We start from the raw sequence: 556369 nt of genomic DNA, 5'->3' as shown, positions 1-556369 counted from the left end.
AACCTCTAAATTGCAAGGTAACATCTTCTTTATTTCAGTATGGTTATGGTTCTCGGATGAAAATTACCGACATAATTATCACCATAATGGCATATAATGTAGTATATCTGAGAATGAGCCCGATGGTATATCGACGAAATGATAACCGTATGTTTGAAGGGGACATGGCTAAGACGTCAGTGTTACCTCCTTTTTTTTTTCTTGTAAAATACCACAGTACCTCGTGGATTGCAAGAAAGTTAGCAAGTTGCCGAAGCTCGTATTCACCATTGGCGGCAGACAGCATACACTCAAAGGTGCGGACTACATAGTCAAGGTAAGCTGAAAGCTTTTTCTATAGACTGGGCCACCATTATTTGAGCAGCATGGGCAAAAGAGGAAGGACGTGGAAATCAAAAAACTAAAACCAATGTGTCATGATGCTTGTACCACTATCTCAAAAGCAATTACAAAAATTATGTTATTTTCCCATTGTTTCGTATCTTTCGTCGCTAGTTTCCATGGCAAATAACCCAGCGGCGTGGCGAACTTCTTCATTGCGTCTGCAAGTGTCATTTCCTGTAATTCTGTCTCTGTTTGATGCTTTCTTTTCTGTGGTACTATTGCTCCTATTTTTGTTCACTGAAGCACAAAACCGCTCTCCGCTGAGCTGGTGACTGCGGTGCGCACCACGTCGACATCAAGAGGTGCCAAATGGTATAAAGTAAAAATGATAGACAGATAGAGCCGGTTTCAGAAAAGTTTTTTTTCGTACGTGTTTTTTGCCATTGACCAGATGACTTCGCTAATAGCCCGTTTTTGCGCAAGTGCTTTTTGTGAATACGTGCCCTGATTTCTTCGCTGCGTGCATGCACCATCGCTCCGCAAATTGCATCGTTACGACTCCCTTCTTTTCGCAACGCAGTTGCTAGCATTCGACAACCAAGTGCGATGCTACGCCGGCCTTGGAACTACTGACGACTATGGCACGAAGAAGCCCTTGTGGATCCTGGGTCAAGTTTTCATGCGGAAATTCTACACAGTCTTTGACCGAGATGCCGACAGAATCGGATTTGCCGAAGCGCGCTAGATCCTTCTGCACGCATCCATGTGCGTTCCTCTTCAAAGTCACGTTGCCGTGAGATGGTGAACGCAAAACTACGCAATAAATTGAAATGTATGGATGCGTGCTCTGGGGCATTACTGACTCTCAAATACCGGACATTTTAGGGAACACTACCCGTGAAGTTAAGCTACAGAGCAATCCTAATCATTTTTTGCTGATAGAGTGTTATGTGAAATCTTTTTGTCGGCCTCGCGTTACAGGAGGTTGATTACTAGAAAAGAACGTGAAGGCCATACTTTTTTATTTATTATTATTATTATTATTATTATTATTTCTTTTTTTTTGCTCACGCGGCAACTCCATTTGACTACATACGTCAGCTAGACGTCGGCGAGGGTTGACGTCACACTGGCGTGAACGGGAAGCCTTCGAATGCGAGAAATGCTTAAAATCTTCACTTCAGAGCGACGTCAGCGTTTTCAAAGTATTTTCTCCTATAGTCTGGCCTCAGTGGAGCAACAGAAGCTCCGGAACCTTGCTGTCTTTCGATCCATTAGGATACAAAGTAGTCCCATCTTTACCAGTAAAAGAATTACCTAGGTCCAAGTCGAAGCATTGCGATATGATGCGATAATTGTTCGTGAATTTTATTAGTAATCTTTTCCTAGTTAACCATTCAAGCTTTACTTCAAGGAACGTGTTGTACTTGATAAATTGGAGAGAATGGCTGATCGATGAATGTCCCCTTACAGCAAGTATAAGCCGTAACAATATTAACCTGTTTCGAGATATAGATATTCTGATGAGGATTGAATGCCTCGAAACCAGTGCTAGTATCTGGATTGTTACCATGCAAGTCAACGTGTTTTGAGTGAGTGAGTGAGTGAGTGAGTGAGTGAGTGAGTGAGTGAGTGAGTGAGTGAGTGAGTGAGTGAGTGAGTGAGTGAGTGAGTGAGTGAGTGAGTGAGTGAGTGAGTGAGTGAGTGAGTGAGTAGGAGAACTTTATTGCAGGTCCGGAGAGGACGCGAACTCGTCGCGCACCCGGCTAGCCTGACGTCGGGACCGACCCACTGGCCCGGTCGCGGGCGCGACGGAAAGTCATGATTTGCTTGTCTAGAGCGGGGCTACGCAGAAGCGAGTCTCACTCCTTTTTGCTGAAGTTGGGCTATCTCGACCCGCACTCCCGGAGCATGTGTGCTGGAGTGGAGGCCTGCCTGCAGGACGGGCAGACGTCGTCGCGATATACGTTCTACACTTCGTGTAGAATGGCCAGACATGGATATGTGCGGGTATGTAACAGTTTAAGGGAAACGGCTTGCGCCCTATTCAACTTGGGGTGAGGGGGTGAAAGACCCTTCAAGACATGAACAATTCCAAACTTAGTTGTGAGTAGCGGGAGCTTCCCTGTGGCCGTAGGAGGGAGGGCAGTCGGCGCTCCTTACAGAGGAAGCACGGTCGGTGAAGTCGCGCGCAGCCTCGTGAGCTGGCTCATTGAGGTTCAGGGGAGCACCCTCGACCGACCCTATGTGAACGGGAAACCAGTGAATCGAATTGTGTGTGAGAGCATGCGGACTCGAGAAGCTAAGAATATGAGCAGCTTGCTCGGCGATGCAACAGTTCTGAAAAGCCCTAACAGCGGTTTTGGAATCACTATAGATCTCGGACCCACCACCGTCTAGCCGGGGGATGGCTCGGCGACTTCGGGATCGAGGTGCTATTGGAAATCTTGCCGCTGGAGTCGATCACGACGACGGCAAAGGTCTTTCCATCGCTGTACTCAGCGGAGTCGACGAAGCTTGCTCTGATGTCTTGTTGCTTGATCTGTTTGAAGATCACTGCTGCTCTAGCCTTGCGTCTGGCCTCCTTGTGAACGGGATGGACGTTTCGAGGCACGGAGGCCACTTCAAACTTGTCTCGAACGCACCTAGGGATCGGGGTACTGATCATCGGGAATCCCACAGGTTGGTAACCCAGCTCTTCTAGGATGCCTTTACCTGCCGTTGTGGTGGTCAGGCGAGTGAGTAGCGCGCGTTCTTATAGGCTTCGGCAATCTCCTCGGCGGTGTTAAATACCTCCAGCTTGAGGAGGTCATCCGAATGGGTCCTGATGGCTAGCCCGAGAGCCCTCTTGACTACTTTGCGGATGAGAGCGCTGAGCTTGTCTCGCTCCGCTCTGAGCCAGTTGTTCGTAGAAATCGTGTACGTGAAGTGGCATAGTACGAAGGCGTTCATCAGCCTGAGGAGATCGTTTTCCTTCATGCCTCGGTGTCGGTTTGCGATTCTGCGAAGGAGGTGGAAAGCGTTGTCCGTCTTTGCAATGATCTTGCGGAGAGCAGTTTCGTTCCCGCCGTTGAATTCGACATACATGGCCACGACCCGAATGACGTCGACCCTAGGTATCATGCCCCCCCCCCCCCTCCGCCGTCACAAGTGCGAAGACTGATGCTGCTTTCGGAGACTGGCTTCCAATCTTTGAGTCTGTCTCCCTTATCTTTTCTGTAAAGCAGAAGCTCCGACTTGGCGGGAGAGCATCGAAGTTCGGTGGGGCGGAGATACTCCTCGATCACGTCGATCGCCTCCTGCATGCATTCTTCGACTCTGCCCTCGCAGCCGCCGGAGCACCATAAGGTGATGTCGTCGGCGTAGATGGTGTGCTTGACGTCCTAGACGCGTGCCAACCTCTGGGAAAGACCAATCATACAGTTGTTATACAGTGTGGGGGAGATGACGGTGCCCTGAGGAGTGCCCCGTCCTCCGATGGGCAGATCTTTGGAGTGGAATGACACTGCCGGTGTGGAGCCCGTTGTCGAAAGCCTTCTCGAGCTCCATACCAAGCAGAGCCTTGACGTCTCTGGAACGGCCGTCCACGATCTTATGCTTGATTAGTTTCATGGCATCCTGCGTAGAGCGTCCGGCGCCGAAGCCGACCATGTTGTACGTATAACCTGGTTGTCTTCGAGGTACTCATTGAGCCTGTTGAGGATGACGCGCTCCGTGACCTTGCCGACGCCAGGCGTTAGAGAAATCGGCCTGAGGTTCTGGATGTTCGGGGTCTTGCCGGGCTTTGGGAATGAGCACCGTGCAGGCCGTCTTCCATTCTGCAGGAACAACACTGCTCTTTCAGGACTCGTTGATCGTGTCGGTCAGAAAGGCGATCGACGGGTCGTCGAGATTTCTCAACATTCTGTTGGTGACTCCGTCCGGACACGGCGCAGACTTGCGGTTGAGCGCGAAGATGGCCTGTGTGACCTCAGCAATGGAGAAGTCTTCGTCCAGCTCGGGGCGAGGAGGATCTCGGTAGTCCGGGAGTTGGGTCACCGGATCCCCGTCGCGCTGGACGGGCAGGTACTTCTGTAAGAGTTCTGTACGAGTTCATCGACCGTGTGAGATTTGGTGGCTTGGCGAAGGGCCCCGGCCAACATATGCGTCTCATTTGACTTGGAGCCGCTTTCGTCAAAGAGGTGCTTCAGCATACTCCAGGACTTGCCGTTACGCATCTGTCCGTCGATGGATTCGTAGAGCTAGTCCCACTGCTTCTGGCATAGCACTTTGCAGTGGTATGTCTTTTGGCAACACCAGTGGCGTGGCGAACACATCGTATAACTTGTACTTCGCAAATCTTGCAGGTTGGTGCGTGCATTCTTAGTTGGCTATCCCGAGCCATTATTTTTCTATTTTACCACGTTGCTGCTGTTGCCACTGTTTTCATTAACGTCTCACGTTACCTGCCTTAACGGATTGTACATCTGCAGATCTGTACGAAGTAGTTTTGAAATGGCTCTTTCAACAGTCAATTGTACGATATGTTCAACTGAACTACAAGCAGGTGGTAGCTCTATGCAGTGTTCTCGGTGCTCCCGTCGATACCATCTTGTTTTTTGTTCTGAAATCGCAGAATCCACGTTTAAATCTAAAGGTGCAGATTACAAAAGGAATTGGAAATGTGTGGAGTGTCACAGGACAAAAAGTGTTACTTAGATTGGACGAGAAAGGGAAGTGCCTAATATGGCGGTTTTGCTACTCGATATTAATCGTAAACTCGATGAACTGCTTCCCCTAAAGAAAACAGTCAGCGATATCGAATCTTCGCTTAACCTCATGTCGGCAAAATATGATGAGATCCTTAAGGAGGTAACAAATCACAACACTCAATTAAAGATCATCAACTCTAGGGTGGCAAAGCTTGAAGAGACCAAAGTAAACACTGAGGTACAAAGGCCATTAATGACCTTGAGTTTCACACTCGTAAGCTCAACATAGAAATTCACGGCTGGAAGCGGCAAAAGGATAAATGTCTCATGACGGACATAAACAAGATTGCTTCCAAACAGCTTCAGCCACTGTCCGAAAGTTTTGTCTCGGTGATGCACAGACCGCCGTCTAAAACTAATAAGATACCTGGAATCATTGTCCGCTTTGCGCGTCTGTATATCAAGGACCGATGGCTTGCAAAAAGAAAGATCTTGCCCACTGTTCAATCTGATCTGTATATGAGAGAAAACCTGACAGCACAAAACAGAGTACTTTTTCGTGCAACCAAAGTATGGGTTGAAGAAAATCACTGTCGCTTTGCATGGCATCGCAACGTGAAGGTTTTAGTACGCAAATGCGAAGGTGAGCGTGCACAAGTGATAGCATCTGACACTGACCTTGAGCGGTCGGTGAAATAATTCAGCACGAGTAATGAATAGCCTTCCCAATCATGGCAAGCACGGATTGGGTCGATCCCAAGCAATTTTTAAAACTTGTTGGTTCTGCGCGGAAAAAAAAATGTGTGGGATGCTTCCACCCTAATTGCCAATCAGCAAAAATATAAATAAATTTGATGACCTTGACATACTTTTAGGGAGTCTGTCCTTCCACTTCGACATGATTATGCTCTCAGAAACCTGGTATGAATCGACTTCGCTTCATTGGAACCTCCCTAATTACCAGTGCTTTATCCAAATCAGGAAAAATTCCCGAGGTGGAGGCGTTAGCTTGCTTATGCACTCTAATCTTCAAGCGAATCACATCGATTAATTTTGTGTAACAACTAAAGGTTATGGAGTGCTCTCTGTTCTTTATGGGTTGACTGTATTCTCTACTTTCTACCGCCTGCCAACTCGTAGTGCTGAATGCTTGTGCTCGTTCTTAATAATGTTTTTGTACACCTCTGAATACGACTATAAGATTGTATGAGGAGGTGATTTCAACATAAACTTTCTGACACAATGTAAACCTAAGCGCGACCTTGTTATTCTGTTGCAATCTCATGGGTGCTTCAATGCTATCACCGTGCCCACAAGGGTTACATGCTCTACGAAAACCTGCCTTGATTTTTTCATAACCAGTTTCGCCCCATGCAGCATAAAGGCAGGTGTTTTGTCATGCAGCCTTAGTGACCACATGCCAATTTTTCTAACTTTTAACCGCGCCAATAAAAAGACAGACTCGTGCACAGATACCACTCAGCCGCTTACATCTATTCGGCTTGAGCATTTTCAGGCAGAACTCGGTCTTATTAACTGGGATGATGTCTACCAAACAAGGAATCCTGACGAGGCGTATAAATATCTTTCTTGACAAGTTTTGTGCCTCCTACCATAGAAATTTTCCTTGCCGCATACGAAAGAAACGGTCAGCCAAAATTCGAAAACCATGGATAACAAATGAACTTTACAATCATATTCAACGGAAAAATCCAATCGTATAAGACATTTAATAAATCGCGCGACATAGCTGACCTCAAAAATTTTAAGGAATTCCGCAACAAGCTAAACTGTCATTTACGCAAAGCGAAAACATGTTACAATGAAAATTATTTTCAATCTTGTGAAAATGACATCAAAAAGATATGGAACAAATTGAGTTCGCTACTCAACCCTTCACCGAAAGATCATACGATAGAATGCATCGTACATGACGGAAAAGAAATACGAGGTGAATGCCTGGCAGATGCTTTCAATAAACATTTTACTCAAGTCGACCACCTACCTGTGAACATGAACGTCAGTAAAGGTGTTCGGACTCCATTTTCTTGAGCCCTGCTACTGTGTCTGAAGTAGCCACCATTTTCCGTGAATTGAGAAATAGCACATGCGATATTAATAATTTACAAGTCAGACCAGTGAAGTATACTCTTGATATTACAGCTCCAGTATTAATGTATATTTACAATCTCTGTCTTTCTGCTGGTGTGTTCCCGTGTAAAATGCAGATTGCCAAGGTTCTTGCAATATTTAAAAAAAGGAGATAAAACACAAATAGGCAATTATAGGCCAATTTCTATATCACCTATTTTTTCGAAAGGATTAGAAAAATAATTGCCTGTCGTATAACAGCATTCAGTGAAAAAAATAGACTAATTTCTAGTTGCCAGTATGCTTTCCACAAACATTTATCCGCGGAAATTGCCCTTCTTGAATAGAAAGAATTCATTCTTAATAACCTGGAAGAATGTTTTCTAACCCTGGGAATATTTATAGATTACAGTAACGCATTTGACAGCATCTGTCATGCTATGCTGTTGCAAAATTTAACTTATTATGGTATACGGGGCATAGCTTTCGACTTATTCACATCGTACTTTAAATACAGAAAACAGCAAGTGCAAATCGATGCTGTATCACATGTCAGGCCAATCAAGACTGGCGGTCCACAGGGTAACATTTTGGGATCCCTTCTGTTTAATTTCTACGTAAATGACTTACTTAACGTCGATTCTAACACACAATAAGTTATATATGCTGAAGACACAACTTTACTCTTTAAATCGAAGGATGCACATAATCTCATAACAACAGCAAACCTCGTTTTAAGGAAAGTATACAGTCTGTTGAAAACGGCCTTCAACTTAATGATAGCAAAGCTAAAGCAGTGTTATTTCAAGATAAAGATAATGAAGTTACACTAGGAACAGATTTGCCTATAGGGAGCTCCCAAATTGAATTTCTAAAAATAATAAAAACGCTTGGCGTCTTCTTCGATGCCCATATGACATGGACCCCCCATTATGATTTCCTGGCTGGAAAACTGTCCCAAGTTGTTGGGACAGTTTGGACAGTGTGTAATACCTTAAATACCTTCCACGCAATATAAAAATACTACTTTACAATGCTCAATTTTTAAATCACTTAAATTACTGCTGTCTAGTATGGGGCATGGCCTCCAAAACTAATATACACTGTCTCTCTATCTTGCAGAAAAACAATAATGCGCTTGATATGTAATAAGCCTTACGATGCCCCTACTCAACCACTATTCAAAACACTTATTCTACTTAGAATTCAGAATCTCAGCGCCATTTGGTACTGACGTATCGCAAGGAACAAGTACGCACTTAATGGTATCTGAACTATAGCTCGTCTACATAAACATGTTGCAGCCTATGACACAAGGGCACCATGAACAATGGAACATTCCGCATTCAAGAACGAATTACGGTCAGCAAATGCTCCGACAGACACGTCTGACTCTACTAAACAAGCTCGCCTTACAAAAAATAGATGTCTTGTCCCTACGGAGCTTGCAAAATTACTTCTACTTCCAGTAAGAGTAATTTCGTTCTTGTTGTTTGCGTTTGTGCATACGCTATGCTGTGTATGACATTATTTTCCTGAGTATGTAGTGTATTGTACGTAGTGCTATGTTTAGTTTTTTTGTTAGTTTTCTTGTTCTTCTAAAAATTGTTTTAGACTAATCAATCATGCTCATATTTTAAATTTATTATTTTCCTTCGGCACACAAACTACTCCTTTTTGTAATTATTAAAATGTATTCCCTCTTGTATACCTACATTTTTGTAAGTCGATGGCTACCCTCTTGCATGTGTAATCACATGTGAGCGCCCGGTGTCTCCTGTTGCCTTTCATGGGTTTTTGGGCTGGTGAAGTTGCCTGCGCGCAACTTTTTACCCTGAACCCCACCATAGAACTCGTTTTATGGGAAATAAAGACATTCATTCATTCATCGATGACCTTGTTGAGCTCCGCGATCTTCTTTCGGAGTCTGCGATTGAGCCTTTGACCCTACCATCGGCGGAGCAGGCCAAGCATGCCATAGTGTTTGTCCTATAGCCACGCGACCTGAGCTCGCGCTTGCCAGGAATTCGTTCCTTGTTTCTATCTAAATTTGTATCTATCTACATTTATATATTTCTAAAATTATATATATCTAAATTTTTTTTCGTTCCTTGACATCTACACGTCAATAAATCAGGTGACATTTGGTGGAGCTTGGTGGGTCCCCTGCACCACCCTGGAACTTCGTTCCCGGACGCTCTCTTTTGTTCCTGCTCCCATTATGGCCAACGACACCTTGACTCAAACTGACCCTTCGGCCGTCCACGCCACCTGCGGCGCCGTGTACCGTCAATAGGATCCGACCATCTACAACAGCTCAAGTGATTCGGATGTTGAAGATTGGTTGTCGACGTACGAACGCGTCAGCGCCAATAACAAATGAGACGATTAAGTGAATTTGGCTCAGGTCATGTTTCATTTTGCGGACATCGCGCAACTGTGGTATCACAACCACGAGATGGACATTCTCACTTGGTGCGTTTTTAAGACTTCCATTGTGGACGTCTTTCGTCGGCCTACGGCCCGCCAGCTTCGCGCTGAGCAACGCTTGCGTCAGCATGCGCAGCATCCCGGCGAAAATTCCACCGGTTTCATCGAGGATGTGTTCAATCTCTGCAACCGCGTCAACCCCACCATGATTGAGGAGGAAAAAATCAAGCATATTATCCTGAAATACATCGAGGACGACGTTTTTCAGATACTGCTCGCCGGAAATCCCACTACGGTCGCTGCACTCGTCTCATTGTGTCAGAGCATTGACGAGTTGCATAGGCAGCACACGATCGCCCACCACGCCCTCACGGCACCCGACACACTGTCTAGCTTGAAGCTAGCTGCCCGCGCTCTGCCGATTAACAGCCGCTGCTCTACACAATCAAGGACTTTATCCGTAACATGATCTTGGCTTCTAGCGCGTCCGAATTTATCCGTGATGATGTAGCGCGTCAGCTTTCATTAGTACCTCTCACGCACGAGCCGGCGCACACGTCATTCGGACCCAGGTTGCTTAGGCCCTCCAACCGATGCCTCCACAACCACCTTCACTGCGCCTCTTACCTACGCTTCCGTCGCGGCTCGGCCCCCTCAACAGCTCGCGCCGTATACTCGACCTGTGATGCCTCCCCATACCTTGCCGACGACCGCCCATGCTGCGCCGCTCTCCTTCGCGAGACCTCCGGCTTCGTTTTTCCGCCGCCCAGACGCGTGGCGAACGCAGGACAATAGGCCCATCTGCTTTGCCTGTGGTGTCACTGGGCACGTGGCCCGCTTCTGTCGCCGATGTCCACCTTCTCCATTTGACGTCGTGGGCAGGTCTGTTCCTTCGTCGTCACGAACGCCACCAAGGTACAATCCTGATTATCAACCACACTATGCCAACCACCAGTCGCCACCTCCACGACGACGCTCACTGTCACCCATGCATCGCCGACCTACTACAGGTAGAGGTAGACGACCAGGACGAATTTTTCTTCAACTGCGAAGCTTTTCTTTCGAGGAACCCGTATGAGTTTCCTTTGTAGCACTTAGCTACGTTTGTCTGGATGTCTCATTTTCGCTTTATTTACTTCTCTCCACCTTGCGGGTTTCCACAGAACTATCACGTCAAATCTACTACAGAAGAGGGAAACTGATTCCTTCATTTCCGGAGGCAAGAGCTGCATGCGAGTCGAGCTGCCCAAGGCCTCCGTCTGTTGCGCCACAAAACGTTATCGAGCTCGCTGTTGAAGGAACCGCAGCAGTAGCGCTTGTTGACACTGGGGCCGCCGTTTCCGTCACCTGCGAGAATGTATGCCGCAACATGAAAAATTGACCTCGTCACTCACGGGACTAATGCTCCGCACTGCTAGCTCACAGTACATTGCGCCTTCATATGGGTGCACTGCGCGTGTCGCTATTCAAGGTGAACTTTGCGTGATTTGTGAGTTTTTAGTGCTGCAGTCATGCTCCCACGCTGTTATTCTCGAATGGGACTTCCTTTCGCGTCATCGCGCAATCATAGACTGCGCCAATGCAGAATTAAGTGCCCTTACGCCACTACAAACCTCTCTTTCGGTGGCGCCTCTTCTCGACGGAGTCGGCCGAAGTGAACGGACGTGTCATCGGCGCGCTCCGCAACCACCGAGACGACGCGACCTTCACCGACCGCCCTGGCAATGGCCGCTTTCTCCGGGAGCCATATGGGAAGCGGCTTTCTCGCCGTTTCCCACCGACCACCTTTTTCCCGGGACTTTTTTGCCCCTCCCCGCACCTCTAAAGCACTGAAGCAGTTCCAACGTGGCTGCCCCTGCCGGGGCCATAGCTGCTTTGGAGTGTTTTCTACACCATGAACCAAGAGCGCCAAGCGACCAGCTCTTCCAAGCAGGCACGTACCCAGGATTTTTTTTCGGGGGGGGGGCCACCACCTCCATCATCATCATCATCATCATCATCATCATCAGCCTGTTTTATGTCCACTGCAGGACGAAGGCCTCTCCCTGCAATGTGATCTCCAATTACCCCTGTCCTGCGCCAACCGATTCCAACTAGCGCCCGCGAATTTCCTAATTTCATCGCTCCGTCTAGTCTTTTGTCGTCCTCGATTGCCTTTTCCTTCTCTTGGTAGCCATTCTGTAACCATAATGGTCCAACGGTTATCTAACCGGCGCATTAGATGACCTGCCCAGCTACATTTTTTCCTCTTGATGTCAATTCGAATATCGTCTACACCCGTTCGCTCTCTGATTCAAACCGCTCTTTCTCTCTCTTAACGTTATGCCTAGCAATCTTCGTTCGATCGCTCTTTGCGCGGTCCTTAACTTGCTCTCAAGTCTCTGCCCCATATGTCAGCACTGGCAAAATGCACTGATTGCACACCTTACTTTTCAATAATAATGGTAAGCTTCCAGTCAGGAGCTGGCAATAGCTGCCGTATGCGATCCAACCTATTTTTATTCTTCTGTGAATTTCCTTCTCATGATCAGGGTTGCCTGTGATTAATTGGTCTAGGTAAACGTGCTCCTTCACAGACTCTAGTGGCCGACTGCCGATCCTGATCTCTTGTTCCTTTGTTGTTGTTGTTGTTGTAGCCTGTGGCACGTGTGGCTCCTACCCACGATTGGGGATTGGCCAAGAAATGGGTGAAATAGCATTGAATAGGGTTGAATTTCCGGCTAAAATAAAATCAGGAAAGTGCTGTTGAATGAGGAATAATTAATTTAAAAGTAATAAAAAAATAGAATTTAGCAGGGCATTCGTTTAGATTCTGTAAGGAATGTTTGGGCAGCGAAGCATGCATCCCTGTGGCTGAATCCCAAAGTAGACGCCCCGAACAAAATAATTGCAGGTTCTGTCAAGTCTAGGCCAATTCTTCGAAAAGGTATCTCCAACAATCTTTTTCTTAACGCAGCAAAGGGGCGGCAAGATATAGGAAAGTGCTGTATCGTGTCCTATTTCTCACAAAAAGAACAAAGGGGAGAGGGAACCAAACCCGACCTGTATAAATTGAAATTTAGGGAGGGAATGCGGCAGCGTAATTTGGTGAGGCAGACCTCAAGCATCTTTGTGTAACAAGATTCGCTATGCCAGAAAAATGCCAGGTGTTTATACTCTGGAGAAGCTGTCAAATGTGGGTTTCTGGGTTTCTGTGGGTTTCAAATGTGGTTTCTGTCAAATAGAGGTTTCTGTATCCTGTTCATTACTCTTTCTAAGTGAGGTATCGTGACTCCTTTTGGTACTGTATACAGGTCAGCTTAGAATTTTTCCGCTGCTTTTACTATATCTTCGAGATTGCTGATGATATTCCCCTTTTTATCTTTTAGTACATACATCATGGTTTGTCCTATGCCAGGTTTCTTTTTTACTGATTTCAGGCTGCGTTCATTTTTTACGGCTTCTTCAGTGTTTCTCATGTTATAGTTTCGAATATCATTTATTTTCGCCTTGTTGATCAGTTTTGACAGTTTCGCGAATTGCGTAACGCTGTGCGGCCGCCAGTCCCATACCACCGCGTAGAGCGCAGGACTCTGCGATTCTAGACGTACTCCGCTCACCGCGAAAGGTTAGAAAAACACTCACATAAGCAGAGCAGAGAAGTGGCTACGTGAGGCGGTTCGACCGATAACTGTAGAAGCGTCATTCAAAACAAGTAATTGTTCTCCACTTCCGGCGGCGTTTTCTCTACTTCCTTTTTCAATAAAAAGATGTTGATCCATAAATATTCTCATAAACAACGCTTAACTTTTTTATTATTCGCTTTTGCTTGCAATTTGGTTGTTGCCTTGGCTCTCTCCCTTAGTATATCGCTTAATTTCTCAACTCCTTGCGATTTTTGTTTCCAGTTGCCAATTTTGCACAAAAAGTGCTATACAGTTAGGGAAAAATAGACGAGGTAACGGGCGACAGTCATCTTGCTTATGGGTTTAAGGGTTATTGCAGGGTTTCATGATGGACGCTCTTTCACATTATTTTATTTCCTACCTTATCTAATCCGTATCACGTGTATATGGTTCCGGGCATCTGTCAGCGTCGCGGCGAGCCGTAACTCAAGAAAATAATGAAGCAAAGGGAAAAGTTAAACGCAATTGGCGTTTTCTCCGGCCGCAACTCGTTCCATGAAAGTATACAGACCAGCTAAGTAACAGCCGCATCCCTCTCCTGGTCCCAGGATCAGCCTAAACAAAGAAGGTTGAACTAACAAAAGCAACAGCTATGCGCGTGACGGTTGAATAGATGGTGACAACTGAACGCATCGCGAGTTAATCGCGCGGGTGCCGAATCTATGAGAAACCTATCCTTCACATTACAAGAGGTGCCGATAACTACCGCCGTCTAAAAGGAGTGAAAAAGGCAGCATAATGCTGACCGATGAAAAGCTGTCAAGTCTCAATATTGACCTGGTGGCGCTTTAGGAATGTGTGAGGAGTGGTGGCGTGGGTGGGGTATGCCACTTGATTTCGGGGGGGGGGGGGGCGGGCCCCCCCGGGCCCCCCCCCTGGGTACGTGCCTGCTTCCAAGGCCCCTGTTCTAAACGGGCGTGCAAAGGGCCTTCGGCCAATTCACCGCTCTGTTTCGATGGAGCATTTATCTACCTCAACGTCATTTTCCAACGAGCAGGAGACGCATTCGGCGACGGAGCACGCCGCCGCGTGTTCCTCGGCAACAACGAAGACGCCCGAGCGGGTTACCGCGGGACTGGCCGCCAATCCCATCGTCGCCAATTTTCCCTCCCAACAACGAGAGGTGGACACTCCGACCGGGGAAAGGATGGAGGAAGATGCTGCCCCGAACATTTACGACGACAAAACTGACGAAGACGCAGGTGGCTGTTAGAAGACAGTCATACATAAGCGACGCATCCGGCAAACGCACGCTAAGACGCAGCCCTCCGAGAACATCTTGGGCATTACGGGCGCCTCTAAGCTTACCGCACGCAAGCGCAGTTGGAATCAGAACATGCCTCAACTTCCTTTGTACGATGAAAAGATAATTCTGCGGCCTTACGGAGGACTTTGTCTCGATAAGTGGACGCACCCAGAACTCGCCAGTGCTCTATGGAGTGCAGCCGGCCTGACCACCGAGGATCGTCAGGACATCATATTCCGACTGCGACCTCAGCAGAACTTGGCAATCATCAGCACACCCTTGTCACACGTAGCCGACGCATTGTACAATGTGAGGGAGCTGAACCTTGGTCAGCGGGTATATGCCATCACAACATATTTTGCGGCCCCAGACAACTCATGCAAGGGTATTGTTCCTGGTCTTTTGCCCGGTACACCGTCTTCCTAGCTAGTGTATGAACTTTTGGCTCTTGGAGCTCAAATACTTCAAGCACGAATGATGGGTCAAACGAACGTTGCCTTGGTAACGTTTGAAGGACTTAAAGTGCCTGGCTACGTGCGTTTCTATGGTGCAGAACTCCGCTGCTACCCTCATCGACCCCGCCAACTGGTTTGCAAGATATGTCACAAGCTCGGCCATTGGGCTGATTACTGTCCTACGTCGCACAGGGTCATTAGCGCGACGTGCGGGACTGACAACCCCACCCCGTCACATCCGCGCACCCCACACTGCAGATCCTGTGACGGGACCCACTCTACAACGGATCCAAACTGCCCGCGGCGTGCTAGGCAGACACTGAACAAAGCTTGGGTGCGGAAAGCTCTCGAGAAAGGGCAGCGTGAACTCCAACCCTCCAGCGACCCGACCACTACCACAGATACGGCGGAGACCCGAACGTCGCGCGCCCCAACGAAGGAGACCAGAAAAGTTCGGTCGGAGACCCGTTCGAGATCCCGTCGCAAGTTCCGGACCCGCTCTAAGTCTCAGTCCCGATCCCGCGAGGCATCGGTACGCCTCTCGGAGAAGCGCCCTCCTTCCCCATCTTCCCAACAACTCTACAAGAAGGCCCTGCAGACCAACGCCCCAGCCAAGGTGACCCTGGTCCCTTCAGTGTGTGGCGGACCCCGGAGAAGAAAAGAGCAATGGAGGCGTCTCGGGAGGTAGGCCGGGCGGAGGGTCCCCCACAGCTCGCTCCACCCCGTAAATCTCTCCCTACCCCTTCCCCTATTACCAATGCGTTATCAACTCCCGATCCTCTAATAGAAATAGCCCGCCTACGTCGTGACATAGAAGCGCGCTGTGAACGCCTGCAAAAACAAATGGACGCGCTGTTGGCAGACATGAGCACTAGTATGCAGGCGGCTCTGAACAGGATAGAACGCCAAATGGAGGACCTTCGTATAGGGATTACGTAGCAAGTGAAATCAAGTATAGAGTGTACTTTCGCACGCATGCAAATTCTTGAGCTTAGCGGTAACAACAAAAGCAGGCTTTCCGACCAAGGCTCTCGACCGCAACCTTCAAATGTGGGCACCTGGCGCCCACATCCCTATGCACGACCGCCTGCTTCCTCTCACGATCATGATTGCCGCGTAACGCGGAGCAACTAGTGGTGTGGCACTGGAATTGTAGGGGATTCCGCCCAAAAAACGAGGTTCCCTACAGCAGTGTATCGCCACATCCACGAACCCTCCCGATGTCATCCTCTTACAGGAAGTCAAATGCACCCCTTCTTTATCCGGCTACAGCACGCTCTCAAGTGTATCTCCTCTTGTGGGAGCCTAAGTTTCGAAACATGTTACACGTCGCATGCATACGACTAGCATTGACATTCCTCACCAAATATTGGAAATATTTACGCAAGGTAAATGCAGCGAGAGTCTGTCTGTACTCAATGTATACAGTTCCCCCCGTTCACGTACGCACTGTTTTCAGCACCTACTAACAGAATTTGGTAGGTTTGAACGGGTTTCTGTGGTGGCGGGCAACTTTAACGCTCCACATACTGCATGAGGTTACGTTAAATCGCAGGCTAAAGGGACCCGCTTATGGAATGCCATCTGTAACATGAGATACACACTGCTTACCGACCCAGAGCACCCCACTCGGATGGGCAACAGCGTATCTCGTGACACCTGCCCTGACCTTACCTTCGTGCGCAATACTGGCCCAGTCGTTGCGCACGAGCCTTTAGAGAAGCACCTTGGTAGTGACCACTACATTGTGGTGACCACCTTGTCATTACGGGGTGCGCGCAGGCCCGAGCGAAATGTGCGTATAACGGATTGGGGAAATTCAGGGAACATCGCCAGGACCCAGTTGAGGGCCAAGGGTACGGACGCTGGATTGACTCTCTCGCACAAGGTCTAGAGGCCACCACGTGCACACTGCGCACCACAACCGAGACACCAGACATAGACCCGCATTTACTTCATCCTTGGAACGACCGCAGAGGGTTGACACGACAATGGAAACGACAACGCCTCAACAGCAAACTTAGGAAACGTATAGATCAAATTACACAAAAATCCCAGGAGTATGCAGAGACCCTTATGAGGAATAACTCGCGAGTATTTTGCGATCGGCTCTCAGGCACATTAAGCACAGAAAAAACGGGGTCGATTCTTCGCTCACTCACAGACCCCACCACAACAAAGGGAAACACATTTCAACAGCTGCCCATCCTAATGCCCGAGTACAAGGACGATGTCTCGACACTCCTCAAGGAGCTAGAGAAGCATTTAATACACACAGGCCCGCCGCCGCAGTACCCTGTCTATTCTTATGTAGGCGAAGGGAATGAATTGCTCGATGCAGACATCACGTCTGATGAGGTGCGGCTGGTCCTACAAGACCTACGCCGCAACACGGCACCGGGAGCCGACCACATCCGTTTCGCCACCCTTCGTAACCACAGTGACGCGGATATGAACCACCTCACCCATATCTTCAATGAAAGCTGGCGCAAGGGCATGCTTCCCCAAGCATGGCGACACGCCGACATCATACTGATCCCCAAACCACGCAAGCCTGTTAAGGTTGAAAATTTACGACCCATCTCCCTAACATCCTGCATTGGTAAGCTTATGGAGCATGTACTCTTGCGGCGTCTGCAGCCCTTTCTCGGAGAAAAATCATTCTTTTCTAACTCTCAATTCGGATATCGAGCTCATCTGTCTGCCAAAGATGTGCTTTTACAATTGCCGGAGGAGGTCATAGGACCTCCGTCGTGCGCCCAAACGAGAGCACTCATCGCCTTAGACCTAGAAGAGGCATTCGATAATGCTGATCAGGACCTCATCCTTCGCAATGTTGCACATTCGCACTGTGGAATTCGTATGCACAACTATATCCGCGCATTTCTTCGAGATCGCACAGCCACCGTAGGAATGGGACCTCATCGATCCGGTACGATTCACCTTGTAGAACATGGGACACCGCAGGGCTCAGTTCTTTCCCCTACTCTATTCAATATCACTCTCGCAGGGCTCGCCCGGCTACTCGACCAAGATCCCTGATGTCACCCACGCTATTTATGCGGACGACATTACTATCTGGCCGACACGGGGTTCCGACGGAACCATCCAGGACCGACTGCAGCAAGCAGTCGACACAGTTTCCGAGTACGCGAGAAAATGCGGCTTAAGATGTGCTCCGGAGAAGTCGGAGCTCATAATCATTCGCCCCCGCAGCCGTTCCTCTACTCCCCCTATCACTGTGCACGCGGATAGCATACCCATACCACAGGTTAATCATGCTCGCATCCTCGGCCTACACGTCCAAGCGGATGGCAGGTCTAACTATACTGTTGCCCTTCTATCCAGACAGATTGAGCAAATTCTGGCCATGATCCGGAGGGTCTCCTACAGGCGCTCCGGCCTTCGAGAAGAGGACCAGCTGCGCTTGGTGGAGGCATGCATGATCAGCCGGCTTAAATACCATCCCCCATTTCAGCGGTTGACCCAAGCGCAACAACTTCGCATAGACGCAATGATTCGCAAAGCGACGAAGCTGGCCCATGGCCTCCCGAACTATACTTCCAAACGCCGTCTCCTTAACTTAGGGACACATTACACACTAAGCGAGCTGCTAGAGGCACATTGGGTCAGCCATCGCGAGTGCCTCCTATAGGAGGCGCTCGCGATGGCTGACCCAATGTGCCTCTAGCAGCTCGCTTAGTGTGTATATACTCACACCTACTGGCCGCCATCTTCTCACACGGCTAGGATACTCTGTCCCACCCCTTGAGTCTAGAACCCCTCCAACGATCTTGTCGTCAGCGATACGCCAAGCACTAAGTATTCATCCATTGCCACGTAATATGCACCCCGAGCATGACAAAGGGCGGCGCAAAGCCCGTGTACGATACATTGGCCGCATGCTTGCAAACATCCCGGAAACACATACTTTATACACGGACACATCACGCACTCAATAAGGCTATACCTCGGTAGCTTTGGATGGCACCGAATCCCTGAGAGCCTCTGCTGCAATGCGCGGAACAAATGCCGCTTACGGAGAAATTCTCGGTGGTGTTCTTGCAATTCGATACGCCATCCGTGTTCCTGAGGAAGTGTATATATTGACGGACTCGTAACAGGAATATCGGGCGTTCCTATCAGGGCGTATGGCATCCTGAGAGGGGCGCACCAAATTCTGAAGCAGATCCTGCAAAATGCACCAACCTCAACTCCCCGCATCCACTTACTCTGGACCTCTGGTCATACCTCGCTGCCGGGTAACGAACGCGCACATGCGGTTGCCCGAGAAATTTCCCTCCGGGCTACTCGGCGTGGTGAGGTGAATAGTTCAGAGTGGAGGGATCCCTTGCTCCGTTACAAAGACATAATCCATCATTATACACGCATTCGTCGTACCCACGCCGCACCACCGCCGTCCTCGCGAGAAGAAGCAGTGGCATTACGCCAGTTACAAACCGCAACTTTTCCGAATCTTTTCTCTCTCAGTAAATTCTACCCACACTGTTATGCAGATCGTTGCCCTGGCTGTGACAGCTCGCCCACAATCTTCCATGTCACCATTGAGTGCACTGCAGACCTCCTTCCTCCCTTGATAACTATCCTTTACCCCTTACTCAACATAGGGCTGTGGCACGATGTCCTCCGCGACGGACCTCCCGAGGTCCTCCGAGCTGTGATACAACGGGCTCGAAACATCACCGGAATCATCTTAGGGACCCTGTACTGAGGGTTCCTCCCACACTGCTTTCGCTATTCAAGTATTAATAATAAAGATGTTTTACTCTCTCTCTCATCCCGACGCTTACAAAGTTGGCATTGCTGCGGACACAGATATCGCCCCGAAAACTTCGACCCTTGGGCCCCTGTACTGTACGGCCACCCCAGACGGAACTCCTCTGTTTACCCCACATAGAAGTACTTCTCCGCCGCCGAGGCCTACGACTGCCGTTTGCCGTACTTACCGTTGAAGCGGGTGCTGCAACCATGTTCGTTTCCAACTGACTCACATCCTCCGTTACTTTACTTCGTGGGGAATATTTAGTCTACATACAAGATGTTGACCTCCTGCGAGTTTGCTGAGGACCAACCCAATCTTCAACTGAATCACATGACTACACCTGTTCCCAGACCTTCAGTTCCAGACAGTTTTCACCCTTCCACTGCCGCCAATATATCGTCCACACATCGCAGCGAACTCCTGGCTCTTCTTCGACCCTTCCGCTCCTCCTTCGATTGCGCTCAACCATCTTTGGGTCGTACAACGAGCGTCGCACACCACATTGACACCGGTTGTCAAACGTCCTCATGCCAACGACCATATCGAGTTTCACCGGCAGAACGGCGTATTATCAACGAATAAATCGATTATATGTTTAAGCGTGGTGTCATTCAGCCGTGCCAGAGCCCCTTGTCTTCTCCTGTTGCACTTTTGCGCAAAAATGATGGATCTATCACATTCTGTGCAGACTATCGCCCACTCAGTAAGGTAACTCGGAAGGATATATACTTGTTGCCACGTATAGATGATGTTCTCGATTGTTTGCAAGGGGCAGAATATCTCCCGTCTTTAGGTTTACGCTAGGGTTATTGGCAAGTTCCAAAGGCCGACCCTGACCGACCGACGATGGCTTTCGTCAGTCCTGAAGGACTGTATGAGTTTAACGTTATGCAGTTCGGATTGTGAAACGCCCCAGCTACTTTCGAAAGGATGATGGATAGCATCTTTCGTGGCTATAAGTGGAATACCTGTCTCTGCTACCTTGAAGACATCGTCATTTTTTCTCGAGATTTTCCAACGCACCTTGGTCGTCTTAGTGCGATTCTCACATGCCTCACCTCTGCTGGCCTTCAACTGAACATAAAGAAGTCCTATTTTGCTGCGCGCCACCTCACGATACTAGGTCGCGTCGTCTGCAAGGAGGGCATTGTTCTTCCGGACCCCACGAAGCTTCATGCCGTAGCCGAATATCCCAAGCCCTATTACATGAGAACGCTACGCAGTTTCATTGGGCTTTGCTCGTATGTTCGTCGATTTCTGCGCGACTTTGCTTCTATCATCGCGCCTCTTACCAACTTTCTGAGAGCCTCTAGTGCCCTGTCCGCTTGGTCATGAGCGTGAGACGAATCTTTTCTGATGCTACGGCGCTTACTAACGTCGCCACTAATCCTTCGTTCCTTTGACCCTGTTGCGCTTACGGAGGTCCATACTGACACCAGCGGTGTCGGCCTTGGTGCAGTATTGGCTCAAAGAAAACCAGGATACCAAGATAATGTCGTTGCTTACGCCAGTCTAACCCTATAGAAAGCCGAGTGTAATTATTCCGTCACTGAGAACGAGTGCGAGCCATCGTTTGGGCTTTGACTAAGTTGCGTCCGTTATAATGTGTTAATTACAGATTGGGATCAACTTTATTAAAAAGAACTAAACGAGACAGCTTCCTGCGTGAGCAAAGAGGTGGAAGGCCTAAAGCTGTTTTCATAGACTGCACACTAGATGTGCGTGCGGCACGTATGGCGCTGCTCATGGAAAAGTTCTGACGGCAGTGTTTAACAACATGTCGAAAAGCACTCAGTACAATTGGTATATTTCTTGCGGACTTGTAAAGAAAGAATAAAAAGCGCTCGTAAAGATGCTCAGTTGCTGTAGCTAAAGGCATGACTTCAGAAATCACGGGTGCCATGCTAAGAGCGGCCAATCTATTGCTACCGTAGGTGGGAGCGAAATAAGAGCAAACACTGTTCAGTAGTCGAGGATTAAAAAGTTAGTTAAATCTGGTTTAGTGGTGCAAAAGCGGCAAAGGCTATGCAGCATCAAACACAAGGTGTTTTAAAATCCAATTTAAAAAGAAAAGGCTGTGTTGACCTATATTTTATGTAAAAAGCCAGTGCCATGCTAGAAATGTACGCGTCAGGTAATGGAACTATCGGATCACCTCCTAAAAGTAGGGTTTAAAAAATTAGATTATTGGGTCTTACGAGCCAAAACCACGATCTGATTATGAGGCACACCGTAGTGGGGGGCTCCAGAATTATCGACCACCTGAGGTTCTTTAACGTGCACCTAAATATAAGCACACGGGTGTCTTGGCATTTCGCCCCCATCGAAATGCGGTCGCCGTGGCCGGGATTCAATCCCGCGACCTCGTGCTCAGCAGCCCAACACCATAGCCACTGAGCAACCACGGCGGGTAAAAATTAAAGTAGGGTGTAAAGGTATGTGTAATCTATATAAATTGTGCAAAAGGTTTCGTCTGTTTACTTCAATATTGGGGGCTAGCACTTACGGAGTCATCTGTCGGAAGTGCCTCCCTTGCGTTGCATGAGGGACCACGCAGCGCGATTCCCACAGGTTTTGCTTATGGCACTCAATAAAAACACCACGCGGCAGCCCGGACATTCCTGTAAGTACTGTCAAAACGAGGGAAATTTCTTACTGTCGAAATAATAATCTCGCGCACAGAATCGTTTACAGACGCTACCTCCTTACCGAATATGTACAGTGAACGCCACTGCGCGTGGTCGCCGCGATGTAGTCTCCCGAACCGACTTCTTGCGTGAAAGGCAGGCAAGCGCTGAGAGCAAACTATGTTAAATATCTTCTTATATTGAGCTGTCAGTATAACCAAATGGAGCATAACAGAACGAAGCCTCAATGCAGCGATCACACGGGTTCGCAGTGACCGAGTGCGCGTTTGCATGCATATGCGCGCACAATGTTTCGCTTTCTCTGCGAGCGCGTTTTCGCACCGTGCCGTGAGCTTTAGGCTACACAAGCAACCATCGTTGCGTGGACGCTATCAGAACGGTTCAAAAATAGTTTTGTTTTAGAGACTTCGACGCCTGCAGTGACTGTGATGTGCCATCGCGATGATTCAATCTTCTTTCTTTCTTCTAAATTCTTGGACGTTTCAATATTTATTTCTCAAGTTCCATCGCACAATAGGTGTATTAGTCTTGTCAGCGTGCGATTTCCCGCTGCTTCTTTTTCGTAATCCAGTGCATTAATTCATGACACAAACATGACCATATGCAATGCCCTTTTTAATGGGCTTCTTACCGCTTCCTTTCCATTCCAGTGAACTTGCCAGTGTCTAGCATCAACAAGCTCACAGTCGAAACCGTCATGATACTAGTCGGGCAGCGGTTGCCAGCGAGTGTCTCAGTGCGCGTTTTCTGCTACTCACCAAGCATCACTGTCGCGGCGCCATAGCAGAAATCTTCCTCGCTGCGTATTTCCAACTGCTTGTAGGTACAGCGGGGCGCGGCACTTGCGGATACGACGGACGTTTTCGTGCATGCGCGAGTAAGAGCGGGTGCGAGAGAGGAAATGTGGGGAGTTTTGCTCCTTGAAAATACGATTCTGCCTACTATGGAGGAGTTTCTTGGCGCGGGTTGTATGCGGTTGTCCCTAGGCGTGCCGGCAGAAGTCGTGGGGCGCGGTAGTGCTGAACTTAGCATCGCAAGTAGGCGGCTCGACGCAACTATATTTATTCGATCATGTTTTACTAATGAAAACAACGTGTCATTATTTCGCATAATTGGCGGCGCCTCCAGGACACCAAAGCGGCAACGGGGACATCAAGCTAGAAGCTAGAAGCCTGCGCGGGCCAGGAGAGTATAAGATCGGCTGTCCGCTATAGCGGACAGCCAATTTTTTATGCGAACACCCCCTGGCACACTTCGGCCTCTGCGGCCCCAACCCACGGGCCGCCCTGCTTCCAGCTTTGATCGCCCCGCTACCGCTTGGGTGCGCCGGAGAGCCTGCGCCGCCTGCTTTAATATAACATCAGGTGTGCTCCTGAGGCCTCCGTTTGCCGGTTACAGGTGCCCTCCTGGAGCAGTGCTTGTAAAAAATTCGATCTATCGTCACGACGAAAAAAGCGACCCGTGACTTATACAACACCAGTCAGAACATTGCCCCTTCAGACACAGCGATCACCAATCGGCGTCCGCGCCCACTGCCTCACCGCGCGGGCAGCCAGCGGCGGAGTGTATAAACCAACTCGACCGCACTCCGCCATGCCGGCATGTCTAGGGGACAAACGAATACAACGCGCTCTAAGAAACCTCCTCCGTAGTGCCTAGGCTGAGTCATATATTCAAGGAGCAAAAGCCCCCAGATTTTCTCTCGCGCCCGCTCTTACTCGCGCCTGCGCAGAAACATCGAGCTCCGTCACAGTGACCTCACAGTTGAGGTACATACCTTTGGCAGGCCAATTGATTGTGCTGCTGTTGGTGTAAGTTTGTTTGCCACGTCGCCATCTGATATCGAAGTCATGCTCAAAACCATTGATAGCCTTAGTGTGCCGGGGAGGGCCGAGATTAAAGGACTTCCCGAGTGTGCATCCGGAGTGTGCTTCGTTAGACTCCCAGAAGAGCTGGAGACACAACAAGTGCCTACTACTATTGCCTGGAGGAGCCATATGTCATCACTGCAGCGGTCTCGCTGACACCTTGAGGTTGCACGCCGACCGCCAAGCTGCGAGAGCGAAAAAGGAGCTACCATGGAAATGCATCAGGCTTTCCGTGCAGCCTTCCCAGCAGGAAAAGCTCAAAGCTTTGCGCCGGGCAAAATCAGCGCTCCAGCAGTCACGAGCGCGACTTATTAAGCGCAACAAACTGTTGATCAAGCAGATACAGGACACCAGGACAGAGCTAACAAAATTGCAGGGATGAAGACATCCAAGATAAACTCCAGGCACTGGATATGCCACCAGCGCAGCTGCTTTTGTTAGAGGAATGCATTTCAGCTGCCAAGAGCACAACAAAAAGAAACCGGCAATACACAAATGACTGGATTCTCTTGTGTCTCCTTCTACATATACGCAGCCCTGCTACATACTCTTTTTTGTGAAGCAACGACATTTTGCCTTTGCCATGTGTTAGTAGTGTAAGGAAGTACATCAGCATGGTGGGCTTGAAATGTGGCTTCGATGAAAACTTCTTCCAAGCTTTGAAGCTGAAAGTCTCTAAGAAAACTCCCTTTCATCGCTGAGAAATACTGATAATGGATGAAATTCAAGTGAGGAAAGAAATGGCTGTAAACTCAAAAACGATGACCTACGCTGGTCTCGTCGATCATGGGGCGAGAGAAAATCAAAGCAGTGAGCTGGCGGATCATGGTCTTGTTTTTGCTTTTTCTCCTTTCGGAGAAAATTATTTACAGCTGGTGGATTTGTTTGCATCGAAAGGGTCAACAAAGGGAACGCTCCTTGCTCAGCTCTTCATTCAGTGTATTGTACATTTAGAGAAAGCCGGCTTGTTTGTCGACGGAGTTGTGTGCGACGGCGCTTCCACGAACCGCGCGATGTGGAAACAGCTCGGCATCACTGGAATACTCGGACAAGTGGTTAGCTGCTTTGAGCACCCAACGGACACTTCAAGAAAGGTATACGTTTTTTTCCGACGCACCCCATCTCTTTAAGTGCATTAGGAACCGTCTGCACGACAAGAAAGTTCTAAAGAAAGATGGCCACTTATTAGATGGTCGTGCTACGAGGCTGTGTTTGTTGCCCACAGCAAGAACACTGGTGCGCTTCGAGTCTGCCCCAAGCTTACTTACAACCATGAAAACCCGTCGAACATGCTGAAGATGAAGGTTAAACTGGCCACACAGCTTTTCAGCAATTCTGTTGCCAAAGGAATCATGTTTTATGCACGCAGAGGTGCGCCAAGGTTGGCTGATGAGGAACCGACAGCTAAATTTACTTTTTTTTGAACGACCTGTCCGACGCTCTAAACCGCCGGTACCCTGCAGAGGGAATTCGACCAGGAAGCAGAGATTTCACTACTCTCCAAACTGCATCTGAATGGCTTGACACATGGGAACAACAGGTTGTAAACGGTGACATTCCAAAAGACCTCTTTTTGACCCAGTCGACTGCCGAAGGTTTGCGCGTTACGCTGAAATCTCTCCAACAACCTTCTACCTATCTTCTAAAAGACTGCGTTTTCAAGTACGTGTTGTCGGCCAAAATGAACCAGGACCCCTTAGAACGCTTTTTCGGAATAATCAGACACGCGGGAGGTCAAAATGAATATCCGACCTTTTCCACATTCTTGCAGTTATACCGCATGCTAAGCATATATTCTTTGTTAAAACCTCCGCAGTTTGGAAACTGTGCAGCGCCTAACAGTCAGGCTGCCGTTGTTACTCTAGCGGATTTAAGGGAGCTATATCAGAGTTCAGGTATGGAGCAGCCAAATAAACTGCAAGAATTGAAGCAGAAGTTTGATGGGCTGATCGAAGAAGGCAGCTGAGAATGTGATGACATATTTGAGCTAAACCACTGCGACGCAGACGTTGTAGAATGCATTGTATACTACGTCACTGGCTTTGTCTCCCGAAAACTCGCAAATGAGGCCTCGGGTACGATTTGCACGGAGGCGCTTGAGGGAAAAAAAGGGATCGCAAACGTGCCTGAAGCCGACCTGGTGAATTTAAAAACGAGAGGCAGGCTGACGCACCCGAATATGCATCTTTTTGATCTCTGCAAATACTGTGAGCAGAAGTTTGAAAAATATGCGAGTGACAGGCATGCGTTCGATAAGACAATTGATGCCGTTCTGGAAAAGTTCCAGTTTACAGTTCCATGCAGTCTTCACAAAGAAAACATGCTTGCGAAACTGATCGACTACTACGTGTGCTTGCGTATGCGTCAATACTGCAGGCAGTTGAAAAGCCAGAAAGACAAAAAGAGCCAGGACTTGTGAAAATTGTCAAAAGTTGTGTGAGCCCGTGGTTCGAAGCGACTGCATGAGCGCTGACATTTACTTTGCCGGGCCATATTTCCCCTCACTTTATTCTCCCACATTAACCAGTGGTTTCCGGACTTGTGCTTCTGTCAGAATTGTTCAATAAATTTCTAAGAGCTTTGACTTTCATGCAGTGAAGCGTCTTCATGATCTTTGCGGGGCGAGTATGGATATAATTCATGTTATCGTAATATCATGCTAACATCCGAGGCGGTGTGCCCATGTATCTTGTCGGCATTGGTATGGGTCTTTTCCATGCACAGGGTAATGTTCGGCAATATCTAATAACTGGCAGAGTTAGTACGAAGCCTGCAATGCGAAATAAAAGACAGTGTTTTATTAAACGCATATGCATGCCATCAACGCCACGTCGCGCTAGGCCCTCGTATACTGATTTCGACGCATTGTTTAAAAGAGGTGAAATGTTTTTGTGTAAATAAAGGACACTTTACATCCCCAAAGTAGAATACCAGAAGAGGAAATCTTAAGGCCAGTTAACCACGCAGTTGAAGGAAATACAGGCCCAACGCAACGTATTGGTGGCGAGGAGTTACGGAGTCACCCTCTATCGGAAGCGCCTCGCTGGCGTAGTATGAGGGATCACGTGGCGCGCTCCTCATAGGTCTTGCTGTCAGCGCTCACTGAAAACACCCCGCGCGAGCTCTCCCGGACATTTCTGTAAGTACTTTCGAAACGAGAGAGGTTTCTTACTGTCTAAATAATAATCTTGGGCCAACTGAAAGCACACAATCGTTTACAGCCGCTATCTCTTTACCGAATACGTACAGTGAACGCCACTGCGCGCGGTCGCCGCGATGGAGTCTGCCGAACCGGCTACTTGCGTGAAAGGTAGGTAAACGCTGAGAGCGAACTATGTGAAATATGTTCTTATAGTGTTTGTATAACTAAATGGAGCGTAATAGAATAAAGCCTCAATGCAGCGATCGCGTAGATTCGCAGCGACCGACTGCGCGTCTGCATGCTTGTCCGCGCACTGTTTCGCTTTCTCCGCGCGCACGTTTTCGCCCCGTGCCATGAGCTTTAGGCCGCAGAATATGAGCATTTGACAGTATACAAGCAACCATTGTTGCGTGGGTGTTATCAGAGCTGTTCAAAAATAACTTCATTGTAGAGACTTCGACGCCTACGGGGAGGGGACTGTGATGTGCCGTCGCGATGATTCAATCTTTTTTTTTCTTCTGAATTCTTTGACCTTTCAATACTATTTCTCGAGTTGCGTCGCACTGCATGTTTATCGGTGCACTCAACGTGCAATTTCCCTCTGCTTCTTTTTTGTAATCCAGTGCATTAATTCATAGCACAAACATGACCATATGCCATGCTTTCTTTTTTAAATGTGCTTCTTACAGCTGCCTTTCCAGTCCACTGAACTTGCCAGTATCTATAGCATCGACAAGTTCATACACCAAACCGTCATTACATTAGTCGGGCAGCGGACTCGGGCGAGCGTCTCAGTGCGCGTTTTCAGAACATCGCAGACTGGGCGCCGTAGCAGAAATCTTCCTCGCGTCTGTGCTTGCTGCATACCCGAGTTGCAGCCAATGACTGTTTGCCGGTTTTATGTTTCGCGAGCCAAGCTTCACGCAGCTTCTTGTCCTGCGGCTACGTGTGAATAAGGCTGACACCGGCCTCCGTTACGTGCGTCCGGCCCTGCGGCACCGAGCAGTAGCCTACCATGTTGCGCGCCTTCAAAGGCACCCACTACCTATTGTAGTGCTTACTAGCGTTGTAAAGGAGACACTCGAAGCGGGAAAATTTCGCCACTAAATGGGGACCGCAGCGTCCGAGGGAATTTAAACTCGTTTTCAGCTCCCTTCGGCGCGCCCGAAGCAGCCGACGCGGCCGCTATGTCCACGTGATCCCTCCTAGCACGTCACGCCGACGGTGGCGCCAGCTTTTCCAGTGGTGGAGCTCGAGGCCAATAGCGCTCGCGCCGGTGTGGCCCGGTCGCTCGCGGAGCGGGGAGAAGTTGGTCGCGCCATCTGTCGGCTGCCTCCAAAAGTATAATGTTATGACAGAGCGCTGAGCGCGGGCGTTCTCTCACCTAAACGACGACTCTTTACACCGTGCACCGGGCTCCGTTGAGCACGTCCGTCACTGCGGCATCGAGCAGTAGCCTACCATGCTGCACGCCTCCAAAGGCAGCCAGTACCTATTATAGTGATTTCAAATGTTGTGAAACAGATACCCAGGACGCGAACGCGTCACTACTTAATCAGAACCGCAGCGCAGGTGGGACTTTAAACTTTCGTTTTCAGCTCGCTTCGGCACTTCCGAAGCAGCCGACGCTGCCGCTGTGTCCACGTAATCCCTCATGCCGCATCACGCCGACGGTGGCGCCAGCTTTTCCAGTGGTGGAGCTCGTCCCCAATATGTGCATGTCAGTAATGTATGCATAACTGTTGTTCTTTGCATTTCTCGCATGTTGGTGCATCTTCTTTCGTAAGTAAATAATTGTGTGTGGGGTGTGTCCAATGCGTAGCCAGCATAAAACTACTTCGAAGTACCGCTCCTGGTGGTAGCATGACTTCCATTCACAAAGTTATTAGCTCTTGGCGTTGAGTGCGGCCGTTGGCCGACGTAAAGCAGAATTTTGAGAACTGAAGGTTTATTTACATTATTTACAGTAATACCACAAAGTAACGAACAGTCATAAAGTCATCGACGGCCGGCAGCAAATCGGACGCTGCGGCCCATGGCAAGAAGAGCGAAGAAAACTGTTCTTCCCGTCTCTCGCTTTTAACCCCTCCGGTCTCTCGGGGTCACGTCATTTTCGGCCAATCGTCGAGCCAGCTCAGGTGTCGTCATTTTCCTCCAATGGTAGGCGCCCGTGAAAGTGCCGGCACATTCTGACAATGGGGACGCTCCAAGGGCTCCATTGTTCGAGGGTTGAATTGCCTCCGGCTTTGCCTCCTCGCCTGGAAGCGTTCAGCTGGAGGAGACGAGTTGTTCTTGAACGACCTTCCAGAGCCGCAAAACAGCTTTGCTCGGGACCAAGATCAACTACCTGGAGCCGTGCCAGCCTCCCGTTGAACTTTCGGGAACAGTCAAGCAGGGGGGGGGGGGGGAGAGACAATAGCTCGACGTGTGGCGCATGAGGTGGGGGTCGCCAACCTGTGTGATGGGTCCCGTAACGTTGTAGACGTGCCCTGGCACACCATTATTGGAATGCGACGGCGATTGGATGTGGTCGGGAAACTTGAGTGATGTCAGGATAACGGTCCGTATCCAACAGGGTTTAGTAAGATGTATCTTGTTGTCTGCACAATGGTCCCATTCGTGTTGCCATTTTGACGTTAAGGCTTTCCTAATTGCGTGGATACTATATATATTAAAAAAATTCTGGGGTTTTATGTGCCAAAACCATTTTCTGATTATGAGGCACGCCGTAGTGGGGAACTCCGGAAATTTTGACCACCTCGGGTTCTTGAATGTGCACCTAAATCCAAGTACATGGGTGTTTTCGAATTTCACCTCCATCAAAATGAGGCCGCCGTGGTCGGGATTCGATCCCGCGACCTCGTTCTCAGCAGCCCAACACCATAGGCACTGAGCAATCATGGCGGGTTACTATCTTTATATGGAAGTGTTGTGCTTGTTATGCCATTGTACGCTGCCATCAATGCGCATCTCTCAGCTACTTCATTACCCGGTATCCCAAAGTCAGCCAAAGTCATACCCATCTTCAAAGACGCTGACAAAAACTTGGCTGAGATCTACAGACCAATATCACTAACGTGCATATGGCATAAAATTATGGAACATATTATTGCATCTCATGTTTACCATCATCTAAAATCGAACAACTTCTTTTTGCATAATCAACATGGTTTCAGGAGAGGTTTGTCGTGCGAAACGAAACTGCTTGAATTTACGACAGATTTACATTTTACCATGGACTCATACCTTCAAGCTGACAGCATCTTTCTGGATTTTTTCTAAAGATTTTGACCACGTAGCCCATTGTCGCCTGTTTTTGAAGTTATCATGATTAAAACTTGATTAACTCTATCCTGGCTTCGACCAGACTATTGACTGGTTAACCTCCCTGCCTTCCTGAATTCTACTCTCTCTCTCTCTCTTAATGAAGTTTTTGAAGTTATCATGATTAAAACTTGATTCATTAACTCTATCCTGGCTTCGACCAGACTATTGACTGGTTAACCTTTCTGCCTTCCTGAATTCTACTCTCTCTCTCTCTCTCTTAATCACATACCCAATAACTTATCATCATGCATGCTCATTTTCGCTGACGAGAGCATTATCTATCGTTCCATTAGCAGCTCTGATGACCACCTGATCCTCCAAAATGTTCTTAACCAAATTATTAATTGGTGTGACAGCTGGCTAATGACTCTAAATTCATCAAAATGTTAAGTGATGTCCTTCACCCGCAAACGCACTAACTTGGACTACTCCTACTGTATTAAAAATGTCCCATTATCGCGGACCTCATCATTTAAATATGCGTAAATCTTTCAACGAACCTTTCCTGGACTTCTCACATTACCACCATCCATGCCAGTGCTTCTCGATCACTGGCTTACCTGCGACGTAACCTTCGGAACTCACCTACTCACCGGCATTTCAAACATTTGTTCGCCCTCTACTTGAGTTCGCCGGTCTAGTCTGGTCTCCCCACCAAGATTACTTAATCAACATGCTGGAATCAATGCAAAATAGAGCCGCACGTTTAATTTCCCGGAATTATGACTACCTTTCCAGTGTAACTCAAATAAAGATTCCTTTCACTTCAGTTGCTAAGTAATCGTCGCGACATAGCCCTTTTGTCCGCTCCCTACACCTAGAAACGTCATCGCACACGTCTCACGGATTACACAATCATCATAGCTTCACGCGCATTTATGGTAAAACAGAAGCAATTAACTCGTCTGCAATTCCACGTGCCATTCGGCTCTGGGACAGCCTACCCGACAACATACTTGCGGAAACTGGCTGCGAAAAATTCAGGCACTCATTCAACTCGTTTAACCCTTGCTAACAATTGATATCACACTCATTTGTTCTGTGTTATTTTTCCTACCTTTTTCTTGCACTATAATACGTTTGTGACAAACTTGTAGAGTTCCTTTTTATTGTATTCATATACAGCTGTATGTATCTAATATGTTTCTCTAACTTTTAGGCTGTGCACTTGGCTGGTGTTTTTTTAAAATATTGTTACTAGATTGTACGTACTCGATTCTACGCCCCCCTTACTCAATCCCCATGTAGGGGCTTTGTGAGGTATTTCACAAATAAATAAATAGATAAATAAATAAATCCCAACATGACTTGGGACCCAGCAGAAACGAATTGTTCTCCCGTATTTGTTAAGCGCCACCATGTTTAAGATGTCCCCTGTCAGAGGTTCACACTCAGATTTCGCATGTACAGCCTTTAATGTACTCAAAGAATCAGTAGCCGAGGATTAAAAAGATTGTGGAGTTCGACGTCCCGAAGCTGGCAGGGTGCGTGACGACGTATTCATTAATGGAGAGAATGATTCTTCATTTTCTTTGGAGGTGAAGGAGGGTGCCTTTCGTCACTTGAAACTCCGTGGTGATAAAAGGAAGGCGATTCGGGAGGAGGTCGGCTGCCGCCCCCTTCGCCCTTTCTTAGAGCCACCCTCAAGCAATAGAGGGTGGGGGGGGGGGGGTAGCTATTTCCAGCTTTTGTCAAGGTAGACAACTTGAAGCTTAGGCCAAAAACAAGACATCAAGCATATCTGACGAAATGCAAAACTCCCTCCACGAAGTGTGAGTGCAGTTGGCCTGACTAAGCTCGTCGATAAGAGATTGCTACGAGGCAACAGTGACGACACGTGGAGGCTTCGCTCGCCGGAAAACTCCACGACAGCGGCAGTCTCCATCCAAACGGCGCAGAGAACTGCACTGCCAAGATGATGGGCGCGGGGTTTGCGTTCATCGCTGCACTGTCCGTGATCGGTACTGCGTCGGGCCAGTTCAGGTAACATCGAATCAAACTTCCACTCACAGCGGCGGAGCAAACAATGTAACTGCAGTATGGGTGGCATGAAATCGGTTGTCTTCAACGTTCGTGATTCGCAACATGTTTCTACATTTTCTTAATTGAAAAAAAAAATATGCAGTCAGCGCAAAGACTTCCGAAATGGGCATCATCATGAAATTTATTACAGAATCAGTTAACATTCACAGCCTTGCTCTCTTTCGCAAGAATTTCAACTCCAGCAGAAAGAAATGCCTGCAAGAAATGGTCCTGTGTACCATTCTCGCACTAAAAAGAAACTAAATTGAAATTGACCGCTACATAATAACTAGAATGAGATCGGCATAATATATAACGTTTTATTTTTTTCAGCCCCCTTTTTTTTTCTCGCCTATTTGCTCAAATGAAGTTCCATCGTCTTCATTACGAGGATAGGCCAGTCGGTGCAGCGAGAAGTAAAATATGAAATGCGTGGAATCGAGGAAAAACGATGTATAATGATCCACGACTCAAATCTGCTCTCTGAGAAAAACAGGTAGAGGCAGGGCATAAGTCTCCATAAGAGCTGTGTATGTATCTTTGCATCGAAAGCTGGAAAAGAAACAAGAAAAAAACAGCAGGAATGTCCTAAGCAATTAAAAAAAATGGAGAACGTTTTCATAACATGCAATGATATTACCCGGTTTATAGACCAGAAAAAGGGGGGGGGGGGTGCAGGCAAAAGTACACGAAAAGTTTCGCGAAACTAAGCACTTATACAGACCGACAAGAAAAAGAAAGAACTGAAATCTAAACCAATGTACGTGGACAGTTTCCTTGGAACAGATTTATTTGGTTTTGTGAGTGCATCTGTTCACATGTCCAGCTGTGTTGACACATGATCGGACATGCACGATATAGCTGTCTTTACAGGTTCAAGCGCTTTGATCAAGCACCGAATGACCGACTGTGTGTGCGCGTGCGTGTGCACGTGTGGGCATCGTTCTGCTTGCTGCGCTATACTGCTTATACGAAGGACAAAAATGAGATAGACACATATGTGCACAGACACACTTGAGCACACACGCAAGTGTGCGTGTGTGCGTGTATGTGTGGGTATGTGTGCGTGGGCGCACGCGAGTGTGTGTGTGTGTTCGAGTGCCTGTGTGTGCTTTTGCAATCATGTGTGCGTGCGTGTGTGTGTACGTGCGTGTGAGTGTGTGCGTGTGCGTGTATGTGCTTGTGTGATGTGTGCGTGGGTGTGTATGCGTGTGGTGTATGTGCATGTGTGTGGGTGTGTATGCGTGTGGTGTATGTGCATGTGTGTGTGCGCGTGTGTGTGTGTAAGTGTGTGTATGTGTACGATTGTGCGTTTGTGGGCGCGTATGTGTGTACACGTGTGCGCGTGCGTGTGTGTGTACTGTGCAGTGGCGTAGCTAGGTTTTCTGTCACCCCCCCCCGGGTGTAGTCGAGGAAGGCGAGCATATCGACAAGTTGCGGGTGTCTTCAGACGTATGTGACACCCCCCCCCCTGGCCCCTTGAACCCGGGGCCCACGCCACGTCCCCCCCTCCCCGTTGCTACACCACTGGTACTGTGAACTGCAGTCCGCAACGCCGTCAGAACAGCAAAGGGAGCCGTGCTGGTTCACTCTTACTGCCAACCCTGTGCTGCGCGAATGGGAAGGAATCGAAGCTTTCTTTTTCAGAATGCGAAATCATAATTATCGAATCACTATTAAATTATTTTGTTTTGCATTTCTTAGTTACTACACTGATATATTTTTTATGTTACGGAGATAGCTGGCCATTCGTTTCCCAGTTTCCTGCCCTCGCATCATACTTAACTATGCATTATGGGGTATTCTTAATTACCTGTGGAAGGGCTCAGTTCTAGACGCGCCTTAATTTGCAGCATATAATAATGACACCATAAAGGTTACTGAAAAGAGCCACAGAAATGCAATAATGCGCTAATGACTGTGTTCGGTACTCTGCATGGTTCACTAAATTCTATTAAACAACCAGCTTTGTTTTAGTTTGGCGCTTCGTGCAATGCATTACAACTAGCAATAAGTACCATTTCTATATTTCCCTCATATAAATGAATTATGAGACTATGGCGTAACATTTTCCCCGAACCTGAACTGGGGGAGAGATATACGCTTTGCGTAATAGAAGGGATTCACAAACTCGCATATTTAGAGCATAGGTTAAAGAATTCTGCGAAGGAATGCAAACGGTACATAATCAGGCCAATAGTGGAATATATGTAAGTGCGTTGTCTGGCCTCCGAAGACTTCTTGTGACGCCAGTAAACTTCAATCATTACAAAATAAAGCAACTAACTTTATATTTCATAGGTATGGCCGACAATTTGCCTTTTCAGTACACGGCCACGACTTTCGCCTATATACATGTGCTGGCAGGCGTGTGCAAGGGTGTTGCGCAGATTGGTACATGGTTCGTCAATGATCGTGGTACCGATTTCCTTTGTCGAACGAAAATAAAGTCGACGATCTGAAGCGACACATGCTTCAGTCATCCGAGGACGAGGAGTATGGGTATAGTGTATGCGCTAAGCGAAATAGCACAGTGCTCGAAATGAACGTCTTTTCCGCCACCGCGGTGTTGTCGATGCGATAAGAGTAAAGAAGGAACTCTGTCTGCTGCACGAAGTTCGGAGCAGGACGTCGTCGCCCCTTAGACATATGACAAGTAGGAAAGGAACCCATCGTAGGCATCCGGCGCACGCAGGATGCACGGAAGAGGAAGATCCTCGAATCTGAACGGGCTAATTATGTAAATACTTAGGCAAGCAGAAATCACGTACTCATCATAACCAGAGTAAGCGCCTGGTCTGTCCGCAACACACTCGGTCAATGTGGGCTGAACGAGGCGCTGGGTGAAGGTATAGGGATGTTAGGTCACAACTTCGCTGTCGCGGCGCCCGGCAAAGCGGAGAGATGACGAAGGCAGGCGAACGAAGACGAAATAAAAAGAAATGTGGCGGCCTACTTTTGCGACAGCACGGCCGACCGGCGAAGCAAAATTATGACAATGTGAGTTCTTCAGTGTGGCTGGATGAAGCTGGAGAAAAAATGTCGGGTGCTGTTTGCTTCCATGAAACCCCATTTCGATAACGAGCACTCTTGCGCCCGAGCTATAGCTTGACACAAAAGTCGCCGTCGGAACGCTACAGCATTCAGAACGGGTCAATGCCCCTGATGCAATCGGCAGAGGACTGCGGTTGGCTAGCATCCCTGGTGTTTTCTATGCCTAAAGCTATATACGCGCGCCGCGCCTCTCGATCCTCCCCTGTCCTCTTCGCTTCCATCACGGAGAATACCTGTACAAGGATCGTCGGGCTAACGTATGCAGAGGTAACCTCACATAATTTGGCAAAGCAGCGAGAAATAAATCCAGGGAGTGCCAGCATACTCGACACTCAATATACACAGAATAACTCAATAGATAACCGTGAACACGCGCCACCGTCGCAAGCTGGGGCTTACCTTGTACGTTACTGTCTGCAGCGCGCTGGCGAAGGTGGTAGCGAACACAGTTTCTTTTTGGTGTCCAGTTAATTTCCGTGGTCACCGTCCTCGTCCATGTTTCACCGACCCGGGGAGCACGCAAAGAAACAAGTCAACAGGACGCACGACTTGTAATGTGTACACCGCAATGGCTGAATTGGAGAGGTCGAGCTGTGGCCACTGTGGCCGGTGGCTGCAGCAGTTGGGCAACGGTGCCTTCAATGTCCGTAAGCAGCCGACGCAATGTCTCGAAACAGCCCTTATATATGTCAACACGCCGGTGGGAGCCAATTAGTCAATCCGTGAAGTGGGATACGTGTTGTGTAAAGTCGACAAGCGCTGCCACTGGGTACACGCGTACGGACGCACAGAGCACAGTACGACCAAAGTTAATCCAACTTAGTGCGGAAAACGGCAAATGTGATAATATGGCTGACAGCTGGAACCCGGATGCTCGCTTCTTTAACCACGATGCTGGAATATTTGTGGATGTATTGGTGCCTCTATGCCTCCAAGTTTATTTTTTCCCCTTTCTTTTCCTCGCCGTATTCACTAATATGCTTTTCGTCACTGACTCGCACGCCACCGCACCATCGTTATCACTGATATCAGTGTGACACATAAAGAAGAAGAAAAAAAAATGCCAGACGAAAGGAACCCTGCGCGGAAAGTCGCCGTGCTCGGGGAATATTCGAATCTAAGCACTGCATGTACGTGGTTATACGAAGTTATACTGTGTTGACAGCACATCAGTATAAAATTGGCCGAGGAAGGCAGTGATGAAACATCGTGTTTCCGATCATTTTCAGATTGACGATGCGCTCTCACGAGAGTATGACTTGCATTTCGCGAGCCGGCTCCTATTCCTGCCGTATCTGTCTCGCTTCAGACTGTTAATAGTGGCTGGACTTTGCCGTCCATAGCACTTCACCGCATTCTGGACAGCATTACGCAGCGATTACTTTCGTCCGATTCTATAAATTTCTTGTCACCCGTACCGCTGAGTAGCCGATGTGGGCGATAGCGGAGGCGCGGCTTCGTGCGAACCAATGACGAAGGGCGGAAAGAATAGAGAATGAAAAGAATCGTTAGGTGGTGCTGTCATATGAGTTTTCAATTTAGTTTTATTGAATTGAAATTGGGTTCACTAAGTTATGGGGTCTTACGTGCCAAAACCACTTTCTGTTTTTGAGGCACGCCGTAGTGGGGAACTCAAAAAATTTCGACCACCTGGGGTGCTTTAAGATGCACCTAAATCTAAGTACACGGGTGTTTTCGCATTTGACGCCCAGCGAAACGCGGCCGCCGTGGCCGGGATTCGATCCCGCGACCACGTGCTTAGCAGCCTAACACCATAGCCAATAAGCAACCACGGCGTGTTGAAATTGTGTTGAATGCTGTATCTATATGCGCAGAGAACATGCCCTTCATCGTTACCTGGCCCGAAGCAGGTCTTCGTTATAGCTAACATCGGACACTTGCTGCGATGGCAAATAAGAAATAAGTACTTGAATGCATAAAACGACGTTTTGTTAATTTTGTTAAGAGAGTAACGGGAACGCCAATGAATTTCTCTGCAGACTTCAAGGATTAATATCTAGAAACTGGTGTCATCCTGCAAATTCGTTCCAATGGATCCGCCTTGCGAACTCCACGGCTAGAATTTGTAAATTGCAATATGGGCGACGAGGTAATCAGTTAAAAACTGAATGAGTGAATTTTTTTAATTAGTCGATCATGCCTATCAGTTCTTCGTGCAAGTAATGTCCGCCTCTTCGCTTACACCAGCTCATGAACTAGAATTATGCTACCTGCTCAGGCAACCTTTAAAAAAATTAGTGTTCGCTGAAACACTGGGTATATTGGTGTTGTGTGCGCGCCGCTCCTTGGCGATCCGAATGAGAGGTTGGTGTTAAGAAAATTCACGAAACCACCCAGCACGAACGCCATTTCTGATGAAGGCATCAATCTTTTGGTCACAAATACCATCGCACTCACATCACGCCAGAAATTTAAATCATGGAATCGGCCAAGCAACTCGGCACTACTGTTTCACATTGGTAACATGATTGTGCGTGCCTCCTTCACTATACCAAATATTCTACAATGATAATGTTGTAGCCGAGTCATCGTAACATTAGTGCATCTATGATGGCATATTTCTAAGCCAGATAAGGATAAAGCTATGCTTCGATGGAACACATGGAACCAAAGGCATGAACAATGCCCGTGTACCGTGCTTTGGTTGCACTTAAGAACAAAATCAGAGGGTCAAAATTAATCCGGAGCCTTTCGATAAGTGGAATCCCTTATAGCCCATTGTTCAGCCTGCATTGGGTCGTTAAGCTCTACATTTGATCGTATTTAAGAAGAAAGATCCGATATTGCTTTATACTTGTACCGAATTTACGAAGTGCTTCGGACAGAATAATAGAAGCTCAAGGACGGCAGGCAATCGTGATATCGGACATGTCATCGGATGTCCCTGCCATTGCAACGACAAACAGTGAGCAGCGAAGACAAATAGTAGAGAAAAATAGGTGATTTCTGTAACTTATTGCGGGGAAATCGTAACCGTAGCTTTATGAAAGAGCAAGGCTTCTAAGCATATTGGACGGACCGACGGACGGACGGACGGACGGACGGACGGACGGACGGACGGACGGAATGGAATGGAATGGAATGGAATGGAATGGATGGATGGATGGATGGATGGATGGATGGATGGATGGATGGATGGATGGATGGATGGATGGATGGATGGATGGATGGATGGATGGGTGGGTGGGTGGGTGGGTGGGTGGGTGGATGGATGGATGGATGGATGGATGGATGGATGGATGGATGGATGGATGGATGGATGGATGGATGGATGGATGGATGGATGGATGCAACATTATTGTACGTCCGGCAAGGTTTAATGGGACCTGGGATCAGGTCTCCCACGGGGGAACGTCAAGGCCCTGCCTCAACGCCGCCTCACGGGCTTGCTGGACTGCCTACGTCTGGAGTCCGAGGTCTGAGCTGCACAGAGTGGCGGCCCACCTCAACGACAGGGTCTCCGGAGCAACTGCCATCCTTCCTATATAGCCAAATGAAAAGAAAGCTATCTAACCTTTAAATTAATAACCAACATATTGCGAGTAAACATTTCACGTTCCTTTGCAGGGTGCCCCTAATGCTGGTCGAGTCTAACTGGACTTCTTCGCTTGGCAGAGCGAATACACCGATTCACGAACATCTCGAAAATCACATGAACGTGAGTAAAGTGTGAAATATTCTTTCTGCAACTAACCGGGGACAACGCGGTGAAGAAAAACGATCAGAGTAAAAGTAAAAATGGTGAAGTGAAAGAACGCTATTGGTGGCGTTCTTTCACTCGCGACCTGCTCTTTCTTCACATCCTTCACGTCTTTCACTTCACGTCCTGCTCTCCAATGATACCCACAAGCAGCTCGTGATCAGTTTTCGTTATCTGACGCCACTATGTGACCGACCGCAATCAAATGTTCGATGCACTGACCATCCCGGCACAAATGTCGTTGCTTAAGCGGACCAACTTGAGGCGAAACGATTGTGTCATGCAGTGCCCCACCAAAATCGCTATAATGGTAAATATGGCACTGCGATAGCTCAGATACCATAAGAATCATGGGTATTACATGAATTTGCCCACTCTTCGGGCTTGTGGCTTCATGCATTCTTGTGTCGTATATGAGGCGTTGTCTTTCTAAATTTTGGAGAAATCTTATTTTGCTAAGCACACGAAGGCAACAAGTTTCCGCGCACATGCGTAGTCATTCCGAACTGTGGCATCTACAACGAAATATTTTGTTGAAAATAATCAATGTGCAAAGGAGCGGCAGTTTGAAGCCAAAAGGACGAAGCTTAGGCAAATCTATGTATACTGCCCACCATTCTTATGAAGGCTGAAACACAATACTTTCCTCTCCCCTATAGACACTGATGTCAGAGTTCCCTGTAATAATTTTTGAATGAAGTTCTATGGATTGCATCGCACTTCGACACACGATGACCCTGACATGCAGGGATCCCTATTGCCAATAAAAAAAATTAAACTATGGTGTTTTACGTGCCAAAACCACTTTCTGATTATGAGGCACGCCGTAGTGGAGGACTTCGGAAATTTCGACCACCTGGGGTTCTTTAACGTGGACGTAAATCTAAGTACAACGGTGTTTTCGCATTTCGCCCCCATCGAAATACGGCCGCCGTGGCCTGGATTCGATCCCGCGACCTCATGCTCAGCAACTATTGCCACTAAGGCAGCGCGCATCTGCACTGTGATTTTCATAAACGCACAAATACATTGATGCCATTCGCACAAATACCCCCGAAGGTTCGTTATTTACGTTTATCATTCCTGTCAAAAGGGTGCGACGGCCACCACTGTCGTCACCAGAACGCATAGGTCACTGGTGATGATGTTTCCTTAGCATTCCCTTTAATATGGTGCAGTGAAAAATAGTCACTTAGCCTGCTTGAACTAATCAAGTAATCTATACATGCTTATCATTCTAGCATTTCCCCCATGTTTCCTTAATAGTAAAGGTCTTGCTTAAGACCCCTATATCCACCTTGTATAGTTAGCTATACCTGTAACGAATCCCGTATCCGGTCCTATTAATCTTTTTCCTGCTGCTTTTCCTCCAAGCTCTAATCGTACCTTGCTTATTTCGACTGCTGACACTTGCCTGCAGCGACACGGGACTTTGAGCTCGCTGACGGCCGAAGTCTGTGTAGTGCGTGTATATAGACCTCAGACTCTGCCCAGGTAGCGCTGCGGGAAAACACGTCAACAGCGCCCCCATCGCAGCCTTGGTACGAACTGAGTAGGGCAAAAAGAGCTGTCCGCAAGCGATGGTGCATAGGCCACAATGGACGCTCCTTTTTCGGTTGTGTTGAGACACGCTTTCCTGAAAATCAAGAACCTGCAAAGCTTCTTCCGCCCATCCACGCTTCGGAAAGGGAGGAAGCTCAGCAGGGCGAAGTACGTGTACAGTATAAAAGAAGTCTCGTGTTTTTTCTGCGTGCTGCAACTCGCAAGTACAGAGAGTATCAGGTTTGTTTATATGCATATCAGCATAAAGATCTAAGCATTTCAATTTGTTTCATATTCAAATGTCCTGAACACAAGAGTTGAGTATCTCCTATATTTTTATGCATTTTATCCTAATGTTCTTTTCTCGCAGTTATTTACAGAGAGTAAATCCTTCCATAGCCTTTTTCAGGGCAGCAAACAGAAAGCGTTTTCCAAGGCAGCAAACAGCGTGCGAATATAACGAAAGTAAGCTTTCTACAGTGCCTGCGCGCCGCGTCTTTCCGTCTCGCAGGAGCTACATCATAGCGCAGTACCTTTGAACTTTTCGCAGACGCTTCAAGCAACACACGCGCACATATAAATGTAAATAAACGCGACATCTTTTTCTACACATGTGCGTTACATCGCAATTACTCATCCAGTGCTCCTACAGCAACATTATTGCTCACTTATGAAAGACGCAGTCGAGCAGGCTCACCACATTGCGAAACGTGCTTGTTGTATCGGCGCAGGACATACAAAATACCGAAACTAGAAATGAGCTCGCGATACAACGATGCTCTAGAACAAGATTTTGAATTCATAAACGAACCAAAATGTTTGGTTAAACTGACCAGCCAAATCTATCCGTTCCACTCGTTGAGTCAAGCGGAGGCGGACGTTTGTTAACAGGTGGAAATATCGATGGCACATACACAGGATGGTTCGCAACGTTGTTTTTATTGCGAAAGCAATACTGCTCGCACTTTCGGCTTATCGGTGGTCGTGGCGCCTCCTTACGCAGCTGCGCGTCACGTGACCATGTGAGGTCACGCCAGGCCGAGAGACGGGGCCCCAGCTCGCAGCATCGATGGTGGAGACGAAGCCTTGCGCGCCGCTGTTGCGGCGCTACCGAGAGAGGGCGCTCGCTGGTGTGACGTCACGCTAGGAGGATAAATGGGGCTACAGCTCGGCTCCTCGCAGTGGTCGGCGCGCTGCCTTGCGCTATGTCGGATGATGTATAGCCATAAGTTTAACAAAGGGCAACCATGTCCACACCATCAGCCGAACCAAGGCGCAGCCAAGGGTATTGCTTTCGCAATCTTCCAGGCTTAACCAAGCTAAGCCTTCAGCCAATTTTTTATGTTGCCAATGAAGTGGCGGCTGCATATTCTTGAGTTTTCGCTTGGTTACCGCGGTCCTCCGTCAGGGCTACGCTGCACAATTACAGCAGAACAACATTATCGCACTTTCTCATGCGAGCCGCTGTGTTGTGGCGAATGCAAGTAAATCGATTACCCAACACGTTGAACGGCCCTTATCAAGCGCTCTCGCCTTTCCCCTTCATACGATCGCGATGGAAATAGGTAAAACTGAACGTTGTTATTCAGTCCTTCATGTTCATGCAATTTACAACACAACGGTAGCGTCGATTGCGGCGTTTCTTCGCTGCGCGCTGAGCTATCGAGGTTGCTGCCGTTTCCTCCATCAGCCAGCGCTTGGCAGTTTCGCCACAGAACACCTATTCGACGGCGCGACCGACTAGCGGAGAAATTCATATCTCTCTGTCTGGGCGTCAAATGCGCAAAACATTCGCAATGTGGACCAAAATCTAGTTAAATCGTTGTTTAGCAGTCGCTAGCTGCATAGGCAACTTAGCAAGAAAGTCGGGCTTCGCACTACTCAATTACTGCCTCTTCGCACCGGCAGGTGGCGCTACGCGTCTTGCAAAACTCCAGAGTCTGACGTCTATAGCGTTCGCATTCTCCGGTGTTTCTCGTTCTGGGGTTGGTGGTTCCGAGTTGGGCGTCACGCGGAGGGTCGCTTGCCTACGTTGCCGGAGCGCGTAAAGCATTGTAGCGGGCCTGGGCTACACCGGGGTGTCGCACTAAGCTGACTAAGTGGACCCACGCCGTCGTCTGTCTCTATCGCTGGCAGTTGCTTGTGTGAGAGGAGGTGACGTCGGGAGGTTGGAAGAAACTAATGGGCTTAGTTTGTATATTTACAACTGGATCTATTGTTATGGAAGCACACTACACGTCAGAGCACACACTGCACAACACCCAAGATGTCCGCTTTTTACGCAGTCGTTTTCACTGGGTCACTAGACGCGGGAGTTTAATCACCTTATTTCCGGCCAATCGGAATGGCCGAACTGTTCGCTGCACTCCAGCCATTTTATCGCAACACCTTGTTTTGTCAGGTGGAAGAGAGGACAGCTCATAAAGCGCTGTCCACTGATGAGAATTCAGATCTTAGCCGACCATCATGATCCGTACAACCGCCCCAAGCAAGGCTTCCACCACCACGGGTGTGCAGTGTCTTTTTCGTTTGAGGCGGTGGTCATTTTTCGGACGAGTTCACGCCGCCATACCACGGCGGGGGTGACTCGCGGTGCCAGAGCTCCGCATGTGGGCCGCCAACGAGAACGCCTTCATGAGGGGTGATCAGGTACTCCAGAATTCAAGAGCAATCTTGCCCTGTCGTTTGGAGGAAATAATAATCGTTCGGCATCATCTCTGGTAGTATACCCAAATGACGTCTTTGCTTTTCCAGGTGGAACCAAAGTTCCTTCCTTATTTTTGCAGTGCCACGTGGATGCCTAACTTCTTTTCTGTGTATGTTGCTTGCATCTTGCTAACCCATACTTGGTAGCAACACTAAGTCATGAAAAGAGCAAACCGGTTCACCCCTTCCTTTAGAAGTAGGTTGAAAAATCGAACAGTTGGGATATGGTACCCCTGGAAGCTTGAAGAGATTTTGCTTTCTCTTAAGTAACGCGGCCGGGATCAGGCAGCATTAGATATATGCTCTGGCGTTTTTCTTTTTCTTTTTTTTATCATTTCAGAATAGGCAGTTTTTCGCCTTTCCCACGGAAGTCGTCGACATCGGCTTCTTGTAGCAATTCGTAGGCTCTCTGTGACGGTCAGCTTGTTGCGGTTTGAGGAGCCTGGCCTTGGCAGTCGTTACCGCTTCTTCAGAATGTGGCGGTTCCTGTCACCTCAAAGGGACCTTTTTTCTTTGGCCGTCAGCAGTCAGTGCCAGGCCAGGACACCCGTAAAGTTGGGAACTTTCTGTTTTGAGACTCAACACCGGTGACATGAGTGGGGGGCCTTTACATTGTACCACCGACCGCAAAAGTTATTGTAGGACTGCAGGCTCCAAATAGTTAAATTTTGTTACGAATTCTACCGTCAAATAGAAATTTTGATGAGAAATGCGTGGATCTATATAACATACCGGTGCCTTTCGAATCGACGACTGTTTCAATAGCAGCGATTAAATATCGTTTTTTTTTTTCTCGAATACCGTGCTCCGAAAGCTTTTGTGCTTATGGGCAGATGCCGAATGACGTCTTCCACTTCATGAGTGCCATTCAGTAATTCGTGAATTTTGACATACAGATGGACTACATCGGTGAAGTGAAGCTGGGTACGCCAGGTCAAACATTCCGTATTATCTTTGACACGGGCTCCGCTGACTTCTGGGTCCCGTCTGTTCGGTGTACGGAAGGATGCCGTGAGTAACTAACACAAGATGTTCTGATGTAAACTTAAATAACTTATTCTTAGTAACGAACACCAACTTCTTATAAATGTTTTGTTTCTCTTGCTGGGGTGCTCAAATAGCTAACCTTCTTATTTGAATATAAGACGAATAGTCGAGACGAACGACCACGGAATATCCAATTGAATAATGAATGTTGTCTTATTTATGGAGAAAATAAATTTAAAGATTGGCTGTATTCCGTTTGCTGAAGAGAAAGGCTTATTTACAGTTTGACACATGTAATGCCGTTCACAACTGGAAGGCTTGGTCAACTAAGAATATTTTAAATGAGAAACAACTGAAAGGTGATCACATCTGCAGGGAGCACCCCAACAACGACAATAATCGAACAAAGTAATGGCGCGCCACTCAGGATGTTATGTTCGTTGAAGGGGCAAGTGTATTACCACCTTATAGCGCGTACCGGTTTACATGTACGGAAACTTGCTGAGATATTGCCCAAGAATGGTACACATTTCACCTCAATCATGACAACAAATTTGTAGGTTTTCTAAAGGGGGTACAAATCTTTACTAAATCATTGGAGATTATGAGCAGCAGTTATATCTGCTCCGCGCGTTCACTTCCTCGAACGTTGCGCAACAGCCGCGTATCTGCTGCAGAAAAATCATTCAGAATAGTCACCACTTTCATCGGATTTTGTCTGTGTACACTATGATAAGTGTTCTCCTCTCTTATATTACAATAGAAACGAATATCCGATTATGTAGAATTATGTAGAGTTATGTCATTATGTCCCCTCTTACAGCTCTTGAATGGGCGAGTAACGCATTAAGCAAGAATTTGTGGTATACATGCCTCCTCTTGCCTTGGAAGTGATGGGTTTCTGGGCATTATTAAGTTTTCTGCATTGAGCTTCACTTAGCGTTGACCGCCTGCGCGTTCGCAGATGACCGCCGGAAATACGATCATTCGCACTCCAGCTCGCACGTCTCAGACGGTACGGCGGTGTCCATCAAGTACGGCAGCGGCGAGGTAAAGGGTGTGCTCTCCTCCGACACGCTGCACCTAGGCAACGGTGCGGTGCCCGCACAGCCATTCGCCGAAATCACGCACGCGTCGCAAGGCATCTTCCGGCCCGAACCGTTCGACGGAGAGATTGGGCGGGACGTTCCCTTCGACGGTATTATCGGGCTGGCCTACCCTAAGGTGTCGTCACTAAAGGTGAAACCGGTGTTCGACGCCATAATGGAGCACAATCTGGTGCCCCAATCCGTCTTCTCCTTCTACCTGGGAAGCAGCTCAAGCGGCAGACCCGCCGGAGAACTGGTACTCGGTGGCATCAACCACGAACACTTCAAGGGCAGCATGCACTACGTGTCGGTCACCAAGAAGCGCCACTGGGAATTCAAGATGGACCGGTAAGCGGAAGTATACGCTTCTTAACTAATTTGCACTTTCCATTTTCGTCACCCCCCACGGCATTGCTGCAGGACTAAACGAGAAAACAATAGTTAAGAAAGGCGTAACAGGCGTCAACAAATGCTATATCACCGTGAAATTCACAGGTCCTTTGGCACAGAAGATTGGGCGAAAGATTGTGAACGCGATGTGAACAAACCATCAACAGCTCGAGTCTACGATGAAAAGATGACGTCGGTTGGGGTGCTTCAGGTTACGAGACGTTCATGAAGGTACAGGGGAAGCTTCATTAGGGGGCCGAGGGCCATAAGCAGGGGAAATGTAATTAGGCAACCGCTCAACCAATATGAACAAAATTCGTTTCATTCGAAAGAAAATGTACATACACGCCTAGAGCGTTTAGCGAGAAATTAGCCGCATGCGAAGACGTTTTCCTTCTCTACTTCCTCTCCAGAGGCACCGGAACAAAAATTAAAGTATCTGTCCCCCCCCCCCCCCCCCTAACTGCAATATGCTGTAGTAAATTCATCCCCTCCCTCCTCCCACACACACACGTTTCAAGATATACTTCAGAAGCCCCTGCTCTTTTTTCTTTCTCTATTATTCCTTTTGTGAGCGAACAAGTACCACGGTCGTGTTAACCAAATACATCTTTCTTCGCCCCAAGGGTTCAAGCTGGAGGCGACAAACGTTTCTGTGTCGGCGGCTGCTGGACTGTAGTTGACTCAGGATCGTCGTTCATCGAAGGACCCGGCGAAGAAATCGACAGGATCAGCACAGTGATTGGCGCCCAGAAGACAGAGCACGGGAAGGCGCGTATATACAATCGTTTTCTGAGCAGATATCCGCACCTTCGCTAAGATGCTCCCACGTCCTCAGATCAGGCCTTTGCTGGTCGTGCTTGCTACGCAGTATCGTGCTCTTTAACTGTACTTTATGCCAGCAACCGTGACATGTACAAAGGAAGCTCACGCAGAACCCATGGCGTTGAGTATGTAATCTATGTTAATACGATAGTATTTCAATGTCATCACGCATGATGACATGACGTTATAAACTTGTTTAGGACGTCTACTGTGGGGAACGCTGCGGTTAGTAGGGAAGTACCACGCACATGGGAAGTGATACTCGAACCAGAAACAATTACGAACACCGAACATTATACACCGACCTAACCGTCTACGAATGGGGCCCTCCGTATTAACTCCCACCAGCTGTCGTTTTACAGCGTTTGTTTTTCTTTTTGGCCGATAAACAAATTCTGTCCTGTAACGTCATCTGCTTGCTCTCGAAATATGGCTGCAAAGCCCAACGCTACAGTTCGGGCAGTAAAAGCTAGCGCACATGAACTGATGTGCAAATCGGGTACAGAAAGGGCCCAATCAAGTTAACTTCCAAGACCTGTCGTCCTCTTGTTACTGCTGTTGTTCTGAATAGAAGGAAATTTCAGCATGCTAGGCAATTTTGGCTAAGCATGCATCGTCTACGTACAGAGTGTCCCTGGTGATCTTCGAATCAAGTAACGATTCCACTGCGCTTATTCTTTCACTCAATTCGATCATCTTTGCGCCATTATAGCAATAGGAATGAGCAACTGAGATTTCATTGAAGCTTCATGTACTTATAATCTTACTCATCTTTTTCCAAGGTGCCGACGTAATACACGCCGATAAATCTGTTGTTATTCTTATATTGTGCTACTCGCTGGTATATTTTTCATTTTAATGAGATATAACGGGCTTGTAAATATTAATTAAACACCTCAAATGTTGGTCTTTAAGGCTATGTTGACTCGATAAAGTGGAAGACCGTCGTGGCTCACATCAGGTTGTGTGCACCATGGTAGCTTTCCTGAACAGTGGATATATATATATATATATATATATATATATATATATATATATATATATATATATATATATATATATATATATATATATATATATATATATATATATCAGTGAAGCATAGCATCACAGGATCTGGCGCAGAAATAGTTCAAGGACTAGAAGCACGTAGGAAAAATAACGTCACTTTACTGACGTTTCAGCCGGGGTCCAGCCTTCATCAAGAGTGTGACTGCAAGCTCAGAGAGCTCAATTTATACTTTTTCTCAGTAAGAAGAGAAAGAAGCGAGCAAGGGGAACCACAAACGTCAATACAAACTTTACGATCTAGTGCGTGTAAACAAAAGAAAAGGACAAATATAGTAGTCTCAAAAATACCAGCACGCGCACTGGCTTGTACACGGACTGGTACACCACTACATTTATTATGTTTGCTTTTTTTGAACAGGTGTAACCGATGATTTGTACGTCCTTCTATTCTTTGTTTCCTACTTCAGCGTTGGGCCATTATCTATCATATCTAGGCTGACCCTGTGTTCGATTGCTTATGCTTTTATTTATACTACCGGTATGTTAACATATGAACAACATTGCAACGTATTCTCATGTAACCCCACCTGTTCTAGAAAACAAAACACGCACACACACACAACGATCAAACGCAATGTTGGAACCTAAATAACGCGAAGCTTGCTTGACTTGGCAGTAACGGATGACGTGAGCACAGTCTTGGCGCCTGTGTAGCTGTTAGTCAGCCCTAGCTGTTAGCTGTCGATATGCGTCACGAGGACGAACGCGATGCATGATGCTTGCCGAGGGAATAACGTTGATGATAGTTGTATGGGGCACAATGAAGTACAGCACGTATGAAAATAAATTTAAGGCTCCTTGACTCATAGTGGGGCATCCATTCTGGGGAATTGGCCAAGTTTCGGCACATATCCAGTAGTGCGTACCCAGTTACGCATATATATCCAGTGCCGAATTTGCCTCTTCGGGCACATACCCGGTGAGCTAAGTTTTCTGCACTATCGGCCAGACAGCGGCCACCAGCAAGTTGTCTATCTGGGCACATGTACAGTGAGTGAGTGAGTACAACTTTATTACGGTCCAGTGGCCCTGTACACTCGGCAAGACAGCAGTCAGCATATACTCAGTCGCCCAAGTTGTCGATTTACATCCTCGAATGTAAACGGCAAGGAAACAACGAAGAAGGACAAACGGCGTTGAATAGGCAAACAATGCTTCGCCTTTAAAAAAAATGAAATGTCGACGCCACTGGGCCCATTTCAACATGTATTAAGGGGGTTATTTGTAGCGCTGGTTGTACATGTATGGGGGCTCTAAGTGCACCTGTCATAAATACAATATCAGCCCTATTAATTAATTCATTAATTCATGCGTTTGCTCGTTCGTTCGTACTGCTGGGCCTATGCTCGTCCTGGTAAGGAGGGCAATACAAAAAGAACAAACGAACCGAAATAACAAGTCTCTGTTCAAAATAAAACGCTGTCAAGCACTAGATTGCAAGGTAACATATTCGATATTTCAATGTAGTTATGGTTCTCGGATGAAAATTACCGACATAGTTATCACCATAATGGCATATAATGTAGTATATCTGAGAATGAGCCCGATGGTATATCGACGAAATGATGACCGTATGTTTGAAGGGGACATGGCTAAGACGTCAGTGTTACCTCTTTTTCTTTTCTTGTAAAATACTACAGTACCTCCTGGATTGCAAGAAAGTTAGCAAGTTGCCGAAGCTCGTATTCACCATTGGCGGCAGACAGCATACACTCAAAGGTGCGGACTACATAGTGAAGGTAAGCTGAAAGCTTTTTTTATAGACTGGAATCATTATTTGAGCAGCATGGGCAAAAGAGGAAGGACGTGGAAATCAAAAAGAACTAAAACCAATGTGTCATGATGCTTGTACCAGTATCTCAAAAGCAATTACAAAAATTATGTTATTTTCCCATTGTTTCGTATCTTTCGTCGCTAGTTTTCATGGCAAATAACCCAGCGGCGTGGCGAACTTCTTCATTGCGTCTGCAAGTGTCATTTCCTGTAATTCTGTCTCTGTTTGGTGCTTTCTTTTCTGTGGTACTATTGCTCTTATTTTTGTTCACTCAAGCACAAAACCGCTCTCCGCTGAGCTGGTGACTGCGGTGCGCACAGCGTCGACATTAAGAGGTGCCAAATAGTATAAGGTAAAAATAATAGACAGATGGAGCCGGTTTCAGAAGACTTTTTTTTCGTACGTGTGTTTGCCATTGACCAGATGACTTCGCTAATAGTACGTCCGGTACCAGGATTTGCTTGAATTTTATCTTACGAACAATTTTTGCGTAAGTGCTTTTTTGTGAATACGTTCCCCGATTTCTTCGCTGCGTGCGTGCACCATCGCTTCGGAAATTGCATTGTTACGACTCCCTTCTTTTCGCAACGCAGTTGCTAGCATTCGACAACCAAGTGCGATGCTACGCCGGCCTTGGAACTACTGACGACTATGGCACGAAGAAGCCCTTGTGGATCCTGGGTCAAGTTTTCATGCGGAAATTCTACACAGTCTTTGACCGAGATGCCGACAGAATCGGATTTGCCGAAGCGCGCTAGATCCTCCTGCACGCATCCATGTGCGTTCCTCTTCAAAGTTACGTTGCCGTGAGATGGTGAACACAAAACTACGCAATAAACTGACATACTCTGATGCCTGCTCTGCATTGCTGACTTGCAAATAGCGGACATTTCAGGGAACACTACCTATAAAGGTAAGCTAAAGAGCAGTAGTAATCATTTTGGTCTGATAGGGTGTTATTTGAAAACTTTTTTTTAGCCTCGCGTTATAGGAGGTTGATTACTAGAAAACAACATGAAGGCCAAACTTCTATCTTTATTTTATTTATTTGTAGTTTTTTTTTCGCGGTAACTTCCAGCGACTGCATACGTCAGCCTGGCGTCAACGAGGCTTGACGTCACACAGACTTCAACGTGAAACCAGGCCCCGCAGACCCTCAAGTTCAAGAAATGGCCACAGAGGGTGAAAAAATCGACTCCGCGGCGCTGCTAATAAAACCAGCCCAGTAGAAACACATCGGGATGCTTACGTTAGTTCCAATATTTCCCGCTAGAGGCGCCGCAATAAGCACAATTTTATCTTACAAACTTTCCCCTACAATTACAAAAGCATTTTTATTACATAAACAAGAGGGCAGAATTATCATTGCTAATTATATATTGTATTCTTTATTAGTAAGTTTATCCGTCTTTGTCCCTATAAACGCAAATAGCGTTCAGCATCGTCGATCTTTCACGTGAGGTCTGCCCAGGATTTAAAAATTTTACCGGTATTTTCGAGTGCACGGCGGCACGGATTCATTCGTTCGCAGACTGGTCGCTTCTTTGTTGCTAAAACTAGTTTATTGCGCTTCGATGTCTCGCGTTATTTAACTTCGGGTGAAGTGACATGTTTGCAAACGGACATGAAAGCCCGAAAGCTAGGTTTCGGTCGTGAGCCATTTGGAACATGTCTGCATCGAAACGGGAGCCGGATTCTGTTGCGGCTGACAACGGCAATAACGGTGAGTCGTTGAATCGTTATATAATATTCGTCTCATTAACTTACAGGCGGATACAAGTTAACGAACTGCATTACATATGGGCAGTCAGGATCCTCCGTTGCTGTTTCCTAAATAAACCTTTAGTTGCGAGGCCGTCGTTATACACAATCAGGAAAAAAAGAGAGCGATATCGGAACGCGCGTCACATTTTTCATGTTATTGTAGCCGTAGCCATTGGTGACTGAGTAGCCGTATCAATATACATATAAAACTTTTTTTGAGTCCACCGGCAACTTCTTTCGTCCACAAAACCGAATAATCCTTTGGTAATATGAAGTGAAAGTACAGAATTTTATGTATTACGCAGTTGGCAAGCATGACAATTCACCCATATTTCGTCCTTGCTGGTTCCAAATGTTCTTGCTGTTCAGTTAGGTTTACTGCAAGGGAAATAATTTTTGCAGTAGTGAAGCGGTGCATCACGTGCGTGCAGAAAAATAATGCATCAGTTGCAATAGCTTCATGACTTTCGTGCATTTGCTTGTGGAACCAGCAGTGTGATCTCATCAAGTGTATAAATGAGCGCACGAATGTTCGCATTTGTGATCTTAATAATACTTACGCTGTTGACATGCACTGTAGTTAGGCAGACATCAATTTTATGGACAATAGTAATATTTATTTAACATGCTGCTTAAGCGCCCTAGAACAGATAGTGTACATTTGCACATGTTCTGCAGTCGCAAACCACTACAATATACATGTCACACCTTTTTGCATTTCATATTGCAAAATGCTTTTTGAATTTTTGATGCAGTCAAATTTTCTGTTCCAGACATGCAGTAATGAGGACGGCACCAGTATACAGCAACACACTCCACGCACTAAACACAAGCTGCTGCCTGCTACAACAAGGCCTTTGTGGGGACGTTGGCTGCTACTAGAAGGTAAACAACACGTGGTTCAGAAATAAATATGCTTGATATATGGTGTATTGGCTTGCTAGTCTTGACATACATGTCATTTGTTTGCAGCACATTTGAATGTTTGTTCATATTTATGGTTCAGTATAACTGGTTTGAACATAAAAGAAAACACTACATGAGTTTGGCTAATCTTTGCTGTATCTCATGTGTCACTGTTCTGCCCCAACAGAGTATATGCCAGGCACATCTTAGTCATCACAGCAGCTCCCATCTACATCAACAGGAAGGGGCTGGAGCCGAATATGCAAGGCTTTTACACCACGAACAAAGAAGCGCATGCAGAAGAACCGGTGCTAATCTCTGGATTGTTGCCATGTAAACGCGTTTTCAGCACTTACCAGCTTCAGTTCCGCGCGTGCAACATGTCCGCCGAAAAAAGTAACGCAATGTTTATTTAGTAAATTTTAAACCATTATAGAATAGTGTTCTTTTCGTTCCTGTTGGTGTTAATGAGCTGCATGTGTTTCTAGCGAGCGACAGGTAAAATTGACGATATACTACAGCACGGCGTTATTCGGCCTTCCCAAAGTCATTGGGTGTCTCCTGTGGTTTTAGTGCGCAGAAAGGACGTGTCGATCCGATTCTGTGTGGATTATCACCGGCTCAACCAGATCAAGCGGAAAGACGTGTATCCGTTGCCTCGTATCAACGATGGCCTCGACTGATTGCAGAGCGCGGAGTAGTTATCATCATTCTATTTTCGCTCCGGCTTTTGGGCAACAAACAAGTGGCCCAATCTAAACCCGTAACGCCAAATCCCGTATATAGCTTGTGCTCATATAAGGTGATTTAAGCGTACGCCCAATCTGCAACCGGCGTTAGTGACTTTCACTATAGCAATATAGCGGGTGTTTGTTTTTAGTTTGCCTATAAAAAGTAAGGCAAGCAAAATCAACTTTATTGTTTAATTTTATTTTACTTTTACGCTAAGATCGTGTACATGTACGCTCTCGTGAAGGCCCGCGCCTTTCCTGCAGCTATCACTGCAGAAGCAGTCTGGCACCCGAGCCAATGATAAATCGCGACCGCGAAATTCAGCCATCGTTGCTGCGAAAGGACGTCGCCTACTTCTGCTTCCGAGCGTGCTTTCGAAAACGCGCGCTAGGTGGCCATCAGAGGTCACACGGAATATCGTTTTATACGAAATGTGTTAGCTCCGGCTAGTATATTATCAAACAAAGACAGAAAGCTATCATAAGGGAAACGAGAGAAAGAGACACCGTCGGGCAGTAAGCAATGTCAATTGATTTCGGATGAGAGATTGCGAGCAGCAAAGAGCTTTATCGCGCCCGAACGAAACTCGTAATAAATGCGGACCTTAAGTAGAAAGGAAACACAAGTCAGGAAATCGCACTTTATTTCAGCGCACTCGTATTAGAGGTCTGCTATAGCACGAAACTTCTTTACTGATATTGAAATCAAGTTACATTTAAAAATATAAATAGAAGCATTTCTGTGGCCCAAGCTAAACCGCCAAAGAAAAATACGGCAAGATATGCGCAAGCGCAGCAGATGCGATTTCATGCACTCGGAAACAATTATTTTAGGAATAAAACCCAGAGCATTAAAAAATATATAACCTATAAAAAAAGGGCTCTTCATTGTACTGGGCTTGATGAATGTGTAAATCGAGAAAATGGATATACACGATAAACACGTACACTCTTTGTCAGAACAAACGTGTTCTTCCCACGGCCTGACTGCGCCATGTCACGCTCGGAGATCTCCCGGCTTTGGAATATTCCGGCGGGAGAGGACGAATCTAAGGTATTCAGAGGTTTCGAGTTCTGCAAGTACTGCAAGACGGCGACTGGTCATTCCGGAGTCCGCTGGGATCACTCGGACAAAGGCCTCATTTCTATGTACAAAGGCTGTACATCAAAATGACATAATCATGAGGTGATTGTGGGATTGCTTCACTATAAACATTGCAATAGATGAGAGCGTTTCAAAGGCAATAAAACTATCCACCTCTGACGTGTAGCGGTTTAACCTGAGGTATCTCTCAGTTTCGCGGCGGTTAGCCTGCGCGCGGTTAAGGGGCTTTAATTGCAAACGAATGCAGGCGTGCAGTCTGGTAAGAAGCAATCGTTTTCGCAGCGAGTGCGCGCGAATGGAGGAGCCGACCGCGACTTCGCGCTTTTTCCTGATGAGCGTAATCATGTCGATCACACTTTCACGTTGAAGCTCCCGAGTGCTGAAACAGCATGTGAAACTGACTGTGCGTCTGACCCGTGCGTCACACCACGTAGCAACGTGCGCGCGTAATAATAATAATAATAATAATAATAATAATAATAATAATAATAATAATAATAATAATAATAATGATGATGATGATGATGATAAATAACAGTAGCTATATATATATATATATATATATATATATATATATATATATATATATATATATATATATATATCATCCATGGGCGGATGAGATTAAGAAGTTTGCAGGGACAACATGGCCACAATTAGTACATGACCGGGGTAGTCGGAGAAGTATGGGAGAGGCGTTGGCCCTGCAGTGGGCGTAACCAGGCTGCTGCTGATGATGATAATATATATATATATATATATATATATATATATATATATATATATATATATATATATATATATATATATATATTCTAAAGGTGTTTATTTGGCAGAGCTCGGGAGCAGCGCAACGTCGACGGGCAGGGCAGTCAGAGCTTCCAAGCACGAGAGCCGTTGCTGAGCAGGAGCGCTCGACCCACTAGCGTTTAGAGCCAGTAGCGCTGAACCCACTAGCGTCTCTTCTAAAAACTCTTCGCTACAACCACCCCCCGGGAGCGAGAAGGGAGCCGTCCGGCGACCTAACAGTTCGTCACGATGAGCGGGTCGTAGTAAGGCTTTAAACGGTCGACATGGACAAGGTCGCGTCCCCGGCGGCGCATGTCTTCAGATGGCTCAACTGGTTCGATGACATAGTTTACAGGAGATGCGCGTTCGAGAACACGATAAGGGCCTTCATACTTAGGGACCAGTTTTGATGAGAGGCCAGGGGCAGTTAAAGGGACTGAGAGCCACACGAGCGCTCCCGGATCGAAGGTGACCGTGGCAGTGGCGTCACCGCGAGTGCTCCTCTGGCGCTCTTGAACATCGGAAGTAAAGGCCCGTGCGAGGTCACGGCAGTCTTCTGCATATCGGACCGTGTCAGAAATAGGGACGTACTCGGATGCATCCGGCCGGTACGGAAGAATGGTGTCGATGGTGTGCGAAGGGTGTCGACCATACAGCAAGAAATAGGGTGAAAATCCAGTGGTGCTCTGCGTAGCGGTATTATACGCGTAGGTGACGAATGGCAGAATGGCGTCCCAGTTCGTGTGGTCGGAGGCAACGTACATTGAAAGCATGTCGCCGAGCGTACGGTTGAAGCGTTCTGTGAGGCCATTCGTTTGAGGGTGGTACGCCGTAGTTGTGCGATGAACAACGTGGCACTCTTTGAGAATCGCTTCAACTACTTCCGACAGGAAGACGCGTCCGCGATCGCTGAGCAATTCTTGAGGTGGACCATGCCGCAGAATGAATCGGCGAAGCAGGAATGATGCAACATCGCGCGCTGTAGCTGCGGGGAGAGCGGCGGTTTCGGCGTATCGTGTCAGGTGATCTACGGCCACAATGGCCCAGCGGTTACCAGCCGACGTCAGGGGAAGTGGTCCATACAAATCGATGCCAACGCGCCCGAACGGTTGGGTAGGGCAGGGTAGAGGCTGCAGGCCAGCTGGCGAGAGGTGGGGTGAAGATTTTCGGCGCTGGCAGTCGGGGCATGAACGAACAAACTTTTGAATGTAGTTGTACATTCCTCGCCAGTAATAGCGTCGTCGGAGGCGCTGGTAGGTTTTGAAAAGTCCCGAATGCGCACACTGTGGATCAGAGTGGAACGATGCGCAGATTTCAGAACGCAGGCTTCGAGGTACAACTAATAACCACTGGCGGCCGTCAGAGGTGTAATTGCGTCGATGAAGCAGGTCGTCGCGAATGGCGAAATGGCGAGCTTGACGGCGCAATGCACGAGTGGTTGGCTGCGATGACGGATCAGCAAGGCAGTCTATGATGGAGGCAATCCAGGGGTCCTTGCGCTGCTCAGAAGCGATGGTCCCAATGTCGACGGAAGAAATGTCAAGCTGGGATATTGCGCAACAGGCATTGTCGTCTGGCAAGGGAGAACGTGAGAGGGCGTCAGCATCAGCATGCTGGCGTCCGTTGCGGTACAGTACGCGGATATCGTAATCCTGTAAGCGAAGCGCCCAGCGGGCGAGACGGCCTGAGGGATCCTTCAATGACGACAGCCAGCATAGTGCATGGTGGTCCGTGACGACATCAAATTGGCGACCATACATATAGGGCCGGAACTTGGTAAGCGCCCAGATGATCGCCAGGCATTCTTTTTCCGTGACGGTGTAATTGGTCTCGGCTTTAGTAAGCATACGGCTTGCGTATGCCACAACATATTCAGGAAACCCTTCTTTGCGCTGTGCTAAGACAGCGCCGAGGCCAACACCGCTGGCATCTGTGTGTACCTCAATAGGTGCCGTTGGATCGTAGTGGCGCAAAATGGGAGGAGACGTCAGCAAACGACGGAGCTTAGTGAACGCCTCGTCGCACTCGGACGACCACGAATGGAGAGGTCCGTTGCTGCCAAGGAGCTTCGTCAGGGGTGATATGACGGCGGCGAAATTGCGAATGAAGCGCCGGAAGTAGGAACACAAACCTACAAAACTGCGCAATTCTTTGACGGACGTCGGTTTAGGAAATTCAGCTACGGCACGAAGTTTGGCTGGATCGGGGAGGATTCCATCCTTCGAGACGACATAGCCTAGTATCATAAGCTGCCGCGCTGCAAATCGGCACTTCTTTAGGTTCAGTTGAAGGCCAGCGTTCGCTAAGCAAGTCAAAACATGCCGTAGACGTTGAAGGTGCGTGGTGAAGTCAGAGGCAAAAACAACAACGTCGTCGAGATAACACAAGCACGTGTGCCACTTCAAACCGCGGAGGACTGTGTCCATCATGCGTTCAAAAGTTGCTGGCGCATTACAAAGTCCAAACGGCATGACGTTAAATTCGTATAGGCCGTCGGGTGTGACAAAGGCTGTCTTCGGCCTATCGACGTCAGCCATGGGTACTTGCCAATAGCCGGAGCGTAAATCTAGAGATGAAAAGAATTCTGCTCCTTGTAGGCTATCGATGGCGTCATCAATTCGCGGCAGCGGGTATACATCTTTGCGAGTGATCTTGTTGAGGCGGCGATAGTCTACACAGAACCGTATCGAGCCGTCTTTTTTCGTAACAAGGACGACAGGGGATGCCCATGGACTGTTCGAGGGTCGGATCACTTCGCGGCGAAGCATATCGTCCACTTGCTCATTAATCACACGACGTTCCGTCGCAGAGACGTGATATGGTCGTTGCCGCAATGGTGGTTGGGAGCCAGTGTCAATATGGTGCGTGACAGCAGACGCCCGGCCCAAGGAAGGTTGCTCGACATCAAAAGAAGAACGAAATTCTTCTAAGATGCGCAGAAGCTGCGAACGCTGAGGTGGGGTGAGGCCATCGGCAATAGATGAATCGAACACACCTGTGGGCAAAGGGTCGGACGTCGACAGAGAACCGAGCGTGTTGTAACTGGCGCAGGACGTGTCTTCGGGAACATCCGTAATTTGTACGGCGTCGAGCACTTCTACGTGGCCAAGACATTCGCCTTGAAGCAGCATCACAGGGTATGAGAAGGGGTTACATACAAAAATAGCTGTGGAGCCCTGTTTGACGTTCACAGTCGCAAAAGGCAGCAGCAGACGTTTTCGAGTGTAAAAGCGGCCCGACGGAGAAAGTAGTGCGATGGCGTCAGAGAGGCTGTTGCACTGCATTGACACAATCACTGACGAGTTGGCAGGAACGTTTGTGTCGTGCCTGACGAGTAGTTTGTTCGCAAAAGGAGCATTATCGGCAAGCGTCATATCTGCTATCGGCGACAGTTCTAGTTCGGCCCGTGCGCAATGAATGACGGCATCGTGGCGGGCGAGAAAGTCCCACCCCAGGATAACTTCGTGGGAGCACGAGGAAATCACAATAAATTCGACGGCGTATACAACGTCCTCGATGAGAACACGAGCGGTGCACGCCGCAATCGGGTGAATACGCTGTGCGCCTGCTGTGCGGAGGGCGAATCCACCAATGGGCGTCGTAACCTTTCGAAGGAAGCGACAAAGCTTTGCGTCCATAACTGATACAGCGGCTCCGGTATCCACGAGGGCAGATGTGCGCACACCGTCAACTAACACGTCTATCACATTGGTCGGGCTACGTTGAGGACTTGCGCGTTTCGACGGCGTCGCAGCCCTTGCCTCATGGACTGCGACGATTAGTTTTCCTCATCCCGAGCTTCGGGACGAGGCCGCATCGGTGATGGGGAGCGTCGGCGTGGAGAAGTTGAGCGGCGGATGTTAGCGGACCGGCGGAATGGTGGTGACGCAGCCCGAGGTTCGTCATCGTAATAAGGGCGCGGAGAACTCGCCATAGAACTTGGCCCATAAGGTGTAGCGCTAGGCGACTGCACGCGACTACAGTAGCGTGCGACGTGGCCTGCATAGCCGCACGCAAAACATATTGGTCGATTGTCCGCTGTACGCCACCGAGTCGTTGCGGGAGGTCCCATCCATGTGGAAGGACGCGTTGGACGTGGCGCCTGGTGAAGTGATTGCATAGCCGGCTGTTGTCGGGGCATAGCGAGGACTTCGGCGTACGTGAGAGGTCCCCGTTGATGGAGTGGTTGAGGCTGGGTGACGACTTCCGCGTAGCTGAGTGGCGCAGCCGTCGGCATCTGTTGGGGCCTGGCCATGACTTCGGCGTAGCTGTGAGGCGCAGCCGCAGGAACACGCTGGTGGTGCTCAGGCAAAACCTCGTGCAGTTCTTGCGCTATGACGCGGCGAAGCGGAGGCGCAAAACTCGGCGTAGGCGTGTGTACCGAATGCGGCTGTGCAAAATCCATCAACGAGAGTTGCCGGGCAACTTCCTCGCGGACGAACGCCTTCATTTCTGCGAGCAACGCTGCCTGGTTGGACATGGCAGACAAACCAGCGAGGTGTTCGTCACGTGGTAGAGATCGACGGGTCAGTGACCGCTGCCTGCGGAGTTCTTCATAGCTCTGGCACAGTGTGACAATTTCAGCCACAGAGCGTGGACTTTTGGCCAGCAGCATGTTAAAGGCGTCGTCTTCTATGCCCTTGAGTATGTTTCGGATGCGATCAGACTCCGCCATGGTCGAATCGACTTTCCTGCATAGATCCAGGACATCTTCGATATAGCTGGTGAACGTTTCGCCTGGCTGTTGAGCTCGTTCTCGCAAACGTTGCTCGGCACGCAGCTTGCGAACAGCAGGGCGCCCAAACACATCGGCGAGGGAAGTCTTAAATTCCGACCATGTCTGGAACTCTGCTTGGTGGTTGTTATACCACAGGCTGGCCACTCCAGCGAGGTAGAACAGAACATGGCTCAATTTGGCTGCTTCATCCCACTTGTTATGGTCGCCTACTCTGTCGTACGCCGTGAGCCATTCGTCCACGTCAGTGTCGTCCGCTCCAGTGTAGATAGGAGGGTCGCGATGACGAGGCACCCCGGGACACGCAGTGGGCGCAGGAGGAGGCGTTTGCTGGGAGGCGTCTTGGGGCATGGTAGATGGTATGGTACGGGACCGGAGTTCCAGGATGATCGTCTGAGGTCACCCCGCACACTCCACCAATTCTAAAGGTGTTTATTTGGCAGAGCTCGGGAGCAGCGCAACGTCGACGGGCAGGGCAGTCAGAGCTTCCAAGCACGAGAGCCGTTGCTGAGCAGGAGCGCTCGACCCACTAGCGTTTAGAGCCAGTAGCGCTGAACCCACTAGCGTCTCTTCTAAACACTCTTCGCTACACTATATATATATATATATATATATATATATATATATATATATATATATATATATATATATATATATATATATATATACATATATATATATATATATATATATATATACACGCACTGGTAGGTTGAGGACGCCCGTACGAAAAAAAAAAATGCTTTATTCTAACCGTTTCGGTCTGGTCCGGCTTTCGTCACCGAATCCATATTTATTATTTCACACACTATGCAACGTGTGTTCATAGAGCGTGCGCTAGCGTATTGTGAATACTTTCGACACATGACTAAACAATTCATCATATTTATGTAGTGCGGCTTGCAGCTCCTACAACATAACATCAATTATAGGCCTACGAGGAAACAAAGCACATTTCGTGTTTTCTGCTCTTGAGGTGTACACTCTTTAGGCGTACAGCCTTAAGCTATTTCGTTTATTCACGAAGCCTCCGAGCCGACCTTTTCAATGATAATGTTTTCATAATTACCATCATTCACGCAGCGTCAAACATTGTGCGCGCTCAAATATAACTATAAATAAAATTGTCTCTAAAGAAAATAATTTATTAAAATACAGCAAGCACATAAACCAAGATCAATCACAAGCTAACATGTCAGTGTTCATCAATGCTCCACTTGGTCGTAGAATTTCTGGAGGTACTCAAGCATGTCTACTAGCGTCAGTTGTTCCTTCAACTGATGATGCGACAGCAGCCGTGGGTCACAATCCTTCAGGCCAGCGTAGAAAGTGTTCACGCGATGCACCTCCTCGCTGGCGTTGCGTAACTTTTGTATATTCAAGGTACACGCGTACATGGTCCTTTGCTCATGCGCTGTCAAGTCGTCGCGGAAGAACTGCTTTTGGATCTGCCAATAACGAAACTCCTGTGGCGCCTTCTCGTAACGCTGGTGCATCCTCTCTCCTTCCTCTTCTGGCGCCTTCTGGCACCACTCGGTGCACCCTTTCTCGTTTCTCCCATGGCTCCGTCTGGTACCGTCGGTGCCTCCGCTCTCCTTCCTCCTCTGGCACCGTCTGGTACCGCCGGTGTCTCCTCGCTCCTGCCCCCTCTCGTGCGCTCCTCCAGCTCGACCCTTTGCTCCTCCTCGTTTTATGCAGCTTGCGTAGGCCGCGGTTTAGCTTATCGCGGGCTAATGAAAGCTCTCTCTCTTCTTGTCTTTTTGGGCTTTTTTAATATTTTCATCGAATATTTCGGTGGCCATGCGGAGACGCTTTCAATGTTTGGAAGAGCCGGGATTTGACCTCTCACGCTCTCGGCGGCGTCGTGCCTGTCTGAGGTCGATAGGTTTTCGGCCAAGTGAGCGTTGACGACGATAACCATATGTCGACAAGTCTTCATGGGAATCCGGAATGGGTTTGTTACTATAAACTCTACGCGCGGCTTCGTATCGCTCGTCCTCGGTGCTGAGCCTTCGCAGAGATTCCCAAGCTGGGTTTTCGTTGCCATTGATTTCTGTCGGGTCATTACTGACGTACGGAGAACGCACTTTCTTTGGAAACTTAACGCTTGCTTCGACGGACGGTCTTTTAGATGAGCTTGCGCGAGTGGGTGTGGAGCTTGCCGAAGCAGATGGTCTTTCGACTGCAACGGCGTTTGTGGTGCAAGCTCTTGTCGATCTTTCAGTTGTGGCACTGCTGGCCGTCGTCATATGAAGACGTTCCTCTGGATGCTTTGGTGCACAAGTGGAGGCACTACTGCCCGTCAGTACGTCATCTGTCTTGGTGCACTTTGATTCGACCGCGCCAGAGGCATTGCTCCACGTCGTTACATCTTTCTGCGGGTGCTCCGCTCCCACCCCATCAAAGGGGGTCCTATGGCTGGTCTGTAGATTAGGGTCTTGCTGGAGGTCCGTGGCGGTACTGCTGCTCGAGCGAACTGTAGGAAGATATGTTTTAAAACGCTCTGATCGGCGTTTTTGGCAGCACCTACTCACATTGATATCCTCATTCAGGATTAAATCATTATCGTCAGAGTCTTCTATGCCAAACAATGAGGTGGACGACGAAAGCAATTTTACGAAGTCATTATCAAATTCAATTTCCTCAGTATCACTGAGTCCTGCTAATGATAAAGGCGAGGCATGAAGCAAACTGTCGTTTTCAGAGTGAAATGAACTAGTGCAAACTTCACCACCGTCAGTTACTGTTGAAGAGTGTATACTCTGATTCCGTCCTACCAAGCCAGCAACGACTTGCTTTAGTGGCCCCTTTGATGACGTCAGCAACAGCTCTGGCTCCTGGCGCTTGCAGCTGTTTACGAACGGAACGGTGGGAGACGGCTTTCGAAAATGGATAGTCTCGTGTGCTTGAGCAATGTAAAGGCGACCTGATTCCGTAAAGTTTGTCAAACTTGGGTCATTATTAAGGTGAGTAGCCGGTGCGATAACGCTGCAAGATACTGCGACCGGTGCTGCGTCATGTGGACCAGCATCTTCAAAGCCGTGAGGCTCTGCAGCTTTGCTAAACATAATCTCTGAAGCCGAGTCGCGAATATTTGTTGAAGCGGCCACAAAAGAGTTATCACTCTTAGCAGCAGTGCCGCGTGTTTCATAACACTCAAACATATTGTCTAATGGTGGCAGAGGTAGAGTTCGTGTTCCGTGTTCGAGTTCATAACTAAGATTGTTTATTGAGGCCACTGATTGCGTTTCGGCAGAAAGGTTATGATTATTGTTATGTAGATCAAGACAGCAGGAGACAACTTTACTATCTGTCTTTTCTGCCAGCTCTATCAACTCCCACATGCTTGCAGAGTATTCCCTGTAATTGCCATCGATATCAGGGATAACGTTTACATTGTCCGTAAAATAAGTATTATCTTGCTGAAATACTGGGACGTGCTGAACGTCATGGACTTGCACTTCTGCATCCTTGCCGTTGGTCATTGTGGTGTAATCATCTCTGCTCAGGTGGTGACCATGGTCCTGTTCATTGTATGTAGCTGAAGCTGAACGAAGAGACAGAGCGACCTCTTTGGAAGCCGAGTTGATCGTCGAAATAGACCGTGTGCCTGTGCATTCTTTGTTACTAACACCGTAGGCGCTACCAGGAATTTCACTCACTGTTCCAACCTCATGGTCAATGGAGACTCCATCTGTGTTTCTTGTTTGAAGATAGCTAGTGGGAACTCCCGGCAGATTTACCTGTGGGTCATCCTCAGATGGTAGTCCAGGTAAGCAAGTGCTACTCACTCTTCCAAAATAGTGGTCAATACAGCACCCCTCTATGCTTCCTGAAGGGTAGCTAGTAAAACATTCCGGCGCGTTTACCAGCGGGCCAACGTCGAAGTAAAGTCCATGCAGGGAAGGGCTACCCACTGTTCCAAGATAATCATGAATACAGCCCCTCTTTGTGTGTTCTGTTGGAACGTTACCATTCAGAACTAATCGTAGATCTACCTGTGGACCATCCTCGAAGTAAGGCGCATGTAGGGAAGGGCTACTTCCAGGGCTACTTGCAGGGGTCACATCCTCTTTTCTTGTGCCTACTATGGAAACGTCTCCAATCTGAATGTCGCCTATGGCTTCTTGAAGATTCAGTCTTGGGTTCTGTTGGATAGAGTGCGCTTGCGGTAAATAGCTACTTCCAGGGCTGTTTGTGCGGCTGCATCCAGGACACCCATCCTGCTCTGCGATTGGAACGTCGTCCTGAGGCACTGCTGGCTGGTTTGTAGTATCAGCGCTGCTGGTTCTCTCCAACAATTCGTCCAAGGCGGCAGTAAATAAGGACACATCGCTATCAGTGGACTCCTCAGTTTCCACAATTTCTTTACTTCTTGTTATAGCGTACTTAATCAGGAATTCTTGAACATCTACCTGTGGGCCATCCTCGAAGTAGAGTCCATGTAGCGAAGACCTACTTCCAGGGTCATTTGCAGGAGTTGCATTTTGTTCCCGTGTGTCTTCTACAGAAACATATTCGCCCTTTATATCACACTGTATGGCTTCATGCAGATTCAGTCTTGCGTCATGTTTGACGTCAACTTCTTTCAGTAATGGCCTAATTTCAGGTCTGCCTGTGCCGCTGCTTCCAAGGCGGTTATCCTGGCCGGAGCTGACTGGGCTATTGCCCTGAGACGAAGCTGGCTCGTTTGTAGTTCTAGATCTGTCATTTCGGTCCAACACTTCGTCTAGAATGGCAATAAATGATGGCATACCGCTATCCGCGGACTTCTCATTCTCTTTTGCATTGCTCCGAGCAGCCGATGATACCTTCAGCGAATGACTATTCTCACTTCCGGTGTCGCAATATGCGCCCGAATGAGGTTTACTGTGTTCACCTTGTGCTTTCCGTTTGTCTTCCAGAGAGCGTTTCATTTCCTTAAAAAAAGGAAGAAAAAAAGCAGACACGTGTGTAAGGGATTCTATAAGGCACAGCGTGCATCAAACAGGACACATTTCAGAGTCTCACAATCCACTGCATCTTGTTCTGCATATCGCTACCTATGCCACAGAGTAATACAGTACATATTTTGCTTCATGTGCCACATCACTTGAACTCGATAGCATAAATTCAAGAAACTGCACCGCCTAAATATATCTGCTCGATGGTGTGGCAGGATATAGATTACTAGAAGTGATGTTAAAAACACTACTGAAGCATGTAATCGTCGAAATCACCTTAGCTTAGTCTCCGAGCCCGTGCTAACCCTGTAAGGCTGTCAACAAAAACTTATGCACATTCTACGCACTGTGGAAATGAATGTTATGCGAAGCACTTTGTAGGTAGCCAGCCTTTTTGGGGTTTCTGCAAGCTGTTACCAGATAGCGCAATGTGTCAGTGTAACTCAATTATAGGCTTCAATTACAGGCTAGCACGAGAAGTGGGCTGGCGACTTGGTGGTCGCGCTGTTGCTTTTTTAGGGGGCCCGCGGGCGCTCAGGAAGTCAGAGTAGATAGTGATGAAGAAGGTCCCCTAGGGGAACATCAGAAGAGCATCACCGTCGATAACAGAAAAAGGAGGAAAACAAGAAAAAGAGCTCGCCATGCAATAGGCTACATAAACATGCAGGGCGGCAGAAGAAAGGAAAAGTGGGCAGAGATTGAGGAGCAGTTACACAGAGAACACATAGGGGTGTATGCGGTTACAGAAACGCACCTTAGAGACACAGAAGAGCCGCCAGTTATTGAGAATTATGTTTGGGAAGGGTGCAACAGAACTAAGTCGGAAAGAAAGGGAGGGGGAGTCGGAACGCTCATCCATCAGGGAGCCAAATGGAAAAGAGTAAATTCACAATGTCAAGAGCATCTTTGGTTATCAGGTACAATGAGTGGGAAAGAAACTTGGCTGGGCGTTACGTATCTGTGGACCGAAAAAAATTGCACAGCGAAGAATAAAGAGTTAGTGGAATACATAAGCGCTGATATTAATGGTTTCGGGAGTGGTGCTGAAATTGTCCTATTAGGTGACATGAATGCCCACATACAGGATTTAGATGGCTATACCGACAATAACGGGAAGTCAATGCTGGACCTTTGTGAGCACCAAAACCTCGTGATCGAGAATAGAGGGCCTAAGTGTGAAGGACAGATCACGTGGGAAGTGGGAAACCGGCAATCGACCATTGACTGTCTGATGACAGAAGGAGTTCATGATAAGTTGAGAGAAATGGTCATCGATGAGGAAGGGTTTAACAGCATAGGGAGTGACCATAAACGCATCATTTTGAATATGGGATATGTAGTTGGGAAAGAGAGCAAGGAGAGCAAAATGGCCAGTCCAAATTTGAACCCTAAACAAATAGCAAATACAGTCACTAGAGTTGAGGAAGAACTTGGCAAATGGCCTAGTAAAGAGTGGGAATGTGGTGAGCTTCCAAGTGTAATAACGACATAAATACGGAAAGAGAAACAACATGTTCGTTGGAAAGGAAAAAAGAAACCGAAAGCTGGTGGAGCAAGGAGATACGAGAAGTTATCGCCGAACGACAGAAAGCATCTCAAGAGCACAGGCAGGCAAAGAAGGCGCAGTTGCCACAGGATGAAGTAACCAGTACATGGTAAATATACCAGGAGAAAAAGTCTATGGTTCAAATACTGGTGCACGCAAAATTAAAAGGTGAAAGTGAACGTTGGTTGTCAGAAATACGTGAGAAAAAGAAGGCTGCACCTAGAATATTTTGGAACTACATAAAATTATTATGCAGGAAGTCAACAACAATACAACAACATATCCTAGACGAAGATGAAAACAGACTGGAAGCAGAAGTGGCAATAAATTACATCCGAAAAGCAACAGCCGAATCTTTCCAAGCCAATGACGAGGTTGTACTTGATTAAAAGAGTATGAAACAGACCCAAGTGGAAAAGGAGCTGGTGCTGACAAATTTAAACTGGAAGAAAGCGGAAGAGAAAATTCCTGAGCGCACAGCCACAGGGCTAGACGAGGTTCCCGTTAGGCTGATAAATGACTAGGACCAAAGAGTAAGGAAGCTCTGGTGAAAGCAGTGGAAAAAACTTTAAAAGATAGACGAATACCAGACAGTTGGCGAAAAGGTAGAATGAATTTAATTTATAAGGGGGAGAAAGACAGAATTCACTCGTATAGACCGTTGACCATTACATCGGTAATATACAGGCTAGCAATGCAGGCAATCAAATTAAAGCTTCAAGCATGGGCAGAGAATAATGGCATTTTGGGAGAGCTTCAGAATGGCTTCAGAATAGGTAGGCGTTGGGATGATAACTTGTTTGTTCTTACTCAGTGTATTGAAATATCAAAAACAGAAAGCAGACCGTTGTATGTGGCCTTTTTAGATATTACAGGTGCCTACGACAACGTAGACCGCAACATCTTGTGGGATATTCTGGAAGGGGAAGGCTTAGGTAACGATTATCTACAGCTTTTGAGAGAGATTTACCTAGAAAATACCGTTTGCGTTGAATGGGAAGGGATGAGGAGCGAGGAGAAAGTTCATATCAACAAAGGACTGAGGCAGGAGTGCCCTTTATCCCCGCTGCTGTTTATGATGTACATGGTGAGGATGGATAGGGCGCTAGAAGGAAGTAATATCGGGTTTAATCTCTCATACAAACAGGCGGGTACAGTAATAGAGCAGCAACTCCCAGGTTTATTTTGTGCGGACGACATTGTGTTGCTAGCTAACAAGCAAAGTGATTTGCAACGTCTGGCTAATATCTGTGCACAGGAAGGCAACAATTTAGGTTTGAAATTTAGTGTTAGAAAATCAGGTGTTATGGTATTCAATGAAAACAGTGAACAGACAGTGGAGATACAGGGCCAAGAAATACCTCGGGTAACAGAATATAAATACCTTGGTATATGGATAAACGAAGGCAATGGATATATGGAAACACAGGAAAAAACCATAACACTAAAGGGGAAGAGAAATGCAGCCATAATGAAGCACAGAGCGCTATGGGGATACAATAGGTACGAGGTCCTCCGAGGTATGTGGAAAGGTGTAATGGTTCCAGGACTTACGTTTGGAAATGCGATTGTTTGCTATAAATTAGGGGTACAATCAGGACTCGACGGGAACCAAAGGTCAGTGGGTCGCCTCGCATTGGGCACTCACGGGAGGACTACAAATGAAGCTGTGCAGGGTGGGCTGGACTAGATTTGAAGTGAGGGAAGCTCGCAGTAAAATTGAGTATGAAGAACGGCTGAGGAATATGGAAGAAAGTAAATGGGCTGGGAGAGTGCTCAGGTATCTGTACAGGAAAAACATTGATTCACAGTGGAGGAAAAGAACTAGGAAGCTTACCAGCAAGTATGCAGCCTGTAGGGTGGACAACACAGCAACAAAGAAGGTCAAGCGGAAAGTCAGAGAGGCTGAATTAATCTCATGGGTGGTGGCAATAAAAAAGAAACCTGCCATGAGTAACTACTTAAGAGGAAGAAACGAAATCAGGAAAGGAACCATTTATGATAACTCGAAGGGAAGCTCATTACTTTTCGAAGCGAGATCGGGATGCCTTAGAACACGCACCTATAAAGCGAGATATAAGAAGGAAGAAGAAGCATGTGCTTGCTGCGGTAAAGCTAAGGAAACTACGGAGCATGTTTTATTAGAATGTGAAGACGTCTACCCAGCGGTCGATTTAGGCACCACTGGCTTCCTTGCAGCCCTTGGGTTCAGAGGGTTCAGAGGTTCAGATGTCCGCATTAGACATTAGTAAGAGGCGGCTGGAGGATTGGTGGAAGAAAAGTAGGGAAACGACAAAAGACGGAGACGTACAAAAGCACAGTTCGCAATAGGGGGTCAGAAAATTTGGTTGCGGGAGTTCATAGATGTTTTTTTCTCTTTTTTAACCTAGGTAGGACATTGGGCAGTATAATAGCAAGAGCTTGGTGGCGTAGCCCACTGTCCCGTTCCAAAGGGGACGCTCATAACATTCCTTTCCTACTCCTTGCACCTTGCTCCTCGCATTTCGCTCTATAGTGTCCTTAGTTATGCCAACTAAGGTGGAGCTCATCTCCGGGGACACTATCGACGGAATGCCTGACCTCCCTACTCAGCCCCTGTTTTGTTTTCCGTCGTTCTCCTGTCTGTCTCCTTCGATGACTGTTCATTTTCCTCTTAACGAAACTGTTTTGGTACCGATTTCAAGGCTCTCGCAGTTATGCAGTCGTGCAGCAGTCAAGCGGACCGAGCGCTCTGCTCCTGTTGCCCGACGCACTGTTGGACCAACCTGATACCTCTGATGGGAACTGATGTACATGAACCAAGGTGCGAGATGCACCACAAGACTTCAGTGCATTTACCGTTGCGTTAGTCGATGGGGAGCCAAACTACCCATTGCCAGTCCGTTCCATGTCTCTTGCAGTCATGCTGACCCAGAGATCTGCTCCTGCTGCCCGGCATCCCTATGGATCTGCCTAAGACTCCTCTGTTCCTGACCTCTACTGTCGTCCTGTTTTTTTCTTCTTTCCTTCTTGCTTCTCTCTTATTCTCTTTCTTTTCTCCCTATAGTTCCTTCTTCCTACCTTTCTTTTGCACTGTGTCATAATAAAGCGCTGGCCGGAATATCGAGACGACACATGCCGTGCCAATGCCGACTTTTACTTAGGCACTAATACCTGATCCCTACTTTTGTCCGATATTCCTTTCCCGTTGGCTTACCTCGGTTTTTTTTTCGATTTTTTTTTGGCAATTGGCTTTTTCTCACATTGCACTTTGGGTTTTTACCCCACTTCATTTATTTTCGATTGGCTTTAACCTGATATACCATGGTGGTGCGGGTTTCCCTAATTTTTATTTAGGTTGTTTTTCATTAATTTGAGGGGTTCACAAATACGCCTCTACAACGAAATGACCAGTATAAAATAACGAACACATAAAGCCAACAGACAGCGAAGCCAAGGAAAGCATGGGGAAGTTAGCAGTGGTTGAAATCGAAATGTATAAAATAATGAGGAAAAGTGAAAGTGGATGAAAAGACAGATAGCCGCCGGTGGGTGTATAACAAAGTGTTTCGTACGTTCCGGCCGAATTCTGATCTTATACTGTTACGGCTGGACTCTGTGATGGAAGGATTTGTGTCACGCCACCAAACCCACGGCGAAAGCCCCGAAGTTTCAAGTACAACGAGTCGCCCGCGACTGTTGCAAAAATCCTAGGAGGTCGAAATGGCTAAAAGACGCAAGCGCGAATTCTCGCCTCCTTCCCCTCGGCGCGCGCGACGCCACGTCTACGCGCGCCAGCGCATTTCTCTCTGCTTCGCCAGTGACGCTCGAAAAGTTTATTGAACTGACTTCCATGTGCTAAGCGGCGGCCGCAAGCGCGGAGATAGTCCGCTCCATCCTTCTCATGGGCGAGGGCGTTCCGGAGATCATGGCCTCCGAGATTTGCGCGCGCTGGAGGGTTCCGGCCGTCCCATATCGCACGGCGAGAGCGCGAGTTTGGTGGTGGCGTGGCCGGCTTCTACGCACCGCGGCGCTCGCACCCGAGGGCTTTTCATGCGTCGAGGAGGTTTTCGCGCACGGCAGTGCTGTTACTGCGGCTTGGACGAGGTGAGAAAAACAGGATTTTGCACTGCTGTATGATGCCTTACTGATTAGGAAATGATGGCTGAAGGTGTATGAGGGGCGAAGCACGTGCTGGCGGCTAATTATTCTGAAATGCGTTACGTTTTTTTTTTGTGTGTGTGTGTGAACACATTCTCCCACTACATTCACGTCAGTTTTTAGAGGCGTTGTATATCTGCAAAAGTTCGTCGTGAGACGGGTAGAAAGTATGAAAAGTCACCAATCAGCCCCTTTCATTGACCTTTTGAACTACGTATCGAGTGTCGGTTTCGTTAGCGAACGAACAAACCTAACTTGCAGGACTAAGTGTGCTAGTTCAAAGGGAAATATTTGAAGTGTCACTGAGAGTACAAACACACAAGGAATGTTTCAGCTCAGGACCAGCAAGCTTTAATACATGTTTCATGGCGGTATAAAGAAAATCTGTGCGTTCTGCTGCGTGCGTTTGCTTGTCATTGCCTGATGTGTGCCTCAGTTTCACGGCAGGATGGAGCGAGAAATAGTGCGCGAAGCGTGACATGATAAATTATGCAATCATTTACTCCTTTATTAGCATACTATAGTTGCCACCCAAGCAGGCATTATAATAATTATGAACAGTATGATTAAAGGGTTAATTACACCGAACACAAAAATCCGCGCCTCTCATCAGCGGGTCTCATCTCATTCGTGTCTGCTTACGGCATGCTTTATTTTATTTGATCTAAGAAGATGTTTACTAAATGAATAACTTACACACCTTCAGAAGGCATTAGATAAGAGAAAACTACGGTCATATCAACGTAGAACGAGCGGTATTCAACAAGGCAAAAAAAAGCATCAGTGTAACAAGAGTTTTATTCACACAACGTAATAACGGCCGAGATAAATGCATTCAATATAAAGAAAACGCAGATCCCTCGCATTGTGGGAATCGATGCAAGCGAAGCTTTATATGCTGATATTTATATTGATAATAATTAAAATTGATGTTGACGGCGAATGTTTAATTTCTTCAACGTTTGGTCAACATGAGAGTGATGAGTTGATGTTAAACGTTATCTTGCGTGCACCACTGCTGTTTGTCTGCGTGGAACACAAAACACAATTGAGAGGTGTTGCTTAAGGCGTCGTTGTGCGCCATATTTTATAACCTCTGAGAGGGTTGAGCATTGTCATTGCCTCACATGGCACATAGCATCTTGGCAGTAGCATTAAACTAGAATTGAATTATGAGGCTGTACGTGTCAAAACCACAATCGGATCATGAGGCAGGCCAATAGTGGCACACTCAGGATTAATTTTGGCACCGTGGTGTTCGTTAACGCGTCTCTAAATCAAAGTGCGTGAGCGTTTTTTATTTCGCCCCCTTCAAAATTCGGCTGCCTCGGTCAAATTCGCAACCTCGAGCAATGCCATAGACGCAAAACTATCGCGGCGGGCACAGGAGTGTTCATTTCACGTGCGACCGCTTCCGTTATGTCACCTAGACTCTGCGGTGCGCTTTAATTAATGCGGCTCTGCTTCTGCACGCCCTGCGTAAGTTGTCCGCTAGACATATTTGCATTGTTTTATTTTTCAAAAATAGCAGAAACGCACCGTACCGTACATTGACCTCAAGTTTACCCAGCGGTTCCTTGGCTTCTGACGTCACCTTTTCACTATCTCCCCTCTCTATTTGTATGGGAACTGCGAGCGAAGAGTGGCAAGGCTGTTTCGCGACTGCGTCGGTTCTACCCGTTCTCTGCCCTCCTCTCTTCCATTCTGTCTAGCTTCCCTCTGGACTTGCACGTTCGTAGAAAGGTAAGCGCTTGCGGGGGGGGGGGGGGGGGGGGGGTCATGGATAATTACAGCTGTCAAGAGGCTAACATGGCGACGACCCGGGAGCTCCAGTGGGTATTGTGCACATTTGACGGGGTGTGGTCCAAACGAGTTCCTCGCGTCGCTTTTCTTCTCTGCCACGCTCCTTCTATGTATATACACACACTCTGGATCGCCCTCCGGCGCGGTGTGCCGCCAGCAGGAGCCACGGCAGCAGCAACAGCAGAAGTGACCAAGTCGAAGGAAAAGGCAAAACAAGCTTCGCTTTAAAAGTACAATTAATATGAAAAACAGGGGCCGTATTCTGCGACGATCAGCTTGGCCGAAATTATCGCCTTGGCTATCAGGCGCGCACTAATTGACCGGTTCCGCACTGCGTCATACGATTTTGCTCAACCAGGCAATCAGCGCGCTCCTGATGGCGATACTATCGCCCGGGCGATACTGTCACCGAAAGTGATCGTCGCAGAAGGCGTCCCCAGGTAAAAGTACTCATTGTAAGATTTACTAGCAAATATTACGCGAAGATCATCGCACTGCAGAGTGGGCGTACAACGCACCACTTGTCAAATCACTTGCTAAGTCACCGCCATGGAGAAGTGCAAAAAGACAGAAGGAAAGAGGGTAAAACAAGACAACAACAATTAACCTGTGCCATCTACAATAAGGAACAAGTTCAGAGGCAACGACTGGTATTGAACCCACATATGATATGTTTAAAAAATCTATTAATAAGCATAAGTACTATAATATCAATGGATAATAATATAGAGGAGTACTGAAAAAATAAATGCTCTGGAGAACTAGATGGTTGAGACTTCAAAATGTTCAAAGCAGAGCTGAAAAACTGTCTGGGATATATCCTGCGAAAATCTTCCGCAGCACGTGAATAGAGAGGCAATCATGACGTCGAAATCTCGCGCGGTCTGTCTCTTACGGCCGCCTCCACCCGCGTGGGACGGACGGACGGACGGACGGACGGACGGACGGACGGACGGATGGATGGATGGATGGATGGATGGATGGATGGATGGATGGATGGATGGATGGATGGATGGATGGATGGATGGATGGATGGATGGACGGATGGATTCCAATGATATGAGCGTTCCCATGGAAAGGGGGTGCTTGCGCCACCAAGCTCTTGTTCTTATTTTGCCTAATTTTCTACCTATCTTTTTGAACACAAACACACGCACACACAAAAAAAATTCCGAGAATAAAACTTTCTGAACCACAACTAGAAACTTTGTTTTTGTACGCCTCCGTGGTTTGTGGTCTCCCTATTTTTCCGGGGTGTTCTGGGCATGATACGGCTTGAGACGGACGTGTCTGTGCGGGGTTGAACAGATGATGACGAAGCCAGCAGTGGAGCGATTTCGTAAGTGACATCAGTCACGTGGCGGCACACGCGATATGGACTGGTGTACTGGAAGAACAGTTTTTCGGAGGGTCCGACACGTCGTACTGGGGAGCAGAAGGGCGAGCGATCTAGGGACAAAATGGGTGGTCCTGTGGTGGGTGTTGTAGTGAGAATGCTGGTTGATCCGGGATTTAGAAAATCGAGTTCGAGCAACTTGACTGCACGTTCGGAACGGGCAATAGCATCTCGAGTGTATTCAGTCGGCGGGCATTCAGAAGAAGGCATCAGTGTGTTCGTGGGTAATGTAGGGCTGCGACCGTAAAGAGAAAAAACAGCGAATAACCAGTGGTCTCATGTGTGAAAAAGTTGCATACGAATGTCACAAAGGACAATGCAGCGTCCCAATCCTGGTAGTTGTCAGAAATATACATGGCCAATATGTCGGTAAGTGTTCGCTTCAGGCGTTCTGTCAGGCCATTAATCTGTGGATGGTAAGCCGCAGTCAATTTACGTTGTGTCACGCAGTATTTTAGAATACCATCGATCACCTTGACAGGAACTGTCTGCTCCGGTCACTTAGCAGTTGCCGAGGAGCCCCGTGCTATAGTATGACGTTGTGCAGCAAGAAGTCTGCAACCTCGGTGGCACAGCTAGTGGAACGTACATGCGTAATGGCAAACCACGTCGCATAATCTGTGGGAACGGCGACCCACTTATTTGCAGAGACGGATAGGGGAAACGGGCCGAGTAAATCGAGGCAGACCCAGTTAAATGGCTTGTACGGAATGTCCAGACGTTGAAGATGGCCTGCAGGTGGCACTGTCGACTTTTTCCGGTGCTGACAAAGGTCGCACGAGTCCACGTTGCAGCGCACTGAGCGGGACATCCCAGGCCAATAGAAACGGTGTCGTGCGCAGTCGTATGTATGTGACACGCCGAGATGTCCCACCATTGGTGCGTCGTGAAGCTGCGCAAGAACAGTGGAACGGAGGTGGGCCGGGATGACAAGCAACAGGTCAGAACCGTCAGGGAGTAAACTGCGATGATATAATGGAACATTTTGGAGAACAAAAAGCCCGAGGGAAAGATCAGGAGCGTTAGCGAACAAATTTTCGATGATCTTGGTTAGGGACGCGTCAAGGCGTTGCTCGGTACCAAGGTCGAAGAGTTGAGAAATGGGAAAAACGCAAGGGCTGGAGTCGCTCGAGTCAGTCTCCGATGGATCTACGAGGTGTCGGCAGAGCCACTCGGCATTCTGGTGCAAGAGACAAGACTTGTAAACGACCGTATAAGAGTATTCTTGATGTCGCAGTGCCCAATTACCAAGGCGACCAGTGGGATCTTTGAGGGAAAACAGCCAGCAGAGAGCATGGTGGTCGGTAATGACGGTGAAGGGTCGGCCTAGGGTTAAGGGCGAAATTTGGCGATGGCCTTAACAAGAGCGAGATGCTACCTCTATCTGCGATAGAATAGTTTAGCTTAGCTGAAGAAAGAAGGCGGCTGGCATAAGCAATAAAGCAGTTCTGACCATCCTGGCGTTGGGCTAGAACTGCGCCGATCGCATGGCCGCTGGCATTGGTACGGATTCCCGCGACCGCACATTCCTCAAAGCGAGCCAACACTGGAGGTGACGTCAGTAGTCCAAGCAGGTGTGAGAAGGCGAACGCTTGTTCAGAACCCCAGGAAAACGCTTAAGGCAAGTTAGGGGCCGTGCTTTTCTTGCAAAATATTTCACAAACCGCCGAAAATAAGAACAAAGGCAAAAAAAAATGAACGGACTTTCTAAGTAGAACGGTGTGTCAGAAAGTTGGTAATGGCGCTAATTTTGGCAGGGTCAGGTCGTATACCTGTAGCATCGACAGGATGGCCAAGAACAGTACTCCCTCACCAGAGCAGGATTGGCCACGCTGGTGCAGTACTTGGCCACAACCTCCTATATGAACACAACAATCGAACCCCGGCCTACAGTCCCCAGCAGCTGCGAAGCAACCGACCACGGCGGCGGTCAGACCTGCGACGCAGCAGAGGGTGCTAAGAATCACTGGCTCCGGATAGGCCGCCATTGGAATATGAACCTGGCAACGTTTAACGCTAGAACGTTATCTAGTGAGGCGAGTCTAGCAGTGCTATTGGAGGAATTAGAGGGCAGTAAATGGGATATAATAGGGCTCAGTGAAGTTAGGAGGCCAAAAGAAGCATATACAATGCTAAAAAGCGGGCACGTTTTGTGCTACCGGGTCTTAGCGGAGAGAACTAGGAGTCGGATTCCTGATTAATAAGAACATAGCTGGTAACATACAGGAATTCTATAGCATTAACGAGAGGGTGGCAGGTGTTGTTGTGAAACTTAATAAGAGGTACAAAATGAAGATTGTACAGGTATACGCCCCTACATCCAGTCATGATGACCAGGAAGTCGAAAGCTTCTATGAAGACGTGGAATCGACGATGGGTAGAGTGAAAACTAAATACACCATACTAATGGGCGACTTTAATGCCAAGGTAGGCAAAAAGCAGGCTGGAGACAAGGCAGTGGGGGAATATGGCATAGGCACTAGGAATAGCAGGGGAGAGTTATTAGTAGAGCTTGCGGAACAGAATAATATGAGGATAATGAATACCTTCTTCCGCAAGCGGGATAGCCGAAAGTGGACGTGGAGGAGCCCGAACGGCGAGACTAGAAATGAAATAGACTTCATACTCTGCGCTAACCCTGGCATCATACAAGATGTGGACGTGCTCAGCAAGGTGCGCTGGAGTGACCACAGGATGGTAAGAACTCGAATTAGCCTAGACCTGAGGAGGGAACGGAAGAAACTGGTACATAAGAAGCCGATTAATGAGTTAGCGGTAAGAAGGAAAATAGAGGAATTCCAGATCAAGCTACAGAACAGGTATTCGGCTTTAACTCAGGAAGAGGACCTTAGTGTTGAAGCAATGAACGACAATCTTGTGGGCATCATTAAGGAGTGTGCAATGGAAGTTGGTGGTAACTCAATCAGGCGGGATACCAGCAAACTATGGCAGGAGACGGAAGATCTGATCAAGAAACGCCAATGTATGAAAGCCTCTAACCCTACAGCTAGAATAGAACTGGCAGAACTTTCGAAGTTAATCAACAGGCGTAAGACAGCTGACATAAGGAAGTATAATATGGATAGGATTGAACATGCTCTCAGGAACGGAGGAAGCCTAAAAGCAGTGAAGAAACTAGGAATTGGCAAGAACCAGATGTATGCGTTAAGAGACAAAGCCGGCAATATCATTACTAATATGGATGAGATAGTTCAAGTGGCTGAGAAGTTCTATAGAGATTTATACAGCACCAGTGGCACCCATGACGATAATAGAAGAGAAAATACTCTAGAGGAATTCGAAATCCCAAAGGTAACGCCGGAAGAAGTAAAGAAAGCCTTGGGAGATATGCAAAGGGGAAGGCAACTGGGTAGGATCAGGTAACAGCAGATTTGTTGAAGAATGGTGGACAGATTGTTCTAGAGAAACTGGCCACCCTGTATACGCAATGCCTCATGACCTCAAGCCTACCGGAATCTTGGAAGAACGCTAACATAATCCTAATTCATAAGAAAGGAGACGCGAAAGACTTGAAAAATTATAGACCGATCAGCTTACTGTCCGTTGCCTACAAACTATTTACTAAAGTAATAGCAAATAGAATCAGGAACACCTTAGACTTCTGTCAAGCAAAGGACCAGGCAGGGTTCCGTAAAGGCTACTCAACAATAGATCATATTCACACTATCAATCAGGTGATAGAGAAATGTGCGGAATATAACCACCCCTTATATATGGCTTTCATTGATTACGAGAAAGCGTTTGATTCTGTCGAAACCTCAGCAGTCATGGAGGCATTACGGAATCAGGGTGTAGACGAGCCGTATGTAAAAATACTGAAAGATATATATAGCCGCTCCACAGCCACCGTAGTCCTCCATAAAGAAAGCAACAAAATCCCAATAAAGAAAGGCGTCAGGCAGGGAGATACGATCTCTCCAATGCTATTCACAGCGTGTTTACAGGAGGTATTCAGAGACCTGGATTGGGAAGAATTGGGGATAAAAGTTAATGGAGAATTTCTTAGTAACTTGCGATTCGCTGATGATATTGCCTTGCTTAGTAACTCTGGGGACCAATTGCAATGCATGCTCACTGACCTGGAGAGGCAAAGCAGAAGAGTGGGTCCAAAAATTAATCTGCAGAAAACTAAAGTAATGTTTAACAGTCTCGGAAGAGAACAGCAGTTTACAATAGGCAGCGAGGCACTGGAATTCATAAGGGAATACACCTACTTAGGGCTGGTAGTGACGGCGGATCCGGATCATGAGACGGAAATAATCAGAAGAATAAGAATGGGCTGGGGTGCGTTTGGCAAGCATTCTCAGATCATGAACAGCAGGTTGTCATTATCCCTCAAGAGAAAAGTATATAATAGCTGTGTCTTACCAGTACTCACGTACGGGGCAGAAACATGGAGGCTTACGAAAAGAGTTCTACTCAAATTGAGGACGACGCAACGAGCTATGGAAAGAAGAATGATAGGTGTAACGTTAAGGGATAAGAAAAGAGCAGATTGGGTGAGGGAACAAACGCGAGTTAATGACATCTTAGTTGAAATCAAGAAAAAGAAATGGGCATGGGCAGGACATGTAATGAGGAGGGAAGATGACCGATGGCCATTAAGGGTTACGGACTGGATCCCAAGGGAAGGAAAGCGTAGCAGGGGGCGGCAGAAAGTTAGGTGGGCGGATGAGATTAAGAAGTTTGCATGGACGGCATGGCCACAATTAGGACGTGACCGGGGTTGTTGTAGAAGTATGGGAGAGGCCTTTGCCCTGCAGTGGGCGTAACCACGCTGATGATGATGATGATGATGATGATGACTATTCTCGCTTTCCAGAAGTGCTGACGCTGCAAGGGAGTTCAAGTAACTCAATCATTGTTGCGCCAAAAAGTGTCTTCGCTCGCTTTGGGATCCCGGTGGGGTTGTGTAGTGATAATGGACCTAAGTTCTCAACTCGGGAATTTGTCGGTTTTTTGTCAGAATATGGTTTCATTCACCGCACTAGCAGCCCGGTGTTTCCTCAGCCAAATGGTGAAATAGAACGCTCTGTACGTGCTGTGAAAGAACTGTGGCGTAAGAACGATGACCACTACATGGCCTTGTTCGTTTACCGAGATACACTGGGAACATCCGGCTTCAGCCCGGCCTCTTGATGTGGAGATGCCTCCCGACCACATTGCCAAAGCCTCAGACAACGTTGAAACCACAGTGGCCCGACAAAGTGGCGGTCCGTCAACGTGACACAGCCGCACGGTAGCGACAGACAGCAGAATATGATCGACATCATGGAGTAAGGAGCATTCCGTGTATGTGACTGGGTCAGGACGTATGGGTGACAGGCGTGCAATGCGCAGCGAAGGTACCGAGCCCTGGCCAACGGCATCGCAGTTATGTTGTCGAGATGACAGGAGGAGACCTGGTCCGAAACAGGCGTCATTCGGTGCCCTATGGATTGTCTGCATCGTCGACCCACAGTGATGGGCATGGAGCTCTGGAAACAAGAAACATCAAAGCACACTCCAGATGCACTATAACTAGTGTCGCCTTGCACAACTGTCCAGACTCCATGCTGTACTAATTCTCTACGCACGCGGTACGGGCATGGAATAGTTCCTCCTAGGAGACTGGGCTTGTGAATTGATTCCTTCGACAAGGGTGGATGTAGTGTCCGAGTAGACTACAGTGACCCTACGGATCATGTGGACTACCTGATTAATTTGTTTCTTCAGTAGCGTCAAGGTATATGTCGCCTTCGTGTTGGCTTGGACGTGGAGTCAAAGTAATCATAATATGTTTACCGTACTTAGAAGTTCACCCTCACGCCGACTATCGCTCGGCCAAGCAAAGGGAGGTATACCACCTGGGAACACTGAGCGCTGATTGTTTCCGCTCTACCATTCTGGTGTGCGCCCTGGGTGAGGTAGTTGCGGTATCCGCAGCGTTACCATGATAAGAGCCTATGTCGACCCAGTAGACCAAGTTTTCTACTAACTTGAGCCGATGGCTATACGTTCGCCTTCGTGATACCATTATGGCCGTTGCATCGTCACGCCAGCTTTGTAATCTGACTCTCGCCTCTGATTTTTGCGTGACACTTTCGCTCGAGCCGGGTGGCACGCGAAGAAGATCCCGGCATCTCGGCAGCAGAACAGCGTGTGGTGGTTGCGTAGGTTCAAAGAGCCATAGAAAAGCAAGTTTAACCACGAACGTTGATCTCCGAGCGTCAACATGCTGCCTTCTCGTTCCTGCTGTAGCTCGTACCGTACTTTCACGTCACTTCTCGTCATTACCAGGTCGCTTAATCAAATGAGGCCTGCCGTTTCCTGCGGTGCACATAGAGTGCGAGTGCGGCAACGCTGCATCGACTTCCACTATGGCAGCGTCATCACAGATCGGCCAAGACGAGCAGCTGCACCACGCCACTCGTCCGAATGGCTATAAAAAATGGTACAGTATCACCGTCAAGCTAACCGTTTGTGTCTTCCGAGTGATACCACGTGCTACCATCATTGAGAATTTGGCTTCTGCATTTATTAACCCTCTCGCACCTCCATGTATCTCGTTCACATACACTTGATCCTTCATAGAAATCACGCAATCGTCGTTACCATCGTCGTCGTCTTGCTGCTGTCATGAAACACACGGGCTCTCGCGTTAATTGTATGCTCCGTTCCATACGTAGCAGTCGACGCTGTGGAGGCTAGAGAGACCTGTTGCAATGGCTTAGTTCGCACTTGAATATAGTTCGATGTTTTTTGACCGCAATTGTGCACAACTGTTTCTATAGGTTCCGTTTTGAATGAAGCATGTTTTAATCCTTAGAAACAAACAGACTGTGGTATACGGCTGCTAATGCCGTGTTTTAGATAATTCTTATTTTTGTTGTTCTTTTCTACTTTCTTATTTGCAACCCGTCGCGAAGAGCCTCACGTGAATGGTTGCGCGAGCGAACGCTGTTGGCCCGCACCGAAGCATAGACGGAACGCGCGAAGTGATAACTTTTCTTGAACGAATTTCTAGCGCAAAAAATGGGTAAGGCGTACAGACACGGACACAAGAGAAGTGGACAACTCGAGAACCATTTCTCTTCCCTTGTGTTCGTGTCTGCGCACCTTACCCCTTTTTTGCATTATGAATCCTTACCAACTAGTTCAGCTTTCTGTAGTTCTGAACGTCTAGCGTAGCTTCCTATGCATGGAACGGAGTATTGTTCACTGCACTCGCGCCACACAAACAAATCTGGGGTAAATATAGGTGTTAAGATGTGGTTCGGGGAGCAAGTTAAAAATTCTTAGAGACGCTTCCGAGGGCAGCAAGGGACGAACGGCAACACTCACCGCACACCAACATATATTATTTACACGAACACATCGGTGAACCTAGTGACGCTTTGCGGAACCCCAAACAATGCTGCACAGCCATGCAGCTGCCTGCAAAATGCTTCGCATACCGTCGATTCCCACAGTGCATGGGATCTGCAATTATTTTAGTCGACTATATTAAATAAAAGATGAAGATGCGCTTCAATACGCACGAATAAACTGGTGCTGGGGTAAATATAGGTGTTAAGATGTGGTTCGGGGAGCAAGTTTAAAATTCTTAGTTAGAGACGCTTCCGAGGGCAGCACAGGACATGGGGAAAAGCAAGCTCAAGCGTTCCTACACTAGGATTGAGGATTGCACGAGTTGGTATTGCATTCTAAAGCTGGTACAGCGCTACACAGCGTTCAGAGCGACTATCTCCGCGCACTCACAGTTAGGTTGATGCTGCGTCGCTCGACGGAGTCCCTCCGACAGCGGTTGGCTTCCCGAACGTGGACACCCGACTCAAGCCAACGCGTCTTCCTGGATCCTCAGCTCCGCCTCGCTGCCGACGGGGTCTCTTCGCCTCATCTAGGCTGCCTGAGTGACGCGTTTCTTGCCGATTCGCTGAGTGCTCTTTTGCGGCGCTTGCTCATTCGTAGTTTTATTCTTGATTTATTATTTCCCTATGCCGCATGTGCACGTGCAGGGAGGTCTCGTCCTTTTCGACGATGTAGGCGCCGCGGAGCACGTGCTTCCATGTTTTGCACGCCACTTCGTCGTCGTCGTCCAGGCGTCTCTTGGTACTTCCCCACAATAGGCATAGCCATCGGCTACTACTGGTTTTAAATGCTTTTCCTTACTTTTATTTTACAACAGGATCCAAAATTAAACGCCTTTCACTTCTTAATTGTAAAAAATCATCCCTAATTCCCTCTGATGATTTTCGACACTTGATTTTCCCTATGAACACGGGCAAATGCCTTCTACGGTAATGCGAGGTGCTGTTGAGGCGCCCTCACAGCGAGCGACAGTTATGGCACTGTACTTTTCAATTTCCTTCCTTTAAGTGTCGCTTACTACTGACGTTATGAAGCTTCCGTTGTAGACTTCCCCGTCTAAACTTTTACCTTCGTAGTTCTGATTCATCCATAATTAACATTCGCCTTTTAATTACGAACTAAAACAACTGACCATTTCTTTTCATCCTGCCGCCACTTCTCCTTCCTCTGCAGTATGTTTCTAGTATTTCCGACTGGCAGGGCCGTTGCGTACTCTAGGCGAAACAGGCGGCCGCCTACAGCGACATTTCGGTAGCGGCGCCATGAAGCGCAATGCGCCTCGTCACCTCTCGCCACGCTTCACCAGCAGCTTTCACGAGCTAGATAGGTAGGTAGGTGTTGAGGGGCCCTTTAAATGTGGCGGAGTTTGTAAACGATGCCCCGACCAAAAATTGGAAAGGGAAATAAAGAATGAAGTTTAAGTAGTACAATAATCTGAGCCACTGGCACTTGAGTCATATAGTATATATGGTCAGGGCGGTACAAACGTCTAGTCCGTTTAGTCACCGTCTTTCGAAGTCGGCGCGTCATCGCAGACTAGAACCAACTTAACGCTTGAGGAAGCGTTACGCCCTCCTCCATAGATGCCTACACCCGGAGATGTGTACAAGTATCCAAGGAAATCACAGTGACAACGTGTGCCCTCTGCGAGACGTATGTTGATGCTGCAATGCATGTGTTGCTCGAATCATCGCCGCCATTGACTTTCACATGCTTCTTAACCAATGCTTCCGCAGTGCAACAGGGTGGGTTCCCGTTCCGGAACTTAGGCGATACATATATCGAAGCCTGCGTCCGTCATGGGTCTTCTCAGATTAAACCCATCCCAGCAACACGAATATACGCAATTTTATGAAGAAATATTAAATACTTTCGAGAGTTGAGCAAAGGGCAATAGCTGATGTTTGCATGACTATCTTAACGATGTACATAATTAATCGACGGGTTAACGAGACGACACTTGTGTATTATACTGAAAAAGTGAGAGGTTAAGCCAGCTCTAGACAAAAAAAATCACACTTAGACAACTCCAATGGAGTTGCAGTGTGCATGAGAATTGTGCCGCTTGCTGATCTCCACGCAGCCCTGTGTCATTATCACTATTATCAAACCTGATCTGAACAGTATACACAATTATGAACCCTTATAGGTAGTTATCAACCTTATCGGGCTCAATCCTACTCTTGTCAAGCCTTATCGGTCGTTATCAACCTCATCGAAATCGATCCAATCCTTATCAACCTTATCAGACATAATCTGACCCTTATTGGTCCCAATCAACCTTATCGGGCTTGATCCTACGCTTATCAGTTCTTATCAACCTTATCAGACTTGATTCGGCAATTATAAGCCCTCACCGCTTTTTAGCACATTATCCATACGCGTCGAACCATTATCAACCATGATGAGTCTCATATATCCCCTCATCCCTCCTTATCATACGAGGTGTCTTCAAAAAGAAAGCGAACTTTTGCTATAACATGTTTATTGCTTATTGCACAAAATTTTAAGCAGTGTCTCCCTCAAAGTAGTCCCCTCTGCTGGCAATACGCTGTTCCCACCATTTCTTCCATTTTTGGAAAGCCTCCTGGAACGCGCTTTCTGGGATCGCGCGCAGGTCACTTGTCGCAATGTCAAGGAATCTCTTCTATGCTTTGGAAACGACGTTATTTCAACGTGGTTTTAAGTAATGGAAACAGGAAAAAGTCTGGTGAAGCTAGGTCCGGGGAATATAGTGGATGGGCAGAACGGGAGGATGATGTTTTGCTAGATAGCTGCGGACAAGGAGCTACACGTGATCCGGCGCATTGTCATGATCCTACATCCAAGTTTGACATTCCCGAAATTCCGGCTTCTTACTGCACACAGCATCTTTCAAGCGCGCTAGAATTCCTTAGTAGACTTCCATGTTTACCATCTGACCATGTGGTACAAATTCCTGATGAACAATGCCTTTGCAGTCAAAAAACGCAGCCAACGCAACCTTGATCTTTGATCTACTCAAGCGTGCTTTTTTGAATAAGGAGACGCCCATCCACTGCGACGGCTGCACGTTCGTTTCAATATCATAGCCATAAACCCACGTCTCGCATGAGCCCTCGGAGATCGGTGGCATTTCGGTCGGTAAAGGAACGCCCCAACGGAAGGCACATCCCGCGACCACCGAAACCCATCGGGGATGTGGCGTGCTTGGTGTTAAATTTTCTTGATGTCAACAATGTTCCAAGCCAGCTATACAAGTGGTCCTAGAGATGGCTCATACTACACCATAACCAGCTCTTTCAACAAAGTCTTCAGAAACTGTTCTCCTTTGACATTTGTTTTCTACCACCGGTACGACACATTCATATAGTTCAGACCACGGTGGTATTCTACCACCGTGGTTCAGACAAATTCACTTTCTGCAAGCATGGGTGTTTGCTCAAGAATTACCGTTATGGGGCTTCCTAAAAAAACTTGTAATTATTATTTCCTTTTTAAAAGCCAGATTAGCCAGAAAAAAAAAGCCAGAAAAAGCCAGAAAAAGCCAGAAAAAGCCAGAACTAAAGTTCAGCAACACAAGTATCTAGGACTGACTCTAACATCAGACTTGAAGGGGAATGAGCACATTGCCAACATCACTTCAGCAGCCACCCGTAAGCTTTTCTTCCTTAAAAGGTCCCTGAAATCTTCTCCCAGTCATATCAAACTGCTATGCTATTAAACCTTTGTGCGGCCAGTACTAGAATACGCGAACACGGTTTGGTTTCCTCACACAAAGACAAACATAGCCGAAGTGGAAAAAGTTCAAAAGAAAGCAATACGGTTTATTCACAACAAGTACAAAACCACTGACTCGCCCACAGAACTCCTGGCTTCATCCGGAATGGATACACTGGTAAACAGAGCACAGCAAGCTCGGCTAAAATTCATACACAACCTGTTGCACAACCGCTTTAACATAAATTCTTCAAAATACATCACTTTCTCTACGTCCCGTATTTCACGCCATAAGCATAATAAAATGTTAGTTGCGTACCCTTGTAATACGGACACATTTAGATACTCTTTTTTCCCTACTGCTGTTAGGGAGTGGAACCACCTCGACTCAGCAATAGCTGATATAGACTCGCCTTCAATGTTTAGTAACATGGTAGAAAAGAATAAGGAATGACTGCTAGAAATATTTTAGTCTTATGCAAATTTGTTTTTTACATTGTTTAGATCTATCTCTTATGTTATGTTATGTTAGATTGTATTAAGTTATGCACTGTTAGGTTGTAAATGGTTGTGTTGCATTTATATTTCACGAGATTGTATTGAATGACAATTTATTGTATTTATAACATCTGTTTTGTTGTTATAGCTGACTTCACTAATTATATGCATGAAAAGATGTCTTTCTTTTTTTTGCATTTTGTATTTTTCCAGACTGTACTGTGTAGCTACATGTAGCGTATCTAGTTTATTGTGCTTTGTATTCACATGTTCTATGAATAATGTTGTATCAACGCTTACATTGTAACAATATGCCCACCTGCTATGGTCTCGAAAAAGAGACTGGCAGTATTGAAAATAAATAAATAATAAATTTACTCTACAATATTTGTTTAGCGTTGATTGAACATCGCTAAATATAGCACTTGTACATAACCTTTTCCTTGACCGTATATATACATATATATATATATATATATATATATATATATATATATATATATATATATATATATATATATATATATATATATATATATATATATATATATATATATATCGAAAGCCGTACATGTCTCTATTTGGTAAAGATGTTCTTTGCCGTGTCCGTAGAATATGTATAACGCCAGTAGCGAAAGCATTTTCCGGTAAGCTGCACACTTCCACCCTGTCAGTTAAAACATGGCTTCATGAATTTTTTTTTTTCAATTATAGGTTTTTACGTGCCAAAACCACTTTCTGATTATGAGGCACGCCGCAATGGAGGACTCCGGAAATTTCGACCACCTGGGGTTCTTTAACGTGCACCTAAATCCAAGTACATGGGTGCTTTCGCATTTCGCCCCCATCAAAGTGGGGGCGCCGTGGCCGGGATCCCATCCCGCGACCTCGTGCTCAGCAGCCCAACACCATAGCCACTGAGCAACCACGGCTGGTGACTTCGTGAAAAAATGATTATATGTACGCTGGAGTGAAAATTGTGGACTTTGCAACCAACCTGAGACAATAGAAAACTGCTTTATTCTTTGTCGTGACGCATATTATTTTCGGACCTTTTACAAAGAACTATCAAAGAGGAACTTTCTCTCACATCTTACGGTATCCGGTTCCTTCCTCTCAAAAAGGCCATCAGTAATACACAATATCATTTGTTTATGTAATTAGGACTCTATTCATTACGGAGGAACCGCATGATCGACAGACATACCGAGTCACCTCACTCGACAAGGTCTGCCCTTCGAGAAGTAACGTACCCTTAAGAGGCACGCCGCAAGGTTCGGTCCTACCCCCAGTTCTCTTCAACATTGCAATGCTCAAGCTCCAAGATCACCTCAGTGCCATAGCCGAGATTCGGCATGCGATATATATACGCATATGACATCACGGTGTGGGTCAGCAGAGGGTCCCTGGGGGAGCAACAAAACGCTCTTCAAGTAGCCGCAGACGTCATCAACGGCTACGTTAAAGAGTCTGGACTCCGGTGCGCCCCTAAAAAATCGGCGGCAATCACTCTTCATCTTTAGCGGAAATCAAGAGAAAAGAAACAGGAGCACCGAAGGAAGTAGAAGTACTGCTTGTGGGAAAACCCGTACCAAACGTGAAGCAAATCCGCATATCGGGCCTTCAGCTGCAGAGCGACGGGAGAGGGCGGCCGCTCTACGACATCTCGAAAAACCCGCAACAAAAATTATGCATATCATCCATCGTATCTCAAATAGACAACACCGACAGGAAGAAGCCGACGTAGTGAAAATGATACAAGCGTTGATCACCAGCAGACTCACCTTCAGCACCCCTTACCTTACTTTTATAAGCAGTGATATGCGAAAGTTACACTCTTGCCTATAAAAAGGAGTTCGGGCTTCGACCAGGGACTTAAACCAAACGCATGGAGGAGCTCGGCAAGCACAACACAGTAAGCGAACTCATAGAGGCGAACCTGGTGAGCCGGAGGGAACGGTTAGCCCTCGCGGAGCCGGGAAGAGTTATACTAAGACACCTAGGCCACCCCCGAGCCACTCAAAGAGAGGGCGTTGAAGGAACGCATACCCGCGAGCATTCATGAGCACCTCTACGTCGCGCCGTTACCCAGAAATATGCATCCTGAACACAACAGAGTCCACCGACACTCTCGGGCGTAAGCATTACAAAAGTACGCCAACTCTCACGACACGCGGTACACGAACGCCCAGGTACAAGGGCAGAGACCCACGCCGTCAGCGTCGTGGACTACGCCCTGTGTGAGGTCGCTGCGGCAACCGTACATCATATTTACGCCACAAGAGGTGAAGAGATGACCATAATGATAACCATGGTCACGGATCCCCGAAAAACACACGTCACAATAATCATGGACTCACACGAAGCATATCGTAACTATACGGTGCTGGTAGAATGTCGCGAATGGCGATCTCCGTATTAAAGACCTCTACCCTTCTTGAAACGGCCATAACGGTATAGACTTCCGGCCACGACTCTCTCGCTGGGAACCTGAGGGATCACGCCTCGGCTAGAGCGCACCCTCACCCAGCCTCACAGGGAGACAACCGGGGCGAGGAAAGTGCGCAACCGATCTCCAAATGATTTCACGCCATACTAGAACAATACAGACTGCAGCGCAGGAAATATCCCCCAATAAACGAATTTCTCAACGCGCCGAAGCAGTTTCGTAGAGGCAGCGACGAACACCTTTCCGCACCGCACGCTATATCACGGCCATGTATCCCACACAATACCCGCTACAGTGCACAGGTTAGAATGCTTCGGCCATGCTCTACCACGCAACTTGGGCGTGCCAGCTCACGAGCGCCAACCCTGGAATCCCACACCCCACCACGCCACAGTAGGAAGCCTCGCTGTCTAGCATCAACTACCGCGACCAACTCGATGGGGTCGTGGGAGCGCGCCGGGCGGCCGTGGCTCATGGGGTCCTGAACTGGGGACTCCACCTACGCCCAGAACTCGTCGAAGGATCCTGCGGTTTCCCTTTATTTGACAAAAAAAATGTTCTCTCTCACTCTATCTCTCTCCTGAGTAGGTTTCGCTTCTGGACGCTTGTGTTTGTTTGCCCAATGCTTGAACTTTCGTTGGATTGCATAGGATACGTGCATTTGGTTTTCATCTGTGACCAAATGTAATGTAACAATGACCCTAGTCATAATTACATGCAATAAAGAAAACAAAGTGGGTGTTTAGCCCAATGGGTAAGACACTCGGCTTCTGGACGTGGAGTCGTAGGGTTCTACACTCATCACGGCCAACGTTTTTCCTTTCAAATTTATATTGTTTTATGCATTAATTTTTTATAGCGATTCGTCTTACTTACTTACTTACTTTACTTACCTACTTACTTTTACTTCCTTTTACTTACTTACTTTTACTTACTTTTACTTACTTTTACTTACTTAGGCCCGTATTCACAAACGGAACTTACCCTTAACTTATGACTTAAGTAGCCGGTCGATTCTTCTCGCCTTTCATAGACAAATCTTGTACTTAAAGCAAACTTTAATCGACACTTGAGTGCCGGAAAGTAAAGTACGGTCACTGGCAACCTTAAGTGCGACTTTCACTACTCTCGCCTAGCAAGCAACAAGGCCGCCTGCTACGGCAGCCTCGATGAATTTGCCGATTTCGCCGGACGTGTGCGCAATATTACGGAGGATGAGGCATACCCACGACCGGCTTAATTACGAAGTAATAAAGCCGGTCGTGGGCATACCGATACGTGTCGCCATTACGGCCATGGCTTAAGGATCGACAGAATCCCATGGAAGTAAACAACGACGCGGAATTCTCGTGGCGGTACCACTTTTCCAAGCAAGCGGTGCTACGGCTGTTGGAAATGCCGCCACCGGTCCCCAAAGACAACGAACGCGGTCACCCCGTGCCACCGCTGCTCCAGCTTCTAATCTTGCTGCGATTCTACGGCGCCGGAACATTTCAGGTTGTCTCCGGGAACCTCGTTAATGTTTCGCAAGCAACTGTGTCTCGAATCATTGCACGAATGTCAAGAATGATTGCCGAGGCTTTGTTCCCGCCGCTCGTGAAGTTGCCAAATGCTGATGATTTGGTATACGTAATGGAGGAGTTCTACACTATCGCACGGTTTCCTGGTTTGAGCGGGTGCATCGACTGCACTCATGTACCCATCAGAAGTCCCGGAGGAGATGACGCGGAGGTTTTTCGCTGTCGAAAGGCTGCGATGGCGCGAAACGAACTCAAGGAGCACGGCGCGTTCTTCTTCGGAAAAGCTTGTTTTCCTTATTTCCATCGTTCGCGCGGGTTGAAAACACGCAACGCGCACACCCTCTCGGCGCAAGAACACCGCAAGTTATCAGCAGCAAAACCAAAAAAAGTCGGAACGGCGACATACAGAACACAGTGGCTGCGAGCATAGAGATTCCTACAAATTTTGTAGGAAACTCTATGGCTGCGGGAACCAACGTGAACTTGTGGCGAGACGAGTTTGAGTAAAACGCTAAAACCAAAGCGTTCTTTGCATTTTACTCAGAAGAATTCGCGAGCAAGCACTGCAACAGTTATATCCACAATACTCTGCTGCAAAAATTATTTTTTTTGCGATTGAACCTATCGTACACGTAAATTATATACGTATCCTCGATACCAGACGACATACCTGACTCCAAAAGTGTTGCTTTCGAAAGTGATACTTAAGTGTCGTTTTTGAAGTACTCGCCTAAAACTTTCCTAACACTTGTACTTTTCCCGCACTTATTGACGCCCTACTTAAGTTCTGTTTCTGAATACGGGCCTTACTTTTACTTACTTTTACTTACTTACTTTTACTTACTTACTTTTACTTACTTTTACTTACTTACTTTTACTTACTTTTACTTACTTACTTTTACTTACTTTTACTTACTTACTTTTACTTACTTTTACTTAGGCCCGTATTCACAAACGGAACTTACCCTTAACTTATGACTTAAGTAGCCGGTCGATGCTTAACGCCTTTGATAGACAAATCTTGTACTTAAAGTAAACTTAAATCGACACTTGAGTGCCGGAAAGTAAAGTACGGTCATTGGCAACCTTAAGTGTGACTTTCGCTACTCTCGCCAGCGGGCAAGAAGGCCGCCTACTACGGCAGCCTCGACGATTTTGCTGATTTCGACGAACGTGTGCGCAATATTACGAAGGATGAGGCATACCGATACGTGTCGCCATTACGGCAACGGCTTAAGGATCGGCAGAATCCCATGGAAGCATACAACGACGCGGGATTCTCGTGGCGGTATCACTTTTCCAAGCAAGCGGTGCTACGGCTTTTGGAAATGCTGCCACTGGTCCCCAAAGACAATGAGCGCGGTCACCTCGTACCGCCGCTGCTCCAGCTTCTAATCGTGCTGCGATTCTACGGCGCCGGAACATTTGAGGTTGTCACCGGGAACCTCGTTAATGTTTCGCAAGCAACTGTGTCTCGAATCATTGCACGAATGTCAAGAATGATTGCCGAGGCTTTGTTCCCGCAGCTCGTGAAGTTGTGGAATGGTAATGATTTGACATCAGTAATGGAGGAGTTCTACGCCATCGCATGGTTTCCTGATGTGAGCGGGTGCATTGACCGCACTCATGTACCTATCAGTAGTCCCGGAGGAGATGACGCGGAGGTTTTTCACTGTCGAAAGGCTGCGATGGCGCGAAACGAACTCAAAGAGCTAGGCGCGTTCTTCCTCGGAAAAACCTATTTTCCTTTTTTCCATCGTCCGCGCGGGTTGAAAACACGCAACGCGCACACACTCTCTGCGCAAGAACACCGCAAGTTTTCAGCAGCAAAAAAAAAAAAAAAAAAGTCGGGACGGCGACACGCAGAACAGCAGTGACTGCAAGAGCCAACGTGAACTTGTGGCCAGACGAGTTTGAGTAAAGCGCTAAAACCAAACCGTTCTTTGCATTTTACTCAGAAGAATGCGCGAGCAAGCACTGCAACAGTTATATCCACAATACTCTGCTGCAAAAATTATTTTTTTGTGATTGAACCTGTCGCACACGTCAAATATTTACGTATCCTCGACACCAGACGACATACTTGACTCGAAAAGTGTTACTTTCTAAAGTGATACTAAAGTGTCGTTCCTGAAGAACTCGCCTAAAACTTTCCTAACACTTGTACTTTTCCCGCACTTATTGACGCCCTACTTAAGTTCTGTTTCTGAATACGGGCCTTACTTACTTTTACTTACGTTTACTTACTTACTTACTTACTTACTTACTTACTTTTACTTACTTTTACTTACTTTTACTTACTTTTACTTACTTACCTTTACTTACTTTTACTTACTTACTTACTTTTACTTACTTACTTTTACTTACTTTTACTTACTTACTTACTTTTACTTACTTTTACTTACTTACTTACTTTTACTTACCTTTACTTACTTACTTACTTTTACTTAAGTTTACTTACTTACTTACTTTTACTTACGTTTACTTACTTACTTACTTACTTTTACTTACGTTTATTTACTTACTTACTTTTACTTACTTTTACTTACTTACTTCCTTTTACTTACTTTTACTTACTTACTTACTTTTACTTACTTTTACTTACTTACTTACTTTTACTTACTTTTACTTACTTACTTTTACTTACTTACTTACTTTTACTTACTTTTACTTACTTACTTACTTTTACTTACTTTTACTTATTTACTTACTTTTACTTACTCTTACTTACTTTTACTTACTTACTTACTTTTACTTACTTTTACTTACTTACTTACTTTCACTTACCTTTACTTACTTACTTACTTTTACTTACTTACTTACTTTTACTTACCTTTACTTACTCTTACTTACTTACCTTTACTTACTTTTACTTACTTACTTACTTTTACTTACTTTTACTTACTTACTTTTACTTACTTTACTTACTTACTTAGTTTTTCTTACTTTTACTTACTTACTTACTTTTACTTACTTTTACTTACATAGGCCCGTATTCAGAAACAGAACTTAAGTAGGGCGTCAATAAGTGAGGGAAAAGTACAAGTGTTAGGAAAGTTTTAGGCGAGTACTTCAAAAACGACACTTAAGTATCACTTTCGAAAGTAACACTTTTCGAGTCAAGTATGTCGTCTGGTGTCGAGGATACGTAAATATTTGACGTGTGCGACAGGTTCAATCACAAAAAAATAATTTTTGCAGCAGAGTATTGTGGATATAACTGTTGCAGTGCTTGCTCGCGCATTCTTCTGAGTAAAATGCAAAGAACGGTTTGGTTTTAGCGCTTTACTCAAACTCGTCTGGCCACAAGTTCACGTTGGCTCTCGCAGCCACTGCGGTTCTGCGTGTCACCGTCCAGACTTTTTTTTTTGCTGCTGAAATCTTGCGGTGTTCTTGCGCAGAGTGTGTATGTGCGTTCCGTGTTTTCAACCCGCGCGGACGATGCAAGAAAGGAAAACAAACTTTTCCGAGGAAGAACGCGCCGTGCTCCTTGAGTTCGTTTCGCGCCATCGCAGCCTTTCGACAGCGAAAAATCCCCACGTCATCTCCTCCGGGACTTCTGATGGGTACATGAGTGCAGTCAATGCACCCGCTCACACCAGGAAACCGTGCGATGGCGTAGAACTCCTCCATTACTGATGCCAAATCATTAGCATTTGGCAACTTGACGAGCTGAGGGAACAAAGTCTCGGCAATCATTCTTGACATTCGTGCAATGATTCGAGACACAGTTGCCTGCGAAACATTGACGAGGTTCCCGGTGACAACCTGAAATGTTCCGGCGCCGTAGAAACTCAGCACGATTAGAAGCTGGACCAGCGGCGGCACGGGGTGACCGCGTTCGTTGTCTTTGGGGTCCAGTGGTAGCATTTATAACAGCCGTAACACCGCTTGCTTGGAAAAGCGGTACCGCCACGAGAATTCCGCGTCGTTGTATACTTCCATGGGATTGTGTCCATCTTTAAGCTGTGGCCGTAATGGCGACACGTATCGGTATGCCTCATTTTCCGTAATATTGCGCACACGTCCCGCGAAATCGGCAAAGTCGTCGAGGCTGCCGTAGCAGGCGGCCATCTTGCTTGCTAGGCGACAGTAGCGAAAATCGCACTTAAGGTTGCCAATGACCGTACTTTACTTTCCGGCACTCAAGTGTCGATTAAAGTTTACATTAAGTACAAGCTTTGTCTCTGAAGGGCGTTTAGCATTGATCGGCTACTTAAGTCATAAGTTAAGGGTAAGTTCCGTTTGTGAATACGGGCCTTACTTACTTTTACTTACTTTTACTTACTTACTTACTTTTACTTACTTAATTACTTACTTAATTACTTACTTACTTACTTAATTACTTACTTACTTACTTATTTCCTGCATTACTTAACTACTTACTTAATTACGCACTTATTTAATTACTTAACTACTTACTGCTTAATTGCTTAATTACATACTTACTTAATTACCTAATTACCTAATTGCTTACTTAATTACTTACTTACCCAATTACTTAATTACTTACTCATCTAATTACTTAATTACTTAGTTACATACTTAATTGCTTAATTACTTACGTGCTTACTTACTTAATTGCTTACTTAATTACGTACTTACTTAATTACTTACTTAATTACTTACGTAGTTAATTACTTACTTACTTAATTACTTAATTGCTTACTTGCTTAACTACTTGTTTAATTACCTAATTACCTAATTACTTACCTACATAATTCATCAATTGCTTACTTACTTAATTACGCAATTACTCAGTTACTTACTCACCTAATTACTTATTTACTTAATTACTTACTTAATTATTCATCTACTTACTTAATTACTTACTTAATTACTTACTTAATTATCTCATTACTTACTTACTTACTTAATCACATACTTATGCACTTAATTACTTACTTACTTGATTACTTAGTTGCTTACTTACTTACTTAATTACAGACTTAGCTAATTATCTAATTACTTGCTTACTTACTTACTTAACCACTTAATTACTTAATTACTTCATTACTAATTACTTACTTACTTACTTAATTATTTACGTATGTACTTAATTACTTAATTACTTACTTACTTAATTACATAGTTGCTTACTTACTTACTTAATTACTTAGCTAATTGTTTAATTAATTGATTACTAACTTACTTAATCACTTAATTACTTACGTGCTTAGTTACTCATTTCCTTATTTACTTACTTAATTACGCACTCACCTAATTAGCTAATTACGTAATTACTTAATTACTTACTTACTTAATTACTTATTTACTTACTTACCTAATTACTTACTTACTTACTTACTTACCTAATTACTTACTTACTTACTTACGTACTTAATTACTTACTTACTTAATTACTTACAGACAGACAGACAGACAGACAGACAGACAGACAGACAGACAGACAGACAGACAGACAGACAGACAGACAGACAGGTTTCTTCGTTGGACACGCATAGAAGTGCTTACGCATTTAAAGAAAGGGAGGTAAGCAAACCTTGTTTCTAGGAGTCCAGTTTCTGGATCCAAACGATTGGGGCTCCCTGTGGCTTTCTTGGCCCCTCCACTTGTTTCTTAATCCAATCCTGGAGCTAAACAACCCAACACAAAAACTTTTAAGCACCCAAGTTTCGCCGCTCAGCCTAGAATTAAGGGGTGCTGTGTGGCGGTATTGCACATTTCAAAAATTAAATTAAATTATGGGGTTTTACGCGCCAAAAGCACGATCTGATTATGAAGCACGCTGTCGTGGGAGACTCTGGAAATTTGGACCACCCGGGGTTCTTTAACGTACACCTAAATCAAAGTACACGGGTGCTTTCGCATTTAGCCCCCATCGAAATGCGGCCGCAGTGGCCGGGATTCGAACCCGCGGCCTCGGGCTTAGCAGCCCAACACCATGGCCACTAAAAAACCACTAAGAAACAATGTTGCACATTTCACTTCTGCTGCCGCTGCTGCGGCGAAGTTTCGTTTGCCAATTCCGTGCGCCGAAAACTTTTGCAGTCGCTGGCGCTTCGTTTTGTTCTTCTTTTAGATATGGCAATAGTTAGAGTGACTCAAGAACAATGTGATTATGCAGTTTGTAAACAATGCAATGTTAAACAGTGATACCAGTAACACCAACACTAGCTAACGAACATCCCCAGTCATAAATATTCGAAACAAAAGGTGACTTAGCTGTCTGTGCTTCCACATATCCAAATTAATCATGCGGCTACATGCTGTGCGCATTGAAGCAAGGCTGCATTGTAACGAACGTTGTGTGTCTATGTTTCATCATTCTTCGTTACTCATACAATAAATACAATCAATACAGTCTTCGGATGGATCAAGTGGCGTCTACTCGCGTTTCGGGCGCTACGAAGACACTGGCGCGAAGAATGAGGTCCATACATTTGTAGTACATACCCTTACCGCAGTAGCGCAGTCTCATTTGGAGTGCTACTAGAAGTTATCGATATTCCCAGCGGACGGCATGGTCCCCGATAAGCCAAAAAAACGTGGTGGTGAGGCCGGCCTTGCTCTATCGTGCTTGAGTGTATACAGGGTGTTCAAAATGAAACTTTATGGTTTTCTTTAAATTAGGCACTGGGAGGTACGCGAAGACCACCTGTGCAAATAAGTTACATGGCCAAGGGGATACAAAGTGAGATGGTAATTATCGCTGTCAGCAGCGCACTTAACTAAAATTGAATAATTAACTTTTTGTTGACTGCAGTAAATGGGTATGTTTGTATTGAAAGGTTAGAGGCAGTCATGTTTCTACACAGCATCAGCTGGAATAATTCTTCTAGCGTGTCTGTGCTCCGAGATATCTGACTCCAAATTTTAATTGTCGTTCGCATGATTACGAATTCAAGAGAGTGAGCATCGGCGAAAAGCTCATCCCTTATGTGGCGTGGCTGTTGCGTGCGGCTTTTAGTCTGGCAACGGGGCGGAGGCATAGGCAAAGATGATAACTGTATACCCTTCCCCTCTCGGCTGGCGAAATCAAGATATGACAGCGCGGTGTGCCATGCAGTTGTTGCTCTTGATTTCAATGAAACACACAATACTTGGAAATCAGCAGTCTCTTTATTTGCGTAGCCCAGGCAAGAACCATGCCCGCTCGTCTAGTCATTCATTACGCGTGCGCACAGCTCTCCGGCTTCTCCGCTCGCGCCATTATCTCGACATCGCAGCTGCCGCCATCGTTACAGGCTGCGCGGTCGCGTGTTACGACAGCGGTTCCGGGTTCTTCAATTTTTTTTTTTATTTCGCCAGCCGAGAGGAAAAGGGGGACAGTTATCATCTTTGCCTACGCCTCTGCCCCGTTCCCAGACTAAACGCTGCACGCAACAGCCGCGCCACACAAGGGAGGAGCTTTGCGCCGATCCTCACTCTCTTGCATGCGTAATCATGCGAACGACAATTAAAATTTGGAGTCAGTTATCTCGGAGAACAGACACGTTAGACGAATTCTTGCAACTGATGCTGTGTAGAAACACGGCTGCCTCTAACTTTTCAATACAAACATACCCACTTACTGCTGTCAACAAAAAGTTAATTATTCAGTTTTAGTTAATTAGGCTGCTGACAGCGATAATTATCACATCACATTGTGTCTCCCTGGCCACATAACTTATTCGCGTACCTCCCAGTGCCTAATTTTAAGCAAACCATAAAGTTTAATTTTAAACACCCTGTACAGAAAGAGGCATCATGTGACTAGAGGCACTGGCACGCTGTTATGTCTGCGAGACAGCCTTCGCGCACACCACCAACTAAAATGCTCGCAGGAATACGCAACTCCTCTCACGTAACTGTTTGAGTGCGCATTGGAGAGAAAGACGTGATGGAGGTCGTAGCTTCTGTTGGAATCTTTCTTAATTTATGGAAGGCCCCAGCTTGCTCGGCTGCGTTAGATAAAGTATGACAGATGTTATGCACCTGGCCTTTCCTCGCAACGCAGCGCTGGGACAGGTTGCCGACCATCGCGCGGCCGTTGGCGTGTCTGTGCACCGATGCGGGTGGGCTCGAGTCTGTGCTCGCACAGAACGCGAATCCATGGATCTTCGTATGCAACTCTGGGAGCGCACGCAAAAAAGTTTCGCTTTGTCGCTGTGTCTTATATACCAGTCGTTCTGCCGCATGGTGAGAGAGCGATTGCTTTGAGGAAGAAAGTGGAGATGCGCAGCGCCGTAACTGTGTCTCATGCGAATCCACTTCAAAAGCGCTGCACAGAGTATGGATGAGGGACTAAAATGATCTTGTATAAAGATGAGTACAACAGGGAAGAAATAAAGAAGCTGATGCGGGGCGTAAATCTACGCTCGAAGAGAGACGCGGCAATGGTGCGTCGAATGTAGGTGCGCTAAACGAGCGCGGCAGTCTCGGCAATGGAGGGAGAGCACGGTGGGGACGAGGTTAGCCGGTGGGCCTGCAGTAAAGGCTGTTTTCTTGCATTCTGCCCCCCTACCTGCAATTCAGAAAATACGGTAGTATATTTTAGAAACGAGCTATTTTTGCAAAAAGAAAGAAAGAAAGAAAGAAAACGAGAGCAGAGGACGTAGAATATTCTTCGAATTACTTGCACTTCCGATTTCTTAAGCAATGTCTACACAAATCTTCTTGCTCTCTTTCACCCGCCGCGGTTGCTTGGTGGCTATGGTGTTGGGCTGTTAAGCACGCAGTAGCGGGATCGAATCCCGGCCACGGAGGATGCATTTCGATGGGAGCGAAATTCAAAACGTTTGTGCACTTAGATTTGTATGTACGCTAAACAACACAAGGTGGACTAAATTAATCCGGACTCCCCCCCTACGGCGTGCCTTATAATGAGATCGTGGTTTTGGCGCGTAAAACCCCATAATTTAATTTATTAGTTTTTTTGCAAAAAAATTTAGACTTCCTTGGGCTCTTATAGATTGCACTTCGCCTTGCGTTTCGAATGAAATGTCGACCACAAAGAGATATAACCGCTTCAGGCGTGACGTGGATCTAGGAACATATATCTCACGTACAATATTTTCACTTAACATTCTGCGAGAATAAATATTCGCTATAGATGGTGTTTCTGAGGTTTCCGTATTTGTTTTCAACTCGTGGCCTCTAGAGATGCTGGTTGTTCATGGTCGCAATTTTTCCCCTCGTACAATAAGTGTTGTTTCGCGTGTTAAGCATATGTGTCGCAATGTTCCAAGGAACGACGTCACTAACAAATAAACTATAGGCAGCATTTATTAGTCGCTCATCTTTCACCGTACAATTTCGCCATACGCTTGAGCGTTTTCTCCAACCTCCTGTGTTCCTTCACCTGGGCGCGTGACAGCAACCGCGGGTCAGAGTCGAGCAGGCCAGCGTAGAAACTGTTGACGCGACCCACTTCCTCCTTGGCGGCGCGTAGCTTTACTAACTTGGTACTGAACGCGTTCATGATCTCCTCCTCTTTCGCGCGGAAGTCGTGGTGGATAATCTGCTCTTGCATCTGCCAGTACTGCCAATCGCGCGGCACCGTCTGGGTCCTCCGGCATTTCTTCTCCTGAAAGTTCTGTAATCTCAGAGGCTGATACTTCGCTGCCTCCCTCTTCGCATCGTAGAGCTGGAGCATGCCACGGCTTAGGTTTTCATGGGCTTCTGAAAGAGCTTTATTTTTATTTTTCACCTCTTTTCTTATTTTTTTGTCATAGATCTCGATGGCCATCCGAAGACGTTTGGAGTCTTTCGATGAGGAACTAGATGAACCTGCGCGTTCGTGGCTCTGTCGATCCGACCCGAGGTTTGAAGGCTTCAGGCCCGGCTGTTTCCGACCATAAATAAATGCGGACAGATCTACTTGCGGATTCGGAACTCCGCTGTTGCGCCAAACTTTCCGCACGCCTTTGTATCGTTCTTCGTCAGTAGTAAGTCGACGAACGGTTTCCCACTCCGGGCTTTCATTGTCCTTGATTTCTTCTGGGTCATCAATAGCGTACTGAGGGAGCAGCTTCTTTGGACGCTTCGGCGGTGTGAACGGCCTCTTAAATAGGAAGTCGTTGTCCCCAGTCGTGGTGCTGCTGCTCGCCGCTGAATCCCGGTCTTTCCATGAATCCGTTGCCGTTCGGTAGCACCTTGGTGCATTCACGCCCTTGTGCCAACGTAAACGTTTATCATTAGAATCAGATGTGGCACGTTCGTCTAATGTCGGCCCTTGAATGGATGTCCGCTGCCTGTGGTCGGTGCCAACCTTCTCACATCCGTGGAGTTTTGACGCTGAAAATGGAGTTGTTTGGAGGAGCTCTTCTTGGCCATCTTCAAAGCCCACTACGTTGCCGTCACCGAGTGTAGCTTCGGAATTGCATGGCGACTTAGAAACAACCGCAATGCCATCGCTGGAGAGAGCGCATCTGCTCAATGTTCCTGCATTGTCTCTCCTTTTTTCCGCTTTCCTTGCTTTCTTGCTAAACGTCTCATTGTGGGACGATCGTGAGTGGGATGATCGCTTGCGCTTATGCTGGTGGCAGTGTCGACATGACCCAAGTTTTGAAGGCCTCAGGCAATCGACATCAACACTTTGGGCTTCCTCATGGTGAAGGTTGTCGTTTTCAGTAGGAAGACACTCGACTTCAGTGTCGGTTTTACGCTCGTGTACAAGGCAATTCACAGAGGCCTGCGATAGTGGTTCACCAACACAGTGATTATAATTTGCACAGCTACCTGTCAGCTCAGGAATATTTGATGAATCGGTCGCGACATGGCCAATATAGGGGCTTAGGCTCCCATGGGGTTTAAAAGTGGCTCCATCTTGATTTTTTTGCGCCTTCTCCACTTTTTTATCAGCTATCTCGGTGTCTGTCTGAGGACATTTGGAGTGTTTCGATGAGGAGCGGCATAGCCCCTTGCACTTACGCTTATGAAGGTGTCGACGCGACGCTAGTTTTGAAGGCTTCGGGTTCTTGACACCAGCACTCCAGGCTTCCTCGTGGTGAAGGATGTCGTTTAGAGTAGGAAGAGATTCAACTCCAGTGTCGGTATCGCGCTCGTGTCCAAGATGAATCACCGAGGCCTGTGGTAGTTTTTCACCAAAACATTCGTTATGATTCGCACGGCTATCCCTGGACTCGGGACTATTTGATGAATCGGTCGTAACACAGCCAATATTGGAGCTTAAGCTGTCGTGAGGTTTTAAAATGGCTCCATCTTTCGTTTTTTGCGCTTTTCTTACTTTTTTATCAAATATTTTGGTGTCCGTCCGATGACGTTTGGAGTCGTTTGACGACGAGCAGGATGACCGTTTGTGCTTATGTTTATGGCAGCGTCGATGCGACCTGTGTTTTGAAGGCCTCAGGTCCTCGACAGCAACGCTTTGGGCTTTGTGGCGAAGCTCTTTGTTAGTACAAAGAAGAGACTCAGATACAGGTTGCAGAGTGCACAAATAATGTTCTTGAGGTTCACAACGATGGACCACGTTTTCTGCTTCATTGCTGCTAGTCGCGTTCTCACTATGCTCTTTGTCAGTATGATGCTGTGGCTCGTCTTGACATCCATGAGGCCCAAGAATTTCCTTTACCGATAGACTCTTATCGTACGCTTTCGAGCGCACTGCGGCCACATGGCAAGCTGCAGAAGGTGGACACAAATAAATTACTGGTTCACAGTTCTCTGAATACCGAGTACTGGTTTCCTCTGGCTTTTTGTAAGTAGCTTCTGGCTCCGGGCTCGCATTTCGACAGATTCTTTTCGATCCTTGCTCGAGCTCCACATCTAAGACGCAGTCCCTGGCGTTGTAGTGAGTATCAATGAACGCAGTGTTGTGTGAAGCATCAGCTGAAGAATAAGCTAGCCCATCAGATGCAGAGCGGATCATGGTACGTGCTCCTATGCGCGTATCGTCTCTGTCGCTGCAGAAGCCGCCCACAGCTGTGCCATGCTTTGAGACGCGTCCAGCTTGAACGCCACCCGAGATTTCTTGCAGGTTCTCGGGTGGGCCACCTTCGAAGGAAACTCCGTGCAGCGAAGTGCCACTTTCGGGGCTATCTTCGAAGGTCATATTCGTTTTTGGCCAGACTGCATGTTCATCCTGAGGTGAAGCAGGTGTGAGTAGAGGAAGGAAACCATCGTCTCTTTGGATTAACTTGCCCGATGTGGCAATAAATGTGGAAACATTCTGAGCAGGGTCTTCGTTATTTTTGGTGCTGTTCGTAGATGAACTGTTGCTAATCCTCTTCTCTTGAATCCCCATACTAGTCTCGTTCATGTTATCAACCTGCGTAGGGAGGATGAGGGTTGGGAAGCAGCTATACATACATTGTTCTGTAATCACAGCGCGCGAATAACTGCTTGTGGAACATATTAATAGTTACGGATTCTGCAGCGGACGAATCCTGTCTATTCAGATTTCAAATAAGCGACATAAAGTGCCCAGACTCACGACTTCCGGCATCATTTTTATCTCTACATTGCTGTTCATGTTCATGGTTGTTCAAAAGTCTTGTAACTTTTATTGTGGATCTGCAACGGCTTCGCCTTCCGCGTTTATATTAGGAGAACAACCATCTAGAGCATGGGGGATTCATGGTGCGGCCGTCGCATATTGTTTAACTGGATAATTCAGCAAGCGCACATGCGTAAAGGTTACAAGCAGCCTAGACAAATCAATTTCACTGCATGTCTACTAAGCCTAGCAAAAAATGATTCACTCTTATTTAGACCGATGCTTGAGCTCAATGAAACACGCATATTATGAGCCGTTGGAACACAGCTGACGCATGGACTTCACTGCATCATAGCGTTTGAACGTACTATATTCATTTAAAGCTGTGATAGAAGTAACAGTAAATAATACAGCATGAGAGACCCGCAGCTCTGGCTTGAACTATCTAGCTGCTTTTCTTTTGGTGACCGCCTTGAGGCCATGTCGATTGGGCAATATGTTTAATTAACTGTCCCGCTCACCTGAATAGCTTCGCGCACGTACGCGATGACACCTGTAATCGTGGTGCTTCCCTTTCACGCACTGTCAGTTCAGAGCTCGATACTGATGACGATGATTCCCTGACACGCGAAAAGAACGCCAATCGCCGTGTTCTTTTTCAGGAAAGTATTCATCTGGCCACTTTCCACCTCTCTATTTACCTGTCGCAAATAAACGCTATTATAGCTGGCTGCATTTTACAATGAAGGTGCATATGGCTCAGATCTCGGTTTCGTGGCGTCTGCGAACAGAATTATCACCATCAGCAATGACTCGAGTGTGGTCGTCTTCTTCGTTGGCGTGCCTCGGCGCAACCGCGCGAATGCCACTGCTCGCGCTTTAGTCGTCGTTTTCTTCTGCACTGGCTCCGTTGTGCAAAACACTATCATCATCACCAATGGCTCTTTCGAGTACGGATGGCGTCACGGCTCTATAGGTGAACCACGTAACTGATCTCATTTTGTTTCCGCCTGTGCAACGGGTAGGCCGCGCGTTGTCAGGACTGCAGAAATACGGCGAGCGTATTGTTGCGGCTTGGGTGGCGTTCAGGGCACGTAATCCACCAAGCCTATCGACTACGACGTCAAATTGTAGAAAATGAAGGAAAAAGGGTTTATTTAGCTTAGTTACACGGCTCCAGTGCGCAAGCAGACTCCATGCAGGAGCAAGTTAAACGTCTCAGTTTACATCAGGACCCTCTGTCCTCACTCTCGAAAAGTATCTGCTTTTAATCCCGTCGTCTTCCCTAGGCGAGTCGACTAGGGAATCTGAAGACTGTCCAGCAGCAAATCATCATCATCGACTCCGTTGCGATACCACACCCATGCTATCCATAACCCCCATTAACTCCACCTCGAAGAAACTGGTATGGAATTTGTGGAAGAAAGACATCATCCGGCGACACTTGGTTCGTTCATTGCGGCCCAATCAGTTCTTCCCTCAGTCGCAAGGTGAAGGGCGGGCTGAGGTCTTTTCGTGGAACCCTGCAAGAGCCGGTTTACACGCTGTCTTGACGGCTAGATAAATGCCGAGACATGGGTGATGAGTTGGCTCTTCTAATTAACTGCGCCTATCCATTCGTTGTGGTGGTTCTCTCCCATTCATTCTTTTATCCGGTTTCCAGGTAATAGTGGGGTGAGCGCCTTTAGTCGTTGTCCACGCCGCGCTGACGTCTGGTTAGGGGGTGCGGTGGTTTGACACGTGGCAAACGTTCCATTAACAGCGCTGATGGTGCTGAGACGTAACAGTATGAAGAGCGACGGAGGGAGGAGCGACGCGAGTGTGATCGTCGACGGCGTGCGGACGCTAATGCTGCGGCGGACGAGTGTGCCCGCGAGACGGCGCGTAAGCGACTAGCGATAACCGACGAACATACCGTGAGTCAGAGAATGGCGCGAAGCTCCTTCGGCGTCAAAGGGTCAACGTGGATGAGTTCAAAAGTGCGAACGCGAGGTTCCAGAAAGACTTCCTTGATTGTCATTTCAGCGCTAGCTGCAACGCCTGTGACAGTCTATGGCTCGATAACAACCATCGTCGTAATGGGGAGGCCGCGTTTGCGGGACGTATGAGCCATTCGGTGTCTTACGTGACGGACACATTTAATAACAGACGTGATAGGCAAATGTGTGTGCGTACCGATATCGTCACGATGACCACAGATCAGGACAATAAATGTTCGTACCTTTGTTCAAAATTCTGGGCCACCTCTGTGTCATGCGCCAAAAAGCTTCGCTGGTCATCCACCTTCACAAAGTGAAATGGCTTATCAAATTTTTTTGTTTGAGCTCCAGCTTATGCGTGTTGGAGCAGTGCAGTAGTGAGATAGAATTAGGTTAATGACGACTGTTACAAACATTTACAGACGTGAATGCTCTACTACATAGACTACATATGCGTACTGCTGCATATGTGGTCTATGAATATTAATCACAACGAAGGAGTGGCTACCGCTAAAGAATCATGTGATTGCAAATTTTTAATTTTATTAAATACTTCTACTTATTTTTAGTGTGAGTGTCAGACATTCTGTGGGATTTAGTTCAAGGAACAGAAGTATAAGGCCATAGAATTCTTTATACTTACCTAGAGGGAAAACTGGCACTGCCGCGCTGTTGTATTAATGATAATGCCGGGATGTAGTGGCTTCGAACTGGAATCTTTCTCAAAGAGCCAAGACGTCTGGCTAGCAGCCTTCCGTCTGTCTCATTGGTTTCCTCTTTACTATTAAACAGTGTGTAAAATGACCTTTTTTATTTATTATTGCTATCGCAATAATAAATAAGGAGAATAAGGAGAATAAATAAGGAGAAACAGGAGAATTTTCGCCCTGCCCCTGACGTTTCGTGCAAGTCGAAATGCTATAAAATCCTGTCATGCCCCTCACGCCATATGCTGTGGGCGCGAGGGAAAGCGTGCGACGATGAGCCGAGAAGGCTTGATGCGCGCCGTCTTCCCGCGTGCCGAATGTTGGAGGTCACGTCTACCAGCGCGTGCTATAGGGATGAGCAGATGAGCGCATGCGCCTCCGCGTCCAGCCCATGCGCGGATGGCAGTCCGCGTGGCTAAGCACATACGCGGACCACGCGCCCTACCTTGACAGTAATATTCGGCGGGTGTAAAGTTACAGGGCGAGTCAAGATGTCTAGTGGCTTCACACGTGCTCTGTTCCCGCGCACCTAGTAAACCCCTTATGTAATGCCCCGGCGGGGTAATAGACTGAACTGAACTGAACGAGGTCACGTAATCTCAAGTTTCAGAGACGGGTTGAAGCAAGATGCTGCCATAGCGTTTGCTTGATGTGGAACAACATTTGCGCATTACAAGGTTAAGCCAAGACGTTCGGGACTAGCAATGTAGACTCCCTACTCGAGACAAGCCTTGCAGGCCCACATACTACTGCAGCGGCGGTGGAATTCAGAACCTGAATGTCCAGCGAGACTGATCGCCGTATTCTAGAACGTTGTTCCACTCAATACTCCACCTCGACTGACGAAATTAGGTGGCAGCGCCGCCCCTCGACAGAAGTGGTTACGGCACTTCAGTGACACTTCACTGCAATTCTCAGGAAGCGCAGCTTGGCGTAGCGGCTTCCACAGTCGAGAGGCGGCTCTGTGCTTGCAGCAGGGTGAAGAAAGAGCTTCGAGTCGAGAATACTTGAGAACACGGGGTTGAATGCCCGTCCGAGAGACAATGTCCAATGAGACGGAATATGCAACTATAAGAGCGAATGCTTCCGTGTTCAATAGCATATCCACCATGGTTGCTTAGTAGCTATGGTGTTGGGTTGCTAATCACGAGGCCGCGGAACCAAATCCCGGCAGCGGCGGCCCCATTTCAATGGGGGCGAAATGCGAAAACACCCGTGTACTTAGGTGCACGTTAAAGAAACCCAGGTGGTCCAAATTATTCCGGAGTCCCCCACTACAGCGTGCCTCATAATCGGATCGTGGTTTCGGTACGTAAACTACATAATTTTATTTTTTTTAATTTGCAACACCACCTATTGTAGTATTGCAGAATGGGAACTGCATAATTTTCAAACGGAAAAGAATTCATTGCAGTGAAGTTGTGAGAAAATGCGCAGATACATGATAACGAAAAGAAACTGGGAAATTCAAATAATGGAGAACACTCGGAAATGATAGACGTGATAGGAATAAACATTTGCACAAGCATAACAAAACATACAAGATGTGTTACAAGTATCCAGATAAGGGAAAAAAATACACAAACAAGCCAGCAATTAATTTATTCAGTATGGAATTTTTTAGAAGGAATAAATATGACGCTGTTTTTTGTACTTCTACGAAGCAGCTAGGTGAATTACAGCAACAAACTTATGTAAATGATTGCGTGCCAAACTAAAATGGCAAGTATATAACCATTTTGATGCTGGGCATGAGATGGGTGGTTGAAGGCTACTGCACATTAGAGGGGGTATGCTTTAGTACGGTTAAAAAAGAAAAGAAAGTCGCGACCTCTGGAGCCTGTCCTGGTACAGCTGCACAAACAATTGGGCACGCACCCACATCATCGTCTCTCCAATGAATCCGTCATTAGACAGCTACAAGATATTGGCACCACAGCCAATTAAGCACTTCAACAGCGCTGCGGTCTTCCCCTACTGTTTTCGAAGCTTTGCAATCGTCTTCCGATACTTGCAAAGTTGCCCTTGAATATCCATGATGTCCTTTGGCTGTGGAGGAAAAAGTAGTGGATGTATGTTTTTTGGGGTTTTACTTGCCAATACGACGATTTTATTATGAGGCACGTCGTAGTAGGGCCCTCCGGATTGATTTCGACCACAAGGAGACCTTTAACAGGCACCCAATGCTCGAGACACGAGCGTTTTTGCTATTCGCCCCCGTCGAAATGCGGCCGCCACGGCCGGGATTTGATCCGGCGACCTCGTGCTTGGCAGTACACCATAGCCGCTAAACCACAGCGGCGGGAGAGTAGTGGAGACTCGTGCAATACCTATAATGACAGAGTCAGAAGGTAAACAATACCATCTAGGCCCGAGCCTGGGGTCGCCTAGATGGCCACTGGGCGCTGTTGCTCCAGTACGGCCTCCTTGACTCGCAGCTTTCTAGCGATTCTAAATAGGTCACCTTATCTAATATTGACGCAACAAACTGCAGTTCACGTTTTCTACCGAAACAGCGAGCAAGCTTTTCAACAACAAAGGCTATCTTGAAGCTGACCCATTCCGGCCAAGTTTGGCCGGTGCACTGAAAAGGGTGTCCTTTGGTTTGTCAAAGCGATGGCTTGCTAAAAGGCATAATCCATCGATGTTGAATTTCTCAACAATATCCCAAAAATGTCCTTTACCTTTAGTGTAAAATTGGGGCCGAAAATTCCACGAAGAAAAGAAATTACCCTGGATGGAACATCACTGGTTTGACTGGACTCCACACGTGTTGGGTCGTGCCGCGTGTCAAACAGTGTTCCCACGACACATACAAAAGACCACGCAGAAACTCCTCTGGGAGTTGTCTAAGTATTAGTAAGCATTGTGCCACTTGCTCATCTCCACACAGTCCGGTGTCGTTAGCAGTGTTACTAAACTTGATCCGACCAGTATAAACGACAGCACTGTGACCACACGAACTGCTTGAGGAAGGCGGCGCAAGGTGAATTGATGACGTAAGTAAACACGGAGAAAGGAAAAAGTTAGGAGGGAGCATCACGCAACGCGATTGAAGCCGAGTATGGTGGCCCATCACGTGGTCGCATGTCAAAGTGCATGGTTAGTTTCAGTGTTCCCGCTCTGCAGGCTGAGCCACGGCAGGGCAGCCGAACAAGCACGCACCGAATAAACACTACTTCAATAGCTACTGGGAACCAAGCGCCTCAGCAAATCTCGACGGAAGAAGTCACGTGTTGGGCCGCCACTGTGCAAATGGCTGGCTTCACGGAGCGTTCGCTTGCCAAGGCGGGCTGCGTCACGTAACGCTCTCTCCTGTTTCTTTCTTTCCTGCAAGTAAACTATACTGCAGGCAGTGGCGCCGGGTTCGCTGATAACATTTCGATAATTTTAAGCCACTGTATCACTCTATAGCACCTTATCCATCTGCGTCGAACCATTATCAACCGTGACCAGCCGTACTCTGGCGGCGGCTGCGTATGGCGCAGCCGCGCAGGCTCTATCTAGGGAAGTGATCTGCGATGGGGACAGAGAGCGCCGAGCTCTGATAGCTTCGTGTGCGCTGTGTTCTTGACGTCTTGTTTGCGCTGAATCAAGAGACACCATGAAGGTCAATTCGCTCGGGCCCTATTGACAGCCATCGTTTTACGTGACGGACTAACGGGCGGGTTTCCTCGTTGGGTAGGCATGAAAATGCTTACCCATGTAAAAATAGCAGTAAGTTTCAGTATAAATTGGTATATTTTATTTCAATTTTCGCGCTCACTTTTGGAATTCATCCCTTATATTAGTACTCTACTGTAGCATTGTAGATTTTAAGAAATATTGCAAAAAATGACTCCGATATTCTCGGCGATGCTTTTGAGAAACCCGGGGACCCCGAAAGTCATATTCCAGCCCGAATTTAAAAAACCTTTAAGACCTCGAATGGCCTATTCAAAGGCATCAGAAGGTAGTTAGTAGCTAAAGGCTTTAGTGTTTCAAGCATGACCTATGCCCAAGAAATAAGAAAGAGTAAGCCCCTCATAACTTACACAAATAAGCTTTATTGCGCGTGAACAGGTATCTTCAAAATGACTAGGTGTAACGTTAAACGACTAGGTGTGCCGCTATATTACATAACTGGCTGCGCCAGCAACCCCACATAAGATTCACTCATGTTTATCCTTGTGCCAATCGTCCATTCTTCTTGTCAATTGCTTTTCAATGTTGAAGCTGTGTCATGTTGAAGTCTTCATCAGGCGTTTCGTGTGCAGAAGGCCACAAATAGTCTCCTTGCTAAGCTTGTTCCGCAGCTTTGTCTTCAGGTTATTTACAGCAGAAAATACTTGATCAGCTGCTACATTAGAATGTGGCTAGCGCAGTATGGCCGACAGAAAAATGCAGCAAAAGCGGCGCTTTAATCACAATGTTTCGAAGTAAACACCGCTGCCAAGAACTCGTGCAACGAGACATCTTTGCGCTTGTAGGGATATCCACATTTCTTAAATACCGGCATTCGGTTTCCAAAGTTTGCAAGGCTTTGCCGGAGACTACATTCGGAAAGGCTTGCGCCAGCGGTGCAGTAGACGCTGCCGATCCACTCATGGACACAGTAGGATCTAGAAGTTCCAGATGTTTTAAAACTGATTCTTAAAAGGGGATCCGCTTCATAATTTGGTCGACGTCGCTCTCGATATAGATGTCAAGGCTTGTACGCTGTCTTGACGTCAAGGCTGAGACTGTCAAGCAAAAGCTTGGCAGTGTCAAGCTGCTAGCTACATGGCCGCAGTCGTAGCCATGGTGGCAGCCGCAGTCACCTCATCGGGAAACACGTAGGGCCACCTACCGAAATCTAGGAGCCTCAAGCTCGGCCGCGAAACGGCTCGAGTTGCAACTCTTATCGTTTACTATGTTAATCTATGGGCTGTCTGCTATCGCGGACAGCCAATTTTGTATGCAAACACCTTCTGCCACGCTCCGGCCACGCGGCCGCAATCCACGGACTACCCTGGTGATTTCAGCTTTGATCCCCCCGCTGCCCGTTGCGTGCCCTGGAGATGCATCAGGATGGTAAGTTGGGCCACTTGGTTGGAATTCATCGTAAGCTTCGTAACAGTGCAACACAAGACACGCACAAAAGGAAGGGAAAAAATCACAGCCATTCCACTCTGTGAAGACGGAATGTCAGCGAAAGCTGACGACAGTCAAAGCTCTCAAACGAAAAGCAAAGTGCATTCAGTGCCATTCCACTTTCACAGAGAGGAATGGTTGTCATTTTTTGCGTTGCGAGTCTGGCGTCATTGCTCGTTCGGAGGTGCCCCGGCTTGCGATTGTCGTTTTCGTTCAGCATCGCGGGAACGTTCTTCGCCGGTGGTCCTTTCGCGCCGGCGCCTTTTACATTCTGGTTGCTGTTCCCTCCGGCGCTCCTCGTACATATGTTGTTCTTCAGGTGTACGAAGCATACGTGTCCGCCCAATATATAATGCAGCTGTGTTTAGCGCCGATACCTCTCCTGCTTATATACTGCGATAACCTTGACGACAGGTTGTTGTTCACGGCGAGCGTTCTAATCTGTTCCGCATTTGGACATCTGCGCCACCGCGCTGCAACCATACGGGTTCGTTAGAATTTCTAAGTTTGTTTCTGTTGCCGGACGCCGAAAAAAACTACAGAAGGTTAGTCATATACAGTTTTCGCTGTAAAAACGACACCACGACGCCGTGTTGTCGTTTTTACCTTCCTTTTGTCCTTGCCTTGTGTTGCGTTGTTGCGAACCTTACGATGTGCCCTGGAGATAATGCGCCGCCCGCTTTATTATAACCTTAGGTGCACTCCAGAGGCCGCCGTTTGCATGTTACATGCGCCCTGCTGGAGCACTCGTCTGGTGACAGCGGTGACCGAGATTGCCGCAGTATAGCGAGGCGAGATTTCCAACGAGACGGAATATCCAATCGAAACTCAGCGTTCATTATTAGAGATCCCGTCTCGTTGGACATTCAGGCCGCAAGCGGGTGGCGGCGGCCTCTCCCTCCCCCTGCGACAGTTGCCGGCGGCTGTTGTGTTGTGCTTGCGGTGAGTGGAGCATGAGACCTTCCTCCATATTGCGGGATTTCGCAGAACTTATTTACCACATTAATTGTCCCATTTCTTCACCTGCTTGTTTTCTTTTTTCTGGTAAAAGGGCACCTGCATGTTATGTGAAAAGCTGTGGCCAGATGGACCTTTGTAGAACAACAATCCAGGTAAAATTGCAGTCAGTGTATATGAAACGTAGATTCAGACAAAAAAAGTAACTGGAACACTGCTCGATATTACATTATTCATTTCGCTGAATCGCTGTTCCACATATCACACGTATTAGGCAGTTTTAGAATAGCGTTTGCATCCAAATGAAAACGCATTGCGTACGTAAAGAAATAGCGTCGCCCTCATTGCACATGCTGCGAACGTTAAGTGTCTCTGGTTTACGTGCGCTCTGGTAACGTACGTTATATGGCGAGTTTAACGTTCGTGATGTTTACGGACGCCAAGAAATAGCGTTGTCGAACATGGCGGCTCCTATGGCTCCCACTTCAGCGAGAATTATCGTCGTGCCTACGCTCTCACTCGCGTTGGTCGCCAATAACTATTGAAATGAACTTTCGCTTTCTCTAAACTCACCTGAAATATTAGTTATCAGCGCAAAGCGCGTCCACTTTCTGAGATCGTCGGCGATTCCGGCGCCTGTAGGCCTAACGAGACGCGTCCCCGTAGCAACCATAGAGTTTCATACAATAATTACTAGAGGGAACTCTGCGCTAGTGTCTACGGGAGCTGCGATGGGAGCGGTTGTACCAGCATGGTAATTATGGGAAGCGCATGTATTTACCTAAATTTCGTCCTTCTGGCTTCAAACGGCTTTGTGACTTCGTAAGCTCGTCATTTTCAACAATGTACTGTGCAATAAGTAATTAAATAAACCTTATTAAAAATCTATGGGCACTTTGCTGAGCTAAACCGCGATAGGCGAAAGCCTATCTATGACTGCCTCCGTTGCTGTTGTCTGAACTGTGCTGCGAACGGACGCCGCCGTGGCCGCGAGCATGGGGTGCAATCACAGCCATATGGCTGAAAGGTTTGTTGCCGATGTGCGCGCAGCCCCACGCGCATCTCCGCGCTCTCCCACGCGCCCACTCGCACAGCGCTACTGGCATGGCGCCTCCTCTCCTTGCTCCCCTCGCCGGTGATCACCGCTTTCCTGCGTCCACCACGGACTGCGCCCGGACACTGGGCCTCTTCGATTTTCGGAGTTCTGGCAGCCCGCTGGCAGCCAGCTAGTTCCCGCCCTGATAGGGAGTCACGTGGGCTGGGATCCTAAGACAACCAAAACCTGCCCGAAGTTTGCAAAATTTAACGCCGGGACAGCTGGCCAAATGTAAACAGCGCTCAGCGTAGTCGGCCCATTGATGCGTTGCCAGCTTGAAAATACATAGCTGCATTCAGGGATACAGTCACTTTCGCGCGATTTCGCGCGACAGGGCGCAGGACGCGCACTGGGCCAACCTCACCTTGCGCAGCGCAACAGATGGCCTCCGACGCGTCCGATGACAAGACGCGAAATCGCGCGTAAATGATTGTATAATCGAAAGCGATAGATCGAGGATCCCTCCTTGCAGCGATCACGTCGCCCACCGGCGACATAGATGAGTTGACGCTGTGTCATCACTTCACAAGACATGAAAAAGCTGGATATCGGGTACGCCTCAAACGCATAAAATTTCGTGCCGACCTGCTTGGGTTTCGATTTCAGAAAGTTTGTTGTGGCTGATGGTGCTTCTCATTTTGATCCTAAGAAGCTGGGGACGCGGCTGAAGCATGAAAATGCACGCCGCCTGTGACCATCGAAACGTTTCACACGAAAAACAACATAATTGGTCACGATCATGAGAGCAATAAGCCAATGTACATGTGTCTAACGTACGTGTGCCTATTACTCAAACAGTACATTCTTAGATCAACGACCTGCAGTTCGAACACATATCGGTTTCGAGCTGCCACCCAAGCATATGACAGAGAGACGGAGCGAACACGCGCTAGCTGCAAAGCCTTCGCTAACTGCAGAAAAAGGAGATATCTCCGCATACATACGCGAGATATGTGAAAAGGAACGCCACCAGAGAAAGACGAACCCAAAATGCACCGCAATGTGTGAATGAGAGTCTGCAACTTGCGTGGAACACGATGCAGGTAACATGCACGCATGAGAGCGCGGCGCGCTGATCACCGCCGCGAAGAAGCCTCCAGGAGACACACACACACATACACACACAAAAGCTTCAAATGGTTCACCACTGTTCGTACCACACCGCTTCGCAATGCGGAACGGAGCGTTAGCACCTAAAAAGATAACGCTAGAAGTAAGGAAATCCGTAGATGACCGTAGACAGTTGGCCGAGCGAGGTAAATTTATGTCCTCAAGCGCCCGCGATGCAATCCGTGAAGTCCCCGCGAAGATGGCGGCAAGCGCCCATCGCCTCATTTAGTCGTCTGCTAGCCAGAGAACTTCCAGAGTGCATCCAGATCAAAATCGTCCTGGCAGGTTCTGGCAGCCCGCGGGTAGCCAGAACCGTCCAGCCCAAGCAAAACGAACGCCCGCGACGGAAGTGCGTGGCGCTGTGGGCGGAGCAACCCGAGAAAAACGAAGACGCTCTGGCTGGCTCTGGCAGCCCGCGGGTAGCCAGAAGTGGAAAATCGAAAAATCCCATTCATGAGTCACCAAAGGCTTACGCCTTAAAATTGTCCGATGGCAGGATTTGAACACAGGACCTCTATCACAAGGGCGGATATTGAAACCATTAAGCCACGGACGCTTTTTTTTTTTATCGCCTCGCTTGACACGGAGTTTACGAGCTTAGAAGAACAGATTAACAAGATCGTAGTACCGATAATTGTCAGCTGTTTGCTGACTACAAGTCATCAGTATTTCGGCATGTGCAACAACATTTCCAATCTCGAAACCCACTCCGATTCATAGGCCTGCACCTTCTTCACTTCGACAAAATGGGACACAGATTCGCAAAAATATTCGCGAACTGGTCTAATGTCGATATCCGCATTGTGTACAGCAGTCCGAGTTCGTCATATACTGTGCAGGCCCAGGAGCATAACCAGATCAAAAGGCACGCCATCGTCGTTTTCGACCGTGAGATAACGGATTTCATGCGGACTTAAAGGGAAGCTGAAACACTTTTCGAAAAAAATGAGTTCCCTGCAACATTTTACTGTTTTGAGTCCACTGAACAAGAATAAATCTCGTTTAAAAAGGGCGGCAACAAACGTAAGCGGCTGTTTTTAGGAAGAAAACGCGCACCAGCGCCTCAGGGCATCGCGTGAACGCCGCTGTTGCCCTTGATTGGTCGGTACCGCTGTGACGTCATTCACGGGCATCGCCAGTTGGCACCGCCGCTTCAGAGCGTAGCACGCTGTTCTGTTCTGGCTTCACAGATGAGTTGTCAGCATTATGGAACGTTTGCGCTGTCTTGGACTGCTTGTATCTGACATGAAATGTGTGCAAGTGTATGTTACCTTGAAACAAAGTTGGCGTCCCCTTATACTTAGCTTATTGCTTCTTGTATGCATGAAAACTGTTTGGAAGCAATCGTAAAGTAATGCCATTACTTTTCTGAAAGCCGTAATTGCTAATGTAACTCAAATCAATGAGCGTAATAAGAAAGTAATGAGTAATGTAATATAATTACTTTCAAATAATAATTTTGCCATGCGTGATGCATAGCTAGTTCTATGGGTACAAGGGCAAAAAAACTTTTTTTTTTGTTCAGCAGCGATGCCTGTATTGGGCTACACCACGTCGAACGCTGACAAGTTCAATATCTCACAACGTTACTTCAATATTTGAGCCCGTTTGCCTTGCCATGGGCGCAGCTGTGCCGACGCTCGTTTTTGTGGCACTTCGCTGTTGGTAGCAAGCTCTGAGTGCGAAATCTACGGAACGAAGTTTTTACACGCCGAGTTCAGCTACTCTAACGCGAGCATGAAAATATTACAGTGACGCCTCATGTCGTGAGATTTGAACACGAATACTGAACAGCTAAACTTGCGGACACCGCTTGGTAGGACGAATAACAAATATCACTGAATGCGTAAGCGTACCCCCGGCCAGTTATTTCAGTATATAAAAACAGCGCCGAACAAACACCTTTAGTAAAGCGCAGGACGGAAAGAAACATGCCAGCACATGCCAGCACGCCGGCCTGGCAGCACGGTCCCCGGGAATGACGTCACTCTCGCCGGTTCTCTCATCCGGCTGCCTCCTCACCCGGCGCTCCGGGAAGCGACGGGGGCGTGTCCGCGGGGGGATTTAGAAAGCGATTTCAGCCCCTTATATTAACAAAACGAAGAAAAAAATTCAAAACTGTAAATTAATAGGTCTGTTCTTCCCAACCCCAGCAGTTCATGGCAATTGAAAACCGTTCCAGCTTCCCTTTAATGGCAACTCTTTTTTCAAGGCTCTCTGTGAGATGTCTCAGAAGAACAACCCACCCCAGCAATCTAAAACCACATGCTCGATTGTCTCTGGTTTTTTGCATAATAAACAATGAGTACCCCACGGAACAAATGAACTCTTTTCTTCTAACCATGTTTTAACGGGTAAGGTTCCCGTGTGCAGCTTAAACAAAAAAGGTTTTAACCCCTGGCGCAACGAGCATTTTTAATGCGTTTCAAAACATCTTTTCATTTGCCTGCACAGTATAATTCACGGTACAATGGCCCAGGAAATAGCAGATCAGCAAGGTCTTTGTACAGTTTACGTGACACCTCAGTCAAATATTGCAAAGAAAAACGCATCGATAAGAAGCGAAAAGATGACACCACTTCTTTTAGATATCTCCGTACTGGTCCTTGCTGACACACCGAAGACACAACAAACTACGGTAGCACTTTACCCAGCCTTAGCTGAATCATAGTTCTGAGAAAGGTATCATCTACATCTCTGAGAAAAACAAATCGACTGACGAGTTATCTCACATATAGATGCACTAAACCAAGCCCACCATCATTCCCCTCTGTTAAACCGATTTGTTCGGCTCGTTTTCACCCATACAGAGCCCCAAATAAAGACCGCGAACACTCTGTGCATTTTTGTACATTTAACCTGCTGCAATGCAAAACTTTTTATCTTAAACTTAAATATAAAAACTTAAATATAAAATATTTATTGACCTCTCTAAGGACCCCATATTGTCGAGTGACGCCAGACCGAGCCCACGGCGCTCCCCTTATAGAGCTTCCCTTGTAGCACCACACAGTCCAGTCAACGCCCAGGGCGTTGACTTCCCGCCGCCGCGTATAAGCGACGCCGACCGCTGATGGCTGGCGACACGAGGCTTTTTGGTTCCAGGCTCGTTCCCACGCCTCTCCGTTGCTCGTAGCCGCGTGTCTTGAGAGGCCGTGCGTGCTTTCTTGAGTCGGCGCTTCGCAGGTGTTGTGTCGGCGTCCATTGTAGCCTTGTCCTTCGAATCACTGTCTTCGAGCGTCGCGACGGCCTCGCTTAGTGCGGTCTTGAGTTCAACTCTTTTCTCACCAGTCCCGGACACACTTACTGGCAGCTGCTTCCCTAAAAAGTGGGCTTCAGATGGGCGCTCTGCCGAATCTTCCTCCTCTTCGTACTTTCCTGTCGAAGCGTCTACCACAGTGGCGTCTCCTGCCCGAGTGTCTGCAGCCCTGTTCTCTTGCGAGCCTGCATAGCTGGTGGACGCCGCCACTGCGACCGCGTCGCTGATGGACGCCACCATCCCAGCCACGCTCTCCTCTTCGTCGATGAGCATCTCGCCCCGGTACACTTCACCGCCTGCGCTTGCAACTCTGGCGTACGAGCGAGTACAATTAGCCTGCATGTGCCCGAATGCTCGGCAAGCTGCGCACCTGGGCACTCGGCATTCACGACGGATGTGTCGAGTATTGGGACAAAGAAGACATAACGGGGCATGTCCAGGCACAACCATTAGCGCAGTACCGCTACCAAGACGCATCTGATGCGGGATGCGATCTGGTGTGACACCCTCGCGCAGCAAAAGACACACTAGACGAGTCGTTGACTCGGCGCCCTCAAAGTCCTCAGCCGTCCACCGATCACTGATGACTTCCTTTACCTCGTCATACTCTCGGAAGGCTCGTCGAATGGTCTCAGAGGTGACGTGGAACGCGACCCAGTGTAGCTTAATCCTGAGCTCTTGCCGCACCGGATCAATGATGAGGCATGGCTGGAAAGCCATGCCTCATCAAGGCCACCACTGGAAAGACTGGCACTGCAGTCTGCGTGGCGTGGCATGAGGGATCACGTGGGCACCGCTGCGGTAGGTACGAGTCTGCAATGTGGTACGAAATATATTCGCCTTCCTGAAAGCGCTTCACGAAAGCTTCCATCTTAGAGTTCAGAACGATAATAAGAGCAACGCCCCTGCATATTTAGCACTTTTTATGGGACATTAAACTGAGTCAAGAATGCGGTGTTATAACTTTCTTCCCAGTCACAGTGAATATGAAACACGAAGAGTAACGTATCGTAGAATACTCAGTGTCGCTCAGGAAGCGGGATTTTTCTGGCAACACTGAGGGATTATTCGCACTCAAATTTCGCTCACACATGGAATTATGTCGTCGGCTTTGTTTGCTACGATCTATGGGTGCTGAACGAGTGAGTTATCTGTGGAATAAATCGTAAGTGCGCATCGTTGCAACATTAACTAATATAATAGTGGCGTCATCTGTCGCTGTCATTCCAACTAAGGAAAGAAATATGTTTTCGACGTTTCTCCGTCGTCGCAGACGCCGCACCTGTCCCATTTCGTCACGAGGGGGCACATAGGTACCAAACGACCCACAAGTCAACCTTGTTAAACTTGATCCTGACAATACGTGACCATGTATGCTCTGAAGGGTGCCTGAAACTCCCTGAAAGGGAGTTTCAGGCGATGGAACTGCTTGTGTGTTCCTAGCGCTACCATTTGTGCTTTTAATTAACCACGCTTAATTTGGTGCAATGCAATGGCAAAAGCTTCCCACATTATGAATGCTTGTATATGAGTGTAGCCTACACGAATTATTATAGTTACGCTCATTACTCTAAACTATTCGAAAAGGATTCAGTATTCCATTCTGGAGTCCATTTATATTCGTTTCTAACACTATTCAATCTGTGCTGCTAATTTACTATTTAACGCAGATGACTACGAAAGACAGGTACTTCAGTACAGTATCATGCATGTATCAGTAATGTTAGGGGCGCCGAATAATGAGCGCAAGTTTCCGATTGATTTATTTCTGACGAAATTTACCTAATTAGCTCCCATTTTAACGACTCAGCAACATTAGAAAGGTATGACTAGGTAAAAGTATTGTGGAAGCTGAAAAAAAATATATTGAAACAAAAAACAATGAAAGAAGGCTTCCAAATCTAAGCAAATCATTCGTGGGGAAAACATATGAGTACGCGTGAAGGACCGTCTTCTTTATCCGTTGGCGGTTTGACTCTGCACTCGTTGATCTCTGCCCAACGGGCGCTTCGTCAGGGCACTCATCGGGTCCACGAAGGTAACGCTGCTAGCCAAACAGGGCAGACGAAGCAAAGAGCTTCGCTCGAGCCCTTGGAGTGTACGCGTAAGCCGTTCCCACAGATAAAGGCAGATCGCTGCAGCAGAGCGTGCCCTTCAGAGCCCGTGCAACGTGCGTACGTACTGGCTAAGCGCACAGGTCAGTCAACTTGTACATTCAGAAGCCATGAAGCTGCTGGTGCTTCTCGCCATCGTGCTGGTCACCGTTATCGCGGTGAAGTTTGCCAACGCGACTAAGCAACTCAAGTGAGTACCATTACATAACAATCCTGTATTTCCTCAAATTTTTCGACGTTAGTTGCCACATTCAATTCATTGAATTTGTACCTTATGTTGCTTAGAGTTGGCCATCAGTTTTGTACTTTATCCAGGACGTATGATAACTGCTTCGTCTCGGTATAGTGCACACACCAACCCTGAGATTTAGAGTCCTTTTCTAAAGCTTTAAAGCCACTAATGCTTTGAAGCCATGGGAACCTGCATTATTGTAGGATGCTGCAGAGATCGAGAGCGGAGTGGCTTTGGAACTTTTGAGAAAGACTGCATTTAGCTAAGCGGTGGTCCGTACCATCAGGTATAAACACTGGTTGTGGTAATTATGTATATGTAAGAAATGGAATTCGAGACGAGCTAGTAAGCAGCACCGCTTTTGTGAGTTCGTGCTCCGCGCAGCAGGATCTTTGTGCGCGGTTGCTTAAAAATTTAAATTGTGGGGTATCTAAGCTGCACAGTGGGCTACGAGGGACGCCGTAGTGCAAGGCTCCGGATTAATTCTGTCTACTTGGAAGCCTTTAATGCACACACAAAGCGTGGTACATACGCGTCCTTGCCTCCATCAATGTGCAGCAGTCGCGGCCTGAAATCGAGCCCGCAACCTCGTTCTCGGCAACACAACGTCATAGCCATTGAGCCACTGCGGCGGATGCGAGGTTACTTGAAATACAGTTTACGATGCGCGGTATTTGCCGTAGTTTAGATCTCTCTCGCTCAAACGTTCGCTCTAAAATTTGAAAGGGAATGCTGACAGTTCCTTCAGAGGGAGTAACTGCTCGTCCCGTATTGGACTCCATTTTCTACAGTTTTGTCACCCATGAAGTAAGAGAACTCTCTATATAGTTCTCGTACACCATGAAGGTTCTCGTACTAGGGAACTGGAGAACGCTCGGGAACCTAGTTCTCGAACAAGAGTAATCTTATCGGAACTCTGTGTTCCTCGCATATATTGTCCAATTAAGTACAGCCGGGTGTCCAAGCTAATTTTAACCAGAGTTTAAAAATATGCAAATGCTACGTAGCTGCACAGAACAAAAGTAATGTTGTTTGCCGTCGCTTGGAGATACTCAAACTATTTTTTTCATTCCGCCTAATTAGATTATTCGTCTTAATTATTCAATCAACTTCTCGACTATTATAATTAGATGAAAAATATTGTAAGGCGACATGAAGAACTCCCGACACGGCTTTCTGTTGCTCAATATGTGCTACATAAGTGTTTTTTTCAAGCATGAAAGAAGCTCGCGAATACGGGCATTGCGCCTCAACCCGCCAGCCACGCGGCAATATTGTGCCTATTTGCGGGCCTCTTTCACGCTCGGGAAAACACTTTTATGTAGCACGTATTGAGCGACAGAAAGCTGTGTCGGGAGCTCTTCATGTCGCCCTACAATATTCTCAATGACACTTTTCATATAACTATAATATTTGAGAAGTTGAATAATTAATTAAAACTAATTATCTAATTAGGCAGAATGAAAAATAATTTGAGTATCTCCAAGCGACACCAAACTACATTACCTTGGTTCTGTCCAGCTACGTGGCATTCGCATATTTTTAAGCTGGTTAAAGTTAGGTGGGACACCCTGTATATAGTCTTAGCATACTCGCAGCCAGAGTGACGAGAGAGAGAGAGAGAAAGAAATAACATTTATTTATTTAGCCGGCAGGTTGGGCGAGGGACCAACCCCGCCTAGATGGCGGCCAGAAGCCATTGAGCTCTAGTGGCATCCTCGGCCTACTGGACGGCCAAAGAGTCTCTAACCGAAATATTTTGAGTTTCGGCTCTGGTTCGGGTTTACGTTTTTCGTTTCAGTTCAGGTTCAGCTCCGGATCGAAAATAGAATGTGGTTCAAACCGGTTTGCAGCATCCTGAACCGAATCATTCGGGTTCGACCCTGTTCGAAAAAAAAAGGCATTCGTTTGATTCCGGTTGGAAAGCGTTCATTGCTTTTAGGGAAACATACAAGTTCCCTTGACTACTAGTTGTGTAAGACTACTGTAGACAGTTTTCCTTTACACGCGAATTACTCTGGAAAAAAATATCGCGAAAATGTTGCGTCATGTAGAGTTGCATCTAGGGGTCGGAATTTGTGCATGCAGTGGCCTTAATTGGCGCCCGGTGCGTATATGCAATGATATAGCGCCACCAGTGTTAATCTTCGTTGGATCTTAAAGTGCGCAGGCTTGTGATCTATAATGTGCAAGATGAAGTAAGATATCGCCTAGTCTACTGCTAACTACTCACATTTTACGTGTTAATTTTATTTTAATGGTTGAAGGCACCTAGTTCCAAGAGAGTATTTAATATGCAATATAATTTTGGAAAACCGGCTGCTGGGGTAATTAGTACACGCACATAGCTCAAAACCGTGCACGAGAACAAGGCAGGACGACAGAGGTGACTGGATAGTTGCTCAACTCACAACTAAGTGTACTCTGTACAAGTTATACGAAATGCACCTGTGGTGGTGAGTAGGAGTGTGCGTTGTATGGAGGTGAGTTTTGAAGTGAACTGAGAGGCCGCAAGTGCTCGCCACCGAACGGGCCATAGATAACGGGTGGTTCAAAAGGCGGATGTCAAAAGGGGGCACAGAGTAATGCATTTTGAAAAAAGCCGCAGTTTCGCCCGAAAGGCGAAGCATCGATTGCCATAGCAAATTAGTAGACAGCTATACGAAGTAAGGACAGTAGTTTTATCGACCGTATAAACTTGTAAGCATTCGCTCACTAACTGAATTAACAAGCATGGTGTAAGCGCGCACAAGAAAACATGAACACATCCCACTCGATGAGCGCGAACACTCGCTGTCAAAATGCTACGAGCGGGCAAGCGCGGCAGCAGCAGCGAGCGAAGTGACCTTCGTGCGGTCTATCGCTTCAACGCAAGGGTGGCGAGAACACAGCGCGCAAAAAGGTATGAGCCGTCTACAGATCCCTTTTCAGATACGGCGAGCGCGACCGTGCAAAGTACGCACTTTTTGGCGGAGTTGAAGCCGCCCCCTCCCTCCCACACTGCCTCCCCGCTGCCGCCACCGAAGTCCCCTCCCCCTCCCTCCCATCCACAACAGCGTTTCGCATGACGGAAGACAGCGCGTTTGCGCCCGGCTTTCCTGCTTTGCACGCGCCAGATTGAGCCGCGATCGTCGACTTCGCTCGCACGCTTTCACTCGCACATACAGCATACGACGCGCGGCGACGGTGTTATCGCAATTGGGCTTTTTACGGGACATCACGGCGACGCCAACGGAAAAAGAAGCGCCTGGAGTGTCCATATAATTGCCCCCGCAAGAAAAAGTGCTACCCGTCGTGGTGGCGTAGAGGCCAGCGATTTCCCTACACACGCTATTGTTTTTGCGAAGGCACCCTCATAAGTAGTAGCGTTTTTTGTTTTGTTTTGTTTTTTTTATGCGACGGGTACTTTTATTGAATAGCTCGGGAAGAGGGGCATGTACGCGGAGGGACACATTGTCTATAGCTGGCTTGTGGAGGAAGAAACCACGACGACCGCCAGGGCTAAATAATGTCACCCAGGCAACTACAACGACAGCGGTGGATCTGTGTCCTGTGATTGAGGAAACCCCGGGGGCAATCGTGGAGCTTTCTGTGGAAGCACTGCTCTGAGAAGGATGAACGTCAGCAGAGAAACTTCCTGAAGATGGCACTTTCATTGATGCATAACCAGACGAGAACAAGAGCAACCTGACGCATCAGTTAAGCAAATACAAGGACAACCTTCGAAAGCGACTTGTCGACCTCACCAGAAAACCGATTTTTGTGCGTGTGCCTGTCGCAAAAGCAATCAACAGTAAACTGGAGGGAACTCCTTTCAGCAGTTAGCTTGCCGTTCGACGAGGAACATGGGAGTAATTCAGACGCGGAGTGGAACATCTTCGACTACTGAAGGAGGATTTCACATCCACAACATATCCACCTTCGCTTTTCTTTGTTCCCCTCTTCGTCGCTATGTTTCCCAAATTGCAAAATGTTATGAGTCATCTTTTGTTGCTACCCATCATCACAGCCACCACCGAGCGCTCCCTTTCTGCCCTCAACCGGTATTTGTCGGCAGAAGGAAACCGCCTTCCCCCTTACCACATGAATGAGCTGCTGAGCATCACCATTGAAGGCCTGGAACTGCCAGACGCCCGAGGTGCCACTGACAATGACTGATGTGCTTTCTTTTTTTGCCGATTTTTATCGAGAAAGTGGCGAGATGTTATAGCAGGAAACGCAGGAGGATGCAACTGTTCGGAATGTGGTTGCGAATGCGCACATGTATTTGTGGGAGTTCAGCACTTGGAGCACAGGGTGCGCCAAGTGCTGGTAGCTTCGTGTGCGCTGCGTTCTCGCCGCTAGTTCGCGTTGAAGCGAGAGGCAGCACGAAGGTCAATCTGCTCGCTGCTGCTGCAGCGCCTGCTGTAGCGCGAGTTCATTGAGTGAGATGTGTTCATGTTTTCGTGTGTGCGCGTGACACCGCGCTTGTTAATTTAATTAGTAAGCGAATGTTTACAAGTTTATACAGCTGATAAAGCTACTATCCTTACTTCCTATAGCTATCTACTAATTTGATATCGCGATCGATGATTCGCCTTTCGAGCGAAACCAACTTTTTCGTCCTTTCATTTCCCTTTATAATTTCTTAATTTCAAATAGTAGAACAAACAAGCAATTCACCCTATGCTTTCCTTGGTGTCATTGTCTGTTGGCTTATGATTTAGACTTTATGCGAGACATCGCGGCGACGGCGGAAATTCGCCTGGAGTGTCCCAATAATCTCAATAAAATAAAAATGCATAGGCACTTTGTTTTAGTGTTTTTAATCATGCCTGATCTTTGCAGGATTCCCCTGATGTACGTTGGCCACAACCACACAACTTACCAGGGGAGGTCGCCGCAGACGGAACCTCTCAGCTGCGACGCAGACGTAAGGATCATGGTCAGAGGACACAATGTGTTCCTCTGTCGCAATAAAGGCATCCGTCGCGGTGCACGCCTTTAACGCAAGAGGTGTTGTCGGATCTTGGGGTATAGTTACTGATGCTTCTGCTTTGCGCGCGACAAAATCACTTCGGACTTTTCTGTGTGACACAGCGAGTTTATTGCATTCATGGATCTCTTTTAAAGCGAAGCTTGTATTGGCTCGAAAATTTCGGTGGCGATATGGTCACGCCAAAACCCACTTGCTCCTAGAGCAGAGCAGCTGCGGGAAAGTGCGGTTTGATGAGTTGACAGCTGTGCCGTCGCCAGAGCGTGAGTCATTAGACAGTTTTAGTTTAGGGTACGCAACTACAGCGTACGCTATACGCGGTAGTATAGCGTACGCTAAGCAGCGCACGTTTGTTAGTTTTAGTTGCCCTGCGAGATATTCGGATCTCAGAGGCCCTATGCCATCGTTGCGGCTATCTCCCCGACTGGAGCGATAGGTGGCGCTGACATTTCGAATGTTGCTGATTGGTGAATTGGTTGGTGAATGAATAATTGGTGGAAGAAAAGTAGGGAAACGACAAAAAACGGAGACGTACAAAAGCAAAGTTCGCAATAGGAGGGTAAGAAAATGGGGCGGTGGGAGTTCAGTGTTTTTTTTTTCTTTAACTTGGGTAGGACATTAGGCAGTATAATAGCAAGAGCTCGGTGGCGCAACCCACCACCCCGTTCCAAAGGGCACGCTCATAACATCTATCCATCCATTTCTTTCGTTAGGTTTCGACACGTTCGGAACTAGAAGCGATCTCGAAAACTATAGGTTATCCACAATACTCTGTGGTCGAAGCAGTCTGAGGCTAAGTGAAAGCCGTTGACACAGACATTTGCTACGAACGAAGTGAATTTTACAAAAGCAACGCCAAATTCAATTTGAAGCGGGCAGCCGGGACCGCCGCCATGTTTCCCACAAACTACGCAAACCACGCAAAGACGCTAAAGCTAAATCTGAGAAATAGCGTGCGTACGCTATACGCTATGGGTGGTTTAGCGTTCTGCGCAGTAACTACCCGCTACATTATAGCGTACCCGAAACTAAGACTGTCTATTAGCAAGGCGTAGGCGCACGCTCACGCCACGCGCGCAACATATCAGGCCCGTTTCGCTTCAGCCGGGGAGGGAAAGGTCAAGAAAGGGCTTCGCGCGCGCTGCGCCTTCTTAGTTTGTTCAGTTCAGTTCAGACTCGGAAAACGGATGGGACGGCCCCACGTGGTGATTTCCCCCGAAGAACGGGCAGCGTTCGACGAGCGGCCATAGAGAAACAGACCTTCCTCAAGAGTGGACACTCGAGCCGTTTCGCGGCCGAGCAAGTAAGAGTCTGACCACCTGCCAGGTGGCGTATAGTGATGTTCGCTTCCACTTCACCTCAAAGTTGACAGATTATCATAGGTCTACGGGGTTACGTCCACGCATCCCGTTTCCATAGAGACGCTGATGCTGTGCCGCTGGTTACGCACACCTCATTGCACTTTTCCGTGCGTCGCCTCGCTTGCGCGATAAGGTGTTTCCTTTTCTATGCAGTGATAATTTTGCTGATTCTTTGGGTTAAGAAGATTGTTAGAAAGACATTTGTTATGCTGGGTAAGCGTATTTTGCACGTGTAGCGTAGAATCTGAGTTGTGCCAGTCGTTTACCGTGCACCTACCAGCTTGTTTTCGCACGAGTCTCTTCCGGAAGAGCATATGCATTGCTTTCAACGCATAATATAAAAAAGTCACCCGCAGGACCTTCGGTTTAAAGCATAGAATTTGTTATCTGTGGCTCACCGATACCATCACACAAACGTTTCATTTGGCGAGGCTCGAGCAGTGTAATGCGCATTTGGGATCGTTTTGTGAACGAATGTTTGCTTGACTGTATATGCACGCTGCATACGCCTGGCCCGGTTCGCAACTGCCACTTTTACTCGATGCGTTGCTTGTCCTGGCTAAAACATTCTTCTTGTAGTCTGCGTCTTTATCAAGTGTGTGATCCAGCATTTTTTTCTGTCCAATTCCCCTGTGTAAACAAGAAAAATAAACGTTTTTGTATGGAACAACTGCTTCCTATTGTGTACAACAGAGAAAAGCGGCTCAAGGACGGCAAAACAATTACAATAAAGAGAGCTCCAATCGCATTAGCTTTCCAACCTGCATGCGGCAATCCAGCCTTGCTAAGGTTCTTTGAGAAACTCGGCGGCTTTTCCAGTAAAATGGTTGCGATCCGCGAGTTTAATACGTCTATATGTGCGGCATGCTTAAAAATGAAATATGAAAGCTCTTGCGCTGCACTATAGACGACGTAGTTGAACATTTTGGAAGCCAAAGGTAAACCAGAATCGAGAGAATTTCTAGCGAAACCGATACCAGAATACAGCTAAAGCACATGCATAAAATCTCTGAAGACAAAATTAGCGGTCTGACCAGCCACTCGGGGCACTGGCGGCAGTGCAGTAGCTCAGACGCAGGGCTCCACGGGAGTGTCCGCTCTTTACCTAATATTTCTCTATGGAGCGGCGGCGAGAACTGGTCCGTGAAAGGACTTGCCGTCGGCGCGCCGATCCAGCCGTTAGAGCCGCCCGAGCCCAGGCAATCTGCCAGCAACGAGAAGATCTCGAGCTGAGGGAGCGCAAGGCCGAAGCCATCTGGCACCGTTACCTGTGGAATTACTTAACCGTGAGGAAGGTCAGGCGCACGCAGGACAAGCTTCGCTTACCCCCATTTTCCAGTAGGGGACGGGTTGGTAATTTTTTTTATTCAGAATGTTTTGTTTTACGTTTCGTGAATATGTCTACAGTCCTTCCTTTATATTTCGCCTTTTTTAACACGAAAGTATTTTATGCCGCGCTCCACCGAAAATGTCTCATACGTACGTCACGCAAACCCACGAGATGGCAATAATTTGCCGTTTTGTGTCTACTTAATACTTACGAAAGTAGGCATAGATATGTTAGAAATATTCGCTTTATTAAAGGAATTGTGGTCTTGATTCCGTATATCGCAATGAGGATATTCAGGTGTCATTTGTTTTATCCCCGAGTAATTTCGCTGACAAGATGGCGGTCAGCGTGTAAACCCATCAGGGCAGTAAAGGTGCTCGTGCTTGGGAGTGTCTTGTGGACTCAGTCAGCGTCTACGGACAACAGCGTTCCTGGCGAGTTCGAAGGCGATTCCCGACAACCGTCAGGCGTTTGCTTAGACGAACAGATGCAACTCATTAAGTTCTTTCTCTTGATGGTACTTATGCAGTCAATCAGTAAATAAGACATGCAGCGTGAGGTACACCGACATACAAGGATATTTCTACAAAGTAACTTTAAAAACATGCGGTGTGCACAAAAGTACACTCTGAACAATGTCGTACTTTTGTTCCCGCGTAATGCTTCGCATTCTTCATTTACGTGCGCAATGCATGCCTCGCTACAGAGTTAAAGCTTTTACAGATAGGTAGATTCAAGTTCCGCACGCTAAATTTTGTGTTCTCTAGAAGAACGACATGGCGCACGATTAAGAAAAGCTGAAAACCCTTACTTCATATCCGTCCCTCTCTCCCCTAACAGATGCGGTACGTCGGCGTGGTAACCCTAGGCACGCCACCGCAGTCATTCAAGGTGATCTTCGACACGGGCTCGTCAAACCTGTGGGTGCCATCGAGCAAATGTGTCGATTCAAACATCGGATGCCGTAAGCAGTTCACTCTTCAGCTGAAATATGCTGGCACGTTTCAAGCCGATATAGAGGCTTGTAGGAGCGCTACCGATTTCATTTGTCCACTCTGTACACATTTTCTTTCAAGTAGGCGATCAGTGTCCTATTATTTCGATAGCAACTGTATGGACACTTCAGGTGCATTTCTGTCGTCGCCGTGATGTTCCATATAAAGTCCAAGGGCGATAACATCGTCGCCGCGTACCGTATGCTGTATGCGCGAGCGAAAGCAGGCGAGGGTGAGCCGACGACGTCAGCTAAATTTCGCGCGCGCCGGGAAGGACAGCGGGCCGGAAGCGCGCCGTCTTCCGCCGCGCGCCAGGCAACGGAGTCTACCCGGCGGTGGCTGCGTAGGGCATGGCCGCGCGCGCCCGCCCCGGCCCTATCTTGAAACGGGTCTGCGATGAGTACTGAGCCTAGGTGCACAGAGCGCTAATAGCTCCGTGTGCGCTCTGTTGTCGCCGCTTAGTTCGTGTTGAAGGGAGAGGCAGCACGAAAATCGATTCGTTCGCTGCTGCTGCTGCTCTTCCTTAAGCGAGCGTTTTGACAGCGAGTGTCCACGTTCATCGAGTGAGATGTGTTTGTTTTCCACTGCGCGCCTGACACCATGCTTGTTAATTTAGTTAGTAGGCAAATGTTTACGAGTTTATACGGCCGATAAAGCTCCTATACTTCGTTTAGGTGTCTACTAATTTGCTATCGCAATCGATGCTTCGACTTTCGGGCGAAGCTGCGACTTTTCTTTTTTTTTTGTTGCATAGAAGTACGTCCATTCGAGGTTTAGGTCCTAGTTACTTGTACAATCTGCACTGTCCGAGTGCATTTTGCAGTTTCAGTTCTCAACGTTTTGTTCAAGGCTTGTCGAGACACCCGTAAAAATAAAGCCGACTTGCCGGTGTGATTGTGCAAGTGGGAAACATTTTTGCGGCAACTGCCACTACATATCAAACTGCATTCTTGCCGTTCTCGCACGTTCTGACGATGTGAGCCTGGCGTTAGGACATGACATTGCCCATCCATTTGTACAAGTGACTGCTGATACACCCACTCCCTCCATCCGAGTGTACAAGGAGCAGTTTGGCACGCGCTCGCAGATCCTGCAATATTTTACCGCGGCTTGTATTCCTGCGCAGTTCCGTAACTCATTCGGTGCGATTTCTTTTCCACGATCGCCCTCATAGAACACTTCTCCATTCGACGTTGTTAACTGCGGTCGATGACAGGTAAACATAGGCACAGTAAGACAAACCTTGCCACAGTCGAATCGAGGTATGTATGAGGCGTGCACTGCAGCGGGACTCCTCTTTAGTGTTTCGATTGTGATGGCGATTTATTGCCATCCTCTTTGGAACGGGCGATGACAAACAGTCGCCTAGCCAGCTTCAGTTAATCAGGCATGCTATAAATGCCTTTCATTCTAGCATTTTGTATACATCTCTATTTTTCCTCTGGCCGCTACCTATGCGTGTAGCAGATCCGGTCCTATCAATCTAGTGTTCCCCGAGAACGATCAGCTGCCTAGAAGTCCCCGCGTGGCCTCCGAGACAAGAAGCGTTGCTCTCCGGTGCGTGCGAACGCCGACAATTATTCCCTCGCTTGCAGCACACCCAGTGGCGCATACTCAGTGACCAACTTGGGTAAGGTTCATTCAAGAGTGGCGCATACCCAGGGCATTTGTGGCACCGCCCGCTAAAGCGTCCGGTTGCTGTACTTAAGGAACACTTGTGACGTAGCTTCGATTCCGCCCAACATCGGATAAATTAGAGCACATGCCTACTTACCCAAGTTGGCGTCAAACGTTAACTGAAGGCCAGCACTAGCCGAGTTTCACATACACAGTGCTCCAAGTTCGCGTCAAGGAGTTTCGCTTAACAGCGGTACCTACCCAGTCCCGCATCTACAGTGATGCATGACGGAGTGAAACAGGCTCGTTGAAGAACGGAAGATATGTACACAGTGACCCAAGTTAGTCCGACGGTCGGTTCCGGGCCCTGTTCCCTCAGTACAGCAGCCCGATGCGCTACCCATTCGACCCAGTGGCACAGGTAGGCAGGAAAATGGTTAGACACATATATAAACAGCCCCCGAAAAGTGTCAAGTACCCCAAGAGTGTGAACACATGAACATTTCTATTCATGAGAACTGCGGCCACCTTAACGTGCCCGCTTAAAGCGAACGTTCTCTCGTGAGCAGATTGTAGTGCCCCCAACGATTTTTTTCTGAAGTGGTACGTCGATAGACTGCCATCTACATACAACCAACGGGGGCCCGTATTTTCTAACGATCTATTCTATCTTACATTATTTTCGACTTAGTCATGGCCTCGGACGAGGCTATCCGGTATCGGCCATTCGGCGCGACGCCCGAGAAGAGCGGGTAACGAAGTGGGACATGCCAAAACACGAGCTTTGGTTGCCGCGCAAGTTGCTACTGCAGCCCAGCGGCGTTGCATACCGACCACAATGCGTGAAGTGCAGATCGAGACACGTGCATAGCTGAAATTTGACAAAACGACATGTTCGGCAATACTTAAGAGCGATGCTAAGAGCCAAACTTTCACCGTAAGACATATTGCTTACCCGACATTCTGGCACTGAGTGCGTGCAAAGAGTGACCTCCTGATCCTAGATGTTCAGCTCGAGAACAGCTGTATTTTGTAATGAGCTATTCATTAGGCATTTGATTGGTTTTCGTCCCGTCAGGTGGCTGGCACTTGCATACGGATTGAAAAGGACATACGAGTAAGCGTAAAGAATTGTAGATAAGGATAAACAAACGAGAAAGTGTACTTGTGTGCTTTTCGCTACGCTTGCTGTTCTTATGGGGCACCAAACCCAAATGGAAATGTTAGAGGATGGCATCACCGAAAAAAAAATGGAATATTGGTGAATGCTTGCCCCCTCACAAAATAATATGCTCACGTTGTATGACAGTGAAGTACACAGCAGCGAAAACTGAAGCACGAATGCAACTATTGGGTAAACCTGGGCCCACAAAAGCAAGTGACGCTCGAAGCACAACGATAGCAGCGAGCACAGTTGGCAATCGCCGAAATCTGACCAGCGGGACAAGCGCATCGGCTTTTATACAGAACTCGAAGGTTTAGGCGTAAGCGCTGGTGCCTGTGTGGGTTCCAGAAAGTAATTCGCGTCGCGGAAACAATCAGATTACACAAAGTTAGGTAACAACCGACGAAACTACCGGTAACATTCGAGAAGCTTCCGAGACATGCAGGGGCGAGCTGCGCCGACTGATGACGTTCAACATTTCTTGACGTGTCAGTATCAAGCCAGTGACGTGCAGAATCTGGCACCCATTACATGCAGTATGATGCCTTACTGCAAAAGTGGAAACGCTGATGATTCACGATTTCGAAAATAACAAAGACAATGAAGGCTAAAATGAAAGCTTTATTCCTCAAATAGGGGATGCACAAGCATTGGCAAGCATGCATGGGCATAAATATATAAAGCCATGCATCACAACGGTAATGAATGCAGGTGTGCTCTGTAGCGAAGATGCAACATGCAGCAGAAAGACGTCAGCCAAGACGCCGGACCGAAGAGCGGGGACGGAAACTGAAAATAAAGGAAGGGTGCAAGTTCAATGAAGTGTTCCTGACGTGAAAGTTGCGGTTAGAAAAAAAACCGGCAAAGAAGATCACAGCGCAACAAGGACGATGACAAAAGAGGAGACGAGAAAGCGCCTCTTACAGGGGCCGTCCTTGTTGCACTGCTTCGAAAATTATGTCTGCGAACTTGAGCGCTCAGGTCTGCTACCGAAAAGGTACAGCAATTCACAAGTGAATGATGCACTACTAACACCATATCGAGTGCATGCAGCTGCAGTGAGAGCAAGTACAGACTGCATTCCGCGTCGCTTACTACGAGGTTTGCCACTCGATAATTGAAGCTATAAATTTAATCTAGTAGCAGTCCTAAAGGCGTATTTGTGCCACCGAACCTTTAAGCGGGGTGGACCAGCTCACCATTTCGTTCCTCGAAGACAAGTGCAGGCGTGACGAGCTTCTCTCAGCAGCTGCTCTGGCCGAACTCGGACGAAGCGTTCGTCGCCTGGCCTTGGAGCACCGCGCTGTTGCTGGCTTCGACGTCAGATGCAGAGCGCTGCCTAACGGAGACTTCAGAGTCGGCTGCTGACACTTCCTCACTGAAGGTAACGGACCTCGCCCTCGTTGTTGTGGGTCGTTCCGGTGGATCCAGGGCTGGCGACGGCGGTGGCGAGGGCGATAGCGGTGGCGAAGGCGATGAAGGTGATGGCGACGATTGCGGTGGCGAAGGCGTTGGCGACGATGGCGCCTGCGCTTCTGGTGGTGACAATGACGCCTGCGCTTTTGGTGGTGACGATGACGCCTGCGCTTCAGGTGGCGATGATGGCGCCTGCGCTTCTGGTGCCGGCGTGTTAAACTCCTCGATGTTGGACGCGATAGATCGGTACTCTGGCGCGGTAGTCTCGGCGTCTAAACGAGATGTAAGCGCCGACCGCTCATCCGTTTCCGATAGTGGAGGACAGCAGCACGAAAACAGTCCGCCCATCGTGCTTTTCACTTGTCCCCGTCTTTTTGAAGACCGGTCCACAGAAGTGCCAGATTCCTTAGATCGGCGACGCTGTCTCCAACCGTAAGCAGTCTTAGTCTCCCTGGGATGGCCTTTGTGGTTTGGTAATTCAGGCACTCCGCCTACACGCTGCACGAAACTGCGATGGCATGTTGCGAGCGAGGAACTGTCATTCCTTTTTAAAGCTGCTTACAGATTCGGTGATTGGACGAAGAACCAAAATGGGCGTCACTGAACTGCAGAAATTTGTTTATTTTTTTGGACAAGCGTGCTGACGCACGAACAAGCACATGTGTAATGATAACCGTTGCGAAAGTTACCACTTCCTGTTATCGGGAACGTTCTTTTATGTCGTGTAGGACTGCTGAAGAGTTGGATGGAACAGTTGATAAAAAATCCTCAAAACCTATAGGCACGTGTCGACGACGATGCGTGACGCGCCCTATGAAAATTCTGGCATAGACAATTCGTGCTAGAACACGAGTCATCGTGTGAAACACCTGCTGCAATCAAGCCTCATGTAGCACTTATCAAATAGAAAAGGCTGTGCCGCTTGGCAGCAAAAGACAATGGACGGTTAAACTTGAAATCGATGGATGTATTTTTTTATCTTGGGATTTAGGTGCCAAAATCACGATCTAATTATGAGGCACGTGGTATCGGGGGTCTCCGGATTAAGTTCGACCACCTGGGGTTATGTAACGTTCACCCAGTGCACGGGCGTTTTCGCCCCTATCGATATGCAGCCGCCGCGGTCAGAATTTGATCCTGCGACCTCGTGTTTTGCAGCGTAACGCAAAAGCCACCAAGTAACCACGACTGGCGCGAAAAAAAAAATATGGGGTTTTACGTGCCAAAACCACTTCCTGATTATGAGGCACGCCGTAGTGGAGGACTCCGGAAATTTCGACCACCTGGGGTTCTTTAACGTGCACCTAAATCTAAGCACACGGGTGTTTTCGCATTTCGCCCCCATCGAAACGCGGCCGCCATGGCCGGGATTCGATCCCGCAACCTCGTGCTCAGCAGCCCAACACCATAGCCACTGAGCAACCACGGCGGGTGCGACTGGCGCGAATGTATCGTGCTGCTGGCTGGACTCAGAAAAAGCTTGCAAGTGTAATTTTTGGAGCTATATTTCCTGTAACATACAACAACGTGTCAGAAATGGAGGCGCTAAAGCAATAAACCGTGCGGTTTATAGGCTTTGTTCTTGCAGCCTTCCTATAGGCTCCCGCATTGCCTTCTGTCCTTCGTTTTCCCACTTATTTTTGGCCTTTTACACACTACGTAGGAACAAACCACACGAACGTGAAGCCATCTAAACATAGCCAGCGAGCACTGCGTCGTGAATAGAGGAAGCAATCGCTACCAAGTTCTGTAACCGACACGCAATCGTAAACGCATTCCAAAGAAATTGCCGCTAACGAAAGTAATTATCGAAACGAAAGTAATGTAAAGCTGAGGGATTTACGTAACTCCTCTCGTGTGCCAGCCTGTCAGTAACGACGTTTACCAGTACGCCACTGCGACCTGGTACTTAACAGATTAGTGGCCGTAAGCGAGAGCCTTCAATCTGGAGGGATCCTCGATAGATGCCTGCCAGCACTGTTCCGTTAATGGGAGATATGTTGTAGCACGCCCGTACCGCTTCCTGACTCTTGGAAAAGATGTGGCAGGCGCACCCAGCATATATACCTAAACCTGTAGGTGATCAAATGACTGAGTGATTAAATGAATAACGGATCGATAGATCCATCCATCGACTGTGTTCTTGGAGACCTAACTTGCAGGGCTATGCGTCAAAGACCCTCTTTCCCTAATCCGTGCAGGTGGTCGAAGCAAGTACGACAAAGACGCATCGTCGACATACAAGAAAAATGGGCGGCGCTTCAAGATGAGGTACGAGTCCGGCCTAGTGCGGGGAACGTTGAGCAGAGACGACCTGGGAGTTGCGGGCGTCTCCGTCAGGGGACAACTGTTCGGCGAAATCACGCACACTACCGGAGACGTCTTCAATGTGGTTGCCTTCGACGGAATTTTCGGCCTCGGCTACCCGGACATCTCAGAGAAGGACGTGGTTCCACCGTTTGACAACATGCTCAAGCAGGAGCTCGTCACAGAGCCCCTGTTCTCGGTGTTCCTCAGCAGCACGCCCAGCGAGCAGAACGGAGGTGAAATTCTTTTTGGGGGTGTCAACAGTGAGCGCTACACCGGAGACATCACCTACGCGGACGTCACTAAAAAGGGCTACTGGCAGTTCACCATGGACGGGTATGTGGTCACCAACTCGGGCATCAGAATTTCAACCATCCATAGACGCGTATTTCACCCGCCGCGGTATAACTCACTGGCTATGGCGTTGCGTTGCTGAGCTCGAGGGCGCAGGTTCGATCCAGGCCGCATTCCTGGGGGGGAAATGCAATCACGCACATTGTGTACTTCGAGTTAGGTGAACGTTTAAAGAACACCAGGTGCTCCACGTTAATCCGGAGTCCCCCACGCGTGCCTCGTAATCATATCGTGATTTCGGCACGTAAATCGCCAGAATCTATATTTGTTTATTTTCTAGGCGCGTATTTCAAGGTTTTCTTACGTATCTCGCAAACAAGATGATCGAATAAGGCCACACGGAAATAACAATCTTTATTCCAGCGAAGGCGCTGCCAGAACTCTTTGCACCCGCTTGGTGGCTAAATGGTTATGGCATTCTGCTGCGGAGCACGAGGTCGCGCGCCTTCGTTACCCGGTCACGGAGGCCGCATTCCTATAGGGGGGGGGGGGGGGGGGGATGCGAAAAATGCTCGAGCACTTCTATTCAGGGCTACGTTAAAGAACCCCAGGGGTCGAAATTAATCTGAAGCCCTCCACTACGGCGGCTCATAGCCCCAGTGTTGCTTTGCAATGTTAAACTCAACGACCGACCGACCGACTGACTGACTGAACTTGGATAATTCGCTAAAAAGCTAATTATCTAATCAATTAGATAATTAGATAACGTTTCCTTCTATTGACGAGTTGTGCACGCTGTGTGCGAGAGTAACTCCTTTTCCGCTCGAAAAGTAGATGCGCGATCTCCTTTCCCGCAAAGGAACTTTGCCTTAAGAGATATACTCCTTTATCGTGTGTCACTGCGCTTGAACGCCTTCCCGGTAGATGTCCCTTTACCTAAGGACTTTAGATTGCACATGTGTCAGAGGTATCACAAGGTTTCGAGAATTTTTCCTGCGCCACAACTGCTCATATGCCAGAAAATACTTTGAAATCCGTGACGTCACACTGCCGCACCGGCGCTGAGGTTTCAGTGCGAAGTTAAAGAAATAGAAGTTCGGCCTTAATTTTCTTCTGTAGTAAACATCATACCCCAAAATTAATGAATATAGACGTTATAAGTTTTCTCTTTAAATAGATTTAGTGTTTCTCGCTAGTGACGCTTTAATTTAAGCAATGAAATATTTGCCTGTTTACGTTGTGTGTTTGGGGGTAGGGGGTATCAGTTCAGTTCTGCGGAAACTACAGCTGTTGCACATTAAGAAAAACGAAAATTGGCATCAATCCGAAAGTAGCACGATATACCCATGCGTATTTGTCTTTGAAGGAATGTTCGTTTTGGTTTGCGACCCATTGTTCCATTGTCTGTTGAAATCACTTTACATTTCGTTCTGGTGCGTTTCCTCTGACTTTCCAAAATGCTTATTACAAAAACGTATTATTACAGTTCCTATGAATTCATTGCAACAATCGTTTACTGTGCTTAGAGACAGATGTTCACATGACCTTTTTACTTGCGCAGTTATTGTCGTGACCACAAGTAACGGACTCCTGGGGGCACGTGCCGAATTGCATCATCGCGTCATGTACGCCGCCATGACAGTTCGCTCTGTCCTACGCACCGCGCGCTAATGGCGAGTTCTACATGAGCCCATATCGCTGCCTGACAAGTATGGCTCAACGATATCTCGAAGTAGCGGCTGCGTCGGTCACGGCCGGCACGCCTGTATTGCCGATGTGTCTCACTGCGCCACGCAAAATCACTTTGCCCCGAGGAGGGGGCATGACGTGATACATACATCAGCGCGGAGAACTCGTTTTGACAGTCTTGGCTTTGCTCCCCGTCGAAAGAGCCTGGTTGAGCAGGCCGTTCGCATACCTGGCATTTACGACTGAATTGGCGTTGCCTTTACCCCCGCGGCCTTTGCACGGCTCCGCTGCTAGGCTGGCCCACTGTATCATGGCGCGTTCCGAGCTGGAGAGCGAGCACGGCACGCCTGGCTCCAAAGCCATGACATCTGATCAGAAATTGGCGCACTGCACGCACGCTGATAAGCCGGCTGCAGCTATAAGCTGAAGAGCATCGCCTCATTTACTGTCAAAATTGTGTGTTTTCGGAGAAGGATTATTGTTCCGTTTTGGATTTTGTTCGCTTGAAGTAGCTTGGCGTGCTTTCGCCCGTGCAGCAGCGCGCCGACGCTAGCGCATCGCACGCGTGCACCAGCTGGATTCGTCTGGCAACTGACGTCCCTCCTCCCTCAGTGCTCCTGAAAGACCAGTGGAGCGATGCAGGGAGTCACGTGGAGTTCGGAGCGAATTTCATGCGCATACCGTTTCAGCAGATACCGGCGGCTTGCACAGAACTGAGACAGCGATAAGGTGAAGTGATCAGTCATGCCGGTGATCAGTGTACAAGTTGGTCCCAGCTAACTGTAGCCAGCGTTTAAAAATATGGGCATACCACGTAGCTGGACAGAACCAAGGTAATGTTGCTTGCCGTCGCTTGGAGATGGTCAGATTATTTTTTTTTCATTCCGCCTAATCAGAGAATTAGTCCTCGTTAATTAATTAGCTTTTCAAATATTATAATTAGACTGAAAGTGTCAATGGCAATATTGTAGAGCGACATGAAAACTCACAGCTTTCTGTTGCTCAATACGCGCTACATGAAAGTGTTTTTCCGAGCGTGAATGAATTCCTTTAATATACGCCAAGTGCCTCGAGCGGCCAGTCGCGCGGCAATTTCGTGTGCATTTGCGGGCTTCTTTCACGCTCGGGAAAACACTTTTATGTAGCACGTATTGAAGAACAGAAAGCTGTATCAGGAGTTTTTCATGTCGCTCTGCAATATTCTCATTGACACTTTTCATCTAATTATAATATTTGAAAAGTTGATTAATTAATTAGGACTAATTATGTAGTTAGGCAAAATAAAGTAAAATCTGAGTATCTCCAAGCGACGGCAAACAACATTACCTTGGTTCTGTCCATATACGCGGCATTCCCATATTTTTAAACGCTGGCTACAGTTAGCTGGGACACCCCGTATATGCCCAGCTGCGTGGGTCTCGACACCAGGCGAGCCCAATGGACCTTTCCAGAAATGCGCGCACCGCTCGCGGCGGCCGCAACGTCCACTCGTGGGCTGGTGGTTAGGCGCAAGGCATTGTGGGAGAAGGAAGAGTCAGGGCCGCGCTCCGCTCGCACGCTGCAGTATAGTGAACTAGAATTCACTAGTTCACTATACGCTGCAGGCAAGGCGAAGAGGCGAGCCTCCAACGGCCCGCGGCGGCCGGCGCTACGACTTCTCATAGAGCCTGCACCTGCCGCTGGCGGTGCTCAGGCACTTCTGGAAAAGCCCAGCAGGCCAATTAGGCTGTTTCATAGACAACAGGCAACACTGCTAGACAGATTTATCTCAGTGCTATCATTCGCAACCAAAAAACAGCACATCGCATAAATGAAAGATGCAGGTACGCATCATGTAATTTGATCTAAATCCAAATTAGGTCTCATGTTTTTTATGCCGCAAAATATGATCTGCATTACATGAGAGGCGTCGCTGATCTAAACGTATTCGCCAATGAACTAGTGAAGCGACACGTTCTACTCCGGGTGGCCCAGGCGGCCGCGCGCTCCTGGCCGGGCCGCTGTAACTTGAAAACCATCTGCGATCGGTTCAGAGCCCGCGCTGCGCTGTTTTTAAGGCATATATAGTTTGCGTTGATGCGAGCGGCTGTACGAAGGTCAATTCGCCCGCTGCTGCTGCCGTGTTTCCTCAGTGCAGCGTTTTGACAGCAAGTTTCCGCGATCATTGAGTGAGACGTGTTCATGTTGGCTTGTGCGCGCGTGACACCATGCTCGTTAATTTAGGCATGCCCGCGGACAACTTTCCGTGGCTACGAAGGGAAAGCTACGGACGCAAAGCGCGAACAAGTGAGAGTGCTTCTGAAAAGTGTCCCGCGTATTAATCCACGCTAGTTTAGGCTGGGGAAGAGAAAACATAAACACGTTATTAGCAAAAGTTAAATAAGACAGAACACGCCACTGAGTGTGAAGGTTTACTTAGAGCGATAGCTCTATACTACTCCAGGTACAAACCAAGAAAACGCTTGGTCCCGTAAATCTAACCTTCAAGCTCAGCCAAAGTCAAACTGGAACGCCCCGAGAGCGCCGACGGCGCCGAGCAGCGTCTTTGTGCTTTTCGTTATGTAAATCCCATCTCGTGCGCCATCGAAGGCTGACACCTGCAACGCTACCAGCACGCTCATCACGCCAACCTCCCGAGACGCCATCAGCTAGGGCAATGCTAAATCATGCTGTCGCTTTCAATGCTTCGCCTTCGGGTAAAACTCAATTTTTGGGGGGGCTTTTCTCTTCCGCGTCAGGGGAAACGCGAAACCGTCACACATGGAAGCTGCGTAGTTTCAGCGCCTGTTCCGAGGAAGCAAAAGCACTGTCAAAAGCTGCCGGACTACTTGGCGCGGTAACACATGTGCAGCAGCTACGCGCCCCTATAGTTTTCCCTTCATAGCCACAGAAAGTTGTCCGCGAGTATAGTATGCATATGGGTTTACAAGTTTATACGGCCGATAAATCTACTATCCTTACTTCGTATAGCTGTCCACTAATTTGATATCGCAGTCGATGCTTCACATTTCGGGCGAAACTAGGACTTTTTTTGCGCATAGCTTCCACAGCGTCGGCTGCGAAGTACGAAACGGAGTTACATGGCACGATAATGCAGCGCACTGGCAGGGGTCCGTTACTTTCGTTCACGACAATATTTTTTTGCAAGTATACGGTAAGTAAGCAAGAATGACCAACTTTTCGATGATCGCATCGACACCTTTATATGTCAGTCTCCAGGTAGGCAGCAGGTCAATCGTGACCAGCTCATCTGAAGCAGTCGTTGACAGCGGCACTACGGTTATGGCGGGGCCCAAAGAAGAAATCGAACGCATCAACAAATATCTCAAAGCGACTCCTGGTCCTCGAGGGAGCGTAAGTGTGTCTAAAGAAGTGTGTCCGTCTCCTTTTCCGCTGTACTACGTGCTGCATACCCACTGACCCATTGTCGGCAGTAGCCCAGGGAAGTATAATAATGCACAAGACAAAAGAGGTGACCCAAGTTCTGACAGAAGTAGCCATTAAGAGGTAGTTTCAGTCTTGAATGAGTAAAGGCAAGGCGCAAAAGACAAGGACTGAAGAAGGACACAAACGACAGGACCGGCATCACTCACAACTAAGTTTATTTCCGCCACAAGCCTGCACTATGTAGGTCAATCAAGCCGAATCACACACGAAACGTTAGAAGTACAATACAGCAATCCATCGACCACTCAGGAATCATATCTGGCACAAAAGATCAAATGAGCAAACAAGAACCGCACGTGGAGCAGCACGGGAAGCAATTCATCGAGCAGTCTTTACCAAACCAAGGGGAGAAAAAACGAGACATAACAAATACCGTCTACGCTTCACTATCAACTATCCAAAACATAGCACCATTCAAACGCCTAAGGCCCAGTCAGTGATAAAACCCGCACGACTATAGGAATAATGACCAACGAATAACGCAGAAAAACATGAAGAAAGGGCGTCTGAGTACACCATCTGCGTCAAAACTAAAATCTCTAATAGTCACTCACCTAAAAAACTGATAAAACGTGTGACCCCGCGAAAAATGAACCATGTGACAAGCAATGAAATGGACAGAACAATTGAACGATAAAGAGTAAAAAAAAAACTGCGAATTTAAAACAGGCATTGTGGAGTTCTGTTGTTCTGTGAGTTTAATTATTCTTTATTATGCCCTTAATAATGGACTGACAAGTAGACACAAAAAGACAGCTTATTCAACACCTTCTTCTGTACAAGTTTAATCAGGAATGTTCAGCCACAGAGGCTACAGCACAAATTGGTAGCTAGATATATGAAAAGAGTGCCGTTGTTGAAAGGGCAGCCAGCAAATTATTTGACTGGTTTCGATGTGGAAATTTCGACATCAAGGACTGCACGCTCTGGCCGTCCAACACACTTTTGTGAAGACGTACCATTTGAACAGTCTACTTCACTTGAGCCCACGTTAACCCCGATAACCATTCATGACCCATAGATGTCCATAGAACATCATGTTTTACACATTGCACGCATCCTATCGATATCTATATTCCTCCAAACAACATTACAAATACCTAACATGGATAATCTAAGTTCCATACGGGTCACGTTGCTATAACTTTGAAATGATATCGCAGCTGGACATAAGCGACCACTAAGTGGTGTTCATTTTAGGCATGCAAGAGATCCATAGAACATCTAATGGATCCTTCCTGTTCACGCCATAATGAGGTGCATTCGGGGTGCCAGACCAGATGTACTGCCGAATATAACTTAAATGCGAACAGCAGAGCGTGTGGCCGAAACATAACTGAAAGCCCAGTGTGCAGCGTCAGCCAGCCATCATTGTACAAGTGCACGTGCATGCGGGTTCGACGCGGAGTGCGGGGCTACTTGTCCTAATGCGATTACGTCACCTGCATTTTGTATGAAGCTTGTACTCTCCCCACCACTGCAGTGCCATTCCTACCTGCGACTACTCTTAAAGGGCCCCTCACCAGGCCCCATAGCAAATTTTGGTTATACGCTGGAAGTTGTTACGTGTCCTCTAGGGAGCGTTCTCCCACAAAACTTTGCAAATCGGCTCATTAATAGCCGAGATAGAAATATTTCAGTGCCGCGAACCCATGATATCAGCAGGCGGGCTCCAATGCCAAGCAAGACGCTCTCTCCACTCGCCCTGTCTAGCCTACGCAAGCAAATTTCCTTCCCTACGTTATCCCATACCGGACCTCGAGGATCGCGTGACGCATACGTCACAGGCCCCGCCTTCATTTTTTTTCCTCGCCTTTTTTTTTTGGCGCTGCGCGATTCCGCCGACGGCGTCCCGCGAGAGCTGTTGTCTCGTTCGCGCAGCGCACGATTTTCCGCGCTGTGCACAAGTAAACATGACTAGCGGTATAATTCAGTGCTACATGGATACTGAGGCAAAACAAACGGATCGCACAGCATGATCGCGCGCTGGAACACGGTAGAAGATGGCATAGTTTCGGTACCTGCGCACGTGACCGCACGGCCGTGGGAACAAGCAGACGAAGCGGAAGTACATCTCTCTACTTTCTGTGCGAAGTAAAACAAAAAACACGCAGACATTCCGTTTGTCTGTTTTATTATTTCTCTAAACTTCAGTTCGTCAAATCAAGCAACAGATCGCACAGATAACAGATGTCTTGAATAATTCTCGAAGTCACGTGTCACCACGAGCAACGTCACACTGCGTACATGACTACGTGGGCGCAGGGGCACGACTACGTCACCGTCCGGCTTGGAGCGCGGCGGCCGTGAGAAGAAGGAAAACGGCGTTCGGTTTGAAATTTCATATCTTTCTGTGGCGCGTAGCGATGTAATACTTTGCAGACACGATCGTTATCGTGTAATGTATGCTCCGCGCTTGTCCGCTCACATAGGCCAGACCGGGTGAGGGGCCCTTTAAGGTGGCTAGCACTGTTAATACATTTTTGGTGCTATTCAAATTACGATTAGGCATTGGCAGCTTGGACGGTGAAAGCAAAACCAAAACAAAGCACGTTAGGAAACTGGGCGCGTGCCAGCTATATCACGCTACAGATGCGGCGATGGTGCTAGCCACCATACCAGTGTACTACAGGTGGGAACGGCACTGCTGCGGCGTTAGTGAGAAAACTTTCGGACAAAGTAGGGGTGATGTCTATCGCAGTAGGGCGAGCAGCGCCGCACTGTGCACGCTGGCCACATGCCCACGCATGTAGCCAACGACATGCACTGTGCCCTTAATTATGATTCAGCCACACGCTCCGCTGTTTGCATTTCATTGGTCATCGATGGTACATCTGCTGAGGTACATTAATGCCACAGTTACCACCGTTGCCGGCAAGTACCTGGTGAACTTGCTTGAACTGTTTTGTTAACAAGCAAACATGTATATGTCATAATATAAATTGAAACACTCATGAGGCATCTATCTTATTATATATGGTTCTAGTGCTCATCAAAATGTGAAAACTGTGCTCACAGAATCGCATATCTCTATCTTGACCATTATGAATTACTGCGAATCCTGCGAATTACTGCGAATCGAAAAAAGTGAGTTCAGTAAGCACTAGGCAAAGCACGCAAATGAGACTCATAATGCAATATTAACGTTACTTTTGTTATACAAATGATATCCCTTTATAATAAAAATAGGGGTGTGCGAATATTCGAAATTTCGAATACGAATCGAATATTTTCCTTATTCGAAGCGTACTCGATTCGAGAAATGCATATTCGTAAATTCCCGAATATTCGAGGGCGGCCGAATAATGGTCGAAACGGCGAATATTCGGACAGACTGTGAATAATTTAGCAATTAACGAATTATATGCTTGCTCCACATTCTCCTAAAAACATGTTTATTCACTGAGAGCTTCACATGATCCGCTCATTATCTGTATGCTCTACATCAAGATGGCAAGTTGGGCCAGTTTGTTGGGATTCATAGTAAGGTTCGTTACAGCGCAACACAAAACAGGGAGAAAAGAAGGTACAAAACGACGACACAGCGTTACAGCACTGTGATCTTAAGTGCTGTAACGAACCTTACTATGAATGTGTACGCTCTGTTTTAGTCTATCTGCATCAGGCCCGTGAGACATGATCAGTTTCGATTTTTTTTACCAAGCTTTATCCCAGGGCTCTTTCATAACAATATATGATGTACTTTTGGTCTTTGTAAGTATGAGCAATAAAATATGCACCTAGAAAATGTTACCTGGACAAATGTTGTCACAGTGCATAGAGAGCCCTTACTTTCTGAACATGTTGAGCAGTATATTTTCCTTCGCGATAATCTGTAACAAGCGTTTACCTGACAGAGCATTACCTGACATTACCTGAGTGCATTACCTATAATGAGTGCCTCTTTAACCTGAAGCAGCCTCGTAAAATGCAATATTATTTTTAAAAGGGTAATATTCACAGCAAGTTCCAACTGTATGCTAATAGGTTACACCTGGTTGTAAAAAAAGCAAAAAAAGAAAAGAAACAGCTGGAGAACTTCAGCAAAACAAATTCTTGAAAATTTAACTTCACTAAAACAAAAGTATTGAGTAAAGGGTGTTAACACTCAACAAATGACTAGCACTCACAATGCTGCACTCACATTGCCAAAATTATATTTAAGAACATTGAAATTGATTAGTAGGAGCTTATACTAATGTTACGGGGATGTTGGGATATAGAGACTGTGCTTACAATATATATATATATATAAAATGAGTCCAAGAAGTTAAGATAACTGACCACCAACAACACGCAGCAGCCAAGCAGCCAGCGTCCCGCGATCTTCTTCCTCTCTTCTTTCATCCTTCCGTAACAGGACTTCCGGGTGGTGAAGCGCCGTCTCAGCGCATGATAGGCGAAGAATTGTGAGCGAAGTATGGCTTCAGCCGCGAAACGTCGACAACGTCAACAGGCGTCCGACTTGAGGATGCATCAAACTGGAGCGGCGAAATCTCGTAATTGACGTCGTTAACTTGACAGAGGACTTCATCGGGACCTGTGTAGCGAGAGAGAAGCTTCTGGGAAAGGCCAAACCGACGACATGGTGACCAAAGGAGCACCCAAGCACTTGGCGCGAACTTAACATCGCAATGGCACCGGTCGTAACGCTCTTTTTGTATATGCTGCGAGGCTAATAAACGAGATCGGCCGACTTGACGTGCCATGTGAGCGCGATCGATGACTTCACGAGCGTACTCAGTTGCAACACGGGCACAGTAGGGAGGATGGTGTCAAACGGCAATGTGGGGTCCCGACAATACAAAAGATAAAAGGGTGAATATCCTGTGGTTTCATGTCGGGGACGAGTTATACGCGAACGTCACGTAGGCCAGCGTGGCCTCCCAGTCGCGGTGATCGTTGGAGACCTACATCGACAGCATCACTATGATTGTTCGGTTGAGACGTTCCGTAAGACCGTTGGGTGGTAGGCGGTGTACAGCTTGTGCTCAGTGGCACAAGAGCGGAAGAGGTCGTCGACAACTCGAGACAAGAACGAGCGGCCACAGTCTGTAAATTACTGTCGAGGTGCACCGTGGTGGAGAATAACGTCGTGGAAAAGAAAATCGGCGACGTCTGTTGCACAACTAGTCGGCAACGCCTTTGTTATCGCGTAGCGTGTCGCGTAATCAGTAGCGACGGCGATCCACTTATTCCCTCCAGTCGTCATCGGAAAAGGGCCAAGCAGGTCAAGGCCTACGCGAAAGGGCGGTTCAGGGGGAACTTCAATTGGATGGAGTCGTCAGACAGGTGGCTGGGGAGGTTTCTTCCGGCGCTGACACAATTCGCAAGTTGCGACATAACTACGCGCGGAGCGGTAAGACCCGGCCAGAAGATCTGTTACTGCGCTGAGTGCTGACGATAACCGCACGTGTGTTATTTCCAACAATGCATCAACAGCTTCCGGCAGTTATTGCGTACGAACGTTTAGGAAACACGCTGCCCTGAGCGGCGAGCCCTAGATGAACAGCTTGCTCTCCTTCCGAGTCTTTTTGGTGACGCTGCTATTCCGTGTTCGCATGCGCATATAGTCACAAGGCATGTTTCATATTTCGTGGGTTTTCACTAGGGGTGCGCGAATATTCGAGCTCCGAGTTCGAATTAAATAATATCTAATCGAATAATTCGATTCGATTTTCGCATAGCTAGTATTCGAAGTTTCGAATAATTCGACAGGACGAATATCTAAAATGCGACAAAGGCCAATGGTGCAACTTGGTTAGGGTGGTGTGGTTAAAACTAATTCTAACGTCGTTACAGTACGCCTTTCGTTAAAACTTTCACCGGTATTCTGGTTCAAAAGCGAGCGCATGTTTATATTAAAGGTGATTATGCCATTTCCGCGCTTAAAAAAAGCACATATGAGAAAACTGTCAAGCACATCACAACTTCGCTTCCGAAACGAAGGCACGAACTTTTGCGTAGTTCGGTCGCGTATGCCGCAAGCGCCGTAAAACGCTTTTACACAAACATCTTCCTTCACATCCTGTCTTAACTACCGTCGCCGCGCGCTTATATTGGGTTGCACCCGGATCAGGAATCAACATGACTCATCTGCTCACAGTACAGCGAAGGCTTGCGGAAAGGGCGTGTTCCTCCTCGCACATTCGTCTGGCCGCGGCGGACGGGCGGACGCGTCCATGGTAGCCGTGTCGTTTTCTGGATCTGTCTCGGCGGCTACCAGGCCAAGCGAGCCGCTCGAGCCAGTGGGGCACTATAAACACAGCGCTCAGGCAACTCGCCGGCTCAAGGACTGCCAGAAGCGCATGGAGCTGCCAAGTATAGGCCTCATTCGAGATGTGGACACGCGTTGGAACAGTGAACACGCAATGCTGAGCCGCTTGGTGCAGTTAAGAGACGCTGTCTCACTCGGAATAGCAACATCAGAAACAAGTGTGAGCTACCTTTCCCCAAGTGAGTGGAATGTTGCTGCAAGCTTAGTGCAGATCCTGCAGCCTATTGAAGATGTGACTACAGATCTTAGCGGCCAGAAGTATGGAACTATACCATCGATTGTGCCATTTCTTTACGGGACAGAAGAGATCCTTAAGAGGCACACCAACATTGAAAACGAAGCAGCTTTGTTTGCTAAGAACTTGCTGAAGAGCTTGAAGTCACGGTTCCCTTTTTATGCAGAACGAAAGGAACTGATGCTCGCAACACTATGTGATCCAAGGTTTAAATCTATTTTCTGCACAAATTCATTCAATCAATCACAGGCTGCTGAGCTGCTGGCAACCAAAATTACTGGTCGACACGCTCGCATGAACTCATTCTCTATCGCAGCACTTTCAAAATCCGAAGCCATCGACAAGTCATGCCGCAAGCAAAGAAGGCCAGGGAACAGACTGGGAGACTGTCGAACCAGCACAATGAGGCCACACCTTATAGTCAAGAAGTTGAAAAATACTTCAGTGAGCCGCTCATCCAAAGAAAGGATGATCCATTGAAATATTGGAAAGAGCATGGAGCTTCACTGTACCCAGGAATCTCCAAAATTACGTTGCGATACCTTCCCATCCCTGCTACAGAGGTGCCCAGTGAACGCATGTTTTCAACTCCAGGAAACACCGTAACATCGCGGCGAGAGAGCCTGAAGCCAGGTCATGTGGAACAGCTTGTGTTTCTGCATGACAGTTTGTAGCCTTGCGGTAACAGTCACTCACCGCTTTGTGTGCTCGAGGACATGAGCAGACATCATTTCTTTGTTCTTTCTGTAAATTTTCAATAAAATGTTTTGTATTCGATATTCGATTCGATATTCAATATTTCTGCATTCAATATTCTGCAATATTTCCGCCATTCGGCACTATTCGATTCGAATTCGATTCGAGCTGAAATTTCACTTCGCACACCCCTAGTTTTCGCTCTTCACCAGAAAAAATTAATGCACGATGTGTACCTTGATTTTTGAAAATATCTCATTTTGGTGTCTCTTAACATTCTCTATACAACTCCCTATTGACATCTTGACAATTAGAATAATCTGATAGAAGCAGCTCATTATCTGGGACAATAAAAAACAAGAGAAGCAGATAGACAGAACGCTGAACTTGCAACAAGTTAATTTCCGTGGTATAGCCAGGCAAGCAAACAAAGAAAACAGCACAATTAAACACATTTTTCATCCGCGATTGATATGAATACCCAAGAAGAATAGCTCTTAAGGCAACAGAAGGTTAGCTGATACACTGCGGTCATCCTATTGAGCAGTTGAGTGTGTCAGCTTAGGAAAGCTATCATTTCAAAAATACTGGAGATATATTCATTATTCTGGAATACATACATACCTTCTAGGTGGCCGATAGTGCAGGGAGCATGCAGCCATTTAATTTATCTGTGACATTTGTGCATAATGAAGTCACTTGAAAACCAACCTTGTTTATTGTGTTATCATCATATGACAAATATCTGATATTTTAATTGTGTTAGAAAAATTTTAGAGACCATAAGATATCTTATCTTCTTTCTTACAAAATGTAACTCTAGAAACCACTTTAATACCAGCTTCTGCCAAAGCAACTTATAAACGGTAGTTTTCCTAATGGTGTTGCTTAGTCAAAAAGTGCAAACTGAGAAAAATCTTTTCAAAGATGGCAGAACAGATGGCTACTTTATGGTGAAAAGTAATTAATCAAAGGCACGTACTACAATAGTTGGGCCTTCTTCAACACGACACTGCTCAGTGACAACTGCTTCAAGTCATCTGCTTTTCTGCTTTAGAACTGTCAAGCGTCCTGGTCTGTGCTTGTGAAATGCTTTCCTTAGTTGCTTGCTAGAGGTGCCTCCTCATCCGGATTCCATAATCCAGCTCCAGCTCATCAAGCATTCTCTTGAGGTTAAATGTACCCTCATTGAACTCTAGCACAGCCAACGTCTCCGATGTTCCCAGGAATGCAAAACTCCATCTTTGGGTACCTCTTCCACACTAACACATTGAATTTACGTTCTGCAATCTCGAACATCGTTCAAAGAGCTCTGGTTTGTAACTCTACGGCAATGTCTATACTGAAGGCTGGACAGGGCGTTCTTGGTGCCAACGGATTGTTGGCATCATCCAGGTCTTTATGCTGATGGTACTCCGACTATTCACTGATTGTATATAGATTGTAACCCACCAGTCTGGGTTTCTATGTTGGTTTACCAGTTTACCAGTCAATCTACACGGCCGTGAGTTATTCTTTGCCATTTTTGTTCTTTTTCTGTGAAACCAAGTTTTAGTTTCGGCTTGCTAATCAATCCCGCCTTGCCACAGCCGAAAATATGAATTTTTTCCTGGCACTTTTTCTGCATGTTATGCTGCAGCCTCAATAATTCTCCGATAGCTAAAAAACACAAAGAACTATCTTCTGAACGAGGACATTCAATCTACGTCCAGCGGCTATTATGCTATGCAGCTAGGCTTTGACAATTCAGCATTCACAAGCGCTTTTAATAGCTAGCGCGCATCGCTGTCATGTGAAAAAAATAATAATTTTTTTCTTTTCTGCAGCTCAGATAGCAATAAAATTTGGTGAGAAGCTTCTTTATTAGTTTCGATATCAAAAAAACATAAATATTAATATTAATATTTTTGACATGCATGTGTGTGTCAGTTAATCTTCAAAGACATTAGAAAAAAAGAACTTTTCATAACATGCTCCCCCGCTTACACACAATTAATGTCATTTTAAAAACAGAGTTTAATGTATTCAGCATTTCGTAGGGGACATAAACTTTGCATCGACACTGCAAGAATGTATATTTATTTTATTTGACTGTTTAAAAATCCCACTGCGTGGCGACAGCAGGGAAAAATTAATTAAATAATTAATTATATTTGTAATAAAGGTTCCGCCTCTCCCTTCTAGGATGATCCTAATGAGTCCGTCCCTGCCAAGCTGTAGATCGGTAACTGGTATACTGCTAGTTCACAATACAAATTCATATGAGAAGATTTTCATGCTCTTTCCCACCACTTTATCCTACCTTTAATATTTCAAACAAAGATAGAAGCAGTTCTAAGCTTTAAACAAAAGTGAGCTTGCTTCATTCACTAGTGTACTCTCTTCGTTTGATAGCTTGTCATATACTGTGACATAGTTACTATAGCGCTAACAAGACTAACGGGGGAAAAAAGTGAGACAGGACAGAGCCTGTCCCACCTTTTTTGTTAGTCTTGTTAGCGCTAGTAACTATATCACAGCAAATGCATCAACACCAAGTAGCCCAACTTTCTGTGTTAATTACATGCCATCTGCTTCTCACAGCCCATGGGCAAATAAGTGTCAGCAGGTCACTCACCCTGTACAGTCTAAAATAGTGAAACTTCTTACATGTAACATTTTGTGGTTTATGCGTGACATTATATCAACACGTTACCAGCCTAAGAATGTGAGATAAACCAGCACACAACTTTTTTTCCAGTATCGTGTGAGTTGCAAGAGCATTCCTAAAATGCCCAAAGCTGTCTTTACCATCGGTGGCAGGCAATTTGAATTTGAAGCTAAAGACTACATTCTACAGGTAAGTCACCCTGTTATTTTGTCAAGGCAATAAGGAAAGAAAACACATATCTACACAGGATAACGGAACTGACTATGACCAATAATACACAGTATGTCAAAGGACTGCACTCAGAGGTGAACTTAATATCTCTCGTTGGCTGTTCTTGATGCCGGTTGACAATATTTTCTCAATAATTATTCAATAATATAAATAGTGCTCCGGTAATTTAGATTAGCCACACACAAGTTTTGAAGCAATTTGTACTTTTACACATACAATATGCAATAGCTGGTGTTTCTGAAAACTAATAGATATACACATTAGATCCATTGCTTAATGTATTAGAACTACCACAGATAAAATTTTCTGGTCATGTAAGTTGTAGTAGCAGACTAAGGTCCTGCATATTTGTGCTGGAATTCGTATTGGAATTTAAAATACATCACGGGATGAGGAATATCATGAAACGACACAAGTGTTAATAATGATGATGATGATAATGCAAATCTTCAAATAAGAGACATTCGTGGTTTGGACATGGAGAGCAGCGTTTACCTTTTCGTTGAAGGTATAAATCTGTCATACAAATTTACCTATTTGTTTTGAACCGCTAACACTAATTTGGCAACCCAATTTTGCTTGCACGTGACAGTAGCATGTGAAAGATATTGCATGAAATGGTGGCTATGTCGCATAGCGGCGAATTGTTATTCATGTGTGTCACATGGTATGTGCATATGAGGAGGAAACAACTTTATTCAAGAGCACGTACATATGAGTATGCTTCTCAAACTGAGTGTCATACCTTTGAGAACCAATTGGGGCCAGTTCACCCCAATGCTTTAATTGCATTAAGAAAACAGAAATTTCGGCAGTCTTTTCTTTATTCTATTTTTAACTGGGTTATTGGTTTCCAGCAAACAAATAGGCTGCTGTTTCTTTCTATAAGAACTTATTAGACTAATAGGCTAGCAACCTTTGTTGTTGATAACCTTATAGGGCCACTATAGTTTTTCTATTCGAATTTTCGCTAGAGTTTGTTTTTAGTAGGGGAACAAAGTGTACTGTGCATTTTGTTGTTGCCTTCGATTGCCATACTTTGCCCTTTTGTACTAGGCAGAGCGAGTCACCAATTGTCACACATATGTTGCATTTCGACGTCAACACTTTTCATGCTCTTGTGTAGAGGAACGTTCAGACGAAAACAATTTTGCTGGAAAGGTAGCATATAGCCCTCTTTTGGAAGGCCAAGAAGGTGCACAGATTCGCTTGGCTGGAGGGTAAAAATACAAGTCCACGGCATGTGCGTGAGCACGGCACAGCTGACAGAACGGTTACATGCAATACAAGGAAGTTGGTTGTCTTTTCTTGGCTCATGGTTTCTGCAATAAATGTGCTGTCATTTCGCTACCAACAGCATAGTACATGCGAGCTACAACAGGGTGACAGTAATTTTCATGTATGAAGTGTCAGCAACAGCCTCACAGCAAGCTCACGGCAAAATCTAAAAAAAAGGAAGCGGGGTGGTTGACAAACTCTGTGTCAGAATCGGGTTACTAACTTGTACTGTTTGTTTCTGACAAATGTGCGGCTGAGGGGGGCCAAACTGAGTGCTTCAATATCTGTTGCTTGTATAGCTAATGGCATGGTGGAAATATTCAAGTGTAATTTTCCTGCGCAACTCATGACTATGCAACATTGTCTACATTGCCCACTACATTGTTTGGCCTTCTTACAAGAGGTTCCAGACACTTCACAACAGCCGAAAACCTGTTCTGAAAACAGAGGTTGTATTTAGAGATCAATTCGTAGCAAATATGTGCCAAGGAAGGTTAGCTCTTCTAAGTAGTGTGATGCAGTTGCAAATAATAACTTCAGGAGTTACATGGGAAATGTTAAATTTAGAAAATGTTGGATCACAACAATGCAGCATTTAAATCACAATAAAATTTACTGCAAAGGAGCGCTGCATGGGTACTAAATAAGAAGTAAACTGGTGCTCTTTTACGCAGTTAAAGCAGGAAGCATGCAGCTAGCTTGTAGACGTCTACCTTCCAGCTTGACCTAGCTAAGGCCACAGCTAGTAGCATTCTTTTGTAAGCTATACCCTAGACCTAGACCTCTACAAGCCAGCTGGTAGCTCAGCTAATGCTCTCCCCACTTACAGTTTGTAGTCACCTTGGGAAGCGCTGCAGACAATGTAGACACTGTCTACACTGCCTAGACTTCAGTGCCTTGCAGTGTAGACATCCAATGTTCAGGCTTGTTTCAGCTTTGTAGGTGCTATAGTTAGTTCTACTTACCATGTTTATGATCTTAGAAGGTTGAATTCTTATTTTACATGCGACTACAAAAGAACAAGCAAGGCGACAACCATAGTACAATTTTCACTTAGCCTTTGGTCAGTGTATTTTTTGTGTCAAGTTAATTACCAACCAGATGAGATGTTGTCAAGCCCTTGATCACATGCCACTGTAACATTGCATAAGTGCTAAACTGATAATCATTCAAAGAAGTAATGAATACAGTGCAATTAAATATATTTTGTCAATACATAGCACCATAACCGAAACAGTTATCCCAACGTTCACAAATAAATGTACTTGTGCTCTGTAATTGTTCTCCCACACCTTCCTTTTAAACGGCAAGACAACCATTTTTGCCTAAGCATGTGCAAGTATAAGCATTTCTAGTGATGAAATGACATCGGCACTCGCCAACTTTAATGTGTACCGAAATTGATAATGAAACATTATTGGAGGTTTTCATACAAAGTCCGACGTCTGCTACCACACATTTATGACAGAAAAAGCAACTTTTAGCATACTAAACCATGATTACAGACTGCAGCAGTGCACTTAATAAGCATGTCTGTCTGAAATATTGCAACAAATGTACCATTTTATTCCTTTTGTTCCACAGGCCATGAGTAACTTGCACTGCATGTGCACCTTATGTGCCAGTAGACTTTCACTGGTATGAAAATACGTGCATCCATATACAAAAGCCATATATGCCATTTCCACAAACAAATACAGCCAATAAATACCACCATCACCTCAGGTAAACTGCACTCTAAGTAGTCGCATGCAGTACTAATGGCAGCAGAACTAAGTGCAAGTATGTGGAGAGTACATATTAAGCAAGATAAAACAGCATGCAGAAAGGCTGTCTCCTGTCTCTACACAGAGACAACCTTCCATAATGGCTCATAGATGCTTAAGGGAGCAGTAAAAAATGCAGTGTATTTCATAAACACAAATGTGATTCAGTATTGTTGCTGTGAATATGACTGATATAGTGGGTCCTCAGTAAATGCAACTTAGAAATCTCAATTATCAATGCAACAAAAAATAAAATTGTCTTAGTTAAAATGGTAATTGATATGTTTATAAAATGGGTACAGGGACCCATTCGTTTCTCTGAGAGCATCGCTAACTCTAATAGTCTTCATTTTCAAATAAAGCAAACAGTGCAGAGAAAGAACAGGCTAAGACTTAGACAGAATCGTAAGCTTAAAAGGCATCAAAGATGAATTCACAACCTAAATTCGCTTAAATCATGGCTGAAAAAACTACAATTATCAAGATACACACACAAAACTGATTTCGGGTGCTTTCAGAAGTTCTCAATTGGAATCACAACTGAACTGTGGCTGGCCTACCACGAAGAGCTCCTTGTGGGCCCTGGAGCCATGCTTTGATTAGGAGGTCCACCATTTCTGCTAACTGAAAAGGCTTGATTTTCACCCTGTAATACTTTGCTGCAATCTTCCACTGACAACCGAGACTCCCATGCAGAAAGTACGTCGATGACATCACAGCTACGGAACTTCCTTCGTGCCACTTCGGGGAGAGGCGCAGCTGCTTACACAAGGATTGGCGGACTTAGTGGTTTCTAGTACTCTTCACAAGTTGACACAAAACATCAACAGTGTAAATTCGTAAAACAATATGTAGATCAAAATTATTAGTCTTTTAAAATCAATCAATGCTTATAGAGAAATTCATCAAGAGAATACTGACAGAAAAATTTTGTGCTTTTTTAGGTAGTTGCTGACCCCACAATTATGACATGGAGCCTCAATTCCTTGAGCAGCACAAATAATTATTACATCACATCTTATGCACCTAGTTTAACATGTACTCCAAGTGCAGCGCTATTTTAGACGTGAAGCAGGAGACTATTCAGATCACCAAAACCCTAGTTGGAATTCATGTGGCATCACAAACAACTCCAGCACGAGCCAGTTGGCTCAGTGCAGTAGCTGACGATCATATAACGGCCTTGTCACTAAAAGCCATCAAACTGACCCTTCCGATTGCGCGCTTCTTTTTGAAATGCAGGAGGACTCCCCCCTGTTATTCTGTCGAGTGTTGAATGAACTCTGTTTTCGTAGCATGGTCAAAGTGTGTGTGTGTGTGTGCGTCAGCGTTGTCTGATACCATGAGACCACTATATTGAGTACTGAAGAGATGAATGAACTTCTCTTTCATGTCTGAAGCCACACTACACTTCGTGCATGTTTTGAGCAGTAACACTAAAAGGTAATGTATTAACTAGTAATATTTCTGTATTAATAAACACATAATTGAGGCTCCATAGCATAATTTATTGAGTTGACAGCTATTCATTCTTGGTATATAAACGAGACAAAAATTTTGTGGCATACTGCTAAAAAATTAAGTACTCTCTCGTCAGCACAAACAATGACAAACAACCTTATCATCCAAAAGGATAGAAAGTTGGGCGAGTTGGTACGGTAACATGATCTTGAATTGTAGCGCGAAGTGACACAGACAGAGACTAGAACCAGACTGGACGCGCGCTCGTCCTGTCTGCTTCTAGTCTCTGTCTGTGTCACGTTGCGCTACAATTTAAGATCACGTAACCTTATCATCATTGTTTTTATCTCAAATTCACATTGGATATGTTAAATTTCTAAAAGAAAAGGCTATTGTCCTTACTGACAAATAGCATAACATAAAACCCCCTTTCCTGAAGCTGACAGCATTTAAACATCACAATTTGGCAAGCTAGAGTTCAGGCTTTTATTTATAACTAAATTAAAAAGCTAGAGGCTCCCTACCAATAAATCCAAGTATGACTCACTTTAATGTATGCCCAAATACACAGTAAGAATTCTATGCAATAAGTTTATAGAGTGCATCACATTTACCTTGAGTCGCAGATGACGCTCAAGCAGCAGTTTGTCAGCCGATCTGCCACTGTTTTGATAGTGTGTGACAGCATATTAGCTCATGATGGTTCATTCCTAGCACCCTCTGAAATTCAGACAACATTGATCAGCTAATGCAGGTAGTACAAACGACTACTTAAGTTAGAATAGCAAAATAACAACACATTATTAACAGCCCTAAGCTGCACTGGCTTATATGTCAAGGAAACAGTTTAAGTGTGATAGCTCACTATTCAGCAAACAAAATACACCTTGTTTTAGCCTTGTCTCTTGTCTCAAATTTATTGTCATTGCTTTCTCTCTGCAGACAAATTAACCCCGCCTACATTACTTCAAGGTCACATTCAATGGCAGCTATGAATTGCTTCACCCAAGGCATTCTTCTTGTAGTGAGAAAGGTAGAATGTCATATGAACAGTGATAGCTTAGACAGAATTTCAAATGTGACTTCGAAATGAAGACAGATGCTCAAAGAGAGAGAGAGAGAGAGATTTTTGTCCTCAGAACAACAAAAATGAAAAAATGTGCTGACTACATTGACTTCACACTACTCTGTCACAGCACTGCAAGCAACACAGCTGTCCTGACAGTCACATGGGTTAGCGCAGCGCAGAAACCATTCAGTGAAAATAGAATGAAAGCCAACTGATGGTTAAGGTATCCTACTGAAACAAATTTTTAAAAATAAATTATATGTATTCAACCAAAACAATACACGCAAAAGTAATTTAAAGTTCACCATGATTTGTGGATAGGCTTTTTACATTTCACACAGGAACATTCAAAAGAGCCGCACAGTACTAGATTTATCTTCCAAGTTTCATTTAGATAATGCATAACGGTGATAATTTTCTCGCACTCAAGATAGCATGTAGCGCCTGTTTATTGAACCATTTTTCAAGCATTTTTGAACCACTTTAAAAGCTCAATTTTGGTGAAATGTTGCATACGGATGCTTATGAACTGCTGATTTGATTTTATTTCTTTGTGGATTCCCTTGAAATAGCATCATAAATATCTGCTCATCACTGTCAGTGTACAAAAGAGGCCTCAGCTGCAGGCGGCTGTTACCTTCGACGACCGCACTTGTTTGCTGCCTGCTGTTGGTATTATTGCATTACCTTCATGTGTAATAGTGGAGTGGACACACTTCCATGAGTTAAATGTTGGGCCACTACCAGTTTTTTTCCCAATTTGGAAGGTCAAAAAATGGTGTTGAGGTGACTTTCGTACAATATTTTTGTTATTTCACTTACTGTACGTCTGTAGTCGCAGCGTGCGAGTGTTATTTATGTGATCATATTTAATTACAGCGCACAGTGATGAATATAGTATCACAACTGCTTATTGAGTCAGTAACGAAATTACACAGCTCCCGTCGTAGCCTGAAAGCCAGTACCATACTCAAGTTGTAAAGAGGCAAAAGGAAATAAATGCTGCTAACAAACATAAAAAACTTGCAATCTGAAACAGGCTCCGTCAATAACTGCATAAATGCAACAATCCGAAACGTTAACTGACGTTAGTGCCTATCAAATCGTGCAACATGATTTTCATCAAAGTAGGAGCCCTTCAATCATATAATAAAATCTTACCCAACCAAAATAAAGCGGTGTTGTTTCTGCCATTCTTTCGAACACGATCCAAACTTCTCCACTCGAAAACTCGTATCACTTTTAGCAAGCGAATAGCATGAACGAGCCACTACATGCAGTGTTAATGCACTGTTGCATGTCGCGCCACCTGCGATACCGGCACTGTCCTTGGATAAAGCTTCGTAATCTTTTCTCATGCTTACATATTTTCCCTTTAAAGCAACTCTAATGCACAGTTAAGATTTTTGAACAGCATATATTTTAATTTTTACTTGCTCTTTATGCACATTTTAAACTGCGTGCCCCCTTTGCGGGCTGCAAGTCGCAGCATGCTATCAATATGGCGCCAGGTTTGAACCAGTGAACACGCACATTTCAAAATGTGCGGTGGAAATGTATGAAGAATCGGTTTCCACGCGCTTCATTTGTGCTGCTGATTACGATACAAGGGGTTTCATATGCCCTATCAACGCGACTATCCCTTCACCTTTTGTGGAGCAGGCCGGCAACTTCCATGCTTACAAAATTGACCGTGTCACCCCCCCCCCCCTCCGCTCACTCTATGAATTGGCGAGCCGACCCCCCCCCCCCCCTCCGATTCGTTGAGGCTGCCCTTTATTACTTTTTCTAAGTATTGTCTTCACAATGGCTAGAAGTATATGGCTTGGAATCCTCAAGTGCTAGCCATGGCGTTGAATTTTTTACGTGTTTTTTTCTAACTAAATGTCTTCACAATGGCTAGTGAGTATAGTTAGAAACATCAAGTGCAAGCCATCATGAAGATGTTTAAACTATAGCTTGACATAGTTCTAGCTGCTTCTAGCCTGCTCAAGCTTTATCAACCTAGCTAGTAGCCAACTTGTGCTTCCTGGGAACTTATTGAAGGTACTAAACTTTATTGTACAGCAGCCATCACACATAACTTTGAGAATGACGAAACAGCTGTAGTGATTTAATTTCAACAAACACAGGTTATAAGAAGCAAACATTGAATGCTTTGGAAGCACGATGCATTAAGCTAGCAAATGCAGAAATATACAGCACTCTTTATAGGAGGAGCAGAAAGGCACTTAAGGTATGTTTGGGTTAAATATGACGTTGACTGCACAAGAAAAACTAGCATATAAGAAGAAGGTTATAAGAAGCAAACATTGAATGCTTTGGAAGGACGATGCATTAAGCTAGCACATACAGAAATATACAGCACCCTTTATAGGAGGAGCAGAAAGGCACTTAAGGTATGTTTGGGTTGAATATGACGTTGACTGCACAAGAAAAACTAGCACGAACTTGAATGAAGTATTAAAAGCTTGAGCAGCGGGAGGGCAATTAACCTTGTCAAGAAGATTTCAAGTAGTGAGCACATGCACGACGCAGCAATGTAGCTTACAAGTTGACATCACAATGAGATGGAAGACGCCGCTCAAACTTTTTTGGGACTAGTAGCACTCGGTATAGAAGAAGAATGAATGAAGTGGCTGCTGGATAAGAGATAGGAGCAACTACCTGCTGCAGACACCACATAAACAGTCGCGTTCAAGCCCGCTAAAGAGCTGGGTGAATGGGGAGATGGGGATAGGGACGGTGAGCACAGCTGGCATTATTGCTAACGGCATGCTATTACGTGTTCATGTAGTGCCTACAGCGACGAATAGAGCCAATAAACATGAATGTCCATTGCCACGCGGTGCTCTGTGAAAAAAGCAGCACTGGCGGCCGCTTCAGTACAGTGTTGTTCAGACATTCATTTAAATAAAATTAGTTAAAAAGAATAAAGTATCCACTCTCATGAAGCGGTTCCATCAGGGCAGGGGAAAGTAAGGAGGCCAGTTAAAAAATTATTGACCATATTCTAACACTGCATACAAAAAGTAGTAATAACTTGAATATGAGGTAACGTCTCTCAAAGTGACTTGTGGAAAGGCACAAGGTGTTCAAGCCCTGAAGTCTCAGTGTTGGGTGGAGGATTATTATTACGCATCAGTAGTGCTCAGTGAGGGCTGTGCAGCCCTGGAGTATATGTTGTTTGTCTATTAGCTGGGTGCCAAGACAGGACGAAGTGGCTGATTGCCATGACTGAAGGTGCATTGTGGTTCAGCAGGCTGGTGTGTCAGCTGTGTCCACTGGGTCTGTGATAATGCATGTCTGACTTTAACATGAGTAAATTTTCTGACGACATCTCTATGGTTCTCTAGGAAAAAGTTCGAAAGCGTGGCCTGTCGAGCCACCTTCGCTTAGGCCAGAACAGTGTCTGGGTCAGTGGGGTAAAGGTCATTACATGTGATTGACTGACTCTCTGAGGGGCTGGAAAGAAGCTGCCATTCTGGATAGGAAGACATTTCACTGCCAGTAACATTAGCACGGTATGAGACCTATGCAAGGCAGACGCTGACCAGCTTTGTCAATTATTCATATTGTGCAGTGTATGAAGTGTACAGCCGTGTTGCATGAGTCCAGTCACGTGCAGGCTTTAATGGAGGCTTGCGAGTCTGTATAGATAATATGATAAGTGAAAGCAGCAAAAGAAACCTGGAGGAGGCCATCACATCCAGTGGATATTGTAGCCAGTTCCACTGTTAATAACGAAATGTTACATGTTGAACATTATGAGGAGTGGGCCATAGCAGTGCATATGCAGTAGTATCTTTGAAGTTTTGTCACTGAGGGCAGTGGTACAAGATATAGATAGTGTGCTTATGGGGAACAGTATCAGAAACTTATGCTTCGTGCCGACTTGTGTAAGAAAACTAAGTAATTCTCTTTGTGGTCAGTGTTTCAATTCCTGGAGATAGGTGCAAAATCCCTGTGAAGGAGACACCCGCACAGAGTTGGGAAAGACAGCAGAGGCATTGTAGAGACTGGAAGGTAAAGAAACGAGAGAAGGGGGTAACTGGATATTATGGCTCGAAGTCAGAACTGGTGACCATAAATTAGGGAATAGATGCAAAGCATAAAAGCAGCAGCACAATTGCAAAGTATTTTACATTTTTGCTTGCAAATTCATTTCACAGTAGTGCAAAAAATGATTTACAGTTTGTATGATTTGTGAAATCCGCCCACTGCACAGCTTAAGTGGGAGGAAAACCAGGCGGTGAGGGCAATCGGTCTCGGACCCGCGTTTTCACCACAGAGAAAGTGGAAAGTCGTTTCAGTTCCCTGGAAGCTGCACTTGCATGCAAGCATTATTTCGTAGATTGAACCACATTTCATGCATGCCCGCTTATACACCTTGGATCCAACCTTAAGCCTTCGACTTCCACCAAGACTTCCCCCGAAGAGATGCAATCCTTTTATGTAGGCTATGGTTGGGTGTCACATTTATCAATGCTTACGTGCACCGCATAGAGATGGCCAACACCACAGCCTGTGACCACTGTGACAATGAAGAAACAATCTGTCTTGTTCTCTGCCAGTGCCCACAGTACAGTGTGCAAAGACAATCGATTTCCATTGTGCTCAGCCAGTTGTACGACTGGCCTCCGTTGGAAGAAAAATTCTACAACATAGACAGGACCTTACATTGCATCAGAAGGCTGTGCAAGCGCTACTGTGTTTCTTGACACCCATCAGCCTGTGTGATTGTTCTTTGGCCTATTTAGTGTTTATTCATAATGTGAATCTCATTGACAGCCTTTTGTTTTAAAATAGCCAAAATTACCTATGCATCATACCAGCAAAAAAATAAAGGTAATTATTTTGCTATATACAACATCGATTGTGATAAATCCAATTTTGCTTGTGCTTATAGAACCATATAGTACAAGACACATTCACTGCATGCCATAATGTTGTGCATGGAGTGCTACAAGCAAATATTTGAATTGGGGAGTAGCAGAGGAAGCTTTCCCTGTGTTGTTGCAGCAGTGTATGTAGCAAACACATCCTCTGACACAATGTGTAAACAGAAGAAAGGTGCACTGTTCGTGGCATCCACAGTACATAACCACTAGCATATGGTAGGCTATGGTTCAAGTAACAGGTGGTTCTACAGAGCTGTTATTTGCTTATGGTATAATGTTGAGATATGTTCTGTTAAGCCATCAATAATTGTGCAATTTACTATGACAACCACTGTCTTCTTCAAATAAGTATGGATCCCAGTCACGGACGTTTTGGATTGTCACCTATAGTCTATAATTGTCTACAGATGTGCAACCAAATTCTGTCAGAATGAAGGAAAATATATGGGTGCATTATATGTTCGCGTTCCACACAAATTAGAGCGACAAAATGAGGACTTCATTTTCGTTGGGTGAATTGAAACTACGAGCGTACTTTCTAACATAAAAAATTATTTTTTTTGCTTTCTGGTTCTAGGTTCAGTCCTCTGACAAAGTACGCTGTTACAGTGGTTTTGAGGAATACAGCGAAGGAAACCTTTGGATCTTGGGACAAGTGTTCATGCGTCGTATTTACACTATCTTTGACCGGGGCAACAACCGGATTGGATTTGCACAGGTTGCCTAAAAAGAGCCTGCACAGACTGGCACGTTGGCGAAACATAATAAACAGAGTTTTCCAACACCCTTTGTGTCCATGTAGCATAAGTTACACAACAAGTGTCTCAGCTGCATGCATTGCTGGAAGGTTAGAGATGCAGATGTACTCTGTTCAGCTATGCACGCTCCACAATTACACACATTAATCCTAACTAAACTTAATTAAATTAAGATCTGGGGTTTTATGTGCCATAACCACGACATGAACATGATCAGTTTTGATTACCTGCGGTTCTTTAACATGCGTCTAAATCTACACATTAATCCTCAACTCCTCATTAAAGTACTTTAGCAGCATTGCAAATATGGCAACATTATTTGGTGACAAGTGCAATTTGGTGCTGATGAATTTGATCGTGTTATCACATGTCTTTGACATGGATTCTTCCCCAGCGAGTGAAAAATTATATGCGCACCCTTCATAAACAAGAGCCGTATGTATCATGTTGTAAGCTAAGTTTTGCCCATTCGGCAGTGTCGCCAACACCCTATTCTTAAAATCAAAGAACAAAGCGGGAGAAGTGTGAGGCAAAATAGCTCAGCAGATATTAAGGAAAGTTCAAGCAGCTGTACAGGCTTTGCGACTATTAAAGTGAACATCTAAATAATAGTTTAGTAACAACTACTGCAGAAGTGTGATGTCAGGCTTCACTAGATAATACTTGCCAAACAGCTGCCCTGTCGAAGAACCTGCCCCTTTTTATATTCATGACTTAGTGAATAAGAATGACACCTGGTTGTTGTATCAGGCATCAGGCTGACAACAATGAGCCACACAGACTGGCCGGACAACAAAAGCCAGCATAGGCACAAACAATAAAAGTAAACGCTCGGGTCATTTGTTGCACGCAAACTCTGCTTCACCTGTCTCGCTTATATACAGGGTGTTTCATTTAACTTGGGCCAAACTTTAAAAATATGCAAATGCTACGTAGTTGGACTGAACCAAGGTAATGCTGTTTGCCATTGCTTGGAGATACTCAAAATATTTTTGCATCCTGCCTAATTAGAGAATTAGTCTTAATTAATAACTTCTCAAATATATTTAGATAAAAAGTGCCAATGAGAAAATTCTCGAGCAACATGAAAAACTCCCGATACAGCTTTCTGTTGCTCAATACATGCTACATGTATTTGTTTACATGTTTTTACATGTTTAATACATGTTTTAATACATGTTTTCCGACCGTGAAAGATGCCCACGAATACATACAAAATTGCCACGCAACTGGCCGTTCAAGGCACTTTTCCGTGTATTTGCGGGTTTCTTTCATGCTCGCTTTCCCTTTCCTGTAAACTGTGTATATGTGTATATGTGTTCAAAACACCTTTATGTAGCACGTATTGAGCAACAGAAAACTGTATCGGTAGTTTCTCATGTTGCTCTACAATTGTCTCAGTGACACTTTTCACCTAATTATAATAATTGAGAGGTTGATTAAGTAATTAAAGTTAATTATGTAATTACTTGGAATGCAAAAACAATCTGTGTATCTCCTAGTGACGGCAAATAACATTACCTTGGCTCTGTCCAGCGATGTAGCATTTGCGTATTTTTAAATTTTGGCCCAAGTTAAGTGAAACACCCTGTATACGCATGCGATGGTCTTAACCCCTTAAAGCATGGTGTATTATATATTACACGCACAGAACAACTTCTTCTAGCATAGCAGAACCAAAATCAACCTCCTATATATTCACCCAGAATCTATGTTCTCTCTAGCAACGTAGTGACTTGAGCACTAAAAGCGCTTGTCTTCGTCCCACCCTTTCTGCTGTCCTTTATCTTGTTTTGCAATTTTTAAACACGATTACTTAATACAGACATAAGCAGCAGTTTACACAGAATAATGTAAAGTATCATCCAAAGACAATTATGTACAACATCTCAGAAACAGAATGCATTTTCAAAGATATAAAAAACATTTAACTTGACAAACCTGCAAACTTGTTGGGATGGAACTTTTCACACAGAAAACACTGCCATTTCTACTAGTTTGTGAAAGCTACCTATTGTTTAACAATAATTACAATTAAAATTTATTATTACGCATACAAGGAGCATTTTTTTCACTCAGAAGATCAGTAAGAAAAGAAAATTCATGCCAAAAAGTGCAGAAATTGCAGAAAGTGCAGGACACTTAAAACTGCTATCTTTTAGAGTTTGGCTACAAGAATTATATATCGAGACAGCCATTACATATATATATATATATATATATATATATATATATATATATATATATACAGCTAGATTGAAAATTTCCACCACAAATTAATTTTAATAACAGTTTATAGTCAATACTTCCCCTTAGCTGATTTATATGATCTATATTTCTTTAAATAGAAATACATTCGATTTTAATGCTATAGGGATCTTTGACACCTGCTGCGCTAGTTAGTGACTACAGCATTTCGCTGCTGAGCCCGAGGTTGGGGGTCACATCTTGTACCAATCATCGGCATTAACTAACAGTTATGTTGCATCTGTACAGCGGCAAACATCGCAAGGCACACAAATGTTCGCACGGATAGGACAACAGATATTAGCGCATATGAGTGGCTTGATGCAAGCTGAAAGAAAACATTCTTCCTCTTCCTCCAAAAATCATTTGTGGCTGCTATTGTTATTAGCTCTTGCAACATGACAAACACCACGCTATATTCATCCTAATCACCATTATGCAATGATATAATGGTTATGCAAAACACAGATAAAACAAAAAAGTGAAAAAGATTCAAGGGAAGGAATTACAAGCTGCTAGAATATCAGCTTGATGAAATTCTTGCTATAGATGTTCTCGCGCAGTGTCAGCAAAAAGTGAAAAATTAAACATCTGCAGTTAATCCAAAAAAGAGAAGAAAAAAAGAATGCACGCATACAGGCATACAACATACGCACAGTTACATGTCAAATATATTTGGTCAAATTCTAAAGCAACAACAAAATTAAAATAATACCAATACTCGCGAAACAGTAATAAAATGGAAGGAAGCAAATTTGAACTGAAAGAAAAAAGTTTGCAGTAAAGAAAACCGGAATGCACATATTTCATTCTTAAATATCAATGCAGGGGTATCGTAAATATTTTGCGAGAGAAAGGAACAAAAGGAGAACAGTTGGATAACTAAATATGAAATATTATATCTACAAAACTTCATCAGAACGTACAACAGTGGTATTACTTTTAGTGCATTCAACGATGATACCCGGCGTCTCTATAATTAAACAATCTTTCCACTGCTTCCTTGTCAATGTATCAGCGTTGATATTCTTGCTGGTTAGGAAATTTAAAAACTTCGCATGATATGTTATAGTCTCTTTAAACCATAGCCTGTCCGTGAAAAAGGTATGAACCATGTCGCTTTGCCTGATGTTATAAGGTGTTTTAACAGGCTTTCTTAGGATGCACGGTGTAACAAAAAAGTCGTTTTTATTTTTCAGATCTCGCTTACATTTAATGAATAGATTGAAATAGTACAGCTCTTCTATTTTAAGCACATTAAATGGTTTGAATAGATTACATGTATGTATGAACATCAGGGGAATCTGCGATATAAATGATTGCCTTTTTCTATAGTGTGAGCAGTCATGACTTGTTTCTTTGCACAATGTTTCCCCAAACAAGGCTCTGATAATTTATGTACGAATGACAGGGGCATAATGAATTAGTCATTTAATTTGGGTATAACTATATCTCGAATCCTAGAATCTATGCGACATGTCTTCACAACACTCTTGTAACCATCATCCATGTGAGAATCTCAGATTAGGTTTTCACTGAAAGTAACTGCTGCCATTTTCATTTTCTAACTGCTTCCTCACCAGTAATGGTGCTACAAAAACATAACCTGTACAAACATTATATATTTCGCCACCAAATTTATTCTTTCACAAGAAAACAAACATCTGCTCTGCTTTAAAAAGAAACATGTGCGTATTGTATCATATATGATACAGAAATTAATGCTTGCTTCACAAAACCATCCTAATGCCTTTCTGATTCAAAACACTACAGTAGGTTGATAAAGAGCAAAGCGACACCCTGTTATTTTTTGTGCATCGATTTCAAGAGTATAAATTGTGAAAATAACCTGTTTATTTACTAACTTTTATTTGCATGCTGTGTGACAAGCTGCCATGATACTTTTTTAAGAACGAAGTAAAAAATTATTTGTAGTGCCACTGTCGCTACATATTTCATTGCTAGAGAGGACATAGATTCTACGCAAGTGTGTAGAATTTTTTTCTTGTTGACTTTATTATGCTAGAAGTTGTTATATGTGTACTGTATATATGATACACAACACGGTACGGAGTTAAAAAGGCAATTTTAGGTATTAATTATTCAAAACAAAAAATATCGGAGGCTTCTTCAGGATGTTTCTAATAGACAACATAGTTGGTTTCATCTGCACAGAAAGCTTCACTTTTTTTCTACTTGACCCATATTAGCTGGGACACCCTGTATACTTATGTTGCTTCTCTCCTAACCTCCCAAATGTTTCTAAAAAAGTCTGCTGTGCTTACTGTAAAAACAAGTTTCAGGTGCTTTGCATGTATGATACCAGATCTTAAAATCTGTGATGCTGTTCATTGATATAATCAACCTGTAAAGTCCATTCCAATAATGCTGAATGACTTGCACTCATTGGTTCTTCCCTTTGGTTGTAGCACATGACTCAGTAAGTAGCTTTGAAGTGTTCCACATGTTTTGCAATGATTGACTGCTTTTTTAACTGCTTGACATTTTCCACTTAAACAGCACGTTTCTGAAAGCTGTGTCAGACTGCCACAAAAAGCTCGTGTTCCAAGGAAAGCAAAGCTAAATGTTTCTTGCTCATGAAATCTGAGTTCTGTAATCTACCTTCAACTCTAATCATATTTTATTCTTTATAAAAAGCTAGTTTTATCACATCGAGTGTTGTGTGATCAGCACAAAAAGCATTAGGATCCCTTTTCAGACTGTTTATTAGAGTGATCAAAGAAGTTAAAGGGCTTTGTACTCGTTGTATGTGGAATCTATTGTCTCCTTCTCACAAACTTCTGCACTCCACTGAATTCTGCCAAACTCAAAAGATTGTAGCTGACCAACGTTTCTTATTTGACAAAGCCAACAAGGTCCTTCCCAACAGCAAATGCTCTCCTGAAACCATTTTTATGATATGCCTTGGCTAAGCAAGTCAGCTGGGCTTGATTCTTCAGGCAGTAACACTGGTGATCATGATGGCTCGAGCTTGAATATCCCCCAACTCTGTATGCAAAGGAGGCAATTAGTTTTCGTGGCCTTGAATTATTCTATCCAAAATCTCCTGGCGAATCTAACTAGAACCACTAGGAGGAAGTACCTAAAAGTTCTTTGACCACTATCAACATTAGTCTGGCTACTGTCAAAGCTCCATGAAGTCCCACTTGCGGAGGTGTGAGCGTCTTCACGTATTGGCCTGGCTTTGACAATGCGAAGTCTTGTAACGAACCTTTCATCTAAGTCTGGCTTTGTGTATATCTCCACTACATAAAATGTTTTGCCATGCACCAGAAGAATGTGGGGTAGTTTTGTATAGTTCTCCCAAAATTGTACGTGAAACAAGGAGCATATCTGAAACATGCAAATTTTCACACCATCTTACTCACCTTATAGTTCCTAGATCTAAATTTCATCTTTTTAGATCTAAATTTCATCAACGACAGGTTCAGGTTCATTTTGGCTTGCAACACATTAGTTGTGAGATATTTGGCTATTGCACTAGAAGAAGCATTGAAAACAATGTGAAAGTTCACCATTTCTTGCTTATCGTTAATTATTGCTCTGAGAAACAGGTAGGAAATTTGCCCATCTTCCAGGCTGTAAGAGCTCAGCAAAGTTGCTACTTGCACATTCTCTTACTTCAGTATTGTATAGCAACAGAAATTCGCATCTTCAGGGGGTGTTCTGTGAACTTTGCAAAATAGCCCTCCACCTCATGGATGTTTTTGAGGGTGTTCACAGCGCACACATACTATGGAAAAAAAGGACAGGCAGAGTGAAAGAGTGCTGGCTGGAGCAGGTCTTGCAAACAAGATGGGCCCACGTCAGTTGTACGCTGCTACTATAACTGAATGTGGTATACCCAAGCCGGGCTACCCACATAATCAAATCAGCCCTAGTCGTTATGAAAATCGGAAATGAGGAGAAATAGAGGAAAGGACAGGTTTTGAAGGAAAGGCGAAAGTGGGAGTGAGAAAGGGAATAGGAAAAAAATACTACCGATTTCCCCGGTTGGGTCCCTCCAAGAGTGCAGTCTACGTGTAGCAGATGCCTAAGAGGTGTGTTGCCTCCGCTGATGGGCTATAATGGTCTAAGCAGTTAGCGTTGTCTCAATCCCCAGAATCCCCGTTTCCCTGGGCACGGCCAAGTTGCGCACGGCTAAGCGTGGGAAGGTCCAATTAACCACCGTGTGCTCAGGTTCGTGGTGTCACAACACACGAAACACCTGCTGACGCAGATGCACTTGAGGGGTAAAAGACGACGAGATAGAGGAGGAGTCCTTTTTTCTCCAAACACAAAACGTTTACTTTTAAACTCCAACGCTCAAATTGTTAACTCCCTTGTTATTATTATTATTTTTGCATCTAATTGAACCACCCGATTCTTGGCCAATCCCCCACTGTGGGTATGTGCCACCCCCACTCAGGACAACAACAACAACAACAGCTTAAACAAGCAGAGGGAGCATGCATCAGCTCCTTCTGCTTGCAACATCTATAGGTAGATAAGGAAAATGACAGTGTAAGCACAAGAGGTAGACATGAAAGTATATAATCTGAACATACCTGTAGGGTGATTGGAGAAAATTGCAGGAGCTTTCTGATACATTTGAACCTTGATATAACAATTGTAGATAACAAATTATTCCATATAATGAAGTAAATCTAGAATATTTCACACCAATATCAACAAGTAATGAATATTTGCTTATGACGAATATTTATCATCCTTCATGTTGAGTTCTACGTTTTTTTTAAATAAGGGGTTAGAAATAGAGTGTTATTTTTAAAGAGGAAAATTGGGAACGCCGAGTTCTTGTTGTCTAGCTGCCCAAATTTTTAGATTAACTTTCATAAACAATAATCACAAACAATCGCCTCCTTTTGGACAGAAAATCTCTGTTTAAGCAAGCAAGATCACTCACAAGAGCATATAATGACCAAGAGAGCTGCTCACAAGTCGTGTTACAAACTCATCTATACAAATCTTCGTTGACAGCCATTATTTAGAATTTTTTTAAATCCATAAACAAAACAGCAGAGCTTAGTGATCCTTTGTTTACTTCATTCACTACACTTTTTTAACAGAGAAAAAAGAAGCACTGCACACGAGCAAGAGGTGCTATTCTTTATCTCATCTTTCAAGCCCTTGTTGATGTGCACTAACATTTCCATTTTGAGAATTTCTATCTATATCCTGTCGGGCCTTTGAATATACCTTAGTTGCGAAAGCACCTGCTTAATGCCACAGCTCTTCTTCCCTACACAGAGCAATGTCAGCACTGCGTTCACTTACTAGCTCATTATGCACCGTCTACATGCAGGCGACGTATGGGAAATTCGATGTGCCACTGTAGCATTCATGTAAGTATGGCTACTAAAAGTGCAAGGAGCTCTCATTTACTCAAGGCCGGTAGGCGCTGAGTGTATATATGTTGATTTTCACTTGAGTGTTAAGCTAAACGGAAGTACATATTATATTCAATATGAATAGCAATAATAATATAATATACCTTGAATGTTTGTTTACACAAGGTGAACAGCATTCATTGGTTTGGTAACATGTGCATTTATTCTTACCCTTTACAAAAGGCTATAACTTGGGGGAGAAATCAGGTGTAACTCGATTTTTGAAAGTTTATTTGGGGCACAAAATCAGGGATTATCATGTTTTATCATAAAACAAAGGATCCTACGAATATTGGATATAATGAAGGTATTTTTGTGCTGGATGCAACTTCATTAAAAATTAGTTTTTACTGTATCCTGGAAAAAGGCAATGTAGAATTGGCCTACCCAACTGTGGCACACTGCAGTACAGACCACCACTAGCAATAACCACAGATGCAGGTTCTATGTCTGGGAAGGACTTCATGGTCAAGGAGACAAGTGAAAGGAAGGCGAATTCGGGTTTCCTTACCAAGCTAATTCACCATGGGAAGGGTCTCTGGAAGCCTGCATGGATCATGTGTAGATATTTAGAAAGGTTGGAGCAGAAAAGTAGCTTCTGGCCCACTTTAGCTGTGGCCTGGAAGCAACTCTAATGAGAAGAACTTTGACATATTGTGCTGTATGGAAAGAGACGTACTTAAGTTAAGCATACATGTCATCATCATTGGGGACTTCAGTTCTTCTATTGAGAACCTCAATGGTAAAACAGACAGAATGAGCAGTGCTTTCTTCGTCAGGGTGGGCAGAAATGATATTGGTGTTACATAACACTGCTGACAAGTGTGCAGGCAAGACTACCTGAGCATAATGTATCAGAGGAGCTTGGATTGACGATTGCTTAATGACTTTTTAATTTTCAATCATCTCTCGATGTGTGGGCATGATAATCGACGCCACAAGCTTTCCCAATGTGGGCAGTGACTATAATACCTATGACTAACGTTCAGCAATCACTGTCTTCAGACTTGAGCTACCGACAGACCCCACTCCTGACCTGAATGGGCAATTGACCATCTATCTCACCTGATGGACACAATTCAAAATGCGACAGAAGAGGTCACCACCAGTGGAAAGCCGAAACGTCAGTACAAAGCATAGTGGAATAATGAAGTTTCAAATTCACTGCCTGCTACCTAATCAGGTCTGTTACCAAGGCTAATGTGCTATACAAAATTGAGCTACAATTACCCAGATTATCAAACTGTGGGCGGATAACCAGCATGCAAAAGCCTGCGTGGCCAACCTTGTGCAGAATAAAATAAGGGCAGTAAACTTACATGTCCTAAAGGAAATTAAGTAGGCTGGAAGGGACACAGATAAAAAGTGCTGCAACTATGTACGCACCCAGTAACCAACTGCAGCCCCGCGTCATGTTCCGATACACGACACATAATTGGGCTCCATGTCTGAGAATGACTGCCTCCAACACATTGAGCAACGCATGGCTCCCTAATTCAACACCCAAGCCCCTACTCCAACGTGCCTAAATGGCTGTCCACAAATGATCGTCAACAACTGCGACAGCATTTCAGGCAAATTAGAGTGAATAAAATAGTCTTCATGGAGCACAGTGGCATAACCTGAAGGCATACCACTGCTTTTCCTGAAGAGGTTGAAAAATACCCTGCAGCTCCTCCAGGATGCTCCGAATGAGATCATTCACGGTGACGTTGGACCTGCTTCTGTATCATATTTTTTTAATAAAGGTTGAACCAAGACCCTCCTGGAACGTTACAGGCCAATCTTGGTTGCATCTGCCCTGTACAGGCTGTTCTGTGTCATACTACAACAACGCATGCATGGTGGTATGGGTATGGGAAGTCCTTGGGGAGCTCCAGAATGGTTTCAACGCGATCGATACCATAAAGACAACCTCATCACGTTAACCGATCACGTAAAAAAAATTTCTAGCATCGTTGATCTTGATGAAGGCTACGATTCAATGGAACAGCTCTTTCTATTACCTGCCCTCAAGAAACTGTTTACTGAGCAGCCCATTGAAACTCCTGGAAACCCTATGCAGGAATAATGAGGCAGCGGAGAAGAAATCAACAGGCTCGATAAAAATTTACAGGACATTATGCCATGGCTGACCTCTGTCTCACGTTTTTCTTTTTGTGACTTCGAGAAGAAGCTACAAGAGAGGGGCTTGGGTACCTGTGATCGCAGCCTACTGGCACTTTCTATGCTAAGTGCTGACGGCTGACAGTGACCTATCTCTAGCTGCTATACTGAACACCTGTTCAATGGAAGGCACAACCTTCGGCCTGCAGTTTGGTACGGATAAATATGTAGCCATGTGATTTGGCTATAAAGATAGATGGTACAATTTCCTCCTTCTCTCACCGTGCAGGGCAACACTGTAGAATGGGCACATAGTTAAATTAGCATAATGATTGCAACAGGAGAACTAAACCAGGCGTTTTACAGAGAGGCTGCAAGCCAAGGCAACATCTAAATGTGTCTTCCTTGGGTTTAGGACGCTGTGGTCCATTAAGTCCATTAAGACATTAAGTTACAGGAGAGCTGAGTAAAGCACTAGTACCTTCGGGAACTCTATCATGTGCCTGATGTTTCTCAACTAATGAGCCTTTGAAAAACGCCAAAGGAAGCGGCTAGGTCAGCCTTGGTTGTTGTGTACTTCCAAGGTCAATCTACCAGCCTCTCGGCATTCTTCAAGGGCTTGTTGAGGTCGCTGGGCTCTTAGGTGAGTAAACACCAAGTGGGAACTAGTTCAAGCTGTTTTCGTTTATGCAGGTGATACTCCTCAATGGTGAAATGCAGAAGCACAGCCTTTCCTTCCCCTTACCTATCTTGCCTTTTGAAGTCTTTCACCTTGGTGCTGCTTTATGGATAAGGGCAGAGCATGGTGTAAGCCATCATAACACGTCAAACCAATCATAGCAGTTGGTGGCACAGCTGTGCTCTCCAGGCGCAGTATCGACAAGGTGACTGAGCGGTAGAGCATTTGACTGACAATCTGATCTGTGGGCCCATAGTTCGAATCCCAACTAGGCAATGCAGATTTTTTTTCTTTAGTTCTTTCATTATCTCTTTATAAACTTCTTGCAAAGCACTTTGGGATTCCTGTGACAGTCACTGGTGACCGTGCTAGACATCAATACTAGTTGAGTGAGCCTGTAATAGCTATCACTGTAAAAGAAAGCTTATTTGCATTGTTTTATAGCATATAATGTCATTCAACAGCTGGATGTCAAGTTAATTAAGAAGTTTGTAAATAAAAAACTGAAAGGTGATTGTATCTCATGCATCATGCCAGTGACAGTAATGAAAGAAAGGAACCATCACAAGATCAACATAGTAGCTTGTTGGTCTCATTGAAGGAGGTAAGTGTAGTGCACTACAGCACTGAAAATCATTTTAGAGGAATCGAAACATGGTAATATTAGACAAATAAGAAATTGCTTTGCTTATATCTATTTAGCAAGTTCATAGGCCGTGCGAGGCAAGGCTTGTGTATTTAATGACTGGAAACTGTTGCACACAAGTTTTCACCAGTTTTCTTCACCAGGAGCTGGTGTGTCTGCGCAACTACCGCAGTTCTCCTGCAGCAGAATCATTCATAAGAGTCTCTACTTGCACCAGTCTTCCTCCTTGCAGACTTGCAGCAACTGATGTTATTCCTTGTAGTATTTTAGCAGAAACGAATATTCGACAGCTTTGTATACTGAAGTCCTGAATCAAACACAAACCAAATAGAAAGGACCATTTGACTTGTATTCGTAATTTCTTGGATTTATTAAATGTTGTCGCCTAGGTATTATGCGTGCCAAGTCCTTGTGATAGCCTCATGTGCTGTCACAGTTTTGATAGTTTGGGTCAATATTGTGAGGGCGCCCACACTGGCATTACACGTCACTCCATGGTGGACGCTACAAGCGCCACACAATAGCAGACGCAAGAGACGCAGCACCACGTCGAGAGAACGGTTTGCGGATCGAAACAGCCGGTATGATACGCCTGCCCTCTACTAAGCTTGTGAAGCAATATCATAGAGAGAGAGAGTATGTAAAACATTTGGAGGACGCTTAAGCTTCGCCTCTAAGAGTGGAATGCGATAGCATTCAAAGATCCCCGACTGCTTTTCACGCTTCCTGGCAACTGCAGCGTATGTAACCGTAATGTTTACCAGGAAACGCTCGCGGCGAACGCTACGAGCGTTTTTCCCATTTCTGGTCGAAAAGCGGCCTCTTGCATGGGCCGCGATGCGACGGAGGCGAACGCCAACTGGAAGTGTTTCAAGGAAGCGGGCGTGCCGTGCCGCTCCTTGAAACGCGCCGGCGTGTGCCGGCGTGTGCACATGGTGGGTGCCGTCTCCGGTCTATGCACTGGAGAAACGCTGGAAAACGGGTTTGTTTGAGTTTTCGCGAAACAGAATTATGTTTTCTCGTATATTCAAATTACAATCCGTGATAAGCTATCATGGCTGTAGGTTGTGTGTAAGTCGTAGTTTACGATTTTTCCACGTATTTTAGCTTGAGAAATACAATTAGTTCAGTGAATTCCTTGCGTCACATGAACGGCCTGGGTATGTGTGGTTCGAAAATCTTTTTGGCGAAACGACGTTCGACCCCAAACGCTGGATTTTCTGCGACACGGGCTCCTTGTATATCACAGAAAACCTACAATCGTCACCGCGATGGCTTGGCGAGCTGACGTAATCGTCTGCGCACTCCCCCGCTCTATTGCTGCGCTCCTCCTCACCTGTTGGCCAACTTGCTTCCTTTTCCGCCTCCACGCGCCGTCTCCTCCCTTCCTCAGTGCAGTGCATGCAGCTGAGGTGTCCTCGCTGTGAAAAACCCCACTATACATACCCCCCTACAACTCTGCATGCAGAGGGGGCCTGAAAATGTCACATTCCATTGTCGCGCAAAGCATTTGTTCATGCAGGGCAGGTGCTGAATATCGTCGGAGGAAAACAACTGATGGTTCAGTGGACGAACTAAAAGCCGTTTATATCGAGTGCCTCACATAAAGACGAATGAATCAAAAGAAATGCGGCCTTTTTTAACGTTATTTTAGACAACTTGAATGCATGGAGGAAGGAAAGAACCATAGAGTTTCTAAATAAATACCCTAGAGTGAAATGTGGCGCTAGTGTCTACGGGGGTTCTCCAGTGTTGCCTCAACCTACATGGGAATGATGCATGGAATGATGGGAAGTACAGGCTTCGGATTGACTTCGATCTTTAGACTAGCGGCGTTTGCCTGCGGTGCAGTAAACGAAGCTATACTCAAATATTATGGCGTAAAATCTAATTTTATTTCTGCAGTATCTTATATAATGCACAACACATTACATAAGCTTTGTATGGCTTTGAGATTGAAGCACAGTTTGCCACCTGGGCACACCAGGGTATGCATTCTTCTGCAGTCCTGTTGCCGATTTAGCGCCAAAGAATAATTATTTATTTATTTATTTATTTATTTTTACAACAGCAATAATAACAGTGCACGTACTTATATAAAAATACTCATCAAGTATTTATGAAAATAAAAATTTTGTATTGTGAGAAAGTGTTGCGCCTTTGAGAGGAAGGCTACAAGTGTCGTGTATTACGACGCCTGCTCGCTGCGAACGCGGCATTTTTCTCGCATGCGACAAGCACTTGCGAACTCTCGGTCTTTCGAAAGGCTGCGTCGGCTGTCACGATTGCTGTACATCTTCAAGTACTTTTAAGCACGTATGCTGCAGTGCTAGCTAGGACGCTTGTGGCCTCCTACGAGTATGCTACGATATATATTATGTTGAAGTACCGCTTGAGAAGCGTCAGCCAGCAGCTGTTATGGCGTGGCTTTGCACTTGCCCATTTTGCGAAACTAGACTACAGCCAGGAAGCAGCAAACTTTCCTACCACAAGTACGTTTGTGTTCTCAAAATCCTAAATCACACATTTTTATGACCACATATAACGAGCAATGCGTAATGAAGCCCTCAATAAAATTTGATTGTCAAGCCACTGGAAGTACAACTGTCTATGTCTTGTATCAGTACTGACTTCCTTCTGCTCTTCTGAAGTTTCATAAAGTTTCATAAGTTTCATGGCGTCAGTTCAGCGACTCGCTTCGGGGCAGGTTGACTACAAAGAAAACATGGCGCAATCTTCGAAGTATGATTGACCCGGGAAGAACAAAAACAGTCTCGAATCGCACACTCAAGCTGCTTGAAAACGAGTTTGAAGGTCGGAAGGCTGACAAGATAGACAAAATTAAACAGATATACGTAGGAACTGTACCGACCGGGCAATCCACCAAACCCATTTACGAAGGTCAGGACCAACCGGAACTGGACGCCCCCATAACCTTTGAAGAGGTTTATGCAGCGGCACACTCCTTCAGGAAAAACACGATCCCAGGGGTAGATCAGGTCACGAACGCAATGATTCGCAATCTAAGTGACAACACGCTAAAGAGCTTGACCAAATTCTTTAACGACACGGTCTGGACAGAGGTCGGCGTCCTTCCAAAAGAATGGAAGGAAGCAAAAATTATTCTCATTCCTAAACCAGGTAAGCCTCGTAACATCAACAACCTTCGACCCATCTCCCTAACGTCGTGCGCGGGGAAACTCTTTGAAAAGGTTGTGCAGGTCCGGCTCTCGAACCACATAGAGCTAAACAACATGTTTCCGACCCTACGTGTCGGCGCAGGACGTTTTTCCACTACTAAAGCACGAGGTCCTGCACCCCAACAGAGGGTCGGACGATAAATTTGTACTGGCATTGGACATCAAAAAGGCCTTCGACAGCATCTCCCACCACACTATTCTAGAGGGACTGGAAGCGGTGAACTGCGGAACGCGAATTTATAACTACGTGCGCTCGTTCTTCAGCGACCGCACGGCCACAATCGAATTAGGCTCCACGAGGTCCGACACCTTCAACTGTCCCGACAGTGGTACCTCTCAGGGAGCTATACTCTCTCCACTGCTATTTAATGTAGGGATGAGAAAGCTAGCCCTGGAGCTAGATAAGCACCCGAATCTCGGCTGTGCGATTTATGCCGATGACATCACGTTCTGGGCTCACCAGGGATCCTACGGGGACAAGCAAAAAACTCTTCAGAAGGCCATAGACGCAGTCGTGGAATACGCGAGGGCGGCGGATGTGGCATGCGCACCCGAAAAATCGGAATTCATTCGGGTGCGTGCAAAATACGCAAGAAAGAAGGACTGGGTGCCACTCACTCTGACTCTCGACGGGGCGCCAATTCGTGAAGTGGAGACACTCAGAATATTGGGGATGTGGATACAGCAGAACGCTGGAACATCCCACACCCTTCAAAAACTAAAGGCGATCACATGAAATGTGGCCAGAATTATACGGAGAGTGGCAAGAAGCAGAGACGGCCTAACTGAGGGAGAGACCATCAGCCTGGTTCACGCATTCGTAATTAGCCGAATCACATACGTCCTTCCGTATTAGGCCTTGACAAACCAAGAGAATATACAAGCAAACACAATAATAAGAAAAGCCTTCAAAGCCACCTTTGGTCTTCCCGAATGCGCTAGCACAGAGAGATTCGAGGGACTGGGCCTGCACAATACCTTTCACGAGTACGCAGTCGCGACGTTATATGCTCAGAAAGAACGACTTTGTTCTTCAACTCAGGGCAGAGAACTATTGGCGAGGTTAGGCTTTCCCCTGAGACCCCAGTATTGCGGAGAGGAAACGGCACAGAGAGACCGCAACGTTCGATCGCACATCATTGTGGCCCCAATTCCCAAAAACATGCACCCCAAGTACCATGCCGGACGACGCAGAGCAAGGGTAAAGACTCTTCACAAACGTTTTGGCATGGGACCGGGGGTGTATTATACGGATGCCAGTCTAGCCAGCTCAGACACTTTCACCATAGTCTCTACATGCAACAACAACATAACAACGGCATCCTTCAAAACCACCTCGGTATGCGTGGCAGAGGCTGCAGCCATCGCCTTGGCCATTCAGGACGCCGAGCGCCAAACCAATTCGGCTGCCATATTATCCGACTCACAAGCGGCTTGCCGCCTGTTTCTACATGGAACGGCACCCAAATCAATAATCAAAATTTTAGGCACTCAACTAGAGGGGCACCACACTATCGTATGGTGTCCGGCACACGAGCTACTGGCAGGAAACGCGAGGGCAGACCGTATTGCTCGAGGGTTAAACGTCCGAGCGACGGCATGGCCTAGCGACGACCTTACACCGAATTCTCGTGATATCCTCCTACGGCAAAGGCAGGAGCAGAGACGTTTTGGACATCCTCACTCTGATTTAAACAGCCAACAGGAGAGGGACTGGCGTCGTATTCAGACGAATACATACCCCAACATGCACCACCTACACAGAATACACCCCACGAGGTTCACTGACGAGTGCCCGTGGTGTACAGACACACCCACACTAAAACACATCACATGGGAGTGCCCCAGGAGGCCTCCGCACATAGACAGCCCCATATTACACCAACATCCACTAATGAGGAATAGGCAGTGGGAGGCATGACTTGCGGACGAGGGTCAGGAGAGCCAGTCTTCTGGACCAAGCCGAGCGAGCCGCGCGTGCCAGTGGGGCCCTGGAATAGGGGCTCCAACCATCATGCCTTATTTTATTTATATGCAATAAAGTTTTTACCCTCTCTCTCTCCCATGAAGTTAGGTTGACGCTACAGCGCCAACCTAACACACTTAACAAACCAAGGTCAAAACGCTAAAAACACATTATTTCAACGTTTACGATGCCCTCGCTTTCTAGACAGGGCTTCGACATCACACTGCTACACAAACATCGGCTCAACCGCTGGCCCTGCGCGCTATCGCCACTTCGAGCAACAGAACAAAGGCAGAGAGCTTTGCGTCGCGCCGTCCCACTGCGGGTTATAGCAATTGCGCTGAAACCGAAACCAAAACTGCCCAAAAAAATACTTGTAGACTAGTTTGCCAGCCAACAAAATGCCAATCCGTAGTATGTACTTCCCACCCATGATGGTTGAACGATTGCAGCGCTATATTTCCCTTTAGTTAGAGTAATATGAAACTCTATCGAAAAAAACCTTATCCTATCTATGACCATATAGTGAGAAACTCTATGGAAAAAAGCAAAAGATACAAAGCGCTCCCGATGGCGCTGAGGCCGGCTCAACATCCATACACCAGGTGGGACGTTCATTACGTTGAAAACTGGCAGCTTGCAAACTTATTAAAGCGTTACATGTGCTTTCGTAATTAATAATGGATATTTACTACGCTGAAACGGGGTTTCCTTTTGATCGCCCATTGCAACGGACACGGTGCTAACATCATCATCATGAGTCGAGGCGCTGTCCTGTCGCGCTGTGTTGGTTTCGCTATGGAAGACGTGTGGGTAGATTTCAGTCCAGTTTATTTGCTTTCTCTCGTCACTTCAGCATTTGTAGTATTCGTTACGGCTGTTTTTGCGTACAAAACATCGAAGTACGGCTGCTTTATAAGGCAAAACAAAACAGGACGAAGTACTGTTGTAAGTGCATGCGAGGCATATATTGCAAACGGTGTACCTACGGCCCTTGTGTTTACGCTGGCGCGGTTCATTTTGCGTTTGAACTTTTTCTGCGCTGGAACTAGGGCGCGACTGTCACAGCAGATACATTCTGCTGACGAGCGATGTTGTAACTGGTATGATTCGAGCAGCACCTCCCTGATGAGCCTATATGCGTCATGAGAACAGTTAAATTAAAAGTGAAACTAACGATGAATTTTTTTTTTTCTTGCGCGCCCTCGAATGTAATTAAGTTCGAGCGAATTTCTCATCAAAAACATCGGGCGAGCATATTAACAAGACAAAGCCAATACAAGATGATATAGGGTTGCTTTCTCATTGCAATATTCCGACTGCCAGAGCCCCGGTTGCGACGTCATCTAACCGGTTGTTTAAAACAGAACGCACGTTGTTGGTGGAAAGAGAAATGTGTTAAAAAAAAAGGTATTACAACCAAGGATTACTGTGAGCCTCAGTATACCAGAAATATTGCTAAGGAGTCATGCACTTGGTGGTTGTTACATCTCTGTTGTGTAGAAAAGACTGCTTCTTACATGTGAAGTAGGGACATACTCCGCATATTGTGCAAGGGCTACTGTGGAAGGAGGCGGAAAGGGGTACCCTACCCCCTCCTTCATCTACCATGTAATGTAAATAAGTGCCCTCTCCTGATGAAAATGAAAATCATGTTCTGCCCCCCCCCCCCCCAATATAATTTTCTTGGCGCCACCCGTGACATTGTGCAGGAAGTGTTTGTTTTAAACTCCAGTTTCATTATACAACACCTGCAGTTGTGTTGTTTCTCTCTCTCTTAATTTTTGATGCAAAGCTTGCATTGATGGAAAAGGTGCTCGTGCTTCCCCGATATTTGATGTAACCTACATAAGCTTCACAGAAAATCCAAGTTGTTCTAATATGAGTGTCACATGGTGCACATTCAATTGCAATTGGGATAAAATTTTTCGATTTTGATTGGCTCCTCTGCACAAGCTGTGGAAGGGAGCCAATTGTGGTTAAGAAATTCGATCCCGATCGGACTTGATCGCGACTGAAAGTGCCCATGTGACACTGTTATAACCAGCCACTATGCCAAAACCATCCTGCCAAAACCTAAGCACACTCACTCTAAAATGTACTATGAAAAAGTAGAACTTCTGGCAGCTGCTATGTCAATGCAATAGATAAAACTATCACTAGTAGCTTCAAGTAGGCTTTCAGTGGCTACTGCTTGTCTTGACCCATTAAAAAGAATTAGGGATGGAATGTGCATCCAGATAGAGGCAGTGCTATGACAAACAATCCTGCACATGCTGTGAATCTGTTTCCTTCTGCACAGCACGAATTGTAGAGATGCTATAACAATGGTATGGTGGCTCAACATGTTAGAGGAGCACTTTTGAAGAACTTAGTTCTGTAACGTTGGGATGTTAAATTTTCTTTGTTAAAAGTCCTGGCTAACCTTGGAACAACCCTTGTTGCAACATGTTTTAGGAGCCAATTCAAGTGTGGTAATTCAAGCATAAAGAAGGTTGCCTAAGATAGAGAAATGCGTGGGGTTTCTTTGCCAACTAATGTCACACTTTCCATGCTCTTCATGCATATAAATCTGGTTGAATTGGGCCCCGTGGGCTCTTGGTATACCTTTCTGTGTGCAAGTCAATTGCATCTGCACTAGCTAGAAGAGCTTCTTGTGCTGCTTAGATGGCCAGACTGAGTTAGCAAGCATTAATTCTTTCAAGCTTGGAAAAATTTGGCCAGTGCATGCATTACCTGCATGGACTGCCTTCTTACTCAAAATACTTCTGAACCACTTCTATCATAACAAGCTGCTGCCTAGTGTTCATCAACTCATAAGTAGCCATTGATGGTATACCTTACTAAGGCTTATGTAAATTTCAAATCCACTAACAGTTAATGGAGATAACTCTGAGTAACTTCATCTAAATTTGCAACTTGTTGCAACATGTACATGCTATTTACTACTCGGTTCCATTTATCATATGTTGTATTGAAGCCTTTGCTGTGGCTACTATTTAACTAGGTTTTAATCTTCGTTATCTAAGCACTGATAAGGAAGCCCTTTATTTATTGCAGCCTGCTACCCAGTGTTCAGCAGCTTGACTTAATCTGTTCCACGAGTCTGTAGTACAGCCTTGCATTGTTAACACATTGAGTTGAAAAAATAGCTTTTAGGCACATATTTGAAGATGTGCCATTTTTCTTTTTTCATTGCCTGCTTTTCTACATTTTATTCTGTTCTTAAGTGCTCAGTTTACTGTGTATTGCTACTTTTCTTGCTGCTGTATATGTACAACATTCCTAAAAGAAAAAAAAAAACTTTGGCCTTGACCAGCAATTTTCTTGTTTTTCAGGGCCCTGGTCTTGATGAGTTATCTGATGAGGAGCAGATGTCTGCAAAACCCCAGGCAGCCAAGGCAGCCGAGTCATTAATTGAGGCTACAATGACTGAAGAGCAGAAGACATTGGAAAAAGAGTGAGTGTAGGAAACACTAGCTGTTTCACTCCTCCCATTCATTAATTTCGTGGCTAGTTAGTTTTTGCTATATTCATGTGGCTAATTCACATGAAAGTGCAAGTTTTCTTCATTTGTTACATTCATGTGGCACTGTATGTGTGTGTTTCCTCATGTAACTCCATGTTTTAAGTGCACATCATCGAATTGTGTCTTTTCAAATTCATGTTTGTGCGCTCATGCTACTTGAAATAACTTTTTCTTGGTGTGCTAGTTGCAAAGAAGCCAATTAAAGATTGAGCAGGTGATAAAAGCTACATTCAGCCTCACCAATTGTTGCATGCAGTTTGTTTAAACATACTACCTCCTTTTCTTAGAAGGAAAATATTAATGAAAACAAGCAGAGAAAGGGAACATTTTCAGCGGCATATTTTCTCTTATGAACATGCCGTGAAGTACCTATCCTCAGTGAATTGGGCAGTCAATGGAATTGTGCTTTTTTGAACAAAGTGTTGATGATGAAGAGTTAATCTAAAACAAGTGAACATCCGAATTATTCTGAAGCTATAATGAAACGTAATTTTCTCCTAGGTCAGCTTTTGGTGATTAGGAGCTGTGCTAACTCTAACATTTGTTGGTGTAAATTTGCTTCTAAACCCTGCAATGTAAATGTGGGGCACCAGGATTGTACCTGTGTGCAATGCACACCTCGCTGAGGTAGGATGAGAGAACACTGTGCCCAAGTAACAGCAGGGTCAAGGCATCTAGCTGACCACATGTCCTCAGTCAATTTAAATAAAACAGATTAATCATTGAACCATCGTGCATCAACAAAGGGGATAGCTGCGTTATCACTGCTCATGTTGGCAATCACAAAGAAATAAAAGTGGCACATATATGGTATTGTTTCTGCCTCATGTAACCCACTGTCAAGTACATGTCAGTTGTAGTACAAAGTTTGTGATGCATGTGTCAACTCTTTGTGTCCAGTTTGATTTTGTGCTAGTAATATATTTGCAAAATCTAGCCACCAACTAATACACCTGACAACACTAGAAATCTGTGTTACTGCTGCGTAGCCTTAATAGCAGCCCATTGGAGCTGTAGAGAATCACAAAACTTATAGCGTCAGATAGAACAATTGAATAGCACCACATAGTACATGAAGTATAATGAAGAGTTGAACAGCAGGCCGCATTTGAGCTGTGACAGTGCTGGGCAGTATTGAAGATACATGTATCTTAATACCTCTCGCAAGACGTGTATCAGTATCTGTGTTTCCAATACATGAAAAATGTATAGTGTATCTTAATATACAGGATACTGCTGTCGCAACATTTTTTTTCTCTTACCTTAACAGGAAAGTTGACAATCATCATCATCATCCTATTTAACGTCCACTTCAAGACAAAGGCCTCTCCCTGCGATCTCAAATTACCTCTGTCCTGCGCCAACCGATTCCAACTTGCGCCTGCGAGTTTCCTAATTTCATCACCCCAGCTAGTTTTCTGCCGTCCTCAATTGTGCTACCCTTCTGTCGGCACCCATTCTGTAACCATAATTGTCCACCGGTTATCTATCCTACACATTACGTGGCCGGCCCAGGTCCATTTTTTTTTCTCTTAGTGTCAATTAGAATATTGGCTGTCCCTGTTTGCTCTCTTCTGATCCACACAACTCTATTCCTGTCTCTTAACATTATGCCTAACATTCTTTGTTCCATTGCTCACTGCGCAGTCCTTAACTTGTTCTGGAGCTTCTTTGTCAACCTCCCAGTTTCTGCCCCATATGTTAGCATCGGTGAAGTGCATTGATTGTACACCTTTCTTTTCAATCATAGTGGTAAGCTTCTAGTGAGAATCTGGCAATGTCCCATTTTTATTCTTCTGTTAATTTCCTTCTCATGATCAGTGTCCTCTGTGAGTAATTGACCTAGGTAAACGTACTCCTTCACAGACTCTAGAGGCTGACTGGTGATCCTGAACTCTTGTTCCCTTGCCAGGCTATTCTGCATTATCTTTGTCTTCTGCATGTTAATCTTCAACCCCACTCTTATACTTTCTCTGTTAAGGCCCTCACTCATTTGTTGCAATTTGTCCCCAGCATTCGTAAAGAGGGCAATGTCATCTGCAAACCAAAGGTTGCTGAGATATTCTCCATTGATCCTCACTCCTAAGCCTTCCCAGTTTAATAGCTTCAATACTTCTTCCAAGCGTGCAGTGAATAGCATTGGAAAGATTGTGTTGCCTTGTCTGATCCCTTTCTTTATAGGTATCTTTCTACTTGTGGAGAATCAAGGTAGCTGTGGAATCTTTGTAGATATTTTCCAAGATATTCACATATGCCTCCTGTATTCCTTGATTACGTAATGCCTCTATGACTGCTGGTATTTCTACTGAATCAAATGCTTTTTCATAATATATGAAAGCCATGTAGAGAGGTTTATTGTATTCTGCAGATTTTTCAATTACCTGATTGATGACATGGATGTGATCCATTGTAGAGCATCTCTTCCTGAAGCCAGCCTGTTCTCTTGGTTGACTGAAGTCAAGTGTTGCCCTTATTCTATTGGAAATTATCTTGGTGGATATTTTATACAATACTGGTAGTAAGCTTCTAGTAAGCTGGTAGTAAGCTTAAAGAATATTTCAAATCTATAACGTCTTTTTTTTATAGATTAGTATAATGTTGGCATTCTTCCAGTTCTCTGGAACCCTTAAGTCGTGAGACATATTGTATGAAGAGCCGCAAGCTATTCAAGCATATCTCCTCTATCTTTGGTTACATTGACTGTTAAGGTACGTCCTCACTTGCGGAAATAAGCGCGCTTAAAAACACATGCTGCATACAGAAGGCCACACTACTGCGCGTTCGCGATCGCGGAGAGCAGCGGGCAGGCGGAAGTTCTTGCCCTCTCTTCAGTTGCGGCTTCTGAAGCCAGCCTAGTTGCTGTTTTATTCATTACCTCTATGTAGTCTTCATCTTCCTGTCCTGAGGCTGCATATTTGTTTGCGAGTACCAGCATGAATTCGTGTGGTTTTACCTTTACTGCACCTAGGTTGGCCTGTTCCTTCTTGATTAATTTTGTTCTTCCTATTTTCAAATTGCGAATAATCTTAAACCTTACTAGCCTATGATCACTGCACTTTACCCTACCTAACACTTCAAGATCCCTCACTATGCTGGGATCGGCAGAGAGTATGAAACCTATTTAATTTCTTCTTTCTCCATTAGTGCTTTCCCAGCTCTACTTCCTGTTACTGCGCTTCCTGAAGAAAGTACTTATTGTTCAGAGTCTATTCCTTTCCGTGAATTTTTCCAACATCTCTACTATTCCTAGAACCGATGCCATAGTTGCCAATTGCTAGTTCCTCAGCCTGCTTCTTCCCCACTTTTGCAATAAAGTTGCCCATGACTACAGTATACCAAGTTTGCACCTTTCTCACTGCTAATTCAACATTATCATAAAGCTCTTCATGATCATGACTGGAGGTTGGAGCGTAGGCTTGTACTAGCTTTATTCTGTACCTCTTGTTAAGTTTTATTACGACTAATGCTATCGTCTCATTAATGCTGTATTAGCCGTCAATGGGGGTTGCCCGCTATGACCTTGTGGATTAGGAATCCTACACCGTATTGCTTCTTATCTGGAACCCCTCTATAGCTGAGGACGCGGTCGTTAGTCAGCACTGTATAAGCCTCACCAGTTCTAACCTCACTAAGGCCAAAATAATATCCCACACAATGCCTGATAGTTCCTCAAAGGGTCTTGCTAAGCTAGCTTCACCTGAGAGTGTTCATGTATTGAACGTTGCCAGGTTCAGTTTCGAGTGGCGGCCTGTCTGGGTCCAGAGATTCTTAGCACCCTCTGTTGCGTTGCAGGTCTGAAAAAAATTATGAAGTTTTATGTGCCAAAAACACGATCCGACTATGAGGCATGCCATAGTGGGGGACTCCAGAAATTAGGACCACCTAGGGTTCTTTAATGTACACCTAAATCTAAGTAGACGGGTGTTTTCACATTTCACCAGGCGAAATGCGGTCGCCGTGGCCGGGATTCGATCCCGCAACCTTGTCCTTAGCAGCCCAACACCGTAGACGCTAAGCAACCACGGCAGGTGCATTGCAGGTCTGACCGCTGCCTTGGTCAGGTGCTACATAGCTGCTGGGGACTGAGGGTTGATTGAAGGAGTCATGAGGGAGATAGTGGCTGAATGCTGCACCAAGGAGGCCAATTCATGTCCTTGTGAGGGAGTGTCTTTTGTTCAAGCTTAGTGGGCCTTTCTAATTTGGTTGCACCTGGACTAGTATAGCACCACTGGCTTTCAGCATTTTTTGGCGGTGTCAGGTGCTACTCCAAGCCTGTAGATGTAGTGTACTGGAGGAGGATTCGAACTTACAGCTTTCAGATTAGAAGCCTGATGTTGTAAAATAAACACAAGGACTTGAACTTCTGACCATAGCAACCGAGCATCCGAGATAGTTCCATCAGGTGACCCTACAGGCGGTGAGGCCACCTTAAGGCGCAGAGCAGAAGTCCAGTCCAGAGAAGCATACATGCCCAAAAACTAACCCCAATTGTCCAGGATACAGGGATTCTGATCAATCACAGATGCGACCTGTAAACTTCTCGCATGGGGACAACCGTGTCTGAAGTGGTTGCCAGAACAAGTTATGTGCCAAATCTAGGAAAGATCTATCGGTCGGGAGTAAGCACAAAACTGTGATTAAGTTATGCAATAAAGAAGTGGAAAGCTATTAGAGCGCTACTTATTGTGATATGTAGGACGGTATTATTTATATGGCTCGGAAGCAAGCGCTATTCTTCTGTCTCTGGGGGCGTCGAGAGGCGTGGGAGCATAGAGGAAAAAGAAATGCTAAAGAGATTTATAAATCGTTCTAGCAGCATGGTTCTGAACCGCACGTAACCAGGCGACTGTGATGACGGTCAGGGAAACTGAACGTCTTCAGAAAGCTTGGTATTCGAAGCAGAAAACCACCATGAACAGTGCTCAAACGCTTACAGAAAGATTTCTTAAGAATGTTAATGCTGGACAAAGATTATTTTTCAGCGCTCGGTAGCGTCATAGCTAGAAAACTAATTAATCAGTTTAGGACTTACAAAACAGGAAGAAAAAAAGGATATAAAGAAAAAGGGAAGAGAACAAAAGAAGTAATGAAACATAGCAGAGCGGATTTCCGCACTCACCCGAGAACCACTGTCCACTGTTGCGTACTCCAGGGTGGCGTATCGTACTGCTGCCGAGTTGTAGCAACGCCTGTTTATCGAAGCTCGACTGATATATATATATAGCTTGGCGTTGTCGGCGGGCTGCAGGCATCTGGTAGACCATGGCGACCAGGCAAGGACGTGACGATTTCTAGTGCGAAACTTGCACGGTTTATTCTAAGGTTGGTGAAAGATGATAAGAAGAGAATGAAGTGTTCTAAAAGTACATTTCGGAGCCCCTTAAACAGGCTCTCAAAAATCGTGGGAGGAATCTTGCTCCTGTCGACGTCACGTGACAGGCACAGAGTCTGGTTTGTGGATGGGCGTACCACCTCCGTAGATACCAAGCCTGCAGCAAGGAAAGAGCGTCCCGCTTCTGTATATACCAAGCCGCAGGTCCAGAATTGTAGACGCTTATCCTTCTCTTTTGCGTGTTGCTGGTTCGCGGAAATCCTCCTGTAGAGCTTGACAGTTCGAGGAGAGGGTCCCTCTAAAGTCGCACAAACACAAAAGGGGCCTGTAAACACTGCGGGGTGTCTGCCAGACCGGCATACACTCGAGACAACCATGGCGAATTAGGAAGTCACACTTTGTTTCGATGAGGCATGGTGGTAGAGAATCCATTTTGCACGAGGTGCTAGACGCCAACCGTAACAGCATCTCCGGCGGTGGAGGAAGATCCCGACGCATAGGGGCCAGCAGCCACTGTGCGAGGGATCGGCGATTCAGTAGCAGAATTCCCCTCAGGGGTGAAGAACTCTTGGTTCGTGGCTGGTAAATTCCTGGGAGTTGTTCATCAGTCCTCGTGGCGCTCTTGTGACTTTTCTCCCTGGTCCGCTCCAGTGCAACTAGACTCACAAACAAGTCTCGCCACTTTTTGTCTCCTGCTTGGGCAAGCAATCACCCCAGAACAGTGCTGGACCCACAACCACAAAGCAGCGAGCACAAAGCCACCCTCCTCCAAAATACACAAGGCTTAAAAAAAAAAAAAACCACTACTCCTTTCCCATTTCTTTCGTGCGTCCTCCCCCCCTGAACACTAAAAACAGCCATTTCTTGAAAGCGTTAAGATGTGGTTATTAAAATCGGCTAACAATCGACTACAACTTCGCGAAAAAAAAATGCCTGAATGAATGTAAAAATGCCACGGAAACCCGGGGGAGCATGAGGCTTTCGTTACTCTAGGGGCAACGACTCAGACCGTCGGCATTGCCGTTAAGCTTACCCTTCTGGTAGCGAATATCAAAAGTGTACTGTTGAAGAGCCAAGCTCCAGCACAAAAGACGACCGTTTTTTGTAGACATGGACTGCAGCCATGCGAGGGGACAGTGGTCAGTCTCTATGGTGAACCTTGAACCAGTGATATAGCAAGCTAGCTTCTGCACCGCCCATACTACGCAAGCGCATTCCTTTTCTGATGCACTGTATGCTTCCTCATGTACTGAAAGCTTTCTACTGGCGTACAGTACAGGGTGTTCGTTCTCGTCATCTCTCTTTTGACAAAGCACCACCCCCATACTCCTGTCGCTGGCATCACACTGAAGAATGAATGGCTTAGAGTAGTCGGGCACATTCAACACTGGCTGACTCGTTAGTGCTTTTTTCATCATACTAAAAGCCTTTTCTTCTGCGTCATCCCACTTTACCATTTGTGATTCTGTTTTTCTGTGAGCATTCGTTAAAGAACTCGCAATCTTGGAATAACGCGGGATATATCTTTGGTAATAATCCGCCAAGCCAAGGAATGACCTGATGTCCCGCTTGGTGTATGGTTGCGGGAAGTTGTCTATTGCGGTCAGTTTAACCTTGCATGGCTAATGATGGCCTTGCCCTATTATGTAACCAAGATAAGCTACCTCTGCGTGCCGTAATTGGCATTTGGGAGCCTTGACAGTTAAGTTGGCCTCCCGTAGATGACACAATACGGTTCGCAAGTGTTGCATATGGTCCGCCCACGATGAAGAAAAGATTGCTATGTCATCAAGAGTCCTCCATTCCTCGTAGCACCTGGTCCATAAGGCTAGAGAAGCAATAAGGCGCATTCTTTAATCCAAAGCTCAAGACTTTCAGCCGAAAGGTTCCCATCGGGGAAAAAACGCCGCAAGCCTGCTTGCCCTATCATTCAACGGAACCTGCCAGTACCCTCTTACTAAATCGAGCGTAGAGATGAAATTAGCACTGCTCACTTTCTCAAGCCTTTCCTCGATATGCGGTATTGGATAAGTCTGGTCCTTCCATGATTAAATTGAGCCTGCAGTAGTGGATACATGGTCGCAGCTCCTTTCCTAGGACCTCAACCAAGATAAGAGGCGAGGTATAACCACTCTCCCCTGGCTCGATTACACCTAGCTCTAACATTTCAGCGGCCATGACTTGACATCGACGAGGTGAAACGCGATAAGCTTTCGAGCTTTTGGGTCCGATGAGGTTAACTTGATGTCATGAACAGGTAGCATATCATACTGCTGCCGAGTTGTAGCGATGCCTATTTATCGAAGCTCGACCGACGTTACTATTGGGTAGCGTGGCATTGTCGGCGGGCTGCAGGCATCCGGTAGACCATGGTGACCAGGCAAGGACAAGTTGATTTCTAGTGCGAAATTTGCACGGTTTATTCAAAGGTTGGTGAAAGATGATAAGAAGAAAATGAAGTGTTCTAAAAGTACATTTTGGAGCCCCTTAAATAGGCTCTCTAAAATCTTGGGAGGGATCTTGCTCTCATCGACGTCACGTGACAGGCACAGAGTCTGGTTTGTGGATGGGAATCTCGCCTCCGTAGATACCAAGCCTGCAGCCAGGAAAGAATGTCCCGCCTCCGTATATACCAAGCCGCAGGTCCGGGATTGTAGATGCTTATCCTTCTCTTTTGTGCGCTGCTGGTTCGTGGAAGTTCTCCTGTAGAGCTTGACAGTTCGAGGAAAGGGGCCTGTAAACACTGCGGGGCGTCCGCCACACCAGCATACACTCGAGACAACCATGGCGAATTAGGAAGTCACACTTCGTTTCGATGAGGCATGGTGGTCGAGAGTCCATTTTGCACAAAGTGCTAGACGACAACCATAACACCACGCACGCACAGGGACACACCTAGCAGCCTAGTGTCGCATGCTGCTGCAACAGACACCGTAGAAGCATTTTTTCGGCTGGCGAAATATGCACCCGATCAGCAGGCGACACGTGGCCCCAATCTGCAGACATCCCTTTTGTAGCGAATTAGGAATTCTATGCGACTTATTAGCTAGAGAAAAAGCACCTGTCAACTGGTCCATCACAGACCCGACGTGTACACTTCTCGCATGGGGACAACCATGTCGGAAGTGGTTGCCAGAATGAGTTATGCGCCAAATTTGGGAAAGATCTATCGGTCGGGAGTAAGACAAAGCTGTGATTAATTTTGCGATAAAGATGTGGAAGGCTATCAGAGCACTACTTATCGCAATATGTAGGACAGTATTAATTATTTTGTTCGGAAGCGAGTGCCATTCTCCTGTCTCTGGCAGCACCGAAGGGCGTGGGAGAAGAGAGGAAAAAGAAATGCTAGAGATTTGTAAATGGTTCTAACGGGTGTGATTCTGAACCGCACACAACCCGATGACCATGCTGACAGTCAGAGAAACTAGACATTTTCAACAAGCTTGGTATTTGAAGCAGAAAATCATCCTGAACAGCGCTCGAACACTGACAGAAAGATTCCTAATTAAGTCCTAATGCTGGACAAAGCTTATTATTCAGCACTCAGTAGCATTGTAGTTAGAAAACTAATGAGTTTAGAATTTACAAAACAAGAAAAAAAAGAGAAACAAGGAAAGAGAAGAGAAAAAAAAAGTAATGATACATAGCAAAGTGGATTTCCACACTCACCCAAGAACCACTGTCTACGCACGCACAGGGACACACCCAGCAGCCTAGTGTCACGTGCTGCTGCAACAGGCACCATAGAAGCTTTTTTTCAGCTGGCGGGATGTGCACCCGATCAGTGTGCCGCACGTGGCCCCAAGTCGAGAACCGCTACTTCATGCTTAAATGTCATAGCTTTAGGGGTGCCGCCTGTACCATGTTTCTACATATTCACTGTGATTGTGTGATACGGAACCACCTGTCGGTCTTACTTAGATATATTTTTCTAGCTCATCCTTGAATTTCTTACTGTTACAAATCACCAGGTAATCGGAGCTGTAAATGGCAGTATAGTGTGAATAGCAGCAGTATCCTGCGATGCTTTGTGCCACTAGAATGCGTAGGAAAAATTTTTGGGCTGCACAAGTTTTGTCTTAGAAGAAAAATTATGAAAGGATTGCATTAACGTGCAATCCCTTCATGATTTTTCTTCTATGAGAAACAGATACAAGACAGCAGATAAGTAGAATATGAAAGATCATTGCAGGTTTATGTACTTTCTGTGTACACAATGTGTCACAAAAGATGTCGCTACCAGCATTGTTGCTGCTTTACACCTGTCCGGTGATCCGGTATTGTGTAAACGGTAATACTTTTACGGACAAGGTACAACTCCACAAAGGTATTTGCGCCATCATGCGGAGGCTTCTTATTGACACTCTTGTAATTAAGTGCCGACCTGCTAGCTGATTGGCAAGCAGGGCAGTGACTCCCGTAAATTATTAAAGCGACAAGAAAAAATTGCTGACAGTAGTGTAAAAACAGCTTTCATGTCAAGCAGCTAAAGCAACCACACTAAATTGTTTCGGATTGAAAATATTATACTTTGAGCAAAAGAGACAAAACTTTTGAGATACTAACAGACATTTCATTCAAATGAAACCAGGTTGGTCGAAGTTGAGCAATTTACAAGAAATCATTTTTGTGTATACGCATTTGCTGCTACATTATATAGATCTAAAATAAAACATTTCCGAGTGTATGGAAGTATCTTAATATACAAACCGAAAGTATCGTATCGGATACAATAATTGGACTGGTATCTTGTATCTGTATCTCAAATACTTGTTGCCTGGGTATCTTGTATTGTATCATGATACAGTTGCAAAGTATACTTGCCCAGCCTTGGGCTGTGGGAACCTTAAAGATAAAATGAGTGATTGTACTGTTTGTAGTAATCACAGAAATGTCAGTTTAGTACACACAACAAAAATCTCTGCCTACACACTGAAGTAACCGTCAATTAGATCAAATACTGTCACAGTATTGTTTAGAGGCTGCCACTAACACTCATTTAGGTGCCGATTATTGTTCTCCAAAGGTTGTTTAATGCAATTGCAAGTTAAATGCAGGAAGGGTAATGTGTGCAAATGAAAGTTATTCAACTGAGAAAATGAAGCTACAAGTAACCAAAAGCAAATTTATTCTCATCCATGATTCACTTGATCAGTGGCAACGAATATGCACTTAATTTAAACAGTGGCTCATGTTACAGGGAGAAGTTTTTATTTGATAAAGGTCTTGCCATTGTTCACTACACTTTTTGATTGCATTGCATTGTACTATAGTAGGGTGCATTTACATTTCTGCATTTTATATGTATTTGGATAGGCGGCATCAGAGTTGGCCTTGAGCTAAAGCGTCCTCTTACGGGTCTCCTGAAAACCTTGCTGGACATTTCACATTAAATAGCACCTTAACACAACTACATCTTGTGCAGTGCAGTAAAATTAAAGTTTTGTGAATGTGCATGCAAATTTCATTTTATGAAAGCTTGAGAGTGCTGTAGTTGACTTTTTTTTCTTATTTGCTAGGGCTCAGCGGAAGCAGCTAGAAGAAATCTATCGACTTATGGCAGCACACAGTGACAAGTTTGGAGACACTTCAATGGAGGACATTGTGAACCAAATGGCATTGTATCGATGATGGGCAGCTGGGAAAAATTTTCTGACACCATGTGTGTATGTGAATTCACTGTTGAACACCTTATTTTGCTCTGTTAATGCATAACTCATGCCTATATTTTAACTAGTCATGTCTGTAGTTTCTCTGTTGTTCATTAAGTCATAACTTTTGCATAAAAGCAATTGTATTGCTATGTATACAACTACATTCCATCCACTTTGATAGCTTTTCTTTCTGTGCAAAGCCAGGTCACCTAAAACATTACACTACCACAGTCATAATGGCACAAAATAATACAAAAGCATTTTGTGAATATTCTTTCTTCTGCATAAGTGGCACTCCACTGATGGCAATATACTGAAAAATAGCTTTGTGTACATGCTGTGTAACATGCACTGTCTTTGCATCATTTGCCATTCAGCTGGTTGATAGCTAAAGTCATTGCATCTAAGGTCTGCTTGTGAGACACGAGAACTTGTCACAGCTGTAGCACAATTTTAATACTAACTACATGCAGTTTGAACCACTAGCATTGTATGCAGCGGTAAAAGATGTCATAACCACTTTGCCTACTGCATGTAGCACACATACTTGATGTTGCTGAAGTTATAAAAACATGTGCACTTGTGGCATAATTCTATCTAACTTAGTCATAACTAGGAATTTGTTTTAGGAATGAGTGTTTCCAGCATTGTTTGCCCATATGCATATTATGCTGGTATTCTTGTGTTCCTCAGTTTTGTGCCATACTTTTCTTGGTTACAAAGGCTAATCCCATCATTTGCTTATACTCGGTATGTTTTTTTTTTTTTTTTCACTGGCTGAAAATGCTCTTGGCAGTGCCTAGAATACATTTTCTGGTTTCTTAAAAAAGGATTGGTTCCAGTATGGTACGGCAAATGTTATGTGACGTGGCATGGACACTAAGCCAAAATGTGCAAGTCTTATTACACTCATTGCATGCATGTTATATGGCATTGTGTAACAAATTGATGTCCTAAACTTCTCATGAATATTTGGCACCATTTAAACAGCTTCTGAAGTTGCTGTAATTTGCAGTCATTGAATTTTACAAATAAATTGTTGCACCTTTCATCATGGAGTGATGGCGAATGCTCTTGTGCAGCAGAACAGCAAGTATCCTAGATTTGAAATATAACTGTAAGACCCTATAGTGTGACAGCTGAAATATTTCACAAAACAGACACATATGTATTCAAAGCAGTTTTCTAGCATTCCTAGCATTGCTTGTCTGTGTCTTGGGTTCAGCTGATCTGATGTGTGCAGCGATTGTAGTAACTGACTAAAAAAGCATGAGCTCGTGTGCTGCACTAACCAGCCTTTATAAATTTTTTGGATGCTAAATCTCATTGAAACCTGACTGGATTGGAGACATGCCAGTGCATAAGTGATATTCATGAGTCAGTCTAGCTGGTTAAATTGCACAAATAAACCATTCTTGTTTGTCCAAGTAATGGGGCCATAGAATTTTTGTGTGCCCTTATGTGTCACGCAATTTTTAAATTTGAATATAAAAGGGTTCAGCAGCAGTTTAACATAGTTATGGGCATAGCTGCACTAAATGCTATATTTTGGGTAAATTTTACATACTGTACATGATGTTATTTTAAAAACCATTTAATATTAACCTTCAATAGCTCTAATCTATAATTTCTTCTTAACGTGCATTCTTGTTATGCTTACAAGTATGCAAGAATGTTAGCATCATCTTTCTGGTATTGTGACAACCGGGCGATGCCATGGTGGCTTGAGTAGTGGCAGGCATAGCACACACTTTGACATTAAATGCATTGCAGTCTGTGTTTCCTAGTGTGACAACTCTAAACTGTGACCTGTGAAGAGCAACACCTATAACGCTTAGCTGTTCTCGAAGATTAAAAGAGCAGATTTCCTGAGTTTCCTACTGAAGTGCTAAATGAAGTATGATCTAGAAGGATGTGTGTGTGTGCGTAACAGCACTTATGCAAGCAGATTCCTTAACTAGTTTTTACTGTGGAAACTTACTCTGAAGTTTAGTATTAAGAGAGAAATCAACAGTGGTGAAACAAGGCGTGGCTCTGGATCCAATGTTTTGACAGGGGACTTGCCTTTGTCGAGGCAGCAACTGCTTTCCTTACAAGTATTCATATAGCTCTCTCTCCTCACCCCCAATGAAGGAAGAGAATAAGGGGTGCATAGAGTAGTGTGAGGTAAGTCGAAATGTTCAAAAGAAAGGGAGGATGGTGATAGTTACGATATCGAGAAGGCAGGAGAGAGGTGGTGCTGCTGGTTCTTCCAATAAGTAGGGGTGAAAAATGGAAAGAATTTTCATGTGTCAGTGTGGCAGTGTCAGTGTCAACCTGGCTTAATTTTCACAGCAAGCTTACTCTTGCTAAACTTAACTTACTCTTGCTTGTAAATGTAGCAATTTTGGTTCCATTACAGAACAGTTCAAGCAATGCTTGATCACATTTATGTTTGCTACTTCTCTAAGCAGTAAAACCTCATTAATATACGTACCTGCTTAATAAGTAATTCCGGTTTAAATATAGTCGTGATGAATCCCCCACCCTGCCGCCATTGAATTGACGTATTGGCTGATCACTTAAGATGCAGTCGCTTACCGCATGCCAAACGGTTAGTGCGTAGCACGGTGTACACCATGGTGCATAGTATTTACTTCATTTTTTTGGTGCGTGCATGAGCTAAATGGCAAAATTTCGTGCGCGCAGATCATTCACTTATTGCAGTCGCCATTGACAGGGACATCAAAACATGGTGGACATGCCATGTTCCCTGCTTTCATAGCGTGAGAGCCATAAGAAACTGGCTCGCAGTGCAGGCCGAGTTTGAGGATGTCGTCGTTGCTGCAAGGCTGCCACTGCGGCAAGTGGAAATTGTATGCTGCCTGCTCACAATTAAAACTTGTGTGCATGTGTGCAAGCTTCAAGTGAAAATTAAGACATGCTTATTTTCTGACTGGTTAGTCTATAGCTGGCTTTTAGAGAAGCAGTAAACTTTCAGCATAAAATTTTTACAATTTTCAGTGAAACACTTTAGGTAAAATAGTTTCAGATGCAATTAGAGCTTAAAATTTTGAGCGCGTGCTGTAAGGTTTGTGGTCGGGATTGCAGGGAGGACCTAAGTCTTCGTCAGGAACTAGGAGTACGCAATTTAATTACAATATTTACATTAAAACAGGAGATACATTTCAACAGCCTAGCATGACTGCAAAAAGGAGCATGAAGCTCCAAGCACCCCGCTTGTCGAGCACAGAGCTGCTTAACACACTCTGTCCAACCTTCGTCAAGTCGAACTGTCCACAGTCATCTGTGATTTCGGAGAGGGAAAGTACGCTTGATTCTGCAGCCCATATGGGAGCACGGCGCAGCGTATTGGGGATGGGGGCGGGGGATGAAAGATGAGAGGATAGAGGGGGAGAGGGAGAGTAGGTGTGAGGCAGCATACGTCAGCATCATCCAGGGGCCATGGCTGGTGAGCAAGGCAGAGGCCCATGGGAGGCCGAAGTCTAGTGGCAGTCTAGGAGCCCATTTGTGTACACATTCAAGCAGGCTTGCCAGTGCTGGAAGGTGGTAGCGGGCCGGGAAGAGCAGGTGTGTTCTTGAGGTAGCCGGGAGTCCATACCGTCGGTAGGTGGCAGAGACTTGAGCGCACTCCTGGGCTAGTGCAGGACAAGTGCAGAGTAGGTGCTCGACGGTCTCAGCGTCACCGCACCTTCTGCAGGCTGGCGAGGCAATGCATCCCTTGGCATGAAGTCTGGCCGCCGTCCACACGGAGCTCGTGCGCAGACGCAGGAGTGTGGAACAGTCCCGTCGCAAGAGACCGTTCTCAGGGAGAAGTTTTGGGGCTCGGTTGATAGCTACCCTGTTATCCGGATGGCTGGAAGTGAGCGTAGGTGACCCGCTTTTGAGGGGGAGGGCTCACACACTCACATACGCACTTTGGATTCCCAGAACCCACCGAGTTAAGCGGGTCCACGTAGCCAGGTTGTCACGCTTGACCCCAGCTGGCACCTCTTAATTAGAGAGCTGACTTCTCCGGTAGGCGCCACGACTGTCAGCAGACTGTGACGGATTCCGGGGCCCACGAAAACGCACCGCGAAACACTCTTTTTCAAGAAACTCTCTTGCTGCAAATAGACCATGAAGGCGACAGCGAACCAAGTAACAATACACGGTCTGCCAAACGTGGCTTGACTTGCAGGCGCCGTCGACTCGACGAAGGAGGCGCATGGTGGATTAACTTTGCTGTGGTCTCCAGTTCTCCGAAGCAAGTGCATGGTCGGTTAACCTAGCTGGAGTCGCCAGTTTTCTGAAAGACACCACCCCCCCGCAGAACGATCGAAACTACTGCAGCAGGCCGAGAAAGGTTCGCAGGTCAGTATCTCTGCAGGCCAATCGTAACAGTGCGTAAACTGAACAGTGCATAATGTGCGACAGCTGTTGCTTAAAAACTATTTTTTATAGTGGCCGTGTGACACAACCGCAACTCCCTTTTGAAGTCTAACTTCTTTAAGAAGTCTCAATCTCGCTCCATTGGTTGAGAGTTCAAGAGCGCCTATGTGACACGGGTATGCGAATAGTGATTTACGAGACCGAATCAGATATAGAACAGTTTTCGAATAATGAACAGCTTTTATCACAATTATTATATAACGATGCTTACATCCCAGTCAGGCACGTACGCAAGGGGGGTGGGGCCGGGCCTCCCCCGAAATTAAGTGACATGCCCCTCCCCCCCCCCCCCTATCCGCCCGCGCCACCACTCCTCACACACATTGATAAAGCGCCGACAAATCAATCTACTTGGCGGTCAACATGCTGCCTTTTAAAGCGAAAGCAGTGTATGACTAACTTCCGTAGTTTCTTTCGGCGTCCGTTAACAGAAAAAATCAACGTGGGCTGATCCTAGTGATCGTACAAAAGGGGTCCAAGATCAATGGCACATACGCCTGTGGACTCGGGAACCTATAACGCGCGCTTCGGTATCTTTGGTATAGGCCCATGTATGGGTTAGCGCCTGCTTCACCTCCACCGCGGGTCATCCCGTCATTGCACTACTTCGGGATGGAGCCACATATGGAGTGCGCTTAACGTCTGCTTCACCTCCGCCGAGGGTCGGCCCGATGTTGCACTATCTTCGGGAGCGGCCCACGTATAGGGGGGGGGGGGGGGGGGGCTTAACGCCTGCTTCACCTCCACCGCGGGCGGGCCCGGTATTGCAATATCTTCGGGATCGGCCTAGGTATGGGTAGTTCTAAATGCCTGCTTCACCTCCGCCGCGGGTTGGCCCGATATTACACTATCTTCAGGCCGACCCGCAACGAAGGTGAAACACTTTGCTTTTCGTTTGAGAGCTTTGACAGTCGCCAGCTTTTGATGCCATTCTGTCTTCAATGGTTGTCGAGTGTTTCACTCCTTTTGGATGGCGGTAGTTATCGGCATCTATAATATTTTATTTTATTTATAATGCCCAACACAATTTTATGTCACCATCTATTCAACGATCACGCGCATCGCTGTTGCTTCGTTAGTCCAACCTTCTTTGTTTAGACTGATCCAGGGGCCAGGAAAGAAACTCGGTTCGTAGTGAGCTGGTGTGTATGCTGATGGAACGAGTTGCGGCCGCAGAAAACGCCATTTCCGTTTAACTTTTCCTTTTGCTTCATTATTTCCTCGGGTAATGCTCTCCGCGACGCTGGCAGATCCTCGGAGCCATATATCCGCGATATAGTTGAGATAAGGTGGAAAATAGTATTTTGCAAAACAGCGTCCATCATCAGACCCTTGAATAACCGTTCAACCCATAAGCAATATGACTGTCACCCCCTTACCTCATCTTGTTTAAATTGGCAACTGGAAACAAGAGTCGCAAGGAGATGAGAAGTTAAGCGATCTATTAGGGAGCAAGCCAAGGCAACAGCCAAACAGGGAGCAAAAGCGAAAATCGTTTGTGAAAATATTTATGGATCAACGTCTTTTTATTTAAAAAGGAAGTAGAAAACGCTGCCGGAAGTGGAGAATAATTCCGTGTGTTTTGAATGACTCTTCTACAGTTATCATTCGAGCCGCCTGTGCTAATGGGGGTGTTTTTCTAACCTTCCGTGGTGGGTGCAGTACGTCTAGAACCGGAGCGTCCTGCGCTCTACGCGGTTGTACGGGACTGATAACCAGGCATCGTTACGCAACTTCCCAGATAACAACATGAGTCGGTTTTGGCGTTTGGTAGAGCAGTAAAGGAGAGATCCAAAACAACTGTGGTTGTTCCGCAAATATACATTTCGCTATAATTCATCCAGAGATCATTCACAGAACGCCATTAGAAATCATTATTTTGCACTTTTTCTGGTTATAACTTGTTCTTGACGAGGTTCTTCCTGCGCATCTTTCATGCAGGAGTTCATTCGATGTGATTCTTTGTTTGCCAAGTAAACAAGAGGTGTATCTCACAGGCGTACCTGTGAGATACACGTTATTTCTATTCTCTTTTGCGGGTTTACGCGTCTTTATGGCGAATGGGCATTATTCACATTATTTATGGGCATTATTCACATTTGTACTAGTAAAAGTACCCTCTCCCTCATTTGCATAGAAAAGTTACCTTGCGTTGGGCCGCCCCCGAAAAAAAAAAATCCTGCGTACGTGCCTTATCCCAGTATTCTTAAAGGGGCCCTCACCAAGTCCAGCCATATTGAGCTGACAAACAAGCGCAGTTCGTACAATGTGCGCTAACGATCACGAATGGCAAACGCATGAGACGTTCATATGAGGGATCGCCAGTCGTTTGTGCGCAGGCGCGAGTAAGAGCAGGCACGAGAGAGAAAACGTACGTGGGGGCTTTTGCTCCTTGAATATGTGACTCTGCGTAGGCACGTGCTGTATGCGTTTGTACCCTAGACATGCGGTCATTTCGGTGTGTGGTCGAGTTTGTTTACGCTACTGACGCTACGCCGCTGGCTGCTCGCGCGGTCAGGCAGTGGGCACGGACGCCACATTTGGTGATCGCTGTGTCTGGAGGGGCAAGATTCTGACTGGTATTGTAAAAGTCGCGCGTCGCTTTTTTTCATCGCAACGATAGAATGCATTTTTACAAGCACTGCTCCAGGAGGGCACATGTAACCGGCAAACGGAGTCCTCAGGAGAGCACCTGAGGCTAATAAAGCAGGCGGTGCAGGATCTCCAGGGCAGCCAAGGAGTAGCGGGGGGATCAAAGTTGGAAGCAGGGCAGCCCGTGGGTTGGGGCCGCGGAGGCCGAAGCGTGCCAGGGGGTGTTCGCATAAACAATTGGCTGTCCGCGGACAGCCGATCTTAAACACCCCTAGCACACGCAGGCATCGGCGAGCCCCAACCCACAGACCAGTCCGGGTACCAGCTTTGTGGTCCCCGTTGCCGCTTTGGTGTCCCGGGGAGACATTTAGTAAGAGTCCACTTAGTGGAAATGTCCATTTTGTCTACTGTTGAAGTTCTGATTGGCTGCGCTGGGCTGCGCGTCCACAGCAGTGAGGCGCCACAGCCAATCAGCACTACAGCAGCAAACAAAACGGACATGTCCACTAGGTGGATTCTTACAGATTACCTCCCTGAAGGCGCCGCCAATCATGCGAAATAATGATACGTTGTTTTAATTAGTAAAGAACACGATGGAATAAATACAATTGCGTCGAGCCGCCAACTTGCGATGCTAAGTTCAGCACTACCGCGCCGCGCGACTTCTGCCGGCACGCCTAGGGACAAGCGCAAAGAAACTATCCGTAGTGCCTCGACAGAGTCGTACATTCAAGGAGCAAAAGTCCCCATATTTCCTTTCTCGCACCCGCTCTTACTCGCGCATGCGCGCAAACGTCCGTCGTCTCCGCAAGTGCCACGCCCCGTTGTACCTACTAGCAATAGACAAGAACGGCACCGCGAGCGGCGCTGCTGCGCCGGCGTTGAGAGCGCCGCATGCGGAGCAAAATTCAACTAGAGGGTGGTACGCCTCTCCCATCTCTCGTTCGCACCGCCTTGATTGCCTCTTGCACTGCGCGTTTGGGCACGTTTCGTACCGCGCGCGGTGTGTGCCTACGTGTGTGTGCGTGGACCTTTTATTCGAACGACGATGTACAGTCTGTTTCACACTTAGGGGAAAACTCGGAGCGCATTGTATAGCGATGCGGCAAGAGCTTGGGTAAGGCGGCGGCAGCAGCTCGCGCAGGCTCAGGTGCTAGAGGGGCGGGGTCTTGAACGGCGGCGCGCGCTGGCCGCATTGTCGGGAAGCGTTCTACTCTCGGTTACAGTGCGCCGATCTCATCGTTACAGCGTGAAATGAGCCGGTATTCTTTACTAAGCGTTGTGCGACGCCCACTGATACGCCTCGAAGGTATATATAAGTTCATCGCTGAAAGGTGCAGGGCAGTCGACGTACTGATTTCATACATTCTTGACGGCCCGTTCCTGAAAGGCGACTATATATTCTAACACGATGGGCTGCCGATCCACACTGCTCGTGTTGTGCAAGAACTGCTGGAAGAGCGCGCCGTCACTCTCTTGAAGTGGCCGCCTCAATCCCCGGGCGCCAACATCATTTAAAATGTCTGGGGCTCGTTGAAAGCATCGCTAGCGCACCATCCCATCTATCAGTCGCCCGAGGATAGGCTTCGATCCACCATCGTCAGCGACTGAGACGTGCTGGGAATGAACATATCCCTGATCAGGTCACACTACACTTCACTGGCTTCCAGGGTGAGCGCTGTCATCGCTGCCGCTGGGGGCATGACGAGATACTAACTGAAGTTCGGAGCGTGACGTGTCCAATTCCCCGCTGGCGGGCAGGGTCTGTCTGGTGTAGTGAATGATTGTCGAGAAAAATCACTTCCAGCTCATTGTCTTAACCTAAAACATTCCTTTAATCGTATCCGTTTGTTTCATGTTCGACCACCATGGACGTCAGGCTCTGGAGTTGGATGGATGGATGGATGTTATGAGCGTCCCCTTTGGAACCGGGCGGTGGGTTGCGCCATCAAGCTCTTGCTAGCAAGAGCACTATGCAAGCAGCACTATGCAGCACTATTCGCAGCAGCACTATGCAAGCAGCATAGTGCTGCCTAATATCCTACCTAGGTTAACCAATCAAAAACGAAAAGAAAAAAAAAACACTATGAACTACCACGTACAAATTTTCTGATCCCCTATTGCGAACTGTGTTTTTTTACTTCTCCGTCTTTTGTCGTTTCCCTACTTCCACCAATCCTCCAATCGCCTCTTACTAATGTCTATTGCGGACCTGTTTGCTTTACCACTGCTCCCGCTGAACCCAAGGGCTTCAAGAAGGCCAGTGGGGCCTAAATCGACCGCTGGGTAGACGTCTTCACATTCTAATAAAATATGCTCCGTCGTCTCCTTAGCTTTACCGCAGCAAGCACATGCTTCTTCTTCCCTCTTATATCTCGCTTTATAGGTGCGTGTTCTAAGGCATCCCGATCTCGCTTCGAAAAGTAATGACCTTCCCTTTGAGTTATCATAAATGGTTTCTTTCCTGATTTCGTTTTTTCCTCTTAAGTAGTTACTCATGGCAGGTTTCTTTTCCATTGCCGCCACCCATGAGATTAATTCAGTCTCTCTGACTTTCCGCTTGACCTTCTTTGTTGCTGTGTTGCCCGCCCCACAGGCCGCATACTTGCTGGTAAGCTTCCTAGTTCTTTTCCTCCACTGTGAATCAATGTTTTGCCTGTACAGATACCTGAACACTCTCCCAGCCCATTTACTTCCTTCCATATTCCTCAGCCGTTCTTCATACTCAATTTTACTGCGAGCTTCCCTCACTTCAAAACTAGTCCAGCCCATATCCCCCTGCACAGCTTGTCTTCCCGTGAGCGCCCAATGCGAGGCGACCCACTGACCTTCGGTTCCCGTCGAGCCCTGATTGTACCCCTGATTTAAAGCAAACAACCGCATTTCCAAAAGTAAGTCCTGGAACCATTACCCCTTTCCACATACCTCGGAGGACCTCGTACCTATTGTATCCCCATAGCGCTCTGTGCTTCATTATGGCTGCATTTCTCTTCCCCTTGACTGTTATGGTTTTTTTCTGTGTTTCGATATATCCATTGCCTTCGTTTATCCATATACCAAGGTATTTATATTCTGTTACCCGACGTATTTCCTGGCCCTGTATCTCCACTGTCTGTTCACTGTTTTCATTGAATACCATAACACCTGATTTTCGAACACTAAATTTCAAACCTAAATTGTTGCCTTCCTGTCCACAGATATTAGCCAGACGTTGCAAATCACTTTGCTTGTTAGCGAGCAACACAATGTCGTCCGCATAAGATAAACCTGGGAGTTGCTGCTCTATTACTGTACCTGCCTGTTTGTATGGGAGATTAAACCCGATATTACTTCCTTCTAGCGCCCTCTCCATCCTCACCATGTACATCATAAACAGCAGCGGGGATAAAGGGCACCCCTGCCTCAGTCCCTTGTTGATTTGAACTTTCTCCGCGCTTCTCATCCCTTCCCATTCAACGCAAACGGTATTTTCTAGGTAAATCTCTCTCAAAAGCTGTAGATAATCGTTACCTAAGCCTTCCCTTTCCAGCATATCCCACAAAATGTTGCGGTCTACGTTGTCGTATGCTCCTGTAATGTCCAAAAAGGCCACATACAACGGTCTGCTTTCTGCTTTTGATATTTCGATACACTGAGTAAGAACAAACAAGTTATCATCCAAATGCCTACCTATTCTAAAACCATTCTGAAGCTCCTCCAAAATGCCATTATTATCTGCCCATGCTTGAAGCTTTAATTTGATTGCCTGCATTGCTAGCCTGTATATTACCGATGTAATGGTCAACGGTCTATACGAGTGAATTCTGTCTTTCTCCCCCTTACCTTTATAAATTAAATTCATTCTACTTTGTCGCCAACTGTCTGGTATTCGTCTATCTTTTAAAGTTTTTGCCGCTGCTTTCACCAGAGCTTCCTTACTTTTTGGTCCCAGTTCATTTATCAGCCTAACGGGAACCTCGTCTAGCCCTGTGGCTGTGCGCTTAGGAATTTTCTCTTCCGCTTTCTTCCAGTTTAAATTTGTCAGCACCAGCTCCTTTTCCACTTGGGTCTCTTTCATGCTCTTTTTTTCATCAAGTACAACCTCGTCATTGCCTTGGAAGGATTCGGCTGTTACGTTTCCGATGTAATTTATTACCGCTTCTCCTTCCAGTCTGTTTTCATTTTCGTCTATAGGATATGTTGATGTATTGTTGTTGACTTCCTGCCTAATAATTTTATGTGATTCCAAAATATTCTAGGTGCGGCCTTCTTTTTCTCACGTATTTCTGACAACCAACGTTCACTTTCACCTTTTAATTTTGCTTGCACCGGTATTTGAACCATAGACTTTTTCTCCCGGTATATTTCCCGTTTACTGGTTACTTCATCCTGTGGCAACTGTGCCTTCTTTGCCTGCCTGTGCTCTCGAGATGCTTTCTGTCGTTCGGCGATCGCTTCTCGTATCTCCTTGTTCCACCAGCTTTTTGGTTTCTTTTTTCCTTTCCAACGAACATGTTGTTTCTCTTTCCGTATTTCTGTCGTTATTACAATTAGAAGCTCACCATATTCCCACTCCTTACTTGGCCACTTGCCAAGTTCTTCTTCAACTCTAGTGACTATATTTGCCATTTGTTCAGCGTTCAAATTTGGACTGGCCGTTGTGCTTTCCTTGCTCTCTTTCCCAACTACATATCCCATATTCAAAATGATGCGTTTATGGTCACTCCCTATGCTGCTAAACCCTTCCTCATCGATGACCATTTCTCTCAACTTATCATGAATTCCTTCTGTCATCAGACAGTAATCAATGGTCGATTGCCGGTTTCCCACTTCCCACGTGATCTGTCCTTCACACTTAGGCCCTGTATTCACGATCACGAGGTTATGTTGCTCGCAAAGGTCTAGCATTGACTTCCCTTTATTGTCGGTATAGCCATCTAAATCCTGTATGTGGGAATTCATGTCACCTAATAGGACAATCTCAGCACCATTCCCGAAACCCTTAATATCAGCGCTTATGCATTCCACTAACTCTTTATTATTCTCTGTCCAATTTTTTCCGGTCCACAAATACGTAACTCCCAGCCAAGTTTCTTTCCCACTCATTGTACCTGATAACCAAAGATGCTCTTGACATTGTGAATTTACTCTTTTCCATTTGGCTCCCTGATGGATGAGCATTCCGACTCCCCCTCCCTTTCTTTGCGACTTAGTTCTGTTGCACCCTTCCCATACATAATTCTCAATAACTGGCGGCTCTTCTAAGTCTCTAAGGTGCGTTTCTATAACCGCATACACCCCTATTTGTTCTCTATGTAACTGCTCCTCAATCTCTGCCCACTTTTCCTTTCTTCTGCCGCCCTGCATGTTTATGTAGCTTATTGCATGGCGCGCTCTTGTTCTTGCTTTCCTCCTTTTCCTGTTATCGACGGCGATGCTCTTCTGATGTTCCCCTAGGGGACCTTCTTCATTACTACCTACTCTGACCTCCTGAGCGCCCGCGGGCCCCCTAAAATGCAACAGCGCGACCCCCAAGTCGCCAGCCCACTTCTCGTGCTAGCCTGTAATTTAAGTGGATCCCATCTCGTTTAAAACCACCACAACTTCGCACTTCCCTGTTTACTTCGACAACCTCGAAGCCCTTTTCTCGGCTCATTTTCCATATTGCCTCATTGGCAGCCATTACGCCTCTTTGCACGTGACTGTCACGCACAGGCACCTCCGGCACCGTGCACACCACGATCTGCACTTGAGGGGATAGCTCGCGCAAGTCGTCCACCCCCTTCGCCAAGCGCTGGGCTAGTCCTGGCCCTTTCCTGTTTAGGACGTCATTTAGCCCACCTGCTACTACGACAAGGTTGCGCACGTGGGCATTTTCCGTGAGCTTTTCTTTTGCTCGCTCCATGACAGAACTCAGTGTCCGCCCTGGAAATGTGCCTACCGCCACTCTTTTGTCGTCTTTCACCCTCTCCACAATTGCTTTCGAGCACCCAGCCATGTTTGAGTCGCCAGCGATAATCACCCTTTCACTCTCTCCTACCTCTCCCTGCTTCCCTGTGTCCTTTTCCGCGTGATTCTGACTCGACAAAGGGCATTGTCCCCTGGGCTCCTGTTTTTTCCGCGTGGCCTCTAGGTAGGTGCCGCTCTTTCCAGCTTCCTGTGGCTGCAGCGTCGCCTCACTCGGGGCGTGTTGCGCTGCTTCACTATAGCTACGCCGATTCACCGGCGGCGAGCTGGCGACCGCTTGCTTTGGCTCCCTGCCTCCCACTTCGCCTGTAAGGTCTACCCTACTTTCTGAGTCTTTGCCACCGCTTTTGTGTCCTGACCCGACATTCTCCGCTGCCCGCGTCTCAAGTGCGTCGAGCCGCTTTTTCAGTTCGGCGCTCCTTTCTTTCTCTTCCTCAAGCTCGGCCACAGTCCTTACTAACTGCGCGGCCTGGGCCGCCTCCACCTTGACGAAATTTTCCACTTTCGCCTGCAGTGCTACCCGCTTCTCGTGCTCCTCCCTCAGGTTTGCCTTAAGCTCTTCGAACTTAGTCGCCCGATTCCCTTCCAGTTTTGGACGGCTTCCCTGACGCCCTCGCACGACCTGCACGTGAAACTAGACCCCTCCGCGTCTGCTAAATTCTGGAATTCAGTCTCGTCGAGGAAGCACCATCGCAGGCACTCGTCGCACTGCACTTGCTCGCCGTCCCCCGCGGCCTTCACGTTCTTCGATTTCATCGCTAGGCCTACGTCCCTAGGCCCAACGAGCAAGTTCGCCAAATCACTCACGCAAAGCCGACCTCGACCACTATCCCAAACAAAAAATAAAGAATTATCACTCCCTACTCCATGTAAGAATCAGAAGAGCTAGCTGAAAGAATTAAATAAGCCTATCAAATATGTCCCTCCTACCACCTAGGCCTAACGGAGGAGCCGCTAGACCTAGACAAAGCCGGTACGTTTACTCACGCGTTTACTACTCCTACCAAGAATTCAAAATTTGCGCCCCTACTCCATGCTAAAGAAAACACTTCAAAACACTAGCTAATATATAAAGATAAAAGAGTACTTAGCTACGAACGAAGTCGCTGAAGCCTCGTGCACAGGAGCGTCCGCAAGCTGATTCTGTCCTGGCTTCCGGATTGAGTTTTGCAAGACGCGTAGCGCCACCTGCCGGTGCGAAGAGGCAGTAATTGAGTAGTGCGAAGCCCTGCTCCCTTGCTAAGTTGCCTATGCAGCTTGCGACTGCGAAACAACGATTTACCTAGATTTTGGTCTATATTGCGAGTGTTTTGCGCATTTAACACCCAGACACAGAGCTATGAATTTCTACGCTAGTCGGACGCGCCGCCGAATCGCCATAAAGCGCTTACTGGCTCACTCTTCAGACTGATGGCGGGAACGACGCAACCGCGATAGCTCCGCGCGCTACGAAGAAACGCCGCAATCGACGCTATATACTGTTGTGTTGTGAATTGCCATGAACGTGAAGGACGGAATAACAACGTTCAGTTTCACCGATTTCCATCGCGACAGTATGAAGGGGAAAGGCGAGAGCGCTGGATACGGGCCGTTCAACCTGTTGGGTAATCGAATTACTTGCATTCCCCACAACACAGCGGCTCGCATGAGAAAGTGCGACAATTTTGTTCTTCTGTAGTTGTGTTGCGTAGCCCTGACGGAGGACCGTGGTGACCAGGCGAAAACTCAATCTGCAGCTGCCACTTCGTTGGTAACAGAAAAAACAACGTTGCGAACCATCCTGCTTATATGTGCCATCGATATCTCCACCTTTTAACAGACGTCCGCCTCCACTTGACTCAACAAGTGGAATGGAGAGATTTGGCAGGTCAGCTTAACCAAACATTTTGGTTCGTTTATGAATTCAAAATCCTGTTCTAGAGCATCGTTGTATCGCGAGCTCATTTCTACTTTCGGTATTTTGTAAGTTCTGCGCCGATACAACAAGCACGCTTCGCAATGTGCTGAGCGTGCTCGACTGCGTTTTTCAAATGTGAGAAATAAAGTTGCTGTAGGAGCACTGGATGAGTAATTGCGAAGTAACGCACGTCTGTAAAGAAAAAATGTCGCGTTTATTTACATTTATTTGTGCGCCCTTGTTGCTCGAAGCGTCTTCGAAAAGTTCAAATTAAGGTACTGAGCGATGCTGTAGCTCCTGCGAGAAAGAAAGATGCAGCGCGTAGGCACCGTAGGAGGCTTACTTTCGCTATTATCTCGCGCTGTTTGCTGCCCTGGAAAAGGCTATGAAAGGACTTACTCTCTGTAAATAACTGCAAGACAAAACATTACGATAAAATACATAAAAATATAGGAGATACTTAAGTCTTGTGTTCAGGGCATATTCAATATAAACCAACTTGAAATGCTTAGATTTTTATGCCGATATGCCTACAGACAAACCTGATGCTATCTGTACTTGCGAGTTGCAACACGCCGAAAGAACACTGGAGACTTTATTTTATATTGTACACGTACTTCGCCCTGCTGAGCTTCCTCCCTTTCCGAAGCGTGGATGGGCGGAAGAAGCTTTGCAGGTCCTTGATTTTTAGGAAACCGTGCCTTAATACAAACGAAAGAGATGGGTCCATTGTGGCCTATGCACCTTTGCTTGCGGACGGCTCTTCTTGCGCTACTCAGTTCGCGCCAAGGCTGCGATGGGGGCGCTGGTGACGGATTTTTCCGCAGCGCCGCCTGGGCAGATCTGAGGTCTATAGTTATCATTGTTGAGTGCTTTTTTTTCCCTTACGAGTCAAATAAAGACTCGAGCACGTTGTGCGCACATCATGGTGCGTCTTGTCGCTGCTTATTACGGTAGCACACACAGTGAAGAAATATACGTGCACGCGCTCAGTACCCCGGCCTTTCGAAAGAACAAACGAAGCATGCTGTCAAAAGAAGTTTGTGGAACTCCATTGTCGCCAATGAAGGCTCAGAGTTTGGCGTCGCACAACGTTTAGTAAAGAATAAACGTCATTTTTGCAGTTTCTCACAAAATGTTTACTGCAAATCCGTGTTGTCTCTGATGGCGACAACGGACTTCCACCGACACTGTGAGGAAATAAACAAAATATATCGCTGCATAGCACAAGTACGACATGCGTACACAACTTTTTATAGTACGTCCCCTAAAATATAGAATAGAGGCAGCAATGTAAATAGCTTGGCCATCTTTTAACAGTGCTCAAGAGACGGAAGTTGAAAGTATTAGTAATCATTTCTGCTTCAGCAATGCCGGCGCGACCACGACGCGGGCGTGTATCGTCCAGTAACTCGATCGGTGCAGTGGTGATGCAGGAATAAACTCCGGTCATGTTCAATGCTTCGTGCACATATTCAATTTCTCGGCACGCGTGACTTCAGCCACTGCTAGCGCATACAACAGAAGTGGTTTCCATTCTTGGGCAGCGCACACACAAACGAAACAAGAGAAGGAAGACAGGACAAGCGCTGGTCGAACAACTGAAAGTTTTTATATGAATGAAAGGATTATATACCGAGTAATTATTAAATTCATGTAGGTTACATATAAAACCGTCATACACTCAGGAGTGATCAATGAACGAGCTCGCTTCGTTTGCCAGTTGTTTACTTCGTTCGGTGCACCGCAGTAAACCATGTCTGTCGTCTGCTTTTTTCGCACTATTTTTTTGTGAATCGGCAGAATTTCACTGGTGGCATCAACCCTTTCGTGTTTACGTTGCTGTCGTGGCAGTTAACAACACAATAATAATTTCCAGTCATCCGAAGAGGCGCCGTCGCAAACGAGACGTTTCGCGCGCAGCACGAACTGAACGCGGGCGCGATCGTAAAGGGAAGCGGCGGCGGCGGAAACCTACACCCGTTGGAGGTGAAATCGTTCCGCCAGCGCAGAAACGAGCGCTGGCGTCTAGGATGAAATTTGGCGTGCGGACGTCCATTGGAAATACGCTCCCGGGAGCGCATGCACTCGTTCAGCGAGCTGACCCAGGCATATCGCGCCGAACGCCGGCGAGGAGTTACGGAGTCGCCATCTGTCGGAAGCGCTTCCCTTGCGTAGTATGAGGGATCACGCGGCGCGCACCCCGTAGGTTTTGCTTACGGCGCTCAATAAAAACACCACGCGGCAGCCCTCCTGGACATTTATGTAGGTACTCCCCAAACGAGGAAAGTTTTTGACAGTCGATATAATAATCTTAGGCAAACTGAAAGCACAGAATCGTTTACAGACGCTCTCTCTTTGCCGAATAGGTACAGTGAACGCCACTACGTGCGGCCGCCGCAATGGAGTCTCCCGAACCGGCTTCTTGCGTGAAAGGTCGGCAATCGCTGAGCCCAAACTATGTGAAATATGTTCTTATAGTGGGCGGTCTGTATAACCAAATGGCGCATAACAGAACGAAGCCAGAATGCGTGCAGCCATCACACGGGTTAACGGCGACCGACTGCGCATCTGCATGCACTTCCGCGCACAATGTTTTGCCCTCAATTAATTATTGGGGTTTACGTGCCAAAACCATTTTCTGATTATGAGGCACGCCGTAGCGGAGGACTTCGGAAATTTCGACCACCTGGGGTTCTTTAACGTGCACCTAAATCTAAGCACACGGGTGTTTTCGCATTTCGCCCCCATCGAAATGCGGCCGCCGTGACCGGGATTCGATCCCGCGACCTCTTACTCAGCAGCCCAACACCATTGCCAAATGTTTTGCTCTCGCTGTGAGCGCATTTTCGCACCGTGCCGTTAGCCTTAGGCCGCAGCATATGGGCATTTCCCAGAACACTAGCAACCATTGTTGTGTGAACGCTATCAGAACTGTTCAAAAATAATTTCGTTATAGAGACTTCGACGCCTACGGCGACTGTGATGTGCCGTCGCGACGATTCAATCTTCTTTTATCTTCTAAATTCTTGGACATTTCAATATTATTTCTCAAGTTGCGTCGCACCGTATGTTTATCGGTCTTCTCAGCGTGCGATTTCCCTCTGCTTCTTTTTAGTAATCCAGTGCATTAATTCATAACACAAACATGACCATATATGCCATGCCTTTCTTTAATATGCGTCTTACCACTCCCTTTCCGTTCCAGTGAACTTGCCAGTATCTAGCATCAACAAGTTCATAGACCAAACCGTCCCGACATTAGCCGGGTAGCGGGCGCGGGCGAGCGTCTCAGTGCGCGGTTTCTGCTACTCACCGAACATCGCGCAGTCCCGGCGCCATAGCAGAAATCTTCCTCGCGTGTGTTTACTGCATACGCGAGCTGTAGCCGATGGTTGTCTGCTGGTTCTAAATTTCGCCAGCCAAGCTTCACGAAGCTCCTTGCCCTGCGGCTACGTGTGAATAAGGCTGACACCGGGATCTGTTGCGTACGTCCGGCACTGCGGCACCAAGCAGTAGCCTACCATGCTGCACGCCTCCAAAGGCAGCCACTATTTATTATAGTAGTTTCAAATGTTGCCAAGCAGACACCCAAGGTGGTAAAGCCGCACCACTTAATCAGAACCGCGGCGCAGGTGGGACTTTAAACTTTCGTTTTCAGCTCGCTTCGGCGCTTCCGAAGCAGCCGACGCGGCCGCTGTGTCCACGTGATCCCTCATGCCATGTCACGCCGTCGGTGGCGCCAGCTTTTCCAGTGGTGACAGTAACGGTGGAGTAGTGGTGGAGGCCATACCACCGTTCCCTACGATACGTTCTATTGAGGGATCGCCAGCCGTTTCTGCGCAGGCGCGAGTAAGAGCGGGCGCGAGAGAGAAGATCTGGGGGCTTTTGCTTCTTGAATATATGACGCTACCTAGGTACTACGAAGGAAGTTTATTAGCGCGTGTTGTAGGCGTGTGTCCCTCGGCGTGCCGGCATTGCGAAGTGGAGTCGAGTTTGTTTACCCTCGTACGCTGTCTACCGGCGCAGTAGCTCAAGCAGCGGGCGAAGTCGTGGCGGATCGTAGCTTTCTCGTGCGTTGCGGCGATGTACCTTGTAAATAAACATCACAGATGTTTCTGTGGGAGTAGTGACGGCCGTAGTGGAGCCCGGGCCGCATATATTGAAAATCTAGAAGGCACAGCGCCTGAACAACCGCGGTTGAACGCGAGTGGCTGAAAGGCCGCCGGTGACGATGACTGACCCAGTATCAGCGCCGCAGACGCGAGAAATTCTATCCGACGTACCTTCAGAGGCAAAGTTCTGACTGGTGTTGCAGAAGTCGCGGGGCGTGGTAGTGTTGAACTTAGCGTCACAAGTTGGCGGCTGGGCGTAATTATATTTATTCAATCGTGTTTTTCACTAATCGCAACAACGTGTCAATTTTTCGCATCATTAGCGGCGCCTCCAGGAAACCAAAGCTAGAACTGGTCCGTTGGTTGGGGTTCGCCGAGGCCTGCGCGTGCCAGGGGTGTATAAGATCGGCTGTCCGCTATCGCGGACAGCCAATCTTTTATGCGAACACCCCCTGGCATGCTTCGGGCTCCGCGACCCCAACCCACGGGCCGCCCTGCTTCCAGCTATGATTCCCCCGCTAGCACTTGGGGTGCCCTGGAGATCCTGCGCCGCCTGTTTTATTATAACCTCATGTGCTCTTCTGAGGGCTCCCTTTGCCGGTTACATATGCCCTCTGGAGCAGTGCTTCTAAAGAATCCAATCTATCGTCGCGATGAAAAAAGCAACCCGCAATTTATACAACACCAGTCAGAACCCTCCCCGTTCAGACACAGCGATCACCAAACCGTGCCCACTGCCTCACCGCGCGAGCAGCCAGCGGCGGAACAAACTCGACCGCTGTTAGATACGGGACCTTTTCTTGAGCCTCCTTCAAGTTCATCAGACCACATCGAATCGCGCCACAGCTAATTAAGGAGCGCAGAAGCACGTATACCACATTCCCGAGGCGCGGCACGTGCAAGCAAGTTGGCGGCCCCCACCTCGTACGCCGCATCTGGAGCTATTCACTGCTTGACTCTTCCCGAAAGTTAAGCGAGAGCCTGGCATTGTTCCAGGTAATGTGGGTCCAAGAAGCAAGACGGGTGTAATGCACCGTGAAGCCCTGGCAGTAACCCCCCACCCCCATCCGTCTTTGTCACGGTAGTGTAGACCGGGAAGGCAAGACCGCAGAGAGAAGCACTCGGGCAATTGGGGACCAAGGAGCGACCCTCTCCGCCGGGTGTGACACAATCGCACGGGCGCCTACCATTGGCCGAAGATGGCGTCACCTGAGCGGGCTCGCCGATTGGCCGAAAATGGCGTCACCTGAGCGGGCTCGCCGATTGGCCGAACGTGACGTGACTTCGAGACACCGAAGGGCTTAAAAGCCAGAGACCGGGAGCAGCAAGAGAACATTCCTTGATTCATCTCTTTCGAGCTTCTTGCGACGGGCCGCAGCGTCCGAGTTGCTGCCGGCCCGTAATGACTCTATGACTTAATTTCTTGGTCGTCTCACTGTAAATAATGTAAATAAACCTCCAGTTTTTCATCCTAAAGTCCTCTTCAACTCTTACAACTGGTTGCCAGCGGTGGGATCGCCTCCAACTCCAACATCTGGTTGACAGCGGTGGGACCGTCTCCAAATGCAACACCGCATGTCTAGGGGACAAACGCATGCAACACGCGCTAAGAAACCTCCTCCGTAGTGCTCGCGGACAGCTTTTTTTTCTATAAAGCGAAAGCTACGGGGGCGGAGCTTCTGCACATGACTGTATTCGTACGCAATGTAGTCCAGGCACGCTCGGCACCGGTTTCGCCAACCTCGCGCCACCTCTCTAGTCAAGGCAGATACAATAACTCGGCGTGAATCAATGTTTATTCACATACGATAAGTACGAAGTTCTTAACAGCCAGCATCGCAGCCTGTGTCGGAGCTCCACAGCAGCCGTATGACGACGCGCCACCGACGCTGCCGTCGGTAGAGCCGGCGCAGCAGTCAGCTCGCTCACTCGTTTGTACGTCCCGATGGTTGCGAGTTCCAGTGGGACTCGCTTGGTTACTTTTTTTATTTGCTTCAACAGTCTTTAGTTGCTAAAGTTAGTCAACAGCCTCTGAGGGAGCTGATTGGCGGGACAGCAAGCGACGAACGCTCACCATAAGACACCGGCGTCATTTTGCGTTTGATGAACGTGCAAAATGTGCTACGGTCTCGGGTGTGCGAAAACTCGAAAGAGCAAACTAAAAGTACAATACCGATATTTCACTGGTGAATGCTACGTAGTGTTTCAAATTGGGTGCTGTAAAAAACAAAAAAATATTGTTTCCTATTTCCCACGTAAGCAAACGTGACTACTTCCAGCAGCGGTGAAAGAGGCGCGCTTAGTTTCCATAGCCAAAAAAGGCTGTCCGCGAGTATAGGCAGAGTCATATATTCAAGGAGCAAAAGCCCCCAGATTTTAACGCGACAGCGTTGAGGAGCTCGTGTCGCAGGAAAGCCCGTGTCGTCGGCGCCGGCCGTGAGCGAAAAATCCAGGAAGGCAATTTATAAATACGAACTTGCAAGTGGGCTGAGTGGGAATCGAACCAAGGAGACGTCTTGGGAGTGTGAGACGGAGACGCTACCACTCAGCCATGAGTTGGATGGTTCAAGGCGGGAGAAAAACGCCTCTAGTGAATGTGGTGTTGCCTTATAAACGTGCCGTAGAAAGTTATACTGCGGTGTATATCTGTAATTATGAGCATGCAAATTACAGAAGTCGCAGTTAAACGCATAGCGAAGTACGTTTCCGCTACATTTCTTCTGCGCTTGCCGCACACCCAGAGCCATCTTGCGGCAAACACAGAAGACTCCCTCCTCGCAATGTACGGCGCTGCCCCGACAGGTGGCGCGCCATTCGCCCGCTTCTCGCCTTCGTCTCGTTTGAGCGCATTGGGGCCGTGCGGGGACCGGTGCGAGGCGCGTCACGGCCCGGCTGTCCGTGCCGATCACGACGTTTGGCTCGCGTAGATCGTTTCCCCCTCCGAGCCACCGAGTTCTTTGGTTCGTTTCGCTTGCTCAGGAGCACGTTTCGTTGCCGCGCCGAATGCTGCGTTGCTCGGCGTTCACCGCGCGATTGGTGGGTGCCAAGTCCGATGCGGGGCGCCTCGTAAGTGATCGCTGCGCCGTAGCGCATTGTCTTACACCGCTTGGCGGGTCGACGGGAACGCTGTCGCGTTCCACTCTTGAAGGCGAAGCTCCCGCTCTTTTTCGCGCCTGCGCACAAACGATTGGCGATCCCGTATATGAACGTCTCGTGACGCGCGCCATTCAGCAAAAAAAAAGAACAAGAAAAAAAGGCGAGGCCTGTGACGCATTCACGGGATCATCCCGCTCCGTTATGAATGAATGCAGGTAAGGATTTTTGCTTGCAGAAGCTTGATGGGGCAAGTCTATGTTGGAAGTGATGCTCACCTCCTGAAATCATGGGTTTACACATGGAGGAAAGAAACTGAGGAGAGGCCCTACCCCCTCCGCGCGCTAGGAGAAAAGTGTGGAGGAAATGACGTAGTAGGTTCTCTTTTTTTGCTGTAGCGGCCACGCCTTTCAAGCCACAATGGCGGCTTTGTTATGTTGCTGTGCGCTTACACGTGTTGCTCCGTAGGTTTCGTACCGTGGCAAAGGAGCCGTGCGGGCAGGTTTGCATTGGTCTCCGTGTTTTGTTGCTCTGCGTTATCTGGACCGTGCTCTCCCGGATGTTGCTGCGGCCAGGTGGGACAGGAGGAACTAAAGTTCGTGAAATTAATGCGCATGCAACGCTGTACGCAATGTACTGCGCCACGGCAATGGCAACGGACGAAGGAATATCCGCGGGAAATTTAGCCCTCTTTGGGGGAATCATGCTAACGTGCCATCGCAGGCCGAAACCCATGCGTTTCAGAATCTGTACAATGAACGCCTTGCAGGTCAGTGATTCCTGCTTTTCACAGCGCATATGGTGCATTTGCGGCACGCAAAAGGTACGTTATGAATGCATAGTTCGTGTTCAGTGACAACTTGCTCTTGTGCATATTAAAACACATGTTGCTTAACTGTTGCTTGTTCCACGCAGTACTCACGACAGCACGAAGTCTTTCAGGCAGAGCGCGTTCGAGGTTCAGGCGCACCTGCACAGGTGTACTCAATACACGTGCTGAAAGAGCGTTACGCAGAATATGTGCATTTCGCTGCCCTCGTCACCGTGCGCCTGCCAGCCGACACTTCATCCTGGAAGATGGGAAAGAAGCGGCTGCTTTGACTTGAGGAACGAATCCTCCCTACCGCAGGCGTATCCTATCTGTGCGCGTGAAATGCACAAGGAAGTGAAGGTTAGCGGATGCGCTGCAAGAATCGGCAAGGCTCCACAGAACGTACGCCTGCGAACACATCAAACGGATGTTCCATGGTCGCGTGTAGGCCGGTTCTACGCGAGTACTGTTCTGCACCGTGCGCCGGCTATCTCAAAACTTTGGTTCCGTGATGCTTAACTAACCGTGGTAAGATTAAGGCACCTCAGGCCGCAGTCAATGAATCTGAACGCGGAGTCAGAAATTACATTCTGCCTCCTCGCCGGCGCGCTGTCGTAGTGATGCGCGGCCACCCGCAGTTTGTTCAATAAAGCACTACGGTTCCTCAAACGAGAATGTGTTTGTGCTCATCAACTCCACGTGCATCGCAAATGGGTCGGTGTGCCGCACGTGTCTCCAGTACGTTCTTGCAGTGCAGTGAGAATGCGTACATTTTTTTTTCGTATCGCAAGACCGTCTGAGAGCCCCAGGAAGCCCAAGCAGAGAAAAGCAAGTAGAAGGCAGCGATAAAGGTGACCCCCCCCCCCCCCCCCTTATTTTTTAACACGCAAGAACTGGGCAGCGGCCGCTACCTGCGGTTTATGAGAACAGTTGGCTGGCCTTATAAGGCATGTTTATTTTCATAAAAGCCGGTAAAAGCAGCCGATTCGACCTCAGGGCCTAATTTGCGAAGTTCATTATGAACGTCTTTTAACATGAATTCGGCAACGGTAATGCAATGAGACATCGCGATTTTTTAGTGTTGCAGCGGAGCGCGCGCGTCCGAGCAGGCCGAATGCGCGCAGCGCGGCGTGGTTTCGCGATAATTTGAAGTAGTAGCTTAGCGCGAATAAAACCACGGACACAAGAAAGACAGACCAGGACAAACGCTACTCACAACTGTTTAATGGAAGGAAGGATAGTGCATATATATATATATCCTCTTGTCACGCATGCGCCTACCAAGCAGAAGAGAAGCCGGTACATGCACATCAAAGGGTCACACAACCTTAAAAAGGTTGCTAACCGTCATGGTATTCCTCTGGCTTTTCTGCGCCTAACAAGCTTTCGAAGCTGTGTTCTCGAGTTTGCTGTAAGAGCAGGCGGGGCTGCCGCACGAGGCATGACAAACCCTTTGATGAGTGCTCCAGAGGGGTTGTTTATGCATTTCCATTGCACTCTTGTGGGCAGCTCTACATTGGTCAAACCGAGCGTTGTGTGAATGACCGTTTAAGGGAGAGAGAGAGAAACAACTTTATTGAGCCGAGTTCGACATCTTAGACGCCGTCGATGGAAGTGGTTCCCTCTTCACGGGAACCATATGCTTCCCTAGCCGCCTGGCCATGGAGATCAGGACGAGCTGGTCTTCCAGGGCGGTGCTGGTTAGCAAGGTCCCCCATCGCTCGGTAAGGGTGGAGAGGGATGGGGTAGGGTAGGGGGGCAGGTAAGAGGTGGGGGGATTGCCTTGATGAAATCGCATACTCCAATGACGTGTTGGAGCGTGTCTGAGTTTTGCAGAAGTTACAATTCTCTTTGTACCTTTCCGGGTACATCTTGTTTTGAAGGCAAGGGTGCGGGAAGGATCCTGCCTGTATCTGCCTGTAGATCGCTTGCTGTTCTCTGCTAAGCGATTTGTGAGGATCGGGGTAACGGCGCCTCTCCGTCTTATAGAGACATTACCAACCATTATAACTAATTATGGACTGTGGCTCCACCTTCCTCTACCCGGTGTTGCATCTCTCGGGCGAACTGGTGGGCAAGTTCGTTGCCCTCCAGCCCAGAGTGAGCCGGTGTCCATATTAACTCAACTTTTTTTTTTCAGGTACGTCGCGTTTACTTTTGAGAATATCTAGTGCCGCAAGACACCCACCCCTTTCTGTAGTTGTTATACGCCTTTTGCGAGTCGGTGACAATTCTTCCCACCTTGGGCTGCGCGAGTGCTAGCGCTATCGCGGCCTCTTCTGCCACCTCCGGAAAAGACGTCTTGATGGAGGCGCAGGTTACGAGCACATTCCGCGTCGTAACTGCTAGCGTGGCTTTCGATGAAAACTTCGGTAACAGAGCGTCTGTGAAGAGACTGACCCCCCCTTCCTCTTCTACTATTTGACCCAAAGTCTCCGTCAAGGCCGCTATACGAGCTGCTCTGCGGCCGTTGTTACGACCCGACCTCATGTTTCTAGGCAGTGGCTTACTGTGGATTTTATGCGCCCACAACCTGGATAACGGCCCCGTTTACTTCCGCTCTTCCTCTTGCCAGCCCAACTTGGCAAGAACGCGACGTCCCGCCGACGTCTGACTGAGTCGAACTCTTTGATTAGACAGATGAGCTTCTATTAATTCTTCGACGACGTTGTGCTTGGCCATGCCGAGAAGCTTGTCGGCCGAAGAATGCTTCGGAATGCCCAGCGCCATTTTGGTTGTCTTGCGTATAATGACGTTCAACTGGTCCCTGTCTTTCTTCAGTAACTTGAGGTACGGCGCCGCGTAGACGATGCGCGACGTCACGAAGGCCCGGACGAGCGTCAGTACATCGTCCTCCTGCAATCCCCTTTGTCTGGTTGTGGCTCTTCTGATCATGTTCGAAATTTGTTCCGTTGAAACCTTGATTTTGTCGATCGACGCCCCCGCCTTGCCATTGATCTGGAAGATGACACCCAGGATACGTGCTTGCGTGGTTGGTGTTATGGTCGTCCCGTCGATAGTGATGCGTACGTTCTCTTGGTCTCCTATCTTTCTTCTTGGCTTGATGACGAGTAACTCTGACTTCTGTGGCGAGTAACTGAGGCTGCACGATTTAGCGAACTCGTGCACGGTCTTTGCCACTCTCTGAAGGGTCTCCTCCATCCAACTCTCCGACCCTGCCCTCGACGTCCATTCAATAATATCGTCTGCATAGAGAACGTGACCTATGCCCTCTATGTCTTGAAGCAAAGGCGGAAGAGGGAGGAGTGCCAGGTTGAAGAGAAGCGGCCAAAGAACCGATCCTTGCGGGGTGCCCCTGTGTCCCAGGGCTATCGGTTTCGACTTCTCTCCAATTTTGATCGTTGCCGTTTTATCGCTTAAGAAATCCTGCACATATTTGAATGTTTGCTTCCCGGATTCCGTTTGGCGCAGGTTACGGAGAATACTTTCGTGTGTGAAGTTATCGAAGGCCCCTTTGAGATCGAGCGCCAGGATAGCTCTTGGCGTAGGGGTCTTAGCTTGCTTGATAACCAGTTCGTGTAGTTGCAACAAGACGTCTTGCGTGCTCAGGTGCCTCCGGAATCCGTACATGGTCGGTGGTATCTGATCAGTGACATCCAAATGTATCTGTAGTCTCTTGAACACCATACGCTCGACCACCTTCCCTACACACGACGTGAGGGAGATGGAGCGCAGATTGTCGACGTGGGGTGGTTTCCCCGGCTTGGGAATGAAATGCACCTCCGCTGCTTTCCATTCTTTTGGTAACGAATCCTTCTCCAAGGACGCGTTGGCGAGGTTTAGCAGTTCAGCTCGGCTTTCGTCGCTCATATTTTCAGCATCTTGTATGTAACGCCTTCAATTCCTGGTGCGCTGCCTTGATTACTTTCATCGATGGCCGCAACCAGCTCCAGTTCGGTGAAAGCTTCGTCCATCTCGACGTTGCTATCGCCTTCATACTCGTGAGTCGGGTTACCGCTCTTCTCGGTCTTGAGGTATTGCGAGTTCACAAATGAGCTTCTCCCCGTCCCCGTCGTAACTGTTGATCGTTCTTGTGAGGTCTCGAGCGCATGCGTTCTTGCTTTCTTACGGATCTATGAGGTGCCGCAACGGCTTCCAAGTCTTCTTCGTAGACAGTGTGCCTTGCAGGTCGTCACACATAATTCAGTTTTCCCTGCACTTGCTTGTTGAGCGCGTGTATACGTCTGCGAAGCTTCTTGTCGTCTTTGCCTCTTCCACCTTCGAGTAAGACCGTGCCTGGCCGCCCACATGTGACTAAGCCTGCTGTTACGAAGGGAATTTGCGTGGTCGTAGTAATCTTCTGCGTAAATTTCTTTACAAATTCGCGTTGCTTTCTGACCCACGCCTCATACGTCTTGGTCTTCGTCCTCGCCTTCACTGTCTGCGCTTCTACGTAACCGGTCCCAGTCTGTAATGTTGGCTTGACCCAGTTTCGCCTTGATGTCGGTCCCCCCGAGGGTTACACAAATTATATCGTGATCCGAGCCAAGACTTTCCCCCGTGTTACGCCAAGTCACGTCGAGGTTTCCCAGAACTAGCGTCAGATCAGGAGTGGTGTCTCTGACTGTGCCAGTGCCTGTCCTGGTCGGTACGCCCGGTTCGTTAACCACCTCCATGTCTTGATCCTCTATAGCTTTAACCAATTGGTTTCCTCTTTTGGACGAATATTTATAACCCCACATCGTGTGGGCGGCGTTGAAATCTCCAAGCACTAAAATCGGTCTTGTTCTTGCTTCTTTAATGCAGTCCAATATGATGCCTTCAAAGTCAATGACCCTGCTGGACGGTCGGCAATAAGCATTCAGGACGAAAAAGTTCTTGCTGGTGGTGTCTCTCTTGGGTACTATCCTTTTAACTGCACTGACGTCATTATCACTGTTCTTTGTTCTAATGAGCGTCTCGATACGCTCCATCATTGCTTTTACCTGATTATTTTAGCTCTTGATTTGATTGTTCTGCCTCTCTATCATCTCCTTGAGTTCCAGTGTCTGTACTCGCTGTCTTTGGAAGGGCGGGAGGAGGGGAGGGGAGGAAAATTGCTATTGTCAAGAGCGACGGGAGACCCCGCTGCCCAGCCCACCTGTTTCTCGGCGCCGTTGCTCCGCCGGGTCTTCGACTTGGACCTCGAACGAGATTCTCGCCTGCGAGCCCCAGCTGCCGATGGTGACCTGGTATCGCTCGTGCTTCCCCCTCGCCTTGTCTGGGAGCAGCTGCGACGCCCGCTCGGCGCCTGCCACGCTGTCTGCTGCCACGCTGGCCCCCTCGGCTGCTGCCGCTGCACTTGTACTAGTTGCTGACGTTCCCAACGCCGTTTACGAACGACGTATGGCGTCTTGAATCTCGCTGTACACTCCTTCTCTGCGGTGAGGTGGTTGCCCCCGCAGAGGCTGCACTTGGGGTTACTGCGAACGTGGCTTTCTTCAGGATTCTTCATAACGCAACCACAGCATATCGTGTCTTCGGGCTTAGGACAAACGTCCATCCGGTGACCGAGGCGACCACACCGGTAGCACATATCGATCTGCTTGCGATACAGCGAACACTCGACTAGCAGGTTGCCGTATCTGATGTAGTTCGGTACCTTGTCGCCGTCGAATGCGATCACCACCGTCGTCGTCTTGCCGATGCGGTTGGCTTGCATAGCAGTAGGATTAAACTCTTGAACGATGTAGTCGTTGATTTCTTGAATAGTGTCCGTCATCGGGACACCCCTGATGACGCCCTTAACGGTGCCGTGGGGGGCAGTCTCGTATGTGCTGACTTCGTGTGCCGTGCCATTGATAGTGAGGCTTCTGACAGCCGAGTAGCGGTGGAACATGCGCAAAAACTAAAGAAAAAAAGAGGATAAGGGCGCACATTTGGTGGCTCATGTTAGCGCGTGTGGTTGCGACGCTCGATTTTCTGCGACTACTATTGGCAGGAGCGGCAACGCCTCTTTTAGGCTCGCTCTTGGGGCCTTCTTTATCAAGAATAGAGATAGATGTGTGAGCGAGCCTTCTATCACATTACTGGATGCCGAATTTAACTTCTTGCGCAGCCGCCTTTGATGTGCATGTACCGGCTTCTCTTCTGCTTGGTAGACGCATGCGTGACAAGAGGATATAAATTATATATATATATATATGCACTATCCTTCCTTCCATTAAACAGTTGTGAGTAGCGCTTGTCCTTGTCCCGTCTTTCTTGTGTCCGTAGTTTTATTCGCGCTAAGCTACTACTTCAAATATGGACGATCAACTAGCCCAACAGTCAACTCTTCTAGGTTTCGCGAGAAACTTAAACGAGAGGAGCGCTGGCCCGATAGGCGGAGCAACGCCAACTTCCGGCTTCACTTTAGCTTCACAAAGAGTGACGTCAGGGCCTCTCCCGAGTTTCCTTCCTCCATAGGTTCACAGCACTTCAAACATTTCTATCTCTGCTATTAGTGAACTATTTTGAAAAATTCTTGCGGTAGAACACTCCTCAGGGGACACGTAACAACTTCCAGCACATAACTAAAACTTGCTATGTGGCCTGGCAAGAAGCCCTTTAAGGTTAGCAAGTTTGCCATTACATAGAGCGTTATGAAGCATTGTTTAGTCAAAGCACAAATGGAGTATTAGGAGCAAACAAGCAGTTTTTTCGCAGGCACAGGACTTTCCAGATGGTGCGAATGATTGCAGTATAGTCTGTAAATTATGGCTACTTAAGTGACATAACCGGCTCCACTGCGCAAGTTATGTTTCGCGTCTATAATATGCCTGCGAGAATGAAAATTTACGGCATTTTGCTCCAATTTTATGTTTCACTGTGTGCAGTTAACGTTCTGAAATATTCGAAAAGTATTAGAAAGATATTTGCAATTACAATCTCTAGCGCAGCTGTGCTGTGGAAACTGTAAAACTTCATTAAATTACAAACCCGAAATCCGCTCAGTAGATTGTGCAGAGATGCAAAGAACGTCTTGACTCATAAGCAAATTATACACGTCAGCAGCCGAGTACAAGTATAGCTAGATATTTTTAAGGTGGCACCACAAACAACTACGCTGAACAATGTGCGACCAGACGTTACCCGAGGCTTATTTTTCATTCAACATTTTCCTCTAGCGAGCTCCGTGCCATACTGGTACGAGGAGAATACCGACTGCAGCACAAACGGCACGAACAAAAAGACGGTATAGCGGCAGTACACTGGAAAATCCACTGGAGAGAAATGCAGCAAAATCAAAAACAGCGAACGGAGAAACGAATGCATCAGCTGTATCTGTGCCTATGGCAACTCTGTTGCCTTCCAGGATTATAAAGAGGTTTTGCTGTCATTTTCGCTGCCTAGGCAGCATCAACAGAAGGGTTTCATTCTTATGCTTCATTTCATGCTGATTTGGCACAATTTCTGATAAAATGCTGTTTGGAGCAGGATGGCGCAGAGGTTCGCTTGTGGCGCAATTCGGCACAATTCGCGCAGCTATTTGACATTGTCGGGGTTGGAGGACGGACGTCGGGATGAAGAACCAAAACTTGGGAGTATTTATTCTACATTATGTACAAGGAGGCGTGAGCGTCAAGTTAACAGTCGTAGAGTCATTACGGGCCGGCAGCAACTCGGACGCTGCGGCCCGCGGCAAGAAGTTCGAGAGAGGTGAAACAGGGAATCAGGGCATGTCCCAGAATGCTCAGGTCTCTCTGGAAGGCTTCTTATAAACCCTTCGAGTACTGTAAGTCACGTCATGTTTGACCAATGGGAGAGTCCGCTCCGATGACGCCACTTTCAGCCAATGGTAGGCGCCCGTGTCGCGGTGTCACACCTGGCGGCTCTCTGTGGTCTTGCCTCGCAGACTGGCAATGCACTTCTAACGAGGAGACGGGGAGGGCTGCTCATGCTCCATTGTCGGATGCCCACCTGCTAATCCCGGCGGCGCACGAATTTGTTGGCACGTGAACTTGTTGCGTTAAACTTGTTTGCTCGGCCGCTCCTCTGGAATGCGCTTTCCTGCTTCTGCATTCCTCAATTAGCTGTGCTGCAATCCGATGTGGTCTGGGGAACTTGAAGTAATCGCAGGAAACAGCTCCATATCTAACAGCTCGTCCTCGCCCCGGTTGTTCTGAATGGCCGGTGAACTCAATTCGCTGGCCATGAGGAACGCTGAAAGAAGCTGCAGGGTACTGGGGTCGAGCCTCGTTTGACAACCCTCGGGATCCTGGGCCCTGGAGAACATACGTCAAACAAACCAAACAACACAGCGCTGCCCCACGGGTAAGCGCAGGCTCTTCACCCCTGACTCGCCAGGCTATTACTGAGTCAAAATCAACCCTGATCTTTTATTTCCCCAATTTTGACAAAACAGTTCCAACCACCCTTCCAAACAGCTATCCATTTCTCCTCGAATGCCGACAAGACCAGAGTACTATTGTTGTTGCAAAACAAAAGGGTCGTTGACGATGCAAACAACAAATGAAAACAGCCGAACATACTTAAGTGGCCTGACTACACGAACAGCATGTTTCCACTCTATCGCAGTGGCGTACTTATCGCACGTAATGGTGCCACTGAACAATCTGGTCAACCTCACAAGCACGTAATCACAAGCGCACTAGCCTTGTGGTCACTAAACAAAACGCGTACTTGCATTGTAGGCAAACTTTTCACTTACGCTTACTCACGTTTCTTCCCTGAAAGTCCTACAGGACACGTGACTTAAACGAACAATTAAACTCGCGGGACTTACACACTCCCCAGAGCTCTTAAAATAATGCGTCTTCTAATAACTCTTTCCACGCAGGTTCACTAAAGAAGTCAGAATACGGCTGCCCTCAACACACACTAGCAACCCAGTCATAAAGTCTGCTTCCTTCCGTCCACACAGGACACGCGCTAAAGGAACTAAGAACGCCTCTCAGTGCAACTCATGCACTCACTGAAAATCTACGCGCTTAACCTTAGAAAATTCAACACTTAAAAAGAAAGAAGGTTAAATAACACACACGCGCGTTACGATAGGCCTCTTAACAATAACCTTGACCCTCAGGTTACTCACACACGCAAAAAAAAAGTCTATCTACTTATTAATGAGCATCTCGCGAGACTACATGTTTACATAAACCTCATCTTTCAAATCACGGAGCTTCTCGAACGAAAAGACAAACAAAGCTCAAACCTTACACATTGAAAGAAATCCTAGTCTCAAATTGCGAACATTATCCGATGCCCAAAAATAAAACAAAATAACACGTTTCATTTCTACGGAAGCTCTCTTGGCTTCGCGTTCCCGCTTGCTTACGACTGACTCATACTTTCAGCCTGACCCGAGGTGGGCGTGGTCTAAAAGCTACTCTGGCTGCCGAGAGACAACAAAAGGGCTGATTCACTATCAGCTCCCCCAAGACGTTACGGTCTCCTGCCAATTTGCGTCCTCGCGCCCCGCTTTCAACACAAACTCGATTGACCGCGTCGCCACTCCCCACCTGGTCTCGTCCTGCCACCTTGCGTTTCTTCGAACTGCACGCTGAGCTGTGAAAAGAACTACGGAACGACGAGGAGCTTAACTGCCTCGTGCCCTTTGTCTGCGTCCGTGCAGAACATTCTTCGCGGTCCCCCTTTGACCGGTGGCTCGAACGTTTTCGATGCGTCAACATCGTCCGAGCCGACCGCATCTTTTTCCTCGCGCCCTGCCCTTTTGGGTTTCTCGCCATTTTTGGCGGCGCTACATAAGTTACCGACTTTCGGTCTTTACCGCGCTTCTTTTTACGGCGCTTTCTCTTTGCAGTCGCTTTCATGTCGCCCTCTCGTGCCTCGTGCTGGCCGGTACACATTTCGTCGGCCCGGATCGGTCTCTTACCCGCACAGTCTGAGTGATTCTCACTTAAATCAACACTCTCTCTGCCTCGACTGGCGGACAGCTCAACCGACTCTGGCACAATGCAGCAGGCTTTACTCGAGTAAGACAACTCGCACTCTTGCGAACTGCCCTCTACTACATTGCCCAGCTCACGCTGTGCATCGGCACACAGCCCGTCGGTATCGATCGCTGTCTCACGCGCACAGTCCGAATGATTAACTGAATCATCCCTATGTAGGCTATCTAGACTGGCGGAGAGCCGCACCGATCCCTGAACAATGCAGTTGTTCTCTCGTGGACTACGGAGCTCGCCATCCCGAGAACTACTCTCAACTGCATCGTCCAGCTCGCACTGCACTTCTGCACGCAGATCTGGCTCTACATGGGTGCTCGCGTCTGTCGCGTCAACAGTACCCTTTTCCTCGCTAGCAACCTCGCTAACCTTACTAGCGACGCACACACGCGGTAACTGTGCCAATTTGTTCGCAGTTGGCCTAGCTGTCTCCACAGTCATCTGTTGGCACAGCACCTCGTCGCTCTCACTGCGGCCTTTAACGGCCTCTGTTGCCACTAAGGCATCGTTAGCGGCTAGCCTTTTCCCTTCACTTATGAATCGGCAGCCAATCTCACAGGCACTATTCTTTTCGTCGGCTTCTGGCGAAAATCTGCTGGATGCTTCCTCATTCTTTCGCTCTGTACTACCTGCAGAATTCTCAGACAGCCGTTGTCTCTGTGCCAATAACTGATCACAATACTGTATCTCTTTGATCAGTGCTGCCTTCTCTCTCTCATACTTTTCCTCTCGCTCAAGCTTACGTTGCTTCTCACGTTCGCGTGCCTTCTCACGTTCGTGACGCTGACACCTAAGAGTAAGTTCTTGAAGCTCATGCTTCCGTTCCTTCTCGCGTTGTTCACGCTTACTCTCACTCTTAAGTTCACGACGCTCCCGCAAACGTACACGACGCACACGCTCCCGTGGCTCCTGTATCACCTCCCAAGCAAGCTTAATGCTTTCATCATCATTGCCACTATCTTGAATCGCCTTTATGATAGCTGGCGTTTCCATCCGTTCGTCCGCCTCAACTCCCAAATCGTCGCACACCAACAAGTCTAACCTCGTCAACCTTCTTAGATCCATGGCAGCTGCCCCGACAGGTGGTTAGAACTGTTTTCCTTAATTAATTTGTGCAAACACACAATGCAACAAACTCCCGATTCCCAGAACTATCAAAATTGAACACACAACCTTTGAGTCTGGCGAATCATAAGGAAAAAAACCACGCGCTCACTTACGGTTGCAGCACCCTGCCATCCGGTTCGCTCGTCCGCTGTTGCCGGTTCCTCCGGACTCCCTGGGTCGAAGGCTCGCTCCTTCTTCGCTACTCCCAGTTTCTTCGGACCTCTTTCGACGAAGGCTCTCTCTTCTTCGTACTTCCCGGTTCCTTATGATCTTTCTCGACGAAGGTTGATCCGTAGCGCTGCCACCAGCTGATGCATTCGGAGGCGATCCTACCGCTGCCAACCAGATGTAGGGGTTGGAGGACGGACGTCGGGATGAAAAAAACGAACTTGGGAGGGTTTATTTTACATTATGTACAGAGAGGTGAGCGTCAATTAACATTCGTACAGTCATTACGGGCCGGCAGCAACTCGGACGCTGCGGCCCGCGGCAAGAAGTTCGAGAGAGGTGAAACAGGGAATCAGGGCATGTCCCAGAATGCTCAGGTCTCTCTGGAAGGCTTCTTATAAACCCTTCGAGCACTGTAAGTCACGTCATGTTTGACCAATGGGAGAGTCCGCTCCGATGACGCCACTTTCAGCCAATGGTAGGCGCCCGTGTCGCGGTGTCACACCTGGCGGCTCTCTGTGGTCTTGCCTCGCAGACTGGCAATGCACTTCTAACGAGGAGACGGGGAGGGCTGCTCATGCTCCATTGTCGGATGCCCACCTGCTAATCCCGGCGGCGCACGAACTTGTTGGCACGTGAACTTGTTGCCTTAAACTTGTTTGCTCGGCCGCTCCTCTGGAATGCGCTTTCCTGCTTCTGCATTCCTCAATTAGCTGTGCTGCAATCCGATGTGGTCTGGGGAACTTGAAGTAATCGCAGGAAACAGCTCCATATCTAACAACATCTAACAGAGACACCACTGTAAGTGCACATTGCAGAGATTGCCTGTCATTCTGTGGTTGTACAATAACAAAATACAGTGATCGATCAATGCATATTAGACATTGCCAAGCTCAGCAACAAATGTTTTATCGGTCCATTGATTGAGTAGTCCAGAGGTAAACCTTATAAATGATGTCTGCACAGGGCAAGACAGGGATCAACTTATTGGGCAGTCTGGCTGGTTCTATATCAGTGGTTTTAAAGCATATACGGTAGACTCTAACCCTTTCAGGGTCAATGACGTAAATATATGGCACTGCGAACAAGTGCAAAATGGTCGATGCCGTATATTTACGATGCCGTCTGTACGTTTAAAAAGCGCGCCAATTTCCAAATTTTTTTCTTTCCTAGCCTGTGCTGCCACTATGTGGAAATACAGGAAATTTTTTCCCGCACCTCCCTCTCTCGTTGCATGGTTTGTTTTAGAGCTAGTTTGCTCCGGCGCGTCTATATACTACCGCTCGCGCATTGGCGCGCGCGGGGGCAGGCGGCGGTTTTTTGTTCCGCGGGTAGTTTCGGCTTCTTGCATTCGCAAAACTGATCGCTATCTCGTTACTAATCGCCTGTTCCTCGCTGGTTTAGTGCTCACAGTGGTTGCCGTTTCCTTTTTTTTTTGGGGGGGGGGGGAGAGACTCGTGATATCTAATTGCCTCTGGTTGGCGATAAGATGAATACTAGCGGAAGTTTGTCACGTTTTGCTTTTTTGCCGTGCACACAACCAGTTTTCTTAAGTGCGGTCACCCACGCAATCCGTTTACGCGATGGATGTAAATATTGTGTGCACATATCTAAAACGATAACAATGCATCAAATTTTGAATTCCTGTAAGTTTATTTCCTTTTTTTGTTATTCATGAAGAGTACATATATACTAACGCAAAATATTTTCTCACTTTACGGTCACCCTAGAAAAACTACGGCAAATTTTTTTTCGAAATAGGTCCCTCAGAAAAATTGTAATCTGAAAAAAAAAGAAAGAAAAACGACCCTCAAACGGTTAAACAGAACCTCAAGAGACAAGGGAAATTGGTTGTTTATCAACAGTTCCATTTACTGAAAGCTGTATACGATTGCATTAACACAAAACCAACCAACAACCATGAGGATGGTGTTCCGTTTAAGAGGCAGTTCTGTTTGAGCGATTTTAGTTTATAGAGACTCCACTATTTTGACATGATTGGAAGCCATGTTGACTAGGTGCTCATTGCACCTGCACCGTATGCACCAATCTATGTATAACTATCTGCCTGTACTATCTAATGAACCTCCATTGGAAGTAAATGCATCTGTTTCTGTACATCCACATCTCTTAATCATGTGCTAGCTGGCTACGTGAAATTGTTTTGGACATTGCATTGTTTTGCAATGTAATCACTGCAAAGCTGGACTTATCAGGACCCTCAAGTAGTGAAAGAAAAAAATTGTAATCCACCAGACTGTAGCAAGACGTACAAAGGAAACCCACATAGGTTTTTCAGAAAGACAGTTGAAGTATTCGTCGTGGACCAAGAATCAAACCTGGGACCAATGCCTTACTGGAACAGTTGCTTTACTATACGAGTGAAGCAGGAAGCTAGCAGTTTGCAGAGAGAGGCCAAATTAATCGATAACTCAAAGCACATGGGACATTCAATACGGCAAAACAGCTCTGCAGAAGTCCGTAAGGTAGAGGAAGGTGGTTTATGAAAGGATAAATTATTATCCACCAGCCTCAAGGGCTGCTGAGGAACTTATTTGCCATTCAGAGACTCTTTAGTGCGGCGAAACTGCTTGCTGGCATTCTTTCCCACAGACGCCAGATTACCTGTCACTCTTAGCTTCAGCTAACAACCCCAGGAATGCATGAAGCGGACGTGTTGCATTGCAACCAGCAGTTTTAGGGCCATATAGGATAACATTTGTTGTGGAACCAATTGCCAATACGTGCAACAGAGAGCTATGCTCCCTTTAAAAAAGCATGCAGTGAAGTAAGCAGTAAGCAAAGTAAGCAGCAAAAAGTATGCAGTTCTCGTCCGGGCTTCGACGCCACCGTGAAACAAACATCGTCCCAGTCGCTGGCCCAGCGCGCTCTCGCCACTTTGAGCAACATAACAAAGGCAGAGAACTTTGCATTGCACTGTCCCACTGCAGGTTATAGCAATTGCTCTTGGAGCGAAACCATAACTGCCAAAAGAATACTTGTAGACTAGTTTGCAAGTCAATAGAATGCCAATCCGAAGCCTGTACTTCCCATCATTCCCATGATGGTTGAACGATCGCAGCGCCAGATTTCGCTCTAGGTATACTAATATGAAACTCTATGGTGTGTCCGTATTGGTGGAGCAGAGTCAAGTGGCGGTGCTCGCTGCAGTCTCGACAAAAGCAAGTGTGCGAAAGTCTGCGCGCAGCCAACATTTCGTTTTCTTGTTTTTACAGTTGTGTCGATGCGATGACACTTGCTCGGAGCCACTGCACTGTACTGCATGCACCAATGCCTGCGGCGTCTTTCACGAAAATTTTGATGCCGCTATAGTGTAGTTATGAGGTTGCTCTTGCGTGGTGCTTTGTTACGAAGTCTGAAGAATGCAAGAATGGTGTTGCCTTGCGTCTAGTGGCCTTTACGCATCAGCGATTTGAGGGATCTTGTGGGTGTAAGTGACTGTTGTGAAACAAAGTGTGGATGACGCTGCTTCCGGTACACTTATGCATAAAGCGGCTATTTTGTGTACGTGATTGTTGCTCGCAAGCACCAAAAGCAACTTTTTATATGCGTAAACGGTAATACGTTTACCGACAAGGTAAAACTCCACAGCAGTATTTAAGCTATCGTGCAGAGGCTTCTTATTCATGTAATTAGGTGGCGACCCACTACCTGGTCTGCAAGCAGAATAGCGACTACCTTCAATTACTAAAGTGCCAAGCAAATACCTATGACAGCGCAGTGTATAAAAAGGTTTCAGGTTAAGCAGCTAAAGTATCCCCGATGAATTGTTTCGGAATGAAAACATACACTGAGCAAGAAACACACGAGCTTAGAGATACTATCAGACATTTCATTCAAATGAAACAAGGTCGGTTAGAGTGAAGAAATTTGCAAGCAAACATTTTTGTGCCTATGTGTTTGCTGCTACATTACACCAATCTACAAGAAATTTCTGAATGTATCGAAGTATCTTAAGATACAAATGGAAAGTGTCGTATCAGATACAATAAGTGCGATAGTACATTATATATGTACCTCAAACACTCTTTTCCAGAGTATCTTCTATCGTATCATGATACAATTGCTAAGTATCTTGCCCAGCCCCGCACTTAGACAAAAATTATCTCTCTCTAGATTGCTTGGGATGCTGCCGATTAATAAAACTCCTTATAATGAATCAACAATTACACAAAAAAGTCGCATCTAGATTTACTGGGGAAAAATGAAATTAATGGAGCCTGTTGCAGTGAACCATCTATAACGAAATAATTTAGTGAAAGCTGCTTTCATGCTGTAGTGCCTAGGAATTTCAGATTTTAAAAGGTTCATGCTTTCTGAAAATGTGAAGAGGAATGTGAGTGTGCATACAACTAGCTACAGTTGGAGTGTGTCACCTGCGTAGGCAGCATTAAGCGTTCACGAATCCTGAGGCAAACCCAGTTGCATTGCAATGCAGCACCTGAGCCCACATGTATAAGAATACGCTGACATATTAATTATGGGGTTTTACGTGCCAAAACCACTTTCTGGTTAAGAGGCACGCCGTAGTGGAGGACTCTGGAAATTTCGACCACCTGGGGTTCTTTAACGTGCACCTAAATCTAAGCACACGGGTGTTTTCGCATTTCGCCCCCATCGAAATGTGGCCGCCGTGGCCGGGATTCGATCCCGCGACCTCGTGCTCAGCAGCCCAACACCATAGCCACTGAACAACCACGGCGGGTATACGCTGACATATGGTCATTAGTTCACGTAGTGCACTACACTAAATTATGCAGTCATCAAATTGTGCATGCATGCTTGGCACCACCGTTAGTTGCAAACCCCTTCTAATATGCAGCATCCGCTACTTAGTTTCACAAAGGCACCATCCTGATATCAAGTTCGCAATGGATGTGGCCTTCACAGAACAAATGGTGATGGGATGAATGCATACCTGCGTTGAAAGCTGCAGGATGATGATCATACCAATGCTAAACTGAACAACCAAAAGGTGGTAACACACAGGCGTACACCCTCGCCACTTTTTCTGTGTGCTTAGGAATGCGTGTGCCAAGTGCACTTGACGGTTTACAAAGTTCTTAGTAATGTTCATTAGCGTTTCTTATTCTGTGGGCACTCACTTTCTTCTAGTAAGTTGGGTCGAATCATCCATTTTATTAGAATGATCAAAATATGGTCTATAGCCAACAGTGTTGTAAGCACAAGTGCATAATGTCATTGACAAACACACATGCTACTCCAATACAAAAGCATTTATTTCGATCTTTAAAGTAAAACCACAACATTGAACTTAAGTCTCCATGATAAGTGTGCACATACAAACAGCAAATGAAGCATAAAAACAGGCGCACAACTTGCTCTGTAATGTTATGAACTAACCTCTGAGGATGAATCACTGCTTTGTGGCTTATTCACAGGGGAATAAAAACGGGCAGGAAAAACAAACACGCCTTGTCCAAATGTATGTACACTGATTCAAAGCAGCTTAACTTAAATGTTACATGTTGAATGTGCAGCATATTGGCAACATGCACATGCTAGAGGAATAGCAGGCAAAACCTATCTCTCTTCACATGGTGACACATACAAGAGCTATTTTACAGGTCTAAAGAAAGCACAGGCCAGCTGGTCACAGCATGAACATGTTATGTTCAAAACACGTAGAACACACGTGATGTCATGTATAGAAAACATGTATGCTGTGCTATAGCCAGCACTGCATTTCAATCACAGCATTAAAAAGAAAGGTTAAAAATGAGGAACACGCATGTCCTGTGAAGAAACTCGTTCATACTGTGTTCAACACCACCACTGCCTGGAGCATGGCTGCTGACCCCATGACAGTGAACAGGGCTCCACCCTAAAACAGTTAAAACAAGCAACACAACATATAAATATTTCTTGTTAAGATACCCATGCACAAGCACACAAAGCCAGCTATTCAAATTAAGACACACAATTATTCTATACAGTATGTGCAGAAGAACAAAACTTCAATTCCAATCTTACTGTTAATACCCTTGATGACGCCAGACCACTTTTTCTACGACTAAAGAAAATGAGCCTCAACAATCCAATAGACCTTTTTCTGGCACACGAGCACCACCCACGGCCGTGCAAGCACTTATGGGTGAATCATCAGCCACACTGAACGCAAAATGCATGTGGTTATTTAGTTGGCTTGAATTTGGTGTCATTACACTTGCACTACGATTCTTTTGGGGGGGAGATGCTTACAGACAGAGGTATATATTTACGATTGACTAAGTAAAATTAACTCTAGGTACCGATGCGACTGGTCTACACAGAAAAGGTAGCATGTATGTGACTGTCGCAGCATACTCACTTCAATTCAGAGATAAAAATGTATTTTTACCAGGCAGCAAAAGACTATATACATAAAATGTATCAATGTTTTAATAACTAAAAGGATGCTTCCTTCGAAGTTACAGTGACACCACAGGGTGGATGTCAAGAGGATATAGTAACTAAAGCTGCTTAATTAGATCTAGGCACATTGTAAATGGAAAATTCATGCTAGCTATCAATAAAATAATTGTGGAGTGGCAACTCCGGAGTTTGAATGATTTCGGAATCACTCGCAATTTAAACTACTGGAATTGAACAGGAATAATTTGGGCACTAGTCTTGGCGTGCTAAATGCCGAGTTGAAGCCAGACTACAAAACGAGGAAATTTATTACAATTCCATCCTTACTACGCGTCAGCTCTGAGTATACCTATAGGTGAATACCTCTGCTGTGGTAATTATAAACAGTGTACTATCCATTCCACTCTTATGAAAACATTGAAACCTTTATGCGATACAAGTTTGAAGTGTATTTAAAACCAACTCTTTAGTTGCCAAGACCAATTTGATGTAGCAAGAGTGTGCTCGACCTACGAAACAAGGATGGAGACATAAAACAATGACAAATGATTGCACTGGGTGAGCCCACGGTTGTTCTGAGTACAGGCCATTTTCTTCTTCCACACATTGTTTACAGATAAGCACAATTACAAAAATAGAAGCCCACTGGCTGTGCATTGATCACAAAGTCTTTCCAAAATGTCAACACCGTTACTGACACTGTCCCAATACCGCCTACTATCATGCTCAGTATGATCTACAATGCACGAGCGTGTGGCAATGTGCTTTCCCAGGTTGGATAGTAGCACCAATTGGCTCCGTGCCGACCTAAAGGGAGAGAGGGTTTAGCTCTTCTTGTTTCGAACATCGCCCCTTCATGGTTGATTTCATCATCTCCTACAATCTAGCACAAAATAAACTATAAGGACAAACTGCACCCACCTTTGAGCTGGGTGACAATCATTGCTGTACGCTCTTTAACCGGCAAAATATTGCAAAAGACATCGAGTTTGCAGGAACGTCTATGTAGCATATGTTGCGATTGCGTGCAGAAAGAGGGAAAAGTCAAATGTAGGCATTCACTGGTAATACAGAAACCAGTATCATGACGCACCAAGGGGTGATAAACGAAACACAAAATTCTGAGGTGATGGCACTTTTAAATTTAACAAGCATTAATAATACCCAGCTCACACAAAAGGTAGCCACCAGTTTGGTCTGGTTATTTATGCGAGACAAAGATTTCTGCCTCAAGCCTGGGAGAGAGGGCGAAAGCAGGCATGAAGGGGTGATGTTCGAAACAAAAGCGAAACAGTCTCCCTTTAAGTCGGGAACACGGGGCAATTATACAGTCTGGGAGGGCACTTTCATATTGAGTGCGATAGTATGTGCTTCACTGTGCTTCACACCGAGCCTAGATGACTTTTCGTAATGCAATATTTGATGCTAATCATCCGGGTATAATAGTTTCCAGACATTGAAAAAGCTGACAGGATGACACGAACAAATCCTGTGACAAGCAAGCTTGCAAAAAGGCACAAGACAGCAAGACTCTGCCTAAAATCCTGGGCTACTATAGAGATATAGCTGTGACCTGTGTTGAATGCACAATTGTGTGATACGCAAAAAACTATTTGTTAATTTGAATTCTGGTTTTGTATATGCCAGAACCACAATATGATTCTGGATTAGTTTTAACCACCTGGTGTGCACAACACAAGTACATGAGGTTATTGAATTTTGCCTCCATTGAAATGTGACTGCCACCACTGGGATTTGATTCAGATATGTTTCAGCCATAAACTTTCTACAAAGGACATGTTTTGTTGTGGCCATGAAGTCTGTGCAACATTTATTAACAGAGATACCATTTGTATGCCTCCTGTTCAACAAGGATCCAAAAGAGAAATGTGAAATGGGTAATGCTAGCTTTCTTGCATTGCTTTCAATGACTACTCATGATGTTGCAACAAATATTTCAGTGTTATTTTTGCACAGTGGCCACATATATCATGAACTTGTTGCTGAAGGACAAGGCTACATAGTGATGCAATTCATATTTCCACATTGCTAGGCCAATAAAAGTTAGTGAACTGAAAGTTCACATTCGTCTTTTGGAGTTTCATTTTTTTCAGCTTTGCACACTGACTTACAGAGCACTCTATGTTTTTTCCAAACACGAGCAAAATGTTTGGTATCAATGCATTCGTATTGAATGGATCTAGCCGGTGATGCTATTTACTTATCGCTAAAGTTGTCTCCTAAATTCTAATTGCCACTAATATAAATGAAAATTAGCAAAGATATTGCAATCAAGTTTACATGTTTTTTTTTTCCAGGTTATCAGCGCGCTGAGAACAATAAAATTAGCATCACCGGCTAGAGCTACTCTCTGGCATTCTCGCCATATACTTTGTTTTTGCTTTTGACAAAGAAGTTTTTTAAAAGTCCGGAAAGAAATCTAAATTTCTGTATTAAAAACTTCGTATCATTTGTTCTAACGCAGTTATACAAAATCTAATTAGATATTTGCAATCAGCAGAAAAAACTGAACAGTACTGTTAAATATCATCCAATTCACACCAAAATGAACAAAATTGGTTTTGGAACCCACGTCTCCCTTTAAGAGTCGAGATTTCGAGATATCAGAGGTCTGGCACACAAATTTTTCTGAGAGAACCACATGGGTCAACACCACGGCCAATAAAAAAAAAAGTTGACCAAACCGATATTTTCAGTTCACAGGGGTTTATTGGGTATATTTTGTACTCTGCTTTACTCGAGTAAGAACAGTTTCTAAATAATTAAATTAAATTCTGGGGTCTTACATGCCAAAACAACAATTTGAATCTGAGGCACGCTGTAGTGGGGGACTGGATTAAATTGAACCATCTGCACTTCTTTTGACACACACCCAATACTCGTTAGAAGGGTGTTTTTGCATTTTGCCCCCACGAAAGAATTGAAGATTTCTGGAAATGGTGATTTTATTTAGAAGGCACTTGTGTGAAAGTGTGCGAGGTGGCAGTGAACTGCCTACGTGTACTCGTCAGCTAAAGTGAGCCTAATTTCAGCGTTTATGAGCCAGCAGCTGTAGGCTAGTATTTACCGAAGCGCTGCACCTACTTGTCTGAAAATACCATCAAGTTTGTATAAAAATAAATGAAAGAGGGAAAAAAAATATATTTACCCCGTAGACCAGCTTACCTATAGTTATATTAATTTTGATGTTTTTATTGTTTTTGTGATCACCTATCGGTTACACAGTGATATATGCAAAGTTCCACTATTTCACACCACCATTGACCTAAATTTTGTATAGAACGAACCTTTTTCGCCGGATTATCACAGTTCGTTATAATGATCGTCAACTGTATATTTAGCAACCACTTTGCCAAATATACCAAACAAGCCAAGAACTGAATGGCAGATATCTGGCTTGCGAATCGCACATTCTCATATTTAATACCCAAGATCTACAGGTAGTTATGTAGAGACGACTAAAGAGAACAGGATCCCATATGTTTATCCTAAACAGTAATTACACAACACTTGGCACAACTGTGAACTATTGCAGCCAGTCATCTGAAATAACAATAATACAGTCAAATCTCGTTAATTCAAACATGCTTAATTTGAACATTCGGCTTATTTGAACTGATGCTGTGGTCCTGTCATAGTTGTGTATTCCAATGGGCGAAAACACCCAGTAATTCGAATGCACAAGATGCTGTGACAGTCCATAGTTACCGACTTCCAAAATGCTGATGACAATAGCATACTAACATACCTTGACTACGAATTCCAGCCTTTTTCCCCAAATGGGTTCCAATGCCTCTGTTGACATAAATTCCCTTTGGCTTATGTTCAAATCTATCATCCTCTACTGCGTCACGAACTACGTGCCTACTAAAACCAAGCGGTTGCCAAAAAATAATCCCCGGATAACCCGAGAAGTAACTCAGGCAAAGCGCCGTCTGAAAAGATTGCGTAGAACAATAAAAATGAAAGGAGGAGACGAATCCACGATGACGAAACTTCCTAATGCCATTGCGGAATTCAAGCTTGCAGCCAAATGAGCAAAAGAATATTATTTTAATGTAACGAGCTTTCTTACTAATAATCCCGGAAGGTTCTGGAGGCACTTTCGCACCAATGATAGAGAAGCATCCCACTTAAGCCTAGAGGAAGAAACTGTGAAAGCCAACGCATATAACATTTTCTTTCAATCAGTATTTACTACAGACAACAACATTATTCCCCCCATTCTAACGAGACAGGGTGTAAGCACTGGCGAATTAGACATTACGGAAGCTGGCATACTTAATCTTCTGCTTAATCTTGACCCTAAAAAAGGCAGCAGTCCTGACAACATACCTAACGACTTTCTGAAAAGGTATGCGGAATGGTGCAGTAGATACCTCGGCATAATTTTTTGTAAATCACTCACGACTTCACAACTACTGAACGACTGGAAAATTGCAAAGATAATACCTATCCATAAATAAGGCGACACAGCAGAAATTTCAAATTTTAGAGATATTTCATTATCTAGTACATCCTGTAAGCTTCTAGAGCACATAATCTTAAAGCACGTAACGGTTTTTCTAGAGAGCATTGGCTTCTTGTCTCCCTACCAACATGGTTTTCACAGTGTTTTATCAACATTATAACTAACAGGACTAGTCCACGTTCTTGCATATACTATCAATCACCGCGGCCAGACCGACATGACTTTACTTGATCTATCTAAGGCATTTGATTGTGTATGCCATAACAAATTAATTGCTAAAGTTGAAAGTGTTGTTGGGAAAGGGCTCCTTTCAGCCTGGATAAAAGCATTTCTAGCCAATCGTTCACAATTTGTAACCTACGAAAAAATGCTATCTAACACTGTCACCGTTACTTCCGGAGTTCCCCAAGGCTCAGTTCTTGGGCCATTACTCTTCCTAATCTATATTAATGACATCACAGCTAACATTGGTAGTAATATAATACTGTTCGCCGATGACTGCGTTATTTATAGGGAAATCACTACTTATAACGACAACATCGCACTTAATACATCCCTCAACACTCTAGTTATTTGGTGCTCTAATTGGCAGATGTCAATTAACGTAAAAAAAGTCTGTGGTCATGACCGTAACAAGGAAAACAAGACCAGCTAACTTTACATATGAGATTAACGGCATACCACTAACTAAAGTTGAACAACATAAATACCTGGGAGCTACATTAACCTCAGACCTCAGGTGGAATAAACACATTTCGAATATCACAGCAGGAGCATTACGCAAACTATTCTTCCTCAAAAGAAGCCTTGCGCTCTCTACAACATCACCGAAGCTACTGGCCTACACAATGTTTGTTAGGCCGGTTCTCGAATATGCAAACACAGTCTGGTTTCCTCATACAACAACATAACAAAATTAGAGGCAGTACAAAAAAAGGCTATAAGGTTCATTCACAACAATTATAAACGCACTGACTCACCGACTAATCTTCTAACGCAGTCTGGATTGCAAACGCTATCTACCAGGGCAAAACACGCTCGCCTGAAGTTCTTGTTTCAGCTTCTAAAGGATAACTATAAGATAGATGTGTCCAGGTACATTTCATTTTCTGAGGCTCGAAAAACACGTAACAAACATGCACACACTTTAACAGAATACACATGCAACAATGACACATTCTTCCCCCTTACAATTGCTGAATGGAACCGACTTGATCCTGCTGTAACCGCCATTGAATCATTGTCCAAATTTACTTCACAAGTAGAAGTTGCAGTGCGTAGATAAAACAATTTATCATCGCACGTGTCATCGTCACAAATTTTGCATTGTGTTGCTTTCGACTTCCCACTTTCCTTTTTCTATTTTTGTTTGTTGTATGTGGACATATGGTACACTGTGTTCCCAAAATAAATTTTCATTACTGTACTACTTCTAGTCCTAAGATGATTGTTGTAACTGCCATTTCCTGCTGATTGCTTGCCTAGATTGTTTTTTTTTTTCCATTCCTGTCTTCTCGCTCTCAAAGTGTATATGTTTTAAGTGTATCCCTTCACACAACTTTAAAATTTCTTGACGCGTTAAGTGTTATCTTTCAGTTCGCTCCTATTTCATGTATACCTGTTACGTGTTCATAACTGTTAGTAGCATGTTAATTAACTGTCCATGAAAACTTCCATTTTTGCTTCTAAACTCAGCTTCTTTCTTATATTAACATCCTTGGGCAATTGTTTTCTTTTTTCTTCCTTTTTTCAATTAACTGTTCTGCCTAAATGTGTACTCATATACATGTATACTGTATCGCCGAACTGCCGTGCTCTCAAATGAGAGTAGCAGTAATGTAAATAAAAAAATTAAAATAAAATTCAAACATACTGCGCTCTGACAATGCACTCAGCAACGCACTAAATCACGTGGCAGTGCCTCGGACCAGCATTTTTCTGACCCTGTCATGGAGGAAGAGCTCAGGAGAAACTCAACGGCGAGTGCGAAAGGAAGAAAGAAGGAAGGAAAAAGAGAAAGAATCGCAGCAGAAATTTGTGTGCAGGCATATGCAGGTGCGCATCACCGATTACTTCTGTTAGTGTCGCGGCACTGCCATGTACCCATAATGTATACGAATGTCTGAAATTTCGGATGCAAAAAGCCTTTGCCGTCCGACTTTTCTGAAATGTTTTTTTGCTATGACCACAAGTCCAAAATGGCATTAATCGAAGCCCCACCACCGCCATTTTGATTATCACATCGCTCCAAGCCGGCGCTCTCGCACGCAGATCTACCGTCAGCCGTAGCCACACCGTGGCAACGCTAGGCCTAGCTACTTCAGCGTTCGTTACCAAGCTTCTTGCTGTTCGGTGCCGTGTTCTTCATTGTGATAATTTGCCGCTGTTAGCGATGGCGCCAACTATGCCTTTTTAATCCTCGTCAATGGCTTCAGAGCGCGGAAGGGATGGCGCATTGCATAATGCTGGTTCCAGAAAGTCAACTTCGCCCCACTACAGTAATCTTACGTGGCAAAGCATAGCAAAAGTTCGAAGGGGAAATTGTCACCCGACATGGCATGTTTCCTTTAATAATACATGCGTCTCCTGTCACAGTACGAGCACCGATACACCTAATAACCGATTTTAATTTGTAAATACCGTATTTACTCGCATAATGATTGCACCCCTGAATTTCGTCATCAAAATTCGATTTTCTTTATATTTCCTGTGTAATGATCGCACCCCAAACTTGCCATAGCGATATGTCGTGTGCCAAATCTAGCTAATATTGATTGCGCTTACAATCTGTCGAATGCTACGTGAATGATTCTTCCAAGACAAACCAAGCGGTCATGCACCAAACATTCTTAAGTAGATGCCTCATTTCATTACTTTCATCACTCTCCGCACTTCCATGAAAAAGAAAGCTACAACCAAACTTGCCTTGGCTTTATTACTTGTAGGCTTTATAATGGTTGTGGTCAACAACAACAAAAAAGACGCATTTCGATTCTTCTCATCTGCACTCGTGGGCATGCAACAAATAGCGACCGGAAACAATAGTAGCCACATTTACACTGATACATTAAAAGTTTACCCTATTCATATGCCGACGCTTGTAACAGCTAAAATATTCGCCCACCCTTAGCGGAAACGTGCCGCATTAGGATAGTTGTGAAGACAAGTGCCTCAGTTTCCGCAGCATGCCTGCCATGCGTTTCTATGTCACTGACAGCTATGCGCGCCCATCGCTGTTTGTCCCCTCAAAGTGGACATGGCTACGTTATTGTCGCAAACTTGCCGATATTAACGATATTATTCATTACTGATATAAAAGAAACTGTTTCAATGCATGTAATGTACTCACGAGAAGAAAAAGAAATCGTGTTCGGCGCATTCGGCTTGCTCCGCCGGCCGCCATCTTTGTCCCGCAGCAAACACGGGACGAAAAAATTATTTCCTTTTGCCGGAAATTTAACCCGGGTAATGATCGCACACCTGATTTTGCGTCTTTCAGATAAAAAAGCGCGACCATTATGAGACTAAATATGGTACGTGTGAATAAATCTTGTGGAACTTCCCACTCATGTGTTAGCTCAGTGCAAATGTGCCACTGCAGGTAAGTCTTCCATTAAATTAGCTTCCTTTAATTTGAACTTCTTTTCATTAACGAAGTATTGAGGTTCGACTGTAATATATTTCCTTCATTAAAACAAATAATCTTTCTTTGAACCCAAATGAACGAGACTGAATTGAACCTAACTATTGAAGTCTACACATTGGCAACATGCAGCAATTACAGTCTGCGCTTGTTACAACGGACCCATGTACAACAGACTTTCAGTTATAACAGTCATATTTCAACCTTAGTTTACCTATTTTACAAATGCAACAAAGTTTGCTTTGAACAGACCGTGCTACAATGGACTTTTGCCATGTTCAACACGGGCCGACAACTGACTTCCAGGGTCAGCCGACAAGCGTGGCTGAATATCGCGCTTGCGAAAGAAAAGCGGGGTGGAAGTACGCAGTCTTCTTTTGCTGCGTGTGAAGCATGGGTGGGACGCGAGGGACAGAGTGGTTCTACTCCGACAGCAGCTGCTTACAGCGCGGGCGCCATATCTTGAAAGCGATCGCCAATGTGAACAAAGTGTGCTCCAGTACGGGCGCCGTATCTTGAAAGGAATCTGCGATGCAGACGAAGTGTGCCCAGTGCCAGTAGCTTCATACGCGCTGTGCTTTCGATGTTTGGTTCACGTTGAAGCTAGGGACAGCACGAAGGTCAATTCGTTCGCCGCTGCTACCACGCTTCCTCACTCTAATGCTTTGACAACAACTTTCCGCGGTCATGAGCGAGATGTGTTCATGTTCACCTGTGCCCGGATGACACCGTGCTTGTTAATTTAATTAGTAAGAAAATTTTTATAACTTTATACGGCCGATAAAACAACTATCCTTACTTCGCATAGCTGTCTACGAAATTGCTATCACAATCGATGCTTCGCCTCATGGGTGAAACTGCAACTTTTCTTTTTAACTTTGGACATTTGTCAGTCGCTCTTTGCAATAATGTTGTTACACATTGCGACCAAAGTTTTGGAAGTGCGGTGTTTCAGATATTACGGACTTCAGATAAAACGGGCATCTTTTGTTGGATTATCAAGGTCTGTTGTAAGGACAGTCTACTGTACTTGGACTCATGGCTACGGAGTGCGCAAGAGTGAATGCCAATCTACAGTTGTGTGACGCCTGTCCGTGTGTAAGGCAATTTGAAGTGCGAAAATTTTGACAGAAGTTTCACTAGGCATCAAGCATGTACTCACATGGTGGGTAATTGCTGCAGGCTGCCACTAGATGGCTGAAGTTACTAGATGGCACCATCGTTATCACCAGACTCCACCGGATCATGTGGCATGGATATAGCATGCTTCCAAAGAATAGGATGTGCTACAGCGTGTTTAGCTGCATTATGCTTCCAGGCGTATCAAGAGGGAATTGCTGCAAAATGTGTGCATGTGGATACTGAAGGCATGGTGTATGGCTTTGCTCAAGACTTGTTAATAGGTTCAAGTTGACAGGAATCACAAACAGCATAGAGGTCAACGAAGATGACCAGCTTTGGGAGGGCACCAGTGAAGCGAGCTCATCCAACCACAGCTGCAGAAGCCATGAGAATGATTGATTAAAAGTGTTCATAGTCAGTCACCAGTGGTTGCGTTATTCTGCACAGCACTTGGAGTGCAGTTCAGAGGTGCGATCTTGTACGCGTTCCAAAAACGAACGGAGGCGGTCCTTTCTTTACTTCACGAAATAGGCGATCTGTTCCGTTGCGTTAGTCCGATAGCAGACGACACGGAATGATTGACAGCAGCAAGACGCAATGGCTTACGTCACAACTGATGTTATGGCGTTCGTCACGGTTCAAATTGACCAATCGTGTGAGGCTCGGTGGAATGGACCACCTCTGTTTTATTTTGGAACGCGTACAAGATCGCACCCCAAAGCTCCAGCGAGTAGACAGAAGCCTGCTCCTAGCAAGGTCTGCACTTAGTTTAAAAAAATAAAAGAAAAATCCAGACTAAGTATACTGTGGGCCTTAACCCACAAGCAATGGTGTAGTGCTATTACTGCCCTGAAGATATTGATAACTTTGCAAAATCTCACCTTTAATTGTTTCCAGCACTCTCCTTTTCTCTTGAGGAAAATGATGGCACCTGAAGTCTCACTTCTTCGGCTTCTTACGCTGCTCAGAGCCCTTAGAGTCAGAGTCACGCCGCCGTTTAGCACTGCTACCATTCTTCTGGGGGCTTGCAGTGCCCTTCTTAGATGGACCTCGGGAATCCTTAGATGACGGACCACGAGAATCCTTGGATGATGGACCACGAGAATCTTGAGCCGGACGTTTGCGGTCCAAACCCTTTCCACCTTTGCGTTTGGTGTATTCATCCTCAAATTCATTACGGTTTCTGTCAGCTGCATGTAAATTCACAATTTATTAAATTAACATGAGTGTCAACACACACACATTCAAAGAAAGATGAGCAAGATGAGCAATAAATTTAAAAGGACTTGTGTACTGATTTTAAGGACCTCTATTTCTGTTGCAGAACCAACATTTTATTAAAACTATCCATACAGCACATTTACTTTATATAGACGAAATAGATATAGAAAAGAAAAAGGAACCATCTGTATCAAATGTCCTGCAAAAACCCGTCACAATTTGGAGATATATTTTAATGCTTTGAATAATGCTTTAATGCTATGAGCTTGCACATCTATAAAATCTGCTTAAAAATTTAATGCTTTCAACAGCCAAGGGGGGACCAAGGATGTTGAGAGTATGAACACTACTGTTTCAGTGATAAGCCTTGGACTGTGCCAAAAAGACAGGGCTTCCTAAGATCTGTAGTCAGACTCTTTAAAGATAAATTTTAGCAAGTTACAGTAAGCCCTCCTTATAACAAAGTCAGAGCGACAGCAAAAAAATTTGTTATAAGTAGTAATTCGATATAAGTGACCACTCGAGAAACGCTAAAGCAGTCAAGCTTTAATTGCGCCACAACTGCTAGGAAGTCAAAATACAATGTATTCAGTGGAGCAAACCTTTATTCCGGTGTGGAAAAGGCAGCGAGCTTTGGTTGTTTCAAGTTCTTACTGGGTGCATTCAACCCCTGCTCTAATTTGGCCAAGCATTGCACGAGGCCATGGTTGCCACCCATGCATTCAACCTTACTTCGCAGCAGGTGTAGGTATCCCGCATCTGCGCCATATTTGGAACTTCACGTGGCTCTTCATCCTCGTCGGGGCCATAAAAAGCGCCAATTAGCATTTCCACATCTGTCGCTGGGGCAACCATGGGAGCAGCAGCATGAGCCAATGTGAATGGCTCTTGTCCAGAAATTTTATGAACAGACTCGTACAGATCGCTGCAAGTCCGGTCATCGTCAGGCTGGGCATCATCAGAGTTGCTGATGATGGCACGGGAAAGCTGGCGTGCACAAAGCAGTTGGAGACCTTCGAAGGTGTGTTTTTTCCATGAAAAGTTCAGCAAATGGATCGCACCAAGCAAACCTATGTTGTGCCTCTTGCTGGCATCATACGCTGTGAGCATGCGCTGCACAAAAGAGCGTTGCGGTACAGCTTCTAGGTGGTTTCTATGATGCCCTGATCTATTGGTTGCAGTAGCGCAGTTGTGCTTGCAGGCAAAAATTCCACAGCGATCGCCTTGAGGTTGTCAATCCTTCCGTGGCTCAGACAATTGTCAATTATGAAAAGCACCAGGCGATTCTTCGCATTGAACTGTCTATCCAGAAGGCGCACGTAGTCTACAAAAATAGCAGCAGTCATCCATGCTTGCTTGTTACTTCTATAAATGCATTCCTTGGGAATAGTTGCATTTTGGAGGCACCACGGCATCTAGGGCTTCCCCAGCATCAAGAGAAGCTTGCCTTCGCCTGTTGCATTGGCACTAAACAGCACCGTGGCACACTCCTTGCTCTCTTTTCCTCCAGAGGAGGATCTGCCAGCAGTAGTGAATGTGAGATTCGGTAGCATCTTGTAGAAAAATGCATCCCCACCTATGTCATAGATGTCTTTGTCTTCATACTTTTCAAGTAGAGCTTGGAGCCTATGTTGGTGCCATACGTCTACAGTGACACAGTTCAAGACTACACTTTCGCCAACGATCGACTTCGAGGTCACGCAGTATCGTTTCTTAAACCGCTCAAGCCAGCCATTGCTGCACTTGAAATCTTTATGGATAATTTGGAGGTTGAGAGCTTCAGCTTTTGCAGTAAGTGCAGGTGTACATATGGGGAGATTTGCACTCCTGGCGTTCTTCGGGCACAATAGAAGTGCACCTTCCACTTCAGGGTATTTTGAATCGCGAGTGCTCTTTCTCCTCGCGAAGCTCTTTTCAAAGCCATCCAGCACAGCTTCCTTGTTTTTCAATACAGTTGCTGAAGTAGACGATGGTATGCCAAATTCCTTCGCGATGTCAGTTTTCTGCTGGCCTTCCATTTCTTTCATCAGCAGAACTTTCTGCTCTAAAGTGTGCCACTTTAGCCCGGAGACTGACGGAGTAATTTATCCCTATAGACCACAAAAGCACACGCGAGGTATGCATAACGAAGCACTCCAAATAAGACAACACATGGCCTGCAGCACGGATCCAAATGCACACGCCGTCAGCGCCAAAGTGACTAAACACAGCGGGCTACACAGAAGGCAGAAGCTTCAAAATAAATCAGGGCATCGCACTTTCTTCGTCACTGCGCACTGGTGATGGAGATGGTTGCAATGGTGAGCTTGGCATCGGCTTCACTTGTAGCGGAAGAAAAGCGATCGGAGTTGCGGAGACGAAGAAGCAGGAACCGCGGAAGGGCACCCATTGCTGGAAGATTATACTCGAGAGGGCAGGCCGGGAGAGGGCAACGACGTGGAAACTGGCAGTGAGGAGGAGAGGAGTTGGCATGAAGGTGAGTGAGAGGAGCGACTGGCGTCCATACGGCTTGCAGACTGGAGAGCGAATGAGGAGGGGAAGGCAGTGGCTGCTTTTATGGCAGGGGGGGGGGGGGGGGGTCACGGAAGACTATGAGAGTATCATGCTGGAAAGCAGCCGCAAATGCCGTGGCTCAAGTCTGAGGTTGTGTTTGTGGTGCTCAGAAAACTATTAGCCACTCATTGTCGGTATGCAGCACGATCGCGAAAAGTTTTTGCAGTAGGGGCTTTGTATGATCACTTGGCACTTCCCTCCCGAGGTGTGCAGCCGTGAAGTTTGCACAACGAGTTTTTCAGCGCACCATTGTTGACGACTATGCTAATTCCACAGTTCGAGTATTGGTGTTTGTGCACAGTCACGTCCTTGCCATTAAATGCCAAGGAACAAAAGTCAATCACGCTACCACACATTTCGACTGTTTATCTAAAGTCAGGTGGTGCAAATCGAGCATGACTGGCTCGAAAATATCGCTGGAGAAACACCAGCTTGCGTTGACCCGCCATGCTGACAGCCCGACTCATAGCTGGCGACACTTGTATTTTTTGTGTTTTCGGCAAGTTATTGGTTGATTATGGCGAGTGTCGAGCAAATTCTAGACCTGCTTCCCCAACGTCATCTTCCAGATTTATTTACGTAACTCCTCGTATCAAACATGGCACTTATAATCGGAGGGACACTTTTGTGCTTTTTGCCATGTTTCAGCACCTAAAGTGCTCTTTAGAGCAGTAAAACTTCGCTCGTCGAGTGCACGCCATAGAATGCTATGGCACAAGTCTGCCCGCGGTCTTTTGGCCACTTTATGGCATCCAAGAGAGCGCAGTTTTCTGCCATTGCAAAGCGCCAGGACAGCTTTATTTTTGTGTGGGTTCTATCAAGGGGGAAACCAGCAATGCGATTGCGACCAACATTATCAGTTCAGGTGCACTGCACCACAGAATTTCACAGTTTTCGTTCGCTCTGTAGTTAACAGCTGAGAGCACTTGGCACTTGCTTGGTACCCGTTAGTAAGCAGTCATCAGTTGTGGGTTTGATACTTTTGTGGCCTGTTCTGTGCCTGCGCGAGACTGATTCATCAGTGGCATTAATTTGACACTGCATGCACAAAAGGGTTGCTGCCGCTTGGCAGCGGTGATGCCTCCACTCGCCACTTCGCTTTAATTGGGTCAAGCTCTTCGTGCGCTTCGAGTAATGCGGTTTAAAATGCATGCGTTTGGGTCGGGACCGCAAGGAATTCCTAGTACAGTTGCCGACCGTTTATTCGGACCTCACGGGAACTGCGGAAATGTCCAAATAAACAGGTGTCCGAAAAAGCAGATTAAGAAAAACAAATGAAATCCTTTATTTCCACGCGCTTATTCGGGCTCAGCAGTAGGCTTGAAGAAATCGTGAATGTGCGCCATTGCACACCGTTCTGTTTACGCGCAATCAGATAAGCCTGAATCTCGGAGAGGGTCGTACGGTCACTATAGGCGGCTGAAAGCACAGTCACTGTTTGTGCACGCTCCGCATGCGACGGCAGTGTAGCACATGGTGCGTCATCTTCTGACTTGAAGTCATCGTCCACCGGTGCAGCAGAAACCTGACGAATGATCTCGCCGTCGTCGAGTTCTGCACATGTCAGTACAGCAGTGTCAGCACCTGTGAAACTATCAAATGACACGGTGTCCGGAATCGCAATGCAACCACTGCGCAGGTCTCGGCAGAACATTTTCCACGTCAGTAGGGAGCACATCGGAAGGCAACAAATCTTAGGCCTCCCGGCACCCGCTTGCCGGCATTCTCCAGCGAAGTCTGCGTGAGCGCTGTCAGCGCCATTAGACACTTGACGCGATGTTTCCGTACGCCGCGTTGGATCACCAAAACCTCGACATAGCATACAAAGCAAACACCACCGTGCCGACACCAGTCGCACAAACGAAAAACGTAGCCTGCTCGCAGCGTCGTGCGCGAAGAAACAAATCAGCTGCTGGATTGTCTTGACATGGCATACTAAGCTGAAACCGGAACTGCTGCAGAGCCACTCTATCGAACCAGGCACAAACGATGATGATGAGCAGGGATTTCCAGTAGCGCCACTTCGTGGCGCAGCAAGGAGGCTCTGTTCAAAACAAAAATGGCGTTCAGCAAGTCGAACTATGCGCCGGTCATAGTCGGTGCATGATGCTCTCGATCAAGTTGGCTCAAGGAGTGTCCGAAAAATCAGACGAGAGGTTGCAACGTGTCCGAACTTTCGGCAGTTGTTATACATTATGGACTATGGGGAGAATGGCGGTGCCGCGAAGCTGACCGAATAATCTGGCATGTCTGAATTTTTGGAGTCCGGAAAATCGGTCGGCGACTGTAAAGCAATATTCCGAGTAAAGCGATTTCATTATAATGAGGGATTACAGTATAACTTGTATGAGATTTCTCTGCACCTAAGAAAATCGCATTTGCCTATAAATAGCAACACATTAGCCAAACTAAACTGCCGTACTAGCAAAAGCCCCCCCATGAAGCGTTGTAGCATTTGCGCACTATTGATATTTTCCTGTGCGTCTTCAATTTGCTGCCCTGACTGTCCAGGATTGTCCAAGACTGCAAACGCCTAAGGTTATTAGCTGAAAGCTACTGCATCTGTATGAAACACCCACAAGCAGCAAAAGGTAGTGCAGCACAGCTATGGCTACCACTTCCCACAGAAATACAGACAAAAAGTACCACAGTGATTTGCTTTGACATGCTGAAGATTGGTACAGCAGCTCTGTGCCTCTGGGCATGAATAAGCATGAAGCTATTGACTGACCTGAAATAGTGCTTTTGGTCAACGTAATCCTTTGCAATCAAGCCAGTGAACCTCTATGACAGAATTCTTAGCACTGGAAAGCTAGGTTGCAAACTAACCACTACACAATACCTTACTATCTACATTTCATTCTTCAGCATAGAGACTGCACTTTTCTGCACAGATATTAGTATTTAAGTACTCCAACTCAACAAGATGCACACTGTTGACTTATTCACATCTGACATTGGTTAGTCCAACTAATCTTAATTTTGACTATGTTACACAAGACATTTGTGCTTTTAGAAACATTTTTTTTGAATTCGATTGTTGGATAATTTAATACATTTTGCATGATCTACAGAGGTTCAGTCAATAAATGCCACACATACATTTCTATAACAGCTACATAATCAAATGAGACATGGCAGCATATCCCACCTTCTCTAGCTTCTTCTTCAAGCTCAGACCAGTCTTTCCCACTTTCCTCGCTGGTGCCAAGCTCGCCACCTGTCACAAACACAAAAGAGCAATCATACTGTAAAAAAACATGGCCATGTGAATTGTACCGAGAACCAGCCACACCATTTAACTTGCTTAATGCCAAGGTATAGGAACAAGCAAGACCTCTCGTGTACATTTCAGCGAGTTACTTAGCTAGTTAATTTATTAGTTTTATTATTAGCTATTTATTTATTTACTAGGCAATCATGCAACCACTAGGCAATCAGGCATCATGCAACACGGCCTATGAAAGGAGCCGGCTCCGGATTAATTTGCCCACCTGAAGTTTTTTTATGTTCACCTAAAGCTCTGCACTGAGCATTTTGGCATACCACCCCATCAGAAAGCAACAGCTGATGATCAAGCCTACCTCACGCTTAGCGACAGACTTGTGACTTAGCTGACTTAGTCGACTCGTTACAACAGACCCTGATAATCCAACAAAATGTCCATTTTATCCAAAGTCCGTAACATCCAAATGCCTCATTTCTGAAACTTCCGTTGCAATGTCTAACAACTATATTGCAGAGTGAGTGACGAACCCCAAAGTAAAAAACAAAAACAATAAGTTGCAGTTTCATCCAAAAGGCGTAGCATCAATTGTGATAGCAAATTAAGCAAGTGCCACAGCAGCAGCGAGCGAATTTACCTTCATGCCGTCTCTCGCTTCAATGCGAATTAAACGTCGAAAGCGCAGTGCATACAAAGCTACCACCGGCATTGGGCGCACTTGGTCCAAATCGCAGATCGGTTTCAAGATGTGGCCAGTGCGGGCGCGCACTTTGTTCCCATCGCAGGTTGCTTTCAAGATATGGCGGCCGCACCGAAAGCAGCAGCTGCTGGAGCAGAATTCAACCTCTCCTGAACCCCCCCCCCCATGCATGTTTCGCCCCGCCTTCCTCCCTCGCACGCACGCGATACTGAGCCGCGATCGTCGGCTGACCCTCGCAAGCCGGCTGTCAGCCCCTGTCGACACGACAAAAGTATGTTTTGTACAGCTGATTTTGAAATAAATTTCCAATTTCATCCGCTGTAGTTAATAGTCTGTTGTAGCGCGGTCCGTTAAAAGTGAACTTCGTTGCATTGATAAGATGGGTAGAACAAACTATGGCTAAAATATGGTCTGCTATATCTGAAAGTATGTTGTACATGGGTCTGTTGTAATGAGCGTAGACTGAACATCAGAGACACCTGCAATCGGTGAAATCTGAGTAAAATAACGCATCAAGTCATGTATGATTTTAACTTCAGCACAAGAACTTCACTCAAAATTAGTTGGCAACAGTACCCAACAGCAACTCTGGTCATGCACACAGCTGCTGGAGAACTTAAAACAAGACCATACTTTCTGTAGACCAATATGTATACGATGCACCTGAATTAGGCTGAGTTAAACAAAATACAATTTTTACAGCACTTTCAGGGTAACCAATAATAAAATGTTTACCAACGGAATCTTCATCTTCACTGACTTCAGAGGCTGAATAGTCTTCAGAGTCGTCCTCTTCATCAGAGTCGGATTCATCTTCACCAGAGTTTTCTTCTTCACTTGGATTGTACTGGTCATCTTCCTCAGAGTCATCATCCCCATCACCGTCTTCACCATCAGACTCGGGATCCAAGAAAGACCAACCACCAGACTCAAAGAAGCCCTCTGGGTCATCTGTGATTGTCTTCATTATCTTGGTCCAGTTCAAACTCTGAATTCCTTCTGTGTAACGGATGTCACATGAACTGCAGGAGAACATACACAGTTTCATACGAGTCAATAACATGAAGTATGGACAAGACAACAGCCTCAACTTGAGTCTTTCTACACACGTTTATCAGCCCAAAGTGTTGGCTCAAGACACCTTAGAGCAGACGGCACAAATGCTGACAGCTCAATCACACAATATTATGTTTCAATTGTCTTTCCATCCCCCAGACTGCCTTTTTTTTTTGCATTTCATTTCAGTTTATTATGCACAGTGAAAGCCTAAAGTAAACAAGGTTTCTGGAGTAGTTTGCTCTGAGCAATAAAGCCAAATACATGCATAAAAAACAGCTGAGTGCAACTACCTGGTTCAAGTGAAATTTCATTTCATTGTCATACACATATTCTTGCATAAGGGCCAAAACCCTAAATTTTGATGAATAGATTTTAGGAATTTTTTGCTTGTGTGCTGCACCTTTTTCTCAACTGCGCAGCTTGTCAGCTTCAGTCGTGCAGCTCTAAGTACAGTATCAATGCAGTTCATAGATATGTGCCAGCGCATCTTCCAAAGCTCAACGCCGATCGGATCAGCTTCGCTGGTCAGCTACCTTCACAGACTGGAATGGCTCATGAATTTTTTCCCACTAAAGTGCTGCGCAATGTCCATGCTCATGTCCAAATATGGCTTCACTTTTTGACTATGCAGTATAAAAGCAAGGAGGTATATTAGTTTCCTCTTTGGTTGTTTCCAGACTGTTAGAGCAAAGCTTGCCGACTAAACATAGGTGTTATCAGGAATTTAGGGGGTGCGATTAGTCATTTTTGAACTAATCTAATGAGACTTGGGAAAAGCCAGAAGTGAATTAAATCGACTACTTTTCAAATAATGAACAGCCGTTTTCACCATTATTATATTAAACATTACCTGTCGACAAGGTATTTAGTTTGCATTTAATTTGGCCGTGAAATCGGAAAACATTGTGGTAAACAATAGGAGGACACTCACACTGCCACCTTCGAATAGTTCGTATCTGCCGCCAGTTCTACGTATCATTACAAAAAGTGCAGAACTTTCCAGTGCTGCCTAACATACCAAACTATCAGAAAACAAGGGGCTAGTGCAAGCCATGCACTATTTTGGTATCTGCTACTTTCTCCATGCAGGTAACTAGCACCTCTTCCAGCTACCTGCTATTCTTTCATAACAACTTACACTAATAAACCAATATTCTTTTCAGAATCTAAGGTGATAGAAATGGCACTGTTGGATACAGTAAAAGCTTGTTAATTTGAATTCTGTGGGGACGCCACAAAAATTCGAAATATTAAAGTCCGAAAAAAAATAAGAAACACTCAGTTAAGGCACGTATATAGTCTGACATGGCATGAACACGCACACACGCTACGTCACATAGGCATGAACAACGTCTATACTTCAAAGCACTAGCGCAGCCAACGTAACCGGACAGCTTAGCGATCCGGTTACGTAGCCGCGTTCACCGGCTCACCCTTTTTTATCGCACTTGAGCTTTATGCAGAACCTCACGAGAGAGAAGTGACCTGCAACAGAGGCGTTGGCCATGCCATGGCCAGGCACAAACGCATCTCTTCAGTCAGGCCTAAACAAAGGGCCGCAGATGGAAAAAGCACAGCTGCGCAGCCCGCGCAGAGATGCCAGCATCACGAACGCGCTCCTGTGCATTAGCACTCTCCCCATTCAGGATGGCATGGAGTGTGAATTAGCGGTGGCGGTGCGGATTTCAGTGTGAATTAGCAGGACATGTTACATATTGCTTTCAATACATTGCTGACGGAGCACGGTGGCTACTTCAAATAATCCAAAATTTCAAATTAACGAGTTGTGAATTAACAAGCTTTTACTATACCTAGAAAGCTTGGCTAGTGCTCAGAGACTTAACATCACTGCTTCAAGAATTTCTGCAAAAGTCAGCCTGCTTTACAGCAAGTCGCAATATCTAACTATAATTAGAGGATACAAGAAGAAAGACTAACTTGAGCCACTCCTTCACATGGTCAAGCATGTTCATTGGGACGGCATTGACCATAGCACACTTCCTGTGGTAGTCCTTGAATACGAACACCATGTCGAAGTTCTTGAGGTGAAACTGCACTCGTTCAAAATGAACCAGTTCCACTTCTTCCAGGGTAACAATGAATGGTGGCTGTATTTGGAAGAGAAAAATACGAATGAGAAGCAAAGCACATGACTTATGTTTAGATAATACTATCATAGCAGTACTTCAAATTTGATCCAATTCCATCAGCAAGTCTTCAACACTTTCCTAACTGTTAGGCATTCAGGGTAGAAAAATTAGCAGGGATAATACAAAGTTATAAAGAACAGCCTGTAGTATGCACAATATATTTTCTGAGTTTCAAATTTGACCCTGCCAAATTAGCACCTTACAAAATATTTACAGGCTTAGTAAAATTCCTGTCCCCAAAATGGGCACCATTTTTGACACGTGCTAATCTTCCCACGTTCAAAGCTTTTTAACCAATCAAGGCCCAAAAAGATCTACCAGCCAGATTTCATTGATTTTGGATATCCAATGGGCATTTCAAACTGCTACTGCACTGTGAAAGTTTTTGTAAATAGCGCTTTATTGTTTTGAACACTACGATGGTGCACTTCATAAAGCTGCGCCTTTATAGGAAGAAAGCCTGATACAGCCCCTCTAAGGTATGCTGTAGTTTGTAATGTCCTAAAACAAAAAGATTAACTTTTAATGGCAAACTTTATATAGGCCCATTTGGCCTTCTGATGGAAAAATTTGCATTTTAGTAGAAAACACTCTTTGGGAGGTGTTTTTACTATTAAAGTGTGTGACAGATTTATGCAGGTATCTGGGAAGGGCTTTGGTGTTGCTGTTTTAGGTGCGTGTGGTGCTAATATATTATTTAATTGAAATAATGCGACATTGTACGCTGGATGCAGGCATACAAGAGTAAACCATTTACAATTTGGTTCAATGGTGGTTGACACATTGAACATAATGGTGGCCTCTCTTGAGATGAGTTATTTCAATCGCTCAAATGAGCTTCCATTCACGAGACTTCACCTGCATGGACTTGGGTGACCGGCATGGCTGAACATTATTCACTCTATGTCCTTCCGTGGTAAGTTAAACCCCTCGATTTATCGGCATGTTTCATTCCTGACATTCTTATATTCACTAAATGTCGTTTTGTGTTTGCACTGCCTTGTATCCTTTGTTACACTCGTTCGGCGCAGCATTTAAAAACACTCACAGTGAATACATCATCCAGCAGCCCTGGTGTCTCTGACCAATGCACAATCACCATGGTCACCAGTACCAGGTGGGGAGTGGTGTTGCACACTGCACAGGCTGATGCAGCTAGGCATAACTCATTTCTTGTTTAGTTTTTGTGCCACTGCTACTCTGTGCGCTGAATGGCTATGAAGAAACAATTTCACCGTCGTCTGAAACTTGGCAGGAAACAATCTCAAATTCAGTTTGCTACAAGCCATAAATTTGGCTAACAGAAGATGAAATGAGGGGTTTTAAGCTTTCAAAAGTGTGCAATAGTTTTGGAAGGTACCGGCAATTGTTTACTACCCGTGCTGTGTGCCACTGGAGCCTTCCCCCCTCACTGCGGAATAGGCTTAGCAGATGAAAGCAGTTCTGGCAGCAGCCTGTGTTCATACGATATTCCTGCAGAACTATTGCAGCCAGACGATTTGCAGAAAGTGAAGAATGCTTAAGAAAAACTGCAAGTCTTCACATGAACACCAGCTACTAAGCGAAAATCAGATTTTCTTGCTCACACTGATGCAGCTGTGGCTGGCTCTGATGATGTAGATGCGCTTGATTATTGTAAGCTGCGATTCTATAAATGTTCTGCCATCTTGCGTAAAACGCAAGTTACAGTACGGCAGCGGGCAAAGGTGAACGTAACTGCAGTATCGCCATAAAGATAGTAATCTCATGTGCAATCTATGGTGATGCCGTACACGAGCGGCGGCCAAACATACACCCCATTACTCAACAACCTCGCTGTGCATGAAATGCAGATCAACGGTATTTGGCAAACGGCATTTAATGATTTTTTTTTGGCAATGAAAGATTTTCATCTCGTGCGCAATCTGTGGTGATGCTGCGTCAACGGAACATGCAACCCATTCCGTGTGAACAATCTCGCTGCGCACGAATGCTGAACACCAGTAATTGGCAAATGCCATTTCCCCCCCGATAAACGGTTCACACTGGGACATATATACTGGGGCATGTGCTAGGGACATACAAGCCTGTTATAACTGGTAACATGTAAACACTTCATTATATTCCTGAATGAATCGAGTTGTCTGTTTTTCTCAAAAACATTTCACTCAGCTTGCCTGTTTGTGGCAACAATAGGACAGCTGCACCTGTAATTTTTGGGGGGATAGATTGAAGCTAAGTGCATTAACCTTGTAGTGCTGCAAGCAGATTACCACGGGGCTTACTAGTAAATTCTGAATGTAAGTATGTCAATAGCTTTTACTGTATAGCACTGAGCAAAGCTTTTTTTTTTCATTTTTCTCATACATTGTTTTTGGTCACTTTGCTGTATCAATATCTTTGCATCAAGGACAGCTAGAGCTATAAGTTTTTTGCAGCACAAAGCTAAATGTATTGAGAAAGCAGTGTTGAGAGCAGATTTTTTAAAAATTTTCAGCTTCAATTTTTAAAAATTTTATGGCGTTTTTCACTGATCGAACTGGATCAGGATTTTTTTTGCTCCTCAGCGGCGAATCCCAATTTCACTGGTCGACGTGCGGTGACGTGTGTGCACAGACTTCAGGTACGATCCACCGTGGAGCATTTAAGCTCTCTGCTGGCAGATTCGGATAAGGTGAAATGCGAGCACTCGCTTCAGATCAACCAATGAAAAACACTATTACCTTTACATTTGCCCTCATTATTGATACTATGAACACAGAACTTCAATGGGCTGTAAAATGACAAATAATTGTTCAATTTCGAATCTGCTTCCAGTGGTGCTATCCTCATGCACTGTAGTATCCAACTATATGTTGCTTGCAACTTTCCCTTTAGCAGGTAAATTTTAATTGTTTCAATAAACATTACAAGGTAATTATTAATTACCTCGGCAACTATGTATACACAGAAATAAATTGCATATTTAAAATAAACACAACACACTGAATTAGCATATGCAGTTTACCTCAACAACGAAGTTACCTCAACAATCCATGTCCCCCCCTCTAAACCATGCAGTACGCTACCAATGGAACTACACACCACGCTCTGAAACAGGTGAGGATGCTTATTGCAATAGGTCTGGCGGCGATAGCTGTGAATGTGGTGTGCGACGACCCGGGCGGAGATTGGCTGGTACCGGAATAAGAAACTGCGCGCCGTCATTTTCACGCGAGAAAGGCAGCCATATACAGTTTTCGATTGCACGCACCTTGTGCCTTTTATTGTTCACATGGTATCTGAAGGCCGGACAACGTATATGCTCAAAGCCAGCAGCAGGGAACGGCATTTCGTTTATCGCCTATTAAAAGCGTGCACTATGCTTCCGACTGCACCATGTCCTGTGAAACAGATAGGCGAAGATGCATATTGCAATGGAATTGGTGGTGATAGCTGTAAATGCCGCGTGCGACGACTTGGGAGAAGCTTTGCTGGTACCGAAGTGAGAAACTTGGTGCACGGTGGTGTTTTCACGTGAGACGAGGGGGGGAGTATTATGGTGAAGCTGTTGCATCCGGCAGCTATATACTGTTATTGATCGCACGCGCCTCACACATTTTCTTGTTTATGTGGGATCTAGTGGCCGGAAAACGTATACGATCGCAGCTTGGCGACGTACTGAACGTTGGTGAGGAAAAAGCCATGTTTTCCAGGAACATATGAACCAACAAAAAATTAGCGTAACTCTATTGGGTCATTTCTTTTTTTAATTTCAACTGCGTACAGTGGCGCTAGGAAAACATACATAACAGGAACGTATCAGCGAGGTTCTACTGCACAACTCTGACAAAATTAGCCTGTTTTATGAAATGCTCTGGTCGAAGACCAGATTTTAGAGGACAAAAATGTGAAGGGGGAAGCATGGCAAGTGGCACGTAACTGTCCTATTATGTGCAAATATGGATGGCACAAACTGCCACTTCTCGTCAATGGCAGAAGTAAAAAGCCCCGCTGCTTTACACTAAATCACGCACTTCCCTTTCAGTACACAGCGAATGGGAAGTCTTGGATAACCCGGACCATATTTGCCAGCTGGCTTGAGGCCTTTGATGGTGACATGAGGAAGGCAGGCAGACACTTGTACATTTTCCTGGACAATTGCAGCACTCATCATGTTGACGTGCAGCTGACTAATGTCTGCAAGGTCTTTTTTCTGCCAAATTGCACTTCCATGCTGCAACCGCTTGAGGGAGTCATTCGAAGGTAGAAGTGAAGATATAAAGAGTGACTCATTCGGCTCCTGCCGCTGAACTTGCACTTAAAGGGTGCCACCAACGTAGACTTATTTATGGCACTCGAGATGCTGGCCGCAGCAGGGGCTGCCACCTGTGCACACGTGCGGCCGTCATTGAAAACTGTTAACCATGCAGGTTTCTGTGCCACCCAAGAGCCATCACGTGCACGTTGGACGACACCACCAAAAGATTTGCACGAAAATGCAGATGCCACTGCCGTGAGCGTAGTGCCAGAGTAACTGACAGATGCTTGGGGCACGCTTTGTTTTCTCAACAGTGAGGTTCCCGATAGCCATAGTGTCAATGCACTTATTCACACTGATGGAGATGTGGTCGTTCATAAAGCGTTGAGCAACAAGGCCATCGTAAGCAGCATGCGCGATGCTGTTGACCCCAAGGACCAGGGTACAAGCCATGGAGAGAAGACTACCAACGCACAAGATGTGCTGGATGCTTTCGACACGATTCAGATTTTCTTAGGAACACACAATGACCATGTCGCAGTGGACTACTTTTTGCGCTGTGAAGGAAGATACATACGTTTACTCTATGGCAAGTGTCGACAAGGTAAGCTAACCGAATTTTGGCACTAAATGCTCGTTTTGCTGACTATACTCATTTGTACTGGTTACCGTATTTACGCGCCTAATGATGGCACTTTTTCGTCAAAAAAAATTGATGAAAATTTAGGGGTGCCATCATTACACAAATTAAATTTCCCACGAAAAGAATTTTTTTTTAAATCCCGCGTTTGCTGCGGCATGACAACAGGTCAACCAGCAGGCTGCTGCCACCTTAACAGTGCGGCACACCAAAACAAAAATGGCGGCCGGCGGAGCAAGCCGAACGCGATTTATGTTCTTCTCACGAGTACATTACGCGCATTGAAACAGTTTCTTCTATATCAGTAATAAATAATATCGTTAATATCGGCAAGTTTGCGACAATAACGTAGCCATGTCCACTTTGAGGGGAAAAACAGCGATAAGCGCGCATAGCTGTCAGTGACATAGAAACGCATGGCAGGCATGCTGCGGAAACTGAGACGCTTGTCTTCACAACTATCCTAATGCGGCACGTTTCCGCTAAGGATGGGCGAATATCTTAGCTGTGTTACAAGCGTCGGCATATGAATAGGGTACACTTCTAATATATTGGCGTAAACATGGCCAGTATCGTTGCCGCTCGCGATTTGCTGCGTGCCCACTAGTGCAGACGAGAAGAATCGAAAGGCACCTTTTTTGTTGTTGTTGGCCAAAACCATTAAGAAGCCTACAAGTAATAAAGCCAAGGCAAGTTTGGTTGTAGCTTTCTTTTTCATGGAAGTGCGGAGAGTGATGAAAGGATTGGAATGGGGCACCTTAAGAATGTTTAGTGGGTGCAGACTGCTTAGTACGTCTTCAAGAGTTGTTCGCGTAGCATATGACAAGTGAAAAATTGTGTCTGATCATGTGAACTATGTTTCTCTACCAATGCTGCTGTAGTACTCCCAATGACCAGGTCACTGTCTGCCGTCTGATTGCGGATATCTTGATACAGAACTTCAAGCGGAGAAGGAGCACCCTTTATAGCAGTTGGCAAGACAAATTTAGTCAAAAGCTCAGTGAGGAGTTGGAGTAGAACCGGCCGCAGAATATGTATTTGAGGTGCCTGTGATTGTGTCTGGCAATTGGCTTTCACAAAAAGCGGGATCACACCCTTAAAAGAGAAAAAAAAAAAAAAAAAACGGAAGCCAAGTTAATGTCAGAGGTCAAAAAATGAGGTAGCCTTTTTTTCACAAGTCAGAACAGACTTGACTTGCAGACTGGGAGAACCCTGGATTTTTTTGCAGCTGGGGCATCCTTCTCTTGGTGCTTTATGCCTGCGACTGGTTTCGTCGGACTTTAAACCTGATGGCTCAGGCCTACGAAGAACCTTACAAGGCTCCAAAAAGGATGGACACCGCTTCTTTCCTTTGATTTCACTTAAGAAAAAGCTAACCAGAGGTTGCTACTGGTCAAGAATTCTTGTCAGCCACTTGCCTAGTGAGAACTAACGAGTCGGTACATGCTTCAAAATTTTTCGCATTTCCACATTGTGCATTTCTTGAAATTCAGACAGCTTGCCCTTGCATTCAGAGCTTTTCTCCAAGTAATAAAAGATATCCACAAGGGCTTCATCAAACTTACCCAGCAAGCACGCGGCCCCTTTTTCGGCAGCAAGGTTAATTAAATGGCACGGGCAGCCAACCACAACTAAGTTTTCTTGTGCCTCCTGTAAGACTGCAGCGATGCAGTTTTTTTCTTCCTAACATAACGTTTGCACTGACGGTGCAAAACGCAATGTAGTTTTACACGAGCACGTCAAAGGTCTTTATTGGCTTCAACACGAGGTTCCTGATTTTTCTTCCTGTCTCCTGTAACCTACTTTCAATGTGCAACCATTCGTCGACGTAGTACATCATCACAATCGGGTACAGCTGTGCAATAGTGTTGTTGCTGCCATCGACCGCAACAGCAAAAGCGTGGTGCTTGATGGTCTTCAGCATCGTGCTCTGCACATATCATGCCATTTCTCCTACAATTGCACTTGCCTTCGTACGTAGACATCCATAACGTTTCACCTCGTCGCATTTCGGAAACATTTTCCATAGAAGAGGCCCAACATGGTCGCTGACACTAAGGGGTAGGTTGTGTTCAACGAGGAAGCCTGTATACAGGCACTCCCCACGTACAGTGCAGTCCGCTTATAACAATACTACATATAACAATATATCGGTTATAACGATGAGTCAACTTAAAAATATCAACTGGTGCATTAGGGCTATCAGAAAAAAACCCACATATAACGATACGTTATTCACCACATATGGGATATGCCGATCGAAATTTTGCCTTTTGGGTGGTGTTTACCATGCAGAATAATTGTGGAGTTCCCCATAACAGAGACGGGGAGAAAAATTTGCCTACGCGAGTTCGTATCTGCCGCCATTACTGCGAAGCGTGTCCCGCCAGTGCGCCGATTACGAAAGCCACAGAGAACATTGGAAGTTGGCGCAACGGGCCACAAGATGGGGCCACCTGCTTCGGATCCACGTTGCCGGCGAGCGTCCAGAGAGGGGAAAAAACGAAGAAAAAAAATAAGGCGAGAAGCGAATCGTGCCTGCGCTCCCTTTCTGCAATCTCCCTCTCTTCCTCACCGAGTGCAGAAATGCATTGCGGAAGCAATGGTAGGTGCCCCGACAAAGCGCAAAGCTGTGCCGCTTGAGACGAAGCTGCAAATTTTGCAAGACTGAAAGTACGAGCTCACGCAGTCGATGATATAGACGATTCTCAAAACCTCGAGCGCCACAATTATGAAGGCGAGAACCAGTGACCATGCCCAAAAACAGAAAAAGCGAGCTTCTTGCGCTAGGGGGAAACCCCCATGTGTGAAACCAACACAGTGGATGCCGCTGACATCGCAAAACTCTAGGAGCAGGTCGCTAGTGGCGATAAAATAGGCGGTGTTTCGATGGAGGAGTTTCTGAGTACAGATAGCGCTGCCTTGTTCTGTGAAGAATCTCCGACGGGGCGATCGTTGTCATGACAAATGGTGGCATTGCACGACGAGATTGACAGTGGCCCGCCTTTGACAGCGATCGCAGTGTTCACGCAAAGTGTACTGTCGTCGATAGAGTCGCTTATTGATTTCATGTACGCTAAATTATAGCCGCCAGTGTTCGCGCAGCCGCTGGATGCGATGCACGCCGTGATTGTGAACCTGAAACTTCCGCGAAAGCAAGTACAGATTTCCGACTATTTCAGCGCACCTAACGCTTGATGCGCTGTTTAGAGGTATAAACAAACTATTCTATTATTTTCAGCCTTTTTTCTATGTCAATTCTTAATTCTAAGGGGCAAATTTGGTTCTGGAGCTACTAAGGCATGCTTGGCAGCCTTTCTTTTTTGTTTCTTTTCTTCTTCTTTTTAAATGGTAGTCCAGATACAGCGATGATCGGTTATAACGATTGGATTTTTCGTTCTTGATATCGTTATAAGTGGACTGCACTGTATGACACTGTCGTCGCAGTTACAGAGAAATTTCACCATCTTGCCTTGCTGCTCAGCGGTGCGAACATAGCTTTGATGTTTCACTGTCGAAATGTGCAGATTCAAGTCGCATTTGCCACTGTGAATCACGCTGACGTCACATCCACATGTTGTACAAAACGCAAAATGTTCTTCTCTTCTTGATGTCAAAAGGCACGGGAATTCAGAAGTACAAGATTGCAAAAACTTCTGCAAATACCTTTTCTTGGACTTTGATGGCGCCATGGCATCAAGCACATGAGGATTCCAACTTTACACGGTGCGCCGCACACAGAGAGCCTAGCCAACACTAATCATACACACAAGCCGCAGCAACAAGATGCACCATGGCAGAAGGCACACATGAAATGCAAAAGCTACATTGGCTTTGGCTTCGGTCGGCTTACTAGGCACCATAGTTGGCTGCATAGTCAATGATACCAATGGTGCTAGAGCGGCCATTGTTGGCGATGCTGACGATTATGATGTGGCTGTAGATTCCACGGTGCAGGTTTCGCAAAAACCATTATTGTGCGAACAGATATCACTTTTCGGGAGATATAAGACAGTGATCGTACAATCGGACAGTTCAGTAAAATATCTGGAGTCTCCCGGGCAAATTGGGAGGGTTAGCAGGTATGCCTTGGGATCCCAAGCCACACTACTTCCTATCAGGACCGGAACTAACTGGCTGCCGTCTGGCTGCCAGAACTCCGAAAATCGAAGAGGCTCCCTATTGATAGCGTGCCCCTCCCAACCTTGGAGGCTATAGAGTGGGCAGTGAAAAATCCAACAAGGCGGCCTCCAAGATCGGGTGGCGTGGCTCGGAATGAGCAATTTAGTTCGGAAAATCTAGCTTTGGGGCATAGATTTGGTTGCAAAATCAGTCGCAAAAATACATTAGCTCTATGGAAACCCTGACGGTGCAATTATGAAGTCCACTGACTAAAATCCATTGGCTACTGTAATATCCCATATGCTTTCCTTGGCTTCATATGGTTGTGCCGAACAAGTTGTGCCCCCTTGGTTCCTCTCCTCATTCAGGCCAATAGCATGCAGCATTTAGAGCAAAACCAAAGAGTGACATTAGATTCTCTTTTTAACAGGCCACCTGCTTTATCAATTACTCCATCTGCATTTCAATTTATCTCACCAAATAAGTGCCAACACACCCAGCTTTTGTGATTAGCACCCATATTTTAGGTAAACAGTATTTTGTGGCACACAAGAGAGCCTCCTAACTTCTAATGACATAATTCACTACACAGCATGGAAAGGACAGGACAAAGGCAGAGGAGGTGACACACAGCACTGAAATGCACTCTAATGACTGTGCTCATTGACTGACTTTAGCCTATGTTGTGCCAGAATGCCCAAAAGAGCTGCACCCTCACCCAATCCGTCAAGTTGACTAAGCAGCCCGAGGTTGGTTGAAGGAGTACTGTGCTGCGATAAGGTACACCAGGGAAGCCCAAGTCCCGGAAGGGTGTGTCGAATTCAATTTCTCCTTTGGTAACTGCCTCCACTTTCTCACAGAAGGTCTTGAAGGCAGTTTTGAGCTTTTGACGTAATTCTCGCTCAGCCTGTGGGACAACAATAACAGCAAATCAGGAATCACAACTTCAGCTATTCTGTGTGCAGTGGAAAATGCAAAATCCATACACCTCCTTACCTCAGACCTGAAAGGATACCTGGGAACACTCAAACACAAAAATATCATTTCGTATAGAGAAGGTGACAGTGAATAATTATACTTTGGAGTTTTACATGCCGAAACAATGGTCTGATTGAGTCACACCATTTTATTGTGCATGTGCAGCTAATGCTGCACATACACGTTGGCAAGGCTTTGACTCAAGGCTTGTGAAGTTAGAAGCCTATTGCAACAATGAAGTTTCAGTTCATAAACTATGGAAAGCTCAACAGCTCGCATGCCTCCCGGTCTCTTAAGATGATCACTTGAAATTTACTGCAAGTTTAGATTTAACAGAAAACGTAAGCATAACAAAATAAAGCCTTCTACTCACCTGCTCTGCAGCAAGATCATCTCTATCGTGCATGTGTTGATGTTTTCCCAAATCTGTAGTGATCTCTCCAACTTCAGTGTAGAACTGAACATCATTATGCTTCTTCTTGCCAAACATGATGGCATTCTAGAGGGGGGGAGGATGCGTCCACAATAAGCAAATTTGTATAGAGAATCCAAGTAATATCAGTTAAACAAAATAGGTTCTCAAACTTCAATGATAAACCACACACCAGAACTTTATTCCATAAAATAATACATTATGTGACACAATAGTGCAATTTTACTGTTGCAATCCTTTCACTGTTTCCTTCTTCAATCATAGATGTTGCAAATATCTAAGTGCTTGCCTTAGGTGCACTCAGAATAGTGAAACAGATTACAATGGCTAGAGTTTTTATTGGAAAGACATACAAAAGCAATCAAACAATGATCACCCAATTTTCATTTCTCCCATTTATCAATGCATGCTCTTTCATCAATATTTCCAGATATTTGCCATAAATTTATAAAATAACTTTTTTCTTGTTGCCATTAAATACCATGTACTTCTTTTCCAATCAAGTTCATCAATCCCATACATTGGTGTTCACTATAATATGCTGAATCACTACCCACCAATGAATGCGCACAGTAACCCCCCCCATCCCCCCCCCCAAAAGAGGTACTACATATGTGGGTGATGACTCAGTATTTACGGAGAACGAGTACACAAACCATGTATGAAAAATAACTGGCATCTAAAACTCAAAATCAACTAAAAATCAAATACTTGCCAGTGACCCCAAACATTTATTAATTCCTTGTTGTACTAAATACATCATATCAGGCCCAACCTACTGAATTAAAAGTAACACCTGTGGCTTCAGAACTTATTCTTAAGTGCTGTGATAGCAGCACCAACACGTGCAAATGCCAGTCACTGGTTTAGTTTATGCATAGTGTATGTTTTTGAAAGAGCCCATGCATTTAAGAAAAGGAAAACTATACCGAACTTTTGTCAATCCAATCTCAACCAAAGGTCCTGGCCAGCGTCCATACATGCAAAACCATGATCCCGATAAATTGACTGTCCACATGCAGCAGTTTACGGTGGCCATAGTCAAATGGCACAGCATGTGCCACAAGGCTGCGCAGTGCTGAATTGGTAGGCCTTTTGTGCCACTGCTATTGAATGTACAGTGCTCACGGAATGAAACGCGTCAATTTAGGGCTAAGTAATGAGCATACTTTAGCTTCAACCGGCTGCAGTTCGTGTCACATCAACGTAATTCTGGCGCGTACACTTACATCGGAGTCCTCGTCACCTTTGGTGACCAAATTCCTAGCGACATGACATGGCGCTCTCGCGTACTTTGCACATATATAGGGTTGTACTAAATGCTCCGTGTCCTATTTCAATTCGTGAGCACTGTACAGTGATGGCAGACATTGATTAGCTTTGACAACTTTATTAGAAATATTAATTTCACTGAAGATGCAGGAAAAAAGCTGTTCATTTAATGGCAAGACTTTTGAATCAGCTTACCTATCGGTAAATACCCACCCTGACAGGCAATGTTGGCCATGAGGGCATGCAACAGTTATGAAACAATTTCTGCCTTCAGCAATACAGCAAGGTTTTATATGCAACAGCATGTTCCAAATGGAAACAATGTAAAATAAAGAAATAGATAGATAAATAAATAAATACTGTGCCTAACCCTGAGTGTAAAGTGGAGAAGGATTATCATCTCCCCATCACAAGGCTGGAAAAAGGCATGCTTGGTGTTGTTGTACAAGATGTCAACTTTGTCACCTCGCACTGAAGTGAAGCGGAAACCTGCAGGGAAAAAAAAAAAAGAGCCGAAAGCCAGATGTTCACACTAACATTCAGACAGCATAACTGAAACAGCAAACCAAATGCAACATGTAGTCACATAAGGAGAAGTTCTCAACCATCCGACTACAGTAGAATGTTATAAAGAGACCCATATTGCTATTCTCAAAAACGAAGCTTTATAGTTAAAAGAGAGAGAAAAAAAAAAGACAGGCTCTTCTCAAGCAACAGAAGGCCAAATAATAAATTAAAGCATTGAAAGCATGAGTCAAATTCATGCAGCGCAGTTGCGATGATGGAATCTAATCCTTTCGTCTTTGTTGTGCAGCTTTTCTTCGTCCTGCTGTGCTCCGTGGCTGGGGTGTGCACGGATCATCCTGAACACGCCAGCTTCGCGCAGGCTGACCAGACCAGCGCGGAAGATATCATGGTCAAGGATACGCCCATGAAGGATGGTCTTCGCGATTCACCATGGGACAGCAGGATACGTCACTCAACAGCGCCTGCGCAGCTGCACGGCCAACAAGCAGCGCCTCACCACAGCACCTGTATAAAAGGCCTCCCTCGGCACTACGGCTTCATTGGGCACGGCAGCGCAGTTGCGATGGTGGCAACTAATCCTTTCGTCTTCGTCGTGCAGGCGAGACGATATGGTTTGTGCTTTCGGTCAAACAAACCACTTCTGCTATTGCTGCCATGCCCACGGACTCGCCTTTCTGTTGATTGGGGTGGTTGTATTTTGATTTGCATTGACATCACATTGTGTTTGAGAGAACTGCTATTGTGTGGTGATGTAGAATCTAACACGGGACCTGACATAAACCAGATCGCCAAACAACTTAAGGACATAGCCGCTGATATTAAAGGTATTAAAGAGGGACGCCTCGTTCAGATGGATCAGAAGTTAGATGTGTTAACAGCAATCGAGGCAAAGGTGTAATTCTTTGAATGTGAGATAACAGGTATGAAGGTGGGCTTGCAAAGGCTTGTAGAGAGAGCTGAAGACTTAGAGAATTGGAGCAGACGAGCAAACCTATTAGTATATGGCCTCCTGAAACAGAGGGAGGAAGCAGTGAAAACCTAGAAGCAGCTGTGAACGACAACATACCGTAAAAACCGGAATATAGGTCGAACTTTTTTTCAAAACACCATCGCGAAAAGTCGACCCTCGACTTATATACCGGACATTGGCGGAAAAACTACGGAAGTCTTGCAACAATGGGCGAATGAAGTAAACAGCCGCCATCGCCATTAGCAGCAGCGTGGCGTGGCGACATTGTGGCACCGGCACTTTGCGTTTCCACTGTCGCAAAGTTATATTAATTAAAGGCTGCATTTTCATTTTGTTTCAAAATGAGCGGAAGCCGACGTCAATTCACCGTCGCCTTCAAGGAAAAAGCGGTTGAGTACGCGGAAGCCCACGGCAACCTGGCGGCACAGCGCGAACTTGGAGTATCCGAAAAGAGCATTCGGTAGTGGCTGAGGCAAAAGCAACGTATTACAACTTGCAGCAACCAAAAGAAAACGTCATTTCGTGGCCGGATCGCAGTGGACTGCAGAACTGTAAGGCAAGGTTGCGGAGTCCGTCCGAGAGCTGCGTGTAAGATTGCTGCCTGTTGACGAATGCATTCGTTTGAAAGCGGTAGAGATCGCACGCGCCTATGGACTGGGCAGCGAGAAGCACTCATCAACCGACTCTGATCAAAGGTGTTGCTCTGATTCGGAGTAGCGCTTGCGGACTTCGTGCCCTTCTGTGTACTGTACACCCGACGAATTTTTAACAGTATTGTGCGATCGTCGACCCGCGTGTTTGTCAGCACTTTATCACGGCACGGAGCAGCGAAATAGCGAATGCGCGTATCTCGTTTGTTTCGCCGTTAATACGGTGTTGACAAGCACGCGGGTCGATGGTCGCGCGATACCGCTAAAAACTTGGCCAGGTGCACATGCGAGCAGCATTTAAATAAATACTGTCACCATTGTGCAACCCGCTGAGTCGCATTTGTTTCTAGGTAAGGGTGTCATGTCTTTCGGTACTTTTGCCACTGAAAAATATTTTTTTTCATTTCTAGAATTCGTTAGTTGGGGGATCGACCTATATTCCGGTCCGACCTATAGTCCAGTTTTTACGGTAATTAAGAACACTCTTGGTCTGGAACCCGTTGGTATTGAGCGCATCCACCGTTTTGGTAGATATTCAAGAAATAAAACCAGACCAATCATATTCAGGCTTCTCAACACTAGACAGAAGACTCAAATATTACGAAAAGGCTACAAGCTGAACGGCTCCAACTTGTCTATCGGAGTGGATTTCAGCCGCAAAATGCAGGAGACTAGAAAGAAACTCTGGGACAGTGCAAAACCCAATCGGGAAAAACACGAAAAAGTCTATCATATGATAAGCTCTACATTAATGATCGCGTATTTCCTTGGGATCACAAAAAAAATGAAAGGGTGTCACTACAAAGAAACATAGAAATGAATTGTCCATCAACCCTAAGTTAAACAAATGTGAGACCCTAACAAAGAAACTTGAGACCCTAACAGTGCTTAATACAAATGCGAGAAGCATAGTAAACAAAGTAGAACTCCTGGAAGGACTGTTACTAGAACACAATACCGATATAGTGGCTATCACTGAAACCTGGCTATTTCAGCACAATGCTTTGGCAGGCTAGTTGGTGAACAAAGTCGCTAAACAAAGTATTTATGAAACCTGGCTATCCCCAGATATCCTCAATCGCAAGATATCTCCACCAGGTTTTACTCTGTAAAACCTGGTGGAGATAGTTCAGTTGGCGTTGCGCCAACCAGTTCAGTTGACGCAATGCATTCATGTTTTGAAGGATGGTGCGGCTTAGAGCTATGGGCAATGGGAGAGAGGCGCATGGAGATTGCTGGAAAGCATGCTGGAAAACGAGCGCATGGCGGCTGTTGACGCAGCGGCCCATCGTGCAGCGGCTTGAATTTCTTGTTTTCTTTTTTGTCTTCGAGTATTTAGCATTTTTTCGGCTGGGACACCCAGCAGTCAGGCTTCGTCGTTATAACCAATAATGTGGCATCGGGCATTGTAGTAAGCAGGTTATTTCAACCTGAAAAACATACAAAAGTTGACGGTGCAGAAGCTTCTCATTATTATAAGGGATATATTGTTAAAACCGGTACCGTTCTGCACAAGAAAAAATTTCATAAAATGAAACACTCTCGGCAAGCAGAAATTTCATCTCAATGTGATTTTCTATGCAATCTCCCTTGTAGGCCCTAACTTTATTTTTGATACACAGTCAAAGTCCGATTCTTTTGACGCCCTAAAGGCTGTGAATATGGCTGAAAAAATGTATGCGTGCCTTTTACTGCACCAAAGGGCTCAAATCGCCACAGACATGTCTGAAATAGGTCTGAATACGTACACTTATTAGGCGTATCAGTGCTTGTACTGGGACAGGAGACAGTGGGTGCACACGTGTGTACTTAAATACATATTGTGTCGAGTGACAGTTGTCCCTTTCCACTCTTGGAATGTTTCACTGCAATACCTCACATAAGCTTCACTACGGTAATACCACTGTGTCGCAGAGAAGTGGACTGCTCCAGAGTTGGTGCCATTGGCAAACAGCAAGAAGATTCGTAGCAAACGCCAAAGCAGCTAGGCCTAACATTGACAGCCAATACCCTGGCCATGACTGTTGGTGGATCTATGTACAAAAGTGCCAGTTCGAGGCTATGAGATAATCGAAACAGCGGCAATGGTGGCGACTTCCGAGTAATGCCGTTTTGGACCTATGATTACGACAGAAAGTCTTGAAAATCGGATGGCTACGGGTTTTTGCGTCCAAACTTGCAGGCATTTTTACACATTGGCCTTATCAGGCACATGAGTGCCGCAAAGGCGCCTGCAAAATCTGTCGTTGACTGCAGTGGGCAAAAAGGCAAATTTGAAAAATTCTATATAGCTTTTTATAAATGCTTTAGATTTAACTACAGTTGTTAAGCTATTCTTGGCAGTCTTGTATACAAATAATTGGCGAAAATATTTTGGCCACAAGAAACCCCAAAATCTCCAAGAAAGCTTTTTCTGAATTGAAAAACATTGCAGTTTGTAACATTTTCAGCTGTAGATTTTGGATTGGGGTGTTCCACCTTAAACTATGAAAGGCTGCATATTTCATAGGACACGTAGCAAATTGTTTCAGCAAGCTTAGCCAGCCATTTTTCACTTAGGCAAAAAATAAAACAAAAAGAAGGAATAAAATAACACGCTGAAAGCATGAAGAGTTTATCATTTTTATGTTGGCAACTGGAATTAAAAAATGGCATCCTCCTCTGCGCACACGTGTACTGGTGCCGGCTGCCTTGTAAAAAATGAAACGGTTTCTTTTTGGAAGCTTCGTCGGACTCTGACGAAGGCCACCTCTCCTCCAAGTTTTGTAGTGATGATACAGAGCAGCAGTTACCCACCAAATCATTGGACTCTGACAATGACAGTGTGTCGTCGTCAGCGGACAGACATGAACAAGTCCCTACCGGCATCTCCAAGATTTGTTTTCCTGGTTGTGCCTGGCATCAAGGTGTAGTTTCAAACTTCTACAGAGCAATTTTATGCACATAGCCGTGCAGAGACTCGGGGATTCTTTGCTTTGCAGTAAAATGAAGGCCATCTTAGGTCCCAATTTTCAAAAATGTGTTGTTTGTCCTTCTTCCAAATAAAGTGTTTTATGAATTTTTTTGGGGTGGTTTAGAGACAATGATTTAGAAAATAAATAATAAACTTGCAGTTTCTTAAATCGTTTCTCACTGGAAAACTCCGTAGCAAAAGGGCTAATTTCAACAAATGTTCCAGTATTCATACACCTCTTTCTTAGGTCAAATTACTTACCATTGGAGTGCGCTTCCAAGATGCCAGAAATGCGCTTGGAGTAGATGTTTGGCCGAATGTACAGGTCCTTGAGCTTGGGATTTCCTTTGTTTGAGCTTAGCACAAGAGTGTCCTGCTTTACTATACCCTGTACCAAGCGAAGAATACCCCATATTATGATTTAAAAACATGCAATAACAGTAAAATGTTTTTCTATAGACAACTTTATGTTGAACAAAAGCTGGCACCTCTTTCTCTCGTTCCTCAGCTTCCCTCGTCTTAAATTTCTTTTGAACTTCTTTGATGAGTCTGAAGGCTGTGTTCAGGTTGGATGAGGGTGCAGAGATCTCCCCTGGCTCCTTCACATTGGTGCTTCGGTATGTTCTGAAACACATGCAACAGGATACGGGTTTATAACCATTGTCATGAATGCAGCATGTGTTAAATTGTGGGGTTTTACGTGCGAAAACCACAATCTGATTATGAGGCCCGGCACAGTGGGGGACTCCTCAAATTTTGACCACCTAAGGGTCTTTAACATGCATGTATGAAGGCTAGGCATACAAGGATAGTACAAGTGCGTGTGCATTACTTATCTATGACTATCAAATTAAACAGTGCATCACTGATCCTAATTTAATGCAACTGTAGCAAAAACAAAGCTTACATTTCCTTCAGAAATGTGGCTTCTGGATTCGGAAATATATTGCCCTCATTCCGACCCAAGGCTGAACCAGGGTGAAAGAAGTTTATCCGGAGATAGGTGTAGTCCCCTTCAACAGATTGTGATATGTTCTGAAATCAAGCACAAGAACAAGGAACAGAAAAATTGGTAATGGCATTTCTAGCTTACTAAAAAAGTTTGCGTAAAAGAAATATTAAGGTGGATCTGAGGCGACTGCCACAACCAGTCTGAAATTCATTGCTGTTGGCCTGTTCACATCTTTTATCTAGAGTCAAACCTTGCTACAACGAATACCCCAGTAACAAACATTTCAGATTAACAAACGTAAGAAATCCCATGCAGACTGCTTATAGTAGTTTCAACATAAAAACGTTTCGGTAGTATGAACTTCAGAATAATGATCGTTAATTCCTGTGTCACCCTGACAACACCTCAGTACTACGAACTTTAATTCCGAAACATGGGGATTCTTAGGTTGCAGTGTAGAGTAGAACCTTGGTAATTTGGCCCCCATTAGTTGGGAAAATCCGATAATTCAACTCCTCCTTTGCTCCGGCAGGCGTACATATTTAATGCAATGAAACTCTCGTTAATTTGGACACATTTGGCCACACATCGGTTAATTCGGACTACTCTTGAAGCTTGGCGAGCACTGCAAACGTGCGATACAAAGGAGGAATAGTGACATTAGCGTCCATCGAAACGAAGCAGCCGAGTTCGTTCGGCTTGGTATGTGTGTCGGACGGGTGCCTTCATAACTGCATAGTTGCCATCCATGATCGCGTTGATAGCGACTGTGGTTTTGTCCACAGTTGCAGCAAACGGCAGTTTCATTTTGATTCAGTCCGTGCGTCGACCACGCACATTCAGCACAAGGTAGCTGTCCATTATCGCATCGCCAGCGTCCGTGGTTTTGCCTGCAGCTGTTGCTGTAAACAGTAGTTTCATTTTGACTCGGTGCAAAGCTGTTGAATATGAAGAGCACCATCTACATCATGATGGGCGGTGACCTGGTGACAAAATAATCGGGGTGTGCGCACGGCAGCGAAGAGCATTTAAAATTAGGTTAATGATTAAATTTACTATAATGCTATTTATACAGTTAAACCTTGATATAATGAATTTCAAGATAATGAAACTCTCGATATAACGAAGTACTTAACTCAACTTCTTGTCCATAGAACACAGTGCATTTAGAACCGCAATACAGTCGAACCAATTTACATCGAATCATTCTACATATCGAACGATTTCTGAACAAGGTATAGTTACAATGAGTATATACAGTAAAAATTACGCTTACATCGAACAAAAATAGCGACTCCCGATATATTGAACATCAACTGGCAGAAAAGCGCCCCCGGAATTGGCTGTCCTTCGCAGTGGCGGGGAAACCCGGCGGCGTGGCTCCATCCAACCGCTCTCCCTACTGTGACCGCTTGTGTATAGCTTGTTGATCTACGTTTCCTCATTCAACGCCATTGTGATGGAATGCCGCCGCCGCAGTTTTATTCTATTTATGATTACAAACGTTGCTGAAAATCACCTGGGCCCTTAGCGACAGTGCTAGTTCTGGGCCCATGCAAATGAATCTTCAACCAACTCTTGCACTTTCTCTGTTAAGGTCCTCAATCATTTGTTGTAATTTGTCCACAGTGCTGCTAAAGAGGACAATGTCATCTTGTTGCAGAGGTATTGCAACCTGCAACCTCTGCAACAAGGTTGCAGAGGTATTCGATGTTGATCCTCACTCCTAAGCTTTTCCAGTTTAATACAGCTTGAATATGTCATCCAAGCATGCAGTGAATAGTATTGGAGAGATTGTCTCCTTGCCTGACCCCCGTCTTGATAGGCAACTTTACTTTTCTTGCGGTGAACCAAGGTAGCTGTGGAATCTTTGTAGAGATTTCCAAAAATGTTCACGTATGTCTCCTGTATTTTTTTATTACACAATTCCTTTACGACTGCTAGTATCTCTACTGAATCAAATGCCTCTTCATAATCTATGAAAGCCATGTAGAGAGGTTGATCGTACTCTGCAGATTTCTCGATTACCTGATTTATGACATGGATGTGTTCCATTGTAGCATACCTTTCCTGATGCCAGCCTGTTCTCTTGTTTGACTGGTTGCCCTTATTCTATTGGAAATTATCTTGATGAATATGTTATACAATACTGAAAGCAAGCTAATGGGCCTATAATTTTTTCAACTATTTAACATTTCCCTTGTTGTGGATTAGTATAATGTTGGCATTCCTTTCTCTTGAATATTAGGTACGCAAGTTACTGATAGCTAGCAATATTCTTGTTACGCAAAGTGAGCAGCTGCCCATGCATGTGCAGCACTGCATTTTCTTGCTCAAAATTTGTAAGCTTTAAACTTTGTGATAAATTTTCTGATATTCGATTCAAAATATAGTATTTTGTATTTGCACACCCACTGTAATCTTCTATCTCCAAGGCCACTGCTCTTGACTGAGGAACTTGCGATAATACATGAACGCTGACAAATTTGTTTCTGCACCACTCCACATGGTGACCATACAACGCTACTAGGCACTGTGTGCCATAAACTTACCTTGATAGTGGAAATGTGGTAGGGAACTGGAATACCAAATATCGGCAAGATCACAGTTTCATACTTCTTGTCTGCACAAGAAAAGCGATACACAGTATAAGGCAGGGCAAGCAGCAGCCCAAAGAAAGAACTATGCAGTTCTTCAGTTACAACCTCCGCTTTTCAGAGCATTTTACTCAATATTGATTATTACCTATGAAATGTGTAACTATGCACAAAATGTGAACACATTTCAGGAAAACCACAATTAGTGTTCAAGGACTGCATGAAAATACTGTTCAATATTCAAGTAATTTAAATGTGAACTAAATAATTACTAAATTAGTTCTGGAGCATGGTGCCACACAATATGATGCACAAGCTCCAATAATTCGAGCTCAGTTATACTTAGTTCCAGAGAAATAAAAATTTAATTTGGGGATTTATTGTCCCAAAAGTGCACAATGGGTTATGATAGATGATGTGAAGGCTCTAAATTCCCCCTTAGCCCTCCACAGAATGCAAGAGCCCGCCTTCTCTCTCCCTTTACAGGTGGATTTATACCTGTCCTCGTGATGAATGTTGCAATGAATTAAATGAATGTCTACACATATAGAAATAACAAAAACAGCGCACAAATTACAGGATCACTGACAGGGCATCAACATGTGGCTCTGTGTCACTCAAAAACAGTCTCAAGTTGCCGTTGCCGGCTGTGTAGTCAAAGCTTGATTTATTTTGTAGTACAGTGAAACCTCTTTAAACCATAGTTGGCCGGAGCTCGGAAAAAGTACATACTAAATGGTAGTACTGCTAAACCGAAATAGCATGAGATCGCCCACTTACCTGTCAAAAACAGAACTCAGAGAGAGTGCGATGAAAGGGGGAATACATGCAGTATTTTATCACTTCACGCGACAAAAGTGTTACTTCCGTTTGATGCCGTGGCAGCCTAAAAGCGACGACCACGACCTCAAACTTACTGAAGCTGTGAGCCAGCTTTTCAGCCAGCCCCCTCTTCTCGGGAAGCACTCGCATGGGAGATTCCTATATGGCATTGCATATTCTCTGTGCATGGGCGCGGTAGCGCTGCAGATGTCGCGGGGCGCCTTTTTCATTGCAGGGTGCTGTTCTCGTCACGATTGCATTCATGAGGCTGATGTAACGCACAGCTTCTGCCACTGTCGGGCCTGAATTGCCCGTGCTGTCGCTTTCTATGTCATCCTCATCACTGTCGCTAGGCTACACTTCGGCAACAACAGATGCAACAATGGTGAAAAGTTGAACCCTGTAGCAGACACGGTCGCAGCAGCGCTGCCAAGGAACTACTTCGCATTCCAAATGCCACACACCATAGTCAACAGTAGATCCCTGTTGCGTGCCAGCGCCGCCTTGTTGTTGCCTCAAACGTGGCTCATACCCACAGGGGGGATTGGCCACACTGGTTTGATTGAAAAATGCATCCAATAAAATATCAAAAGGGGATAAAGGCATATGTTCAAAACGAAGCACTAGGCTTCTTCATGTCACATTCGATAGCACAAACGACGTCTAATTTTTCTTCTATAGCACCCGGCGTCTTTTTTCTCCAAGCTTTGGCATGACACGGGCGACGCGAGTCCTTGTTCGCACGACGCCACAACGCTCTCTGGCACGGCGCCGAAATGATGATGTTGATGTGGCTTCACGCGCAAACGCACAGGGCGCTTGGAGGCCACTGTTCTGATCCATGGTTCCGATCTCCGAGGTTTGTTCTGCCGTGCGACCCGATGGAGACGACGCACCGCCGTGTTTGCACGACGAAAAGTGGAAACACTATGTGTTAACCGATACGTACGCAATAAGCTGGTATGGTTTATGCGGATACGAAACACATTATATTCAGTGGTGGCCAAGTCGGGGATTTGACTTTACTACTTTTAAAACAAATATACTGTTTACGCGGGTACGGTTTAATGAGGTTTTACTGTAGTACTTGATGCTGGAAACTGATCATGGTGAAGATTTTGTTACATTCGAGCTACTGAGCTTAAGTACTAAAATTTGCTCTACACGATCAGCTTAGTCTTGTTGGCGACCATGTTGTGCACAAACATGCTCAAATAAGATTCCACATAAAATATGCTCTTCAGTTAAAGCAACGAAAATGTTCACTCACTAATTGGGGTAGCCATACAGCCTACACAAGATTAAGTGGCTGAACATCATTATCATTGAAGGAGCTAGAGGCCCCCAATGTTTATGGTTTGGTGTGTTATCCTTAATACTAAAAGCCACTGTATTAAAATTGAAGAAATTTGTGCAATTTTTAATACATGCAGCAGGTATTTTTTCCGCCTCGCTCCGTACAACAGCATGCATCGACCCTGTGGCTACTACATTAGACACCACGCACCAACAACAGCATCTTGGTGCAAACAAACTGCTGCATGCAAAAGTGGTTTACTATTTTGACATGAAATATCTTCAAAATGATAAAGCCACTCATAACGAAAACAAAACAAAGAAGCCATTATTAGATAACACAGTGAACCCTCTCAAAACGAAACCTAAAGGGACCAGAGAAATTAGTTCTGTTTATCAGGAGTTCCACTTACTGAGAGACAAAGCTGAATACAATTGCATGAAAACAAAACCAACCACCCATGAGGATTACGTTCCGTTTAAGCGATTTCTGTTTATTGAGATTGAGCGAGTTATCGAGAGTTATCAACAGTGAGTTATGAAGAGTGCACTGTATGTGTGTTGTATGCACAGATATCACTGTTATCGCGCCATGCCCGATGCAATCAGGCCTAATTTAGCCTCTTGCTCAACCTTCAGAGAGGCATAGCTCAGCAATACGTTTGTCATTCCTACCGGGGGAGTAGTTGCATTTGAGAGCTCACTCAGCCATATTAGGTAGACTCTACACTTGTTATAACAGACCCGCATACAACAGACCATACTTCAGCCTTAGTCTGTTCTACCTTTTATTAACCCTTTCAGGGTCGAAGACTTAAATATACGGTGCCGCAAACAATTCCAAAATGGTCGATGCCGTATATTTACGGCACTGTCTGTACGTTTAAAAAGCATGCCAACTCCCTTTTTCTTTTCTTTCCTAGCATGTGCTGCCACTATGTGGGAATACAGGGAATTTTTTTCCCGCGCCTCCTTCTCTCGGTTTTCTTTGCATGGTTTGTTTTAGAGCTAGTTTGCTCCAGCGTGTCTATATACTACCGCTCGCACATTGGCACGCATGCGTGCGGGCGGGCAGGCAGGGTTTGGGTTTTGTTCCGCGGGCAGGTTCGGCTTCTTGCACTCGCAAAACTGACGGCTATCTCGTTACTAATTGCTCAAAGGGTGACCACCCGTTTCTCGCATATTTGGTCTCACAGGGGTGCCGCATAGGAAAGATGCCGTCATACATGCGTTTCCCTTTTTTTTTTATAGGAGGCTTGAAAAAACTAATTGCCTCGGTTGGCGATAAGATGAAGATTAGCAGAAGTTTGTCACACATTTTCCTTTTTTGACAGACACACAATCACAGTTCTTTTAGTGCGCTCACCTACACAGTTCGATTACGCTATGGACATAAAAATTAGTCTAAGAGCAGGAACATTTGAGACTTGCAAAATATTCTCGTGTGCACATTTTCCAAGCTTTGAACTGTGTATATAACAATGAATCAAATTTTTAATTCCTATGAGTTTATTTCCTTTTTTATCGTTGTTATTCATGAATAAACAGTACATATTTACCAACGCAAAATATTTCTTTCTTAATTTATTGTCACCCTAGAAATATTGCAGCAATTTTTTTCGAAATAGGTCCCTTGGAAGAATTGGAATCTGCAATAAAAAAATCTATCCTGGGTGGTCACATATGGCGAAAGAAATCGACCCTGAAAAGGCTAATGGAACGAAGTTCGCTTTTAATGGACTGCGTTACAATGGACTACTGGCTACAGCTGACGAAATTAGTGGCAATTTTTTTAAAAACTCGGTAGTATAAAATCTAACGCATTTACTCGAATCTAATGCACACTTTTTCCTTGATAAAACAGGCCCAAAAATTGCGTCCACGTTAGAATTTAGTACCACCCTAAATTTGTGTTACCATATTGCCATCGGCACTTCAAAGTGGCTGCCTCGTATGCGCTTTGAGCCTAGCTGCCGTAGCTTCCTCCATGCGCTGTAGTAAGTGCGCTTACGTTGGTTAGTCCACCATTGTCTTCCAATTTCCCGTGTTTGCTCTATCAGCTTGGAAGTGCCGATTGCAAAGACATGCAGAGTGTTCATCACGATGCAACAATTAGGAGGTAAGTGATCACGTGTGCAGAGACTGGCGGAAATTAGGCCGCATCACGGGCGTTCAGAGTTCCCGAAGCGCATGTGGGACTGGCGCAAACAGAAAAGGCGTTCTATTCTGGCAACGGCTGCGTAGGCATGGCCACGAAGCCCTATCTTGAATACGATCTGCGATAGAGACAGTCTACAAATCTAGGCTCGCCGTGCTGTGTTCTCGTCACTTAGTTCTCGTTGAATCGAGAGGCCACACAAAGTTCAATTCGCTCGCTCCTGTTACCTCACATTTCGCGCTCCAGTGTTCTGATGAAAAGTTCCTGTGGTCATTGAGTGGACATGTTCATGTTTGCTTGTGCGTGCGTGACACCAAGCTTGTTAATTTATATTAGGAAGTGAATGTTTAAAAGTTCATATGGACAATAAAACTACTACCCTTACTTTTCATATAGCTGTCTACCAATTTGCTATTGCAATCGATGCTTCGCCTTTCAGGCAAAACCGCGACTTTATTTATCGCAACTTTATTGCATTGGGATCAAATGAAAGAAAGATTTTTTTTTTAAATGAAATATTGAGGTGTGTAGTACTGTAAAGGACATTTTTTCTTTAGGTCACGGCAAACGGGTGTGCGTTACAATCGAGGGCGCATTAGAATCGAGTAAGTACGCTACTTTTGCCGTGTTGTCACGAGCTGAGAACTGACTAGCGAGGGTTAGCTGACGATTGTGGCTCAATATTGCACTTGCGAAAGAAGAAGGCGGGCCTGAAATGCGCGGTCTCGTTTCGTACTCTTTTGCGCGCGAGGTATGGGGGATTCTACTCTAGCAGCTCCAGCTTACGGCGCAGCCACCGTATCCTGAAAGCGATCTGCGATGTGAAGTGCACGCCTGCACGGGCCTCATCTTCAATGCGATCTGCGACGAGGAAAAAGTTCGCCCAGTGCCGGTAACTTCATATGTGCTGTGCTCTCGACATATAGTTCACTTTGAAGCAAGAGACAGCACAAAGGTGAATTTACTCGCTGCTGCTGCTGCTGCTGCTGCCACGCTTATCTTGCTTAATTTGCTATCGCAATCAATGCTTTGCCTTTCCGGTGAAACTGTGACTTGTTTTTTACTTGGGAAGTCCGTCACTCGATCTTTGTTGTTAGACATCGCGACTAAAGTATCAGAAGTGGGGCGTTTCGGATATTACGGCCTTCAGAAAAAACGGAAGTTCTTTTGTCGGATTATCAGGGTCCGCTGTAACGAGAGTAGATTGTATAATCAAACTCAAACCTGTGCTCATTAGGAGTGCTTACAAGCGTGCAATTTTTTTTTGCAGAAATTTCAAGCTTACTCAGCTATGGTGCCCCTGCGTTCGACATGTAGGTTCAGAAATGGCGTGAAGAGACTCAGGCAGCAAGATGGAGGGAGAGGGATATCCAACCACTTTAACCACGGCAGAACATGTCCAACTCCATAGAGAGCACAAGCACAGGAGATTGAGGTAAGTGCAAAAGCCCCAACCACGTACGAGGGCGACGGGCTCGAGCAATGCAGGGCAGTCTCGGATGCAACCAGTAAGGGGGTCATTTCTTTGCCCTAGTGCCCAAACAAGCTCTGCAAGACAAACAAGCTCACTACAAATAGGGTGTGACCATGACTGCAAAATTAAAATAAGACCCCCACTACCTCTAACATAGGTTAGGGAGCAAGTTTTCAAATATATGAATAGATTTAACTTGAGTACTTGGTCACATCATTTTTTCCCTAGTGCCCATCACTCTCAGCAACACACACAAGACATTTCACGTATGCCCTGTGGCTGCGTCCCTGATACAGCCTACCCATTTTTGTTCACAATCACTTGCGCCGAGAAATGGTCTATAACAATGATCACTGTATCAAAATGAAGTGCAACAATACTGTTATTGAATACAGGAAAGTACTTATAAGATAAACCCTGTCATTGTTAGGCAAGCCAGTAAAGGCATGAAAAGCTCGTATGTCACAGATGGCAAGCATTATGGAACAAAAAAACTGCTTACCAACAAATATTTTGAGCTCTTTGACTTCTGGTTCCTTTGGCATCTGATTCACAGACTTGTATGAAACATTTGACTTCCGGATTCTGGTTCAAGTAAGAAAACAAAATGCAAAATGAGAACCTACATCAACATAGTCATGTTTCCAACATAACCATACAAAACCCTAAACATCACACAAGGTTTGGCTCAGTGAAAGATCGCCTCCTACATCATATGCTTGTTCTCCCTTTTTGCTCGATTTTTTGCAAGAGCTGCACTTTTTTTCCCACAAATTTGGGCCCAAATTTCTTGTGTGTGGCCATCCAAATGTATAAAGTAGAATATATGATGCTTTGAAAAAAAGACATGCTTTCTGCCCTGTACAATGACATTGGGAAGCCTTTATTTTAACTTTGTTTGCTACCTTGTTCGTGATCATTGACATGTGATGGTGTAGCCGGAGCAGCTGGAATCTGGTTAATTGCACATGTTATTATAAGATGAAGCTGTCCTTAGTGCTGGGCTCATACATGCCATACATAAGGTTAGGTGGTGAAATACTGGTGCTTTCATAAAAACAGAGAATCGAATGTTTTAGCTGATAGCACCAGTATACATTTTCAGTGGTGTGGGAGCAACATAAGCTCAAAGCACGAACGTGTACAGTAGGAACGAAGCGCAGTGCCCGAGTGCGACACCTTAAGTGGCGTACACGAGTTGCATGAATGCGTATGCACAGCGCAACACATAGCGATGGTAAATAAGTTATGCCGGGGTGCCTAAGTTGACAGGCTTCCCCATAACAATCAAATGCGGTAAGAACGGAAGAGGCAGATATGCTATGCATGGCACTGATTGAAGGTGAAGCCTTCACACTGCATTACTATGCAGTGAAAGAATCCTTAGAAGCTTTCGCACGACATGTAACGGTATGTTGCAGTCGATAACACCCGCATGCACTACTTTGTGGGTAATGAGGGAGTTCTTGGTAACTTGAAGATCATCTCGAGAACCGGTGAAAAGCACGACGGTAGAACCTGTGGGCACCGGGAAATGAATTTCACAACATGAATAATTAAGTTGTCAATGACTTTCCCACAAAAACGCTAGTAACTGCGGGTACAATCAAAGAGGAGACCATACACCACTGTGTGCAGCATCAATACTGCACAGAGATAGTGCAGCATAGCAGTGGCAGACGAGGAGTGCACTTAGGAAAAGGGACTGCAGCCCACACAAAATCTTTTTTTCCTTTAAATATTTAGGTCCAAATTTAGGGGTTCAGCTCTTACAAGAATATACAGTATATGCAAACATTTGAGGCTATATATTTGTTAACCTTATTTGTTAACACAAACCCAAATCCATTTGGACATTTTGCAGAGCCCATGTTTTCCCTTTTATTAGTGAAGCAACTCTATCTGCATTATAGAAAAGGAAAGGCAGGAAAGGAAGGTGCGTTATAATTAAAGCAAAGCTACCAATATCTATACTTATTTAAGGCCCAGTTTTACGTGCTTAGAACATTTCAGCAGCTTACAGCCCACACATTTTATAAACTTAAGAAAGGCCATGCAATGGTGAATGAAACAATCAAAATGACGAACAGAATATAAACATGGCTGTCCTCTAGTTCATGCTGTACGTACTTATCCCAGTCACTGCAAGTGAAAGGAAAGAAAGACAATACAAGTTAGAAAAGCACCATAAGGCCATGCAAAGGCAAGAGCAAAGAGCACCAAAGACCAGCACACACATGCCCCTAAGTCAACTTGCCAACTTACTTCTCATCCTTTTGCACACCTCGCTGTGATGCCAGCCTGTCTTTGGCTGCCTGATTCAAGCGCTCTGCAAGCAACTTTTGGTTCTGCTGACGTTTCTCTTCTGCTGACTGTTCAGTCTGCATTGAAAGAGTAATTGAGGAATTAATGCTTTTTCTGATATATACACTGGAACCTTTTTAATTCAAACTCCAAGGGGATTGCGAATGTTTTCTTCAGGGAAAAAAGAAAGAAAAACGAGAGAGGAGGTAGGCAAGGGGGTTTCAAACTAACGAGAGCCCTTTTGAATAAAGCACTTGATCATCTTGCCATATAGCGCAACACATCACCGAGCACTAGTGCCGGCATTACAATTTATGAAACGCTGTCTCAGAAATTGCACATCAAGAAGAAAGTACAGTTAATTAAAGCTGGGAACGCAAAGACAAAGAAAATGCACAGGTGTGCACCTGTGGACTACAAGCAGTGAACTGTGGATAGCACTAATTGTAAGACTGCTGCAGCAGCAGCAGCGGATATCGTCAACTGCTGCCTATTACCGTGATAGCAACATGGCTGCGCCTGCATTGCCTGCTTCGATCTGAATCTGTTCAAACTTGCTTTCCGCTGTAACAGCGAGAAATAAAAATCACCTGTCACTTAGTGTTATCTTACGCCGATAACAAAGCATTGGTGATGGTTTCGTCATTTATTGAGATCAACTGTTTCTTTTCAAACCGACAGGCGAAGGACACCACTGAACAAACAAGTGTTCATTTTTATCTACTAGATGGGCACCAAAACAAAGCATCGGTCATGCATTGGTGATGCAGAACAACCAATTCGTTACTGCATCATCAATTTACTTCTCTGCTCAAGCAAGGCCCAAAATGATAGTACGCGAGAAGGCATGGCGCTGACCATTCGACAACAGATGCATTTGAATGGATGATAGGTGGACGCAGGTGGAGTGGTGTCCTGTGCAACCTTCCCGTGGTCCCCCTGATTTGAGAACCTTCAACATGTTGCAAACGGTACTGTTGGTTGTCTGCATCTTACAGTACGTTTGTGAAAGTTAAGCTGCTATAGCTGTGTCTCCCCTGTTTGGTCCCCTATTCTCCAAAGGTCATGAAAAAATTATTCATCTCAGATCGTCAAAATTTTTTGACAAACATTCCATCATAACAAAATCGCAATATGGATTTAGATCAGGTTTTTCAACAGAAAGTGCTCCGCTGTTGCAAAAAGAATTGATCCTTAAAAACACTCAAGCACAAAAATTCACATTAGGCATATTTTTAGATATGGCCAAAGCATTTGGCATAATTATCCATGAAAAATTAATAGGAAAGTAGCAGTGTTATGGAGTTCGTGGTGTTGCCCTCAATCTAATTAAAAACTACTTAGCAAGTTCTGTTTATATGTATCAATAAACAGAACTCTTCTATGTGACTTGTTAAATATGGAGTTCCCCAAGGCAGCATATTGGGATCGCTTTTGTTTTATATTTATTAATGATATTGCAACTGCTGAACCTTAAGCCCTATTCGCAACTTTCAGGTACGGTGGCACTGCCACACAGCAACCGCCGAAAGCAGCCATCCGATAGAAAGAATACATGCCTGGTGAAAATGCATCAGCTGCGCTTCGTCGTTGTTGTCTTTCGTGACTTTGCGCGTGTGGAAAGTGAATTACGAAGCATTTTTTAAAAACATCGCCATGGAACTTTGGCGTTTCAAAAATGGGAACCAAATACAAGTGCAACTGCATGTGCTCTGTGCCGCAACGCTCAAGCCGCACTGCAAAAGGCGTCGTAAGCCGTTATAATTTTCCTTCAGACAAGCGACGAAAAAAGCAATGGGCGGTGAAACAGCCCATCGGAAACCCTGTTTTGGAATGCAAAACCCTCGAATTAACCTCACTAGATCACCCGTTAGACAGTCTCACATTCACATACGCGTGTAACCAGGGCATCTAATAAAGAAGAATGCTCATACTCTTCATTTGTTAATTCAGACTCTTTACGGTCGCTGCTGAGGAGAACCACTTACGATCAAGGAATTTCCTACCGATCGGTCTCAATCATAGATGCCCCGTCTGATTGGTGTCGTACGGGCACTTACGATCGCGACCAAGCCCGATTGAGATCAAATTCATCGATTGCGACTGGCTCGTTTGCAAAAGCGGCAGAAGGGAGCCATTGGGGTCATAAATTAGATCCCACTCGGGCTCGATGGACATCAAAACAGAACAAGTGCATGGCTCGATGTGTCAATGATCTTTACTGATATATTGACTATGAGGAAGCGCATTCGTCACCCTCTCGCGGCTTATAAGTGTGACATTATGCACTCAAGCGCGAGCTGCTTCCTGAACGGGAAGTGCAATGCCACGCAAAATGATTCTATAGTTCACAAGCGGTGGCAATCAGCGACCAAAACTACGCAGGCGGCGATGTCTCCATGCAGGTGATCATTGAATCGACAGCCGTTTTGGAGAAGTTGTGGCACCCCCTATAGCCGGTGCAAGTTGTGAATACATAACCTATGCTGATAATACAAGCCTTTCTTTTCCGGAACAAGTATTCATGCTCTTGTGAATACAGGTAACATAAAATTAGAAAAAACATGCACCTGGACACTTAAAAATTCTTTAAAAATTAACTGTTCCCAAACTAAAGCTGTTCTTTTTCACTCTAAATGCCTCACTTTATGAGCCCGCTCATTCTTACAATCTCATGTTAAAGGGACACTAAAGTGAAACAATAAATCAGTTTAGATTAATATAGCATAGTTTGAGAACCCTGCAGGCGGTCATTTCAAAATAATAGTTTGATTATTAGATGAGAAAATGAAGGTCGAAGTATCAGTATTTGAACTTCGTGCCGAAACCCCAATGCCGGTACGTTAGTGTGACGTCAGGGATACCAAAGTATGTTTTCGCATTTGAGCCTAGCTGATTAAAGGTTCCCGAAACTTGCTATGTTCAATATTTAGTTCCTCTAGAACACAATGTAGTTAATATGTACCACTACATAATTAAGTAGGCCTTTTAAGTAAATGCCAGCATGTATTGCCAGTTCCTCAAAAGCTTTCGATATTTAAGGCACTCTTCTCATCTCATCTGCGCTATATTAAGTTGGGGTAACAGAACAAAGCAATCCATAATCTCGTCCTACAGGAAAAGGTTCCATGTTCGGACATACTTCAGAAATATGCGTTGAATATGTCATTAACTTTTTCGTTACCACACCTATTCAAATCGATCACCAGTGGTCAATGCTTTAGATCACCGATTGACATGTTGGAGCTGTTTCTTTTCCACTTAAGGCAATCCAATACTTGGTACAGGAAGTGCGCTTTCAGAATCGGTTTACATTTTCGCGCGCTGGCAACATTGCGATTTTTGACGGACCTTTTGCAAACTAATGTGCGTATCTTGTAGCAAAAAGAAGCGTGGCTGTCACCTTCTGTCGCGCTCGAGAAAAAAGCATGCCACTCAGGATTACGCCGCACTAGCATCCATATTTTATAATCAAATGATTACCATCAAGTCAAAAATTAAATTATGTTGCCAGCTTATAATTCACCGAAAATTATGCCAGCTGTTCACTAGTGAGCTTTCGTTTGGAGTTGCATTCATTTCATCCCGCTGAAGTGTATTTCTGAAGGTCCACCGCATCTCTAACATGTGGACCTGGCATTTTCAACGAGTTTTCTACAGTTTATTTTGCTTCTCTTGTAAAATCCAGGCACGGGGCGCGGCCGGTGTCACTGCTCAGTTGTCGAAAGTTGCTCTCCTGGCGTCGACCCATGAGGCTGCCTCGCAAGAAAAGCGTCGTTCTCACAACTATGCTGCACCCGCACTTCAATTTTGTGATGAGGACTTGAGTTATGGTTTCCAAGATCACAGCAAAGAAGATACAAGCTCTGAGGACGACGGTGTTTCGCGTCAGTATGGGGGCATCCGCAGCTCTCCACCGGCGAGTTTCCTTTACAACCTTGAGCGGTCTGCTTCCTTGTGCATGCTTATCTGGTTATCTTTTTGCACGACCTGAGAGCTCTATTGATTATCTTCAGGGTGCATCCTTCCCTTTGGTTATGATGCGCTGCCATTGGCAGCAAAGTAACTTCTGTTCACACTATGAAGGCTGGTCATAGCACATCTCGGCCCAGCATTACAAATCAGCACAAGACAGTTTACAACAGCATGGGATTTCTTTCTCAGGTTGTCTATCAAGCTGACATTTCCAAATTCGCAGAGTTCTCTTTCCCCGAGTGCCTTTGCAAAATTTCCTGAGTGACACAGAACTTTGTTTTATGTCAAGATGGGCTGACACCATGTCGCCCCATGCTGTCATTCTCTAGCAAGTATGTAAAAAAATTAAAGAAAATGACTGAATCCAGTTTGTATAGGAAGGAGTAGTGTTTACTTTATTCAAAAAGAAAACAGAAGGGACGACTTAGTAAAATGTAGAGCGAATAAAATTTCTTCGAAAAAAGAAATGGTCAAGCCCATTGCAAACCGAGTAAAACATTTTCAAATATGAATAAAAAGAGGTGCATAAAGAAGCAAATATTTTCTACTATGACCTATTTCGATCAAGTGACAGCAAGCTCATTGGTATGAGGCCCGAACTTTGCCACAAGTGAGATTGTCTCTCAGCAGCTGGATAGGCGTACTCAGCCTACACACAACACCTCAGTGTTGTGTTACACCACTTTAAAGAGCTTATTTTGGTTTGGATGTGTGTGGATGTGTTTGGAGTGATTTCGGTCTTGGCATCAGCGCATGCTTTGTTGACCACAAGCTCCTTCGAAGAAGCGGCGGCACACTTTCTTCCTCGTTCATCCCTCATTACGTTGGTCCTTTCTATTATCGTCCTCCTTCCGCCGCATGTTCACCCCAGGGACAATATGAAGCATCCTCTTGGACAGTTGTAAAGTCAATGGCTGATTTTTCGGACTCCCTATGGGCTGTGAAAATGTCCGAAAAATCGGGCAATCAGAAAAAATTCTGCATGCCTTTTACTGCCCTCAAGGGGCTCAAATCATCACAGGCACGCCAGAAAAAAGCTCTGAAAGACTGCCAGTACACTTATTAGGCATATTGGTGCTCGTAATGTGACAGGTCACCACGTGTGCATGTGTATAAAATTAAGAAATACATACTATGTTGTGACAATTGTCCTTTCCCAAGCTTAAGCTTCACCGCAATACTTTGCATATGGTTCACCGCGTAACACTTCTGTATTGAGGTGAAGCTGGCTTTCAGGAACCGGCATTATGCAAAGCGCAGTGCTTTCCGAGCTTCGAAGCCAATCGCGAGGATTACAAAGACAGAGTCGGTGCCATTGCGGACAATTGCGGTGAATTCTTTCAATGAAAACCATACCATGGAACGGCAAGAAGCTTAACAGCGAATGTCGAAGCAGCAAGGCCTAGCATTGCCGTGGTGTTGGCTACAGCTGCCAGCGGTCCCAAAAATTGGGCACCTGGAAAATCTGTCGACTGTACACTGGCAAGTCCTGAAGCCGACGACACGGCATCAAAGACTATTCACTAGGATCCCTCACTACTACTAGAAGCCAGCATTAGCGCGACTTTCGTTCCCTTTCAATAAAATTACAGCTAATTTTTCCTGATAGAAACACAAATTCCGTAGTTTTCCCCAAGTATTTTCAGACTAATAAAAATCCCTGACAATTCATGGTTTTCCCGGTCGGTAGACACCCTGTTTTGACTCTTCTCTGCAGAGGTGATAAAGACAATCTGCAGAAATGCTAACAGATATGCTTGGATGCATAATCTTGTAGTTGCCCAGCAATGCTCAGGCGATCGGCCTTGGAAGAGGTGCACGACTCTATACGAACTAGTGAAGTACGTTCCTTGAACTTTTTATCGAACCATCTTCAGAAATTGCTGAAAAGGCGGAACTGCAAAATGTGTTATGAGGACCGCAAAGTTAAACAGAAACCAGACCTTTCGTGAGAAAAGTGCGGAGCGCACCTATGCTTCACAAGATTCAGGAACTGCTTCCCTGCATAGCATGAGCGATGAACTGGTTTTAGTTTATTTTTTGTATCCAAAGAACTACTGGGTACTGAGCATTTTTTTTTTTCAGACACTATTCCTGGGGTATTTATCTCTGAAATGTATATTCTGAATTTCCTGAACGCAGCCCCCACTTTTCCCATCAAGAAGTGAGTTTTTTTCTTTTTCTCGCGTAATGATCGCGCCCTGAACTTGCTGCCATGATGTAGGCGACATCGTACGATTCGGCATCTAATATGGCATTCTGCGGGTGCGATTGTGTCCAATGCGGTGTCGGACGGCAAATCGTACTGCGTCTCCTACTTTTATTGCGACAGCAATTATACGAACCCTCCAGACCCATTTTTGCCATTGTCATCGTTGCAGCGCACCGCATGGTGTAGGTGTGAATGAAAGTGCATGAGGGGAGCCGATGTTCGCGGCTCAATCTCGTGCAAAGGGCCCCGGTGGAGAGGGGCAGTAGCCTTGTATTCTGGCAGCAACCACGTATTGCACGACCACGTCGAGGGGTGCTGACGATCGCAACTCAATCTCCCGCTTACAAGGGAGGAAAGTGGGAAAGAAGGGAGTGGCATGGCGCTTTACTTCAGCAGCAACTGTGCATTGCGCGGCCGCGTCGTGCCCTATCTTTAAAGCGATTTGCATCGGGGGCCAAGTCGATGGCGGCTCATACCTTTGGGCGTGCTGCATACTCACCGTTAAGTTCGCGTTTAAGCAAATGTTTGCCAGTTTATACGGCCGATAAAGCTACTATCCTTACTTAGTGTAGCAGTCTACATGTTTGCTATCGCAATCGAGGGTTCGCATTTCGGGCGAAACTGGCTTTTTTAGAGGTGGCCACAAAAAAAAAAATGCTCGTAATTTATCTCCACACAACAAATGCACCACCGTCCAACTTTGCACATATTTTTCGGGAATAAAGTGCGTTCATTATGCAACTAGATACGGTAAATAAGCGCATCCCACACACTGTGGGAATTAATTTAAATGATGCTTTTTATGCCGTTTGCTTTGTTTAATGATAGTTAGCAATGATGTCGACGGCAAATCTAATTTCTTTACCGTTTAGTCCAATAGGAGAGTGGCGAGTTGATGTTAAATGTTACCTAGCTTGCACCATTGCTGTTTGTCTGCATAGTACATGGAACACACAGGGAGACGTGTTTGCTTCTGAAGCTGTTGTGCGTGATTGTTCATAATCTCTGCAAGGGTTGAGCCCCACATAGCACATTGCATTGTGGCAGAAGTGCTTAACATTATTTGAATTATTGGGCTGTACATGCCAAAATAATGATCGAATTATGAGGCAGGCCATACTGGTGGACTCTAGATTAATTGTTGCACCCTGCTGTTCTTTAATATGCACCTAAGTCTAAATGCACTAGCGTTTTTGTATTTTGCTCCCTTTGAACTGCGGCTGCCTCGGTTGGGATAGGACCCTTGACCTCGAGCTACAACACAACCGTCAAGCCATTGTGGCGGGTGCAGAAGTGTTGATTTGATGTGTGACCGCTTCTCTAGTGTTGCCTAGACCCTACAATGTTTTAACGTGGCTTTGCGTCTGCACACCCAGCGTCAGCTGTGCGCCTGCCAAATTTGCATGGTTTATTTTTCATTAATAGCAGCAACGTACTGCACCGTACCTTCAGTTTGCCCACAACCACTGTTTCCTTGCCTTCTCATGTCTTTTCCCTCTCCTGCCTTCTCTCCCTGTATGGGAACTGGTAGAGTGGCAAGGCTGTTATTCACTTGTTTTGCAACTGAGTGGGTTCTTTCTACCCATTCTCCACCACCTCTCTACAGTTCTTTCTACATCCCCTCTGCACTTGGACATTAGCAGAAAGGTAGGCGCTTTAAAGTGATGGAAGTGGCACTTGGTCTTTTGGAGCAGCTTTCGGAGCAGGAAAAATGTGCTGTTTGGAGCAAGAAAAGAATGCTTTGGAGCAGTAACTTACTGCTCTAGTGAAAAGAGGAAGCTCTGTATAAGTTAGTACTTTCTGAAACATTGCGTTAAATATGTCTGATACTCAGATGCAAGTATCTTTTCTTCAGCTTGCTATTCCGTCTTATTATATAAGACGAAGAAAAGCGCAAACGCAGTCTTAATTCGCTGTGAATTCTGCATTCTGCAAGAATTTATTAAATAAGACGAAAAGCACAAACTTAATCCTAATTCTAATTTAATTCTGCACCCTGCAAGAATTTATTAAATGATTTATTTTCATGTCAAAGAATTGAGCCACTTGCAGTGTAGATAGCCTATCACACATTCGTGCACGCAGGCATCACGGTCACAGCTACGTAAATTATATCATGTCAATTAGTATGTCATGAATGCACCTACAGGTTTTAATGAATTCCTGCGGATGAAATAAAACCGACAGTTGGTACTGAGATGTAGTGATACGACAGCCATAGCCAACAGCTAAGATTGCGCGGGCCTATACACAGCCGGCACAGCTGTCTAAGGCTCCGGTACCAGGCATATTACCCAGCCCAGATGATCACTGGGCTGAGTAATATGCCTAGAAATGTGCCACAGTTGGTTTTTCACATGAATTAGTACTTAATACAGAACAATATTAGACCAAATGAGCAAGCGTTTCGTAAAGCATTAACACCGATTAGCGAGGCGGCTCAGGTAGCTTTCAAGTACCGTTTCATTTGCTATTCGCACTGACAAAATTGAGAAAACCAGTTCATTTAAGTTCATGTTAATTGTGTTGCCAAAAATAAGTGCACTATGAAGAGCCGCGGGCAGATCACAGGCACCGTCAGTAGTCATTGCGGTGCTCAGCGAGATACACCCACTGTCTCCTTCGGCTGTATTTCAATGGGGGCGAAATGCAAGAACACACATTGGGTGCACATCAAAGAAGCCCAGAGAGTCAAAATTAATATGGAGTTCCAGACTACCACGTGCCTCATAATCAAATCGTGGCTTTGACACCCCTCCCACCCCACCCCCCCCCCCCAAAAGCGCAAGCGGGGGCGGTGAATGTGGGCCGACCCTACGCAATGGCACTATATATAGGACCTGTAATACCAGAGAATACATCGACGGTGCCTACCGTTTGCAAACATGGTTAGGTCTATATGCTGTAGCTGCGATGAAAAGCATGTGAGGGTGAGTCGCGAAGAGTGGCTTGACGTGCAGCACTTTCTCATGCATGCAAAATATGTACAGTCGAACCTATTTATAACAATATTCAAGTGCCACGAAAATTCGATGGTTATAACCGATAATTGTTTTAACCAGGTTGCACGAAAAAAATCAAAATAGGGGGATGGCATAGGTGATATCGGAAAACTATATAGGCAGAGAGGCCAGTGCCCTTCCCCACCACCTTCCTCCGCCCAGCTGCCACTTGTGTCCACTCGTTAAACTGCTTCCTGGGCGCTCGGATCGCATGTAACAAGCTGCGGCTGTCGGCGTTAAAGAGTGGCACTGCTATAACAACTGCAAAGAGGTGTTACGAGTGGCGAGCGATATGCGAGCACCGCCGAAGCATCACTCTGGTGGCCCCAAAAGGGACCTTTTGAAAATTGCGAGAAGGCTGCAGCTTGAGAAATCCAGAAGAAACGCTGAGGAGAGATCGCCACAAGTATCTCAGCACATACTTCTCCCTGGCTTGCACATGAAAAGCCCATGTCCGTCAGTCATGCATGCTTTACGCGAAACTTGCCGACATCTTTTTTCAAAGCATCCATGCGCTCCACCTAGTGCAGCAGAAGGTTCCTCGTGAAAACGAAGCCCCGGAGGAACTGAATCATGCCAGGCCTCCTGTGAGGACAACGTTGAGGCAGCCTGCCCAACCGCATCATTGCTGCCGTCGTCGTCGCTATCCGATGCAAGCACGTTCGTGACGATCGTCTTATCAGTTAGAAGCGCTTAGATTCCAAATCTTTAGCCGTGCACTTTCTTTTCACCGGCACCAGCATGCCGATGATCAGTGGGCAGATCAGCCATCTTCCGTTTCGGCGGCGAGTCAAGCGAAGTTGAGAAACTGCGTGGCCAGGAATGACTTCGACACAACCAACAAAAACAAACGCGAGCGATTAAGCTGTTCGCAGGACTGCACTGAATGATGAGCCAGCGAGCAACATGATGATGATGATGGTTATCTAAAGAAACGAAAGACGCTTGATTCTGCAACCTGTGAGGGAGAACAACATGCGAGAGAAGTGGTTCTTGCAGGGGGGGGGGGGGGAAAGCTGGCACTATCTTCTGCAACCCTTGCGGGAGCACACGAGACGTTCATTTGAGGAATCGCCAACCGTTTCTGCACAGGGGCGAGTAAAGGCGGGCGTGAGAGAGAAAATCTGGGGGCTTTTACTTCTTGAATATACGATTCTGCCTAGGCACTACGGAGGCTTTTGTCCTACAGAGGCTTTTGTCCCTAGGCGTTCCGGCATTGCGGAGTAGGGTCGAGTTTGTTTATGATCGGACGCTGGCTGCCGGCGCGGTAAAATAGTAGAACCAGCGAGCACAGACGCCCGATTCGGTGACCGCTGTGTTGGACAGACTGTCTCGCACCTGCGGTGCTCATTCTAAGTAAGACTGGTGTTGCAGAAGTTGTGGGGCACGGCAGTGCTGAATTTAGCGTCACAAGTTGGCTGCTCGATGTAAATATAAATATATTCGATCGTGTTTTTTACTAACTGTAATGGTACGCCCACACTAGCGACAAAAACGCCCTCGACACGCCGCACGCGGCAAGCGCCCGGGCGGCAGACGCGTGCGGGCAAGCCCACAGTCGCGTTTTGCGGCACGCGGCAGCGGCCCGTGGAGTCCCGTGTTGTCTCGTTCCATTCGATACTTCTCGTGACACCGCGCTCTCCGTTCTGCCCTTTTCGTCTTCCATCGGAAGTGTGTTTTTTTGCGCCACTGCCGGCCACGCTCAGGCATGTCGGATACGGACGAGGAGCTACTGGTGACTGTGAACACTATAATACTTGTTTGTTCTTTACTTGTGTGACGCCGACGTGCCAGAAAGCGGACGAGAAAGTTTTGGGTGCGGTACAGGGACACTGAGAGCCAGGCGCACACTCTGCTTCCCCGCCTTCACCAATTACTCACCTGTCATGCCAAACTGCTGTCCATAGTGTGCCAGCGGTTGGCGCGCAGCTCCTTGTCCGACGCTCGACTTATCATAGAGGCACGCATATCCGCGAACGGTTTCCAAAAACGTCTCCATTTCGAGGCGAATTCTTCGTCGACGCCTCAGTGGCGGTGTGGTAAGGCTTAACAAACAGCCCCCTTGACTGGAAATGGCCTCTGAGATTTTACGGCGTGCGTGTCACTGTTCAGTCTCAGAGCCCATAGATTATGATTCTTTACTTATGCGACAGGTGGTGCCACAACAGCGCGGCTCGTAAAGCGGCTCACTTCTGATTGGTGGTCGTTTTGCGTCTGCCGCAAAAAATGGGTCTCGCACCCATTCGCGTGTTTGCCGCGCGTTGCTGCCGCTTTTCGGAGATCTTGCCCCGCGCGACAGCACCGCTCGCCGCGCGCGGTGTGTCGCACCCGTTTTTGTCGCTAGTGTGGACGTACCATAACAACGTGCATCATTTCGCATTATTGGCGGCACCTCCAGGACACCAAAGCGGCAACGGGGACACCAACGCTACAACCCGGACTGGTCCGCGAGTTAGGGCTTGGCAAGGCCGAAGCGTGCCAGGAGTGTATAAGATCGGCTGTACGCTATGGAGGACAGCCAATTTTTTTTAGACGAAGGGAGCACCACAAAATCAACTCGTGAGATTATTTTAATCAGCCTATTTTTATGTACACTGCAAGACGAAGGCCTCTCCTTGAAATCTCCGATTACCCGAGTAACACCCTTTATATTTAAATTGTAGGTCTTAAATGCTACACCTTGGTTAAAGGCGCCGGATGCGAAGGCCAAAGCGTGCCAGGGGTGTAGAGATCGACCGTCCGCTATCGCGGACAGCAAATTTTTTATGCGGTCACCCCCTGGCACACTTCGGCCTCCGCGGCCCAAACCCATGGGCTGCCCTACTTCCAGCTTTAATGCCCCCGCTACCCCTTGGGTGCCCCGGAGATCCTGCACCGCCTGCTTTATTATAACCTCTGGTGCTCTCCTGAGACATCCGTTTGCTGGTTACATGTGCCCTCGTCGAGCAGTGCTTGTGAAAATTCCAATCTATCGTCGCGACGAAAAAAGCGACCCGCGACTTATACAACACCAGTCACAACCTTGCGCCTTCAGACACAGCGATCACCAAATGGCGCATCTGTGCGCCCTAGCTCACCGTGTGGGCAGCCAGTGGCAGAACGTAAACGAACTTGATCGCACTCTGCAATGCTGGCATGTCTAAGGGACAAACGCATTAAACACGCGCTAAGAAACCTCCTCTATAGCACCTAGGCAGACTCATATTCAAGGAGCAAAAGCTCCAAGATATTCTCTCACACAACAGCTCTTACTTGCGCCTGCGCACAAACGGGTGGCCATCCCTCAAATGAATGTCTCGTGTGGGAGCATGGCTCAGCACAATCTGCTTGCGGCGCAGTTGGCGCGGTCCATTTGTGTTTCGGAGGGTAGGGCGGCGTAGAGCTATGGGCGCAGCCCATTCGTATTCGGAGAGGTGGAAGGGCAACGGGGGAGAGCCGCATGGAGATGGCTGGAAAATGAGTGCGCGGCGGCTGCTAGAGCCGCGGCCCATCATGCAGCGGCTTGAATTTCTCGTTTTCTTTTCTTTTCACGGATTTCACATTTCACTACCTTTCGGCTCGGACACTCGGCAGCCAGACTTCATCATTATAACCGATAATGTGGCGTCAGGGCATTGTAGTAAACTGGTTATTTCACCATGGAAAACATACAAAAGTCGACGGTGCAGCAGCTTCTTATTGTTATAACCAATATGTTGTTAAAACTGGTATCGTTATAAGTGAGTTCGACTATATTCCGAATTCGAAGCAGGTGCAGGTTGGCGCAGGCCTGGCGCAATACCTGCCATAAACAACATTTCGCGCAGCATGTACCAGGATTTCCTTCACGGCGCAGTTTGGCACAACTGGCACAGTACTTCCATCACTGGCACTGCAGTTTCTGCATTATCTTTGAGGAGGGTCACACGTAATTACAGCTGTCAAGAGGCTGATGTGGCAAGACACAGGGAGCTCCAGAAGGCATTGTGCACATGCGACGCAACGGAAAGGTCTAAAAGTGTTTTTCACGTTGACATTCCTCTCTGCCACGCTTCTGACATGCATATACACGCTCTGAACGAACCCCAGGCGCAGATGAAGACAGCAGCAGCAGCAGTGCAAAAATCGAAGGAAGAGGAAAAAAAGCTTCGCCTTAATAGTGACACAGTCCCAATGACTTGTTTAAGCAACACTGACTCCACCCTTGATGCCTGCGCTGACAAGGACAATGACTTTTGCTAAAAAAAAAATCTGCTGCCATTCGGCTATGATAGCACGGTTGACTTCTGGGCTGCAATTTTGTAGTGATGCATTCCGCTTAATTCTATGTGCAACCCTTAACATCCACCCTTCACGGCCTGCTGATACTATTGATAACACAGGTGGAGCGCTGCTCTTACCACCGACAAAGTAATAAATGGCACCACGTCCTGCAATGTTGCCAGGGGTTGAAGATTCAGTGCATGCATTGACTCGGTGCAAGCGTTGACTCTGTGCATGGTGACAGCACGACAATGGTAGAGATACGGACTGACCAGATCGAAGTGTGTATGTGCACAGCAACGCATTGACAAACTTCAGCATTATTGTTCTAGGATCCCATTCGGGGATACTTTTACTTTTGCAACATTCCGTGTGACTAGCACCAGACACTTCGACGGACGATAGCATTCCTGGCACGGTCCTAAGAATGCCATCGTTCGTTGATGCCGATGTGTGATGCTAATGACGCGAAATCTCGTGAAAGTGGTCATGCAAGAATATGGCACACTTTTTTAGCCACTCATGGAATAATTTCACTTGTATTCTGGTGAATTTGGTTATTTCAGGCTCCCAAGTGTTCAGACCTTTAGGTGGTCCTTGCCGAGCCCGAGTTATCAGCCAGCGTCATGCACGATATGCATGTCTGCAGACCACTGTGGCCAGACATGTATTGTGCAGTCACTAATTTTGGCACACTTCACCACAAAATAGTGTTTCTTTATCAGGATGGCACAGGAAATCTAATTTGGTGCAATTTGGCGCAAGAGTAGAAATACTGGTCCGACAACAAATGTACATCAGAATCGCACTATCGTAAAAACCGAAAGAAGGTCGGTGATAATGCTAGCTGCGAAATTACCAAATTCCCGTCCCATACCACGCGACTGATTAATCCATGATCACATTCGTTGTGTGAATCCAGACCCCCCTTTATCAATATCGCCATACTTCTCTTCCCCCACTTCAGCCAGTGGGGGAAGATACGATAAGGACTAGTCGTGCATTTGCGAATAGAGACACTTTGCAAGGCTTTTAACGTTCTATGCAATTATTTCCGCAGGTTATATGCACATCTTTTTTGTTCTCTTTCTAGGCTGTTGTAATTGGTGGTGTGGGTTCTATGCGAAAAAATATGGTACTGATGAAACACGACACAGCCTATAAAGCAGCTCTGGTTTTGTTTTCCTAATCATTGCTGTCGCACCTCCAGCAGGAGTCTCAGGACAAGACATGGAGCAATTATTGCCAAAAGGAGGCTTTTGTAGCAGCCTCTACCAAGATCTGCCCCCTTGTAGCAGCAGCTCTTTCACTTTCAGCTCAAGATACCAATGAACATGACACGCATTCACCAAAAGAGCACATGACATGCATCAAAATGACCTATAAAAATTCTTAAAAGCTCTCACTAACTTTCCCCTTGCAGGGGTAAATATGCCCTCAGGTTCTGCATTTTTCACAGCACAATATGGCCTACCCTGAGCTTAGAGTCCAAGATCGCTGTTCTTCGACCTCCACGACCCAAGATCGGTGCATCTTGCTTCTTCTTGCCATCCTTTTCCTCCTCTTCATCCTCTTCCTCTTCCTCCTCCTCATCCTGCAAAAAATTATGCTTAGCGCAAACATTACAACCACAAAGCTAAGCTTACCTTGATGAAAATGGCAATGTTCTTCAGCTTCTTCTTGCTGTTTGTCAAGATTGTTGCTGGCTGACCCTAAAGCCAAAAATAACAGAATTCACTTATTCACACTCTGGCAAAAATGAAAATAGGATTAGAAAGGCCCCAAAACATTTCTTAAGGGTGATAAAGATCTGTCCATCACAAGACATTTGCTAAAAACAAAAAAGTTCTACTTTATCCGACACTGCGCAGAACCTATAGTTTGCTCATTGTATTTTGAAAGCAACTAACCTGCTACCATTAGTAGTAAGCACACTGGTGCTATCCCAGAAAGCATTCTACCACAAGATATTTTTATAGGTAACATAATAAAAGCACAAGCATCCAGTACTTGTAAGCAAGAACAAACACCTGCTACAAGCTGGCAGTTAAATATAGCAGCAACTGTCCAACACATGGCCAACAAGCAGTTATAGTAATTTCAACTGTAGCAACAGACACACAGGCACCCCGCTTCGTGCACGGTTCACAACCACCACATGCTAGTGTTAGCCCAAGTACACTGAAGTGAAGGTGTATCTCAAACAACTCATCTATCACTGAGAAGTGTTAATGAAGCCCAGTGCTTTTTCCAGTCGAGGTGGTACTATGCTCTACACAGGGGAGTTGAGGCCCGCTCACGAGTACGTGGGTCAGAGCCTGCACTTTCGTGACAAGAGCAGGCGTGCCATAAGTATACTGAACAATGTACTGCAGCTTGGAAATAATAGACTCCTCAATTTTGCAGTGATTTTTGCTATCCAACGGTACATTCAATTGGCTTCTACCACACTCAGACTGTTTGCAACGATATAAATCCCTCGTATCCTACTTAGCTGCTAGTGTAAGTTTTCAGGTGCGGCATAATTGTGTTCAATATTATGCCACTGCTGGAACTTCATTAACTCTTTCCCTACTGCACACACTCATCATTAGCCTGCTATCGATGGTTTCAAATGCCACTTTCAAGACCTTCCACACCACTCACGGAGACACTGCGTCATTGCATGCAAACTAGATATTTGCTTTCTAAGCAGTTCGCTTTTTTCCCACCAGGTGGTAATTTTTGAACGTGCTCTAAACTCTCGCGATCGTCAAAGTAGAAAGAAAAAATAGTCGCCTTCGAAAGCGCTGCGTGCTTCGTAAGATTGCAGATCTAGTGATGCCACAGCTTCTGTGGCTGATTTTATTGGTGGATTGAGCAGCATGGAGTCTGAGGATGTTGCATTTTTGTCAGACTGATTCTGAGAGTGATGGCGACGCAAATCAGCCCGGGACATCGGCGGCCGCAGCCCAGCATGCCCAACTGTAGGGCTTGCGAATTTTTGTAGCGAAATGCCCATTCAATGAAAAATTGATTTGTTTTGGAGTTAGTGCCTATTATATATGGCACAGCATTTTGTATATCTCGTAATTCTTTTTACATTTTTTTTTCTTAGTAGATACAAGCATGTCTTTAAAAGCTTTGTTCAATTTTATCCCACAATATTGATACATGCATATTGCGTGTTTCTAGTGGACGATACACGCGGGCGCACCGACGAAGATGACAAACGCTCTCTGGCGTTCGAGCTGTGGGCTGAACTGGCCAGCGCTGCATTATCCTTTGCAAGTTCAGTTGAACCCGGATATATCGAATTCGACGGGGATCGGAAAATAGTTCGATATACAGATATAGGCCAAAACAGCACTCGCGATCATAAAAAATTGTGGCTTACCGATTGGAACAGCCGCGAATCACATAGCACGTGCACACAATATGAAAGCGTTTTATTTCATGGGAAAAAAAATCACTAATTTTGGGCTGCTTTTTCTTCTGAGAAACGAAGTTGAAAACCCTAGTCTCAATCTTCTCGAGAGTGCCCAGGTGCGAAAGCCCAGTGCCTTCCATTTTGCCGCAACAGCCCCGAATCAGGCTGAACGCTGACGCCAGTTCAGTGGCTGTGCATGGATGCATTTCTTCGAAAACACAGTTGCCCTCGTCATCGCTGGAATCGCCGTCTTGAACGCCAGCTATTCCGGCCACAATGTCCTCATCAGCGAAGTCGGCTACCGCTTGAACTTCACTGTCAGCGTTAATGAAGTCATCAACAGTAACTTCGGACGGGACGGCGCCGGGAAAATTGGAAAAGTTGCAAAACGCATCCTCCAAGCACTCATCGTCATCTAAAGCTTCCGGACATTCATCTCCGGCCACTTCAAGGCCTGCCTTGCCGAAACAGTTGGCTACTGTGGCCTGCTTAACATCGCCCCAAGCGCCGGTAATCATCTGGATCGCGCCGAGCAGGTCAATCTTGAGATCGGTTTCCATGCGGAGGTTTACGAGGAGCTGTTGAATAAGTCACTTCCGATAGCCTACCCTGAATGTCTTTTCGATACCCTGGTCGAGGGGCTGCAGTCTCGCTGTGGTGTTCGGCGGGAGAAACTTCAGTTCGATGTGCTGCAGCTTGCAAGTTGTTTGATGGACCGAACAGTTGTCTACCAGAAGGCAAACTCGGCGGCCCGACTTGCCCAACTCAGCGTCCCAAGCCTGCAGCCATTCAACAAAAAGTTGACGTGTCATCCAGGCCTTCCTATTACAGCCGTAGTGAACGGGAAGCTGTTTACAGTTCTTGAAGCAGCACGGTGACTTGCTCTTCCCGATCACGAATGGCCGTAGCTTGCACGAGCCGTCCATGTTGGCTGCAAGCAGTACCGACACACGCACTTTGCTCATTTTACCGTCGTGACATGAAGTTCCACGAAAAGCGAGCGTCTTATTCGGCAACATTTGCCAAAAGAGACCACTTTCGTCTGCATTGAAGATTTCTGCAGGCGAAAACTTCGCAGTGATCTGCGAAGTTTTGTGATCTGCCAGTAATTGCAGTGATCTGCCAGTTTGACTAGGTTCTTGAATTGAATGGTCACTATTCGTAAATATGGTTATTTTTTTATAGTTCTTGCACATTTTATGTTTTCAACTATAATGACCATACATACAAATGGGGCAAATGTGCAATAGATTTCATCCGAGCAGCCACTGGTAGACAAACCACAGGAAGTTATACAGAGGAAAACACAAAATGTGGCTAGGAGAGCCAGACTGGTGTGGCTAAACTGCTATCATTTGCACTCACTAAAGAGTCCCGAGTACGTAACTGCTCATTTTATTCATAATGCTCAATCTGTACTTAGTGAAATCTCTACACAGTCGCCGAATGATAATTCGGACATACTTGATTATTCAGACAGTTCCACAGCACCACAGAGGAGGCGCCATGTCGCTGGTACCTCCTCGGAATCAGTACTAGCAAAGCCTAGTCTATCTAGTAGTTGCTGGCTATGCCCAAGCCCGTCACTAAGTCGTAAGGGCTGTATTTGCAATTTGCGTGATTTGTTGTGAGAGTTCCCTTCTGCTCTGATCATATACCGTTTATGGCCTGCTGGTCCCATTGATGATCAGCCAGTCAAGCCAAAGTCGAGCCTGTCTGCCAGCAACGCGCGGAAGACGTCCTTTTGGGGCGCCGCGCGGTGCACCCGGATCTCGAAGACAAGGTGGCGGATTTCGTCCGCGAGCATCGTGCCAGATCTTTGCCAGTGACAGCGGAATTCATCCGCATCAAAGCTATTGAGATCACCCGAGAATCCGGACTGCCCAAGGAACAATTCAAGGGCTCCATTTATTGGGTTCGTACCTTCATACGACGCAAGGGATTTGCACTTCGACGGCGCACATCAATTTGCCAGAAGCTGCCAGAGGTATACAAGCTGGCCCATACATAATCAAGAGGAAGACGCTGCCGAAAGAGGCTTACCCACGGGACGTTGTAATTCGCGTGAATGAAAAGGGCTATATGGACGAGGCCCTCATGCTCAATTGGATAAGACCGTCTGGAATTGGCGACCCGGCGCACTCGTGCGGTGTCCGAGCATGCTCGTCTTGGATGCCTTGCGCGGGCACTTGACCGCAGGTGTAAAGCAGGCACTCCGCGACGGGGGGACGGAACTTGCCGTCATTCCAGGAGGCATGACGTCAATACTTCAGCCACTGGATGTCGTGCTCAACAAGCCCTTTAAAGACCGTGTCTATGAACAATAATATAATCAGTGGATGGCCGGCGACAACCCGACGATCCCAACCGGCCGGCTGCGCAGGCCGCCTCTCGCCACATGGGTGTCGCAGGCTTGGCGCTCGCTGCCAGACGATATGGTGGCGCGGGCATTCAAGAAGTGTTGCATTAGCAACTCCTTGGACGGCACCGAGGATGACATGTTGTGGGACCCAGCCAGTGAAAAGCAGTCGTCTTCGGACGAGAGTTCTGACAGCTCAGACGAATGAGCAGGTGACAAGTCTGGCGGCACTACTAAATAAAACAGTTTTGTGCCTTATAATTTTTATGTTGACTTCTTTGCTTCAATGTAACGGGGTCGACCTATATTCCGCATTATACGGTACATCGTGGCCAATGGCTGCGCGAATGGTGGTGGCTACACTGAACTCAACAGGGCATTCTCTAAATTATAGGGTTTTGCGTGCCAAAACCACTTTCTGATTACGAGGCCCACCGTCCACCGTAGCGGGGGACTCCAGAAATATGGACCACCTGGGCTTTTTTAACGATTACCTAAATATAGGTACACGGGTGTGTTTTCGCATTTTGCCCCCATAGAAATAGGGCCACTGCGGCTGGGATTCGATCCCGCAACCTCGTGCTTAGCAGCCTAACACCATAACCACTAAGCAACCTCGGTGGGTACCGTATTTACACGATTGTAAGTCAACCCCCCATATCGCTTGACAGGGGGGGGGAAAGAGCATACCCGAGGGCGCAATCGATAACGAAAATTTATTATTATGGTCACTGGACTACTCGTCTTCCCTTGTGCTGCCATCGTCATCGTTGCTACGGTCCCACAGCGGGTCGTCGTCCAGCGAAATTTCACATTTGGCAAACGACCACACCACGACATCTTGTGGAACAGCAGCCCACACCGAATGCACCCAACCACACGCAGCCGTCAGGGAGGCTCTTTTGACAGGTCCGGTTGGCGTAATTTCGTGGTCTTCTGCTGCCAGCCACTCGTACTCACGGTGGAGCAGCCATTTAAAACGCGAAGGTCCTGGATTGTTTCGTGACATGTCGCACTTCACTGGCAGGGACTGATCACCCATTTCAGCAACGTACGCCGCAAGCTTGGCCTACAGCTCCGGAAAGCGTCCAGACTTCGGCATGTGGTGAATTTTTCACTTGCCGTCACAGGTTAAAATTTTGCTTCGCTGCAGTCGCCACTCTCGCACCACCCGTTCAGAAACATCGAACTTGCGGCTCGCTGCGCAGTGATTTGTTTCTTCGGCGTAAAGGATGGCAGCCCTCTTGAATGCTGTTGTGAATGAGTGCCGAATGATTAGTGGGCCTGCAGCACTCTTGACGACTGAGGAAGCATAGAAGCAGCACATAGCCGGCAGTCAAGTGGAACGCATCAAACCAATGCCTTTGTCAAACTATAGAGAAAGCTAAGCGCAACAGGGAAAGAGAAACCCGCGAGCGGTGCCTACTCTTCCATGAACTACCGATACTTTCCGCAAGCGCTGCCGTTCTGAGGGTGCCGCCGCAAATGGGAACAGCGGGGCTTCCATCAACTATTGACATCCCCCTATAAGTGTTGCGTGCACTGTAAAACTCTCAAAAATGTTAAAAAACGCTTCCAAAAAGCAAACAAACACGCAGGATAGCGAAAAGCTACAGGTAGGGACATAGAGCAAACATAAAATTGTAACTACGTTGTAGCTCCCGTTGGTCTCGTTTCTCGTTTTTTTGGCAGTGCCATGTTTTGGTTTCGATTGTACGTCGAACCCCCCCCCCCACTTCAGATTTTCAAAATTTTAAAAAAGTGGTCGACTTACAATCGTGTAAATACGGTAACAGCGCATTCTCGATGCAAGCTTGCAACATATCTATGCATTAGAATATATTGTTCAATTACTTGCAAGCAATGGTAGCTAACTTACCTCATTTACCAAGACTGTGTCTCCAATAAAAAGTGCGTATGTCTTGATGCCTTCATCGCCGCTTGCTTTCAATTGAAGACCAGAGAAGCCTATGTTGATGTTGAAGACCATACCTATAACAGAAGACGTGATTACAGCAACCTCAACCACAAATATTCAAATCTTGATTGCTTTAACCTGCTAAAGAAAAGCTACTCAATAGAGCCTACTATATCACGGTGCAATGATGAATGACTGATTCAACTTAGAGCATGTCATCAATATTTCTAATCAGCTTTTGTGAATTGATACGCCTGTGCTTTAGGCTTTTTATATTCTTCTATGCACATAAACACAAAGTATTCAATATTTGTGGCATTCTAAAGTCTTGCAGGGGCTGATATTGTACTTCTAGTGCTTTTCCTACAGACAATAAAAAATTATGTAAAATACGGCCCCTGGTTCACATAATCATGTGCAAATGTAAAGGGGTACCGTATGTGTTCCCATCTGCCACAAACACCCCGAGTCTGCCTAAGCCGCCCACCTGGAAACATAATTACACACTGGTTTTTCAGCCCGATGAGACAATGTACTAGCAGACTTAAAGTCACAGTGCTTGAACAAGTTAGCAATTGTGCGTCGCGACACTGCGTTCCACAACTGGCAATAAAATGCATGGCGTCGAGCACAGTGAGCACAAAGCACTAACCGCTTCCGGTACCCTTGCTTGACGCACTTAATGATGCCGGCATCCTGCCGGTGCAGCCGGCTTGTGCAGTTGGGCGGAAAAAGAACAACCTTTATGTTCCTCAGGCTGAACGTATCAGGTGGGTGGCATGGTGCATTGTTCACGAAAAGCAATATTTTTCTCACCTTAGCACCCATTTTGTTATCCAGCTGCCGCAAAAAATTGCTTAAGAGTGAAGATGTCATCCGCGCCTTTTTGTTCAAGCTGTAGCTGCACGGCAGCGTCTTCAAGTTCTTAAAGCATTGTGGCTTTGCTAACTTCCCAACAACGAGCACAGGCAGCCTCTGGGAACCATCCTCGTTAGCACAGAATAGTGCCGTCACACGCTATTTACTACGCTTGCCACCATAACAGCTGTCACCCTTAAACAGAAGGGTTTGCTCGGGCTGCATATGGTAAAAAATACCGCTCTCATCAGCGTTGAAAACGTCGCAGGGCTTGTATGCAGCAATCATCCCCGGCAGCGACTCCATCCACTCGTTCTTCGTCGAAACGTCCATGGAAGTGCTTTCTCTGCAGGAGCGGCTGTTCACAATCCTGTTTTGTTTTTTAAAGTGATTTACCCACCTGTTTGATACCTGAAAGTCATCGATGCCAGACGCAATGCCACAAGGTCCGCCTTTTCTTTTAAAATGGCGCCGTCAGCGTTGATCGCAGAGCTCAGTGCTTGATGCAGCCACTTGACGAAAACTTTTTCTAACTTCTCATACTGCCCTTTTGCTGTTTTCCGCTCGAGCCCGAACTTGTTGGCATTCTGCAATATCACTGCTTTGTTTGCCAGGATCGTCTTAGGCAAAGATTCAGGTATCTTAAAGTCCCGGGCAATGTTGGCTTTTGTGGCTCCATGCCGCTTTTCCGCTTTCTCGATAATATTCAGCTTATCGCTGAGCGACAGCAGTGTCCGCTTTCGGGACATAGTGCGTCGCGTTGCTCCACACAACTCAAAACCTCCGTTGAACGCCGATCGCTACGATTATGACGAACACATGCGATAAACCTAGGCCTCTCCGCGCTACTTTGTCGGCTATCTGCTGCTGGGAAACTGGAAGGAGAGAAACGCTTCCCAAACGCGACAAGAGGCGACGCCACCGAGAAGAGAAGGAGAAAGTGATTGTGGAGAAGAAAAGGCGCCATTTCAGCACAGCGGGCGTCACGGGCAGCTGCTGCTGAAGGGGGGGGGGGGGGGGGAAGAGGAGAGAATCGCTTCCCCAACGGGACGAGAGGCGACAACACCGCGAAGAGAGGGGAGAAAGTGACTGTGGAGAAGAAAAGGCGATATTTCAGCAGTGAGCATTGCGGGCGGCTGCTAGTGGGGGAGAGAGAAATGAACAGTGAGACGAGACAGGGAAGAAAGCTGCGCCGGAGCGAACTGGTTGAACGGTGTGAAGCGCTCCGCATGCAGAGAGACGGAGCGAGGAAAGAGACCCGCGGCACTTTTCTTTCGTCCGCCGTTCCACATCGCGCCTCGCGAGGGTCATCGTATAACGCGGGTCAGGCGTGAAATTACGTCAGATAACCGGGGTTTTTAATGCATTGCTTCTATGGGGGACTTCGCCGGGACTGCGCTAATCCATCGTAAAACCCGGGTCGTCGCAAAACCGGGGGACGTATAAACGGGGTTCCCCTGTACATAGTAGTTGGCAATATAAGAATTACCTCAATTGTCAACGCGGTGCAGATCACGCACGAGATGAATAACCTTAATCGGAAAATGTCCTTTAACGTCGTTCGACAATTACCTGTTCTCCGCATTTCATGCACAGCGAGACTGTTCCAGAGGAAAGGGGAAGCACATTGTTTTTCGATGCACACGTGGCATCCCCGCAGGTTGCACACAAGATGACTATCTCTATGGTGAGACCACAGTCACGTTCGCCTTTGCTCACTGCCGCACCGCAACTTGCACTTTACACAAGAGAGCAGAGCATTTACAGAATTGTGGCTTACGATAACGAAGCGTGTCCTCCATCGCATCCAAGCCAGCCGCAGCTCCATCAGCGTGAGCGAGAAAATCCATTTTCGCTTGGTAGCCGGCTTTGAAGCAAAGTCTTGCAGTTTTTTTAAGTCTTGTTTCATTTCTCCAAATCGTTCGGCTGCAGTAGTTCTGCTGCAATGCCACATCAACACCGGCCGCTGCCAGAACCGCTTTAATTTGTAAGCCTATTCCGCAGTCATGGACGGTGGTTCGGCCGCACTGTTAGGAATGGCCGGCCGGGGTGGCAACATGCCAGCTACCGTAAAAACCAGAATATAGGTCGAACTTTTTTTCAAAAAACCATCGCGAAAAGTCGACCCTCGACTTAATACCGGACATTGGCGGAAAAACTACGGAAGTCTTGCAACAATGGGCGGATGAAGTAAACAGCCGCCATCGCCATCATCAGCAGCGCGGCGTTGGTTCTTTATTCTATGGAGTGGCGACATTATGGCACCGGCATTTTGCGTTTCCACTGTCGCAAAGTTGTATTAATTAAAGGCTGCATTTTCATTTTGTTTCAAAATGAGCGGAAGCCGACGTAAATTCACCGTCGCCTTCAAGAAAGAGGCGATTGAGTACGCGGAAGCCCACGGCAACCTGGCGGCACAGCGCGAACTTGGAGTATCCGAAAATAGCATTCGGTAGTGGCGGAGGCAAAAGCAACGTATTACAACTTGCAGCAACCAAAAGAAAACGTCATTTCGTGGCCGGATCGCAGCAGACTGCAGAACCAGAAGGCAAGGTTGCGGAGTCCGTCCGAGAGCTGCGTGTTGTCGAATGCATTCGTTTGAAAGCGGTAGAGATCGCACGTGCCAATGGACTGGACAGCGAGAAGCACTCATCATCCGACTCTGATCAAAGGTGTTGCTCCGATTCGGAGTAGCGCTTGCGGACTTCAGGCCCTTCTGTGTACTGTACACCCGACGAATTTTTAACAGTATCGCGCAACCATCAACCCGCGTGTTTGTCAGCACCTTATCATCATGGCAAGGAGCGGTGAAATAGCGAAAGTAAGGGCATGCGTACACATGCGCATATCTCGTTTGTTTCACTGCTCAGCGCCGTTAGTCTTTAGCGCGATACCGCTAAAAACTTTGCCAGGTGTACATGCGAGCAGCATTTCAATAAATACTGTCACCATTGTGCAACCCGGTGAGTCGCATTTGTTTCTAGGTAAGGGTGTAATGTTTTTCGGTAGTTTTGCCATTGAAAAATATTTTTTTCATTTTTAGAATTCGTTAGGGGATCGACCAATATTCCGGTCCGACCTATACTCCGGTTTTTACGGTATTTCAGCCCGCTGCACGTGCTTCGACCGACCCGCGGTGGCGGCGCCCTTCAGAGAATGAGCGAGGACAACAACGCTAACCGACCATGCGCCGCGTTTGGAGGATCGGTGACGACAGCAGGGCTGGCGAGAAGAGAGAAAATTAACGAGAAGAGCGGCACTTTCAAACAAGACTAAGACGGCTACAATCGGAAACTTATAATTTGTCGGTGCAGTGTTTGTTGTCCCTTGCAGTCCTTGTTCTACTGCGCGTCATGAAAAACGGCCATTTTTTTCGTGTCTATCAGTAAAAATACAGCTCACCAACATGATATAAAATGCCATTACATCCAAAATATTGGTCCAAGAGGGGTGAAAATATCAGAGATAATGCATCACACTGTAGAATCCAGGGTGTCTATCAAGTTGACATTTCCCAATTCCCTGAGTTTTCCAGGTTTTCCCTGAGTGCCTTTGCAATATTCCCCCAGTGATTTAAAACATTGTTTTGTCAAGATGGGCTCCCTACATCATGTCGTCTAATGGTGCCACTCTCTAGTAAGCCTGTTAAAAAATAAAAAAAACAACTTAATCCAGTTTGAATAGTAAGGGGTAGTGTTTATCTTATTCATCTTATCTATTCATCCACAGGGAATAAAGGATTTTTTAAATAAATAGTTAAACCCATTGCAAATGGAGTCGAACATTCTCAAATATGAGCTATTCCTATCAACTGATAGCAAGCTAATTGGTATGAGGCCCGAACTTTATCACTAAATTATGTGGTTTTACGTGCCAAAACCACTTTCGGATTATGAGGCACGCTGTAGTGGAAGACTCCGAACCACCTGGGGTTCTTTAACGTGCACCTAAATCTAAGTATACGGGTGTTTTCGCATTTCGCCCCCATCAAAATGTGGCCGCCGTGGCTGGGATTCGATCCCGCGAACTCCCGAGCTTTATCACAAGTGAAATTCTCTCTCAAAAGCGGGTAAGTCAACCTCAACTGTCCTGACATACTCTCAGCCCACGCAGAACACCTTAGTGTTGCGTTTCACTGTTTTAAGAGTTTTTTTCTTTTTTGCTTGGATAAGAGACACTTGCACTTCAGCGTCAGCCAACACTTTTAGAGTGCAAGCTCCTTCAAGAAAGCAGCGGCATGCTTCCTTTCCCGTTCATTTCTCAATGCATAGGTCCTTTGTCTTCTTGTTCTCCTTCAGCTGCGCGTTCACCACACATACTATTTGAAGCATGCTCTTGGACAGTTGTACAGTCAGCGTACAATTTTTCGGACTCCCTAGGGGAATGAATGCATGTTTTCTACAGCCCTTAAGGGCTCAAATCCCCACAAGCACGCCCGAAAAAGCTTTGAAGGCCTGCCAGTACACTTATTAGGCATATTGGAGCTCATACTGTGACAGGAGATGGCGGGTGAATGTGTGTATGGTTAAGTTAAGGAATACATATAGTGTCCCATAACAGTTGCCTCTTCCCACACTTGCTATGCTTCACAGCCTAACATTGCTGTAATGAGGTGAAGCTGACCTTCGGGAACCAGCATTATGCAACGCGCTGTGCTTTGCGAACTTCGAAGCCAATCGCGATGACCACAAAGGCAGTGTCAGTGCCATTACTGACAGCGGCGAATTCTTTCAATGAAAAACATGGCACAGAACAGCAAGAAGGTTAATACCGAACCTCAAAGCAGCTAGGCCTAGCATTACCACGGTGGTCACGGCTACCAGTGGATCTGCGTGCGAGTGTGCCAGTTCGAGGCAGTGGGGTTATCAAAATGGCGGCGGCTGTGGCTTTTATTAATGCCGTTTCGGACTTGCGATCACGGCAAAAAGTCCGGAAAATCTAGAGAAGGGTTCTTGCATCCTAAATTTCAGACGTTCTTATACATTGACCCTACGGGTTATGTAGTTGGGCCATGAAGCCGTCCGAATTATCTGCCGTCCGGAAAGTCACTGGTTGACTGTACTCTGGCAACTCCTCCAGCCCACAACACAGTGTCAAAGTCCATTCGTTACGATTCCTCTGTTACTCGAGCCAGCATTACCGCGACTTTCGTTCTCTTTCAATTAAATTACAGCTAATTTTCCCCGATAGAACCACAAATTCCCCGAGTTTTTCCAGACTACTCAATATCCCTGAGAATTCCAGGTTTCCCCGGTTGGCAGACACCGTGGAATCCCCAAAAAATAATTTTTCCGCAATTTTTCTGTCTCCAAGACGGTATTCCAACAGATTTTGAGCACTCGTATACCTAGGTGTACTGGCTGGCCTTCACAGCTATTTTGGACGTGCCTATGGTGATTTGTGCCTTTGCTGGCAGTAAACAGCATGCATTCATTTTTTTCTAAGTGCCCAGCTTTCTTGAATATTTCCACGGCTACTAGAGCGTCAGAAAAATCTGACACTGATCGTATGTTACTTTACTGCAAGTCTTCATATGAGGACACATTATATTAATCCATAATATTGGTATTAAAAACCTGACAATTTTTTTGTCTGTTTCAGGGCGTAGACATTCGTAAGTAATAATAATAAAAAAAATTCTAACACTGCAACATAATGATCTGATTTCGACTATAATCAGCACTGCCGAGAAAAGTGCTGGGGATTCCCTTTAGGTAAATATGTAATATTCTTATGTTTAGTGTCTACATACGTGAGCTTATGAATTATTATAAGGAACTAAACAACAAACCTTTACGAGCAACTGCCGTGGTCTTCGACTGAATCACCAGGGAGCTCTCGCGAAACTCGATTCCAGTTGCAAACCTTTTGTAAGAGAAGACAAATGCAATGAAAGAACAAAGTGAAGAGAGCAGATAATTAACCAAAACAAACAGCAGTTCTACACTCAACAACAGTAGAACTTAATAGAAGGATCATTCATGAACAGAAAAGATAGGCACACACATTCAAAGGAGTGCTGTAATGTCACACACTGCATGCCGTGTGCCTTTCTTACAAGCAGTGCACCCACATGTGCCCAGAAATGTGCCGATTATGCTTGGTAACAAGTTTTCGGGGGTTCCGAAGGCAACTTGAAAATTTTCTTAGACGCGACACCTACATCCAATTCTACCATGAGCATGACCAGGCTCAAAACTATCAAGATGCAAGCAAAGGAGTTCATCTGAACACATCTAAGGATGGATGAATAGTACATGTTAAACCGAATTCAAATAAATCTCAATTACTTTATTCAAATAGTTCAAATACAGTAGCCGACCGATTTTCCGGACTCCAAAAATTCGGACATGCCCGATTATTCGGTCAGCTTCGCGGCACCGCCATTCTCCCCATAGACCATAATGTATAACAACTGCCGAAAGTTCAGACACCTTGCAACCTCTCGTCTGATTTTTCGGACACTCCTTGAGCCAACTCGGTCGAGAGCACCATGCACTGATTCTGACCGGTGCATGGTTCGACTTGCTGAATGCCATTTTTGTTTTGAACGGAGCTTCCTTGCTGCCCCACGAAGTGGCGCTACTGGAAATCCCCGCTCATCATCATCGTTTCTGCCTGGTTCGATAGAGTGGCTCTGCAGTCGTTCCGGTTTCAGCTTAGTAAGTAAGCCATGTCAAGACAATCCAGCAGCTGATTTGTTTCTTCGCGCACGACGCTGCGAGCAGGCCACGTTTTTTTCGTTTGTGTTACTGGTGTCGGCGCGGCGGTGTGTGCTTTGTGTGCTGCGTCGAGGTTTCGGTGATCCAACGCGGCATACGGAAACATCGCGTCAAGTCTCTAATGGCGCCGACAGTGCCCGCGCAGACTGCGCTGGGGAATGCGGCAAGCGGGTGCCGGGAGGCCTAAGATTTATCGCCTTCCGATGTGCTCCCTACTGATGCGGAAAATATTCTGCCGAGACCTGCACAGTGATTGCATTGCGACTGCGGACACTGTCTCATTTGACAGTTTCACAGGTGCTGACACTGCTGTACTGACGTGCGCAGAACTCAACGACGGCAACATCATTCGTCAGGTTTCTGCTGCACCATCGGACGATGACTCTTGAGTCTGAAGATGACGCACCATGTGCTATGCTGCCATCGCATACGGAGCGTGTACAAGCAGTGAGTGTGCTTTCAGCCGCCTATAGTGACCGTAAGACCCTCTCCGAGATTCAGGCTTATCTGACTGCGCGTAAACAGAACCAGGTGCAACGCCGCATTCCCGATTTCTTCAAGCCTACTGCCGAGCCTTCGAATAAATGCATGGAAATAAAGGATTTCTTTTTTTCTTTTTTCTTAATTTGCTTTTTCGGACACCTGTTTATTCAGACATTTCCGCAGTCCCTGTGAGGTCCGAATAAACGGTCGGCGACTGTAGTAGTACTTAGCATATCACTTATTTTTGGTGAAGAAATGCAGCCACATATGCTATAATTAGGTAATAAAGAGAAAATCAGACATCCACCCGTTCGTAACAATTGCTACAAAGGAGCAGGAAGACAAAAAGGTGCAGTTTCGCATGAAAGACAGAGCATTGATAGAAACACTGAGGCCCTGCTAAGCAACAGAGGCAAGAGGACCAATTTCCTGAAAGGACTCCCTAGTGTACTAAGGATTTCTGAAACTATATGTACTCCTCCAGTCCCTCAGGCCATTGTAAGCAGAATAAAAGTGACGAGGGAAAGCACATTTCACAAATTTATGAGAACATTTCACCTTGTTGAAATCCTCAGGTCTGAACAATATTCTGCCCACCTCCCCACCCCCATACTTTTCAGTGTTTTGATTGAGCCAGAGCGACCAGCTTTTCGAAACCAAGTGAGTAGCAGTCGTGGCCTCTTTCTTTAGACATTGCACAACCTGGTAATCACTCATTTCTTTAGCATGTAAAATTTTTCAAAATTGAAACTGGCTTAGCAGGTTTTTAAAAAGAATGTGTCAGCCTAATGGTACACAGTGCAGTTTATTGAATGTGGGTGACTGGAACACATCGAACAATGTGTTTCTCGGAATGCAGGTGCTCAAAACTGCCACCTTTGATGCTGTGCTCAGATTTAACGAAGGCTGCATGACCCGAGTTAATGTCCTGAAGGCATTTTGCATGTCGCCAGGGCACAACATTGTGACGTGGTTGGGTGAGATGACCGTCAGACTTTTTGCCCAAAGAAAGGCAGAACACACAAAACAAGCCAGCAAAACAAGACAAAGAAGCAAAAGCTGAATCTGATGATGACTATATGGCTGGTGGCTATTAGGCAAATTGTTTGTTTCATCCTGTATTTGATTAAAAAAAAATGGTCTACATTTTTTTTTGTGTATGATCTTCAACATCCTGATACTTTTTTTTTTACATTTTCCCATTATTATAAAAACTTGAAATGACAGAAGGCCGATTTTTAGCCAGCATAAATTAGAGAGCAATGAACAGCTGCTGAACTACTATGGTACAAGTATACTAATAGTCAATTTTTCTTGAACTGTTTTCTTCAGAAAACACCCGCTGTGTTCGCAAAAAAATTGCAAAAGCTTTAATATTTGAAAAATTATCTTAGTTCTAGTTCTATTGCAAGAAGACATAACTGTGAATCAAATGAAACAGACCCGAATGTGGTATGCACAGTGGTTACTGAGAAAATGGGTCTTAAGTAAGGCTCAAAATACATGGGAGGTATAGGGGCCTACCCTGTGCCCTTAAACAAATAGATCTCATCTAAAATATTTGTGATATTCCTATCATGGAAAATAACTAAAATTTGTAAGATGATGTAGCACAAGTGCCTTAATAGGAATTTATTCATAGCCAAGTATGCAGCACACCCACGGACATCAGCCACTATGACGGGTGCCATCAGAGAATTCAAACCAACTTGACACGAGTGGGTCACTTACCCAACATTTTTAGTCATTTTGTCGGCAAGCTCTTTGTGGTCCTTGTTGACGCGTGCCATTACAGCTGCAAACACATCGCACAGCTTAACTCCATCTCGAAGCTTCTCAAGGACCACTTCTTCTTCAAGTTGCAACAAGAAGTCATAGAGATCCTGCTGCTCTTGGCTAGGATTTACCAGCAGCGTGCGGACGATGTTGGAGCAGTAAGACTTGTAACGGGCCCCCAATGCACAAGTGATGGCCCCAAAGTGCAACGTATTCTTGTCACTGTGTGGAGAGAGAGAGAGACCAACATGATTAAAAAGACCCTCAAGGAAAATATGTAGAGTTTGAAGGATTAGTAGGGGTGTGCAAGTATTGGAAAATTTCGAATATTATTCGCTAATATTAAGAATGTTGTAGCACATCATTAATATAGACGATCCTATGTATTGTTTTGAGAAGTTAAGCAACCGAACAGCCTCGCCATTGCAGTACTGCCAATTTTTCTATTTCTGCTTTATTACCATTTCGCCATACTAAGAGGCAGTCGCTAAGATGCGAGTGCACAAATGAAAAGTACAGTTGTCCGAGAAGCCCGAGAAGCCCGACAGACACGAAGCATCGGATCCGTTGCAACAACCCAACAGATCGTGCAACCTTAGCGCATGCCTTATTATGTCCTCTGTCCAGCTTAGGTTTTTATGAAATTTGACACCCAGAATCCAGAAAGGCTTGCATTTGATTAGATAAGAATATTTGAAACAAATTAAATATATTGCTGGCTGCGCGGGAGCAAACATGGTTCTTAGTTTTTATTTCTGTCTAATCTAAGAAAGTGTGATTTTGTGCCGATTTTTGCAATATTTCACGCTGCTCGCAAAAATTTGACCTGTAAAACACGCTTAGACACTGGACTTCTAAGCTTTGCAGAAAAGCCTGCCTCTCAGTAGCAAGGAGCGCGGGTTTGCAAACTGCAAGGGTGCACTCTTGCAGGTTCTACCCCCAATCCTGAGTTTACTGCTCGACAGTAAACGTGATGAGTGACGATCAGAACACGGTCAAACGCCTCCGAGTTTATGAGAAATTGATGCGGTATAATAAGGCACAGGTTGGAAAGAACAGACAACTAGCAGAAATTATTCAATTTTCCAAAGCCAAAACCTGTCAATGAACGTGTCGTTTCTAATGGTGCAAGGGCCAGCTACGTACATATACCATACATATAGTAATGGATTGTCTATTATGCATAAAATTATTTGGCAAGCGGGATATGGAGAGATGTACCATGGCTCTAAAAAAGCCTAAAAACAATTCACTGTAAGCTGCATAAGATTAAAATTAATATTAAAATCATGACAACAGCTAACGATGTGTGCTACAAACATAAAGCTTCCGTTAGGAAGAGATTTTATATTGAAACCTTTTCAGTCAACTCTTGTTACTACAAACCCACATTAACAAATTCCTCAAATTTACGAATATTTTAAAAATCCCCACCAGATTGCCTATATTTTCAATATTTCAGAACTACGAATTTCAATAGAGCACATACTTCAGAATAATGCACATTGTTTAATTTCCCCTTTATAACTGAGGGACATCAGTATTATGAATTCAGCTAAAGTAACTAAAGAACTCGACTAAAGTAACAGCGCTGCCACTCTCGTGTGAAACAAACCGCAAGTGCAGTAGCTATCATCATCACCATGTCGAGTGCCAACTGCTTTACCACGAACTTCAAGAACTTCATGACAAAGGTTTGGCGATATTTGCACAAGATCCAACGATGAATGCAACTAGCAACAGCGCCAAGAAGTGAAAGTAGTTTTCGCTGCAGGACAAACTGGATGTATTGCAGGAAATTGATGCAGGGAAAAAGCAAATCGACGTGTGCAGATAGCGTGGCATTGCCCCATCGACCGTCGCGACCATTTTGAAAGACCGAGACAAGATTGTCAAACTTCACCGGGAATCGCAACTCGCTCCTATAAGGAAACGGCTGCGACTGGATAACTTTTGAAATGTGGACCAAGCTGTTCTGATGTGGTTCAAAAATGGCAGACTGCCAAACGTTCCAGTGTCTGGCCCAATGCTCCAAGAAAAAGTCCACGAACTTGCTCATGCACTTGATATAACTGGGCTCGACACCAGTGCAGGTTGGCTTTTTCATTTCCGCCAAAGGAACGGAATAACTTAGTAGGTACTCTCCGGTGAGGAAAAGGCTGCTGATAGAGAAGGCGCAGATTCCTGGCGCAATGATCGTTTTCTAGAGGTGGCTGAATCGTACGTTGAAGACAATATTTTCAACGCGGATGAGACCACATGTTTTTATCAGCTCCTGCCAGACCGGACAATGCCCTTCAAAGGGTTGCAGTGCAAAGGAGGGAAGAAGTACCCGATGAGGTACCGTATTTACACGATTGTAAGTCGACTCGAATGTAAGTTGACCCCATATCGCGTGACAGGAAAAAAAAAAAAGAGCATACCAGAGGGCGCATTCGATAAAGAAAATTTATTAGTAGCTGACATGGTCACTGGACTACTCATCTTCACTAGTGCTGCCATCGTCATCGTTGCAACGGTTGCACAGTGCATCGCAGTCCAGCGAAATTTCACATTTGGCAAATGACCGCATCACGACATCTTGTGGAACAGCAGCCCACGCCGAATGCACCCCACCACACGCAGCCGTCAGGGAGGCTCTTTTGACAGGTGCGGTTGGCGTAATTTCGCGGTATTCTGCCGCCAGCCATTCGTACTCACGACGGAGCAGGGGAGGTATTCTGTAGGAATCCACCTAGTGGACTGTCCATTTCGGCCGCTGCTGATTGGCTGGTGCCGCTCGTCTCCTCCTCACTCATACAGCTGCATCCAATCAGCAGTGGTCGAAATGGACAGTCCACTAGGTGGACTCTTACAGAATACCCCCCTAGGGCCTTAAAAGGCAAAGGTCCGGGCTTGTCATGGTCATGAAAATGACCATGTCGCACTTCACTGGCAGGGACCGATCACGCATTTCAGCGACGTACGCCACAAACTTAGCCTACAGCTCCAGAAAGCGTCCAGACTTCAGCACGTGGGAAATTTCTCACTTGCCGTCACAAGTGAAAATATCGCTTCGCTGCAGTCTCCACTCTCACACCACCCGTTCAGAAAATTAGAAATTGCGGACCGCTGCGCAGTGATTTTTTTCTTTGGGGTAAAGGATGGCAGCCCTCTTGAACGCTGCTGTGAACGAGTGCCAAACGATTAGTGGGCCTAGAGCACTCATGACGACTGGGGAAGCATAGAAGTAGCACGTAGCCGGCAGTCAAGTGGAACGCGTCAAACCAATGCCAATGCCTTTCAACAGAGAAAGAGAAACCCGTGAGCGGTGTCTGTTCTTCCATGAACAACCGATAGTCCCCGCAAGCGCCGTTGTTCTGAGGGTGCCGCCGCAAATAGGAACAGCGGCGCTTCCATCAACTATCGACACCCCCCCGGCCCATGATTTTTGCGTGCACTGTAAAACTCTTTAAAATGTTGAAAAACCCTTCCTAAAAGCGAACAAACATGCGAGATAGCAAAAAGATACGGGTAGGGCCATAGAGCAAACATAAAATTGTAACTGCGTTGTAGCTCACGTTGGTCTCGCTTTTTTGGCGGGGACATGTTTTGGTTTCGATTGTAAGTCGACCTCCCAACTTCAGACTTTCAAATTTTAAAAAAGTCGTCGACTTACAATCGTGTAAATACGGTACTAGTCAAATATTGCACTGGAGCGCAATCGCACATGGCAAAGCTGAGCAGTTGAAGGCATTGGTGTGACCGAAGATGCGTTGGAAACAGACGATTATGCAGACGTCTAGATGTGCGGGAGGGACGAACGAGTGGTAAGGTAGATGGGCGTACATTATGCATGATTTTGTGCAGAAGACAAAGTAATGCTATATTCCTGCGCGATTCCAAAGATGACAGTGACAACGACAACATTATCTTAGTTAGGCTCAAAAATGGGCTATAATCTCTGGCAACGAAACATGCACAGCGCGGTTTTGGATCGACTCGAGAAGATGGATTAGATATGCCTGATGAGGTGATCATATAGAAGCTGCGAATTCGAGCTAGGGTTGGATTAATGTTTGGTAGGCTATCTTTCTGGTGAAGGAAGGAGCGCTGCGAAGGTTACGTTTTAGATATCCGAGAGTGTGTGATGCTTTATTTTCTTAATGTGGGATGACCATGAAAGGCTAGGTGTTAAAATAATGCCAAGCTACTTGTATGAAGATGTGTGAGCAACGATACCATTGCCAAGTGAGTAACTGAAAATAGAGTAGGATTTTTTGCAAGTAAATGTCATTAGACTGCATTTGTTAGTGTTCAGGGTCATTTGCCAATCCAAACCCCAGTTAGTGACACATTGAAGGTCACGTTGAAGGGCGATATGATCAGCGGGGGAGTGGATTTGACGGTAGATAATGCAGTCATCTGCGAATAGTCAAGCACTGAATCTAATGTTAGATGGCAAGTCATTGATAAAAATCAGGAAGAGTAAGGGTGCAAGGACACTTCCCTGAGGTACGCCTGATGTTACGTTACTCAAAGGGGAAGAGTACTGGTCAATAACAGTGGACTGCTGTCGAAAAGTCAAGAAGTTTATCTAAGAAATTGTTAGATCGTCAAGGTTTAAGCATGAGAGTTTAGAAATGAGGCAATAGTGAGCAACGCAATCAAATGCTTTAGAGAAGTCAATGAATATGGAGTCAGTCTGAACATTGTCGTCCATATGACCAAAATCACCGATTTCTTCAAATAAAGCAGCTTTAAAGTGAGTGAAACATTTTTATTTGAGAGTATGCTTGTCTGCAAACGTGTCTACTGCCAAAGTACATCATTTTCATTCCTAGGTTTTTCATTACGACATTTCAAAATAAACAATTTTCGGCGGTCCCACGTGATTCGTAATATCGAGATTTGGCTGTATTACGAATGTGCAAACCTGGGTCACAGTCTTGTAACAGTTCAGAAAGCAAACTCTTACATGATAGCACCCCTTCGCTTTAGGGACCAACGGTTCACCCCAAAAACTGCCGACGTGGTAAGAAAAAAGCAAGGCCGCTCCTTCCCAGTGTCACTGTCCGACGAGGTTTGCGTACATGATGCAACTTTTTAGTTCGCAGAAGCGTTGTCTAGGTCACAGCCGTTTTTTCTTCATTATTTATTTCTTGTTGAAAAAGTCTTCACAAATCCTAGGTTGCTTTGAATGCTGTTAGCGGTCATTTGTCAATGACATCCACAACTTTTTCACTGACATCAAATTGACTAGGTTACCTTATAAATTCAGCCAACTGAACATATTGGTGCACAATCACTGTGAAATATTCACAGCGGCCACCATGAACAACACCCATGGAGGTACAGTGAACGCCGTTCGCGTAGTAAGCTCTGGTTGTTTTTAATTCTCAGCGACATTCAGCCAAGATAGAATACCACATATGTTTGCTAACCTTTCTTTGTTTTCAAGACTTACGTATTCGCTCCTGCGATGTACTGCTTACGTAAGTAGGCAGTATTGGTAAATAAATACATAAATGTAAAGTGAGGTATTGGTCATTACACATTTGCCAGTATTTCACATCGCTCGCTGAGAAAAAGCTCCAAGAAATTTTTGAAAACAACAAAGTGATAAATGTTCACTGGCTTTCTGGTCTGCGTCATGGACCAATATGTTGAATAGGCTCGATTATTCAGGCTTATTTGCAGTCCCGCCACAGGTGTCATAATGCCAGTGTAAAATGGCAACCGATATTCGGTGCGCCGAAAGATAGTTCATTAAAATTGTGGACTCGATCTGCCCAAGTCGCATTGTGAACATTGTTGCCACGAACTCAATTTGGCCACTAAGGTTGACTATTTATAAATATGAAACATTAAATCCTTGGCTTGCGTTCTGCAGCGGCAAGAGCATGACTGTCTGGTGTGGCCGGGCAGAAAATAGTGTGGCCCGAGTGCAAATCTGAGCGACGATTGCGGTTGTCTTTGAATATCTGTGACCAAGAAGTTTAATGAAAGCAACTAGGTCATTTGTCGGCAAGCTGCACTATCATCCCGGTAAGCAGACGTGGTGCATGTGTCAAATATTCAAAACATCACACGCATGGCGTTCAGCCATTATTGCTGCAGATATACCAATAGGGCGCAACATCAACTGCTAAAGGGTATAATGAAACTCATGAGCTACACACTGAGCAGATTTTATTACCTTATTCATTCATCGCGGCTTTCCTTCTTGACCGCCCCATCAAATGACCGCCAGTTCAAATCATATTTAGCTGGTCCGCATATACGCAAACACGTAACGCTTTTATAAAACATTCATAACGCATCGTTTAGCAAAAACGGTTTTCATTTCCTTGTGGCCTAGTTACTTATGCTACCAAACACACCCACACTCTAAAGATACCGACGCTGAAACGGATTGCTTGGGCCTGGATTGCAGGGGTAGGCGCTGGCCCACGCATGTCTATGGTCTGTGTGGTTGTCACTGAACAAGTACATCCTGCTAAATTAGGCAACTTCATTTAAAAATAGTGTTTTGGCCACGACCGCTCGATGCAAAGCAAGGTGCGGCCAGCTACGTCGCGCCGCGGACAATATGCGGGCGCGTCTCGGCCGAGTTTACAGTTGTGACCACTTTTCTTGGTGAGGGCGCCACTGCTCGGGGATACTTTCGCGACTTCGCGCCGAGGCTGAGCGTGCGCTGGTTCTCGCGTCGGAACTAGTTTGCCTTGTGCGATATGCATTCATCTCGTGCTTTTTCGCATGCGTGTGTGTGAGCAAGTTTGCCTGTGCTCGCTGTGCTTTGTTAAGGCTCTTCGGTGTGCATGTGTGCCGTAGCCAGCCTCGTTCATGTGGCGCGATGCCGCGCAACCGTTGTGCGCCACTCTGCGACACAAATGTTAAAAAGGACCCCACTGTGAAATATCGTGAGTTCCCCTGCGACTTGGAGCGTCGAAAAGCGTGGCTGAAAAATATCTCTCGCCAATGAGTGTCTGGCCACTCTGCAGGCTGATAGCAAATATGGACAATGGCGGCTTGAGATACCCTAAAATGGAAGTTGTTAAGGAGAGACGCTCCTCAGAAACCTTTTTTGAAAATATCGCTATGCAAATGAAAATTGTACCACTTATATAGCTTGATATCCTCATTACAAATCTGTTTTTAGTTTTAGAATAGATCGATGCTTTCATGTCCTAAGTGCCATGCATAAGTGAGAAACAGTGCATGTTTGTGCAGCTACTGGACCTAGCAGTTGGCATGATATAGCAGTGCAAGATGGCGTTTCTTGTCCCCAACACTCCAGCGAGTGCTAATAACCAAGATAATGCAATTCCCTTGACAGGCAACATTTTAAGAGAATTTCATACCTGATGCTTTGTTTTCAGTGATTGGTACCCAAGGGTATTGAACATTTCCATTCCTAAAAATAAACTGGTTGCACTAAAACCTAAATCAGTGCATTCTACACACCTTAAAGATGATGCACACCAAATTTGGTCTTGATTGGACCACAATAAGTACATCAAATGTCGTGCACAAAAGCCATGTTTGGCCAAAAATATGAAGCTGAGAAAAACATGATTGAAAGTTATAAAAGTTCTTTATTTGTGTTGTAGCGCTGAAATCTATATAAAAATTGCACATAATGCAGGCCAGGGTATCTAGATCCAGTGCACTACTTTAGAATTCATCTGCGCCATATGTTGTTCTCTCATAGAGTCTTCGTAAGCACCATGCTGACCCACTTCCTGTGCTGTTACTTTCCGAGCCAACTCCAAGTTCAGCCACTGCTTTTGTAGCAGCAAGGTGCACTTTCTTTGTTATGGCAGTGAACGATTTATGGTGCATCGGTTTTGGTAAACCAAGAACTGCACAAAATCGGTCGAGTTGATTGTGTCCAGCTCAAAATGCGCGCGCCGCAACCACTGCCTTGATATTCATGGCGAAACTCTCTCTTGGACTGGCCGAAGGGCGCGCTCCACCGTTAGCGTCGTCTACCGGAGATGCACGCCGCGATGAATACGTTGACGAGATAACGGACGTGGTACACGCTGCATTGTTGCAACACAACCCCAAAAACGACGCGAGTCATTTCCGTTTTTTGGCCAACTCACAGATAAAAAAGGTCGCGCCGTCCGCACAGCGGACATGCCGCAGCGCTCACGTTCCTGACGCCGATCTCGCAGATAAAGGTGCTTGCCATCTCCTCGCCACTCCTATCTTGATCGTCGAAGATTATCTACTTTCACTCTGATGCGCTGACGAATTCGTCTGCGCTGTCAACGGCCGGCCGGCTCTGAACCGTCGCCTAGGTTAGGTTTAGCTGCCTCGGACGTCTCCATTGCACGCCGCTTGACTTTGCGGCGAGTCCCCTTGAACTTGTGCTTCGACTGATACTTTCGAGATCGAAAATCGCATTTCTTCACGGGATCCATCGAAACAAGGAGCAGAAAAATGTCTGAAAGCCCGGGAACACGTCGAGAGAGCGGCGCGTGGCCGAAAGAGCAGACAACTGCGGCCGCGTCACACGCTAGCAGCCAATGGCGTGGCTGGAATCGCACCACGCGAGTTAGAAATCCAGCGAAAGCGCTTGGTTTCAGCGGAGAAATGTTTTTATTATTACTTCCCGGGGAGATTGTGACACGGCAAAGCCGACCTCGGAGAGAAAAAGTGTAGGCCTACTGCCTTGCACAAGCCCAATGGCTTGCGACACCGCGATTTGACGCATCACGCGCTGGAAAATGGGCCAGATTTGCACCTTTTCTTGCCACCTTGAGTGCTTTCACCAAGTTTATTTATAATTTACCGATCATTTACGGCTCTGATTTCTTTATATATGAAAGAGGAGGGATCAATCTTGTTGAAACAGTCGAAAACATAACTGACTTTTTAAATAAAAATCGGCGTTTTACGACCCGCATCTCCCCTTAAGCTTTGCCAGGTGACACATCTTTGTTCAGGGAGTCATGAAGACAGATGAGACTCTAAAAAGCAGCAATCTAGGCCACCTGCTGATATCAGCATTACTTCCGCATTTCACACAGTATCGGCAGTTAATGTGTGCGAGAAAGGACTATGCTCACACTGAGAGAGAAGCTTTGCAAAATATTCTTGAGGAAGTTGCTGCGGCCCCTCTTAGCCAACTGGGCTGGGAATGTTAATTCAACAGTGGAGCGACTTTTGAGGTTGTCACATAAACCTCTCACAAGGAAGGTTTTCCGTTTGTGAATACCAGTGAATATATTCGTCCTTGCTTATGACAATGCAATAAAGATATCAAGCTGCTGGCTCAAGCATATTTTGTACTTTTCTTGGCTGCAGCTGCACTTGTAAACTTCCGACAACTTCACCTACATTGAATTGCTTGTTTCTATAGTTACGACCACGGTCAGTAAGCAGCTGTCGCGGGGCGCCATGCACTAAGATAATGTCACGCAAAAGAAAGTCCGCAACGTCAGTGGCGCAACTGGTAGGGAGAGCCCGCGCAATAGCGTATTGGGTGGCGTAATCAGTTGCGACGGCTACCCATTTGTTCCCAGAAGATGACATGGGAAAGGGACCGAGGAGGCCTAATCCAACACGAAAGAACGGTTCCACAGGGACGGTGATCGGCTGGAGATGACCGGAAGGTAGCACCTGAGGCGTTTTCCGACGCTGGCAGGGATCACAGGAAGCAACATAGCGTCGGACGAAGCAAGCGAGACCAGGCCAATAGAAGCGGCGGCGGATGCGGTCGTACGTGCGGGTTACCCCAAGATGTCCTGCAGTGGGTGCGTCATGCATCTCAAAGAGCACAGTCTGTCGTAGATGTTTTGGCACGACAAGAAGAAGATCAGAGCCATCAGGGAGGAAGTTCCTTCGGTACAGAATGCCACCCTGGAAGACATATCGGCGAACGGATGCGTCGGTAGGTGTAGAGCGCAGACTCTCGATGAGTACACGCAGCGATAGGTCTCAGTACTGCTCATCGGCGATGTTAGCAAAGGCAGACACAGAGAAAATGCCGTCGGCGGTACTACTGTCGGCGTCGTCAGGCTCGTCTACCGGGTAGCGAGACAGGCGGTCAGCGTCCTTGTGTAGTCGGCCAGATTTGTAGGTGACAGAGAACGAATATTCTTGGAGGCGTAAGGCCCAGCGACCAAGTCTTCCTGTAGGGTCTTTCAATGAGCATAACCAGCAAAGCGCGTGATGGTCTGTGATAACGGAAAAGGGTCGGCCATATAAGTATGGGTGGAACTTTGCAACTGCCCAAACTAGGGCCAGACACTCACGCTCAGTGATGGAATAGTTGCACTCCGCGGGCGAGAGGAGCCTGCTGGCGTAAACGATAACACAGTCGTGGCCACGCTGGCGTTGTGCCAGTACTGCGCCAATTCCGTGACCGCTGGCATCAGTACGGACTTCGGTAGGCGCAGAAGGATCGAAATGGGCCAGAATGGGAGGCGTAGTGAGAAGGTCAATTAGAAGCGAGAATGCAGAGGCCTCGTTATCGCCCCACTGGAAAGGGGCGTCTATTTTCAAGAGCTCGGTTAGTGGTCGTGCTATGGCCGCGAAATTTTCCACGAAACGGCGGAAGTACGAGCAAAGGCCGTTGAAGCTGCGCACATCCTTGACACACTTTGGAACAGGGAAGTGCGTAACAGCATAGATCTTGTCTGGGTCCGGTTGCACTCTGTTCGCGTCAACGAGATGTACAAGGACGGTAATGTGGCGACGGACAAATTGGCACTTCGATGCGTTAAGTTGCAGACCGGCTCGCCGAAAAACGTCCAGGACTGCTGAGAGACGCTCGAGGTGCGTAGCGAATGTTGGGGAGAATACTATAACGTCGTCCAAGTAGCACAGGCACGTGGACCATTTGAAACCGTGAAGAAGGGAGTGGAAGAAGGGAGAAGTGGCAGGAGCGTTACATAGACCGAACGGCATCACTTTGAATTGATAAAGACTGTCGGGTGTTAATAAGGCAGTCTTCTCGCGGTCGAGATCGTCCATGGCAATCTGCCGTGGACTTTATGACTTAAATTTAAATGACTTAATGACTTAGATGTAGACATATGGCATGTAGCCATATTTCTTTATTTTTTTTTAACAGGGCCTGAGGTGATTTTGATGCCAAGCAGGATGGGGATGGGGGAGGCGTTAAAAGTGGCGCACTCCTTAGATAGGCTCCAGCATCACTCAATATGCTTCGTCTTGATGAGAAACATCTACTGATGATTATTTGCAATGATAAGCGTTTTTATTTCATCTACGTTAGTTTGCATTACTTGGGAAACTCGGTACAAGTTCTCCCTATGTAAACTTTTTGCTTTGCGTATGCATTCACGAGAAGTGAATAAAAGTACTGATAAACAATACTTCAAGCAGAACCTCTCGATGCAAGTACATTACCCGGTCGTGTATCGTACGGGCAACCATCACAGATAGCTTTCAGGTGTATTACATATAGAATAGATTTCCACTCCTGTGATAATCTGTTGGCGTTTGTGGCATAATCAGCACTTCTAATGACGACTTAAATATTTGATCTGCAATTTCCAAAAATAAAACGCATTATTTACGCCTTGATTGAAGTGGAGATCGCGCATGCCGACGCAGCTGTGAAGGAGCTCTCTCTCAGCAGCCATCCCCGAGCAGTGGCGCCACAGCGGGCGCGCGAAGAACTAGGCCCGAGACGCCCTTCAGGCGCAACGCAGCGGGCCACACTCTCTGCTTTTGCATCGAGCGGCCGCGGTTTTGGCACAGGTTGACGTAGCTTGATGGTTGAGCACAATATGGCGCAGCACTTCCACCACTGTCACACTCAAAGAGGCTTCTCACTTGTTGCTGGAGCTAGCACTTAGACGAAGATCTTTCTCCTCTGCCCTCCGAGATGTACTGCCAGAAATATTTATGTCTAGCTGCTGTAGAATTGCAGCTGACGCATGCAGACACCCAGTGCTGAAGCATAGGACAGATTCTGCAACAGCAACTTGCACAGCAAAGAGAGGTGCATGCTATTCCTTTGACATAACTCCAAATCACAGTGTAGGCTTTCATTTGAATCTTGCCTTGCTGGCATCTTTGGAGCAGAGTCTTTTCAAATAACCGAGTACAGTGAAACCTCGTTAAACCGTAGTCGGCCGGAGCTCGGAAAAAGTACGTACTAAACGGTAGTACTGTTTAAGCGAAATAGCATGAGATCGCCCACTTACCTGTCGATAACGGAACTCAGAGAGAGTGCGATGAAAGGGGAAAAAACATGCAGTATTTATTCACTTCGCGGGACGTAAGTGTTATTTTCGTTTGATGTCGCGGCGGCCTAGCACGACGACAGCGGCCTCAAACTTACTGAAGCTGCGTGCCAGCTTCTCAGCCAGCCCCCCTCTTCTCGGCAAACACTCGCACGGCACGACAGATTCCTCGTTGGCGTTACGTATTCTCCGTGCACGCGCGCAGTAGTGCTGCATAAGTCCCGTGGCGCCTTTTTCATTGCCGGGTGCCGGAATTTGGAAAACTTTTCGTTTGGAATAGTTACGTTATCGCGCCCCTGTTCTTGCGACGATCGCATTCACGAGGCTGACGTAACGCGCAGCTTCTGCCACTGTCGGGCCTGAATAGCCCGTGCTGTCGATTTCCGTGTCGTCCTCATCACTGTCGCTAGTTGACACTTCGGCAACAACAGCGGCAACGATGGTGAATAGTCGAACCTCGTAGCCAACATCTCTTCGCGGTCGCAGCAGCGCTGCCGAGCAACTTCGCATTCCAAATGCCACACACTGTAGTCAACAGCAGATCCATGTCGCAGGCCAGCGCCGACTTCTTCGTGTCACGTTTGGTAGTACGGACGATGTCTAATTTTTCTTCTATGCTGAGCACCCGGCGTCTTTTTTATCCTAGCTTTGACATGACGCGAGTCCTCGCTTGCACGACGCCACAACGCTCTCTGGCATGGCGTCCATGCGGCGTCGAAATGATGTTGATGTTGATGCGGCTTCACATGCAAACGCACAGGGCGCTTGGAGGCCGTTGTACCGATCTCTGAGGCTTGTTGTTCTGCCGGGCCGCCCGATGGAGACGACGCACCGCCATGTTTGCGCGACGAAAAGTGGAAACGCTACATTTTAACCGATGCGTACGCAATAAGCTGGTACGGTTTATGCGGATACAAAATACATTATGTTCAATGGCCGCTGAGTCGGGAAATTGACTTTACTACTTTTAAACCGAAACTACTGTTTAAGCGGGTACGGTTTAACGAGGTTTTACTGTATACACAGGCAGCATTGCCTCTCCCACTTGTCCTGGTACCTGGGTTCAGCATTTCGACGACACCAAATTCACAACCTTCTGCATGGCGACACCGTCATTGGATTTTAGAGTACTGACATAATACATGCTCAGCTGTTGAGTTCTTTTGTCAGCTGGCCTCTCCCACCAAGGTTTCGCTTCCCCTCGCCTTCTTGTTTCTGCACTAAATTACACAGTGCTTCACACATGCACTTTTGGACATGATTGACACAATCCTTCTGGACAATGACAAATCCATAGACTTGTGCTTCTTGGATAGCAGTAAATGTGCAGCGGCCACCATTGCACAAGTTGGTTGTGTACCTCAATGTGTACTTGTGTAACTGGTTGTGTACTCTAAAGACCTTTGAAACAGTGTGAGGCTAGCTTCGACTTTCATGTGACCACCTTTGCTGTCTGTATTCTTTTGTTTTTTTGTAGTGGTGTGTCTTCTTCCATCCTGTGTAGCCGTCAGAATGAAGCTTCGGTCCAAGTTTGCACCCTACATAGAAGTTTAAGAGTAACACGTAGTCCAGCACATACCCTATGAAGAGCTCCATGACAGCACAGATGTCTAGGTGGGAGGAGAGGCCGCGAGTCACATAAGTGCCTTCAATAGCACCCTGCTACATTTCCTCTATGACCAAAACATACGTCCTCATACAGTGTGGCCACTTTGTGTGCACACTGGCTCATAGCGACCTCCGCTGCTTGCGTGGCAGCAAGTTCCAAAGTTCACTTCAAATGGTGCTGAAAAGCGGGGTGATGCATCCCATGGTGGGGCAATCCATTGCCACAACGTCATTCATGGCTGTCTGGCCATTTCCTGTAGACATCATCACCCACATAGCCAAGAGGTTGATGTTGATGTCGAATGGGTTGCATGTCTTTTTACTATCAACTCTGGTCGAGACCCATCAGGATACGATGTCTCCACAATTGTCGCTAACAAGAACCAGCTTCACTGCAAGGCCGTAGTCGCGATCACCCCTCACTAGATGCGCTGGTTCGCTGCACGTATCACATCGCAGAACTTGAAGAATCAAGTTGAGGAAATTCAGATTCACAATCATGTAAGGAGCGGTAAGCTGATCTGACGCCGTCACTGCATTGCTCGCTTCAGCGAACGGCTGAACCTTCCGTGCTATTGCCGGTACCTACAAAAGCCCCTCAAATGCAGCCTTGTCACAGGCGCGTACCTCCCAAACTTCTCCGACACCCAGCATCAACATGCTTCCTACCCCTGCTTTCGCATACAGCCAAAATGATGCATAGATCGGAACTTCTTCGCTCCGCCAAGCATGGTGAACTGCATGATCATGTCAGGGATAACACACCTTCGCCGTCGATTTTGATGAAACTTGCTAAGTTCATGTATTTCAATGTGCTAGCATTAAATATACATCCAGTTTTCGTGAAGCGTAAATAACTTTCCAGAAATTGAATAAATTCAGCTTTATTGCATATTGGCTTGGAGGTGAGCTATCTACCAAACTATACATGGGATAATAAATATTAACCCTTTGAAGGTTTTCGCCGAACATGTACGGCGGCGGTTTTCTGTCCCGCAAGGTCTTCGCCGTACGGGTACGGTTTCGACCCTCCGTTTGAAATTTCGCGCCATTATGACGATTCGTGCTCACTGGGAGGTGCTGCCACCTCTTAGGGCTTACAAGAAGCGTTTGAAATTTGCGCTGTCTTCTTGGGGAGATAAACAGAACTGATTTCTAGCTTCAGCGCGTCGCGCAGACTGCAGCAACACCCTTTTTGCAGTTTCGGTTTCGCCACGCGATCGCAACAGAGCTGCGCGAAACGTCTTCTCTTTGTCGGCACTCTCTTGCAGAGGTGGTGGAAGTTGATTTCTATCTTGATTGACGCTGCTCTTAGCTTGTTTATAACCGCCGCTCGCAACGTATTCCCGCTCTCTGCAGCAACGCGCTTTTATCGGTTTCGGTTCCTCCGCGTGATCTCAACGGAGGCGCACGAAACGCTATTTTTCTCTTTGTCGGCACGCTATCGCAGGGGCGGCGGAAGTTGATTTCTATCTTGATTGGCGCTGCTCTTAGCTTGTGTATCACCGCCGCTCACAAGGTATTCTCGCTCTCTGCGGCAACGCGCTTACGCGAGAGGGTGCCTCAGACCTTTGCCCAAGGCAAGCCGCACGCAGAGAAGATGTCATGTGTGCGCCAACACAACTCGTCGCTCCGAGAGAAGAAAATACACGCATTTTAGGTGTGCAGACTGCGATAAGGCGCTGTGCGGAGACCCGTGTTTCAAGGAGTACCACTCTGAAGTACTATTGAACATTTTGCAGTTCTGAGGGATGCCAACACCAAAATACAGTTCCTAATTTTTTTTTTACTATTTATTTCCTACTTTATACATCTTCTAGATTCAAGATCCGCAATAAAATAATTTGACCACCTGGGAAAGTTTTTTTCAAAATAATTCGACCCTCAAAGGGTTAACATATGAAAATGATGAGGAACTAACAAAGAATGCAAATAAGCAAGTATGGTGTTGTAACCCAATTTTATATCTAATGAGAATAGTGCCAACTTTAGTGAGAGAAATCCATCTAACTGCTAAAAAAACATTTTAAAAAAATTTTCTAATGCAATAGTCATTTTGCATATTTGCACTCTACACAGCTTTAGCTTTCTGAAAAAAAAAAAAAACATTTCCAGTGATAGCGCAAGTAGAAGCAGAGATAATGCACTTCCAATATGGCATCATTATCAAAATTGTGGTTTTGAGAAAACAACAGAAAACATTTCAGAACTGATATTGTAAGAAAGTCTGAAAAAACGGCATCAAAGGCTATCAGTAAGCACTAGGAATAATTCATGGCCGTTTGGCCATTGCCGGTTTACGACATAGCATGCACTACGAGTACGTTCACTTCAAAAGGATTTCACGTTTTCGGGCCCTCTATTCCCGGTAAGCTCCATCCAGATGCAACTTAACTGCGGATCTCACAAACCACACTCAGTTTTAGTAGCAAGACCATACTCCTGATTGCCCCACTCCAGCTACGCAGAACCATCACAAGTATTACACAAGAAAACGCCGAGAAGATTGTTCACTGCTGCAAGTCCAACGACAACGTACAGAGTAGCGGGCTTCGCGACCGAGGCTTTGCACTATCGGAGGTCGTATCTTCAACAAAACGCTGAATCTTTTGCGAACCATTTGCGAACGCGGTGGCCGATGGCTGCCATCTTGCGCTTGTTTTGAAGCTGTTTTCTTTGTGCGCATTTCGCACCAGCTCAAAATGGCGTCGGTGAAGGGAAACCAACGCTATCGCGTCATTTCTGGAGGATGCGTCCGTGCCACCAATTGGCCAAAGCGCGCACACCCCTCGCGCGCCTCGCTCCTATTGGTCCGGTGCTCATTGGCGCGCGCTCGACCACTCTCGTGTTTCGCTACGTTTGTTTATCTCTGGTTTCATTGCGCCACTGTCTACGTTTGTTCAGCCGCTTGCTTCGCGACGTTTGATAAGGTGCTCATTTCGCTGCCAGGATGGCTGGAAAAGATTGCCGTCTCAAGGTTACTACGCGTCAAGCGGCTGTGGAATGCGCGACGGAAGGCGGCTAGGCCTGTCATACTCGCGGAGTTGCTGGTTGCTGGTCTGCCTGGACATTCTACCGGATCGAATTTCGAGCTGCAAACCGGCACGTCTAGCGTCAACACTTAGTCCGCCCACGCCACACGTGGTGGCACAGATCGTACAGGCACCGTTTCCTTCACGACTGAAGAAAGTAGCGAGCGCCGGAAAACGTGCCTGGCGTCACAGTCTGCAATGGAACCAAAGTTCAAGCTGCTGGGTTTCGACACGAGAGAGGACGTCAACGACAGCGGAACTAAATTTGCAATCGTGGATTTATCCGTCGTACAAGAGCTCCTTGGACTCGTGCTGTGTCCAGGTGCGGCTAGAAAGCGGCGATGCTTTCAAGGACCCAGCCAAGGAGTACAGGCTCTCAGCAATGTTCTGACAATGTTCTGTCGTCACAATGCTGCGAGAGCAAAGGGAGAGCCTGAACCTAGGCACCACTACAACTTGCCAGAACATATGGCAGAAGCAATACTGCCTATATAATACTGTATATAATACTGTATATATAATACTGTATATATGCGGCTATCTGAAAAAACCCTGCTCCAGAGATACCAGCGAGGCAAGACACACAATTCGAATGAGAGCCTACACTCAGTGATTTGGAGTGTCTCAAAGGAGCAGCATACATCTCTCTTTGCCGTGCAAGCTGCTGTTGGGGAAGCTGCCCTATGCTTCAACACTGGGAATCTGCTTGCGTCCACTGCAATTCTACAGCAGCTACACATGAATATTCCTGGCACTGCATCTCAGCAAGCAAAGGAGAAAGACGGCCAACAAAGTGCTAACTCCAGCAAGAAGCCTCTTTGAGCGCAAGGAAGCTGGCCAAAAAGCAGGATAAAGATGGGATGTATCCAGATTATGCCCCTGGTGAATTTCCTTGAGATTTTATTGGTACAGTAAAATCTCCATGATACGAATCTCACGGGGTCAAGAAAAATATTCGTATTAGCCGAAATTCGTACCATCCAAACAATTAAATCTAGCTAAATTAAAGAGTGAGAGGTGAATTTACTCAGGCACACGTACGTAAAAAGCATTTATTTCTTGAAGGAAAAGTCTCCGATGTCCTTCTGCTTCTTTTTCTTTGTCAGGTCAATTAGCAGACTTTGTTCAAATCCATAAGAACACGTGCACGTGTCGTTGCTGATTTCATCCGCGGCCATAGCACGCCTCAGAACTTCGAGCGCATGCAGCGTTTCAGCCGCCGGTGGTGGTCCTTCGCCGTCGCCCACATCAAAGACAAGAACGCGACTAGAAGCACAGCAGCCACTCCGTCCGATGGCACGCGGAAAAGGAAGAAAAGCAACAAAAGTTCCACCGCTTCAAACTCATCGCGCCCAGTCACGGCCTCCGCGCTGTCCGGCGCCACGTCCGCGCCTCCGCACCAAAAGAGAGAGGGAGAAATCACGTAACTGCGCGCTGTTCTTTCACTGCCGTCTGTGGGGCTTGCGGTCGCGTCCGTCCGTGCTCTGGAATGGTGCCAACTGTGGCCTCTTCTCCACGCAGCGGCGCAACCTCCTCCCCTCCTTAGCAACCGGCGCGCCGGTCGGGGGCGCAGCTGCGCATAGCAACTGTGACGTCACACAGTAGCGGTAGAACGAGCGCGCGAGCGTCGGCAGCTGCACCGCCACTCCTTCGTCAGACGTCTCGTTGCAGTCGAGTGAAACCCGTAGCTCCGAAGTGGCCCAGTGATTGCGCGCCAAGCGGTTCTGGAAGCGGCAGCGGACACCGGATTCCCCCAACATCAAACGCCAGAAGAACCAGCAGCGAATGCGCGTGCGACGAATGAACACGTCACCAGATGTGAAAGCAAGGGAGGCAGAACGGAAACTCCAACAGCGACTGACTAGATCGCCGGGTACTAAAGGCAGGGAAGCAGAACGCAAGCGGCAGCAGCGACAGGCGATATCGCCGAACACCAAAGCGAATGAATTGGAGCGCAGACGGCAGCAGCGACTGGCCATTTCACCGAACAGTAAAGCCAGGGAAGCGGAGCGCAGACGGCAGCAGCGTCTGGCCTTCGCCAAGCAGACTTTCAAATTTCTAAAATGTCTTCGGTAATATTCGTATCAACCGATGCGGGTCGAAAATTGATTCGTAACAACCATTCTTTAGCACGTTGGAAAGTAATGGGGCTCGACCGGGACCACAGAAAAATTCGTATCATCCAGAAATTCGTATTAGCCGTGATCGTATCATCGAGATTCCACTGTATGTTCTCAATAAAGATGTTGCAGAATGTTTTTCCTTGATTTCTCAAAACAATTCTGACAGACTTCCAATTTTGGAGGTAAAATAGCTCCTGTCCTGTTTCAACTATGATTTTTTTTTTTTTTTGCCAGAAAGAGAAATACATGCAGTAAGCAATATGCACCTTTTCAAAGCAGTACTCTTCTCAAAAAGTTTTTGAAATGGGTCACATGCTCGACATGTCAAGATGGCATTTTTTTCTCACAACTTTGATGAGTTCTAACTCTTGCTCAGATTAGCCTAGAACATTGATTAATACCTTATGGCACTCCCTGAACATTCTAGATAGTCTTTATACTCAAATAACTGTGTTAGGGTTTTCTGTTTAAATGCTAATTTTCCTCCAAACAAAGGACCCAGCTTATACAATGCTTTTAGAGTATATCAGAAACTACTTATCCTATGGCAAAATTAATTATACTTTTAGAATCCGCATATTAAAATACACTAAGTGTGAAAATTTCGTTCAGATCTGTCCACAAATAAAAAAGTATTTCAAGTGTAGCCTTCCCCCTTAAACGGGCCACATGCTCAAACTGGAATACTTCGCGTATGCTTCATCTGCTGTATTGAGGTGAAGCTTGCTTTCTAAAACCGGCAAAATACAATGTGCTGTGCTCGAGCTTCTAAGCCATTGGCAAGATTACAAAGGCTGAGTTGGTGCCACTGCTAGCAGCAGCGAATTGCTAATAGTAGTGAACGTCGGAGTAGCTAGGCCAAGAGTTGCCATAGTGGTGGCTACGGCTGCCAGCGGATCTGTGTGCGAAAGCGCCAGTTCAAGACGGCGAGATAATCAAAATGGCAGCGGTGGTGGCTTTAATTAATGCAGTTTCGGATCTGCAGTCATGGCAAAAAAAGTCCAGAAAATCTGACGGCAAAGGGTTCTTGCATCCGAAATTTCATACGTTGTTACACATTGACTCTACGTGGTGGTGCTGCAAAGCCATCAAAATTATAGGGCATGTCCCAAAAGTCAGGTATGTGGAAAATCTGTCGAATGTATACTGGCAACTCCTCCAGCCGACGACATGGCGTCAAAGACAATTTGTTACGATTCCTCTGTTACTCGAGCCAGTATTAGCATGACTCTCGTTCACTTTCAATCAAATTACAGCTAATTTTCCCTGGTAGAAGCACAAATTCCCTGCGTTTTCCCTGAGTATTTCCAGACTATTCAACATCTCTGCGAATTCCTACTTTTCCTGGTTGGTAGACACCCTGCTCAGTGCAATACGCACGCAATGTAAGAAACTTGGCAGAAGCTGTCAAGGATGAAGCACAATTCCACCGCGGCCCACAAGCTGGCACCAAACCCGCGACTACATTGCAATGGACGAACGATCTGTTGCTGACCAGTTCACTGGTGAAAAAATAATAAGGACGTGCGCGTGGTAGTGAAAAGCATGTCTGCTCGCGTGAAGACGGTCTGGCACCATAGTCAAACGAGCTGCACTGTGAAGGAAGTCACAAGGCCCTCGCTGACGAGAGCACTAATCAGTCACGAGATGAGAAGTGCCACTTCTGCACTGAATTTGTGCAAAATAGAAGCAAGGGTTGCAAATTTATCCAGTAAATAAAGGCGTATGGGCATAGTAAGCATTCATCTATTGTTTTCTTGATACCCTCAATAATTTGGCTGTCTGTTAATTCAGTCATTTTTCCAGTCCCGTAAAATCCCAATTAAGAAGGTTTTATTGTATAAGCAATGTATGTTGCAATTTAGATTGAAGCTCCTCTCAACTCTGTTGCGTGAAACCCTGTATTATAGACCTAAGACCTCATTGTTGTTGATCAAGTCCTATAATCGGGGTTCCACTGTATGCATACTTTGTAACCTTTTGTCATTCCATCTTTCAACACCTTTAAAACATCTTCGCAAACAGATTTTTTCTTAGTATTTGACGCAACCTCTATAAAATTGTAGAATGAGCCTAAATCCATAAACTTTAGAAAAATTTATTGGCAGGCATGAATCAAAGTATAAGACACTGAAGCTTCATGACGCTTGCAACACAACTCTAAACCCACAGTATAGACCAACCTGACTACGCTGAACTTGAGATTGTAGTTGCCACCAGACTGAATGATCGCCGGGTAACAGGAGTCCACTTGAGATGGATCCACACCACCCAGGTATTTCTTCTCCTGGAACGCCTGATCCACACCCTCAGCAAGCTTGAAGTGTTTCACTTTCTGGAATTATATAAGCATTCAGATCAACATTTCAAAAATATACCCCTCACAACAAGGATAGCTATGAGAAGATGCAGCCCCACAAATTTCGATATAAACATTTGTTTGCAGTTAGGAGCAGAAAAATTTGCGCTTTGGAGCAAAAAAAGAATGTCTGGAGCAGTAACTTACTGCTCTTGTGCAAATAGGAAGCTCTGTATAAGTTGGTATTTTCGGAAATGTTGCATTAAGTATTGTATTATACAGTCGCCGACTGATAAAGTGTACACCGATAATTCGGACATGCTCGGTAATTCGGACAACTTTGCAGCACTGCCAATGGCCCCATAGACTTAATGTATAAAGACCATTTTTTCGGACAGCCGCCAGCTCTACATTCCGCTTATCCGGACTCCGCCCGTGGCCGTAGTGTACCCCAATTCTGCCGCCATTATCTCCTCTGGCAACCTTGACAAGACATCGAGTATGGCCTCAGAGATTACACACTATATGGTAATCCCCGAGGCCTTGCTTTGGTCACAGCACTACGCCCCAGAGAGTTAACTGCAAATGCAGATCTTGGAGGCTTTGCCTGAATTGTGAGGTTGCGTCAACATCGCAATCATCACGTCCATAGAGTTTCTCACCATATTACCTAGAGGAAAATCTGGTGCTGCTGCGCTGTGGTATGCATGGGAATGCCGGTATCATGTGACTTCAGATTGACATCGTTCTCGGAGAGCCAGGCAAACACCGTTCCGTCTGTCACAATGATTAATTTTCTACTAAAACAGAACGTAAAAAGCTGTTTTAGCTTTATTATCACACAAAAACATGTTTTGTTTAACTATGAGAACTTGTTATTGCAGGTACAATTATATGAAACATAAAAAGTATTAGCAGGCTGCTAAATTTGGAGGACAGACGACAAGATTCGTGCTCACTTTGGAACAGTTTCTCGTATGTTCTTGCTTTCTTCGCTTGGTTATACATTTTAGGTGAGTAGACTTCACTGGAAGATGTAACATGCATGAATGGAAAAATTTTATGAAGATTTTACTCTAAGAACGCGTTATTTGTGTAGCAGTATACACATTTTAGAAAAAGCCTCTTGCAACACCAGCCAACACAAGCCTTGCAGACATATATACAGTCATTCCCATGCCGGCACAGCGCCCCTTAAGAAACTCCCATAGACGGTGGCGCCAGATTTCCCTCTAGGTGTTATAGTGAGAAACTATGTCACATCCATTCCGGCACCACCGTGCATGGCCTGCTCTTGTTTGTTGAATTTGCCATCCCGACAGCGTCCCGCTATTCTGAGCTTGTTTGTTTAGTATGCCTTCCAGACAGCGCTCTACTGGCTCCTAGAAGTCGTCCTCATGAAGTTATTAACAGTGCGCATGAAATGGCACGAACAGTACCCTCGCAGTCTGACTCCGCAACTGAAGAGCCTCAATTGCCGCTTTCCACAACGAGCTTAAATGCAGACATCGTTGATGACCTGCTATGGTGAGGTGTGCCGATTCGTGCCACCGTTACATTTGAAGACCTTGCAGACGTCTACAGCGCGGTGTCGTTGTGCGCCAAACTGAACAATGATGAAACATATCGGCAAATTCTTCCACTGTCAAACAGCGACTTTAACTCGGGTGACGATGATGTGCTGTGTGCCTCGGAGCCTTCACATGCAGATCTGACTCAAGCCTTTGCACTACTTGCATCAGCGTACAGAGACAACAGAAAACTGGCAGAATGTATGTTGACTTTGTTGCCCGTAAGCGGAAGTGCATGCAGCAATGAATCGATCACTTCTTCCTTGCACAGGGGCCTTAAAATGCATTTGTTTTTTTCGGAAATTCCATAGTTCGGACTTATTTACGCTCCCCGCGGAGCCCGAATGATCAGTAGTCGACTGTATATTGACCTTGTTTATTTGCTCTTGTGAGGCTTGCACTTTCTTTTTTTGCTTGAAGTTTTAGCAGGCGCTGGCCTTACACGAGGCAGGCTTATGCCTATTCACTGAAGCCTCGAATTACGCTGAGAAAATACAACCACTGGCGGCCGACTATGAACGAAATCGGTCAAAAATTATTGGTCGTCGACTGTATAAGAATCAAGCAACTTCATTTTGCCGTTTCCTTTTATTGTTACATAAAAAGATGAAGATAAAGGCAAATTTACCACTAATTCACAGTTAATTTTGCACTTCAATAAAGAGTTCACCCTCCTCCAAAGCTGTCCTTGGCTTCATTTTTCATTTCATCTGCTACAAGTTTTACCTGTCGTAGCATTTCATCCGCTAAACAAATTGAATGCACACAGCCACCCAATCTTTCTTAATATATGGCACAAGCACTGTATCCTCATGCATTAATGACAGTGTGTAAGGATAAGCTCATGTTAGTCGCGGCGTATGGTCTTATAGGTTGTTCCAAGCAAGGCACTAGCACATTATCTGTTCAGCATTCACATGATGATTATTAGTAAAGAATTGGGTGGCTGTACCGCTAACCGCTAATGGGCTAACCGAGTGATTGAACAGGACTCTGACCGATATGTTGTCAATTTACGTAGACTTAGAGAACCGTACATGGGACAAGACCTTACCCTATGCGACATTCGCCTACAATACCGCATTGCAAGAGACCACTCAAGTAACGCCATTCCAACTTGTTTTTGGTCGAACAGTTACCACACCCTTGGATGCAATGCTCCTGTCAGCGACTGTACAGAACTCTGACATCAGTGACTTTACATAGAGGGCCGAAGAAGCACGTTACTTGGTGCGACATTGCATTCAACAAAGGCAGCGCATCGACGCAGACCGTTACAACCTGCGGCGAATGGAAGTAGAGTATGCACCAGGCGACAGAGTATGGGTGTGCACTTCCGTGCAGACGCGCAGCCTGTCTGAAAAGCTTTAGCACCGTTTTTTCGGCCCTTACCGAGTACTTCACTGCATCAGTCCCCTGAACTACGAAGTTATGTCAGAAGGACAAGTGAGCTCATCATGATGCCGGCGTCGCACAGAAACTGTACATGTGGTCAGACTGAAGCCATATTATGACAGGCAGTGAACATTCGACCAAACATCTATTCTGTGCCATATAAAAGTATAGACAACATCTTGTGAACAATTTCGTTGCTTTACGCATCGGGACGATGCGTTTTGGAGGGAGGATAATGCTACAAGGCAGAAACATATTTAAACTATGCGCACAGGTTCGTGCGCCCCCTCAAGAGGACAATGGTGTATTGGAGGAAAATACGATGAAATAATGGCACGTGTTTTCGCCGCACGCACTCTCATCTCAGGTGGCCGTTGTCGGCATCTACAAGTAGAAGACGAGGTGAAGCGACGCTAGTGAGTGAAGAAGGCCTTCCTGATCTCCCGTTTAGAACGCGGCAGTGCTTTTTATTTACCCCCAGGGCACAAGTTAGCCCACAATAAATAATTGTATCTGGTCTCCCTTAACTGTCCATTACAATATCAACACTATTTATCTTTAAAATTGAAATTACTAGCTGAGCAGAAGGACGACTAAGCAGCACAAATCCATATGGAACAGGAACAAGGTCAGTATTTTGTCCCATTTTCAAATTTTCTTTTGCCCATGACTGGGCTGCCTTGTCATAAAAAGAGCCTTACACACTTGTCGATATACCACTAAGCGACCACGAGAAAGGTGCATCAAGCAGCTGTGCCCTCACAATCGTGTGTTACCATAATTACGCAACAATTATTGTGATAGCAACTATACGGACACTCCAGCCAAACCTGCGCAGTCAGCGGAGGCGTCAGTTCTGTATGTCTATAATGTATAAAGTCACTGGCCTTACGCGAGTATGAGCTATTCATTATTGTCTTACGTGAATGACAAGTTTCTTCCGCTACAAAGCAATTGACACACCTTGCGGTCGACACTCGCGCGTTATTGTTAAAAAGTTGCAAAGGTGTACTACATCTTCATCAAAAGTTTGAAGACCGAGATTTTCAAGGGTTCCATATAATGTTAAAGCACGATAAGATCGCAGCTGCGTGCCGCATATGCTGTAGCTGTGAGGGAAAGCGTGCAAGGGTGAATCAAGACGTATGGTTGTTTGATGTGCAGCGCCTTCTCTAGCATACAAAATATTGCAAATTTGGAGCAGGTTCGTGTCAGCACAGGCCTGGTGCAATACCTGCAATAAATGAGAATTTGGCACAGCATGTCACTGGATTTCTTTCATGGCACAGTTTGGCGCAAGTGGCACACCACTTCCATCACTGCATAGAGCTAGTGTTTTAGAAAATCCGCATACGTGAACTGCTCAGTGAGAGCCCTCAATCGGCAGACTTTGAGGAGGTGACTCTGCTAACTAGACAAGAAGTACCGTATTTACACGATTGTAAGTAAATCAAATCGCATGTGACAGGCAAAAAAAAAAAAAGAGCATACCCAAGGGCGCATTCCATAACGAAAATTTATCAGTAGCTGGCATGGTCACTACACTATTCATCTTCACTTGTGCAATCATACTCACTAATGCTGCCATCGTCATTGCTGCTAAGGTCCCACAACGCATCATCGTGCAGCGAAATTTGACATTTGGCAAACGACCGCACCATGAAATTGTGGAATAGCAGCCCACTCCAAATGCACCCAACCACACGTGCCCGTCAAGGAGGCTCTCGACAGGTCCGGTTGGCCTAAGTTCGCGGTTTCCTGCTGCCAGCCCCTTGTATTCACGGCAGAGCAGGTCCTTAAAAGGCGAAGATCTGGGCTTGTTTCATGACGATGTCGCACTTCACTGGCAGGGACCAATCACGCATTTCAGCTACATACGCTGCAAGCTTGGACTACAGCTTTGGAAAGCATCCAGACTTCGGCCCGTGGGATATTTTTCGCTTGCAGTCACAGGTGAAAATTTTGCTTCGCTGCCATTACCACTCTCCCACCACCCGTTCAGAAACATCGAAGTTGTGGCCTGCTGCGCAGTGATTTGCTTCTTCGGCATAAAGGATGGCAGCCCTCTTGAACGCTGCTGTGAACGAGCGCTAAATGTTTAGTGGGCCTGGAGCACTCATGACGACCTAGGAAGCATGGAAGTAGCACGTAGCCAGCAGTCAAGTCGAACACGTCAAACTAAAGAGCTACAGGTAAAGAGAAACACGTGAGCGGTGTCTGCTCTTCCATAAACTATCGCTATCCCCTGTAAGTGCCGCCGTTCTGAGGGTGCCACCGTGAATGGAACAGAAGCACTTCCATGAACTATAGACACCCTCCACAAGTGTTGTATGCACTGTAAAACTAAAAAAGAAAAAAATGTTGAAAAACCCTTCCAAAAAGCGAACAAACGTGCAGGATAATGAAAAGCTACAAGCAGGGCGATAGAGCCAACATAAAATTGTAACTTCATTTTAGCCCCCCTGATATCTCGGTTTTGCTTTTTTGGCGGTGCCATGTTTTGGTTTCGGTTGTAAGTCGACCCCCCCCCCCGCCCCCCCACTTCCGATATTCAAATTTTAAAGAATAGGTCGGCTTACAATAGATACGGTAAATGGCATGGAAACCTGCAGGCCTGACGTAATACAAATAATAACTGAAAAGGTGCTTGAGGTGCCTTTGCACGCTGATAGTACATGGTGAAGACACTGCCAAAGAACCACACCTATACCGCAGAGCCCAGCTTTTCATAAGATCATTATGCCGCTCATTACCTCAATTGTGCACGCAAATCCATGTGTGCAAACAACAGCTGTAACAGATTATCTGTGTTCTTAGGCGGAAGTGGGTCATTGGTTTTAAGAGAAGCCCATATTTACTGTATTTGTTTTTTATGCTTGTGCATACACAAGTCGCTATACATACAGTCTCCTCTCGTTACAACGGACCCTGATAATCCGACAAAAAATGCCTATTTTATCTGAAGTTTGTAATATCCGAAATGCTTACTTCCAAAACTTTTTAACTTAATGCATGAACAGCCACAGTAAAAACAAATATTTTTCAATCTTTTTTTTGACACCACATTGGTGTCAGACATCGTTCTAAATGAACGATCAAATAAACACTCAACTGCCAAATCTCCACTGTTGCACGAGGCCACAATGAAGTGGCAGCGTGCTGGTGAGCAAATGCGCATGAGTGATGATACAAAGAAGGGGGGGAGGAAACAAGTGGGGAGTGCGGCGTATGGCTCGGCTCGTGATCAATGTCAGTACAATGGTTCACTGCTGCTGGATAATCTGTTTACCAAGCTGTCCATTACAACCTAGACAAAGCCAAGATCCCGAAGGTGCATTTGTGCCTAGATTTGCAGTGCCACATGCTTTCCATCCCTTCCAAGCGGTGGCACTGCAGACGCCAGCTGCAGCAGTGTTCGTAAACACATGGCGTCACGTGTGGTGTTTATTGCATAAATGCATGAATAGACACGAAGAGTTCGGCGTTTCCATTGTTGCTTTATGGTTGCTGTTGATGACTATGGCAATGCGGACTTCACAGCATGGTTTCAATTGGCCACTAGCTATTGATTGCATCAGGTCATTTGTTGTTTTCAATCGCAAAAATTGGAGCCGGGAAATCTTACAAAATGGAATCTTATCAGTGAGGTTTCACTGTATACACCGCAATAGAATTAAAACATATCAAACCTTATCTGCATCAATTATCTCCATGATCTGGTCCCGCAAGTATTTGGCATACACATCCACTGTCACTTGGCATGCCTTCTTTGTAAGAGCTATTTCTTGCTCCTCCTTGGGAGCCATCACATAAGCCACAGCCGCACTGATGTCCACCTGCAATCCATAAGACACATAAGAATCAACAGTGACATGCATGCCTTCGAAGTATGACAAGTGTGAGGCACCGATGTGTCCCTTATCCTACAGCTCACAACTTAATTGTGCAACAGAAATAGAGAACAGCCACAGTATAGCAACAGCTCAAACAAGTCCCCATTTCAAGTACTCAAATCCAGGAATAGCACAGACTCGGGTGTAGTGTTAAAAACGTCCCTGTCCAAAGTAGGCCGAACAAGGGCAGCAGTTTGTATGGTGACCGCAGTGTTGGGGAAGTCAATGCAACTGGCGAATTTATCAAAAGGAAGGTAGTGTATTTGAAGGAGGCAAAAGAACATGCAACAACTATTATGCGTGACATCCACATGTCTACTACGCTTGTCGCAAGTGAAATGTGCCCCACTTGCCATGATTAAAAACTCGTCATACACAAGTTGGCAGAAAAGTGCAAGGAATTTGTCATTGTTCTAATTCATTGTGAAATCGAGTGCCCCTAACTTGTTCTTTCGTCTACGAACACGTTGATGCAGTTCTGTGCCGTGAGTGCCGAACATTAGCAACTAGCTAAATTCTGCTCTACTATCAGCATACAGAAACTGACACGTCATCGAGCTTTTCACATAAACACCAAGAAAATCCTAAGTGCTCTCATGAAATGTGCGAGTGAAAACTTGGATAAAGCCAGAGCCATGATAAAATACAATTGGTAGCAGAATTAGAGAAGATAGTTCGGCTAGCTGGTGCTTATTACAGACTTAAATACAGTGAAAGCTCGTTAATTCGAACTTCAATAATTCGAATTTATGGATAATTCGAACTGTACGATTTGGTCCGGCCAAGCTCCACAGAAGTATATGTATAAAAAATTCCGTTAATTCGAACGCGAGAAGGTTCCCTCACGGATAATTCGAACTACGCTCGCCTGACACACGGCCAGAGAAACGCGCCTACTGCCTACACACAAGGCTGTATTGCCTCCGAAACGGAGAGAACGGCGAGAAAAGGCAAAATCGGAAAAAAATCTAACCAACGCGGGGTCAGCCAGAAGGCAGCGGCGGCTGCCGCCTCTCCATTCTACGTAACCTCCGAGACTTCATGCCCGTTGCGAATCTCGGAGGCTTTGCAAATCTTGTACAGCTGCTAACGTTGTGCGGAGATGGCACGGCAAGCGCCAAAACACAGCAAATCAAGTACGTCACAGCTGCGCATGCAATCAAGAACTAACGAATCAGGCCCTTCGCCACCTTCACATGTTCAGCGTCTTTGTCTCGGCAGTCTTCTTCGGTTGTGCACCTCTGTTTTCAGCTTAGGAGGTATCGGCCGTCGCGATTAATTGTGATGGTGTTAAGCCTCGGCTAATGTTCGTTTCGGTGGACATCGGTGGTGTGGTACAGTCGGAACCAGAGCTTCGACTTGGAGATGGCGTGTGCCCGCGGCACACACCATCACTTTCTGACACGGCAAATTTCTGACATGCCCTACTGCTTCCAAATCGCAGTGTACTGTTGCTCTCCTTCACTTTCGTTAGTTCGAACTTTCGTTAATTCGAACTGAAGCGGCTTCCCCTTGCGGTTCGAATTAACGAGCTTTTACTGTACATCATTAACTAGAGCGAAAAAGACATCAGACGACAGCGAGAAGCACTAGCATTCTGTCCTGTGTGCTTCTCGCTGTTGTCCGTTTTTTTTTTTTTTTTGTGCTATTTAATGTCTAAACTCTACAACAGGTGAAAGTGTTGAAGAGTCCTGCCGCAAGAACTGCAAGGTTAGAACTGTGGTGTGGTAGGATGTAGCGACTTCATACATTACAGAGGCATTGCTGAAAATTATGGCCAGTATTTTATTTTTATGAATAATAACTTTCAAAATCTAACTGCATTTTTCTCCTTTTCCAGTTTTGTGCAATATGTAATTTTGTGTACATTTTTAATACACTTTGAACTCATGTCTGCATGAAATTTTACACATTCCTGAAGGTATACAGAGTGCGTACATCTTAGCTTGCAATAAGTCATATATGTTAATGAAATTAGCAAATCACATACAAAGGCATTATCAAGTATAGCCACAGCAAAGTTATACTTTTTTTGCATTTCATGTTGTCAAGGCCAGGTAAGTATTTTGAAGTTAAAACATCATGGAAAGGCAAATCGACCCTTTAAACAAAATTAGAAGCTGCATGGCAATAGATACAAAGGTCAGAATGGTAAGAAATGCTAGTATTGTATGCCCACCTTATACATCTACGTTTAATTTTTTTTGCTCCCAATCTAGGAGGTACCAATGCCACTAAGCTACAGGATCACTCATCTAAAACCATACCCATTACCAGATTAGAAAAACAAGCTTTAAACAAATGCTAGACAGTAACATTAGCAGGCACGCAACATTACCATATTGATCATGTATGACAACTGTGCCAAAGGAGGATGGTACTTTCAGATGGTGCACGGCCTACCAACTGGAAAACCAACAGACTTTTGTGCCTATTAATTGTGCCATGTATTAATGGCATGGGAGGCTTCAAGTGGTTTTCATGAAACTGATGCGTGGAAAGATTAATGGCAAATTCCTATCAAACAATACAAGAAATTTAGAGCGTTCATTAAACTTTTTAAAGCATATGAATGCAGCAGGCTCCCATTTTGGTGGGAAGAACTCGAGTGCCTGTTTCCAACATATTACACAAGTACTAGCTTCTTTTGCAAGCAAATTTTGTGATGTCTATGTAGAAAACATCAACATGCACTCAAATAGAAATAGAAGACCAACACACAAAGCGATTGACACACAACGAAAACAATTAGACTTGCCATGTCAAACTTTTCAGGTGAAATAGCAGACCGCCAGGCATCCATAAATTCACCAGGAAATTTATCCTTGCTAAATTCACCAACCACTTTGCCCTGTTAAAGTTTACAAGAAACAACAAAGTTTTCCAACATAAGTTCACACCATAAAACACAGCTCCTAGACCAGCAAAGACAAGTAATACCGTATTTACTCACATAATGATCGCACTCGCATAATCATCGCACTCCTGAATTTTGAGGTCAAAATTCAATGATCGCACCCTGAACTTGTCGCAGCAATATGTCGTGTGCTAAGTCTAGCTAATGATGATCGCACTTACCATCTGTCACATGCTACACGAATGACTCTTGAAGGCATACAAAGCGGTCTGCACGCACCCAACATTCTTAAGCAGATGCCCGATTTCATTCCTTTTATCACTTTGCGCACTTCCATGAAAAAAAAAAAAAGCTACAACCAAACTTGCTTCGGCTTTTTTATTTGTAGGCTTCGTAATGGTTTTGGTCAATACTAACAACATAAGGGGTGCCTTTTGATTCTTCTGGTCTGCACTCGTGGGCACGCAACAAATCGCGAGCGGCAATGATAGTGGCCACGTTTACAGTGATACGCTATAAGTGTACCCTATCCATACGCCGACGCTTGTAACACAGCTAAGATATTCGCCCATCCTTAGCGGAAACGTGCCGCATTAGGATAGTTGTGAAGACAAGCGTCTCAGTTTCCGCAGCATGCCTGCCATGCGTTTCTATGTCACTGGCAGCTAAGCGCGCCCATCTCTGTTTCTGTCCCCTCAAAGTGGACATGGCTATATTATTGTCGCAAACTTGCCGATATTAACGATATTATTCATTACTGATACGGAAGAAACTGCTTCAATGTGCATAATGTACTCACGAGAACAAGAATTGCGTTCAGCTTGCTCTGCCAGCCGCCATTTTTGTTTTCGTGTCTCGCACTGACAGCGGCAGCCGCCTACTTGTCATACCGCAGCAAATGCGGGGTGAAAAATGAAAATGTTTCTTTTCGTGGGAAATTTAACCCGCGTAATGATCGCACCCCTGAATTTGCGTCAATTTTCTTGACAAAAAAGTGCGATCATTATGCGAGTAAATACGGTAATTTGGAAATAGTGAGCACATCTTTACTTCAACGAGTACAGTTACGATCAGAGTTCTCCCTATGATGGGCAACTTAGGAAATGCTGCTCATTGCTCTGGTGTACCACTAAGTACTCAGCAGTTACGGTATAGACTCGTGTGATAGACATTTGCACTATACTGACGAGGTGCAGCCCTTACATGGAACCGAACCATTTGCGCAAAATAGTGCCAGCGCAGCCAGCGACTTGTGCCCACCCCAGATGTACCACTGCATCAGAGCTCAACGCGCAACTCTCACCAGCTAGTAGCTGCATGCAGAAGTACACAGTGTGCAAAAATCTGCTGATGCGCGTATGCTGGATTGGGGCACTGAACACATTTGCTTTACCGTTGGAATTTATTTTCCAAATTTTGGGCTGCCAAGTTGGAGGTGCAGCCCTTATGCAAGTTTATACAGCAGAATGGTCGATTTAGTCAAAAATTTTTTTTTTTTCAGAGATGCTCATTTATATTTTGATCACGTAGGGAAATATTACAAAGATATGTGAAGTAGAGGCTGAAAGAATCGCACTTTTCTAGTGTATTGTCAAGAAAAATCGAGAGTCAAGCACCAGGAGGTGCCATAACATTGTAGCGCATGCAGCTTTACGTTTACTCCAGCATTTTGGCAGTTGTAAAGAGGAAAGTTTGGAGCTTCAGATATCCACAGCACCATACTTCACCATGTAAAAATAAAAGCAAAAGATGCGAGCAAGAAAATGATGCATAGTCCGATACAACTTAAGTCTGCAGTGAAGCCCTGCCCACGCCCTCAAACTGCCAGTCACTGTTCCTCCGCGAGGCTGCAAATAGTTCATACTTCAAACTTTCCATTACCTAAATAAGGCCGTAACCACAAAATTAAATTATAGGCCCATAATCTTACACATTTTAATTCGCCTATTATAGTGGAACGGTGAAAGCCTAATTGTTTACTGAACTAACATAAAGCGCTTGTGTCGCTGCAACTATTTATTGTCAAGTTTCACTTCAGTTAGTATTGAAGTTTAATGAGTGAAACAGGCTAAGCAGTGAAATTAATTGTACCGCGGACTTTTCATTGGAAGAGTGAAATGTTTAAACTCCACACACTTTGCCCATGTCCCTTGCACACCTCATCGCTACCGCCGATGAAGACAACAGCAGACGCTCCGGAGGTATCAAGTATGACACCATTTTGAAAAGGCAGCATAGCGACAATTTTCTTGTTTCTGTGATTGGTTGGTGGAGTAACACAACCTCACATGGTCCATGTGCCTGGGTTGCAAACTGCTGTTTTTTTTTTAAGTTGTATCGCACCATAACTCACAATTTGTTGTTGCTGCCATGTGCTAACAGGAAGCACTCCTATGGCTAACACAGATGTGAATCACTGGCACGCATTTCTCGCAAAAATTGACAGCAGTGCACTGTACATTCTTTTGTTTAACAATGTTTGCCAAACCGCAGTAGGCTGTGCTGCTGGCTCGTGTTTCTTTTGCCAATGAATTTAAGATGCAAAAGTGTTCACTGAACCATTCAAAATGGTGAAAGGGTTATATCGGGGGAGAAAAAAAAAAAGCTTATTTACTTAGAATGACCGGACACTAAGCTAATTGGTAAGAATTCATGTCGCCCACTGGAAAGCACTAATATTAACTGCTTGAGGACCTTAAAATGCTTTTTGCCCTTATTTAAAATTTTGCCCTTTACCTCAATGATTGCCCATGCAAAGCAATCGGCTGAAGCATACTTACATTACGGCTTTTCTTGATGGCGTCGATCAGCTTTTCAAAGTTAGCCTTGTCTTTGTCAGCCTGAAGAAAGGTCCAAATAAGACTACTGTTTAAGGCAAAATCAAATAGTATATCAGCAAAGAAAAAATTCCCCTCCACACATTTAATGCCTACCAACAAACCACTATGAAGTGCAACTGTCTTCTTCGACAAAAACGAACTTGATACACATGACAAAACAGAGCCACAAGTACACAAACTATTTAAATGAGTAAGAGTGTGCACAGTTTAGTAGACTATGCAAGCAAAGAATTCTATCTTGGCATAGGAACATGGGCTGGAACATGAAACATCCTCATACCTGCAAACCTAGCAACATGACAATTCGGGAGACCGCTGTGTGCAAGAAGTGGGAGTCAAAAAAAAAAAATTTTTTTAGTTTAAAAAAACTAAAAAGCAGGGCATCACCGGAAACTGACATTAGTGCTGAGCACTTCTGTGGCACAAACATAGTTCTCAGGCTTTTGTGAAGCAATGTGTATACTGATGTCAACCTTGCCGCCATGCAAGACCACTCGCATCACAGACTCTCGTAGTACAGAATCCATACTTGTCACCTTTCCGTGAAGTGACAAAGCACGAAAACTCAGTCATGTATGATTTCAGAAATACTTGCAAGTACGTCTTCTTAGCTACTGAAAGTGTGATCAATCATTTCAACTAAACTTGGGGAAACACCAAGTAGTTCAGCGTTCTGCTCTTCATTCGAAGACCTGACAAAGCCAACTGAAGTGTAGCGCACCCACGATCATATAAGGACTGGATTGCTAAAAACATGTGAGCCAATCTGAGTCGAGCCAATCCAGAAAATCCAACATGGCAACGCCCGACATTTGCTCGCATTCGTGGTGGTGCCAGCAGCCGCTACCTTGATTCAAGGTGCATTCTGGTGACTAAGTGCTCCCGTGCTTCTTTGCTGCAGGGTTATATTATAGGGCGAAATAGGATTATAGCAGTAGGCGTAAAAAACAAACGCTGTGCTGTGGTGTCCATTTTTCGGGAGATTTGAGGTTGCATCCGGACAGTATGGAGATGGGAACAAAATTCGGGTGGCTCCAGAACAATTCGAAAGAGCTGGCACGTACATGCATGTACAAGGTGTGTTCAAAAAGAAACCGAACTTTTGAAATAGCGCGCTGCGGTTACTGAACGCATGTAGCGGCAGGTTTGGACAACAAACTGCCATTTGCCGCATTTCACTCTGACCGTTAGTTGGTGAGCTACAGCCGCTGAAGTGAGCACATGAACAAGCTGTTCTGCGAAATGGTGCCAAAGTGACAATGAAATAATTGGAAGAACAGCGTGTGTGTGTGAAGTTCTGCTACAAACTTGGGAAAACTTTCACAGAGACATTTCAGCTGCTTAGCCAAGCATACAGGGAGGACTTTATGAGTCGCACGCAGTCCTATCATTGGTTCAAACATTTTGAACGCTGAAGAATGACGGTCGGTGACGATCCCAAGCCTGGACGACCTTCCACATCCACAGATGATGACCACGTCGAGAGTTCAAACTGTGATTAGTGGAAATCGTTATGACGAAGTGGGTATCAGCATAGGATCATGTCATGAAATTTTGAGTGACAAACTTGGGATGGGTCGTGTCAGTGCAAAATTTGTGCCGCATTTGTTGACTGAAGAACAGAAGTAGACCCATGTTGAAATCAGCCAGGAACTACTCGCTGACGACGAAAATGACGAAAACTTTCTTAAGAACTTAACAGGTGATGAGACATGGGTTTATGGCTATGACGTTGAAACGATAGTGCAGTCATCGCTGTGGGTGGCCAAAGGTTCTGCTCGTCCAAAAAAAGCATGCATGAGTCTGTCAAAAATGAAGGTGATGTTGGTTGTGTTTTTTGACTGCAAAGGCATTGTCCATCAGGAATTTGTGCCACATGGTCACAGGGTAAACAAAGAAATTTACCAGGGAATCCTAGTACATTTGAGAGATTCTGTACGCAGCAAGAGGCCTGAATTGTAGGAAAATCAGGCTTGGATATTGCATCATGACAATGCCCCGTCTCACGCATCACTGCTTGTGCACAGCTACTTAGCGAAACGCCACACTCCTCTTGTGCCCCACCCACCATATTCTCCCAGCAGACTTTCATCTATTCCGTAAGCTGAAACCACACTAAAAGGACGTCGTTTCCAAACCGTAGAGGAGATCCAGGACAATGCAAAAAGAGACCTGCGCACCATTATAGAAAGTGCATTCCAGGAGGCTTTCCAAAAATGGAACAAAAGATGGGAAGAGTGCATTACCAGTAGAGAGGACTACTTTGAAGGGGACTACTTAAAATGCTGTACCATAAGCAGTAAAGGTGTTATCGGTTTCTTTTTGAACACACCTTGTATATTTAACCTTCAAGGCAAGCTATGCCAAAAATTGATTTTCTGACCCCTTGAAGCCAATGTTAGAATGGATGAAAATGTCCCTTAAGCCAAGGGCGTCATTAAACATTAAGGATTTCGTTAATAGATGTCTGAAGTAGTAGTGGTGGCCCCTTTTCGTTCAGAGAACAAAAGGCAAAGTTACATACCGTACTTATTCGAATATAGGCTGATAGTTTTTTTCCAAATGATCACATACAAAACTCTAGGGTCAGCTTAGAGTCGACGATTTTTAAAGAACACATGCCGATCAGCGGAAAAGGGTTAGAGACCCATTGTACGCCGATGTTGAAGAGGCACTTTACCAGTGGTTCATCACAACCCGAGCACATAATGTGCCTATTAGTGGGCCAATACTTGCCACCAAAGCAAAAAACTTCGCTTTTCTTCTGGGACGCCCAAATTTTGAGCCTGGGGGAGGCTGGATTCAGTGCTTTAAAGAGCAGCACGAAATCGTTTACAAAAACGTGGTAGGGGAAGCGGCGTCTTTGGACACACAGGCAAAGCAGCAGTGGCTGCAGACAAAGCTGCCCGGCGTGCTGGAGCGCTACGCGGAGAAGGACATATATAATTGCGACGAAACTGCCGTTTTTTCAAATGCTGCCGTTGAACTCGCACTCTTAAAGGAGATCGATGCCCCGGCGGGAAGCACTCGAAACTTAGGGTGACAGTGTTGCTGTGCATTAGAATGGCCGGGAGCCATTGTCTCAAGCCTTTCATGATCGGGTGATCAAAGAAGCCAACAGGCTTTAAGAATTAGCACATCTCAGTCCGCAATCGCAGCAATAAGAAGGCGTGGATGACCTGCGACCTGTTCGAAGACTGGCTGCTCAAGTTCAACAGTATAATTGAAGGCCATAGAAGAAAAGTGGTGTTGCTACTTGACAACTGTAGCACACACAGCGTTAGCCCGAAGCTAACATCAATTGATATTTCTGCCTCCGAATACTACGGCAGGCCTGCAGCCATTGGGACGCCAGTGTGATCGCCAACTTTAAAGCCCTGTATCGGAGGTACATGCTGGAGTGGCTAATTTTAGCCATTGACTGCGTAGCTCCTGGCACGTCGGGTCATGCAGACGGGCCCCCTGACCTGAAGATCAGCCTTTTGAAAGCCGTGCGCTTCGTTTGTTGTGCATGGTACAAAGTAAAGCAGTCAACCACATACAACTGCTTCAAAAAGGCGGGCTTTGTGCATCGGGACGAACTTCCCCAACCCACTGAGACCAACACGGTGGAAGCCGCTGACATAACCGAGCTCTGGGAGCTCGTTTCTACTGGTGACACAGGTGGTGCGTCGATGGAGGAGTTTTTGACTGCAGACAGTGCTGCCTCGTTCTGCGATGAGGTCACCGACGAGACGATCGCCGAAGATGTGCTGTCTCGACAGACGGCAAAGTTGTGCGACGGTGGTGACGGCAGCAGCGACAGTGACAACGAGATTGACACTGGCTCCTTGACCCCGTCCTCGATGTCCACGCAAAGTGCACTGCCATCGATCGACTCCTTAATTTTAAGCATGCTAAAGGATTTCCGCCAGTGTTCGCGCAGCAGCTGGAATCCATGCACACCGCGGTTGTGAAGCTGAAGCTGCCGCAAAAGCAAGTGCAGATTTCTGACTATTTTGGCGGGCCTAACCCTTGGCAGGGTCATTGGCGCTAGAAATAGTGTTTTTTCACAGCCTACTTTCTACATCATCTAGTCTTTAGAGCTAGTAGCGAATTAGAGTTCAGAGCTGCGAAGGTATGTTCAGTTTTTTTTTTTAATAATTGCAGCCCAGATATAGCAATCATCAGTTATAACGATCACAATTTTCGTCTTTCTCGATATCATTATAAGTGGACTGCACTGTACTTCGTATATTACAAGCTGTGCATGGAAGGTGTCAAATCATCTATTTATGCAATTCTATGCTTAGTGTGTGCGGCATACAGTGCAGTCAACTTATTAGATCAAGAAGAACAGAAAAATCCTATCGTTAAACCCATCACTATACATGGATTGTAAAAAAAAAAGCTGCCGAACATACCTTTGAAGCTTCAAAACCAATTTTGCCACTTGCAACATTATACAGTCGAACCTCGATATATCGAACAGCGCAGTGATCGCAAAATAATTCGATATAGCCAGAATTCGATATATAAAATCACGTAGAAAACGCGTCAAAAACTAGCACAAATCAATCAATGAACCAATCGTGGCGCAATAGATACTCACATGAAGCTTCAAAAGTATTTATTTCGTTCGCTGAAAGTACTGAAGCAGCGTAGCCTGCTTCATATTGGCAACCGCGTACTTGACCACTGTGTCCTCAACATAGTCCAGACGGTCCAGAAGAGACAGAGTCCAGTGCCTTCTATTGCGCCGCAGTAGCGGCATACAACGGCCAAAGCAGCTACAGCCTCAGTTGCAGTCGGGAGCGGGGCAACATCAGCGCTTGCTGGATCAGCCTCGGCAGCGTCTTCGTTTGGCCGCTCAGCAGTCACTTCTGCCGCCATCTCACGTCTGTTAGGGCTGATTTACGCTCGAGCGTGCGGTGCGGCTTGCGGTCGCGCGAAAAATTGCACGTATCCAGCACTTGTGCACAAATTACGATTTACACGGTGTATACCTTACACATTGTAAACCGAAATTTGTGCTCAAGTGTTTGATACGTGCAATATTTCGCGCGACCGCACGCGTGCGGTGCGGCTTGCGGCGATAGACAGCTCAAGCAAATCGGCCCTTAACTTCGCCGCTGTTCCGGTGCTGTCGTCACCGCCAACGAAGTCCTCAATGCACATGCTGTGTGGCTCAGCACCGACAAAGCGCTCCAACTGGCTCCACGGCTGCCTCGATCACGCGCGGCTTGGCGGCTTGCCCCGCCGTGCGCGCGTGATCGAGGCGGCCGTGCTGGCTCCAAGCCGCCGCGTGTGAACGCCGTGTGTGTACGCCGCTACGTTCAAATGGCGCCCTCGGCACAACCGATGTGGGCAGCTGTCGTACGCAGCAGTCCGGAACGCCTATCGCGCCGCCGCTATCTTCGAGAGTGTTGCGGGAAAGCTCGCCTCCTGTCAACAGAGCGCACTTGGTCTGGGGCGGCGGAGTTCGATATATCCATTTTACATCCGGCCCCGTTCGAAATAAAAAATTAAAAATGCATGCGATTTTCCACGTGATATAGAAAGTGTTCGATATACGCAATAATTCGATATATCCGTGTTCGATATATCGAGGTTTGACTGTATCTATGTGTAGAAGGTAGGTTGTGAAAAATAAAACATTTATTTATACCTCTAAACAGCGTGTGAAGCGTTGCGCAATGAAAGTCAGAAATCTGCACTTGCTTTCACGAAAGCTTCAGGTACACAACCACAGTGTGTATAATGTCCAGCTGGCACACCGCTGCCAGCTATAATTAAGCATGCATGATATCACTGAACGACTCGATCGACGACAGTGCACTTTGGGTGAACATCAGAGTCTGTGTCAAAGTTGTTAATCCTCGTTAATCTTGACGTCACTGCCACTGCTGTTGTCGCCTCCGTCGCACACCATCACAGTCTTTCCCGACAACGATCGCCCCGCCCCGTCGGAGATGGAAACATTAGAAAAGGCACACACAATAGCAATTTGCAGCAGAATTCATTTTTGGAAAAGATTAACGAGGAGATATACTTTTTAATACCAGATGCATTCCCCATATTTCATAATGATGTAGCAGGACCCCTTAAATTATGGGGTTTTACATGCCAAAACCACAATCTGATGAGTGGGGACTCCAGAAATTTGGGCCACTTGAGGTTCTTTAAGATGCACCTATATCTAAGTGCGCAGGTGTTTTGCATTTCGATGCAGGACCCCTTGAATAGAAGCACCCAACCAGTTTCAACCTGTCCTAGAGGATGCGTATATAGGTCCAACTGTTCACAACATTAGTCAACCCTGTTTATATCTTTACGGAAAAGCATTGCTTGCAACTTACCTTATCCCGAACAAGCAGGGTGATAGGTGGTGCTTGGGCCTCGTTCTCTTTGCCAGACTCCAACTGCTTGAGAAATTCAACTTTTTTCTTGCTGGCCAGAAAGCAGATAGCAGACTCGCATAGCACCATGATGGTGTCCGTCAGCTCATACCCAAACAGCCACGTCTGGGACATGAGAAAGAGTATTTGAGGTCTTACTACATTTGTTGAACTCTTACTCTGCAAATACCAAGTCACTTGCTGCTTAGAGAGACATTGAAGAGAATTTCAATTTTGGATGTATTTTGTAGACTACATTGCATATGTCTCTAATGCACCATTCTGAAAGGATCCAGATTTTTTATCAAATGCACAAAGAGAGAAAACGACCAGTAAATTGCAGCAAATCACGAGTCAACAATATGCATGAGGTTTCTTATTTTTATTTATTTACAATACTGCTACTCTCATTTGAGAGCGTGGCAGTTGGGCGATACAGTAGACATGTATATGAATACGCATTAAGGCAGAACAGTAATTGAAAAAAAGGAAGAAAAAGGAAAAACAATTGCCCAAGGATGGTAATATAAGAAAGAAGCTGAGTTTGGAAACAAAAATGCAAGTTTTCACAAGACAGTTAATTAACATGATACTGGCAGTTAAGAACACATAAGTAACTAGTTATACATAAAATAGGAGCGAACTGAAAGATAACACTTAACGCATGAAGAAATTTTAAAGTTGTGTGAAGGGATGCGCTTAAAACATACACTTTGAGAGCGAGAAGACACGAAATGGAAAAAAAAAAGAACAATCTAGGCAAGTAATCAGCAGGTAATGGCAGTTACAATTATCTTAGGACTAGCAGTAGTACAGTAATGACAATTTATTTTGGGAACACAGTGTACCATATGTCCATATACCATACCATATATACCATATGTACCATATGTTAGTTGATACATATATAATTGCAATCATGTTTCATTTCATTTTCAAAGAAAATGTACCTAAGCCTTATTTCTATCCACGATGCTTTACTAAAGAACGAAGTCTCAGCAACAGCACACTGATCAATGCCTACATGCAAAAATCAGCCTCAGCTGCTATAAGTGCATTTCTTTTGCAGAATAAGGGCTCATTCACAGGCGACTCGCAAAGGTCACCTGACAAAGTTGGTTGTATATATGGCGGCAAATGGTCGCTTTGATCGAAAAGTGACTATTTCGGTTCAGTCGCTCACTGCTCAATTAATCGTGTGAATAAGCCCAAAGAAGCTGACCCTGTATAACATTCTGACTCCACACAATGTGGCTGCCTTGATGCCAACACTGCCTACAGCTTTTCAGGATGCTGACAGCCTTTGAGCAGGCTTGTACTGCCTTGCCACCATCTTGTGTCAAGGTGGTTAAGGTGGCTGCACACATACATGCATTACTCAGTGTTATCTTTTATCATGTCTGCAATGAACAAAGTGCCAGAGACATGCTTGCTAGCGCAACTTGAACTCGCGGTTTGATGTGTGATTAAGGGTGCACAATAGTTCAGTAGCTAGAAACACCACTATGCCAAGCTGCTACATATCTTTGTGCACCAGCTCAAGGGCACCAGTGCCTTCAGTTTCCTCTCATGCAAGAATGAATGAAGAAGTAAATTCAATAAAACATGATTATTTGTTCAGAAATTCTTGAGGTAGAGTGTCTTGCTCTCCAATTATTTCATTTTCGATTTGTCATTTAAGCAACTGTGGAGCAGTTTTCCTCGGCTGTGCAGTTAGTATCCTCACCTGCTTGCATGCTTACTGAAACCTTCACTCTCATACATTTGTTCAAGGGAACATACATTGCAGATGCTCATTCAGTGAAGTGCATTATAAATTTTATATAATTATAAAAGTGCAGTTATTCGTTTACCTCGCATACCTTTGAGTTCTCATGTTACTGTAAAAATATTGCTACAAAGGCGTTAATGATTATTTTAATAAGTACTTAACAGTTATGCATGAATAACATGCGAGCAAGGTTAGGTCAGCAAATCTGGCTCACATTTTATTCATCTGGTTATGTGCCAATGTAGATGCAACATGCTTTCCTTATACTGACTTGACACCACTGTAAACATGTAGGCAAATAAGCAGTTATTAACTTGAGTTGAACGTCACAATGAAGTCAACCCCTTTAAGGACAAGTAAACCCCCCCCCCCCAAAAGAAAGTTCCCATCTAAATGCATCAGAAACAGGCTCAATGATTGAAAAGAAAGCATATTTTGCAGATTTTTTTTTTTGCAGTAAGGGGGCAACAGGCAGAAAGCTGTAAGTGCACTTCACCCGAAGCCATCTATGGCTTCCTTTAGAACTTGTGCAGACATCTCTGGTCATATGTGGACCATGGGTGCACATTGCATCCACTGTACATAACGTATGCAATACCACTGCAGCCAAAGATTTTGCATCACTGTCTCCTCTGACCGTGCATTAAAAAAAAAAAAAAGTTAAATGCGGAACTTTCTTTTCGTCCTGTGTTCCTGCTCTAACGCAACAAATGACGCTTGCTACCTGTCATTCAGTGTTGGCCAAATACATAACTAGGAACGCTGTACTTAACACCAAAACTCAATACGAAAAAATGTTTTTCTGGTGCAGCCACCAGTAGGCAACACTCGTCCATACAGGGTTAAAGGACAGTATAGGTAAACATTTAAGCATTGCAAAAGTGTCAGACTAGTGCTGCACATTCTCCTAAAGCACCACTTTTTCAAGAACCAAATTTTCGTAAGCAAGAAAATGATGCAACTGTAAGATAGGATAAGCACTATTACTGTGGGAACATGGTAGCAATTCTTTGACATACAACAATGTCCATATTTATGATTGGTAAATAGTATGCAAGCATGCTACAATTTGACATGGCTTGTTTTAATAGATTTTTTCTACAGAACAACTCAGTGACACCTCTACACCACTCAAAGCTATTTGCAAGTGTGTGGCACACTATCTAGACTTCCGACTCAAGCAGGTGGTGCAAGTTGGCGAAGCATTTACCTCAGACTGCAAGTGCACTGCAGGATTCTCGTGCTGCAAGAGCATGAACAAGACACCCTAGCAGTACTTCAAAGACTGCTATTTCACAATATGCATCCACCATTCAGCATTTTCATGTCACTGTACTGTAAACTGCATTTCCTCATGCCAGTCTTTTTCACTAAACAGCAACCTTCACTTATACACCTTTAGCTAACCATCAGCGGCAGGTGGTGGGGTTTAACATGCACCAACATACACCCTCTCATTCATTACAAGCAATTTTAATTGCAAAGTAAGAGTGTGGATCTTTCAGTCACAATTTTCTCCCCAACTCACACCTCTTGACCTAAAACAAATGCTACAGGAATTTAAAAATAATTTGAGTCACGATTGCCTGTTCTTGTCTTTGGTGTCTTAGCAAATAGTATAATACAATGAAGCTCACACAAAATGGGTTATTTGTTTCTCCATACATCTAGAGGTTGTAGCTGATTGGCTAGTGTACACAAAATGAAATCAATTCACGATGATCACAGAAGAAGCAATGATGACCAAACCCACTACTTTGATGCCCTTCAAAGCCACTGCATACTCTCACCTGTATAGCTGTGGACTTGCTGTACACAATCTCTTCATCAACTCCGACAGCAGAAACAAGGGCATCCATTTTACCCAATGAGGCATAATTGTCATCAGGTTTCTGCACGTAATAAAGTCAAGTGAGCTTTGTCTGCTAAGTTACCACTCTGCCACAGCGTACAGCAACGGGTAGCCACAGAAGGAAAAGCAAGTTACGCCTGTCAACATATTATAATGAACCTTATAATTATATGAAAGTGTTATGCGGCAGATTCTAAAGTGAAGCTAGCTTAAAAAGGGAAAAAATTACATAACCTCTTTCAGTTGAGTCAGGATGCCTTAAAAAAGGGAACAAATTAACCAACTCAAAAGGACTTGTCAGTGGGCAAGTTGATGCGGTTACTATTACTATACTTTCTCTTTAGAACCACAAACACACACAGAAGACAACACAACACACAAATGTTTACGTGTGTGTTGTGTCCAGCTTCTCATGGTGTTAAAAACAATTATAAATGTAGCTGTTGCAGAAAACATACTACTGGTTAAAATGTAGTGTACGGTGGCTGCAGGTTCCTCTTTTACAGCAGAGGAAAGCTTTTAGAACTACGGATACAGCCTCAGTCAATGTGCATAATTTGTACTTCTTGATGACCCAATACTTCTATTAGTATAAAATCTTTCAATATCGTGAGACCTTTACGCTTAATATTAGATGCGAAAGGCTTCAGAAGTGCAGGAAAAGAGTTCAGAACAGTATATTGATGAAGCGTATGAAGCAACAATAGCAAATACAGCTGAATTGAAATCATAACTTTACGGATTCGGAATTTTTACAAGTGGCTGAACTACCACCACGTCGCAAGTGAGCATATATCTATACAAACTGACAAGGTGCCTGAAGCGTGACTTGACACTAGAACACAAGTACAAATCTACACGCAAGTACGGAGCGTGCATTTTCAACGAGCGATCTCCGCCGAGCGGTTGACAGCAATTGAATGCATTACGCAGCAAGAGCCCGACAGCGGAGCACTTATTTAGGAACCAAAAACCGCGAGGTTTTTAGTTTTTCTGAATACGTAAAGATATTGGCATAAGAAATCATTACGTTGTTACCAGCAGTGAAGGAAATGTGTTGTGCCGATCACGCTGAAGTCATTCGACATTGTTCTGCGCTAAATGAAGCTACTAGTACCGCAAGTTTTCACACGGTGCGCTTCTGTAACGCTGTGCCGGTTTACGTGCACCTTCATGGCACGCGAAGTTAATGTACTGCTGTCATGACATGTGTGGCATAAACAACAGCGCAGTCCCAAGTCCGCATAAGCTTTCTTTCTGTCGCCTCCTACAACGAAGGTTACAGCACACACTGCTGAAAGGCGACGGCACGTGTCTTTACTCAGGAGTCGAGACCCTACCTAGCCAAATTCATTCACTAAGACAATACTCGCGTTTTCAAGGTGAATGACAGTTGTTGCGTGCTAACAGCTTTTGATGCTAAGTAATGAAATGATCTGCTTGAGTGCTTGCGTTTCTGCAGCTCCCATTACTTGATGCAGACACGAACGCGAACAATGTACCCGGCTCATACACAGCGTATTAGAGCAATTACACGTAAGATAAAACTGCGTGCGAAGAGGAGCAATAAATAAATGTATGCGTACCTTCCATGCGGCGTACAAACGTCGTATCCGCCGGTAAAAGGTATCTTTATTCACAGTCAAACTTGCCATTTCGCGTGAACAACCACCAGCAAATGGCGGTATTCGTCGGTTGCGAATGGCGCGAGCACTGAGCGCGAGCGGGCGCGAGAATGGAAACGGTCATTCTGCCGCTAGTGGCGCTATCTGAGGCAAAAATTTGATAACGTAATAAAATCTTGTACGTATCAAAAATATTCAAATTATCTGAACATTTAATTGGTATTTATTAATAAGGTTGATACATACAAACAATAAGAACGCTGCAGGAACGTTTATGTTCTTAGCCACCATAATCCTACGATCCTACCTAGTCCAAGCATGTCCAAGCCAACACAAGCTCAGCCGATTCTGTGCGGCACACGCAGACGCTTCGGCTGAGTACACTCTACTTGTTCGTCGAGGTTTGCTGAACTAGGAGCGGTAGAAACGGAGCACTGACAGCTGTTGGAGTGGTGGTCGAATTACTCGTTAAAGTTCATATTATACATCACGTTCGCGCTCCGTAACCTGTACGTGCCCCTCAGCTCATCCTACAAAGCTGCCACCGATGTGCTGCTTGTGTCGGTGGTGTCCTAGCTGTTACAGATTTTCAGCTATTCACAAAGTCCAAGGCTCTCCTGAGGTGTTAAATATGGGTTGAATGCGAGCACCACAGTACTTTCAAGGGTGAAAAAAGCCGCAAGAAAAAGACCTTGCATGTTCGTCGTCAGTCATCGAAGAGATGTGTGGCTTCAAATGAGACCCCGTACCATGACTCCACAAAAAATTGTGATGACTGTTCTAGTCTCACTATGGCTTGCATCTGTTTGCGAGTCAGCATTTGAAAAATCTACCCGAACATCGACTCAGGCGTCAGCTGTGCAGATATCCAACGGTTCGTCGAACGCAGCGGTCAACATGTAAGCTGACTTATCGCGAACATGTCGACTCCTTTATGATGTTTGCTTGTTGACTCCAGACATGCAGCAAATTTCGCGTTACTGTAACCATCTGTTAACGTTATGAGACGGCTACGAAACGAAAGGCTGAGTGAAGCGTAAACATGTTTGTAGCTGTTAGCAGCATATTTGCTAAGCACGAGGTCGCAGGTTCGATTCCCAGCAGCACTTCGGTGGGGGCAGAATGCAAAAACACTAGTGTACCGTGCATTGGGTGCGCGTTAAAAAAAGCCCCATGTAGTCAATATTAATCCGGAGTCCCCCACCACGGCGTGAATCAATCGAATAGTACTTGATGTAAAACACCACAATTTAATGATTTCTTAATGTAGCATCACATTTAACCTAATCAAATCTTGTGCCGGTCCAATAATGCGTGCAGATCAGTATGCAGCCTGTATGAGTTGTGTGGTGGACTTCACAAGCGATCGAAATGTGGTTCATTTTGTAGAGAGACATACTTGCTGCAGCTTGCCATGATTCTTATTTGTGTTCATAACACTTAGTACGAGGGACGTTCATAAAGTTTGTAATATCTATACGCCACCAGCTCAGCATAGATCTCTTCGGACTTGTGTCCCATGAAGTGCAGAAAGCGGGTTGCTGCCCGTGCTTTCTCGGTGGACACTGCCTTATTGTTTTGATGTGCAAGCGGTGTTTCATGGCACATAAAGTGCAATTTTTATATTCCGCTAAAGCTAGAGAGACATGCGCTCATTTTGATGCATGTATCAAATTTATGATACTGATAGTGCAAACTTTGTGAATGCTCATGTGTAAACAGTTGATCTTCATGTGATAACTGTACTGCAGAAGGAATGTCTGTTGTGCTAGTTGGTCTAGCGTTGTAAATTCCAAATACAGCAAAAAAAATACACATAAAGAAGACACGAAAAACCTGGACAAGTGCTACGACAAACTGTTTTAGAAGCATTCCATATCCACAAAAATTTAACTATCTGTGTAAGTGAAGCATCTTTTCATTTGCACCATGCCAAACTGGACTTCTTGAATTCTGCTATCTAAAGCAGGCAACAGTTTTGTTCACCTTTTTAGTTTTTTGGTTACGTTTATCACTTTCACACGGAAAATGGGCGTGGCACTTGTACGATGCTCACTTTATAAAATCGGAGCGTGTGTCAATTGGAATAAACAGTTGGCAGCAGCATTTGTCCACGTCTCTCGTGTCTCCTTTATGTGTATGTGTATTTTTTGTGACGCTGTATTTGGAATTTACAATAACTACTGATTAAAGGAGCATGAGTTTGTTTCATTTTTTGTGTCTATTTTATTATGTTTCTTTCGCATGAAGTAAACAACTTTTGCAAATATGCCTCTCACACTCAGGCTCTAGCTTTTGGGTTTGATGCTTGCCAAGGAGTAAGGACTCCTGCTGTGCTGTCATAACTGAACTCTAGATAACTAGCACAATGAGCTAGGCATTTTAGCAACATACATTTGAATTCTTCAGCAGTGCTTCCTAATGTACTTCAAAAAGCTTTTCTTTCTTGAAAGGCATTAAACTTGTCTAAGGACTGTGGGCTCTGTGATTACAGCAGCAGAGAAACAGTACAGACTTAGGATCAACTTATTTTACTGTGACACTCCCCTTACCCCATACGAGGCCTGTAAGAACTCTTTAAGTGAGTAATAATAAATGGGTTGCTGCCCTTATATGTATCTTGCTTTGAGATGTTTATCTTGTTAAAGTGGGCATGTCCTTGCATGAAGTAAAGAGCTTGTCAGTTGCCTTTGTTTTTTATGTCTGCGTAAAGTAATGCTTAGGCAATATGCTTTGGATATTTATATTGTAAATCCTTGACATGTCTAATGTCAGTTTCCATCATAATTGTGTTCCAGTTTGGAGAAGAAAAAGGGCAGGACACATGCAGACTATTGCCAATTTCAGTAGTCATAATTTTTTCTTGTGTATTTTCAAGCAATTGAATAATTCACAGCCTTTGTACCTCGCTAAGTTAAGTAATTAAAATGGGATAATCAGGCAGCATAGCGGCCAGTTCCTTTTGCACCACTGGTGATTGCTGGGGGGCCGTATTCAGTCATAGTGCGTCACAAAATCTCTTGCTTTCATCGTATATAACAATGCATCCACTCAATGTCCTCTGCACCCACTGGTGGCACAAAAAGTGCCAGTCACCATGCAGGTCGATTATCACGTTTGAGTCACTGTGCACTGTTAAAGGGCTGCATTGTTAAAGGGAACACTTGAGTGCGGAGTATGTTTGGATTTTCATCTCTTGCAACAATACAAATCGCTAGATTTTCAGCAGATAATTTGTGGTTGGTGGTTGTGTCTCCTTTCGACACACTTGTGCAGTGCACTGACATTGCTTCAGCGGCCACTTGCAGCTAGGAGGCCAGCAAAGTGAGAGCCGCACATTTGAGTGTTTCCTCTAACAGTTAACCACGCAATAGATGTTTCAGATCTAGTGCATTATTAATAGTTTGTTGTAGGGTAGATAGCTGGGTTAGTTGTTATGGATGCATAAGTGACACCAGTGCGTGAACTGACGGCCACACAAAAAAGGACGCAGGATGAGCACTCGTCTTGTGTCCTTTTCGCGCTGCCATTGTTTCATGTCGTGGTTCAAATATTAGTTTGTTGCACTAGCTTAAAAAGCCCACTGGACAACTTTCGTGTCTGGCATGTCAATGTGGCAGCTAAAAGTCTTGTATTGTCTGTCATGGCTCGTGTTACTAGCCAGATATTTGCATTTTTCTAAATTTCACTGCAGAACAATGTCGATATCCAATGGAACGGACAGCAATGTTTCAACAGTTGCTGTGACAGCATCAGTCCTTCCTGCCCAGCCAGCAGAACCAGTTCTTCCACAGAAGGAATCTGCTGAAGAAGAGCACCACTCCAGCATGACTATATTCTTTGCTCTCAGTGTTATAGGTGTGTTAGTGCAGAATTTCAGCCGTGCACTTTGAGTGTTAATTTGTGTGTTCATAGCATATCTAGGCATATACACTCGGCCACCAAATATTGCAGACCATGAAATTTGAGAAAAAGCTGAATACCTCTGCAACCTCACAATGCAGCCTAGTATTTGCATTTTGGGACTTGACTAGGTAATGCTAACAAAGTTGTCGTATACACTTTTTCTCGCTACTGCTATAGGCTGCTCAGGAATTAAATGTTTTCTGAGATCCCCTATTCCTTCAACTTTTCGGGCGGGGCGTAACTGTGCATGTCAGCGATGCAACAGATTGATGTGTGCATGCGTGTTTTACATAGTAAAATATACTCTTGCTTGCGTGTTTCCTAGTGAAATTCAGGCTGTCAGTAGGATGGCCTTTCTTCTTTTAATTGCTAACATATAAACTTTCTTTTTCAGCGGTGTGCATATTGATGATTCACTTTTTGATCCAGGCCAACTTCGAATTCCTTCCTGAAAGTGTTGTTGTTGTACTCATTGGTAAGCACTCATCACAGTGATTGCTTCACACAAAACTTTACAAATTAAGGACAAAGCATGTACCAGCATTAGTCATTGCTCGTAATAGAAAAGCAGTACAGTCAATTATGCATGTGCATATTTATCACATTCCATTTGTGTTGCTTTACTCTGTGCCATTCTGCAAAAACAGCTGTGCAGGCTACTATTATTGTTCTACTAGGTGCTTAGTTACATGACTGCAAATGTAACTTTAAAGAGACATCACATTTCATGATGGTGTCACATGACATATTTCCTAACTAGCATCTGAATTGCATGTAAAACAAGCCTGAACTAGCGATATATAGTACAGTTTTCATCATCCTTCTTTCTTTCTTCTTCTTCTTCCTTTTTTTTTTTTTTTTTTTTTTTGCTAGGGCAGGAACGAGCATATTCGTTGCTGCTTACCATAATGTCACACATTGTGGTGAATGGAGGCCGTCGGCCATGAATTTTGTGAATGCATGGGCCGCTCATTCCTATCTGTTTAAAGTTATTTAATGCTGATAGCCATTCTACGTAATCGCAAGTGACTCTTTGCAGAGTTTCATTTGTTGGGGCTGTTGTCAAAAGCCCTTTGTTATTAATTTTAACAGTTCGTGAACTGCTCGCATTATCACCTGTGAGAGGTAGGATGCAATAGCATTTGGCGAATTCCATCATTCAATGATCTTCTACCAGGCACTGAAAAATCATTTCATGTCTTGCGTTGGTACTACTCCCTCTCTGCCTTAGTGGGACAAAGCATCTCACATTCTTCTGTCCTCGCCTTTTCCAAACAATGCATCTTCAATGACTGATTGAATCTGAAGTGGGCAGTGCATTGCTTTGGCATTTCAGCAGCCTGACATTTCCACGCTGCTTCCTCCTCACAAGGCCATCTCTTCACTGCAGCAGCAGGCAGCTCCTTCCTGACTGAGTGCCTTCTTGCGAGGCAACTGGTGCGATGCATATCGTGGACAGCTTCTATAGCTACAAGAGGGTGATGCATTTAATGGTGCGTGGAGCATGATGGAATCAGCTCTGTGACCTGCGAGCAAAGATAATGATACAGTTGGCTCATCATGATGGCATAATCCTCTAAGCACGCCTTACTCCTTTCCAGTAAAGGCATCCGGACCGCATGTGATCCGGTCGTTAATGCCTGCACCGTCTCTTTCTGTCTGGTGCTTTGTTCCTTCTCATGGGCTTTGACCCATTTTCTTCATCTTCCATGCACCTCCACCTCTTTCCCAGCTGTTTTATATGACAACTGATGACATTTAAGAGTGCTGAGTGCCCTTGAATAATCCAAATTATGCAATCACATTAAAGAACCCTTGTCCTTGGCTGAGTGTTTAGTTGCGAGAATAGTTCCGGTCTCCTAGAGACTACTACACAATATTTCCATTGAAGTGACGGAATAGCCGGAGCATGGTGTACCACTTGACACGCATTCTTCATGGAGGACTAGATCCTGTCGAAAACATCAGAACACTGTGCATGACAGTGAAAAGGCAGATTTCACTGTTTATGCAGCCAAATTCCTTGTGTGAGTTCTCACTAGGAACTTCAGTGAATGAGCAGTCTCTACACAGCTTAATATGGTGTCAACATGTTGTAATCACATGAATCTTTTGTGAAGTGTTTGTGTAAATGCACTTATCCAAGAAAGCATAGGCTACCACCATCACATCTCATTTGCTCTCAAAAGCGAAGGGTCTTGTTGTTGCCAAGAGGCGTCAGCTGTTCCATTCCGTAACACATAGTTATTGTTATTTTTGTTTGGTGATTTTTTTTCTTTTATTCGGAAGTCAGATGCAATACAGAATTCAGCATTATTTGTATGCGAAGACAAGGAAGGAAACAGGACAGGCGCTAATTCTCCATTGAAGTTAGTGCCCATCCTGTTTCCTTCCTTGTCTTTTCTTGCACTACCATATTCATAATGAATCATTACCAACTAGCCCAGTTGTCATTTCTGTTATCACACATCATACGTAGTGAGCAGGAACAGAAAACACATTCTTTAACATTCGTTTGTGCTATGGACCTGTTCTTACATTGTTACATAGTAGGCTCACTACAGCAACATCATTGAGATGAATTAATGAGTTGAACAGTTTGGTGACTTAAGTATAGTTCCCTGTAGAGTCCAGTGAGTTTCTGTTAAGCCAAGTTCTTATAAGATCAACAGATTTCTCAGTTCCTTTGCATTTCTCTTAAACAGAGCCTGCTGTAGTAGTGTGTCAAAGCAACAATTTTACTCAGCTACTTTCTTTATTTTACACTCAGTGTTCCCTAAGATCGCTGTTGCACTACAATTTTCTCTCTAAATAATCTAATTCGAACCTTACATGTAAGTGGCGCAATCTCTTTTTGCCCACCTATCTTAATGATCCAGACATTCTGACCATGAGGTGCAAGAACATGTTAAACGAAACCATTCATATACATGTATGTGCATGACCAGCTTATATGGCTGCAGTTAGCTCAATTCCCAACTGCAGCAACCACATTCCAATGGAATTTGAATGCAAAAAACACTTGTGTACTAATGTTTTGGTGCACATTAAAGAAACCCAGATGGTAATTAAATTTAGAAGCCATCCACTATGCCGTGCCCCTGTGTTGCTTTAGGATGTTAAACCATGTCAGTTACCTTATGATTTGCTGATAAACAGGTCAATGCGATTTGAGTGTTTTGTTAGTGTCAAAGAATTTACACGTGTTTATTTGTTCCCCTTTAACATTTAGGTGCCCTGATAGGCCTATTTTTGAAGTTAATCTCAAGTCAGCACCTTGGAAACTGGCAGGTAAGATGATCACTTGACCACCATATTTCCGCCCTACATATCGCTGTTTTTTATTTTAGATTCTATTCAGTAGACCCTTATTGATACGTTCCCTTTAGGTACATTTTCCTGGTGCCAACATTCGCAATCGAGAACACAAAGAATGATCCAATAAGTTACGCTCATTTTTTACCAGTTCATACGTTCCCGAGAAACATGATCTTTCAGGACCAATACGTCACCAAACTGCGATCGTGTGATATGTTTTCCGGCCGCTTTTTTTCTACCAACTGACTACTGGTGCACTTGAAAGCATATCATGTTCGCATATCTGCGAACACGAATGGAGTGCTCCCAATGCATTATCATAGTGGTATGAAAGATGGCATCACAGTGTATTCCATTCTCTGCTCGCTCAGCATAGTGTTTTTTGTTGCTCACTAGTAATGTTTGTACACATTCAAATGATGCATTCTTTGTCAACCTATGTTTGTCTTTGTTTTTGCCTTGTAAGATCTCCAGGTGCTGTATACTAGGATCATTCATTTAGGAGATACTTTCACTCTCACAAAACTAGGGTCGGATGCATCATTATCTACAAGCAATAATATTCCTGGCACAATGCTAAGCAGCTGTCTTATCGCAGTGTTAGGAAAGCTGTCGGCCGTGGATGCCAACACCTATGGTGCTAGTCATGCCAAATCTCTAGAAAGGGGAAGTGATCATCTGGGAATACCACCCCTGGTATATGCATATTATTACCTCGTTAAGTTGAAACTGCAGGATAGTGTTACATTGTTAAATCATGAAAAAATTTATGGTTTTCAATGAAACTAAAATTGGTAAATTAATGTTTGTTACATGGAAGATTTTGTTAAATAAAAAAACTCTGCATTTCATGAGAATCCACATGCTCGCATTATTGCTGGCTAGTTATACTCTGTGCATAGTACCTGTGACTTGGAAGGTGAGACTTGTACCATCATCTTTGCTTGCAAGAAGACTGGCTGCTCCCACACGGTGTTTTGTATAAATTTTCAGCTGTTTTAATTGTGCACATTGGTGTAATACTTTGCAGACACGATTGTCACTGCTTCATATGTATACCAGGTGGGAGAATTTAGATTATCGCATATTAGTTGGGAAAACAATTGCATGACAGCAGAAGTTTTCACAAGGAAGTGCCATGGGAAAATTCATCATTCTTGAGAGGGCATGTGCAAGATATATATACAAAAATTAGGTAGGTGACCAATCATCTCTGCAAACTTCATTATTTTATAGAAAACACACATTAGCAAGACTGAAGACACAATGACCAAAATAGTTGTTACAGCACACAAAAAGAAACGCATGCAAAATGCAACAAAAGCAATTGAGGGCTGGTGCAGTATCAGTACAGCAGTACAGAATCAGTCACAAACAACAAGTAAAATACAAATTTCAAAACATGGTCTAGGTAAGCTAGAAATGTGTTATAAGTGAACTTTTAAATAGCCCTGTATAAGGCGATTTTAAGGGTAGGCAGCTAGTTCCAGACGGATACAGAGTGTTTCAGCTCAGTCGTGCCAAAATTTTTAAAATCCATGTGCGTGTTAAGAGAATGCAACCAACTTAGTATTGTTCGCCTTCCTCTTGAAGACCTCAATGATTTTTACTCGGAGATTTGGTAATTCATTAACAATAATTAATCATCTTTAAAGCATTGATTTCAATGCAATGTATTCAATGTAGAACTTGTAGAGCCCCTATTGAGTAATATCCAAATAATTTCTTTCCGTGATGATAGCTGCTATGGTTATAATTTTTATGGGCTGCAAAGAAAGTATGTGAGACCATGTAACTAGATGCTTACATGCTGCAGCATTAGTGTCCTCAAACTTGCCACCAAGAAAGGATCAATGCTGCATGCAGACCAAAGGCAGGCAGCAATAAGAAATGATAGGCGATGGCCGCACACCTGTCATCTCTGATACATCACCATCTGCCACCAAAACCTCCTCACCCTTTATGCTGCCTGTCAACAAGAAAAGCACTGACAGAAGTTCAAGAATTGCCGCGCATCATATATCGCATGTCCCATAGCTTCAACCAACAAGATATCTCGGCAAAAGTGAAAACCTAGACCATTGTATTTGATGAATTTCTGTTCTTCGATCTGTGTGCCTTCGGTTTTTGTACAGCATCAGTCATTTGTTCATGGCATATTTGGGGGCACTAATGTCGCTGTGCATAAGCGGATAGTCATGTGGTACTATTTCCACTCTCGCGCGCTCTTTACAGCCTGGAAAAATTAAAACCACAGCAGTGATCACAAAGGAAAAAAATTTAGAATTTCTCACTAGGCATTGGAACTTTTACATTGATTATTTTGCATTTAAATCAATGCTTTAAAAGTTTGTTAATAAATTTTTGTAAATATTTACCTATGCTCATAGTAAAAAATACTTTGAGTTTCTAAAGAAGACCTCAAACAATACCAAGTAAGTTGCATTATTGAAACTCACATGGCGATTTTTTAAAGGTAAGCGTGACCTAGCTGAAACATCCTGTATAGCGGGGGAAGAAAAAAGGATTGTTTGCTATGGCCTTAAACTTAGTAATAGGCATCAGAAAAAAAAAAGGAAGCTTAGAAGAAGAGAGGTCATTAGTCCAATGTAGTATTTGCAGAACATTGTTTGCAAACTGACTTTTCACAATATTTGTTGTAGCAAACAAATCAGGCTTTCTGCATGGAGCCATTATGCCAGTGAGAAAAAGAGAGGTCATTAGTCCAATGTAGTATTTGCAGAACATTGTTTGCAAACTGACTTTTCACAATATTTGTTGTAGCAAACAAATCAGGCTTTCTGCATGGAGCCATTATGCCAGTGCAGTGTAGGCTTCAGCATGAAGGAATGGCTTTGCACCTACACGATATGCAGGGCCATATAGGTTGGAATAATCACACCTTTTTTTTTCAAGTTTTTGTTTCACACCTCCTATTGAAGGCACTCGAGCAGCTAGAGATGTAGTATGCAAAAGTGAACCTTTGCGAGCCAGCAGAACCACCACAGCAATAACGAACCTGCTGAAATGCAAAAGCCTTTTCCTCAAAATACCTTGTCCTCACAAATACATAAGATAACCTAGGTTATGTAAATCACATTTCGTCTGCATTCACATTCCAAGAAACTTGCCTCTATACCATGTCATGATGTCCAGGTATCGTATCATTTGCCCCAGTGAAAGTAGTAATTTTCAAATTCCATCATGTTGAAGAAGTTCTTTTGAAAACTTTTTTTGACACTAACCCTCCACATTTAAAACATATCTTTTGCAGAAAGAAGAGGCTCTCAGTCCAACTATGTTTTTTCTGGTTCTTCTGCCACCCATAATCTATGAATCTGGCTACAACCTACACAAGGTATACATTTAGCAACCTATAAATATGTTCAATGATGCCACAAACTATGTGCTGTAGTTGTGTGTACATGTAAGGAAAAAGCATCAAAAAACAATTTAGTGTGTGCGTGCGTGCGCGCACTGGTCACAGGTCGTACATCTCTGTGCTTAGAAAGAAATTCTAAAAACATACAGAAGCATGGAGTTTTATAAAATTAATTAATTACCAAATGTATGATATTGTTAAGCATTTAACCAGAGAGGAAGTTCTTAAAGTTTATCTTGGAAATAGTGTATTTAAGGAATTTGTTGTGGGCTTTTAATGAAAGTTTGTCTCAAGCTGCTCATTTTGCAGGGTGCTGTTCAAATCTGCTTACGTCAGAATATATATATATATATATATATATATATATATATATATATATATATATATATTGCATCTTGAGTTGTGTAACATTGGAAAACTAACTCGACTTGCTTTGCTCTCAAGAACATAGGTCAGCACAGGCACTCATGCTGATTTTTTTACATGTGTGTGTTTCTTTGGTAGAATAAAAGTGTATACCAGTGTGAGTGAGAGCCTGTGAGTGTAAATGGCCTAGGTGTGACTATGAGCCACTACTGGTTAATTTAAATGCTGGTGAATCTGTATGAATGAGATTGTGAGTGACTGCGTATAAAAGGAAATGCATGTCTAACCATCTGCGAATCTTTAGAAGCTACTCAGGAATAAGGTATTTTTGCAACAAGGCCTCTTATAATGTACAACTCACTTTATAGATATGTTCTGAAAGAAACAAGAATATGCAACTCATTAAGAGTTTTATTGTAGGCAGCTTGTGTTTGTACTCTGAATTCACTCATTGTGTTGCGCTGTCTAAAAATATCTAGCATTCCATAATGTGGATGCATTATAAATGGTTGCACTTGCCATTGGGAGTGGATATCAATGGAGTTATGTTCCTGTATATGCAGAGCTTCTATGAAAGCATAGGCAATGATCTGTGAGAGAAAAGAGTGCTTCACACAGGGTGGTTGGCACGAAACTTGTGCTGAATTAAAGATAATTTCCTATAACACGTCTTACTTTGCTTGTACTGCCTAGGTATGCTTTTGATGATTTCTCTCATTTATTGCAGGGTAACTTTTTCCAAAACATTGGCTCTATCCTGGTATTTTCTATTGTTGGCACAACCATCTCCGCACTGGTTATTGGGGGTGGTGTTTACTTGCTTGGCTTGGTGAGTTTGTGATTTCTTCAGAATTACCGTTACCTAAAATATGAAGCATATTGTCTCTCATCAACTGCCACTGTGCTATATTATTTGACATTTCAAATCCACCTACCATTTGGCATATATTGCCACCGATATGAGCATTCCCAGCAGGCATCAAGCATTCACCAAGATGCTTTTCCCCTTAGTATTAAGGTTGACTTTTGTTACAACGGACCCTGATAATCCAACAAAAAATGCCCGTTTTATCTGAAGTCCGTAATATCCGAAACTCCCCACTTCCGAAACGATTTTATTGTAAAGTGTGAGCGACGAAGGCCGAAAGTAAAAAAAACGTCACAGTTTTGCCAGAAAGGTGAAGCATCGATTGCGATAGCAAATTAAGCAAGATAAGCATGGCAGCAGCAGCAAGCGAATTGACCTTCGGGCTCTCTCTCGCTTGAACGCGAACACCAAAAGTACAGTGCATACGAAGTTACCGGCACTGGGCGCACTTTGTCCACATCGTAGATCACATTGAAGATGAGGCCCACGCGGGCGCGCACTTTGTTCACATCACAGATTGTTTTCAAGATACGGCAGCCACGCAGCCGCACCGTAAGCAGCAGCCGCCGGAGTGGAACCCCCCTCTCCCTTGCCTCCCCCGGTGCCTCGCGCGCATGAGAGCCGCGATCGTTGGCTGATCCTCGCAAGTCAGTTGTCAGCCCGTGTCGACACAACAAAAGCACGTTTTATACGCCTTATTTCGAAAAAAAAAAAATGATGCTAATTTTGACCACTGTAGTCGATAGCCCGTTGTAACGTGGTCCGTTGAAAGCGAATTTTGTTGCGTTAATAAAATGGGTAGAACAAACTAAGGCTGATATATGGTCCATTATGTCCGAAAGTCTGTTGTACGTGGGTCCGTTGCAGCGGGCGTAGGCTGTAATGAGTTACTCGATGTAACTCAATTAGGAACCGAAGTTTTTTTTTTTTCTATGTCACATTGAAAGGCTTGCTTAAAATTAAGGAATTGAAGGGATGGAATAATCTTGTTCTCAGAGCACCACATGTTTCTTTAAATGTGGCGAAAGTAATTCACTTTTTCAATATGTAGGTTTTTCTCATGATCAGTCATGAATGGTAACTCGTATAGTATCACAAAAAAGTTTACAAGCTTGACTAATCTTAAAAGGGACACTAAAGGCAGGTATGTATTAAGTTAAGCTAAATTGATAGATTTGTTTGTGCTCGGGAACCTCTAAGGCATCTAATTATCATGAACAAAGATTTAGTATTTGAGAAATTGAAATATATGCAGGACACATTGAAAAGTCCTGCTGGACATTCAAGTACTAGCTCAATGACAAAGGCATTCCTCATTGTAATTCTATCACTAGTACTCAACCACTTGTAATAGGAAGAACATTGTATTGCATTGTAAGATGAAATAAAACGCAACTTCTCCAGTTATATTTGATTTTTAGAAAAATAACTTGTTGACGTTACCCTTGGCAATGAAGCGGGCTCTTGAAAGGTTTTGTTTTCTCCATTCTGGAGCCACCCGAACTATTGCGTTTCAGCAGTTTCGTTATCGCTGTGTTGGTTTTGCTGGCTTGCGAAATTTGCACAAGCTCCAAGTAGGATATGATGTCGTGTCAATGTGATGTCGCAGCACTCCCGAACAGTCCACACAACTTAACCAAGAGCAGCTGCAGAGGCAAATCCTACGCTCTGTCTTGGCTTGGCTTCTCCATAGCCGCGCGTTAACGTTTTGTGCAGAAAATCGAAGTGCTGTCTGTCGGCCGCCCTTTTACTTCCCTATGGTAGTAAAGGGCGGTGATGGCGTATGCAACGTCACCACTTCTTCGCTCGGGGGCCATTGATTTAAATGGCACTAAAGGTACGCAGACCCTTCAGGCACAATTTTCTCGTAAACTAAGTCTTTTCTTGGCATGAAACAAGCACTGCAGGGTTTCTGGAATGGGATTTTAACAGTCCACATTCACTTAGTATTTGCTTTTAGTGTCCCTTTAAACAGGACTGTTAATCTGGATCTCAGTGGAGCAACATATTTAGACAATGGGGCTGTCAGTGTAGCCATAATATTATGTGCTGCTAAGTTACATTGTTTTACCTAGGAGAAACCCTTCATTTTCTGCCAATTAGACAGTTTCTGCTTAAATATAGATAAATCACAGCGTGGCATCTCACATTAATTTTGCCTCCTCATGAAAATTTTTGTTACTGGAAGGTCTGCATAGTTTTCAATATATAGTGCACTATTATTAATTTGACATTTGCTAATTAAATTTTTGGTTAATGTGAATTTCTATGAGCCAAAACTTGAATTATTTCAATCCTGAAATTGGCCCTCACTGGATAATGGGCCTCACTCATTTGGCGACTCTAATCATGACCCCAGTGGCTGCAGCCTACGTCTTGGTGGTGCTAGGAGACTGAAGGCATCAATGACACATTATCTCCCTCCAAAAATGTCCACCTTTGTCTTGCCCTTGAAAGATTTTCAAGCAAAAACAGCAATTTACAATGAATGGTTACCCTGTTTACTCGTTTCTAAAGCACATTTTGTCAAAGAAAATTAATCAGGAAATTCCCTGCACGCTGAAATCAAATACAAACTGCAGTCATGACATTGAAAACAGCCTACTGTTGGAACCAGCGTCATCACCATTGTCATTACAAGGTGGCAGCATAACAAGTTCTTGCATAGGATTCCAATGACAATGCGTCGCTTTCAGTGTTTGGTTGCAAAAGCTCATTCAAAAGATAAGGTATTATGTATACATGCTAAGTCGAAAATTGCATGCATTGCAGAATGAATTGGCAAAGTGGTTAGTTTAGTTGTGGGCCATCAAACCATTTGCAATTGTTACAAATTCGTTCAATAAATGTGGAATATAAAGCATGAAATGGATTGTATGAAGTGCAACATGATGTGATCCATAGGCAGAAATAAAGTACTGTATGAAACCGACAAGGATGAACATTAATTGTATGAAAGTAAAATTTGCTGGTTTTTATCTTTTTATGATTGTCAGAATTTAAAGCATGCTACAAAATATTAGTTGCACATTAGATTTTTACATTGTTTGGGAGCTCTTATGTCATTTTTATGATAGTTTTCAACTTTGAACACACAAAAACTGGTTGCACATTAGATTTGGGGGTGTGTTAGAATAGTGCAAATGCTGCCAAATGAAGTAGCAGTGTGTTCAGGCGTTTTTTCTGCCTCTTCCTTAATTTGGCCTGTCACATGAATCGATCAATTTCGTTGGCTGTGTCAAGGTCAAATTAATGAAAGTCGGCGGTACACATGTTAAGAAAGCATATCTCTTTATCTGCTTTTGTCACCACTCAGATTGCCAGTATAGGGTATTTAATTTAGAAAATACTAGCATTAATCATGATTACTGTCAAATGAAGCGCCCACGCATCATCAAATGCCCAATAATGCTTAATTCAGTTTGAAATTTATATATTGAAATGTGCAGCTCTTATAAAAGGCAGCTTGGTATTGAATGTTACACTGGAGTACAGACTAAGATACTGTATACAGCAGAACCTCCTTGATACGTTCCCGTTACGTACGTTTTCCCGGCACCTACGTTCGCAATCAAGAACACAAAAAATGACCTAATAGAGTAACACACTATTTTTCCGGTTCATGCGTTCCTGGAAAACACGATTTTTGGCATCAACGTTCAATATGTCGCCAAACTGCGATCGTATGATACGTTTTCCGGCCGTTAGATCCCATCTAAACAAGAAAATGCGCAAGGCGGGCGCGATCGAGAACAGTATATAGCTGCTTCCTTCACCGCAATACTCGCCCGCCCGTCTCACGTGAAAACGCCAGCACGCACTCATTTACTCATTTTGGCACCAGCTAATCTTCTCCAGGGTGGTCGCACGCGGCATTCACAGCTATCACCGCCAATCATATTGCGATTAGCATCTTCGCCTATCATGTTCTACAGCGCGTGGTGCCGTCAGAAGCGTAGCGCACGCTTTTAACAATCGATAACCGAAACACGCCGCCATTCCCTGCTGCAAACTGCGATCGTATACGTTTTCCGGCCGTTAGATCCCATATGAACAAGAAAAGGCGCGAGGCGCGCTCGATCGAAAATAGTACATAGCAGCCCGCCTCACGTGAAAACGACGGCGCGCACATCGCACGCCGCATTCACAGCTATCGCCGCGAAACGTTTTGCGATAAGCGTCTTCGCTTATCTCTTTTACAGCGCGTGGTGCGTAGTGCCATTGGTAGTGTACTGCACGCATTTAGTAGGTGATAATCCAAACGCGCCGCCATTCTCTGCTGCAGACGGCGCGATGTAGCCATCGCGTTTCGCTTCGGCGGCATCCGACGTTGCCCACAAGCTTGATTTCGTTTCGGTTTCCCGTCGCCCCCTTAAAACATCACGCAATAGGAAAACAAAACGCGTCTCGGGCCGCCGGAGCACCGCCAGTTCGACGCGCGTCGCCGTCTCGTGCCGCAACGATCCGCGCGTCGCTTCGCATTACGTAGATGTCAACAATAGTTGACATCTACAACAATAGTCAAAATTTTGACAATAGTCAGTTGACAACAATAGTGAACGTTTTTTTTTTAGTTACTCCATGTCGTACGTTTACCCGGTTAGTACGTTTTCTCACGCGTTTTTTTTTTTTTTCAAACTGTATGAAGAGGGTTCTACTGTATATCTTTTGTGGTAGGTTATAATACTAATTTATAAAACTAATAGAACTTAGTGCAAGCTGTAAGCAATAAGTTGCGCTGTCCTTGAAATATTAGTCATTGCAGTGAGCATTTGTCCCCCCCCCGGCGGGGATTTAATTTCTGGCTACTTCACAGGTCTTTCACAAGAAATGTTGCTGAGTGAAACTATGTCTCAAACAACATGCATGATCAACATGAATATATAGGAATGGATCTGTGTTATCATGGAAGTTTAATTACATACACCATGTTCTCTGTGCTCCAGGCTGATGTGGCCTACAGGTTGGACTTCACTGAAAGCTTTGCATTTGGCTCTCTTATTTCGGCTGTGGATCCTGTAGCAACCTTGGCTATCTTTCATGCTTTGGACATAGACCCAGTTCTCAACATGTTGGTATTTGGCGAGAGCATCCTTAATGATGCTGTCTCTATTGTACTTGCCACGTGAGTTATTCATGCCTTTATTTTGTACTGGCTTCTTTTAGAAAAATTTTCACCCAGCATTGGGCTGCTATAAACCACTGCCTGCCTTTATATTTGTGGCATTACAGAGTTTTAGAATAGGGGCCCCAAACATTTGGGGGGCCCCAAAGAAATAGCGTCGAGGCCACTGCGCATGCGCGAGACGCAAACTGCGTTTGGGCTTTGCGTCGGGCACGCTATTTCACTGATTTAGCGGGAGCCCCAAAAGTTGCCCCAAAAGACTTGCGTAAACAAACATGGCAGCACCCATTGAAGCAACGGCTCTAACCTAGGAGTAAACTGGGTTCGATTTGTGGTAATGCGTGAAGTTCGCAAGCTAGGAGAAGTGACTACAGTTATCGCTTTCTCTCAGCTAGCGTGTCATGAAGATTGATTCATGAGACGCCGCTGATTCCAAATTCGATTGTGGATTTTATGGCTCCTAGGCCTAACATGGCTTAGCTTGGCTGGTGACGGCACGTAAAGTTGGTTACTCAAAACTAAGGGCAACTAATTGTTTGCTGCTTACAGAATAACCTCTAAATTGTAATTAAATGCAAATACATGAAAGCCAAAATTACTATTCTTATCATAAAATGGTATATTTTGTTTAATTATTTCTAATAGCTTTTCTTTGATGCCTTAGTGGCGCTGTCAGTGCAAGATGCTATCCGCAAACGCAAAACCTTATTCTAAAACTCTTCACTCCTGCGTTCCCCAACGCTAACACCTGCAAAGCTCTTTGGGGCCCCAAACTATTGGGGCCCCTATTCTAAAACTCTCTATTGTTGGGTTCCCATTTTATCTAAGTGCATATAAAAGGAACCACATACACTTGTGTAATAGTATATGGGTGGATAGTATAATATACACACAATTAAAACTGGTTTCTTGGTTTCTACTCCTCTCAGGACCATTTTGGAGTCTGGAAGCCCAAGCATGGTTTCTCTGACAACAGGGCAACTTGTTTTACATGGTGTTCAACGCTTCTTTCTTGTTTTCTTCTGCTCTGCTGCTATTGGGGTGGCCTTTGCCTTAGCAGCAGCTCTGATATCCTTTTGCATATTGTGCAAGATCAATTCAATTTGTTCTTTCTACATTGCTGGCTATGAGCTTACTAAAATGGTATGTCATTGTAAAATGTGCGCTCTTTTGATGCTCATCTGTGTAAGAACCACAAGAAAAAAGGGCAGCCCTGTTTCAGGTGCATAAAAATTATTTGGCCTCAGTTTAAGGCCACTAATTGTTTCAAAATCTTTCTCTTTAATATTTCCACTCAGTTTGTGGGATGTGATATTAAGTGTCAGTATTCAGCAAGTGTATCCAGCAAGTGCCTCACTTTGTTGTAAAGGTTGCACACAGCACAGCTCACAATAGAACTGGGACAGACTTATTTCTTCATTATACAGGTCATTTTGTTGTAGAGGTGTTCGTTGTATAGGCAATCCACCGTAATAATGACAGCACTTTCTTACTTAAGTGATCCTCTAGACAGAAGCTCCAAGTGCTTTATTCCTTTATTTTTTGACGTGCTTGTTTGAAAGTCACTATAGTTTTGAAAAAAAATGGCATGTATACCTCCTTGATTGAATTTTTCCATTGTGCACCTGCTAAAATATATAGACCTACGCAAGAATCCCTCCCTTGAATTTGGAATGATGTTGGTGTTTGTGTATGCTCCTTATGGGCTTGCAGAAGGCATACACCTATCAGGTAAGGCCCATGCCATTTTACGCAGAAGCATAAAACTGTTCACTTTGTGGATACAAAAGCTGTAAATGACTAATCAAGAATTTTTGCCTTGTGCTTAAAGTGATTCACAGGATAACTGTTTGCATGCACTCACAAGAGATTTTTTATTCATGGTTACGAAGTCAGCATTAGGCTGCACAAATACGGCCAGGTGTCATAGCACATTTGAATAAATGTAGACAAACGCTGCAGGTTTTTAAGAGCCTGTCCATGTTATGAATAATAATAATACAGTAAAAGCTTGTTAATTCGAATTCTGCGGGGATGCTACAAAATTCGAACTAATGAAAGTCAGAAAAGAAAAAGATGCTTGGTTAAGGCGTGTACATAGTCCGACGTAGCGTGAGTGCGCGCGCACACACGCTATGTTAGGTTTGCGAGAACAACGTATATAGTTCGAAGCACTGGTGCAGCCAACGTAACCGGACGCGGCCAATGCGGCCCGACCCACCCGCCGTCGAGATGGCTGTTGCTCCATCCATGAGTTCATCACGCCAACCCACGATGCATGGCGCGGGAAAAAAAAGGTGTCCACGCTGCTTCGCCGACAGTTCTATGGGTAGCAGTTCAAAGCGGCGCGCGAGTTGGGGATCATTCTGCGCATGTTCCGAAGAGAACAGCTGACGACTCGCGTGTCGAAATTTCCGGGGGACGGCATTTCGGCTAGCACAGCACAAGCGCCGTAGCGTGAATGGCCGCACGTGACGCGCGCCACAGGAACAAGAGCTGCACTCTAAAATACTCTCTAGAGATGCATCACAACCTGCTGCGATGTTGGTGTCCATTCTACTTTCATAGATGCACCGGCTGCACGCTGCCGAGTTCCACTATATGCATAGGTGGTGTCCAAACATATCCCAGCGATTCTTTCCTTTGAGTAATAGCCGCAAATGTCAAAGGCTATGCTTTTTGGTGCTGCGAGCGCCAATAAACGTCATGGCTGCCGTGTTATAGACATTACTTGGTGCCGCTTCTCGGCAGAACATATCGTTGATAAAGAGCGTAGCCTTCAAGATGTGACATGAAAAAAAAGAAAGAAAAAAAAATGTAGTTTTGCCCAAAAGGTGAAGCATTGATTGCGAGAGCAAATGCGCAGACAGCGATATGAAGTAAGGATAGTACTTTTATCGGCCGTATCAACTTGTAAACATTCACTTGCCAATTAAAAAACTAAGCATAGTGTCAGCACGCACAGCAAACATGAACACATCACACCTGATTACTACTGACACTCGCTGTCAAAACGCTGGTGTGAGGAAACGCGGCAACAGCAGCAAGCGAAGTGACATTCGTGCTGTCTATCGCTTCAATGCAAAGTGAGCGCCGAGAGTACACAGCACGCACAAAGCTACGAGACGCCTACACAACTAGATTCTGCCCCACGGTGGTACATAGCACCATGCTCTGTCCCCAAAGCAGATCGCTCTGTGGCGATGTCGCAGATGGAACAGGACTGCTTGTTGGCCTAATTGGTGCTTGCTAAAAGACATATTTCTTTGGGTTTTTTTTGCCGCAAGTTAAAGCACACACAAAAGGAAGACACATAAAGACAACACGGGTGGCACTTCCAACTGGTTTAATTTGGGCTGTGACCCATGAATATATATATACACGCATGCGCAGGCTGTTTGCAAATCTACGATACCCAGCAGTTAAACAATCTTGTTTCCGATTTTAGAGCATGATAGATATATCGCTAATGCAATTTGAACATTTATTTTTTGTATAGTAAGCTTCCATTAGCTCACATGCTGTTCGATTTCTGCTTCTGCCAAGAATCCTAATCTAAGAAAAACTTGATTTGCTCACAAACCAGTTGGAAGTGCCGCCCGTGTTGTCTTTATGTGTCTTCCTTTTGTGTGTGTTTTAACTGGCGGCAAAAAAAACAAACAAATCTTTTAGTCACAGCTGGAGCCGGAGAGGATGCCCTCCTCCCTGGCACCTCGCAACGTTGAGTGCCTCACGTGCGAGAGAAGATGCCGCGCTTCCTCTTCACATTCGTTCCTTTCGTACAGGGGAGATTGAGCCGCGATTGTCGGCTCCCCTTGCACGCTTTCACTAGCACATACGTCGCAGGGCGCGCGGCGATGCTGATGCCGATGGCAGAAATGCACTTGAAGTGACCATGTACTAATTGCTATCGCAATGAAGAAAGAAATAACAAGTGCAGCGCCACAGTCACATTTTTATCTTGAAGGCCTTGAGAGAGGGAAAGAACCGAACTGCAACAGACGGCCGCAGATGGAAAGAGCAAAGCTGCACAGCTATGATCGTCACCAACGTGCTCCCGCGGATCAGCATTCTCCCGATCTACGATGGCGCAGAGTTCGAATTATCGGTGGCGGTTCGGATTTCAGTGTGAATTAGCGGGATGCGTTACATATTGCTTTCAATATGTTAGAAGGACCGCCGCGGCTACTTCAAATTATCCGAAATTTTGAATTAACGAGTTGTGAATTAACGCTCTAGCTTTTACTGTAACACACCTTATGGCCATTAATAATCTGTTACATGTTCACTGCCACATCTAAGCAAAAAATACTCCTAAGATGTATATTTTTGGATTTCTGGGAAGTCTTGCTGAGGTTGAGAGAATGGTATTATTTGTTTTTTGTAGTGTTAATATGGCGAGCTTGTAAATTGCTATAACTACAAACAAGTTTGACCCAACAACCATGAATTAGAAAATTCCTTTGTGCACTGAGTAATACAAAATAGATGGTCTTCTTTTTTTTACGTTAAAACAGTTGTGTACTTTTATCGAGGTGTGAACACATGAGAGGGGCTAGCTAAAATGTGCTTCCTGTTGGTTACTGAACTGGGCTTCTCATTTTATTGAGTGAAAAAGATCATTTTGTTCTTTTAAAAAATAAAAAAATGTTTTTTGGAATTAACATTATTGCTATTTTAGTTTTCTCACTCATTCAGGACTCATTTTCTTCAGTGCAACCTGCATTTTGCATGCACTGTTGCATTAGACTGACACTTATATAGCAAGGACATGACTGTCAATAGCTTTCATATCTTCTTTCTTTTTACCAGTAGTGTGGTGCTTATTGTGAATGCCAGTATTTGCTGTTAGAATGTGATGGCATACCATACACATTTCATGTTAATACTTGTAGCTACATATTTAATCAAAAAACAACTTTACTTATTGTTGCATTTACGTCGGCCTTATGTGCCACTATTTTGTTGGATATTGCATCATAATCGTGGTTATTTTTTTCTTTATTTTTTTGTCTTCCCTGAAGTCAGCTCTACACTTTTGATGCTTAAGCCTCTGTGTGCTCTAGAGTTGGTCACCACAGTATGTTCTTTTAGTGCATCGATGTTTTCTTTGTGGACAGCCTTCACGAACTTCCTTCTGTTTCTCTCCCATGGTGACAAAGGTATCATGGCGATACTCTTCAATGGTGTCGTCATGTCTCATTACACCCACTTCAATTTGTCTTCAGTGACTCAGATTACAATGCAACAAACACTGCGGACTATTTCACTTATTGCTGGTGAGCCTTTCTTTTGACTCAGTTAAACATTTGTTTGCAGTGCGTGCATGTTAACTTACTGTGTGCTCGTTATTATTATTATATTGTGAGTAGTAGAATAGGCAGAAAGTTTTCATTCTTCCAGGTGGGGGGGAGGGGTTACGGCCAGCTTTCTGAACACCCCCCCCACACACAAACACACACACACACACATGTATATTCTTTGCACTTGAAGAAACTTCGTGGAAAATTGGTCACTGAAGTGACGGCCTTGTATGAGAATTTACAAGACCTCATAGTAGGAGACAGTTCAATTTCTCAGCCTGAGGCCTCTCCCACTACCAAGAATCTGGCGTTCCATGGTGGTGTAACCTTTCTGCGTGTAATAGTCGTATACTTTGCTATCGCTAATACTAATTTGCTTTTCTGGTGGAACTGCAGCCTCTCTCTTTTTTTTTTCTTTTTCTGTGAGTTCGAGTAGAAGCGCCGCTGCGCATGACTGCTGTTAATTGTGATTTCAAGTAAATCCGACCTGGCCTCATTTCGGTTACTGAGTGAACTATACAGGGTGCACCAACTATCACGCACCACGACTTTAAAAAAGAGCAGTTGCATTACTCGAAGAAAACCTATTGCATATTGTTTCCATTACGATGGAGTAGCTACAAGCAATTATTTCGTTACTGAGATTTAATTTGGTAATTGCAATTAATTATCTAGCACACGAAGTACAGTCCTAATTATCAAAGTGTCAATGAGGCATTTGTAGGCACCTCCAAATGACATCTAACTGCGGTGCTTTCAGCTACATACTAACTGCATGCAATTTTTTCCAACTGGCAAAGAAACCTCACGAAATATGAAAAATACCACGTGACTGCCCGCCCATGCGCATCATAAAGCAGCGCCCTCAAATAAGCTGATTAAAAGCGACTGCATTGCCTGTCGCAAACCCGAAGAGACAGCGGCTTCGCAGCTATTCCTTCCTCTCGTTTCTATGTCACACTTATTATCCATTTGTCAAGGTCGACTGACCACATTGATAACAAAAGCCCCTTGATAACGTGGCCAAAGCACCGCTGTGACCACACATGAAATTCAAAAAGCAATGGAATAGACATAGAATGTTGGAAAATCCCGGCTCTGCTTGCACCGCGCGCAGCTATATTTCGTGCCAGAAACTTGCTCCAGACCAAAGCCAAATTAAAGTGATTATTTTTTCATGAGAGCGTATACATGCTGCAAAAATAGGTTTGTGGCAAAAAATAAAGTGAAATAACCAGACCGGGAAGCGACCCACTTGTAGAAAAAAGGCAAAGCTGATGCATTCATGAAAGTAAATATACCACTCCCAAATGAGTCGAATTGGCAATCCTGCACAAAAAAAGAAAAACATCAGATTTCAGTGGGCCCTTATTACCTATGAATTCATAAGCGCCGTTGAACGCCAGCGGCTGCCTAGAGGACGTGTTCGAATAGGTCTCCTTCTGCAGCTACACAGTACTGAGTCCACTTTATTACATCTTCAGTGGCTTTCTTGATGACCGAAGCTGGAATTCTATGGCAAATATCAGTTATACTTGCCTTGAGATAATCTGATGTCCGTCTCGATCATTTAAGCATGGTCTTTCACAAAACCATAAAGAAAGAAATCGAGTGCAGAGAGGTGAGGTGACCTAGCCGGCCAATTTACAGGCTCCTGCCTTCCAACCTATTGCGCATGAAAAGTCGCATCCAGCCAGTTTCGGGCTCGGCTGCTGCTGTGTGCTGTGTCCCATCTTGTTGATACCACAGAAGTGGTAGACATGATAGCGGGACTTTGCTGAGAAACTCATCCACGCAACGCTGTCCAGACAGTGTGTGATCGAAGAAGATGGGACCAATTATAGCACCGGCATAAATTTAGCACCACACATTGAACAACCACTGGTACTGCTGCCAATTGCGCTTTACCCAGCGAGGATTGCAGTCACTCCAATAGTGTGCATTACGCAAATTTATCTGTGTGTTTCTGCGAAAATTGGCTTCATCTGTGCACATAATGTTGCTCAAAAAGTCCAGTCACTCATCGGCTTTTGTGAGGACCCACTTCGAGGAATTTAGATGATTCTACAGGTCACTATCTTCCAAGCATTGGTGCTGGTTAAGGTGGTACGGGTGAAAGGCCATCACTTAGAACCCTTCAAACTGATCGCTTGGAAATTGGTACATAGTTGGCCACGTCTTACACACTAGCATGAGGATTTGAGGCCGTGCGTAGGCTAGGACTCAAAGATGGCATCCTCCGTTGCTGTTTCTTGAAGCTGCTGGTTTCTCTCAGGTTTTCATAATTTCTGATGATAGTCGATGCGTTTGGTCTACCACCACACTTCCATGACCGACATATATTTGCGGGCTTCCTCATGTTGCCATTTGCAGCATCCAAGGCAAGGATAATTTTAACATTCTGCTCATGAGAGAAAGACATGGAGACTGGGACTAAACACAACGCACCTTTAAACATTTGTACTTGACAATTTGTTGTCAATTCACTTTTGTGGTAATAGGTCTCGTGGCAAAACGAAAAAAAAAAAAAAAAAAAAAAATGTCCATGCACTTCGTCTACGCTAAGACAACAGCTATCGCAGCTCGTTTCCAACTAATGCCAAATGTGACATGTTACTTCGGCCGGGGCGCGGAAAATAAGGCACTAGCTCGATTACGATGTTTTTCTTTATTTCCTTTATTTCGTTCTCGCTAACTCAGAGGGAGCCTGTTTGAGGGTGCTGCTTTATGATTCGAGTGGGAGAACAGTCACATGGTATTCTCCATATTTCATGGCAGTTATTTATCAGTCGGAAAAAATTAGTACACAATTAGTACATTGCTGAAAATACTGCAGTGAGGTGTTCCTTGGGTGTGCTTATAAAAGCCTCATTGGCACTTTGATAATTACGATAGTATGTCTTGAGTTAGATGATTAATTAGAATCATGAAATTAAAGCTCAGTAACAAAAACATTACTGGCAGCTACTCCACTGCACTGGAAACAATATGCACTAGGTTTTCCTCGAGTAAGGTATTGCTGTTCTTTTAAATCTTGGTGCATGACAGTTAATTGGTGCACTTTGTATATATTTATGACATCTGCATGCAAGTGACGATGTTTCCATTGCTAATAATTGTTGTAAATTATTAGAAGTGTTTATTTTTTTCCTGAGTCATCAGCATCACTTACTGAAAAGAGAAGCAATACTGAGACGCATATCATTCACATGCATTTCACACGCTGTTGTTGAAAGACTCTGCTAAAGGGGTCACTGAAGTCTACAGGTTTTTTTTTCAGGGTAAAAAAAAAACACGCAAACCAATTTGAAGCGAAGTGAACATACATATTCATTATTCATATTCATATTCATTAACAGCTCCTGGCACACAAACAAATATAGAGGAACAGGCAGCCGTACTAGGGGAACATTTTTCTAATGTTTCAAGTTTCTCACACTACACTCAATCGTTCCTGAAACACAAACATACAACCGAAAAACAAAAACTTCCTACATGTGGCTGTACAAATGAGCCCTATAATACATTAATCACATTTCACGAAATCCAAAAAGTACTGTCCGCTGGTAAACAGACGGCACCCGGCCCTGATGAAATACACTACGAAATGCTGGCTCACCTCTCAGACGCTGCTGTGAACGCACTTTTACAATTCTTCAACAAAATATGGGTATCTGGAAACATACCGGAGGCTTGGAAAAAAGCCATGATTTTGCCGTTTCTGAAGCCTGCTAAGCCGTCAACCAGCCCTGGCAGTTACAAGCCTATAGCTCTCACAAGTTGTCTTGCAAAATCATTCGAAAGTATCCTGAACATTAGGCTGATGTTGACTCTTGAATCACGTGAACTCCTTGACATCCATCAGTGTGGATTTTAAAAAACGTATTCAACAGCTGATCATCTCGTCCGCCTAGAAAATACAGTCTGAGAAGCATTCGTACACAAGCAACACTGTTTAGCAGTCTTTTGCAATATCGATAAGGCTTACGATACCACCTTGAGGTTTGGTATTCTCCGCGACCTAGCAAAACTTGGTATTTGTGGCAGGATGCTGAACTGCCTGAAAGATTTCGTGTACGCCTGGGTGCAACCCTTTCGAAGAAATTCGTCCAGGAGAATGGAGTGTTGCAGGGTTGTATTTTAAGTACGACACTTTTCATAGTAAAAATGAACTCCATAGCAAAAATCGTTCCTAGGTCCATTATGTATTCTGTATATGTCGATGACCTTCAAATAGCATGCACATTCTCCAGTTTACCAACATGCGAGAGACAGATACAACTTGCATTGAATAAACTCGCGATCTGGGCAGACAAAAATGGGTTTAAGTTTTCACCCCAAAAAACAGTTGCTGTCCTCTTCTCACTCAAAAGAGGCCTGCAGGCTGACCCCACCCTACACCTAAATGAAACCGTACTTCCAGTAAAGAATGAACAAAAATATTTAGGTATAACTTTTGATAAAAAGCTCACATTCCTATCGCACATAACCACTCTCAAAAAAAAAAGCTTCCCAGTCACTAAATATACTCAAAGTACTGTCATATAAACATTGGGAGTCTGATAGAACATGCCTTCTACACATTTACCATTATTTGGTATGTTCCTCCTTAGATTATGGCTGCATAGTGTATGGTTCAGCAAGACCGACATACCTAAAAAAATTAGACCCAGTACATAATTGAGGCTTGCGTATTTCATGCGGTGCATACCGAACGTCCCCTATAACCAGCCTTTACGTAGAAACAAACAAACCCCCACTGGAAACTAGAAGAGCCGCTCTAACCTGTGCATATATTCTTAAAGTACAATCTCTACCAAAACACATTTGCTATCCCCTTGTAACAGAATGCCCTTCACGGGTAATTATCAACAACAAACCACAAACTACAAGACCACTGCTCCTGCGATTTAAAGAGATCTGTCGTAATCTTGGCATAGTGGACACATTACCTGGCATTACCCACATATAAAATCCATTACCCCCATGGTTCATCTTTCCGACAGCTTGCGTTCTCACTTTAACACAGTTCCGTAAAGCACAAACTCCACCACAACACGTAATTCAGGAATTCCTGGCATTAGAAGAAAAATACAGCAGTTTCACAGACTTATATACTGATGGTTCGAAAATGAATGAACATTTTGGAAGTGCAGTTGTACAAGGAAACTGGGAAGAAACAGTAAGACTTCCGCAGTACACATCCATTTTCACTGCTGAATGTTACGCCGTTTCCATAGCCATAGAGAAAATAGTAAAGGAGAACCTCGCAAATAGTGTTATATACACAGACTCCCTAAGTGCACTCAGAGCTCTTCATGCCAGAAATGCAGTCACGCCATTATTAGGAGACATTATACACAATTTAATAAAAGCCACCACACAAGGACTGAACATTAAATTATGCTGGGTTCCGAGCCACCTCAGAATTAGTGGCAATGAGAGAGCAGATGCATGCGCGGCACAAGCCCAGCACAAACAAGTCACAAAAATAAAGATACCGCCTAACGACTGCATGAAGTTAATACATTATAAACTAACGAGAAAATGGCAGTCTGCTTGGAAAAATGAAGTAAATAAAAAATTACACTTGTTAAAACCCATGTTAGGCAAATGGAAATCTTGCACACACCAGGAACGTTTCAAAAAAGGGATTCTATGCCGTCTTCACATAGGACATACACACCTAACACACAACTTCATTTTAACAAAGCAAGACGAACCCCAATGTGAATTATGTGAAGATGAACTAACAGTAAACCACCTCTTATTTTCATGCAGAAAACTGAGGAAAAAGTTTTTACCATATTTTACAATGAACACATTCCTTTTCACCCAGCTTTGTTTTTAGGAGCAAATGCGCTTGTTGATGTATCATGTGTTTTTAGCTTTTAAAAGAATCAGGTGTTCTCACAAAACTTTAAAACCTCGCAAAGTGCTTAACTACACATTACAGAACACCTCGTCTGCCTTCTCTTTTCTGAGAAGAAGGCCGAGGTCTTTAGCTAATTTGTTGGGACCTTCCAGGCTCTTGCCCAGACAAGGACTCACTGAGGTGTCCCAACATTTTAAAGAATCTATACCTAGTGTTTGGCGCATGATAGCCTTAGCGGCTTATGTGCCATTAAACTCAACTCAGCTCAACTCATTCTCCGGGCATAGGCTATCCATATGTTTAAAAATAATTGTTAATTGACTACTTGCTTTTCTTTCAAAAATATAACAAACTTTGTCCTGTGTGTATATTTAAATATATTGTGTATGTGCATGGTGTTTACAGTGGAAATTTAAAACAGTGTTGAAGTGAGAGAATATGGATGAGGCAGCCACCGCTGGTGCTTCTAATGCACTTGTCCTCCTATTGTCAGGATTTGCAGAAGTAAAGGGAAAGTATGAATTAAAATCTAGGCACATCCGCACCAACAATGATGCAGTAAGCCATTAGCCAAAACAAAATTTTAAATGAAAAGGTTGAGGCAAGTCATAAGAAACCTCAAATTATGTGGGTGACAAAATTCTGGTAATGACACTTTAGGTGAGAGGGGGTAGGCTTCGATATCGCTGAGGCGGAGGGGGGGGCTCGAGCCTCGGAGCCCCCCCCCCTGTACTCAGTGCCTATGAGTAGTAGTAGAGCTCTTGTAGTAGCAGTAGTATAGTAGTATTCTATTTGTCTTATTGGCTGTGTGGTGTGACAACTTCCCATTTTAATTAGAAACGTTAAACTTCCTTTTTATTGCAGAACGTACAACACAACATAGTAATTCTAAGTTTCGATTTGTGTGTGTGTATATACATATATATATATATATATATATATATATATATATATATATATATATATATATATATATATATATACAGGGTGTTTCAGCGAACACTTTCAAACTTTTTTAAAGGTTGCCTGTTGCAGATAGCTCAATTCTAGTTTATGAGCCAGTCTACTAGATATGCCACATAACTTGTGGCATATTTTAGAGATATGCAAATGCCACTTAGCTGGGCAGCACCAAGGTAATGTTGTTTTCCGTCGCTTGGAGCTAGTCAGACTATTTTGTTTATTTTGTCTAATTACATAATTTGTTATTATTAGTTAATCAACTTCATTAAAAATTAAGCCTTAAGAAAAGCTTGTGAAATGCAAAAAAAGTGGCGCAATTTTTGTTTCGTGGCCTTTCTTTCAGGCGTGGAAAAAATTTTTATGGGGCATGTATTGAGCAACAGAAAGTGGGATCAGGAGTTTCTCAGGATGGTCTACAATTTTCTCATTTACACTTTTGCTCAGAATATAATGTTTAATAAATTTGCTAATTAATAACTAATTATTTGATTAGGCAAAGTACAATTTATAATCTGGCTTGCTCAAAGCGATGGCAAGCAACATTACCTTTTCTACACGGCACTTGCATGTCTTTAAATTGTGGCACAAGTTACATGGAACACATGTTCTATGAGTGAGAAGAATAAGCAGATCCAAGGGGCGTGATTTTTTGGGAGTCAACCATACGAAAAGCATAGGGGAACTGAACTGTTATGTTTGATTGAAATGTAGAAATAATAACATAAAGTTAAGTGAAAGTGGACAAAATGGTACCTTGTTGCAGGTGGGGACCGAATCCTCATCTTTCACACTCTCTCTCTGCTTTAGCAAAAATATATAGTTTCAGTTGCAATATATGTTCCAGGCCTCGTAAACTAAGTTTTCTTCCAACCTGTGCTTTATGCTGTTGCACTACACATTTTCTTCATTATTTCCTTTAAGCTATATGTTCACATTGCTGTTTCTGTATTACTGTGTACTACATACATTTTGTGATAGGAGGTCCCCTTTCAGCTATGTGCTCTGGGACTTCCTTCTGTATATTCGTGTATGCATGTATGTTTGTAATGAATCAAATAAACTTAAACTTTACAGAGACTTCAGTGTTTGCCTACCTGGGTCTTGCCATATTCAGCTACCGACTTATCATCAAGCCTTCTCTTATAATATGGAGCATTGTGAGTGTGTTTTTGACTTACCTTTTTATTCCTGCATCCTCCTTCCCCGAGGGTGAGGTGGCTGGCTAAATATTAGTTAATCCCCCTGCTCCTTATAGTGAATAGCCATCAAGGGTTTATGACATAGCCTTTGGGTTCTCTGTTCGTGTATAAACAATATCATCAAATGCACTGCCTGCCAGATTGTTCCAGTCACTCTCTGTACGAGGGTATGGCATGAAAAAGACATTAGAAGCTGGCAGACTTTCTTGTCATATTTTTCATGTTCAAAGCTGCCTACCGGTATTGAAAAAATATTTTGACAAAGGTATACAACAAGGCAAAGTGACAGTGATGGATTTACTGAAGCGCTGACCCTGTAGCTTTCTGCCATCAGCTTCTTGCATGATTGCACAAGATGGGTTAGCTTTTGCACAATATAATTACACATTACTGCTCAGGATTGCATTGGTTTAAAGGTAAAACAGCTATTCACTATAGTCAAAACTCGATCTAAAGAAACACGATTTTATGAAGTTCCCGATCTAAGGAAAAAAATTCCATTCCGTGGCAAGTACCCATAAGGTTCAATGTTGTCATCAACCCGAATTGATGAAACTAGCTTGCATTAACCCTGATTTAACGAAGCTTTTCCAGAAATAAATGAGTAAAGAAAGCTGCGATTCTAATTTTAAAGCAGATGGGTCTTTCTTCAAGTGTGCACTCTAATGCTATCGCATTAAAACATCTAGGCACCCTAGTCACAGACCTAGCTTTATTTTGACGAGGCTGCACGCTGCGCCCATGCACAGAACAGCGGACTCAGCAGTCACTAGTGTTCTTACATACCAGATGGCACTAGGGGCTGTAGTAGTTGGGCCATCCTCGCGGACTTTTTACATGTGCAGGCATGGATTAACAGCAAATACAATGCCGCAGTAGTTTTGGGTGTCGCTATGTTACAATTTTAGATTTCGTAGGACCGAAAAATCCATTACTCGATTTTCCAAACTTCCCGCTTTAACAAAATAATTTGAGCATGGTCACCACTTCGTTAAATCGAGTTTCAACTGTATGTGCAGTGCTGTGAGCGCTAACATGTGCACAGATCTAGGATGTTCTCTGTACCAGTGTTCTGTTTCCCTCCCTCCTTCTCTCTCTGAGCCTCTTAAACTTCACATTTAAACAAAAATGTTGCAGTGCACTTTGCTACAGCCAAACTGCTAGCAGACTTCGTGAACATTTTTGTTTTCATCGCTTGGTAACAGTAGCAGTCAATACAATGTTCTGATCATTGAACATGTAATAAAACAAAAAAACTTTGCGAACTTGCTTTAAGTATCAAAAGTTCAGTTTAACCAGGTTGTGTTCCAAGAACATGCTCAATGTTTTTGTAAATGTGAAATGAAACAGTCATTAATTGTCAGGATGACTGTTTCCTTTCATTTCATTAATTGTCAGGAACCCGCCGTGGTTGCTCAGTGGCTATGGTGTTAGGCTGCTGAGCACGAGGTCGCAGGATCGAATCCCAGCCATGGCGGCCGCATTTCGGTGGGGGTGAAATGCGAAAACACCCGTGTACTTTGATTTAGGTGCACGTTAAAGAACCCCAGGTGGTCGAAATTTCCGGAGTCCCCCACTACGGCGTGCCTCATAATCAGAAAGTGGTTTTGGCACGTAAAACCCCATAATTTAATTTTTTTTTTAATTGTCAAGAAATTGCTGAGACAGGTTTATTAAGAACTCTGTAAGAGAACTTAGTCTAAGAAATTTTATACAGTGCCTGCAAGAACTTTTGGTCATTCAGTTATGATTTTTGCTGCTTGTGTAACAATTACCTTTGCCATAATGAAGGACCTTGGCTTAATAAAGCATTGTTTTATGCTAGTTTGGTACATTCTGGTTAAAATAAAATGCTGTAAGTGTGACAGACATCAGGAACACATGTTACGAAAATGGGAGCGAACTTGCAACTGCTAATTTAGGACAAAAGGACAGCAATTTTTTAAGGCAGTTGCAAACACATGCCGAATATGAGTACAAGACAGCGACAGCAATCGACAATGCCAGCTATGCAGAAATGGCTGTCCACGAATTTCTTTTCCTTATTGCTAAGTGCTAAAGATCTGCTAATACACTTATCAACTCCTTTCCTAATGTTGACTGCTTTGACTCTGTCTCAAAGAACCAGTTGAAACATTTTACTGTCTCAAACAAACTGCACATAGTTGGCACCCTTCGTCGTGTATCCCTTCTTACGTTACTTGTTGTGCCTTTCTTTTTTCTCAAAGGGCCTTGGTTGTATGTTTGACAAAAGTAGTCTGGACCTGTGACGTTGGTGCAGAGAACTGTCTTCATAAATTTATAGAACGAGTGCTTCATACACAACATATGCAAGGTCTCCTGCAATTTGCCAACACTCCTGCTATACTCTGTTTCAGTAGTTACTTGCAGCAGGGCCAAGGCTACATGACCTGCAAGTGCAGATTCTTGCACAGCGAGATGTAGTGCCATAATTCAGAACACATTGCACAACTAAATTGCCTTGACAAGGGGTCTTGTTGGCAGGTATTTACTTGGAAGTTTCTCTGCAGGACACTGCAGGAAACTGTCACAGGACAGTTTATTGCACAATTTTGCTTGGTATTTTAATAAAATATATATTGAGGCTCTGTGACGCTGAAAATAAAGTTCTCCATTTGTTCGAATGAAAATGTGCTAAGAACAAAAAAGTTAATGCAACACTGCCGCATAGTCATTAATTTGCATTTATAAGCACAAACAATTATTTGCTCTGACAGTGGCTCAATTCATAAGTGTATTTGGCACAGCCACAACACTGCGGAGGACTCCCTCCTGGGCAATGCTTCGTCCTTCAAAAAGATGTCTGTAGACGTGCCAGTAATATCATTGCAAACTGCTCTTTTATGAGAAAGGAACGAATAAGTTGACATTGAACGTGCTTAGAACAGTGCAGAAGGAGTGCGGTAAACATGCACAAATTCTAATTAAGAAAATGGCTGCACTTACGAATGTCAGTCAGTGCACCGTGTACAAGTGGATTCTCCAAGAGGTATCAAGAGATGGTGCCACCATCCCATGCGGCACGCTAGCTGAGCACTCCTTCTGAACCCTCCGCTTCCGCTGTCTCTGCAACCCCCTTTCTCCTCTGTATCTCGAAATATCTTGAAGACGCATGCCTGCCTTTTTGGTGTCATAGTGAACATGAGATGAATTTTCTAGTGCTCCTGTCACAAAAACTGATCTCGCTGCCAAGTTGCAGTCTTTATAGATGCTGCCGCCCCCTGCACTGCAGCGCTTGCTGCTAGCAGACAACAGGGCACAGAAGGGCACCTTTAACATGTGTTCACCCTTCTAATTAGTTAAAAAGAGCCGGTAGCTTCCATAGTGCTGCACGGAACTACTGAAACAGAGTAGTATAGGCTGGAAACAGGTCTGCATGTACAAAACCATAAAATTATACTGTTTTCATTTTGTTTTGCTTCCTTGTTTAAGGCAGTGTACTGTATTAATCACATTACCAACATCATAACCAATATAATTTGTCTTTACGAGATTGTTTTCCTTCTGTTGTGACCAGGAGAAATCAAACAGAGGTTGCTGAACTATTCAGTTAGGTGAAGAAGCTTATTTGGTTTGCTCTAAGGAGAATCTATGTTAGTGATTGCATGCACATTGTAACTGTGAATGTGGATTCATGTGCTCGAATATGGCAGTAGTGTGAGCAGTAGCAGTAACATTAATATTATCATCCACCATGGTGGCGTAGTGGCTTCAGCATTGCGCTGCTAGGCCCGAGGTTGCGGGATTGAATCCTGGCCACATCGACCGCACCTTGATGGGGGCAAAATGAAAAAATGCCCATGTACCATGCATTGAGTGCATGTTTAAGAACTCCAGGAGGTCAAAACCAAAAATTTGTCATTTTTTCTTATTTAACATAATATTGAAGCATTGTGAGTGTGCTATAATTGGAATAGCACTGGTAGGCCCGTGTACATTATGGCTTCTTATTTCCCTCTTTTCTTTGTTGAAGTATGTAGCAAAGGGAGAAGCCATCTTCTGTGCAAAAGGCAGTAAATACTCACTAAATGTTTGTGGTCAGAGAGAGCAAAACCCCATGAAATTCACATAAGGATGATGAATGAGTATGGCAGCACCCATTTCCAAGAGAAAAGGCTGCAAGGAGACCAATGCATTTTAAAACAGTCGGACACCACTTGGTACATTTGGTTATCCCAACATGGCCACCATTGCTGTGGAGACAGATTTCACTGGTGTTATTTTTCATCAGAGTTGTCACATTCGTCTGGGAATTCTTGCCAGGGAACTTGATATTGTTGTATCCACAGATACTGTTCTCACTGAAATCCTCCACAACTATTTCAAATTATGTTTGTGCTGAGTGTCTAGGATGCTGATTGACAGGCATGAGACAATCTATGTGTCCTCCTACATAGCATATGTACTTAGCCCACTGTAATGTAGGAAAAGCAAAGTTCTGTCCAAGGTTCATAATCCTACAGCACTTTTACATTGATGTCACACAGCCAGTTTAGATTGCTATCGAGCCCGATCCGGATGGAAATCCTTGACCACGATCGGCTCCCTCCCTTGGCTCTTGTGCAAAGGAGCCAACATGACCGAAAAATTTAATCTGAATCAGGGTTGATTGTGATCAAAAGTGTGCCATGTGACATCCGTATAAATACAGTCCTGATCTCATCAGTGTTATTACCACGTGATTGGACCACTGAGAATGCTTTGAGGGGATGATAACTTGATGCTGACAAAAATTCCGAAGGAGTGTATATCTGACTAGGACTGCTTAAAAAAAAAAGGAAGCAGTTTTCAGATGAAATGCAGAATGTGCTATCGCAAAAAGTACCATAAAAACCTGAATAATACAGATCTGCGTGTAATAAGAGGCAAGATTTGGGGTTAGCAAAAAAATTTTCATCCATGTATAATATGAGTCAAGTAAATTGAGCAAAAATATTTATTTACATCGAACTTCATGCTTTAATCATTTTCATCCTTGGTTGTGCTGTCTTTGGACAGTTCTTTGTCCGAGAACTCTTCCCAGAGATGGTCATCTGTGCCATCAAGTCCGTTTGAAATGCCGCACTTAAAAGCACGACACACAAGGGGTCCTCCAGGATGCTTGCCCATGCATTCGCAATCCACTTGCATGATGTGGATCAGGAGTGCCATCACTAGATGGCACCTCCTGTATGCTAGAGGATGATGAGGATGGTGGTAGCCATGCAGCAATAACAAAAATTAAACTTCGAGCCCAATTTTTTGGTGAAATTTTGGTCTGGATCTGCATATAGCACAAGGCAGAAACTTGGGATGCTAATAAGTGGAAAAAATTCTTGTATTATGTGCAGGTGTCTTACAGTACTATGAAAAGAATGATGATTTTATTAAGAAATGAAATATTGTTTATATGTCTGATTGAGAATTTGGCCTGTTGCTTGCTCTGCCTGTATAAGGTGCATGGTCATTTGTAAAGGCTGGCTTACATTGCACAGCATGCATTCCATTCTTTTTAATGATCTGTTTTCTATTTCTGTAGTGATCTACTTGCTACATTATCAGGTGAAACATGGATTTTGTGGAATTTGGAGGGAGGGTTATGCTTATTTTTTAGCATAGATCTAGGCTTTTGCATAAGCTCCTTATACTTGCCCGAGTAATAGCCCACTAACAGCTAGTGGGCATTTAGATTGCAGAACTCTGTACCTTGTCTTTTGGTATAACCAGTGCCTATTAGCCTGCTTTAGAAGCTATTTGTCAGCATTTTTTTGTGCATTCGAGATAGCAGTTTCTGGCTTGTCCTGTAAGGAGATTAACCATTTAACCTGAATTTAGGCTGCTAAGTTAAATGCTGACAGTTTCTGTTAAGGCGTCATAATGTGCCTCCTGCAGGAAGAATTAGTGCTTTTCTGGTCACATGGTATGAAATAGTCACAGAAAGTTGGACTTTCGTGCCATCTTGTTCTCAGAAGGCTCAATATGCATTCATCTGTGCATGAATATAAATAAGTAAGCAACTTGTGATATTCTCAATTGCTAAATTCTTTTTTTACCTGGCCTTTTTGTAAAATTAATAAGGATGAGACTCTTCATCATTATTGCTTGTGTACTCTTTCCTCCCGTAATATTTAATACCTATCAAACGTTTATCATAAATGCTATTTTACACTTTAGTGCCCGTGTCTCAACCTCTCTCAGAGTCTTAAATAAGCCACATGTGATGTACTGTATTTACTCATGTATTTCCATTTTCCTTCTTTTGAACGCTTTCAGATACTTTGTCTGCTTGGGCGAGCAGCAAACATATACCCATTGTCATTTCTAATGAACTACTTCAGAGAGCACAAGATTACCAAAAAGATGATGTTTATCATGTGGTACAGTGGTAAGCTACAATGCTGCTGTTGACTCGCTGATATAGACAGTGAAACAGTAAGACAGTCATTGGCTCAAGTCTTTTGCTGGTGAAACATTAATGATTGGTTAAATATACTGAAAAAAGTCAAGACTGTAATTGAAATAATTGCATACTAAAATCTGTTGTTCACGTCTACAGTACAACCTTACCTTGACTTTCAGGTGCCTGAGCTATGGGGAAAATTCCTGTAATATTCCACAGCATTGTATTGGAATACTTCAACTGCACACTTAACTGAAAAACACAATGAAAGAGGGGTGGTACAAAATAGGAAATGTAATGTACACTTGCATAATTTTGCACAATTCAGTTCATGTTTTGTCCCATCTCCTGTGTACTATCTTGTTTAACAGTAACCTGTATAACAGAACTTGCTTAGATATGGAAGACCAACCAGCTCCTCCACAAGTTGCGCACTCTGTTTCATGTTTTGTCCCAACCCCCTTTCAGAGTGTTTACCAGTAATCGGTATATCATAACTTGGCCAGGTATGGACTACAAGCTGTACTTCAGCATGCATCTTATGTGCGAAGTGGGGGAACATGGTGTTTGACCAATGAAGGCTCAGCTTTTTACCAGTTTCTTCCACTCATGGATGTAGGGGATGGTGCAAAAAAAATGAATAGAATGAATAAACAACTTAGGAACACTCACTCATATTTATGAGTAATATATATATGGTCATGTTTTTTTAAGTTTCTTGGCATTTTACTATGGTCAGTGTATGTGGTGTTAAGTCGCGCTGTGATAGTAACTATGTGTACTTTGTTCTTTCTGTGTTATATTTGTTGTGACACCATATTCTTGTGGCTCATAATTCTCCATGTTTGCATGATGGAATAGGTATCTTGCTACTTGTAGAGATAATAGCATTAATTTGAAGCCTCCCGACCCTTGTTAAAAAGTTTGTACTTTGATATGAAGTAAGCATTTGTTACTGCATCTGACTGCTTTTTGTTGCAATATTTGTTCTTGTCTTTTACAAAGAATGTATACTGGATAACACGACTCTGACTAGGGCCCCCCTTCATCCCACTCTTGCCCACTTTGCTTTTATACCACCCTGAATTAATAAAAAAAATTGATATTGTTGATTGATTACAGCTGTTATAGTACTCCCTCACTGCCTCCATGTAATCCAAGAACAGCATGGCTGCATGGCGATAGTACAATAATGAAAGTGGCTGCAACTGTGTTTAATGATAGCAGGTGCCGTTGAATGACTGATTTAACCTATTTCACTTACACAAAAAAGTTTTTAAGCATTTTGCGGAGAAACAGCCAATGACCTTGGCGTAAGCTTGCTTAATCTGCAGTAGTAAAAATTTGGCCAAGTGTAAGTGCAACCATCTACAATATCTCAAGTGGCACTGTTATCAGTTATGATTTTCATTTGTGATCATTTGTGACCATTCCTGCTTCTTGGTTAAAAGCACAGTTGTAATTTTGATTTGGTGTCATGGCAAGTAGCACAGGACATTATTTGAGTAGTGTGCTGAGGATCCACTTAGTGCTGCAGTATGTTTGTCTTTTCCTTTTGTGTTTTGCTAGGGCTCAGAGGTGCCATTGCATATGCTTTGGCTATGCATTTGGACTTTGATGATGAGAAACGCCACGTGGTTGTGACAACAACACTCATAATAGTGCTCTTCACAATACTGGTTATAGGTGGCTCCACAATGCCTCTCTTGAAGGTAAGGTAATCATTTGACTTGTTCAAAGCAGCTCCAAATAAATAGTGCCTACTAAAAGTGGGGTTGATAAGAGAGAACTGTATAAATGGCTTTATCTGCTAAAGTGCTGCTGCTGCTGTTGTTGTTTTTTTGCCCTCGAATTTCACACAGTGATTGCCCTTCATGATGAATTTTGTCACCATTTTAGGATGCAGTAGTTGTTTTACAGGATAAATCAGATGCCTATGTGTCTATGGATATATTGTACAAAAAATTTAATTTTCTCAGTGAAAGGAATGGTAGTGCTGGAAGGTGAAACTGGAAGGTGCTGTATTTTCTGCAACAAGCGTTTTGCCCTTGGCAGACAGTGCAACCACAAACAAGTCAGCAGTTTAGCCAAAAGTTTGTTTCTACTGCTCTTTCTTATCAACATTTGGTGTGTTGAAACTTTCAAGTGTTTCAAGTGCAGGCCATAGTGGAAGAATAGACAAGTGTGTGAGCAATGCTGCCTGGCTACGGTGCAGGTGCAGCACAACCATGGTCATATTTATGTTGTCCACTACCAGGGTGACCACAGGGTGACCACAGGGTGTTGGGGTCATCATTTTATATTGTCTGCAGGGAGGTCTGACACATTGCCCTTGCTCAAAAGTGGTGTGCTATTCTGTTCAAGAATCATCTAATTGAAATTACAAATTACATGTGATGAGCGAAACGAGAACAAGGTGAAAGCAGGAGCCAAGATTTCGACAAGTGGACTTGTCTTCTTCATGGCGACGTATGCTTTTTCCGCCACAGTATATATAGGTGGGGTTCTTCTAAAGGGGAGAGGGTGTAAGGCGGGTAGGTGCGGCAACGAGGGAAGGTGTGTTAGCTTGTCGAATTGAGAATAAAGGAATGCTGCGCAGAAGGCCAAGGCCAGGGCCAACCCCCACCCCCCGTCTGTCAACCACGTGTCAACGCACGCGTGTTAGCCGGCGTGTCAACGGTATCTGACACGCCAGCTGAAAAAAAAAGGGGGGGGGGGGAGGAAAAAAAAGGGATACGCCAAAAAAAAACTAAACTAAGTGTTGTTGCCTATAGCTTGAACTTTAGCATAGCAAATAGATTCTAAAGCTCCCTTTAAAACGTTTATGCCTATTCGTTGCAATGTTTTGAACTTATGGATAAGGTATGATTCTCTGTATTTTCTTTCTCATTCAGAACGGAAATCTGACTGTAAGATGTAGAGTTTAAGTTCATCAAAGTCATGACCTGGTTGGTTGAAATGCTCGGCGACGGCTTTAGGAAGCTTTTTAGTTATGGCCGCGCGATGTCCGTTTAATCTGACGTTCATTGATTGTCCTGTTTCACTGATATATTGTTTCTTACAGAATGAACATTCAACCATATAAATCACATCCGAACTTGTACAAGTGAAGCTAGATTTGACTTCATGTGTATAACTATTTGCGGTGCTTTTAATTTTAATGTCACTTTGAAGGTGCCTGCAGGTTTTGCACCTGGGGTGACAACATGCTTTTATTATGGGGGATGCTGTTGGCTGACTTTTGCTTGCACTAACATATCTTTAAAGTTCCTGTTTTGGCGATAGGTAACCCTAGGTACATCCAGGAATGCCTTTCTCAGACGCTCGTTACTTGATAATATTGGGTGGTATTTTCGTAGGATGTTGTTTATGTTTAAGAGTGCATTAGAATATTTTGTTATAAAGGCCGGCGGTCTGTCATATTCTAGTGTGGGCTGTTACATTTACATGTGGGCTGTTACAGTTACATGTGAAGCATTTTGAACCACATATTCAGTACCACACCCATAGTACCAAATACAAGGAACATATCCTGGTATATGATTCACGACGAGACCCTGCTTGTCAAATGATGCTCTGTCTCTGCAGAAATGAAAATTTCCATGTGAAGTGTTGAATGCAGCCATGAACCTTTATGATCACCAATCACTGTGCCCTCAGGAGTGCCATTTGCGCTCACATTATTGTTATGCACATGGCAGTGACATAGACCACTTAGGAGGAAGCGTCTGTGGAAGCTGCACTGTAAATCTCTGAGTTACCTAGGGCCAATATCTCCATGCCAGTTGCAAAATGTTTTGCAGACCTACCACAATAATTTCTAATGACAATTTTGTAAGGTATCATCACCTTTAAATCAATAGAGTAAAATGTGTTTTTGTTAGATGTGCAAGAAGGCCTGCTGAGTGCAGCACATGGAAATGAAATCCTCTGTGACCTTGTCTTGCAATGCGGGTTTGTTTGTATGCCATCTTGGAATACTAGTGCGTTGCAAACAAGATGACGACATGAAAAGATCACATGAATGCACAGACGTGGCATTGTCTGTGTGTGTGCTTTTCTCATGCCCTCGTCTTGCTTGTGCTACACTACTATGTGATGTTTTGTGATGTTCAGGCAAAGCAAGACCGCTGATAATGTACACAGCTGTAAAATACGTGCCAGTCATTTAACTTTTATTGAAGCAATACACAGCTTGTATGCTGTCATTGGGTGATGCTGCGGCAAAGTTTGTGGAAATTCGTTTATAGAGAACCGTCACACCACTAAGAATGTTCTTTTCAAATGATTCGTACACTCGTTTGCTGGTCAAGCTGATCTCTGATGAGTTCAGAACAAGTAGAAAACTGGTAGCACATGATTTTGTAGTTTCTTGCATATATATGGACTGTATCAGTGATTACATGAACTAGCGAGATCTCAAGTTTCCTTTTATTTTTTTATAATTCATTCAGGCTCTTTGTCTCCAAGACAATAATAAAGTTCTTGGGCTAAAAGTATAGCAACATTCTCTATGTCGGCTGCACTACAAAGCTGCTTTTTAACTAAAAACTCTTGGCCACAGGCATTTCCACTGGAAGTACGGATCACTGATAGCTCAAGGGAAAGGTGCAAATACAAAAGCAGTGGTCAGTGTCACATAGCTAGAATCACGCTTTCTTAAATTCCCCCCCCCCCTTTTTTTTTATGTGCTCATCCAGAAATCGGGTCCTCTCACACACCAAACTCTGCTCCACCTGTCCTTCAGGACAAGCTGGTCTCTCTGTTCTCCGCCAGGTTCTCCTCAAAACAGCCAGTGGCTGTTCAGAGTTTGAACGATTGAAAAGTTGAATAGCAACATTCTATTATCGATTCCAGTTGGTATCCCCATATTGCTTTCAAAAAGGAATGCAGAAGGGGGTCTGTAGATGAGATTTCGTGGTTAGAAGAAGGCTTTTCAGGACTGCTCACTTCCAGATCTTTGCAATATTCTTGCAAACATTATCTAATGTAAGATTTTCGAATACATCTGAAGACTTTGTAAAAAATACAAGCATCTCTTGCTCTGCACTGTTTCTTTATTAGCATTTGTGTTAATTGCAGTTATTGTAGTATTATTTTACTATCCACATGTACTACAAGCTAGATATTTATCCAAAGCAGTACAATCTTCATATGTGTACTCATTTGCAAACAAATAAAGAAAATTGGTAGAATGTTCTTGAAAAGATTGGAGCTCACAACAAAAAATATCATGGTCGAACTCTGGCAATGGCTTCATGTGAAAGCACAATTGAAAAGAATTTTGTTCTAGTACTGTTCAGAAGAAAATTATTTTTGTACAGTAGTTAAGACAGAAAGCCAAGCTGGTTGGTTGCTTGAATTGCGCTACATATTTGTATTCCTAAAGAGAGAATAGTACAGCTTAATGTAGGAATAGCACTGAACTTAACTGGCTTATTACAGCAGAATTGGGCAATACCAACCGATTGTGTTGTAATAAACCTGTTGAGGCCTGCTGCTTATCTTGTCTCTGTGATGTCGTGCTCTATCTTTAATGCTGCAATAATTTATCTCTTGCTCCTTTTAAACTAAAACATGTATTTGGTTGGCTGAAAATTTACAAAAATGATGGTGAATTTTATTGTAGTGTGGTTAAACAAACACAGAAGATAAAAAGCAGCAAAGAAAATGTTTTGTTCTTTGACCAATAAATGAATACTGCCTCAAAAATTTCATCTCACTTTTATTTTTTATATAGCTGTCAACTTTGAAGTCACGTCATGAGGGCTCAATTCATTGAACTGACATTAAATCATCTATTATACCTTCTTTTAATGCGACCAATTTAAAATGTGCACCAAGTGAAACATGTTTTCGGGCATATTGAGCAGGACTTCTCCATACATCACACAAATCAGTGGAGTAGTTGCATATTATTACTGATGCACAGGTCAGTGCAGCAGTCACAAGCCATACCATGATTGCCTTACCAAAAACTTTGATTGATTGGATAATATGGGCGAGAAGGTGATGAAGCTGTTACATGTTACAAGAGAACCAACAGCTGTGGACAAGGCTTATTTTGTTGCAAATGGAGAGAAGTTCTGAGTGAAAAATAAACACAAAAAAATGGCTGAGGGAGCACACACCTAGCTCCTGGCAGCCGGGCAACTATATAATGAAGAAAAAGAAAACTAGAAAGAAATTCGTGTCAGTACTACTTTAAGGTATTAGTATTCATTGCTCTGCTTATTTTACCATAGTACTACATTGTTGAAGAAAACACACCATCAGCTGTAAATTTATCCACTTGTGTCTTTATATGCTATTTTAAATGTGTGTTGCTGCATGTGTGATTTTTATTTCAGTTTTTGAAGGCAGACAAACAGACCACAAGAAAAAAGCGCCGAAGAGCACGACAAGTCACTCTAAGCAAAACCAAAGAAATGGTCAGTAATGTTATTTTTTTACATCAATTAGAATTTCTTTATTGCTTTCATTTGTAGTAGTTTGTCGGATGGTTTTAATTTAAATTTTCGCTTATAGTATACTAGTATTTCTTTTCCCTAGGCCTTTATGTGCACACGTGGCTTGTTGAGTGGTGCACTCCTTCACTCAAATTCATTCAGCTTCATATTCAGTACTGTCTTTGTTACCAAATTTGTTTTGGGTGCGTTGCTCTAACAAGCGCAGAGTTTAGATCGTGTCTGGTCTCATAGCATGATGCCATTCATAATAAACTGAAGTGACACTGAAGTATTAGGGAGCTTTAGGTTTGGCACAATCAGAGTTAGGGTACCCAAACTACAGGGCGCACAAAAGAACACGAAATAAGTTTAAAAAAACATAAGCAGAGCATGGGGCTTTGGGTACGCAAAAACGCTTGGGTGCGCTATTTCTAAAACTCCCTAGTGACTGCCTGCCATGGTGGCATAGTAGCTATGCATTTCAACGGGAGTGAAATGGAAGAACACCCATGTACTTGAATTTAGGTGCAGGTTAGAGAACCCCAGATGGTCAAAATTAATCTGAAGTCCCCCACTACAGCTTGCCTCATAATCATATTGTGGTTTTGGTAGGTAAAACCCCAGAATTAAATTTTTTAACTTTCCCTATAAGCTCTTTGTGAAGCCTCCAAGATAATTGTTGTGCATAATGAAAATTCTTTCACCATAGTGGCATAGTCCATCCTGGCAGCACAACTACCTGCTGAATGGTGTTTACTCATGTGTTGTCACTACCTCCAGACACCTGTACCTCTAGAAAACGTGAGGAATCTCACCAATGCCATTGAGACAGAGATAAGAGATTAAGTACTGCAGTGTCAAAGCTGCTGTGTTGTAGGTGCATGGAATGACGACACATGAATATTCCTCATGCTAGAAGCAGCCAGTGTTTCGCACAGTTTGAGCCGCAATCTTAGTGTACAGAAGTACAACCAAACAGATTGAAGTACAAACCAAAGTACAAGCCAAACAGTACAAACCAAACAGATTGCTGATCCTGCAGCAATCTATTTACAGGTGTAGGTGATGAGATCTTGCATTTGAGCTGACAGCTTAGGTAGGGGTAATGTAAGAACAAAAATTATCCTTGCAGTACCTTGATGCTTTAGTACACTACATTCATTTTGCATGTTCCCTGTCTTGAACAGAACAACCAGTGGTGTCAGGATTAGTAGCAGGCTTTCTTTTTTACTATGACACTGTTTCATGCACCAGCAGTGTTGCGTATTGTAGCATAAAAGGAACACCTTTCGGGCGTAGACATCAGGAATAAATGGAGGCCTAAACAGTTAGATAATGCTTGAAAGACACTTTGCACCCGTACCTAAAGGGAAAAAATGGCTAAAGTTAGGACAAATTGCTTAGTGATCTCTGTGGGGTATAAATTTTCACTGCTTATTTAACAGCAAATAAGCTGCCACTGGGGTTAAATAATGTTTCAGTTAGCTGTCATGCTATGTGTCTTGGCGCCTGCTCACCACCAAGTTATCCTTTCTCTTACAGTATTTTCAAAGCCACATATATTTTAGTAAAATATTCACTGACGTTTATCTAGCAACTGCTGATGATATCTGTTGACCAAGGGTACTCGTGAAGTTGTACCATTATGACTGCTATAAAATTTACCAAAAGCTTGGATGTGCTCTGGCACCTGACTGCCGCTCTCTCATTCCTTTTTCATTATTTTTCCAAGTAGTTTTCTCTTGCTAACATATAAGCCAGTTTGTGGCTTATCAATTATTAACATCCCTGTTTGTGTCACTTAAAAAGATTGTTTGCTGTGTCATTTGTTTACTTTCTAATAATGCACTTTTATGGATGTCATTGGGTGTTTTAAAATCACTTGCCTAGTGTACCCTGCTAGGGATTACAAGTTTTATTTTGTGAAATGCCTAAAGCAATACCTCTGTGGTGCTTCTTTCTGCTAGGGTCAAACAATTGATGCAGAGCATCTGTCTGAACTGACAGAAGAGGAATATGAAGTCAACTTCATGAAAAGCAACATCAAGGGCTTTATTCTGCTGGATTTAAAGTACCTCATTCCATTCTTCACTCGCCGGTTTACCCAGAAGGTGACAATCTTTCTTGAAATAAATGAATGTTTATTTCTCTTTCTTTACATGAGAGAAGGTGGCTGTGTATAAGGACAGTTGATAGCACAGCTTGACAGCAATGACAGGGTTCCAGCTCTGGTTTGAAAGTATAAAATAGAGTAAGATATAGGTAATTAACAGGAGACCAGGACTTGTGTGTGACGTGGGTATGTTCCATGTTTCGGTTCTTTGTATAAATGGTCAACATTGGTGTTTGTGAGTAGATTGGAAATAACAAGAATAGCTGCACTTGTCATTAAAGAAAAGCTTGGTAGAAAAGCAAAATACTAATTATGCATGACAACAGCCGCTACAACATAGAAATGCTTGAACAAGGACTGGCTATGGTAGAAGAAATGTCTGCTATAGCTCTTAATGCCTTCTTCTATAAAATTGAGAGTTTACTTTCTGCAGCAGTTCATCCCATGATCATTTTAACTGACCAAACAGAAATGAATTGTTATCAATGTAGTCCACCAACTGCATTCCTTTCTTTTATTGAGCATGGTCTACAATTCTACATAATCCACTGCTAGCATTCAGTAACTGAAAAACAAAGTTGAATCTGAATGACACCGGGTGGCTTCATGGCTTCCTTCTTTTTTCTGTCTTTTCCTATTAATTTTAAATAAAATGAAAAACTAAAGTTATTGTGTAAAGGTAATTTTCTATCTTGCATTCAAGTAAAACTGTTCTCTCTTATAAGAGCTCAGTTCAAACACGTGAGGGAGTATATGGCTTTCAAACATCTGAGAGAGTATGTGGCTAACTGTTATTAGTTTTGCAAATAAAAAGCAATTGTGTTTATGAACCTTTCTTGTAATGAGACTGCAGAACCAAAGTGCACTCGATGTAGCGTGCTTTAACTTTTATGTAGTGAAAATGTATTTGCCACTCTTTGAGGTATGTATATCTCAGTAAAAAGATGCCACTATCCATACCTTTGCATGGTATTTACCAGAAATTGTGTGTGAATCATTTTTGTTGCTTTACTCACCTCACTGCAAATAAAAATGTGATATAAGACAAAAAGTAGAGGTGGTGCAGTATAATTTATGTTGAACCAACTTGAAATGTGAGAAAGTTGAAGTGCTTCAGAAAGGCAGATCAACATTTGGATCGATGGACTTCTCATTGCCAATTCTGTCTGGTCAACTTTCATCCTCGAGTTTCATATGGTTGTCCAGTGATGATCCAGCATTGCAGTGGTAGTGGCGACCTGCAAAGGAAGAGCCAAAGCAAAAATGACTAGCAAGTGTGGCATGTTTTCAAGAGGTTCATGCACATTAGCCTGAATACATCTGGAAACGCATTACACTGCTACATGTCCTTGTTGTTCCTTTGCATGTTGCTGCTGCCATTACAATGGTCCATAGCATGCCCTTACTTTCTCAAGGGTGCAACAAAGTAATAATTGTATCATCTTTTATGCAACCAGTTTAACATGCATGCCAAGTGCATTTCAGCTTTGAGCTTAATGTAGGCTTTCAGGTTGCATCATGAAAATTTGATGTGGCGGTCACATGGTATCTCAAACTGCTGACACACATATTGTTGGCAAGGTGCAGTTGACACGAGCTACACCATGACTGTATCTCCAAGTGCTGGATGTGTTCTGCCACACAAGTTATTCTTTGCTCCTTTGTCTTGCACTTCTCTGTATTTGACAAAGGGTAAGCCTTTTCTTACGCTGTCACTTTTCTGGGAACAGTGAGCACCCTGTATTGCCTTTCATCCTATGGAAGGCCAATATGCACAGCATGACCATACATGGTCATGGTATGGCATTCTGCCACGGCACCTGGCTGACTCACCCCGAATTTATATCAGTGGTTTGTGATACACTGTAACCACCATTTGCTATTTCTCTGACATAGCCTCCTTCAATCTGCTTCAAGCCCAAAACATAACACTTGGCAGACATTTTGAATTGGTTGAATTAAAATATGATGTAATTATGTGCTGCGTACCCATGGAGTTGTGGACTCGTGCTGTAATGATTGAGTTGACAGCAAGCCATTAAAAAAAAATTAACAAGAATAGTGTGCTTGTACACCTTTAAAGCAAACAAAAACTTATTATTGCATTCCAAAGCTTATTATTGCATTCTATTTGCTGTTTTGTCCACCTTAGTGTGCACTGACCTGTTCTTTGCATCACTGCAACATGTTTTTAATGGCTGCATGCAGGAGGTGCAGGACGGCAAGATCCAAATGACTGACCTGACCAACCAGTGGTACCAAGCCATTCGCGCTCCCATTGATGAAAGTGAAAATGAAGACTCTGAAATCAATAGTGTTTAGGAGTCTGTGGCTTGCTGTGCTGTTACTTTCTTAATGAATGTGAGAAGGTAGTGTTTTTTTTTTAGTCTTGTTAATCTGTATGTGGCAAGAGATCTTGCATTTGCTTTCTTCATTGCAAGTATAATTCAAGAATTTTTTAATTTAAAATGTTGATAGTCAGATGTGTGCTGTGGTATATACTCTTTATGATAATTGACATTAAGCACATGTGATAGCATCTTGACAAAAATGCATGCATGTTTAGCGAGTTGGAACTAGGTAAACACACCACTTATGGATACCTATCTTTTAGGTCGGAGGGTTCCTATGTGGCACATTGTGCTGGAAACATATCACTGAACTGATGTCTTGCACCAAGTACAGTGTGGCCTACATATGCCATCATTGTTTATAATATAGGATCAAGTGCAATGCAGCTCCTTCAGTCCACAAAGCATTAAACTACTCGCCTACTGCTTTAAAACCAACTGCTTGAAGAAAAGTGCATCCTACGATGCACTCTCTAGACTTTCCTGCATTGCACATGGCAGACAAGGCACTGTTCTGAGCACGACAGCAACCTCGTAAATGACATGCATATATTGGCAAGAAGCTGGCAGAGGAAAAGAAAGATGAAAGTAAAATTTTGTGGCACCTTTTGATGAGGCATCATCTGAAACCACATGACATAATTACTGTTCATTGCATCTGTTATGTTCTGTTATCATTCACCGCGGTTGCTGCTGTTACCATGGCTCCACATGTGGTCACATGTGGAGCCATGGTAACAGCAGCAACCATGGTGAATGATGAGTACTTGTGGGGAGCGTCAGATGTGCTGTAGCAGCAGCATGAAATGCACAAACGCATGAATCTGTGCTTATCACTGAGACAGTGTTTCACAGGAGTTATTGTTGCCTCGCCTAGATATGCATCACAGAAAAATTCGTTGATTTTTCGTATCTTTTGCTGCTCTAGTGTATTGTATACTTCTTAGAATGCCTTGCAAATGCCAGCTGCATGTACTGTTAAGAGCAATAGCCTAGTACCACTCGAGCAGCTACCATCACTGCACCATCTCGCAACATAGTTGTGCAGTTTGGCCACTACGTTAGTCAAAGTGCAGTGTTGTTCTTGAGAGTACACTTACTTGAAAAATACAGGTTTATGGTTGTACTGTAATACCATTTATACCATAAACCGTTGAGACTCCTGCCGCACATGTTTAAGTGGTCTACACTGAATGTCAGTCATGCTATGTCATGGGGCTGCACTGCTGAAAGCTACAGAACTCAAGGAAGCATAAAACAAATGCAGTAGACTTCCATTAATCCAACGCTAGCTAATTAAATTTTTTGTTTAATTTGATCTCATGGGAAGGTCCTGACCATCATTATTACATCCATATGAGCCATGCCTTTTTTTTTGTATTGATGATCTACAATGTGGCATGCATAAAATAATTTGACATCAAGTGATGCGGGCATGTGCTCTATGCACCACTGCTGGCAGCCAAAAAGTAAAAATCGTGTCAGAGTGGCTAGCGAGACATGGAATATCACAAGTACAAGAGTGGCAAGGAACACAAATGTCTAGCAAGCAAACACAGAGATAAAGGAGCCATTTGTTCCTGCAACGGCTGCTCAACCGAAGTCTGCCCATTTGATATGTATGTGTGATGTCACACCCCAGCCAGGACTGTGCAGCTCATCATTATCGCCATGATTTTAGTGCCAGCAATCAGAAAGTAAAGAGCCAAAACACGATAGAATGAATGCAAGAAGAGGGGGGCTATCAGCTAAGATGTGCAGTTTGCTAAAAGAGTGTACAGGTAGAGGTGAATTTTTTGTTTATATTTATTCCATACAGGAAGCAGGGCTAGATAATTGTACAGGAGGTTCACTTGGAGAGAGAGCAAGAGTGAACCAAGGAAGCAGGCAGGGCAAAGGACAGTTAGGAACTTACCTTCTAGGTAACAGCTGGGAGATGTAGCAGGTCCATAATGAGATGCGATATCCCACCAAAGGCACTGAATTGCGACCCACAGTTGGCACCACCTCATTAAACTTAGTAAGCACCAACAGCAAGCGAAAGTTTACAGTCCAGTGGCTAGTGACCATGTATACTTGAGCAGCAGTACAAAGGACAAGAGCTGTGGTAATTCCAAGATAACATATTGATGTGTCTGGGTGAGCAGTCAAGCTAGGCCTGATGCAAGAGAGGTGTTGTTGCATGAAACATGTCTGAATACATTAGCAGGCTGTGCGTCCTGCTTCATGAAGCATTTTTCTTTTTCTGATAATGCAGAAACAGCTGCTGATTATCACAGAATAATTAGGCAAACAGAAACATAGAACATTTGGACGTCTTGATGCCTTCTAATACAATCTGTCAGATAATTGGACTGAGTTTCATGCTCCCATTCCCATTAAAGTCGAAGTAACAGATGTCAACTGTAGTGCTTTTAGTATTCTTTTGCTGTCACATTTTGTTTTAGGTTATGTGTGGGGCAACCTCATTGCTGCTATCTTTCTTCTGGTCGTCAGTTGTGTTTTTCTTCTTAGAGCATGCAGCGCTCAAACTTTTTCTTGTATTTGTCAAAAATTGAATTAGCCATGATAAAGGTTAGCAGTCATTGAGACTGCACAGGCTGGTATCATGATTATCTTACCTTGATGCTATGGAGGTCCTTGTCATGTGTCAAGTTGCCTGAACCTTGCATATGGAACTTGTAGCACTCTCTCAGCTGCAGTAGTGGTCAAGTATCAGCTGTAGCAGTTGTGCTGCCTGTTACATTCTTTCTTTCCCCCTTTTTCGTGCTTTATTGTGCTGCCACTTCGGGAATTAAACAGCCGCATCAGCTGCATGAGGAATTGCTGCCCTCTGGTAGCAGCCGAAAATAACAGCGTAATTTTGAAGTGATAAATCTGGTGCAATATATACAACACATTAAAGATGGCAGTTCTCAGGTTCATGTGTAAGAAATAATACCTGGGGAATAATGCACACAGAAATTTCTTTGTAGAAAAAAAAATCACTGTGCATGGTGTAACAGCGTTAAATTTTTTGTTGTTTACATTTTATTTGAATTAAAAGCCACTGCTTACAGCTGATTGAAGTAAGCTGTAGTGTAAGCAGGGAAGTTTGAGACAGTTTTACAGAATAGAACAGATTTTGTGGTTATCATTTTGTTACCAATTTTTTTGTCTCGCCATGCTATTGCAGTAACAGTGATATTGCCAAAGAGGGAGGCAGTAGTCATGTGTATTTTACAGCATATTTAACCCATCTATGCTATCGTTCATTGTTGACCAACCTATTGCATGAAAGTGCCATCATTTCTTGCAGGCCTGTTGTACTTTGTGTGAAACAGAAATGAACTTTTTTTTTATTTTGTATAGTGTAACTTGATGTAAATGGAAATTTTATACATTATGTAATGCCTAAGAAATTATTAGTAGTATAAACTGTCTCAGGTAGTTCTTGAGTACCTTGCAGTGGGAGTACACTTACATAAACACCTCAAAGGGCAGCATTCATAGGTAATGTTTTCATATATCTTACTTTTGAGAAATTGACAAATTTAACTGCTTATAATCGGAAACTTTTACCTGCTCCATAGTGATTCCTCTTGGAGAGTGTTTTAGGCAAATTGGTCTTTGGAAAGAAACAAAATATTCTATACATATGTACAAATGATTCATGAATAATGTGTGTGTTCATTTCTGTCGTTCTCTTTGGTCACCTAGCTAGTAAATCTTAGCTGAGTTGTGCTACTTTTCAAAGCAGCCTCAGTGCCAAGACTCTCGCTGCATGTCTTGCAGTAAACAGTATACATGAACTACTAACATTTTGTTCTATCTTATTAATTAATTACCTGCAGCACAGTGGCATATGGTATTTCCCAATTCACTGAAAAGCCTTCAGTATTAATAAATACAAGTAGCCTTTCTCATGAAATAAAAGGAAAGACATTGTAAATGTTGTTTGGTTACATCTGTGCCATGAAGGGACTGACAACTGGCCAGAATGTGTTGTGAGTTGTTAATAAAAATGAAATGACCTAGATTTATAGCTGTGGAGAAAGCTATATTTTGTTTATCAAGCTGATGTTCCTGCAGTTAATGTTTTATGAACTATTGAAATATATTCACAATAATAGGTGGTGTCCGAATCTACACCCCAGCGACATTATTTTTTTAAAATCCAGCACGCTGTTTGTGAGTTAAGTAGGAATTATAATTTCAGATTGGCAAAAGAAAGTCTCAACAACTAGTGTTCCTGTATGCGGGAGCATATGCAGGGATGCTATCAAAAACCAGTAAGTGGTATGGCCTGGCGGCGAAGTCTTGGTACTTCGGATGTAGTATACGAGATTACACTATGTAAGTCAGCTGTTATCATGCATAGCATACTTGATGCTTAAAATTGCAGTTCGTATATTATTAGGCTCTTGCACTTTATTCTATGCATATTACAAAGTAAAAAAAAGTGTACACCAGCGAGCGATGCTGCCTTCATGGTAATGAATGGAGTGGCAAAACGGGCAGGGCTGTTCGGTGCATTGTGCTGCACAGGCTGTTGTACACATGCAAGTTTTTTCATTGGTACCCCATGTTATGCGGTCTCTGTGGCATATAAAATGCCATTGATGAATTGTGCCGTGAATGGGTGCCAGCAGTGCTTCCATTGCAGTGCTGGCATATCCTGGCTTGGCTAAAAAAGAAGCCTGGCGCAGGCAGCCAGCAAAAGCATGGCTTTCGATATCGGTTTGTGTTACCTGGAGGGAGCCATTGTTGCAGCACAGATTTGGACACAACCTATTATTGTAACAATATTTCACTGCTTCAAAAAAATATGAACCGTAGGAGCATCGGCTTGATAAACAAAGTATAACTTTTTTACAGCTAGAGCCTCACTTTTCGTTCGGTTCCCACCAATACTGGCGCATAATCGCTATGGCGCTCATCTATCACTATTTCCAGCATGTTTCTTGAACATGACTGCATCCTCAGTGCAGATTAAAAAATTCATATTAAATAATTTTCCACGCATTTTTCACATAACCACTATATGATTGGACAGTCAGACCAGTAAGCTTTCGATTGCACTAAACAAACGGCTACCATAAAAATTGCTTGTCAGTCCCTTTAATGGGGTTGGTGCTTAAGACATACCGTGGTTTTAAGATGATGATGTAGCCCACTTAGGTTCAGAATATTTTATTGGAGAAACCTATGTCTACTGTGTAAACCAACTTAAGATACAATACAAAGTGCTAAATTTTTCTTTCCTTGTTTTTCATGTTAAACCACAAGCTGTATTTATTGCCTTAGTTTTGTCAAATACGGTTCTCTGTACATTTACAACCTCAATCTCATGCTAGTGCTTTAGCAACATTGTTCATGTAGTGACAAAGGGGTAGTTTTTCTGTGTAAACCAGATGGTGTGTTAAAGACTAGATTTTTACTAGATTTGAGGCCCACATTTTGAGCCTCTGTAGCATTTTCATGCACTTAGAGTTTTTGTGCAGATAGACAACCACTATAATCTGCATTGCAGTTGTTCCTGAGCTGGCCTAAATATGTGCCTCCTGCATTCCGCCCATTAATGTAGCATGGGTTAGCATCAGACTGCATGGTTGCATAAAGTCACCACAAGTTTCATCATGACAGGTTGTCTAGAGGCTTGCGAGCTCACCACGCAGTATGCAGATGACATATGACACCCCAAATCTTTCTCTCCGTGTCCCTAATATATCATCTGCAGCAGTGTCAGTCGGGTTGAATAAATGTTTCATTGCATAGGAGATAGCTCTTTGGCCTAATGCACGAGAAGAAGGGTAGAAGGTTTTAGTTAATGATTTGGAAAGACAAGGCATGCTGCAAGACGCAGTTTGAATCAATTAAATTTGTGCGTGAATTTGCTATACACACAATGGAATACTTCATTGAACAAGTATGGTGTTTTATTTCACAATTGTTGAGTGAAGAAATGATCGTGTATTGACGTAATATTTCTGTGGAAACCCGCAAGGTGGAGAGAAGCAATTAATAAAGGGAAAGTGAGACATCCACCCAAACGTAGCTAAGTGCTGCAAAGGAAACCCATACAGGTTCCTCGAAAGAAAAGCTCCACAGTTGAAGAAAAATTCGTCCTGGTCCAGGACCAGACCAGACAGACAGACAGACAATGAACTTTATTTGATCCTGAGGAGCTTCAGCGGAGGCCCCTATCGGGGACCCGCGGAAGCCGCTGGCCGCGTCCAAGTCGGGGCAGGAATGCCGTGATGTTCCGCCCTTTCTCGGGCCCTCTGGATTGCCTCTTGTTGTGTCTGGAGCGATGGGCTCCGGAGTGCCTCTTGCCAGTCGGCTTCGCTGGAGAGGACCAGACCAAAAAAATTTTTCTTCAACTGTGAAGCTTTTTTTTTAAGAAACCTGTATGGGTTTCCTTTGTAGCACTTAGCTACATTTGGGTGGATGTCTCACTTTCCCTTAATTGATCCAGTGTATTGTTTCAACTTCATCAGATTAGCCCAAATCATGGCTACATGCTATTCTAGTTTACAGCCTCAGCACACCCGATGTGTATCTGCATACACCCGACATTGTGCAATACAGACCATGCATGCAATTCACTGTAACAGCAGTATGCTGGCAAATGAAGCATTCATGGCAGTGGCGTAGCCAGGGGGGTGCTGACCAAGCTTCATGCCCCCCACTTCCCCTGCTACCCTGCTTCCTTTTATGCCTGGCATGTCGCCTATGAACGAATGCGCATATTCCGCGAACCACCCCAGACAAGTACAGCATGGTACATGCCTTCAGGCTGACCAAAGACCTGCTCAAGGTGAATGTTGTATTATTATGCACCAAGCATGGGATACTTAACAGAGAATAATGAAACTTTAGCCTCCTCCGAAAAAAAAAAAAAATCCTGGCTACATGCCTGATTCATGGCAAGGTAAACTGCATAGCTAAGCGCACCAACAAAGTTTGCATATTATGCAGCACACTTTTCCTTTTTAACAACATTTTAGTGCTGTTTACGGCTGAGGAATGAGTTTTATTTCTCTTAGTGCAATTTTTCCCACTTTAAAACCATTGAGTGCACTTACTATGCCATATTTCACATGTAATGGCAGTATTACTTTTTATAACCCCTTCTTTCTTAATTTGCAGCCTACTGAAGGTATGTGTTATCCGTTATGAAAATTGAGTTCGTGTGTGCAATACTATGAACATTTCATTGATTGTGGCATAGCGCTGCATGCCTCGTAGTGCTGAAGGTTTCAGTGTGCTGCAAGATTTAATCAGTCATCAGAACAAAGCAGAAGGCAAATTTTAAGAGTTAGTAAGACTTGAAATTTTGGCTATCACATTGATTGAATCATGGAACAAAAGTTTATTTCACTAATAAATGCATCTTGCTTTTTGTAAATGCAAGCCTTTGAAGTGACACTGTGTATATAGCAGTTAGGAAATTGGCACATTTGCCAAGAAAGGATAAACTTTTGTATGACAAACTATGCCGTAATGCAGCTGTATTGTATTACGTACATAAACAGGAGACGTACAGCTGCCTCTGTGATTAACTTTGTTTTCCATTTTTTGTTGTAATCTGCAGAACAATTTATGAATGTCTAAAGTGCAACTAGAAAGGAAAGTGTAGCCATACAATATGCGAATATCCTTGTGATGGTTTATGTTGCCTTTTTTACATGCTAATAAAAATGTATTTCATATTGTTTGAAATGTATTTTGTATTTAACTTTTCGTTGAATCATCCCAATGGCTGGCAATATTTGAGACAGCCACTGCTGGTAGTGTGCTGACACTTTTCCGTTTCCATAGCCCAGGGAATAGGTAGGGGCAGGTGAAGGAACAATGTGTGACCATTTCTCTCCTGTGAACCAAAATCGCTGTGCCAGATGCAATAAGTGGCAACTAAGTGGTGGCTGCCAAGAAGACTTATTGGAGAGAAGCAAAAGTTGAGCTTGGACTCTAGGCGAAAGCTCAGAAGAAAAATGGAAAGGATGGACTGCTCAGTCTCGCAACTTAAGATAACTTGAGTTTCACGACAGTGAACAGGGCTGCCATATTGTAGCGAGGCCTGTCCCAATGCTATTCCTTCTCGTGCTACATCAGTGGTCAGAGCGACCGCTTTAATAATGGGATCAGCCAGCCGTGAACGGTGGATGACAAGAGTGTCGTAGGATCAAGTGGAAGGCGTCGCTACAAAATTGCGACCCAGTTTCAGGAGTTATGACTGAATCCTGCCACAGCAATCCAGCTGTTTGCTACGTATGTATGAAGGCTTGTAGAGTGCTTTCGGCGCTAATTATGTGCTGATTTATAGAGAACCGAAAATCTGCAAATATCGTGCCAGTATGGGGGTCGAATCGGCAGCCAGCACCATGAGGGGAAAGCCGACAAAGTGGAAAGCTTGCAAGGCATGCACAGTACAGCTGCAGGGGGCAGCTTTGGATGCACAGCGTGAAATTATGCTCACTCAGGTGACAATCGCCCACAGGTGCATACACCACTCCGGCAGCTGCTACATATGGTGCGACCATGCAAACCCTATCTTGAAAGTGATCTGCAATGCAGACTGTCCGGGAGTAATGCTTGCATGTTGCCCACATTCACGGAATGAAACATCGCTGTAAATTTTTTTTGGCTGTTCACCCCGCCACTGCCTGATGTATTGGTGGTGACCAAAATTAGCACAACCATGCAAGCAGATTGTCGCTTTTAGGTCTCACCTCCTCCATCACACGTTACTGATGGAAAAAAATTTCGCCGATGATTACGATACTCCCTAATGTGAATTTTGAATGCAGCTGTTTAGGTGTTTTGAACTCGCTGTATATTGTGGCAAAGAATTCGATTGTGAAAGATAGGGTGCTCTCGGTGCCGGTGCTGAGCCTCTGCTCAGGCAGCCTGTTCAGCAGCAGTGGCAGATGAGGTGAAGAATTTCCACCGTTGCATCGCTCATTGTTCAGAAAGAAAGCGGGAACACTGGAAGCTTACGGCAGCACTTTGTTTTCACACTGACCGCATGCCTGATCGCCGCCAGCACTTCAGTTCCTCCTCACCCTTTCGCCATACCCTCCTCTGCTTTCGGTCTCATTGTTCGATCCACTACACCCTCCTCTCCACTTTCTCCTTGTGCCTCTTCCCTCTCGCCACAATTTCAATCCCCGCTGCACGCCGCTTTCACTCATTTTTCGCTGAGTTCGTCGGCTTGATTACAAGTGACCCTGACGCTCACCACAGGAATGGGCGCCTAAGAGCTGCGCTCTAAAAAATTGTGGCACAACTCATGTCTCCCGATCAATGATGACGTTAATGTGATTAGCACTGAAGCTACGTAGCGATCGATATACCGTATCGCCACCCCCTAGGTGCGTGTGTACAGGGACATACACATTCCGATTAGTAGTTTAAAAAAAAAGATTTTGCGCTTACCACAGCACTGTTATTTCTCAAATTTAGCAGAAACATTATGGAGTCTGGGTCATTCACTGCAACTCTTGGTACAGTTAATTGCCCGTTTTTTAGAAAAGAAAATGCGAAGTACCTTCGTTTAAGGCGATGCAAACTGCTGCCACAACAGCGCAAGTGTAAGCTTGTTTTGCCGTCTGCTGGCAGCTGCCAAAACCAGCTGGTCAGGGAGGGCTTCTATATGTTCCCGCTCGTCTGGAATACGTGGCGACTCTACCTGAACGACCCTCTTAGGGTGCCTCGATGTCCTCCTCGCCCGCCGCTCCGTTCAGGGTGGAGACAAGTGCGTCGTCTGCTACGGCGTCCGCCATGTTCTTGCCCGCTGCGAGCGGCGCGTTGTTGGCGCGCGTGTGGATGAGCGGTTTGACGGAAGCAATGCGCTTTTTTTATAACTTCGATGACGAATTTCTCTACTATTAAGAAATATTTTTGCACCGGAAAATTTGTGCGCATTCCCTAAGGCCCCTCTTTTATGCCAGCTCAACTTCGTGTTTCTATTTAGTGTCGTTTTAATGCAATCGTTTGGAAGTACCCTCGTAAAACGCGTTGCAACCAGTGATCAGTGGCCTGGCGTGTTTTGTTTGCGAACTGTAAATACAGAAATTAAGTTTCGCGGCAGTCATTTTGTTTCACAGTGAGAAATGATGCGTTTAACACAAGCGTTCATAGAGGAATGCAAAAATTGCTACGCTGCCAGCATTTCTGTTCTTCGCGAAGAGTTACGCCGTGAACCTGTGTTGCTTGTGAGCGTGTTGGTATGCAGCGCTGGAAATTCCTATTGCATAAGAAGATGTTGGTGGTAAAGGAAAGAGGTCAATAAGTGACGAGTAGATACGCGATTTCAGTCACGACGTTTGTGTCGCCATGCAGGTTTTTATTATATCAGCTGTCAGGAGGTGTCAATTGCCACAGGTCTTTCGTAGACCTCAGACCAACGACCAGAAACTAGAAAGAAGCCTTGAGTTAACTTGAACAAAATACATTAGAATGTCAGCTTGCAGCTCAGCTCGATAAGTTGGAAACAAAAGCGGAAAACTTGTACAAACACAAGGTGAAACATCAGCACGCACAGCAAAGTAAGAATAAACACATGAATGAAAACTATATTAAAATACTAACACAAATGAAACGAAAGTTTTTGAATTCTGGCGATATGCATTAAAATATAATTTCAGTGTTCACTGTAGGCTCACTCCTGCACACGTCTTGCTTGCATGCCCGTGAAATCCCGTTGCCGCGGCTTGACGCAGGTGCAAACGCAGCCCCAGTCTCGTGTAGTTTGACACAAAGAGCTTTTCCACTGTTTCTTTGTGTTCCTGACAGGCGCCCGTTACGCCGCACCGCAACATATTTGTCAAGTATGCGGTTACAGCCTTCAAAGATGATTTCATGGTGAAAACGCTTTCCGTCCAGGTGGTGATACCATTTAAAATGTTCCTCGCAATGTTTGAGAACTAGCATGACTGCATCGCTTGGGTAATGAAGGTTGCTGCTTTCAGAGACGTATTCCTTGAGGGACGTCAACTACGCATGCTCACTGCTGCTCACTGCTATCAATGCAGGCTTTCACTGCTCGCAGTGGTCAATAGATTCGAGGATCCCTTTTATAAGAAACCCACCGATATGAAACAAAATCTCGCACTCAGCTTATGTTAGCTATTCAACAAACGGGATCTCCGCGTCGTCGATAGCTTCAATATTGGCTGCCGCTTCTTCTTGCATACCTGCCGACAGCAGGTACTGTGCGTCATCGGCATCGTAGCTAGTCGTTGACGGTTTGTGGATGAATTGGCTGACACAAACACCTTGAGTGATCACTGCACAACGGCACGCAGCAGCCGGGCATTTTGTGCCGACGACACCCAGCGAACTCGTCGCAGCAATGTCCTACCACCTGCACCGTGCAGCGCACGCGGCGGGCATGAACATGGCGGCGGTGGCTAGAACGAACCGGTTCTGGCGGCACCGGCGCCGTCAAAGAATGTCTCCACCCTGAACGGAGCGGCGGGCGAGGAGGACATCGAGGCACCCTAGACCCTCTGGCCAAGCTGCGCCATCTAGCGCCACCGCCATGATCGTGCATGGCGCGTGTCGGAATATATATGACGCTGGTTGAATTCCGTCCAACACCGAATAACTTTTAAAGGATTTTTGTTGTTGAAGAGCGGCACATACCCAGTGGCACATATCCGGCAGCACGACAGAGGAGAAACGGGGCTCCAACTCGCGCCGTCGCTCACGGCGGTATATAAGCAGCTGCGCTTGCCTCTGCTAGACACTCACGAGGTGAGATGCCTCCTGGAGACAGAGCTGTTCGTTGGAATGAGAAGCGAAGGTTGCGGCGTGCTACAGAGACTGTTTCTAGGTGGCTTTGCTACGGCGCAGCGACTATACGCGCCCCGCATCGGACGCGGTGAGCGTCGAGCAACGCAGCGTTCGGCGCGACAACGAAATGTGCGCCTGAGCAAGCGCCGCACGCCTGAGCCGACGCCGACGACACCGGCTTTTCTGCGACACGAGCTCCTTAACGCTGTCGCGTTAAAATAAAGGCTAGTATGCTTCGCATCCTGGGCTTAACCTTAGCTAAGCCACAGCCATTTTTTATGTAACACCAAGACATGCGCATGCTTGTTGTTATCTTGTCCAAGAAATAAAATATGATGACCTAATAAACAACCCATTTTTACGTTTTAGTAAATAAAAATAGAAAATATAATATCAAGATCCTGAAGAAAACAAAACCAAGTCTTGAGTTTTGTGTTTCGGCCATCTGGCGGGATACTGTCGAAACTGCGATAGGCGAAAGCCTATTTGCCTTTGTTGCTGTTGTCTGAACTGTTCTGCGAACGGACGCCGCCGTGGCCGCGAGCATGGGATGCTATCATAGCCGTGCCGTATGGCTGCAAGGTTTGTCGCCGATGTGCGTGTGTGTGAAGTGATTTTAGGAAAGGAAAAGGAAGAGATGAGTGCAGCGCCGATGTGCGCGCACCACCACGCGTATGTCCGCTCGCGCTCTCCCACGCGCTCATTCGCACAGCGCTACTGGCTTGGCGCCTCCTCTCCATCTTGCTGTTAACAGCGCAAAATGTAGACGAGAGACGGGACAAGATGACACCACAAGCGCTGTATATCTCTCCATGCTCCCCCAACTAAGGCTTGCGCCTTAAAATATATCACGCAATCGAACCGCGGCCAATACGACGCGCAACGATAGGTGCGAGTGATTAAACCACTCGGCCACGGCTTCCAATGCTTTCGCCGTGATATGATCGGATTTTTAAAGATACCACGTGCATTTGCACGACTGTGTTTCAAAAATCGCTTGTGGGATAGTGTTACGCCATGTGTAGAGAGTCGGGATGGGTATCCATCGAAAGCCGTGTCTCCGGACTACATACGCTGTCGGCTGCTACAGTAGCAGCCGTAGTTTTATAACACCTACCGTTTTTGTCTCGAAAATCGAGTACAAATTTTTGTCGTTTCCATAGGCTTCCATTGCTGAATCTTTAACCGCTCTGGGAACAAAATTCTAGCTTGCCACAGCGTGATCACTGGATTTGGCTCGTGTACATTCTCTTCTAGAACATGTATGTCACCTGCCTTTTTCAATAATCGGCCTGCAGCTTTAATTATTCGCGAAAAACCCGCTCGTTCCATTGAAAACGTGCTAGCTTTGTGCCGCGGCCGCTTGGGGCGCTAGTTGGTACGTGTCCAGAAAAGCTGGATATGAGCTCTGTTGGCGATACTATTGACATCTTAGACGTTCACAAGCACTAATCTGTTATTTCATCTTGTCTTAATATTTTCCTTTAGTGTCCCTTTAAGTCAAGCTAAAGTGATAGATGATAGATATTTCTTGGCCCGGTTTCTCCATGGCTGCGCGCTTGCGTTTTGCGCAAAAAACCGTAGCGCGGTCTGTCGGTACAGTGCCTAGAATACTGTACTGTCGGGCGCCGTTTTACTCACCGATGGCAGTAAATGGCGGTGATGGCGTATGCAGCGTCACCACTTCACCCCGCTCTGTGGCCGGCGAACTGAATTGCGCAAAAGGTATGCTGACCCTTCAGACGCGGTTTTCGTTTTAACTAAGTATTTTTCTTGGCACAAGACAAGCGCTGCGAGTTTTTTGGAATGGTATTTTAACAGTCCGCGTTGACTTCATATTTTCATTTAGTGTCCCTTTAAATCATTTTTAACCGTTTCTGTTAAAATAGATCGCACGGCATGCTGTGCGGGTCGTGTATGGCGCTATATAAGCGTTGATATGGAAGACGACGACGATGAGGTCAGATAGTGGATACGCGCCACAGTTTTCCGGTCATCATCGTCACTTACGTAAGGGCTCAGTGTTTCTTGCTAAGTGATCCGTATTTTGGCCTCCCGATTCGTTCTCTTGAAGAGTGTCCCGCATTTCAAGCAGTGGGCGAGTGACGTGGACAACTAGGGGCGCCAGCACCATTCCCAGAGACTCCCACGCAAGTAAGAACAGGCACGGGCTTAAAAGTCAGCTAGTGCACACAGTAGGGCACTGCACACGCGCTCCTGCGGGAACCGCCAATGCTTTGTTTGAGAGCCGAGTGTGTGAAGTTATTGGCATGCGGCACATTCGTTTGATTAACGCGCACAGGCCACGCACGCGCACAACACCTTGCTTACCATGCAGATGGTATAAGTTGGTGACGCGCTGGTAGCGCAACACATTCAGGCAGCTTGCGCGTGACGAAACGAACGCGGATACTGCCGTGCCATAATGAATTCTCTATCCCTGCAGGAGACAAGCCGATTTTATAAAGTCGCAGTTTCTTCAACGGTCCTCTGACATGGTGACGTTAGTGCAAGTCACCTGACTTTTGCACCTGTGTAGTTTGGACTTTTAATGGGAACCGTTCTGCTGATGTTGGCATGCACCCCTTCTGTGCAGCACTCCGTGTTGCGGACCTTTCTCACTCGGACATGTGAAAGAGGTCGTCGTTTTATATCGTTTTCGACAAAAATCTGGGCTCGAATACAACGCTTTTCGTTCGCAAGTGCTCTATCTGGTATTGGCTGGCTGCCTTCGCCAAAAATACGTCCGACATCCTGATAGGCTGGCAGCTGCTCTTACGAACAGCTTTTAGCCTAAGAACATTTCTGTGTATACAGGCCCTGATTACTTAAACACGAGTCGAGCCAAGCTTTGTTTTTGCGGGTTGCCTTAAATTTCGCGAAAAATTAAAGCACCTGTTAGGTGCAAGCGAAATGCTCAAAATGCCATTAAACATTTAGAAACCACTTGGAACTGCTAAATATGCTACGGTATAACTTTCCCATGGGAAAGGGAACTGTCAAGGTACAGAAAATCCCAGCCCCGTATTTCACAGGTCTTCGAACTTTCAAAATCACGCACTCTGGAAAGTGGTCTTCGCTTCGTGCGCGGAACTTACCCCAGCATACCTCACGTAACTATAGGCTTTACTAAATATGTTTGTTGCTGAAAAAGAAAATGAACCCATCCATGGCCTTTTATATGCGATCTCTAGTTGGTCTTACTCTTCCGTTCCATAGATAAATACTAAGTTAGCCAATAAAAAGATGAATAAAAATTATGGGGCCACTGAGGAAGGTGCATGCGGAAGCATTGTACCACTTGGCTACACGTGCGGCGCACTCGATTCCACGGCATGAGAATTCCCGGATGTTCAGATGGTTATTACAGAGCGGTATTTGTATGTATACGTTTAATTATACATAAAGTACATTATACATAATGCATTATACATTATACATAATTGTATATAAAACGCGCCCGCTGCATGCTCGGGGGTCTAGGCAGCACATTATGCCCGCGCGCCCAATCGGCCGCGTGGTGAAGTTTGTGCAGCGCTGCTGCAGCGTCTGCCTGCCTAGGACGTGACGCAGCGCTCCAGACAGCGTTGCCGTGGTGTTCGAATCAATAAGCGTCGCTCATAGAGTTTCTCACTATATTACCTAGAGGGAAATCTGGCGCTGCTGCGCTGTGGTATGCATGGGAATGCCGCGGTATATTGTGACTTCGGAATGGCATCGTTCTCGGAGAGCCAGGCAAGCACCGTTCCGTCTGTCACAATGATTCATATTCTACTAAAACTACACGTAAGAAGCTGTTTTAGTTTTATTATTACACAAAAACAGGTTTTGTTTAACTATGAGAACTTGTTATTGCATGTACAATTATATGGTACGTAAAAAGTATCAGCGGGGCACTAAAGTTGGAGGACAGACGACGAGATTCGCGCTCGCTTTGGAACAGTTTGTCGTCTGTTCTTGCTTCTCTTCCCTTCGTCATGCATTGTAGGTGAGTAAAGATGCAATTTGCGTGAATGGAAATATTTTATGAAGATTTTACTTTAAGAACGCGTTATTTGTGTAGCCATATCCACGTTTTAGACGAAGTCTCTTACAACACCAGCTTCGTAGACACATATACCGTCATTCCCATGACGGCACGGCGCCCCTTAAGAAACTCCCGTAGACGGTGGCGCCATATTCCCCTCTAGGCGTTATAGTGAGAAACTCTATGGCGTCACTGCCTGCCCACCATGCTCATTCCTCCTCCAACTGGCAGCGCTCTTCCGCACACAGCGCGTGCTCACCATTCTTTCAGGTGGGGCAAGGTCACAAAAGCCCGCTGCTCCTCCTCAGGGTGGCTAGAATGGTGCCCCTCTTGGAGTCACTTTTACTACGACGTTACTGTTTCGTATACTGAGGGCATGCAGAACCCATCTGCGGTAACGTTTCTGTTAAAAGAAATGCGTTTGCACTTGAATTATCTGTCGCTACTGTTCGTGCTTACACTGTCGCTGATGTTGAAGCAATATTGCGACGACCTTCAAATGACTCTATTCCTACACCACAATCAGAAAAACACATATGTTGAGGGCCGTGGACTAAAAGCCACAAAACGGCTTGAGGAGACCTACGGTCACTTTAACTTGGCGCAGACGGACGGGAACGTAAGCGCAGCGCAAAAATATTGGTTACCTTTACAGAAAAAAAAAAAGCGAGGACAAAATGGGTATAACAACAAAAAGTATCATCCTATACACGTCGAGCGCGTTTACCACAATGTGACACAAAGTAACACACATGTAGCTCAATGTAAAGAAAAGTAGGAATGCAGACAAAAATATAGCAATTTCAGTTTAATCAAAATATATTCGAGATACAGGAGGCCAAATGCGAAAGTGGACGAGCTTCTAGTGCAGACATAAGAATAGAAATTTTTTTTTGCAAGCTGCTTAATTGTGGCTTTAGTAGAATACACAGATTAAGAAACACAGTTTAAATGGTATTAACTACTTATTACACCATATATGGTGTAATAAGTAGCGTAACATCGCGCACGTACCCGAAGCAAATATAGCTGCTTCGACGCCTGCGTGATGATGATCACCGTATATTATCTCTCATGCGTCTTTCACTTCGTGGTCAGATCGGTTTGGAGCGCTCCGAGACAGAGGATGACGTTTTGAGAGAATCATGTGAACCACTTGGCGCAGTCGAGTTCTTTTACCCGAATGCGCCGCCACTTCGAAAGTTCGAAAGTGACCAATCGAATACGCCGTATACGTCCAATTTTACCTGCAAAGAATGCGTGGTAGAGCTTGAACAGCTAAAATATTTGCCAGTACTCGGCTAAAGCGAAGCTTTCGTTGTGGCATCCTACGGGTTTTGATGTGTTAGTAGTTGTTGGTGGTGGTGATACTTAAAGATCAGGGTGTGGACGCCGGACGATGAGGAGCGGAGAGGTGCGGAGAGGAGGAAGGGTGGGAGGAGAAATACTCCGATTGGTTGACGCATTCGATCACGTCACCAAGCACTAGGCTGGGGCAGTGGAGACAACTGGCCACCTAAGTGGTGTTGAGATAGCACGTGCTTCGGAGTTGGCATGGTGCACCGGCGTTCGCTCGGCCGTAGAGGCCATGTGTGTACCCAAAGCGTCGTTTATCCTAAATCCCACAGTGCGTGAGATCTGCACGATTAAAAAAAAAATCAAGGCTATTCGAAGATGCATTTCTTTATGCTCTCTGGCTTGTTCCGCAATTCTCGGGGTTGCATAATTTTACCCTTGGAGAGACGGGCGGAATCACGAACTGTTGTCATCAGCCCCTAGCCGCATTTCGAGTTTGGAGATACAACTGATTTCTTATTTTGCCGATAGGTGTAATAAAGAGTTTTATACCATCGGCATACGTATTGTAGTTTACGGAATACGAAAACACCAGTGACGTAAACAGCAGCAGCAGCAGCGTGGTAGCGTGGTATTGTGGTTGTTTGTATAATCACGTAGTGTCAGAAATGTTTTTACGCTGTTCTCGACGAAGCACAAAAAAAGGACAAAAAAAAACACTATTCATTTATGAATGTGCCTGTCAATACCTTTAAGCCACCAGATAAATTGCATCATGGTCTATCCTTGCAATAATAGTATAATGCGCTGTGGTTGAACATAGGGAATCAAATGGGACTGCCAGTGCTGACGTTGACGTCTACATCTCCGGTATTCTGTAGATGGTAACATGCCACGCCAGGTGAAATTTTCTAATGACGCGTATGTCAGGAACTGCGCTCTCACGTAGATGCACTCGCGGCACTTCGCTTGACTGGCGCTGACTTCAGGTTGCGATTCCGATCGTGTCCTCCTGGTCAATGTTTGGAACATTGCCAATAGTTTATGAGCCGTCCTACAGTGTCTGTAGAGTAGGAATCAAACTTAGAGGGACACCTAATCTTTAGTATACGATAGGGCTAGGTGATTGGTCATTTAACCTTCCGTTTATTCGCTTAACGATATAATCACAATTAATTCTGTTTGTCGCGATTAATCGGTTGAGGTCGCATGAGCACAATCAAGCAAGCATCGACGTCGTCACCTCACTTGCTCAGCAATATGAAATTAAACGACAGATATACCTACAATGTTCCGAATTAGACGGCGCCTGAGTGTCTCTCAGGACAGAATCCACCGAAGTAAGCTACACTTCTAGACGGTGGATGAAAAGTCCAGCCTCTGGCTGCAGCTGCTATTGCATGGGCATAGAACAAAGGGCCAGCGACAAGATAATAGCATTTTTATATTTTTAAACCGGACTTTCATTATGTTCAGTAAATGAAACGAAATAACTGAAAGCGTGCTGTTCCGGACAATAATGGCTTTACCGCAATGTAGATGTGTAACGCGGAGAAGGGACGTGAGAATTATTTGCCGAAGTACTTGCCGATACTGCACCGCCTGCTTTATTACAAATCTTTCTAGTTAGACCCAGGTTAAAGGAGGTTAAAGGTTAAAGGATGGTATTTCCGACTTTTAATTTTTTTACGTTAAATTAATGTCCCAGACCTTGAAACCCTGGGAAAAATAATGAGAAGCCTCAGAGCACCCTAAATAATTTACTGTATAATTCTAAATAATTTACTTATAATTTTGTATAATTGACTGTATACTTTTCCATGAACCAGGGCCCGTATTCACAAGAACGTATTGCGCTAGAACTGTTTGTAAGAGAAAATTTCAGGCAATCCTGATTCCGGAAATATCATCAGTGAAGCCGGCTGGCTAATGGCAAAGATAACTTACGACCGAAAAGCTTTGGCAATTCAGATTTCACAAAGATTTTCTTTCGTAAATGTTTGCCATTGGCTCGCCGCCTTCGCGCCAATGGCATGTCTATCGTCACCACTGGCTGAATTTTTCTCTTACGAACAATTTTAGGGTAAGAGCTTTTTGTGAATATGGGCCCAGTAGCGGTTTCGCTTCCCAGGAGATGTTCGTGTCATAGCGTGATGGCACAGAAGGTGGTCACGTGGTAGCAGAATATGCCGACATTTTGGCCCTCACTCCGGTTCGACCGGTCGTCTAGCCATGCTCGCTGCGCGGCCCGATGTAGGATTGGCCATAACACAAATAATGCTTAAATGCATTTACGTGGTGTCGTAGTTCTCTGGGCATACACATTTAATCAGTATTCTTCCCGCGATAAACATCATGTATAGTGCTCACGGAATGAAGCGCGTCAATTTAGGGCTAAGTAATGCGCATACTTTCGTTTCAACCGGCTGCAGTTCGCGTCACATCGACGTAATTCTGGCGCGTACACTTATATCGGAGTCCTCGTCACCTTTGGTGACCAAATTCCTAGCGACATGACGTGTTGCTCTCACGTACTTTGCACATATGTAGGGCTCTACTAAATGCTCCGCGTCGCATTTCATTCCGTGAGCACTGTACACCGCCTTCGTCCTCATCACATCGCTGCGTCGAAGTTTCACAGTTTACATTTCGGCACAGCTTGTGAGTAGTGTAGTGTATAAACATAAACACTGCATGGGAGTACATGTTGCATGGGATAAAACTAAACGCAACGGTGTGCGTCAAATGGCAGTTGAATAGAATTTTAATACACACCGCTTGAGTAAAGCTTCGCTTCAGATAGATCCCAACATGTGCGTTGGTCTGCATAATTTTTTTCTAGGGTTTACAGGTCCAGGATCTTCATTTAACACGCACACATACAATAGAAGGCGCCAAAAATGTCATGTCAGTTATCCTCTAACCCTAGCTTCGTACGCTATATATGAGAGCCCATGGCTCTGTACGTCTCATGACGGGACTACAGCTGGCAGAGAACGTTAACAAGCTTCTTTGCCTCCGCACCTATAGACTACAACTGCGTCTGAGCAAGTTTGATATTGATTCGCGTATACATCTTCATGCTTTTTTAAATACAGATAAACAAGTACGCTTGTCAATATGCTTGATTGGACGTGCTTGATATATAAATAACCTAGATGTCGACTCACACAAAGTGCCGCTGACGGCATGTTAAAGCCAACTGTAGATTTATAACATGGTTTCTTTTGTCTTCAAAATGTATCAGAATAAACGACCAATTTTGAGTTCTTTTAGCTAAAGTATACATAAATCTGATTATTTGATGTAGAAGTTCGGATAAATCGGGTAATTTTCTGTATAGACATGCAGCGTCTATACGGTCAAGCGCTGATTCAAGCGAAGCTAGCTTCCCTGTTTCATCTGTTTCTTTTTCTCTCTGACAAGAGTCCCCATGACTACAGATCAGGGAACATAATAAAAGATTACAAATCTACTGGCCTTCGCATCTAACGACCTGCAAAAGGTGTTCAAATGCTGGTTAGATGTTTTCTTTAAATTATACGCATAATTATTTATAGACACCGAATATACTTTGACACGATAACAAGCGCGACAAATCAAATGCGAACTCTTTTTCTTCTTCAAGGTAAAGAGGCGACGGACCACAGGAAAGAGGAAAGCAAGTCACTAAATGGTGAACTATTGATTGTGTCAAGCAGCAAAGGCAAGCCTTCGAACAGACGTGAACGGCAACACGATGAACACGAAAGAAAACAAGGGCAAGAAGGCGAACAAGGACAAAAAACAAGCTAGCGCAAAAACCAAGGAAGACGGGAAAAAGCGAACAAAGTCATCCAAACGATCAAAGTCAAAGGATCCGTCCGCCTCGAGAGCGTCCAAGTCAGGGAAGAAGAAAGATCGCACCGCAAAGAAACGCGGCGACAAATCACGCGATGGCACAGGGGCACCCTCCGAGGGTAAGCCAGTCTCGAAGAAATCCAAACCACCCCAGCAAAAGGCAGCTTCGAAAAAGGATGCCCCGAGCAGCCATAAAACATCGAAGTCCTCCAAGTCTCGCCGAAAAGGTGGAAAGGGCTCGAGCGTCAAGCGAAAAAGTGTCTTTAGCAAGCTATATAGGAAGCTCAGGGGTTCCAAGAGCAAGGCTAAGAAATCGAAGAGAAAACCGAGCTCCAAGAGTGGCAAGGCGTCTGAATCGTCTAAACTGACCCCGACAGCCAGCTTGACGCAACCTGTAGGAACCTCAGACGTGAAGCAGCCTCCTCCTGAAGACCTCGCGTCGTCCAGCAAAGTGCCAGATCATAAGGAAAGCGCGCCCGAAGACAAGGATCTCAAACAAAAAGCATCCGAGCCGACGATGCCGGATCAGAAAGCACCAGAGGCAAAAATTCCAGAGGACAAGATGCCGGACGGGAAAACTGTAAAGCCAGTGGAGGTTAGCGAGCCTAGCAACGCTTCTGTTCAGGAGGTGAAAGCGAGTTCGAAGGATGCCGGGGTTGTCGACGCACCTGAGCAGACGGGCAAGCCTCAAGGCCAGAAATCTCCCAATGCTCTCAAAGAGCCTATCGAAAAAGTTGACCAAAAAGACCCGGCTCTTGCACCGGCTCCAAAGCAAGGCGATGAGAAGCTGCCTGAGACTTCAGGAGAACCGGCACCGGTGCAGCAAGACAAGCCAGCGACGTCACCGCCGGTAAAGACGGCAGCGTTGGGTATGTCGAACCAACCTAAATTTTCGTGCAGTGTGTTCCGAGTGGTTAATCCTGAAGTCAGCGGTTTATAATATATATATATATATATATATATATATATATATATATATATATATATATATATATATATATATATATATATATATATATATATATATATATATATATATATATATATATATATTTGCTGCATTGACGACCACAAGAACGGATACTTTACAATTCGTGTTTTTTTCTCCGCGACGGCGAATCCGGATTTCACAGGTCGATCTGGAGCGGGTTCGCGCTTTCCACTGGTCGTTTCGGAACAACTCCCTCCGCGCCGGATCGCTGTCACTACTAGCTCCGCCGCCGAAGCGCGGATTCAGGCGGAAATAGGACGAGAAGCATACGTCGCTTCCGCCCGTTGAGGGATGGCGACTTTGGTTGCACGAGCGGAAGTCGGTTTGTGTGACATGTGCGCAAAAAACTTCCGATATGCTCCGTAATCTCCACGGAGCATTTCTGCTCTCCACTTTCAGATTCAGATGGTTGAACTTCCGAGTGCTTGCTCCAAAATTTCGGCAGCCGCTCCAGATCGACCAGTGAAAAACACCATAACACATAGGGGAGGCAAAAAACCGGTCTGCAGGCAAGCGTGGTGAGCACTGTATCAAGCTGTAGTGAGGGACTATGCGTAACTGCCACGTGTGTAATATGACATGAGAAAAGAAAAAATTGAGACCGTATGCAAGAGAGGTTAAAAGCCCATACTTATGGAACATTTTATTAGCAGTTCGGTCCTCAGCAAGTACATATTACGCACCATCATGAGCCGAATTAACAATTAAGCGGCTCTAGGAGAGTAACGTTAGGGCGTATTCTGTAGTGCAGTCGCGAGTTGACGCTAGTATGTTCTCAAAGCCCGTACATTTCGTTTCCAAAATGTGTCAGGAAATGTATTGGTGTTCCGTGGAGCGTTGTTTCACAGTAAGGCTTTTGGCGAAATAATACGTAGAACTCCAGCGTATCTTGCTTCACATTTTGGGGACAGGGACTTCGGAACTTCACTTGTCTCAAGTCGTTTGTAAAGTGTAGAGGGCTCCACCTCTGACTACATCCTCAAGCCCACGATTGCAACGTACAGGCAAATGTGCGAGTCGCTCTTATGTTTACTGGTGCGGTCGCGAATATTGTCTTTCAGAAAAAGCTAGCTTTATCTCCAATACGCTGTCTACTTTAGTAATTGTATTCACCTCACGTGGTATGGAATATTCTCTGATGAACAAGATTATTACCTACAGTAACAATAATGAGCGTACGCGCAGCCACTTTTGCAATATGCGAACTCCAGCGGCACCACAGCTGAGTTGGAGATATACGAAAAAAATGCAATTTCCTTTTCAAGGACTAAGAACATTCTTTGGATTGCTTTCTTATGCAAAAACAAACGAGGAAATAATAAAAAATTTGTTGAAAAGTTGCAGTTTCGCTCGAGGGTCGAAGCATTGACAACGAAAGCACGTTATAACAATATTACACGAAGCATACTTGTAGTCATACCGTGGGCCGTATAAATTGCAGTGAACATTCTCTTACTAACCAAACACACGTGGTGTCATGCGTCCAACGACACACATGAACAGAGTTCATTATATGACCTCGAGCACTGGCGGTCACAACGCTGATGCGATGAGGAAGTGCCAGTGCGGGCTTTGTGTTGCCGCTCCCTTCATTATTTCAATGTGTCGCGCTTCTGAAACTCAGAAGATCAATGTGACCTCCAAGAGCCGGCGCACGGGACACGCATGCGCCATCGCACTGCGGGACAGCACGGCGACGCCGGTGGCGCCAACGCGCCTGGACTGTCAGCATAATTATTGTCGCAATGAAAGAAAAAAGAAACCATTTGAAAAAAAAAGTGCTTTATGAATGTTTCCTTTGTGTGCACTCTTACGCTCTCTGGCTAGCAGTTTTAAGTCTTGGACCCAAACACCATTTGTTATTTATTTTCGCAGCTTAAAAATTTAAAGAGCATGACGCTTAAGGGATTCGACGGCAAATTAGTTTTTCGACAGCGCTTGCAGGAACATTCTTTTTTGTCTGTCGCCATTCGGGAAGCACAGGGGTGGCAAACTCTCGTCGGGAATCGGGCTACGTCGATATATGCGCAGCTCCCACAGGACGACGCTATAACGTATACCGTATATCCCGGTGAGGGTTGAGAGAACTTACTGGGGCTTAGGCTTGCAGCTTAGGCTGCAGAAGGCCTTGTTGACAGCATACAAAGGTTTTGCATGCCGCGTGTGGGCCCGCTTTCCACGGATTGCCTTGTTTGAGACCCCTAGTATAATGCATCACCACTCGTGGTTCGTTTGGCCTTTCAAGTCGTGACGCAGACGATTTCAAAGCGTTAGCATTTATCTCGTTGCTCAGTTTCGTGTTGTTACTTTACTCAGACCTCCTCTATCATCTCTCAAACCTCCTCCACTATCCTCTCTGGTGGAAGCCCACGAGATGACGTGTGCGCTTCCGCCAATAAGAGGGGACAGTTCGGTCACGTGACCGAAAGCTTGGCTCTCTGGAAAACCACCAAGTGTTGTTGCCCTCCGCGCATCATGGGTGGCGAAACACACCTATTGCGACCGCAGTATCGTGGAAGTTCTGTCACGGCGCGGTCACACCTCGCATTTCTCTTTGTGAGGAGGTGACGTCGCGGCCCTTTGCTGCCGCGTCGCGTTAAACGGATGTGCTTACGAGAACGCCGACGGCTGTGGCTCGCTCGGCGCGCTGCGCGCCCGGCTGCGCCAGTGTGTGAACGCTTAGAAAGCTGGCGAACACTAGGGCATCGGATAGGAGCGTATTACTTTAAACCAGAACGCCATAAAACATCATTTACACTGAAATGTCATGTAGGAAGCTGGACCTTCAGACCCCCAAGCAATTGGACGAGCTTGAGATCGGGCATGAAAACGCTTAGCCCGCACCATACCTAACGCTTAAACATCCGCGGTACGCACTTCTAACCGTCGTGTAATTTTGAAGACAAGGTATTCTTAGCTGACTTCACACGTATTTGGTGTATCAGCGTATCTTGTTCCAGAAAAAAAAACAACCCTTTCGTTCCGTCATGGCGTCGTAGCGATTGGCAAGGGGTATCAAAACGTAGTTCTCAAGGGGCCATAATTAGTCGTCGACTATGTAAAATTGACGGTACGGGCGTAATTGGCGCCAATATAGTAGGAAATGAACCACATTGCACTTTACCCCCGGAAAGAGTGCATCACCTTGTGTAGAATTATATTGAGGCAAAGCCACCGTATGGCAAAAGTCAGACTTTTGGGAAATGAAGCGAGTTCGCTTAGAGTAAGCAGTGCCCGCGCGTGGCAGATGTGTCTGGAACGCAGCTTCTGCGGTGCCCACAAGAAACGAAAATTAGTCGCAGAGTAGCTAAAATTAACAGTATGGCTGTAATTAGCACCAGTACAGTCGAAAATTAACCACGTAGCATCACAGATTGCACATTCTCCAAGATCAGCCGACCTGGGCTCTTGGTCAAACAAAGAAAAAGTAAACCAAGTGTCGACGCTAAATAAGACAAGGTCCACGTAATTGCGCGTGAAATTCAATAAGAATAAGGTACGACATAAGTGAAAAATTAACGTGAAAAAGAGACACTATAGAGAGATATAACAAATCATCGAATCACTTGGCCCACCATGTACATACGTCGACCTTGTTTTTTTTACCGCCGACACTTGGTTGAGGCTTTCTTTTTTTCCTTTTTGTTTCAGCAAATATACACTCTTAGAAAATTTTACTCTTTGGGTCGTATCTTGTCCCGCAACAATAATCGTTATCTGTCTTGCCCAGCATTTCCTTTCTTTAACGCTGCGAGCCCGGTACTTCCAAGTCACCAACAGCTTGCACGTTATCAGCGTGACGCAGCATTCTCAACAGGAAAGTAGCGAGCGCTGAGTTTTCAAGAAAGAAACGCAAGCAAGACAGATGACGATTATCTTTGTGGGACAAGATACACTCTTAGAAGAATGTACACCCTTTGGGGCGTATCTTGTCCCACAACAATAATCGTCATCCGTGCTGCCCGCGTTTCCTTTCTTTAACGCTGCGAGCCCGGTACTTCCCAGTCACGAACGGCATGCGCGTTATCAGTGTCACGCAGCATTCTCGACAGGAAAGTAGCGAGCGCCGAGTTTTCAGGAAAGGAAACGCGAGCGAGGCAGATGACGATTATTGTTGTGGGACAAATATACACCCCAAAGGGTGCAACCGTTTTAAGAGTGTACGCCCCAAAGGGGTGTAAACATTTTAAAGAGTCTACTATGTATCGCTGCAGTATACACTCTCAAAACTGTTGCACCTTTTGGGGTGTAAATTTGTCCCACAGCGATAATCGTCATCTGCCTTGCTTGCGTTTCCTTTCCTGAAAACTCGGCGCTCGCTAGTTTCCTGTCGAGAATGCTGCGTGACACTGATAACGCGCATGCCGTTCGTGACTGGGAAGTACCGGGCTCGCCGCGTTAAAGAAAGGAAACGCGGGCAAGACAGATGATGATTATCGTTGTGGGACAAGATAAGCCCCAAAGGATGTAAATTATTCTAAGAGTGTACACATTCTAAAAACAGTTGCACCCTTTGGTGTGTATATTTCTCAAGTATTATTGCGCAACAAAAAAAGGCAAGGACGTAAGAGAAAAACACACACCAAGCACAAATTTTCAACTAAATTTATTGTGCCACTGAATCGGTTTATATATGTGAAGCAGTATAGACTGAACTGCAGAAAACGAACTGCACATTCGTGTAACATAGTTATGAGTCATGTGATGCCGCCTCCAAGAAACTTAGTTCTTAGGCACAATAAATTTAGTTGAAAATTTGCGCTTGGTGTGTGTTCTTACGTCCGTGTCTTTCTGTGTTGCGCAATAATACTTGAGTAATGGATTACCGACTTGGGCCCGGAATGCTGCTCTCATTAAGTGTATATCTGCTACACAACAATTATCTTCATCTGTCTTTCTTGCGTTTCCTTTCTTGAAAACGCTGCGCTCGCTACCTTCCTGTCGAGAATGCTCTGTCATGCTGATAACTCGCATGCCGTTCGTGACTTGGAAGTGCCGGGCCCGCAGCGTTAAAGGAAATGCGGGCAAGACAGATGACGATTGTTCTTGTGTGGCAAATATACACCCCAAAGGGTGCAGCTGTCTTTAGAGTGTAGAGCGCAGCTTATTGAACGTACGTTCTGCTGCTGCTGAGCTCTAAACGCAGCCGCTTCAGCCTCGTTCCGATGGGAGCTGGAATGCAAAAAACGCATTTGATTTCGCGATATGTTGCGAGCCCCTGGTGGAAACCACGACGTACTATGGCGTCCCTCATTGCGGACTATGCAGGCTTTGTTACTTTTTTTTAGCGAATGTGCATATTCTTGAGGAATGCCAGTGAATGCCAGTCTGGTGTAATTGACATAGACATATCAGATCATTACCCTGTATTCGTCACATTCAAATCTAACCCTCCTAGGTCAGATCCCTGTTATCTTACGTCTCGTCTTGATATTATAAATTTTGTTGATGTAATTGACAAAATTGACTGGACAGTTATAGCTACCAAACTAAATCCAGAAGAAGCGCATCAGTTATTTTGCTTTTTACTTTTAAAAGCTATTCATGCTAACACTGTCACTGTTAAGTGCAAAAAGAAATTTAAATTTCCACATAATCCTTGGATCACTAATGGGCTACTTGTGAGCATGAGGAAAAAAGAAAACGTATAGGAAGACTAAAAAACAGCCTTTCAATGTGAATTTAGCATTACGCTATAAGAAATATTGCAACATGTTGAGTAATTTATTGAAGAAATCTAAAAGGCAATATTACGAAAATGAATTCATGAGAAATAAGTTTCATCCAAAAAAAACAATGGCAACTTATCAACGAGTTTCTGAATGTACCGCGTTCTGGCAGTTCCATTGAAAAAGTAATCTACAATAATGTGACTATCACTGACCCGCCTAGCATTGCTCGTGCGTTCAGTAATCACTTTTATGAAATTCATAATACTACCCATGTTCCTTCTGTTTATCATACGAGCCGATGCGATAAATCTTTCTTTTTGTTTCCTGTAACATCTGAAGAAGTCCTTACTGAGATTTTCAACCTAAAGGACACAAGTCCTGGTTTTGATGGAATTTCCGCATTTCATTTAAAGCTTGTTGCTCCGACTATTTCTGATGCTCTCAGTAACTTAATTAACCTTATGTTCAAGACCGGTATATTCCCTGGAAGTCTAAAAAAAGCTAAAGTCATTCCTGTTCATAAAAAGGGTGACAAAGCTCAAGTCGCGAACTATCGTCCCATATGTGTTTTACCTTCAATTAGTAAAGTTGTAGAAAAATTAATACTTCGTCGTATTAACATTTACCTTAACAAATTTAGCTTGCTGAAACCCTGTCAGTTCGGTTTTCGTTCAGGAGGCTCGACTAACTTGGCTTTGCTAGCATTAATTGATTATATTCGACATTCACTTGATCTCGGGTACTTTGTTGGCTCGGCCTTTTTAGACTTTTCTAAAGCCTTTGATACAATAAACCACAAAGTTTTGTTTACTAAACTGGAGTCTGTTGGCATTTCAGGTCCAGCTCTTAATTTATTAAAAAGTTATCTGTTTAATCGTGAATTAACAGTGTACGCAGGCGGGGCTTTCGCTGAAAGCAAGATTATTAACCAAGGAGTGCCTCAGGGCGCGATTTTAGGTCCACTATTATTTTCCATTTATATAAATGATTTACCTGACTGCCTTAATTATACCCTACCTATATTATACGCCGACGATACGACTGTTGCCCTCTCGGATAAATCATTACTTTCGCTAACATTGAAACTAAACAGTGATCTGTCAAAAATTGCTGAATGGTGTAACACCAATTTTCTAGTTATAAACCCTACGAAAACGCAATTCATGTTATTTAAATCATCACAGAGACATTTACCTTGCTCTCCGACCATAACTCTGAATGGGCATGACATTCCTGCCTCCACTTGTGTTTCTTTCCTCGGCATCAAATTAGATCCCCACCTTAAGTTTACTAACCACATCGCACACATCAAACAAAAAACAGCATTTGGCATTAGAGCACTACTCAAATCACGTGCATTTTTTTCCGAAGAAGCATTATTGTCGTTATACTTCGCTTTCATTCATAGTCATATCATTTACGGTATCGCTTCTTGGGGCAATACTTATCATTGTCATCTTTCCTCTATTCAGCACATTCAAAATCAGGCTATCCGCATTATAACGCGAAGCCATTTTTTCTCTAACGCCTCTTCACAACTGCGTACAAACCGCATTCTTCAAGTTACTGATTTGTTTAACTATCATTCAGTGATAATATTTTTCAAATTACTAACTCAACAAGTTTCTTACAACTTTGTTAGTTCTGATCTCCTTTTTAATCCCAATAACACAAGGTTTGCAGCACAAGGAAATTTTTTGTTGCCTTTATGTCATACTAATTACGGAAAGATGGCTTCCTCTTTTTGCGCGCTTAAACTTTGGAACAGTCTTCCACATTCCATTAAGTTGTCAACTACCTTGTACTCGTTCAAATTGAACTCAAGAATTATTTGCTGTCTGATTAATTTCCTACAATGTCATTTTGCTATTTAGAAGCTGTGGAATTACCATTGATTGTGCATCTTTCCTCTTTTGTTTTTTATGTGTGTCGTCACTCAGTTTCTTGGTTATATTTTGCTTATTTCATGATTTGTTTCTCTGCTCTGTATACCGCTTTATTTCTTTTTATAACTTCTAATCCAAGGGTCCCGGTGCAGTCTGACTTTGGGACCCTTGTCTGTATACCATATTTTGTAACAAATTGTTATGCACGAATAATAAACTGAAACTGAAACTGAAACTGAGGCGCCCCTCTTTGCATGGTGGCGCAGAGGCTGTCCAGAGTGACAATCGCGCTCCAAGCGTGGTGGAGGCGGGCCCGATTGACGGTCAACAACAGCAGTCGTCCAAGCCCCGTGAGGAGGTCATCCAGCCGGAACGGTTGCCCATCAAGGACGAAAATTGGCCGGACACCGCAGCCAGCACGAACTTCACCTGTCCAGAGGTATGTGCCACGTGCTTCTGTCGTGGTGCGAGCCGCGTAGTTATTGAGACGTCGATAAAAGTACGGGCCATCTTTCTTGGGCCGCGCGACCGGAATATATATATGCCCGCGTGGATACTACACGCCTCAGTGTCTGAAAACCTCGAGCGCTTACTTGCCGAGGCACGGGAGCAGTGGCACCACAATTTGTTGAAAAAATGTGTTTTTTTTTATCGTGTAGGTGTGCGGCCCTCTCATCGTGCACTAAAAGAAGCTAAAACCTGTTGCTGTTCCCGTGACCACGGGTCTCGTCCGAGACTGGCATGCGACTGTTTTTCTGTGGCTTTATTGCCGTTGCGTTCCGGGGATGTCGAAAAACACCCGGGGCCTCCCAAGTTCTTATCAGTGGTTTGGCACATTGAAACACTGCCTGATGAATCTAGCTGACCAGATAAAATTATGTTCCAGTTATAACTCAAACACATGCTCTGTCACTCATTGCAAAGTTACAAAAGAAAAGAAAAGAAAGGAATAGAATAGCTTTATTTCCATCTACTTGATGGAGGAGGCTGCAAGTAAAAGCTGCTCCAGTAGGCAGCTTGACGAGGCCCGCAGCCCCCTCTCGAAAGGCAGCTCGAACTGGCTGCCGATAATAAAACCATCAAGAAGGGGCACACTATCATTGAGTCTAGTAGTGACACACACAAAAGTATTAAAAAAAATAGCAATACAATTGACCAGTTCGTTCACGTTCAAAAAACAATTCCCATAGTTCAAGAAGTCAAGAAATGAACAGCCGCCCGAAGTAACTTAATACAATCGGCGTCTTCAGCAAATGGAAGACAGATCGCGTGTGAAAATTATTCTCGGCACTTGCTGAGTTCTTGACTAGCGTTTCATAATATGCGATCAAAATTTCTTTAAAATATAGGGAGGATGCAATAATTAAGCGATTTCCTCGGGATTGCTACTGTCACAGAGGCGTAAAATAAAATATAACAAGAGATAGAAATGGGATAAATAGTTATGCGAACTAGACCAATGAACTTTTTAGCCGAACAAGTCACATGATTGGTCTGTGTATGAAATACATGAAGCCCATCGTCCGAGGAGCTCATAACCGGTTCCAGAAACGCAAAAAAAATTGACGTGACAAATTTTAAAGCTCAATGAATTCCGCCCAATTTCACATAGAATTTAAGCGAAACTGAACTGCCGAAGAGAGCAACTGTCACGCTCTTACTGGACCCCCTTGACTGAAGTGACTGCTTACTCCTCACCGTCGGACAAGCACGAAGCGACCGAGATCGTGGCTTGATAATGGCTATTCAAGAGGCGCAGCGTGACTGGGACGGAGACAAAGAAACACAAACCACATCACAAGCGCTGACCAACAGCAGGTTTTATTTGGACCTAAACCGGCTTACTTTATGCGCAAAAGGCTTGCCATATAACACCGCAGTTAACACAGATATGGTCAAATATTTGATCAACCAAAAACGAGATACCGCAAACGTTTAAGAATGCATTGCTAAATCAATAGAAACAGTAAGAACAATATATGTTCATCGAACATAGTTTACTATCGTCACGTATCTCGATGCTTAGGGCTAAGGCGAAGTCACTGTGCAGAAAAAATGATAATGAAAACAAGGAACATGCGCACAAAACAAGGTATCCACACACTTGGTTTGAGCAAGCTTCTGTGACGAAAAAAGAAAAGAACACCTTTAAAAGGGGGAGAAACATTTAAGACCTAAACAAAACCTTCAAGAAACTCGATCTCAGGGTCATTCAAAAATATGGATGGCTTGCTGACGCAGTTGTCCGGCGATCTTTTAATAATAAAAAAAGCTTCTACGATTTCTCGCTCGGTCCTGTCTCTTGCTTTCCTTAGAAATTTTGTGTGGTTTGCGGTTCTTTGCCTCCTTCCCAGTCGCGCTGCGCCTTTTGAATAACCATGAACCGACTAGCCCAAATCAAAGTTTTAACGCGATAGCGTTAAGGAGCTCGTGTCGCAGAAAAGCCGGTGTCGTCGGCGTCGGTGTTGGCGTCGGCTTCCGCGGCGTTGACCGTGAGCGATAAATCACGGCAGGCACTTCATAAATAAAAAGCAACTTCCAAGATGGGCTGGGTGGGAATCGAACCAGGGTCTCCGGAGTGTGAGACAGAGACGCTACCACTCAGCCACGAGTTCGATGCTTCCAAGCGGTACAAACGCGCCTCTAGTGAATGCGGTGTTGCCTTCGAAACGAGCCGTGGAAAGTTATACTGCGGTGTATATCGGTAATTATGAACATGTAACTTACAGAAGTCGCAATTACACGAGTAGCGAAATGCGTTTCTGCTGCATTCCTTCTGCGCTTTCCGCACACGCAGAGCCACCTTGCGGCAAACACAGAAGGCCCCCTCCTCTCCATGTACGGCGCTGCCCCGACAGATGGCGCGCCACGCGCGCATTGGAGCTGTGCGGGGTGGGTCCCGGCGGCCCGGCGCGGACTCTCCCCTGACAACGCTTCGCCTTGCTCCCTCTCCAGAATCAAGCGTCCTTCCTTTCTTTAGATCACTATCTGTCTATCTCTCTGCCCGTGCCGATCACGACGTTTGGCTGGCGTGCATCATTTCCCCCTCCGAGATACCGAGTTCTTTGGTTCGTTCCGCTTGCTCAGGCGCACGTTTCGTTGCTGCGCCGAACGCTGCGTTGCTCGACCATATGGCTCGACGCTCACCGCGTCCGATGCGGGCCGCCTCGTAAGTGATGGCTGCCCTGTAGCCCATTGTCTTACACCCCTTGGCGGGTCGACGGGAACGCTGTCGCGTTCCACTCTTGAAGGCGAAGCTTAAGCGTCCTTCAATTTTTACTTTGATAATGACGCTCATTTGAGGAGATTGTGGATTAATCGTGACCGGCCGCGTTCCTTTAACGCGCACCCAATGGTTGGTACACGCGCGGTTTTGATCCCGTGCCTTTCGGAATGCGACCACAGCGTTCGAGAATCGAACCTATACGAACTCGTATGCAGCAGCAGAATGACATAGCCACTGAAAAACCGTGGCGGGTTTTGGGGCAATTGCTAAGCTATAAAAATGCTACCAGCGTCTCTATAATGCTCCGAATATCCTTGATCGATTACTCACAACTATCTCCGATTTTGTATCGGAGATTACATACCTACCTACAATAAGTGATCACATATGACTGATCTTTTACTTTAACAGAACTAATCCTAAGATTGATAAATTGAGAGAAAAAAAAATATTTTGCTGCGAAAGAGCTGTACTTGAAATCATTAATAACAAACTGTAGATTTCCTGACTACTTCTCAGAAGAGTTCGATAACCGTCCTGATCAAGTTAACTCGGAACTGTTAGAAAGCAGGGACAAGTGCATCCCAAAGCGGATCATTATCGCAAATCCATAATCCACGAGCCCCGTAGTATAACAGGTATCTCAAACGCTTATGCAACACTGAAAGAAGCGTTTTGCCGTTTAACTAAACAGTCGCCAACCAACCTCAGGTGGGCTAGGTATGGGTCAACTTCTGATGCTCACGCAACACTTAAACTTGCTAAGCATAATTTAACGCTTTGCTGTCTATGTTAAAAAAGCTTTTATTGTGCTTTGAAAACCTGTCTAGCAACCATTGTGCTGCACTACAGAAAGACACATTTGTTAAAAACTTCTATGAATTGCACCAAATTGACGTGGCCATGCCGCAGCGGAAGTGTCTGGTGCTGCTATAGCTAATTAATTCACTACAAGGCAGCTTCTCTTTTGGCTGTGATTCTGTCAGTGGTAAATTTTTTGTATCACTTCTCATTTTAGTTCCATCATATTAACTGAAAAATGTTCAGTGATTCTTTGACACTTTTTAGCCTTCATATTCATACGTACTGGAAAACTGGAATCCCTTGTGAGTCATACTGCGCAGACTGCATTTCTTGGGCCTTAATCAGAAGGCGCTTTAATAAAGTATACCGTTGCCTGCTACTTCTCGGCGCGAACCTTGTGCGCTGAATCGAAAGTTTGGCATTTCGTTGTTAGTGAAAATGGTCACAACTCCTTGTTTGCTACATTGCAGTGCGTTCCACAAGGTACGCCCTTGGACCTTTTGTGTACCTTCCTCCCCGTTGTGTCTTCGATTAGTCTTGGCCGACGATTGTGAAAACTTACGTGAATTTCATAGCAACATTGATATTACGACACTTCAATGCAATATTATTAGTTTATCTAACAGGTGCAAATAATAGTTAATGAAGCTGAATTTAAACAAATGCGAGGTTATGCGTGTTGCCCTAAATGCTAACGTTTAGCGCATTTACCTTGTCAACAGCGTCTCTTTGAAACATATCACTTCTAGAAAATGGTACTTAGGTGCTTCTCCCGCATGTAATTTAATTTGAAAGACACGCTGAAAATATTGCTGCATGCTAACTGCATTCTAGGCTACGCATAGAGTCGTGAGCACTATGAAAGAGAACACCGAATTCGTTTGTAAGGCATGAAGCTAAGTTGACATCCCATTTTTTTTTCTCTTCGTTGGAGAACATTTTCCAGCAAAGGTTATGTTCCCGAATTGTTTCTTTGAAAATATGGTGAAACTTATAACCACACCCAGTGTCTGTGAAACCGAAAGTGGAGGTAGCGGTTTCATTTGTAGCATAAAAACGCCCGTATCGCTTAAAATTTTCTTGTCTTCTTAAACGTTAATGTTCAAATCCGTTATAAGGGCTGAAAGGCCGATTGCAACGAAACGTTGGATACCATATGAAGCTTAATTTTCAAATATTGTATATACGTATAGAGGAGCTTGCGCTTAAAATTTTGCGTTTAAACTGTGAATAGATGTATCGCGAAAAGCTCGCGAAAACAGCCGCTTTTAATATCTAAACTGGAAAAAAAAACGCCTTTACCTCTCTCCGGAAGCGACGCATGACCTAAAATGCGTGGCTCCTCAGCATGACCGATTATGCGGAGCCCGTGGCGTGCTGAATAATCTTGGAGGCGACGTGCTGGGACTTAACGTCAATGCGCCCACCACCAGCTGCCCGCGTCTTCTTCTTAGATACCATTTAAGATCTCATAATAAAAAATAGACATTTATTAGCCATTCAAGTTTGACGAGATTGCTTCAGTGGTGTAAGCCACTCATTCATAGCCAATTTAACCAAAGTGAAATTTCGTTGCAGTTGCCCTTTAAAAGCATGTGTAGCACGTTTCCATGTGTGATGAACATAGGCTGGGGGACGCACTACGTTTGTGAGGGCACTTCGTTTGAAACAGGTTGTTTACACTCTCCAGGCTTCTTGCACGTCCGTCCAAAGAACATATGAGTGAAGTTATTTGTTGTCTTTGTACGTTGTAGTTTTATCATTTATACTAGTAATCACAAAGTTCGGAATGCAAAGGCGAGACAAACAAAAGTTTGCCGGGAATCGGTACACACAAACCACACTGCGCGAGGACCCGGTGACGGGATAGCTTCAGGAAGTACATTAAAACTCGGTGATTTATGCGGAGGGCGGCTGCAGGATACAAGAGTCAAGCTCTGCACTGGCAGGAAACATTCGTAGATTTTGGAATTCTGTCAAACGTTGTCTAGCTCTGGAAGCGTGCTTCAGTGATACGAATTGGCAAAGGGCATAACCAAAGACACCGATACCTGTATATGTGAGCAGTCCGACTCTCAAGTTTGCTTTATGTCACGTTCTGAATAATTTCGTCAATAACGAGAGCAGACTTAATATTCTGAAAGCTGAAACAAGTTATAACAGAACCTGGCCTTTACAAAACTAAATGTTGTCCCCCAAATCGCCAGCCACTCAATGCGAAGCTTTCGCGCTACCGTACTGATGCTGCACAACGAGCAAAAAACAAAAAAAGAAGACAGAAATGAAGAAAAAATACGCAAAAGAAAGACACCAGAGGCCTCACGGACAAAATTAGCCAAAAACAAGAATAAAGAGGAGACGAGCTACGAATCTGGGGGAAACTTTAGCTCTCCTGAATAGTTTTTGTAAACCATACAGGTGTTTCAAATATTTTTTATTGATTTTCACAGAAACCCGTTTCTTTCTGTAGTTCTTTTATGTACCAACAAGCATAACTCTTTTTATAATAAAGATTCTTAAATGCAGCTTTGTACATTTATTTTCTGCATAGTTGGCCGTGCAATGAACCACCAAGAATAAAATCTTACGACAACTTGTAATCTGGTTCCATTTTATAGCAAGGCATACATCAGTTCTGAAGAGCCTGTATTCTTTTATTATTATTATTATTATTATTATTATTATTATTATTATTATTATTATTATTATTATTATTGCGCTCCCAGGGTTTTCCTGATCTCACTAGTTTTGGCTCATTGCATAGATGAATGCCTCTGTATGTGATTGCTAAAATTGCATCGTTACGTTGAGCTAAGTTTAAGTTATGAATGCTGGCGTGAGACCCACATTTGTTATTTTTTTATAAAAAAACATGCGCATTCTATAAGACTGACTTGCGTTTCTAGCTTTTCCTACATGTTCCAAATCGTGCCGTCCGTCTGCAACAAAGAGTTTTTATTTGAATAGCAAGATTTTCGAATCGAATGTCATTTTTCCATAATTTTTATCAAAATATAGTATTTGAAAAAAGGTGAGATGAAAACTGTACGGGAAATTAACTGAGGAAATTAACTGAGATGAAAACTGTACGGGAGTAATTAACCCTCCGAATAGCTGATCAGTGTGAATCGAGATTAAGTCTTTTAAACGCTTGATCTGTTAAGTCACATAATTGAGGAAAGCGAGGTCTCTTACAGAATCCTGCGTGCACGGATGCGTGCGCATGTGGTTATATGTCATGCCCAGCAATCCATCTTCGCGTCAGCAGGATACTGAGACCAGTCATTGTATTGATCATTTGTTGGCAATGCTCAACGTAAGCCGCAAACCTGAAGTTACGGGCGTAATAGAACGAAAAATTTGGCTAGTTGGCTTATACTAAGCATGGTCTTAAGTAGCGCCAACTTGGAAGAAACACAAGAATGAAGAAGGAAGACAGACACCAACTTTCAACTGAAGTTTATTGGAAGAAAACAAGAAGCTTTAGTACACAAAAAACGGAACCAAACAGAAATGATATATACATTATCACAGGGTGCGCATGAAATCCAGCTCTTCTTTGAACAATGATACAAATGTTTGACTACAACGCATGTAATAAACCTCGGCTATCTCCTGTGTGATCGTGTCATGATGCGCAAGATAAACAAGCCCAAAAGAAAGGAAGGGGAACTGCTCATATTGGGGGAATGTTCAGGTTCTCGAGTGCCACAGAAAGCTACTGAGCCGCGGGCCAAAGTTCTGCCGAGAGCCGACGCTGCATCGCTTTGAGAAAGTGTCGCTGACAAGGACGGTTACACGCCTTGTGCAAGAAGAGGACAGGACTAGGTGCACTGTCGACAGTGGTACATTCAAACAGTGCGTCCCAGAGTACTACCACAAAAAAATCAGCTCTCATCGATGGTGGAGTTCATGGTGAATAACAATTTAAGACCTATAGTGTCCGACAAGGAAGATTTTTTTTGCGATCATACCCATTTGCTTCTTTTCGGAAAGAGAGTCTTCTGCCATCGGAAAGAATTCTAAATCTGTTGATTTCAACGTGTTCAAGTTGAAGGAAACAGCTTGTGCCTTGCTGAGTCGGCCACAACTCAAACAAAGTTCTAAAGGAAGTAAAGAGGGCTAAGGGCTTGACTTTCGAAGTGTTCTTTGCAATGAAGTCCCATAAGCATGATATGTGTTTTAGGAGCGTTGTATCAGAACGTGGTACTTGGCAGTGCGGTGTTTTCCTATTTGCAGATGCTATTGCCGGGTTTGGATGCGAATTATCTATACTTAGCTCCTAGCTGTGGAATCGTGGTTCAATTCCTTTCTGGTGGCAACATTCAGCATCTAGTTGCGTTTAGTGTAGATGTGGAAGATCTGTTTTATACCAGTGTCACAAGTACACTGCTGATCGCGATCGGCTGAGGCCGATCCGCATTGAACTTGATCCGGATCGAGTGTTGCGACATGGTAACTTGCGATTACGATCATACGGACTCCGGATCCGGCAATTACGATCCGTGAATCGCCATCAGGCCTATTGATCGCGATCGCGTTGGCTGACATCTCCGCCCTCTAGCGCAATATTCTAAAAAGGCTAAAAAGAGAAAAGTAAGGGCCACTCAATAAAAAAGGTAAAAATTTTTATCAGCTAAAATAAACTGCAAAATAGAAATATTGTGCAAGTTTAACCATATTATGCAGTTCTGAGAGTTACCAACGATCAGCAGAAGATAATGATTCGATCCGGAGCGTTGGACCGCGTAGCAACGACGATTGTTGATCGCGATCGGTAAATCCGATCCGGATCGGCCCCGATCGCCACCAGAAGTGTACGTGTGACACCGGTATTATTAATTGTCCCAAGGTCCCCTTTTGCAAAGTGTGAAACAATGTATTACAGAAGACAATAATGAGCAGGCATTTATAAGTCGCTGTGGTGTTTATGTTGACACGTTTCTTGAGATCCTGAGCTTCTATTTATCTTTGACTGTCATATCTTGGAAAGGTTCTGACTGCACCCAGAGCTCCGGTGTGTATATAGGATTGCGGGTTGCTCCCGTGCTTAGTTAAATTTTTCTGGCCAAGGTAGACAGGCACATTGAGTCTCAGTTAGGGTGGCCTAGCAAAAAGAACATTGCATTACGTAGATGTCAAGGAAGAGTTCTTTGCGATTATGCCCATTGGTTTCTTTTCGAAAAGAGTGTCTTAGTGTGCAAATGGTCAATATTATAAAGGTGTTTAGGGAGTGTGGCAAAGGTTTAAAGCTCACATGCAAAGTCCCAAAGCACGGTTTAACGTACTTGACTTGGGCCTGTTCTTTCAGCAAGATCGCGTCTGCTGGTCATATTCCCCCCGATCACTGAAAACAGTCATTAGGTATAAATCTGGTCATTTTAGATTGGTGAGGGATGGCATCGCACTTCCATGCCTGAAATCGGCCTTAAAAAATTGTGCATCACAAATACCGAGAGAGCTTCGCCTGACTGGTTGGAAAGCTAAGAAATGCGGGTTATCCTAGCCATGTTATTACGTCCACCTGCAATAAGTTAATAAGGAAGCTAAAGAGTGACAGTGCTGGGCAGTATCGAAGACACAAGTATCTTAGATACTATCTTAGATACTCTCTTGGTATCTTGTACCTGTATCATGATACGTCTGGCATGACATTTATCATTGTCTGTATTTCCGATACATGAAAGAATGTATCATGTACCTCAAGACCCGCCGTGGTTGCTCAGTGGCTATGGTGTTGCGCTACTGAGCACGAGGTCACGGGATCGAATCCCGGCCACGGCGGCCGCATTTTGATGGGGGCGGAATGCGAAAACACCCATGTACTTAGATTTAGATGCACGTTAAAGAACCCCAGGTGGTCGAAATTTCCAGAGTCCCCCACTACGACGTGTCTCGTAATCAGAAAGTGGTTTTGGCACGTAAAACCCCATAATTTTAATGTACCTGAAGATACCGGCTATTGCAACAACACCGTGCAAAACAATAAACATTGGCGGAACTCCGCTTCTCAAGCTGATACTGCTGCCACTAAGCCACCTGAATTAAACTAAAGGCAGCGACATCCTTTTATCTTTCCGTCAGAGCGCTCCAGTGAGGGCAGGCAGAAAAACTTCACTCGGTATAACTCCACAGTAGTATTTGCGCCATCGTGCAGAGGTTTTTTATGTATGTTGTAATTAGATGGCGGCCCGCTGTTGGTCGACAAGCTGAGCAGCGACTCCTATAAATTACAAAACCGACGAGCAAAAGCAGCTGACAGCGCAGCGTACAAGCTTTCGTGTTCAGCACCTAAAGCAACTCCAATAAGCTGTTTCGGAATTAAAATATTATAATTTGAGCAAGACGAAAATTCTCAGATACTAACAGACATTTGATTAAAATGAAGCAAGGTTTGTCGGTGTTAAGAAATTTCTAAGCAAACATTTTTGTGCATACGCGTTTCCTGCTACATTATATACAGATCTATAATAAGAAGTTTTCAAATGTGTCGAAGTATCTTAAGATACAAATGGAAAATATTGTATCGGATACAATAATTGCGGTAGTATCTTTTATCTGTATCTCAAATACTTGTTGCCTGAGTATCTTGTATCGTATTATATGATACAATTGCAAAGTATCTCTGCCCGGCCCTAGTAACGACCAAAGGGACTTAAGGCGAAGCTCTAGGACTTGGAATAAAGCGGCTGTGTTACCGTGTGTTCATGGCCTTTCACATAGGCTGAAAAAAGTGGGGGAGCGCTTTGGCGTTAGGGTAGTCTTTTCGGCCAAGCATAAGCTGCAAGGGATCTGCAAAGTTGTGAAAAAGCGTGCTCAGACGCAGTAATTGATGATGCGATGCCAGATAAAACACGTCAAGAAGTTTCTAACGTGCAAACGTGGCGTTGCAAACAGAATACCGATGACATGTGACAGGTGTTATAGGCCAAACTGGGCGTTGTCTAAACGTGCGATTGCGGGAACGCAGCGCTCCTTTAAGATTTCCGCCTTGTTCATATATGGTTCAGCATTGCACCACGTGCGGATGCCAACCAAAGTTTGAAAGAACCACCGTGGTGTGTGGACATCACGGCACGATCACAAGGAAGTAGCCGAGGCTTACTACATACGTTGTAGTGGTGACACGTGCATAAGTCAGACATCTGTATCACTGTTGAAAGAAGAGTGTCACAGTGCGGCATTATTCGATTCGGCGAAGCACCGATCAACGGGCGCCAAAAGGTCGTAGGAATAGGAACCGGCGAGCAAGACGGTTATTGCCAGCCACTTGGGCAAGCGGCCGAAAGAAGTCGAAGGCAGGTTTAGGGATTATTTTTTTGTCGTCGGCACGATCGTGACGCCCTGACGCATTTTTATACCAACCCCTGTTGAGAAGCTTGCTAAGCAGGCAGGGGTTCGAATATTCCGAAATATGTGGTGTCTCTGTGCGATCCTGTGTCTACGAATTGCTAACAGTGTATGTCTGCCGACAGTGCCGTTTGACCAGCTGTCGTCGTTTCTCCGGTGTTTGTGAACGAACAATAGAGGCCCGCCACGGACTCAAGGGTGTGCATTTATGGTGCAATACAAGTGCGAGATCACTATCAGCAGGGGGCAATCACCCGTTCCCTCGCCCCTAATTAAAAGGGGCGCGGCCAAGACCTTGGGAGGAGTCGGCATCCAATTTATTTATTTTATTTATTCAGAATACCCCTAAAGGCCCTCTCGCAGGAGGGTATTACATAGGGGGTGGTGGTGCAGTAACGCATACAGATGTAATAAGTGAGTAGTAAGCTGAAAACAAAAATTGGGAACTAATAAACAATAACCACAAGAGATAATAATACAAAAAGAATAAGATTATTGTGCTAGTAAAAAATAATCAGAAGTGTACAAGAAGAATACGTATCACAAACACACGAAAAATGGAGGGTAATTTGAGTCATAGAAAGCACTCAGACCATTAATGTACAACGAGTCAGTAAACAATACAAAACGTAAACTTAAAAGAAAAAGGCAAAACATCGCAATAAAAATAGGAACAATAACCAAAACAATATGCATGTTACATAGAGGACAAGAAGATCTTTTAACATCATTCTTAACAAAAAAAAAATGGGGGCGGGACATGACACAAGAAAGGTTTAGGCACTTTCATTAAGGATTAGAAGTTTCTGAAATTCATTTATGTCGGTGACGGTTGCGATGTGTGATGGCAAGCTATTCCACTCGGTTATGGTGCGCGGGATGAATGATCTGGCATAAGTTAGTGTGCGACACGTGAAGCGTTCGATTTTAAAAGGGTGATCACGGCGGGGAAAGATGGCAGGGGGTGGCCTAAAGAAGTCCTCGCGAAGTGATGCATGATGGTAAAGCTTATGAAGAAGTGATAAGCGAGCGATTTTACGCCGACATGATAATACTTGCAGTTCAGCACGATTCTTCAATGAAGTGACGCTGGTGTGACGTGAATAATCCGAAAAAATAAAACGCACAGCACGGTTCTGCAGGGCTTCGATGTTTTTAATATTGTAGACTTGATCGGGATCCCAAATGGCTGAGGCATATTCTATTTTAGGACGGATTAAAGTGATATAAGCCTGTTTACGTAAGTGCGATGGGGTATGTTTCATGTTACGTTTAAGAAACCCAAGTGAGCGGTTTGCTGAAGCTAGGGTGACGTTAATATGGTTATTCCAGGACAGGTCAGACTGAAAGTTAACTCCAAGATATTTGTACGTGGTCGTAAGTTCCACTGAAGTATTATTTAGCAAGTAAGAGGTAGGAATTCGAGAAGCTTTTTTAGAGAAAGACATCACTTTAGTTTTTGAAGGATTTAGTGTCATTAGCCAAGTTGTGCACCATGAAGTTAAGGAGTCAAGGTCAGATTGTAGCGATTGGCGGTCAGCTTCAGAAGAGATGTTGCGGTAAATAACACAATCATCAGCGAATAGCCTAACTTTAGATTTGAGGGACGAGGGTAAGTCATTTATATAAATTAGGAAAAGCAATGGACCTAGTACACTTCCTTGAGGAACACCGGATGAGACTGGGACGAAAGGAGAGTCAAAGTTGTTGACGGACGTGAACTGTTGTCTATTAGAGAGGAAGGCTTGCACCCATGCCAGAACAAGTGGGTGAATATTAAGATGTCTAAGTTTTAGTAAGAGCCGGTGGTGAGGAACTCGATCGAACGCTTTTGAGAAGTCAAGGAATATGGCGTCAATTTGGATGCCGGCGTCCAATGATGAGTGTAAATCCTGAGTAAATCCTGCAAGTTGTGTTTCACATGAGAAGCCCTTGCGAAAACCGTGCTGGTATTTGAAGATGATATTGTGTTGCTCTAAATATGTAATTACTTGTGAGTGTATAATGTGTTCCAAGAGTTTACAGATGGTACTAGTTAAAGATATAGGTCTGTAGTTAAGTGGAGACGAGCGATCCCCTGATTTAAATATGGGCACTACTTTTGCTATTAGCCAGTCCTGAGGAATTGTGCCTGACGACATTGATAGAGAGAAGATGGCTGCCAAGCAACGATAGATACCAGAAGAAATATGTTTAAGTATTTTGTTGTTGAAGCCATTATGATCAGATGCAGATGACGTTTTTAATTTTCCAAGTAGAGATAAAATACCAGCTTCATCAATAATTATTTCAGTCATATTAATACCGGAAACAACATCAATGCTAGGGCATGTAGTAATATCCTCAAGAGTAAAAACTGTTGAGAATGAGTCATTTAATAACTTAGCACATTCTGATTCAGTAACAGGAGAACCATTGGTATTAGCAAGAGTTACATCGGGGTGGTTGCTGGGATTTATTGTGCGCCAAAAGCGCCGAGGGTTATTTATTAGCAAAGATGGCAAATCACGACTGAAAAAGCGACGACGAGTAGTTTTTAAAAGTTGTTGATATTCCTTGTCACACTTTTTATAGCGACACCATGAACCTGATAGTCTGTTTTTGTCTGCCATTCTAAAAAGTCGTTTCTTTTTATTATTAAGTCGACGTAATTGCTGATTGAACCATGGAGAAATGTTGCTTGTTTTGATAGTCATAACTGGAATGTATTTGTTAATTAAGTTTGAGAGAGTATGTTTAAAAAGGTTCCAGTTATCTTCAATGGAACGTGACAAGTAGGCGTCTAAAAAATGGTCCGTGAAATGGGATAATTCGATACACATTGCATCAAAATTGGCTCGCTTATAGCACCTTATACACTTTTCTGCAACTGTCTTTTGGTTAAGTGAACAAGTTAAGCTTCCAGTAATTATGTCATGATCAGAAAGACCATCGAGATGGGCTATGTCAGTAAACAGGTCAGGTCGAGAAGTTAAAATTAGGTCAAGAATATTTGCGCATGTACTCGAGCAACGTGTAGGTTTTTCGATAAGCTGGCACAACGAAAAATCCAGGCAAGAATCAAGAAATTCCTGTGCCTGAGTATCGTTGGCTGAAACAGATAGTGTAGACCATTGAATATTTGGATAGTTGAAGTCTCCGAAGATTAAAAGAACGGCATTTGGAAACCTCCCGCATATGTCAACAACAACGCGATGAAATTCCCCTTCGAAGGTCGCATTCATGTCCGGGGGGCGATAAAAAATACCAACAATGAGGTCAGTGGAACCAAGCTTCAGGGACACAAATACGCTTTCAAGAAATGAGTTGACAAAGATAGGTATAGCAAAGAAATCTTTAGAAATTCCAATAAGCACACCCCCGCCTCTTCGATCCTTTCTATCGCAGCGAAAAAAGTTAAAATCTACTTGACTGACAAGAATGTTATTATCGGAAACAGTATCGTTGAGCCACGTTTCTGTTAGTGCGATGATGGAAGGCGAACTTGAGTCGATAATAGAAGATAGTTGAATACTTTTAGGCAGAACACTTCTGATATTAGTGTAGAAGAAAGATACCTTTCCATCTGAACGAGATGGGGTGGTTACATGTGCTTGACGCTTAGAAGGGGCACGTCACGTAGGTGGAGTCATTGCTGAGCGTGCGTCTGTGCGGGTTACACACACCGCGCAATTAGAAGTTGTGTCCCAAGTGTAGGTGACGTTATTTAGGCACAGCCTGTCAAAAATAAGACGTACACGATCACCCTCCTTCCTTAGTGTTTTCGAAAACTGCAACAACTTCCTGCGTTTGTCCCGCACAGCCTCCGAGTAGTCCCGTGCGACACTGAAGGGCGTATTCTTTAGTTTGAAGCCTTTGCTCAGAATAGTTTCGACTTCTTTGTCATTAAAAAGTTTAGCGATGATGGGGCGCTTTTTATCTGAGGAGAAACGACCTATGCGGTGAGCCCTGGCCAGTGACGAAATCGAAAAGTCAAGTCGGTTCCTGCAGAAGTCACGTACAAGACGTTCGGACGATTCCCATGTTTCAAATTGTTCCCCGTCGTCAATTCCATAGAATATTACGTTTGACCTTCGGGAACGATTTTCCAAGTCGTCAATTTCAGCTTGAAGGTCTGAGAGGTCTGATGAAGGTCTGATATTGTCCCGGCGTGACCGGTTTTCCACCTCATCGGATTTTGAAGCGAGTTTAGCGATAGATTCCCTAAGTGAGACTATTTCGGAGTTAAGTTTGTCATACATTGTACTACAGTCAACAGCTCCTGTAGAAGATTCGAGCGAAGATACACGTGTTTCAAGGGCTTCGAAGCGGGAATTAAAAGATTCCTTGATATCGGCAATGTCAAGTGCAATTTGTTTCTGACCAGCCAACAATTGAGCGAGAAGATTAGCCGTCTCTGGAGGGGAACTAGTAGAGCACTGACTGCTACTTGAAGTGGTGTTATGAGCCTCGCTTGACTTTGATGTACTTGCCGAAGGCACACCTCTAGGTCCAGGGTTAAGTTCAATATCCCCACTCAAGAGAACGCTATCGTAACAGTGCAAAATTCGAAAGCAGCAAGTAACAACACTGTTCGGGCAGGACAGCAGCAGCAAAAAGCGGTCATCAGAACGGTAGCTATATGCACCTTGGATATAACATACCTGCGTGAAAAACAAGCAGCGTTTAAGCAACATTCCGGCGTCGCTGCTGCACTGCCCACTGAAGGATTCTTTGTTCATGGCTATATCCTATTGCAGGAAGCTTCAAGAACTTGTTATTAAGATTATGTATAACCCAGAACATTTTTTTCTTGATTTCAGAATTGGGTGAACTTGATTGGATCGTCACCAATATCTGTCGTTCCCCAACACAGGGACCTATAGGAAAAGCAGACGTTATTTAAACGCCGGTTTTAGACCGAGCTAAGCAGTCTAGAAGCTGATCCTACAATCTGCTGAGAAGCGTCAAGGAGCTAGTGCCGTCTAGTACGCCTGGGCCGCCAAGCCGCGTCTGAACTGCGAGTTACCAGTTGGCATAAGAGACGACAAACAAACGTGTGCAACGAAGCTCACGGTAGTTCCCCTCAAGTTAGCTCAACCTGCTCGAGAGCAGACGTCAGACCTAGACCCCCGGGAAACCCAGCCCAGCAATTGCATCCACCTCAACGACAACAGCTTGCCAGCTTTCTTCGGGAAAGCTCTGCCGTCGACTCCACGCTTTATGGACTTGCTGCTGCTGCCCGGCCATGCGTATGCCATCATTTGTTTTGTTTTGAACTCTGTTTAGTTGACCACCGTTAAGTGTGTTTTGTATAGTGTTGATTTCTATATTTACTGTTAACTGTTCATTTTATTTCTTTTGTCTTCATCATTGATATAGATTAAGTGCATGTGTGTTGGTGTTCTTGTATTTTTTTTGTGTGTGTTTCGTTTAAATTGTGTGTCGTTGTCAGCCGATAAATAATTTCTTTCTGTCTTTCTCCGGACTCTGACTCATTCGCTGTGTTCGCTTGAGTACGGAACGACCAACCGGCTTGTATACCCCGTAGACGACTTCGCGCACACGGCGAACGGGTGACAAGCCGTGACAAAGATTGGTTTCATGCGCACCCCGTGATAATGTATATGTCACTGTTGGCTTTCTGGCTGGTTCCATTTCCTGTGTACTAAAGCCTTTTTTTGTGTTTTCTTTCAATTACCTTAAGTTGAAAGTTGTAGCGCTTGGTGCGTGTCTCCCTTCTTCGTTCTTGTGTTTCGTGAAGCTAGCGTTACTTAAGACCATGCTTAGTTACTGGCGTGCTGAAAAAAAAAATAGAAGCAGCGTATCTTCGCGATCACATCTGAAATCGTGGGTACCGACGCCAAAAAACGACACGGGGATTTGTAACTAAAGTGATCGTTACGCTGTTCACACGCTCTCGAGTCGTGCAAACGTGACCATGCTTCTGTAGACTGTTGGCAGTTGAAGTATTATGCCGGCGCAGTTTCGCAGTGAGGCGGTGATTCTTTGTTCATGGCTATATCCTATTGCAGGAAGCTTCAAGAACTTGTTATTAAGATTATGTATAACCCAGAACATTTTTTTCTTGATTTCAGACGTACTTCGAACACAAAGGAGCGATCAGTGTAGAATGGGCAGCACTCCAAGACTTCCTCTTGCCAGAGTTTGCAGCGGCACTGTAAACAAATCGCCGAGAATAAAGGAGGAAAGAATGAAAAAGATGCAACTGGAAAAAAAAAATGTGTTATGTGTTAGACCAGCCTCCCTGTTATAGCAAGCCAAATGCAAACGATCTCGATATCAGCTTCATTTGCACGATCGGCGATGCTAACGGTTCCAGCTAAATGTCGGGCTGACCTGGATAACAACCTGGCCTCGCCGCTATTACATGCATTTTGCCAAGCGGGTCACGCGATTCAACACACTCCTTGCAGGCACGCTGACCAAGATCACCTGCACCAACGCTAACCACGCATACCGCGACGAATCGATATAGCGTTTACATGATGCATCTGACTATCTGATTTCGGCCCGACACGCCCACTGACTCCTACTTTATGGGGTTTGTTCAAACAAGCCTATAAGCTCGAGTGTACACCCACGATCAATAGTTTAGAACTATGGGGCTAGCTCAAGTGACTTGCCTCGCGACTTAATACGGCACTAAAGAGCAACATTAAGGGAAACCTAAGCTTGGGGGCTCCTCTGTAAATACATGGGAACGGAAGAATTCTCGGCAACCACTGCGCCAAATTTGATTAAGTTTGTTGCAGTTAAAAGAAAAAAAGTTTAATTCCAGTGAATCAGAGTTTCATTTAGGCCGTCGATCTTTTGGCTCGAATTGCTGAAAACTGCAAAATTTCAAAAAACGATACTATCAAGGTCACAACTTTTACTCAGCGATGAAAAACGATATCACAGTTTTACAAACTACACATAATAATACATCTAGAGTGGACACAATGCTTGTAATATGCACCGCTCTCAAATATACACTCCACTAATATGTGACTAGGGCTTTTGCGAAGCCCTCGTAAACATTGTAACAAATTCGCGTAAGTTGTAAATTAATACATAAAATTTGTCCGCTTTGAATGTTTTAACGAATGCAATACAGAACTGCGATATCTGAATTTGGTGCGGACTTACGTAATTGTGAACTTCGTGCTTCCATTTTATTTTAAGCTTACCAATTTTCGGACATTAATAAAGTCCAGCGCCTAAGTCAAAATTAATCTTCAGACAGTCGCTAGACTTAACTTTCCCTCTCAAATTCAACAAATCTCGTTGAAATTGGTCCAGGGTTTTTCTCATAAAAGCATTTCAGCATTTTACGTGCATTTGAATAGGCGGCATCGTAGTTTGCCCCGAGCTATAGAGCTTCTTCTTAAATTAGTTTTCAAGACTTGATTTGCATTTATTTGGCGCAAAAGGGATAGGTTATTAGTGGTGGAAATATCAAGGCAAACAGTGCCCTTCTATGTGTAATTTCGTACGCTAACCTCTGCGTTGTTACGTTAGTATGAAGTCGCGGATTTCAGACCATTCTTGCACGATATGGGCCATTTATGTCCAGAAAAATCTCGGAACTCACTATAGGTTAAATCGTTGGACTCTTATGGCGAAATGTAATCCTTGTTTATCTAGCCTGAGCTCAAAACGCGTTTGCAGGTATTTTGACATGCCTGGTCAACCGGGTCAACCCATTCGCTGTATGCTGGTGATCGACATTGTTTGGACGACCGCGGTTGACCTGACCTTCTATTCACACCAGTTTCTGTCGGGTTCATGTAAAAGCCGCTACAATTAAATGGTTTAAGGGGTTTTTTTTGTATGTGTTTGTGTGTTTGTGTGATGTCTTTGCATGACGTAGCGTCCAGGCTGTCATGTATCTAGGTCTAATTCTAGTTATTCTAGTTAGTCTAAGTCTAGAGGGTCTAAGTCTAGTTATTTAACCCTCCAGCTGTGTTATTTTGCGCTGTCGGGTGAATGTACGCATTAGCCTCACTCATAGAGTGCCGACAGTTGCTGGTCGAGCCAGCTGGCAGGTCAAGCGAGGTCATCCCCACTGGTGTGGGCGGCAGACACGTAGAAGTTCGGCCGTAGTGAGGAGACGCCGTCGTTTACGCGGCGCTGGTGCGCGTCCAATCTAGAACTGAATACCGTGGCATGCGATGTTTTTCGACTGAGAAATTATATTTTTGTGTGTGTGTGTGTGTACGCTCCGCAGGCGGCATCACTTGTCCTTGCACTTGATTCAGTGTGCTTGTTTCATTTTGAAGTTTTACAACTTTACAAGAACGCTGCTGCAACTACTGACCGTGAACAAAATTCTGACCTTGGTCACTCGGGCTAGCTGGCCATGGTCAGAAAATAAACAACAACCATTCAGGCTGTTGATTATCGGCTCCCTGCCGATAATCGGCTGTTCCGCCGTTCTTGTTGCACTGGTCCCTATTCTCTCTGTTGTCTGACAATCCGAAGACGGAAGCCACTTTCCGGCCGACAAAGGTACTGGCCACCCACAGTACACACTACGTCAGGGATTCAGCTGTCCTTGTCGCAGTCAAACTGCTCGTGGTGGTGGTGGTGATGACGACGACGATGGTGATTTGTTGGCATCCCTTTCGAAACGGGACGGTGCAAATAGTTACCTAGCTTGTTCGAGCTAATCGAGTAATCTATACATGCTTATCAGTCTATCAATTTTGCCTATCTTGCCATACTCTCTTTTCTCTTCCTTAAAACCATTACGTGTGGCTCGTACAGTTACTTTACATCCAATTTGCTGTCTCTATTTCTCTTTGTTTTTATAGCGTAAGCTGTTATAGGCTCATTCCAATAGCCATTTAAGTTGGCGATGTTGTCCGTCGCCGCCGCCGGTGTCCGTCGTAGCTATCGCCAGGCTCCTACCAACTATGGAGGATTGGCCATGAAATGGTTGGATTGTCTTCAAAATGAAAAAGATGATTAAGGGACGTATAAAAATGCTAGAATGAAAAATACGTATAGCATACCTGATTAGATCAAGCAGGCTAGGTGACTGTTTGTCACCGCCCTGCATCAAAAGGGATGCCAATAAATCATCAGCAGCATCAGCATCGAATCGTGCCACTTGTCACGCGACGTGACATGCGCGCCGCGTAGCATTGTTACGTGCAAACTTTGCATTGCAGTGGCGTTGTATTCCACCAGGTGTCCCTACATGTAGCAGTTGCATGTGGCAGTTGCATGTTGCATGTAGCTCGACCTGGTTAACTCAAGCAGGGTAGGCGAATGTTTGTCACCGCCCTGTATCAAAGGGGATGCCAATAATTGATCATTATCATCAACTGGCACCGTATCGTGCCACGGGTCAAAGGATGTGGCATGTGCGCCGCGTAGTCTCGACACCTGTGTTTACTCTTCGGTACACTTTATGGTGCCTCCTCTCAAGGTACAAACCGCTGCTGAAGAAGCGAATCGTAGAGCTACGCACGCGGCCACAACCAGGCAACGTCGGGCTCAGCATAACGCCGTGCAGAGAGCAGGGGAGGTGTTCTACAAGAGTCCACCTAGTGGACATGTCCATTTCGTCTGCTGTTGAAGTTCTGATTGGCTGGGCTGGACTGCGTATACGCAGCAACCAGGCGCCACAGCCAATCAGCACTTCAGCAGCAGACGAAATGGTCATGTCCACTAGGTGGACTCTTGCAGAATACCTCCTTAGCACAAGTCGTAGTTCGCCATCGAGCGGACAGTTCATATCGTTCTCGTGAAAATGACACAATGAGACTTCGCCACGAAGACCCTCTAGTGCGTGCTGCTGAAAATCAAGCTCCTATAAAGCCGCTCCTGCAGTTTACGCTGTGACTGTGCTGGGTGTGACACGCAGACCTGTGACTTTTCTCCGCCCACTCGGACAGCCCTAATTTTATGGCTTACACTGCATATCACCGACGTTACTGTAACTGGCTTCTACGAGCTCGTCTTGTCTTTAACGGCTTTGCATTTGTAGATGAGGTTCATCTTGCTTTTACGCCATCCAACCGGGATTTTCTTCGTTTTAATGGAGAGTTTTAGAATTGGGGGCCCAAGCGGTTTGGGGACCCAAGAAAATTGCGGGCCGCAAGTGCGCATGCGCAGAACCCAAGCCTCTCTTGGGTTCTTGCGTTCGCGTTAACCCAAGACCCAAAAATCGAAAACTAGCGTGGGCCCCCAAGCCGTCTTGAGCCGGCCTCGCGGGGGACATCGAAGGCGTACAGCATATGGTCGCAGAGCAAACTTGCTGTACTTCCACTTATTTTTGCCATTTCACGCGGGTGAACTCGCAGTTTCGCAATGAGTCACGAGAAAACATCAACTAAGAGCACTTGCTTTCGATTGACTTTGCTTGGCTTAGAATTACACACTTAATTCGTAATACTAGCCGGTACTAACACAGTGATTGCGTTTCTTACATTTTATTGTTCGCTCTTTTTGCTCAAAAATGCATTCTGTTCGTTTTCACTTGTAAGAAAGGAGTTTTTTTTTTTTGCTTTCAAGCATATTTATATTTTCCACACTGCGGCGTCCCGAGCGCTCGACCCAACGCTGTCTGCATTCGACCCAATCCTCAAACTCTGCTGCTCCTCTAAACCCAAGAGCAACAGACGCAACGCGGCTCGGGGGCCCAGAGCCTTGCGCCCCCAATTCTAAAACTCTCTAATAAGTCGCTCTATGGCATTGGTCAGCAGTGCCTTGCTCTTACCCAGCTGTTTAATTAGCTGGGATTTCATCGGGTCCTGCGGCCGTGTCTCTGTTGCTGGATCTGCTTGATCGAGTCTGGACAACGCTCTCTTTCTTGCCGAAGTTATTCCTAATAACGTCTATGATGTACCGCAGCGCGTCGTCTCCTTCGAACATGCTACCATCTTTATCCCTTGTATAGTGAGTTGTAAAGTTTCGAGCGCAGCCCTTAGGCGCCCGTTTCTGGACTGAGCGTCGCCGTCCCTCGGCCTAACGACGCGAACGCGCTCGTGCCACCTCTAGCGCGTTCGTCGCCGTTTTCTTTCGCAGCTGGCTCCGATGCCGCTCATCATGCTAGCGTTCTCCCTCTGCGAAGGCGCTGACGGCATTCATTCACAGCCAGTCGGTGGTTTTAAGTTGTTTGCCTCAATATATCACTCACGCCTTTGTCGCCGTCTTCCACAGCTGGCTCCGGTGCCGCTCATCACGCCTGAGTTCCCATACTGCCTTTCACCCTGCGAAGGCGCTGACGGCACTGGCCCACTGACAGTCGGTGCGGTGATTTCGGTCTCTAATTCTGAAAACGAAAACACCGTATACAGGTGCGCTCAAATTTCCCGTTATCGTAATCGTCGGACATTTTTTTTTTAGTTGGAGCTCAGGGTGCTCTTACGTGGTTCCATTATCATTTTAGTACGCTTTTATCATTTTTTTGCGAATGTCATGCACTCAACTTTCACTTGAACATATAATTTTTTGTTTTACTAGTTCGTTCGCCACTCTTTTCTTTTCCTTGGTACTTCTTCCATTTAAGCAGTACCTCTTCTTCGTGTAATCATAGCTTATTGGCTTCTCGATGATCCCTAGACGCCTGCTGTTCCTGGTTCGACCACTTGCGCTGTTCTCTTTTCCCACTACAACGAATTTTTTTTTTACTCGGGATTGTCTTATCTCCTGCTGCTTGGCGTCTACGAGTTTCTTGTAATCCCTGACTGCTGTAGGAAAGACCTCTATTTTCTTACGCTCATCTCGATCAATAACAGGCGTTCCGAGGCGATTACGTTCCGATCAATAACAGGCGGCTGCTCCAAATCTCGTAGATGCGTTTCGGTCAAGGCATACACGCTAAGAGCTTCGTCTTTCAGCTGCGTTTCAATTTCCAGCTATTTATCCTGCTTTCGACCAACCTGCATGTTCATGTAAAAAATCTTACGGCATCTACACTTGTCCTTTGTGGGTCTCTTCTTAACTCCTTGTGGTATGATTCTGCTACTTGCTGGTGTGTCACTACATTCAATACTTAATCTACCTTCCCGAGTTTCTGCGATCCGCCTAAAAAGAGCTACTGTCCGTGCCGCGAATCGACGTCCCACTGGTGCAGCTATACCTGCTCGCTAACATGTATGTTTGTATCCCGTCACGCACAAAAGCGCCGTCGCTGCCCGCTCGGTGCATTTCCCGGTTGATGTTAATGACTTTAAAGTTCATGCTAGCGTCCATATCTCTCCATTTGCCGCAAGAACGGCCCTTCCAATTTCACACCTCTTCCTTTCAACCTCTGGCACCATGGACACTGCGATCTGCGCATCCTCGGAATTTTTTCTGAGTTAGTCAACCACTTTAGCTATTTGCTTCGTTACCTATAGGTCTCACTGGGTGAATCCATTCGCATTCCATTATGTTGTGCTGAGTGCTCTCCGGATCTTTGTTGCAGCAGACATATGCCTCATCTTGTTGCAAATATTTGCTCCAATATGTTTTTGGCCTTAGACAACCAGCTCGAGCCTCAAATTGCAAGGTGTTACCGTTCAGATTTTCCCTTCTAATTTCTTTCTTCCCATTCTTGTAAATATCCATGGTCGTTCTTGTTTCCATCCTTTGCATCTAATTCACTGTCTCTATTTCTCTCATATTCTTTTTGATAGCTCCTGGTTAATTATCTATTTGCACTTTCAGTTACCGTGTACTTGGTTGCCAACTTTCTTGACCTCTTCCTCCATTCCTTGTCCATGCTTTTCAGGTGCAGGTACTTGTGCAATTTAGCCACCAATTTATTTTCATCCACGTTCTTGCGTCTTTCATCCAAACTAATTTTGCTCTGCGCTTTTCTGACTTCAAGAGTCTCAAACCATGTCGCCATGCACTGCCTCATTTGTGGTTTTACCATGGGCTCCCAAAGTCAACCGGCCTACCGATATTTAGTTAACTTCCAACTCCGACTAGATATTCGATTTTAAGCACAGAACGGTACTTGCGAACATTAGCGCCGGTACCGTTATGGTATGTCCTCACTTGCGGAAATAAGCGCGCGCATGAAAACGCGCGCGGGGAAAGGTGCTTTTGCGGTAAGAATTCTCTTCCGCTCGAGGATGGGTCCCAAACCAATTTTTTCGCGGCGCTGCGTTTCCGCAAACCCGAGCGAGCCTATCACAGGCGCCGAAGTCGTCACGTGGGCGGTGAGGCCAATACTCTCACCGGCGAGCCCGACCGGCGCGTGCCAACACCCTCTTAAGGCCTTCTGGCTGTACCCTCTCCCCTTGAGCTACGTGACGCAAAAGAGGCCCACATAGAAGTTCCGTGCAGCGTGCTACGAAGCTACGAGCGGCGCAGCTGTGTTGAAAATGAGACGCGGAACACCGAGTGGGCGACGACCCCGATAACAATTCGATTAGTTCCGGGAACCCTCCCACTCCTTGGATAGCTTCGGGGTTAGAAAAGCCCTCGCATGCTGCGACATGCTTCCGAGCGCACTTTTTTTCTGGACGTTAACCTTGCATGTAGCCTCTGCGCTTGTGCTGCGATTGCGGTTGTGTGTCCGGCAAGCCTTCATTGCCGCGGAATGTGGATTACGCGCGTGCCAGGATATGCCTAATAAGTGCTGCGTGCCCAATTGCTGGAGCAATTACAAATCGGGGCCGAAAAATTATGCGTTCGTGTTTCCGCAAGATCAATGACAGAATATTGGGTGCCAATGCTAAGGCAAAGAAGAGAAAAGCTGGAATTCTGTGGAATAAGCCAGCTGTTTCTTTGTAAATAGTTGCGCGAATGTTTTGTATCTCCGTTGCTAAACTCATTTGAGGTGTTGTAAATATGGTGGACTGCGGTGCTGTATATAATAATGCCTCGAAAGCGAAATTATTCGTTTAGAGCCTAATGTAGACTGGAACAAATACATGTGTGCCGAATGTAAAGATAGGCACACCAGTGAAGTTGTCATGAGATATGTGTTATCGTGCAGTGCTAACATTTTGTTGAAGAACTTTTGTGGTCGCATGAACGGCAAACTCTTTGACGCCAACGATTACTCAAGGCAAAGAAGCTACTCTGAAGAAGATGGCAGCACTGTGACTTTTTAATATAAGCCATGCTCTCTGTCATCATTTACCTGAAATTCGTTCTCGATCCTAAGGTTCCACCATTTCATTTTTTTTTTTATGGACGGGCTTTTAAATAACGCAGCGCCTAAATAGTTCTGCAACCCGCGGTGTTTTGGTTGCTCAGTGGCTATGGTGTTGGGCTGCTGAGCACGAGGTCGCGGGATCGAATCCCGGCCGAGGCGGCTGCGTTTCGTTGGGGGCGAAATGCGAAAACGCCCATGTACTTAGATTTAGGTGCACGTTAAAGAACCCCAGGTGGTCGAAATTTCTGGAGTCTCCCACTACGGCGTGCCTCATAATAGGAAAGTGGTTCTGGCTCGTAAAGCCCCATAATTTAAATAGTTTTGCATAAATAAAATAATCATGGAACACCCTCTGTTCTCTGCAAGCCATCTGCTCAACTATGCAATAAAAAAAACAACTGCGCTCTTGTTAACGTCGCCCATAAGGGCTCGATCCTTAGTGGGGCAGGCGCTCTACTTCACTGGGCCTTAGTGTTGGCCTTAAATAAAGTTTTTTTCCTTCCTTCCTTGTCTAGGTAGTGTTGCGCGCGGTGTTGGTGGTGGTGCGCGCGCGCCGTGTTTGCTTGGCGGACTTCATTCCCGAGGCATCTCGAGAGAGGGCGAGAACTCTCGCCCGCTCTCCGCGACCGCGCAGTGGTGTGGCCTCCGGAACGCGGCGTGCGTGTTTAAGCGCGCCGCCTTGAGCGCGCGTATTACTCCTAAATGTTTTGCCTGTACTATAGCGCTGAGTATGAGCTGCAACGCGAAAGCGCGTAGCAAACTGGTCGCGCTTATATTTATCGCTTATACCCACGAGGCCAAAGTTTCGTATAGGGACAGCGCGTGCCGCTAGTGGAGTAGCTGTCGAAGAGGGGCATAAAACGGCTGCGCATGCCCTGGTCGCTGCATTTCCGGCCAATAGGCTGGCATTCTATTAGTATTTGTGCTCAGCATGCACGCTACTTTACCCGTCATTACCTGAAAACTTCGCTGCGACATTCAGACACTAATAATCCCTCGTGATGGACGGCGGTGGCTAGTAAATCCTCCTAGCGGCTGTTTTCAACAGCGCGCTTACTTTCTCTCGCTGCTTGTTACAAAACAGCGATTTTTGTATATGGGCCGAGCCTGCGCATTACTTTGCCATTAATTTTCACCGGAAATTGTCTGCAATGCGACTCTGGAAGATCTAGCGTAGCTGTCAGTGTACCATGCTTATGTGTTGGGGTCGCGGCTGTCTCAGCCGAGTCCTTGCTTTCGTCCAAGTGCATAAGGTTATCTGCATATGCTTAGGACTGGCGCTTACCTTGCGACAAATATTGCAAGCTGATTGATGCTAAACATTACACGCTATGACGGCACTTGAAGAACCGGAGTGCGCGCTACAGAAGTGATCACATGACGAAAGCACCGACAGTTTGGTAGTGCTATCTCAAAAGTCCTTTTTTTGTTGTTGTTGTTGACACTTGTGGAGGCGGCAAAGCCAGCTGCTGAAGACTCTTGCTACGTATGCAATTTATGTACGCTTTGTCACGCTGTGACGACGAAGGCGCTGGCGAGTTCAAGGAAATACTATATGTTTTTCTTCTTCAGTGCTCAAGTGCAGGTTGTGCACTAAAGAAATGAGAGACAAGCTGTGTGTGGCCACGCAATAAACAAAAAGTTATCAGTGATAGGAAGCATGGAGCAACATGTACGAAATAAAAGCCATTATCACCCAGAAGAGTATACCTGTCTAAATTGCAACAGCAACTCACAAATAGGCATGATCCAATATATAAAATGGAAGTGATAATAAGGTAAAATATAAAATATACTGAGAAACGCACACAGTGCATTCAATATGTGGCAGCATATTCACAATAAAAGAACAAAAAACATATTTGATACTATATCCTTTTGCTCGTTTATTGTGAATATACTTCCACATACTGAATGTACCATGTGGGTTTCTCAGTATAATGTATGTTTTGCCTTATTACACCACCATTGTAAAGGAGCATGCCCATCTGTGAGTTGCTGTTGCATTTTAGACATGCAGGCATGATCAACATAACACAGATGCTTATGGTTCCACTAGAAAAGTCAAAATAAGAGACTACAAATTCTTGCAGAACACACAATAATGAAGAAAATGCAACTATTTAAAAAAGAACATGAAGACATTAATATGCATGTTTTCACACCAGCGAATACAGAATAATACACATGCTCCTGAGAAGACAACTATCACGCATCTACGAAGGACAGAAAACAAATTTAAGATGGCAGGAACACTTGCATGCCTCAAGCTATCACCTTGTGTCCAAGCTTCTTGCTTCCACCTGCTGGGCATGTAGACCGCCTTACTGCCTGAGTACGCTTGTTTTCTCCTCTTGTAAAAAAATGTAAACGGCACCTTACGAAAAAGTGAACTACCTCCGCAGTGGGGCTGACATAATGTGATATACAGCCAACACCAGCCGAGGCAGTATGGCTGTCAAGAGAAATTTCTCTCTCTATCTCTCTCTTCTTTTTTTTTTTTTTTTTTTGCTGGCGGTTTCACCACGGTTTCACTCTGATTGTACGAGATCGTGACTTCGGCTTGCTCAAGTACGCTGGTAAGCCTTCGCATATCCCGTGGGACGGCATCGGGCCTATACTATATCGGGCCTATACTGTAGTTTCAGCTTCTCGCGTTGCAGCGACACTGCTTCTCCGTTGACCACGAACTCGTCAATCCGAATAATATCCGTGCGGTCAAAGTGCTTCTCGCAGACACGTACACCCGGCCACAAAAGTTTACGGACCATGGAATCCCAGAAAATATTCAATTCCCAAGCAGCCTCTAGCAGTACACAGTAAAAATGTAGACGACCATGTTAGCATATTCTATTCGAGGCTCAAAATGCAAATATGTGGCTTCATTGTGAGGTTGCGGAGCTATGGAGCTTTTTCCTGGACTTCATGGTCCGTAATATTTTGTGGCCGGGTGTACATGCTCGGAGTCGAAGCTAAGCCCATCGCTTTCCTATCGTGGTATCGCCCGCCTCCACATTCACACCCTACGTCGTAGCTCGACCGACAGAACAGCGAGGCCTTTTCCAGCGTACCTCTGTAGCCGGAGCGGCAACCAGTCACGCAGCAGGTCTGCAATATCGTAGGTTAGCGCGTCACGTGCACTGCACTTGCTTGTGAACGAAGGCAAAATCAAGAAAGTAAGTAGCAGCTGCCACACCACCGGCCTCGCATTCTGCCTGTAGTCTCGCGGCTCCACACGCCTGCATTTTCGGGTCGTTGCCCCCATAGGACCCCTAGCGCCGCCTTGCAGAGGGCACGGTCAACATATGAGCCTCACCCATGGCGTTACCGAGAAGTTTCATGATCATAAAAGCATCGAATGAACTTATACTAAGCGTGATAGTACCGGTGCTTCCCTAAACGGAATGTAATTACGCAGATTGGCGGATCTCTGCGTATTGTTATGCTCACACACTTATTAATTCCTCAACTGCAATGTTTGCATCTTATTCCAAATGGACAAAAAGTGACGGCCCCTTCTATACAGCAGCGTAAACAACTGCTTCGCTAATGAGCGATGCAGTGAATTGTTAACTTAGCACAGAGTTTTCTGTGTACTAAGGTGGCCACGCTCGTGAAGAAGAGCTCTCTGTACGCCTGAAGTATAGTCCGGAGTCAGTGCGGGCTCAGCGGCAACGAATGCGCTACGGCTTCGCTGTCAACGCTCATCGTCTCACGCTCAGTGCATGACGTCGCACTGGAGTGCGGGAACATGCTTGCGGCTTATGGGCATCTAGTGTGTCCCAGCTAATGTTAGCCAATCTGTTGAACGAAAAAAAGAAAGAAAGATTTAAAAAACAGCGCAAGATACGATTTTAAGAATTACAATGTTCTATCATCAGACTATGACGACCTAACACACCGTATAGGTCTTAAAATTGTACCAGGCACCGTTTTTTTCTAAATCTTTATTTTCGTTGAACAGCTTGCCTAACGTTAGCTGGTACAGACGGTATATAGTGCACGGGGCAGCGCTGCTGCCCATCAGTGCGCGCTTCCTGACGCGACGGCAGCCTGTGTAGCTGCATGCTACGGGCGCACGTCGGCTATGCGCTGTCACAGGCACAGATGGCACGCTATACGAGCTAGCTTGATAACAACTCGTGCCACATTCAATTTGCGCCTCTCCGCCCCCCTTCCCCACTTTTGAAAGCGGGCACTTTCGGCTGCACGCTGGGAATTGTCCAACAAAACTATAGGTGAAGCTAAATTTTCTCTCTTAATAGAAGGGCCACGTAAGTAATGCCTTCTTTATTTACTACGTACTCGTACCTCCATTGCTTGGCCTCAGAGGATTGCCTTTTCTGCCTCCTCGGGACGCGCTGTAGCAGACGACGCGTGGGATTCGCCGTACACGCCCGCGTTGCGGAGAAGGCTTGTCTTTGGGCAGTTCTCGTCCTACCAAATGTCAGCTCGCGCTACTTTCAACATGCCCAGATTTTTGGGAGCGCTATATCCGTATTTGAATACACGCTCAGCCTGCTATATTGAACATGCGGGCGGAGGAGGGGGGGGGGGGAAGGGGAGGTCCGAATAAAGCGTGATAATCAGCCGCGCCTAACGACGCGGTGTGCCTTACGGCCTGAAATCGTTGGATTATACAATGCTGGAACAATTGAATCTCCTCCCAGAGATAGCCTGCATAGCGTTGCAGTCTCGGCATCTTATCAACATCAAAATTCTAATCAAGCCTCTTACATGCATAACTGTCGAATTTCATTTCTAATCGCGACATATCGTAACTATGTTCGTGAAAATAGCTATGTCGAACGTGCAGAGCCATTTCAATACCAATAGAACACTGAATTTTAAGTACGAAGAATTTCTTGGCGAACATTTGCCACTTTGACAGTTTCTATCTATCTAGCCGCCTACGTCTTAGTGCTCTCATGGTCGTTTCGTTAAATTGGTACGTACCAAAATTGGCATAGCGTGACAAGAGTGTATGACGAACATAAATGATTGCCCATGACACAAATATCATGACATATGTGTCGTGTAGGTAATGAAACAGCCGCCTACGTCTTGGTGCTCCCATTGTCGTTTCATTAACTTGGTAGGTACCAAAACTGGCATAATATGACAAGAGTGTATGACGAACATAAACGATCGGTCATGGCATGAATGTCATGACATGTGTGTCCTGTAAGTCATGAAACAGCCGTCTACGCCTTGGTATGTACCGAAATTGGCATAGTATGACAAGAGTGTATGACGAACATAAATGATCGGTCATGACATAAATGTCATGACATGCGTGTCATGTAGGTCACCAAACAGCCACCTACGTCTTGGTGCTCTTATGGTCGTTCCGTTAACTTGGTATGCTCCCCGCACACTGCTTCGCATAACATCGGTTCCCACAGGGCGTGGGATCTGCCGGTTTTTTTTTTTTTTTCTAAAGGCATGTGTCAGTTCTGAATTTTTCGCTTTCATTTCCAGGCTGTTTTTAAATAAGAGCTATACTACTACTTGTCTCCCAGCAGAAGCGAAAAGAAGAGTTTCATATTTCATATTTCGTATATTGAAGAAATTATGAGGGACACTTTTTGGTGACGTGTACCGAAAATTTGAACTGTGTAGGTCGCTTATGGGCTCTGAAAACAGTAACTGAATTCTCACTTTCTCCCTATTTTTATGCGTTATACACGACATTTGGTTGCTATCCCTCGGTATCCGCGGTAAACTATGCGGGGCACGGTGTTTATATTTATTCGAATTACGAAGCAATGTTGTGCGAAACGAGCGATAAACGTTTATTTTGTGTAGGCATATTGCAGCCTTCGTAGAAAGTTACTCATAGAAGCATTCCAGTGTGTCATTCTGCCGCTAATCGACATGTTTCCCAGACTCCTAAAACAGTAGCGCAAGACACGGACTTGAATTTCGCTGAAAATAGGGAAAACTTTAGGCGCAGTGCCTTGTGAAACTTTCACTTTCCTGTTTTGAATGCAAATATCGCAGATAATTCCCACACGTAAGCAGTCTCGAGAGACGATTGAAATTCCGCGGAAACAAAGAGGATTTTAAGCGCGATGCGTTGCGGAGCTTTCACTTTCCTGCTCTAAATCGAAGTCGCGCCAGGTGCTGTGCAGGAAAGCGGGCGGGCGAGCGCGCTCTGCGCACTGACGTCACAGCCGGAGCGGCGGCGGTTGTGGACGGCGAGCGATGGAGGAGCGCGTGCCGCTGTAGTGAGGAGGTCGCCCTCAGTGCCACACGTGCACTTTCCCTTTGCGGCTCGTTGTGTCTCGCAAGAAGTCTAGGCTCGATTGTGTTATTTCCAGTATCACCAAATGTGCAGCACGCTTTCGCCTTCTTGCGTTACAAGAGTGTAACACCTGCCGAACTTTATTCGAAGTACGAAGCAATATTCTGAGCGATGAGCGATAATTGTCTATTTTGTGCAGTTTGTTACAGCATTTATAGAAAGCTAGTCATTGAAGCGTTGCAGGGTGCCATACTGCCGGTAATCGAAATATTTCCCAGACTCCTAAAACAACAGCGCAAGAGACGATTGAAATTCCGCGAAAATAAAGATAATTTTAAACGCGATGCGTTGCGAAACTTTCATTTTCTTGCTTTCAATGCAAGTGTTGCAGGTAATTACTAAACCCCCGTTTTTCCATGTGTTTACGTGCATGTTACGAGATTCGTATGCAGATTGTTTCTCCGGTGTCCTCGGTGAGCTGATCAAGGCATATCGTTTATATCTGAGGGAAAATTAGGAGCATGGTATGGGTAATGGGTAAGCAATGCTACAAATGGATGGGTTAAATCTGCATTTTCTAGTAGAATATGTATGCAAGTGGTCGATAGCCTTATTAGCCTTCTTAACGAGCGGTGTAAAACTTAAGCAGTTGCGCTGGCATAATCACAGCTCCAAATGAGGTCAAATTTTGCGAACACAGGGGGAACAATACGCAAAGTTTATGTGCTAAGTTAAATGCGTGTTGATCGAATACAGCTTTAAAAGAATAGTAAGCAGGTATTTGAAGGTATTGCGGTGATGTCATTACCCAGGTTTCCCAATGTCTCAAGAGAACTTTGCGTTTCACATATTTTATAATTTCAAGGAAAAGGCAGCATTTTAAGGACAATGTGTCGCGTAGTTTTAACGTTTCTGGCCCATTTAGAAGCGTTACGAATAATTATTGAACCCTCATTTTCTTATACGTCATATATTAGGCTTGCCTGGCGTTCTCATGAACTAGAAGAGGCAGCTTCTTTATGTTTGGGGACTGTAAGGACAAGGTAATGGTTGATGTGTAGGTAAATTTTATTGCGGATGAGTAATTGGGGCTTTCGCAATAAATCACGTATGCAAGCCCTCTGGAGTGTTATGAGCGTGTCTCACGAGCGGTTTAGCCCGCTCCCCTGGCAGAACCAAGACCAAATTTAGCGAAAACTGGTTGTGCGCTACGGAAACTCTCTGTGCGAAGTTAAATACGGTTGGCTAAAACACAGCCTTTGTAAACAATACCTTATTCAAGCGTTATAGCGTGTGATATGGCCGCTACGCATGTGATATGGGCGTCGCTTGCGGATACTCAGATTATTTTTTTTCATTCCGCCTAATTAGACCAATCATCATCATCATCATAATAATCATCCTCATCATCATAATCCTATATATGTCCACTGCAGGGCGAAGGCCTCCCCCTGCGATCTCCAATTACCCCTGTACTGCGCCAACCGATTCCAAATAGCGCCTGCGACTTTCTTAATTTCATCGCCCCACCTAGTCTTATGCCGTCCTCGACTGCGCTTCCCCCATTCTATTGGTATCCGTTCTGTCACCCTAATGGTCCATCGTTTATCTAACCTACGGATTACATGACCCGCCCAGCTCCATTTTTTTCTCTTAATGTCAATTAGAATATCGGCTATCCCCGTTTGCTCTTTTATCCACACCGCTCTCTTCCTGTCTCTTAACGTTACGCCTAAAATTATTCGTTCCATCACTCTTTGCGCGGTCCTTAACTTGTTCTCAAGCTTCTTTGCCAATCTCTAAGTTTCTGCCCCATATGTTAGCACCGGTAAAATGCACTGATCGAACACCTTTCTTTTCAATGATAATGGTAAGCTTCCAGTCAGGAGCAGACAGTGTCTGCTGTATGCCCTCCAACCCATTTTTATTCTTCTGTAAGTTTCCGTCTCATGATTAGGGCTCCCTGTAAGTAATTCATCTAGATAAAAAAAACGTACTCCTTCACAGGCTCTAGAGGCTGAAACGATACTGAACTCTTGTTCCCTTGCCCGGCTATTGATCATTATCTTTGTCTTCTGCATAATATTCTTCAACCCCGCTCTTACACTCTTTCTGTTAATATCTTCAATCATTTGTTGTAACTCGTCCCCAGTGTTGCTGAACAGAACAATGTCATCTACAAGTCGAAGGTTTATGAGATATTCGCCGTTGATCCTCGCTCCTTAGCGTTCCCAGTTTATTGGCTTGAATACTCCTCCCAAGCGCGCAGTAGCGTTGGAGAGATTGTGTCTCCTTGCCTGACCCCTTTCTCTATAGTTATCTTCCTATTTTTCTTGCGTAGAATTAAAGTAGCTGTAGAATCTCTGTAGATACTTTCCAAGACATTGCGTAGGCGGCCTGTACTCCTTGATTACGTAATGCCCCAATGGCCGTGCACTGGTGTCTCTACTGAACCAAATGCCTTTTCGTAATCTGTGAAAGCCATATAGAGAGGCTGATTGTGCTTTGCGGATTTCTCGATTACCTGATTAATGACATGGATGTGATCCAATGTAGAGTATCTCTTCCTGACGCCAGCCTGTTCCTTTGGTTGACTGAGGTCCAGTGTTAAACCTTATTCTGCTGGAAATTATCTTGGAGAATATTTTATATAATACTGGAACTATGCTAATGGGTCTATAATTTTTCAATCCTCTAAAGTTTACCTTTTCGTGGATTAGTATAATATTGTCATTCTTCCAGTTCTCTGGGACCCTTGAAGTCAATAGACAGTTCGTATAAAGGGCCGGCAGTTTTTCAAGCATTATGTCTCCTCCATCTTTGATTAAATCGACTGGTGTTCCATCTTCGCCTGCCCCTTTTCCCCGTTTCATGTCTTTCAAGGCCTTCGTAACTTCATCGCTAGTTATAGAAGGAGCCTCTGTAACCTGTTCATTACTACATCGAATGAAGGTAAGTGGCTGCTATGGGTACTATACAGGTCAGCATAGAGTTCTCCCGCTGATTTTACTATATCTTCGAGATTGCTGATGATATTACCCAGCTTATCCTTCAATGCGTACATCTTGGTTTGTCCTAAGCCGTTTTCTTCTCACTGATTTCAGGCTGCGTCCGTTTTTCACTGCTTCCTCAGTCTTTCTCACGTTATAATTTCGAATATCCCTATTTTCTCCTTGAATATCAGTTTTGACAGTTCCGCGACTGTATCTGATCTCTTGAGTTAGATACGTTTATGCTTTGTCGTTTCTTTATTAGGTCCTTTGTTACTTGGGAGAGCTTACGTACAGGTTGCCTTGGTGCCTTACCTCCCACTTCAATTGCTACCTCTGAAGCCAGCTAGGCTAAGTACGGTTTCATTCGTTACCTCTATGTCATCTTCATCTCTCTGTTTTAAGGTTGCACATTTATTTGAAAAGTACCAGCCTGAATTAGTCTGCTTTTACCCTTACTGCGTCTAGGTTGGCCGGTTTCTTTTTGACGAATTTTCCCTTTCTCTCTTCATATTGATGTGAATCCTAGGCCTCACTAATTGATCATCACTGCACTTCATCCTACCCAGCCCTTCTACATTCTGCACTATGCTGGGATCATACCCAGGAATCAGGGACATTTAGTTCAGTTTCCTTTTTTCGCCACCACGCGGCGTATCCACCTTAAAGATTTCGAAAATCGCGCCATGACGTATGCCATGACGCACAACTAAAAAAAAACAAATTAAAAAGTATCATACCCTTAGACTGTCGCTTCCTCTCGGCACATGGAAACGAGCGCGCTTATTTGTCAGCGTTATCTCGAAGACGGCCAGCTACTTGCTCTACTGGCAATGAATCGACGATTTTGCAAGACACCTGACCAGGTCGTCATTCCGTATAGATGTCTGGCCGAGATAATGGCTCCCGCGAAGCTTCCGTTGAATATGCTTTTTACAGCGAAGCTGTATACCTCTACAGCCCAACGAAATTTTCGTGTCGTTGGCGTGATAAGGAAAAACGACATGGGCCGATCCCGAAGGTAGTGCAATACCGGCCCAACCCACGGCAGAGGTGAAGCAGGCGTTAAGCACTCCCCGTACTTGTGCCGATCCCGATGATAGTGCATAGCCGGGCCGATTCGCGGTGGAGGTGCAGTTCGCCATCAAAGGGCCTACACATACACAGCTTTGCTGGTCATCCTTCTTCGCAGAGTGTAAGGACACTGAGTTTTTCCTTGAGCGTTTTTCTTTCTGCACCACAGTGGCCACGGGCTTGCGGATACGCCAGGCTTCTGTTTCATGGGTTTCTATAGAACCGGCACGACCATTGTTCAACAAGAAGCTTTAGCTCTGGCTCATCTCCGATGCCGGCTACTCAAATAAATGCAAAGCGTAGGAAAGCTTTTATGAAGAAACCGCTGAACTGAGTTCAATAAAATTTGTTGCATTTTATAAAGAAACTGAAATTGCAGTCGATCATTGCAACAAATAGACTTTTGATTTATAGAATGGAATTTTTCACAAGAATTGCAGGAAATCGGTAAACTTGAAGAAAAGAATAGAAGCATGGAGTTTACAAATCCGCAACTCAGCGACGCAAAACAAATACGCATTTCTATAAACTGCATCTGTTGGATAATCAAAGGCGAACAAATTTTAGGCAGGAGTTTAGAACTTATACGAATTGGTTAAAATGTTTGGAAGGGTTTTGCAAATGCAACATTCACAAGTTAGTGATACATTTCAGGTCGGCGTATGATATATCATTGCTGTCCGCTCTAGATGTATTATTAAGTGTAGTTCACGGAATTGCAATATCGTTTTTAGTTGCTGATGTAGAATCCTACACGTTAAATATTGTTTCTTGAAATATTGCGATTTTCTTTAATTTACGTAAAGAGAGTGGGCTGCTTAAATAAAATATCGCTTTCTGAAATCACTAGATTCTAACGTTTCACTTGGAGTTCAACATAACTCATCAGATTTGCTGCAGTGGCTGCTCTGAAAAACGATCGCGGATCTCGCGTGTATATTTAGATAGGAGCCTCCGAGCTAAAACTTTAGCTGGGGTCGAACTCCGATGCCGCGTATTCAAATACATGTGAAATGCAGAAACGCATTTCCAAGATAACCACTGGGCCGATTTTAATGTAGTTTGTTGCATTTGGGAGAGAAAGCTAAATTTCAGTGACTGTTGCAAGCAGAATTTTGATTAGGGCCCAAAATTTTTAAAGGGAACGTTCCAAAATCGGGAAGATAAAAAAAATTAAGCATAAAATTTACAAATTCGTAGCTCCGCACTAAGAACAGATATCACAGTGCTGGAAACTGCATCCGTTATAGCATCGAAATCGTACAAGTTTGGTATATCAATTTATATCTTACGTGAATATGTTACATTGTTTACAATGGCTTTGCAAAAGTCCAGCTGACATATTAGGGGTCAATCTGACAGCCGTGTATAATGCATCAATTTTGTCCGCTTTAGATGTACTACTAGTTGTAATTTACAGAATTGTGATCTCGTTTTAGTTGCTGAGTTACAGAGTTGTAATTTTGTTAGTTTAGTTTTCTGTAGATTTGAGATTTTCAACAAGGTTTATTAAATAATTGACGGCCTAAAGAAAAATTGCGTTACCAACAATGACTAAAATTAATCTATTTGCTTTAAATGCAACAAACCTCATGACATTTGGTGCAGTGGTTGCTGAGAAGAACGATTTCTCCTTTCTCCTGTATTTGGATATAGGAGGCCCTGAGCTAAAGCTTCTCTTAAGTTTGAGTTAGAATGTTATATTAGTTTGTAGAATATGTTTATAAAGCTTCTTGGGAAGGAAGAGGAGAAACGAAATGGAGAAGGCCGGAAGGTTATTCAGTAGAGCGTTTGGATGGCTAAAAATTACTGAACGCCTACTTCTGGAATTATATAACTGCTAGATCAAATAATTTAGAAGATGCTACTTCAGTGTGCACTGGAAAATTGCAAAATGGTACGCTGGAAGTCGCATTACAGATGTTCTTTTATTCTCTAATTATTCTTAATATACGGCCGAAACATTATCAAGATAAACCCTGACAACCTAAGAAGTGCACAGCCTGTGTGCGAACTTACAAAGTACAGCAATATTTCCAGCCAAGCTCTTTCTGTCGAGCAGTTGCAGTAGGAATTGAATTGCTAGTAATATTAACACACTGCTTAAAACTTTGCCTGCTTATGATTTTGCTAAATAGGCACGCTTGAACCCCATTTTCTCTCTATTTAAAGCCAGTGACACGTCTCGTTCTCCCAAGACGCCTACACTCTTAGCACGGTAACGTTTAATAAAGGGACATATTCTCACAAATTTGTGCACTTATAAATAAAGGTGCATAGTAACTTTTACTCCAGTAGTCTTTATTAAAGGGGCATATTTGTACTCCTATAAACCAGAAATTAAATTTTAACCTTTACTCAAGTAACGCTTAATGCAGGGGCATATTCTCCCAATTTCGTGCACCTATAAATTAAAAGGTGTATAGTAACCCTTAGTACAGGTACACTTAGTTTTTTTGTATTGTAACCTTTCGCATAAGCATACAGTCTTGCAGCTCTCTACCCGCGCGTCATTCGGCGCATGCCCACGAATATAGGACGGCTCTTCGGTCATCCGTCAAACTTCAACGCAGTGCAGTAGCCTAACTCACTGAGCAGCATTTTCCAACAATTGTATTTCCAAAGACCGGCCGAATTTCAACAACTTTCAGTTAGCAACGCCACGATGATACTCTCCTGAAAATATCGGCATTTAAGGCACGTAGAGGGCATTTAAGGCACATAGTCGCTACTATGACAAAGTGCCGTAAAAGCGCATATTATCAGAAAAAGTATCCTGAAAAAAGGTAACGGAAAGTTCTTGGACTTCGGCTAACCTCATGAAATATGATTTTTGAAAGTGCTTCTCAATGAGTTACGTCAGTGCACTGCAGGGAAGTTCAATGCATGGCCGAAGGAGCCATGTACAAAATTCATGGGCATGCGCAAAAGGACGCGCAAGACTCTATGCCTATACGAAAGATCACAAAAGTTCACAAAATAGCCGGAGGGGCTATGTCCAAGATTCTTGGACATGACTCTGTCTAAAATGAATAAATACGCAGGTCTTAAGACAAATGGCATTTTATTGCTGTGAAAGCTTCATAGCGGCGGCAGAAATCAGAATTTGCGCGATAAACAATACAATTATTTAGGGACAAAATTTTATTAATTAGCTTTTTTCATTTCTTTAGAAAACGTCATAACATATTGAAGGCAGCCATTACTGAAAGCATACCAATTTGCCATAAAGTGTGCCTGGAACGAGTTTCCAAGAAATTGGAAGTCAACATCTGCAATGAAGTGCGTTGCTGTTTCAGCTATTGTTTTTGCACGCTCTGCAGCAACGTTCCGCAAACAAGCATCTCAACTGGAACAGCAATACATCTATAAAAAATCTTATAATAAAATCTTATGGCATGTTTGCCGTATGTGTTCTTGAGAATATTTTGCGGCAGAATGCTTCCAGCAACCGGATATGGAGGGCTGATTGAACAGCTCTGCCGTTAACCACAATTGATTATTTACTAGATAATCAGTCAAGTATTGGTAATGTTCATACAAACGATTATTGGGGAAATTCTGTTGCGACTTCTGTAAACTTGTTCAGCTAAAATCCACATTTCAACTTTTACCTTTTGAAATAAGCTGGCACATATACTTGGTATTCTGAGGATTAAATGTCCGAAACACAGAATAATTGGTGAAATACACAGTGTGCTGCTTTTGTAGAGGTGAATGCACTGTATTAAGATTGGACCCGCAACATATTTCTTTGCTGCGGTCCATGTTGAAAGAGAGCTTTCTGCGAACAGTGTGATGCCATCATCACATTACAATGAGATTTCTAATAATCATATTTTACACAAGTGGAAAGCACATCTGAAAAGGTGGCACATTTCAGAGTCCCTACGCATTTCTGCATGCAACATTGCCTGCATCAAAACAAAATTTATGGAGGTATGAGGCGACACAACCCACATTGTGGAAATGATGTGTGTAGTAGCTGTGAGAAGAGAAGCTGTCACGAAACATTTAATAAAAATTTCATGATTACTTTATTTGCATATACAAAACAAGGCAACAGAACGTTTTCCATTCACAACCAAAAATCTTCCCTTTCTCTATTTTTGTTTCTTCACGGCCATGACGCAATAATGAAAAAAACCTTCGATCACAGGGCTGCGTGGCAGCACACGTTTCTACAGCAGCACCAGAAATGATGCAAATAGACATAAATGTTGATTATATAATAATATAATAAAAGTATAATATGTCTAAATACAAATACATACGTCTAAATACAAATACAAGTTTTATAATTTCATAAGGAAGACGATCTCAGCCCTGTTGAGAGCACAGTCATGTCTGTTTGCGGCCAGTATGTCAGTTGCTAATTCCCCGATCTCATTGCTGGGCAGTGAAGCCTACAAGGACAGAATAGTAATCTTATAGTAACTTGCTTAAGTTACATTGCAAACAGGTATCAACATATAATAAAACAGGCATAAATAAACCACAAACAGATAAAATATTAGCACATAACATATAATTAAACGCGCAAAACTTGAGTACGCTCTATCAAGGAAATTTTAGTAACAATAAAAATTCAAGAATAATTTAAAATATATTAATCAATTCAAAAAGTAATACAAAATAACTCCCTAGTCAGTTCGTACTCCACTCCAGTACAAAAAACAACACCGCAAGAGTCTGTCTGTCTGTCTGTCTGTCTGTCTGTCTGTCTGTCTGTCTGTCTGTCTGTCTGTCTGTCTGTCTGTGTCTGTCTGTCTGTCTGTCTGTCTGTCTGTCTGTCTGTCTGTCTGTCTGTCTGTCTGTCTGTCTGTCTGTCTGTCTGTCTGTCTGTCTGTCTGTCTGTCTGTCTGTCTGTCTTGCGCCATGTGACCCAATTGTTGTCTACTAACTTGAGCCACTACGTATAGGGTCATACGTAGTTTTATCGCCGTCATACAGTCATGATCATCCCGTTCTAGTAACGTCGTTCTCGTAACGCTGTACTACCATCGTCATCATTTCAGAAACATCGTGAAATTGTCGTCATACCCTTATCGTCATACCACCTTCGCAGTTTCATCGTCGTCATTCCATCGTAATCAAGCTGTTGTCATTCAATCGTGATTATGTCGCGGTTGTCACGCCATCGTCATCATCGGACCATCGACGTACGGTCATCTTCACGCATTTGTTGTCATACCGTGGTCGTGATACCATCGTGGTCGTTGCCTCGTCGTCATTACAGCTTCGTCATCTGATTATCGTCGTACTGTCGGCTTCCCGCCATTTTCGTCATGCAGTCGTCGTTACACCGTCATCGTCGTACACTTGTGGTGATTCCATTGTTGCTAGGCCACCGCATTCTCACTGCTGCAGCAGCGTCGCCATCATTTCAGAAACGTCATACAATTGTTGTTATGTCGAAGTCGTCACGCCGCCTTCATCGTTCCAACAACATACTTTTCCTTCATTCCGTTATAATTGTGCTATGGTCATTCAATGGTGATAAGGCCACCGTCGTCATCGCACTGTGCGTGACTGCGCCGTGTTTATTTATCGCCATCACGTCGTAACCATTAAAAATTAATTAAATTATGGGGTTTTACGTGCCAAAACCACTTTCTGATTATGAGGCACGCCGTAGTTCAGGACTCCGGAAATTTCGACCACCTGGGGTTCTTTAGCGTGCACCTAAATCTAAGTACACGGTTGTTTTAGCATTTCGCCTCCATCGAAATGCAGCCGCCGTGGCCGGGATTCGATCCCGCGACCTCGTGCTCAGCAGCCCAACACCATAAGCCACTGAGCAAGCACGGCGGGTGTCAGAACCATCCCACCGTCGTCATTTCGTCGTCCTCTTAATGCCGTCGTCGTTCCATCGACGTCATTGCTTCTTCGTAATTCCATCGTCATCACTGCATGCGCCGTCGGCGTGAGGTCCTCGTCCTACCGTCGTGAGATAACCTTCGCGAGCGATGGTCATAACAAAGCGGGCCAATCACGGATATAGTGTATATCGCATATAGCCTAATCACTTGAAATCTCAGCAGGACCACTACAGATTCTAAATAAAGTTCTCTTAGTATGGTGTGTCACAACTTGGTCGCTACATTGCGTGAATGCTAATCGCATAAACTTCAATAGTCATATTAATATGGGTTCTGCCGAAATTCTTTCGTCTTCGCGAAACTAAAAAAACTCTGGTCAGCGTAGTTCCCAGGTTATTAACACCTCGAATTTGTAGAGCTGATCATGCTCAGGCGTGAGACAAACAACCAGACGTTCGATGGAGGTGGCGCTGTAATTTTGACAGCGGCCCCACCAATCAACAAGGGGAAGCGCAATGGGCGTTCGGGAGGGGAGACTAAAGGCTAACTTCAAGAGTTGCTAGAAATCACGAATTCGAATCAAAATGACGAAGAGTTAGAAAGATATCTGTATTGCAATTGCGCTAAATAAATAGGAAACTATTTGATTGGTAAGAGACGGACAGCAAAAAAATTCACTAGACCGTCTTCAGGTATCCAAGCTATCGTTCATATAGCAACCACAAGGTGAATTAATGAGAGGAGTTTAGGTACAGCTGGGGCCCTATAACGTAAAACTATTCCAACATGTTTTTATTCCAATCTCCTGACGTCAAATTTGCGTAACCGCCGACGCAAGCACCGGCGGTCGCCTGCAGGATTGACTGAACAAGTCAATCAAACGCTCTCCTCATTCATAGGAGGTCATTTTTGTTTGCTTTAAAAACGAATAACATTGCCTGCACTGAGCGGCTTGTCGTATCTAATTGGCTTACAAGAGGCGAGGAGCACGCTCAAGTGGAGAGGGCTTTGATGGGGCAGAGTCAGAGCACTGAAAATCGATAACCGGATGAAGAGGGTGGTGCCGGCGTCTGCGATTGGTCCGCTTTCCCTTACTCAGCTTGCGGTGGCTGGTCGAAAATCGCGGCGGCATGCAACGAAAGCTAGCTTAAGAATGACGCTAAAAGGGATCCTCAGCAAAGAAGAGTAGGCAGGACGAGGTGGTAAACGTGCCGAAAGTGCTCCAAAACGTTATACGACCATGCAATGTGTTTTACTATACGCAAATAAACACATGCTCTCCGGCAGGTGCGAGTAGCCAGCGCCTGAGCGATTGGCGGCAGCCATCTTTTATTCCTTTCGGAACGAGGCAGCCTGTGGATATTCAGAAGAAAATTAAGTTTTGTTCGCCATATTAATGCATCTTTAACGCGTACACGCCACTTTGACGCGATGAGTTTTAGCGGTTTTGTCACGTCGCGTGACAGGCAGGTGAAGTGGGTGCAGCCCGAAAACATTTGACCAATAGCCGAGGGCTAATGGCGAAAAGGCGTAAAATCAAAAATAGCTGTTTTTCTTTTTTTTGGTCAAATCATGCATAATCAGTGTGTAAACGTGATATCAGAAGGGGAGGCATCGCGGTTTTCGTGACGTCGTGTGACAGACAGGTGAAGTGGCGGTGGTCCAAAAAGGTTGTTGACCACTCGCGGAGGGCTGATAGCAAAATTGGCATAGAAAAGTTTGGAATAGTTTTACGTTATAACGCCCCTGGTTACATTCTTCAAGAGCAGAAGCAGTGCCTAGAGGCAGAGTCGTGTGCAATATTTTGTTGCGGCACAAAAATTTGTAGATTTTTGACAGCGGTCGTTGCTGTGCCGCTGTCGACTGCTTGTGTGTGATAATTTTAATGAAAAAATAAGAATGAAATAAATTTTAAGCAAGTTAATAGAGTACCTAAATGAAGTTGTAGTAAATAAATTCTGGAAAGTTAATTTATAATTTTTTTTGTGTGTTAAAGCATAGTGCAACTCACTACTCGTTTACATTATTTTTCTTGATTATTTTTTTCAAGCGAGTTGAATATTCTACCATAGTTTTTCGCATAATTAGTCCAATTAAAGAAGAACGGCAGATTGGGTGAGCTGATAATTTCCCATAATGTTTAAATAAACAGCGCTAGAAACGGACATCGGACAACAGAAAGGGACACGCACGGCGTTGAATTGTCGACTGAAAAAGCGACATCATTATAATGAAGTCGAATAAAGCAGTAAAAATGGCGTGCTCCGTGTGAAAATATGATTGAACTTGAGCGTTAGCCTTGCGGAACACGAATTTCCGTTCAATGAAAAAAGCTTCCAGTGGCCGTGTATTAAGGTATTCCTGAAAGCCAATGGATCATCGTATTTAAACTTACACATGCGCCAAATTCATTGGCTCGTGTTACATCACTGTACATCCGAATGATTATACGAGAGTCAAAAGTGAGATGAAATGGCTGCGACGTGTACGGGTGTGTTCACCTACGCCTTCGCTATAGTCTATTGCCGCACAAATATTTAGGATGTGTAGAACGGCCATTCATGCCACACTTTAAAGCACGAGCATGGTGATCAACGGACCTTCGTTTCTGTACCTTCTTCGCTAAATCTGAGCCGGCATTGTGCCACTCCAGATGGCTGTTGCCAGCCTGATCCCTCCCTATTTTCTTAACTGTCCATTGTACATGTGTGTTTTCATACCAAATATTCACATGATAATTTGTGCATGTTCGGCTAGTAACGAAATGAAATGAAACGCTTATTTCCCCTATATAGTTAACATAGCCAGCAAGAGGGGACGCAGTGCAGAAAGCTGCTTTGATGCAGTTTGAAGTGATCATTGATAACTTAGGAGTATCGTCACAATAACAGAGAACTTACTTCGTACAGGCTCAAGGGCTAATCGGTCGAACAGAACCGGGCCCAGGGCGGGTTTTAGAGCACCGGGCCAGGCCGGGGGCCCAATGCATGGTACTTTCGCGCTCTGGCCGGGCCAGGGCCCCAAAAACCAGCCCTTGCAGGGCTCTACTTCGGATAGTCTGATGAGCAGATTCCCATGTTATTATGGAAGCTTGAGTGAAACCGCCTAAGGGGTAACCTGCTTCGTTGTTCAAGCAAAATGATCCAGTCAAGTTCTCTTTTCCTTGCTCTTACACTTTTCTATGTTTAAGCGGTTGTATCTCCCGAGGACGAACCTTGCCGTAACGGATTGTTTTTTTTTTTACTGGTGCATTAACATGCACACCACAAAACGGATCCCGTACAAGACAAGCATACTCCACTATTTGTAAAACTTCTTTTATGCGCTGCTTCCTTTACGTTAATGTTTACGTGTTTTAAACTTTGTTGCAAGAAGCCAAGGGCATGCCCTGCACTTCTAACTACAGTATTAACATGTTATGACTAAGAGCCATCCTCTGATGGCATCACAGCTAAATATTTGAGTGATATTTTTTTTTATTCATCACTTAACAAATACTTATATCTGATTTTGTTTAATATCTGATTTTTTCTGGTAAAGCTAACGCGTACTCATTTATGTATGCTCAGGGGCATGCTATTAGTGACGCACCAATTTTCTACGCGCCTCAGGTTACCTGCCACGGTGGCTTAGCGGCTATAGTATTGCGCTGGTATGCACGACGTCACGGGGTCAAATCCCGTCCACGGCGGTCGCGTTTCGATGCGGACGAAATACAAAAACGCCCGTGTCCCGTGCATTGCGGGCATGCTAAAGGTCTTCTGGTGGCCAAAATTAGTCCGTAGTCCCCTCTCAATAAGGCGTGCCTCATAAACAAATCTTTTGTTTTTTCACGTAAAACCACAGAATTAAATTCAATTTCATTCGCTTCAGGCTGGTCGCCAATGTATAGAACAACATCTCATTAAGTGCCCTTTCACACAGTACACAGTCATCCGCAAGAACTGTATCTCGGTTTCGATAACAGCACAAATAATAATAAACAGAATCGGCCCCAAAATGAAGCCTTGCGGCACCCCAGAGGTAGCAGCAACATCATCTGAGCAACACCCACTGAAAACAGCTCTTCGACGTACTTAGCAACGCTGCGTTAGAGCCTCCATATTCATAAGAGTATTTACGCGTTCATATTACCGCTAGTCTCCCCTGGTCAACTTATATTAACGCGGCAAGCTGGGCGAGTTGGTGAATGAACATGTTCCTAGATTTGCGCTGCCCACACCTAGGAACATGTTCAACTTATATCGACATTAGTAACAATGCGAATCGAACCTTGGGTTATTTGCTCCGCTACTTTCAAAATGCCACCATCCTATCGCAAGTTAGTACTACAGAAAACACTAATGCGAACAAAATTAGAGTATGCATCCACCGTGTGAAATTCTATTAAGCGTATTACCTCATTAGAAATTCTCGAAATTGCTCCATTCGTTTTATATGTTCAACTTATGATCGAATACGTACTCTAACCACACATAAAACTAACCTTGTATTTCCAACTCTTAAACTGAAATCTCGATCGCTAGATATATCGCATCGGATTGATCAGCTGTATAAAGAAGGTATACAATTTAGTCACAATAATTTCCTTAGGTTCTTTTTGGCCTCGCACATCCCTTTAATGGAATCGCCCTCCACAAATAAATGTTAAGGACTACTAATAAACGTAAGTTCATACATTAAATGGCGCACGTTGTGTAATCTAAATTCGTTAATTACTGACTATGTTCCTTTCTAATTTTTTGTTTGCAATATCAGGTAATATTGTCAAATTGTAAAGCTGCCTTTCTGGTACGCACTGACTTTTTTTTTTTACTATCAGCTAAAACTGTGTGATTAGAAAGTCACTTTTTGTGCACAAGGAACCCGCTCGTACGGCACTTGAAAGGTCGCTAGCATCATGTCAAGGTTGGAATTACCCTTCTGCGAGTTAGTCGCGCCCTTGAGAAAAAAAAAAAACGGGGAGTGACAAGTCATTTTTGAACGACGCGCTGCCGCTCTTATCATTATCAGAGGTGACGACGCGCGCCGACGGGCCGGGCTTTCACGTGATGCCGTGATAGTTTTCATAAACGGTGTTTATTTGTGCTCCGCGACGCAGATTTAAAGATATAAAGGTCAAGCGGTGGTACCCAGGCGAAATGAACTATGCCCGAGCAAGATGTACTTATACAGTCACTTTCTTTTGGAAGCGATGATAAAGTTGTTACACGCAAGAGAACTTCGTGCACAGTGCTTTACCAATAGCTTAACAGAAGGCTAAGAAGTCCGAATATTATTAAACCTATTTTATTGGAGACACGCTCAGACGACTTTAATATATTCAATAAGGCCGGGCTGTGTAATTTCCACCGCGACTTAACGTTGGTACCTTGGCGTACTTCATGTAATAATTCCAGTCAGCTTACTCACATGCACAGCATTACTAATCACATCTACCATGGCCTCGGCTACATTCCAAGGAGCAACTTCCTGACCTCTCCTCATTGCTAAAGACTTGGTAGGCGTAAGACAGGCCAAAATTCGAATGAGAATGCGCGGTATGAAATTAATATGAAATATTCAGTGATACAGAACATTTGCAGTCAGTCGATTCTGTCCAGAATCAGGTGGTAAGATTCATTTACTGTAACTGTTCATTCACCATCAATGTTGCAAACCAAAAGCAAGCTGAGCAGCTTCTATCGCTAGATTTGCGTCATGAAGTCGCCTGACCTTGAACAAGTTCCATCATTCTGTGATCAAAAGCTCGGTGCTTGTCATCACGTATAAGCCAAAAAAGCACCTCGCCTTCCGAACCCACGGTCAGCGTCAAGAGTTACGGATCGCGGAATTTGAAAACAGAAAAGGTTTATATTTCTATCACCGAGGTAGGCACTATGGTATGCGGATTTACAGTATGTGCTGGTTTATAGTAAACAACAGTTTTGCGTAGTTTTACTGGCTGCGGGCCTAGCTGCGTTGAAAACGAACTTTATCGCAGAACCTCGGCCACGTAAACTTTTAAAGGCGACTCTACCAGTGAGCACCAGTATTTTATTTAATCTGCACACATTTCTTTAAATGAATGGCCTTCCAGCCAACTTCATACAATGTTTACACCTGGCTAATTTTCAGGACAGCCATCGCAAACATGATGTATTTTAAGTATAGCAACTCAACTCTCTCGTATCACATCATTATTAGCACAAATAAGATGCATTAAATTTATAAAGAAATGAAGAATAATAAAATTGTCCATAAAATTTAAATGAAATGTCAGGACTACTTTAAAACTTTACCTGTCGTCTCCTGTACCTCCGCAAGCTGTCTGGGAAATTTAAGGGCGAAATCCGAGGTCGAAATTGACGTGTCTTGCGGCACCATGGCAGTAGAGGGAACGTGTGGCTTAGTGGGACTACATGAAAAATCCAGCTGCCATTGCACTACTCACGCACAACGAACGACACATTCGGATTTTATTTACAGGCAGCTGAGAAAATGTTACATGGTACTTAATAGGCGCTGTCGCGATCATGACAAAACCACCGTACCGATATGGATCGTAAACGATTCTAACAAGGAAACGTTTCTAGTAAACCCTCACGATCATTCCTCATGTTCCTTGAATTGTTCAAACACGTTAAATTTAGGGCAGAAGAATAGTCTCACAGAATTACGGAAGAATTGCGCAAGTAATTGTATCCCGGTGCTATGATCTAACTGATCAATAGAGTGAGTCAAGAAGTGAACAGCAGAATGCTATAGCATCTGTGGTGATTTTAGCCGAGGACGAGGTCTTCGTGCATAACTTTGCGGGCATAAGTGAACAAGGGTCTGCGGTTGGATCGTTCTTTCTATTTACACGACCGGCTACATTAACACGTTCCTGTGTCTTTTCGCACTAAATTTCCAGTGCGCCTCTGTGTGCGTCGTGGTAAAAAGCTATGAAGTCCTTCAGTACTTCTGAAATTTCATGAAGCTATATGGGAATGGTTCAAATGATTAGACACGTGCGCTGCGTACTGAGGATATAATTTTTAGGTTTCGAGCTACCTGTTTGCACCTACGCAAGCAAACATGTGCCATAATTCCGACATTCTTCATTTGCACCCAAGATAATGTACGCAAAGATCTTGCTTTGGGGACATAATACAAACGTACTCGGTCAAATACCTTCAACCATATTCCTTTATACGAATACTACGTATGCGGCTCCTGGCGTTGCTACTTTTTTGTCTTTCATTTGCGCACGCTGGACGCTAATTCTTTTTTTTGAACGCTTCAAGCAGCACAAGAGTCGCACAAACACGCCTTTCCCATGACACAGCTGCACAGGCAAAAATATTTCTTAGTGATATCACCATAAATCTTCGCCTTAAGAAAGAAATGAATTTTCAGAATACGTTATCGGGATTAATTGTCAAAAATACGTGCTACCTAAAGTTCAAGAGAAGTTTGGAAGCACCTTCACGTGCTCACGAAACCAAACAGCTATCTTTTGTGCGAAGATGTTGCTGCAGATAGAAAGAAACAAAACAAGAACCGTAACTAAATGACCTGCATTTCGTAATATCCCATCTGGCGGAAATCTACCAGACTAAGCAGCGACAAGTGATAAAAAAATAAAGGCAAGGCGCAGTCAGCTTCGAACCTGCTAACTCGGGCTTGCTGTTTTAGGCTGAATCAGTCTAAAACAGCAATCAGTCTAAAACAGAAGTCTGAATCACGCGGAAAAGGACAAAGGGAAGCAGGGAGAGGTAGGAGAGAGTGAAATGGTGATTATAGCTGGTGACTAAAACCTGGATAGGTGCTCAGAAGCAATTGCGACAAGGGTGAAAGGTGATGATAGAGTAGCGGTAGGGACATTTCCGGTGCGGACGCTGGGTTCTGTCATGGAGCGAGCAAAAGCAAAGCTCGCGGAAAATACTCACGTGCGCAACCTTGCCATAGTAGCAAGTGGGCTAAATTACGTCTTAAACAGGAAAGGTACAGGACTAGCCCAGCGCTTGGCGAAGTGGGGGGATGACTTGCGCGAGCTGTCCCCTCAGGTGCAGATCGGGGTGCGGACAGTGCCGGAGGTGCCTGTACGTGGCAGTCACGTACAAAGCGCCGTAGTGGCTGCTGATGAGGCGATATGGGAAATGAGCCAAGAGAAAGGCTTCGAGGTTGTCGAAGTAAACAGGGAAGTGAGAAGGTGTGGTGGTTATCAACGAGACGGGATCCACTTCAATTCCAGGCTTGCACGACTTGCTGGTCACGCTGTTGCTTTTTTAGGGGACCCACGGGCGCTCAGGAGGCCAGAGTAGGTAGTAATGAAGATGGTCCCCTAAGAGAACCTCAGTATAGCATCGCCGTCAATAAGAGAAAAAGAAGGAAAGAAAGAAAGAAAGTTCTCCATGCAATAGACTACTAAACATGCAGGGTGGCAGAAGAAGGGAAAAGTGTGCAGAGATTGAGGAGCAGTTAAATAGAGAACAAATAGGGATGTATGCGGTTACATAAACGCACCTTAGAGACTCGGAATAGCCGCCAATGATTGAGAATTATGTTTGGGAAGGGTGGAACAAAACTGCGTCGGAAAGAAGGGGGGGAGTCGGAATGCTCATCCACCAAGGGTCCAAATGGAAAAGAGTAAATTCAAAATGTCAAGAGCATCTTTGGTTAACAGGTACAATGAGTGGGAAAAAAACGGCTGAGCGTAACGTATTTACGCTCAGCCGCTCAGCCTGTGTGCAAATAATTGCACACAGAAGAATAAAGAGTTAGTGGAATGCATAAGCGCTGATCTTAAGGGTTTCGGAAATGGTGCTGAAATTATCCTATTAGGTGACATGAATGCCCACATACAGGATTTGGATGACTATACCTACAACAACGGGAAGTTAATGCTAGATCTTTGTGAGCAATATAACCTCGTTATCGTGAATACAAGGCCTAAGTGTGAAGGGCAGATCACGTGGGAAGTTGGAAACCGGCAATCAACCATTGATTACTGTCTGATGACAGGAGGCATTCATGATAAGTTGAGAGAAATGGTAATTGATGAGGAAGGGTATAGCAGCATAGGGAGTGACTATAAACGCATCATTTTGAAAATGGGATATGTAGTTGGGAAATAGAGCTAGGAGTGCAAAATGGCCAGTGCAAATTTGAAAGTTGAACAAATAACAAATATAGTCACTAGAGTCAAGGAAGAACTTGGCAAATGGCCAAATAAATAGTGGGAATATAGTGAGCTTCTAAGTGCAATAACGATAGAAATACGGAAAAAGAAACAACGTGTTCGTTAGAAAGGAAAAAAGAAACCGAGAAGCTGGTGGAACGGGGTGATACGAGAAGCGATCGCCGAACAACAGAAAGCATACCGAGAGCACAGGCAGGCAAAAAAGGCGCAATTGCCGCAGGATGAAGTAGCCATTGAATGGGAAATATACAGGGAGAAAAAGTCTATTGTGCAAATACTGGTGCAAGCAAAATTAAAAGGTGAAAGTGAACGTCGGTTGCCAGAAATACGTGAGAAAAAGAAGGCGGCACCTAGAATATTTTGGAACCACATTAAATTATTAGGCAGGAAGTCAACAACAATGCAACATGTCCTACACCAAGATGGAAACAGACTGGAAGGAGAAGCGGCAATAAATTATAACGGAATCTTTCCAAGGTAATAACGAGGTGTATTTGAAGAAAAAAAAGAGCATGAAAGAGACCCAGGTGGAAAAGGAGCTGGTGCAGACAAATTTCAACTTGAAGAAAGCCGAAGAGAAAATTCCTAAGCGCACAGCCACAAGGCTAGACGAGGTTCCCGTTAGGCTGATGAATGAACTAGGACCAACAAGTAAGGGAGCTCTGGTGAAAGCAGTGAAAAAAACTTTAAAAGATAGACGAATACCAGACAGTTAGCGACAAAGCAGAATGAATTTAATTTATGGAGGTGAGGGGGAGAAAGAATTCACTCGCATACACCGTTGACCATTACATCGGTAATATACAGGCTAGCAATGCAGGCAATCAAATTAAAGCTTCAAGCATGGGCAGACAATAATGGCATTTTGGGAGAACTTCAGAATGGCTTCAGAATAGATAGGCGTTTAGATGATAACTTATTTGTTCTTACTCAGGATATTGAAATATCAAAAGTAGAAAGCAGACCGTTATATATGGCCTTTTTAGACATTACAGGAGCCAAGAAACGGGCATGGGCAGGACACGTAATGAGGAGGGAAGATAACCGATGGTCATTAAGGGTTACGGACTAGATTTTAAGAGAAGGGAAGCGTAGCAGGGGGCGGCAGAAAGTTAGGTGAGCAGATGAGATTAAGAAGTTTACAGGGACAACATGGTCACAATTAGCACATGACTAGTTGGAGAAGTACTGGAGAGGCCTTTTCCCTGTAGTGGGCGTAGCCAGGCGGCGGCGGCGGCTGCTGCTACCGCCGCCGCCACCGCCGACGACGACGACGTAGACCGCAACATTTTGTGGGATAATCTGGAAGGGGAAGACTTAGGTAACGATTGTCTACAGCTTTTGAGAGAGATTTACCTAGAAAATACCGTTTGCGTTGAATGGGAAGAGATGAGAAGCGCGGAGAAAGCTCAAATCAACAAGGGACTGAGGCAGGGGTGCCCTTTATCACCGCTGCTGTTTATGATGTACATGGTGAGGATGGAGATGGCGCTAGAAGAAAGTAATATCGGGTTTAATCTCTCATACAAACAGGCAGGTACAGTAATAGAGCAGCAGCTCCCAGGTTTATTTTATGCGGACGACATTGTGTTGCTCGCTAACAAGCAAAGTGATTTGCAAGGTCTGGCTAATATCTGTGGACAGGAAAGCAACAATTTAGGTTTGAAATTTAGTGTTAGAAAATCAGGTGTTATGGTATTCAATGAAAACAGTCAACAGACAGTGGAGATAACAGAATATAAATATCTTGGTATATGGATAAATGAAGGCAATATATATATGGAAACACAGGGAAAAGCAATAACAGTGAAGGGGAAGAGAAATGGGCAGCCATAATGAAGCACAGAGTGCTATGGGGATACAATAGGTACGAGGTGTTCCGAGGTATGTGGAAAGGTGTAATGGTTCCAGGACTTACTTTTGGAAATGTGGTTGTTTGCTTTCAATCAGTGGTGCAATCAGGACTAGATGTGAACCAAAGGTCAGTGGGTCGCCTCGCATTGGGCGCTCATGGGAAGACTACAAATGAAGCTGTGCAGTGCGATATGGACTGGACTAGTTTTGAAGTGAGGGAAGCTCGCAGTAAAAGTGAGTATGAAGAACGACTGAGGAATATGGAAGAAAGTAAATGGGCTGGGATAGTGTTGAGGTATCTGTACTGGAAAAAGATTGATCCACAGCGGAGGAAAAGAACTAGGAAGCTTACCAGCAATTATGCGGCCTGTAGGGTGGGCAACACAGCAACAAAGAACGTCAAGCGGAAAGTCAGAGAGGCTGAAATAATTTCATGGGTGGCGGCAATGGAAAAGAAACCTGCCATGAGTAAATATTTAAGAGGAAAAAACGAAATCAGGAAAGAAAAAATTTATGATAACTCAAAGGGAAGCTCATTACTTTTCGAAGCGAGATCGGGATGCCTTCGAACACGCACCTATAAAGCGAGGAAGAAGAAGCATGTGCTTGCTGCGGTAAAGCTAGGGAAACTGTGGAGCATGTTTTATTAGAATGCGAAGACGTCTACCCAACGGTCGATTTAGGCACCACTGGCCTCCTTGAAGCCTTTGGGTTCAGCGAGAGCAGGGGAAAAGTAAACATGTCCGCAATAGAGATTAGTAAGAGGCGATTGGAAGATTGGTGGAAGAAAAGTAGGGAAACGTCAAAAAACGGAGATGTACAAAAGCACAGTTCGCAATGGGGGGACAGAAAATTTGGTTGTGGTAGTTCATCGTGTTTTTTTTCTCCTTTTTTTACTTCTTTAGCCTAGGTAGGACGTTAGGCAATGTAATAGCAAGAGCTTGGTGGCGCAACCCACCACCCCGTTCCAAAGGGTACGCTCATAACATACATACATACATACATACATACATACATACATACATACATACATACATACATACATACATACATACATACATACATACATACATACATACATACATACATACATACATACATACATACATACATACATACATACATACATACATACATACATACATACATACATACATACATACATACATACATACATACATACATACATACGTACGTACGTACGTACGTACGTACGTACGTACATCCATCCATCCATCCATCCATCCTAATTTCTGCTCATGCGGCAGAAAGTATGAAATCTATTTCATTTCTTGTTTCACCGCTATGGCTTTTCCAGGTCCACTTTCTGTTGTTACGCTTCCTGAAAAAGGTGTTTATCATTCGCAGCTTATTCCTTTCCGCTAATTCTACCAGCATCTCTCCTATAGCGTTCCTAGAATCGACGCCATAGATTCGAATTACTTGTTCACCAGTCTGCTTTTTCCACACGTTTACATTGAAGTCACCCATTACTCAGTATTTTTTTTTAAATTTCAGACAATAAGCTCAGTATACTGAGTTTGCACTTTTCTCACCGCTAATTCAACTTCTTCATAAAATTGATCTATTTCATCATCATCATGACTGGAGGTTGGAGCATAGGCTTGTACTACTTTTATTCTATACCTCTAACTTTTATTGCTATACTGCTACCCTATCCTTAATGTTGTAGAATTTGTCACTGTTACCCACTATGTCCTTATTGATTAGGAATCCTACCCCGTATTGCTTCTTATTGTAGCAGAGGACGTGGCCGTTAATCAGCCCTGCATAATCCTCACCAGTTCTTCTAACCACACTAAGGCCAATCGACGTTCACAACGGATGCTCGCTGATATCGCGCCGGACGAACCTGATATGGTCATTCTGTACCCTAAAGCACTGCAACAAAGGTTATTTCATTCATCTTCTTTGACTCATACCGCGCGTATAAGGCTAACAAAGGACGTTGTCACTCAAATAAATCCAGCTCAGTATTAATGCCGCTTTCAAACGTGCAAGTAGAGGACGTAGGGAAAGGGCCTTGCACTGAACAGGACGCGCGCTACAAGGGAACACGCAAAGGAAATCTGCACAAGCACTGCTTGCACCTGTGGAAAATGTGACATTATACCGTGTAGGGACAGGGGGGCGCGATCCCCGACAATTACCAGCGCACCACACTGTGGCCACATAAAAGCAGCACTTGGAGAAAAGGACGACCGTATGCACGGTGACGTTCGTTTGGTGAAGGAATTCCGGCATGTGCACCTGTGGTCTAGTCACAGGTCAACGGTGCTTTCGCGAGACGTCATTCTCCGCGCGCGTTTATCGTTATTTCAAATCGTGACGGAAATGCCAGGTGGGACCAAAACAGTGCGGTGCAATGACCACGGTGCAATGACCACGGTGCGTGTATTTCAGACACTTGGCCTCCACATTTGTTTCTGGCATTGAAAAGCCAGCTCTTGCATGCAGCAGTACTTGGGTGCTAACACCTATACAGAACCGAGATACATGACTTCCCGAACGCACGACAGCTGTGTATTCTCTAGATGCCGTTGCTTGCTGTGCTTCCCCGTGGATGCCACAGGGGACAGCTGGTACTAACGTATCATAAAAGCCTCTGGTACCCGCACGCACGGCTGCTGGCTCAACAGGAGCCAATTGTTGCGGCGCTTTTCATGCTTTTTACCGAATAGTTACTCTCCTGTTCTTTAGCTTTCATAGTTTGTCTCTCCAACTCTGTGATGTAGCACTTCACAACGCTAACAACGGTCGCACGCCTTATAAGACGTTGATGACGCATAAAACTATACATGACACCTCGAACGCGGTAATGCGGTTATGCCTCGTAAACATAAGACTTTAGTCGGTTGCAGGAGGACGCGAGCTCAGTGGAGGACGCCATAGGCGCCGGAAGCCTGTTTCCTGTAAGTGCCGAGATTCCGTACACCTATGAAAAAAGATGTTTTGCTTTTGCTGCTCGGATGAACAAAGCATAAATAACTCGGAAAAACTCAACTCGCGTGAGACGCCTGTAATCGACATGTTGCGGCTGTACGAGTATACAGCTGGTAGTCGTTATGGCCGCTGTAAACGGGGGGACCAGCTATGCACAACAGGATGATGAGAGAGCGAAAGGTGACAGGAACACTGGGCGAAGAGAGAATGTGGTAAAATAGGGGTGCGTATTAAAGCGAATGCTCATATCCTGACTGCGTGTCACCCTGCAGGTACTGAGGCAGCAGAGCCCCCGCGGTGAGTTACAAGATTTCTAAATTATAGCGCGAGTTTCAAGCGAAGACAACAAATAATTATTTGAAAAAGTGTACTAAAGAAAAGGTCATTTTTTCATCGAGACATTGTAGGCGCCGGTGAACATAAGAAAGTGTGTTATAATAACTGATTATCTATCTTATTAAAGCAGGAAACTTACTGAATAATCTGTAAATTATTCCTTTCAGTAATGCGCAAGTCATGCCCAATTAGTCATAAGGAAGTTTTAGAAAAACGTTCCCACGTGCCTTAGCGTGCAAAAAGGCTACCCTCGCTTTAGTTACCTTGTTCTTGATTTGCCTTAGTTTACACGCGCGGCCAATAGCTTCCCCTAACTTTAATTTCTCTATTTCCTACACGTCTTGGAGTCCCGAGACTGTAGCAGCACTTTCGAAATATTCGTTCTCGCACCCTTGGCGAACTACATGGATCGGCCGTATTAGAAGTACTTCCTTATACGCTACGGAGCAAAGCTATGTGGGTCACCAGCATGTTTGCTCTCCTGCTCCCCTTGCCATGTCTAATTTTTTGACGCGAAAGCATCAAATGGCCCATTGGGCGGAAAAGCCGGCGTCTGTAGCGGCGAAACGGCACCTAAATTCCTATTACCTGCTACACCACGTGACGTACATGCGCTCCTCGAAGTAGCAGAGCTGGCGAAAGGGAACACTTGCTGCCGCACCAAGCGTTGCATGAGGGGATACGGCATTGCCACGACGCCACGTCACTCTCGCAACCCCTATGATATCCGCGCGTTCCTTGCCCGCGAAGCTCTCGTTTGCGCTCTAACTTCGCCTCGGTAATCGTTGTAAAGAAATTAGTGCATAATAAACTGAATAAATTCGAAAGGAAAAACGTTGGCGGTAGAGAGTTTCGAACTTACGACCCCCCGCTCAGAAGCCGCGTATCTTATCCACTGGTCTAAACCGACACCTCCTAGATAGCAGGCCTGTGCACTCTGCTTTATGACATCATGCCACTTGGACCGAAATTTCCATTGCCAAGCCCGGCGTCAAGAAAGCGGTGACGTCAAATTTACCGCGGCTTACTCGGGAGCGTTCCCATTAGATTCTAGGGCAGTCGAGCAAGGGAGCATGACGTCACTGATCGAAGTGCACCGTCCTTGTGCTATCTAGGAGGCATTGGCCAAGCGTCTCAACACACTCACTTGCCCCTGGGCAGTTCATATCTCGAAGGACCCCGCAGCGGCGTTCAAATGGATATTAATGCTTTTGCATTCACAACTCATAGGAAGGGCTTAGGTGTCCTCGGATTTTTCTTCGTTATCTTCTATGATGGCTTGCCATAAGGCGCAATGTTTTATATGTGTTATATGGATACACTGCAAGGGCTGTTGTGTTTTAAATCAAGGAATGTTTCGTGGTATCTGCTGTGTACACAGCGATATAGGCGCAGAACCGTGGTGAAGCCTGGCTCTTATAGACGGAGACGAGAGCATTCCAGTTAGACGTTCCAGCTGGACAAGTCCATATTAAGTGGTGGGCATCAGCTTTTGTCACTCGAAGTGGACAGTTTGAATAAGCTACACCTATATACTTGAAAGTGAGGTCATCTTCAAGTACAGGTAACAGCCGGTGTAAAACCGCGCAACTTACTCCGCCCTAGTAAGTAAGGTGAGTGGGGAGAGAGCAGACCCACGGTGGGGTATAAGAACGTGTGTGTTCTGCTGGTCAGCAACAACGCGCTGAAGGTTGGAACCATGGTCTTGATTTCAGTATAGCTTCACACAGATACCGCTGCTGCGATTAAAGGTGTATCTGGTTTCGCCGACTTACCTGGCATTGAGTTGTGGACTTTTCTGAGATGTTGAATTACCGCTATGAAGCCTGTGAGAACAGGTGCCTGATTGTACGTAGCTTGATGATGACGACTTGCACGGTGTCGTGGACGGCCTGAAGTTCCATCACCAGAGAGGTGACTGCGGATAAAATTATGTGTAGGAATAGAAAATTATGTCTACTGTCATAGGCATAGAAAAATATGTATAGTCGTGGAAGGAATTAGCCCTTTGTAAGTCGAAGATGACGCGCTCGCCGGTGATATTTTCTGCAACGCCGCGTCTACAGAATCCTTTCTTCGCTAATCCATTTCAGAAGGAACGACAACGAGGTAAACAATACTGGCAAGCAAGTGAAGGACGCATTCCCTTCTATAATTCCGTAATCTATATCACACCAAACCGATATATTTCAGAGCTGACACAACACCCGATGCCATACTTTGCAGGCCCCTTGCATATGGGCTGCTCGTTGCACGGCGGGGCAAAGGCAGCTTCATATTCAGTAACGCGGCACCCGTGTTCCCACTAGCCGCATTAAGAAGCCCCGCGCACCTTTGTCTAGAGCCCGTCAGCCCGAGGCGAGAGACCGCAGCGCGGCTTGTGCTGCGTTTTGGAGGAAACACACGTCGTGGAGATCGCTCGCGGACTTTATGGGGCATGTTTGTGCGCACGTTTCTGGATCGAAAGAAAGAACGTTAAAGGACCCCAGGTAGTCGAAATTTCCGGAGTACCCCACCACGGCGCGCATCATAATCAGATCGTGGTTTTGGCACGTAAAACCCCATAATTTTTTTTTTCTTGAGCAAAATAAAAAGTAAACAACAGCGGATGCACTTGTTGCGTCATTCAAAATGCACGGCATGTAAGGAAAGCGAAAAAATCCACGCAGAACTTCCGGCGTTGTCTCTCGTCAGCTGCTTGCATTCCCTGTCCAAAGTGCCGACGCTTCAGGCCAGCAAATTCACAGTGCTGTGAATTAGATAATTGGTCGATAAATTAATCAACTTCTCAAATATTATAATTAGAGGAAAAGTGTCAATGAGAATATGGTAGAGCGATATGAAAAACTGCCGATACAGCTTTCTGTTGTTCGATACGTGCTACATAAAAGTGTTTTTCCGAGCATGAAAGAAGCCTGCGAAGAGACGCATGACAACACTTAGCGATGTGGTGAAGGCGGTACGACGTCATCGTACGACGTCATCGCATTTCTCTCGCATTTACCGCTAAATCGCCCCTTCAATGTTTTTCTTTATCAGGCAATGGAAGCACGCATCAAAGATGGCATCGTCCATTCTCCCTGTCAGGAATGCGAGATTCCTGAGTGCTCGCTTTTCACTTTCGTCAAGAACAACATGGAACCTTATGGAGAGAAGATAGCACTGGTAAGTGCACGCTGTTCGGAAGAACATCACGAGGCTAGGTGGAATTCTTGGTTATGTTTTACGTACTGTCGAGGGCCCTTTATACCTACACCAAAAAATAAAGAAGCAAAGGGGAAAGATTATTGCAGTTTTCACTGAACGTGTTTAACGGCCCGCTCCGCCAGAGCTAACTATACGCCAAGCCTGAGCTCCTGAGAAGAGGGACGCACTACCTACCTTCATTAAATTACTTTGACATTCTCATTCGGATGCGTTGTTTCTCCATATTACTCGTTTTCTCTTATTCGGTCGCCTAGACATCGCCACTGGTTCTGCGTGGTTAATGGCGCGTTAGAACGCTCGTGTCAAATATATGAAGACCATTAAAACACCTACGCAGGTTGGCTGAGTGAATTTTTTTTTTATTTGAGACTTTAATCGAAGGGGGTAGCTACATATGGGCTTGCATATATTGTGCCTTCTACTTTCTTTTGGCGCAGGCATAGTGAGGGGGACACGGAAAGGCAAATTACACAAACACACCGCGCTAACTCCCAACGACAGATTTATTTCCAGTTCTCGCAGGCGTACTTATACTCCATTAAAACGTCATAATACCTGTGTACATTGCTCGGCAAATATGAACAAAACTGTGAAGACCACACGCAGACAGTTGTGTCGCCACACTGATTATTCAGAAGTGTGTTCGTCCAATGCAAACAGAGGTAATCGAGCTCGTTTATTGACAAAGAAACTGATGGCTTACTGGCGCATGCGCTTGAATTTTGGTGCCATAACGCCGGACGATCGTCGGATTTTTCGATTCATGAGCCATCTAAGGCTTTCGCCTTAATAAGGGTCATATAAGTGTATGTGTGAAGTGTGTCATATAAGTGTGTGTGTGAAGTTATTCCATTCGGACTCTATTAAATTTCCACCATTAGCCCTCTGCAACCGGTCAAAAACTTTCGGGCCACGCTCCCTTCGCCTGTCACGCGACTTCAAGAAACCGCAAGAACTCACCCCGACAAAGTGACGTTTACGCACTAATCATGCATTATTATACATATACGGTGTGCCAGCTAACGTCACCCACGATGTTCAACGAAAATGATGATTTAGAAAACACGGTACAAGATATGGTTTTAAAACCTACGGTGCTCTGTCGTCAGATATCTGAAGACCGTACCCCGCGTGGCTGATATTACTGTGTCGCGCACTCTGTTTTTTTTTAAATATTCCTTTTCTTTTTCGTTGAACACCAAGCTAATGTTAGCTGGGGTACACGGTATTATGCCGAATAAAATTGTGTTTTTTTCTTTATTTGTCAGAGACTACCCTGTTTCAGATGTAAGATAATAGTTTGGCGTGGGAGTACCTCGGCATTGGCGCTTGTGGCGGCTGATAGTGTATCTATTGATGCTAAAGCGTCAAACTGCCCATTTAGCGAAATAGCCGGTGTCTGTATCAGCGAAACGGCACCTAAACTCGCATTGCCATTTGGCTACAGCGCCACGTCACGAGCTGCGCCTCGGTGGAGCAGAGCGTACGAAACGAAACATCTCGTGCCTCGTTAGCGCGCCAGGTGTTGCGTGAGCGGAGAGGGCATCGCCGCGACGCCACGTCACCCTAGCTCTCGCTTTCATCACAAGCTCTCCTCGGTCGAGCAGCATCATGCTATTTGGACCAAAATCCCACTGTCAAGCCCAGTGTGACGAAAGCGGTGACGTCAAAATCATGGCGGCTTACTCGGGAGCATCCCCATTAGATTCTATGGCAGTCGGGCAAGGTAGCGTGACGTCACGAATCGAACTTCACCGCCCTTGTGCTATCTAGGAGGCTTTGGCCAGGCGTTTCAACGCGCTCGCTTGCCCGCAAGGAGTTCATAACTCGAAGGACCGCTCAGCGGCGTTCAAATGGACATTAATGCTTTTGCATTCACAACTCATAAGAAGTGCTTAGGTGTCCTCGGATTTTTTCTTCGTTATCTTCTATGATGGTTTGCCATAAGGCACAATGTTTTATATGTGTTATATGGATACACTGTAAGGGCTGTTGTTGTGTTTTAAATCAAGGAATGTTTCGTGGTATCTGCTGTGTACACAGCGATATAGGCGTAGAAGCGTAGCGAAACCTGGCTCTTAGAGGGAGACGAGAGCATTCCAGTTGTAAGGCTAGACAAGTTCATATTAGGTGGTGGACATCTGCTTTTGTCACTCGAACAAGACAGTTTGAACATGCTACACCCAGCCGCAAGTGAGGACATCTTCAAGTATAGGTAACAGCCGTTGTAAGAATGCAGAACTTACTCTGTCCTAGTAAGGTGATGGGGCAGGGAGCAGACCCACGGTGGGGTATAAGATTGTGTGTGTCCTGCTAGTCAGCAACAACGCGCTGAAGGTTGGCGCCAGGGTCTGAACGCTCAGCGCCGTTCAATTGGACATCAATGCTTTCGCATTCACAACTGATAAGAAGTGCTTAGGTGCCCTAGTTTTTTTTTTCTTTTTTTACGTGCGAGCTAGCTGGGGTGCAAATTATAAATTTGCACCTGATCAATTTCTGATCAATTTCTCGCGGGAACGCATTTCGCCCAGGAGAACGGGAAGTGAGGGGAAAGTGGTCGGTTAGAGATGTGCGAAAGGATCTGTTGTTCCCCATGTGCATATTTTTGGCATGTGCGCGTTGAAGCGCTTGCTATATGCAGTGGCTACATTATACAAGGTATGCACCGGCGAATGGCGATTGTAATATAGGGCCCCGTGACTCTGGTAGGCTTCTCCTGTAGGCTTCTCCATACGTTTCCCATGGGTGCCCTCGCACATAGGTAACATAGGCAACGATATGGCGGACATCCTCGCCCATAGAGCGCTATCTGGGAATCCATTGAGAAAAGTGCCTCAAGAGGACAAGAGACTCTTCAGAGAAGCGGTGTTGTGCCACTTCAGTTCTTTGTGGAGCTCACGTCACAAGCCATGTGTGACCAAGGGTCTCAAAAGAAAACAAGCCACCTTACTGCTCCACATTCGCACGGGCACTGCTCGTACCCCTGCGTGGATGTATTAGACTGGCCTGGCGTTGTCTCCATTATGTTCAACGTGTGGTGTGTGCGGTGACATAGAACATTACCTTATGTGCTGCACTCTATATAACGCGGAAAGGAGTGTGTTATTCGGGTCCCTCAAGAAGACAGGAATTCCTCAGAGTTGTCTTCAGGACATTGTTTTCCCGCGCGGGAACCAGTTGTGTAAGAAGGAGGTTTCTCGCCTTCTTTTAAATTACCTGCATGACACGGATTTGGCTTCCACATGGTGACCTTAGGAGTGACTATTTGTAGTTGTGAGGTCTGTGTCTGATTTATGTGATTTGTGTATTTTAAGTGACGCTACTGTGGAGCAATTGCCGGCAGCAACTGCAAGGCTAATCCCACCAGTAGCCTACAACCACTCAACTCAACTCAACGGCATCGTGTCGTGCGTGTTTTAAAAGCGGCGTACTTATGCAGATCGACGGCAAGAAGCGACAGTCGTTCCGCGACGTACTGTCTATGTGTGGTCGGTTTGCGGAGGGTTTCAGGCGGCACGGTGTACACATCGGAGACAGCGTGCTGGCACTGATCCCAAACACTGTCGACGCCCTCATAGGCGCATGGGCACTCATCTTCAGCGGCATCACGGTCGTCTTCCCAAACACCCAGCGAACCGATGGTGAGTGTACACATATTTTTCACCCCCACCGCATCCGCCCCGCCAGTGCGATGTGTGGTCCTCGCTCCCCGCTTGGATCCTATAGCCTTTTAGCGACATGGTCGGCACACGCTTTGTGGGCAAAGGTGGCTGCGTGCCGGAGCTCTGTGCAGTATCTCTGAACTCAGTTAAATTATCAGCGAACTCAGTTAAATTATCAGCGACACCTGCCCCAGTGCATCATCGGACATCGCACCGGTTTTCTAGATTTTCTCGAAAAGGTGTTGTTGTATACAGGTAATGCTTAGATAACAGACCTAATTATCGAACGTTCAAAGGATGTAGATGCAGCCGTCGGAATTTGCATTGGTAAAACAGCACTGCGTCTCAGGCATTTGGTGACTGAATCTTATGTCCCAAAAGTAGCAAAATTTGGGCATTAGGGACTAAGCATTGTTCTATGGTGGGTAAAGACACGGACGAGCAAACAGGAGACAAAAGATATTTCTTAGCGGGTCGCCGTCTCTTTTTACATAACATGGAAGGCCCATTTACTACGAAGGAAGTCCACGTAGGGTTCAGGTTCGTTATATTAAGCGTCTGCATGAGTTAGTGAGGGAGTGACACGTTATTGCTGTATACAAAAAAAAAAACCGGCAGAAGCCTTCTCATGACGACTGCCGACGTTAGCGCGATCAGCATCGAAGCAATGTAATGACACAACGCGTTGCCGCCGCCGACACGCGTCACGTATCAGGCGTTCACTGCAGCCGGGCTCCTCTCTTGCGCGTCCCCCTGCGCCATCTAGCGGCGCCGCCGCGAAGTCCACGCATTGGCACGCGTCTGAATATGTATGACTCTGGTTCGATTCTGCTCAGCATCGGAGAAATTTTTTTTATATGTTCTGTTTTGTTGCAGCGCAGGCACAACTGCGCACACACGGGAAGGCACATTGGACAACACACAGCGCTAACTTGCAACAGGTTTCAAAGCGAAGCTTTCTTTGCCTACAATTCTATGGTTCCACCTTGCTCGGTCTGTCGGTCGCTGGTCGAATTCTCGCCGAGTAGATTCAATCTCATTTAGGAAAAAAAAAAGAACAAGCACGTCCGACGGCGGGATTCGAGCCTCGGACCGCCATCGGCAGGCCATAAATACACGTTGACATGTTGCAGATACCATAAACACACATAAACACACGCGTGTGTGTGTGTGTGTGTGTGTGTGTGTGTGTGTGTGTGTGTGTGTGTGTGTGTGTGTGTGTGTGTGTGTGTGTGTGTGTGTGTGTGTGTGTGTTTGCGCCCTGCAATCGTCAAATTTTGAGGAATAATTCACACAAGACCATAAAACCTGGTGATGGAACTTTTGGCGTTCGTGCTAATATAGCACCTACCTAGCATACCAAGGAATCTATATGGGACATCGCGCAACGGCGAGGACGAAGGCGAAAATTCTCCTGGAGTATCCATTTAATTGCTATCGCAATAAAAAAAAGGGGGGGGGGGACGGGGGACGGAGGGAGCATGAACATCACCGCATCGTCAATGTTGCGGCATAGAAAGGAAAGTAACTGTTCCCACGCTCTCGTTTATGCCCGAATTGACAGCGGTATATTCAATAAATATAAGAAATATTCACTAACTTCTCTGCCATAGTGAATTTTGAAAACCGGAATACGGTATTGTGGTTTCGCTTTCTCCAAAACAGCATCTGAGAAAAGCTAAGAGCACGGGCCTTGTGGTTGTTAAAAAGCAACCACAATGGTGTTTCGCTTTGACCAATCTATTGCGCATGACAATGGAGGATTGAAACATTGACATTGGTACTGTCGCAGTTGAAGGATCCTTTGATGTTAAGGAAACACTTCGAAGCGGTACTAATGACAGTCTGTGAGATGGTCATATGTAAGCAAGCCTTGAAACGCAGTTTATTGCAGGGGCGACAACCGGCGTACATGCTTGGAAGGCTTGGAGGATTGTAAAAAGATCGCTTAGAATGTGGCTTATATTACTGAGTGCGCATGGATAAAATTAAAGTTTTACGCGTGGAGCTTGCTGATTGGTTTTCACTTTTAAAGTAAGTCTATGAGGTCGAGTTCACCTGCCTTCTTGAGTACGTCAGTAACCTGTGCGAGGTATCTTTATTCGGGTAGAGAACATCGCAGGTCAGCGCAGCAACAAATTAGCTTTGTCTGAGCAGATGCGTTTAAATAAAATGGACGGACTATATAAAGAATACTGGATTGGCAGTGTCTTGTATAACAGCTGTCAAAATGCACCTATTGATGTCTATCCGTTAGTTTCCTGTGAAATTTAGTCGTGACTTTATTGTTGCAGAGACTTGTTGTGACATCAAAAAAGTTGATTGTGATGACCCAGTAGGAGTTCGAGAAAGATGCGGTTGGGATGGACATTATAGTGCCTCGAGCGGCCAATCGCGCGGCAATTTTGCGTGTGTTCGCGGGGTTCTTTCAGGGCCGGAAAAACACTTATATGTAGCACGTATTGAGCAACACTAAGCTGTATCGGGAGTTTTTCATGTTGCTTTACAGTTTTCTCATTGACACTTTTAATCGAAATATCATATTTGAGGAGTTTATCTATTAATTAAGACTAATTATCTAATTATGCGGAATGCAAAAAAGGTAATCTGAGTATCTTCAAGCGACGGCATACAAGATTACCCTGGTCCTGTCCAGCTACGTGGCATGTGCTTATTTTTAAAATCTTGGTACATGCTGGTTGGAACACCTTGTATAGTATAGGCCATAACTCTTAACGTCGACTATATACCAAGGCTAAACTCTCGTCCTTCTAACTTACACGTTTGACATCGCTAGATTAAACTCTTTAATATCGAGGACTGCTATGAGAGGTATGCCGTTGTAGGTATGCAGAAAAAATATATAAAAATACTTCACTTCTTCACCCAGGTGAACTTCAGCACCAAATCGAAGACTGTGGCGCAACATACGTTCTTACAGATTCCACACGCCTCAATACAGTACGGAACATCGACAAACACGGCAAGATCAGGGTAATTGTTTTTTTTTTTAGCCCTTTACTCAGGTACAGATGGCAGAAATTTACGGCGCACGATAGGAATAAACCAATAACATGTCGTTGTAAATCGATGTAATCATTTGCTGCTCTCGGCTGTTTCTCCTTCCCTTGGCATCCATTCTACGTATATTAAAATAGTTGAACGGTTACATATGCATTACGTGACCTGCCCAGTTCCACTTCTGCGTCTTATCTGCATAGAATATCATAACTCTGTCTACTCGCTGCTGCCTTTCCTTTCTACCGGGTGTTTTAGCGAACTCTCCCAAAATTTTTTTTTAATTGCCTGGGGCAGGTAGGACAACTCTAGTCCAAAAGCTGGTCTACTCGTAGAGGCGGCCATTACTTGCAGAAAAAAGAAAATGCATAATCACCTAATTAAAAATATATATAATCAAGTTTTTAACTAATTACCTTGTGGCACATATTGCAATTTACAAATTCTCGCCGGGGATTTCCCAAGGCAGATCCACTTGCAACGAATTCTCAGGATGACACCAGTTTCGAGATATTTATTTTCTTACTTTGCTGAGAAATGCATAAAACAACGTTTTGTTAAGGAAGGGGAGCGACAGTGCATTTTTACCGCAAATTTGACGGCTGATATAATCTCGACCGGGTGAGGTGGCTCTTCACCGCAGGAATCAGGAAACGACGACGAAGACGGGCATATTGATGATGAAAAAAAGCATAAAAGATTGTATTCACTCCATTGCTACATGGATGTGACTCTCATCTGAGTCTCGAGCAGTTCTTATTAATATGGGGGCCAGTACGGCCTTAAATAACCCTGGCGGTCCTGTGGTAGTCGCCGTCTTCTTCCGGAGCCTGTGGAAGTAGTAGTGCTTCTGCCGTCCATCCTTTGTGTCAGCTTGTGTGGACCGGGGCGGCGCCGTCTTGCCCTTTCGTTTGTCTTTCTTCGTCTCCCCTTTTATGTCAGTTTGTGGAGAGCGGGGGGGGGGGGGCGCTTTCTTGCCCTTTGTTTTGTCCTACTTCGTCTCCCCTTTTGTGTCAGCTCGTGTGAAAAGGATAACGCCCGGGGGGGGGGGGCGCTTTCTTGCCCTTTGTTTTGTCCTGCTTCGTCTCCCCTTTTGTGTCAGCTCGTGTGGAAAGGGTAACGCCGTTCCGGAGAACAGGGCAATTATGTTGACATGGGGGAAGCCCGTTTGAATGCTTCTCACACTTGACAGGTCGATCATAACACGGTGCGTATCTCGTAAATGATGTCACCCACACAATTCTTTTGAAGTGGATATGCCTTGTAGTCTCACCCGCTAGAATTTCTTAATTGCAATATGTACCATAATGGAATTAGTTAAAACTTAATTAGTGGATTTTTGTTAATTAGTCTATCATGTATTTTAATTTTGTTTGGAAGTAATGTCCGCCTATTCGAGTAGGACAGCCCAGGGACTAGAATTGTGCTATTTGCCACAGGCAATCTTTAAAGAAAATTGAAAGTATACGCTGAAACACCCTGTGTGTCTGAACCTTACGCCCGTCATTTTCCATTTCGTTACTTAGCTTTCTTTCAATATTCATCTTTATCGATCAAGTTCGTCCACTTTCATTTCCCTTACTGTTTCGACATGCCCATTAAAATAACAGTTAACTATGCTTTCCATGGCTTCATTGTGCGTTTGTTTCGTCTGGTTGTAAACCTTCTTTAATAGGAATTTTCCCATTTGTGAGGAATGGAATTATGGTAGCGATGGAGTCCGCTATATGTTTTTTGAAGTATTTCTTTTTCTCGACGCTTTGGCTAAGCACTGTTTCTACGACTGCTGTTATCTTTACTGAATAAAACCTCTTTTCGTAATCTACGAAGGTCCCATAATAAGAGTACCAGTGACGTAGACCAGAAGTTGGGACGCCCACTCGAAATAATGCCACCTGCGAAATATCCGGGATATAAGCCAAGCAAATTACGACAGGAGTTTGCCCCAAGCGGGTTCCGCTTTCGTCGTATTGAAATTTTGCTCTCAGGTGGTGTGGCCCGACCCACAAATTTTGAGCCGTCTCTTTACAGGTGGTGTTCTTGACGGACCGGGCAGATGGCTGCGTCTCTATCCTGGACTTCTCCGACCTTCCGTGTGCCGATCTGGAAGCCCTGCCTCTTGGCGACACCAGAGAAGCTGTGGCCGCCATAGGCTACACGTCAGGCTCCACAGGAGCCCCCAAGGGCGTGGTACTCACGCAGTACAGCATCGTTGCCAGCATCTGCACATTCAGGTGCCGTCTCGCTAGTCAAGTGCATGCTCCGCATGCATGAATGCAACAACGGGTGAATGTTATTAGGATGACACCTTTGGAGTATTCTGACGTAAGCTCATACAGGAGTACCGGTATCTGCCGGCCCAGCCTCGCAGCGTTATATCATGTCATCTATTTTAATGGGAACATATCTTTTAAAACTATAATTTAAGCGATGCGATCACGTTTTGTTGACTATTCAGTCTTTAAGCACGGCGGACACATGATGCTCGAAAATCTGTCGCAGTCCGTTCGCTAATTAACTAAGATTGGTTAATGTCTTCTAGCTTGTTGCCGCGATTTCGCGACATACCGAATCTGAGCTCATAAATCCGGACGGGACACTTAAGCGAGAGAAATACTGATTTTGACATCCCTTGTGGTCATCCAGCAAAAACGGGTCTGCGTGTCCACTTCTCTGACTCAGAAAAGAAGGCCTTGTGCATGATGCTTCTTCCAATGAAGGTGAACGCTCCAAGAGATTCGTGCGGCTGTATCCATTCAGGAGCATAATTTGAAGTCGCCATCTCTTTACCCACTCTTCTTGCACATTGCCATTAAATGCGAGACGGTTCACCTGCCAAGTCTGAGTTTGTTCAGTGCGATAGCATGCAAAAAGCATTGTTTTGTGCACGAAGCGTGTTTCGGTTTTTTTTTGAACGAGTCTACAAATCTCGCCGGGGTAGCAAATGGTGTGAGAGTAATTTTGCATGTTCTTAATTCGCATACAAGTATTTTTAACTGCAATTCGACTGTTTTTTCTCCAGGGAAGCAAATTCACGCTTTAAGAGGTTAACTTTTCTAATTTCTGGTTTTAACGCCAAATTTGCAAAGGAGGAGGACAGATGTGATCGTCTCTTCTTTTTCGTCCGTCTATAGTTGCGCTGACAGATCATGAACACATTCTCGCTACTTGAGAGAACTGTACTCGCTACTTAAGATGGAAGCTGCAGGAGGCAAAAACAATTCACGTGGTTTTAAACATGCCATTATTCTTGACATATTCGTCCACGAAAATTCGCCTTTTTTCTTTTTTTGCGCTTCGATACGGAAACTGGGCGCGTAAGCTGCAGCGCTAGAAGCACCGCCCACGTTTTTCTCGACGCTCTCACGACGTATATGCATATATAGAGAGAGCAGCTTACTGCGACGACTTGCTGAGGCTTGCAATTCGTCGTCGCGCGCTTGCACCGCAGGCGACGGTACACTCTAAAAACAGTTGCGCCCTTTGGGGTGTATATTTGCCACACAACTATAATCGTCATCTGTCTTGTTCGCATTTCCTTTCTTTAACGCGGAGATCCCGGTACTTCCCATGTAACGGACGGCATGCGCGTTATCAGCATGAGAGAGCATTCCCGACAGGAAAGTAACGAGCGCAGCGTTTTCAAGAAAGGAAATGCGGGCAAGACAGATGACGATTATTGTTGTGTGGCAAGTATACACTCCAAAGGGTGTAAACTTTTCTTAGAGTGTAGGTCGCCGAGGAGTGATCTTTTCAAGATAAGAGATTAAGAGGCGCGCACTGGCGGCCAACCCGTTCATGTTAAGAAACCAAACGAGGCTGGAAGCATCGCGCGAGCAGTTCTTAGGGAGCTCTTCGTGGTCCCAGTTTAAGCGTCGGAGCGAAAAAAACGCAAATTTTTATCGACGAATGTCCCAACGACAAATGGCGTTCTGAAAATCACGAAAATTCTTTTTGGCCTCTTGCGGCGTCATTCTCCAAGCTATACCATTGCAACGTTGGCGGTAAAACCCATAATTAAAAGTTAGTTAACTAATCTTAGTCAATTATCGAACAGACTGCGACGGCTTTTCGACCATCTGGTGTCCGTCGCGCTGAAAGAACAAATAGCGAAGAAAGCATCATCGCGTAGACTAAGTCATATTTTTTAAAACCTGTTTCTATTAAAATAGATCATACGGTATATATCTATAGTGTCCGCATCGCGGTTCTTCAGCTTCACGTGGAGAGTTTTGTGACGAGCTCTAGCGCCTTCTCGACTCGTTCATACTACAAGAGCTGCGCACAGATGTCACGTCGTGTAATTTATAGGGCTTTTTGTTGCAATATAATGACTCTCTTGTTGTCTTGTGCACGCTAGCTTTCTTTAGCACGGCCCGCGCGACACTTTCCTGTCCGGAATGCCGTGCACCTCTCAGTGTCCCACAGCGTTCGCGACAGGCATGTAAACCGGGCATACCTTGTTGAAGACAGGAAACACGCGCATGACGGCTGGAGATAATTGTGCGGCAAACCTACGAAAACACCGGTCGCGCCGTGATATAGACAGGAAACGTACGAAGATTGAAAATGATTATTGCTGTGTGACAAAGTTACACCCTAAATGGCGTACTGCGAACAGCTGTTGCGGACTAGAAAACGGGTAAATCGACCTCGTTTTTCCGTCACCCTTACCACACGAGAGAGAGAGAGAGACAGTGAGAGGGAGAGATCTAGAGGCGGGGAGAAAAACAGGAAGACAAACATCCAGTATACTATGTATGCAGTATGCTATATAGTATACGCGACCAGAGCAAAACGAAAAGCGCAAAACTTGCATGTGGAAGGAGACACGCAAAGCCCTTTGTGACTTGCGCCACTGAGGTTGTTTAAGCTGCGGTGAAGCTTACATTGGCCAAACTGGTCGATGTATAAACGACCGACTCGGAGAGCACTCGTCGTCTTTGAAAGTTGTAGCGGATAGTATGCACCTGGCTGCGCGCGGTAAATATTGCGGTTGCACCCTGGTCTTTGACAATGCAACGACTGCGACAGATTGGTGAGGGAAATTATTGAGGCTTGCCAGATTTGCGCACAATCGACCACGTGCGTTAATGTCCCGTCAGTAACGCTGACGAATAAGAAAATAAGTTATCTTAGCAGTTGTTAGGTTTTACATGCGTACGTGCGTACATATATACATGCATACGCCTTGTATCTATCTTGTGACTGCGCAAGTGCACCCACTCCGCTTTCTTACAGAATATTCCTTAAACTCTAGTTGTAAGTGAGCGTTTGTCCTGTCCACATGGTTCCTTCCCGCCCTTATTCCGCTCAACGACACAACATGATGCACCAACTGTCCCAACAGTCAACAGTTGCACCCAGTATGTAACCCTGCATTGGGGAAGGGTTAAGGGAAGACAGGAAGATTTTTTTTAAATTAGGGCAGAAACTCTACACTGCGGACTTGTCATATAAAATAAATTATGGCATTTTACGTGCCAAAACCACGATCTGATTATGAGGCACGCCGTAGTGGAGGACTCCGGAAATTGGGACCACCTGGGGTTCTTTAACGTGCACCTAAACCTAAGTGCACGGGTGTTTTCGCATTTCGCCCCCATTGAAATGCGGCCACCGTGGCCGGGATTCGATCCCGCGAAGTCGTGCTTAGCAGCACAGCACCACAGCCACGTAGCAACCACGACGGGTCGAATTGTTATATAGTGCGTAGCATTCTTTGTACACATTACTTAGGAAGCCTATGCTCTACCTTTGAAACCGAGGATAAGCAACTACAAAGAATACTACGTACACTCTGACGATCCCCTCAGTAAAATCGTTCTTACCACCAATCTTGCGTTTGGTAAATGAAAGAAATGTTGTTGTAATGCTTTTTTTTTCTCGCGTAATTTGCCTGCCGACACGCTCGCCGGCATTCCATCGCGTGCTCTTCAGAAGCTTCTGCCTGTTGCTGCAGACGCAATTCTCTGATTGCTTGCGTTTTCCGCGCGTTCCTCGCCCATGCTCTCGCCTGCGTTCTAACTGCGCCTCGGTAAGGCAAACCAAAACGCGCCAAGCGTCTCAACGCGCTCGCTTGCCCGCTAGAAATTAGTAAGGGTGTTCTATGCCGTCTGTCAATGCATGCGTCCGTGGCGTAATGGTTTCAATTTCGGGCTTCTGTTACTAGACGTCGTGTGTTCGAATCCTGTCGTCGGTAAATTTTAACGGTGTTTATTTAATTATTAATAAAGCAGTACCTATTTAAAATGGTGAGCTTCCAAAGTTACAAAGCCGTTTGAAGTCAGAAGCACTAAGTTTGGGTAAATATATGTACACCGATGGTAATACATATCACACCCATGCTGGCTGACAAAATATCGCGTCGGTGGTTCGTGCGCCCACAAGTATGTGGCGGTAGGCGTACAGAACCTGCTCAAGCCTAGATGACTCCGTGGCTCCTGGGACACGAAACGGAAATACGAACTGAACGATCGAAGCACGAAATGACCCCGGCCGCCTAGCCAAACAATGCTACGCATGAAAAGAAAGTCATATATATAGAGAGAGAACACATACACGTACGCACACACATAATATAACGTGGGAGTGTCAGAGTCGTTTAACTAGGTCGATCGCTTGACCGGATGAATCTCAGTAGCGCCTTCGTCGCCTTGTGGTGTGAAGATCGTATCGGCCGGCACTCCAACATCGTCTGCTCAGAAAGCGGCCGCTCGCTGGGGCTATACTCTTTATTAGCATAATTATTGGAGATGAACTGTTCAGAAAAGTAAAATGGTGTTTACGATGAAGTTAGCGTGTAACCTGCCATGTTTTAAGTGTTAATAATAATAACGACACATTACGAGTCTTGGAGAAAGAAGGCTTTTCTTCTTCTTTCTTTAATTAGGCAATTAAAAAGTGATGTGAAACCAAGGTCTATAAATCATCTGGCCTAGATCTTCAAACTATAAATTAGTCAATCAATGCTATCAAATTTTAGATACACTTGTACTGGCTGGAGATGCAGAAATGCACTCCATATTTTAAAGTAATGTTTCAAGTTTCTTCAGTGGTTTTAATATTTTTTGTAAGTTCTCTACAATTGAAACGTCTTTATTCATGCTCACAATTTGAGATATACCTCTAACTTCATGGTGTATCATATGTTATACGCGACAAATTCGGCTCATAAAATCACAAAGAAGGATGTCTTCAGAAAAACGAGGTTTTATTAGGCATATTTGGCCTAGCTAAACAATGTCTTTTCTCATTAAAACGAATTCTTGCAGTAAGAGCTTACTGTGTGTTTTAGTGGAATTTAAAGGTAATAAAAAAAGGAAAATAAAGGTGGAAGAAAGGATGACGATGGTATAGACCAGGGCCGAATTCACAAAGCTTTCCTTTCATAAGCTCTCTTTCATGTTTACCGGTCGCCTCCGCTAATATGTCCAGCGCCACGATTGGCTGGAATGTTCTCTTGCGAATAATTCTGTCCTATAGGAGGGTTCTGTAAATAAGAGCCCCGAATTTCCGGCGTTCTTAGGGGGCAGCCATCTTTTGCTGGGTACTGCGGTAACTGAGGGATAGAACGAAAGGACAACCGCATTGACGCTCAGCCTTGTTCATATTGCATCCTTGCCACCAGTGACGGGCCACCACTGGCCCGTCACGAAACCTGCAGGCTCAGCATGGGCTGCGCCACGGGTCTCTACTCGTAGAGATGGTGCCGCATACGGCTGCGCCGAAAAGGCTGGCTGCCGGGTACTTGCTCTAATCGCATGCGCGAGAGTAATGCCGTCCGCACACGCAGGGCGACGGAATGCCTGGACGACAAAGACGTGTCCTTCATCCCAGGGCACCTGTCTTTGATCAGCTCTTCTCGCACCGCCCTCACGTACCTGTGCCTCGGAGCCACCACCGTGATAGGACAGCCCGAGCAGTCGATGGACTGGCTCATCTCCGCCTTCAACCAACACAAGGTCCGGCCGTTGTTTCTTTCTGTACAGCCGACCGAAAACATTTACGCAGCGCGGATTTGCCCGATTACCGCCCTGTTTAGGGTGCGGAGCCCGCACTCTAAATTTGGTAGCTATTGTAAAATTGCCCATTTCCGCACTATTACAAATAACCAACAGCGACGGCACTGCTGTACCGTTGCTGCGAAAGATGGCCTCGGTGGGCTACTGCCTTCCGGCAAGTGCAGGTGACGCTGTGCAGTGCGCCTTCACCCTCACCTGTCTTTGTCCACCCCCTCCTCTTAAATATAATGGTAATTTGCTCTGAATAATGTGATTTGACGCCTAAGAATTACGTCGATAGCAGTATAAGATTTACATGTGTAAACGAGAGGGATGTGGCCCCGGAACATCTTTCCGGGACCAGAATTGACAAAGCTTTTCGCTCCTGTGAATTCTTCGTCATTGGCTGCTGGCCGCGCTTAAGTTCATAAGGGTAGGCTAGCACCCGCTGTCATGTGCAGTTTTAGCGCATTTCTTTTTATGTGTCAATATGGGCATAGAACATCAAAGCCTGCGCGGCTGTTGCGTTATTGCGACAAAAAGTACCACTTCCAAAATTTGGGAAAACGTGCACGCTTGAGTGACTTATTTCGTTATGTACCAACGAGCCCGGGCTTCTCTTGCAGAGCTATACGGTGTTTGGCGCACTGCTGCCGCGAGCACGCTCGCCTACAGTTACCGTCGCGTATGAAACACTTTAAATCGACCATGCGGGAGAAAAGTTCCCGATTGTTTTTCGGGTACCCCTTTATTTTCTGCGCGCTGAATAAATCGAGGCTTCATACCGCGATGGCTTTCGGCAGCGCTCTATAAAACGAAAATAGGAATCAACACGGTTGTGCCTGTGCTCTGGAGGCTCGGCTTTGCGAGAACGAGGCGAGACGAACGGGCCAATACTTAACGCCGCAAATTTGGGGACGGTTATTTTGTCACTGGTGCCATTTAGTCTCATGAGTTGCATGCCTTGAGCACTGATCGCTTTCGATATCGAAACAACCACATGAGCTATATTGTTGCTTAAGGGACTCATTACAGTGGAGTTAAAGAATGTGTCTATCACACATTTTATGACATCTGCCGCTGCTATAAATGTCGCCCCACAAAAATTGCACTTACGGAATGCGGAGCTCGCCTTTGTAAGTAAAGCTAGGTTCACACGACGGACCCCAATTCCACGGGCGAGCATGACGTGGCTCGGTGGTGCCGAATCACGCCACACACGAGGACGCCGCAATGGGCGATACCCGGCCTGTCGTGTGAATCCCATGCATGTCGCGTTCTCGTAATATGCCGCAGCGTTTGGTCTCTCGTACACTGCAGGTGTCCATCGTCATTGGGACGCCGCAGCTGCTGCACCAACTGGCTAATTGCGCCCATCGCAATGGCACTGCTGTGCCGTCGCTGCGAAAGGTGGCCTCGGTGGGCTACTGCCTTCCGGCAAGTACGCGTGACGCTGTGCAGCGCGCCTTCACGCTCACCTGGCTGCGGCCGGGCTACGGGTTGACCGAGGCCTGCGGTATTGTTGCCGCCTTCATCGACGGCAATTTCTCCTCCAACGTTCTGGGCTATCCAGGACCCATGGTGCAGATGAAGGTGCGCGCTTTCCGTCCGCACTTTAGGTCGGCAGCTGATGGTCGGAAAGATTCTCATTCGTCGTGGGCGTAATAGTCACTTTGCAGGCAACAGCTCAATGGGACACTAAAGGCAAATATTAAGCCAATATTGCTGAATTGATATATTAAAGCTAACGAACGTCGAAGATGTCAATATCATGGCGAGCAGAGATTTAGTAAGCGATAAATTCAGATAAATGCAGGACACGATTTGAGACTCCCCCGACCATTCAAGTACTAGCCCGATGACGTAGAAAACCCTCGTTATAATTCTGTCACTTGTACTTAACCACTCATAATAAAAATAACACTGCATTGTATTCTAAGACGGAAGAAAATGCTACTTACCTACTTCTATTCTTAGAAAAAGAGAGCTTTTTGACGCTGCCTTTGACAACGGCGCGGGGGGTCGAATGGTTTCCTTTCCGTCCACGCATTTGCGTTTCAGTGGTTTCGTTATCACGTAGTGCTGCGCTGGTTTTGCTAGCAAGCGAAATTCGCACAAACTGCAAGTAGCCGAGAATGCCACGCCAGCAGCGCCAGACCTCAGCAGCATGCCACGCTCTTCGCAGTTTAAACAGCTGAAATCGAGCCCAAAATCGCGAGCCAATGTGTCGTCGTCAGGGTCGTCAACGAGGTTTATCGCGACGAGTGTCGAAGACCGTGTTTACGATTCGGCAAGCGTTTTCCCTCCCGCTTTCCAATGCCTTGGCTTGGTTTCTGGCCGCGCTTTTGCGTTTTGCGAAAAAAAGAAAAGATACCGTAACGCCGGCTTTCTGGCACCGTTTTATATACTCATCGACGGCAGCGAAAATGCGGTGCTGGCGTATACTACGTAACAGCTCCCCGGCTGGGTGGCGGACGATTTGAATTTGCGATAAAAGTACTCGGACCCTTCAAATGCAATTTTCTCATAAACTAAGTCTTTTCTTGGCACAAAACAAGCACTGCGAATGTTTCTGGAATGGTATTGTAACAATAAACATTTATTTAATATTTGCCTTTAGTGTCCCTTTAATGCATAGGCTGCGACCAAAAAAGCTCCGCAGTTAAAGGGACACTAAATGCAAATACTAAGTCGACGTGGACTGTTTAAATACCATTCCAGAAACCTCGCAGCGCTTGTTTCGTGCAAAGAAAAGGCTTAGTTTATGAGAAAACTTCATGTGAAGGGTCCGAATATCTTTATCGCAATTCAAATCCCCCGCCACCCAACCGGGGACTGGTGACGTTGTATACGCCATTACCACCCTTTGCTGCCGTCGATGAGCAAAATGGCGCCCGGCAGACTACGGTACGGTTGTCGCAAACGCAAACGCGCGTTCATAGATAAACTGAGCCAAGACAGAGCTACAGCGGCTACAGCTGCTTTTGGTCAAGTGGCGTGAACCATTCGGGCATCCTGCGACATCACATGGACATGCGATTCCCTGCTACTTGCAGTTTGTGCGAGTTTCACGAACCAGCAAAGCTAGTGAGACCTAGCAAAACCAGCGCAGCACTACGCAATAACGAAATTACTGAAACTCGCAAGGGCTGGCGGTGCAGAGTGAAACTAAGACGAGACCTTTTGACCACTCGCGTCGTTCTCAAGGGTAATGTCAATGAGTACTCTTAAAAAATTAAATAGAACTGGGCAAGCAGCATTTTCTTTCGTCTTATAATGCAATACGATGATGTTTTTTTTTATAACGACTGGTTGAGTACTAGTGAAAGAATTTACCTGAGGAGTGTGTGCCTTTGTTATCGGGTAAGTATGTGAATGTCCCGGGTGAGTCTCTAATCGTGTCCTGCATTTACCTCGATTTCTCGATTACTAAGGCTCTGTTCGCGATAATATGGGCGCCTTAGAGCTTCTCGAGCAATAATCTATCACTTTAGCTTGACTTAATATTTGCCTGTAGTGTCCCTCTAAGGTGTCGACGTTTATTTCAATCGTATGGTGTCATGCACTGTAAGCAACCCTCTTGCGATATAAAGTTTTATAGCGTGGCGCACTACGCGTGACCTGCCACGGCCCGCACTGGGTACTCGCACTATGGTAGCTGTCCTGGGTTACTAGTAGTAGTGCTTTGAAACAAATGACCAATCTCATCTCATACAAAGACCTGTTTCCCTGATCTCTTGAGCTTCAATGTTTATGGAGAAACTTGAATGTAAGAGGCTAACATATTGGCTGGAACACTTGCAAGGCCCTTGAAACGTGTATGAATAGTTTCCACAAACAGCTCATTTATGGATAGTGTTCCACACATATATGCATTAGCCTGTCTTGGGCTTCCTGAAAGTGGTATTCACGTTTCTGAAGGCATATGATTGCTGATTGCGCAATTTAGAAGTACCGTTAGTCTACAAGACATGGTAATTATAGATAATTTTCTTCTCTTACTGGACACGTTCCTCAATGATCAGTCGGTGCAACTCAAATTAGCGATGGCGGTTGTTTCAATGGGCTCTCGTGTCGGCCTGAAGCAAGACCAGGTCAACCAGCGGGAAGAACCCGGGCAGAAACGAGGCGACGTAACCATCGTTACAACGAGCTGCTCGTGTAAGAAAGGCCGTCCCGCCAGCGAGGCGTGAAGCTTTACATGCGCGCCCTACTCGTCGGAGCCAACGCTCTCGCCAGGAGGCGCTCTCGGCGTGTCCGAGCACGAAGTGCTTTCACAGACAAGCTGGCGCAGATGCGGCGTCGAGTCGCTCGCTCTCCCTCACGCAGTGCCAAGAAGAGGATGTTCCGCGCACGGAGGTTATACACGTAAACTTCTAAACGGGAGGCGGCGCTCCAGAAGTGAAGCCTGTCGACGTCATCTTCCTGGAGGCAAAACAGTCTGAACCACTGTAGCCGTCATAGCCGAACGCGGATTGTGCTAGTCGTGTTTACTGACTGTGCGCTGCTGGAACGTTGCTTAGCTGATTGTTTGCCGCACACAGAACGTCAATTCTAAACTGAGTTTGTAGTGAATTATTATGCATTTTGAAAAGTTCAGATGTCTCTTGGAAGTGTTTTCTGCTGTTCTTATGCCTGTGTACCATTCAATACTAATATGTTTCCGTTGTCTGAATAGTTAAAGTTATTTTGAATATAGACTTGCATAGTTTGAGGTGCCTTTCTTTATTAGACTAACGCGGCAATGTTTTGTATCATATAGAATAACAAAGCAATTCATGTAGTATCGCGAAAGAAATAAGATCTATAGGTGGCGTGAGGGTCTTTTTGGAACTGTCTGAAACCATCAGAAAAAAAAATGAGACGCAGTTTCTTTACATATCCACAGCCACAAAATATCGCTAACGAAAAATACAAGCCAATAAAGGAAGACGGTCGCGCCGTATAGTGGTGGGCAGTATCACCTGAAAGTGTACTCAATCTTTGCATTATTAAGGGGGCGGAAAGTCTTCCAATTCCACGAAAGGTTAAACAGGTGTGAATATTGATTACGGAGTCACATCACACGAGCCTATAGTCTCTATGAAGAGACCGCTCGTAAGATGACCAAGCGAGAAAGTATCATTAGCCAAGTGTCCTGCCGGTAGGCTTTCTCGAAGCCTTCGGAAAAGAATGGACGAATTTCTGGCAATAACGGCACAAAAGTGTGGACTGATATAGATCTTAAAGAGGTTTCTTATCCATTTTTAATCGTGGAACCGCAAACACGAGCGAGCGCTGCGCGTATTCCGTGGTTGCCTATGCTGGACCCGGCTTCTCTCGCATCTTCCAATATGGCCGCAGTGGCTTCACTCGCTCCCGTAAGTGGCGGCAGGGATTGCCAGTCCAGAAGTTTAATGTAACCTTCTTGGTTCCGCACTGGCACAAACGCACACACAGGCGCGTCTGTGTGTCCCGAGGTGAGCCCTAACACTAGAGTGTTTTAGAATAGGGGCCCCAAACGTTTTGGGGCCTCAAAGAAAGAGCGTCGAAGCCACTGCGCATGCGCGAGACGCAAACTGCGTTTGGGTTTTGCTTTGGGAACGCTATTTCGCCGATTTAGCGGGAGCCCAAATAGCGGCCCCAAAAGCTTTGCGTCAGCAAACATGGCGGCACCCATCGAAGCGACGGCTATAACCTCGCACCAAACTGTGTTCGATTCGTGGTAACGCGTGAAGTTCGCATGCTAGGAGAAGTGACTGCGGTTATCGCTTTCTCTCAACTAGCGTGTGTTATGAAGATTGATTCATTAGACGCCGCTGATTCCGAATTCGATTGTGGATTTTACGGCTCGTAGGCCTAACACGGCTAAGCTTGGCTGGTGAAGGCACAGAACGCCTATGGGGAAGGCACGTAAAGTCGGTTTGCTCAGAACTAAGCGCAACTAATTGTTTGCTGCTTACAGAATAACCTATAAATTGTAATTAAACGCGAATACACGCAAGTCAAAATTACTATTCCTATCATAAAATGGTATATTTTATTTAATTATTTCTAATAGCTTTTCTTTGACGCCGTAGTGGCGCTGTCAGCGCAAGACGCTATCCGCAAACGCAAAGCCCTATTCTAAAACTCTTCACTCCTGCCAACGCTAGCACCTGCAAAACTCTTTGGGGCCCCAAACTATTGGGGCCCCTATTCTAAAGCTGTCTACTACATATGAGACAATTGGCAGTTTCGCGGGGTGTGCTGCAACAAAGTGTTCTGCAACACTTGTTTAATATTGTCCTGGCTGGTATACCTGACGCCTTCAAAACAGTACGAATGTCAGCATGTCAGTGTACTTGCCGGCCATTTTTGCGATCTGTTCACCTGTTGTACACACTCCTGGCAGGAATAGCGATAGTGACCGTTCTGTTTGCGTGCTTACTTCACGTCATTCAAATGAGAAGCCTCTATGAAAAAGTCCCGCGTTGTTCAGTTTTCAGAGTTCCGTCTGAGGTCAACGCAGCCATTGGCTCGGTCTCAAAAACACACCGACGAAGCAGGCAAGCGAAGTGCTATTTCTTGGCGTCGCACTGCATGGTATCCGCGGGATGCAGTGGTGGTGCACTCTGGGGCGCTATAAAGTAAAACTATTCCAAGCTTTTCCATTCCAATTCTGCAATCAGCCCTCAGCGACTGGCGAAAAACTTTTTTGGACCACCCCCACTTCACCTGTCTGTCACGCGACGTCACGAAAACCGCGATAGCTCCCCGTCTGATATGACGACTACACGCTGATTATGCATGATTTGACCGAACAAAAGAAAAATAGTTATTTCCGATTCGGCGCCTTTTCGCCATTAGCCCTCAGCTATTGGTCAAAAGTTTTCGGGCTGCACGCACTTCACCTGCCTGTCCCGCGACGTCGCAAAACCGCAAAAACTCACCGCGTCAGAGTGACGTGTACGCATTAAAGATGCATTAATATGCAGTACAAAACTGAATTTTTTTCTGAATAGCCGCAGAATGCCCCGTTCCGAAAGGAATAAAAGATGGCTGCCGCCGATCGCTCACGCACTGGCTAATCGCACCTGCCGGAGAACATGGGTTTATTTGCGTGTAATAAAACTTTTTGCGTGGCTACGTAACGTTTTCGAGCCGTTTCGGTACGTTTACGACCTCACTCTGCCAACTCTTCTTTGCTGAGGATCCATTTTAGTGTCATTCTTAAGCTTCCGTTACATGCCGCCGCAATTGTCGACGAGCCACCGTAAGCTAAGTAAGGGAAAGCGGGCCAATCACAGACGCCAGCACCACCCCCTTCATCCGGTTATATCGATTTTCAGTGCAGTGGCTCAGCCCCATCGTATCCCTCTCCGCCTGAGCGTGTTCCTCCCCTCTTGTGAGTCAATTAGATAAGACAAGCCGCTCAGTGTATAGGCAATGTTATTCGTTTTTCAAGCAAATAAAAGTGACCTCGAACGAGGAGAGTGTTTGATTGGTCTGTTGAGACAACCCTGTGGGTGACCGCCCGATGCTTGCATCGGTGGTTATGCACATTTAACGTCAGGAGAATTGAATAAAAACGTATTGGAATAGTTATACGCTATAGGACCCCTGCACTTTTATCTTTTGAGTACTCGTTCTGTGGGACTGCGAGGTTTGCGGAATTATGGAAACCGCTTTTAACTTGCGTCTTCAAGCTGTGTCCAGTGCTCAAGTGATGGGAGCGCATGCTTTGCCAGCTGCCTTTAATTTCACTGTCCGTATGTATACAGTATATTTTTCTTTCGAAAATAAAGATTTAAAAAAAAAAGCCTGTAAGCGCAGTGAACGTGGCGTTTTTTGCAGATGAATTTTTACAGTCTTAGGCAAAGTTACACCCTTTGGGGTGTATCTCTGCACACAGCGATAATCGTCATCTGCCTTATTTGCGTTTCCTTTCTTGAAAACGCCGCGCCCGCTACTTTCCTGTCGGGAATGCTATGTCATGATGATAACACGCATGCCGTTCGTTACTGGAAAGTACCGGGTTCGCCGCGTTAAAGAAAGGAAATGCTGACAAGACAGATGACGTTTATCGTTGTGTGGCAAACGGGTTTAATTTTGCTCAAGAGTATGCGAAGCGGACATACTTTGCCGCTGATAACGTGAGATGCAGAAGACTAATTAATTTTAATTACGGGGTTTTACGTGCCAAAACCACTTTCTGATTATGAGGCACGCCGTAGTGGAGGACTCCGGAAATTTCGACCACCTGGGGTTCTTTAACGTGCACCTAAATCTAAGTACACGGGTGTTTTCGCATTTCGCCCCCATCGAAATGCGGCCGCCGTGGCCGGGATTCGATCCCGCGACCTCGTGCTCAGCAGTCCAACACCATAGCCACTGAGCAACCACGGCGGGTGAGATGCAGAAGACTAATTAACGAAAATGTAATAATAAACTTTTTATTAGTGTTTTAATTAGGCGCACTTGTTTAAATGGCGAAATTGAAAGCAGCCACATTTTAATGTCCCTTCATTTCCTAAAAAAATCTCGAAAGTCGTACCTCATTCGAGATATTTATCATCGGATATCAACAGTAAAGCTAGGCATCGAAACCGAGCGCTGCGGGAGCTCAGTAAGGGCGGCCCCGCTACCATATCAGACCGAAACGCCCTGTGACGACTGGTGCGGCACGCTTTGCTTGGTAAGCGTGCGCGGCTTCGTGTGTCGGGTCAGGAGTTGCCGCGGCATACCGTCGTTCAAACTTCGCCCCACGCTTCTTTACGCGGCGTTGCCGTCTGACGCGCAGCGGGACGCGCTCAACAGGCTCGACTATTGACTCGACTGAGGTTCGCAATTTAATGGTGAATATCTCGAATTAGGTGCGATTTTCAAGATTTTTGAAAGATAAGTGTGCATGGAAATGTCACTGCCTCCAGATTAGCCATTCAGACAACTGCCCATAAGGCACTAATAAAGAAGTAAGTTAAGAAATTTTTGTTAATTTGTCTTCTGAAGCTCACGTTATTGGCGGCAAAGTATGTCCGCCTCACCGATGAACTTGTCTGCAAAGACGCTCATTGCGCTCATTACATTAAACAAAAAATCTGTATTGTCTAAAAAAAAAAAACACCATGTATGTCACTGGTGTCGCTACACAGAAGACGCCTCAGTAATAGCTCTGGCATGCCTCTGTAATTAGACCTATGTTGTTGTGGCCTCAAAACATGGCTCGTACTTACGAGGGGGACTGACCAGACTAAACTGATTGAAAAGTACACCCAACAAAATACCAAACGGGATAAAGGCAAACGTTGAAAATGAAGTATTAGGCAACTAACTGATAACATCAATTTTGAGAGGGCCTATGTATAAGCTTAAGAAAAAGATAAAAATAAAGTGTCCCACGGTCCGTACTCTAGCAGCGTAACCTTCCGGACGCTTCAATGAAGATGTGCAGAGCAGCGATCATGCATCGAAATCATTCTTGGTTCAAGACAAAAAGAGCAGAGTTTAGCTATGGATAAACCAGACCTATGAAGGTATACATTTAGGCGGAGAACTCTACAACGTCCTCCCGTAGCTGACGACATCCTCTTTCTCCCCCTGTTTGTAACTCTGCAGAAGTACGTAATTTGAGCATTTGACTTATACTATAATTTATCTTCCTTTCCAGTACCTTTACATTGCTTTAGAAATTCCGCGTGGTGCTTAGCGTTGGCAGCATTCACCGTGAAGTGAGCGCACCCATTTCTGGTGACACGAAACCGAAAAAAAAAAGTCACCTTTAGAATACGTCAAAATAACTGTCCTGCGATGGGCGAATGCTGACATGAAACCACGAAAAGGCACGAAAGTCGACTCACGAATTTCTTTTCGCATTTCAGGTATGCATACCTGGAAAAACGACATTAAAAGCTAACTTGAAGTGCCATTAATTTTGAGAACATTCTTGTACTGCTAGGCTCATTGCTGCATGTCTGTTCAATGTGGTTATTGTTTGAGGAAGAGAGGTAGCTTTAGAGAGAACGCACGCATAGTTAATGTACATCAGCGGCATACATGCAAAAAGCCCGGGGTTGGATATGCGTTTTGTGCATTCACCGCGCCGCCGACTTTATTTCTAGGGCACGTTTTGCTCTTCCTTTAACATGCGCAAGTGGTTTGCGTGTAGTATTTCCAAAACACTCGATTAATAGAGAACTTCGGTATAGCTGAAATGTAAATGTGTACTAACGCTGGAAGTATAAGGCGTAGAGAGGGAGAGAGAGAGCAATGAGGTGGGAAAGGCAGGGAGGTTAACCGGGACGTAGCAACAACAACCCTGATGGTGACATGCTGTGACGATTTTCTCGGACATAACGAGCTAGAAACGCTTGTGTGCTGTGCGGCTCTGGTCTTCGAAGTCAAGCGGATACAAAAATATATGCGTGATAATCTTGACGCTGCCGATGCGTTTAAGCCAGCAGGTAAATGAAATACGGCTGGTCAATATACTGTAAAAGTTCTGGGCGCTTTATTTATAAACACAGCATCTCAAAACGTTGCCCCCAGTTTCTCCTGCTTCTGATGCTGTTCGTGTCTGTACCTTAATGTATTTCCTTATATGACTAAATTATTCCAAAGGACTTTGATGTTAGAAAAACTTATATGATTGTCACTTCAAAATTAATCACTTTGCGAAATTATTCATGTAATACCTCGTAATTTTGCCACAATCATGTTCAAGATTCTTGATACCTGAGTCAGTATAACACAATGATTTATTCCATCTTTATGGTCATCCGCGTTGACTAACCTGACGCTGGCGTTAACGGCAGCAGGGCAGTGTTCCGTGCCTTCCTCAAGGGCGAAGATGGTTCGAATAAATGAACTGAAACAGAGCTATTCTATCCTCGATTCGAACTGTCGCCTGATTGTGTAAATGTTTTCTGGTGAAGCGGGATTACTCAATTGTTAGACGATGTTTCAAAAGCGATCGTACTAGCTGGGTGATTGGTAGACAGAAACGGAGACAGCTCAGAAAATGCGCATTTGCACAGGTCTTAGACTTGGAGTCAAACGAGCGGCTTCCACCTCGACGGCCCGGCGAGATAGTCATCAGGATTCCATCCATGATGAAGGGCTACCTCAACAAGCCAACGGAAACCGCGGAGACAATTGATAAGGAAGGCTGGCTTCGAACCGGTACGTACGCACACCCACACACGTGCACAGAAGGGTACACGTATTCGAACGGGACTCCACGAAATCGCGCCGGTAGGCTTCTTTCAGACAAGGCTCGCAATATATAAGCCGACATTATTAATGAACATTAGTGCTGTGCAATCCACAGCACAGCAATAGCTGCAGATTTAGCGACTGTTTCATGGCGTTCTATGGGTAGAGAGATTGGCGATTGGGAGGAAGCATAGAGGGTCAAGAACAGACGCGGATAGCGTTCGTGTAAATAAAGCGTCGCACACGAAATAATTAAGACAAGTGAGCTGACGACGTCGTCGTTCTCGCGGTTTATGCGTTTCGCATTTGGCGCGTATTTGCGACGCGTACGATGCCGGCAAGGCGGCAATTTCAAACGGTTAGATGTTTGAAATGCCATTGCCGTCTATGGTTTTAAGTGGCGGACTTGTACCTGTAGCAGCTGGCGTAGATTTTGTCAGCGTGCTCGGCTGGCACAAAGTGGACCTGGAATCAAATCATGAGATGCTATAACATAAAGTTATTCTAAGCATTTCTATTCCATTTCTGCAATCAGCCCTCCGCGATTGGTCAAAAATTTTTGCGCCACTCCCACTTCGCCTGTCTGTCGCGCGACATCACGAAAAACACAAAAACTCTCCATCTGATAAGACGTGTACACACTGATTATGCATGATTAGACCGAACAAAACAAAAATAGTTATTTACGATTCTACGTCTTTTTCGCCATTAGTCCACAGCGGTCAACATTACTGCAGGCGGCGCCCACTTCGCCTATCTCTCATGCGACATCGCAAAACCGCGAAAACTCACTCGTCAAAGTGACGAGCGCGCATAAGAGATGCATTAATATGCTGAACTGCCGGCAATATCATTACTCAATATGCAGACAAAGCCGGCAATATCATTACTAATATGGATGAGATAGTTCAAGTGGCTGAGGAGTTCTATAGAGATGTATACAGTATCAGTGGCACCCACGACGATAATGGAAGAGATAATAGTCTAGAGGAATTCGAAATCCCACAAGTAACGCTGGAAGAAGTAAAGAAAGCCTTGGGAGCTATGCAAAAAGGGGAAGACAGCTAGGGAGGATCAGGTAACAGCAGATTTGTTGAAGGATGCTTGGCAGATTGTTCTAGAAAAACTGGCCACCCTGTATACGCAATGCCTCATGACCTCGAACGTACCGGAATACACTGGAAGAACGCCAACATAATCCTAATCCATAAGAAAGGGGACGCCAAAGACTTGAAAAATTATAGACCGATCAGCTTACTGTCCGTTGCCTACAAAGTATTTACTAAAGTAATCGCAAATGGAATCAGGAACACCTTAGACTTCTGTCAACCAAAGGACCAGGCAGGATTCCGTAAAGGCTACTCAACCATAGACCATATTCACACTATCAATCAGGTGATAGAGAAATGTGCGGGATATAACCAACCCTTATATATAGAGTTCATTGATTACAAGAAAGCGTTTGATTCTGTCGAAACCTCAGCAGTCATGGAGGCATTACGGAATCAGGGTGTAGACGAGCCGTATGTAAAAATACTGAAATACATCAGTAAAGTTTCGTTCGTTCTCCGTCCTCGCTTCACCGTTGGAACTTGAAGCTTATCGGACGATGATCGGCAGTTGTTGGTCAAACGCAGGCAGGAAACGATGAGGTCAGATGTACAAGAAGTATTTATACGTAAACTTTTCTACATACATGGCAGGTAAAACAAATACATTACAAACTTGAACAATTGAGAAACACAGTCTCACTCTTCTACTGTCTCAATGACTGTTAGAGCCCAGACTCGTTTTAACGTACATAGTACGGAGGCTCACTGATCTATCAGCAATCCTGATTTCAGCCAAGTCTGAGGGACGGCATGTCGTCCCGATTTTTATAGCCCAAATATACAAAGAAAAAAAAGGCGGTAGGGCCGTTGGCCCGTCCCACAGGTTCAGTTGCCAATCAGAGTCAACCGTTTGTTAAGCCACAACCCCCAGGGATGGGCTTACTCTCAAAAATAAACATATTGGAAAACAAAGCTCTTTTCCTTCTTCGCCAAAACTCTGTTGCCCTCTCATTTCTCCGTAGTGAGTGACCGGCTCAGCAAAACACGCCAGGCCCGAACAAGTTATCGCTAGACCGTTTCAAATCCCAACGGCGTCTAGGCTGCAAATGTCTCGGAAGCAGGGGCACCGGCACCACGAAGTGCCGCTGTACTCAAAGTTTGGCCGTCTGGGAGACGGATGACCCTCCTTGTCCTTCACACTTATTGTCTACAAGACAAAGTTCTTCGAGTGCGTGTTTCCAAGACGCCGTCGTGCGAATGCACTCTTTACGTGTGCACCGCATTCCTACAGCGTGCACGGTAAGCTGGTCTTAGACACCACGCAGGCAGTCGCACCCAACAACAAAGCTGGCGATTACGTTCCGGACGCGTAGAGGATTAGGTCCATGCTCACTGCATGCGGCACGGAGTCAGAGTTGCTAAGTCCTTCTTAACCTCGGCGGCGCCTCCAATTAGTCAGGGACTCGGGCGCCAGACCCACAATACCTTTTGTACAGCGGTTCGTTTCAAGGCTGGTCTGTGTGACCCGTCGGCGGACTGCCAACATCGTGCGCACAATACCGACTTCCAGGAATCGGCACTCGCCCGCCTGGCACCTGCCGCGACGCGTCACCTAACCCTGCGCATTGCCTGTGACCCCACATAACACAGCAACTGTCGCCCCGCTGACATGGGGGGAAGTGAACCCCCTCTCTATACCCAAAGCACGAGGCCGATTCGTGAGACTTAAGAACCCGAACAATCAGAGCGACCTTACAACATCTATAGCGGCTCCACAGCCACCGTAGTCCTCCATAAAGAAAGCAACAAAATCCCAATAAAGAAAGGCGTCAGCCAGGGAGACACGATCTCTCCAGTGCTATTCACATCGTGTTTACAGGAGGTCTTCAGAGACCTGGATTGGGAAGAATAGGGGATAAGAGTTAATGGAGAATACCATAGTAACTTGCGATTCGCTGATGATATTGCCTTGCTTAGTAACTCAGGGGACCAATTGCAATGTATGCTCACTGACCTGGAGAGGCAAAGCAGAAGGGCGGGTCTAAAAATTAATCTGCAGAAAACTAAAGTAATGTTTAACAGTCTCGGAAGAGAACAGCAGTTTACGATAGGTAGCGAGGCACTGGAAGTGGTAAGGGAATACATCTACTTAGGGCAGGTAGTGACCGCGGATCCGGATCATCAGACTGAAATAATCAGAAGAATAAGAATGGGCTGGGGTGCATTTGGCAGGCATTCTCAGATCATGAACAGCAGGTTGCCATTATCCCTCAAGAGAAAAGTGTATAACATCTGTGCCTTACAAGTACTCACGTACGGGGCAGAAACCTGGAGGCTTACGAAAATGGTTCTACTTAAATTGAGGACGACGCAACAAGCTATGGAAAGAAGAATGATGGGTGTAACGTTAAGGGATAAGAGCAGATTGGGTGAGGGACCAAATGCGAGTTAATGACATTTTAGTTGAAATCAAGATAATGAAATGGGCATGGGCAGGACATGTGATGAAGAGGGAAGATAACTGATTGTCATTAAGAGTTACGGACTGGATTCCAAGGGAAGGGAAGCGTAACATGGGGCGGCAGAAAGTTAGGTGGGCGGATGAGATTAAAAAGTTTGCAGGGACAACATGGCCACAATTAGTACATGACCAGGGTAGTTGGAGAAGTATGGGAGAGGCCTTTGCCCTGAAGTGGGCGTAACCAGGATGATGATGATGATGATGATGATGAACTAAAATGATTTTTTTTTAATAGCCGGAGACTACCTCGTTCCAAGAGTAATAGAGGTTGGCTGCTCGCGGATTGCTCTGGCAATGGCTACTCGGAGCTGCCGGGGAGCGTGCAATTATTTGCGAATAATAAAAGCTTTTGCGTGGCAATATAACGTTGCCAAGTCCTTTCGGCCACGTATACGACATCACTGAAAATATGTTTTAGCGGCATTTTTAAATTTCCGTTGCACGCCGCCGCGATCTTCAACCAGCCACCGCAAGCTAAACACAGGTACGCAAACCAATCAGAGACACCAGCACCACTCTCCTCACCCGATTATCTCATTTCACTGCGCTATCTGGGCCCCGCCAAAGCTCTCTCCGCTTCTGCGTGCTCCTCGCTTCTCGTCAGCCAGTTGACAAGAAAAACCAGTTGCAAGGTACAGGCAATGCTATTCGCTTTGAAACCAAACAAAAGTCACCTCGTGTAAACGAGGACAGCGTTTGATTGGGCTGTTCAAACAACGGTTCGGGTCAGCGCTCGATGCTTGCGCCGGGGATTACGTTAATTCGACGTCGGACGATTGGAATAAAAGCAGATCAGAATAACTTTACGTTATAGGGCCACTGAGCACGGGCGTTTATAACGTGAAGTTATTCAATTCTGATTTTATTACCCTTGCCTGACGTCAAATTTATGTAACCGCCCACGCAAGCACGGGTGGTAATCCGCAAGCTTGTTTCAACAGCCCAATAAAACTCTCTCCTCGTTTACAGGAAGTGACTTTTGTTTGGATTCAAAGTGAATAGCGCATTTCCTTCCCTGGCAGGTTTTACTTATCTTATTGGCCGACGAGTCGTGAGGAATGCGCAGAAGAGAAGATGGTTTAGGTGGGTGCGAGCTTGCGCAGTGAAATAAGAAAATCGGGTGAGGAGAGTGGTGCTGGTATTTCTGGTTGGTCTGCGTACCCTTGTTTAGCTTGCGGTGGCTGGTCGACGAATGCGGCGGCGTGCGATGGAGCATTAAGGAAGGGATGCTCAGTGAGGAAGACATAGCAGAGCGGCGTCCTATAAACTTGCCGAATCGTCTCGACAGCGCTTTACTAGTACGCAAAATTTTTATTGCGATACCAAATATATGGACACTCCCGGCGCATTTTTTCCCGTCGCCGTCACCGTGATGCTCCATATAAATTCCGAGGGCGATAACACCGTCGCCGCGCGTCGTATGCTGTGTGTGCGAGTGAAAGTATGCGAGGGAAGCCGACAATCGCGGCTCAATCTGGTGCGCACGAAGTATGAAAGTGGAGAGCAAACGCGCCGTCTTCCCTCGCGCGAAAGGCCATGGGAGGATGGGAGGGAGAGAGGGGTAGGGGCGGCGTGGCGCCAAGGTAAATATACCTGGTAGAGAAGCTTCCATAGGAGCCCATACGTTCAAAACATGGCGGTCCATCGGCGGTTCATGGGGCTTAGCGCCATCTGTATGTGGTGGGAACACTTCCGGCAGAAGAAAAAATAATGTGACGCCATGTCCGTTAAAAGCAGAAGTGACGTCATTTTATTTTCGAAGGGGCGAAATTTGTTTTGTTGTCCTTCCTTTGGAGCTATATATTCAACTGCCCCGCCATTCGACTTGATGGGCGTTTCGAGCTTTCAGCGTGGAAAGCGATGCAGGAAAAGGCCAGCCGTACGGTTGTCGAAATCGCATCCCTGCACAGAACATACTTTCTTTGGAGGCCGACGAAAGCTTTAGGTGTAGAGTGCTGATCCTATTGTCAGATGCCAAGCCCGTCGGCCAGCGCAGTCGCACGAAAACAACTACACAATTATCTGGCGGTCGTAACATACTCCTTTTAACTGAACAGATTAAGAAGCGATGAAGCTACCCGCGTCATCAAATTCAGACAAACTTGGACAAGCAAGAAAGCACAAACTATGAGGGGGGCATATATTTCAACAGGTGATACGAGTGCGCCTTTCTGCCCATTTCAAGACGTGCATTGCGTTGCGAGTGAAAGTGGCGTCAACGCCCCCTGTAGCGATGGGCGCGGAAAAGAAATGCACTTAATAATAATAATAGCCACCTGAACGTGAACCTACCTGCTCGTGAATTAGTGAAGGTTCACCTTGGTTTCTTTAGGTTACCAGTTCATTTTCACTCGTTTAGTTGCGCATTATGAGTGCTGTATTTCGCCAAAAACGCATGCATTTTGGGCACTTTTGAAGGTAAGTAGGTGTGAAACCATAAAACACGGGGTGATCATTTTTAAGTTGTATGGAAGTTTTAAATGTATCCGGTGGCAGAGAGCGTAATTCTTGTCCTTGAGCCGAATCATCCGAAGAGGCGGACATAATGAGCGCAAGAAATAAAAAAAACGTATTCAACGAATGAACAAAAAAAATGGCTGTGGCTTAGGTAAGGTTAAGCCCAGAATGCGAAGCATACTAGCCTTTATTTTAGTTGTTGAACCACTGTTTAGCCTGGTGAACTGCTGTTGCTTGGCTATATTTGGTTCGGCTAGACGAAGAAACAACTCATGCATTACTGCTTCGCCTTCAAGAGTGGAACGCGACAGCGTTCCCGTCGACCCGCCAAGGGGTGTAAGACAATGGGCTACAGGGCAGCGACTACGCGCCCCGCATTGGACGCGTTGAGCGTCGAGCAAAGCAGCGTTCGGCGCGGCAACGAAATGTGCGCCTGAGCAAGAGACGCACGCCTTAGAAACAGCTCGTTTCTAAGGCAACACCGCATTCACTAGAGGCGCTTTTGTACCGCTTTGAAGCATGGTACTCGTGGCTCAGTGGTAGCGTCTCCGTCCCACACTCCGGAGACCCTGGTTCGATTCCCACCCAGCCCGTCTTGCAAGAGTTGAGCCAAAGCCACTTCTCCTCTGTCATGGTGTCACGTGGTTTCAAGGCGACACCGCCGCGCCTGAGGAGCTGAGTTGAGCTCTCGTAATATGCTTCGCATAAAATTATTTTGATTGTCTTTCTTTAACAGGCGCATGCGTTTGCACATAAAAAGCTCTCAGAGCTGTTTCGTTCTTCATTATTATTATTTCGTGGTTCTGCGTGATCCCTTCTGCGCGCGCGATCGCATGCGTGTAGGAGATCTCGGCTACTACGACGAGCGGGGCCAATTTTACCTGGTGGAGCGGCTCAAGGATCTGGTCAAGTGCGGCGGCACACACGTCGCCACGGCGGAGCTGGAAGAAGCGCTCCGCGCCTCTTGCGGCGTGCTCGACGCAGCCGTGGTGGGTCGGCCGCACGCAGCCTATGGCGAGTCGCCCGTGGCCGCGGTAGTGGTGAGGCACGACGCCGACGCTACCGCCGACCACGCTCGGCAACTGCGGGATATGGTGGCCGGTAAGCGTTCGCCGAACACCCCTTTCGCCCGTGGTGGTTGAATTACCGGTTGAATTGCAGCAGCGACAGAACCGTTGTCCGCGAGAGGCATATGAAATAGTTATTTAGACCGCATCCGAAGTTCTCAGAAGGATGGGTAACAAGAAAAGTTCGTAATGCGTTACTTTTCCGAATACTGCAGTACTACCGCGTGGTGCTAGTAGTACTGAGCACTAAGTAATTTACTAGTGCTAAGTGCTGAGGAGCATGGAGGACAAGACATAAGAGAAGAAGCAATTGGACGAAAGCAGCATCGCTGGTCCGTATTTTTACTTCGCGCCTTGTTGCGCGGTGCTTGAACATAAGAAAAATTTACCCCTGAAGAGATCACGGAATATCTTAACTGCGAAACTTGCTTTCTGAGAAACCCGTATGAGAGAGAGAGAGAGAGAGTGCAAGGAGAGGAAACGCAGGAAGGTCAACCACACGAGCGCCCGGCTTACTACCCTACACTGAGGGTGAGTAAAAGAGAGAACAAAAAGAGGAAAAGAGGGCGAGAGGGAGCACTGCGCGCCTATGCTAGGACGCACAGCAGGACTACAATCAGGTCAATGAGGCTGGTTTTCCTCAAAAACTGCAGTAGCGCGCGAACAGCTTTCTGCGCCATCGAATAACTTTCTGCGCAATGGTCCAAGAATTTTCTTTTCAGAAAATTCTCTCGAGTCCAGTCGCCTTAGTGGGATCTGTAAAGAGATGTAAGGAGATCGTATTGAGGGAAAGTGCACTATATGTGTCAGACAGTTTCTTCAGGCTCACATATATGTCGCACGTTGGTGTATCAGTCATTCCAAGGAAAGAATAAGCGTTCGTAAATGTCACACCAAGCTACAGGTGGCAGAGCAGTGCTGCATCGCCGCGGGAGAGGCACTTGCAGCCGAAACAAAGGGTCCGGAATACCTAGGCTGCACTTAGAAACGCGCGGGGAGCTCCAGAAAGCTCGCGTCGATGTGGGAGCGAGCAAACAAAAATTGGAGGACGCTTAAGCTTCGCCTTCAAGAGTGGAACGCGACAGCGTTCCCGTCGACCCGCCAAAGGGTGTAAGACAATGGGCTACAGGGCAGCCATCACTTACGAGGCGGCCCGCATCGGACGCGGTGAGCGTCGAGCCATATGGTCGAGCAACGCGGCGTTCGGCGCAGCAACGAAACGTGCGCCTGAGCAAGCGGAACGAACCAAAGAACTCGGTATCTCGAAGGGGGAAATGATGCACGCCAGCCAAACGTCGTGATCGGCACGGGCAGAGAGATATACAGATAGTGATCTAAAGAAAGGAAGGACGCTTGATTCTGGAAAGGGAGCAAGGCGAAGCGTTGTCAGGGGAGAGTCCGCGCCGGGATCCGCCTCGCACAGCTCCAATGCGCGCGTGGCGTGCCATCTGTCGGGGCAGCGCCGTACATGGAGAGGAGGGGGTTTTCTGTGTTTGCCGCAAGATGGCTCTGCGTGTGCGGAAAGCGCAGAAGGAATGCAGCAGAAACGCATTTCGCTACTCGTGTAATTGCGACTTCTGTAAGTTACATGGTCATAATTACCGATATACACCGCAGTATAACTTTCCACGGCTCGTTTCGAAGGCAACACCGCATTCACTAGAGGCGCGTTTGTACCGCTTGGAAGCATCGAACTCGTGACTGAGTGGTAGCGTCTCCGTCTCACACTCCGGAGACCCTGGTTCGATTCCCACCCAGCCGATCTTGGAAGTTGCTTTTAACGCGATAGCGTTAAGGAGCTCGTGTCGCAGAAAAGCCGGTGGCGTCAGCGTTTTGCGGCGTTGACCGTGAGCGATAAATCACGGCAGGCACTCCATAAATAAAAAGCAACTTCCAAGATGGGCTGGGTGGGAATCGAACCGGGGTCTCCGGAGTGTGAGACGGAGACGCTACCACTCAGCCACGATTTCGATGCTTCCGAAAGGTACAAACGCGCCTCTAGTGAATGCGGTGTTGCCTTCGAAACGAGCCGTGGAAAGTTATACGGTGGTGTATATCGGTAATTATGAACATGTAACTTACAGAAGTCGCAATTACACGAGTAGCGAAGTGCGTTTCGCTGCATTTCTTCTGCGCTTTCCGCACACGGAGAGCCATCTTGCGGCAAACACAGAAGACCCCCTCCTCTCCATGTACGGCGCTGCCCCGACAGATGGCGCGCCACGCGCGCATTGGAGCTGTCGTGGCTCGGACTCTCTCCCCTGACAACGCTTCGCCTAGCTCCCTCTGTAGAATCAAGCGTCCTTCCTTTCTTTAGATCACTATCTCTCTATCTCTCTGCCCGTGCCGATCACGGCGTTTGGCTGGCGTGCATCATTTCCCCCTCCGGGATACCGAGTTCTTTGGTTCGCTCCGCTTGCTCAGGCGCACGTTTCGTTGCTGCGCCGAACGCCGCGTTGCTCGACCATATGGCTCGACGCTCACCGCGTCTGATGCGGGGCGCCTCGTAAGTGATGGCTGCCCTGCAGCCCATTGTCTTACACCCATTGGCGGGTCGACGGGAACGCTATCGCGTTCCACTCTTGAAGGCGAAGCTTAAGCGTCCTCCAATTTTTTATTTATGAAGTGCCTGCCGTGATTTATCGCTCACGGTCAACGCCGCGGACGCCGACACCGACGACACCGGCTTTTCTGCGACACGAGCTCCTTAACGCTACCGCGTTAAAATTATCTTGCAGCGTCCGTCCTCTCCAGTGGAATTGAAATATTCTGGGTGCCTTCGTGGGCAGACCGGATAGCGTTGTCAACGAGGTCGTTACCTACAATGCCACAATGACCCACACATACTCACATAGAAACCTGTATGAGTTTCCATTGTAGCTTCGTGCTATAATTTCGTGTTGAAAGAGTTTCCATGCCATAAGTAGTTTTATTATTATTTCTCTTTTTTCGCGAAGATTTGCCGCAAGGCATATGGGGGATAAAATAAGATAAAAGCTTGTAACTCTGCATCGTACAGAAACTGTAGCAATGTCTTATTGTCCGTCGCGCAACGGGTGTAGTTTTCAGGTGCATCTGGCCCGCGTTCCAGGGCACAGCCAAAGCAGGTGTCGAGCATTGGACAGGAGCCGCGGACTTCGGGCACTTTCCTTGGTGGACTTTTGTCGATTCCCATAAGCCCGGGTAACAGGTGGTGTAAGGAAAACTCCAGCCCAAATCCACCGAAGAGATACTTACTGCGTCCGGCTATAAGGCGGCGGGGAAGGAGGCCGACACATGGGACAATCAAGGAGCGTGTGTCCCGCCGGAGGTTAGATTTTAGTGCTTGGTGGAGAGCGCGGGGATCCGACGGGAGGGAGTCTGGTGTCTCAGATGAAACAGGCGATCGAGCCAATTGTCTGACATGCGCTCGAAACGTTTGGCGCCATGCCCCTGTACCCACTGCACCTTAATACTGAGATGCGAGAAAATTTCCTATGGCAGGTGGGACAATTGTAGTCCTCGAACTGGATGGCCCGACGAGGCGTATATTGCTTGTACAGCAAATAAAAATCAGTAATTGATTAATTAACAAAATATCGCTAATTAAACTTTTAGATAATTACTTTACAGCACCCATTGCAATTTACGAATTGCAGCCGGTGAGTGGACAAGGCATATCTAGTTGGAGCGAAAATAAAGGCTGGCATCGGTTTCGAGATATGCGCCGTCAAACTTGGGGTAAAAAGGCACGCTTGTTCCTCCTACTTTTTAAACAAAAGGCCGTTTTATGCATTGAAGCGTAAATATAACTGGACCGCTAATGTACCCCGTCGCAAACTGCGGAAATTAGTGTATCGAAACTGGTGACATCCTGAGAATTCGTTCCATGTGCCTTGCAAACTCACCTGCTCCAATTCGTAAATTGCAATATGTACCTTAAGGTAATTAGTTAAGCTTAATTAGTTCACCTTTATGAATTAGTGAATTACGCATTTGGTTTCTCGTGCTATTAATGTCCGCCTGTCTGTGTAACTAAGTTCACGATTTAGAATTGAGCAATATGTGACAGGTGATTTTTTTTTTTAAATCAGTATAGTCTAAATAAAAAAGAAGTGGTAGAACAGATGGGGGAAAGTCGTATTTCGCCGTAATCGGCGGAGGCAGCCCAGAGAAACGGAACTCGGGTGCCGCTGTGCCACAGCATCTGTAGTTGTTTAACGTCGCACTGAAATCTTGAACCATGCGCCATCTGATTTGCTTGCTTTCAACACTTTACATCCGTCGGAGTGCAGTCGCCACCCGCCGTGGTTGCTTAGTGGCTACGGTGTTGGGCTGCTAAGCACGAAGTCGCGGCATCGAATCCCAGCCACGGCGGCCGCATTTCGACGGAGGCGTAATGCGAGAACACCCGTGCACTTAGATTTAGATGCACGCTAAAGAACCCCCAGGTGGTCCAAGTTTCCGGAGTCCCCCCACCGCGACGTGCGTCATAATCAGATCGTGGTTTTGGCCCGTAATACCCCATGATTTGATTTTTCTTTAATGCAGTCGCCATATAAAAATGTCAGGAGAGTCTGGCAGCTATCTTATCAGAACCTTACTTTGCCTTCATCCTGCGCAGCGTCGTAAGTGATGAAGAGGAAACGGATGTCGAATACTTTAATGGGTCCGCGTTTTCTTTCTTTTTTTATTTTTTGACCCGCCGCGATAATTTAATGGTTATGGGCACATAGTTTTGTACAATAATTACTAGAAGGAGCTCTGGCGCTAGTGTCTACGGGAGCTGCAATGGGGGTTGTTTAGCCAGCAGTACGAGTTTGCCTAAACTTCGTCCTTCTGGCTTCAAACGGCTCCGCGACTTTGTAAATTTGTAATTTTTATCAAAGTAGTGCGTAATCAATAACCAAATAAACATTATTATAATTGTCCGATGGCAGGATTCGAACACAGGACATATAGCACAGAAGCCCGATATTGAAACTATTATGGCCCGGGCGTATTGCATATTGTGGGCAAGCCAGCGTGTTGAGACGCTTGGCGCGTTTCAATTTGGCCACCTCGATAGGTTGAGCCGCTGCATTAAGTAGTGATCGTTCGTGTACACAGAGCATTCTGCACTTAGAAAAGTATAAATCGATTTGAAATTTAGTACAATGAAGACAGATAAAGCGTCATAAACAAGGCCACAAGCACGTCTGAATTCACGAGTACGAAGATCAGACAAATCCATGTCCCATCATTCCCATGGTGGCTGAACGATTGCAGCGCCAGAGTTCCCTCTGGTAATTATTGCACGAAACTTTATGGTTATGGGAATGCGCTGCAGAGCTCGATATCACGGGTTCGATCCCTACTGGGACGGCCACGTTCCGATAGTGGCCGAATGCAGAAACGCTCGTGTACCGTGCAGTACAGGTGCACGTTAAAGAGCCTCAAGTGGTCAAAATTAATCCGAAGCCCCCCACTACGGCGTGCCTCATAATCAGATCGTGGTTTTGGCACGTAAAGCCCCAGAATGTAATTTAAAAGTGTCCACACATTTACCTGCAGATGGCGAAGTGCGTCCACTTGAGTTACAGTTACTGCACATGACTCGTGTATAACTAACTGAAGTCTGCTCTTTCCGTATTGCAGCGAGGTTTCCGGCACACATGCATCTACACGGCGGCGTTGTTTTCCTCGGCCAGATGCCTCGCGCTGCCAGTGGAAAGGTAGACAAGAGACTTCTCCGTGAAATATGCGCCGCCGCCTCCACGGGAAGCAAGACGGACTGGCCTGTGATTTCATTCTGCGCTACTGTGGCCGAATGAAACTTGACTACTGCGTTGTCCGCAAACGGAACGCAGACTTGCGTGACCATTTTCTTGGCACGTAGTTGCCAGGACACTGTAGACCCCCAAACCACGCAATTAACATGCTGATATGACACACTGGCGAACTACAAGTGTTATAGCAAACAAGTAATGCTCGGTTCTGCAAGCGCTTCATTACGCTTATAGGTGACAGACACCGAAGCAAGAAAGGGTATTTGGGGAACGCGAAATAAATGTATCAGGCTTGCTTACAAATATGTTGGATGGAGTGCTCCGCGGGAAAAGAGGGGCTGGGGTGGCAGGACTAAGCGTTGGCGGCGCTACGGCTCGCCTCCAGCACGAGCATTCGTGTCACGCGATGAGAAATGACAGCAAGTGCTTCAAGCTATCATTCCGACAACGAATATATATCGGATGCTGATGCTTCAAAACGCCGAAAGCGCCAGCATGGAGAAAAAAAAATCGCCGATGAGTAGATACTCAGTAATGCGAATTTTGAGCGCAGCTTTTTAGGTGTTTTGAATTAGAGATATATTGTCGCAAATAATTTGATTCTGAACGGCAGGGTCCTCTCGATGGCGGCACAGAGCCTCTGCTCGGGCAGCTAGTTATCAGCTGCGGCAGACGAAGCACTTCCACCGGTTGCGTCGCTCATTGTTCAGAAGGAACTGGCTGACACTATTTTATATTATGATTATATTGCCGTGTGTCATCGTAGTGACAGTGAAGAGCGACACAGTGTCGGAACTGTGAGTTACAAATTTAACGCTTCATTGGGCGAACCTGTGCCCAGCAAAACAAGTAACACTCAAGCACAACCATAGCGGCGAGCAGAGTTGGCGATCATCGGAAATCCGATCTGCGGGTCAAGCGCGTTGGCTCTTATGCATGACTCGTCGAAGGTTCCAGTGTAATCGCTGGTGCCCGCGTGGCTTCCAGAAAGTACCAATCAATTTGCGTCGCGCATACGATCAGATTACAAAAATTACAAACTATGACAATCAAAATAAGCGCGAACGATACCTAACCAAGCAAACCAAACAAGCGCGAGCGAGAGCTGACGCGAGCAGAAGATAGTACGAAAAGAGCAGTCACTCGCCGTGGTTGCTCAGTGGCTATGGTGTTGGGCTGCTGAGCACGAGATCGCGGGATCGAATCCCGGCCGGCCGCATTTTGATGGGGGCGAAATGCAAAAACACCCGTGTACTTAGATTTAGGTGCACGTTAAAGAACCCCGGGTGGTCGAAATTTCCGGAGTCCCCAACTACGGCGTGCCTCATAATCAGAAAGTGGTTTTGGCACGTAAATTCCCATAATTTAATTTCTTTTAAAAGAGCGGTCGCATGGGTCCGCATGACATCAGTTTCCCGCGCGCACGTCACTGAATGTCCGCCGTTCGCGGCTCGCGTCTTTCATCTTCCGCTCCGCGTTCGCTCTTTCATCTTTCGCTGTGCTCGTTCGCTCGGTTACGCCGCCGACGCCGCCGCTCGCCGTAGGAACGGGTAACGGGTGCCTGAGAGCTGCGCTCTAAAAGACTAGGTCACTCTCATAGAGCCCTGCGGCCGAATGGTGTCCCTCACTCTAAACAAAGTTAACACCTTTCGGGGTGTATATCTACCACGCAACAATAATCGTCATCTGCCTTGCTTGCGTTTCCTTTCTTGAAACGCCGCACCCGCTACTTTACTGTCGGCAATGCTATGACATGCTGATAACGCGCATGCCGTTCGTTACTAGGAAGTGCCGGGCTCGCAGCGTTAAAGAAAGGAGATGCGGACAAGACAGATAACGTTTATTGTTGTGTGGCAAGATACGACTTAAAGGGTGTAAACTTTTCTTAGAGTGCTGGTGTCCCTGAAGTTGCGCCTACTTTTTCCTTTCGCAGCTCGCACCGCTCCTAGCCGAGCCCTGTCACATAGTCTAAAATGACGGCAAGTGTTCTGCCGCGCTGCACAGAAGCCAACTTCACGAACGCGACGCCGCCTTTTCGTTACTTTCAATGCCATCAACATCGCAAAAATGCCCTGCTTCCGTAACACGCGCGGCGTGACATGAATGGCATGCGCGCATGACATGGCATGAGTGACATGACATCATGAATCGCATGCATGACATAACGAAATTCATGGTGTAAATGACATTAAATGTAATGCATCACATGACACGCGTGACATGACAAGAACTGCATTGCATGGATGACATTAAATGTAGACGTGACATGTATGTAATGCACGCATAACAGGACATACATAACATGAATTGCATACACATGTTATTCATGTGATGGCTACGTAACAGGGCATGGCATACGTGACATGAATGACATGGCATGTCATGACAATTAAGAGTGACATCACATGCAAGACACGAATGGCACGTCATGAGCACATACCTATTGGGCCTAATCTAGTAATGTATGGCATGATATGAATGACGTGACTGAAATACCATGATAAAAGTGCATGTCATGTCCTTATTGTCGTCGTTAATGAAAATTATAACATGCCCCCCATGCCATTCATGTCTTAATATTCATGTCATGACACGCATTTCATGTCATTCCTCTCATAATATGCATGCTATATGTCATGCCTGACGTCATAACATCTCATGTCATGCATGTCATGCATGTATGTCCTGCATATCTTGATATGATAGTGTGAAAGAAATGACCACGATGGCATCACAACGACGTAGGAAACTTGGTCATGACATTAATGTCATTGATATAATATGTCATGCCAGGTAGTCATGTCACGCATTTAACGATTAAATCCAGTTAAAGGTGATTTAGTTAAACAACCACTACAGCATCATGACGGCGTAAGAAGACAGACAGACAGACAGACAGACAGACAGACAGACAGACAGACAGACAGACAGACAGACAGACAGACAGACAGACAGACAGACAGACAGACAGACAGACAGACAGACAGACAGACAGACAGACAGACAGACAGACAGACGGACGGACGGACAGACGGACAGACGGACAGACGGACGGACGGACGGACGGACGGACGGACGGACGGACGGACGGACGGATGGAAGGACGGACGGACTCAGCCTGCTGAAAGAAGGCAAAATTGTTTCGCAATAATGTAGCATGGCGGCGGAAGCGCGCAGACGTTCCAAGTTCGGCTCCTACGCGCGCAATGAGTGGCTTTACCGCATAGTGTTGGAACAAAATGGCGGCAGTATACGCAACTCTGCTGCTCACACTCACACATGAGCTTCCAGGTGAATGGGTTACTCAGGTTTTTATATTTGAAGTTATCTTTTACCCAACAACATGTATGCTGGATGTACGAGCCGCGAGCCAACAAGCCTTTGTTATCCTATGCACCTGCCCATTAAAAACTCGTTAAGAGAGGTATCGTTCAGGCCTGTTTGCATAATGCACTAACGAAATCCTGTTATCATTTGATAGAACCTAGTTTCAGTTCGCAGATAGCTCGGTTGAGGGCGGCAGGGTACCCGAGTAACCTTCTTGTCTCAGTCTCAGAGAACTTGCGTAGTAAGTTTAGCACCGATCCTCACAGCTTTGTGCCTCAGGTACATGATCGAAGAAACAAAACAGCTGTTATCCCGTACATTCATGGAATCTCCCACAAACTTAAAAAAATAGGACAAAGAGCAGGTATCGACGTTGTATTCTCTGCTCCAAAAAAAAATTTACACCCTTTGGGGCGTATCTTGTCCCCCAACAATAATCGTCATCTGTCTTGCCCGCGTTTCCTTTAACGCTGCGAGCCCGGTACTTCCCAGTCACGAACGGCATGCGCGTTTTCAGTGTGACGCAGATTCTCGGCGCAGCTTCTCGAAAGCGAGCGCCGAGCTTTCAAGAAAGGAAACTCGGGCAAGACAGATGACGATTATTGTTGTGGGACAAGATAAGCCCCAAAGGGTGTAAATATTTCTAAGAGTGTAGAGTGCTTAAAACAGTTACACCCTTTGGAGTGTATATCTGTCCCACAACAATAATCGTCATCTGCCTTGCTTGCGTTTCCTTTCTCGAAAACTCGGCGCTCGCTACTTTCCTGGCGAGAATGCTGCGTCACACTTATAACGCGCATTCAGTTCGTGACTGGGAAGTACCGGGCTCGCAGCGTTAAAGGAAGGAAACGCGGGCAAGACAGATGACGATTATTGTTGTGGGACAACATAAGTCCCAAAGGGTGTAGAGTTTTCTGAGAGTGTAGAGTGGTTAAAACAGTTACACCCTTTGGAGTGAATATCTGTCCCACAACAATAATCCACAGCAATAAACAATAGCCCCTGGAGCGCTATTCTCGACACTCATGGCGGCTGCACGGCCGCCATTATCCGCCATGTTAGCTCTCTGATTGGCTGTGGAGAGGTCACGTGCTTTGAAATTTGTGCCGGGAAGCGGAAGTTTTGCAAAATGGAATTTTGCGTTCTCATCAAGATTACGAAACGTGACATCGAGCTCCAAATTTTATGGACTAATGCATTTTTTTGGTCCTTGCCAGCTATATTGCGACGTTAGCGCTCAAATAGAATGTGAGCGGTAGCCTACAGAAGCCAGTGCAATGCATCTGCAATATCGCGAATATGTGGTGGCGATCCAAGTTACGCGCCGTGTCAGCTCGCTGATTGGCTGAAGGAATATCCCGTGAGGAGCGTCACATGAAGGGCTGTTTCGTAAACGTCATGTTGACGATGCGTGAAGTTGCGCTGGGTCGCCATTGCTGAGATTTTCCGCCATAATTTGTGGTGCGACGAGCCGCGCGAATTATGCTGATGAGCAGCCATATGCAATGGCAGCCGAGTGGAATGCGTATCGCCACATTTTCCCCGTCGTTTGGCGCCATGAAAATATTTTATTCATAACGCGTGCTCATAGTATTTGCATCGCTCTCGGGTGGTGTTGGCATTTGTGTTTGGGGCCATCATTTTTTAAAAGAACGCGTTTATACGAAATAATATTGGTTAAACTTAGCAAACCTTCTGCAACGTTGTCCACTCTTCACTGCTGCGTTTGTATTGTAATCAAGAATAATGCCTTTTCGGACAATCGAAAGTTAGGACAACGGCGTTTTTCTTTTAATTTATAAAAACGAATGTACGTAAGGCGGTGCCTTGGAGTTTCCTCCCGCGGTGTGAGTAACCAGCAAAGTGAACAAGAGATGGCAGCGCCGGCGCTTGCGTCGCGCTAGTGGATATCTTTGGCGCGCGCAACGCTATATCGGTGATATTCGGCCGTTTCTCAGCCAGCCAAGTCGTGCTGATTGGATTGGAAAAACTTTAATAAAAGTCCTGCAGGACGCACGTCAGCGCGCAGTGGGCGTCTCCCACGCAGGGACCGACAGGGAATACCTGAGTCACTTGCGTTTCACGAGATAGCGATAACGTGGCCTAGAACGTGCGCGCCTCACCACTAGTAGGTCGTGTATGTTGTCTCAAGGAAGAAAACAAGCGCGTTGGCGCCAACATAAGATGACTCATTCCATTTCTCGGGGACACCCATCCCAGCTAATCGGGAGCTTTAGTTTAGGGGACGCAAGCGGCTTGCGTACGCAAGAACTAGGGGCGACGGTACTGAGGATGCGCAGACCCAGACGTAGAGGCCCGCGCATGCGAAGTACCATGATCCATAGCTATTGCGTACGCAAGCCGCTTGCGTCCCCTAAACTAAAACTCTCTATTGAAGCAGACGACGGCTTGTACGCAGCAGACGACGGAAGTGAGAAGTGTTTTCGACGGAATAATCATGAGCTTTGAGCTATCTGCTTTAGTTTTACTGCGGAGGAAAACTGTTTTGCTTTACCGAGAACCTTACGTTCAGCGCCTTCATTTCAATTTCTTAGGCAAAACGTCAAGTTTGCGTCACGTTACGAAAGTAAAATGGCGCCATCAGCGCCATTTTATTCACGTCGGGTCTACGTCACGCATCGAAGAAAATGGCGGAATATCCTGAATAGCGCCCCTCGGGCGCTATTCTGGACATTCTGGACATTCTGGAACGTGCTCGGTAAAGCTGGGCCTAGCGTTAGGTCTTACGCTAGGCCTAATCTTGGCCTTGGCCGCTCGACGTGACACCGTCGTCATGGGGCCACATCGCAAGTCGACGCATCCTTAGAACGCATGGAAATTGACGTTCTGAAAAGCAAGGCCGCGCAAAGAGATGACAACCCCAGCGCCTCTAGTGTTGACCAGCCGCACGCTAAGCAAGCGAAACTCGCCCCATCGCGGACGCAGCCGAGACGCAGGCAGCCAGCGCCGGATCAGCGTTGGCCAGATACCACGGAGGCACCCGAGACGCAAGTAGCAAATGACAGCGAGACCCCAGACGCAGCCGAGGCGCAAGCAGTCAATGCCACACAATGGCAAACTGTACCAGGCAAACGGCAGGCTATTAAGGAGCGGAAGGCAGAAAACTTCAAGTACCTGTACTAGTCATTAGGCCCATGGAGAGGCGCAACATTTTGTCATTTCCCCGCGCCACACTAGCCACTGCACTGAACAAACTTGCTGTTAACGCGCATTTAGCTAAGCTAACGGTCTACAAACCTGACAGCAGAAGCAACATGATCACGGCTATTGTGAAATAACAGCAGCATGCTGTGAACATTTCGAGGCAAGTCAAGACGCTATCCGATCCGAAGTGGGGTACTGTCAATGTCACTAGCTACATGGCACCTCCAAAGAACACCGTGCGGTTTGTTATACACCAGGTTGAGCCTGGTAGCACCAACCGGGATCTCATGGAAAACATTTTCTCCCCGCATGGCACAGTTCTTGCAGCGAGGATGTTAGGCAAAACCAGCACAGCCCTCGTCACGTTAGAGGCACCTAGCATTCCGCAAAGGGTCTATTCCCAGGTGGCACGTCAGGTTGGGCCAACGTTGGAAACATATTGGCACTTCTTGGCCCAATGACAACCTAAGATTAACAGCGTGGTTCCAATATTGGCAGTGCCATTCTGGTTCCTGGCCCAATGTTGGCCTAAGGTTAACAGCGTGGCGCCTATATTGGCTGTGCCATTCTGATAGAGATCCAACGTTGGCCCACATTACACAGTCAGTAAACAATATTGGCTGTGCCATTCTGATAGAGATCCAATGTTGGCCCACTTTACACAGTCAGTAAACAATATTGGCTGTGCCATTCTGATAGAGATCCAATGTTGGCCCACTTTACACAGTAAGTAAACAATATTGGCTGTGCCATTCTGATAGAGAGCCAATGTTGGCCCACTTTACACAGTCAGTAAACAATATTGGCACTGCCGTTCAACAAGGCAGGGATTATTGGACCGACTTTCGTATGGATTTGCCAATATGGGTTACTAGTTGGCTTTCTTTGGAGGACATTGGCCCGTAATAAGCTAATTTTCGCCTTGTCGGCTTTTAGTGCTCTACGACTTGCTGAGATTGAACAACGTGTTTTGAAAACTAACGCACTGATCACAGGCACACTGCGCAGGAACCAAAAACATGTTCTCCCATGTCAACTCCATGAATGGTACACCGCCATTATTGCACTTCTCCTTTACCGAAATGTGTCCCCTAAAGAGAAAAGCCAGTGTACCACGTAGCAAGCAGGGGAAGTCGCATAAATTTAGCCGCTGCTTTATTGATCGTGAATAATAACTTGAGCTTTCCATAAGAAGCAACGGTATTGCGAATTTGCCTGCGCATTGTATTTTTTGCATGTACGCTCCGCGGCTTTAGTGGGTCAGGATTCTGAGGAGAATCGAGAATTACAGTGCCTCAGAGCTGATGGAACCGTTTTATATTGCATCGAGATGGAGCGCATATGCATGAGTGAAACTATTGTTTGTTTGTTTAGCATGCATGGCATGTTGCGGCGACATCATGCTCCTATTCTAATATATTTGTTTGTTCGTGCATGTGTAGTAAGCTCCTTGTATGAATGCCCCTGACAGAAAAAAAATTAATTGCACGTTTTGGCATTTGAGTGTCAACAACCTCTTGCATTGCCTTTAGTAGGCACGGCGCATTCCGGATTTTTTTTTTCGGCCTAGCTTTCCGTCCTTCAGCCCCCCCCCCCCCTTGCCTCTCCCCCACGCACCCAGGTGAGCCTGATCAATGCTGTCAGTCAAGCGTTCAGACAGCCATAATCTGCTGTGTCGAATTGGGTGCTCTCGGAAGCATGGGGGAAAGCGGCGGGGTCACTATTGTCCTCCTTGTCGCCCTCCATCGCTGCCACCCCAAAACCTGGTCGGGCTAGGTCCAGCGGGGGAAAGTGGCGTTTACGCCGTATTCTTCGTTCACCCTTTCCTTTCACTCTTTCCTTCTATGCGTCGCTAGCACGCCGACTGGGTGCAACACCGCCTGAGTGCTTGCCGTCCGTTCTTGCCAGCGCACTCCTCTCGTGAAAAATGCTCGCTTGCGGACGTCATTCCTACTGAGAAGCCTACATTTTGAAATACGCAGCAATATGGCCACGAATTTTTGTGAGTGTTAGAGTTAATATAGGCGAAACAACAATTAGAAAAAAAGTCGGCGCTCGTGGCCACCGTCTTCGATGTGGGATGAACTCGGATACAAAGAAGCATGGATCATACAATGGTGAGTGCATTTGTTTTGCGCATGTTATAAGTTTTATCAGAAGCAATATCACCCAAGCTATATCACCCAAGCAATATCACGCGGTATATATATTACTGAAACAGGCCTGGCTTATGTATAGTGCCTGTAATTAAATAGCTCTTTTTATTTGCAGCCTTTGAATAGTACCTGGAGTAGAACCACGTGTAAATCTCTGAATTTCACCCAAATTCCAGGACTATGATTTTATCAAACCACGCGTGCGGCCTGATCCTGCTAGTGATACCGAGGAACCCCGCTTCTTCTCACTGGTATAGGTCAAGCATCATTTCCAGCTGACAGTATTTCTTTCTTTTCGTATAATAAATGCTTCTTTTACTAGTGTTTCTTGACGGAACTTCTCGGTTTCCACATTAAAAATTTCGCACGAAGGACGCATTGTGTCTACACAGTCTGAAACTAGGCTTTTTGTGCTGCAGCAGGTTTTGCTGCAATTTTTAATTTTAAAGTGCTAGCTGACTAGGTGTGAGCTGTAAACAAAGCGGACGGATCCTGCGCATTTTATGTCTGTTCTAAATATTACGTTACACCTTGTACAAGATATGCCATATATGTCGAAATATTAAGAAGTGTTACTTGACAAATCTCTTGCAAGAAAGTTTCTTGATTCACCCCTCCGAACTCTCTACTCAGACTTATAGTATTGTTGCAGTATGGCGATTTTTCAAATGAAAACTCTCCCACATACATTTGTCATACCAACATCTCTGACAATGTTTCTTTTCATTTTACAGTGCAAACATTTCCTCCAAGTAATGGTGAAGTCGCTATGGGATATGGTGGCAATATCAACGAAACCACCGCGTTATCGTGGACCTCGGGGGCCTGATAAGCCCGCTGTCATCCAAGCACTGACAAACCTGTCTACCGACGTCAGCTCCCTGCCCTGAAACCCCTGGCCAGCCCACCGTCCTCGGCACCTTGCCCAATTCCTATCCTGAGGGCAGTGCCTGTAAATAAACTGTTTGAAGATAACCGAGCGTCACCCATCTTGGTCCACGGAAAATGCCTGTTTGTGAAAATTTATTCGCAAATAAACTGTCATAAACGTCAATTTCAGTATTCTTTTAATATTATTTGCAATCATATATGAATTCTGCTTCTTGACATCTTTTTGTCGAGCTTTCCTAGCTACTATTGAGGAAGACGGTAAGGGGACAATTGCTACAAAAGATGCCGCTAGCAAAATGTTTGCGGTAAGAATATGTGCGTGCTCTAAAGCCAGCATATCTAGAATATTCGTCATGCAAAGGGCATTGGCTCAAAGCTGGCATTAATAATGGCAACGATATGGCTCAACACTGGTCCTACGCTGGCAGCACGATGGCTGCTGTATTGGCATAACATTGGCCCAATCTTGGCTTTAACGCTGGTCCTACGATGGCTGCTGCATTGGCATAACATTGGTCCAATCTTGGCTTTAACGCTGGTCCTACGCTGGCAGCACAATGGCTGCTGCATTGGCATAACCACCGTTTATAAAGGTGGGCATAACATTGGTCCAATCTTGGCTTTAACGCTGGGCCAGCATTGGATTGGGTTGCACTTTGCCAATATGCCAACATTGGTCCAATATTGGTACCAATTTCTGCCAGCATTGGGCCATGGTTGGACCAATACTGGTGTGCTGCCTGGGTTATTATAACTGCCCGCTCAAGACCCACCCATTCAAGAACAGGCCAGTGTTAAGCCTTTCTTGTCACAAAAGTGGCCACATGCAAACATTTTGTCCAAACCAACCGGTATGTTCCCAGGGTGGAGTCGACCATGACCAAGACACCCAGTGCGGAGTGCCTTTTTGTGTCAGATGCCAAGAAGAAGGCCATATGGCAACAAGCCCCACGTATCCGTACAGAGCATCCCAGGCGCCTTCGCCTCCATCAGTATGGTCAAGAAGCCCAACGCGGCGATATAAGGCATAGACGTAATAACAAAAGGTCAGTCACCCCAGCAATGCACAGACAGGAATCGAAGTCACCAGCACCACAACAGGAAGCAAGCGGTAAATCCAAGCACCATCCACACAAAACACCGAGTAGGCACCGCAGTCCGTCAAGTCAACCGAAGCAACCTCACCAGTCCCTATCCAAGCTTGACCAAGCTATAGCCAAAGCGCACGCCGACCTAGTGATGGCACGGTCCTTGATGATTACGACACAACGTGCTTTCAACGAGTTACTAGAAGAAAAGAAAAAAGTCGAAAGCGCAGAGAAGTTTCAGAAGGCATCAGCTAGATTCTGGGCCGATAATCGCCTGACCATCCTTTCTACTCCTCCAATGCCGGATAAGACCTGTGCTCCTCCAAACCCATCCCCACAAAAGGTATGCCCGCCGCCCACATCGCAGTCGGCATACGAAAAACCCGATATGGTTGCGAACGAAAGGATTACGGCAGCATTGGCGGATATCGGGAAAAGACTTGACGCCCAAGAGGAGAAGCAAGCCGAACAGACCAACGTAACTACCCAACTGGCCACAATCATGACGAAACTGTGTGCGCTAGACACGATTAGCAACGAGCTCAGCCAAGTTCATGTAGAACAGCAGAGGCTCCGCCTTGAGCAAGATTACATTTTACAGCGACTGGACGCCCTAGAAACAAGCAGCCACCCCCAACCAAGCACATCTCCGCCGGAAAGCAAAGGTCGGCCCCCTACTAACAGCATAAATATGGCGCCTGTTTCCCCCGAAGATGCACCGGACATCCTACAGTGGAATTGTCGAGGTCTTCAAGCCTGTGCAACAGAACTGAATCTTCTATTCGAGCGTATAGGTTATCCAAGCATTCTTCTGCTGCAGGAGACCAAGGGAACATCTCCGGGTCTTCATCACTACAAAGCTCTGTTTGCTCCCAGCATCACGCATGCTCATTATGGACAGGAGAAAATACAAGCTCAAGCCGCCATTTTTGTACATAAAGACACACCGCATGCGCAGCTGGACACCTCCACCTTCTGCACACCACATCAAGAAATTGTGACAGCGAGAATACGTAACAACAACAAGGATATAGTCATCGCTAGCGCATACTACAGACCATCGGTAAAATCAGAGGATACAAATTATGATTGGTTATGGCAGCTGAAACACGCCTACCCAAGGGATGTCATTCTGGTAGGTGGGGACTTCAATGCGCCGCATGAAACATGGGGCTACGGAAACTCAAGCTCAAAAGGAACAAGACTTAATGCAGTCACGGAAAAGGCAGGGCTTTTATTGGCCAATGATATAGACTATCCCACGCGGCGCGGTATAGTGATCATTACTCAATTTGGATTGAGTTGCACTCGACTCTTAGAAAACGAAGACGCGCTACTCAACAGTCAATTGGCAAAAGTTCAGAGAGGCACTCAATGAACATCTAGAGGAACTTCCTGTTGAGGACATCTTGCGCAGGGCCAAAGAACAAGCCACCACTACCACACTGGTGACAACAGATGCCCCCACACCAGATACCCACTTCCTCAATCTCTGGGAGAACAGGAAGCAGGCAGAGCAAGAATACCTATTATCAAGAAAGGATTATAAGAAATTGCTGACTTTGCGCAAAAAAGAACAGCAGAGGCGAGACGATACGCTAAGCAGCTCACCCGGGAGAGATGGCTAGACTTCTGTAGCACTCTGTCACACCATTCCGGTACAGGGCGCTTGTGGCGCACCTTCCGAGCTATGAATGGTCAAAAGAAGACTAGGAATAACATAGAGAAGATCCTGATCCGCACCGGTCAGACTGTCGATGAACTAGAGCATGAGGCAGCATACGGCTTTTTCCCGCAGCCCGTTCATTTGCCACCATCCGATATCTACACCCCTCTGCCGTCTGAGAACTCCGACGGCATCAATGCTCCATTCAGCTTGTTTGAGTTGGAGCTAGCCCTTACGCAAGTGAAGCTGAACAGTGCCCCAGGAAAAGACGGGATCTCCTGGAGCATGCTCCTCAACGCAGACACAAATACTAAGCACGAGCTCCTAGAGTTGATAAACAAGCATTGGCAAGACGGCTCCCTTCCTAAGCACTGGAAGCATTCCGTTGTCATACCTATACCGAAACCTGGCAAGCAACCGACGCAACTCGACAATATGCGGCCAGTCACACTTACTCCAACCATTTGTAAGTTAATGGAAAAGATGGTTACTACACGCTTCTCCCACCACCTCGAAAAGTGTGGGTACTTCCACCCCTTCCAGACCGGATTCCGGCAGCAGTTGGGCACACGTACAGGATAGCCTCTATCTTCTGCATACCACCATCAACCGCGAGAGAAAATTTTGCAGAGGACGACCAGACATCCTAGTAGCAGTTGACTTGAAGAAAGCTTTTGATACCATTGGCCACCCTACTATTATCAAAGCAGTCGAAAGCACCCGAGCAGCACCAGAATTGTAAACTTTGTGAAAGCATTCTTAAAAGACAGGACATATGAATTTAAGCTATCTCCCGGTCATTTAGCCAGGCACTTCATCAACTCTGTAGGAGCCGCACAGGGGTCGGTAATCTCCCCTGCACTCTTTAATGTCGTCATGGCCAAGATCACGTGGAAGTTAAACGCAGTTGAAAACCTTTGGTTTACAATGTACGCTGATGATATAACTCTGTGGACGACCTATACGCTCAGTTCAGCTGAACAAGTAACAACGCAACAAACTGCACTGGACATAATTGATCAGAAGCTGTAACCAACAGCCATGAGGCCCTCGCCGGAGAAGACGCACTACATCACGATACATGACAAACATGGAAGGTCCGACGTAACCCTTTACTTCGATGGCCACCAAATTTGCCAACCGGAAGAAGGATACCTCAGAATATTGGGTATCCCAATCAACAAGGACGGCACGGCAAGCACATGGCTGCAACATTTGAAGCAGCAATGGACACCAATGGTGGACCTTATCAGGTGGCTAACCCACCACAGCGGAGGGGCAGGAACAGAGGTTGCACGACGGCTTACGGTAGCTGTTCTCATCGCCAAGATAAGGTACAGAGCCCCACATTAAGACCTGACGGCAGCAAACTACAAGCAATTTGACAAGCTGCACAACATGGCTATGAGGGCAATCACCGGCCTACCAATACACGCAAAAATAGAAGACCTTGTAAGAGTTGTCGGACGATCCTACCGCTGTCAACCATATGTAGGAGTCGTCGGACTATCTCGCCGCTGCCACCATTTGAAGGAGTTGAAGGCCGTAGAGAGGAACTCGGTGAACAGGATTAATTTACAGGATTTTACATTTAAAACATGAGTTACATTGGCTGTCTAGCGCGACTCCCATATGGATCTCGCAAAACTAACATACAGCAAACAGTTTACGAGCACACAGCTCACTACTACATTTCGAGCATGACAACGAGCACTCAGCTCCCGACGACGAGCACGACACGAGCACGCTCTAGCAGCCGGCAAACGCTGCTTATATAAGCTCTCCGCTTGACGTCATATAGTTCGACGTCATCGTTCGGCGTCACTCTTCGAGTTCCATGTGGACGGAGTCCCAGTGGACAGAAACGGTCGTCCAGTCATTGTAAACTTGCCGCCGCCCTGCAGAACAGTTTACGCACACATAGGCACACACATTCCGATGTCCGGCGCCGACGACAGAGGGGCGCCGTTCCGCGGAACAGTTTACGTACACATAGGCACACACATTCCGATGTCCGGCGCCGACGACAGAGGGGCGCCGTTCCGCGGAACAGTTTACGTACACATAGGCACACACATTCCGATGTCCGGCGCCGACGTCAGAGGGCTTCGTGGAACTCTGCTCCGTCGCCGGTGGCGCTGCCGAGTACCACATTCCTGAGATGACCGCGCGCCACGTGGCTGCCGGTCATCCGCAGTTCTCTGAAGGGCTTGGGGGCTTGGAACACGTGCAGCGGGCTGAAAGCTGGCACGTTGCCACCCCGCACGGCCATTCCTAACAACCTGCACAGATATTCCGGCCTCCCGACGATGGAAGCATTGGTTAAACCCCACAAGGATAACCATCAAACGAGGTTGAAGAACACGTGGAATGGTCAGCGACTGCTATCTGCACTGCATGGCACCAACCTGCACCTGCCAGAGCTGGATCACCTCCTTTCACCCTGAGATGAAATAAGAGTTACGGAACACAGACCACTACCTACGAACACCAAAGGTGAAGGCAGGGCACACCGACAACAAAGTGTACTAGACGCGCACCAAAGGCGCGAACAAAAATGTATACTGATGCTGCGTTACAATACGATGAACATTCAGGGAAAATGTATGCCGCTACCGCTTTTTACAGAGAAAACGGGCAAGCACACGCCGTGAGCCACATCGGCTATGCTTCCTGGACAGCCACCGATCTTGAACTACTGGCCATCGAAGAAGTCATTCAACTCTGTGAGGCGCGCACCGAAGACACGGTTCACATCTACACCGACAGTCAAGAGGCCGTCAAGCAACTGAACTCCCGATCCTACACGACTACCATAGCGCACCGTATAAAACAAGCCTGCCGCCACCTGCGGGTCAATAGACATGCACGCATTCTCGTACACTGGACAACGGGTCACAACATGAGGGGAGCGGGGAACAGGGCGGCCCATGAAGCTGCAGGCGAGAAAATTAGAGGAGACCGACCATCGCAGCAGTGAAGTGAGCCCGTCCCTGCTGGATCATACCTATAGCTCCCCGTCATCCGTCGTTGTACCAGATCACCAGATTGCCCGATTGAAACACAAGAGGAAGGCTCTATACTACAGGAGTCCATTCCTAGCAGCCTTCCATTCCCACTCGCCTTCCCAGAACAGCCCAGGTTCTCATCCACAAAGCAAGAGCTAAGGCATCTATTACACCGGATGTTCTGAGCAAGTGGAGAAGAACACAAGTGGAATGCCCCAACTTCCCTGCGATCAACGTCGATCTTAAACATCTGATCTGGTCCTGTCCTGCCACAGCCACCCTCAGGGACAAGCACATCCGACCTCTAAAGGTGACATCGTACGAAGACTGGGTCGCACCGTAAGCAGATGCCACCCGAAGAATTAACGCATTGCTGTCCTTTGCGAAGGAGGCAGGCATCCTTTTTTTCACCTGATCCCTTACCCCTACCTTAGGCCACGGGCCATCCCTTCTAATAAAAGTTTCAATCAATCAATCAGATATATAGAACTCTATGGGGAGATACGAGAGAAGCGCGCTGGCTTCGAAGATGCAGTTCGTCTGCCCGTCGAAATGAAAGCAGATGGTGCAACCTGTCGGATCAGCAGCTTGGCTCCAGACTGCAAAATCTGCCCCCCCCCCCCTCCTATAGTAGAAAGCAGTTTCTGCTTCATTCTACAAAATGCGGGCTAGTACCGATGTTGAAATACAATTTAAACAAGCTAGACTACAATATGCTACCGTGTGAGTGATGTGTGCTCTCGATTAGATGAGTAGTTTGTGGACAGGAATGTTTTGAAGTGCACCGGCCAAATATGGAAAACCCAATATTTGGAAACTTTCACAGGAAGAAATTTTAAGGAGGGGCTGCCACCAAAGTTGCGAGATCCTCCATGCAATCAGGATGTTAAAGTACCGGAAACACCTGATGACAATGAAGATAATGAACACTTATGTTCGTTGCATATACTGCTATTTTTCATGCTACATCTTTAGTTTTTAATTGCTTTTTGTTCTGGCAGCTTTCGTGATTGATCAATTTCTACACTGCATTAAAGAACTTGACTAAACGCTAATTATTGCGCGAACATTTTTCTACTTTGTGGCAGCTGTATAATCATACCGATAAAATGGAAAAATATGCAAAGAAAGGGGTCAGACAAGGAGACACAATCTCTCCAATGTTATCCTCTCCGTGCTTGGAAGGAGTATTCAAGCTATTAAACTGGGAAGGCTTAGGAGTAAGGATCGATGGCGAATACATCGGCAACCTTCGGTTTGCCGATGACATTGTTCTATTCATCAACACTGCAGACGAGTTACAACAAATTACCCGCCGTGGTTGCTTAGTGGCTATGGTGTTGGGCTGCTGAGCACGAGGTCGCGGGATCGAATCCCGGCCACGGCGGCCGCATTTCGATGGGGGCGAAATGCGAAAACACCCGTGTACTTAGATTTAGGGGCACGTTAAAGAACCCCAAGTGGTCGAAATTTCCGGAGTCCTTCACTACGGCTTGCCTCATAATCAGAAAGTGGTTTTGGCACGTAAAACCCCATAATTAATTAGTTACAACAAATTATTGAGGACTTTAACAGAGGGTGTGTAAGAGTGGGCCAGGTTGAAGATTAATATGCAGAATACAAAAAAAAGATAATGATGAATAAGTGGGCAACGGGAACAAGAGTTCAGGATTGTCAGCCCGTAGAGTCTGTGAAGGAGTACGTTTACCTAGGTCTATTAATCACAGGGAACCCTGATCACGAGAAGGAAATTCATAGAAGAATAAAAATGGGTTGGATCGCATAAGGCAGGCATTGTCAGCTCCTGTCTGGAAGCTTGCCGTTATCATTGAAAAGGAAGGTGTATAATAAGTGCATTTTACCGGTGCTGACATATGGGGCAGCGACTTGGAGAGTGACAAAGAAGCTTGAGAACAAGTTAAAGACCGCACAAAGAGCGATGGAAGGAAGAATAATAGGCATAACGTTGAGAGCTAGAAAGAGAGTAGTTTGGATCGGCGAGTGATATTCTAATTGACATTAAGAGAAAAAAAATGGTGCTGGGCAGGTCATGTAATGCGCAGGCTATATAACCGTTGGACCATTATGGTTACAGAATAGGTACCAAAAGAAGGGAAGCGTAGTAGAGGACGGCAGAAGTCTAGGTGGTGCATCGAAATTAATAAATTCGCGGGTGCTAGTTGGAATCAGTTGGCGCAGGACAGGGGTAATCGGACATCGCGGGGCGCAGGGAGAGCCCTTCGTCCTGCAGTGGACATAAAATACGGTGCTGCTGCTGATGACTCGGTTATTTGCAATCCGGAGACCTCCAATAGGGCTCGCCTCATAGCCCACAGCGTTGCATTAGAAATTAAAAATTCGTTAAGCAAATAAAAACCGCTGCAACAGCGCTGCGAAGCTCTTAGCAAGCCGCTTCTTGCCCTCCACGAGATGGCCGCGCCGCCTGCTTCACCCGAGCCCATAGGCCCATAGAGTTAGTATAGTAACTCTATGCATAGGCCGGTATAGGCATGGGTATAGGCAACTTTTACTCCAGCCAATTGCTCATGACCATGTTCATGCAAAGGCATTGGGCGCGTTAAGTTAGCGCGCTCCGAACTCCAAAGGACCACGCTCGAGTGTGACGCCTTCGGAGCTTAACTTAACGGCCATTTTAACGCGGTAGCGTTAAGGAGCTCGTGTCGCAGAAAAGCCGGTGTCGTCGGCGTCGGTGTCGGCGTCCGCGGCGTTGACCGTGAGCGATAAATCACGGCAGGCACTTCATAAATAAAAAGCAACTTCCAAGATGGGCTGGGTGGGAATCGAACCAGGGTCTCCGGAGTGTGAGACGGAGACGCTACCACTCAGTCACGAGTTCGATGCTTCCAAGCGGTACAAACGCGCCTCTAGTGAATGCGGTGTTGCCTTCGAAACGAGCCGTGGAAAGTTATACTGCGGTGTATATCGGTAATTATGAACATGTAACTTACAGAAGTCGCAATTACACGAGTAGCGAAATGCGTTTCTGCTGCATTCCTTCTGCGCTTTCCGCACACGCAGAGCCATCTTGCGGCAAACACAGAAAACCCCCTCCTCTCCATGTACGGCGCTGCCCCGACAGATGGCACGCCACGCGCGCATTGGAGCTGTGCGAGGCGGGTCCCGGCGCGGACTCTCCCCTGACAACGCTTCGCCTTGCTCCCTCTCCAGAATCAAGCGTCCTTCCTTTCTTTAGATCACTATCTGTATATCTCTCTGCCCGTGCCGATCACGACGTTTGGCTGGCGTGCATCATTTCCCCCTCCGAGATACCGAGTTCTTTGGTTCGTTCCGCTTGCTCAGGCGCACGTTTCGTTGCTGTGCCGAACGCCGCGTTGCTCGACCATATGGCTCGACGCTCACCGCGTCCGATGCGGGCCGCCTCGTAAGTGATGGCTGCCCTGTAGCCCATTGTCTTACACCCTTTGGCGGGTCGACGGGAACGCTGTCGCGTTCCACTCTTGAAGGCGAAGCTTAAGCGTCCTCCAATTTTTTGCCGACTGTTTTGGGGTATTTTGGGGTGTCTGGCGAATGTTATGTTGCTTCCGCATCCGCAATTGCACTTAGCGCGCTTTTCGAAAATGGCCCCGCCGACCGTACTCCTGCAGTTCTTGTTATGAAAAGGTAGAAGAACTTGACGCGCGGCGACACGTTCAAAGCGCGCCAACACGTTCCCGATCTCGCCTGACAGCAGCATCCGCCCGGCTGCGCGGTGGCGAGAGGAACGAGTGGGCAAGGAGAACGGACTTGCATCAGTGGAAAGAGTAGGAAACACGTCATTTTTCCGGAAGCCGTAGCAGGCGCGCGCTCTCGCGCACCGTTTCCAATGGTTTCCAAGGTGGGGCGCGTAGAGCGCGCTCCGCAAGCTCCGCAATTACTCACCAGAAGTCGCTTTTTTAGCCGGATGGATGGATGTTATGAGCGTCCCCTTTGGAACGGGGCGATGGGTTTCGCCTCCAAGCTTTTGCTATTATACTGTTTAATGGTCTATCTAGGTTAAACAATAAAAACAGAAAAAAAACGCTTTGAACTACCACGCCCAAATTTTCTGATCCCCTATTGTGAACTGTGCTTTTGTACGTATCCGTCTTTTCTTGTTTCCATACTTTTCTTCCACCAATCCTCCTATCACTCTAAGTGCACCTTCTGCCACACAACGATAATCATCATCTGCCTTGATGCGTTTCCTTTCTTTAACGCTGCGAGCCCGGTACTTTCCAGTAACGAACGGCACGCGAGTTATCAGCATGATAACCGGTACTTTCCACTAACGAACGGCACACGTGTTATCAGCATGACAGCATTTCCTGTCTGCAATGCTATCATGCTGATAACGCGCGAGCCGTTCGTTACTGGAAAGTACCGGGCTCGCAGCGTTAAAGAAAGGAAACGGATCAAGGCAGATGACGATTATCGTTGTGTGGCAGAAGGGGCACTTAGAGTGATAGGAGGATTGGTGGAAGAAAAGTATGGAAACGAGAAAAGACGGATACGTACAAAAGTGTATCGCCTCTTACTAATGCCCATTGCGGACATGTTTGCTTTACCACAGCTCCCGCTGAACCCAAGGGCTTCAAGGAGGCCAGTGGTGCCTAAATTTACCGCTGGGTAGACGTCTTCACATTCTAATAAAACATGCTCCGTCGTTTCCCTAGCTTTACCACAGCAAGCACATGCTTCTTCTTCCTTCTTGTATCTCGCTTTATAGGTGCGTGTTTTAAGGCATCCCGATCTCGCTTCGAAAAGTAATGAGCTTCCCTTTGAGTTATCATAAATGGTTTCTTTCCTGATTTCGTTTTTTCCTCTGAAGTAGTTACCCATGGCAGGTTTCTTTTCCATTGCCGCCACCCATGAGATTATTTCAGCCTCTCTGACTTTCCGCTTGATCTTCTTTGTTGCTGTGTTGCCCACCCTACAGGCCGCATACTTGCTGGTAAGCTTCCTAGTTCTTTTCCTCCACTGTGAATCAATGGTTTTCCTGTACAGATACCTGAGCACTCTCCCAGCCCATTTACTTTCTTCCATATTCCTCAGCCGTTCTTCATACTCAATTTTACTGCGAGCTTCCCTCACTTAATCTAAACTAGTCCAGCTCATATCACCCTGCACAGCTTCATTTGTAGTCTTCCCGTGAGCGCCCAATGCGAGGCGACTCACTGACCTTTGGTTCCCGTCTAGTCCTGATTGTACCCCTGATTTAAAGCAAACAACCGCATTTCCAAAAGTAAGTCCTGGAACCATTACACCTTTCCACATACCTCGGAGGACCCCGTACCTATTGTACCCCCATAGCGCTCTGTGCTTCATATGGCTGCATTTCTCTTCCCCTTTACTGTTATGTTTCTTTCCTGTGTTTCCATATATCTATTGCTGTCGTTTATCCATACACCAAGGTATTTATGTTCTGTTACCCGAGGTATTTCTTGGCCGTTAAGTTTAAAAGAGCGCGCTCTGCTGGCTAGAGCGCGCTCGAGCGCCTTAACTTAACCAACGCCTCCTATTAGCCCCGAGAATTAGGAGTGGTGCCCTCTCGCGTGTGACGTCACGGCCAGGACGCCGCTCGCTCCGTCTCGCTCGGCGGCCGCGCGCGCTCGTTCCATTCGTGTATGCTTGAGGCATGGGTGGCTCGTGCCGCACTTATTGAAGGCTATGTCGGCTTCTTTCTGCTGCCATGCCTGAACCACAGTTCCTTCTCCTAAAGCACGTGAGTCAATAAAATTTGGGGCTTGGATATCGCAAGCTATGTAGCGTTGAACGGGGCTACTGGTTTTACAATGCATATATGCGCCGTGTCTGTCCATAAATCTTGCGTAAAAAATGTCTGCAAATTCAATACGTGAAGCTGTGTACGATGCTTGACTAAACACTTAACATTCCCTTAGAATTTAGCTATGAGAGACATTGCATTTTACATGAAGAAAAATCTTGGTAATTGGCGTCAGCATGTTACCCGTGTTGAAAGACATTGCCCAGCGAAGCTGTCATCATGATTCTTATTACTCTGGTAAGTTGTCCTAGCCAAATATGGCCATTTATTAATACGTAAAAGAAAGAGTTAGGCGCCTATCTTTTATGAAAAAGTTTGCTGCTAGTTTCACCCCTCTCTGAAACAGGTCTCCAAAAAACGAATCGCTCTTGGCTGCTAACACCACGGCGCGTCATGTAGAGTATTTACATAGTTAATTCACAAATACCATAGTAGCAATCACCTGAGAGAAAAGTTCCGTTGTTAAGATCGAGAGCCAATCAATTGCAAGCGATGAAATGTTTCATAGTGGCCCTCAGTAGCCTTTATCGACAATATGGCACAGCATCACGCAACGGTAGCAACCGACTGTCGGTATGGCGAGGCACGCTTTGTTCGTGAAACCGATCAGTTCACTACAATTTCGAATTGAAACCATAAAGCATGTTTTTACAGCTTCAATTGGAATGGCTAAAATATTCTCGAGCTACTACAGCGCAGCTTAGATTGCCCAGAAAAGCAAAATTCAAGCACTTTCCGTCTCACCATGTCTCGATCCAGCGTTGTTTAATTGTGCAAACGGAGAACTATTCGCTTCGTCGGTACATAAAAGAGAACCTCGCCCTACTGCAGGCAAAATAAAGTTTGCTCCAATCCAATCGCAAACATTCATAAAGAAAACACCACAAGACTTGCATATATATTCACTTGATTTTTGGCCTTCCACAGGGGAATTATATCTTCAATATGTCCCATACTACTAATGATTGACGCTTCGACTTCTTTCTGGCTGCAGCATGCGGTCCAACAGGCACATTTCACTAAAAAATTTAGGCCGAACAGCCTGTGTCAGTTCGCCAAACAAATTCGTCATGTATATTCCTCAAGTAACAAGCACCAGTAAATTTCTCAAGTGAGTTGAACGTGTAGCACAGAAAAGGGAATATATATTGGTACATTCCATTTTGTATTCTGTAAATAGACGTAAGCCTTCATTAGCTTTACTTCAAATTGCCGCCGCTTAAAATAAACACGTGAAGAACCGCCTAGTTTTAAGAAGCAGTCAAAGAAGCAAGTTGTACTTGTAGAACCTAACTGCAGTATTAGTTAAGTCCTCGTGTTACCGCTGAGCGTTTCTGTGAAGAAACGCAAAAATTCGATATTACACCATGAACTACTCGTCGTGAGCAAACCAGTTTTAGCGGATTGTAACTGTTGTAGAAGTCATATATAGCCAGCGTCTGTGATATATGCACCGCTGCAGGTATGGTATCATAACTGGATTCTTATTTTCTATATTTTTGCGGTTGTCGATTGAAAAACCCGCAATGGGCTGGTCTGCGCTCCTTTGGCTGGCACTGTAGCGTTTCCTTTGAGAGCTGCATTGTCTAAGAAATAAGCTCTTTGAATAAATTTCCGCAAATGAAGACGTCGCAAAAATATATTTGAGACGACCGCCATAAGTCTACAAGCAAAGAGAACGAGGGCGCGCAAACGAAAACACCGCCGAAAGCGCCCGGACACCGCCCGAACTGTAGCAGACGACAGGCGCGAGTCCTTGCCCTGACGTCACGCGAGCGGCGCTCGCAGCGCCCCTGTAGTTCGTTCTCGGGGCTAATAGCTGTATGCCTGGAACGTCGCTCTCTTTTCCATAGGGAGCTCTCTGCCGAGTTTTGCGACCATGCGCCGCAGGACGGCGCGCGCCACCGTACCGGTCCCCATGGCAACCACTGCCGCCGCCGCCGAAAGCTCACGACGCGCCAGCCACTTGGCTGCCGACGTCGCTCCCGGCTGGCTCCCTGTAGCCGTGCCACCGGCGTGTTTACAAGGGCTGGCCGCAAGAGGCGCTCGCCACCGTACCAAAAGGAGGAGAGTACAGTCGAGGGCAGGGCAGCGCGTTTGCGGCTCACGTTCCAGGCATTGTATATTATAGGAGGCGTTGACTTAACGCACCCATTACAGAGGCTAGAAGGTTTTCCTAGTGTCGTGAACGGCCGCCGTTACAAGGGGCCCCTGTGAAACCAGTTTGGATGCACTGCGTAGGTGGCGCTGCAGCTACCAGGCGAGTGGCTTTGGCCGCGCTGTTCTATGCGCGCCGTTCGCCCAGCCAGTTGGCAAGTGCGCGCGGGCTGGGATTTGTGCGTGATTTGTTTGTGCCTCTCGATGCACGTGTGATAATGACGACAAAAAACGTCACACGTGTTTCGTGCCGCTCTGCAAAGGTGGCTACAAGACGTCGAAAGAAAAAGTGTCGTTCCGCGCCCCGTGCGACTCTCATCAGTTGCAAGAATGGGCTCGAAACATAACGCGAGATGACAAGGCTCTCGACGAAACCTGTGGCGTGTGCTCAAGGCATTTCGACGAACGCTACGCTCAAAGGACGAGATAAATTGCTACTTTGTCCCGGCTGTTCGATTGAGCCTCTCACACCTGGCCAACATACACAGTATGGAGAAGCGTACTTCTCGAAAACCTGCACTGTGGCGACGTCCGATATGCAGTACTTGCCTACGATGCAAATACTCAAGAAAGCTTATCTTGAACCAGTTCAGTAGGCAGCATAAGAAATGACTAGCGACTTTGAAACAAATAAATGCAAGGAAGCGAAAATCCCTTGACTTACTCTGCCCCCCCCCCCCCCGCCGTCAAAAAAAGAAAAAAACTTTCAATAAGACCGTCAAAGACCCCCGGGCACTCACGCAGTCCATGCCAACTATTGTGCAGCTTTCCGAAACCAGGCAAAGAGATTTTTCTTAAATCGTGTATAAACCAGTTAGAAATTTGTTTCCTTTGTTCTTTTTCTCAAGTGAACATATTTGTCATGTGAACATTTTTTTATTGTCGTATAGGAGATCCAGTTAGGATTCCTTGCTTTGTTATTTTTTTTCTTGGTCAAGTGAACATGTTTGTAGGTATTATACATAATTAATTAAATTGATTTGAATGTACAGTGTATGTATATTGCTGCATGTGAATTGTTATAACCTTCCTGTAAAAAAAAATTGTACTTCGCAACTTACCATGTCGAAACTGTGCCTGCGTGAATTGAGGGTGTCTAGGGCCTAGTCAGGTGACCACGTGTGTCACCTTTAGCCCTCTTCACCCGGACAACTGTATATTGTCTAAATTTCAATAAAGTCAAAGGAGAAAATCGGAGGCCTTCTTCCAAAGCAGCGCTTTGGTGTGAAGGCATGTTTCGAGGCAGCTTCCAGAAAGTCAACCCGGGGCATGCGGTTCGATCAGCTGTGGGTGTTGGAATGTATCCTCATGCGGATGAGGAGCCCACAGCTCCTGATCCGCATTTGCAAAGGGACAACGTCTGAAACATCGACATGACAGAACGGTTTGCAAAACTAATGGAAAGACTAATTTTTATAATGTCGTCTAGAATCCCATCAAAAGACCTTCGTGCTGATTCAGGGAAGTGCAGTTTTTGAATGAGTTTATTGTTTTTCTCAACAAATGAGAGGAATATGCTGCACAGCATGGTGACGGCTTTTTAAGTGCAGGAACTGCCCTTGGGCTGCGTGTAACGCTGCAAAGCACCCTGCCGCTTGTAAAATACCTGACGACGTCCCTGCAATACAAGTACTTGTTGACCGCAAACCTAAACCAAGACAGGATGGAGAATGTATTTGGTATTGCGTGCCAGTGCTTCGGTTGCAATGATCATCCAATAGTGGGGCAGTTTTTGATAATTATCAACAACCTGGCTTTCTACAGCCTCGCAAAGCCTCCAAAAGGAGCAAAGGTACCTGCAGAAGTAGTGACTGCCCTCTTGCAACCATCTTACATCCCCAAAGAAAAAAAAAAATGCGCGAATAACTGAACTTGTCGG

General features: G+C 45.4%; 7 protein-coding genes and 4 long non-coding RNA genes across 13 annotated transcripts in view; 6 read left to right on the top strand and 5 right to left on the bottom strand.

The window, feature by feature from the left end:
• The window catches only part of LOC139050857 (cathepsin D-like), a 36821-nt gene extending 35662 nt beyond the window's left edge, over positions 1–1159 (top strand). The window contains exons 4-5 of the mRNA XM_070527655.1: positions 218–316; positions 905–1159. Coding sequence (XP_070383756.1) covers positions 218–316; positions 905–1069 — 264 coding nt within the window. The 3' untranslated portion in view covers positions 1070–1159. The remainder of the gene's footprint in view (positions 1–217; positions 317–904) is intronic.
• A 31353-nt stretch (positions 1160–32512) lies between these two features.
• On the top strand, positions 32513–50696 carry LOC135903029 (cathepsin D-like). Its single transcript, XM_065433401.1, has 7 exons — positions 32513–32653; positions 39335–39425; positions 44612–44726; positions 45667–46138; positions 46807–46951; positions 49717–49815; positions 50444–50696. Exons 1-7 carry the CDS (start codon positions 32586–32588, stop codon positions 50606–50608), a joined length of 1155 nt encoding a protein of 384 aa, XP_065289473.1. The 5' UTR covers positions 32513–32585; the 3' UTR covers positions 50609–50696.
• A 10308-nt stretch (positions 50697–61004) lies between these two features.
• Positions 61005–81736, bottom strand: LOC135902975 (uncharacterized). Its single transcript, XR_010564672.1, has 2 exons — positions 81470–81736; positions 61005–64799 (listed from the first exon to the last, which is right to left on the bottom strand). It is a non-coding gene; the product is annotated as an uncharacterized lncRNA (long non-coding RNA).
• Positions 81737–98455: 16719 nt separating this feature from the next.
• LOC135902976 (uncharacterized) lies at positions 98456–102347 on the bottom strand. The gene is made up of 2 exons (XR_010564673.1): positions 102167–102347; positions 98456–101477 (listed from the first exon to the last, which is right to left on the bottom strand). It is a non-coding gene; the product is annotated as an uncharacterized lncRNA (long non-coding RNA).
• Positions 102348–117915: 15568 nt separating this feature from the next.
• Positions 117916–160145, top strand: LOC135902977 (lysosomal aspartic protease-like). Its single transcript, XM_070527566.1, has 7 exons — positions 117916–118169; positions 123039–123123; positions 126718–126841; positions 133272–133713; positions 138573–138714; positions 148756–148854; positions 159949–160145. Exons 1-7 carry the CDS (start codon positions 118090–118092, stop codon positions 160096–160098), a joined length of 1122 nt encoding a protein of 373 aa, XP_070383667.1. The 5' UTR covers positions 117916–118089; the 3' UTR covers positions 160099–160145.
• Positions 130256–131828, bottom strand: LOC135902978 (uncharacterized). Its single transcript, XR_010564674.1, has 2 exons — positions 130854–131828; positions 130256–130443 (listed from the first exon to the last, which is right to left on the bottom strand). It is a non-coding gene; the product is annotated as an uncharacterized lncRNA (long non-coding RNA).
• A 17009-nt stretch (positions 160146–177154) lies between the features above and the next one.
• LOC135903030 (matrix-remodeling-associated protein 7-like) lies at positions 177155–191950 on the top strand. The gene is made up of 3 exons (XM_065433402.1): positions 177155–177332; positions 179723–179844; positions 190765–191950. Exons 1-3 carry the CDS (start codon positions 177183–177185, stop codon positions 190874–190876), a joined length of 384 nt encoding a protein of 127 aa, XP_065289474.1. The 5' UTR covers positions 177155–177182; the 3' UTR covers positions 190877–191950.
• A 38263-nt stretch (positions 191951–230213) lies between these two features.
• On the bottom strand, positions 230214–356421 carry dre4 (SPT16 homolog, facilitates chromatin remodeling subunit dre4). The gene is made up of 26 exons (XM_065433308.1): positions 356270–356421; positions 354622–354723; positions 351022–351186; positions 344624–344683; positions 341745–341837; positions 338783–338929; positions 332012–332163; positions 310812–311078; positions 307667–307740; positions 300979–301091; positions 294978–295043; positions 294806–294925; positions 279862–279977; positions 278099–278181; positions 271802–271872; positions 269205–269332; positions 268786–268921; positions 268559–268685; positions 263567–263685; positions 261865–261990; positions 261232–261420; positions 251321–251490; positions 249059–249345; positions 247549–247617; positions 241505–241813; positions 230214–230836 (listed from the first exon to the last, which is right to left on the bottom strand). The coding sequence occupies exons 1-25, from the start codon at positions 356336–356338 to the stop codon at positions 241563–241565; spliced, it is 3300 nt and encodes a 1099-aa protein (XP_065289380.1). The 5' UTR covers positions 356339–356421; the 3' UTR covers positions 230214–230836; positions 241505–241562.
• A 208-nt stretch (positions 356422–356629) lies between these two features.
• Positions 356630–411630, top strand: Nhe1 (Na[+]/H[+] hydrogen exchanger 1). Its single transcript, XM_065433309.1, has 16 exons — positions 356630–357207; positions 360003–360166; positions 360609–360689; positions 363447–363505; positions 366807–366890; positions 368008–368109; positions 373095–373273; positions 374203–374341; positions 374899–375004; positions 378436–378552; positions 386489–386571; positions 392887–392998; positions 394583–394725; positions 399364–399444; positions 401430–401573; positions 403784–411630. Exons 1-16 carry the CDS (start codon positions 357005–357007, stop codon positions 403895–403897), a joined length of 1911 nt encoding a protein of 636 aa, XP_065289381.1. The 5' UTR covers positions 356630–357004; the 3' UTR covers positions 403898–411630.
• A 6024-nt stretch (positions 411631–417654) lies between these two features.
• LOC135902982 (uncharacterized) lies at positions 417655–531556 on the top strand. Of its 2 annotated transcripts, XM_065433310.1 has the most exons (12): positions 417655–417861; positions 424659–425739; positions 433686–433858; positions 492381–492506; positions 495988–496189; positions 499101–499204; positions 501260–501462; positions 507024–507192; positions 508552–508824; positions 518226–518370; positions 525277–525534; positions 531117–531556. In XM_065433310.1, the coding sequence occupies exons 2-12, from the start codon at positions 424770–424772 to the stop codon at positions 531290–531292; spliced, it is 2799 nt and encodes a 932-aa protein (XP_065289382.1). In that variant the 5' UTR covers positions 417655–417861; positions 424659–424769; the 3' UTR covers positions 531293–531556. The 2 variants fall into 2 exon arrangements, with proteins under 2 accessions (XP_065289382.1, XP_065289384.1); XM_065433312.1 differs by lacking the exon at positions 525277–525534 and having other exon boundaries at positions 531117–531554.
• Positions 455941–509307, bottom strand: LOC135902983 (uncharacterized). 2 transcript variants are annotated; one of them, XR_011509083.1, is made up of 4 exons: positions 509193–509307; positions 508710–508858; positions 491117–491259; positions 455941–456065 (listed from the first exon to the last, which is right to left on the bottom strand). It is a non-coding gene; the product is annotated as an uncharacterized lncRNA (long non-coding RNA). The 2 variants fall into 2 exon arrangements; XR_010564675.2 differs by lacking the exon at positions 491117–491259 and having other exon boundaries at positions 455976–456065.
• Positions 531557–556369: the final 24813 nt, after the last annotated feature.

This window comes from Dermacentor albipictus, chromosome 1 (genome assembly GCF_038994185.2).
Source record: "Dermacentor albipictus isolate Rhodes 1998 colony chromosome 1, USDA_Dalb.pri_finalv2, whole genome shotgun sequence".
NCBI classification, from domain to species: Eukaryota; Metazoa; Arthropoda; class Arachnida; order Ixodida; family Ixodidae; genus Dermacentor; species Dermacentor albipictus.
The sequence above is the reverse complement of the archived record's forward strand: the minus strand, read 5'-3'. Positions and strand labels throughout refer to the sequence as shown.

Coding starts and splice junctions, on each gene's coding strand:
- LOC135903029 (XM_065433401.1), top strand. CDS start 32,586: ATGATGGGCGCGGGGTTTGCGTTCATCGCTGCACTGTCCGTGATCGGT. Junction 32,654..39,334: donor ACTGCGTCGGGCCAGTTCAG/GTAACATCGAAT, acceptor GTTCCTTTGCAG/GGTGCCCCTAATGCTGGTCG. Junction 39,426..44,611: donor ATCTCGAAAATCACATGAAC/GTGAGTAAAGTG, acceptor TTTGACATACAG/ATGGACTACATCGGTGAAGT.
- LOC135902977 (XM_070527566.1), top strand. CDS start 118,090: ATGAAGCTGCTGGTGCTTCTCGCCATCGTGCTGGTCACCGTTATCGCG. Junction 133,714..138,572: donor TGGCAGTTCACCATGGACGG/GTATGTGGTCAC, acceptor TTTATATGTCAG/TCTCCAGGTAGGCAGCAGGT. Junction 138,715..148,755: donor CTCCTGGTCCTCGAGGGAGC/GTAAGTGTGTCT, acceptor CTTTTTTTCCAG/TATCGTGTGAGTTGCAAGAG.
- LOC135903030 (XM_065433402.1), top strand. CDS start 177,183: ATGGAAGACGTGTGGGTAGATTTCAGTCCAGTTTATTTGCTTTCTCTC. Junction 177,333..179,722: donor AAACAGGACGAAGTACTGTT/GTAAGTGCATGC, acceptor CTTGTTTTTCAG/GGCCCTGGTCTTGATGAGTT. Junction 179,845..190,764: donor CAGAAGACATTGGAAAAAGA/GTGAGTGTAGGA, acceptor CTTATTTGCTAG/GGCTCAGCGGAAGCAGCTAG.
- dre4 (XM_065433308.1), bottom strand. CDS start 356,338: ATGGCAAGTTTGACTGTGAATAAAGATACCTTTTACCGGCGGATACGA. Junction 341,838..344,623: donor CCATCAAGAAAAGCCGTAAT/GTAAGTATGCTT, acceptor AAACTTTAACAG/GGCAAAGTGGTTGGTGAATT. Junction 278,182..279,861: donor GGTGTGCAAAAGGATGAGAA/GTAAGTTGGCAA, acceptor TACTTGAACCAG/AATCCGGAAGTCAAATGTTT.
- Nhe1 (XM_065433309.1), top strand. CDS start 357,005: ATGTTCGTCGTCAGTCATCGAAGAGATGTGTGGCTTCAAATGAGACCC. Junction 360,167..360,608: donor CTTTGCTCTCAGTGTTATAG/GTGTGTTAGTGC, acceptor TTTCTTTTTCAG/CGGTGTGCATATTGATGATT. Junction 392,999..394,582: donor GTTTATCATGTGGTACAGTG/GTAAGCTACAAT, acceptor GTGTTTTGCTAG/GGCTCAGAGGTGCCATTGCA.
- LOC135902982 (XM_065433310.1), top strand. CDS start 424,770: ATGAACACGAAAGAAAACAAGGGCAAGAAGGCGAACAAGGACAAAAAA. Junction 492,507..495,987: donor ATGGAGAGAAGATAGCACTG/GTAAGTGCACGC, acceptor GTACTTATGCAG/ATCGACGGCAAGAAGCGACA. Junction 501,463..507,023: donor GCCAGCATCTGCACATTCAG/GTGCCGTCTCGC, acceptor CCGCACACGCAG/GGCGACGGAATGCCTGGACG.